Source organism: Eretmochelys imbricata, chromosome 7 (assembly GCF_965152235.1).
Source record: "Eretmochelys imbricata isolate rEreImb1 chromosome 7, rEreImb1.hap1, whole genome shotgun sequence".
Lineage (NCBI taxonomy): Eukaryota > Metazoa > Chordata > Testudines > Cheloniidae > Eretmochelys > Eretmochelys imbricata.
Window position 1 is genome coordinate 7213435 of NC_135578.1, and position 548667 is coordinate 7762101.

Sequence of the window (548667 nt, forward strand, 5' to 3'; positions counted from 1 at the left end):
GCAGTGGAATCTGCCTAGCAACAGAGAACACCTATAAGGGAGTGTCATCACTCTGTGTCTCTGGATGCTGTGACAGCAGGTCATCCCAGTGAGGTGCAGAAGCCCTCCCATAGAATGCTAGCTAGAGCCCTGAGAGATTAGGACTTGAGGTGCACCAGTAACATCTACACCAAGGTTCCCTTGACTTACCTCCACTCACTGGTTCTATCATCACATGAGCTAGCTTTCGCATTCAGCGCGCAGGACGACGAGATCAAGAATAGAAGACAGAAGACACCATTCTGAAGATCTACTTACTGTCACTGAAGTTCCTGAGGTCCGGTTTCTGTTTTGTTCTTGGCACCTGTCCCTGAGACCCTGGTTCCCACCTGTGTTCCTGTTCTCCTGTCCAGTGTCTGCAAGATATGGATAGTCCTTCTTGTTTAGTCCTCTGTACCCCATTGTATACAAGGTTTGGGGCTCTAGGGTTCACCCCCATTTACATCATTTGTGTTAACAACCGAGCTGTTATTGTGTTCTTAGTTTGCAGGGAGTCCTAGCTTGGACTTAAATATCACCAGTTTGCAACCTCAGTCTGCCTTTGTCTTAACCACACAATTACCGATGATAGATGCAGATGGGGTAGAACACTGCAGATAGACCATCTTCTGTAAAGTAAGCCTAGTTCCAACTGTCTCGGGCTAACACCATGAGCCTGAGTCAGGTGGCATGGGCCAGCCATGGGTGTCTAATTGGCGTATAGACAGATCCCTAGAGATTAGGGCAGCAAGGAACGGAGTTTAGGCCAGCCCATGTGGAGTGTGCGCACATGGGGGACAACGTAGGAGGTGTGTGTGAATGAGACAGATGCTACCACCCCTCAGTCTCCACAGTAACCATTGCACAGGTATGGCTGTGAATATTCCCATCCCACCCCGAGGCCCGCACGAGTTCTCTCATACTGCTCAAATCCACACACTCCCACATCAAAGACTCTGGTTCTTCACACACCAGTTTTCCCCGAAGCAGTGAGGCCTGTTTTAAGAGGAGCAATAAAGGGCACCAGGACTGACACCCAGGGACTCTAGCCAGGAAAGAGCCAAGTCCCCCTGGCTTTGACACCAATCAGGTTGTGAATTAGAGTGGAGCAAAGCGCACACAACCACAAGAATAAAACTGCCCTTTCCTCTCTGTATTTACTATACTAATAAAATAGCCTCATAGCAACTGGCTATAATGTAAATCCACTTTAAGGAGTAACTGCTGTGCTGGGGATCATTAAAAAAACCCAGCTCTGTCATTAAAGCTTGGGGTTGGGAGATTGCTCATATGATTATTTTTACATGAGGCCAAGCAGAGGCTTGTTCTGCAAAGCCACGCAGCTGAGGGGGTTGCATGGACAACTTCCTAAAGGAGTTTACTCGATTTCCTATGCAAAGGTATGGTGTCCCAGAAATATGAAGCCAGCCGTTTTTAGGCCAACTCACATCAAATAGCACTCCCACCAATACCAGGATTTCAATCCCTTTGCTTCAGCATTGAGTTTTATTTCTCCACCCCAAAACCGTTCCAAATAAAGCCAAGAGATGAACCAGCTCCTGTGTCCTGCAGCAACCTGTCTACTTCCTGCACATCTTACAGCCCCCATCTCCCCCAGGTACTCATTGGCCTTTTATCTGAGCGCCAAGGGGTCTGCAGGCTCTCGCCCATAGCTCTAGCAGATAAGAGCATAACACCCATGGCTAGAGGTTGAAGTTAGACAAATTCAGATTAGAAACAAGGCATACATTTTTTAACAGGGAGTGTTAATAGTCATTGAACCAATTTACAAAGAGCTGCTGGGGATGTTCTATTCCTAGAAAGGTTTAAATCAAGACTCTCTAATTCAAACAATAATTAATAGCAGGAACAAATTCACTGACCTGGGTCATAGAGGAGATAAGCACAGTGCTCCTAGCTAGTCTTTTTATTTAAGAACCTGATGCCCAGACTCAGACCTGGGAGGTAGCTAATTATACACAGGTAAGCCTGAGCCTGCCTTGCTTGGTGCACCCATCAGGATACAGGTTCCCATTGGCTGCAGCTGTGCAGAATCAGTGTTCTCTGCTACACTCATCTTTGCATTGCAGGTGCTTTGTTTTGTGAGCTTTGTGTTTTGCAGTTAGGCTGTAAACATCGGGGTTGGGGGCTCCTTTTCCTCTCCAGTTGCACAGACCCTGGGGCATGCTGTCAGTGCCTTGTACTGGAAGGGTTGTGGGTGTACCAATAAAAGAAATCAGACCCATCCTCTGGGAGTCAGCTAATTAGTCTCAGCTGGGAAGCCTAACGCCTTTAATGGAGGTAACAGACCCTCTCTCTGCTTTTGCGGCATCTGCCTTTAATTTACTCTGCATCAGGCTTTTTAAAAAGTGTCTGTCATCATAGTAGCCAGCTTCCTGGGGTACTGCATTCGGAGCTTGTTCCAGCACCTGCTGCTGCAAAGGGAAAGGCTCTTGTTGATTTGAATGGGCATTGGACCAGGCCTAGATCTTTAATGGTATTTAGGCACCTGGTTCCCATTAATTTAAGTGGGAATTAGGAACCTAAATAAATGCCTCTGAGGCACTGGCCCTCTGTTTCTAGCATCATATTACTGGAAAAGTACTGAGAAATAGAAGGGGGCTCAGAGGCTCACAATAAAAATGATGAGGGGTATTGGAGGGATGGCTGAGGAAGGGTTAAAAGTGCTAATTTGTATGTCTCACCGGAGTGACAGTTAAACCCTGGCCTGTGTGAGTTCCTAGTATATGGCCTCATTCTGATTTCATGAGCATTGGTGTAAATCAGGAGATGCACCACTGAAATCACCAGTGAGATCAGAATCAGGCCTCTAGATCTTATCTATCATAATCCTTCTTCAAAATATCAGTGAGTCTCCCCATTGTCCAGCACTGCATTATTCCTCAGTTACAGGGGGTCATGCATCTCCCTTCCTGCAAACGGTGTACATTGCACAGCATCCAGGATGAGTGATTTGCAGAAGAAAGGGGACAAAACCCTATTAAGGAGGGACTGTGGTATGTGCTTTGAAAATCCACGCCTTGGTGCAATCCAAAAGCAAAATATTTCCTTTTCTAAAGTATCTTCATGAGCCAGGGATAAGACTTCCTCCTTACAGAAATGGTTTAACCCCAAAGTGCATAATCTTTGCAGAATTGTAGGCTGTATTGGCATCTTACCAGTAGCCCAAGATTTTCACTTTATTTGCATATAAATGTGACTTGGCACCCCATATTTTCATAGAAATAGTCTTATGATATGAATATGGCATAACTAAGATTGTTTTATGCAAATGAGTCTTGAGGTATCATTGGAAAGGTTATGATCTACTGAATGTGTTTATCCAGTTTGTATGCTTGGTGCTGTTGTCATCATGAATAGGTCGGAATACGAACAAGAGGCTGCTCGGCAGCTCTCCAACACGAGTTTCTACAAGCCATTACCCTATGATCCCACTGAGAGTTTCCAAAAGCAACTACAGCATTTGCTCAAGAAACTTCCTGAAAAAGCACAAGATCAAATCCGCACAGACACACCCCTGGAACCCCGACCTGGGATATTCTATCTACTACCCAAGATCCATAAACCTGGAAATCCTGGGCGCCCCATCATTTCAGGCATTGGCACCCTGACAGCAGGATTGTCTATGTAGACTCCCTCCTCAGGCCCTACGCTACCAGCACTCCCAGCTACCTTCGAGACAACACTGACTTCCTGAGGAAACTTCAATCCATCGGTGATCTTCCTGATAACGCCATCCTGGCCACTATGGATGTAGAAGCCCTCTACACCAACATTCCACACAAAGATGGACTACAAGCCGTCAGGAACACTATCCCCGATAATGTCACGGGGAACCTGGTGGCTGAACTTTGTGACTTTGTCCTTACCCATAACTATTTCACATTTGGGGACAATGTATACCTTCAGATCAGCGGCACTGCTATGGGTACCCGCATGGCCCCACAGTATGCCAACATTTTTATGGCTGATTTAGAACAACGCTTCCTCAGCTCTCGTCCCCTAAAGCCCCTACTCTACTTGCGCTATATTGATGACATCTTCATCATCTGGACCCATGGAAAAGAAGAATTGAGGAATTCCACCATGATTTCAACAATTTCCATCCCACCACCAACCTCAGCCTGGTCCAGTCCACACAAGAGATCCACTTCCTGGACACTACAGTGCTAATAAACAATGGTCACATAAACACCACCCTATACCGGAAACCTACTGACTGCTATTCCTACCTACATGCCTCCAGCTTTCATCCAGACCACATCACACGATCCATCGTCTACAGCCAAGCTCTGCGATACAACCGCATTTGCTCCAACCCCTCAGACAGAGACAAACACCTACAAGATCTCTGTCAAGCTTTCTTACAACTACAATACCCACCTGCAGAAGTAAAGAAACAGATTGATAGAGCCAGAAGAGTTCCCAGAAGTTACCTACTACAGGACAGGCCTAACAAAGAAAATAACAGAACGCCACTAGCCGTCACCTTCAGCCCCCAACTAAAACCCCTCCAACACATTATTAAGGATCTACAACCTATCCTAAAGGATGACCCAACACTCTCACAAATCTTGGGAGACAGGCCAGTCCTTGCCTACAGACAGCCCCGCAACCTGAAGCAAATACTCACCAACAACCACATACCACACAACAGAACCACTAACCCAGGAACTTATCCTTGCAACAAAGCCCGTTGCCAATTGTGCCCACATATCTTTTCAGGGGACACCATCACAGGGCCTAATAACATCAGCCACACTATCAGAGGCTCGTTCACCTGCACATCCACCAATGTGATATATGCCATCATGTGCCAGCAATGCCCCTCTGCCATGTACATTGGTCAAACTGGACAGTCTCTACGTAAAAGAATAAATGGACACAAATCAGATGTCAAGAATTATAACATTCATAAACCAGTCGGAGAACACTTCAATCTCTCTGGTTACGCAATCACAGACATGAAGGTCGCTATCTTAAAACAAAAAACCTTCAAATCCAGACTCCAGCGAGAAACTGCTGAATTGGAATTCATTTGCAAATTGGATACTATTAATTTAGGCTTAAATAGAGACTGGGAGTGGCTAAGTCATTATGCAAGGTAGCCTATTTCCTCTTGTTTTTTCCAACCAATCCCCCCCCCCCCACAGATGTTCTGGTTTAACTTGGATTTAAACTTGGAGAGTGGTCAGTTTGGATGAGCTATTACCAGCAGGAGAGTGAGTTTGTGTGTGTATGGGGGTGGGTTTTTGGAGGGGGGTCAGGAAGTGAGAGAACCTGGATTTGTGCAGGAAATGGCCTAACTTGATTATCATGCACATTGTGTAAAGAGTTGTCACTTTGGATGGGCTGTCACCAGCAGGAGAGTGAATTTGTGTTGGGGGGGTGGAGGGTGAGAAAACCTGGATTTGTGCTGGAAATGGCCTAACCTGATGATCACTTTAGATAAGCTATTACCAGCAGGACAGTGGGGTGGGAGGAGGTATTGTTTCATATTCTCTGTGTATATATAAAGTCTGCTGTAGTTTCCACGGTATGCATCCGATGAAGTGAGCTGTAGCTCATGAAAGCTCATGCTCAAATAAATTGGTTAGTCTCTAAGATGCCACAAGTACTCCTTTTCTTTCTCCTTACAATGTGTATGATAAACACCCATTTTTTCATGGTCTGTGTGTATATAAATCTCCCCACTGTATTTTCCACTGAATGCATCCGATGAAGTGAGCTGTAGCTCACGAAAGCTTATGCTCAAATAAATGGGTTAGTCTCTAAGGTGCCACAAGTACTCCTTTTCTTTTTGCAAATACAGACTAACACGGCTGTTACTCTGAAACCTGTATCTTTTATGTATCTGACTGAGATTAGAAATATTGACAATGTAACAATTACCACTGTGTGTGTATTTGAGGGAAGGCCCATCAGCCAGTAGGCAATCAGCCTCAAAGGGCCATTAGGAAGAACAATAAGAATTGGAAGATAATAATCTCCTGCCTTCCTGAGAAGCTCCCAGGGTTGCTGCTTTGACACTACAGGGTCAGGTGATTGGGTCACTTGGTACTACACCCCCATCTTGGGCTTTCAGTGTTTTTCCATTAAGAGGAGGTGGGGGGTGGGGTCAGACTAGGAAACAAAAGATTCCCACCTTATGTAAATTCTATTTAAGGCTGGGAAGTAAGTCAATGAGGACTCTTCTCCATTGCCTTCCTATCCAAGAAGAAAGATTGCTAAAAACTCCTGAAGGGAAAGGTAGGGGCTGACTCCAGGATGAGCCAGGGGTCCAGTCTGTGAAGAGAAATAACTGAAACCCTAAGCTATGGAAATCTGAAACCTGCCTAAAACAACATTTAGGGTGAGAAATTACATTTTGCGACCTGTTTCTTGAATGTATTAAGCTTAGTTTGCGTGTTTTGTTTTATTTGCTCAGTTATCTGCGTTGTTCTGTTTGCTATCCCTTATAATCACTTAAAATTTACCTTTTGTAGTTAATAAACTTATTTCATGTTTATTTCAAAACCCAGTTTGTGCAATTCATATCGGGGAGGGCAAATCTCTTTCTCCACATTGAGGGAGCGGGTGATTTTTATTAGCTTGCGCTGTGCAGATCTTTCTATACAGTGCAAGACAATATTATTTTGGGTTTATACCCCAAAGGAGATGTGCACATGAGTGCTGGCCATTCTCCTAGCTAAGTCCTCCCACACAGCGCTGATTTCCATCTGTGTCTGCAGCTGGGTGTGGCCTTCCCTGTGTGTGTGCTGGAGAAGGCTTGAGAGCATAGAACAGCAAGAAGAGAGTGAGGAAACCCAGGCTGGTGGAAAGGGCAGAATCAGTGAGACCCCCAGCACATCAGGTGGCGCCCCAGGAAGCGGGGTCCAACCTATCACAATATATATATTTACATAGGGTTTTAATCAGGGTGAAATGCACGCAGCGATTTTATTTTTTTTTTTTATTGACAAAGCGGAGTGCGTTTGTACGCAGCACTTCACTTATATTTTCAGGACTTTAGAACAAGACTCATCAATGACACTGCTTCTCTGAAATCAACTTCCTGCTGTCTGGTTTCCCCTGTCAGATACTCGCTCCCATGATGGACTCAACACAACACCCACCAAAATCAGGGGCAAAGACTCCCATTGATTGGAATCAAACCCTGCAAGATGGTAGGTTGCGCCTTCGATGTTTGCTGCGTTTTGCTCGGATTCATTCATAACAAAGCACTCTCAGAGAGGTTGGCACAAACAGCAGTCCTCTTCTAGGACTCCAGCTCTTGCTTGGCAGGATTTTAATAAGGTTGCTTCATAAAACTTGTCCCAATCATATGTTGGATTCGGCTCCAGATGAACCTGAACACGGGGCTGCAGATTTTTCATTGTCCCTTTTGAAAGTCAACTGAACCCTTCATCAAATTAATCTTGATTTTCTCGATTCATTCAGTGTGCAGACACCTATTCACTTTGTATTTTGGGGGCACGTCAGAAAATGGCAAAGGTCACTTGGCCGAAGAAGCCTATGGAAATATTTGTGTCTCTAAGGCAATAGGCCGCCTGCTTTTTCCCTAGCCCCTGAAAGCACGTCACTGATTCCTTCTGAAGTTTCATACTTTTAAATCCCTAAAAGCTTGCTCTTAGCTACTGAGAGCTGCAAGTGGCTTCAGACTTTCAGGGAGGGACATTCTTGCTCACCCTTGCAGAGCTAGCTACAGAATGGCCCTTTCACCAGCTCTTGCAGCTGCTTGCTACTGAAATCCCCTACTCTGCTCAGTCTGTCCAGCTGGTAAATAAAGTAGTAATAAATTAATACTACTACTACTCCCTCTCTGCTCCACAGATATATTAGGACTGGGGGAAACCAACCTAATCAGTCTTTTTTCTCTCTAATGTCTCTGGGGCCCGTGCACAGGGGGGAAAAGTGCATCAGCTGGAAGGATTGGCAGTAAAGTTCACAATAAAAGTGTTTTCAGTTCAGTTACTTTCAAGTGATCGTTGTAAAAGGGTGCAGGGCAGTGTCTGATCTGTGGGGAGCAAAAGGGTTCACTCCAGCTCAGCTGCAGGGGGGATGAATAAATACCCATAGGAAGTCAGGGCTCTGCAAGCGGGCTCAAAGGACATGGCCAGCCCCTATGCTTTGTAATTCTCCCTTTAGCCTCCTTTACTTACAGTGCCGTTGACTTCTTGTAAGAAACGCTGGATTACGCCCTTCTTTGATGGCTAAGCAGGCCTTCCCCCATCCTCTTGCTCAGCCTACCTGGGCCTTGGGTCTGATGTAGAGACAAGGTTCAGAGGGGTGGGGAGTGAGCAGAGGCCTGGTTCTATATTCCCCGGCCTCCCCCCCCACACACTTACTGGCTGTGAGGGAAACGGGACCGAAGCTACACTGGACTGGAACATTGTACACCCCCTCCAAAAGGGAGCTGGGTTAAAATGGTACCTCAGACGGGTGTCTCTGCCCCCGGTGCCTCCCAGTGCTGCTCCTTAGGTGGTGCTGTCAAGGTTCCTTCCCCACTCTGAACTCTAGGGTACAGATGTGGGGACCTGCATGAAAACATCCTAAGCTTACTTTCACCAGCTTAGGTTAAAACTTCCCCAAGGTACAAACTATTTTACCTTTTGCCCTTGGACTTTCGCTGCCACCACCAAACGTCTAACTGGTATTATTATTAGGAAAGAGTCCGTTTGGAAACGTCTTTTCCCCCCGCAAAATCCTCCCAAACGTTACCCCCCCGCCCCCTTTCTGGGAAGGTTTGGTAAAAATCCTCACCAATTTGCATAGGTGACCACAGACCCAAACCCTTGGATTTTAAGAACAATGAAAAAACATTCAGTTTCTTAAAAGAAGAATTTTAATAGAAGAAAAAGTAAAAAGGATCACCTCTGTAAAATCAGGATGGTAAACACCTTACAGGGTAATTAGATTCAAAGCATAGAGAATCCCTCTAGGCAAAACCTTAAGTTACAAAAAGCAGGAATATCCATTCCATTCAGCAGAGCTTGTTTTCTCAGCCATTTAAAGGAATCAGAATCTCATGCATATCTAGCTAGATTACTTACTAAGTTCTAAGACTCCATTCCTGTTCTGTCCCTAGCAAAAGCATCACACAGACAGAGAGAGAGGCTTTGTTTTTCCCTCCCCCACAGCTTTTGAAAGTATCTTGTCTCCTCATTGGTCATTTTGGTCAGGTGCCAGCGAGATTACCCTAGCTTCTTAACCCTTTACAGGTGAAAGGGTTTTTCCTCTGGCCAGGAGGGCTTTTAAAGGTGTTTAGCCTTCCCTTTATATTTATGACAGGTGCAGCTTGGATGGTACATCTTGGATGGTGTGCCGCCCCTTGGTCAGGGCTGTGCCTATGGGCACAAGCTACCCTAAGGAAATCCCATTGCTAACTGCCATGAATTCATTCCCTCCCCTGAGTCATTACACCAGTTTACAATAACAAAAACCCTTTTGCACATGTTAGGTTGTGTGACCTGTTACCAGACTAGTTGTCAGTGTGCTTTAAAAGTGAATATGAAAAAGGACAAGACGGTTCTTCAAAATTAGCCTGAGCCTTCACACAAATTCATGATCTGCTGTGTCCATGGATATAATTCATTAAAATGAAGAAAAATTTCCCTTTGGAATGCAATAAATTCACCATGATTTATTCAGAGACAACAGCTATGTTAAACTGGAGTTAAGGATGAGAGCATATATCAGTTATTTAAGGGCAAAAACATTACAGGGATGTTGTAAGTATCCCCCAAACAAGCATTACAAACCTAGGGAATGGTCAGTATAGAAACCTAATGGAAATCCAGAACACTGTATGGTAAAAAAACTGCACGGTTAAAGCACCCAAATAGCTTTTACTCCAATTTCTAGTGCCATAGCGAGGGGAAAAAAATCTAGTATGTCTTTAAAAATCGGGCTAATCTAATCTGGGATTATAAACCCTATTATCCATTAATCATCCATGTACAGTTACTGCATGGTGTCACAGTCAGGGGCCACCATTTTTGCTGAAGTCCATGTGGCTTCATTCCCTTTAGGAACCATTGGAGGCAGCGGTCATTTTGAAAGTGGGCATCTTAATGGCAGGTGCCTGTGGCCTCAGTCTCAGTGAGAATAATAGGAGATGGCAGCCATTTTGAACTGTGGAATTTTCTAGAAGAACATTGTTTGTCAGCCACTGAGGTTGCCTTGGCTGATGAAGAAATTTTCTGTTATGAAGAAAAATGGCAACAAACAAAAAGACTCTATCCTACAAAAAATGTCTTTGAAGGTAGCTAATGAGTGAGATTTTAGTGAGTTTTTAACTACACAGGGAGTTGCATGAGTCTGCATTCTTCTCTTATTAAGATAATTTGGGACTAAAATTGGTCTGCCACAGGGTGCCAGTTTTCTTAAAGGAAGCTTTTTCAAATAACTCCTAAACTCCTTAATCCATTTACTTAAAAATGTGCAGAAAATTAGTTCAATTTCCAAGCGTAAGCGCTGTAGTGGTGAAGAGGATATGGTATGTTCTTCATATGACACCAAATAGGGGAATTCTTTCTTCAAGAGCAAAACTCAGCTGAATCTTAACTATCAAACGGTGACCAACACTTCCATTATAACGTCACCTGATAGAAAGCTCTAGCACTAATGCTAAATGCGGAGACCTGTTCAGAATATGAAATATGTCATTTTTTCTTACTTATGTTAGCTGACATTGCCCATGACATTGCCTTATGGTCAGCTAGAAATGACATTGTAATTCCCCCCTTTTATAGCATGCCAAAGTTTTCATCTTGGTCATTATAAACCACAGTGCAGCAGATGGCCAATTGAAGCCATATAATTCTATTTGATCACAGCATCCTTCTTGGTTATTTAAATGTTTTTTGGTTAACCCTATTGTATTTCACATTTAAACACCATTAGATTACATGCATCAATTTTGCCACTGGGCATATGCAGCAGCGTCCCTCAGGACATGACCTTTGAATTTGATGTTGTCCCATGGGAGCTTTGTTTTCGTAAGATATTACTGAATTTGTATGCTTGGTGAAACTCATCACATGGGTAGGCAGGCTTTTGAATGACTGGGACTACTTTCCAAACTTCACTAATTATCTTAGTTTTATAGTAATAAATGGTCACCATTGCAGAAAAGACTCATCTCCTCACCAAGCATCAGTGGAATCCTTAATCATAAAACACTGATTTTGTCATCTGTCTATTTACACGACTGTAATATAGTTTCCTATTGCATTGTATAAAACAAGCAGTGACTCAGCTAACTCCACAATGTGGGCAGAATAAATTAGGGCCCAGTTCTGCTACCTTTAGTCATATTGGGCAGGATCGTACCTACTGGGGGGGAAGTTATTTGCACATGACAGTCCCATTGGTAACAACAGGGCTACCTACTTGTGAGAGTAATTGTTAGCCACTCGGAGTTAAGGGCTCACAATTGTATCTCACTCTGCAAATAGTCCTGCAGAAATCAAGGAGACAGACTACTTATGCAATAAGATACCACTGGATGGAAAATTAGGAGAATATGGCCTTACATCCCTGATTTCAACTGAAAATGTATAAACCTGTGAATCTCACTATGGGAAGCAAGTTACAGTTCAGAACTAAACTGCAGTAGTTCACAAGAATGGATGAATTCATTGATATCCTAACAATCTTTACAGGAGACAGGTTGTTAACTAGTGGTTTCCATGGCACTATTGTAAGACGACTAATACCATTAATTGTAATTAGTTAATTTCACAGTGAAGATTTTAGTTTGTCAACCTTTCAGCTGTTTTTCATGAAAGTAAGAGGTCCTATTTATTGAGGTCCTAACTTGTGCCCCAAAATATCATGCCATGATGGAAACCTAAATGCAAACATACATTAAGAGACAGTTGCTTACATCATTAGCTATATACTGCAAACCTCAGCTTCAGTAGGAAAGCTGATCAGTGTTTGTGATGCTATAAGGTCCAGAACAATCTTATAAAAAAGAAGCTATGGGTTGATATCAATCCCCATATTTTGCAAGCCTGACAAATGCCACCAGCATAATAAAACGTACAAAAAACTAGTAAACAAGGTTTCTCTGGGGGGAGAGAGAATTTCCTTCCTCTCCCTTTCCCTCCTACCCGCTCTTCTCATGCAGGAAAATTTAGTGGGAAGCCAAGATTTACAGCTTTAATTATAAACTTTAGCACAAGCAGTCATTCTGTAAATATTCTCACTGGGGAAATGTAGATTGGAACATAAACATACATAGCAGTGCATGCAACTGTGTCTTCAGTTAATTGTATCTAGTTCTGGTCCTTCATAAAGTTGATTCCCTAAGAAGGGACTTGCTTCCTACCTACCACTGGTGACAAGCAAGCAAGCAAACAAACAAACAAAAACTTCATCTATCTTTTGCCATTTTATCTAATAGAACAGGAAAGATTAGCCTTCTTCCAGCTCACACACCTTCATTAAACACACTGAGCTCTTTCTGGTCGCAAAATCAAAATGTTTTACACTCCTAAAAAACGTTCATTTGTTTCCCTAGCCAGCCCTCTTCATTTTTACCCACAAAGCACGGCAGGAAAACTACTGACAAGATTATTTTAAATCTGTTAGTTTGCTAATAAACTAATGTTCTAGGTCAGAAATAATTCGATTGTTTCCTTTAGGGAAATACAATTCACTCATGCACTGATTTGCCCCAAAACGCTTCAGACTGCAATGACTTGCAGAGAGCCCTGAGATCCATATACATTTAAACATGACCTATACTCTGCTTAGAAACATTAATGTCAAATAAACAATGGTAATGCAGGTGTGCCCCATTGCACTGCTGTTTGCTTTTGCTTTCAGGGGGCTAGTTTAGGCCTCAAAATAAAAGGGAGGGTGTGTAATGGCATATTTGCTTGTAGTATATTGCTCAGGCACTCGATGTTGCTGTGTGCTGTTTCATACCCGGTATGATCCCTGGTTTAAAAAAAAAAAGCAAATAAACCAGGGAACAAAGCAGGAACTCGAGCTCTGTGGACGGCTGTTTGTGTCCGTTGTTGTTTTTGTTTTTAAATGCCTCAGAGGGCCTGTGATTCCACATATTACAAACAGGGAAGAGCTTTCTATGATCTACGAAATATTTCATTGGCGAGATATTTTTAGCTCCTCCACTGCAGACTCTCGGAGGGTATGTCTGCATTGCAGTGAAAAGCCTGTCTCAGAACTTGGATCAATCAGTAGGGCTTGGGCTGTGAGGCTAAAAATAGCAGTGTAGATGTTCAAGCTTGGGCTGGATCCAGGTCTCTGAGACCCACCCCCCCCTCCATGGGTTTCAGACCCCAGGCTTCAGCCTGAGCCCAAACAACTACACTGCCATTTTTAGCCTCTCTGCCCAAGTCCCGTGAACCCAAGGCAGCTGACTCACACCAGCCATGGTTGTGCCATGAGTCCTTTATTGAGGTGTAGACATACCAAGAGACACCTGGAGTGGGTAGAGAAGCCCAGGTAGGGAGGAAGAAAAGCTGCCTATAGACATGAAACTCAGCTGCAGCCCCCTACCAGCTCAGTGAGGAGTGGGAGAGAGAGACCCCCTACTGCTACTATGCTACATTGAAATTACCGCCTGCACTGAACAAGGACAACAGCTGATTAGAAGCCACAAATGGGCCAGCGACACAAAAGTGCAAAGTATTAGAATCATGAGCTATTTCTGAAACGCATCTTTCATAGTATTTATGACACATTAGATACAGTTGAAAAGGAGACTGACTGAATGCACAGTGGTTCCCTATGGAATCTAAATGGGCCGATAACATCCCAGAATATATTACGAGAATGCTGTGCCCCCCAGGGCAATGTGAAAGTGTATCTGATCCTCAGGACAGAGACAGAAAAGAGCAATTTGCCTGCATACAGAGGACAGGGAGTTTCATGATGTCACGTTTGAACTTCCCAGGTTTTCAAAGAAATTGTCCTTATCATGAGTCCTAAGAAAATATGTTACCCATTATGGTGTTTACTGATTTCTCTTCAATGACAAGTGCCAGTCTAAATGCCGCTAGCTTCATTCCTGTGTCCAGCAATCTGATTTAGAAAAGGTAGCCTTTGAGTTTCAAGGGCTCCAAAGTTTGAAGATTTTCTCCCAGAAAGACTGGATTTTAAAACTTTTAATAGAGACAATTGCAATATAACAGCTTATTTTAACTAAATTCCCTTTTTATATGAAGAAACTGGTGAATAGTGGACAAAATGTAATGCAAAATCAGCATTCTTTAAAAATGGACTGTAGAAGGCAACAAAGATGCCTTTTTCCTGCTCTATTTTGCAAAAATAAATCATCATGCCATATTATAGTACAAGTTAGAGAGGTTATCCCATGGTGTGGGGCCTTCCAGGACTTTATACTGGGACACTTGATTTGTACTTTGTTTATGATACTGCTGCTTTTACTGTAATCACTTTACCCTTCTTTATTACTGCTATGACGATACTCAGCTTTACCTTTTCATTTCTATTTCTGTACGGTAGCTAGGGCTGACATGGTGCTTGTCCCTGTCTTACCAAGTTCAGCAATGGAGGTCAAATTATTTTAACCATATATTTTAAGTGACATATCACTTCTGGGTGTTGCTTTTGACGGAGTCCCATTACTCTTGAGATGGCTGTGGATATGGTGATTAACCTTGAACCAGTTCTGTCACGGGAAGGTCACGTTATTTCTTTAACCTGCTTCTTCTCTCGCTCTCTCATAAACATTTCTTGACCAAAACCTTGGTAAGGGTGTCATCCTCCAGAAGATAAAAGACAGCAAAGAGAATATAAGCCCTATTACAAGTGGCACTGAGAGGGATTCATCTTTCGCACAAGGAGAACAGCTACTGCTTTTGAATCTGGAGGGTCCCTGATTACATGCCAGCAGAGAAAAAGCTGTCTGCAGAGACTCCCATTGTGCATATGTGTTACGCTAATAAAATAATACCAATAGGATCTTATAAGAGGGATAAGGCAAAATGCTACGTTTATTGTAAATACAACAGTTAGCATATGCTTTTCAGTCTCACACACACACATACTCCCTATGCACACAGTCCTGCAAGTTGATTTTTATAGTTGCCAGTCCAGAGTCTGGATCAATCTAGTGGCCAGCCAGATTGGTCACAGAGGGGAGCAGGGCTCTGTCGGTCGCAATCCGATGATCCTGGAGTGTGGCAAGACGAACCCAAAGTCTCATGGCCAAGCACCCTGTTCTTATAGTCTTTTTTCTCTGTTGAAGTCTATGGATTTTGCTGTGTCAGTTTCTGACCGGTTACTCCTTGATTGGTGTTAACATTCTGAAACACCTTTGAGAGGGTCATCCTGTCCTGGTTTCGATTTAATCAATTGTCCTTAATCAATTGTCTTTAGCCTTCCCCTCAGGGTTGTCAATCTGCCCTTCCTTCATTATGGATGCGCATTGATGATTTTCTGGTGTCGTTAAGTTTCTTCATTCCTTCTTCCTTGACCATCTGGCTATAACAATGGCCTTCACACCTTATCTTTTCCTGATGCATGCATTCGTCATTCACACAGTCTCCCACAGAGAAGACAGAAATTAAACTTCACTAAATCTTGTGGTCAAAAACAGCTTACATCGTGCTCAGGCCTTCAACATTCCTTTAATCTAATTAACATAGACACAATACAAAATCCTGTTTCTTATTAACTAAACTTTATAACAGGTCCTAATTGTAATGCATAGGGAAAACAGAATCTCATAGTCCCAGAGGGTCATTCCTTTCTGTTATACAAATGCGGAGGGCTAGCAGGATGAAATCAAGACATGCAGTAATTCTTATAGTACAAATATAAAATCCTGCTCCTACATATGGTGCAGTGCATATGGTGTAGTGGCAGATGGAAGTTGGATTTGACTTTGGGAAGAAGGAAAGGGTATATTTGTAGACCAGAGTAAAAAGATACAACAGATACAATAGGCACCACAGAATAGACAGCTGCCTATAATATAACAGAGGTAGAAATGGATGTAAGAAACAGATTGTCAGTTGTGGAAGCTTAGCACTCAAACATAGATGGGACAGAGTGTCGTCATGACCATGGGAGATACTTGGATCAGTGCCCCCTGAAGTGCAAGATTGCGATTGGGCTGGCATTGGTTGGAAGTGGGAAGGAGACATGTAAGCTACAGTGAATCCACTTTGGGCAGATCACCCATGGCTTTGGGAGCTTGAGAAGGGCAGGGTAAGACCCAGGGGTGGCACAAGACCCATGTTAATAAGGTTAAAAAATATGAATGGACCAGGTCAATGCAGATTTACACCAGTTGAGGATCTGACCCACGGTGTTCAGAACTTGGGCCTCAGCTCACTTTTCTGCTTGCTGGTCAAGGTTTTTGCTGCTGCAACACAGGTACGCTCCTAAGACTTTGCAGTAGGCCTAGATCCACCCCCCGACCCCCTGGCACCAGCAGTCTTCACTGGAGCTGTGCTAACTTATGTCAACAGTGAAACAGGCCCAACATTGGACCAGAAATAGCACTAATGTACTTGCTGATAGCCTAGACAGAGACTGATGGGCAAGGGCATCGAGGAAAGGGAACTGAAAGAACTGCCTAAGGAGAAAGAAGAGCTCCCAAGGCCCTCTTAATCCTTCACCTATGGAGAGTTATATTCTCCCCATTATATACATTTCTAACTTCTCAGCCCCTCAGAGCTGGCATGGAACACAGTAGAAATATTATATTTCCTTTTCCAGGAAAATTAGCTGAAAGAAATATTGTGCTTACCAGAGTTCATTAATGCACAGCCAAAACGTGTCATTAAGTGATACATCAGGCATTAAAGATAAAGTTATAGTAAAGACCAAGTTTAAAACAGATTTTGTAAAGGAAAATTTAACTTGCACTAAATTATCTATGGAAATAATTCACCTGAATACAGGATTCATTCCTTACCATCAGCACTATTATAATACATACCAAATGTGTTCATAATTACACGGCATTTATTTTGGGTTAACGACCTCTAGGAAGGTTACAAGATAGATTTAATCCTTTCACTGCTGAAAATGAAAACGCTCACTGGCCTGGATTGTAATTTCCAATCCAGCCTGAGGAGAGGACAGGGCTGTGCTGCAACAGCAATCAGCCTGTAACTCAGAGGGCACATGTCAGGACGCCACCACAGGACTATGGGCTGAGGCCGGGGCCAGGGCTGGAGGGGACTTGGTCTGAGTTCAATGGGGTCAAGGCCAGAAGCAGCCGTTCGTGCTAGTGTCACGCAATGGAATCAGGTCAAAACGAGGTTGAGGAACCACAGCGGCTCAGAGCCAGCTGTGACCGCCAAAGTAGGATTAGTGGAACAGAGGCAGTGTGAGGTGTCAGGAATGGAGCAGGGGACCAGGAACCAGAAGTGAGGCCAGGTATCGGGACCAGGAACCAGAAGTGAGGCCAGGTATCAGGACCAGGGCAGGGGCCAGAACCAGGAGCAAAGCAAGGTATCAGGTGGCACAGCAGGGTCCGTTTGTAGCAGCAAGCAGGGATCCGCCTAGCTGCGCAGACAACTTGCTGGTGTCTCCTCCAGGCTTAAGTCGTGTGACTGGACAAATCAGGGAGTGCCACATTCTGGGGTGCTGGGCGCCACAAGGCTCACAGCCTGTCAATCACTACTCTGCCAGAACTGTGGTTGTGGCCTGGATGTAGCCGTCACCTGGGGACCAGCAAACCCATGGTCTCATCCTGCAGATCCTCATCCTAGTTCTCTGCTGGAGCTCTAGAGGTGTAATTTCCAGCTTGGGTAGACAGACCCATGCTAGCTCTTATTGAGCTAGCATGCTAAAAAGAGCAGAGTAGCCATGGCAGGATGGACTGCTTCAAGTATGGACTGAGGGTCTTGGCTGGGGTTGCACTCAGGGTGGCTAATCTGTGCAGCAGTGTTTAATTTGTGCCAGGGCTGAGCCTCAGCACCTCTGGGCTTGGCAGTACAAAGCCCCGGCACCTCTGGACTTGCTGCATCAGTTATGAATGTAAAGATTTGCTTGAGTCCCGGCACCTAATTGCTTGAGCCCCTTTCATTACGAATTAAACACTGTTGTGCAGCCACGGCCACGCTGCTATTTTTAGCGCGCTGTGTCAGTCGGAGCTAGTGGGGGTATATCTACCTGAGCTGGAAATCATAACTCTAAAGCTCCAGGCATTCCTAGAGTCATAATCTGGTCCCTTCGTCACCATTGCTCCAGGGGGCCGGGAGGTGAGCAAATAACTGATTTTTTGCTTCACTGGCAATTCCCCCCAAAATTGAAGGAAGCTATTTTGGGTTGAATGAAACGTTTCATTTAGACTTCAAGGGTTTTTTCCGCTTTTTTTACTTTTTATACCATTGATGGAAATTCTGAAGCAAAGCGTCATTTCAAATAAAAAAATCAAAGCATTTTGTTTAGAAAATGTCAAAACAACATTTTGACTTTGGGGGAATTTTGTCTGTTTTTGGTCAAAACAATTCTGTGAAATTGACACAAACATTTCACAAATGTTGAATCTGAATCTTTTACCACCAAAAAAAGAAGAGAAAGAAAAAAAAAGTTTTGGCCAGAAAAGTTTGCCCAGGTCTAGTCCTGATGGTGTTGCAACTTATTTCAGCCTGCACTAGGTCAGCTGCACTGACTAGTGAATGGGGGAGGAGCAGAGACAAGACTCCACCCACTCCTCTGCTGCCCACCCACCTGCATGGGGAACATGGAGTAGAAACCTGGTGGCAGTTGCTCTCCACACCACACAGGGTTCAGTGATGAGGCTAGCCTGTATAAAGGAGTCTCTTTATGCCCCCCCCCCCCCGCTTATTCCCTGGCACAGACACTGCTGGTTTGTGATTGAGCCCATTGTGGGGGACATTGTTCCCTTAGGGTGAAACCCACTCCTGGGCACAAGATCTATGCAGCCTGTCTCTTGTAGGATTTAAATGGTGCACATGTAAAACACTGGCAAAATGTTTCACATTCTCATCTTGTGGTTGAACCACTAGAGGATAAAAACCTACTACTGCTTCTAGGTAGGACCTGATCTCTAAAGGTATTTAGTCACCTAACCCCCACTGAAATCAGTTTGTGTTAAATGCCTGGCCCTTACTCCTTTAGCGCAAGAAAAGATCTATGCTGCATCACTAACAATCCAGATTGTGAGTGGCCCCTGTAAAGCCACGCAAAGGTGGAGAGGCAGGTCCGCAGCTTCCCACCCCACTTTCTGTGCTGGGAGGGGTGTGTAAACAAAAGAAAACAAAACCTCAATTGCCAGATTTTTTTCCCCCCATGGAGAAAAAAGACAAGTGCCCTCAATCCATCCCTTTTCCTTGTGAGTTTCAGACATGACATCAGATTAGTGTGGTACTATCTACGAGGGAATCATACAGCTGTGCTGGCTACTCCAGAACCAAATGAAGCACATGCTCCCTACACAACTAGGAGCTGCTTGGCTGAGTGAAATGTACGACAAAGTTCCTCCCCCTAGAATTGATGTTAAAGCTTAATTATGAGGTGTCTTTGGCTTTGTAGTTCTCAGCACAGCAGCTGTGGGTGTCCCCGTAGGTCGAAAGCACTTTTGTCTGCGTTCCTTCACCACCCTGTCTCCTTATACCTGCTGGGATCTTAACTGAAGGACAACAACTCTCCTTTCTAGCACTCGATCCTTACCCTGACTTCTTCAGTCACTAGCTGCAATTCACGCGTGCAAATGAAGAAAGCCGTGGTCCATTCTGGAAACCTACAGCTTGGCTTTGGCTACTCATCTTTCCCGCTCAAGCTCCATTTTAAAAACAGGATTTTCATTTTTCAGATGTTTTGCTTCGTGACGAACCGCTTCACCCTGTGCCGTCGGTTGCAGGCAGCGTTCCCGGACATATTTCAGAGCACTGCGGCCTGAGGGTGATGTTGCAATGCTGAAGCAGAGCTGTTGTAGCTCGAAAGCGTGTCTCTTTCACGCACAGAAGCTGGTCCAGTAAAAGATATTACCTCGCCCACCTTGTCTCTCTAATACTAGAATACTGACAATCATGTAAGAGGAGTCAGGGCTCCATTCTAGCCTACTGCAGCATCTTGAAATCACCCACGGTGAGAGACACTTTAAACGACACTTGATTTAAAAACTTTCCCCCAGGAACGGTAATTCTGAACCTCCTGCTGGCAGCTTCCATCTTGCTGAAAAATGAATGCTGGGGACAGTGGCAGTGCGTAGCAATCCTGCTTCAACTGTCACAAAAGAGGAGTGAAATTCTGCCTCCTCTGAAATCAAAGGCAAAACTCCCATTGACTTCAGCGGCGCCAGGAGTTCACCTGAAAACTTTAAATATACAGTAGTAGCACAACTTCTAACAGAAAAGGTCTTCTTTTTTAAAAAAAGAATACAATAATTGCCACATACAGTGCTGCCCCCACAGAAGCATTCTTAAGCCCCGTTAGTATTTATAGTGGGACAGTAGCACTGGCCCTGCGGAAGTCAATGGGAGTTAACACTGAAACTAACGTACTGTTTTAGTAATAGCAACTGAAGCATAAGAGTTCGTCCTTTCCAGAATTCTTGGTTTCACTGGGGAGGCCGTTTGATCTAGTGACAAGTGCATTAGCGCAGAGATCTGTTTTTTCCCCCCAGCTCTGTAACTGGCTTATTTCACTTGCCTTGTCTGTGCCTCAACTTACCCATCTGTAAAATGGGGATAATGATACTGACCAGCCACTGACAAAAAGTGCTATATGACAGATAGGTATTATTTAACTCTTGATATTCTTGTGATCTATAGAACGGTCCATTTTTTTTCTTTTGAATCCTGATAAATTCTTGACCTCAATATCTTGTGGCAAGACACTCACAGACGAATTGTGGGTCATATGACAAAGTATTTTTCTTCACAAAGTTCTCAGCCCAGAAGCAAATCATTCTACAGGAGTTTGGTTTGGCTCTTTAGAAAATGTGACCCCAACTCTTCAGAGGTGAGGGAGCAGTGAGTTGAGTAGTCATTCCACCTAACCTGTAATCGAATGGGGTGATCCAGAAAGAATTATAGTAGCAACCTTTCATTCCAGCTTCACAATTGGAAAGTTGAAAAGGCTTGGAAGGCAGCCAATGTTAACGTTGTAGTCACTGGCAAGGTAAAAAGTGGTTTGAAAAGATATACAACTCTCCTTTCACAAAGGCGGCTGCACTGCTTTAAAGTTGAAGTGAAACATCTACAGAGCACGTATATTGGGAACATGAAATCCAGAGACTCCTGATGCAGTTCAGCTTTCAAAGTTTCTGAAGCCATTGGTCATCTACACAATGACTAACATTGCTGCAGGAAGATGTGGTGGAGAAATTGATTAGTTTTTGTGGAATAATTGCCTTCAGGACTCCAATTTACAGCAATAGGTTGTTAAATAATGGCTAATGTTCAGCTTTATTTCTTTGTGAGCAACGGGAGGCTGTAATGAAGCACGGTCTAAAGTTTAGTCAATGGTAATAAATGAAAATAATTTCCTCTTAACGAAAAATAGAAAAGGAGCTCATCATTAGGGCTCTTATTCCCACAAGTCTTATTTGTAAAAAGTTGATATCAAGGTTGCACATTTATGCACTCAGAGGTCTGGAAGTGTGAAAGTTAAGGGTGCCCTGAATGACCTTAACTCTGCCCCCTGGTGTGTATCATTACAGAAGAGTCTAATTCCAGGACTGCATATTGTGAACTCCAGGCACTCCCTCACAGGAGGCTACAGGCGAGCCAGCACTGACACTAATTAGAGAGGTATGACTGGGGAATGAAACGTGATTAGCTAATCAGGATAGCAGGCTGGGGAGCCAAAGAGCCAGTTAGCCCAAACCTGATAAGAAGGAAGTACAAGGAGGAGGAGCAGGGCTAGTTGAGTCTAGGGGCAGAGAGTGCTCTAGGAAGGGAGACCCCATCTTAGAATCATAGAATCATAGAATATCAGGGTTGGAAGGGACCTCAGGAGGTCATCTAGTCCAACCCCCTGCTCAAAGCAGGACCAATCCCCAATTAAATCATCCCAGCCAGGGCTTTGTCGAGCCTCACCTTAAAAACTTCTAAGGAAGGAGATTCCACCACCTCCCTAGGTAACGCATTCCAGTGTTTCACCACCCTCCTACTGAAAAAGTTTTTCCTAATATCCAACCTAAACCTCCCCCACTGCAACTTGAGACCATTACTCCTTGTCCTATCCTCTTCTACCACTGAGAATAGTCTAGAACCATCCTTTCTGGAACCACCTCTCAGGTAGTTGAAAGGAGCTATCAAATCCCCCCTCATTCTTCTCTTCTGCAGACTAAACAATCCCAGTTCCCTCAGCCTCTCCTCATAAGTCATGTGTTCCAGACCCCTAATCATTTTTGTTGCCCTTCGCTGGACTCTCTCCAATTTATCCACATCCTTCTTGTAGTGTGGGGCCCAAAACTGGACACAGTACTCCAGATGAGGCCTCACCAATGTCGAATAGAGGGGGACAATCACATCCCTCGATCTGCTCGCTATGCCCCTACTTATACATCCCAAAATGCCATTGGCCTTCTTGGCAACAAGGGCACACTGCTGACTCATATCCAGCTTCTCATCCACTGTCACCCCTAGGTCCTTTTCCGCAGAACTGCTGCCTAGCCATTCGGTCCCTAGTCTGTAGCTGTGCATTGGGTTCTTCCGTCCTAAGTGCAGGACCCCGCACTTATCCTTATTGAACCTCATCAGATTTCTTTTGGCCCAATCCTCCAATTTGTCTAGGTCCCTCTGTATCCTATCCCTGCCCTCCAGCGTATCTACCACTCCTCCCAGTTTAGTATCATCCGCAAATTTGCTGAGAGTGCAATCCACACCATCCTCCAGATCATTTATGAAGATATTGAACAAAACCGGCCCCAGGACCGACCCCTGGGGCACTCCACTTGACACCGGCTGCCAACTAGACATGGAGCCATTGATCACTACCCGTTGAGCCTGACAATCTAGCCAACTTTCTACCCACCTTATAGTGCATTCATCCAGCCCATACTTCTTTAACTTGCTGACAAGAATACTGTGGGAGACCGTGTCAAAAGCTTTGCTAAAGTCAAGAAACAATACATCCACTGCTTTCCCTTCATCCACAGAACCAGTAATCTCATCATAGAAGACGATTAGATTAGTCAGGCATGACCTTCCCTTGGTGAATCCATGCTGACTGTTCCTGATCACTTTCCTCTCATGTAAGTGCTTCAGGATTGATTCTTTGAGGACCTGCTCCATGATTTTTCCGGGGACTGAGGTGAGGCTGACTGGCCTGTAGTTCCCAGGATCCTCCTTCTTCCCTTTTTTAAAGTCTTCTCTCAGGCCTTGGGGAAAGGACCGAAAGCACTGAGGGAACACTGTAAATAGCATTGCTGTAAAGGTGGTGGTGGAGGGAAGAAACAAAGTGCAGGGTGTGTGTACCTCGCCAGTGGAATTGGAGTCGGTTTCTGGGGTGAAACAAGGCGGGAGCAAACTGCACCCTGCTACACCGCATTTTGTGCTGCTCCTCGGGAAGGTGGAGGCACTGTCAGGAACAGATCTGCCCTTTTGTCAGACAGGGGCTGTATGTCAGAGCCTGGGCATGTTCCCCGCTTTGTCTAGCTCTGCTCTCAGGTACCGAGTCATTTATCTGTATAGGCAGGAACAGGAATGGCTACAACCCTTAGGAGTGTCACCTAGTTTCCTGCTGGCTAAAACAACCTTGGGAAGTCACTGCACCTTTTCAAACCCCCACCCCCTGTGGGAAGGAGGGAAAAGCAAGGGTTTGGTGGCCAAAGCTTATTGGAATAATTCAAGTTGTCAGTGTTTGGTTAGGGTCCCTGCTCTGAAACTGCCCTCATTTTAAGACAACTTCTTATTTCTCTTGCACCAGTTGGGTCAGCAATTGATTTGACTTTATGAGAATGGGCTCAGCATTAGTCCCTCTTTAATAATTTCATAAGCAAGAAGTCTAGTCAGCTTTCGTTAACTCATACCATCTGGGCTCATAATAAAAGCCTACAAGGCAGGAATTCCTCTTGGGACAGCTGACAGTTCTCCTTTGGGTCAGAGGAGACCGCAAACTAGGATCCAGTCTCTGACTGTCCAGGTGAAAGTTAAAGATTCCAGACATTTGTTGGAAATAAAGCAAGGTAACGCCAATGTCCTCGCCAAAATTTCTTCTTTCATTGATGGAGGTTCTAATGATTGAGAATGCATGAGAACTATTGCTAAACACATAGTGGCTACTTGTATGGGGTCTGTTAAGAATAGACTAGAACCCTAGCTGTGTAGTTGGCATTATTTAGTTCTTTACACTAACTCAATGTTATTGTCCAACCTGTTGGTCAGATTTCTCATACATTTCCCCGCCTCAAGTAAATCCCATCAGCATTTGTAAAGAGGGCATGTACCATCCACGGACTCAGTTTTCTCTGTTCTGTGTCTTATTACAAGCAGCTCTTGGCATGTTGATAAGTTAGCTTCCAGATAAGCAGAACACGCTGTACTGTTGTCTTGACTTGTGCAATAACCACAGGCCACTGTTTCTATGGGAAACAATATAAACTGGAAAGGACAATATCTAACATGATTAAATTATTTCTTTGTGTCTATTGTTTGAGTGTCACCACAGTGCTCAATAGCATCTGCGAGAAGATTTGAAGACGATCATCTGGCAGATAGCAAGCCCTTTACTATATTCAAAACAAGTGTTGCCATTTAACACATGGGAGAGCAGATTACACTACAAAGAACTCTGAAGCAGCCAGCAAAGTTCAGGTGGCTTTACTGGGTTGAGAATCAAATCAGGTGGACCAAAGCTAACGATGACCATGCATTTGATTTTGATTGGAGGAGCTAAGGAAGAGTTGGACTGTCATGCAAATGATGCAAGACTGGAGAAGAAAAGAATGCACATAAGTCAGACAACTAGTTTCGGGAAGGCAACATGATGTTTACTCTGTGCCTGGGTTATGAAGGAGTGGGCTTTAGGGAAGACAAGGAAAATTGTACTATAAAATGCAGACCCACCCTGCATCAGGGACATAGCTTTTATCCTTGTGACACGTTGGATGTTCGGGGTCGCACTTTGCAATCCAAGCTTTGGGCCTGCCAAGCAGTGCTTTTTGTGGAATCTGGTTAAAGGCATTAAAATCCGTTTATTAACTGTTCTGGGATTCTTTTTAAATTGCAATAATTGCCCATTAAAACCTGCTTTTCTTTAAAGCAGCCTGCATTGCATGTGAAGACTTGAGTTGGGGATAACAGCTTTGGGGTACTTCAGCAGTGGTGCTGGAATGCTTTTTACAATGGGGATGCTGAAAGCCAGTGGTCCCCAAATGTTTTACCTTTCACCCCCCTAACCCCTGTCCATGCTCGCTCTCCCCAGAGCTGAGGCCAGGATGGGGGTGTGGCTCCGGGAGTCGGGGGGTGGATGCAGACAGGGATAAAGGGAGCTGAGGCTGGGACCACAGCTGTGGGGGGAAGGGTGCAGAGCCCTGGGTGAGGGGCCGGTGGCTGGGACCCTGCGCAAAATCTGGGGATGCTGCAGCACCCCTCACACCCCTAGTTCCCTTGCCTATGTACCTCAGAGAGAAATTGAAATTTGACCACATAGAAGGCAGAAGCAAGATAAGAGGCAAAGGGAGTTGCATATCCCCTCTCTGCCAGAAGGAACCTCACTAAAGCACTTTATTGGCATGGGGAGAACTGGATGACTTGTAATAATGCAACACAAGGGAAAATGTTGTATGAGAAGATCCTAAACTCTTGTTTAGTAAGGTACTGAGGGGGAGTCCAGGTGCCCCTCCTTTCCCTGGCTTGGGTAAGCAATGTTTCCCAAACCTTACCTTCTCCTTCTGTTGTTTCTATCTATTTAAACACTGGCAGGAGGGGTAGATCAGCCCCAAAAATAAAATCTGAAGAAGTGGGTATTCACCCATGAAAGCTTATGCTCCAATACGTCTGTTAGTCTATAAGGTGCCACAGGACTCTTTGCCCCTAAAATAATGGCGATCAGTTAAGGCCTAATCTTGCTTTCACTCATGTTAACTGGAGTCCCATCATTGACTTCAGTGGAAACACCCGCAAGCCCCCTCTGAAGAGAGGGCTATAAGGGTTATCATTTCCATTGTTATGAGAAAGACTCCTATTTACTTCAGTGGGAGTTGACTCGTCGCTGGAGAGTCCAAGTGATGGGTTTTGTACATAGTATTGTTGTATTGCTGTTTTGCCAAGACAATTTATAAAAAAATACCAAACCAAACTTCCCTGCCCAGTCCAAAGACATGGGCCCTCCCTAAAATGCTCTCTTCCCCATCCTCTTAAACACTTCAGTGTGGATCCATTGTATCTGTAAATTAGAAAGGTGCCCTTTATGTGGCTTTTGGTGGGAGAATGACACCAGGAACTGCAGGAATATGCTTTTTTACTGCAGAAGAGACAATGAACTGATTGTTCTGGCTCTCTAGCTCCACCAGCTGGAACATCTGATGTAAAAGAGCCTGGATTAGGCATAAACTGTTTGGAGAGAGATAATCAATTTCCCTTGGTTATTCCTTTCTGTTAATACCTGTATATTGTTTCTATAGCTAGTATTGGTTTCCTTACAATTTACAAAATAAGTAACAGGTGGTCACAGAACTAGCATGCTAAGAGACTAATTTGCAAGGATGCTAACTCTGCATATCTACAAACATCACAAAGCATGGCCCATCGACTCTTCTCTCGCCATCTTTCTCTGTTCCTCCTAGTCTGGTTCCCGGATACATAAGAGGACATAGAACAGCATCCGAGATTAGAGATGGGGTCTTCTCCCTGTGTCCTTTAATGCTCGATGGCAGTCAGCATGAGCACACATGGAGAAGGAGCGTCACTACTGGAAACACTAAAGTGAACCATTTCTGGCCCCCTGAGACCACTGCACGTTTTCAATTAGAGTCAGGAAACCAGCTTACTAAGGAGGGGGGGAAAGGCATGTCACCTAACATCTGTATTCTCCCTCACTCCTCTCTGGATGAGAATTTGGAAACAATGAAATTGGGTTTATATTTTATTCAAGTCTCCTGCCAAGGGTCAGATCTAGGGGGTGGAATGGCTGGAATCCCTAGCAAAATGATTTGCTCATCACTAATATGCAGGTAATAGCATAGCTACCAAAGTTCTCCACCTACTTTAAGGCATCTGAGCAATCAGTGTTCAGTGGTCTCTGAAGCTGATTGGAATGGTTCATCTCTTCCCTAGCAAGAGTATTTTATGTTCACCAAGGGGCGAAAAAATTGAGAGTAACTGCCTGAATTACCAGTGGAAGCAATTTCTTCCCTGACAGTCTTTCCTGTCTTCTCTACTCCTAAAGGAACAGTATATATAGATTCTAATAAGGCTTGTCTGTTCGTGTTGGGCATTTCAACCAGACCAGAGGACAGAGACTCTGCTTTCTCACATTCAGAAAAATCTCATTCTTGCACAGATTCTTCCCTGACAGTACAAATCCTTTACCCTCATAGATCAGAGGAAAAACTTGCTTCTAGGCACCATCTAGTTAGCTTAATTGTAACATCACGTTTATAGACTGCAACAGTATAGAGCTAAGCTGCCGATTTTCATAATTTAAATTCATGAGAGGATGACAATAAAAAGTTCTAGTCGCAAGTTCCTAATCCACATACTCTTCACTCATCCAGTCCTCTATAGGTATGTCTGCATTGGAGCTGGGAGATGTGATTCCCGATGGGTGTAGACATACTTACCCTAGCTCTGTTTGAGACAGTAGTGTGTCTAAGGCAGCATGGATGGTGGCTAGGGCTAGCTGCTCAAGTATGTACCGGAGGGTGGGTGGGATTGTACTCGGGGCAACTAGTACAAGCGACAACGTGTGCCACCACTGCTATTTTTAGGTCATAGTTCAAGCAGAGCTAGCGCTGGTATGTCTATGCAAGCTGAGAATCACACCTCCCAGCTCAAATGTAGACATACCCAGTGATGCCTCCTCTGTCTTTAGGTCAGTTCTTTTACATCAAACCAATCCGTTCCTGTAATGGACAGGGCCCCTTTAAATAGTGTGTGAGTCCTCCCTGTGCTCTATGTTTTTGGCAGCCCCCAGACACCAGCCAAAGCAGCAGTATCTATGGGGCTGTGGAAAGAGAAAGAGATACAGTCGCTTTCCTTATATTTTAAGCAGGAGATTAGGCACAGACTCTTTCCTGCTGTATAAAATACCCAGTAGGAATCAAGCTCATTATTTTGAGTAGCCTTGCTCCAAGTCTCTGGAAGTGGTGAGCAGAGCTACGTGAAGCTTCACCTTGAAAAACTAGCTTAGGTTCATACTCCACCCCAAACACCAGCCCGGATGCAGAGGGAAAGTGGATGTTCATGACCTTTGAGTTCTTGTCTACACACCAGGTGCAGCCAGGGCAGTTAACAGGGCCTCATTTACCCTCTCTGGGTCAGTGTGGGGAGTACACCCCCTCACAGATTTATACATTGTCTAAGTTCTGGGCCCAAGTCTGATGCATAAAGCAGCAGAACCTTCTGAAAGAAAACTCCTAAAAGGAATGGACTCCATTGCAGCCTGGTTGGGCAGTGAACCCTGCTGAGCAGTAATGCATTCAGCCCACCTGTACCACTGCGGTCAGTAGGAAGCCATTTACTACCAGACCAGTATCCGGCTCATTGTTTATTTCCCCTCTGATTCTCCCTCCTTCCTCTATTCACATTCGACTGACTTAGCTTGCCGGAAGTGAGAATGCTGGTGACCTCACTGAGACAGCTGTGATGTGAGAAGGAAGAGGAGTGGTTAGCCTATTCCACAGGAAGCGCCACCATGGGCATGGATGGGTTCTGCTCTTATCTGTTAAGTGTTTCGTTATGTTTGCAGGACAGGAGCATTGTGAAGTAGTGCATGGGACTGGGGTTCAGGACATGTCCTGCCTATTCCTGGCTCTGTCCCTGGCCTTGGGTAAAGTGGCTTAGCCATTCTGTGTCTCAACTTACCCAAATTATTTATTGGTTTCTATGGTGGCAGACAGATAAAATAGGGTGGCATTTTAATGCCCATCTCATAGGGGAACTATGAAGCAAATATTTAAGATGTGTGACATGCTTTGAGCTCCTCAGGTGAAAGGTGCAAAGTACTGATTTATTTGTTCTAAATCACTGATTTTAACCCCCAAATCAGCTCAGTCTATTTTGGTAACAGTCCTTTCAAATCTTCCCTGTTCTCTCCCACCCTGTAATATGCTGCCCCTGCATTTTAGAGCTTCCTCAGCTAACTTGCCCTGCCTCTGCTAATTCCCAGACAGTCACCTGTTAGTCCAAATGGTTCATTGTGTATTTAGATCACTTTCCTTACATCCTTTGGTAGCTACACATGCAGACTCAGATAAAGGTCAGCATCACATTTGGAAATGCAAGCTGACTCCAGGGGTCTGGAGAAGATTTTTCTCCCAGGACCGTGCAGTACTGAATGATCAGGCTGATGAATCTGGTATTGGCCACCTCCCAAAGCACAACACTAGACTTACCTGACCAGTGGTTCCCGACAGTGTACCAAATCCAGTGTTCCTCTGCTTCCTCCCATAGTAGTCACTATTTTGTCCACTTAACAGACTTCAGTTCAGTCGTTTCATAGCCCCTTTGATCTTCTTTATGTTCTGCTGGATGGAAGGATATTGACTCCTTTCTATCAGCATTTCTAAGCCACCTATTACAGTAATAGCTGCTGCTATAGACTGCAGAGGGGGAAATGCCTGTGTCTGCTCTTCTACCACAAATGGAACTCTTCCTCACTTTATACAGATCATGTGGAGGGAATATGATCGAGTGGAAAGTGAGACGGGGCCGCAGTCAGGATACCTGGGTTCCAGTCCCAACTTCTGCTACTGACTTGTGACTTCAAACAAGTCCTTTAACTTCTCTATGTCTGTTTTCCCATCAGTAATTCATTGTTCATTCGTATAAAATACACACACTGGTCTGCACTTCTGTAACGTTCCTACTAAAATTTAGGACTCTCATTTGGGAATGCTGGAGTATTCTGCTGGAGGGATACACACACTGTTAGCCTGGTTCTTAGAGCTCTTCTCTCAGTTGTGTTCCTAAGGGCCAAATTAACACTTGATGTAACTTAATCAACTTCAATAAAGTTATAGCAGGTGTCAGCAGGGAATGGTCCCGTTATTGCGGGGAATTTTCCTGGCTTCTGTACTATCCCAGTGGAATCAGGTGGCAAAAGGATCTGAGTCCCCATCCCAACTCCCTTTAGCCAGATCCTCCGTGCAGTGGAGTCCTTGTAACCCTGATAAGGCTGGGCCCAGGATCTCTGGGGAGCTTAACACCTCAGTCTTCTTGTGGGTTGCTCGGGGGTTAGGGTGTCCTCACTCTGAGGTTCTCTCTTCACACCAGCCACTTCCCTGGCCCACTGATCACTACATTGAATTTAAACCACACATCATTTATTAAAATGGGAATAAAATAAGGGAAAAACAGAAAAGGTTTAAAGGATCTGGGAGTCCCGCAGTCTGGGCACGGGGACACCATAAACAATAATCTCTGGAATGCAATAAAATTCACAGCCTATTCCTTACATGTCCCAGGCCTCTTTCCCAGGAGCAGGATGCACTGTGCTGATATCGCTGTGGTGGCTACACGCCTGCAGGTTCCAGATGGCATGACCCTTCTCCTTATCATCAGCCCTCCCATTGGGTTTGCATCTCCTGTGAGTCTAGGCTTCAAGGCCCTCTTGTCTGGCGACACCTCCCTGCACTGGGCACCTCTCTGTCCAGGTTCCCCACCTCGTTCTCCCTAGCTGCTCACCATGCTCACTCCAGTTGACTTGCACCATGGCCGGCAGTCTGCTATCCCGGTTCTGGTCCTGTTGCTCCCCACTGTAGCTTGGTCCTGGCTCACCATCATTGTGGCTGGTCTGTGCTGCTCCAGTACCCAGCTCTGGGCTGCTTCTCCGGGTCTGCTCTGGGCTGCTGCTCTCTTCCCAGCTCTCCTCTCCTCAGCCCTGGCAGCCCCAGCTCCCATGGAGGGCAGGCCCTGGATTCTCAATTTTTTTCACTGGCCTGCCCACCCTGTCAATCCACTGACTTGGAGTGCTAGCCTCTCCCCATTGGCTGTGGGGACTATCAGTCCCTGGCTCCTGGTTCCTCTTTGGCTCTTCCCCTTTCTCTGGGTGTCAAGAGAAAGTTTCCATAAGGGACCAGCAGCCCCCTTACACAGACATGAAGCTGGCCTTTGTACTTCAGCACTTTGGAACCAGGGAACAAACCGCCCTGCTGCAGGATCCCTCCTACGATAATCCTTCCGGGGCAGATGCTCAGCTGGTATAAACTGCCATATCTCCATCTGGTGTAAACTGTCACAGGTCCACTCATGGAGCTGTGACACCTGACACCAGATGACAATTGGCCCTGGAGTGTTTTGGCTCCATTTGTTACTCAGCGAGTGCTGCTTCACCAGTTCACTCCCACTGCTGTAGCTCCCCCCTCATTCCCTCCTTCACATCACACACGTTGTCATTTCCTACGTGTATTTCTCTCGGCCAGGGAAACTTTCCTAGGGAAACCATTAGATAAGTTGGCTAGGGCAGTGTGCAGACCCGGCACGAGGCATAAGCAGACTAAACAATTGCTTAGGGCCCCGAGCAGCTCAAGGGGCTCCCTATTCGATTTTTATTATAAGAACGTGCCTGTTTTAGTATTGGGCAGGGCAAAAATATCCTGGCTTAGAGCCCCCAATGGGCTTGCACCGGCTCTGGCAGTGAGGAAAGCCAGAGGGCTGCGTAGCATGGAGATAAGAATATCTAGCTTCTTTGCGTCATGATTTTTAGCCTTTCCCACTTTTCGAACCACGTTAATGGCATTGGGGTTGGTTTAGGGAACGAGGAAAAAAGACCAGCGTCTGAGTCATTGTGGATTATAAATGGTATCGCTGAGGCAGAATGGCTGAAGCGTGGCTCAGCTCTGATCTGAAAATGTAACTGCACGTTAGGCCAGTGGACAATGTTAAATCGTTTCCCTTTCCTCCTTGTGCACCACCTGCTGGCACATAATTAAATTAGCATCGTCAGCCTGATATTAAAGTGCACAGTCCATGAGAATGAGCCAGGCTTTTCCAGCTTGTTAAGCAAAGATAGAAAGGAGAGAGTGTTGTTTTTGTTTTTTTAACCACCTTGTGTACATCCTGTACTGGCTGTCAGTCACTATAAATATATCTCGTTGTACTCCCCCAGTCTTTTGGAGAGCTCTGCCAAGCGCCCTTGAGGAAGAGCGTGTTTCTCTGGGCACGGCGTGTGTCTGACTGCAGGCCAAAGGGACTAAAAGGGAACTCCAGCCCTTCAGTGTGAGTATGTGCAGGAGGCTTGACAGCCTATGGGACACATGGGGCTGCTGTGTGAAACAAATGAAATGATGCACAGAAATCATGGTGTTAGGGCCAAATCTGGACCCCTGAACAAAGCCTGTGGATAAAGGCCTTGCACAGGCATTCTCTGCCCACAGGGTGTAGGAGAGAATCCCCACCCCTTCAGGAATTACCTCAGGACACTGGCCAATCTCTGACTAATATGGATTAAGATGAAAATTTCCCTAGGGCACCTTAACTCCTACAAGGCTGCTGCATGTTCCTGGAAGCATCTGGTACTAACCCCTGTCATACACCCTATAGTAGGCTAGAAGGAGCACTGGTCTGATGCCATAGGGTGATGCCTATGTCCTGCCACCCAGGTCATGGGGCTGTAGTCAGTGCATACTCCAGGCATGCATCCAGTTTTAAACCAGCTAGTCCTCTTTTTCTGTGGTTTGTCCCCGGTCCGGTTCTGAGACAAAACCAGACATGGTTTTGCATGTGAGGTCACACCAGTGGGGGCAAGGACGGGTGGGCTGGGCCCACCCCACCCTATTCCCAGAAGTACCAGAATGTCCTTTATTCTGGGGATGTGGCAGCGGCTGCCCTCCCTGCATTCCTTCTCTGTGGGAGTTAGTAGCTGGTGGATCCATATATTCTTTATCATTCTAAGGTGTCCCTAATGCCTCATTCGTGCCCATCTGGGAGTGAACAGCCTCCTGCCCTCCATAAGTTCAGCAGTGGGGTGGATGTTTGTGTTGCGGGGTGGTAGTGGAAGTAGAATGGTAGGACTACCAGATCTACCTACTCATCCCGAATTTGGAGCGGGTTACCCAGGGCGATCACAGCGAAACCTTGGCACTGGAAGTCACTGGCCAACCCACAACTCTAGGGAGACTGCTGTAAATAGGGGATTCTTAAGACCCGTTGGAGAGAAGGGGTGGATGTGGGACAAATACTAGAAGCTGGACACCGGTTTGGGCTGTGTTTTGGCGTCACATCAAAATGGGTTTCAGGTTCTTTTGCTACTATTTCACACAGCCATGGGGCTAATCGCCCTGCTCAGAAATGTAAAGTAATTCAGGCTAAACTGACACTGCAGAGATCACATCTGCCTTCTTCCGGTAATGCTTCACCTCAGGTCCCTACTCTGCCCCAGCAGAATAACTCCTCTGCAGCCAGTGGTGGCTTTACATTGACAGGGAGCAACTGCTAGGCGCATAGGCCTGGTGAGGAGTCGAGATCAGTCCCAGCAGCAGAGTTCAGATCTGATCTAACTAGCCCCAGAACTCAGGAATACTCAGAGCTGAGGGTTCTCACGCAGCTCAGAGGTGCTTTGGTTTGTTCATACTGCTCCTTTAAATGCAGAGCAGCCCCTGCCTCCCTGCCTCAGTGGCAGATGCTTTTGTGTTGCCTTCTGCAGAGGGTGCACATGCACGCTGGGCTTTTACTCTGTCATGGAGACTTTTCTTTTGTTCTTTCTTGTTTTGCTTTTCTTCTCTGACAAGCGTTTGGTTAACTAACTCTGTGTGTGTATGGAAAATCAGAGCAGGGCCGTTATGGGCAAGTCATGCAAGTTCCAACCCCTCTATTGACAACCCCCAAAAGGTCAAAAATTATGAGACAGACCCCAAAACATGCAACAGGGGCCCCCCAGATCAGGAGCTTTTTAAATTAAGATGATCAAATGGGTTTTTTGGTCTGCTCTTTCATTTTGGAACTCCTGCTGCCTGCGACAATTACACAGTTATGCCAACTCTCTCTCTTGTACAGAGTGAGGCGGTTTTGGTCCTCCATGCAGGACCTCTGGTGGGAGGACCCAACTAAGATCAAATTACACTGGTTTGTATAAAAAGCTGCCTGGTGGTCCAAGGCTTCCACCTTCTCCCCAACCCCCAAACAGTCTAATTAATGACGCACCCCTTTCAGCCCCACCTTTGCCCATCCCAGCAATTCATTCTGTACCTCCCCAGCCCTCCCATCAGCTTCCCCCACCCCACAACCCCCACATCTGCCTTTGCACCTCTGGTTGCTCTTGCCGCTGTGGGGGGGCGCGTCACCACTCTTCCAGGATTGGGAGGTCAGTTGCAACAGGGTCCTTATTTCCCTCACATCAGCTGTGTGGGAGACGGGCAGCTCCCGGGGTTCTTCATCACCTCTCCCCCCTTCCCAGGCCTGGGTGCTGCAGGGATGGTGAGAACAGGAGGGAGCAGAGAGAGACTGACCCATTGCTCACAGGGAGAGCAGGGAGCAGAGCTGGCCTGAGATGCTCCTGCTGGGCTCTTTCCTCCCCTCTTATGAAAATGGTATGGGTGTCACCGTGCTCCCGGGGGTCACAACTGAGAATACCAAATTCAAGACAAACTGCTGAGAAATAGGGCAGACACACCCCAAAATGGGTGGTTATTCTCTCTATAAGATATACCAAGCCAGTAACAAGGGTAAACTTCTGTTTCACCACTCAGGGTAACAAGAAGTCAGAAAAGCAGTCTCCTTCGGCATTCCAGTCCTGAATTCAACACCCAGGCACTAGACTTAAAGATGAGTGGTTATTTAAAACCAATTTCATCGAACAAAAGGGTTCTTCTGATCCCAAAGGACCAGCCACATATGCAGGTCAATATAGTATTCAGATCTGACCCAATAATCATGTTGACAGGTTTCAGAGTAACAGCCATGTTAGTCTGTATTCGCAAAAAGAAAAGGAGTACTTGTGGCACCTTAGAGACTAACCAATTTATTTGAGCATAAGCTTTCATGAGCTACAGCTCAATATGCATCCGATGAAGTGAGCTGTAGCTCACGAAAGCTTATGCTCAAATAAATTGGTTAGTCTCTAAGGTGCCAGAAGTACTCCTTTTCTTTTTGCGAATAATCATGTTGTTGCCAATCCTTTAGTATCTAAAATCTAATGTTTTTTTTATAAAAGAAAGAAAGAAAGAAAGAAAGAAAGAAAGAAAGAAAGAAAGAAAGAAAGAAAGAAAGAAAGAAAGAAAGAAAGAAAGAAAAGTGAGAGTTAAAATCAGTTAAAGGAACCAAATATATATAATAATTGGAAAGTTCTTGGTTCAGGCTTGTAGCTGTGATGGAATATACTGCTGGCTTGTTAAGTCTCTAGTTGCTTCCAAATCACTGGAAGATCCTCAGTCCCTTGGTTAGAATGTTCCCATTAGTACAAATTCATAGTCCAAAGGTTTGAGCAGGAAAGAGGCAAAATGGAGATGTCTCCAGGGCCTTTTATAGCTTCTGCCAATTGAAGGGAATCCCATTGTTCTCACTGTGGAAAATTACAGGTAACAAGATGGTGTTTGGAATCACATGGGCAAGTCACATGTCCATGCATGATTTCGCTTAGTCATAGCAGAAGCCATCACAGGATAGTCCATTAAGTGCAGACAGGCATCTCCCATGGTCCATTGTGAGTTAAGTGTTCTTTGATGGGCCATTTAACTTGAATAGTTCCTTCACAATGTGCTGGCTAAACACCTTTTTGGTGTTTTCACAGGAGCAAACATTTGAAATGCAGGTATAGATCCAATACTCATAACTTCAAATACAAAAAAAAAAATACGGTCAAGAACACTATCCCCGATAATGTCACGGCTAACCTGGTGGCTGAACTTTGTGACTTTGTCCTTACCCATAACTATTTTACATTTGGGGACAATGTATACCTTCAAATCAGCGGCACTGCTATGGGTACCCGCATGGCCCCACTGTATGCCAACATTTTTGTGGCTGACTTAGAACAACGCTTCCTCAGCTCTCGTCCCCTAATGCCCCTACTCTACTTGCACTATATTGATGACATCTTCATCATCTGGACCCATGGAAAAGAAGCCCTTGAGGAATTCCACAATGATTTCAACAATTTCCATCCCACCATCAACCTCAGCCTGGTCCAGTCCACACAAGAGATCCACTTCCTGGACACTACAGTGCTAATAAACAATGGTCACATAAACACCACCCTATTCCTGAAACCTACTGACTGCTATTCCTACCTACATGCCTTCAGCTTTCACCCTGACCACACCACATGATCCATTGTCTACAGCCAAGCTCTGCGATACAACCGCATTTGCTCCAACCCCTCAGACAGAGACAAACACCTACAAGATCTCTATCAAGCATTCTTACAACTACAATACCCACCTGCAGAAGTGAAGAAACAGATTGATAGAGCCAGAAGAGTTCCCAGAAGTCACCTACTACAGGACAGGCCTAACAAAGAAAATAACAGAACGCCACTAGCCGTCACCTTCAGCCCCCAACTAAAACCCCTCCAACGCATTATCAAGGATCTACAACGTATCCTGAAGGACGACCCAACACTCTCACAGATCTTGGGGGATGGGCCAGTCCTTGCCTACAGACAGCCCCCCAACCTGAAGTGAATACTCACCAGCAACCACATACCACACAACAGAACCACTAACCCAGGAACCTAGCCTTGCAACAAAGCCCGTTGCCAACTGTGCCCACATATCTATTCAGGGGACACCATCATAGGGCCTAATCACATCAGCCACACTATCAGAGGCTCATTCACCTACACATCTATCAAGGTGATATATGCCATCATGTGCCAGCCGTGCCCCCTGCCATGTACACTGGCCAAACCGGACAGTCTCTACGCAAAAGAATAAATGGACACAAATCAGATGTCAAGAATTATAACATTCATAAACCAGTCGGAGAACACTTCAATCTCTCTGGTCACGCGATTACAGACATAAAAGTTGCGATATTACAACAGAAAAACTTCAAATCCAGACTCCAGCGAGAAACTGCTGAATTGGAATTCATTTGCAAATTGGATACAATTAACTTAGGCTTGAATAGAGACTGGGAGTGGCTAAGTCATTATGCAAGGTAACCTATTTCCCCTTGTTTTTCCTACCCCCCCCCCCCAGGCGTTCTTGTTAAACCCTGGATTTGTGCTGGAAATGGCCCACCTTGATTATCATACACATTGTAAGGAGAGTGATCACTTTACATAAGCTATTACCAGCAGGAGAGTGGGGTGGGGGGAAAGAAAACCTTTTGTAGTGATAATCACCCATTTTTTCATGGTTTGTGTGTATAAAAACGTCTTCTGTACTTTCCACAGTATGCATCCGATGAAGTGAGCTGTAGCTCACAAAAGCTTATGCTCAAATAAATGGGTTAGTCTCTAAGGTGCCACAAGTCCCCCTTTTTTTTTTGAAATACAGACTAACACGGCTGTTACTCTGAACTTTGTATAAGATTTGTTGCAGTGATATAACAGTGGTAGTAAAATGATCTACGTGGTCATATTTTAATCAGATAATGTCACAACGGGCTCCCCACTCACCCGTACCCTAAATCTCCTCTCAGAGTGAGGGGCACAGGAAAGTTCTGCGGCCTGCTTCAGTTATAACTGGCTGATCTTCCTCAGGAAGTGGGAAAACCGGGGAAGGCAGCCATCCCAGGGAGTTTCTCCTGGGCAGGGCTAAAAAAATTGCGTGGGGGGATGGAATTCGTAGCATCTTCACGAGTCTGACTCTAGCAGGGGCTACCATCTGCACAGCTGGCCACCGTGTGACCAGGATTCAAATTTCCCCCAAGTTCTGCACTGCTCAGATTTGGGCTTGACGGTTGGGCTTCACAGCTGGTTCATAACGGGCTGTTCTATTCACGCACACACATATACCCTCCTCTCCCCCGCAAAAGCCAGGGCGTGCGCGTGGAAGGCTGGGGGAAGTCAGAAGTGAAGTCCAGGGGGCTCATTGTTTGCACCTGTTCTGTACTGCACAGAAGGAAGCTCAGCAGGCAGGCAAATTAAACTACACTTGTGAGAAATTGCTCTCTGCTATAATTTTCTCTACAAATATTAAAGTTGTAGCCTCGTGGTCTTATGTGGCTCAATCTAACCGTGGGAGAGCGGTCAGGCTGCCCGAGAGGGCTGGAGATAGAACCTTAACTGTGAGGAGGAGCCAAACTCCTGGGCGCGTTCGGGGACTACCTACCTTCAGTTCTCTTATTCACAGGCTGAGTGGCACTGCATCACTTTGTTCTCAGCTGGGGCTCAGCCCCGCCGAAGGGCAAGAAGCCCATAGACTGTGTTAGGAACGGGTTTCGGCCCTTAGAGATGAAGGCCCAGATCCCGAAAACACTTAGGCACTTGAGTAACTCCACTGAGCTCAACAGGACCACTCCCATTCATCAAGTTACTCACATGGCTAAGGCTATGTCTACACTGCATACCTTACAGTGCAGGGGTGGGCAAAGTTTTTGGTCTGAGGGCCACATCGGGGTATGGGAATTGTATGGTGGGCCATGAATGCTCACAAAATTCGGGGGAAGGGTGCAGAAGGGGGTGAGGGCTCTGACTGGGGGTGCGGGCTCTGGGGTGGGGCCAGGCATGTATGGTTTGGGGCACAGGAGGGTGCTCTGGGCTGGGTGCAGGAGGGTGCTCTGGGCTGTGGTTTGGGGTGCAGGAGGGTGGGGGGGAGGCTGTGCTGCTGTAAGGTCTTCTGTGTAGCCACTCTTTGCTGGCAGGAGAGAGCTCTCCTGACAGCAAAATAAAACCACTCCCAGTGAGGGGCATGTAGCCAGACAGCCAGCGCCCCCCTCCTCAGACCAGCATTGCTGGAAACACAGGAGGAAGCCGGAACAGGGCACTTAACATATATTCCAGCACAGCCTTTGAAGCTGTGAAAAGCACAGGTGTGCTGCTACAATGTGCCTCTGGGAACAGATACAACGATTAAGCTCACAGCAGGCAGAGGCCCTGTGACAGACATGGCTCTTAGCCCCTACTAAATAGCGTGATGCACACACACCAACATCCTAGGTGGGAAAATATTTACCCTGATAAAAGAAATGTCCAGTAGTCGATACTTATTGTTTCTCTCCCTTGCAAGTGTAAACTACTCTTGCGAAAGCTGGCGTCACCCAGACAGACCAGCCTCAATTTGGCATAAGAAAGGAGAAAGAGAATAAAGGAGTACAGAGGTATAAGTAGGGGACCTACAGCACCATGATTTTTGAGTGCTTTTCACTATCTATCTGCTGGTCAGATAAGTGACAGCCTCCCAAGGCTTCTGCAGCTAAGAGGGTCCCTACGCCTTGTCCCTTATTCGTCTTTCCGCGGAATTGAGTGACCGATCCTGGCTTGGCACCGCTGGAATCGAGAGATGCAAGGAGGGTAAGAAGCACCCACACCTGATCTCCTATCTTTAGTGTACACATATTTTGAAATAGAGCTCTATACTTTGTTTTCTTTCTTTGGGATTGTGGCTTCAGTTTTGTAACTTGTTTGTGTGTGTAACATCTCTACGTTTAAATAAGTAGGCACTAGCAATTTTGTAACCACGTGATTAGAATCTAGCTTAATAAATTTTGGTAACCATTTATGCATAAGCCTGACTTGTTTTCTCTGGTTTACTGTAAAGCAGCCAACACAATGAAAGAACCTCAGCCGTTTTGGCTCTAAAGCCTGGCCATTAGGTGAGAGTACTAAGAGCCTAGCGTTGAGTTGTGCCGCCTCCACGGGGCAAACTCTTGGGGCACCTGTCAGTCAATCCTGGCTGCCCGCTGCGAAGGAGCTCTGAGCTCTAGCAGTTAAAGTCACGGGTGTGGAGAGGCTCTTAGTGCTGCCATTGGGGCACCTGTCAGTCAGTATTGACTGCCCGCTGCGAAGGGGCTCTGAGCTCTAGCAGTTAAAGTCACGGGTGGTTAGGACCTTGGGGCATCCGTCAGCCTAGCCCGGGCTGCCCGCCACAAAGGGACAGTGCGTCCTAGCGGTTAAAGTCACGGATGGTATAAACGGGCATAGCTGGCACCTCACCAAACATCCTTGGCCATCGGCTAACAGGGCAGTAGCTATGTCGGCGGAAGAGCATCTTGCACTGACACAGAGCTGTCCACGCTGGTGCTGTTTGTCGGTAAAACACACCCCTGACCGACAAAAGTTGTACCGACAAAAGTGTAGTGTAGATATAGCCTCAGTGTTTGCAGGAGTGGGGCTTGATGTGACACTCACACCAATGTCAATCTGGAATAATGCCACTGAATTTAAATTACACGGCTGTAAAATCAATGCGAGTGAATGGAGAATCAGCCCCTCAAAGCACATCTTGAAACACTGCCATCTACAGGAGCATACTGGTCAGAAGGCTGAGGAATGTATAAGTCACCTGGAACTAGGGTGACCAGATGTCCCGTTTTTAAAGGGACAGTCCTGGTTTTGGGGACTTTTTCTTGTATAGGCGCCTATTACCGCCCACCCCCGTCCCGTTTTTCACAGTTGCTATCTGGTCACCCTACCGGGAACTGACCTTTTCAACTTTGAATATCAAGTTTGTTTATTAAGACCAAAGTACTTTCAACTGGGAGTCGCCATGAATTATTCATTAGCGCATCAATACGCTGATTGAACAAAGCAATTCTTTCTCATTTCATCACGATGCTCATCTCTGTCCCCAGAGCCTTCCCAATAGAGAGAGGGAAATTACATCTAATCCTCCAAACAAATAATCTGATTTGGTTTTGGTTTGATTTACACACTGCAGGCAGTGGTGCAAGTGGAACCCATTTCTCACTGGTATGGGGGCGGAGGGCAGCAGCAGCAGCTAACGGGGGGGCACATGACCTCCTCATGCGGCCCTCTGGGTGATTTCTCCCCACCCTGCCCCCAGCCTGGGGCCCCTATGCTCTCCCCGTCCTCTCTCCATATGGTCTAGAATAATACTTAGTCCTGCCACGAGTGCAAGGCACTGGACTAGATGACCTCTCAAAGTCGCTTCCAGTTCTGTGATTCTATGATCCTCCCCCCTTACCTGGGGGGTGGGGGTGGGCTCTGTCCTCCTCCCGCTGCTCTGGAGCCTTTGGAACCGCAGCGGCGAAAGGAGCAGAATGTGGGGCCGTTGGGCGGCTCCATGCCCGCAGCTCCCCCGCTGCAGTTCTACCATCCCAGCCCTTCTACGCAGGGTCTCCTCCATCTGTACAGCTGGAGGACTGGGCTGCGGGAGGGGCTGGGGGTGGCAGAGACGAGCCGTCGGAGCTGCTGGCGTGTCTTTCCGGTCCCTGGCCTATGTTTCCTGCTCCTGAAGAAGAGGTCTGTGTACGCTTGAAAGCTTGTCTCTCTCACCAACAGAAGCTGGTCCAATAAAAGATATTAACTCACCCACCTGGTCTCTCTAATCTCCTGGGATCAACACAGCCACAACAACACTGCACACATCCATTTACTGCCATTTTACTACCAGTGCACAGAGGCAAGAGTTGACTATAGGGTGTGACTATATTCATTAAATAACGGGTCTCATCATGACAATCTTAACACTTAAAATATCACCAGTGGATCTATCAGTGGAGAAATATGGTACTCCAGAGAGAGAACTGCCAGACTAACTTGCTTCCTCCCAGACTTTAGATAAGAACCGTACTATCTAGGTTTACTTTTCCCTAGCAGAACAAAGAAAAACAATCAGTTCTTTAACAGGAGTACAGGCTTACTACTGCTATCTCAAAGCTAGCAATATTTTTCATGAAAGACATCTTTCCTGTGCTCACAATGCTTCACAAGAGTTTTTTCAAAAAGGAGCAGATGAGAATTCCAAGGCCTCTGAAAAGGAGAGCGAAAGAAAGAAACACGCTTCATTTTGGTAGAACTTGTGTCACAAATAGGCTTGGCAAAATTTGATTTTTATATTTTTTGTAATTTTGACAGATCAAATCAGTTAATTTTTAAGTATATTTTCCATTTTTAGTTTTCACAGTTACTGAAAATTACGGGGGAGTCAGACAATGGGGGGGTCAGACAATTATCATTTAATGACTGTAGACGTTGTGATTCAAAAAGTTAAAGCTTTATAAAGTATAGCTTTGTTGTCAACATCACATGGCAAAATATACATAGTAAAATCGAACTCTAATAAATTCTCAAGCAGCCACAGGCTCTGGCTTCTAATTTTCCCAGGGGGTGCTCAACCCCCGCTCAGCCCCTGTCCCCGCCCGCACTCCATCCATTCCCCCCAAGATCCCACCCCCACCCCGCCTCTTCCCACCCACTCCCTGAGCATGCAGGAGGCGCTGGGAAGAAGGGGGAGGAGTTGATCAGCGGGTACCGCCAATGGGCGGGAATGGGGAGGAGGACTTAGCTGCTGGTGGCCACTAATTTTTCTCCATGGGTGCTCCAGGGCTGGAGCACTCACGGAGTCGGTGCCTATTCAAGCAGCATTTTACTTACTTTGCCTAGCTGTAAATTTGGATTATTAGCGATGGAAATATGTTGTCAGTTTGTGTATCTGTGTGCACTGAAATTGATGTTTACTGACATTTACTGATACAAATCTAACCTTCCAAGCCTAATCACAAAGAAAATAAAAAATTCACCCTTTGAAGGTAACTTTGCAGAGATACCGTTTTCTTGAACTTTGGAAGAAGCCCAGGCTTACGGGAGTTAAAGGAGAAATGTCCCTCTTTTACCAGAACAGAAAAGCAGGAATTTACAAAGCAAATTCTCCAACCCTTATTCATGCATGTGGCTTTTCAATGGGGCTGTATGCAGAACTATGGGCCTGATCTGGAGTCCATTGAAATCAATGGAAGGATTCCCATGGACTTCAATGGACTTTGGATTCAGGCCGTGTCCGTCAACAGGGGTGTCAGGATAGAGCCTTTAATGTGCTATAGTTTGCCTGTTCCCTTCAATCAGGGGAATTTCACAGGCATGTTGGAATCCACAGTCATCTCTCTGGGTACCGAGGGGAAAGTACTCAGAATTGTTATGGAAAGGCACTTTGTAACAGCAGGTTTAAATAATTCCTTTATGAGAAAAATGTTCAAGGATGTGATAGCTTTATGGTTTCTGAGTTTACCCAGAACTCTACACTCTTTAGAGACCTGCATGCCTCCACGTTCTGCATAACCCTAACCTTTGCACTAATAACAAGAGGCCAAATCCTGCAGCCTTTATTCAGGCAATGGGAGTGTTGCTGCACTGGTGTTCTGCCAATGAAACCCGAACATGAAAAGCTGCTCAAAGGAGCAATAATAGAAATAGCGTCTAAGTAACTCAGATGGGAGATACCACCAGATTCCAAAGACTCTGGACTCCCCCCCAGCCTGTGTAGTTTCTTGGTGGGCTGCTGGAACTGATTAACAGGAACAGGTAGAAATATCAAGACAAACGACAATTAGAGCTGCCAGTTCTATACTTTCACATCACCTTGTTCACTACTTTCCTCAGCTGTGCACATATCTGGTCTAAACCTAGTTAAAGGCTTAGCAGGAGTAGAACTGTGGCCACAACAGACTGCAATGCGCTGGCGTGTATACATTTCTTCTAGCGGGTACAATTCCTTTCTCATGAGTATACCCAGCTTCGATTAACCTTAACCGTTCATGCAGGCATAAATCAAAGGGAGAAATATGCTCCTAATGAAGCATGTTGAAGATGAAGAAAAAAACCAAACCCAACCAGTTAGAAAGGTTTTAAATCTGGTTTATGAGTAGTAGCAAGTTTTCTGGGTTGGCTCAGTCCTACAGTCCTTGCAAAGGCAATTTTCAATGGGAGTTTTGCCCGAGTGAGGAGTGCAGCACTAAGCCCTAGGCCAACCTTTATGTTTTTTAAAACCAATGTAACCAAAAGCTCTTTGAAGCTGCAGGAGCCTGAGAAATTGTCTAAAAACGTCTGCTTCTATTTTTCTCCGATGTTTTACACTGCTCTGAACAAAACCAACCAAATTCTCATTAAAGAGGGGAGGAAGGATGATCTTGTGATGCAAGCACCGGACTGCCATTCAGGAGAACTGGGATGAACGCTCAGTTCTGCCATAGACTTCCCCTCACGCCTTGGGCAGGTCAGTAAAGGTCAAATTTTCAAGAGCCTCCTCTGATTTTGGGTGGTTTGCGTTTGGTCACTGACCTGCAGACGCTTGGGCAGGATTTTCAGAAGTGCTCAGCACCTATAGCTCCCTCTGACGTCAGGGTGTGGCATGGAGGGCTTGTTGCTTTTGAAAACCAAGCCCAGTGAATGCCAAGCTGGGCTCCCAGGAAACAAGTCTCCCAACTTTACTAAATACTTTGAAAAATCTTGAAATCTCTGGGTAACGATAATACTTCCCTATCTTGCAGGGGTAATTTTGCAAGGAGAAATCAATAAATAACTGAAAGGCCTTCCGCTATGGTGGTGATGGGGCCTGTATAATTACTAGACATCTGTAGCCTGATCTACGGATTATGTATTAACTATATTGATTACTTAAGAATCCCCAATTATCACTTTGAGGGTAGTCAGGTTCTTGTCCCAAGATCAGGCCCAGTATTATTCAAATTATTATGTAGTTGGGAACCCCAATGTGCACAGTTGCAACACTCACACTCCTTTGATACTTGTATAAAGATTCTAAACCCCAATGACTAGTAAATATTACCCAATGAGGATGCCCTTGGAGTGGAATGAGGGATCCTTACCCAGTTACAATTTCCGTGGAGACCTAATGGTGGGAGACGGGTAGTCACCCATGAGGCATGCCAAGTCTGATGGTCAGGACCACGAGTACTCCTGTGTGTGTGTGTGTATATGTGTGTGTGAGAGACAGAGTTTGTGTCTAAGTCTACTTATGCTGAGTTTTGGTCGACCACAACTGGGTTTGCAGAAATTTTGACTAACTTGACTTTACTCACCTTCAACTTCTACTCTGAATGAGCTTAATTAAATTCTACTAGCTAGCCTAATACCGAATTTCTAACACGATACAATTAGCACGTAACACTATACATATGTACAGGCGTCCCTCCACAAATAATTAACCCCTTAAACAGTTTCAACAATTACATAAAGAAGTCCCAAGAAAAAGCAGATGGGGGCAGGAGGGTGTGGGGGAGTCTGCTTCCTCTCTCTTCCCTCAATGGCTAATAATGGGCCTCTAGGTTCATTGCATTACTGCTGAATATAATACAAAGCAGTGAGCATAATAAAGGCAAGCTAGCCCTATGGGGTACACAAGTCATTTTAAACGTGACTGGCACTTTCCATGCTAACCCTTAGCTCTGAACACATTTCTACAGACACATGGGCCCAAGTCACACCTTTGGGATGCAGATCTGAACATCCCGCAAAGTTCAGTGTTTGAATACATGGTTTGGGTCAGATCCAATTGTAGTTTAAACTAAGGCAATATTAATGGAAAAGCTAGAATCATGAAGATAAAATGAATGGCTGTTGTGGGGAAGAAGACTGAATTATATCTGATTTCTTTATTTATAATCATACTTCACACATGATTCCTGGTGCCATTCGTAAAGAAGTGGACAGGCTGGACAGCCAAGGGTTGCCATGGTGACCAGTTTAAGTTTATGTAATTGAAAGGAGCCATAGAGAATGAGAGTGTGTGAATCTGATATTTAAAAGGCTTTTATAGGGATAAGCCCCCTTTTCAGCACAAAAGCAGAAGCTCAAAGTAATATTACAAATTGCAAGCACTACTTAATGTTTCCTTCACAGCAAGCCTGAGCAATTTTTTATCACGTACTGCACGATGAAGAGACTGTTTCAGGTTTCTTTTTTTAAAAAAAGCTAATCAAGTAGGTACCCTGTTGTTCAACCCAAGAGGTAGCTGTTTAATACGAGCATCACACTGTCGTCAAATAAAAATAAAGGAACTAAAACGGCAGGCCTAACGCTATGGGAGTTTCTCCGCAGAAATACATATAGATGCTGCCGATAATGTCTAGTGTCACATCTGTTTATATGCCTTCTGTAACCAATGATTTTAGTTAGTATTCATTTATTGTGTGATGTTATGATTAATCCATGTTATTACATATATTTGTTGTATGTTAATTAGAGTTAATTTGTAGGATTATAAAAATATAAGATTGATCAGTAGTTAGAGGAACCAAGTATTAGACATGAGTAAGACCAGCTGAAATGAAAGAACCTGTAGGTTGAGGCCTGCAAGTCTTTAGCTTAGCTATTTTAGGCCTCGGATACAAGAAATGATGACATAAGTCATCGGAAAATAACCCGATGCCCTAAGATTATGGGAAAAGAGGTACCAAGTGGTAAGACTGCGAAAATTACCCAGAAGATTAATATTAGATCATAAAAATACTGTAAAGGTGCACCTGTCTCCGACATGTGTCATAACCACAGATTAAAGGTTGTACATCAATGCTAATAAGAATAAAGGGAATTTACCCAGCCTATAGAAAAGTCGGGTCCCTTAAGTTTCCAGGGGACACAGACCAATCAGAGAGGGGTAAAAAGGCAGTGTTAGTGACCCAGAAACACTGGTGTGGAACATGGTGTGTGTCCAGGAAGGGGCAGGTTGTGACGGAGGCAAGATGGTTTCCTGGACTTTGAGCACTCGTATTTTCCCAAGATGTGCAGCTCTGCTTGGGAGCCCTCGTAAATCGGCCTGCCTTTTGCACGTGCCTGGGAAATGCTATCAACCCCCAAATGCTTCTCTCTACTGAGAGCTAACTCTGAATGACTCATGTTATTTATTCACAGCAAAAAAAACTCCAAAACATAAGGGCAGGGTTTTTTGACCAATCGTCTGCCAAAGTCCACAGCAGCTCTTGTCTAGGGAATTCTAATTGCACACTGAGGCATAGCGCTATCTTGGTACTACTTTCCCCCCATCTACCTCCAGCTGCATCCTTCAATCCATGCAACAGCAGCCTGAGTTTGAGCGCGTCTGTTTCTTCTCAGACATTAAACTAGAGGAGATACAGGACATGGCACTGTCTTTACATGTAGCAGACGTAGATTCTGCCTCTCATTCTTTCCAGAGACTTATTTTCTTGTTGCTCCTAATCCTGCTTTGTTAGACAGAATTTATCTCCTGAAAAGCACATGGGACGCTAAAATCAATGGTAGAGATCCAGAAAACCCACCGGTGCCGCTCCCTGTTGAAATCACTACGTAACAGAGGGGCCTACACTGAGATTTCCTTCCTGCACCTACGACCCCTTGAAGGCTCTATTCCCTGAACTGATGTTGTTGGACGCACTAGCCAGTATTTCCAAACAATGCAATGCACTGCAAACGGTGTTAAACCTATCTGAAAAAAACAAAATTAAGAGAAACCTCATTGCAAACGATTGCATTCAACTTGATGCTGAAAAGCGATTTGTTCCTCACCCACCTGGTTTGCTTCCTTCCAACACTTCCACCATCAGCACTGAGGAGGGTCACTGAAAATATAAAGGTTTCAGAGTAGCAGCCGTGTTAGTCTGTATCCGCAAAAAGAACAGGAGTACTTGTGGCACCTTAGAGACTAACAAATTTATTTGAGCATAAGCATGCATCTGATGAAGTGGGCTGTAGCCTATGAAAGCTTATGCTCTTAGTCTCTAAGGTGCCACAAGTCCTCCTGTTTTTTTTTTTGAGAAACTAAAAATCAGGATTGAATACATATAGAGCACTGATTTGGTATTCCAAATGGGTGCAACTTACAGAGCCTGGTGGAAATTCAGGAGAGGTGTAGTAGGCAGAAGGACAGGAGGGTATAAGATAAAGATTCTCTCATTCCTCACACGTACACCCTGGACTGGGGAATTCGTGTTATAACAGCAAACTCTAGCTGGAAGAAACAATGCATCCATCGCAGGGTCATTTAGAATGCAGCATGAGCTTCATCTAGTGGCAAAACAGAGTACTGTTTGGAGGAGTTTTCCCCTCCTAGGAGGCACTTCCACTTGTATTTTCCAGCAGCAGGAAGGCCACAGCATTTAGAGTTGATATTAGATCTCTTCCTCTTGAAGCTAGTTCTCTCACCCCAAGCTATATAACCATTCTCTCCAACCATGGAAATCACAACAGAACCATTCTGGGCCTTTCATTAATCATCATTTGGTCAACATTGTGCATCACAGAACATGTTGTTTTTACATAATACGTGGCCATGTTATTGATTGACTTTTCAGTAGCTCTGGGTCAGTGAGGATCAGAATCCCATTGTGCTTTGCAAAAGATGAGTGAGAGGCATCCTGCTATAGAGCCCTGCCCCAGAGTCAGCCCCACATGCACAGAAGCAACTCACCAGCCTGTGCACCTGTGACGGGGTGTACAATCCGCGCCCCAGGCAAGAAGGGGTGAAGGAACAACTGTGGGTGCAGGCAATCCTGCCCCATCACATCTGCATGGCATCTGCCAGGCTTGTAAGAGGAGCCTTGAAAGGGAGACGCTCCAGTTAGGGGCCCAACCCTGAGAGGTGGACAGACCTCTCCCCACGAGCTACTAGGAAGGATACACCAGTAGGAGGAGGCTGGCTTGCTGAACCGCCTGAACCTGGGGACTAATTGGGGAAAAAGGAGTCAGCTGAAGGAGCAGCAAACTGAGGCCCCACAGCTGGTCCACATTACAAGTCTAGCTGCATGGAAGGGAGCTGTGACTCTCCTGTCTTGGGGAGAAGAGATGGAGAGACTGTCTGAACCACAACCCCAGCTCCAGGAGGAGTACTGGGGGTGCCAGAAGGAGTGTTTGAAACACAGCCCAGCTACAGCTGGAGAGGCTGGGAGCAGCTTGGCAGAAGCTCCTCAGTAACCAGCTGGGAAGAAGCCACAAAGCTTTGTGGGAATATCAGCATTCACAGGCCTGGGGAAGATGCTGACAAGCAAGGAAGTGTAGGAGAAGCCCAGGGGAGTGGCAGGGAACTGAAGGAACAATCCTTAGCTGCCTAAAACTGGGTCCCTGGACTGGAACTCAGGGGAGAGGGTGGGCCTGGGTTTCCCTACTTCTTCCCGAGTCCAAAAGGAGAAGGGGCAGACTTGTTCTTGAAAGAGGTCAAGAACAACAAGCCCCAGATCCAGGCCGAGGGACTGGCATGGAGATGGCTAGACTTTGGGTTTTTCCTGGCTTTTGGACTGGACTCTGAATTACCTTGGAAGAGGAGAGACTCAAGAGTGACCTAGCCAGAGGAGGACCTAGTCACAAAGCAAAGGGGCCACTAACAGGCCTGGCAGGCCAGTCAGCAGAACTGTCATTGAGAAAAACCCGGCAACGTCACACCTAGCTGAGTCACTTTGTCACAGCCCCTTGTGGTTAGGTGCAGCATTGCTGGGCCTTCCCCTTGGTTGCTTCCCTCTGTTGGTTACCTCTGTCTTCCATGATCAAGCCCTCTGGCCAGACCACTTAAAAGTTCAGTCCCCTACTGAGATATCCTAGTCCAGCTGTAACTGGTCAGGCCCTAAGCTGGCCTCTTCAAAGTCCCTTCAGGTGGCAGCAAAGCCCTTCTAAATCACCACAGAACTTGACAAAACCTCACACTTCTTTCCAGAGTAGATGGTCCCAGGGCTTCTCCCTGGGGGCCCTCAGTAGAACTAACAACCAGAGGCTCCAATTTTCTGAGTTCTCGGGGGGCTCAACCTCTGCTCCACTCCAGCCCCGCCCCCACTCCACCCCTTCCCCCAAATCCCACCCCTGCCCTGCATCTTCCCATCCCCACTCCTCCCCTTCCCCTCTAGCATCTCCTGCATACAGCTGAACAGCTGATCACTGGCAGGCGGGAGGCGGAGGAGCTGATTGTGGGGCCCACCAGTGGGCGGGAGGTGCTGGGGGCATGCAGGAGGACCTGATCGGCAGGGCTACCAGTGGGTGCTGAAGACCCACTCTTTTTTTTCCAGCCCTGGAGCACCCACGGAGTCTGTGCCTATGCTCAGAACTACAAACGAAAGACTTGTGAAGCATCTTTCACCCCTCTTTAGGCTCATCATCCCTCTTGAGCTCCAGATTCCTTGTGGAACAACAGCCCCAGGACCGTCTCCCTGGAGCCAGGCCCCTTGTTCCAGGGGCCCCCACAGCAGTCCTGTGGCTCAGCTCTCCAGCCATAACCCAGCTCCATTGCTCTCCTCCGCAGTTGGGCTTCCTCTCTTTTTTTAACTTCTACACTCATGCAGGCATGGCAAGGCAAAGCAAATTGAACAGGGTTGGCCAGCCCCATGCTTCCTGGCCTTTAAGTGGGCAGACCGCACATCCCCTGCCCTAAAGATCTTACAATCCAAACAGAACAAGAGGCAGTGGGTGGGGAGAGAGGAAGCCAAGAATGCAGTTGCATATATTTGTTGTGTGTACACTTTGGAGGGTTTTTAATAATTAAGACATGAGATTATATGATGGGCTTGCCTGCAAGAGCAAGGGGACTGGACTTAATGTTCCAGAAGTCGTCCTTCCAGTCTTCTATCTGGTGTACCTAAGAGGTATTAATGGATCATTATCAGATCACTGGCCTAGCCGTGATCATCAGGCAGTTTATCCTGGAGGTTGCAGTAGTGGTGGAATTTAAGAAGGGACATGAAGGAGGACAGGGCAATGGCTGTGTGAACTGATCTGGGGAAAGAGGCTCCATGTACACAGGGGACAGCCTGGAAGAAGGGGCTTGTAGAAGAATCACAGCGGCAGTGGATAATGGAGGTCCTCCATGTTGGCAGAGCAAAACAGCCAGGCCCAGTGGGAGGAGAGCCTGAAGAAGTACAGAGGAGCTAAGCTGGAAAGGGTCTGAGAGGTTAGGACCAGAGTTTGTGTTGGACACAATGGAAGTGGGGGAACAAGCAAAAAGACTTGATGAGGGGGTAACAGTATCAAGCGATGAGCCAGGACGATGACTTTAGCAGCAGTGAGCTGAACAGAGGAGAGTGAGGCAAGGAAGGGCGGCATTAGGAAGGCCAGTTGTTGGGGAGGTTGCAGTGATCCACGTGCAAGATGAGGATGGCCTGCTTGAGGGGTTAATGTTCTGGACAGAAAGAAAAGTCTTGGAGAGTTTATGGTGGGAAAAGCAGCATGAAAGAGCCAATGTCATAGAATCTCTGATTCTGTGACATTGGCTCTTAAGCTTCCCTTGTCTGTCTGTCACCCCTTCATGGAAATGGGACCTTTTACAGTCCAGCTGCCTGAGGTCTCCAGGACTAGTGCTGACCCCGAACCCAGGCTCTCCAATAGCTTAAACACACCCTGTCCCAGAGCTCCTGGGTTACAGTTCGTCTCTCCAGGGGCAGGTGATTGTAGAAGCACATAACACACAGGATTTGCAAAGGTTTCTAACCTAATTACTCTTTATTTTAGCTAGCACAAGAAATACACAGATCTAGACAAAAATAAAACAGCTGTACACCATCCCTGCCCCAGTTTTCTCACCGTTCGTGGACATTCTTTGAGATTTGGTCAGAGTCCTCTTGGGAGGACAGGATCCCCTTCCTGCCATGGCTTCTCTTCCACATCATTGAATCTCCATCTCTTTCTTTCTCTCTCCTGAAGTCAGCTTCCTTCTTTCTTGACTGGTCCTGCAGTCAAACAAGGCCTGTCCCTTATGAAAGCATTCCTCTTTGTCAGCCGTTGTGGTTTTAAAGGCTAGCACTAATACCTAGTTCCTTTGTTTTCCCTTTCTGGGGAAATTCAACTGTTTCAAACCCCAGCCCTCTGCAGAGAAGTTGGAGAAAACTGATTTCACTTGGGATGGGGCCATCCCATTGTCCTAAGGTGTTCCCATTTGAATGAAAATGGTTCATGTGAATGATTCGCCATTGTCCCTGGTCTGGGAGGGATGTGACACCAGCCCTGACAGTAGATGGCTGATTCCACTGAGGCATCCAGTAGTACAGCAATTTTGTAAAATCATAGAATCATAGAATCATAGAATATCAGGATTGGAAGGGACCTCAGGAGCCAGAACTCATAAATTGTATGTAGACAGACACCCCCCTCGCCCCCCAAATCCTCACGGGAAGGAAAGCAGTGTTGTCAAAACAGGCGACAGAGGAAGAAGGAAGGGGGAGGGTAAATGAGAAGCTCATTTTTAGCCATGTTTCATTCAAGGAGTGGCAGGATGCCTAGAAGCAGATGTCAGAGCCAGGCCGAGATGTTGGATGGATGGAGGAAGGTAGGTCAGGATGGAGAGGTAGACGTGACTCATTGGCAGTAAGGTGGCCGTCAAAGCCATGCAAGCAGGTAAGATCACCTACAGATGAGGGAAGATAAGGGTGTCAGTTATGTAGCCCTGGGGGACATCCACACAACATTGACAGGGCAGACTCATGGAAGACAGAGGAGCGTTTCAATTAGGGAATGTCTGACTGTTTCAAAAGATGTCGAGAAAGAAGAGGATGAAGTAGCAACAATGACACTTGGGCAGGAGGAAGTCATTAGAGACTTTAGGGAGAGCAGTTTCATTGGAGTGGAGAGGACAGAAGCTACATTGGAATGGGTCAAGAATAGAATTGAATGAGAGGAACTCAAGGCAGCCGTTGAGGACAGCACGATCAACTAGTTTGGAGTTTCAAGGAGAGCAGTGTTACTGTATGGCACAAATTTTGCTATGGAGATTATAATAGGAGGGCATTTGAATTATAGCCCGATCCAGTTCCTAGAAAGGGCAGACTATATACAGAACCCAGCAGACTCCACACTGCTAGCACTTAAAGAAGGCTTTGCAGCCTACAACCTTGGCTTTGGATGAGGAGCACGCAGTGCATCCAGGGCTGTGGTGGGGTGGGCAAAGGTGCCTTTGAGTCATCTCCTGTGCTCCTGGGCAGGTTGTGCCCTGGGTATAAATGAGAGCAACCTGATGGAAATGGAGGCAAGAGAAGAAGAAGTGACTTGCCACACAGTGAGTCCGTGATGGAAAAGCAAATAAAATGAGGGAAAATGGGAGTTCCTCTGTGAGTTTTGCTCCTCATGGCCTTTGTGGACCTTGGACGCCCTCCTGGGGTCTTCCTGGGGACAATAGCCTTACTGTGTTTTTTAAAAAAGCCTTACTTTCACAGCATGAAACCAACTTCCTGTCCAGAGCATCTTGGCAGGTTAAGATACTTGGTGATGTTGATCCTGAAATTCATTCTGCCCCTCAAGAAAACGTTTACTGTCATGAAAGAGAAGAATGTTTTTCATCAACCACTCCACTGCTGGGCCTCCAGTAGAAGCAACGTCGGGCTCTTACCCAATGAAAAGAGAGAGCAGGCAGGGCTGTTTCCTTGTCCTTGGTATTTTGCAACTGCCTGTTCATCACTCTGCATTCTGTGCAGGGCTAAGTTATCATTGGCTGCACATTATTATGCTTCTCAGTGTTTCCCCTCTAAATCCTGACATCTGAATTCTAAAACCAAGGTGAGCCCTTGACACAGGAATTTTTCCAAAACAGGAGCACAATTCATTATTCTAGCTTCAAAATAGATGGTGTGTTGAGGATAAAACCATGCAAGTTTGATTTATACAGGCTAATAAAGGAAAAAAGCAAATAACTAGGAGGCAATGGATTATTAAATAAGGTGATAGGGGAAACAAGGTGTCAAAATACCAAACTCTGACCTTAGAATGTGGACCTGGTCTTCTAACCCAGACAAAAGTCTTTGAATAGAAAAATCCAGGGACTCATCCTGCTTCCATTGAAGTTAATGGGAGCTTTGCTATTGGCTTCAATGGGCTTGATACCTACACATTGTCGTTAACATGTCTAGGGCACGATTCTGCTCCCAGTGCAGTCATTGGGAAACTCCTGTGGAGTTCCATGGGAGCATGGCCCTTTAACCCCAGAATAACTTCTCTAAAGGCTTTCAGAAAAATGCTAAGTAACAGTAAGCTCCAAAAATCCAGCCCTTGGGGCAGCTCATACATTGCACAACTCTTAGCGAATTAACATCGACTCTGGATATGGGACCAACATGAAGGTAATGTGGGTAGAGAAGTAGCTAAAAATCCAAAATGAAGAGCTGTCCTATTAATAGAAACAAGCTGGAATCAGATCAAAATCTGAACTTCCCAGAGTTGTTGGTGTTCAGACTCAGAGTTCTGGGTTGTTCCTTTACAAAGATGAGGCATAAAGTCTGGATCTAGGTAAGAATTCAAACTTCTCCAAAGCTTGGGGATGTTTTGGATTCAAAATTCTGGATCAGCCCATTACAGATATAGATGTCTGAACCATGAACTATGGATTTGAAATTGGATCTGAATTTCTATTCTATTCTGTATAGGTTCTATATAACTTCCCCAACAGGAAGTTACAACAGTGTGTGTGTGTGTGTGTGTATGTGTGTGTTCAAATGCAATGTTCCAGTTTGGATCCATCTTTCCTTACAAGTAGGTGATGATTAAGTTGGAAACCAAAGATGCAAATGTATGTGTGACAGAGTGGTGTTAACAGCTTCAAATTAGGCTCTATGGAAGCCAGCACGATGGTCACTTAGAAAATGCAGGGCAGTGGGTGTGGTAAGGCATAAGGAAGCACTTACATCTGTTGGTAGCCTGACAAGGTAATGAGGCCATGAGCTCACCAGCTGGAGAAACCAGGAAGTGGGAAGTATAAAGGGCTAACCCACGGAGCAGAAAGGGTCTCCTCACAACTGCTGCTATACTGTTGCACTGTACCTGGAGCTTAAGGAACAAACAAACAAACAAACAAACAAACAAACAAACAAACGTGGTAAAGGTACCTTGGTGGACCAGTGCTGCTTAATTCACCAAAAGGGCTTACTAGCCAGAGGTTTTGTGTAGAGGAAGGGGAAACCCATTCGAAGTATGTGAATTACAAACAGCGCCTTTAAAATCAGGTGATTGACTATCATTAACAAAGCACAAATGAAAACAAGTCAAGAATGTTTCTTCATGTAAGACCTGGTCTGACCACAGCACTGGGAGCCGGGAGCTCTTGAGATGTCATGCCTGCTTTGACACAGATTTCTTTTCTGGTCTTAGAAAATTCCTGATAGTGAAATACTCTGCTGGTAGAGAGCAATTACAGGGTCTATGCATCACTGGGTGCAAGAAAACAATATGTGTTTTAATACAACTAAGTGTTTATACCTAGGAACAAAGAATATAGGCCATGCTTACAAGATGGGGGACTCTATCCTGGGAAGAAGTGACTCAGAAAAAGATTTGGGGGGCAGCTGAACATGGGCTCCCAGTGTGATGCTGTGGTCGAAAGGGCTAATGCGATCCTGGGATGCATAAACAGGGGAATCTCAGGTAGAAGTAGAGAGGTTATTGGCACTAATGTGACCGCTGGTGAATTGCTGTGTCCACTAATGGTGCTCACGATTCAAGAAGGATGTTGATAAATTGGAGAGGGTTCAGAAAAGGACTACGATTAGATTGAAGGATTCGAAAACCTGCCTTATAGTGATAGACTGAAAGAGCTCAATCTATTTAGCTTAATAAAGAGAAGATTAAAGAATAACTTGATTACAGTCTATAAGTATCTGCAAGGAGAACAAATATTTAAATAATGGGCTCTTCCATCTAGCAGTGAAAGGTATAACATGATCCAATGGCTGGAAGTTGAAGCTAGACAAATTCCGACTGGAAATAAAGTGTAAATTTTTAAAAGTGAGGGTCATTAACCACTGGAACAATCTACCAAGGGTTGAGATGGAATCTCCATCACTAACTATTTTAAAATCAGGATTGGATGCTTTTCAAAAAGTTCTGATCTAGGAATTATTTTGGGGACATTGTCTGGCCTGTGTTATACTAGACCTAATCCACTACCTGCTGCACTAGACTATACCACCTTGCTAGACTTAACACCTTCACACAGATGCCTTTTCTGATGAGACTGGGATTTTTTTCCCCAGAGGCCTAGGGCATTAGATGCCCATATATCAATTGAAAAAAATCCTAACTCAGTTAGGCTCCTTTGAGCATTGTATGCTGGGATTCAGTTCACTGTGACCAATCTGCTTAGTGACAGTCAGTGGGCTAACAGCTCATTCAAAAAAGCACTTGTGAGCAATAAGATCCAGGAGGATAGCACCTGCAGGGTTTAGACACTGTGACAAAGCCATGAGAGAGCCTCAGAGTGACTGAAAATGTCCCCCAGGCTGGATTCACAAAAGGACTTTGGTGCCTCAATCCCAGAATCAGGCTCCTCTGGGATTCACACAACCCCCCTTTCAGCTGCCCCTGAACCCGGTAGGTGCCTAACAAAAAAAAGCACTTGGCACCTACGTTTTTGCAGTAAAGGTTCTATAGGCACCTGTTTCTGCCTCTACACGTGCACACTGCATCTCCACGCCAGGCACCCAGATGCCTAAAGCCCAGGGCAGTGCACAAAATGGGGAAAGGTGGGTGTTCCTCGGCCTGACTCACCTGCAGGGCCCCATCGAGTCAGCATGCTCAGACTTCACCTACTGGATTGGGCCCCCATAGATAAGCTTACACAAAGCAGAGGTGGAGGAGCAGCTTCCTTGTAACTTTCAGTCCGGGGGCGAGGATGCTCACCTGGGATATGGATAGCACCCAGTTCAAGGTCTCTCTCTGCCTGAGGAGAAGGGATTTGAACGAGGATCTGCTACCTCTCATGTGCGTCACCGTGCCCTTACCGCAGGCTACAGCAGTGGCTCTCAACCTTTCCAGCCTACAGTCCCCCTTTCAGGAGTCTGATTTGTCTTGTGTACCCCCATGTTTCACCTCACTTAAAAACTACTTGTTTACAAAATCAGACATAAAAATACAAAAGTGTCACGGCCACACTATTACTGACAAATGGCTTCCTTTCTCATTTTTACCATATCATTATAAAATAAATCACTTGGAATATAAATATTGTACTTCCATTTCAGTGTATAGTATATAGAGCAGTATAATCAAGTCATTGTATGAAAAGTTAGTTTGTATTGATTTCACTAGTGCTTTTTATGTAAAAAACTCAAGACACAGGTAACAGCTCTGCGAGTGGATTGTTAGCTCTTTGGGGAAGGGACTGTCTTTTTGTTCTGTGTTTGTACATGCCCCTGTATCTCTCAGAGGTTGCAGTTTCTTGGCCATCTCCCTTGCTGAGAGTAGGGGGGGGATGCATCCAATTGCTTTCCTGGAGGTAGGGGCTTCCTTACTTGTGTTTTTGGAATCACCACATTTTTGACAGGGATGGTGGGAACGGGCAGGTGAATGTCACCTTTAGACAACATTCATTTGAATCCTTTCCTGGGTTGCAAAATGACCAGTTTTGGGGGCAGGAGAATTCAGCGTCACAATGTTTTGTAATGCAGAGGTGTAATGTAATGGTGTGGGGGAAGGTAAGCATGAGTTTTGGAAGCCAAAAGGGTACTTGTCCTCTACCCCAGGGCACTAGGGAACTGGAAAGAGCCAGGCTGTCATTAGCTGGGTCTCCCCCAGCTGCTTCATGGAGGCCATGGAGGAGATCAGAGTGAGGTAATACAGTATTATCTCCACACTGGGTTTCTGTGCAGCAATCCCTGGACTCTCCAGGGAATTGTACCATGGAGAGCGGCATCTCTGTTGACTGACACCCTCTCCTTGGCGGCATTTCATCCCAGCACCCAAGCTGAGTTTTGTGCAGGACTTCAAAGAGGCGGTGAGCAGTATCAGAAACACGGTATAGCTAAGCCCAGATCCAAACCCAAATAAAACCAGTGGGCGTCTTTCCATTGGCTTTGATGGGCTTGGAATCAGTTCTATGTTGCAGCTGATCTGAAAAGTCAGTGGTGATACACACCTGGCTTCCTGCTTCTGCTCCAGTGTCTCCATCAGAATTCTTCTCCAAGAGGGCAATTAACCTGAGTGATTGTTCTTTTAATAACTTGGAGTGGTTTTAAAACAAGAGTCTCTCCTCCAATCTGAGATCCTGTTTTCATTTGGGGCTAGCCTGCTTGGCCCAGTGCATGCCTCCCACAATGAGATGTGGGAGTAAGACCGTGGGAGTTGGGCCAGCTGAAGCAATGTGTGCGACACACCTGCTTACTCCTCTCTTCTCAAATAGCAGGCAGGGAATGGGTTATTCCTTGGCTCCACCTCCACGATGCACTGGCCAGCACCACTGATCTGGTGCATCAAGGGTAGCAATTTACTAATGGCACAGGATAGCAGTTAATTACAAGTCCCTGGGACCTACGAGGCTGCATGCAGGGCTGTCCTTATGCATACCCAGCATACGCGGCTGTGTAGGGCACCCAAAAATTTGGGGCACCCCTAGGTCTTAGCGTCCACCTTTCTTCCTCATTCTATCCCTGTTCTGACCCTTCCTGCAGGCTCCCACAGCTGGCTGCTGCAGCCTGGTGAGCCTTCCTCCGGAGGGGATCTAGTACTTAAAAGTGAAAAAGCCTCCAGCCTGCCAGACCTATTAGCGCAACGTTGAAACTGTTAAAGAGCCATTCAAGTGGTAATGAAGCCATTTAACAGGCATTTGCCAATCCCTAAGTATATACTGTCGGTTTCTGAATTTACTGACAAAAACAGTTGTGCATTACTGTAATATTTACTCAGAACATGTAAGTCTACAGGACCGTAGTTTAAAATTTGCTTTAAAAATATTTCATTAGTGTGTTGCTGAAGATTATAAAATCACACCTCTAAAAAAATCCTTGCATAGATTTTTAGATGTACAATCTGAGTATTCATCTTTAGCCTTAAATGCTTGGATCTTCAGACATATAGTTTTTTAAATAAATCCTTCAAAAGACCACCCTTATCTAAAATTCACATGTGGGCCTGGGCTGCCATCAGATATAGGGGCACCAGTTTAATAATACTGCATAGGGCCCCATAAATCCTAAAGACAGCCCTAGCTGCATGGGAATTATGGCTCCTGGTGCTGTGTGGGGGTGGTGCAGCAATGTATCACCTCTTCCTAAGGTTTCAGAGTAGCAGCCGTGTTCGTCTGTATCCGCAAAAAGAAAAGGAGTACTTGTGGCACCTTAGAGACTAACAAATTTATTTGAGCATAAGCTTTCGTGAGCTACAGCTCACTTCATCGGATGTGCATCCAATGAAGTGAGCTGTAGCTCACGAAAGCTTATGCGCAAATAAATTTGTTAGTCTCTAACATGCCACAAGTACTCCTTTTCTCTTCCTAAGGTGGTGTTCAAAGGACGCAAGCTGGCCCACAGAATGTTTTAGAAGCCACTCAAGTCTCACTCCATACAGGAATAGCTTGTGAAGCACCACGCCTTCAGAGCTTTTCAAACAGTCAGTGATGTAAAGCAGACTTAAAACAGGGCACTGTCTATTTTATTGGCTCACAGAAGATAAAGATGAAAATCAGCTGGATCACTGGCTCCATTCTCACAATAGCTATTCTTAAACTGATATGGCAGCTGCATGTCTAATATCAGAAGAGGGCTAGGAGACTTTTGTACTTGGACTACAACACAAAAGAGATGGTATTTTGTATCCTCCCTCAAGCCTGAACATATTCCACAGGTAGGCAGTCATCATGAACAATCCAGTTACAATAAATAAATTGGTTAGTCTCTAAGGTGCCACAAGTCCTCCTTTTCTTTTTGCGAATACAGACTAACACTGCTGCTGCTCTGAAACCAGTTACAATAGTAATCAAGCTACAGTGCTGGGCATTGCCCCCATCCAAAGCAGCAGTCTGTCATTAGAACACTAGATGGTAGTCTCAGTCCAGAGAAGTTTCTATGGGCTATATGACATTGCACACAGTCACAGTAAATCTATTTTTAAATGGGTTTTTCCCCCCTGTGAGCTGGCCACACCAGCTAGATTTGAGATAAGTCAGCTTTCATGTAGAAACATTATTTCAAACAAGTGAACTCTTCAGTCAGAGCAGAATCAGGCCATAAATATGACGCCCACGACAAAGCTCCAGTAGATTTCTATGAGAGCAGGATTGAGGTCTTAAGAACTGTTTATCAGGGAAGCTATTCCTGAGTTAAGCTTACAACTAGAACTGGCTGGGCAGGAAGATTTCTCAGGGCCAGGCTGGAATTTCTGCTCCAAACCAGAAAACGAGACTGTCATCCCAGAATAGCCCACAGGCTAGGGCTTTTGGGATGTGGAAACCTAAGTTCAAGTCCCTGCTCTGCATGACTCAAGGAATTGGAACCTGGGTTTCCTACAGCCCGAACTCCCAGGCTATAGAGCAGTGGTTCTCAAATTTTTGTATTGGTCACCCTTTTCAAACAGCAAGCCAATGAGTGCAAGCCCTCTTATAAATTAAAAACACATTTTTTATATTTAACACTATAAATGCTGAAAATGAAGCGGGGTTTGGGGTGGAGGCTGACAGCTTGTGACCCCCACAGGTAATAATAACCTTGTGACCCCTGGAGGGGTCACAACCCCCAGTTTGAGAGCCCTTGCTATAGAGGGTATCCTTTTCCCTCTATTGGAGTGGTTCCACTTTGTATAAATAAGTAAATATTCATCAGGCCAAGAAACAGGTTCTCTAGCCTGGGGGTTTGGATACTCACCTGGGATGGGAGTGACTCAGGTTCAGCTTCCTGGTCTGAACCCTGCCACAGCAGATATTTGAACCTGGATTTCTCACCTCCCACATAAATGTCCTAAACACTGAACTGTACTGGGCGGGGATCCTCGTGTGTATGAATTTTTTGTGAAAATTTTTGAAAGGTCCCTCACTTATTTCAATGTGGAATGAAAACAACTTTCAAAATCTTGACATTTTTCATGCAGTGGAATTCTTGTTTTCTGGGCAGCCCTACTTTTCTACCTTTGAACCATCCGTGCAGCTGGAGAGGACAACTACAGCAAATCTTTCTTCTTCTGAGACAACGGCGCTTGGTCCCAGGAGGGAAACAAAGTTAAGGGGGTCAGAATTTTTAAGCCATGAGTTACAATTATTGCTGATGGATTTAAAAAAAAATAAAAATCAGGTACACAATTAAACTTGCAGGAACAGGCAAATTTAATCGTAGTTCTGAAGCGGCAAAGAAAGTCTAATTTGACTGTATCCCCAAATGACTGACATTCATGCAATTTTGTCGGTACTGCTTCGAAAAAAGTTCCATACAGCTTCTACTGACATCAATGGAGAGACTCACATTGACTTCAGTGGGACTTGAGCAAGACTAATCACCATGTTATTGCTTCTTTTATTAATGATAAATTCTAGAACTAGACCAAAATGGAAATGTTAATGAACATGGAAGGAATGGGTTTTTTTTTCCAATTTTAAGATAACACGGGTTGACTTTAAAAAAAAATCTTATTTGCATTCTGAGAGTGACTGGGAATAACGCGAAGAGAAATCAGGAATACATTAGCACTAACTTGGCCATTTCACAGTTTCAACCAATTGCAGAATAGTATTGATTTCTATACATAAGCTGTGAAACAAAGAATTACAAAACTTTTCAGAAGACTGAAAAGCCAATATCGACTAACCTAGAATGACATTTAGGAGAGCGATACTTAGTTGATGAAAATAAATAGCAGTAAAATAGCTTCTCACTTGTAATTTTTATCTAATATTGTATCAGCTCTGTAACCCTTTGCAAGTGTCATCTAATGCATCATTGCTGACCGGAGAAACATGTGTAGAATTAATAAAGGATGGTGCCTCTGCATGGAACACCCAAGCAACTCCAGCTTTGAAGAAAGCTATCAGTTTGATGTATGATTTTATTTTGCTGAACTCTGAGGAAAGTATCAAAGGTATTAGTTGTTTCATGAAATGAGTCTTATCCTAGAGTTTCAGCAGAGTAACTCTTTTGCACTAGTCCTCCATTAGCATCTTCAAATTTGCCTTTATCCTAAAATACAGCTTCAGCCATGGAATATTTTATAGGTAAATTGAATGCAAAGTCTGAATAGAATGGAATCTAATTTTAATACACTTCCGAATTCTGCGTTAGAGTGAAGTGAAGACCTGCACAAATGTACTCTGCTATACCTCAATAACTTCATACATCGCATTGGGCAACCTATATTAAGTGAGACTGAATGAATGTGAATGCTGGCATTATCCTATCTGCCAGGCAAATAATTATTTAATAGCACGTAAAGTGTGTGCATAATCTGTCTACAAAGCACATCCCTGATGAGGATATCCATGTGATTAATTGCATTTATCATGCACATTTGACTGATTATCATTTATATTCATGTCACATCGAGGACTCCCAGTCATTGACCGGGATCCCATTGTGCTAGGTGTACAAAAACAGAATAAAAAAAGGAAGTCCCTGTCCCAGACAGCTTACAATCTAAGTATAAGAAAGAAGACAACAGGTGGATACAGACTGCTGGAATAGCACAAGGAAGCAAGGAGACAATATTGCTCGGCACGACGGGCAGTTGTCTCAATGCACCAGTAGGCATCCTGGCAAAGGAAAGTTTTAAGGAGGGTTTTGAAGATAAATGGTATGTTAGCTTTGTGGATGTTTGCAGGCAGCTCCTCCCATGGGTGTGGGGCAGCATGGCAGAAAGCACAAAGATGCTTGTTTGAAAATTTAACAAGTGGGCAACAGAGGCTGGCATCATGGGCAGATTGGAGGCAGGAGTCAACATCCCAGTTGTGGATATGAGAGGGCAGGGAGGATTGGGATAGGTCATGCAGCCCTGAAAGTGAAGACCCACAGCAACTTATGCTTGATGTGGTAGAGAAGCGGGAGCGATGGGAGGGATGCAAAGCGAGGGATGACATGGTCAGAGCAATGGGCTAGGGACAGTGTTATACTAAAGGGATATGAAAGGTTGCATTTTTCAAGGCTAGAGGGAAGGATGTTAAGGTCATTGAGATGCCTGGATGAGAGTTTTACCTGAGAGGAGGAATAGGAAAGGCCATATTTTAGAGACATTCAGTAGAAAGAAATTGGCAAGATTTAGACATAGCCTGGATGTGAGGACCCTACAGAGAGGTCCAAATCAAAAATGATGCCCAGGCGCTGGGCCTGAATGAAAAGCAAGATGGTGGTGGTCTCTGCAATTATCAAGAGACAGGTAGCCGGGTTGACTGGGGGGAAGATTAAGAGCTCTGTTTTAGCCATGTTGCTTCTGAGCTGATGGCTAGACATCGAGGAGGAGATGTCAGAGAAACAGGCTGAAATTTTAGTTTGGACAGAAGGAGACAGGTCTGGAGTATGCATAAAAGCAGAAGTGGACCTGAACCAAAGCCCTAGATCCAAGTGATTCAGAACTTCATCTGGGCTAGAAATCTGGATCCTGAGATCCAAATTTCACTGCTTTTGCCCGTCTCCAGAACAATTCATGATTTGAGAGGTGGCATGGCTCACTCTCTTTTTAAAGCCGTTCACACAGTACTGCCTTTGGCCTCACTCCTGGCATGAACTCCATGCTTGGAGACCCCGACTCCTGCGGGGAGCCCCGTTGAACTTAACAGAGCTCTGCGCAGACTCAGGGGTCTGTGCACATGGAGCTCACTGCAGGATTAGGGCCTATGAGCATACACTGAGAAAACTGGTTAATCAGGAAGTTAGTGTGTGCACTGAATATACTGATGCCTTCTCAGGCACTTCAGGTGAAGCAACTGCATCAGGAGCTTTTCAGTACAGCTGATACAATTCTTGCTCTGAGGAAGATGTATTCGGAATTAGCACAGGGAATTGAGAGAGAAGGGTTAATATACACCGCCTCCCCCCCACACAAGAAGCCTAATCTTTTATAAAAAGAAAAGGATTACTTGTGGCACCTTAGAGACTAACCAATTTATTTGAGCATAAGCTTTCGTGAGCTACAGCTCAGCTCAGCTGTAGCTCACAAAAGCTTATGCTCAAATAAATTGGTTAGTCTCTAAGGTGCCACAAGTACTCCTTTTCTTTTTGCAAATACAGACTAACACGGCTGTTACTCTGAAACTAATCTTTTATGACCAACTTAACCTTTTCTGTCTTGCTTCAGCTAGATCATAGCAGAAGTACAATTTAAACCAACTCCCATGATCAAATCTGACTGGCGTTTATTGTCAGCCGAAAGATTCACCAAACTCCTTGCAGACTTCACACTAAACCCAAGTTCATAGTTACAGTAGTATAAATTGCACATGCTGTAAACATTTCACTGACTCCGGGGCAAAAATCTACTTAGTGAAAAGTCTTTTTGGAAGAAATGAATGGTTAGAATGCAGTAACTGATGCTAGAGAGACACGGTGGGTGAGGTGATATCTTTCATTGGACCAACTTCTGTTGGTGACAGACCCAACCTTTCAAGCTTATACAGGTGACTGAAGAAGAGCTGTGTAGCTCAAGAGCTTGTCTCTTTCACCCACAGAAGTTGCTCCAGTAAAAGATGTTATCTCACCCACCTTGTCTCTCTAATATCCTGGGACCAACACAGCTCCAACAACACTGCATGCAGTGATCGATGCTGACGTTCAAATGCAGATAGAATTTTTTACTTATATAACCTCTTTTACTTTGAAAAGCTATTTACCAACTTAAGATTCTAATGAGGTTAATAAGTTAAATGTTTCTTTACTGCAAATGGTATCAGTGGAAAGGATGCAGCATCAATAGATTTCTCCAGCTCCACTCATTGGCTTTCAACGTGTCAAATTAATTTTGCAGCCTGGGTAATAAAAGCAGCATTTCTGTGTATTTTGGTAAACACTGTATGATTTAGAAAGTGTTTATGATTTCTGTCTACAATGAAACAAACTGTGCACAATTCAATATCAGCTAGTAATTTAAGAAGTGACTGAGGCATGTAATTGAGTTTGTCAGTGTAATTGTATTTTGGAACAGATAGTTCAGGGTTTTTTTTAATCGCTAGAGAGTCTCATATTTAGGGTGCTGATTAATTCTATTAGAGCAGTTAATTAGACTGAGAGAGGGGGGTGTAGATTGATACAAATCATCTTAAGCACAGAAACTCCAGTTTGATTATTATGCCCATATCGACTTCTAACTATGGTGGGTGGTTAGAACTCATTAAAATGACCCTATATCTATGTGGGGCATGGGCAAAAATTATGAGTATTAACAAAATTATAACTAATTTGAAGTGTGAACTTCAAAATTGGTTTATGACAGTACAAGACTGAGTTGGCTTTAAAATAACAACTCTTGTACTTACTCCATAACAAAAATATACTAATTACAATATCTGAATTTTTGGATTGGTCCCTTGCAAGAATAAGTCCATATAACTAAGAATTAGGCTTGCAACTTGTAAGTAGAACTAGAAGTTGTAAAATTCTCTGTTAGGGCCTGATCAAAAGCCCATTGAGATCAATGGCAGTCTTTCTGTTGACTCCAAAAGGGCTTGGAATCAGGGCTTTTGTCACTAACTCCTTCCAGGCAAGAGTGTTTGGCAAAACTCCCTTTGAGTTCAGTGCCAATGGGAGTGGGAGAAATAAAACACATCCAGCCTCACCTGAAGCTAAAGCGCCTGGAGGCAAAGACAGAGGCTAGAATTTGAAGAGGTGTCCATAATTTTAGAACCATCCATAATATTTTCAGCTAGACAAGCTGAAGACAATATTAGAAGAGTATTAAAATATGCCTTGCGGCATCGGCCGGGTTTGGCCAAAACCAGGTCACCACTTTTTTACAGACCTGCAAACCCTGGATCTTTGTGTTATTTTGCTGGGAAATGGTCTCCATCTAATGAAGGAGCAGGTTCACTCTGAGAGAGGATACCAGTTCAGATAAAGCAACAGTCTGATCCAATATGGAATACAATCCTTATTTGTCTAAATAGCCCGAGTCTTGCAAGTAATCCAGATTAAATCACTGGACTCCTTACAGGAATGAGGGCTGCATGATCAGGCCATTATATAACACTGTCAGTAAGGGTCTTTCCTAACTTGGGAGTCCTTCCATGTTAGCACCAGCTATTGATGACATGTAAGTGGTCAGCACTAGGTATGTTTTAATAAGACACAGAATAGTAATATCTGTCAACTTCACAGTCATTGTGAGGCATCTCCGTCCCACATCATCTCACAATGGACCAGGTACCCAGGGATAGATCACTTGATGATTACCTGTTCTGTTCATTCCCTCTGGGGCACCTGGCATTGGCCACTGTCGGAACACAGGATACCGGGCTAGATGGACCTTTGGCCTGACCCAGTATGGCCGTTCTTATGTTCTTATTTTCCTTAGGTAATATCTTTGTCCACATAATAACGTTTTCCCCATGGTGAGAGTATGAATTCCAAGAATGGTGAACGTAGGTCACCCTGGCATATACTGAAGAGTTAAGGAACTTTTCTCCTTGGCGTATTTCATGTGGGAAACTAAGATAATCCTCCTTGGAGAAACCCAGGGGTGTAGTTGGCTAGACGGAGGGCTCAGAATCAGGAAGTATTATTATTATTTGCATTCCAGTAGCTGGAAGTTGAAGCTAGACAAATTCAGACTGGAAATAAGGCATACAATTTTTAACAGTGAGAGTAAATAACCACTGGAACAATTTCCCAAGGGTGGTGGCGGATTCTCCATCACTGACAAGTTTTAAATCAAGGTTGGCTGTTTTCCTAAAAGCTCTGCTCTAGGAATTATTTTGAGGGCAGTTCTCTGGCCTGTGTTCTACAGGAGGCCAGACCAGATGATCACAATGGTCCCTTCTAGCCGTAGCATCTATGAAGCTATGAATGAATTACAGCAACGACATTTTGCTCTATTGTTGACGGTACAGTCATTTAAATCTAACTACAAAAAAAGCTATAGTCCACACATCAAGATCCAGCTGTTCACATAAACCCTCAGGCCCTTGTATCCAGTGGTGTCTTCCAGGAGGAGCATGGTTTCAGCTTAGGGTTGCCAACTTTCTAATCGAACAAAACTGAACACCCTAGCCCCACCCCTTCCTCAAGGCCTCACCCCCACTCATTACATTCCCCCTCCCTCTCTGGCTCGCTGTCCCCCACCCTCATTCACTTTCACTTGGCTGGGGCAGGGGGGTGGGGTGCGGGAAGAGGTGAGGGCTCTACCTGGGGGTGCGGGCTCCGAGGTGGGACCAGAAATGAGGGGTTCAGGGTATGGGAGGGTGCTTTGGGCTGGGGCAGGGAGTTGGAGTGAGGGAGGGGATGAGGGCTCAGGCTGGAGGTATGGGCTCTGGGGTGGGGCTGGGCATAGGGGGTTTGAGGTGCAAGATGGGGCTCCAGGCTGAGGGGTAGGATGGAGGGTTTCGGAGTGCAGAAGGAAGCTATGGGTTGAGGCAGGGGGTTGGGCTGTGGGAGGGGATGAGCACTCTGGGCTGGGGATATTGGCTCTGGGGTAGGGCCGGGGATAAGGGATTCAGGGTGTGGGGGGGCTCTGATCTGGGGCAGGGGGTTGGGGGGAAAGAGAGATGAGTGCTCAGACTGGGGGTGCAGGCTCTGGGGTGGGCCTGGGGATGAGGGGTTTGGGGTGGTAGAGGGGGCTCTGGGTTGGGGGGGGGCTCAGGGATGGGGCAGGAGGTTGAGGCTCAGAGTTGGGGCAGGCTTACCTTGGGTGGCTCCCAGTCAGGAGCACAGCAGGGCTAAGGCACGCTCCCTGGCACAGAAGCAGCCCACAGGTCTGGCTCCTAAGTGGGGGGGCCAGGAGGCTACACGCACTGCTGTCACCTGCAGGCACTCCCCACCTAGGATCCAGACCTGCTGGCTGCTTCCGGGGTGCAGCCCGATGCCAGGACTGGTAGGGACTAGCCTGCCTTAGCCCTACAGCACCGCTGACTGGACTTTTAACGGCCCGGTCAGCGGTGCTGACTGGAGCTGCCAGGGTCCCTTTTCAACTGGGCGTTCCAGTTAAAAACCGGACACCTGGCCATAGGCGCCAACTTCTGCTGGTGCCGGTGGGTACTTGACCCACCTTTGACCCCGGCCCTGCCCCCATTCCAACCCCTTCCCCAAATCCCCGCCCCAGCCCCGCCTCTTCCCCGCCTCCTCCCCTGAGCATGCCCCATTCCAGCTTCTCTCCTCTCCCTCCCAGAGCTTGTTACGATGCGAAACAGCTGTTTTGCGGAGGCAAACGGTGGGAGAAGCAGGGACACGGCACACTCAGGGGAGGAAGCGGAGACGGAGGGGAGGGGAAGTGAGGCAGAGCAGGGGGGGTGGGTGCAGAGCACCCACCAGTTATTCCCCGTGGGTGCTCCAGCCCTGGAGCACCCACGGAGTTGGCGCCTATGCACCTGGCAACCGTATTTTCAGCTGGAGTGGCTGCTTTCTATGTCATTGCTAGCAGTATCAGATGGTGCGTGACAGAGTCCAGGGAAGGAATTCAGCTGCTATATTACTCAGAGCTGAGCAGACAATTTGCAGTGAACTAACATTAAAAAAAATGCCCTTTCTCTGCACAGGAACAGCCACAGTTCATTTGCAGTGGGACAGCAATGGAGTTGGATCCTCCAAATCCAAAGAACCTTTGAGATCTATGCAGGACTCCGGGTCCCTCCTCGCAGAAGTCCTACAGGGACTCAGCCTGAGTGGTGGCACCGAGCTTTGACCTCTTGCTGATCCATGTGGATCCTGGGGGAATCAGCGATTTGGGCTGTGCAGACCCATTTTTAGTATCTTAGCACTTCCTACACCTTCTGTCCACCGTGGGGAGTATATTGCCCATGCACATACCTGGCAGCTTTTACCCTCGGCACACTTTACAAATGTGTGTTAATTAACTCTCCCAGCATCCTTTTGAGGAAGGCAGGTTTTTTATAGATGAAGAAACTGAGTCACACATAGAGGAATTGACTTACCAGACATGGTTCAGGAAGGCAGTGACTGAGCTATCAACCGAACCCAAGTCACCTGACTCTTAGCCACAGCTACAAAGACAGCCTTCCTGAGCAGTTTGATGATTGAAAATATTGCCCGTGCAACATTTCAGGCAGTCGTCAGCCTTCAGAATAGTTTGATCATGTCAAGAAACGCAACTGAGAGAGCAATTGGTGCCCTGATGCTGCAAACGCTTCCTCCGGTCTACTCAGTGAGTCCCATGGAAGTTACTGGGGCCACTCATAAAGTGAGTAAAGTTAAGCACATATGAATAGGTGTTTGCAGGATCGGGCTGTGACATTGCACCCCATAATGCTTTATAGAAATGTGCTTCTGAGTGTAAATATGACATAGCTGGAATATGTTTTATATGCTAGATATGCCATGTAACATATCTTTGCAAAGGTTATGTTCTACTGAACGTATTCATCTTATTCATATGCATATATCATTTTTATACATGAAGTTATGAGCGTTGGCTGTGCTTGTATTTAAAGTGTTTGCTGTAGGAAGCACATAAGGCAGATTTGGTCAACATAGTGTGAAGGGGTTATTCAAGTAATTGGGAGTACTTAGCTAACAATGGACCTTGGAAGACGCCAATCCACATCTAAGCTTTCCTGGAAACATTCAAACTAACATGTAAACAATGGTGTCGACCTGCAAAAAGCTGAATCATTCATGCACATGTGAATTGCCCAGGTGACTGCAAAACTTCATCTTGTGGAGGGGATTTTACACAGGTGGAGAGAGGGGTTTCCATCCACAAGAGAAAGACTATATAAGCCACTGGAAGCCACTCCATTTTGTCCTCAGCTGGCTCAAGAGATAGTCTCTCCATCAAAGAGATGCCTGAAAGAAATTGGAACAAAGGACAGTAACTACGGGGGTGTGAGTGATTGCTGGACCCAGACTAGCAGGAAGTCTAGTCTGTAAAAGAAGCTTATTGGAACATCTCTGAGGGTGAGATTTACCTGCATTTAATTTCCTACTGTATTAGGCTTAGACTTGTGTGTTTTATTTTATTTTGCTTGGTAACTTACTTTGTTCTGTCTGTTATTACTTAGAACCATGTTAATCCTACTTTTTATATTTAATACAATCACTTTTTATTTATTAATTAACCCAGAGCAAGTAATTAATTCCTGGGGGAGCAAACACCTGTGCATATCTCTGTGTTATAAAAGGTGAACAACTTATGAGTTTACCCTTATACACTTTATACAGAGTAAAACAGATTTATTTGGGGGTTTGTATGCCATTGGGAACTGGGTCTCTGGGTGTTGGAGACAGGAGCACTTGCTAAGCTGTTTTCAGTTAAGTCTGCAGCTTTGGGGATATGGTTCAGATCCTGGGTCTGTGTTTGTAGCAGGTTAGCGTGTCTGGCACAACCAGGCAAGGTACTGAGGTCCCAAACTGCCATGGAAAATGGGCTCAGAGGTAGTCTCAACACATCAGGTGGCAGTCCCAAGGGGGTCTCTGTGACCCAGCCCACCACACGGGCCTTGTAAGCACAAGCGTGGGTGGAAGTAAGATTTTTCTCCCCTTCTCTTGTGTGCCAAATGAAATAACAGATTCAGCCAGGAATAAAAGGTAGGGGTTTCAGGTTAATTTCTAGCCATTTCATACAGCTCCTTCACCTCTGCTTGCCTTGCTATTAGATTAGTCATTGCACTAGCCCTGCTCAATGGCTAAAAATGAGTATTTCATGTCATTCCCAACCCACTCATCTTAGGTTGTCCAGGTTGCCAATAAGGGCTGGATTCCAAAATAAATAAGGGTAATAAAAGTTGTGCAGTTCAGGTCTTTCTATAATTATGCAAAAACTACATCTTCATTAATCATTTTTTCTTAATGAATTCTGGGACAGGTGTTTCTACTGTTAAGTACTCGAAGGAGTTATTAAATCTCTGGCTGTCTGGTTTCCCCATCTGTTTCCATGATATTTACTGCAATTAGTGTTTTAGCTAAATTTCTCTAAAAATGCCAGATTTCTTTGGAATGGGGCAAGCTATTGTAAACAGCATGGGGAAGCTTATGGTCTCTGACATAACATATTCAGATTCTATACCAACCTCACCCCAGCCCTTAAAAGAAGTTAAAGGATGAAAAGTGAAGCAATTGGACTCAGCAACCTTAATTCAGTTCCCTTGTGGGTATATGTTATGATACTATCTTTAAATACACTTTTACATGCTATTTTATCTACAGGACCCCTGCCTCATTCAATGCCCCCGATGGACAGTGAATGAGGCAGGGTTGTATTGTGAATGAGGCTCTGGTCCAGAGCAACTTTGCCTAATTCTCTGTAAAAATAGCAGAACCGTCCCAACAACATGTGCAGTGAATGTGGCAGGAGCCTAGCCTCAGTACCTAGACACCTTTCCATGTGATGTATAAGGGGGAAAGCAATAGTGCTGAACCCAGTTGTCTGGAAGGAGATAGAGGTACTTCAAACCCCAGTCCCCTTCCTTACACACTTTCACAGCATATCCCACTAGCCCCTGCAAAATCCAGTTAACTCTCCTCTACACGAGAGAACAACTGTTCAGTGGAAATGAACACTCAGTTTATATCCACATACATGACCTGTTGCCACTTGAACATTGGAAGATCACTAGTTTTAACAAGGTGTGGTTCTGGAACCTTTATAACTCAGCCAAATCACACCTGAATTGGCCCCTGAAAGGCACATCTACAGCCTAGGGACTCTGGGCCAGGTTTTTAAAAGGGATTTTGGAGCCAAACTCCCAATGGGAAGTCCTTTCTTCCTAAACTGTAAGCTCTCTGGGGCACAGACTGTCTCTTACTATGTGTCTGCACAGTGCTTAACACAGTGGGGGCCAGATCTCAGTTGAGGCACAACAGTGATACTAATAACAAAAGGGTCTTTAAGTGTTTTTCAGTCACTTCAATCACATAGCCTTCAAACGGCAAACAGAATCCTAGAAATGTAGGACTGGAAGGGCAAGATTGTGAAGGGTGTGCCTCCTTCTGGCTGAATCTGGGAATTCGCTCTTGCCCCGTCTGGCACATCCTGCTGTCGGTTACTTGCGCTCTGGCTCCTCTCTCTCACTCTGTGACCTCCCTCCAGTCAGATCGCTATATAGCCCCCTTTTTGGGGTAACTAAGCCCTATTGGACAAGCTGTCCAGACGCTGCCTCAGACGGTCTTCCATTCTACGTCTCCAGGTCCGGAGCCACTTCCCCAGTGGCTGGTAGGGGAACCTACACCCTCCCTTTACACTGGGCTCCAGCCCAAGGACTCTATAATCAGCAGCCAAGGTCTGCACAGTCCTACTCCTTACAGCTATTTCCCAGGGCTTCTTCCTACCCAGCCTTTCTCAGGCCTTCCTCCCTGTAACGTCTCTGGGTTGACCTTTGTTCCAGGGCTAGGATCCCATGACTTATTCTCCCCCCTGGGTGTCCTCCTCACCACTTCTGTTCCAAAAGCATGACTGCAGACTCACTCCCTACAGCCTTCTTCTGCACTCAACTTCCTGGCTTTATACTAACTAGCCCGCTCCTGCCCAGCTGGGCTTCATGGTCAGTTAAGCTTGGCTTTCCCTCAAGGTGCAGCCAGGTACTATAATTGGCTTCTCAAGCCCACCTTAACCGCCTCAGGGCCTATGGGGACACACACACCCCATCACAGACCTCAAGAAGTCATCAAGTCCAGACCCATGTGCTGAGGCAGAACCAAGTAAACCTAGACCATCCCTGGCAGGTGTTCGTCCAACCTGTTCTTAAAAACCTCCAGTGATGGGGATTCCACAGCCTCCCTTGGAAGCCGATTCCAGAGCTTTATTACCCTTAGAGTTAGAAAGCTTTTTTCTAATATTTAACCTAAATCTCCCTTGCTGCAGTCTAAGCCCATTTAATTCTTATTCTACCTGCTGTGGACATGGAGAACAATTGATTATGTAAACAGCCCTTAACATATTTGAAGAAAGTTATCAGGCCCTGTGTCAGTCTTTTCTTGGGACTAAACATGCTTGGTTTTTTTATCCTTTCCTCATAGGTCAGGTTTTCTAAACCTTTGATCATTTTTTATTGCTCTCCTCTGGACTCTCTCCAATTTGTCCACATCTTTCCTAAAGTGTGATGCCCCAAACTGAACTCAGGACTCCAGCTGAGGCCTCACCTGTGCTGAATAGAACAGGACAATTACCTCTCATGTCTTACATACGACACTTCTGTTGATGCATCCTGGAATGTTGTTAGCCTTTTTCACAACTGCATCACATTGTTGAGTGAGATACACTACATCTTCTAGGTCCTTTTCAGCAGTACCCCCAAATAGCCACTAATTCTCCATTTTGTAGTTGTGCCTTTGATTTTTCCTTCCTAAGTAAAGGACCTTGACTTAGCCTGTGCACTTACAGAATTACAGAATATCAGGGTTGGAAGGGACCATAGGAGGTCATCTAGTCCAACCCCCTGCTCATAGCAGGACCAATCCCCAATTTTTGCCCCAAAGCAGGACCAATCCCCAATTTTTGCCCCAGATTCCTAAATGGCCCCCTCAAGGATTGAACTCACAACCCTGGGTTTAGCAGGCCAAGGCTCAAACCACTGAGCTATCCCTCCCCCTTGGCCTACACAGGGTTCTCTTTTCCTCTCAGTCCCTGAAGTGTCCATCCACTCAGCCCATTTCTCGCATCTCCTGCCTTGTTAATAACCTCCTCCTAGCCTGTCTTTCTTTCACTGTATGTGGCTGCAGGACATTAAGGACACCTTTGAAACTGGCCATTATACCCACAGAGCTGCACACAAAGGCTTTGGCAAAGCATGAAAGGCCATTAAACTCCAGCATGACACATGACATATCATATCTCCAGATGTGCTGAATGGAATATTACATGCCAGCAGCATATTGATCCTGGGCCTCTACCTTGGTAAATATAGATAGATCACATAGAATGAATAGCGCTACCGATGGACCTTGTATATCTGGGCTGTTGCAGCCCCATTACTTATTGACTGGAATGATGAATTCTTTCAGCGTGGGACAGTTTTTTTTCAAGCCTGCGGGTCTTTGCTAAAGGAAGCCTGCCACAGCAGCAAAGATATATTGATCTGGTCAGAGCATATTAAGGCTGCTGAAGAGCAGATGTTAACAACAGACTACTTGGCATATATCAGCCCCTGGCAGTATCAGCTGCACACATGTTCCAGTTTATTTATTAAAGCAATTGCTCTCCTCATTCTGTTTATTATCTCTGTCCTGGGCAATTCATGAGCACTTGAGTTAGTCCCTTCCACCACGGGTCTGAATCACCATTTAGCCTCAGTGCTGGAAACACCCTGTGACTCTCTTTTCCAGAGAAATCTAGTTCATCTGACGTTTATGGAAAACAGAAGGGTTTTTTTCCCAGCCAATTTTTTAAGTTGGAACAGCTCCAGTGTCTCAACTGGTAACAGTGCAAACTTGAAATTTGGGAAGGACATAGGAACAGATTTTTAAAAGTGTTCAGGTGCCTAATCCCCACAGGGCCAAATTTTTAAAGGGACTATAGGTGCCTAACTCCCATTGGGAGATCATTACTTTTAGCAAGGTATGGTTTGGAAACTTTGATGATTTAGCCTCTGAAAGGCACATCTTACAACCTAGGGCCTCTGGTCCAGACTTGTAAAGGCACCTAACTCCCAATGGATCCACAAGTAATTACCCAGGGTTCCAGGTAGGCTTGTACACTGGAGGACTCACTGCTGTGACTTCACTGTTCTAGGACCCAAACTAGCTAGATTAAAGCTAGCTTGGGTATGACTACTTGAACTGCAATCATACCCTGTGACTGCAGGCTACATACACCCTCAGAGCCCGTACCGAGCCTCTGCAAGGAGTGCCTGGTCTCCTGAGTAGCTGTAGTACGTGTGGGTGGGCCCTGCAGTGTCTTCCATAGAGTGGGGAACACTTGCCCCCTTCACAGAGCAAGGAGGACAAAATCATCCAGGACCGATGTTCCATTGTATTGTAAATTCTGTGGGCAGGACTGGTGGCACCTGTTTGCCACAGGTGTGAGTCTAGCAGCTTCAGCTGGTGGACAAATAAACACACTAACCTCCTTGCTGGTCGATACTAGTGACTAAGAGGGGAACAAAGTGTGCAACAGTTGTATTAACACACTAGCCTTTCGACTCTGCCCTGTTGCTTAGTTGGCTGCTGCAGCATCGACAGCATTGTCTCACAAAGGAGAAAGGACATGAGAAAACCAACCTCTTTCTTTGCTCAACTTCCTCTGTAGGCTCGGTGGGAGTTCACTGTGGGACGCATCAAGAAGATTAATGTTAGGCCCGTAGCATTAGACAGAGCTTGTTCATTTACGGCAGGACAACGGCTCAGAAGAACAAAAGGTTGTGGTCTCTCTAATAGAGTACTGCTGTTCATTTGACAGAAGGTGATAAATAAAAAGAGCCACCGTGCCACAGAGCATATTTGGAAAGCTTCACATTGAACAATGAGAAAAATGGCTGCTGAGACCCTGAAGAACCTTTACATCATGGGGCCTCAGGGGTCTAACTGGAGAATAAAGTATCCTTCTAAATGCTACCATCAGTGGATTGTGTAGGGACGACAGTAACTTTCAGAGTATGCTTCATCTGCTGCAATTGCACGGTTTTTCCTTCCAGCATCTTTTCTGGTATCTAATTGAATGACAGACAGGTACTTGGAAAGTGAGGAGCTTTGGACTGATACACTTGTTGCATTATTCACTGTAACATGAGCTGACAGTGACAGATGCTGGATCCTTTTTTATTTTCTTCTCTTGTTAAAATAGCAGGGATGTTTCTGAAAGTCGGGCACTCCGTTAGGTTTTTGGTCTCATTCTAATATCTGTCCACAGTGCAGCCTCTGCTCTATTTTACAGATGACATGTTTACTATATCTCCATAGTCTTCTAGGAATCAAAACCAAAGCTATCTTGAATGAACTCCACAAAGATTAAATCAAGTTTGGCCTGTTTGGACTGAGTGACCTTCTTGGGGATTGATGTGTAAAGGAAGCACTGGAGGAGAGAGAGATAGACAGACATAGTGTGTTGAAGAGGAGTATTACACTTTGTGTGAAAGGATAGGGTGTTTTGTGAGCCAAAATCAAGAGGTGATTCTAGTGGAATGCCATGAAATCTCATATTGTCTATCTAGGCAGGATTGCCAAATCCATGCATTTAAAAATCACAAATGAATCCCCCCCAGAATCATGAGATTGGCTTAAGAATCCTTAGATTTTAAAAAATAATAAATGCTGATTTATTTTTATTTGCCTTCTGATTTTTAAACCTTGGTTTATGTTTTTGGGGATTTTTTTCTCTGCAAATATCCATTTTTTAATGAAAGTTGAGATTCTTACAAAATCACCCATCCGTAGGAGCTGGGGCTTTACGAAAACCACCAACTATCAAGAGAGTCACAATAAAATCATGAGAGTTGGCAGCATTGCTCTTCTGTCACCCCTTATATCTTCCTTAGCTCTTCTGTCACCCCTTATATCTTCCTTAGCATATCATCCGTGGGCTACCCACATAGATGCCATCTATGGGCGTGCCAGGGTGTATTGGAACTTACACCTCTTCCACATCACTTCTCAGTTTGGCTTACTAAGTCTAATGGAACAGAACTTGCTGCACCCAACACTATAAAGGGGCCCAAAGAAGGTACAAGTTATGCCAATTTAGGTTTACTTAGGTCCTGTCTACATGAGGTCCTGCCACTGCTATGGCTGATTCAGCTCTGTCAGTGATAACAATAGACAAGAGAATCAGCATAGAGACAGTGGCAGTCAGCATTTTAAATAGAGCTGGTTGGAAAATGGCCAGGCTCCCGGCTCAGACTACATCTTCTACGACACGCCACTGTCCCCACACTTGGTGAGGGGAAGCGGTGCACCATGGCAGTCCCCTGGCTGTAGTGCATCACAGAGATGAAGTCCAGCTGGGGATCTTGGCCCCTGACGGAGAATGTGAACATGAATCACCACAATGACCTGTGTGCAAATGTGGCACCACTGCTGAATTGAAATACTTTGATTTTCAGCCAATAGTTTGGTTTTCGGCCCCAAACCAAAAATGTCTCAGGTTTTGGGCATTAGTTTTTCAACAAAGAGTGAAATTTTACATGGAAAACACTTTTCATGGAAAATGTTAAGTCAATAAACCAATTTTCAATCAAACAACAGTTTTGACAGAAGTTTGTTGACCTGCCTAATTTTAATGCACAGACCTGCTCTGTCCAGGGCTACATGACTGGAAGGAGTCCTATCTACACGAGAGCTCCCACCATTGCTAGAAATGGTGGGGGTGAATCCGGGGCACCGCTTCAACATGCCTGAGAAACCGGGGCAACAGCACTTAATCAAGTTTAGAGGCAAGATTTCATTTGTTTTCCTGTCCCCTCTCCCCTCCTGTTAGCCAAGTGTGGAGGCTGGACAACAGACATGGAGGTCTAAGGAACCTCTATCTTTAGCCAGTGGATAAGTGCACAATAACTTTAACAGCTAGCCCATTGTCCCTTGCAGCAACCATGTTTTTCATGATTTTTATTTACTGGAAAGGTTGATGAAAAGTCCCAAGTGTGAATGTGTCAGCTCTATTTACTTTTTATTTCCATGGCAATCCCTTTATCTACAACATTTATAACTGAAACAAACCCTTTCGTGATTTTATAAGTCTTTTCTCTCCCGTCAACACAAATCCACCTGTGTCTAATTTACTTTCTATTCCTTAAACAAATCTCAGCTCCAGGGAACTGTGATGCTATGTTAAATGGTTGTACAATGCAGCTGCTGCTTCTTTTCTTTCCTTTATCCCATCAGCTGGGGTTAGGTTGTTGTGGAAGCATCTGCTATTTTCATCTGTCCGAGGTGGCCATCTTCATCCGTCCACCCACTTACCATCTTCTTTGATGCAATCTATCCATCACTTCCTCGGCTTTCCTGGGGGTCTCCTTCTTACCACCCGCTCCAGCCATGTCCACTTCATTCACCAGGTCCACTTCATTCATCCCTTGCCTTTGCCCAAACCAGCGAAGTCATGCTTCCTGGATTTTGTCAGACACATCACACATTTCGCCTTTCATCCTACCACTTTCATTTTAAAATCTGTCTCTTTGTGTAACCTCTCTTATGGTGGAAAGACATCTCATCTCAAACACCCATAGGTGTCGAACCAGCTGTCTCTTTACCACCCATGCTTCTGTCCCATACAGCATTGCTGGGCACATTATTGTTCTACAGTTGGGTGCTTAGTCTCAGTGGCACATGCTTGTCATATATTCCCCCTGAGAGGTGGTACATTAATGCTTTGAACCCCTCAAATGACTTATATTTACCAGGGAATATTTTGCTATCCCTGTTAAAATAAACGGGTGATCAGGTTCCTGAAACTCAGAAGATGCAGAAAAATTGACACACTCTCCCCCACTTTTGAAAGAGGGGCTCATTCCTGAATTAGCAATAAGCTATAAGCCACTCCCGGACACTCTCCATTTCTACTTGTACATCATAAACCAAACTTAGAGGATTTAACCAAAGAACACGAAGCACAAAAAAACATTGCTGTGCTGTACGGGACTGCGAATGGGACACTTTATGTATTTTACTGCCAAATGAACCAAAGTAAACAGAGCCAACAAGATGCTGCAGAGGGTCCAATGGCCTATTGACGAATGCGATAATGATCTAGGAGGGGTGCAGATCCGTTATCCAAGACGTAAGAGGCAGCTCAGCACAGCAGTGTACTCTCCATTGCTGTCTACAGCAAGGCAGCATTAAGAACCCATCCCTTCCCGGAGCAGGAAGCTGATAAGGCCCTTTCAGTGCCCACTAGTGGTCTGCATAGAATCGGTAGCATCTTTATTTGCCTCAGCAGTGCCATGTGGTGTGGCTGGACAATTGATATCAACTATTTGTCTCAAAACTGTGGTGCCCCAGGATACCCTTCTCCCCACAAAAGGGAAGGTGTGCTCCGTTTTGTGCATATTTATGCACTACACCATGTCTCTAAATACAGGGGTGGTCTGAAGATGAGACTAGAGGCTGGGACCACTGGAGTTCTAATATTGACTCCCTTTTCGGTCTCTGGAAAGTCATTTAACCTCCCCACTTCAATTTCCCATCCGTAAAGTGGGGGTAATCCTATCTACTGATCTCCCTCGCGTGAGTGAATTGTTAACAGTTACAACCTGCTTTGGAAATTCAAGCTGCTCAATGAGTCGTAACCAAGTTTTTCAAAAGTGTCTCGTGATGTTGACCGGTGCTCCAGTTTTTAGGTGCCCAGGTTGAAGCACCATGCAGGACACTGATTTTGAGACAGTGGAGACTCGGCCCTTTCTGAAAATCAGGCCCCTTGAAGGTATCTCAAGTTGAGCACCTAGAAATGGAGCCCCCACAATCAGTTTAGTGGGTTTAGAAAACCTTGGCCTATATACATATTTTAGCTGTTACAGCAGCGTCTATGAGGCGGGTGGAGGAGGGAAAGGTTTTTCTGTCTCACATCTCCAGGCAAATGAAGTAAAATGTTTATATAGCACTCCTATATAGTAATGTTTACATAGTACTCTTTGCTGTGATTTCAAATTCCGTTGTACATTTAGGCCCCTACAGCAATTAATCAGTTAATAGCTGCAGTGCCTAGGGACAATTCTTCTCCCTTTTCCATCTGGCCAAGGGACTGTGATCACCTCTTTTGGTCACACTTCTCTTACTTCCATCACCTCACCACCGGATTACTGCAAGAGGCTTTGCATTGTGCTACCATTGACATGAACCTGGACACTGACACTGGTGCAGAATGTCGCAGCCCGCTTGCTAAGTGGCATCACATCAGGATCGTCTCCATGATCTATACTGGCTGCCAGTTGGCTTCCAAGTTTGCAGCATTGATTTGGATCTGTAAAGCCCCAAATGACCTGGGAACTGCCTCACTGAGCGATTCGACCCTCTCCCTGGACACACTGTTGCGGTTGTGGTCAGCTGAGGTGCTGGACCCCCTCAGAATAAATGAGATGGAGCTGCTGGCTCTGTGATGACCTCTCAGCTCATCTTCCTGAGTCCAAACTAGTTAAACTGTTTCCCTCAGAACATGCCTCAGACCCTATCATTTTACCCTGGGGTCATAGGTAGGTTGGCTGGTATGGGTGTGAGGGGGGTACCCATTGATGTGCTCACATCTATGGTGCTTCTCTGGTTTGGGGGAATCAGAAGCTGTTGGTTTTGTGCATTGCTTTGGGGGGCTGTATTTCTAACTCAAGGCAAAAACACCTGGAGTGTGAGATGGGCGCTTTCTCACTTTGAATATACTTTACAAATCAAAAGGAATAATAACAACATAATGCTGTTTGAGACAAACATTCCTGCTCTAACTTCACAGATCACACAAGGCAGGCTTTGTCCTATTTTTGGTATTATTTCAAATTAAACTCAAGTAGACACGAATGTAGGATTGGCTGCATCCTGGGTAGCCACAGATGATTGTTCATTGTGTTGTTCGCTCTCAGAGGCATGCCCGGGCAGTAACAGCTCCTCTTCACATCATTTCACACCAGTAAACCCTAGGTCACTTTGGTAACAGCTATATTTCCCAAGGGGTTTTCAACTGAGGCATGAAATAAGTGCTGACGATTTCTCCTTCAGAAGAAAAAGGGAAATGTAACATTTCTTCCTGACTCTGACAGGCATCAGCTTGATACATCATACTCCTGATAGGTTCAAGTTACACCCAAGGTTACACTTGAAAAACAAACACAATATTACCTCTAAAAGTCAGCCCTTAAATTGACCAGACTAACACGCGGCCCCGCTTTACAATGCTTTGGTTGAGTTTTGGCTAGAAGAGGTGCTATTTTCACATCGCCGCCGTGTGGGGCTTTGAAAGACCCGCGCAGGTGACTTGCTGATCTGCACACATAGGGATCCTTATCGATCAGCAGTGAGGTTACAATCTTGCCATTTGCTTTTACCCCTCCTGGGAGTGCCCCGGCTTTGTTTTGCCACGCAAGCCGAGCTTCTCCTCTAATAACACGGCTCTGGCCCTTCCGGGAGGCTGCGTTTTGCACCAGGCCAGTGCGAGAGTTTGGGGGAGTTGGCACCCCGTGGCCCGTTCCCCTGGCCCCGGGTCTCCCAGGCAGGGGATGGCGGGGAGCTGCCACACCGGTCTGGCCCGGCCGCACGCACTGCCTGAGCGCTGGGCACAGACAGGTGGCCTGCCCTAGGGGGACTGGGATTCGAACCGCCAGACCGAGAACGGTCCCACCCCTGCCGTTCCCAGGGCCCGGCGGCTCCCTCCGCAGCGCCCCCACGGGCGAGGACGGGCAAAGGCTTCGCTACGGCTTCCCCCCTTCCCCCTCCGCGCACGCATGCGCACGCCCTGCCCAGGCTCACGCACAGCGCTCACTGGCCCAAGCAGCCCACGTGACGGCGGGTCGGAGGGCAGCGGTATGGCTGCGCCCACGGGCGGCGAGTGCGGCCGTTTGGAGCCGTCTCCGCGCGCCGGGGAGCGCTCCGCGTGGGCGTCCGCATGGACTGGGCCGGGTTCTGGGTCTCCCTGACGGTGAGGAAGGCGGGATGGGCGCAGTCTGGGGGACAAGAAAGGGGGCGGGATGGGGGGTACAGCGGGGTCGGAGTGGGGCAGAGGAGACGTGAGTGGGATTGGGGGGAGAGGAGGGGGCTCTGTGGGGGGGTAAGAGAGGGGGTGGGATGGGGCAGAGGAGTGAGGGGTGGGATTGGGGGGTGAGGACGGGCTCAGTGGGCGGATAAGAGAGGGGGCGAGGTGGGATTGGGGTTGAGGAGGGGGCTCAGTGGGGGGATAAGAGAGGGGGCGGGATGGGATGGGGACAGAGGAGGTGGGGGATGGGATTGGGGGGAGAGGAGAGGGCTCTGTGGGGGGATAAGAGGGGGGCAGGATGGGATGGGGCAGAGGAGTGGGGGCGGGATGGGGGGTGAGGAAGGGGGCTCAGTGGGGGGATAAGAGAGGGGGCGGGATGGGGGGTGAGGAAGGGGGCTCAGTGGGGGGATAAGAGAGGGGGCGGGATGGGGTGCAGTGCAGAGGAGGTGATGAGAGGGTGGGATTGGGGGGTAAGGAGGGGGGTGGAGTGGGGCGGGATGGTTTGCAGAGGAGGTGACAGGGTGGGATTGGGGGTGAGGAAGGGGGTATGGGGGAGGTGGGTGGCTGGCTCATCTCTGGGTCTGAGAGGGGAGCAGAGTCCCCTACTGGGTGACACTGCCAGGGAGAGATTCCCAGTTGAGTTTGAAAGGAGAGGATATGTCTGTATGTTGCAGCTGTTGGAGCTGCGGAATATTATTGATGGTCCCTTAGACTCCCCCTCCACTCTCTAGACTCAGTCCCCACCCTAAGGATCAGTTGGGCAAAATTATAAGGAATTAAAGTGATCACAATACCATATTAAAACCCTGCATACACTTTTAAAATGGTATGAATTTATTTCTGATGCTCTTTGCCTTTGGGTGGGGCAACTTTCCAGAATGGGGAGGAATTGTCTTAATATCTTACCTTTTCAAATGTTTAAGAGTTCAGTTGTTCTGGAGAAGTTCTTTGGCCTGTGTTGTACAGCAGATCAGATTAGATGACCACAGTGGTCCCTTTTGGCCTTGAAGTCTATAAATTATCTCTTGAGTGCTCATAGTGTGTATAGTGCTTCATGGGCATATGGGATAAGGTCACAGCACTGCTTAGAAGTGCCATGTGATAGATGCGGTATCAGAGGGTTAATACTTTGGTATGATACAGCCATGAACAGTCTCTCATTTTAAAACATGACCCTGAATGTGTTGTGCTGTTTATAGCCATTGTAAGTTTGGTAACTTCTTTTTACCTCTGCAAATTGTGTGTGAGGGTACTGAGACTTGATTACAATGAGTTCATTAGTATTTGTGGCACCTTAGAGACTAACACATTTATTATAGCATTTTTTTTTTACAAAATAACTTCACAATAACCTGAACTACTTGTATTTTGTAATGCTTTGAGACAACGTGGCAGTTTCTATTGCACTAGGAATCGTAGGACTGAAAAAGACCTCAAGAGGTCATCTAGTGCAGTCCCCTGCACTCATGACAGGATTAAGTATTATCTAGACCATACCTGACAGGTGTTTGTCTCATCTGCTCTTAAAAATCTCCAATGATGGAGATTCTGCAACCTCCCTAGGCAATTTATTCCAGTGTTTTATTCAAAATGTCTCATGTTTGAATAAAGGGCTGACAATCTTTCTTCCATTTTCCTTGTCCATTTTAAATCTATGTTTGACTGAAAGGCTTATGCACTACTTGCCTTTTTTTTACCTAAGAATTTCTCTTGCATTTTCTTTAGCCTTTCTAGTAGCTGTAGAATTTAAGGCCAGAAAGGACCACGAGATCATCTAGTCTGACCTGTTGTGTATAAATTTACTGAGAGAGATGCCTAGATGATTCTAGCCAGTGACTGTGACCTGTGCTGCAGAGGAAGGTGAAAACCCCCCAAGGTCACTGCCAATCTGCCCTGGAGAAAAATTCTTTCCAGACCTCTCATATGGTGATCAGTTAGACCCTGAGCCTCCAAGCAAGAATCAGATAGCTAAGTGCCAGAAAGACATTTATCAGGACCACCTCAGAGCACTGGCTTACCCTGTCCAGAGTCCCATCTCCAGCTGTGGCCATTTCTGATGCCTCAGAAGAAGGAGGCAAACTCGTGCCAACATCCCCACACCCCCAATTGTGAATACACTGTGGAAGAATTCCCTTCCTGACCCCTATGGGTGACCGTATGAAGCCCTGAAGCATGCGATTTGAGGAACATAAGACATGAACCAGAAGGGACCCCCAGGGCTGCTGAGCCCAGCCCCCCACCACTGCGGGCAACGCTGTCATCTAATTCCACTCATAAATTTGTCAAGCTCTGTCTTAAAGCTAGTTAGATTGTTTGCTCTCTCAGCTCCTTTTGGGAGTCAGTTCCAGAATATCACTTCTCTTATGATTAGAAACCTTCTAATTTTTAGCCTAAATTTATTCGTGAACAGTTTATAGCCATTTATTCTTGTGCAAGCATTGTCCTTTCACTTAAATAGCCCTTCATCCTCCCTATTGTTTACCCTCCTGATGTATTTATAGAAAGCAATCCTATCCTGTCAGCCTTTTAGGCCCTCTGTTCCCCTGATCATTCTAGTAGTTCTTCTCTGCACCTGTTTCTGTCTAAATTGAACTTTCTTGAATATGGGTGACAAGGATTCCAGATGAGATCTTGTACAATGGTTTTAGTACTTTCTTGTGTCTACTGGAAATACCTCATCTGGATCCTATTTGGTTTTTGCATGGCTGCATCACATTGGTGGCTCATAATTGCCCTGTGATCGACCAACATACCCAGGTCTCTCCCCTCCTCTCTCACTTGTAACTGATGAGCCCCCAGTTAATATATAGCAGAAATTCTTGTTGTTAGTCGCTATGTGCATGACCTTGCAGTTTGCACTATTCCATTTCATCCCATTTCTGTTTCTCTCTTTTTGTACCTGGACAGTTTTCCATTTCATCCTGTCATCCTGGCTTATTTAACTGTCCAGCAAACAAACCCTATAAAACAAGCAGAATCATTTAGAGACTCAGATAATCTGTGCAAGTTTTAGTAACTGAAATAGGTATCACAAGGTTTGTAATAATCATCTTTTTAATGAGTATGTTTGTAATGAAAGACCTATTATTTATAATTTTATATTAGAAAGAGCCAGAACTCTCACTTGGTAAAGCTTTTAGAGTGGTGTCCATCTATTCTTGAAGGAGGAGGATCAGAATGATGTTGGAAATAACAATGAGTGTTGCTAGTCTGTAATGTGGTGATGGAAGGTTGACAGGTGTTTGAGAATCAGTGGAGAGAATTACTCTGAGAAGCTACTGATCCTAAATACATTTTATCTAAAAAAAAAAAAAAAAAAAAGCTATTTGATTTCACTGTGTCTATTCAATCAAAATGCATGGCAGTTTCAACCTGAAAAATATATGGGGCAGTGGGGGAAGGGAAATAAATGTTGAAGAGCAGCTAACTTGTATCTTGAGAATTTTAATAAATAGTAAAAACCATTAGAAATAGATCTTGTTAACAAGGATCTGTTACTCTATTTCTTCTTTCATGCTATGTACACAGCCTCTGTCGTTTGTGGCATAAGTTTGAACTACTCATCTAACATATCACTCAAAATGCAGGGAAGCATTTGTTAATGATGAATTTGAGCAACAGTGTTCAAACATGGCAGAGAAGGGCACTTGGCTAGCTTGTGGAGAATATGAAGAGAAAGGAATGCTTTATTTTTAAACTACCTTTTCTCTCATATTTTGAATTCCACTAGTGCAACATAACAAACTAATGTTGTTCCCAAAGCCAGAAATCCTGGAGTTATCCTTGATTCAGAGCTTGCTTTCTTCCTTTTGCCTCACTTGTTTGTAACTCTCCTCTGGAAAGTTTGGCTACCTTTGACCCGTCCCTCCTAAATTTCTTATTCTTTCTATAGTCTCTGCCTGTTTTGACTATTGTGACTTCTTAAGTTCCTTCTTGCAAAACCTTAATTGCATCTCTTTGCTTCTCGTGGGGCCAGATTTCCCAGTGTTCAACGCCCACAATTGGGGCCAGATGCTCAAAAGAGCTCAGCACACAATGTGTAGAGGTCTCTTGAAAATCTGGCCCCTTATTTTGGTGCCTAAAAGGAGGCTGAGCGCTGTTGAAAATCTCTCCAAACCTATTCACTTCACAGCCCTGAAATGTCCTTAGCTTCATCTTTGCTTTTCCATCCCCATCTCATCCTTGTGCATTCCCCTCCATTCCCACAGCTAGGGATGGCATGTTCCTGCTCTTTGTTCACAAATGTGGGGGTGCAGTGGAGCAAGGATAGTGTGGACGAATGTAAAGGTGTAGCTGAATGACCCGAAGGAGTGAAATGTTATGAAGAGGCTTGTAGGTTTCAGTGCATGAGATGAGATCTGGATATGTAACATGGCTGGTTCTGGCGGCAGAATGTAAGGAGGAAAGGCCTTTTCTTCCTGTTCCATGTTCAATGGGAAGGTGGTTTCTAACCCTCAGAGGAGTCAGGTGCTCCCAATAGCAAGAATGAAGGCAAACAACCAAACTAGCATTAAAATGGAGTTTAATAAATTTAGAAATGAGATTATATGATGGAATTGCCTGCATCAGCAAAAGCCTGGATTCAGTGATCCAGGACGTCCATGCCAGTCTCTTGCTGCTAATTCATATTGCACAACCATTTCTCCAGTGTAGCTGATGTTACATTTTTATACACTCTCTTAATGGCTTTATGGACATGGACAAAAAAAAATTCAATCACAGGTTAAGGGATATATAATTGTTGGGGCATTTGCTAACTGAATCTTCTCTCCAGCTTTTTAAAAGATTTTCTCTATTTATTTACTCCTAGAAGAATCATTTACAAGTGAACAGCTAAGAAAGTGAATGCTGCTCCTTCCACAAGTGTATAATAGATTATCACCCTGTATTTTCTCATCCATTTTCAAAAAATGTGCCTAGGGCCAGGTTTGTCCCTCCTGAATTGTGTATAGTTAAGTGGAGCTGCATGCCTGTGTGCAAGAGCAGAATTTGGCTCACACTTAAATATGCTCAGGTGACAGTTACCTATTGTATGAAATATCATGGTTCAAAACATTTTGAATTCGATCCTGGTTTTGTTTAATCATGTTGCTGGATTTACAGTGTAACAGCAACATTTTTTTTTTTTTCTCTTCAGCTGTTCAGCTGATACTGGTAGTGCTGCTGACGCGCAGTTGAGAATGGGCTGCTTAGTTGGCTTATTATCTAAAAATCGTTACTGTTTGCTGCAGATGCAGTAAGCTCCCAGGTATTCTCACCATTCTAGAGGTACTCTATTAGCTCCTTCATGAATTTAAATGACATTTAAGATACAAATCCAAAGAAGCAATTAGTAAGTTTTGATTCATGTTTTACCAGCTGGCTAGATTAAATCTGATCAATTTTATTTTGGGCAGATAAGAATTCTGATGGAAGAAGAGTTAGAAAAATCAATGCACGCAAAATAGCCAAATAGATTAAAAGAGTAATTAACTTATTGATTAAAACTTTAACGGTAGATAGCAAATGCCTCTCTGAATCCTCTGTTAGGGTGGAACAGAAAACCAGTTGAGCACAGTATAATTGTACTTGAATTATCCAAGTAAAGATTCAGTAGTGCCGTACATCCATGTTCACGTTTTCTTCTGCTTTTGTGTACAGGGTAGATATCAATATATGTGCTCCGTAGCCCAAATAACCAAAAAATGATGAAGGTGGATTCAAAGAATAAATTTAATACAGATTATTAGATATGTTAAAATGGCCAAGTTAATTTTTTTGGCGGGGTTGGCGGTAAGGGGTAGTTGTATACCCATCCCTACCTTTATTTCATCTAGCTGTTACTTAGGTTTTGCAGGGGCCTTCGTCATGGATGCCATCTTGGTTTCTCCTGTTCTCTATGTGTGCCCACAGTTTAGTTAGACCAAAATCTTTGGATTAATATAGGTGTATCTGGGTGAAAACTAATGGCCTGTGTTATACAGGAGGTCAGTAGGGTTGCCAACTTCCTAATTCCAGAAAATTGAACATCCTTGCCCCGCCCACTGTCCTGCCCCTTCCCTGAGGCACTGCCCTTGCTCACTCCATCCCCTCTCCCTCTTCTCTTGCTCTCCCCCACCCTCTCTCATATGCTCATTTTCACTGCAGGGCCCAAACAGGCATATTTATTGTTTTGACAGATGTATTCTGCTCAGTTCAGGTTTTATTTGTTACAGGATGCTAGAGCTGTCAGCAAAATAGTCAAAAAGGGTAATTTTAAAAAAAATGAAATTTCACAAAGGTTTTCATGATTCTTTTCCTCCCCTCTTAACATTTTTTGTAAACAGCTCCATGTTTTTTATTCACTGAAGTGATTGTAATTTTATGTGTGGAATTAGGACCACACATTATCAGAGCTGCAGTGAGTCCATTAAAGCCCACTCCTAAAGCCCAAATACAAAACTATAGAGCACAGCCACTAAAATGCACACCTGTCCAGATATCTATATAAATAAATCTGTAGAAACTGACTCCCACACTTACACGTGTATTCATGTGTACACATCTAGCATGCACTAACATATCTACTTCCACATTATGTAATATTAAATTGTTTAGTGCCTAGAGACCCCAACTAAGATCAGGGTTCCAGGGTGGTAGGTGCTGGACATACACATAAAAAGAGAGAGTCTGCAACAAAGAATTTATAATGTAGCTAGACAAAGGTAGGGGGATAAAGGTATGATACATCGGCTTTTCTGCAATTACTAGTCAGCAGCATTCACTTTTTAAGAAATAATATATTTTTTTTAGAGTTCCCTTCTCTTTTAAAAACTTGTTATGAAATGAATACGCACATGTTTTATGTCAAGTTTTTTGTGCCCAAGCCGGCAAAAGGAATAAAAGTCAAAGAGTTAGGTTGCAAATTTTATTCACTCAGGTATACACACTCCCCTACACAAAGACATACAGTCTCTTACATACATACAATGCATGCATGCACGCACTTGCCTACACAGAGACAGTTTTTCATACATTTTTCCAGGGGCTGCCTAAATCACCTAGCCGGGAAGGGGAGGGTGGGCTGGAGAATAAAGATGGGGGTGGAAGAGAGAGGATGGGGAGGGAAAGAGGCCAAGGACGAGAGCAGGGTGGGGGTGAGAGGGGGCAGTGAAAGAGAGAGGAGGGGGTGGGACAGATGTGGGACAAATGGGTATGCAGGGGGAAGCAGAAGGCTACAGGAGCATGAGGATGTGGGGGGGCACAGGGGTGTATAGGGACATAATGGGAGAGCAGCAGTGTGTGGAGGTGAATGGGGTGTAGGGCTGTGGGGGGTGAGGGACATGGGGATGGCGGCTCTGACAGGTGGAGAGGATGGGTGGGAGAGCACTGTAAAGGGTACAGGGATGGGATGGGGGAAGGACGCAGTGAGGGGGAAAGGGGGGTGGGACGGGGAGGGATGCAGTGATGGAGGGGGGGTTGGAATGGGGAGGGATGCAGTGAGGGGGATGGGAATGCAGCCCCATTCCTAGTACTTGGGGAACTCCTGGGTGCTGGCGATCGGATGACAGACAGACCATGATTCGCCACAGGGCATGCATTGCAGCTTGAGCCCAGTCACACGAGCAGCGTGAGAAGAGGCTGGGCAGCAGCGGGAGAGGTGCGTGCCATGCAACCCCTCAAGAACCACCTGTTGACCACTCACGAGTCGCGCTAGTTCCTCCCCTGCCCTGACCCAGCCAATGGGAACTGCGCTGGGGGGCGGGGTAGCATGTGGACCCCCCTGACCACCCCTCAGGCTAGGAGCTGGACTTGCTGGCTGCTTTCTGACCCGGAAGCTGCACAGTGCAGTGGCCTAGCGGGGAGAACTGCCAGCCCCGCTGTGTGGTGCGGCGGTGCTGCCAGCCAGTCAATGGCCGCTGACCGGAGCTGCCAGGATCCCTCTTTGATCACGTGTTCGGGTCCAAAACTGGACACCTGGTCACCCTCAAGGTCAGACTACATGGTCTGACAATCCCTTCTGGCCTTAAACTCTGTGAATTATGATTCCTCTTACAGGCCCTCTCTGTCCTATGTGAATTTTTTCCTGTTTGTATATTTATTAGAACTGGTTTAAATCTTTTAATACTTTTTTTTTAGTATAAAATGAAAGTTTTCACCATATTGCTTTGAATTAAAGTATTCAGGATTTCCTCAAACTGGTAAAACCTTAACTGGGGTACTGGGTCGAGTACTGCATCACATTTTGGGAAAGTTGTAGACAAACTGGAGAAAGTCCAGAGGAGAGCAACAAAAATGATTAAAAGTCTAGGAGAAACAACCTCTGAGGAATGATTGAAAAAAAACAAAAACAAACTAGGTTTATTTAGTCTGGAGAAGAGATGACTGAGGGGGGACGTGGTACAGTCTTCAAGTAAAAGGTTCTTCTAAAGAGGAAGGTGATAAATTATTCTCCGTAACCACTGAAGACAGGACAAGAAGCAATGGGCTTAAACTGCAGTAAGGGAGATTTAAGTTAGACATTAGGAAAAACTTCCTAATTGTCAGGATAGTTGAGCATTGGAAGAAATTAGGTAGGAAGGTTGTAGAATCTCTGTCATTGGATGTTTTTAAGGAACAGGTTAGACAAACCCCTATCAGGGATGGTCTAATACTTAGTCCTGCCGCAGTTCAGGGGACTGGACTAGATGACCTATCGCTTTCCCGTACAGTCCTATGTTTCTGTGACTCTGTGAAACTTTTGGTTTAAAATGAATTTTTTCTGTTTTTTGGCTGTCAAAACCAAGCAAAATTTAAATGAAACCCCCCACATTTTTTCCTCGGGAATAAAAATCTTTTTCTCAGTCAGTCCTAATATTTGCACAATAATTCCTGGCCCTGATGGACATACTGTGCTGTATCATTGCTAACTGGTATGTGTCACTATCTTAGGGCTTATTTGGGTGGCTCAGAGTTGTTGGAGCTGCTTTGCTTCCTTCATTCAATGCAAAACAGTGAGGCAAAATGAAAGAATGGTTAAAATGTTGCACTGTTCTTTTTGTATCCTATGCTGGTGCTGGACATCAACCTACACATGGTCACTTGTAGTTAAAAAGTAATTATTGGAGAAATCTGCCAATGAAAGACAGAGCCACTCGCTTGCTGCAAATGGATAGATTCAATAATGTCCTTTAGGCAAGTCTCAGAGCAGCATGTGTGTAGGCAAGACTTGGTCTACATTGATGTTAATTCGCTTTGCTCCTGTTTATCTTGCAGGCTGGTGGGATAGCTGGTATGTGCGTTGATTTGATATTATTCCCTCTGGATACCATAAAAACCCGACTGCAGAGCCCCCAAGGATTTAAGAAGGCTGGTGGCTTTCGCGAAATCTACGCTGGTGTTCCTTCTGTTGCTGTAGGATCCTTTCCGAATGGTAAAAACTGTGTGGATTGTGCTTGTGTTAATCCCTGGTCTTCCTCTAGGGGGACGGCATAGTCAAGTGTGTGTAAAGGGTGATCCTGTCCTTTCTCTGCCAGGCTCCCATCCTGCTAGCAGCTCCACATAGGACTCCTGTTGAAGTTGTGAGGTTTTGTGTGGGTGCAGCGTCCAGCGGGGTGTGTGCATCATTGTAATGATGACCCCTAATGTAGGCTTGCTGCACTGTACCTGGAAAAAAATCACACCATTGCATGCCCCATTTTGCACTAGTGCAGTGTGCCAATATTAATGGATTGCACCAGTGCAACTAAATCGATGTAATCACAGTGGTGCAAAGTTATCTAATGTAGGGTTCCCAAAAGATAAATCCTTCTCTCTCTCTCTGATATATCTACAAATGCTAACTACTGGTGGTGCTGCTTTGTGTTTCACAATTCAGATTCCTATGCACCATCATGGTGATGCCACCGTGTCCAGATACTCTTCTGGAAGTCTCAATGCCATTCTTTTCATCTTCTCTGCACTTAAAGATCCAATTTTTGGCTGTACACTGTGGAAGCTCTTCCTCTCCCCTTCCATCTCTCTCTGCTGACCTTCAGACAACTAGCAGGACTTTTCATTGGTGGCACTTTCTCAACAGGAGCAGGTGCTCTTCAGCATTATTCCTAACGGCAAGGAGCTCCCTCCCTAGTACTCTATCATGGCTATATTAGTTGGAGAGGAAGGATGGTCCAGTGGTTAGGGTGGGATTCTGGAGACCTGGGTTCAATTCCTTGCTCTGTGGCAGGCTTCCTTTCTGTGACCTACAGCTGGTCACTTGGTCTTCTCAGTCCCCCATCTGTAAAATCCGGATCTAGCACTGCTCTATTTCACAGGGGTACTGTGAGGATAAATCCGATAAAGGTTGCGGAGTGCTCACATACTGCAGCAGTGGGGACATGTAAATACCATAGACCAGGGGTTCTCAACCTTTTTCTTTCTGAGCCCTCCCCAACATGCTATAAAAACTCCACAGCCCACCTGTGCCACAATAGCTGGTTTTCTGCTTATAAAAGCCAGGGGCGGCGTTAGGGGGTAGCAAGCAGGGCAGCTGCCTGGGGCCCGTGCCACAGGGGCCCCCACAAAGCTATATGGCCTAAGCTTCAGCTTCAGCACCAGGTGGTGGGGCTCAGGGCCCTGGGCTTCGGCTTTCTGCCCTGTTCCCCAGTGAGTCTAACATTGGCCCTGTTTGGCAGATCCCCTGAAACCTGCTCACAGTCCCCCAGGAACCCCGAACCCCGTTGAGAACCACTGTCATAGACAGACGGACAACCCCTGTTCCTTTGTTGCATCTCCCTTTTCATGGCCACCTGTTGCCACTTCCTTTCTGTTTCCAGCAGCACCCACAATATGCTAAGCATTGTCCAAATACAAAAGATGGCACAGTCCCCATCCTGGAGACTCTTGCCTTTAAATCCTGGCCATGTCTGACTGCAGTGATCATGAATATGAACGTTCCAAGGGTGTCTTGTGCATGTGCTCCCCTCTGGTCTTTAAGAGCCAAATTCTAGCAGGGAATGTTCTCTTTTTTTTTTTTTCTGGGGGGAGAAATAAATAATTATAAGTCATTTAAGAACTGAGGGAAGCTTTGAGGAGGCCTTTTGAAATTGGCTGTGTCTTTCAGAAACAAAGCAAAATAGTTCTAGTGTCTGAAGAAAAATGTTTGCAATTCCTGAGATCTGTTTACTCTCTTCCTCTTTGCAAAATGAAGTCCAGCTAGGCTGTCACGTTTGTAAATGTTAAGTTCACAGACCAATCCACTGACACCTTCAAATGTTCCATGTCCTTCAAAAGATGATATAAAAATTTTCTGTCCTTTATCTTTTCCGCTTTCGTTATCTCCTTTTGAGGCGATAAGCATCTTTTGATTAACTGCAGAAGGCAATACACGCAGCCCCTTTGCACAATTAAATACTGTTCCCCCGTGAGAGATGTCAGCTTTTTCAGGATTTGCATCTCTAACATCTGAGCTGGGATTTATCTCTTGCTGCTGTGTAAAAGCAAAAACTTAAATTATCTTGAAGAATACGAGTAACCCTTAATGTGCTAGGAAGCAAATGCAAGACACCTGTTAGTATGGAAAAACTGTTGCCACTTCAGTGCCGGGTTTGCCCTTCTTCCCTTCTCTAATTGGTACACTTGGCTTGGCTTTCTGTGTTATGAGATTAGGTCTATTACAAAATAAAACTGTTCCTTGCCCATTGGATTACAGTGTAATGAATGTTTCAAGCTCTCAGGAGGATTTCATTTTCTTTCTCTCAAATGAATCGCTGCTGCTTCTGGAGCTAAACTGTAAAACAGGAGGCAGATTCTAGCCAGGAAGATGCCGCAATCAGATTTAAATGTTAGTAATGTTACTGAAGCAGTTGTTTCCTTAAAGGAGCTGATTTGTAATATCAATTGACCATTGTACAATAAAGTACAGCCCCACCTACAGTATTCTAGGACGAAAAAGAAAAAGTTAAGACATGATTTTCTAAAAACTTCCAATTAGTCGGAGATACTATTTAGCGTTTTTGCTTTTAAAATACTGTAATTGTAAACATGGATTGAAGCCCTCAGCCCATTGAAGTCAAAGGGAGTTTTGACCATGAGTGAAAGAGTATTGACCATGGAACTATGTTGGTAAGAAGGGTAGTACTGTTTTGGGGAATGTCTTGTCTCTGGATTAGAGCATGTGGCTATTTTCTGGATTATAACGTAAACTAGATTTGTTTGGATTATAACAGCAATCTGCTAATGCAGCTATAGAGATAGTTTGATGACTGAACTTTTTTTAAAATTTCAGCTGCTGCCTTTTTTGTCACCTATGAATTTGTGAAGTCTGTGTTGGCTACTGTCACCCCTCTGTATCTGAGTCCCGTAACACACATGGCGGCTGCCTCCTTTGGAGAAGTAGTAAGTAACAGCTCTGTTTACTGCACATTCCTAGCAAGAAGAGAAGAAAAAAAAATGGAAGTCTTATGAGAACTGAATTTTAGTGGGAACCTTTTACTTGTTGATTGTTGAGCAGCAGGTTTAACAACCCTGGTCTTTACAAAGCATTGGTTGCAAAAATAGTTTACCAACATGTTTTCTAGAAACTTCTGGGGGTTTGTTTTGTTTTAAATGAAGCGTTGACATTGAGTAACAGTCTGGAAGCATAATGTAGCAAAATCTCATTCTGTGGGCAAGTTAGTGATAGGAAGGTATGGTTGTCCTTTGATTCATGAAAAATCCACAGAATCATTATTTCAGAGGTTCACCCTCTGGGGCATGGCAGTGGGGACTTGCTGTTCTTCCCATGCACCACCAGCTCCCAGTTTCAGGTCCACCAGTTGAAGCTTTGATAATACAGTGTCATCGGAAGTGGGTTGAGTTGGGTATCCTTCAAAAGACTTTCCTATCACTTACTTACCCATGGAATGAGATTTTGCTACATTGTGCTTCCAGACTGTTACTCCCAGGAACACAGTGGTACCAAACATGACACCACTAGAACTATGTAGCTATGTAGTCGAGAAAAAGTTTAAAAATCACAGTGCAAGATCGGTCCCTTGTGCATTGCATGTCCAATACCCAAATACCACTTGCTGCAGTAGGCTAATTGTGAAATATCTGGGGGACAGTTCTGATAGATGAATGTGTTTAGGTTGGGATTTCAATGGACCCTAATAGAGCTAGGCATCTAACTCCCATTGACTTTCAATGGGGTTCGGTCTCCTAACTCCCCTCCTTTGGGCTCCTGTGAGAACCCTAGTCATAATGTCCTTACGTTATTTCAGCTCTGATTTACTCACTTCAGTGATGTTTTCTAAACTGTTCCATTTAAAAAAAAAATCTTGTGAAAATGTTCATGTCTATGGCAATAAAATTACTTATTTCAGCTGTTTTATAATGAAAGATTTTGGAATTCATTGGGTAAATGGCAAAGATTTCTGTAGGTCACTGGGGAGACATGCTTGTTCTCTAGTGTCAAGGAAAGGGCAAAACTGAATGGTCACTGAAGAATTATTCCTATCCAGAATAAATTCAAGACACACACTGAAAGCTGATTGCTCTTCTTTCCAGTTCTTTCACCCACATCCAGAGTTTTCTGTGAGGCAGTTTCACTATTAGTAATGGGTGTGTGAAAATGAGTAGATCCAAGGATTTATCAACTACATACATATCCAGTTATCCTGTCTCTCACTGGTAATGTTATGTTGTGATATGGTCTGATACCTTTCATTAGTTCACTTTTTATTTATCATAGCTCCTAGGAGCCCCAGTAATGGGTCAGTACCCCATTGTACTAGGCACTGTACATATGACATTCCCTGCCCCAAAGAGCTTCCAAAAGTATAAGGCAAAAGACAACACATGGATACACAAGCAGATGGGAGTACAGGGAAACTGAGATAGTCTTGGCCAGTATGATAGGCTGTACATGCCCTGGGGCATGTCTTATATTTTAATTGCTGTAAAGTAGAATGTTCTCTCTCAGAAATCGAGAGTTTTGCAATTCAGCCACTTGAAAAAAGGTGCCAAAGAAAAAACTAGTCTGAGATTTCAAATGCTGAGGTCACTGTGGTGTGCAAAATCTTTTTTTTAATGTGTCCAATTTTGGATGGTTGTATAAAGCTGTCCGTATTCAGTAGCTATGGTAACTTTTACCCTGGAGGCATTTTCTGGTAGATGTGTAGTTTAAGTCTGTAAATGAGACCAGAGTGGTAAAAATATATTTCTCACTATTTTTCATTATATGACATTTTTATTAGGGAAAAACAATTTAAAAATCATAAAATGGAGGGTAATGTTCTTAGTGTTGGAAAATATAAACAATCTAAACCTTGTTAGATTAGATTTCTTGCATTACAGAGTTTTCAGACCTGAATGGACTTGAAATGTCACTGTATCAGTTATATTAACTGAACTCATTCAGCTATGCTATTTGCACACACCCTCCCCTTCTCTCTGAGGGTACATCTATGCTGCACACCCCCCCCCCCAGAGCCCTAGTTCTGAAACTCAGTGAGATGGGAGGGTCTCCGAGCTTGATCCTGAAAATCTACACTGCCCTGTAGCGCAAGCCTGAGTCAGTTGACCCATTCTCTGAGACTCTCTGACGCAGGTGGTGCACATTGTGAAAACATCATCCCTACTATACGTATAAAATGATGGGGTCTAAGTTAGCTGTTATCACTCAAGAAAGAGATCTGGGAGTCATTGTGGATAGTTCTCTGAAAACATCCACTCAGTGTGCAGCAGCAGTCAAAAAAGCGAACAGAATGTTGGGAATCGTTAAGAAAGGGATAGATAAGACAGAAAATATCATATTGCCTCTCTATGAATCCATGGCACCTCCTCATCTTGAGTATTGCATGCAGATATGGTCGCCCCAACTCCAAAAAGATATATTGGGAAACGTTCAGAACAGGGCAACAAAAATGAAGAGGGGTATGGAACAGCTCCCATATGAGGAGAGATTAATAAGACTGGGACTTTTCAGCTTGGAAAAGAGACGATTAAGGGGGGATATGATGGAGGTCTATAAAATCATGACTATTGTGGAGAAAGTAAATAAGGAAGTGTTATTTACTCCTCATAACACAAGAACTAGTGGTCACCAAATGAAATTAATAGGCAGCAGGTTTAAAACAAACCAAAGGAAGTATGTCTTCACACAATGCACAGTCAACCGTGGAATTCCTTGCAAGAGGATGTTGTGAAGGCCAAGACTAACAGGATTAAAGAATGAGCTAGATAAATTCATGGAGGATAGGTCCATCAATGGCTATTAGCCAGGATGGGCAGGGATGGTGTCCCTAACCTCTGTTTGCCAGAAGCTGGGAATGGGCGACAGGGGATGGATCACTTGATGATTACGTATTCTGCTCGTTCCCTCTGGGGCACGTGGCATTGGCCACTGTTGGAAGACAGGATATTGGGTTAAATGGACCTTTGGTCTGAGCCAGTATGGCCATTCTTATGTGTTTGAATTGTTGATGTAACCTTAGAAGCAAGTGATCTCATGTGGAAGGAGGGGAAGTCTGTCCGAACTTTTGTCCACCTCAGTGTTTGTATATAAACTTTTAACTATACATTGAAGCTAACTTCAGCTCTCTTTTGCAATGAGCAGTCTCAGGCTCATCATAAGTGTGGTGGTGGCAGCAGCTTGTGTTTTTAATGCTTTCTTTTTCTACAGAACTTGCCCTGAAATATGGCACGTAATTCCTTTTTCCGAGCTCAAAAGGGACTGTCATGGTAGCAGCCAGCCAGCTATTTTAGGACTGGATCCAAAGAGATGCTGAGCAATTGCAAATATCAGGCCCTTATTTTCCAGATGGCTCATGGCTATGTGTGCTGATTGAGTACTGGGACTTAATTTGAAGCTGCAGAATGCGAGTGGCTAGGTGTATTAGATTGTGGTCTTCCTTGTCTGGGACAGGCTGTTCCAAGAAAATGGATTTAGTCCTTCTTTTTAGATCATTTGATTTCATGTCAACTGTTAAGAAGAGAAGCAGTATCCCAGCTAAAGTCCTACTGGTCTTCAGTCCCACAAGCCTACTGTGGGAGGCAGCGTGGCCTAGTGTGTAGATCACTGGAGTATTAATTCCCGAGCCACAGTTTGGCCACTCTTGCCATAGATTCATCAAGTACTGACCTTAGCTCTGGCAGTGGCCAGCTCCTGATAATTTAGAGGAGGCCAAAAACTCTTTGCAATATGCCTAAACAGCTTGTAACATGCTGTAGGTAATAGGGGTTGGAAAAGAACTGTTCTTAAAGTGGTCAGGCATTAAGCTAGTCCAATGTCTGTCTAATCTAGCCTTTGGCTTTCATGTCTGTAAATGCGGTAAGTGGCCACTCACGCCTTTCTAACATCCAGCAGGTCCACTGGTTAACCCCCTTACAAGTACATTCCACAGGCGGATTGTAGGTTGCATAAAGAATTACTTCCTTAGGTATCTCAGATTGACTGCAGCTTTAAGTAAATCTCAGGCTTAATCTGCAAACCCTTAGTGATACAGTCAGGAGAGCAAGGCTGCTTTGTGTTACCTAGACGGTCGTGTTCCCCACCTGCGCAGGGCAGGGTGCCCAGTAAGATTCCCCGACTTCTAATGTGTTTGTCCCATTCTACCAGCCCAGTGTCTCAGGCAGGGACTTTTGACTAGGTGTTCTGCTCTGGTTAACATAGAGCATTACATTACTTTCCCCATGAAGCCCTGCCTGCTTCCCACCCTTAGCTTTGGAGCAGGGCACTACAAGACGGAGCAGGGGGATACTTGTCATCTCCTGGAGCAAAGATGTTGTGTCATATTCCGCTTTCGCCCTCCCCACATCTAATCTGCCTCCCAGTGAGGCTTCTATTTGTTGAGGTCTTCCCCGTCCCCTGGTTAAACTTGATCCCTCTTTCTGTCTTCCCCCTCTCCATCGCACCTGCCTTTGTGCTTACACAGTACAGTGCTTCCTTGTCTAATTGGCCTGTCCGGTCCTAACCATGAATCAGTCCCAAACCGTTTACGGAATGACTGATCCAAGCTATTTTCACTCTGATGCTGGAAAGTGCAGTAGCTTTCTAGCAGAGGTAGTGCCAACTGACTGTTTCAGAGGAGAAAGCGCATAGCCCCGTCTGCCTCTTTGCATTTGTATTTGACCCTTGGGCTTTAATTGTTGGCACCTGGGCATTTTTGTAAACCTTAGAAACCAAACTGTTTTGACTGGATGTGATTTAGGGGGTATATGAAACTAACCTCATTGTCAGTGCCAGCATGTGTCGATGGTCTCACAGCTGCTTTGGCGTTGCAAGTGAAGGAAGAGATGGGAGGTAGCTGATTTAAGTTGTCTCCTTTACAGAGCTGCCATGTAACTTCCTCAGGCAGATTATCTTTGATCTTAATACCAGTCTCTGTGTTGTCAGCTCAGAAACTCTAAGCACAGGCATTGCTAGGAGTCGGTTTCCATAGGTATCCCACAAAACCCTTTGAGAATCCTTAAAAGGCACTCCCCCACCACTGCAATCTATAGCTCAACTACTGGTTGCCTGCTATCTAATTCATCGAACATCACACGCAAAAGAAAGAAACCTCCAAGTTTCTGAGCTATAAAACGTCCAGTTCCAGAATAAAATGAGGCAGAGTCCAACCCCAGGATGTATGATACCCATGTTAACCATGCTAACAAGAAGGAAAAGTTAGAGGAAAGCCTTACACCTTGAAAACAAAAGCACACTTAATTATCTGTGGGGATCCCATAAGAAAAACCTGACTAGAAAATTTAATCAACCGTGGTCAAAAGGAAGTCAGATGCAGGTGATACTTTGCAATTTTAGAGCCCCTTTGGTTTAAAGATCTGAATGTGCTTTGCAAGCACTAAGCATCACACCATGTGACAAGCAGGAAAATTGTCTCAATTTTCAGCTAGGTAAACTGAGACACAGTAAAGTTTAGGTAAGATGGGTGCTTGCTTCGCTCTGTAGTATGCTTGGTTCCTACTACCCTACAACAACAGAGGCATATTCACATCCAAGGCATCTTTCATACCGTGGTTTTTTTGTTTTTTAAAAAAATAACAGCTTTGTACTCAAAGCTGTTATTTTTTTAAAAACAAAAAAACCACGGTCTGAAAGACAGCTATAGTGTTGAAAGAAGCACTTCTGAGCAAATAAGCTTCTGCTTTCCCCAGGCCTTTTTCTCTTACTGTGATGGAAAAATGGAGCCGTAAAATAATTGAGGTAGGGATTAGGAGATTTGGTACAGGAGACCACCTAATAAAAATGGCACAAATTGAGCTTCTCTCACTGTTGTCTCATATCAAATTTTATTTGATTGATTTTACTGTATTCCAAATTGCCAGCATAAGGGTGAAAGTTGTAATTATAATTTTATTGATTAGTCATTAAGTTTCAATCAAGTTATAACTACAGAGAGTGGTTATTATTTTGCTAGTAGACTCTTTTTTGTCTGTCATCTTTCCTCCTCCTCCTCCTTTCCCCTTGCACACTTAAAATAATTGCTTTGATGTAACAAACTGCTTTTATAATGTGGATACTTACCTACCTAAAAGAGTGTGTTATAACAGCTGATTGGTGTTAGTAAAAGGCTTTGAGACCACTGGGTGAATGAATGTTAATATCTTATTCATATACCATGCTACTAGATGTGAAAATAAGGTGATGGGAGGGAAGGAGGAGTCAAAGGCAGAACATGTTCCCTAAAATTATGATATAAAATGTAAAAAGAATTAATGTTTGACAGCTTATTCTTGTTGGTTTTTAAAACTAAAACATTCCCCTGTAATATTTGCATCCTAAGCAAATGCAGCTGTGCAACAAACTAGACTAGAAACAGACCAGTTATACTGAGTGATGTGCAGAACCGAAAGGTAAACAGCATCCCTGAACAGTGTATTCATTTTCCTTTTTGATTCTAGGAACTGAGGGAGTTAAGCGCATCAGCGACCCCCTCCCCCCCCCCCCAAAAAAAAGTGAGATGAAAAATGCAAATAAAATCGGACACTAGACACATTTTATATCATTAAAGTATAATAAAACTTTTCCACAATTGAATCTCACTTGAGAGGGGCTTCTGAATACGAATACAGTGATACAGGGCATACCTAACATTCAAGAAATCACTTACAAATGGACAGACAAACCACAAGGGGAAAGACATATTGCACACCACAGTATCATCCCAAAGAAAGAAAGAGTTGCAGCAGTAGCATACGTAAATAGCCACAAAGCCTTCCTGCTGTCACCACTACCCGGTTCATCCAAAGAAGGGAGGTAGCAAACATTTTTATTGTACCCAGGGATCAGAATTCTTCTTCATCCTCTGCCTTAACATTGTCCCACATGTTTAGTCGTCATATGTCTTTACAAAGGGCTGCCAAAAGTGCTTGGAAAACATGAAATCATAAGTGGTGGAAAGGAAAACCAGATGTTTTAAAATTATTTCACTTTTAATCATCTAAGGTAGTGTCAGTAATGCGACCAGGGAACAGTATTTTAAAATGGACGGAGTCCATTTTAAACAGTCACACTGTGTTTATTATGAAACTTAACTTGATGGATTGATTAGCCCAGTCTTTTTGTCAGGTTTATAATGGTGACATATGCAGTAATTAGAGGAAAGTTGGGTAGAGTACAAACATCCCTCCCACCCCAAACTTGCTGCAAACTTCATTTTATGGTCTGAAAGTCAGTTTATCCCAGTTTGACTGACAATGTTTCCTTTCTAAGATCCAATGCGCCTGGATTCAACATGGTGAATTTTACACCCTGCTGACTTTTCCACAGAGGTGAGAAAAAAGTCATTTGGATCTTTTCCTGGGGAAGCTAGCTGACAAACAGTCTTTTCCATGTAATATTTAGATATCGTTATGGTTACAACCTGGGTTTTGTGGGATAGTCAGTGAAACACTCTTGTAAATTCTGGTCCTTATTGGCAAACATCAGATCTGATCTTGTCTCTTCTTCCCTTTTGCGTCTTTGTTTTAGTCTGTGGTGGCTTTGCTTCTTTCTCTTCCTGTTCCCACTTTCAGAATTTAGCCAATAACTTGCTCCCGCATTTCGCAAGAGGATTTGTGTGTTGAGAAATGACAGGGAAAGAGCTCTCCTCGCCTCTTCTGCGGTAGGATCAAGAGGCTTTTTCAGTCTTGCTGGTGCACTTTGTCTTTCAGTGCTCTGAAGCTAGATCACTGCAGAATTCACTGGGCCACACCTATCCTCATGTAGACTTCCAGTGAGCTATAAGAACGGCCATCCTGGGTCAGACTAAAGGTCCATTTAGCCCAGTATCCTGTCTTCCAACAGTGGCCAATGCTAGGTGCCCCAGAGGGAACTGGCAGAACACGTAATCATCAAGTGATCCATCCCATGTCGTCCATTCCCAGCTTCTGGCAAACAAAGGCTAGGGACACCATCTCTGCCCATCCTGGCTAATAGCCATTGATGGACCTATCCTCCAGAAACTTATTTAGTTCTTTTTTTGAAGCTTGTTATAGTCCTTGCCTTCACAGCATCCTCTGGCAAAGAGTTCCACAGGTTGACTGACTGCGTTGTGTGAAGAAATACTTCTTTTTGTTTGTTTTAAACCTGCTGCCTATTAATTTCATTTGGTGACCTCTAGTTCTTGTGTGAGGAGGAGGAGTAAATAACACTATAGGACGTCTCCTCCCCAAAGCATTTAAACATCACCAGTGGCAGGTCTGGTGACGTATCTGTGGTGCTGCTGCAGGATAGAATGGGCTGCCTGCCCTCGCTCGAAGATAGGGACTGTAAAGAAGGGAGGAGGGTGGGGGGGAACAAGACCTGTTGCTTGCCCATGAAGAACAAAGAGTGGGAGCAAGCTCTGTGGCTGCCCTCTGAAAGCTAAGACTCACACTTCCTCTAACTTGAAGGTGGAATGTGGGCTACTGAGGAAGAGGGGAAGTCAGAATTGTGTTCCCCACAAGCTCCTTTGGGGGTGAGGGTGTCAGACTGCTCCTTCTGAGGTCAGGAGTTTACATAGCGTCATTTAAAACCAACACTTTCAACAGAGCTGCACTCCGAGTTTTGGGTTCCTTCCAAATCCAGAACTAGAAGGATGTTGAACTCTTGTGGACTGAAATGCCCCCAAAAGTTTACTTTCCTTGTGGGATCAAGATGGCTAATTAACCTCTAATCTTTTCATGCCCATAAATAAAGAACAGCAACAAAGAGATTTCAGCTCCATCCTCCAGTGGCAACTACATGGTATTTGACTCCCTTCCTTTTTTGGTTAAAGTACTGTGATGATCTGACACTACTCTCCAATGATCTCTGTGCTTAGGCACAGCAGGACAGTACCATATATTAGAATTCCAGTCTCCGAAGCACTTTCTGAGTGCACCTTATTGAGCAAGGTTGAGTGGGTCATCTACATGTAAAAATATAACTCTGCAGGGATTGGGGACAAGGTGACACTCAGTTAGCACAGTGCAGACCAGATCTTTAAAGTTTTCAGGGGGGATTAGGTGAATTCAGGACCTCAGTTGGAGTGTACATAGGCCAATAATGAGTGCTTTTGAAATTTTCCACTGTAATTAAATAGGTGTGAAGGAAAGTGGCTTGTATCCCTTCATTTCTGGCCCTTATATTCCAAGTTTCGTTCTCTTTTTTTAAAACAACATGGTCTGTTATCTAAAAGTTAGCTCCAGTCCTGGGTACAAGATGGTTTTTTGCTAATCTTAAAACCAATAGAAAAGTTTGCATAACACTTTAGATTTCAGTTAAAACCATTGCTTTTAAACAAACGTTCCCCTGCAGTATCTGCCACCATGAGATTTATATAGCTCTTAAAGGTAGCACCTCACAGCCAACCAGACCAGGGCCCCACTCTGCTAGGCACTGTCTTTGCATAAAGTCAGTGACAGACCCTGGTTCCAAGAGCTTAATTTAAAATGAAAATGAAATTGATTATGGATGTATGTGAAACTAACTTCATTGTCTGTCATGAGGAATTTGAAAAGTAAACAGACAGCATTATCAAATAAGGGTCGGGATTTTTTCTATATTAATATTCTAAGGTTTTAGTAACACAGATAAAGAAATTTTTTCAGATCATTTAAAATTGACCGTGTCCCTTACTGACAATTCCCAGGGTGGTGTTGATAGTGTTAGGGCCTGATCGTGCATGCACACACACACACACATGTGCGTGTGTGTGTACACACTATGTTCAGATTGAGTATAAAATAATTTAAGCAGTTAGCAGCGGGACTTGCTGAGGCTGGCAAGACAAGCAGTGCTTGTGACTGTTGAAATGTACATTGTCTTTTGAATTAATCATGGTAGGTTTTGAAATATTCATAATTTAATCTAGGTTAGCTCTGATCTACAAGTGCTGTAGTATTTTGCCAAGCCCTCATACTGAGTGTAATTGAGCAGTGGTGTAAAGGCTGCTGAGAAGATGAAATTGCTGCCATTATGACCTAGTGGAGAAGACAGAGAAGAAGTATAGCTAGATAAGAAGGAAACTCAAATTAAAGTTGCAGCCGGAAATTGCTTGTAAATAAAGATGAATGGAGGCAGAAATCCACAGACACTGCCAACAAATTCATCATACAATTAAAGGCTGAAACAGCAAATTAGGAACTGTCAGCCACCTAACCAGCCACTCACACAGTGTCTCTTGTATGCTGCCTTATACACACACATGCCCTCTTTCTCTTCTTCAGCTACATTTTTGAGTTCCATTAGTTGGTGAATCTATTCAATGCATGCCTTTAAAATGACAAAGCTACCTTCTTGGTTTTGCAGCTTGGTACCTGCTTCATCTGAACTTGCATTCTTTCACTCATTAATATTTATTATTAATAATTATTATTTGTATTGTTTGTAGAACCTAGAAGCCTTAGTTGTGGGCCATGGGGGCAGATCTTCAACTGATGTAAGTTATCCTACCTCCATTGACTTCAGTGCAGCTAGGACAAGTTTACTCCAGCTGAGAATCTGCCCTTAATTTTTAAAGGAAAGAAGACTGTAGGAAGGAGGAGGGGATCAAAAATCCATATTAAGAGGAAATGGTTCAGCAAACTTTAACTCAGATGAAATTTCCACAGTATGGGGCCAATCCTACCCACAAGTTTCTGAGCAGATTTTAAAACGCTAACAATTTATTCAACATGAAATGAAGAAGAATTCAGAAAACAGCTTGTATTCTCATAATCTTTCACTTGACTAGAGTCTCAGTAACTTTTGTCCTCCTGTAACATCATTTTACCCCATGCTGCTGGGAGATTGTTTTATGTTGGATAGGACGTGTCGTTACTTTTGGAAGCGAGTTTTTGCTGAAAGAATATTATTTCTGGCTCATGGAGTTATTTTTAAAACTAAAAATATCAATTTAATGGACTCGCATGAAGCAAAAGCCACCAAGATAGGTTGCACCACACAGAAATTGGTTTTTAACAGTTGGACTCAGGGGCTAATTCACATTTACCCTGAGGTCCATTTACACTGTTAGTGGCGTCTGCACACAAACATAGTTAAAGCAATGAGGCAGCGGTCTAGCATAACAAGGGTGAGTGCTTGGAGTAAGTACAATACACTAAGACTGGAGTTTTCAAAGTTATTTAGCTATCTAATTTGCCATTGAAGGGTTTAATTGAACACTTTCACCTTGGCACTGAAGAAAATTTCCAAAGGTGTAGGACCTTTGGGCCATGCCTAAATGTTAGCCAGCGTAGGCATGGGCAAGAGTTAGGTGGCCAACAGTTACTTCAGACTGGATAGGGGAGCACCCCCCCAAGAATTAGGCAAGTGAAAGTTAGGCTTGGTCTGGGTGCAACCAACTTATGAGGGAGAAATGCCAGTTGGCTCAAGATCAACTTCCCATTGGAAACTGCAGCTTAGTTCCAAAAGGGATAGCAGCTGGGAGAGGAAGTCCAGTGACAAAAGCGATGCTGGATGGGTGCAGTGGGCTAGTTCAGTGGTGGGCAGCTGGGGAGACAGGTTGAAGGGGATGCTGGAGGATAGATGGGTGGGGTGCTGGTGGTGTCGGGAGACAGGAGTGTGGGATGCTTTGGCATGACAGGTTAGGGAGTAGTTGGGTCACTGCATCCTTTATTGGCAAGTCAGGCACTTGGCAAAGCCATTTTGGAAATTCCAGCCAGAGTCTCCTTAAAGATGCTAAGGAGGGAACTTGGAAGCATTGGTGCTCCCTTCCCTGAGGGGCAGCAGGCTGTTTCATTCCGCGCACGTTATTGCTCTGAACATTATAGCCCACGGAACATTCCATTTCTAAAACCCCACAGAGAGTTGAGATCCAAAGTACCTTGCTGTGTGGAATCTCTCTTCTTTCAGTGTTTAGAGGAGCTGCAGCTAATTTAATGAAGTCCCTCTTGCATCAGTATCGGAAGAAAAAGCAGGCAAGAGATCTTGGCTTTCTTATCCTCTCTGTGCTGTAAGGATTCATCCAAAGTCCATTGTGGTCAACATCAAGGCTCCTGTTGTCTGCGGGGGGCTTTGGGTCAGGCCTATAGTCTGAATGTGGCTGCACCTCGCAGCAGTGGAAGGTTGTATCTGTGGTGGGGGTAAGCTTAGTGCACTTTTCATGTTCATTATCAAAGCAAACCCTCCAGACTTTCCAAGCTGAGTTTTAAAGCAGAAACCTGTCCTGGGTGCTGCTGTCAGCTCTGGCACTGGCTCCTCATGTAACCCACTGGGGCAACTTGCTCCATCCCATCTACGCTATTAAAATGGAGATAATGATCCACACCCACACTTGTAAAGTGCTTAAGGATCTATGGATAAAAAACTGCTAGTGTGACACGCCCTAACCCCCCCCTCCCCGCCGAGTGTGTTACAGCTCCCCCTCTATGCCTGATCCACAGGGGATGTCTGTCAAAGTCCCAGCTATGGGAAGTGGCTCTTTAACTTAAGCCATAGGGACTCTCATTTTCAATCCCTGGTATCTGCCAAGACAGCGGCCGTAACACAAGTTGCGGCTTATCTGGGATTTGAACTGCTGTGGGGCTTGAATCCGCAGGATGAGCTTTCCCTGTTCAGGGGAAGCACATAACTCGCTAGCCAGTGTGTATCGCGTCTCCCCTCTGCCTGATGCACAGATGAGATGGGTGGCATTGAACTTTATTTGAATGTCTCAATAAGGCATATAAATGTCTAAGGAATCAGATGCAAATCCTGTTCTCACCTCTCCCCTTTGCTGAATTTTTTTTTTTCCTAGCCAAGTGCCATGGTTGGAGCTTATTTTAAGAAAAAGTGATGTTTTGGGAGATTATAATCTTCCTTCCATGTAATACATGAACAAACTAGCCAATTTATCTTAATAAACTGGAGGAGGAATCGGAACAAGCTCAGAAGAGCCAAATTTTTATCAGTTTCTTAGTAACACAATACTGAGAGGGCTATAGAACGGCCCATCACATACTGCAATGTTAAATTTCAGGCAGGCTCAGAGAGAAGAACCTGTCTGGAGATGGGATTTGTATATCTCAGTTCAGTTGATTTTATTTTTTCTATTCAGTGGCCAGAGGAAATCCATGAACAGATTCTTTAGGACTTAGGAAAAAAATGATGGTGTTGGTTAAAATCATAGGTAATAAATTAAATGAGAAGAAGGTTCTAGTGGTGAGGATATAATTTTAATTAGTAAACTGAAGAGATCAGGAGAGGAATTTCCAGCTAGAATGATAACATCAGTTAGCATAAGTTAATAAGATTATTGTGATTATTAATCAGCCTCACATTTGAAATTAAAAAAACACGTATTCAATCTATTAAAGGGAGCATCTTAGATCGTAACCGAGGTGCTCAGAATCTGTCATTTACCAGAAATATTAACCTGTTGTGAGAGATTGAGTTAGAAAGGTTTCAGAGTAGCAGCCGTGTTAGTCTGTATTCGCAAAAAGAAAAGGAGTACTTGTGGCACCTTAGAGACTAAAATTTATTTGAGCATAAGCTTTCATGAGCTACAGCTCAAGCTCACGAAAGCTTATGCTCAAATAAATTTGTTAGTCTCTAAGGTGCCACAAGTACTGCTTTTCTTTTTGAGTTAGAAAGAAGCTTTTGTCTGCAAAGTTGTGGGCAGATCTAATGCAAAGTGCATTAGAAAAAATCTGTTCGTTGCTTCTTTGTTTGAAAAGGGATTTGAAGTTAAACTCACTTTTGTGTTGGCTTTTCTACATTACATGTAATGGCTCCTCCTTTCCCCACTCTTTCCTGAAAGTGATTGCCAAGCTTTCTGATGGTGATTCCACATTCAGATGCAATCAGAGATGCCTTTTTTCTCCATTCAAATGAGTAAGGAGGGACTTCAGAGTCTCAGGGCTTGGCTATATTAGAAAAATTGCACTGGCATAATGAAATCTATTTGAAATCATCATAATTAAGAGTGCAAACCTCTAATGTAGAGGCACTCAAACTGGCTTAACCCTCACTTAAATTGGTTTAGCTCATGCTGGTGAAGTACTAATTTAAGTTAGGGTTGACCGATTTGAGTAGGTTTTCACAGGCTTAATTTTTAAAATCAGTTTCCTTAAACCAGTAGAGCTCTTCTACTGTAGCTCAGGTCTGAGGCTTCCTCATGTTCCTGCACTATTCAGGTCTCCTGGATCTCTTTGCCAGATACCTTGAGCAACGGAAGGAAAGCGAGGGCCATGTACTTCAGATGTAGCAAAGTGTGTGTTTTATTGGGAGGGCTGGAAATGTTTGAGAGAGACTCTGCATCACTGAGAGTATGTATAATGGCCCCCACGTATTTCATAGCAGGGCCACCATGTCTGATTCTGATTGTGTAGTGGTGTCTATCAGGAGTGACTCTGTGGAATTAGACAGGCATTAAACTAGGTAGTGAGATCAGAATTAGACCGGTTTCTTGACCTCTCTGTGCAGCACCGGGCACGGTTTTGGTCCTATATAAATAAATACTATAAAAGTAATGAGTACGCTTTGCAGTTCACTTTTAAAGAGCCAGGAAGGCGCCTGAGGGTGCCTGCGCAACCCGCATAAAAATCAGTGAGAAAATTCCCAAAGACTTCAGTGGGAGTTGGATCAGGCCTCAAGATCAAGAGGCGGTGTAAAGGCCAAGGCTAACACTTCCGTTTCAGAGACAAAAGGAAAACAATTTATCTTGCCGTGCGGAATCTTTCAGGCCTGGGATGAGAAATCAGGGATCTAGTACCAGCTCTCCTACAGCCTAAAGGTATCTCCTCTAGCATAGTTTTTGTGCTGTAGTTTTCCCCAGCTGGCTGCAAAAATTACCTTGCCTGGGTATTGTGAGATTTAATTTAATGTCTATAAAGCACTCTCTCTGCTCCTTGGATCCGAGGTGCTATAGAAGTGTAGCACATTGGATTTTCATTTGATGAAGAGTGAACTTATGCAAATGGTGTTTAAGAATGAATGTCCCCAGACTGAAAAATGCTCCCTTAGCACTAGGTTGAATCATCAATTAAATTTGCATGGTGCTCAATAATGAAGGCTTCCCAGCGCTCTCAGAACATAAACAAAAAACTCATTAAAATTAATACGTCTTTCCCAGGAACTCTAGAAAACAAAACCTTAAGCATAGGACAAAGTGTTTCATGGGCCCAGAGCAGCAAAAATAAAGAGTAAGGGTAAAATTTTCAAAAGCATCCAGGTGACATAAGTTTTTATAAGTTGCATTTGCAAAGCAGACTTAAGGCCAGATTTTTAAAGGTATTTAGGTGCCTGACTCCCATTGATTTCAATGGGAGTTGTTCAGTGCCTAAATACCTTTAAAGCCTGGCCCTTGGGAGCTTAAGTCTCATTGAAAGTTGGTGGCTCCTAAGTCACTTCTGAAAATGTTATCCCAAAGCTATTTTACTCCTCTGCAACCTTAAAACCAGCCCGTTTCCCCCATTTATTCTTACTCTAGATACGCTGCCCTTGGTCAAGCATCAGTAGCATAGTACGGGGCCCAGTGTTCTATGGAAAAGTTAAACCTTGATCCACAGGCTGACAACTAGCCAGCTCAGAGAGCCATGGGTAAGCTAGACTTCCCATCCCCTGCTCTCCTGGCTCGTGGAAACTGGGAAGTGGTGTTGCAGTAGTATAATGCAACTGTCACCCAGGTGTGCGTTAGCGTTTCCAGGTCAGAATAAGCAAGGAAAGGTCACCGTCTGAACGTAAAATCCCCTTCATCAGCTGGCTAATGGAGAGGGAGGGTGGCCTAATGGTCAGGACTCTAACCTGGGACTTGGATGATCCCAGTTCAAATCCCTGCTCCACCACAGACTTCCTGTGTGTTCTTGGGGCTAGATCTGCAGAGGAAATTTGCAGTGCCTGCCTTCCGGGGAATCCATAGCCCATGGGGTCCTAAGGGTGAGCTAGGAGAAGCGCTAGAGTTGCAGGACTTTAGTGCCTGTGTGCATGCACAGTGATAGAAAAGTAGGGGACTTTACCAGCAGAAATTAGGCACGGTGGAAATTTAGGTGCCTACAGGGTTACGTGGCAGCTGAGTAGGGGTTTTGAGGATCTAAACTTTGGATTTAGATGCCTAAACCTCAGGGTTGATTTGATTTAAATACGTCATGATTTAAATCACTAGTCAGGAAGACTCGATTTAATCACGGATTTCTACATAAAAGTGCATCCTTGCTGATTGTTATAACCTTAATACATATTCCTCACAACTCAGAGATAGATGTAGGTTTCATTTTTAGAAGGTACACACTATTCATTTTTAAAGTGATTTATTTTGAAAACTTTTCAGATTAGATTTACAGCTATATCAGAAAATGAATGATTGTTTGGTTATTTCATTTACCGAAGGTAATTGAAACAGATAGTTCACCTCCCAATGACTTCATAAATATCTCCAATTCAACAGGTTAATCATTAATATTTGGAGGATTTTCTTGCCATGCTGTATTAGGAGTAGAACATCACCAGACAGACTTTTAAATTGTTTTATTTGACTAAAACAACAATGTTACATATTCTGGATTTTTTTCTTCAATGGCAAACATATAATATATTAACAAAAGCATATGCATTTTTGAATTTAGTTAAAGATTCAAGTTTTTTAAAATCAGGTTTGTTTTTGTTAAAATTGTTTTGAACTAAAATAGTTAAATGAAATATTAAAAAAAAAAAAATAAATCAGCTATGTCAGCCTGGTCAACATGAGAAACTTAAAATATTGGCTTCTGCAGCTAACTCATTTGTCTTCACCTTCATTTTCCTGTTTGTTCATAATCTGGAAAAGAAAAACAAGTTTTCCTGCTTTTTCAGGCCCCAAATGATTTCTCAGTTTCGAATGAATTAGTCCAAAGGAAGAAAATATTCTTTCTACACTGGCAGAAGAAGCTACTGCTGTTAAAAGTGAGATTATCACTCAGGAGATTCTGATAATCATATGGAATCCAAGTACTTAAGTGACTTCCACCAGTTCTCTGGTCTGACTTTTTTTAAAACATCATCAGCAAACATATATTTCTTGAATGGTTCTTATTCCCAAATTGGGTCTCTTTTACGGCCTGCTGCCATTATAGGTTTTCCCTTCTAGTGAGAGAATGGTATGGTAGATCTCAAATCAATGAAGGCTACACTCAGGAAGACCTCAAGACTTCTGGAATATTCTGCTCAAACGGTTTCACTTTTGTTTCTACTGCCTGTCCCTCCCTTCTCACATTTATCTCCAGACTTCTTCTCCTTGTGCGGATCTATTCCGTCCCCAACAATCTTCTATTCATTGAACATTTTTAAACTTTGCACTTCTAGAGAGAGGTAAGGGATTGACTCTGTGTACACAAATTTCCAGAGGAACAGTAGGGTTGAGATCTGTTATTTCTCACCTCTATATATTATTGATTTATTTATTTAAAAACATTTTTGCTGTTAACATGCGTGTTATCTCTGGAGACACAAATCCACAGTTTGAGAACTGCAAACCTTAGCATCTCTGATGGTATCTTCCAGACTGAGCACTGAGTCCCCAGTAGGTAGATAGAAAGATTAACCTAAATAATCTATACAGAAGCCCCTGGAACCCCATAACATTGGGTCCCAAGTCCATGAACTATTGGAACTCATTTACAAAATTTTTCTTCAACATTACATGAATATATTGTCTCATACTATAGAATTAGAATTTATAATCCCTATTCCATGATGAGATATCTTTGAGCTATAATGTATCTTAATTAAAACTATCTTTAGATAAATAGTTTTTTTCCCCTCAAAAAGTATAAAAAAAAATCCAATTTAAATAAAAAAATCCGATATATTTTTAAATCATTGATTTTTATCCATTCTGCTAAAGTGTCAGGTGGGTGTCTAGATCCCTTTGTGGATCTAGCCGGGGGTGGGCAAACTTTTTGGTCTGAGGGCCAAATGGGGGTTGCGAAAGTGTATGGAGGGCCGGGTAGGGAAGGCTGTGCCTCCCCAAACAGCCTGGCCCCCGCCCCCATCTGCCCCCTTCCACTTCCTGCCCCTGACTGCCCCCCTCAGAACCCCCGACCCATTCAACCCCCCCTCCGCTCCTTGTCCCCTGACTGCCCCCTCCTGGGACTCCTCTGTCCCTAACCGCCCCCCCCGACCTCACCCCCTATCCAACACCCCCTGTTGTCTGTCTCTTGAATGCCCCCCCAACCCTATCCACACCCCCGCCCCTGAGACCACACCTCCATCCAACCCCCCCTGCTCCCTGTCCTCTGAGTGCCCTGACCCCTATCCACACCCCCGCCCCATGACAGCCCCCCTGGGACTCCCACACCTATCCAACCCCCCCTGCTCCCCGTCCCCTGACTGCCCCCAGGACTCCCTGCACCTTATCCAACCTCCCTGCTCCCCACCCCCTTACCATGCTGCTCAGAGCAGCAGGAGCTCACAACCCTGCTGGAGCCAGCCATGCCGCCCGCGCTGCCCGCTGGGAGCTCAGCGGCCAGGCAGGACAGTCCCATGGGCCGTAGTTTGCCCATCTCTGATCTAGCCCCTAGGTCTCTGGGCTTCAGCTCCTCATCTATACAATGGGGATAACGGCCCTTTCTCACAGGGGGGTTGTGAGGATAAATACGTTAAAGATGGCAAGGTGCTCAGCTACTACAGTAATGGAGGCCAGATAAACGCCTAAGATAGATCATCTAATGTGCAGGTTTCAGAGTAACAGCCGTGTTAGTCTGTATTCGCAAAAAGAAAAGGAGTACTTGTGGCACCTTAGAGACTAACCAATTTATTTTAGCATGAGCTTTCGTATCTGATGAAGTGAGCTGTAGCTCACGAAAGCTCATGCTAAAATAAATTGGTTAGTCTCTAAGGTGCCACAAGTACTCCTTTTCTTTTTTCATCTAATGTGCAAGGACCGTGGCAGGCTACAGACCAAAATGGCCCTCTGGAGCTGCTCTCCCAAGTCACAAAGCCGAGAATAGCACTGTACCACATGTGTGTTCCCATCGCTGAGGAAAACATGTCCTGCCTCAACCCAATTTAAATGTTCTGCATAAGCCTTCAATATCAACTCGTAATACCTGGTCTGTTGAGTTTCAAATGCCTCTCAACAATGCATTAGTACATGGGTCTAGTGCAGGAGCAGTAGTGTGGTTAACTACAAATAAGTCCACAATCCTGACAACCAGTTTTCTCTTTCCCAAATACTGCAAAAGAGTTCGTATGAATTGGTTAGCCTGAAATATAAAGCATTAGAACGGAGCACAAACTGGTAATCCAGGTGGGATTTGGTTGTTATATTTTGTTTAGAAAAATAATAAAATAAGGAAATAGAAGGTTTAGCTTCAGATGTGTCTAAAGACTCAGAAGAGTTTGGATTTCTTTTTGAGATCTGGATTGGCACCTTACAGTCAATTCCGAGTAAGGAGCAGAGTATATTAAAAATTGCAGTGAGGGCTGACTTTTGCCTCTGAAGAACACTCTCTTGCCAGTTTCTGGGTAATGTGGTTCTTATTCTCCAACATGCGTAGTACTTTCTACCTGCAGTGAAATCTCTCCTGGACTACTACTTAAATCTTGAATACAGTATGACGCATGAGTAATGGAGTGTCAAGCTCCACTGGGTTTCTTTTGAAATACGGGATGCAGTCCAATGAGGATGGATCGAGGTGAAGTGGTGTGGAAAATAGGCATAGATTCTCCCAGTCAAAATAAGTCAGATCCCCACAAGAAAACGGGCATTTCCCAGTTATTGGACGCAATTAAAGAAGTGGATATATTGGTCATCTCCCTAATATTTAATGTAAAGTAAGAAGCAGTTTTTCAGCCCAATCGCAAAGGGATTTCTGGTTTGTCTTGCTGATATATGTAAAAATGCAAAACTTCAAGTAAGGAGATTTTACAAGCTTTGATAATATGTTCAGTAGCGCTGAATTTAGTGATTGCATTATAACTCTTATTGGACAGTGCTATACCCTTCTGTGCCAATTCATAATGACCTTGCTTCTCAGAATGATAGAGAGAGATGTCATTTACCCCTAAGCCGACATTCTCAATCCCTTTAGGATGGGAAATGGAGGAACTGTGAATCATTACAGTGTCTTCATTCCCCTATTAGTCAATTCAGTTGAATAAGATGGCTAAAGAGTGAGTGGGAATATGAAGTAGCTGGTGGGACTGAAAGGAAGTACTGTATACCACTCAATAGTGGTGGAAATGCTTTTACCTCTCTGGATTGGTCCTTTCTTTAGCAATTATCACACTGAGCTCTGACCTTTGCTGATTTCTGTAATATCAGTGGTGATCTGCACATATCTTTAAGGTCCTCTGGATAATCTCTTCTTTGTGCTTTCACTGTTCCCTATCTACGGCATGATCACAGGTATTCCTCATGAAAAACTCATGTACAGTTATGAGAAGGCCTGTCTTCTTCATCTGTTATTAATCAGCTTGTGCTAAGCATCTTTTAGTTATTTGCCTCCTCCTAAGTGAGATAAAAGTTTTCCAAGAACTAATCTTCTCCACAAACTTTTATATGCAACATAAGGTGGAATTTTCAAAAGAGCTCAGCACTGGCCTAACTTTGTTCCTGTTGAAGTCAGTGATAATACTCCTGTCAACAGGTCAACACCGAGTGATGCTGAAAATCCCAGTGTTTACTTGCAACAAGGGCTTGCCCACATGAGGAGGTTGCAGTGGTTTAAGTGAGTGTGTTTTTTAAAGTGTGATGTAGACGCTCCTATTTCAGCTTAAACCAGACTTATTTTGACTTTGCTGCAGTTGATTAGGAACAGGGTTCAATTACATTGAAATAAGCCACATACACCAAAATTAAGTGTCTGTGCAGGAGTTTGGACTGATTTAACTAGAAAATTAGATATATATTTGGGCTTCCGGAGTTTGGACTTCAGGCCCTAGCAATAATAATTGAGCTAAAGCATATTCGAATCCAGTTCTGACCAGAAGATGGCAATCTTGATACACAGGTGAAGTCTAGTAGTTAAGACATTTTTTTTTTTTTTTTTTTTTTTTTTTTGCAGAGATGGAAAATCTGCATGTTTCCTTCTGTTAATTTGAAAAATATACCCTCTTAGCAAGATGAGGGTAAGTGCTAATGATAAAATACACACATTTTTAGTGGCAATTGCCCCCAACAAGCAAACACAACTAGAAAATTAGAAGTGCACTTAGATTTATGACTCATTACACATTTCACAAGGTTCATCTGGTAATGATTTAAGACCAAATGTTTTGAAATTCATGACTCTTTCCAGCCATAATTATAACACTAAAAGGGTAATAAGACAACAGGTACTAATAGTGTCACATTAGCCAGCCTGCTCTGTAAAATAAAGCTAGAAGCATAATGATGCCATTAAGACCAATTTTTATTATTTGAGCTTATATCTAAAGAACTTCACTCTTTGTTCAGATTTCATGATTAGCATGTATGGGCGCGCTGAGGGGGAGCCTGTAAACTTCAGACTGAAGTCCTAAGAGGTTGCACAGCACTGTATATTGCCAGAGTTCATAATGATCTTTTGGGAAATAATATATATATGGCAAAAGCCATTTTCTCTCTAAGCAATAATCAGGATCCTACACTGTCTGCTTTTTCACTGACTTCCATGGGCCAAGAGCTCCCTAACAGAAATCAGTTTTGCCCCATATACAGAGACCAGTCAGAACAATTGTGTGGTGCCTTAATGAAGGTTGAGGTTATCTGGAGCTCGTCTCTATGTATCCAGAGACGATGAAGGGATATAACCTTCTGACAGAAACAGAGGGCCAAATTCATTCCTCTTTTAGCTTCACTGCAGTCAGTGGGATTGCACCAGGGATGAACTGGATTCTAAGTTCTTGGTGTACTGAGTGCACAGCAAGTGTGTTCTGGACTGCACTGTTCTCCATGAACACACTGGACTGCACTGTTCTCCAGTGGTGTCTCTGTGCAACATTACCTTCTGTTACTGAGTTTGCAGAGTGTCTATGTGCAGAATCCAGACAGGTGCTGTGAAGCTAGCTGTTGCTGAAGACAAGCATGCATTTTTAATTTCTCTCTTTTTAACAGGTCCTGTGTCATGGCTAGTGTGCGTATAGATATGAAGTTGAGAATATAAAAGTAAACCGAGGCCAAGTGCTGCTTTGTGGGAATATGTTGTGATCAGGATAGTCAATGGGATGTCACCATGTAGGAAGCCAACATTCTGTACTTGCTTATATGCCAGAAACAATGCCAACGAATGCATGTGACTGCTCCTACTCCTGTTTTAGCAACACTGTTTCATTAACTTTCCCGAAGACCCCAATACAACAGTGAGTTCTGGGCAAATGCAGGGGATCTGTCCTTGTGGACCTCATTAGGAGATCGTGACCTAGAACTGTAGATTTAACCCTGCATAATCTGAAACTCAGGGGCATTTGTGAGGGACAGATGTACTCATGTAGCTTAAAATTTTACACTAGGCTCTTCTGAGTCAATAGTCATTTAAAGCTGAAGGCCAGTGTCTTTGGATGAAAAGCATCACTGGTACACACTGAGTAAGAAAGCAAATGATAGGACGTGTATTGATTGCATTATCTTAATTCATGCTGCGTTACCTGTAAGCCACTGAAGTGCTTTAAGTCTGAGTATGGTAAATCAATTGAAAAGTCGTGTAACTCCCCCCCCGAAGTTGAGGTTGTTACATTTTCATCCTGTGCCCCAATAGGCAGGTGTGACTTTAATTCTGCATGCTGTCCCTTTGAAGGTGAGGGCTCGGATCACATCAGAAGAATGCTTAGTTGTTGATGATAGTAAGATCCACATGCAAAAACTATAAGGTAACGAGTCGTAAGTTCAGATGTACAGTGAAAATGTCAGTGTTCTGTCTAGTTGCAACAGTCTTTGCACAAAAACTTTGTGAGCAAAGAGTGCCCTATGGAACCAGTCTGACAATAGACCCTGGGATGACATTAGCTGTTACTTTCTTTCATACCAGTACAATGCAATCACTTGTTTTTGTTCTTGTGCAGTGAAATATTCCCTTGTAGCTCAAATTCAAATCGGAAAAACATCAAAGTTAATATGAAACAAAATGGAAGGCACTGCAAATATCTGGAGAAAATAGATACATTACTTTGTAGCCACCCCTCTCATGCCAAAATTGCAACGCCACAGAAGTCAGGAAGCCACGCTGGGCTCTTTGTACCCCCTTGGATGGGTAGATTAAAAAGGCTTTCAGATGAAAAACAAAGTTTTCTTCCTGCTGCCATACTTTAAGGAATAAAAAGCTAATGTAAGGACATGGAGTGTTATGAAGCATGAAATTCTATAAATATTTATGCTGAACTACAAAAAAAAGTTGACAATTCTTATTTTCTTGACATATTGGGGTCATTTGTTGTTTTTGACCCCTGGAATTGAAGCACACGTGGAGTGGTACCTCTTTGGAATGACTCTTGACTATTGCTAGCCCATCCTGTTGTACTTGCAAGTTACAAGAGAATTTATTTCATAGCCACTTTTGAATACAGACGTTAAACTTTACACCGTGTTTAAAAAAAAAAAAGTAGTCTTACAAGCTGCCAGTTATGCTTATTCAATTTGTACACCCTGACAACAAGCTACTAAATTTAATGTTTTCATGAGGCATATTAAATGTATACAAGTTAGTTGCTTAATTTAATTTATTTGCAAACTCTGAGTCTGAGTTCATTTTTGGAGGAACAGATTTCATTCAGGTTACTTTTTTATTATGTGCACTTGCCTTTGAATGCAAAACATTTTAAAACACATTTAATTTTAACTTCATTTTGGGGCCAAATTCTCTATTGTTCCTTTCCTGTACCAGGCTAAGGTGGATCTAAGACACCTTTGTACTTTTCATATTCTAGCACCAGCCCCCAGCACAAGCTACAGTAGCCCCATGCTACTTTGTTATGTTGACTGATAAGATTTATATGCAGTGTTGTTGTAGCTGTATTGGTCCCAGGATATTGGAGAGACAAAGTGCGTGGGGTAATATCTTTTGTTGGGCCAACTTCTGTTGGAGAGAGAGACCATCTTTCGAGCTTACACAGAGCTCTTCTTCAGGTCTTGGGAGCCTCCACCTCTGCAGAGGCCTAGGACTCTACGTCTGAGCTTGAGTCTGACATATTTGCATGTAGACAGAAGAGGGGTTTGGACTCAAGCCTGAGTCTGAGCTCTGGTCTACACTACAGAATTACTTTGGTATAACTATGTCGCTCAGAGGTGTGAATAATCAACACCCCTCTGTGACATAGTTATAAGTGCTGGTGTAAACAGCGTGCTCTCAGTGAGAGAGCTTCTCCCACCGACGTAGCTACGGCCTCTCGCGGAGGTGGATTAACTAAGGCTATGTCTACACAGTGCACCTTACAATGGCATGGATGTGCCCCTGCAGCCGCGCCGTCATCAGGCATGCTGTGTGGCTGCTCTTCATCGCTGGAAGAGAGTGACAAAATCAAACCACCCCCAATGAGGGGCGGTAGCTTCGTCGATGGGAGCACGGCTCCCGCCAGTGAATCGCTGTCCACACCAGTACTTTTCGTCGCTAAAACTTCTGTCGTTGTTGGGGGGGAGGGTGGTTGTTCCACACCCCGAGTGACAAGTTTTAGCGATGAAAGCGCCAGGGCAGACGTAGCCTGAGATGACGGGGGAAGCTCTTTCCCATTGGCTTAGAGCGTCTTCATTAAAGCTCTCCAGCGGTGCAGCCGCATCAGTGCAGCGTTTTACATGTGGACCTGCCCTGAGCCTGGGTTTACATTGCAGGGTAGACGTACCCAGAGTAGGGATGTGAAAGGTTAACCGGTAAACATTAGGCTTACCCGTTAACTGACTTTAAACGTTAAGCCCAACGGCCCCGTGCCAGCCAGAGGGACCCCAGCCCAGGCTGGGCTGCACTGGCCAGCCAGCCAGAGGGACCCCATCCCAAGCTCCCGCCACGGCAGGCCATCCGGAGTGATTTCGGTTAATGGTTAACTAGTTAAATTATATAATTTTAACCGGTTAATTTTGTAAACCGATATTTACATCCCTAAGCCAGAGTGTCACAGCTAAGGTGAAACAGATTGTTGAGCATAAATAGTTAACACATTTCAAGGGACCATTCAAGGTGAAGTGGCCTCTTAACACCCCTCCAGTCATGGATAGGAGAAAGCTGGGGCTGGGGATTAGTGGGTTCTTGTTTGTTGTAATAAGCCATAAATCCAGTGTCTCTGTTCATTCCATGATTTTTAGTGTCTAGCAAAGTTATGAATTTAAGCTCCCAGGCTCATCTTTGGAAGGTGTTGTGCAGGTTTCCTTTGAGGATGAGGACTGAGAGGTCAGATATAGAGTGATTGTTTTGTGGAAAGTGTTCACCCACAGGATATGGCGGTTTTTGTCTTACTGTTTTTCTGTGTGAGTTCATTTGAGAACATAGTGATGTCTGGTTTCACCCACGAAGTTGTTATTGGGGTATTTAGTGCATTGGATGAGGTACACCACGTGTTGTGATAGGCATGTGTAAGACCCAGGGATCCTGAAAGGTGTGTTGTGCGGGTGTTGATCATTGTAGCAATGGAGATGCTGGTTTTGCATCTGGTGTTCTGGCAGGGTGTGATGCTGCTTTGAGTTGATGTGTTCTGGTCCATGGGGAGCTTGAGTCTGATGGAGAGCTTAGTTTGAAGGCCAGAAGACTTTTATAGGCCAGTACATCACACAGCCGGAGTGCAAGTACACTGTCCATGTTTCTTTCTGCTCTCTCCCTCCTCGTCTGCCAGAGTCTGGGAAGAGAACTGGCACCAAGCCATTATATCAGTTCTGCACCAGACAGTGAACCTCTCTCTGCCTGGAAGATTCTATAGGGACCGTTTCTGCCTCCTTTACACTGCCAGTGTGATGTAAAAGGGCCTCAGCATAGGGCAGAATCTAGTCTTTAATCTTTAAAAATACCCTGTTATTCTCAGGGTTTCCAGTGTTGTGGTAAGTTACTATTCTATGCACATAAACCACTGCCATTATGTTATTAAAACAGAGATTTTAACGTAGAAAAGCCAAAAGATTCAGGGATCAGGTTCTTCCACTGCACAGTATGAGGAATTCCCATTGTGACAGGGAAGCACCTGCACTGAGATGTGGAACTCTGGGCGATTTACCCACACAGCCAGATCAATTGAGTCCTGGTAGCCACAACTTAGGAGTATGTAAAAAAAAAAACAAAAAACCAACAACCTTGGAGTGTCTCAGCAAACTGACTTAAGGGGCAAGAACACAGGAGCCTTGCAAGGAGGATCCTAGCTGAATTCAGGGGGAAGCTTAGGAGCAGAGTCCTGTTTGTTTCCAAAGGAAAAAAGCAGGAAGAGAGGAGCATATGAGGATACATACGGTGCTGAGCAGGGTGGGGATTTGGTATGTTTATATGAGCTACTTGCATCCTGCCTTGGGAGAGGTGCACCTTAGGGTCATTCTTCCTGGAGCACTTTTACCTGTCCTTCTTTTTGTGTGGTCTTCCACTACAGGCAGGCCACAAATACAGAATGAAAATGCCACACACGCTTGTTAAAGTTACGTAATTTCCTATTTATGCAATCTCAAATTTAAAAAAAAATAAATAAAATCAAGGAATTTGCCACTTGAGGCAACGCTACCATTCAAACTGAGCTTATTTAACTCTTTACCGTCCTCAGAATAACATCTAAACGCCCTCACACACCTACTCCTCACCTGAACAGCCACCGACCGCCCCTTTGCTTCAGCCATACAAACTTGCCCACAGTGCCTGGGGCCCCAGGCCTCAAAAACCACACCCACATGCAACCGTAACTGACCTCAGATTATTGTGTGTCGCAATAACAGGTTACCAACTTTGTAAATAAGTCTACCATGGCAGATGGGGAGAGCCACTTATTGCAGTAAACCCTTTATGGCACCCAGCCTTGAGACTCCGCTTCTTGGATGGCAGATCTGTTGGCTGGAGAGGCCAGGAAACATTGGTGCCAGTACTGGCTTCTCCTTGCAGTGGCTGAGCTTCACCGTGCATTTGAAGGGACTCTTTACAATAAACATTTTTATTTCCATCCAGTGCTCGGTGAAGTGTTCCTCAGTCTTGGTCACTAGAGCACATAATGTGTCTGTCTTGCTTATTTGGAAAACAAGCAGGTGCAAATTGGTCTGGAGAAAAGTCTTCCCACATGTCCAATTTACAGTGCTAATATTGAGAAGGATTCTTATGACTTGGAAATAACTTCAAGCTTTCCCCTTTTCTTTAATGATCCCTTACCCCAAATCCGCTTCTGCTTTGAGAGTCACTTTCAAACTGAAACATTTGTGGAGGACATTTCCATTTTTCATTAGTGTAGCATTGTACATTCTGATTTCAGCAAGCACACGGCACTGTCTGACAGTGAGTACATGTGTGTCTCACCAAGAGTTTTGAAAGTTGACTCCGAAATATACAAACCGTTCCTCAGTTTTGCAGGTTTCACTGTGTGGAAGGAAAAGAAAACAAATTAACTTTATAAGGGAAGTGGACTCAAGTGTGTGTAGTCTAATTATAGGCTTCTTTTACAGGTTGCCTGTCTAATACGGGTTCCTTCTGAAGTTGTAAAGCAGAGGGCTCAAGTTTCTCCTTCAACCAGTACCTTTCAAGTTCTTTCCAACACCTTATATCAAGAGGTAAGGTCTGATCAAGACTTGTGAATTATAGCCGCTTCCAACTGTTCTCCAAGTCCAGTGCTGTATGTTCCTAGCAACTCTCCAAAACTATCCTTTGGCTAAGAGTTATTGGCATGTTACATTGGAATAGAATGCTAGCGAGTTATGTTGCTTCTCTTCATATTTGGGGCATCTGCACCTGGAAACATGGGTTAAAATCCTCTAGTTTCTGTAATGCCTTATGCAGTAATTCAACTCTTTCAAATCAGTCTGCTGGTTCCATGGCCTCATTAGTAGCAGAGCTGCCTGTGCTACAGCTAAGGTTAATGAATTAAAGCATTTAAAGTTCTCATGGGATTTGCAGAAAGAAAATGTCATTAGCATAATGTTTATGGTACTGCATCCTTTCTGCAATGCTGAGACACATGCCTGGGACTGTGTTGGGTCCTTTACTTTCCCTTGTGTGTGATAGGCGGAAATGACATCCCCTGGGGAGATTACTTGAGCACCCATTGTCAGGGAAAGCATTTCACATGTGTCCCTGATGTTGACTCGCTCTCCATGGCAAGTCGTCCCTTAACCTGAAAGGTTGTATCAAGCCTGAGGCCTGTCACAAGAACCGAATCCCTTCCTGCAGAGTTGATTCTCTTTGTACCTCTATTCCAGGATTGAGTGAAGCAGGTTGGTGGTTGGAGCAAAGCCCCTAAGCTCTACATCCTGCATTTCCAAATATAAACAAGTTTCCACTAACGCCCTTTAATCCCCATAAGGATGTGTCTCCAGCGTTTCCTGGATACTACCCAGGAGCACGGGCCAAGTTTCCTCTGTGTCCTTTTAAGCCAATAGGATCCAGTCATCAGAGCATTGTGCTTCAATATCTGCTACTGACCAGGTATCTGGCTAAGAAATTCTGAGCCAGCAAACTCAGTTGATAGAAGAAATATAGGGCACGTGTCTGCATAAATGCTGGGGAAGAGAGTGATTTTAAGTTTCAAAGGTAGTGTTTGAGTGGCAGCTTAGACTCCAAACTATAAAAAGCTTTCCTTGATATTTCTGGAGTCTCCTTTTCCCAGAAATCAGGGCCCTGGAGAGGCTGACCAGCCAAGGACTATATTAAAACCCTTTCTGTGAAAGGTTGCACTCATCTTCCTCACATGCTTGTCAATACTGTGATTCTGGCTCTGTTCTGCTTTGCTCCGTAAATGTAGGTCAATGCATTAGTGGGGTAATGCACTCTATGAGGGTGTGACTAACGTGTTTTGCATTAATTGGTCCACTAGACCCAGCAGGGTCTACATGGACCAACACGTTAGTGCGCTTTAGAAATTGCACCTCTGTAGTGTGCATTGCTGTGCGACGTAGTCAAGCCCTAAAGTGTTGTGTGGAGGCTCTAATCTCTCTCTTCCCCCCCCCCCCCCCCCCTTACAGGTACATGCTTTCCCTGTCGCATCTTTTTCTACCTCCCATACTATCTATCAATCTTGGATATTTATTTGGCCTCCATCACCATAGTATCTGAATGCCTCACAATCTTTAATACATTTATCCTCACAACAGTGAGTGGGGCAGTACTATTATCCCCATTTTATGGTTAGGGAAACTGAGACACAGAGGCTAAGTGACTTGCCCTAATCACACAGTCTTTAGCAGAGCAGGGACTTGAACCAGGTCTCCCAAGTCCTAGGCTAGTGCCCTAACCACAGGACCTTCCTTCCTTTCTATAGTTGAAACTGGGCTAGCAGCATTGATATGCTCAGATCCACAGTTGTTGTTAAAACTGCTTCAGACATTGTGCAGGCAGGGCAGATGGAGTCCTAAACTTTACCATCTGAGATCCAAGATGGAGGAACTATAGAGCAGCCTTGCAAAAGTCTACTTGTTAACTTTCCTCATGACGGAAAATCCATTTCCAGACCCTTCCTCTCCCTTCCACCTTAAAAAAAAAACAACAACAAACAAACGGGGGAGGGGCTGTTGAGGAAAGGCTGAGTGGATACTTCCAGGCAAAGTCCTTTTACATTAGTTTGGAATATTTAATTTGTGGAATAGGCACCCAAGGTAATTTTTTCTTTTGCATGATTGTTAAATACTTTTGACCTACATTTTGAAAAAATATTTGCCAACTTCTGGGTGCTGAACTTGAGACACCTGTAAGTGGGGGTGGGGTGGTGGGGGATGACTGATTTTCTGAGGAAGAGCTCTGTACACTTCTTAAAATCAAGCCCCTTTCAGGGGTCAGGTTAGGCACCCAAAACCAGCAGTCATTAAAAAAAAAATTAGCTCTAATTTTTTCCATCTTTGTCATCCTCCCGGTGAGCCTGGATGAGCAGATATTATAGCTGGGCTAGTACATTTTTTAGGCGGAGGTTACAAGTCTGCTGCTTTCAGACAACTCCAGTTATGGGAAAATAACATCTGCTCATCCTCCTCTCTCCTTTTTCCATCCCATCCCTGAACCACAAGATCTACTGGTCTTGGCGATACTGTCATAGAAACACTGAAAGGAGAACTGAGCCCTGATATACAAGCAGTGCATAAATTCTATCCTCTGATTACAGATACGACATTTTAAAGTCTTTCCTGACAGTGACTCTGAACCAGAGCAATTAAGAAACCAGACATATGGCCAGCTTGTCATCCTAGATGCCAATTTCATGTGGGCCATTTAACTTAAACATCCTACTACTCTGCTTACATATGCATTTGGAAGAGTGGAGGCTTCTAGCTCTGCAGCTGCGCATGGCAAATATTAGGTAGTCAGAGTATGAAATAATGTATTTCTATGCCTTCCTGCTCTTCTGATTCACCTTATAGGGTCTGTTTTCTACTTGAGGTGAATGGATGTCTGATTATTCTTAGCACTGGTTAAATATGCTTTGAAAGGAAGATAAAACCCACTGGTGTGGTAAACCTTGGAAGACAGTGTACAGTGCTATAATCAATATGATCAATTCATTAGAAGTTCAGGTCTTGCTCTCAGTAAGGGTGTAATACCTGCCATGTAATTAATCATCAGTAAATTGTAGTATCTGCTAATGTAAGTCTCTATAGCTGAAGCTTTCATTTGTTACTTTACAGGGTATTCAAGGACTTTATCGAGGTTATAAAAGCACAGTGTTAAGAGAGGTAAAAACACTTGTTTTCTGTTTTGAAATGGTTCTGTTGCACTGTGTCATATCTTGTTGGGAAAAAGAAATCGTGGTACAACTGTGTCAAACAGATGGCTCTGCAAACTTTCAATACAAATATTTCATTCTAGGTAAGTTTACTAGTTCATAGAATCATAGAATATCAGGGCTGGAAAGGACCTCAGGAGGTCATCTAGTCCAACCCCCTGCTCGAAACAGGACCAATCCCCAATTTTTGCCCCAGATCCCTAAATGGCCCCGTCAAGGATTGAACTCACAACCCTGGGTTTAGCAGGCCAATGCTCAAACCACTGAGCTATCCCTCCCCCCCATAGTTATGGGTGTGTAATGGGAGCTTAGATAAAACACGAATAAGCATCTACGATATATAGGTGGCAACTAATCTGTGCCTCAATCCTCTTAGGTTTGATGCTGCATGGATGTAATCAAATGGAAATGTATCAATTATGAAGAAGTACAAAATAAAGTATTAGTAAAATTGTGTAAGTTTTGTGACGTGCATCCAGTAAGTGTTCATACACAGGGTGGCACTATCTGGCTCTCGGTCCCTGTTGCTGTGTAAGAAATACATACAGCCTTTCACAGCGAGACGTATAAATGTAATGCAACTTTCTTTGACCCTAAATCCAAGGAACGCTGTCATAGGGAAGATAAATACTGAAAGTACACTTTAGCCAGCTAAGCTGAAATTTTTTTTTAAAGGTTAAAAATATTGGTGAATCTCAGGATTTGCACTTTCTTTAACGTGTTATTTCTGCACTTTGACAAAGAGGGAGACTTCTTTTAAAAGGAATTAAAAATTCTTCTGTTGAATTTTGTGGGCCCAGTCTGTTCCCGCTGAATTAATTGAGAACAAGATCAGAGCCATCATGCAATTTCAGTGTTGTCACTCTCTTTAGGTATTAGTTGTGGTTTTGGCCCTGATTCTGTAATTGGATTCTTTGTGAAGCCCTGCTCAAGTCAGTGGGACTCAGTATGGGAGCAGAGATCTGTCCCCGGGAATCTGATTGTATGATCGAAGCATTTATGTTGTAGTGATTTTTTTTGTCTTTGAATATGCTCTGTCTGTGACTTGCCTATAGCTCTCATTTGGAGAGTGCAAGACGAATATGGATTCCGTCTACATAGTAGTATTGGGAGCGTTCCCAACAGTTATATTGCGATTCTAATCTTAGAACTTCCTTGCACTCTAAAAACTATTGAGTAGTACCTTTAAACAAAAAACCTTTGCTTAGACTGTAACATGTGGTGATATGGGTTTAAACTTCTCGTTCAGGCTTGTCATTTGCAAAAGTAGAAATTGCATTGTGAACACTTTGGAGAAGGATACAGGACTGGTTTCCTCTGAAGATAATAGTACAAATGTTTTTCAGAATTGTGCTTCACCTACTGTGTTTAGTTAGGTGTAGCACATGTATTTTGTTCTTAAATGTCACTTAGCTAAGCAATCAGGATTGGATCTTAGCCTTTTAAAAAACTCAGAATAGATTTTTACCATTAGAAAAGGTATGTTCATTATTTATATGACCATTGATAGTAATGCTAACTAATTAGCATTTGAAAGCCTGCTTTCAGCGACATTCGTTGCTTTAAAGAACTTTCCTTCATGCCCAAAGCTGTATTCAGGGATAAAGATATATATATTCTGTAAACCTTACCACATAAAGTAAGAAAATCCCAAATGTAGCATTGCTTTAAGTAGCAACAAATGTTAATGCCAGAGTTTATTTTAGCCACTCCAAATATTTCAAAAATTAGTTATTTGTGTGAAGATGACACTTGATTTTCTGAAACATAACCCCCACCATAGCTTCATCCTGTACTTATTTTCTGGCTCACTAAACACATTATTCCCTCCGATTTCATCTGGAGGCAGGCAAAAGAGGGCAACAAGCTGTTTTGATTTCTCTGAGGGGTTCTGAATAAATGAATAAATTTAGATGCCGTAGAATACAGATTTTGCATACTAACAGATAAAACACATGGTTACAACTGGATGCAAGTCTCTTTAAAATTTGTTTTGACATATGTCAAGACGGTAATTAATTTCCAGGCCCTTCTCCTAGCCCAGCGTGTGACCCTTCCGAGATAACTTTGTTTACCCAAAATAGCAGGACTTTGTCGGAAATTTAATTGGGGTCCTTTCTACTATGTATATTCATAAATGATCCTTCAGAACTGATTTCAGTTGAAATATTGCTTTTTTGGAGTATCTGTCCAATAGAATGAGAAAAATTATTGCCAAATGAAATGTGGTTTCTTTTCAAAATGAAACAAATAATAGGTGATCTGTTTAAAAAAAAACAAAACAAAAACCCCTATCCATTTAACACAATGTTAAGACTATCACATTTTGTGACAGTAAATATCGCTCTTTGCAGTGAAGTGTCCATTTGATATGCTGCTTTTACTCAGATTATTGAACTCTTAGCAGGAAATATTGTAAAGCTGAAACTTTTTCTGGGCGTTCCCCTCCCTTCCCCCTACATACTTTTAGAATGCATTTCTTCCTTCCTTCAGCAGAAGGTCTTCTATAAAAGCCTGTGTTAATTCATTATAAACCGCCATGTGTTCCCTGTATTGTATGCACACAGTAACTTTTAATTCTAGCTGAATCTGATGTTTATGGAATCTCTTTGCACGCTTCAGACTTTGCTTGCCCAAAGCCATTTTAGTTACAGAAGAAAGGGAGTTTCAGTATGTGGGCTTCAGTGTTGGATATTTTTTTATAGGGCCAAACAAACTGATTAGCTTCAATGGAGGAGCAGAGTGGAGAACTGAGCCACTACTTAAAACTCACTCCTAACTCGGGGCAGGTGGCTAGTACATGCGTCTCTCCCTTCCCCTTTGGTTTCCACAAAGTTCTCATTCCCCTTTTAGTGTCTCTTCCCTCTCAAACCCCATTTCCTATTGGTACCTACATCTTCCTCCATTTTGCTTCTATCTGCCTTCGAGCTGACCCCAGAACCCAAAGGAGATTAGGTGCATTGCAGTTGTGGGTCTGTTCCTCCACACATGCACTAGCCATACTAACACCAGCCTGAAAGACGCTCATGCTCCCGGAAGAGAGCTGCTGGGCTAGAGCACAAGGAGGGCTGGGCTACATGATCGCTCAATGAGACTTTCCTGTCTGGATAAGTGGCAGGACGCAGAAGACTGTGAGAAGTGGAATTCTCATGATGTCATTTCCAAGTGAGAAAGACACTTTCTAGGGTGGTAGTACACCATTTTGTAGAAAGCAGACCACGCTAGTGAGAGGGGGTGTGAATTATCCACTTTCCTCAACACTGAAAAATGTGTTCACAAAAACTAGCAATCTTACAGCAAGGCAGGAGAAAATATCCATTATAAGGTCTCCAAAATTTCTTAATTTACTACTTCTGCTGAGACTCTACATAAGCAAACTGAGCCAGAGTTTTAATTCCTGCATAATTCATTTTATTAACTATGACCAAGTAGAACATCTGTTAAAATTCCATAATGTTAAGTTCATGGGAAAAAGAGAGCAAACCCTGAGTTATCCTTGGAATTTTTCCATTTACATTAATGATGCAGCCTTCTAACCGATGTCTTAAATGAACGTTGCTATCAATGAGGCTATGACACAATTGAAAATGAAGCACCTTGTCAAATCTCGCTGTTTACCATAGCTCACTGTATAATGAATGATCTCACTCTATGCATCTCTGTGCACCTATATGGTAGCTTCACACTAGCAATGCCATAGTTAAGGTTGAAATGTCACTTTTGTTGTAAATTACTGCTCGTGTTTGGAAAATGCAAAGTGCTAATTTAAAAAAGCCCAATAATTTGTCACTTCTAAACATATTACAGCTGGATTGAAATTTTTTTATGCTTGTCCCAGCCCAGGAGTGAACTGAAGAAGAAATAGAAAGGTGTTTTTCCGCTCTTGGTGGGGTTTTTTGCTTACCGATAACCTGATGGAAGCTTTGCTTTAGAAGATCAAGCCTGGCATTTGAATGGTCGTGAATAAATATGCGCTTTGTACTTAGCCTTGTCTGCGGAAACTTGGGCTCCCATCCTGCAATGGGCTCTGGCAGGTGTATGTAACCTATTGAAGTCAAAGCCATGGTGCCTGAGCAGAGCTAATTGTGGGATCAGGGCCTTCGTGTCAAAGTAAAAACACTGGGGGTTTGGATCCAGTCATGGGCTGATGAGTGGATTCAAATCTTTAGGAGGGTCTTTACCTTCAGGAAGATGGATCAGAGTGTTACCTCAGATGGTGCTTAAAGTACCCAAGTGTGCAAATGAGTAAAGGCAGTAGCCAGCTAGTTACTGGAAGGGGAGAGGACATTTCAGCTGTATCCCTTCTAAGGGAGTGAATCAGTTATGAGGAAATCTTGTTGACATCTTAGATGGGAGCCCGCCCCCCTCCAGAAACACAACTTTGCTGGAGCTGTTGGCTATCATAAATACTTTGTAGTATATGGCAATACATATACACAAGGGGGCTGTGAGAACTTGACATGTTTTGAGAGGAGAAAGCTAAGAAAAGCAACAACAAAAAGCCTGGAAATATCTTATTACCTGGCAGCAAGTGAGGTGCAACCTGCAGCAGTTAGAAGCCAAATGACTCCCTAACAGCTGCACCTGTTACTCCCTCCCAAATTTAAAGTCCCAGCTCCCAGAGCATTCTGGGAAAGGCTTGTATAAAAGGGTGAAACTCAAGGGAGGCATTTAGAAAGTGTGGGAGCTCTTAGGCAGTGGGCTAGAGTTTCTGAGGGTTAGTGGCTGTAGTTAGAAAACAGTCAGCCTTGTTTGCAAGTGAATCCTAGTGTGCTATGTGATGGGTGTAGCTGTGTGTGTGTTCCTTTTGTTATGATATCTTGATATAAATATCCTGGTCTCCTTGGCTCTGAGTTTTTTAGGTTTATTGCCACATTGCTACAAGGTAGAACAAGGTTGCTGCTGGAGTCTTCTCTGACTTGTGCAATTAAAATGTTGACCTTGGTCTTTCATCTTTGTATAGCTTTTTGTGTATTTAATACACACAGTATACACCCACCTTAGCAGAATCAGGCAAATAATCCAGTTTCTTAACACAACACTTGTTTGAAAAACCAAACATAATGTTCTCTAACAAAATGCACACAGTAGCTGTCTTCGCTTTGTTTTCTGGGAAACCACCTGTTTGTTGTTTGTTTGTTTGTTTTTCCCCTCATGAAGCTCTTAACATGCTGGATTTAAGCAGAAATTTGCCTTTTTAGGCTATAAAGAGAACTGCTCAGGATCTGTCTAGAATGGTTCACTTTGCATGATTGATGCTTTAGACTCTTGTCAGGCAACCAGAGTTTCTTAAACTGAAGACTATTTTCAACTAGCACCAAAACACTAACTGAGAGAGGATTGGGAACTGGAAGACAAGTTAAAAAGCCAGCCCAACATTTGTGGGAAATGTGCACAAGTTTTGTGGTGTGCTTAATGAAATATCCATTTGGGCTAGGTGGAAAAATAAGTCTTGTTGGAAGGTGTCTATACTGCCCCACTGTACTCCTTAATCACTTCCTCCCTTTCAGTTTAACACCATGCTATTTTGAAAAGCGCATCTTTTCAGAAGGCCGGTCTCCATAGTTCAGGGTTCAGTGGCCTTGTGCTTGAATATATTTTGGAAACTCACTTTCTAGATTGCAAGCTGGAATATTGGTAAATGGAGCTATCGATCATTTATTTTTGCATTATATACAGTGTAGTTATTACACTTTCTTTAGGCACAGTAGAATAACATTTAAAAACAAAAATAGATGTCTAAAAAGTAATTGAAATAACATCCAAAATCCACAAAATAACCCTGTTTTTTTGTAATTGATCAGTGTGAATAAACAGGCCATGTGACATGCCTGGAAGGTCCACAGACTTTGGTTTGGATGAACCAAGGCAGAAAGTGAAAATGTCCTGTATCTCACACGTACAGATACATGGCTCATCACCCTAACTGTGCCAGGTCCTCTTGCCTATCTCTTTATAGTTAGGTGCTAGACACATGTGTATAAGCATATATAACATGGTCCATTGGTAGAGCAGGAAAAATGAAGTCCTGGATTCATGATTCTGCCACCAATTTGCTGTTTAATGTTGGACATGGGGCACTTTTCTGCACTGCCTCATGTCTGTAATGTGTGACCCTGTAATATCTCTGGATGCAAGGGGCTTTGTACGTGCAAAATTATACTGTATTTAAAATCTAAAGTGTTGCATCTGGACTCTGTGGGTAGGCAAGATATGTTGAAAACTGTGTGTCATATTTAGGGCACACAAGATTTAATAATGCAAATCCTTTTCAAAAGAATGTTCATGTGGGTGGGGTCTGGCGGGAAGCCTATTTGATTTCATGCTTCAGATAGGGGGAACGGAGACTTTTAATAAGGCATTTTGCAGACAGCACTTTCTGCAGTAATCATGAACGCAGAAATGAGTTCCAGCCATGTGCTAGGATCCAGAAAAGGAGCAGGACGCACCTGCTATGCTGTGCTCTAGTTTGCTCATGCTGTGACTTCTGATAACCTAAGAGGTGTGTTCTTGGCACTGGTTGCTCTTGATCCCACAAGTTTGGCAGCCACTCAGAGAATACGCTCTCAGCCATCATAATGTCTGGTGGGGAAACTTAATGCGAGTCCCTCCCCCTCAAATAAAATTGCATGTGCCAAGGCTCACTATGTTCCAGTTAATCTCTCTTGTAGGAGAGTGTGCTAAAAAGACAAGTCCAAGACAAGGTCCTTTGCCTTAACAATCTGGGATGTTAAAACATATAACACAGAGAAGTGCAGATACAGAGAGATGGATTTCCCTTGTTTTTTTTTGGGGGGGGGAAGGGGTAGAAGCTGAAAGAGTTGTGCATAGGTAGAAAGAAGCAATCTTGAAGAATACAAGCTTCTGTATTGTGCTGCAATTTGTACTCCTGGGGAAATTCTGTGCTACTGTGTGTGTGCATATTTAATGAGCCCCGCAGAGTTTTAATTTTTCACGCAGAAAAAAGCTTCTGCCAAAATGTTGCTGCAGTTCCGCCTTTTGCCTACCAGAGGGCGCTGTGGCAATAGACCAAAGGTGCAGCTCCCTGCCAGGGAGGAAAGAGAGAGATGCCTTAGCGGCGCTTGTCAGGCCAGGTCAGCAGACATCGTCTGTGGGGTGCTGGGGGAGGACGGGGGGGTCAGACAGGGGCTTATAAGGGCTAGTGAGGGAGGACAGACTGGGGCAGGGACTGAAAGGGTGTGGAGGCACAAGGCCATGGCGGGGAGGGTGGTGTAGAGACACATGGGGACAGTGGGAGTGGGGGGCAGCTACACAGGGGCAGGGGAGTGGCTGGGTGAGGGCACAGAGACACATGGGACAGGGGCAGATGTCTCTCTGTGTGTGAGACTATATATTATTTGAAGCACATATGTACAATATCTGCGTTAACAACACATACCTTTAAAAAAAAAAAAAAAAAAAGCACTTTGAGATCCATAGGGGTGAAAAATCCTGTACAAAAGTAGGATTATTTGCTGTGGCAGGCCAATCTGGCAATAGAAACCAATGTCACTCAGACGGGAAATTCTCGCTGGAGAGGGACTGAAAATCATTCCAAAGAGGAAGTCCAACAGGCTTCATTTTGCCCTGAAATAAGCCATAATCAGCAATTATCTGATTTCAGCATCTGCCCTAGTAGTGTGAGGTTTCTGTAGTTCTGTTAAGGATCAGACATTTTTTTTTTAGGTAGTTAAAGGGAAAGGCAATAAAAAATCTGGACATTACTCTTCCTATGTAAACGATTACTGTCAGGAGTGAGAAGGGGGAGAGAAACCTTTTTTTCCTTTATTTCCTTGTTATGTTCATGTTGAATGGAGGTAGCCTTGATCACTACAGCTTTCATGCACTAGAGGGCACACAACGCCTATGATTTCTGCAATGTCAACCTACAGCAAACCTTTATTGCAGGGGATCTAATCTGTGCATCTTGAAATTGACTTGGCATTAATCATGCTCCTGAACCGAACCAAAAAAGGGAACGTAAGCAGCAAGACCCTCTTCATTTTATTTTATGCAGGAGTGTGGTCCCATTGAATTTTGTGGGGTTTACTCGCGTAAGTAAACGGAGTGGGATTCAGCTCAGGACTAATACATGGATTCATGTCTTTGAATCTCTGAGTTTTCATGCAATATGAATTGATAGAATACATTCCCCAGTTCTAGGACACTCCAAGTGTGGACTAATCAGGTGGTTCTTTACCTCTTTTATACTGTGACCACATGATATAACAGGAAGTTTCAAGACACCTCTCCACTGCATTCCGTCTAACCATAAAGAAAGGAATGGTGATGATGTGCTCATGGGCCACTAGACCAGGTCACAATCCCCAGGTTGCGAGGGACCATGGCTAAGGCATTCTAGCTAATCAAACTAACTTATTAAGAGTCTACTTTTGTTTGAATTCTGAATTTGGTGAACTCACTTAACCATTCAATTTATGGCATGTTTGCAAAGCTATCTGGGTTGATCTAGTCAATACCCGAAGTGCACCAGAATTTGGGAATCCTGTTGGAAATATAGCAGTGTTAAGATACTGAACCTGCCTGTAGGTGCATTCCCTCTCCTTATTGTATGAATGAGGGCCCAATCCTTCAGGTAAATCTGCCACTTAGTTGAATAGGAGTTAAATCCACACAAGGACTGCAGACCCATTGTCAAATATCTTTGAGTACTGGGGAACGTCTGTCAAACTCCCGCCCCCCACCCACCCACCCCACCCCACCCCACCCCCCGGTGTATGATTTTTAAATAAAAATTCTTAATGGGAAACTTATCTATATATTTAAAAAAAAAAAAAAAAAAAAAGAGAAGCCACGAGATTTGAAGAACAGTTTGATGCTAGTCTCTCCATAGTTAAAGCTGAGTTACATGAAAGCCGGAGGTCTGATGGTGGGCAATGCCTCTTGGGAGGTACAGAGCAGAGGGTGCAACTAAGGGTAGAGGAGAGAGAAGTAGCTATCTTCAAACACTTTTGGGGTGGCATGTAGGGGCTGAAGCAGGCAGTCTGTGTGTGTGTGTATATGTGGAGGAGTGGGGGACAGAAGCAGCTCCCAGATTTTGATGCCACTCCCCTATAATTTCACTAGGAAAAAAACGATGCACTATAAATATCTTGTACATGATTTTATTACAGGCTCATACAGAAACGGTAGGCCAATCAGACATGGTGTCTGAGCTGCAGACAGAATTAGTATTATTTCACTGGGGCCCTTTCTCACTAGACTTCTATTTTTCTGCTAATTTTATTGAAGCAATACAGTGAAGTCTCCTGACCTGTTTTTGCCTTTCTTTGCTGCATCTAAATTGCTTTTCTGTTTTTTGGTGTAAGGAGCTATTAGTACTGGCTAGAGCTAGATATAGTTTGCTTGAGTTCTTTGGCTTCATTTCAGATCTGTCTTGTGCTTGCTATTCCAGTCTTGGGCCTTTCCCAGTTAGACACCACCAGTGCTATAGACAGGTTTCAGAGTAGCAGCCGTGTTAGTCTGTATTCGCAAAAAGAAAAGGAGGACTTGTGGCACCTTAGAGACTAACAAATTTATTTGAGCATAAGCTTTCGTGAGCTACAGCTCACTTCATCGGATGCTATAGACAGTGTGCTGTCTTTGTAATGTGGACAGATTTCCATTAAGGATTAAGTTGGGGCCACTCAGCTCTTGTTTTTTTTGTTTTTGTTTGAAGCTTAACCTAGGATGTTAACACAGATTTGCAGAGGAGAAAGACTAGGGGACCATATTTTGCGTTGATTTAATGCGATCTCATTGGCTTCAAATACCAGGGAGAGGTCAGGAATAGCTTCACACAGCTCAAAACTGAAGTGCTCGGTCAGTAGTTCACAGGGGAGATTGCAAGGTATTTAACTGCCCCCAATCTTGCTTTAGCCAGTACTGTGATTTCCTTAAATTCAGGAACAAAAATAAAGCTTGGGGGGCTGCATTGGGTGTAAGACTTTGGGACTTTAAATTGGATCCTGTCCCCATTGACTTTAATGCACACAATGCCAGTCAAGCAGGATTTGGCCTAGTATATTTATGCCAATGGTTGTCTACCTCACACATTTCTATTTTTTTTGTCTGCTAGAGTAGTTTGTCTTTTGGCCTCTACAGCTGTACTGCTAATATATCTTCTATTTCTGGAAGTGACCCGTACGATTAGGTCAGTTTGTTTTAGCCTGGCTCCCTGTCACTGCAGTAGAACAGCATGCTTCCCCTGACTGCATGAAATCCACCGTAGACAGTCTTGATAAATATGATTAATGGCCTCCTCTGCTTTTCACTGCAGTTGAAGGCTTCATGGGAGATTGCGTCAACTGGGGGGATCAGTTTGTCCAAAACTTGCCATGACATAACGTAATTTAATCAGATGTGTATTCTTTATTAGGTATGTTTTCTTCATTGTTCCCACTCGAAGCAAATCTTGTGTCATCAGACTATGCTAATAGCCTATGTTATGGCAGTCCCACCAAGAATGCTGGTCTAAAAATAATGTAGCATGTGGAGTTTGTTGCTGTTTTTTGAATATTTGGAAATTAGTTACATTTCTTGAAGTTGACCAGACTACACACATTCCTAAAGTTAGTTACATGTGAAGCACCTTGCTGAATCAAGGCCAGAATGAGCGTATGCATGGATGCTAATCCCTTACCATGGATGAAGTTCAACAATAGTACTTTATCAAAGGAATACACACGTCAATAGGGCACCGACACTTTTGTGTTTGGTAATGTGACTTATAACACAGCATTTATATGATTTTATAAAAAGTCAAAGCAAACCATTTCATTTTGTGGTCAAGGAACATTTGACTGCATTGTGGGATAAAAGATGCCTTTGGGGCTATTGTTTTCTTGCAATACACAGAGAGAGGAAGAAAAGGGAAGTTAATAATGTCACTTTGAAAAATGCCCTGGCTGGGATGATTTAGTTGGAATGATTGGCCCTGCTTTGAGCAGGGGGTTGGACTAGATGACCTCCTGAGGTCCCTTCCAACCCTGATATTCTATGATTCAATTCCAACAGTTGCTTGACCTCTCGGCAATGAATAAGAATGAAGTATATGGAATCATAGATGCTTAAGACCAGAAGGGACAGCAAACCATCTGGTCTGACTTCCTGTATATCACAGGCCCCTAAAAAACACCCAGCCCCGTCTGCACTTCAAGTCTGACTGCCATAATTAGACTCAAGTATTACAGCCTGCAGGAGACTAAAAATATTGTGAGCCACAGGCAGAGATCAGGAGGGAATGAGGTGCCCCCAATGCCTGAGGCCTCTGCAGTGGCAGGGAATTGGTTCAGTAAGGTATGCCCAGATGATCCTAGCAAGCGACCCATGCCCTCCCTGTACTGCAGAGGAAGCTGAACCTCCTCCCTCCTCCCTCAGGGCCCTGGCAATCTGACCTGGGGAAAATTCCTTCCCAACCCTGCATATGGCAATCAGTCAGTTAGACCCTAAGCATATGAGCAAGAACCACTCACCAAACACATGAGAGAGAATTCTCAGTTTGACCTCAGAGCATCCAGCCCACCCTGTCCAATGTCCCACCTGCAGCTGTGGGCATCTCTAAGGCTTCAGAGGAAGGGTAAAAAAAAAACAGCCCCAAAACCAACAACCCCAGAATACATCTGGGGGTGGGGGAATGCCTCCTTGAAATATATAAAGAGAGCATTGATCTTGTGGGTAAAAAGATGTATTTTGATGTATTTGCATCTCGGCACATTCATCTAGTGCAGGGGTCGGCAATCTTTCAGAAGTGGTGTGCCGAGTCTTCATTTATTCACTCTAATTTAAGGTTTTGCATGCCAGTAATACATTTTAACGTTTCTAGAAGGTCTCTTTCTATAAGTCTTTAATATATAACTAAACTATTGTTGTATGTAAAGTAAATAAGGTTTTAAAAATATTTAAGACGTTTCATTTAAAATTAAATAAAAATGCAGAGCCCCCCGGACCAGTGGCCAGGACCCGGGCAGTGTGAGTGCCACTGAAAATCAGCTCGTGTGCCGCCTTTGGCACACGTGCCATAGGTTGCCTACCCCTGATCTAGTGCCTGTCTGTAGGCTGGTGAACAGCCATGTAAGCAGGAAATATTTTCATTTCTGGATTGTGTTTAAAAATCAGAAGCTTAATTTTTGCCTTTTTTGTGGAAAGAATTGAGCACAACACAGAAGGACCTCCGACTTGACTTTTCCATGTACTTCTACCATGCAATTATGCAGGCCTCCTAAAAAGAGTCTGAGAGACTAACCAATTTATTTGAGCATAAGCTTTCGTGAGCTACAGCTCGCTTCATCGGATGCATACTGTGGAAACTGCAGAAGACGTATACACAGAGACCATGAAACAATACCTCCTCCCACCCCACTCTCCTGCTGGTAATAGCTTATCTAAAGTGATCACTCTCCTTACAATGTGTATGATAATCAAGTTGGGCCACTTCCAGCACAAATCCAGGTTTTCTCACCCACCCCACCCCCATACACACACAAACTCACTCTCCTGCTGGTAACAGCCCATCCAAACTGACCACTCTCCTTACAATGTGTATGATGATCAAGGTGGGCCATTTCCAGCATAAATCCAAGTTTAACCAGAACGTCGGGGGGGGGGGGGGGAGGAAAAAATAAGGGGAAATAGGCTACCTTGCATAATGACTTAGCCACTCCCAGTCTCTATTTAAGCCTAAATTAATAGTATACAATTTGCAAATGAATTCCAATTCAGCAGTTTCTCGCTGGTCCAGACGATGAAGATGTCATCAATATAGCACAAGCAGAGTAGGGGCGTTAGGGAACGAGAGCTGAGGAAGCGTTGTTCTAAATCAGCCATAAAAATGTTGGCATACTGTGGGGCCATGCAGGTACCCATAGCAGTGCCGCTGATCTGAAGGTATACATTGTCCCCAAATGTAAAATCGTTATGGGTAAGGACAAAGTCACAAAGTTCAGCCACCAGGTTAGCCGTGACATTATCGGGGATAGTGTTCTTGACGGCTTGTAGTCCATCTTTGTGTGGAATGTTGGTGTAGAGGGCTTCTGGACCCATGGAAAAGAAGCCCTTGAGGAATTCCACCATGATTTCAACAATTTCCATCCCACCATCAACCTCAGCCTGGTCCAGTCCACACAAGAGATCCACTTCCTGGACACTACAGTGCTAATAAACAATGGTCACATAAACACCACCCTATACTGGAAACCTACTGACCACTATTCCTACCTGCATGCCTCCAGCTTTCACCCTGACCACACCACACGATCCATCGTTCTACAGCCAAGCTCTGCGATACAACCGCATTTGCTCCAACCCCTCAGACAGAGACAAACACCTACAAGATCTCTATCAAGCATTCTTACAACTACAGTACCCACCTGTGGAAGTGAAGAAACAGATTGATAGAGCCAGAAGAGTTCCCAGAAGTCACCTACTACAGGACAGGCCTAAAAAAGAAAATAACAGAACACCACTAGCCGTCACTTTCAGCCCCCCAACTAAAACCCCTCCAACGCATTATTAAGGATCTACAACCTATCCTGAAGGATGACCCAACACTCTCACAAATCTTGGGAGACAGGCCAGTCCTTGCCTACAGACAGCCCCCCAACCTGAAGCAAATACTCACCAACAACCACATACCACACAACAGAACCACTAACCCAGGAACCTATCCTTGCAACAAAGCCCGTTGCCAACTGTGCCCACATATCTATTCAGGGGACACCATCACAGGGCCTAATAACATCAGCCACACTATCAGAGGCTCGTTCAGCTGCACATCCACCAGTGTGATATGTGCCAGTAATGCCCCTCTTCCATGTACATTGGTCAAACTGGACAGTCTCTACGTAAAAGAATAAATGGACACAAATCAGATGTCAAGAATTATAACATTCATAAACCAGTCGGAGAACACTTCAATCTCTCTGGTCACGCAATTACAGACATGAAGGTCGCTATCTTACAACAAAAAAACTTCAAATCCAGACTCCAGTGAGAAACTGCTGAATTGGAATTCATTTGCAAATTGGATACTATTAATTTAGGCTTGAATAGAGACTGGGAGTGGCTAAGTCATTATGCAAGGTAGCCTATTTCCCCTTGTTCCCCCCCTCCCCAGACGTTCTGGTTAAACTTGGATTTATGCAGGAAATGGCCCACCTTGATTATCATACACATTGTAAGGAGAGTGGTCAGTTTGGATGAGCTATTACCAGCAGGAGAGTGAGTTTGTGTGTGTGTGTGGGAGGGGGGTGAGAAGACCTGGATTTGTGCTGGAAATGGCCCACCTTGATTATCGTGCACATTGTGGGGAGAGTGGTCGCTTTGGATGGGCTGTTACCAGCAGGAGAGTGAGTTTGTGTGTGTATGGGGGTGGGGGGGGGGGGGGTGAGAAAACCTTGGATTTGTGCTGGTTTTGTGCTGGAAATGGCCCACCTTGATTATCATGCACATTGTAGGGAGAGTGGTCACTTTGGATAAGCTATTACCAGCAGGAGAGTGAGTTTGTGTTTGTGTGTGTGTGTGTGTTTTGGGGGTGGGGGGGTGAGAAAACCTGGATTTATGCTGGAAATGGCCCCACCGTGATTATCATACACATTGTAAAGAGAGTGGTCACTTTGGATGGGCTTTTACCAGCAGGAGAGTGAGTTTGTGTGTGTGTGTGGGGGGGGGGGCGGGGGCGGAGGGTGAGAAAACCTGGATTTGTGCTGGAAATGGCCCAACTTGATTATCATACACATTGTAAAGAGAGTGGTCACTTTGGATGGGCTTTTACCAGCAGGAGAGTGAGTTTGTGTGTGTGTGGGGGGGGGGGGGGCGGAGGGTGAGAAAACCTGGATTTGTGCTGGAAATGGCCCAACTTGATTATCATACACATTGTAAGGAGAGTGATCACTTTAGATAAGCTATTACCAGCAGGAGAGTGGGGTGGGAGGAGGTATTGTTTCATGGTCTCTGTGTATACAATGTCTTCTGCATTTTCCACAGTATGCATCCGATGAAGCGAGCTGTAGCTCACGAAAGCTTATGCTCAAATAAATTGGTTAGTCTCTAAGGTGCCACAAGTACTCCTTTTCTTTTTGCGAATACAGACTAACACGGCTGTTACTCTAAAAAGAGTCTGTCACCATTGTGAATAATCGAATAGGAGTCTTAATAGCAGATAATCCCCTTGAAGTTGCTTTTGCGCTGCAGTCAAAGGACGGCTTTGTTAAGGCATTACCTAACAAATTAGCTGCTAAATACTGGTAATAACCTGTTTCCCATAGATTACATTTTAATTGCACCCTAAGCAATATGATGGCAGAAAGAAAAGGAGTACTTGTGGCACCTTAGAGACTAACGAAGACACTTATTGTTGGCAAACTGATGCTTGTGTACATATCCATGCATGCATCCAATGAAGTGAGCTGTAGATCACGAAAGCTTATGCTCAAATAAATTGTTTCAGAGTAACAGCCGTGTTAGTCTGTATTCGCAAAAAGAAAAGGAGTACTTGTGGCACCTTAGAGACTAACCAATTTATTTGAGCATGAGCTTTTGAGAGCTACAGCTCACTTCATCGGATGCATACCGTGGAAACTGCAGCAGACTTTATATACACACAGAGAATATGAAACAATACCTCCTCCCATGCCACTGTCCTGCTGGTAATAGCTTATCTATAGCTTATCTAAGGTGCCACAAGTACTCCTTTTCTTTTAGCTTATCTAAAGTGATCATCAAGTTGGGCCATTTCCAGCACAAATCCAGGTTTTCTCACCCTCCACCCCCCCCCACACAAATTCACTCTCCTGCTGGTGATAGCCCATCCAAAGTGACAACTCTCTGCACAATGTGCATGATAATCAAGTGGATGGGCTATCACCAGCAGGAGAGTGAATTTGTGTGGGGGGGTGGAGGGTGAGAAAACCTGGATTTGTGCTGGAAATGGCCCAACTTGATGATCACTTTAGATAAGCTATTACCAGCAGGACAGTGGCGTGGGAGGAGGTATTGTTTCATATTCTCTGTGTGTATATAAAGTCTGCTGCAGTTCCCACGGTATGCATCCGATGAAGTGAGCTGTAGCTCACGAAAGCTCATGCTCAAATAAATTGGTTAGTCTCTAAGGTGCCACAAGTCCTCCTTTTCTTTTTGCAAATACAGACTAACATGACTGTTACTCTGAAACATATCCAACCACTGTGACTAATTAGCATAAAAAGTTACTTTTAAAAGTCTTTGCAGATATCAGAGTTGTGTTAAAATGTGCACTTTTTGCTTATATTTTTTCTGTCTACCTGAGCAGTACTCTCTCTCACACTTATTTTATTTTGCTTAACGTTTTAGTTTAACTACTTGCAGGCAGCCCCCTTTGCTATGAAATTGCTATTTGATTTTAAAATATTATATACTTCTTTGGGTTCCTTGGGTCATTTTCCACATAAACAATAGGAAAAGGGGAAATTTTCCGATGGGATGAAAATCAAGTATTTTGCTGTATTTTGCATTATAGTGTGTGTGAAAGTAAGAGTTCGTTTTGTCAATCTGTGTCTGAGTAAATATTTAGAAAAATAAACAGCTTTCTTAATTCCCCTCTCCCCCCCCTCGCAGACATCATTACAGAGGGGTACGCCTTTTCCCCCCTATTTACCGTTTCCCTTCATCCCATTCTCTTCCTCTACAATAAAGGATTGTAGCCATCAAAACTGGCAAGAGTTAAGCATGATAATTAGTTCAATATACTGACCAGTTCTGCGAATTACAAGTTCAAAGCAACATGTGGACACGGATGAAATCAGATTTTGGCATTTCTTACCCTGATTGTTTCAGGATACTCCGCTGGAGCTTCTTTGATGTGTAAATAACTAATGGATTGTAATGCCTTGCTTAAAGTACATCAAACACGTACATGACTTTTGTTTTTAGATGTGGAGCTCATTTTCTAGTGATAGCTTTGAATCAGATTAATAAAATTATCCATTTTTTGTGATTTCATCGAGGATGTGATATTCCCCCCTCCCCCCCCCCCCCCCAAAAAAAAAATCTTTTCAGTCTTTATGTTGTAATAGATGCAGCAGATGTGTGCTGGAGCGTTGACCCTAGAGTATTTAAACAGACGTATTGGTGAAGTCAGAAGAAGCCACATTCACATGTTTTTCTGCAACCTGAAAGTAGCCTGTGTATCTCCTTACTTTTTCAGCACTGTCAGACCTGCTAACCAGAATAACTCCTGATTGCTTTTATTCAGCCATTCAATGGTGTATTCTTTCCCTTGCCCTCCTCCTCTGTGTAATAGGACCTCCTTTATTTTCAGTGGGGATAATTTGCACACAAAATGGCAGCCTTCCCCATTTTCTCAATGATCTATCTTAGATCCGAATTGTGTGGTGGATTTAGTTGTCCAGTAATTACTACTGAGATTACCAAACAGACTCCGTTTGTTACCTGTATGACATAGGAAAGCAGGTCTACACAGATAAGCTAGGTTTCAGCGTAGCAGCTGTGTTAGTCTGTATTCACAAAAAGAAAAGGAGTACTTGTGGCACCTTAGAGACTAACAAATTTATTTGAGCATAAGCTTTCATGAGCTATCCAATGAGCATCCGATGAAGTGAGCTGTAGCTCATGAAAGCTTATGCTCAAATAAATTTGTTAGTCTCTAAGGTGCCACAATTACTCCTTTTCTTTTTTATGAAACAATGGGTGTTCCCATACACACTGTAACAAGAGTGATCACTTAAGGTGAGCTATTACCAGCAGGAGAGCGGGGGCGAGGGGGGGTTCCCTTTTGTAATGATAATCAAGGTGGGCCATTTCCAGCAGTTGACAAGAACGTCTGAGGAACAGTGGGGGGTGACGGTGGAATAAACATGGGGAAATAGTTTTACTTTGTGTAATGACCCATCCACTCCCATTCTTTATTCAAGCCTAAGTTAATTGTATCCAGTTTGCAGATTAATTCCAATTCAGCAGTCTCTCGTTGGAGTCTGTTTTTGAAGTTTTTTTGTTGAAGAATTGCAACTTTAGGTCTCAGAGTAACAGCCGTGTTAGTCTGTATTCGCAAAAAGAAAAGGAGTACTTGTGGCACCTTAGAGACTAACCAACTTATTTGAGCATAAGCTTTCATGAGCTACAGCTCACTTCATCGGATGCATACAGTATGCATCTGATGAAGTGAGCTGTAGCTCACGAAAGCTTATGCTCAATAAACTTTAGGTCTGTGATCGAGTGACCGAAGAGATTGAAATGTTCTCTGGCTGGTTTTTGAATGTTATAATTCTTGACGTCTGATTTGTGTCCATTTATTCTTTTACATAGAGACTGTCCGGTTTGACCAATGTACATGGCAGAGGGGCATTGCTAGCACATGATGGCATATATCACATTGGTAGATGTGCAGGTGAACGAGCCTTTGATAGTGTGGCTGATGTGATTAGGCCCTATGATGGTGTCCCCTGAATAGATATGTGGACACAGATGGCAATGAGCTTTTTTGCAAGGCTAGGTTCCTGGGTTAGTGGTTCTGTTGTGTGGTGTGTGGTTGCTGGTGAGTATTTGCTTCAGGTTGGGGGGCTGTCTGTAAGCAAGGATCGGCCTGTCTCCCAAGATCTGTGAGAGTGATGGGTCGTCTTTTTCAGGATAGTTGTAGATCCTTGATGATGCGTTGGAGAGGTTTTAGTTGGGGGCTGAAGGTGATGGCTGGTGGCGTTCTGTTATTTTCTTTGTTGGGCCTGTCCTGTCGTAGGTGACTTCTGGGTATCCTTCTGGCTCTGTGAATCTGTTTCTTCACTTCAGCAGGTGGGTATTGTAGTTGTAAGAATGCTTGATAGAGATCTTGTAGGTGTTTGTCTGTGTCTGAGGGGTTGGAGCAAATGTGGTTGTATCGTAGAGCTTGGCTGTAGACAATGGATCGTGTGATGTGGTCTGGATGAAAGCTGGAGGCATGTAGGTAGGAATAGCGGTCAGTAGGTTTCCGGTATAGGGTGGTGTTTATGTGACCATTGTTTATTAGCACTGTAGTGTCCAGGAAGTGGATCTCTTGTGTGGACTGGTCCAGGCTGAGGTTGATGGTGGGATGGAAATTGTTGAAATCATGGTGGAATTCCTCAAGGGCTTTTTTTTCATGGGTCCAGATGATGAAGATGTCATCAATGTAGCGTAAGTAGGGTAGGGGCATTAGGGGACGAGAGCTGAGGAAGCGTTGTTCTAAGTCAGCCACAAAAATGTTGGCATACTGTGGGGCCATGAGGGTACCCATAGCAGTGCCGCTGATTTGAAGGTATATATTGTCCCCAAATGTGAAATAGTTATGGGTGAGGACAAAGTCTCAAAGTTCAGCCACCAGGTTTGCCATGACATTATCGGGGATACTGTTCCTGACGGCTTGTAGTCCATCTTTGTGTGGAATGTTGGTGTAGAGGGCTTCTACATCCATAGTGGCCAGGATGGTGTTTTCAGGAAGATCACCGATGGATTGTAGTTTCCTCAGGAAGTCAGTGGTGTCTCGAAGATAGCTGGGAGTGCTGGTAGCGTAGGGCCTGAGGAGGGAGTCTACATAGCCAGACAGGGTGCCAATGCCTGAGATGATGGGGCATCTAGGATTTCCAGGTTTATGGATCTTGGGTAGCAGATAGAATACCCCAGGTCGGGGTTCCAGGGGTGTGTCTGTGCGGATTTGTTCCTGTGGTTTTTCAGGGAGTTTCTTGAGCAAATGCTGTAGTTTCTTTTGGTAACCCTCAGTGGGATCAGAGGGTAATGGCTACAAAAAAACTTCAAAAACAGACTCCAAGGAGAGACTGCTGAATTGGAATTAATTTGCAAACTGGATACAATTAACTTAGACTTGAATAAAGACTGGGAGTGGATGTATCATTACACAAAGTAAAACTATTTCCCCATGTTTATTCCACCACCACCCCTCGCTGTTCCTCAGATGTTCTTGTCAACTGCTGGAAATGGCCCACCTTGATTATCACTACAAAAGGGAACCCCCCTCGCCCTCCCGCTCTCCTGCTGGTAATAGCTCACCTTAAGTGATCATACAGTGTATATGGTGACACCCATTGTTTCATGTTCTTTATGTCTATAAATCTCCCCACTGTATTTTCCACTGAATGCATCCGATGAAGTGAGCTGTAGCTCACAAAAGCTAATGCTCAAATAAATTTGTTAGTCTCTAAGGTGCCACAAGTACTCCTTTTCTTTTTAGAGATAAGCTAGTTCATTTTAAGCTACAGTTCCACTTAGCCCTCCAACATTTTGTTTTTTAACCATCTCTGGACTTTAGTTTTGACTTGGAAAGAAGAATATGGGTTTAGTGTGATTTGAAAAATATAGAATAAGGGTGAGGCTCTGACTTTTGACCATCAGCTTTCCAGCTTGGGGGTGCCTAATTCAATTTCTTTCTGTCTTAAACTGGTGGATAGTGTTGTTGTGTTAAACCCCTCCTGTTTCATCCCAAAGGTACACTTTAAGTATTTAGCAACGGGATTCAGATTGTTTTACATGGTTCGGTGACGTTTTTAGAGTGCTTTGGGATCCATGTGGATCAAACCTGCTATGTAAATACAAAGTCTTCATTATTCTCAGTAACCCAGCTGTACAGCAGTTACCCACTGTAGTTCTTGATGCCATTTACATGAAACACATGATATTTTCCTGGGGAGCCGGGGGGATCAATGCACACCACCCTGCGCATGTACACTGCTCTGCACTGCACACACAATGGAGTGTGTGTATGATTGTGCGAGAAGCTGGTTAGAAGACATAATTGGAATGGCCATAGTGGCGGAGACCCAGTGGCCATCTTGCCCAGTTTCCTGTCTCCCATAGTGACCAGCCCTACATGTTTCAGATGATGGTGTAAGAGCCCTGCAGAAGGCAAATGTGGGATAACCTGCCCCCTACAGTGGACTGAACTGTATAAAACTTCAGTGTACTAGCCCCACCACCCATCGCAACAAAGAATGACTTTTACAAATAAGTGAGAAATACAATAATCTTTGAATTTAAAAACCAAACATTTTCTATTAAGTGGCTGGGAGTTTGGAGTAACTAAAATACTGTTTTTTGGGCTACGATTGATATGAAAACAGGCTAAACAGAATTATTTTAATCCCCATGCTCCTCTTAAACAAGAAAATAATAGAAAACGTTCTACTATAGATGAAACATCAGAAAGTATATTTGCTGACTAGGTGCATATCTTAACTTCTGTGGACCGGACCATGACTCCATCGAAGTCCATGGGAGTTTTACTGTTGAGCAGTCTTGAATCCTTCATTAACAAGTCGAGGCACAATTTGAGAACACATTTCTTCTAAAATCCTGTGTGATTCCATAAATAATTATGTGGCTTTCTTTTGCTTTTGTTATATAGTCCCCTAAACGTTACTGTGCATTGTCTGAAAACTAATAACCAGAAGAACAGTGAGCAAAACTCTGCAAGCAGAGAAAGCATTTCAAAATGACGTCTTATTAGGAGAATTCATTTCAGCTTTGGAACAAATTCATCTCACACCTGCTACACTTGGCAGCAGACTTAGTTTCCATGTTGTAAAGAAAAATAGCTGAACACATTCAAAAAACCCAAACATAGACCATAGGTATATAGACATAGTATGGTATGAGGGAAAGATTTTTAACATCAAAATCCTCTTGAAGCTATCGTTAAATACAGAAGAGGGAAAGAAAAAAGCTTAAGCATAGCAACAAAAATAAAGTTAACTCAAGGTTAGAAAGGATGCTCTACATGTTCTTATATGGTGTTGATGTATTGTGCTTAACTAGACTTGGTCAGATTCAGCTCTGTGGAGGAAGAGCCCCAAACTCTTCTTTTTTTGTCCGTCTTGTGGAAGTGCTATACAGATTCTTTTATAGATATTTTAATGCCCTTGTCAGTGCTTGCTGACTGGTAGTAAGAGCTCATATTGCTCACAGAAAGCCCTATACTGGAAAGAAATGCACAGCACCTTTTATTTTCCAAAGCCAGAAATGAACGTCGACAGCTTCAGGCCTTCCAGGCTGTGTGATTGTTTGGCAGCCTCGGGCTCGATGCCAGTTGCAAAACTCAGTGTCTTTAAGGTTTAAAAATATGCAAGCCTCTTCATTAGTCATTCGGGTCCTTATTTTCTTTGCATGCAGCATTTAGGTTTCAGCTATCACCATTTCTCCCTTGTTTCTGGGAAGGGTCACTTACTTTCAAGTCTTTGATGCTTGCTGCATCAGCTTTCTTTCATGTTTACAGTATATCCATGTAGAGACTCTTTTCATCCATTCATGCTGATAATTCTTTTGAACTTCAGGATAGAATGAGGCTTCCAGAATTTAACTATTCATTTCCTAAGGGAGCTAGAATGATTTAGCAGATGAAACAACTCCCATATTGACCTTGGGTCTGTAGACCCAGCTAGAGTAGTTCACATCACCAAAGGACTCCTTTATAACTTGTTCAGATGATGCTTTAAGTTGAGACCCATGACTGAGCTAGCTTGGAGAAGGAGGACTTGCTGGTGTGAGAATGAGCACCATTGAAATGGTATGGCGAAGGTTCATTCAGTGTCTGATACTGCTGCCCTTCACCGAGATGTTAAAAGGGCACTATAGAATTGGGCTTTCACTTTTCATCTGTTGCAGATGACTGGAAGCCCTCATCTTTTCTTTATAGCCTTTAGCATTTGTTCATTTAAAATAAAGTATTTCCCCTCAAATAGTATTTTATTCAGGATTTTTAATCACATCATGACCCAAGTACATCCAGCTTTTTCAGTGAAGCACTTGTGCTATACTGTTTCATTCAGACTGTTTGATGATCTGAAACATATATTGTGTATAACACCTACATTTCCTCTTAGACAAATCTTTAGGAATTCGTTTGTATCTATGGCTCTTTACTTTTCAGTATTCTCTATAACTTCTTGTTTCAGTTGTAGGTCTTGATCCTGTTCTCCTTCCATCACAACCTCTTGTTTCATCTGGCATCCATTATTTAGTCATAATGGAGCATGTCTAACTCCAGTTTGGAATGTTTGAGATATATTTATACTTAATATCTATCGGTACTAACAGGTAAGTTACAAGAAAAGGAGTACTTGTGGCACCTTAAAGACTAACAAATGTATTTGAGCATAAGGTTTCGTGAGCTACAGCTGTAAGGTGCCACAAGTATTCCTTTTCTTTTTGCGGATACAGACTAACATGTCTGCTACTCTGAAACCTGTCATTAGGTAAGTTATAGACATCTAGTGTTGTCAAGGAATGAGCTTGGTGGCTATGAAGAGGCGAGGGCATCATAGAATATCAGGATTGGAAGGGACCTCAGGAGGTCGTATAGTCTAACCCCCTGCTCAAAGCAGGACCAATCCCCAATTTTTGCCCCAGATCCCTAAATGGCCCCCTCAAGGATTGAGCTCACAATCCTGGGTTTAGAGGCCAATGCTCAAACCACTGAGCTATCTCTCCCCCCACAAGCATCCCAGCTTTCATGTTGAGATATAACTAGTGCAATATACACATGGGCATTAATAGTGCCCCTCTAATGTGGAGTATACAGAGCAGTTCTTTGGTTGATCTTAGAACTTGTTTCCTCTTCTAACTAAGCACTCCAGCATCTTTTAGCACGGAGCAGAATGGGAAGTTGATGACTGTTCAGAAACAGACGAAGTAGTTAAATGTATGGGGGTATGCTGCAAAACATATGTCAGAGTGTGGCATGTGCTTGAAGTTCACTATTGCTCTCCAAGCAGAGGTAGCCCTTTTTGGACAGCCAAAGGACTGTAATCTTTCCAGTTGCATTTCTTAGGCCTTTCCCAAGTTGAATGATGCAGTGTGTGTATTTATGTAGTGTTTTAGTCTCAGAAGGATACAATCAATAAGACTTCAGGTTGCTGCAAGAGAGCGCTGCAGTTTTCTCTAGTTATAAGTTTTAAGAGCTTTAAAAAAAAACAAAACAAACAAACTAGAAAGGAGCCTGAATTGCAAAAATCAGAGCCAGATTTGAACACTCCCCACTTTTGGGAATATTAAAATCTTTGGATTTGGTTTGGCACATTAGAGAGAGGAGTCCCAGGTGAAATTCACAGCTAAGTCTGCTCTAGTTTCTGCAGACGTCCCCAAAATCAAGCAGTGTTGCCAACTCTCATGATTATACTGTGAGTCTCACAGTATTTGGTAGTTTGTTTTTTCCTTAAAGCCCCATATCCAGGAGTCAAGCGAATATGGGAGAATCCTGACTTTTGTTTAAGCACACCAACACATTTCTAGCCTTATGGTTGGGAAGAAAAGCTTGAAAAATATGAACTGAGTGCTATTCTTAAGGCTCAAACCCCGAAGACAAAGGGAGCTCACAAAACAGTGTGGCTGGGTAACAGAATGGCAGATGAAATTCAGCATTGATAAGTGTGACTGGGTGCCTGGATGGGTCACGCTGAGAATGCCCCGTTTTTTGGGGTCTGGCCTGAGTGAGGCAGACAATCCTCCAAACTGGTGGTTTATTGTATACTTAAATTTACCAAGCCAGTTACAGAATAGTTTCTGCAATACCACACAGGTTAATGAGAAGCCAAACAGTCCCCATTAGGCATCCCTTGGTTCCCATCTGGACAGCCAAGTCTAATATAGTGAGGGGTTACTGGAAATCTGATTCACCATATGTGAGGTTCACAATCCCAAAGGACCAGACACTTATCCCCAGGTCAGTACGAGTCTCAGATCTTATCCCATAATCACACTGATGCCAGTCCTTTAGTAACTAAAAACTAAAGGTTTAATAATAAATGGAAGAAGAAAGAAGAGAGTTGCAAATGGTTAAAAGATCAGTATACCTACAAATATGTGTAAAGTCCTTTTGTCAATTTCATATCAGAGATGGTGAAGCTGCTGATTTGTAAAAGTCTTTCTGGAATCAGTTTTTAAAGGCTTATAGTCCAATAGGCAGTCCAGGTGTAGAGTCTGTTTAAGTCCTTCCATGCATTTTCTAGGGTGTTCCAGATCTCCATCTTACCACTTTCCCTGTTCGAAGTTTAAGCAGAGTAGAGAGGAAAGAATTATGCCCGGGGCTATCCTTTATCGCTCTTCTAGCAGGCTGACAAGCCTCTTTACAGAAATTCAGGTTTCAGAGTAACAGCCGTGTTAGTCTGTATTCGCAAAAAGAAAAGGAGTACTTGTGGCACCTTAGAGTTAAATTGGTTAGTCTCTAAGGTGCCACAAGTACTCCTTTTCTTTTTACAGAAATTGTCACAGCAGGGCCTTCCCCTGAGAAAGAATAGGCATTAGGCAATGCAGATTTTTGCTTTGAAGCTAATCTTCTATTTCCTATGCATACACAGGTAAACTAGTTACGTTCATTCACATAAGGCAATTAGCCGGTACTTCTTTATAGCATAGATAGTTAAGCTGACTGCAATGTAGATAATATTATTAGTCTCCTGAAGTATTTTACATAACCTTAAAATAAGGTTAGCTGGACAGAATCGCATATGTAATTAAGGCAATTAAGACATGAAAAGGAATTAACATCTACAAGCTAATTTGGTTACATTGTTAAACTTCTAACAGGATAATGGTAAATACAGACAAAGACAACTAGCATCTATTCTTGATTTCTGTTACTACAAATAAATGGCTTAATATTTGCTGCTCTAGAACTTCTCTTTGAAATTCACATATAAGTAGATTGTCTTGATTACTTTTCAGTGCCTCTTGTTAAGTAGTTATGGGTCATACGCAAGTAGGCCAGTACAAAGTAATGTACATTGGAAAAAATAACCCCAACTACACATATATAATGGTTCCAAATTAGCTGTTACCACTCAAGAAAGAGATCTTGGAGTCGTCATGGATAGTTCTCTGAAAACTTCTACTCTATGTGCCTGTGACAGGGTTGGAACTCACCACTGCAGCACCTCCTGTTGGTACCTCCAGGAATTAGTTCAGTCCATGTGGAGCGCACCCCGCTGGTGGTGTCCCATCTGTCTCTCCCCTTGCTGACATTTGGACCCGCATTGCTCCTCGCTTGGCAGCCTCCTCTTCAGGACACTGCCCTCCGGCAGTGACCCTAGTCCACGCTTACCCCCTTCCAGAGGGGCGGGGTTTAACAGCAGTCTTTTCACTTCGCCCCAGCCTCAGCGACCAACCACATCCCCAAAGTCCAACCCTTTCTATCAGGGGTTGGGTACAGTCTGCTTTGGCCACTTCTAATGGCCAGGTGTAGTACAAGGGGGGAGGGAGGAGGGGAGGCCAGGCCTGCCCTCTACTCTGGGTCCCAGCCCAGGGACCCTCTGGTGGCAGCTTCCCTTCCCTCCTTCACTCCCCTTGTCCACCTGTCCTCCCTTGGCTGCATCCGCTTTGGCCCCCTTGCACCTTGTGGGCCCTTCTGTCAGGGCCTGCAGCCTGGCAGGTATTGGGCCGGAGCTCTCCTCAGCTCCGCCTAGCCTAGCCTAGCCTAGCCCTGCCCTGCCCTGCCCTGCCCTGCCCTGCCCTGCCATCTCCTTCGGTCAGGAGACAGACCTTCTCCCTTGCCTGGGCAGCCTTTATATAGAGCTTAGCCTGGCCCTGATTGGCTGCCTCTTTCTCAGCCCTGATTGGCTCTCTAACAGGCCCTCCCTGACTGGCTGCCGCCTTGCACAGCTGCTCTGGCCTGCTGTAGCCCAGTCTGGCATGGGAGTGGGGCAGTCGCCCCACTGCACTGCCGTAGTGGTCAAAAAGGCCAACAGAATGGTAGGAACTATTAGCAAAGGGATTGACAATAAAAAGAAAATATCATAATGCCATTATATAAATCCATGATACACCCACATCTTGAATACTGTGTCTACTTCTGGTCATCCCTTCTCAAAAAAGGTAAAGTGGAACTGGAAAAGGAGAAGGGCAACAAAGATGACCAAGGGTATGGAACAAGTTCCATAGGAGGAGAGGCTAAAAAGATGTTCAGCTTAGACAAGAGACGATGGGAGGGAGTCAGTAAAATCATGAAGGGTGTGGGAAAAGGGAGTGGATGTTTATCCTTTCGCACAGTACAAAATCCAGGGGTCACCTGATGAAGTGAATAGACAGCAGGTTTAATACAAACAGCAGGGAGTGTTTTTTTATGCAATGCACAGATGTGGGACTCATTGCCATGACGTGGTGTGAAGGCCAAAAGTATAACTGGGTTCCAAAAGGAACCAGATGAGATCCTGGAGGATGGGTCCATCATTGTCTAGCAGCCAAGGTGATCAGAGTATCAGAGGGGTAGCTGTGTTAATCTGTATCCAGAAAAACAACGAGGAGATGATCAGAGATGCATTCCCACGCTCCGGGCAACCCTAAACCTCTGACTGCCAGAAGTTCTCCAACATTTCCCTGTTCTGTACGGTCCTCCTGAAGCTCTGGTCACTGGCCACTGTCGGAGACATGATATTGGGGTAGGTGGACCAGTTTTTATATGTTTTTATGTTCTAAAAAGAATCCCAAATTTTATTTTTAATCTCAGGAATTTAAAGCCAATCTCATGATTTTTTGCGGCCTGATTCAGGATGTTTGAACACTTAGCATTGGCAGTATGGAAACTGACACAAGGATTACAGGCCTAAGGGAAGTTACTCACAGAACTGGGAGTAGGAGTGGAAGTTGGGAAGTTCATGGAATTGTAGTGGGCCGTTAGAGCCTATTGTTCTGGATGCAGCCATTTGGAAACCAATTAATCATTCGTGTAATGTTCCAAGTCCCAGGGAAGGGGAAACACGACGGAAAAACCAAGCCAAAAAGAAACAGCGTAAACAAATATTTTTAAACTAAAAAAAAAAAAAAAAAGCTTGAGGATGGACATCACGAGGGAAGAGATGTCACTGAGCTTCCAATTTACAGTCTCTTTTATTCTATTTGTACATCGCCTGCCATGATGATTTCCTGGTTCATGAATGGGGGCTCTTAGATGATATGGTAATAGAATAAATAATAAGTAGTTTTACTGTTTTAGCATTTTATAACTTGAAAGTATCTGACGACACCTATTGTATCGTTCTTGATTGATTCCTTCCCCCACCCCCACCAGTGCCAACCTGATCTTTTCCTTTAGGTCAGGGGCACCATTGGGAATGATCCAGCCAGTAACCCAAGCTCTGGCCGACCCTGGCAACGTTACAGCTTTCCAAGTGTAGTCTTTAGGCAAGGACGAACACATTCCTCAATCCATTGGGCACAAACAGGCTTTTCTTCAAAATCAGACAGGCATACTTGCTAGTTCCACTGCCTTTTTTTTTTTTTTTTTAATTCCCCTTGGATGTATTTATTGTGGCCAATGCTAGGAAAATTCTACCCTTTGTTTATGTTTTGAGTTACTCTATACATCTTTTCTAGTACAGAGACGTGTTCCAAACTCTGCCATGTTCTGTTTTGTGTTAGAATTATAAAATCATAGACTACTAGGGTTGGAAGGGACCTCAGGAGGTCATCCAGTCCAACCCCCTGCTCAAAGCAAGCGCGCTCTTTTGACTCATATCCAGTTTCTCGTCCACCGTAACCCCTATGTCCTTTTCCGCAGAACCGCTGCCTAGCCACTCGGTCCCTAGTCTGTAGTAGTGCATGGGATTCTTTCTTCCGAAGTGCAGGACTCTGCATTTGTCCTTGTTGAACCTTACCAGATTTCTTTTGACCCAATCCTCTAATTTATCTAGGTCCCTCTGTATCCTATCCCTACCCCCCAGTGTATCTACCACTCCTCCCAGTTTAGTGTCATCTGCAAACTTGCTGAGGGTGCAGTTCATGTCATCCTCCAGATCATTAATGAAGATATTGAACAAAACCTGCCCCAGAACCGACCCTTGAGGCCCTCTGCTTGATACCGGCTGCCATCTAGACATGGAGCCATTGATCACTACCCGTTGAGCCTGACAATCTAGCCAGCTTTCTATCCACCTTATAGTCCATTCATCCAGCCCATACTTCTTCAACTTGCTAGCAGGAATACTGTGGGAGACTGTATCAAAAGCTTTGCTTAAGTCAAGGAATAACACGTCCACTGCTTTCCCCTCATCCACAGAGCCACTTATCTCATCGTAGAAGGCAATTAGGTTAGTCAGGCATGACTTGCCCTTGGTGAATTCATACTTGCCCTTGGTGTTCTCTTTAAGAGACCCAAATCAGTGAGCTACATAATGCTTAATGACCCTCTGCATCAATAGTTTTAGCCTTTGGGGAGTTTGAAATTGGTTCTCATCTGAGCATGTGAACATCTATACTGTGTCTGATGCCCTCCCTGCTCCCTGTTAAATTTGTTTGTGCATTGGCACCAACAGCAGAGAATGTAAAGCCATCTCCTGACATCCCAATTGACCTCAGCAGCAAGCTGTGTCCAGAAGTTAACCAGCTCTGGCTTCAGGATTCTTGTGCATCAGTTAGGCACCTAAATAAGAGACCTGGTTTTGATTTTTCCCTCCTCCCTTCCCTCACAAATGCTGAGCACGCATATTTCCTATTGACATTAGTGGTAGATTTAGATGTTCAGCATCTTTAGGTATAATCAAGCCACATATTTAGGTATTTAAATATGGATTTTGCTGTATATATTATAGGTAAATGAGTTAACTTTTCACCTTGGTATTTAAGAGTATATATTTAATTCTATTTAAAGCTTTAAATATTTAAAGCTAATTCTCCTATAGCTGAATTTTGTTCATTTGGAATTTTATATTGTTTTTGCTTTTCTATTTTATGTTTGTTTGTTTTGTTTTGTTTTGTTTTTTAAATTCACACACACACCCCTACCCCCCCGGCCTTGCTTTAAATCTGCACTTGGGTTCATGGTTAGAATATCCTTCTTGAATTGTGGGGCACAATTATCTATTTTGGAGTTTACTGTAGCTAGATGCATACAGCCCAGCCAATGCACCTATTCTACAGGGTAAGTGTCGAATACAGGAAAAACATACAATGTCTTGAGAACATGTTTAGGACTCTTTTCCAGTTGCTTCAATAGCTTTCCCAACCATTGAACAGTCATAATGGGAAAACATTAACCTCAGGTTTCTTTTTTTAGACCGTAAATTCCAAACCTCACAGACAAGTCTTTATTAGTTGCTTTGCCAGCCGCTGAAAATTTCTAAGTATTAAACGTATATGTTTTGTATCTCTTGTGATTAAACTGATTAAATATAAACAAAGAGACTTCTTTTCCCCTTGCCTAGTGATTTTGCTTTACATGTAAAGCACCTTCAGAGAGAGGGGAAAATCATCCCAGATTCTTTCCCATATATGTGGGGGAAAAGGGAAAACGGCTGTTTCTAGCCTCAAATTTGGTGCTGAGAGTAAAGCTACGCATGTGACTAAAAGGTAGCACTGACATAGTCCCGTTTCAAACGGCGCTATGTTAACATGATTTAGGTACCATAGAGTACGCGCCAGCAATGTCTACATGGGGCAGTTAGCACGCAACATGTTGGTGTGGTCTACAGTTAACACCCCTGTAGACTGCACTGCTTCACTGTGCAGACAAGCCCCAGGCTCACCTTTGTTAAGCAATTATGTTTTCCCCTTGAGATACTGCTGGTGGTGAGTAGAGTACCTGGCGGTGCTACTGAAGAGTGTCTTCTGACATGTTCATAGGATGGAATGAGGTATAAAGTCCTGGATACTAGTGTCATGTTTGGCTGTACTACTTATCACCAAGCCAGTCTGGAACATGGAACCATATGTTTTGGTTTGTGCTGACAGTCTCTCAGCCTGCTTGTGAGATGTTAACCTGGAAGTCGGGTGGCCAACTATTGGCCTAAGCCAGATGCTTTTTTGTTTTTTTATAAGATTGGGATGGTTACATTTTTTTTGGATCACCAGCCCAGGGAAGCATTTTAACAGATAATGTACATATTTAAAGGAGATCCTTTTCTTTTCTACGGAGGACTAATGTGACCTTGATCCAAACCCTTTCTATTTTTAATCAGCTTTGAAGCCCCATGGCTTTAAGGCTCTCTGCAGCTGTTCATCGAATGGCTTGTTGCCAGTCACCCTAAGAGATTCCACTCCCATTAGTTCTGAGGGCTCCATAAGCATAGCAGAAATGCCATTCTGTGGCAAGGAAATTTTTTTAAATTTTCTCTTCTGAACCAGAAGGCTCCACAGGTGATGAACCTGCAAAATTCCCAGAGCAAGCCCCGTGGGACTGGATTTTAATAGACCCCTACATAAAGAATATAGCTGTTTAATGGACACACACTGAATGATAAACTACAGGCTCTGTATTTCTACCGCAGTCCTTTTAGTTTTACATAAATATGTTAGTCTGTGTCTAGAGTATTTGGGTATAATCTCTTAGAATGTTTCCATGTTGCATCATGGACAAATGATCTTACTGTTTTAAGCACCCTTATGAGGTTTTCACCGTTCATTTTCAAGTCTAGGCTACAGTGGCAATGTTTTTTGTTTCCTTTACTGTTTCGTTAATGCTGTGGTATTTTTGCTGCATTTGGGGTGCTAGCATGTTTCCATATGAAATTCTGAACAAGGAGTTACTTCCATACAAGCTAGCATTTCCATACATTTTCCCCTGTTCTTACATGTCATGCATTCTGCTTTTCAAGGTCAAAATGCCTCTCCTCTACTTAAAAATGCACCTCTGCAGTTCAGATATAAGATTGATAAATAACCCATTGAATCACCAGTGTTTCATTAGTTATTGCTTCTGCAGTGAAATATGTACCTTTCCTGTACTAATGAAGTGTAGCTGCATTATAAGCATAAGGTATCAATGGAAATCTTATAATGATTTAATGTTGTTTACTCAGTCAATTAAAACCTTATCTTACATAAGTGATGCAGTTGTAGCCGATGGAAGTCATTGGCCTTTGGATCAGGCTCTTGATGTGGAATTAATAGGTGGAAAAGAAACTGAGTATTTCTGAAATAATCAAATATTGTCATGAGGTTTATCTTTTCTAATGGAGACGTTAAAAATACATGGGCTGTTGTCCAAATACCTTTGGGGATTAATGAGTTTGAGGTAAAATATTGGCATTTCTACAACTTTTCAATGATTAAAAAATATTCCATTTTAAAAGTTCTTAAGCTTATCTACATGGATGTTCTTTCAATAATCATTACGGATAGATTGCTAATAACCAAATTATTTACAGTTCTAAGATAGAGCTTCCCTCTTCCCCCAAAAGGTATGAGACCAGCTCTCTAGCAGTAGATTCCATAGTTTATTATATTCAAATTCCTGAAATAGCAAGAATGAAGCTTGTAAAAGAGGATCAGGTTGCTTAAATGTAAAAGAATTTCATCTCTTTTTATGTGCAGAGGACTGTAACAGATCCATCCCATGGTGTGGCAGAACTGGTAAACCTCTGTCTCCGCAGTGAACAATGTTTTATTTTAGACTGATCACATCTGTAGAACATAATTGTTATCACAAATGCTTGAATGGGTGTGGAAACCTTTTCTTCGAATGCATCTGGTCCTTGCTTTTTTGGTCTTAAACAATGGTGGTCAGGCTCTGTGTAAATCTGTCAATATTATTTATACCATGTGTGATCTTATTTCTGACTATAAGTACTACCATTTTATTTTATCAAAGGTGTTTCTGTGATTACATTTATATTGCGGCTCAATAACAGTGCAGAGAACATAAAGCCTCCAGTGGGTTTTAGTTCTGTTTGAAAGTGGATACCAGAGCTGCACTTGGTATTGGAGACAGTAAAATTGGATAGCGTTTTCTGACCATAAAGCTTTTTGCTCAGTCATTTCCTTACTTTCCCCATGACCAAAATGGAAACTATTTTTGGACAAGCATGTTCCAAAATATTTTCTATGATTACAGAGTTAAACATAAAATAAAACACCCAAGCTCTTCCTGTACTAACAGGAGTTATTCTGCCCCCAAAACTCGTGCTGACTTTAAAGTGAACTCCTCGCATTCTCCTTGCCAGGCAACTACACTGGCTCTCATGTAAAATATCTCCAAGAAGCATATTAAATGTGCACAAGCAAGTAGCAATACCCTTTCTCCATATTTGTATTTTTCCATGATGGTATTCCATGAAATGCCAAACTTTTTTCTTAAGAGAAAACTAGGAGAGAAGGAAACATTAGAGTTGAACTTTGAGAGCAAGGAGAAACAACGGTGTTTATGAAATATTAGCATATTCTGTTAAATGACCAAAAAGGATCAGCAGCTAGGCAGTCCTGAATGTGGGTGCAGAATCCACAATTCAATTATGATGACACATTATGAATTGCAGTAATTAAATGTCCTGGATTACATGCACACAGAGACATTTAACTTTTTATAACTAATAAGAATGAGCACTTTGCACCTAAAGTTATCGATGAATGCCTGAGTGTCAGGCATCGCTGCCTGGTGAACCTGCTTTCCCAAAGAGTCATTTGAGTCATGATTTGGGATATCAAAATGTGTATTTCTCTAGGCATAACCTTTGTGCCAATAATAGCCACAGCCCTGAATCATTTCTGATGATGGGTGTCAGGAAGAACAGCTGGTGTCCTTCCTTTGGAGAACACATCCAGTATAGATTAAGACCAGCCACACACTAAGGACAGGTATGTCTGTACATTCAATTTAAGTCTTCCCTATACTTTTAAGAGGCTTATCAACATATCCGGTTTATCTTCCGCCACCTCCTCATGCTGTGGTCCTTCTGCTGTAAATAGAGTTTTGCTGGAAGGCCTGCTGAATATTTAGGTCACACTATAATTTTCTTTTCCATGTTTCTTTCTTTTCTGCTATGGGATACAGACTTTCTCTCTGCTCCAGAACAGAAACAAAGAGGAGGATGCTCTACTGTTTTGCTCTCCTGGGAATTCTGCTGGAAGACAAAGCTCTTTCACCAGCTTTTATGAAGTACTAGATGTTTCATTCCACCTCTAGTGGGTACAACTTGCCTGTGGTGCAACTGGGAATGGAAATTAGCACGTCTTTCCACAGGTTGTGCTAGGGGGCTTTTTGTGTTTCACCAATATCTAGGAAACTTGCTTAAAAAAATAGTACACTAAGAGTTTGTAGCGCACTGGAACTCTCTCTTACTCCAAAATAATGTTGTAGTATTTTACTCATTAAGGAACATGAAAAATGTTAATGAAAACAAAATAATCTTGAGTTTTTTGGTTTTGTTTTTCATACCGTCAGAAGTATCCATTGTAGAATCCTGGGAGTTTTTTTCAGGGACCAATTTAGTAGCAGCTAAAATTTCACTCACGCAGCTGTCTGAAACTACAGCTGTGCAGCTCCCCTTCCTGAAGGGTGGCGTTCATTGGCTCATTAATACCAGTTTATAGGCCTATTTTGTAGCTAATTCCTTCTGTATTATTCTGATGGCATGAGCAATGGTGAAACATTAGTGGAAGGCCAAGGGGCCAAGTTCTTGTTTCATTAGTGCTTTGAGTGTTATTACTATCATTGTAAAGCAACTGGAAACCCAGTGTTCTCGGAAAAAATGTATGTGTTACGTTTGGCAAGATGGGTTTTAGTGGGCTTTTAGATTTCCTGTTTATCTTCCCCAACAAACCTTCTCCTCCCTACTATTCTGTCTGAACTAAGTCACTCTCTTGTTCGTCTTTTTATTGAGAAGGCAATGACTTGCTTAGAATTGGGGCATCAGAAAGGAGGTGACCAAAGAGTCATCACTGAAAACTCCTTTCCTTCATCATGCAGTCTTAATTTACCTAGAGGCACTTGGGTGTTATAAGAAAAGGAGTACTTGTGGCACGTTAGAGACTCACCAATTTATTTGAGCATAAGCTTTCATGAGCTACAGCTCACTTCATCGGATGCAAGATGCTATAGAAAACCCCAAGTAGATAGAGAAAGAAGATACATATTTTGCTGTCATGAGGCACAGGAAATGCTGGATCTAAGGACATCCGGATTTGGCCCTTAATGATTTTGATAAAGAGCTAAACAGGAAACTTTGATCACATTCGTGTCACTTTAGGCTTCAATCAAAGCAAACTCAAAAGTCTGCCAACATTCCTTGAATTTCCCTTCTGCTGGTGGAGTACAAGGTACATGGCGAATGTTCTGCCATAAGTCCTTTCCCTTCTATATCGAGGGAAGTGCGGCTGGTGATCACAATTGTAGTGGTAGATCATGGAAAGGGAGGTAGGTCTCTCAGGTTGCAGGTCCCGAGGCCTGATGTACACTAGGAAATTAGCTCGGCATAACTATATCGCTCAGGGTTGTGAGCGATGTAGTTAAACCGACCTAACCCCTGGTGCAAACAGCGTTAGATCAGTGGGAGAATTCTCCTGTTAATCTAGCTACCGCCTCTCAGGGACGTGGAGTACCTATGCTGATGGGAAAATCCCTCCCGTTGGCGCATGTAGTGTCTTCACTGAAGTGCTACAGTGGCACAGCTGTGCCAGCACGACATTTTAAGAGTGTAGACTAATCCTAAGTCATTTGAGGGTGCAAACCAACACCGTTCATTCCATCCAGAAGTCAATGAGCAGTGAGTGCAGCTCAGAAAGCCACTGGCGTATGTCCTTAGGTTGTGAATAGGCCACTTAACAAGGAGGCAGCTGCCTCGGAAGAAGTGTTTTAAGCTGTTTTGTTGTCAGCGTGCATTCTAATTATTGAGTTGTTGTTCATTATTTATATTATGGTAATGCCTACAGGCCTCAGAAAAGATTAGGGCTTTACACACAATAAAAGTTGCTGTGGTGAATCTAAATAGGCATGACAAAGGGTGGGATAAGATGATACAACTTACAAGCACTTGGAAATGATGCACACAGAGGTTGAGTGGCGTGCCCGCAGAAGGCATGTGGCAGAGTTGGGAATTAAACTCTGGTCTCATGAGTCCCAATCCAGTAACTTAACCACAAGGCAGTCCTTCCTTCTGTCTCTATCTAGGAGTCTAATAATTGTACACACACTTTTTGTTTCACTTCGATGGTGTTGAGAGTGAAAACTGTCACGTTTGATAGTTTTCAAAACTAATTGTTACCACTATGTGCTTGTGCTACTTTTCCCCACCATCTTCCAGCCACAGACTAACACAGTTTTGTGGCTCAAGCTTCGTACAACATCACATCTGAGGTTGCATTGGTTCCAAGGGTCTTGCTTTTTGCAGACTCTTAAGGCTGTGTTTGTTTCCCACAATTTTCTGCGTGTTTGTCTCAAACGAACCATGAAATGATTCAGTGCCAGCATGTGGTTTTAATAACTGAACGTGGGCAAATGAAAGGATGGTGAATGTTCAGTTTGACTTTTCCAGCACACAACATGGGTTAAACTTCTAAGTGGGTTTGTCTTGCAATACATTGTCAGAGTTGGTTAATTACTCTTGGGTTATGCGATGTTGAGGATGAGCTTTCTATGTATAACTTCCAGTGACTGTTGACTGGTTGAAAGTCCCTTCCTTAATCAAAGGCAAATTTGGTGTGGCAAGCTGATACCTGAATTTCCCCGGTGAATCATCGTGTTCAGTTTTGTTTTGGTGAGAGGCAACTTGCTTTCTGATCTTGTTTAGCGGAGTGCTCCACTCAGAAATAAACAAGCAAATCCATTTAATGGAAAACCACATCAGGCATCCACGTCTCAGAAACTGCCTCCTTGATGGCAGTCTTTAGCGGAGAGGCCCAGGATATGAATGAGGAGCACATAAACGGAATGACTCTCTCATCTGCGGAGTAGGGATAATGCAGGGAAGATTTTGATGCTGACAAGCTGCTGTTCCTGTGCTATAGATAGACTGAGAACCTGTGGAACCAGTTTCTTTCAGGAAAATGTAAATAAACTGCAAAAAAAAAAAAAAAAAGATTTGTGCCTTGTACTGTTACTCGATGATCCATTCAGATGCCCTTATGAAGCTTTTCAAAAGCAGGTGGTTGTTCTGATATTTTAGAAATATTAGGCCTTGACTCCCCTCCCTTTGCTTGATCATTGGTGTTAGATGGTAACATCCCAGCAACAGGATGAACAGGATTTTTCTTGGATGTCAAACAAGGAGAGTTCCCATTAGACTGTTTTTCTGACTCCACATTCGTCCCTCGTTTCCCCCAAAGTAAGTGCTTAATTGTGGTTCAGGCTTCACATTGTTTCACTTGCAAATTCTGGTTTAAGCCTGTTTAGATGGTAAAATGCACAGTGAAGTCTGCCTTTAGCCAGTCTTTGAGAGGGGTGTGTGCAGGTGTATAAAGACTGGATGTGCTTTGGGGGCAGGTAAAGCAAGAAAAAAAATGTGGGGGGGGAGAGGAAGAGGAAGTCTGTTGAAATCAACAAGGTCTGGGATCAAATTCTAAGGCCCTAAATTAGCAAGGCATTTTAGGCTCATTCATAAGTCCTGTTGTTAGTGGGACTTAAGCACATGCCTAATGTTAAGCATGTGCTTAAATTGTTGAACAGCGATGGACTGCTGAATCGGGGCCATTGACTGAACGCAGAACAAAGGGAGGGGACAGTTGCTGTAGGTTGGGTGAGTTTAATAAGTCATAGTGTATTAGGTAATATGAGCTGTAGTATTCATAATTCTTTTATTTTTAAAGTAAAAAAAAAAGTCATTATATAAAGTGTAATTGGGAAGGCCACTGGACAGTCATAGGACAAGAATGATGGCTCCAGGATTCCCTGGCACCAGCACATGGCTTTCACTCCTCAGGAGAGGGGGAACTAATGGGAAGAGAAGGTGAGGGAGAACTGCAGTGCAGCAGGGTGTCTCTTATTATACACATCCTAAGTAGTGCTGGGTAAGTTGGTGTGTTCTGCAAAATAATGGGAAAAGAGAATACAGAAAGCAGGATGGATGAAGGCAATTTTATACAGAGGACTCTCCGAGGTCTTGATTGCCATGTTTGCTTAATTGATAGAAGAACTGCCTTGCAAGATTTCTTGGGTGTACAAATGAAACAAAATGACAGAACCAGGTTGCTCTGTTAGGCCTTGATTCAGCAAAGCACTTGCATGCCTAGACCCTGCTCCTGCTCCGATTGACTTCATGGTGTAGGAACAAGAGCTTAAGGGGGCTACTTACCTTACCTTAAAGTTAAGCATGTGCATAAGAGCTTTGCTGAATTAGGGCCTTATGTGGCTTGTCTTAAGCTGGCTGTCCAGTTTCCCAGCCTCTAATGTCACAATGGAAGAGGTAAGCAGACTGAAAACTGGAGAAGAGAAACCAGGCTGGAGAAAAGAAACCAAATGGAATTTACTATTATTAGCAGAGCAGAGGAAAGCAGCTCAGCATTTATGACCTATCGCCAATAAAGTGTGTGGTACCGAATGCTGGTCAGCAGCTACTAAACAGTTCACCGTGTGGTTCTTACCCATCCTCTTCCCCCACCACAAGTGACCCTTTTGTGGGGGTATCCTTTTTAGTGTTTTCTATAAGCCCCTGCTACCTTTGCAGTAGTCAAGTACATGTGGGCTAAAATTTCAGAAGCCCTGTCTCTGGGCCATGCCTCAGTTTCTTTGCTGGCTATAGAAATCAGTCATGAAACTTTACCTTCAGTAACCCTTTATTTGGGGGGACTCTAGACTAACATAAAAAAATAGTTCTTGGCTTCAGTTTTCTCCTTACTGGAGTCTTATTTTTTTTTCCTCATCTTCTCTCATCAGTAAATGGCTAGCAGCCCCTCTCACCTTTCCCAGTTCAGCTGCTCTGCCTCCATCTATGCTGGGATTCAGTCTTTACCTGCTCCCTCTCCTTGTCAGCACACTCTTCCCCTTCCTCCTTCCTGCCCTGGAGCCAGGCTCATACTGTGGGCTCCTCTGGTCCAAAGGCAGATACCAGGGACCCCTGGCAGTTCTCTTGGACTTTCACTGTCAGCTCTGTGCCCTCATTCAGCGCATGTCCCCACAGAGGCCTGTTCCACCTCCTCGTGTAGCTCACGAAAGCTTATGCTCAAATAAATTTGTTAATCTCTAAGGTGCCACAAGTGCTCCTTTTCTTTTTGCGAATACAGACTAACACGGCTGCTACTCTGAAACCTTTCTTAGCACTGTTCATCGAACCGGCCTTAATAGGGGGTGGGATGGAGGGATTGCTGTCATTAATTCTTTCTATACCAAAAATGGATATGAACAGTTGTATGTTCACAATGCACCTAGCCACACTGGCTCACTGCCTAGATGCATACAAGTCCTCTGACCCTCTTACTGTTCTTCCTTCCCCACACATGGACCTTGTTCCTTTATCAAAAAGAGACAGTTCAAACTGCCAGAGCATTTTCCTTTCTTTAGGCTGAAAAACACATGAATTGCTCACTCTTTAAAATACAGAACACCTGGTGAAAAAAACTGATTATTGTGCAGTTTGTATTGATATCCTAGTGAAAGTGCAGAAAAAGGACTAATTCTTTAAAAGCCATAATCACCAGACAGAACTACCAACATATTTTCAGAAAATATATAGGCATCTAAATAAGTGGGTTGATTTTCAAAATTGCTGGACACAGAACAGCTGGTAAAACTCCCTTTGATTTTTACCAGAAGCAGAATTAGGTCAACACTCTGTGTTTATAAGGCGAAAGGGAATTATACTCATGCTGAACCCACAGTCTACAGGTGCTTTGTTCCATAGTGCACATACAGTGTATATGGCACCGATCCTGAATGGGACCTTTGCTTAAGTAAAGGCTGCAGGATAAGGTTGTGTGTTTTCATATTCTGGAAGGAAACATATTGCTCTGTACTACATAATTCTCAGGATGTTGTAGATAACACCTGTATTCAGTTATTTTATCTCTGTGCTCATCGAGGTATATCTTAAAGGAGCTGTCACGACCATACTCATCTGCCTCTGAGGCGTATCCTGAAGGTAATTGATTACCTAATAAAATATGCAATGTGACAGTAGGTGGAATTTGGGAGTTCATTTGCACCCCTTAAATGAGGGCTTCTAAAACTATAATTACTCATGAAAGGAAGAAATGAGCTCTGTCAGTGGTACAAATGATTTATAGGAAGTAAACTGTCCCAGAGGTGGCACGTGCGCTTGCAGCTTCTGTACTGCCTTGGAAATGAAATTTCCCCTTTCCAGTGTGCTGTGCATTCTGGTGCAAATCCTCAAGTCTGGCCGAGCTGGGAGTGGCACAGAGGTGGCCCAAAGCAAATTACAACTGTCTGCCATCTTGGCTGTTCACTGTCTCTGTGAGGTGTGGGGCAAGGCATCAAGCCAGAGATGCTAGTGGCATCAAAATTGACAAGCAGCTGACAAGTCCAAGCAGTTCCACTGGCTGAATTTGACAGAGAGATCATCGGTTACCTTGAATAAGGGGAATACCTCCATGCGCTTAATTATAGAAGTTCAGAAGGGCCCTATGCCTGAGAAATTTTGTGTGTGTGTGTGCGTGCATGCGTTTTGAAAGTCATAGAGATTGGAAATTTCTCTGTTAACCACAACGTGGAGCATTTTAAACTCTTTTGTCTGCAAAAATTAGCAATTTTTTTCGTAAAAACGTGACCTGGAAAATGCACTTGTCCTCTGATGTGGGGTTATGCCAAGTTTGGAGGCATGAAACGGGGGAGGGGGAGGGGAAGGGCGGTCTTTAGTCCTGCAATTCCCAGTGCAGCCTTAACCATGAAATGGATACCGACAACTCCATTGTGTAGCTTAGAATATAAAATGCCACATGTGAAAAATTTACACTGCTCTGGAAGTGTGTGTAGGGGAGTAGGACATAGGGAATACGTGTAATACCTAGTCTTGTGCGACACTTTTTTTACCAGGATAGGTCTTTCTAGCACATTTTAAGTGTTACGTCATAAAATTAAAATTTTGTTACATTTTATTCCCCTGTTATTTGAAGGACTCTCATTTCTTAGAAATGCACAAGGAGTTGTCGATCCAATTCTATAATGTAAGACCTCCTCCTGGGAAATGCTGCACCCCTGCCCCGCCCCCAAATTCCCATAGACTTCAGTGTGAATTGAGGTACTCAGCACCGTTGGGCCTGATCCAGAGCCCATTGCATGCAATGCAAAGACTACACTGGCATTTAGCTCATGTCCCTTCAGAGCTACCTGTACGACAGTGAAGTAATTTACAATGATATTTTTTACGGGATTGTTTCTCAAGGTCAGATGCAGCTGATGCTGAAATGCGCTGCAACCCAAACAAAATAGATGGCCATTTGGAAGATTTCATTTGATGCTGTCAGGGTGGAAATGCCACGCTTCAGTTTATGGGAACTGACATATTGCAGACAATTTATGTGAGCAAGATATATTTATGTCTTGTACTGAGGAGGTCAGGTTTGGAGAGTGCTGTGCAAAACCCTGTCAGTATAAACTAAGGACTCTTTTCCTTCTGAAGTTCCACCACAGTATATATTTACTGGATTGCAGAAGTTTGGAAGTGCATTGGAAATATTTTTCATGAAACTGAGTGGCAAAAATTAAACACTCTGGAATGCAGCAGGGGGAGGGGAGGGAGGCAGTCCAACTACCTAAGCATGTTTCAATTTGCTTGAAATATGGTTGCCCTTTGCAGGCACTCATTTCATCTCCAGGCCAATTTTAACAGTGCACAGTGCAGAAATGACTAACTGTTATGACATGCCCTGAAACAACTCCGGTTCAGCTTGTGTAAATTCTACATGTGGGGTGCTTTTGGAGCTGACAGGTGGAATTTTATTGTGATTTTATTGAACTATTCTGACACAGTAAAGGCTTTTGTCATTTATCTTATTACGTTACTGTGTTGCAAGGCTGGTTTTTGTTGTTGTTGTTTAAATCATCATAGACTTTTAACGATGCAGGGACTGTACGATAAGACTTCAAAAGCTCTTGCTCAGTGTCTGGAAAAATAAAAAGAATATTCTCAACAGTTGACTGCTTCCAAAAGAAGAAAGGTACTTCATAACTTAACTAGTCTGCGGGGCACAGACATGTTATAGCTGTCATACTCTGGCAGGGGATATACTATAACTGTGATAGAAATGACTCACTCTTGTGGTTGTTTGTTGTTTTATTTGTATTAGCATAATGCTTATGGGCCCCTGTCATGGACCAATAGGATTGCCGAGTTTCGCCAGGATTCTCTCGGGATCAGGCTTTAATCTCCCTGAGGCTACTGAAGCCACACTGGGAGATTTTAGCCACTAAAAGTCCAGCAGCGCAGTGGGGCTAAGGCAGGCTTCCTGCCTGCCCTGGCTCTGCCCCGCTCCCGGAAGCAGCCAGCTCGTCTCTGCGACCCCTGGGTGGGGGGTAGGGAGCTCTCTGTGCGCTGCCTGAGCTCCGACTCCGCAGCTCCCATTGGCCGGGAACTGCAGCTAATGGGAGCTGTGGGGCTGGTGCCTGTGGGCAGGGGTAGCGCGCGAAGACCCTCTGGTCCCCCACGTAGGAGCCGCTACCAGATGATGTGCCAGCCACTTTCGGGAGCTGCCCAGGGTAAGCGCTGCCCATCCGGAGCCCGGACCCCTCTCCCCCTCCCCCACACCAACCCTCTGCCTCAGCCCAGAGCCCCCTCCCGGAGCCAGCACCCCAAACCCCCTCGCACACCCCAACCTCCTGCCCCAGTCCTGAGCCCCCTTCTGCACCCAAACTCCCTCCCAGAGCCCGCACTCCCTCCCGCACCCCAACCCCCTGCCCCAGCCTGGTGGAAGTGAGCGAGGGGGAGAGTGAGCGATGGAGGGAGGGGGGATGGAGTGAGCGGGGTGCCTCGGAGAAGGGGCGGGGCAGGGCGAGGGCGTTTGGGTTTGTGTGATTAGACAGTTGGAAACCCTATGGACCAGGGACCCAATTGTGTTAGGTGCGGTACAAATACAGAACGAAGATGGTTTAAGTCTAATGTATATTGGATAAAACTGAACTAATCCTATAGAACACTGAACTGTTACTAGAGTATAATACATGGATAACAGTTTTAGAAACGTGAAGCAAGACTTCCAAACAAAATCAGGTAATTTACCAGCTTCGATGCCCTCAGCCTCTCTCAGTTCATATGAGCGATGTCACACCCGGGTATAATCATGCCAAAGCACTCTTTGAGCTTTCCCCATGGCCACAAGGACCAAACCAGCTCTTGCAGTATCATTTGATGAGGGGCATTCCAACGCTGTAGCCTTTGTTCAAATGTCTAAGTTGTTTCCTGCTTCTGTGTCACTTAGCCAGATGTCAGTTTCCTTACCTACGGGTTGGCCAGTAGTAATCATCCCCATCATAAGGATCTATAAACCCATTCCGTATATCAAAAATAAAAACAAAATGCACGTGGCGTAATTTAGACATTTTGAGCAAGATCAATTAGCATGATATAAATGCAGCGAGACTGAGACACTTTGGAAAATGTAACTAGCAAGGTGCAAACTTCATTAGAAATAATTTTGGTTAAGTTTCCTGAAGACTCTGCATATTATACCCTCCTTCTCAGCCCAACAAACTGCCAGTATCATTCTGAAAGGAGTATATGTTCTTTGTTCTGCTTCTGTTTGTGTTAAACTCCATAATTCCGCCTCCCCTTCTTTTTTAGTCCTATTTGAGCTCAGATGTTCAGGCTTCATTAGCATGCTGTATATCACCTCATTCTTGAGTCCAGAGATCAGGACACAATTCAATTGTATTTTGAGGATACGCTATATCTGATCAGGTTCAGTGTTACTTATCTCCAGATAGAACTCATCACCAGACATCAGCAATACCAGGAGGGATGAGCTGGAGTGCTGAAGAGAAGCGCAGTCAGGAAAGTAACTGAAATGCTTCCCTGATGGATTGTATTTTATAAATGGACAACCTACCGAATTCTCAATTACTGAGGGACAATCTCCACTCATTGATATATTTTGCTTTCTACAACCAAATCTCTGTACAACTTTTCATGAGTGATGTACCCGAGTATTTGGATTCTAGTATCCAAATTGTATTGTTAAATCTATGCACCAAAATTTGAGTTATTGCTGATTATGTACTCTATGTATCATATGACTTTTACAAACAAACTTTTTGTATTTGTGGATAATCTAAGCATTATACCCAGATGTATAGACACTCTTTTCTCAACCTGTGTATTCTATAACTTTTTTAACATTAGCTTTAATAAAATGTTTAAATCTGACATGGTGTTAGACAGCTGTCAGCGTGGGGGGAACACCCCATTTGGAACAGAGCAACCTTCACAGCTGCAGAGAGGTCTGCAGAACTTCCAAGAGCTTTGTTTATTTACCTATGGAATCTGCAGAATTGGTTAAATTCTTAAAAAATAAATAAAAAGTAAAAACAGCCTTTGCATGTATGTACCTGATTTGTGTTTGCATTGTCTAGCTGTTCATTTGGGGCCTGATCCAATGCCCATTTAAATCACTTGGGGGTGGTTTTCCATTCAGGTTAATAAGTTTCAGATTCTCCCTTTTTGTAATGTCGGAGCAGATTCAGCAAAGTCCAGCCCTGACTCAGCAAAGTGCATTCTTAACTTTATAAATTAATAGATTTTTAAGGCTAGAGAGACAATGATAATCTTTAGGACTGCCTTTATGTATAACATAGGCCAACAGTTTCACCCAGTAATTCCTGCAAGGCCACATCCTGTGGGTTAGCTAGAACATATATTTTATTTAGAGAGTCATCCAGTCTTAACTTGCAGCACATGGGGGATCCCACCTACGTCAACAGTGCTTAAGTGCTTGGCTAAGCATGGATGGGATTAGTCACGTGCTTAAATGCTTGGCTGAATTAGGCCCTATTGAATTAGCATAAAATACTAAAGTGAAATATTTAAAGGGCTTCTGAAGCTCATTTTAAATAAGATAATGTCACCATCAAGATGTCTACTTTGACTAGTCATCCGGACCTGTGCATAACTAACCGTTCACAATAGCTCTGTTTGCCAGAAGCTGGTAATAGGCGACAGGGAATGGATCACTTGATGATTACCTGTTCTGTTCATTCCCTCTGGGGCACCTGCCATTGGCCACTGTTAGAAGACAGGATACTGGGCTAGATGGACCTTTGGTCTGACCCAGTATGGCTGTTCTTCTGTAAGTGTCCCTCATCATGTTTCCCCTTTACCCTCCTTCTTTGCAAAACTTGTTGGAATACCATTCCCAGAGAGTAATTATCAGTGGTTCACAGTCATGCTGGAAGGACATAATGAGTGGGTTCCTGCAGGGATCAGTTCTGGGTCTGGTTCTGTTCAATATCTTCATCAATGATTTAGATAATGGCATAGAGAGTACACTTATAAAGTTTGCGGAGGATACCAAGCTGGGAGGGGTTGCATGTGCTTTGGAGGATAGGATTAAAATTAAAATGATCTGGACAAACTGGAGAAATGGTCTGAAGTAAATGGGATGAAATTCAATAAAGACAAATGTGAAGTACTCCGTTTAGGAAGGAACAATCAGTTGCACACGTACAAAATGGGAAATGACTGTCCAGGAACGAGTACTGCGGAAAGGGATCTGGGGGTCACAGTGGGACGACAAGCTAAATCTGAGTCAACAGTGTAATGCTGTTATCCTTCTGGGATGTATTAGCAGGAGTGTTGTAAGCAAGACACGAGAAGTAATTCTTCCACTGTACTCCGCGCTGATTAGGCCTCAACTGGAGTGTTGCGTCCAGTTCTGGGCGCCACATTTCAGGAAGGATTTGGACGAATTGGAGAGAGTCCAAAGAAGAGCGACAAAAATGATTAAAGGTCTAGAAAACGTGACCTATGAGCGAAGATTGAAAAAATTGGGTTTGCTTAGTCTGGAAACGAGAAGTCTGAGGGGGGAACATAACATTTTTCAAGTACGTAAAAGGTTGTTACAAGGAGGAGGGGAAAATTTTTTTTTCTTAACCTCTGAGGCTAGTACGAGAAGCAGTGGGCTTAAACTGCAGCAAGGGAGGTTTTGGTTGGACATGAGGAAAATCTTCCTAACTGTCAAGGTGGTTAAGCCCTGGAATAAATTGCCTAGGGAGGTTGTGGAATCTCCATCATTGGAGATTTTTAAGAGCAGGTTAGACAAACACCTGTCAGGGATGGTTTAGATAATACTTAGTCCTGCCATGAGGCAGGGGACTGGACTAGATGACCTCTCAAGGTCCCTTCCAGTCCTATGATTCTTTATTTCATTGCCTTGAGTTGTTGCACTGCATCTCTAGTGAGACTGTAAGCTCTTTGGGGCAGGGACTGTCTCTTCCTTTATCTGTAGTGTGCCATGCAGTTATAATCATCCTCATCCTGGCAAATCCCAAAAGGACAATGCCTCTTTGCAGATCGAGTGCCACTCAAATCAGTCTCTGGCTAGATCCTTAAGGTGGTTTGGCTGAATGTTCATTTTCTGTCCATCACTGGCAATCTTAGCATTCTACTGAAGCTTCTGGTGCCCATGTGGTTGCTGGCTGTGTAGCAGATTCCTTGGTACACATGCTTTGAAGTTCGTTGGTCCTCCATTCTAATAATAATATATCCGTAGCGAGAAAGCTGCCAAAACAGAACCTGTGCCAATGGTGGCGGTTGCGGGTTTTGGCTTCGAATATCCTCATTGTGATTTTGTTTCGCCACTTAATGTGGAGCAGCTGTTGAAGACAATGAGGCTAAACAATGTCAAGCTGGTGTTTTTCAACCTTCCTCAGTGCCCATGTTTCGCTGCTGTACAACAGAGTGGGTATAACCGTGGTTCTACAGAGCTGTAGCTCAGAGATGTCTTGACATCCTCACAGAGGCCACTGAAAGGCCTGAAATTTGGCTGCAGCAGCTGCTATGAGTGTCCACATCTTTTGAGCATCCTCTGGCACTTGTCTGTGATGTTGCCCAAGTATTTGGTGGTTCCTACCTGCTCAATGCAATGTCTGAACAGATTCATACTGAGCTGGTTATGAGCTGGAGGCTGCTAGATGGTAATGGCCAAGGATTTACTTTTATCTAGATTAACTACCAGACCAATGCATACTGCTGCTTGCCCAACGAGATCAGCCATGGAGTAATGGCACTAGGTAAATATTTAATATCGGTAGCCACAGGGAGACATCAGCTGTTCCTTTTTTCATACGCTGGGCAAAAAATCTCGTACACGTTTCAAAAATGAAATAACATAGCAGAGTTTGGCATTTCTAAAGCTTGATATAAATCTGCGATTTTCCCCTCTGCCACATGATGGAGATAATGGTGTAAGATATATTAAGCACAGCTGTCTATGGGCTCAAATACTTTGAAGAAGATAATTCCAGCTGGATTCTAGTTGCTGATGTTGTTCCGTGCTATTGTTAAATTGTAGTGACTATTCTTGCAGCTATTCTTATGCAGTGGCTATTATACAGTGCTGTTTTCACCTCCGATATGATGGAATAAATTATACCCTTGACAGCTATGTATTCTTTAACAGCTGGTTAAATTGATTTTTTTTTTTTTCAGAAGGGAGATGCACACAATAAAAGCCTTGGCTATCGCAAGGCCCCCAACTCAGCAAAGCAGTTCAGTTCATACCTATTCAGGAAAGCATTTAAAAACCTGCATAAGTCCCGTTAACTTCAGTGGAACTTAAGAATGTGCTTAAGCGCTTTTTGGAATTGAGGGTCAAATGGAGGTAGAAACAGAGCTGTAGAGGCTGGGTTGTGAGGCGTCCTGCCAGTGCAGTAAACCTAAAGCAACTTGCTCCACAGCCCTATTTACTGAAGGTCAAAAAAAGTGCCTGTTTCCACCACCTGCGCGTACCGTGAAGCTGGCTACCCAGGCTTCCTTGGAACCATGCAATCAGAGCAGAATTATTAACGCGGCCCTTGTGTAGGACACTAGAATCCTTGCGTTCTCTCTACCCACTACCTCCACCTTGTCACACCTGGAGCCTGATTCAAAGCCCATCAAAGTCATGTGGAAAGACTCCCAATGACGCCAGTGAACTTTGGATCCAGCCCATGGGCAAAAGGGGGAAGTGAGTTTTCCTGTAGAATATTTTAAATGAGATTCTGAAATCTCCTAGATAGAAGGAGACAACTGTGTAATTTACGTGGATAAGAGCTGCATGAAATAATTCTCTTGTGTCCTGTTTGTGAGCATTATGTAGAAGTGTAACAAGAAAACTATTATAGACGGACACACTTGGAAAGGGGAGAACATACGTTCTTTTCCATTCTGTTAAGTAATGTCGCTGTTACTCTGAGGGCAGGTATTTTCCCAGAAATATTCCCATGCTGATGTCAGTGCAGTTTCGATGCACTGATATCTGGTTTTATTTGACTGAATATTTACTTCATGAAGCAACACTCACCCCCACCATACATTCCATAGACCCACCTCCCCTCTGGCAAGAAACTGTATACTGTTTGTTTTAACTAATTTCCTTTTATTAATGCTCTGTGGTGTCCAGTCCTACATGCATTACTCAAAGTTCCCATGGCCTTCAGTGGCAATTTTTCCTGCGTAAGGAGCGCAGGACTGGGCTCTGAAGAATCTTTCAGGTGCATTGTAATTGAAGATATAGCACTATTCCAGTATGGATGCCTGCCTTTCAGGCATTTTTCTGTAAATTAATTATCTTGGGTCTCATTTTGTGTATCTCTGGAGGGTCCGAGGTAACAGCTGCTTGTATGACAGGTTTCTATGTCTGTACTTTAAACAAACAAAACCACAGAGAAAGTACCTAAAATATCTTTAATGTTACGGATTCAAATAGAACTGCTCCCTTGAACCCATAGTGCATAACCAAGTATATTTAAAGCAATTAGCTTCTTCAAATGTCAGGCTTTTTTTGTTTGTTTTTTCCTTTCTATGTGTGCTTCAGAAGACTTTTCCAGAAATGTTGAGTTCCATGGTTAAGGGTTCTACTGTTATGTTTTTTTCATGTGAACAAAGATTAGTCCTTCATGGTCCTAAACTCAATGCATGTGCATGACTTACAGGCATTACCTACCAATAAATAGGAGATTAGCTGCGGCTTGTATATTTCCTGATCAGTTCACATTTTTTCAGACGGCTCATTGTTATCCTGTTTCCTTTAACGATGGGACATTCTAATGAGTTTGCCATCTGACATACATCTGCTTCCTGTTAAACAATACCTTCATTCTTTTAGAGCTGCTAAACTCATCTGTTATCCTGAAAGATTTTTATCTGTGCCTTAAAAACAGCATGTACAAGTTGATGTTGGAATATTCATTTTCATTGTGCATTTTTTGGGTATGCTGCTTTTCAAGAACGAATAACAAAACAGACTTTTATTTTGACAATGGACTCTGTGGGGCTATTGGGGACAGGGAGGAGAGAATCTGCTAGAGTATTTGCATATTTGGGGTGCAATCAATTCTCCTCCTATTGAAGTCAGATTGGGAGCAGGATCAAGTCTTGGGTTTGTGCAGATTAACGTCCTATGCAGGTTATCTATGTAACCTCAGTCAATTTCTGTAAAACTGCTTTGCCCTCCCATCAAAATATAAGGGTGGAGTGAGAGAGTGGGAATTTTAAGGCTGTTCATCCCATCTCTATGATGAAAGTGCCTTGAATAAAAAAATGATCCCTAACACTGTCAGTGAAAGGTTAAAGCATTCTGCACTCTTTACAAGGATCTCTGTTAGCTCAAACAACAAGGAGTCCTTGTGGCACCTCCTTGTTTTTGCTGATACAGACTAACACGGCTACCCCTCTGAAATCTGTTAGCTCAGTCTCTCTTGTATTTAAGTTTTATATCTGCCTCAGTGCTTCTCTTCTCCCCACATGTTGGGGGCAGGCATATATCTGTGCTGGAGCTCTCACATATTTCCCCTTCACTTTTCAACACTGGCCTCCATAAAGAGACTGTATGTTTATTAACCATCCTTCTACCAGAAGAGGACTGGACGAGGATATCCCTTTGTAACTTAGCAGCAGTGGTTTTTAAAAGAAAACCACACCCATTTTATGCAGTTTTGCACATGAGCTTAAAAGATAAGGGTGTAATAGAGGCTCTCAACCAAATTAAACCACACTTTGCCACATAGAGTGTTTAATTTGTCAAAAGACTTTACAGATGCCAGCTAATGAATATTCAAAACACCCATGTAGGACGGATGGTGAGTAATATTAATGTGACGATAGAGCAATTGAGGCAGAGAGATGCAGTGTTTTACCTGTGGTTGTAGAGGAAGTCTGTCAGAGGCAGGAATATAATTTAGGAGTTCTTGTGTCCCTGTCCTGTGCATAGAACACAAGATTGCACCCCTTTTCCTAGCTTAAACAGTTACAAAGGTTAACATTAATGGTTCAAAAGACAGAGTTACAAATTACCTTTGGTAGGTTTCTTGTGTAAGCATCAACTGGAGTCTGGCTTGTAGTATTAATCATCTGTAAAAGTTAATGTTGGCAATATTTATACTGGTGTTTTTACCACCGGGTCATCTCGAGTTGCCCACCAGCACCCGTATTAGGGATAGTGCCATTGTGCTACACCAGTGGTGGAAGAATTTCCAAAGATCATTAGCGTACATGCCTCCTTGGTGTGTTACGCATGCCGGACCATGGCTACCAATTAGTGTTCTAACTCTGCACACTCTTGCCTATGCTGGCTGGCCAAGTTGTGTTGGAAATCACTGCAGTGGGACCTGTGTTTAAACATGTTCTTTAGAAGAACAGGGGCAGAGGGAGTTCTCAATCTCTGGCCATTGTTGCCACTTGCTTTATTGTCTTTGTTGGAAACCTTTGTTTCTAAGCGCATCAATATTTATTAACTGAGACTTCACTCATTTATTTACCAGTGTTCTCTCACTATGCTAAATCCTTTCATCTCTAAAAACTGCAGTAAAGACATCTACAGTTTGACAGCCTTTCGGTCATGCTTAAAATTACAAATTATCTTTGTTAGGTTTCTTGTGGAGTCTGCAGTGCATCAACTGGAGCCTGGCAAGCAGTATTAATTGAATGTAAAAATGAATGTAGACAATAACAGGTTTAAGGACGGTATGTTGAGTGGCTGTGCATTGCCGCTATGCACCATCACCTTCAATCAGGATGCTGTATACCACGCTATATATAATCACATCTATTGCTGTGACCTGTGACATGGCCAAGTGAAAGGCTTACGTCATTTCATACTATCTTTTCAAATCCTATTATGGAGAAAGTATATTTATAGGTGGAATGTCAGTTGATCATAATCTAGATAGATTGTATAAGTGCGTGAAGAATTTTAAGAGGAGAAGACACTGAAACAGATTTACTATGATTATTAATTGAAATGTTTTGGTGTTAACTTCAGCCGAGAAACAGGGTTGTTTATATGACTGCAACTTGAACCTATCGTAAAAGAAGAACCATCTCGTATAAAGGAGGCATTTTTCTTTTAAATACAGTTATAAACAAACAAAAAACGGTTGTTTATTCAAGATGGAAGTATACAGTTGTAATCTAGATACGTTTATGGAATATTTTCTATCTTCTTTTTCAAACTCTGAACTACAGTGTGTCCTTACACTGTTCAGATGTGGTTACAGTGGAGAAATAGGAAGCTAAGACCGGTTTGACAACTGCTGCCCAGATACCACGGTGAGGGGCACCCTTTGCAAACATATGCTTTAGTACTACAGTGATGAGTGGAAATGCCATGTGTACAAATGCCTTTAAGTGAGACTGTTGGTGATACTTTCTAAAAGTGTTGGCTTAACTCTGCTCCTATTGAAGCCAGTGGGAGTTCTTACCATTGGCTTCAGTGGCAATAGAGTTATGAAAATATCCTATTCCTAATAAATACATGATAAACGTGCCATAAAGGTATCCGTGAGAGCCGTTTATGTGACTGGGTCTTACTGCCCTTTTTTTTGCAGAATGTAACTCACTGGCGTGTGGGTTATGTGTCACCCCTTGTGCCAGACTCAGAAAGGATTTGAGTCTGTTATAGCCCCCTGCTACGCAACCTGGCTCTTTAGCTTGAGCTATAGAGACTCACGTTTTCAGCTCTGGACATCCCTAGTACAATCCCCAATGTTGGCCAAGATGGTGGCTGTCACGGACGTGGAGAGTCATCCTGGATTTGAACTATTGTGGGCCTCAGATGCTCGGGATGAGCTACCTCTGTCCAAGGGAAGTATTTAACCCACCGCTGAGATTGTGTTCTGCTCTGTGCCTTGTTCACTGAGACTGTGAATCTGTTGATGCTCTCAGGATGAAAACCTGGCGCTCAAGCTGTTGAGACTCATGCATTCAGCTCTGGAGGTCCTTGGTTCAGTCTCTGGGTTACACAGAATCTAGGATCTTCAAGTCTGGGTGGGGACAAGGAAGAAACCAGGCCTCGCAGCAGCAGTAGGCCTGCTCTGTAGCCATCAATACAGCCCCATGGAACCAGTAGCTATGTTGCTTCTGCACACTCACTTCCCAAGGATCAAAGACCCCCCTTGCTCCCTAAACTGTTGAATTCTGTGCAGCCATTCAGGTGCTTCACGTTAACCACACGGCTCTGCTGAATGGGGGCCCAAAAGAGTGAAAGAGACCCGTGCAAGAGAAGAAAGCCCTTATCTCCTCCTTTAGGTGATTTTATTGTCTCCGCTGGCTGTTTTCTTAGTATTTGCTCTTGCGTTTGTAAAAACAGATCATTCGGAGAGCAAAGCCCAGCTGAATTAGACACACAGAGAACCTGAATAAACAAACATGCACTGCAGATTAGTAAGAACATCTGTAGTTTTTATATTGGTTTGAGAAAACATACCACATGATTTTTCATTTCTTATGCTTTTTAGGTTTTTAATATATTGCTAATAAAAGTTGGGAAAGGAAGGCACAGCTGGAATAGATATGCCAGGCCACCATTTAATTTCTGACTCAGAGGACGAGCCGAAGAGTGGTTTTATTGTATCCTAGTAGAGAATAAAGCCACATGCAAATTCCAGCCACGAACATCTGTTTTCTCTTTATGTAGAAGAATTCTTGCATTTTGAAGGGGATTCCAGTTTTGAAGGGCCTGGCTTTGTTTGTTTGTTTGTTTATTTATTCTTTGTAGCTCCTTCAACATGCTACCTCTGCTGTCTGGCTGCTGAGTTTCCCTCTGGGTGCTGTCAGCTTGTGATTTAACATCACAGATTTATCAGCATCGAATGGGCACATTTTGTAACTGTAGCCTGATAAATTTTAAATTGCTTCAATCAAAACGCTATTTTATTGCTTTGAAGGGTATAAGTACTACCTCAATTTTCAATATTGATGCATCCGTCTGGCAGTGTTTTTAACTTCCTCCTTAAATTCGTCTCACTTGCTGAAAGCTTCTCAACTCTTAGGTGAAACACACTTGCAGTTTGATTGTAAAAGCGAGAGTTTGTTTTTCTATTGCTGTTACTCTGGGGTGCAGCTGTTTTCAGTGTTCGTTTTTTAAAATCACTGTCTTTAAAAATATAAAATCCCCTTTTTTTAAAAAAAAAAGAAAAAAAGAAAAGGAGTACTTGTGGCACCTTAGAGACTAACCAGTTTATTTGAGCCTGAGCTTTCGTGAGCTACAGCTCATGCTCAAATAAATTGGTTAGTCTCTAAGGTGCCACAAGTACTCCTTTTCTTTTTGCGAATACAGACTAACACGGCTGTTACTCTGAAACCTTTTTTTTTTAAATCCACCTAGTTCAGGAGAATTAAGCAGATCTTTGAAAACAATAAAAATCTGCAGTAAATTGGATTTGAACATTAAAAAATACAGGCCCCGAGTAACTGGCTATAGTGTCCATCTATTAAACATTAGAATAATAATTTTACAGATGTATGGGAGCTGCTTTTTTTTTTTTTTTTTGGTGTAGGGTTTAACTCTATTGAATAAACAGTACAGTTATAGAACATCAAGCCAGACATGAGAACGGATACTGTCTGTCTATTTTATGTGAACATCAAATGAGAGATTTGGTGGAGCTCGCCAGAGTTTCATATTTGCTGGCAGAAAATTCTCTACATGTGTGAACCACATTTTTCTTGTTGTTTTAGGTTATTTCAGGCACAAATATCATTGCTTGGCTGGGTGTGATTCTGTTGTGCATCTGAAGGTTTTTGTAAGGAAAATAACAAACGCAATCAAATCACAGTTCTTCAAGGGAAGAAGTGTCTTCAAAGTGAGGGGGTTTCTCGCTTCAATTCACTGTAAAAAGCTTGTGACAAGTGTAATAAATTTATCACTATATGAATTACATGGTTAAAGAAAGTTCTCTTTTTATATGTTAATCTACTCTGGTGCGCTCACTGTGTTTTTAAAGGGATGTTGCCCAGTAGATTGGGCCAGAATGTAGGTTTTGTTTTGAAAAGTTTCAGAACATGTAATGTTAGTGTATCTCTGGGGAAGTTTAAAATTCGATTAAAACAGGATTTGTGAGGGCTGGGTGAGGATTTAGGCCCCAGTCAGCAAGCTCCTTCTCACGGATGGATCTGTAAGCCTGTGCAAACCCCGTTGACTTTGAACCATTTAGAATCTGAGCCCTAAACCACCCCCTGACATTTTGGAAATCAAATAGAAATTTTAAACTTTTTTCCATTTGCTTGAAATGCATCTAATTAGTAATAGAGATAAAACAAACCTTGTTTTGAGAGCATCCCTTGTCTTCATGTTAACAGATTTTTTTTTTAGTACTCAAAGTGCAATAGGAAGAAATTTGAGATTGTGTATGTGTTAGGAGGCCTGTTTTGTTTGGTATAAACTGAACTTAGTGCATTTCCTTTTTTTTTTTTTTTTTTTTTTTTAACAAATTGGAGCAAATATGATGGCTATTATCTCTCTTTTCTGGTGTAGATGATAGAAGGTTATGTCACTTTTAATTCTGCAGTGCAAGGAAATGGTGCAGTTAACTCCCATTTGACAACGATGCAACAGCATGTGGCTCTATATCTTCTCATAAATATATTACGAGGCGTTTCTGTCAAATAACTGGACTTTGTCACCCAAAATCGAAAAAGAAATTTAAGTGCTATGCTAGAGTTTCAAGGCCCTGATAAATAAGAGCCAGGTTTGACCTTTCTTTTGGGCCTTTGAGATGCCACAAGGGATAGTCCTCTTTGTTCAAGATGACAAACTTCCTCTGAGATTTCAGTGTGTCAGCTCAGTGTACAGCATCAGCATTGATTTCATCTCACTGCCATTTCCTGCCTGAATAGATAACAAATTTTCTGTGGCAGGTGTCTGTCAAGCTAAGTTTTGCCTGGAAGATTAACGGAATAGACTCATTTATTAATCATTAGTTGCAACACAATAAAACAAACTCTAACTCTTCTGATGTTGGATAAATGTAATGTTTAGGGACCATTTCAAACTTCCATGTAATTTAGATTTAATAAGATTTACGTACATCCACAATGAATGTTTCTAATAATCTACAGTTACTTAAATTATACTGCATCTTACTATATCACTCCATAGATTTAACAAGACAGCTATTGTCTATATTAAATACTGGAAGCTTTTACAAGCTGAGGCTTGGCATTTTATCAGAAGTGGTGGTAATTATGTTGTTTCTTTGTACTCCTCTCTGTCTGCCTCCAGCTGTTGTCTCTTGTTTTATACATAGAATGAAAACTCTTTAGGGTAAAGACCGTCCTGTTGTTCTGTGTTGGAGTCCTGTGCCTACCACAGTTGGGTTATGATCTGTGACTTGGGCTCCTAGATGCTACCAAAATACAAATATATAAATATAATAATATGAAGTGTTGTTGTAGCCGTGTCAGTCCCAGGATATTGGAGTGACAGGGTGGGTGAGGTAATATCTTTTATTGGCCCAACTTCTGTTGGTGAGAGAGACACGCTTTCGTGCTTACACAGCGCTGAAGAAGAACTCTGCCTAGCTTGAAAGCTTGTCTCTCTCACCAACAGATGTTGGCCCAATAAAAGATATTACTTCAGCCACCTTGTCTCTCTCATAATGATAATAATTAATTATCCATTTCGGACAACAGAGACGATAAACTTGCAACCTCATTATGCCATTTTTAACGTCCCTTTAAGACACTAAGCGTCCCTCCACTTTTAGATAATTGTGTGTGACAGTGCATGTTATCCGACAGTTCCTCATCAAGCTGTGTTTGTGGCCTGAGTGGTGTGGTGCTTGAACCATCTTTATGGCTTCTTTGGCTAAAAGTCAAACTGAGAAATTCCCGGCACTAGATCATATTAGTTATTGCTCTTACAGGCCACCCTGGTAAAAATACATTAACCTCTCAGCAGGGAACGTGATAAACAAAGTAAAAACTGCTTTAGTGAAACCAGTCCTCTAACAGCAGTGTACATAAAGTAATCCTTACAGATTTATAAATGTAATAAGCTACAGTTCGCTGAGTGAACAATAACTGTTCCTAATTTAGCCAGCCAAGGAACATGCCAAACTAATTTGCTTTTGTGACTTTTTTTTCTTTACCCCCTCCAGATTCCTTTCTCTCTGGTGCAGTTTCCCGTTTGGGAGGCCTTAAAGGTAAGACCCATTAGTGTGTCAAGGATGTGACATTAGAAATGTGTACATTTTAGAAGCTTGTATGGTAGCTTACCTATATGCTAGCTTACCTAACAGATATGGACACTTCAGAGAATGCACGTACAAAGCTAGTTTTGCGTATGATAATTGTTTGGTTGGATGTCTAAAAAATGGCAGCAATCTAAGCTTTAATATATGCCGTGCAAACAAATCCCAGTGCTCTGAACTGACGATAAATACCCCAGAAGTTTTGTTTGCTGTCCTACCTAATTGTATCGATTTAAAATTGTCTGGGAGCCATCAGTGTTGTCTGAATTTGCAACATCTCACTCCTGAAGGCAAAGAGGAAATTTTGAGTTGTGCAGAGGAGACTGAAAAAATAAAATTGCTGCCAAGAGCCACCCACAATATGTCATTGGTGTTCTGATTGGCTTTGTACCAATTATTTGAAAGGCTGTTTAAAGAATCTGTAAATCAGAAGATACTTTAATAGAGCAATCTTCTAGAATGATGCAACTTTATTTGAATGTTATCCCTCCAGTTGGTTGCATTCTTTATATAAGGTGAAATTGCTGTCCAACAGAAGGACTCATGGTCTAGTGCTTAAAGCACAGAACTGGAGTTCATGAGATCAGAGCTCTGTTCCTACCTGTGTACTTACCATTGGCAAGTCATGTAATTTCTGTGTGCCCCAGTTTTCTCATCAAATGGTTAAGCTGTTAGTTTTGCACCTCCAAGGTAGATTGGGAGGCTAACACTTGTAAAGTGCTTTGATGTCCTTGCACAGAAGGCAGAATAGAAGTGCAAAGTGTTGTTGCAGATCATTGCAAATGTTGTGGTAGGATTTTATATTTATATGATGGAGGGGGGTGGAGGGATTTTTTATTAATATTATTATTATTAAGTGAGTTGGACTCCTGGAAATTGTTGGATGACAGCACTGTAAAGTGAAGTCCCCTCTTCTTACAAAACAGACGCACAATAAGCGGTAGGAGTGCTAGCTTCCCCTACACTGCAGCATCAGTGTGCATGGACCTTGTTCCAAAGGAAGCAGTTCTAGGACTGATGAATAGTCCAGATTCAAAAATGACTGAAACACTTCATTCTTCCTTGAGAGACAATTATATTAATTGTACCAATGGTTCCGAAGACATAGGCATTTACCCACTTGGAACTTGGTTGAGACCACAAAATAATTTCAAATACCCACCAAACAGCTGGCAGATGCTAGTAATTTTCATTCATGAGCAGCCAGAGCTCAGTTCAAACCAGTGACCTAGGAAAAAGAAGATACATTATCAGTTATTTGAGCTATCCTGTCCTTACAGGACTGAAGGATTGGTTCTGTGAAACCCTCTGAAAGCTGGGTTGGAAAACAGAATTTCCATCTGTGGGAAATTCTGATTGTTACAACCCTGGATGCTCACCAGGCTGCTGCATTAGACCCAAACCTTGACTTCCATATGCTTTTAGGCTCGCTGAGTCTGGACAGAAGCCAGTAACTGCTCAAGCTCTGGGCTTCTAGGCATGCTCTTGCAGTGAAGATCCTCTAACTCCCACTCCTGAGATATAGACATCTCCTGGGCATTTAAGCTCAAGATGGGACTCAGCAGTGCCAAAAGTAAAAGCACATATAATGGATTGTAATCAAAATGGCATTCAGATAACAGAATGGAGTTAGCAGGTTAATGTAGACCTGTACAGACACATATCAGTCCAACACACTCATGTTTCAACATCTGGTTTTTCTATGAAATGGAACAAAATGTCAAAACACTGAAAAATTTTGCAGTATGAAAAGATCTGAAAAACTTTGATCCAGAAATGATTAAATGTATAATTCTGAGATTTCCAGTGGAAATAAAACATTTTGTGTAAAATTTTCCCATAGAAGAACAAGAAAATATTGTCAATATTGTCGTTATTTTTCCACAACAAAAAAATTGATGTTCTTGTTTCCCTGTATTTCATTGAGGAAATGTTTCTGGCAAAAAATTTCGACCAACTTTAACTTCCATGTACCTGGTCAGATACTTCCCCTCACCCCAATAGAAGCAGGAGTTGCAATGTACACCATTACTGTACCTGCAACGTACACCATTACTGTACCTGCAGGCTGCAAGTGAGTCCGAACTGGGGTAAGGATGATGCGCTTAGGGGGCAGTGGCAGTCCTCTCCTTACTCCCACCACAGCTGTTCTGCTTGGGACTTGCTCTCTGGCTCCTCACAGTCACAGGTTTCCCAGGAGAGGCATTTAAATAGCACATCCCCAGACCAGCCTGGCTCTGACTCTTTCTGGACTAACTTCTGGTGCTGGATGGAACGTGGTACTGGCGATTGTACTTTTTCATGGGTTGTGCCACGGCACCCTTGTTCAGTGCAGGTGTTGTGCTGGTGAAATGAGATGTCTGTGCTTTTCACACCAATCCCTATTATCTGTTGTACTGTGGTAATGCCTAGAGGCCTCAGTCAAGGCCCCATCAGGAGCCGCCCATATACAAAGAAAAGATGGTCCCTACCCCAAAGAGCTTACCACCAAACGATAAGACAAGAGCCAAAAGGTGAGGGTGGGGGAGCATGAGGTAACAATGAGAGACTGAGGATTGGTGTAATAAGCAGCACACCAGCTGCCTAGCCGTTGAGTGTTTTGTAGGAATCCCAGCACAATGTGCTCATCGTGATGTTATCTGAGTGTGGTATCTGGGAATTGTCCTGTTGCACAGGGTAACTTCAGCTACCTTATTAGGAATCTGTTTTTATGCCAAAGTACAGGAGCAGCTTTCAGTGAACTCGTATACCATAGAGCTGACGTCGTGACATCGTAATTGCTGGTGCCGTAGCATTGTTCTGGAAACTAGACATGGCAGTATGAAAAAAGGGCACTGTGCTCTCCAAAACCACATAAAGCAGGAACATGATGTAGCTCTTCACAGAATGTAAAGCTGTTTTAAAAAACGTTCACGTAGTTGTGGTGATAAAATGTATTGTTTAAAACCTAGGCCGTAAAGGAGACAGTTTGAATTTAGCTGGCTAAATAAACAAGCCTTTTAGGATTAGACATCATAGGTAATCTAAACAGGTTGGTGGATATTTCCAGCAACACTTAGACTGGATAGCTCGTACCATAGCCCAGTTTCAGTATATTGGTCTACAAATAACAACCTGTTACTGAGCGTAGGGATCTTAAAATTCTTTGCACGTGCTTCAGTCATTTCCTTTTCAGCATCTTGATAAAGAGCTGGAGGTTTGTCACATCAAAATCACAGCAGTGAAAGCAGGAGCTCTGGCTGTAGAAGTAACTGATTGCAGAAGATTGAATTAAACTATTGAAACCCCCCCCCCCCCCCAGCACACACAAATACTAAAGCAATAGTCACCTGTGAGCACCTGAGGAGTAGCAGCTATAGGATTCAGCGGCAGCTCTTCTCACAAATTCTTTCGGGGGGGGGGGGGGAACAGTAAATAGCAGGTAGGAATGCAAAGAGCAGGAGAGGCAGTACAAAGCACTGACACAGAGACCTTAACTCAAATTATTGAGTCACCTTTGTCCGGCTTGTCCTCGTCCGTCCCTCTGCAAACCCAAGTCACCGCCACACCATTCCGTTGTCGCGAGCACGTTCTTTCCATTTCTGGCCAAAGAGTTTTGTCATGGGATCAGCCCAGCGCGTTTTCGGGCTCCCCAGCTGTCGCTTGTGGTCTCTGGGGATCCAGTCACTGATGCGGGTTGTCCACCTATTGTCTAAGGGGCTATGCTGGGCTGTATTAAAAGGGTTGGTTGTGAAGGGAGGTGAAACACTCTAAGTAATGATAAGTGTACGAGGCGTATAGGGTCAGTTCATTGCTGTGGCTGAGGGAATCAGATATTGTGGCTGGATGATTTTATGACCATTAATAAAATCTGTAGTTGTATAAACGGAGTCATTGGTGACTCAGTCTCATGCGTCTGTGCACCAGCAAATTACTGCAGGGATCAAGGAAAACATCTCACCTCCCTGGAGAGCACAATTAGCTAGATGCCTGGAAGGGAAGCAGGGATTTCCTTCCAATGAGATATCAGGTGTTGGCCAAGGCCAGAGACAGGGTACTAGACTTGAAGAAGCAGTCGTCTGATCCCATATGGTAAATCATATGTATCTATATCCCGTTCTGTGTCTTTGCTTTGCCCCAAGCAGCCATGCACTAAGCCTCTACTTAATATTTGTTCTTTTGGCAGGTCTTTAGCCATATTATAAGCACAGCACTATCATAATTGTAAATACTGACAGGTTGTACTACATGAAATGTAGAGTATTGCATATCATGGCACTATAATATGTATAGACAATTAGAGAGAGAGGATACCACACAGATAAGGTTATTCATAAAATGGGCATTAGCAAAGAGCATATTGAAATGATTGGCAAGATATGAATTTATTGATGAAAATGTGAAATATGGAGGCTTGACTTCCAATTATGTGGGTATCTGGCATGAGTACACAGGTTGGAATTAGCTGATGAGTGTACCCTTCTCTTAAATCCTGATATCTCTGAAAGGTTGAAAAAAAAAGTAAAGAAACCACTGTCACTTTTTTTTCATACATCTAATGTTTTTATTGGGAGACAAATATTGCTTGGTTTTCTTACAAGTAAAGCAAGTCCAATGCTATTGCCTACATTTAAAACCCTCCCGCTGTGTACAGAGGTATAATATTATGGTGTTTTTTACTTCCATTTAAAAAAAAGATCCTTCTAATATATATAAGAAACTAGAAAGGTGGAAACTCTACAATGCTCATTGAAATTTTAACAGCAAGCACAACAAACATTAGGATAAATATTAAAATTCCATACAACAAAAATTTTGGGGTACTCTAAGGTAAGCACTTCTGCTGAATGCCACTATGGTGTCTTGGCTCTAGGAGAGTGGCAGGCACTTAAATAGGCCAGTTCCATTTCATCTAGAACTGCTAGGTCAAAGCCAACACCTTAAAATTTATCTGGAAGCCAACTGGCAACCAGTGCAGATAGCAGAGCATACGTGCTCTCTGAAAGGCACCCCATTTACCAAGTGTGCTGCCTTTTCCATCAGTTTTGGCTTTGGGGTAATGTAAGATGCAGTCCCATGTACAGAGCATTGGCATTTCCAGTATGGGTATGTAACTTGCTCAGAAATACCACGTGTCTCATTCCATACAGGAATTTCAGATTGCAGGGACACATCTTTGGAGTGAAAGCTCGTGCTGAGTCACAGTAGTTGCAGTAGCTATTTCTCTGCTTACAATGACAGATATTTTCCTCTGAGCTGGGAACTCCACTAGTTGGTTTTGCCTGCTTCATAATATCTTATCCGACATATTTTTATATTTTTAGAAAGCCTTCTTGGAAGAAATTTTAGCTTCCTCAATTATTTAATTGGTGATGTAGAAATATAGGACATCAGTTCGAGGACAGATATTTAGGACTCGAATGTCAGAATTGAGGAGTCCTGGCTTTGAGCACAGCAATACCTATTCATCAGAAATGACTGCTTCCTAGGGAAGCCATGGCAAGAAGAAAACTAACAGCTCCATGGCTGGCTACCCCTGAGCCCACCAGGATCTGTGTCTTGAGCCCTTCTGTCGTGGGAAACACACCTCAATCCTCTTGATTTTCATCCCCGCACATGCTGGCTGCACTCCGGGCCCAGCAAGAGTTACTCTAGCATGGCTGTGAATGGAGAAGGCTGTCTGTGTAGGCCCGCCGTGGTGCTGTAAGTCTGAGAAATTCCCCTGATGTTTTGTGAGACGGAAGCGGAGCAGGTGGGAGCAGAGGAGGGAAGACCATGTGAATGGCTTTTTAAAAAAATAACTTTATTTTTCAAAGCAAAAACAAAACAAAACATTCCAGGACTCTGTGTGTCCTGTATCTGACAGTCTGATTCTGAGGTGGACCAGGCATTTCATAGATGTTTAAGTCCAGAGTGGACTGTTGTGATCATCTTGCCTGACATCCTGAATAGCACAGGCCGAAGGTCCTCACCCATTTACATTTACCCCTCACCCCTATATGAAGGCTGCCATGGACTATACTGCTTGGATGATCCTGGGATATAACCTCAAACCCTTTAAAATCCTGAACTGATTGCTACCCGCGGTCAAATCCTAGCGCTATTGAAAACAGTAGGCCTTTTGCCATTGACATCATTGGGGCCAGGATTTCACTCCCAGTCCCTGTGTTAGGCAAGAAATAAATATGGGGTTGAATAGAGACAGTGGCATGGCTGGCTTAGGGCAAGATTCCCACCTCTAGCCTCTCTCAGATTTACTGTGGAAAGGTCATTTACTGGGGTTTGCACTGAAGGAGAGGAAGCTCTAATCCTTGTTCGAGCAAGTTGAAAATACCTCTGATTGTAATTTTAAGAAGAGTTAAGATATATGAAATGCTCCCACCATTAAAGCAAAAGACCAAAACTACTTTTCTAAAACTGAAAACCAACCCTCGGTTGTTTTAACAAGAGTGGGAAGTATAAGCATCTTGCCAAACTGAGCCTAAACATAGTTTTCCTGGGCTGTGGCTAGGTGCCCACCTTACTTTTTAGTTTGAGAACTCGCCTAGCATTTCTTTTCTACTGTACTCAGTTACATGTAAGTCAATAATAAATAAAACCTAGTCCTAGCTTTAAAGCGTTTCCTTTCAGATTATAAGTGTTCTCCCATACCTCTCTCCCTCTTTGAGTAATGATCAGGCTGATTTGGGGATTAAGACTAATCATGAAATAGCATTAATATGTCTGCCATTTGCTTAGGTGCTGCATCACGAAAAGCAATTTGCAGTGCACTGTTCCAAGGCATGATGTAACCTTCAGCCAATCAGGAACCTGCATTCCATTAGCATAACGGCTACATTTTTCTCACAAAAGAACAATGAAGCCAACAGCTGTTCTGCAAACAAAACTTACATTATTAGTGTCATAATCGCAGTCATTCACATGGCCTTTAAACACTGTCAGAGGCATTCCAGCACACCATCTGCACTGAAGGGAGAGAAACACATGCAATCATTCCTTGTAGAGTTGGACACATTTTGAAAAAAGCTGGATGGCCCTGGAATGTCAATGCGTTATTTGAAAAGGGAGACATAAAACAGACCCTCACAGTTTAACAGACAAAAGGCCAGATTGTGCTACACTTACTCGTCTGTCTTTGACCATGAGTAGTCCCACTGAAGTCAATGAACTGCTATTGAAATCAGTGGGACCACTGGTGGAGGAAGGTACCACTCAGGGTAAGGGTATCAGAGCCTGGCCCGAAGTGCTGTACACTGGATTTCTAGGTATTAGCTTGTACCAGATGAGCCTAAAGAACTATGTAGCTATTTGAAATGGCTTATTCGCTCAGGCATGGATGGAGCAGGTATTTATATAAACAGGTAGCAGTGGTGCAGCTGCCCTAGTTTGAAGTAAAGTTGTTTTAACTTTTAAGCCACTTTTCTGAGCCACTCCCCACTTACCCAAGTACTTATATGGCCATCCTCTCCATAGTATCTGAGCGTCACTGGTACATTATACACTGCTATGGACCCATTGTTTGGGAGATGTTTTCCTTAACCAGGTTTTTGTGTATCCATTTTAGTTTGCATCAAGCTGGCGCGCAGATGGGAAAAAGGCATGAAACACTTAACATGGGAAATGTGCTGTGGCAAGTAGGCCAACTTTTTGTTCTTTGTCTCTCAGTGTATCTGGGATTTGTGTGGGTTTAAGATATAGGGCCAAGTTCACTGCTGGCATGAGCAAGTGCAAAATGCTTATCCCAATAGAGAACTTAGCCCATGGTGTTTGTCCCATGCTTGGGTCAGTATGTTTTCCGCAAGACAAATACACATGTACTGTACGTGTGCACATAAAACGTCATTGAAGAGAATATTTTAAATATGTCTTTGGCCCTTTGCTTTTCCACTATACATGTAAAACTTGCAAATCTGCCTATAGGTTATTTATATTTTTTTAATTAGGATTTCCCTCCCCTACCTGACTTCTGCCCTTATGAAAAGAACTATAGTTTTCTATAATAATGACCCAAAGCTCTATTTAAAGCTGTAGTGTTTGGGGCACTTGCTGTAGTATATTTTCATAAAGCAACTGTGCGTGAACCCGACCAAAGGCCATGGAGAATGTAAATCACAAATGGAAAATGCAAAGTAAAGTTGTCCCTTTCTGACTCTGCCAGCCTTTCTAAAGGCCCACAAAATAAAAAATAAATAAATACTAAAAGTTTTTATGTCTCTTATCTCAGTAGAATAAGACCAGTGTCAACTTTGCAACCGGAAAAGGTCTTGCAGATGTTATTGATGCAGATGTGGCCCCTGCGAGTATTTTACACTCACTAATGGAAACTGGTGAAATAAGTAAATTTATTCTGTGTGCTGAAGTGAAGGTTTTGGACTATCATGGAAAGTGAGCAAAGAAGATTTTGCTAGTACAATATGGTTTTAAAGCAGAGTTTAGTAGAAGCTGTGGCAAGATCCATGCCATAGATCCATGCCATTGTAGAATTTTCAGGCAGAATGCTGACTCGAGATTTCTAAGAGGTAGCATTGGTAAATTGATAATCCAACACTGTCAATGGCCAGGCTGTATACCCACATAGCCTTGGCAGTTCAGCATATGAGTTTCCCTGGGAATGCATTGGTGTATCAAGCCCAATAGACATGCTGACCAAGGACCTCTCATTAGGATGACATTTTATGGAAATACTTAGCCCAACAGAATGTTGCTGATACTTACCATTTTGGTATAAGAAAGAGAGGCTCAGAAAATAATTTTAAAAAACAAACCTGTTACATGAGACTGGATGACTCAAGAAGATGCTAATGGGATGAAGACATTTTCATCTGTATGCCACTGATTCAGCTCTGCTCCAAGATGTCATTATCGAGTCAATCTCGTTACCAAAAGCCATTGCTTTTTGATGGATGCTCAGTGGCCTACGTAAGATGAGTTGGTGTTCTCATTTTAGTTCTTAATGGTCAAATGCTGAGCTACAAAAATAATCCCTGCTAATTGGATTCCTCGTTGGTAGACCCACTAGAGAAATCAAGGAATGAATGAGCATGGAGATTGAACTCTTGTCTCACCCTTAGAGTTGGCTCCTCCCAAGTAACATGTTGATATGAGCAGTATGGGAATGTTATAAGGCCACTTCCCATGCAGCTTGACTGTGCTATACATATTGAGAGCGCTTAGTTCTCCAGTCTCCAGCCTTTCAGGAGAACTGAATTAACTAACACCATGTCTATGCGAAAGCAGCCGGGCTACCGTGCTGCAGCTGTTTTACTGTAGTGCCGTAGTGTAGATGCTTCCTACATAAGTAGAAGGGTTTTTTAATGGACGTAGTTAATCCACCTCTCTAACAGGCAGTACAGTAGCTAACTTGACAGAAGAATTACTCATTGACTTAGCCGTGCCTACACTGGTGAACCTAACGGTGGTGCTCAGGGCATGAAATTTTTCACTGCCCTGAGCAATGTAGCTGGGTTGATCCAATGTTTACATATAGATCAGGCCTACGTGACTGAAATGCTGAAGACATAAATAGAAGTTTTTGTCCTCAGTCTTAAGTTATTCTACAGTCAAGTCTTAACCCTTTCTGTGGGTCCAGCATACCTCTATGATGCACAGGCAAAAAAGTTGATTCTTGTAGCATGGAGAGAGAGTGTATGTGCAAATGGAATGTAGACAGCTTATTTCTGTGTGTGTGGGACATCAAAGGTTAATCCTCCTTCGAGTCAACATTGAGCAGGTACTAAAGATTATTAAAACTAAATAAGCTAAAATGACAGTAGAAACAAATTATTTTGGCCCATTGTGCTGTTGGCCCTCATGCCTTCTCTCTGTCTGTCTCTCCATTCTATTTCTCCATTCTCTTCACCTCTCTCCCTACCTTCCTGCTGGAGCCAAAAGAATCAATGAAGGTTTAGTTAAAGGATGGATTAATAAATATCTGCACCGTGTTTAACAGCTGAAAAGTGCTAAGCAGTCTTATTATTAAATGCAAAAGGGCAGTGTGCTGGGAGGGTTCCCTATGGTGAGCACTGCTTTCACTGGCCTGTACGTTCTTTGCCCTAGGACTTCGCTATATTGACCGAGTTTGAAAATGAGTTTTATTTGGAGTGCACATTGCATTGCAGTTTGCGTAAATTAATCACATCCTTGTTAAGATCAAACAGATCCTAACAACATTTATAATGCAGGTCCTTCAGGTCAAGGGCTCTGTCCTCTTGCTTGTCTGAACAGAGCTTCATGGAGTGACGAGTGCAATATAAATAGTGATAACAGATCAGTGCTGCAAAGTAACACTGCACACGTACACTTTTAGTCACAACAGTGAAAAATGCCCCTGTGTGGAGGCCAGTACTAACCCTTAAACAGGGCTTATGCGGTGACTGGGACTCATGCTGGCCCTTTGAACTGGGGTGAATGTCACCCAAAGAACAGAATACCTGTGTGATTAGTTTCTTGATGTGTTTCTAAGCTGTAGCCATTTTCTGCCTCTCCTATAGCAAATGTTCTGCACATCTGTTGGGAGCAGCCATCAGCAGTGTTGTCAATAAAGCACCAAGTTGTAAAGATGAACCAAGAAGAACAGTTTGTTTTCTTCATCCTACAGAACAAAAACTGAAACAAATCAATGTGGTTGATTCGGACAGTATTTCTATCTGCTTTCTTGGGCGTCTCAAATTCCATGTTGCTAATCATACTGGGAGGTCAACAAATCAATGGGTCCAGTCGCCTGTTGACAGCATTCATTGTGTTAATCAAATAACCCATTACAGGAGCATCATATGAAGGTTGTTGTCTTGCCTCCTTGTTGCTTTGCCCTCAAGCCACTTCTAAAGTCACACACAAGCTTGCTAATCTGGACTTGCTTATTTGAACATTGCTGATCACCTCTCTTGCCATCTGAAAGAAGACCACCTTGAACAAAGGGGGACACCGAAGCAAATTAACCCACCATGCTAATGTTTATAATTGGAATCAACAGGAACATTGAAAACGAAGTTGGCTCAGTTGCAGATCTCAGGCTGAGAAGACACCTTGAGCCTTGCTTGCCTCTTTAAAGCTAAAAATATAACGAGGCATCTACGTTTGACTCAGCTCCCTCATGACCACTAAATATGGGGATGCTGTTCCTGCTTTTTTATGTTAAGAAAAACACAGTGTGTTCATCAGGTTCTGTGCGAAAGGCCTGGGAGGGATTTTCATGAGTCATGCCTTCTTTCTTGTGAATAAATCTCCTAGTCTAAAGTATCTCATCACACACATTTAAAAAGAGCAATGTTGCAGTGTGACGGGAGGCATAACCGTACACCCGACTGGAAGGGGTTAAAGCGTACAGCGCTAGGTTTTAGGCCTGGAGGTGGACTTAAAAGGAAAGAAGCCCAGCAAGTGGGGTCTGATGGGAAAGAGAGCACCACTCCCGTAGGGGACGTGCAGGGGCAGCACCTCTGTCACACACTGATTTAAAGGATGAAACAATACTCAGGACCTGTTGATACTTATTAAAAGCCAAACAGTTTGGTAGGCACCAGAAAAACTAATTTCCTACAAACAAAAATGATTGTGATGCACAGTGGATACCCATATCTTAAACTGGTTGAAATGAGCAAACTGCACGATGTAAAGTAAATGTGATTCGGAATATGAACAAGCTTCTTCTTGGCGAAGAAATGGGACTTGGGAGGTTTCGTGGTTGCTGCAAAGAATGTTGCATGGGAATTCAGCAGTGGCGTGGTTGTGATCAGACGGTGAAACAGTGGTTAGACGTTACCTGAAGGTGGGTTACAGCATAATCACTGCCCAGGAAGGTTCAAGAACATCCAGCAAGGTCCGGATTTCCTGCTGCTCTCTGCAGACAACAGCGTCACCAGCTTGGTATACTGGACTGCTGGAGATCCCCCAAGGATGTCCTGTCAGAGAGCCTTCACAGGGTGGGTGGACAGAAAGTAGTGCTTTCTCCATCTTGAGATGGGTTCTCCTCCCTGCAGTGATTGGGGGAGAGCCCAGAACAGCTCTGTTGAAGGCTGTGGCATAGCTTCGCAATCCCAGAAATCCAGGCAAATTTTCTTTCTCTTTGCACCAGCAGGCATCAAACTATATCTCACGATCGCTGATCCTTAGACAACAGCTTTATTATTTTTCTTCCTTTCAGTCTGGCTAGTTTGGATTAATTTCTTCCAATTCAGCTGGATTGGCTCTTTCCCCTGGCCTTAAATATTGACTCTTGGGAGCAATTTTCCCCCTTCCCCCACCCCAGGGGCATTTCAGCAGCCTCTGTGCTGCAGGCATCTCTCAGGATGGTGGAGAAGCTCCTCGCATTCCAGCAAGGCAGAGTTTGCTGCCACCTCTCTGCCATAGAATGACTCCTCCTAACAAACCCCAACCCAAAGGTCCACCAGGGCTGGCTAGGTCTCTTGGTGGAGTCAGATACCAGTGCACTTGTCTGTGCCGAGCCTGTGTAGCAATGAAACAGCAGCAGCAGGGATTCTTAAATCCTGCTATGTGGCTGCTTCTGTGGCTGACTCACCCCCAGCTAAAGCCAGGATGCAAGAGATGGCTCAGTTGACTTCATAGGACCGCTGGTTACTCAGTGGTGAGTCTCACTTGTAGCACTGAAGCGGCACCCATTTAAAAACCCAGATTGCAAGGAATATGCTGGGAGGAGTCCAAATGGCAGAAGGGCATGAAGTGCTGGTGAGCAAGCATGACCTTAGTGGCCATTAGGCAGAGAGGTTAGGGGTAGGTGGAGGCTGCAGAGGACAGGGAGCTGAAATCTATCCATGCTGAAGTCCTTGCCAGTGAAGGAAGCGATATAGAAGCAGCAAGAAATGAGTCCCATTCGCACTTGAGTGTCCAAGCAGAGACCATCTTGGCGTGTCATTCTCTCAGTGCAGCCTCCTGTTTAACCACTTTGGACCAAAATGGGGAGAAACCTCCAGCTATTGCTGTGGAAGGATGGGCTTTACCTGTCATCTCTCAAACAATATCAAAAGATCGCCTCCCACCTCCGATCAGCCCAGCATATCAGCCTCCGTCACCCACTTGCTTGCTTGAAAATGTAACTCCTTTGTGCTTTTTCCCATGCTGCTCCTGGGAGAAGTTCCCCAGAAACATCCACAAAACTAACTAATTCAAAACTCTCCTTTGCCGTGAGATCTACAAAAACCTTCACCAAGCTACGCTAGGCTGCTGGTGTGCTGAGACCACTGCTGATCGTAAGAACTATATTGTCTCATTGTTTCCTTGCACTCCTGTTGGTTTCTCTGTAGCCATCTGCTGCCCCTTGTCTTATAGTTAAATTGCAAGCTTTTTTGGGCTAGGACTGTCTTTGTTCAGTGTGTACAGCACCTAGCACAATGGGGTCCTGGTCTGAGACTGGGGCTCCTAGGTGCTACAACCATACAAATAATAATAATGAATAAAGCACTAGACTGGGACACAGCAGATATAGATTCAGTTTCCAGCTCTGCTACACTCTCCTTGGTCAAATCACTTAATCTCTCTCTCTGCTTCTGTCCCCCATCTGTGAAATGTGATGATAATCCTACTTTTCTGTCTTACCTATTTAACCTGGAAGTTGCCGGAGCAAGAACTGTCTCTTATGTGTGTGTCTGTCTGTTGCCCAGCAAAATGGGGTCCTGATCTCAGTTGTGTCTTCTAAGCGCTACTGTAATGCTAAGACCACTTCAGCTAAATAATAGTTCTGAATATTGATTTGTATTGATGGGCTTTCTGGAGTGTCTTGGCCAATCGGTACGAGCTGTTCAGTCTAAGGCGGGATTGGTGGGGAGAATAAGAAACATGGGGTTATCCAGATATAAAGTAAGATCTATCTCTGTAAAGTTATGTGTCACTGTGGAAGGATAGAAAGCCGTATTATGACTTTCCACTAGGGCTGTCAAATGATTAAAAAAAATTAATCTTTATTAATCGCAGTTTTAATCACACCTTAAACAATAATAGAATACCATTTATTTAAATATTTTTGGATGTTTCTACATTTTCAAAGATATTGATTGCAATTACAACACAGAAGACAAAGTGTACAGTGTTCACTACATGATTATTTTTTATTACAAATACTTGCACGGTAAAAAAGGTAAAAGAAATAGAATTTTTCAGTTCACCTCATGTATGAGGTGAATTGAAATTTTGTTCATCTTTTTACTGTGCAAATAATTGTAATAAAAAAATCATATAAAGTGAGCACTGCGCGCTTTGTGTTCTGTGTTGTAATTGAAATCAGTATATTTGAAAATGTAGAAAAACAGTCAAAAATATTTATAAAAAATTTAAAATGGTGTTTTATTATTGTTTAACAGTGCGATTAAACCTGCAATAAATCACCATTAATGTTTTAAATTGAGTTAATTTGTTTTGAGTTAATGACTTGAGTTCACTGCAATTAATTGACAGCCCTACTTTCCACTGTATTGGTTGTCTTGTGTACACATCCATTGTATTGTTTTCTGCAGTGCGGAGAAGTACACTTAGTTCTATGTACATATCACATCAAAGTGTTTACAAATAGTTAGCATGTGATGGAGCTGGGAAGCCAAACAGCACCCAGATTGCATGAGATTCCACTTCAGCCAGAAGATTTATTTCCAATTTGTTGTTCATAAGGGAAGAGTGGGAGATTGGGAAAAGGGTCCTTTGAAGTGAAAACAAAGTCTTCTGTTCAGCCTGCAGTTTAACAGAATACACACAATACTGGCTTGGCATGGTGGCCTCTTTGCTTTCCAACACTGGTAAAAACCCCTCATTATTTTGTGCTTTTTCTAATATGACAAGCCCTGACCAATCAGACAGGAATGATTTGGGGAAACAAGATGACCAAATTGTTGTGTGTAGTTATATTGCTGATAATTCAGTGTATTTATAGTATGTTAAATGAACAAATGTTTTTAAAAGCAATGTGATTATTTCACTTACTAAGGCCTTGGTCTTGCTAACACTTATGCATGTGTTTAATTTGGCCTAGTGGCTCTAGAACTGGGAATCAGGAGACTCGAGTTCTAATCCTGGTTCTGTCACTAATCTGTTGTGGGAGTTCGGGCAGTTGTTTCACCTTTTTTGTGCCTCTGTTTTCCCTCCCATATGTATCTGTGTCTATTTAGATTGGAAGTTTTTTGGGGACAGGGACTGTCTATTATGTGTCTACACAGTGTCTAGCAAAACGGAGCTGTGATCTGGATTGGGACCACTAAGCACTACATTGATACTACTGCTAACAGTAGCGAGCGGTGCTGCTTAATTCAGTGTTTAAGGCTGAAGATCATAGAATATCAAGGTTGGAAGGGACCTCAGGAGGTCATCTAGTCCAACCCCCTGCTCAAAGCAGGACCAGTCCCCAATTTTTGTCCCAGATCCCTAAATGGCCCCCTCAAGGATTGAACTCACAACCCTGGGTTTAGCAGGCTAATGCTCAAACCACTGAGCTATCCCTCCCCCCCCACAAAGATATATGTGTTTGCAGGAATAGGGCCATAGTTTTTACATCAAGGCATTTGTTACCCTTTTCCATGAGAGTCTGTTGATTTCTGTGCTTAATTCTGCTTCAGTGATATCAAAACCACAGGGGTTGATTAGGTTCAGTCCAGAGAAATAGGAAGTCTCCTTCGGCCTTACAAGCCCATCTGACTGCAAAACCCTGTCAATTAGCTGAGCCTAGAGCTAAAGGAGTAAACGTGGGACCTTCAAAATGTAAGCTTGGTCTGAAAAATAAATTTAATTAGAACAAACACAGAGATGGTCACTTGCCTGGTTGGCCCAGGATGCTTGCCCATTTTGGTCTCCCCACCCTTTGAATTGATGTGTTTATTCCCCATCTCTCTCTGTTTTGCGTGTGTGTGGGTTTGGAACTCCGTGTGAATCACAGAAATCAGAGATGGAAGGAAATTCATTAGATCATCTTGGCTGGTCCCTGCCAATTTAGGATTATTCCCTATAGTAGGATCTTGAGTGCCTTCTCCAGTCTATTTTTAAATGACTCAGATGAGAGGGCTTTCCTCAATTTCCTGGGGAGACTGTTCCACAGTTTAATAGACCTCGCTGTTAGGGAATTTTCTTCCTGTTATCCAGCCTCCATTCTGCTTTTGCCTAATTTCACTGAACTGTTCCTAGCTATGCCCCACTAAACAGTTTTCCACCCTGTTTGGTTCTTTGCAAATACCAGTTGTCAATTATAACCATAGTCTGTGGGAATTAATCACCATTTGCCTTGCTTGGCTGAGTCTTTGTTTTTACATAACTCCACTGCAGAGCCAGATGGGTTCTTTTCAGCACAGCTTTTCATCCAGAATAGCTTTTCTGAGAGAAACGCAGCATGTCAGCATGTGGGGGAACCTCTGGATTAATTCATAATTTAACATTTATATAAACACACACAGCACCCTCCTTTAGACTGCATAAAGGAACTGAATAAGACCTTACAGAAACAGCATAAGTAACCTAGACTCTCTCTAGCTGCGCATAAAAGCTCAGGACACGGGCTTATGGCAGAACCCTAGCAAGTCTGCCCTGCGTTTCCCTGCTCATTCTGCAGTCGATCATCCTGGTGTCTGCTGTGTTTTGAATAACAAACATGAACTTTTCAGGATACCAAGTTTTAGCATATGAAGTTATAAAGATATGGAGGGAAAATGGCAAAAGTCCAAATGTGACTTAGACTCCTGTATCCCATTTTCAAAAGTAACTTTGTCCCTTAGGAGCCTGCATCACTATTGAAAATGTGATTTAAGCTCCTAAGTCCCTTTTGAAGATTCCACCTTTCATCTTAGATATGCTCTCTAGGAGGGACGAATTGCACGAAAAACTGCATGTGTCCAAATTGTGTGCATTAATCATGATGAGCATCCTAAGATTTTGGAGCATTATGAGTCCACTGTTTTGAAGAAGGAAAACTGGCCGTCTGCTGTGGATGTTATCAGTTTAGAAACCCATACTGGAAAGCACCCTCCAAATCAGTAGGAAAAAGAATGGCTAGTATGAGAGATGTATCCTTAGTTGTTTAATAAAGCAGAGACAAAACTGTTTAGCTATGACAAACATCAATCAACATCATTATTTGTTGTTTGATTTTGCCACATACAAATAGAACATAAGCATCAATCACACAGAACAACCAAGTTACCAAGGAGAATCTATAGATAGCATTATATAGAGAGTCACCCACTGACAGAAGAATGACCAGGGCCATACTGGGATGTTCTCATACAACCAATCAGGAGCCCCGCACTGGTATCACTGGGATTGGGCTAGTGCGGTTATCTGGTTATTTACAAGAGAATCTTGGCTTTGCGGCATAAAGGTAGCAAGGTTTTAAAGAACATCCATAACTGTATTCTTGTATAAAAGAGGAATAATGCTACAAATGTAAAGTGATGTTATTGATTTCTATGATGGCAGCAGCTAGAAGAGTTTAAGATCAGGCCCCCATCCTGCTAGACACCGTACTTGAACCTAATAAAAGTATAGTCCCTGCCCCAAACAAGTTGTAATGGAAACCGAAAAGATGGAGATAAACTGGGAGGTTGAAGATGAGAGGGCAAGGGACCAGTGAAATGATCCTATTTGGTATAATAAGCAGCCAGCCTGACATCCCCACAGTCTGTTCATTGCACCATCTTGCTTGCTAATAGCAATTTCACTGATCATATTGTATGTTTGATTTGATTCTTAACGCCCGTTGCATGGAAAACACCATGTATGTCAGTGATCTCGTGTGTGTGTATAAATGATGATCTAAAATAAATGGATTGGCGCATGATATGTGCGGAAGAGAACAACACATGGTCCCTAATCACATTGGGTAAAAAATCAGGGACCCACCTGCATTGAAATATATTAAACCAGGAGTGATTTTTAAAGAAACGCCCTGGAGTGGCTTGAGGCAATAGTTAATATTTTATTAAGCTAAGGACTCCTCCCCCACACCCCCCGCCCAAACAGGGATGTTAGGCACATATGGGATGGAAAGGCAGAACTGATTATCAGTTTTTGTATGGGTTTTTTTTAGTGTTCTGCTTTGCATTGTTTTATTTGCCAAAAAGAAAATAAATTCATTAAATATTTGCAAATCTGCATTGCTGCAGACTTAAATACATACTTAGCGAATCCCTGTAAGTGATTTACTTCAAACCCTCTTCAGTTCTTTCTCACTCCATCTGCTTGTTCGAGTACAAAAGTTCCTTGGGAAAAATCACTTATTACATCACTGAAAAATGCTGCAAAAATAGCTTTTCACTTGAGTTCCCATCTTTGGATTTAACTCACAGGGGATCGGATAGATTCAAATGTTTAATAACTTCTTATTTTCCTTTCTCTTTAAACACAGGATCTCTGGTCGTGGAAGCAGGGTCACGTGGTTGATTCTTGGCAGTCGGCAACCTGTGGAGCTTTTGCAGGTGCAAAGGATTATATGTTATACTGGGAAATGCTCAAGAAGAAAGGGAAAAATGTGCAAATCTATTAAGTATAGCAGAACAACATTCCTTTGTAATTCTAGTTTGTTTAGAGGAAAATGGATCCAGTTGTTATTTGGAAGAAGGAAAGTCCTTTACCGGGCGTGGGGAAAGAACACTGAAAAGGGTGTCTGCTTGAAAGACAACCAATTTGTTTTTGACAAATTTCTGTTATTTGAAAACCAGGGGCCTGTCAGTCAGGCTTCCAGATTATCTTGTTGTTGATTTGTAAAATCCTCCACGAGGAGAGGCTTTGCTTGGGTGCGGGTCTGTGCAGCTGTCTGCCCCAAGCTGTTCTCCAGGGGTTTAAGTGATTGCAGGGAGAAGCCATGATTCACCATTCATGTGACAGCTTTGACAGCAGCGCAGATTAAGGAGAGTCAGGAGAGCAGAGGATAGCACTGCAACAGCCTGGAGGCAGGACAAAACATCTGGGCAATCTCCAGACGCTAGCACAGGGAAAACGAATGGCAGAATACAATATCGCACTATTTATTACCAAACAAGCCAAAAGTTAATTGAATTCTTCAGTAGGCCTCTTGGCCTCGTTCAGCCTACTGTAGATGTTTAAAATAACTTTTAAAATGTCAATTAATTAATGACTCATCAATATATATGACAAGTTACAGAGAAGAAAAACAACAAACTGTCTTAATAGAAAAACCAGATTAGTCGTTAAGAGATGAACGGCCAGAGCATTTCCCAAAGGAAGTAAAATACAGTTTAAGATTCCAAATTGGTAACAGAATATATGGAAGGAATAAATCCTGTTTAAAAGCAATAATAGGGTTTCTGAAGCTGGAGATGAATAACAAATAAGTTTTGGCTTTGGTAATCTGCTGATTTACCAGAAAAGGGCCTTTTGATTGTCTTTAAATAATTAAAAAATAGGGATCTAAATATCTCTTATGTACCTAATTGGATATGAAGTTTCTGACCTCCAAGTATTATTATTGGTAATATTGCAATAGAGATCAAGTCACCAATCAAGCCTTCTGTTTGGTATTAGGCACTGTACATATACATAGTAAGAGACAGTCCCTTCTCTGAATAGCTTACAGCTGAAATAGACCAGACAAAGACTGATTATCCCCATTTTACAGGTTGGGATCTGAGAACTGGTCCACTCTCAGATTTTACACTGATTTAGCTAAATCAGTGCAAACCCTTGCGTGGATGCAGTTATATTGACATAAAAGTGTTTATGTCCAAAACCAACTGTACTCGTATGAAAACTTTAAAATAAATCAATATAACTCAGGCCTGAAAATTTAGATCGACCCAGCTACATCGCTCAGGGGTGCGAAAAATTCACCACTCTCAGCACCATACTTAAGCTGACCTAACCTCTAATGTAGATGTAGCTAGGTTGATGGAAGAATTCTTGGCCTTGATCAGTGCTAGGGGTTGTGTTGATTTAATGAGATCTGTTTCTAAACTGCTATTGTTAAATCAGTGCAAAAACTGCATGTAGACAAACCCTGAGACACAGAGGAATCATGTGATTTGTCCAGGGACTTCTCCCAGGAAGTCTCTGGGAAAGCTAGGAATTGAACTCAGGTCTCCTCTGAGTCCCAGTCCAGTGCCTTAATCACAAAATCACCCTTCCTTGCCTTGTCCATTTGATTCTGCTCAGGGTGGTTGTGACTAGAATTGTTACCACCTACTGGCTTTTAGGTGACCTATGCTCACCCCCTAGTGAACACATGTGAAAGAAAAAAACGTCCAAGGACCTGGTCCTGTGAAGTGTGCCCAGTTTCCCCTGGGACTCATTGACAAAGCCATAAATGTGAGTCCAGGACATTCAGCATTGCAGTGGTCAATCAGGACCTCACAGGTTTGCGTCTGACCGTCTGGACTGGCTCTGCAGAGGCACCCTGTTTTGGACTAACTTTTCATTTCCATCGAGTCCCGTCAGCGTTCCGCATGGGGGTTTCAGTGCCATTGACCGCAGTGGAGCTATGCACAGTGCATAAAGTTAAGCACGTGCATTATTCTTTGCTGGGCTGGGGTCTAAAGTTTGTTGGATATGTTGTAGCAGATGGCAAACGTTCCTTCTTTTACACTCTGCCATTCCCTCTTTCCTCCTTCCTATTTTTTCCTCCCTTTTCTCCTTTTTCCTTCCCACCAACAATATTCACACATCCCCTTGTTTTAAGACCAGCTCCAAAACTCATTGAGATTAAGAGGAGTCTTTCCACTGACTTCACTAGCTTTTGGATTAGGCCCTTACTCTTTTACCTCCTCTCCCCATGACATGTAATAGGAGGGCATCATATGTTGATCTAATCAGACATTGCCTCCAATGTCCGCTCCTTTGCTACAACGAGTAGTTCCCTGTTTCTGAATCTGTAAATGTTTCTGCAGCTAAAACATATCAGAATAAACTGCCTGCTTAAATTTGTAAACTTAATCTATTTTATGAAGAGGTCAGGGGGGAGAAAACCCAAATCTAGCCACAGATGCAAACCCTCCATAAATAGAACTATGTGCATATATTGCACTAGAGTGATTGTAATTCACCACATTATAACCTCTGGAAAGGCAGAAAAAGGCTTTTATGCAAGTAACAACTAAGCTGTAATCATTGTGATGTTACCAATACCACAATGATAGTGTTGAGACACAGAGAACATGTTGGACTCATACTTCCCTTGTGTTCTTTGCTCCACCACAAAATTTGACCAAACATTTTAGAGGTCGGGAGAACAGGCGTGATGATAAAGCAAACAAGCTGAATACACAGTCCTTTTTTGGCTTCTAGTTCTAGACAAATTGTTGGCTGTTTTCTAGCTTGATCATAATTTACTGTTTGGTGGAGAGAAAACAGACAGCATCAGTATATTGAATTCCATCCAAAACACCTGTTCCATTAACGCCTGTGAAATTGCAGCGACTAAAGTCAAAGATCTGTGAGAGACCTGACTGTCTGTCTTATTGTTTCTGCACATTTTTACACATATGCAATCAATGCACTTATATATATAAACACAGTAACCATGAGCATAAATGTAAATGAGACATGGAGTTCTTTCTCTGCCAGCTGTTAATAATCTAATCCATAGGTGCCATGTCTTGATTTATGTAATTTCTTCTTCCTCTCTGGTCCCTTGGCCAGAGATGATGGTTAGAGCAGCCTGGGGGCTGCTCTAATTTGTGCCATCTGGCAAGGATCCCAACAGACCTTCTGTCAGGTGAAGAAAGCCAGAGTGCAACCTACTCAGGTCAAACCTCAAACTCCCCCCACCCCCAACACATATTCTATAATAAGAACGGCAGGGAATGTGGTGTAAGAGCCATCATAGGTGTCTATGCCTTCTAGAAACTAGCACATGCCAGGGAAGTCGCTGTTTGAATAGCACAGAGGGAGCAGAGTGGGATTCAGAGTCTGCCCCAGAATGTCAGGATGCAAAATCAACAGGATGGAAAATACTACTATAAGCTATTGTCATGGCACCTGGGCTACTGTTTCATTCTGGTGAGCTTGTCTTGCTGAATATATAGCAGAAACAGAAGGGGAGGGGATGTAGAGATGGGTGATGGAAAATTATTAGAATTATAGGCTTCCATCTGAGAGAACCCGAAAATACAGAGATTCTTTTGTTTGGAGAGGAAATGAATGAGGGGGACATGATAGAGCGATATAAAATAATGAACAGTGCAGAGAGGGAGGATAGAGTACTAATGGTTAGACCTCAGTGCCCTAGGCCTGCCCGTCCAGTGTCCCATCTCTAGCTATGGCCATCTCTGATACTTCTGAGGAAGGAGACGGACCAACCTCCCCCCCACCCCACCCCGACTACATTGGGGGCTCCTTCCTGGCCCCTGCAGGTGGCCAACTGAAACCCTGAACCATGAGCTTGTAGGAACATTAGATGTAAATTGGGAGTGAGCCCTGCCTGCTACCATCACAAGCATAGAACTGCAGTCATAAATTTGTCCAGCTCTCTCTTAAAATTAATTAAGTTGTTTGCCCTGCACCTCCTATGAGGACGCTGTTCCAGAACCTCAGCCCTCTGATGGTTAGAAACCCTTTTTCTGATTTCCAGCCTGAATGTGTTCATGGCCAGTTTATATCCACTTGTTCTTCTGCCTCTGAAGGTCTGAGCCTTAGATACTATGTTAATGGGGCTCTAGAAGTACCTTAATAAAATAAATAAATCAGGGTTCCTATTTACCCTTTCCCATATCACAAGAACAAGAGAACGCTCAGTTAAATGGACGACCAACCAGTCTAAAACTGATCAAAAGAAATACCACAGAATTTAACCTGTGGCGCTCACTGCTGCAAGAGGCCAAGAGCTTGGTAGGACCGAAAAATTTGGACAATTAGGCTGTGTCGACGCTAGAAAGCTTAGTGTACCAATGCAGCTGCGCCTCTGTAAGATCTCTCGTGTAGCCGCTGTATGCCGACGGGAGAGAGCTCTCCCATCGACATAATTAAACCACCCCCAACGAGCAGCGGGAGAACTCTTCTGCTGACAAGCACTGTGCACACTAGTGCTTATGCTGGCATAATTTATGTCGCTCAGGGAGGTGCAAGATTCACACCCTTGAGCGACACGTTTTGCCACCGTAAGTGGTAGCATAGACGTAGCCTGGTATAGATAATGAGAATGTGCATAGTTACAATAGAGAAGGTAAAATTTTTCAAAATATAAACTACAAACTCTAAACCTCCTGTTCTAGGGCAGGTCTGATGGGGGTTAGGACGAAGATTCTCCTATGGGCAGATTATTCTATCGTAGTCCAGTAGCAGGTTTCTTGCAACCTGGGACCTATGTCCAAACGTTGTAACTGGTGGTATCTGGTAGTGACCACTGTCAGAGGGTGGGTGCTGGGCTAGCTGGGTCACTGACCTAATCCAATATGGCAGTTCCTGTCTGCAAAAGAGCCGGAATGTCACTTCAATGCAGCGGAAGAATTCTCTGATTAAATATGCCCTCTTTCTCCAGGCCATAAAAAAATATGTGGGGCTGCACATGAATGATTGATACAGTGTAGTGACACAGCCACCGACAGAGTGGAGGAGCGAGTCTTGTGAATCATGAAGCACTGACAAGGTCTTTTTACGTGTTAAGTGGAAGGTCGCTGTCCTCTCCTTTTTGATCTAATTAACTCTGACAAGATTACACGCTGGGTCTGAGAGCCTCCTTAACCAGAAAAGGCAGTGAGGAAATCTGATTTCAAGACCTTCCTTTTGCAGGTACTCAGATCTCCAAATCTAAACGGATTAAATCATTACAGATCAGACAGATTGTCCCTAGGTTCCTGTATTCTGTCCTGGTTTTATTCTCCCTTTAATAGGCCATATGGCTCTGCTCACCAGTACATGAGAGTCACCAGTCTGCAAAGAACTCTGGTAGCACTATACGGTGTCAATAAGGCATGCACTGAGTAGATTAAGAACTGGTTGACAGCTCTCAAAAAGTAGTTGTCAATGGGGAATTATCATTGAATGTGGATGTGTCCAGTGGGGTTCTGCACAGATAGGTGCTAGGCCCGATGCTATTCAGCATTTTCATCAATGATGTGGAAGTTGATATAAAACCACTGCTGCTCAAAAGCAGGTGACACAAAGATTGGCAGAGTTGTAAGTGAATCGGACAGGGCAGTCATGCAGAGTGATCTGGATCACTTGGCAAGCTGGGTCTGTTAAGCCAAAATGCATTTAAAACAGCCAAATGCAAAGCTATCCATCCAGGAGCAAGGAATGCAGGCCACGCGTACAGAAGGGAGTCTGTCCTGCAAAGAGGTGACTGTAAAAAGGATTTAGGAGCCATAGTGAATAAACAACTGAGCATGAGCTCCCTGTCAGATGCTGCAGTAAAAGGGGCTCATGCGACTTGTGGGTGTATAGACAGGGGATGAGTGAGTTGGAGCAGGGAGGTGATTTTTACCTTTATACATGGCATTAGTGAGAACAGTCCTAAACAGCGTGTACAGTTCTGGTGTTCACATTTGAGAAAGGGGGTTGAAAAATCAGAGAGGGGGCCAAATAGAGCCACCAAAGATGATTTAAGGGCTGGAGAAAATGCTGTACAGCAAGAGACTTCTCTTTGTGTTCAGTGTCGGTGTACATTCTCTGTAGGTGAATCTAGATGCTAATGAGCTAAGCAAAGACTCCAGCCCCTGTCTACACCGCAACTATAAATGAGTCAGTGGACCCAGTAACAGCATGGTTGTGCCTGATATGGTTACAAAGTGTTTAAAGGTGATGGTGCAGCCAGGATCTTACTGCAACCCAGGAGCTTTGGACAGTCCAGTTTCAATTGCACTTCTTTGAAATGGTCAGGTCCTGTCTACACTACAACTTCCTTCCATTTATAAACCAGGTTAGGGGACAACCAGGTAGGAACCAAGTCCCCTGACACAGTTATAGTTGTAATGCAAATGGGACCATTACCTTATTAGCTGTAGCCTGTCAATGAAACTGTTCTTGGAAAGTAATAAACCTTATGAGCTTACTCTAACAATTATCTTTGGCATTTTGGAATAAAGGTGGGGCAAATTGATTTTGTCACACCCATTGCCTTATATAAAACATGGCTCCCATCACGGCCAGCTATAAATTTTAGTTCTAGTCAAGCATATGCAAACTTGCATTTAATTTAGCTGTTCCGTTTCTGCATGTCGTGTTCACGAAGCACATTATTATTGGTGCTGTCATCATTCTAAATCAATTCTTAGATCTGTAAGAAATACTTCCTGGTGAGGGAAAAGGAAGAAATTGACATGCTAATGGCAAAAAAGCTGAAAAGATCCAAACAGACATTTGGGAAAATGGAGAACTACTCAGCCTAGATTAAACCACTGGATAAGAACGTTTGGAGACATTGTATCCGAGAGTAAATTGTATGCAAGCCAGGCGCTGTAGCAGCCTAGATTTATACCACTGCCAATGAGAAACTGTTAGGACTAAGAATGCTTTAAGAAACTGCCAGGCTCAGTTGAGAAAAATAATTTAACATTATGGAGACGTTGGTAATGACTCCATAGTCTGTCCTGAGATTTGCGCTTCAAGCAGGACTAAAATCCCTGTGTTTCACAGTTTTACACTAATCCTGTTCTGTGGGTAAAGGAAAGACTTCAGTTTCCAGCCTTGTTAATTTGGAAGTGTTTATGAGTATTATTTTAGCTACTTTAAAAGGACAGCATTGACATCAACACGAAAGGTTCTAACCAAATTGTTCTCTCAAGGCCAGTTAGTCATTTAGTCCAGAACTGGCTTAGAATGGAAAAGAAGTCTGACCTTAAGTTAATATGGAGCAAGAATGGGCTGGCACATAAGTCTAATTTGCTTAAGGTCTTCATATTGGATTCCTGAATGTAATCCCTTTTTCTGCTACTTACAGGGGCATAGCCCCCTCCAAAGCAAAACTGATCAACCAACCTACTGCGAGGAGAAGCTGATCACCTTGATCCACTTATTGCTTGAAGTTCCCTGATCAGTTTGAGAACCATGGGCTTGCCCGTACACATACCAGACAACAAATACCTAATATTCACTGAATGTTGCTTTATGAGCCATATGAAGTTTCTCCCATGCAATTGATATAGAAAGCTACTCAAAGAGCCAGTTGGCCTTCTTTTTACATGAAGAATGATGTTGATATTGGAAAACTCAGAAGAAGAGAGAAAGAGAGAGCAGAGTTAAAACACCAGCCAGAGGATAAATTTGCAATAGCTTACAGATGTAAAGAGGTCCTGTTCCACGGTGCCTGCCCCCCCACCCCCCCGAGAAATAAGATCAATAAGGTACCACAAGGACTCCTCATTGTTTTTGCTGATACAGACTAACATGGCTACCCCTCTGAGATCAGTTTCTCTCTATTCCATGCACTGGGTTTATACAAACCCCAGAGAATAAGATTGTTCTTTTCTTTTCCGTCCTTAATGGCTGGCTGTATTTCAAGGAATCCCTGTTGAGGTTACAGGGACAAACCATCCCGATGAGTCGAAAGAATAGTAAATATGGCAGGCGACCAGCTTGGCTTAACGGTGAAATCCTAGCGGATCTTAAACATAAAAAAGAAGCTTACAAGAAGTGGAAGGTTGGACATATGACCAGGGAAGAGTATAAAAATATAGCTCGGGCATGTAGGAATGAAATCAGGAGGGCCAAATCGCACCTGGAGCTGCAGCTAGCGAGAGATGTCAAGAGTAACAAGAAGGGTTTTTTCAGGTATGTTGGCAACAAGAAGAAAGCCAAGGAAAGTGTGGGCCCCTTACTGAATGAGGAAGGCAACCTAGTGACAGAGGATGTGGAAAAAGCTAATGTACTCAATGCTTTTTTTGCCTCTGTTTTCACTAACAAGGTCAGCTCCCAGACTGCTGTGCTGGGCATCACAAAATGGGGAAGAGATGGCCAGCCCTCTGTGGAGATAGAGGTGGTTAGGGACTATTTAGAAAAGCTGGACGTGCACAAGTCCATGGGGCCGGACGAGTTGCATCCGAGAGTACTGAAGGAATTGGCGGCTGTGATTGCAGAGCCATTGGCCATTATCTTTGAAAACTCGTGGCGAACCGGGGAAGTCCCGGATGACTGGAAAAAGGCTAATGTAGTGCCAATCTTTAAAAAAGGGAAGAAGGAGGATCCTGGGAACTACAGGCCAGTCAGCCTCACCTCAGTCCCTGGAAAAATCATGGAGCAGGTCCTCAAAGAATCAATCCTGAAGTACTTGCATGAGAGGAAAGTGATCAGGAACAGTCAGCATGGATTCACCAAGGGAAGGTCATGCCTGACTAATCTAATCGCCTTTTATCATGAGATTACTGGTTCTGTGGATGAAGGGAAAGCAGTGGATGTATTGTTTCTTGACTTTAGCAAAGCTTTTGACATGGTCTCCCACAGTATTCTTGTCAGCAAGTTAAGGAAGTATGGGCTGGATGAATGCACTATAAGGTGGGTAGAAAGCTGGCCAGATTGTCGGGCTCAACGGGTAGTGATCAATGGCTCCATGTCTAGTTGGCAGCCGGTGTCAAGTGGAGTGCCCCAGGGGTCGGTCCTGGGGCCGGTTTTGTTCAATATCTTCATAAATGATCTGGAGGATGGTGTGGATTGCACTCTCAGCAAATTTGCGGACGATACTAAACTGGGAGGTGTGGTAGATACGCTGGAGGGGAGGGATAGGATACAGAAGGACCTAGACAAATTGGAGGATTGGGCCAAAAGAAATCTGATGAGGTTCAATAAGGATAAGTGCAGGGTCCTGCACTTAGGACGGAAGAATCCAATGCACCGCTACAGACTAGGGACCGAATGGCTAGGCAGCAGTTCTGCGGAAAAGGACCTAGGGGTGACAGTGGACGAGAAGCTGGATATGAGTCAGCAGTGTGCCCTTGTTGCCAAGAAGGCCAATGGCATTTTGGGATGTATAAGTAGGGGCATAGCGAGCAGATCGAGGGACGTGATCGTCCCCCTCTATTCGACATTGGTGAGGCCTCATCTGGAGTACTGTGTCCAGTTTTGGGCCCCACACTACAAGAAGGATGTGGATAAATTGGAGAGAGTCCAGCGAAGGGCAACAAAAATGATTAGGGGTCTAGAACACATGACTTATGAGGAGAGGCTGAGGGAGCTGGGATTGTTTAGCCTGCAGAAGAGAAGAATGAGGGGGGATTTGATAGCTGCTTTCAACTACCTGAAAGGGGGTTCCAAAGAGGATGGCTCTAGACTGTTCTCAATGGTAGCAGATGACAGAACGAGGAGTAATGGTCTCAAGTTGCAGTGGGGGAGGTTTAGATTGGATATTAGGAAAAACTTTTTCATAGAATCATAGAATATCAGGGTTGGAAGGGACCCCTGAAGGTCATCTAGTCCAACCCCCTGCTCGAAGCAGGACCAATTCCCAGTTAAATCATCCCAGCCAGGGCTTTGTCAAGCCTGATCTTAAAAACTTCCAAGGAAGGAGATTCCACCACCTCCCTAGGCAACGCATTCCAGTGTTTCACCACCCTCTTAGTGAAAAAGTTTTTCCTAATATCCAATCTAAACCTCCCCCACTGCAACTTGAGGCCATTACTCCTCGTTCTGTCATCTGCTACCATTGAGAACAGTCTAGAGCCATCCTCTTTGGAACCCCCTTTCAGGTAGTTGAAAGCAGCTATCAAATCCCCCCTCATTCTTCTCTTCTGCAGGCTAAACAATCCCAGCTCCCTCAGCCTCTCCTCATAAGTCATGTGTTCTAGACCCCTAATCATTTTTGTTGCCCTTCGCTGGACTCTCTCCGATTTATCCACATCCTTCTTGTAGTGTGGGGCCCAAAACTGGACACAGTACTCCAGATGAGGCCTCACCAATGTCGAATAGAGGGGAACGATCACGTCCCTCGATCTGCTCGCTATGCCCCTACTTATACATCCCAAAATGCCATTGGCCTTCTTGGCAACAAGGGCACACTGCTGACTCATACCCAGCTTCTCGTCCACTGTCACCCCTAGGTCCTTTTCCGCAGAATTGCTGCCTAGCCATTCGGTCCCTAGTCTGTAGCGGTGCATTGGATTCTTCCGTCCTAAGTGCAGGACCCTGCACTTATCCTTATTGAACCTCATCAGATTTCTTTTGGCCCAATCCTCCAATTTGTCTAGGTCCTTCTGTATCCTATTTATCTAGGTCCTTCTGTATCCTATCCCTCCCCTCCAGCGTATCTACCACTCCTCCCAGTTTAGTATCGTCCGCAAATTTGCTGAGAGTGCAATCCACACCATCCTCCAGATCATTTATGAAGATATTGAACAAAACCGGCCCCAGGACAGACCCCTGGGGCACTCCACTTGACACCGGCTGCCAACTAGACATGGAGCTATTGATCACTACCCGTTGAGCCTGACAATCTAGCCAGCTTTCTACCCACCCTATAGTGCATTCATCCAGCCCATACTTCCTTAACTTGCTGACAAGAATACTGTGGGAGACCATGTCAAAAGCTTTGCTAAAGTCAAGAAACAATACATCCACTGCTTTCCCTTCATCCACAGAACCAGTAATCTCATGATAAAAGGCGATTAGATTAGTCAGGCATGACCTTCCCTTGGTGAATCCATGCTGGCTGTTCCTGATCACTTTCCTCTCATGCAAGTACTTCACGATTGATTCTTTGAGGACCTGCTCCATGATTTTTCCAGGGACTGAGGTGAGGCGACTGGCCTGTAGTTCCCAGGATCCTCCTTCTTCCCTTTTTTAAAGATTGGCACTACATTAGCCTTTTTCCAGTCATCCGGGACTTCCCCGGTTCGCCACGAGTTTTCAAAGATAATGGCCAATGGCTCTGCAATCACAGCCGCCAATTCCTTCAGCACTCTCGGATGCAACTCGTCCGGCCCCATGGACTTGTGCACGTCCAGCTTTTCTAAATAGTCCCTAACCACCTCTATCTCCACAGAGGGCTGGCCATCTCTTCCCCATTTTGTGATGCCCAGCATAGCAGTCTGGGAGCTGACCTTGTTAGTGAAAACAGAGGCAAAAAAAGCATTGAGTACATTAGCTTTTTCCACATCCTCTGTCACTAGGTTGCCTCCCTCATTCAGTAAGGGGCCCACACTTTCCTTGGCTTTCTTCTTGTTGCCAACATACCTGAAGAAACCCTTCTTGTTACTCTTAACATCTCTCGCTAGCTGCAGCTCCAGGTGCGATTTGGCCCTCCTGATTTCATTCCTACATGCCCGAGCAATATTTTTATACTTTTCCCTGGTCATATGTCCAACCTTCCACTTCTTGTAAGCTTCTTTTTTATGTTTAAGATCCGCTAGGATTTCACTAAGAGGGTGGTGAAACACTGGAATGCGTTGCCTAGGGAGGTGGTGGAATCTCCTTCCTTGGAAGTTTTTAAGGTCAGGCTTGACAAAGTCCTGGCTGGGATGATTTAACTGGGAATTGGTCCTGCTTCAAGCAGGGGGTTGGACTAGATGACCTTCAGGGGTCTCTTCCAACCCTGATATTCTATGATTCTATGATTCTAATGTTGCACTGTTAACGAAAAGTAAATATTTATTTTGATGCATCTCTAGCTTTGAGCTCCTCCTTTTGAGTTCAAATATTGTGGCTGGGGAGAAAGAGTGAGAGATCAGAGTTAAATTTAGAGTGGGGCAATAAAGAGAATGGTTGGAGGGGTTGCTTAGCGGGATTGGAAGAGGCTCATACGCGAATGAGGGTAGTATAAGAACCTATAGAGAACAAAATAGAATAGACCCGGGATAGTGAAAGACGCAGAGGCTGTACTCTCTGAATTAAAATTGGGTGTGTGTGTGTGAGAGAGAGAGAGAGAGAGAGAGAAGGGGTGGGGGAGGGCTGATAGGCCCTGTCTGTTCTTTAGGATCCAATTCTACAATTGCGTAGCTTTAGCATGATGTCGCTCCCTTGACTTCAGTGGAATTACTGCTGATTTACACCAGTGTAAGCGAGATCAGAACTGGGATCTTAGTTTGCTAGAGGCTGGTTGTCTCTTTGGAGGGCAGAGCAAACCGGTTGCATTGTCCCTGCACAACCCTTGATGACTGATTATTACCAAAAAGAAAAGGAGTACTTGTGGCACCTTAGAGACTGACTAATTTATTTGAGCATAAGCTTTCGTGAGCTACAGCTCACTTCATCGGATGCATTTTTATCAAGGAAATCACAGCTGGGCCAGCCCTTCTGAGTGAAAGTAACGTGCTCTGAGAGTGGCGAGGACAGGGAAGAGGGAAAATGCATTGAAAGAAGAGGGTGCTTGTCACGATGGTGCTGGAGGGGAGAGGCAGGGGAGCCAGAAGAAGAAAACGCTCTGTAGTGGAAAAATATTTAACCTGGAAGGGAGGGGAGTTGGGAGAGCTTGGATGATGGATCACTTTGCAGAATCCCCCTAGCAACAAACAGATTGGGCTGTCAGATGTTGGGATACTCCATTTTGTTTCTTTCTGAAGTAGCATTTGCCTGTACTGTAAGAGAGCTTACAGGGGAACCTCAGAGTCATGAACGCATGGGGAATGAGGGTTGTTTGTGCCTCTGAAATGTTCATAACTCTGAACCAGACGTTCTGGTTGTTCTTTCGAAAGGTTACAGCTGAACACTGACTTAATAGAGCTTTGAAACTTCACTACGCAGAATAAAAATGCTGCTCTTCCTTTATTTTTTTAGTAGTTTACATTTAACACTGTACTGTCCTGTATTTGCTTTTTATTTTAATATTTTGGTCTCCGCTGCTGCCTGGTTGTGTACTTCTGGTTCCAAATGAGGCGTGCGGTTGACTGATAGGTTCGTAACTCTGGTGTTCGTAACTCTGAGGTTCTACTGTATTATCAGTAGGGCTCATCCAACCACTGCAAGACACCTGCTTCCTTTAACAGCGTAACCATAATTCCAGATCCAATCTCCCCGAATATGGAGATTCAGATTGAGTGTCTTGTGGACATCATTAATGACCATATTTGCCTATTTATGGGGCGTAGCACCTTTTCATCCATGCTACTTTACCTAAGTCTGCGCAGCACCCAGCACAATTAAGTCCTTACCCATGGCTGGGGCTCTTAGGTGCCACTGTAAGACAAATCAATAATAATAATATATCTGCCTATCTAGTATAGTTTCTCTGTCTGGTCAGAATTTCACTCTCAAAAGACAGGGAAAAATATGCTGTGCTTATTTCCTTTCTGTGTGCACGAGTGAGCAATTTAATTTGCTTTACAATATGTAGGTGTTTAAAATGGAAACTGGTTTCTTATCTTATCAGCTCTTTGGGTCAGGGACTGGCGCTGTACATATATATAGTAAGAGACTTGCACAAGGGGACCCAAGTGTCAGTTAGGGTTCCTGGGTGCTAGCATAATAGAGTAAAAATAACAATAATAATAAAAATAATACTGAATAATGATTTTTCTGTAGATGCAAAATAATAAACTCTATCTACAGACACTGCAAGCATACCCAGATTTTGAACCGAGGACCATGCTGTAAGCATTAATAATTAAATGGTTTTGGCCCAGACTGTGGGAATTGTCGATGGGGTGGCATACGTGTTCAGCAAACAATGTCTCACTTGTGTTTGGTATTTTAATATGCAGGTGGATTTGCAGCTGTAATCACCACACCTCTAGATGTAGCAAAGACAAGAATTATGCTGGCAAAGGTAAGAAACGGAAGAACGCTGAGCAAATGGACAGGTGCATGGGCTGCAGTGCCAAAACTTTGGCATGGTAGCAACAAAATGAAATGTAGCACTGCACCTATCACTAATGACTTCTGCTCTTGTACTTTAAGCCAGGAATTGATGTGAATGTGCGTTAGATGGATGGATAAAAACAGTGTTGCTTTACTTTGTCCTGTAATTACTGTTCTTGTTCTTTCACCTCCCTCCTCATGTCTCCCAAAGGAACCGTCTAAGACGTCACTGTGCTTTGTGCTGGGTTGTCCTGGGGATACGCTGAAATCTAGACTGCCAGTGGTTAATGCAGAAGTCTTAATGACAAATTCTTTATAGGGTCAAACTCCCTAAATGAAAAATCCAGGCAGGAACTAATTCCTCTGTGAGGTTTTTAAAACAACAGGGGATTGTTTGCATTGTTCTCCATAGGCAGGCTTGACACCAGACTTTCTGTCCTAGAATTTCAAACCATTGCTGCAACTCTGCCAGTGATGGCAAAAGCAGGAGTGCTAATATCGGTGTGCCTCTGTCGTTTTAATGAGCGTGTCATCTCGCCTAGCCCCGAGCAGGTCTAGATTGTGGGACGGTTAAAATGCCAGCAGCTGGTACACACTGTTGGGATATATTGTTATCCTTTAAGGAGCTGCACTGATGGAGTCAGAGTTATCCCATATGGGTCAGTTCTCTCCACCAGCCAAGTCCCTGAGTAGATTAATCAGCTATTTCTCACTGGCCATTTGCATCTCATCTGATGACTGGTGCTGCGTTATAGACACACACCACATTATGTAAAGAGTGTGCTCCGCATCTTTGTGTGCATGTGTGTTCGTACATAGTACAGCCTCATTCAGCAGATGTATCACAGGGAGGGCGCATGGCCTGTTGGTTAGAGCATGTGACAAAGTCATAAGAGCTGGGTTTTGTTCAGAACTCTGCCCCTACGTTTGCGTTTCCCCCTCTGTAAAGGAATGGCGGGACTCACTCGCCTCTTAGAGGTAAGTTGAGGTTCTCTGATGAAAGGTGCCAAACTGTGTCATTTTGTATTAAGCATTTTACGTTGGCTGAGCCATAGGTGTCATTTAATGACCTGTAACCGTACTGTTTGCCCTGCAGTGCCTTTCTCAGGTTTTCTGAATGATTGTCTCTAGTATATTTTATTAAACTAAACTCCCAGGCAAGCGTCTTAAGAGCTTTGAAATGATGACGTGGCAGCCATGCAAGTTAGCCAAAGTATTTGTGTTAAAGTCTGATTCATGTATTAGGTGCAGGAGAGGCAGTGGAGTCTACTCAATTGGGATTCCAGACACCTGGGTTCTATTCCCAGCCCTGCCACTGACATGCTATGTGGCCTTGGGACAGTTGTCTCACCTCTGTGCCTCAGTTTCTCCTTTGTCTGTGCTGTCTGTTTAGATTGTCTTTGGGGCAGGGATTCTCTCTCAGTATGTGTCCGTACAGTGCCGAGCACAGTGGGGCCATGATCTTGATGAGGGCCACCAGACAATACCATTGCTCTGTTTCGCAGTGTACATGGATAGGTAGCTTGATAAATAACTGAATCCAACTGGTGATGGATTGAATTACGGTCTCTCTGTTCTTGTGATACAGGCTGGTTCCAGCAATGCCAGTGGGAACGTATTCTCTGCCCTGCACAGTGTCTGGAGGTCACAAGGGCTACCTGGGTAAGGACTCTCTTGTGAGAGACATCTATGAGATAGATAAGTGTGTGTGGGTGTGCGCTTAATGCGCTGTAAAAAAAATATGAATTGGCTTGCCGTTCACAAGGCCAAGTAGCAGTCATTCAGGTACATGTGTGCACAGCAGCTAACACAACGGAGCCTCTAGGAGCTACTGCATTACAAATATTAACCAATAATAATCGTTACCCCTTCCTGAGAGCCAGGCCAGCCTGGTGCAGGCACCTCCCTACAGCGCCAGCCAATCCTCCTTCTCCAGCTTTCCACAGTTACCCAGGAACTTTCCCTGTGTGTCACCTCTGCCCCTTTTTGCCCTCTTTCCCCAGCAGGAAGCATAGTGGGAGGAGGGGACACCAACACCATCCGTCCCTAGAGGTCAGACAAGAAAGTAGAGGAAGCTAAAAGCAAAGAAACTGAAGCAGGGATTTGCAGGTGTTTCCCTTCCTCTCCGTGGGGTGCTGCAATTCTGCATTTCAGTCACCGTGTGGCGCTGTGTAAGGCTGTAAATCAGCAACTCCCAGTCCATCCACACAGCATCACCCAGCAGGAAACAGGCTCAGAGCCCCAGATAAATGCTTAAATGTGCTGAAATACAGAGGGCAGGAAAACTGAGGGAAGCGGTTTTGAAATGTGTACCCTACAGCTTGTTCTTCCTTTCTCCTGCCTCGCTCAGGTTTCATAGAATGAGGACATCCCTGGTGGGCTAACCCTTCAGTCCTCTCTTGCCTCTCTCGGTGAATCGCTCAGGCGTCCCATCCATGAATAGGTTAAGCCTCACAGGACCCTGTCACTTAGGCAAATAGTATCAATGGGGAAATAGGTTATCAGAGAGAGGATGTGGGACTTGCCTGAGGTGACATAGGACATCCATGGCAGAGCATTTTCATTGGATAACATTAATTACATATGTAATGTGTGTGTAATTATGTGTATGGTAGCAGCATTTCCTGACTCTAACATGCATGATTAAATGTTATGCATCGAAGAATAACAAAACATGCACTTGGATTTCCCGAGTAAAAATCCATATTTTTTTTTTAAAAAATCTGAATAGCAACAGAGCTCAAAGCATCAGTTTGATCAGCTCAGGAGCGTGCAGCCTTCTGCACAACTCTGTCTCCCAAAATAATTAGCCACCAAATAGGCAAGAATACCAGTTGCAACAATGTGGCAGCAGGACATGTTTAGCTCATAAGAACGCATCATGGTTTAGTATATAAGGCCCAAGGCAGAAGGCCTTGGGTTTCCACTCAGCTTTGGAAGGCACGTGTGTGATGCTGGGTGAGTCACCTAGCCTCCTTGGGCCTCACTTTACCCATCTGTAAGAATGGGAACAATGCTTCCTGGCCGTATGGTGGAGTTGTGAGGATGCATTCGTTAGTGTTTGTAAAGCGTTTTGAAATCCTTGGTCAAAAGATGCCACAGGCTCGTAAATTAGTATTGATTTGCATGGATACCTGGTCAGTTCCTATTGGGCTGTGCTCTTTGTGTGGGAGAATCAGTGAGTCGTTCGGTAGTGGCTAGCTGTAGCCTACACAGAATACAAGTCCTAAAATAATTATAGCTAATGTAGTCCATGTGCGAGAGGCCTGTGGTTTTGGAACCATAAATCCTAGATTCTGCCTGCACCCACTGGGTGTATGCGGTTCAGCTGGTAGTTGTGTTATTGTGACTCTGGGATTGTTGTCATACATATAGGCTATGAGCTAATTAAGTCTGTAGTTACTGGAGTGACATGCGCAAAATCCACATGGAGCATTAACTAGACATTGGGGACAAATGCAGGTCCGGTTGGTGCAGTAGGTGTTGCTGTTTTTTCCCCTTCCACAGTAAGACTCATTATGCAAATCTCTAGCTTCATTTCTCAGGCCTTTCTAAATCAGCCTGTATGCCAGTGCTAGTCTTCGCTGCTTTAGAGTTTAGAAATCAACTCGATAGCCAGTGCTGTGTGCGCGCAACCCTGGATGTGTACTCTCCAGTCTAGTTACAGATAATTTTCCTTAACACCTGATCTCTGGTCACACAACAAGTAAAAGTTCAATATTCTTTTGACACATTTGGAAAATAATTCAAAACAAATTTCAGGAAGTTCCTGGACACTTATTCCAGGCAGCATTCCAGCCATTATGCCCACACCAGACTATTGGGTTTGTATTGTCTCAGAATGCATTGAGCTAGCACTTCAAGGTCCCCTGTCTGTGGGCTGGTTTCATGCACTGTGTATGCTTAGAGGACCATGGGATCTATTTTCAAAGGGACAAATAGCAGTTAAGCACCCAACTCCTATTCGATGTCTAAATCTCCCCCCCCCCTTTTCTGTTGCACATAATTTGTGTTCTTTCAAGCCTGTTTCACAAGTGCCCATTTAAACATCCAGAAACCAAACTCTGTCTTCAGATTGTGCCACTGATGCAACAGAACCAAAGGGTAATCCAACCCTCCTGAACGCTCGCTGCCCACCCAATAGAAATCAAAATAATAAGCAATGCTGAGAACAGAAAAATGCAAAAGTGGCTAAACTGTGTCAGCTGTGAGGAGAAGGAAGAAAGCCTTGGGAAAAATAAATGCAGAGACTGCTGTGCCTGCTGCCAGTTATAAATGTATTAATCAAAACCAATAAAAGCGTCGAACTTTTTGGCTGGCAGCAATGTGAAATAATATATGGCTTCTCTACTAAATCTCAGATTTGAAGAGAAGGAATTCTGGGGCAGAGAGATGCATTGCCTCTTGCCACATTATTAAAACCAGAGTGCAGGGCTTACTTCCTGTTTGCACCTAGTAAATCCATGTGCTTCATGCCAACAAATTCACATCCTTTTCTGTCCAAAAGAGAGAGACAGAAAGAGAGAGGCCTGCATTAATGGATATTTCTCAACGGCTAGAATAAGGGTGAGATTAAAGGAACAATGTGCACGTATCCACAGTTATTTGCACTTGCAAATGGGAGTTTAGGTGACCAATTTCTGAGCTGCACACACTAGGGCAGACTTTTGTACATACGCCTTTCACTTTTCCGCCACCTTTTCTCCAAGGAGCTTGTCGCACTTTACAGCCATTGATGATGCCTTACAACCCAGCTAGGAGATTAGCAAGTGTTGTTTTCCCCATAGGAAGAGTGAAGTGGAAGAAGTCACCTGAGCTTGCATTCCTAGATGGTCGCACAGTAGGGGCCACAAGCCAGGGGTCATAGCTCCCTATTTTGACTGCCAAGTGAAGTTTCCCAATAGGTGCACGTGCACACACGCTATTGCACCCGTTGCAGTCTCCTTCCAGCGTTGGGCCCTAACCGCACTACTCTTCAATACTGGGATCCCAAATGTTTTAATAGAGAATAGACATCAGCCTTTAAGGATTCTCTGCTTTCAGAAATGCTAAAAGATCTAACCTGTAGTGCTGAGTAAAGGGACTTGTCCAGTGGGTTACTTTAAGCAGCGGCCTCTGGTATTTTCTATTGAAATGGGGATTTGTTTCATATTGCAAGAAGGATCCCTGTCCAAAATAGTGCCTCAAGGTTCTGCCGGACTTTAGGAGCCAAGCCTTTGGGAATAAATATGCCAGGGCTTGGAAAAACACTGGGGAAGAGTTGCATTCAAAATGGAAAATATGAGAATAATTGGAATTTGAACAATAGAAGCATTAGGCACTGTAAGTTGGGGGTGGCAGGCTGCATGGGATCAGAGAACACACCCAGAGCATATAGGCGTAAAGTACAGGTGGTGATGATTCGCTTTGGAAATCAGACAGGGTACTCCCGGTGATCCTAGGGACGCAGATTGTATTTGGCTAAGAGGGAGTTTGGATAGTTGAGAGGGAAGGAGTGGCAGGGCAGGGTGCCCTCTGCAACTCCTGTGTCACGGCTCGGCTCGGCTCCACTCCCTCGCTCCTTTGCCCCTGTCCTGGTTATTGTAGGTGCAAGGTGCAGGTGGGCGGCTGTGGTCCTGGTACAGCAGAGAGAGAGACACACAGACCCCTGTCTAGGACTCTGCTCTGCCGTGACTGCAGCCTTCCCTGCACCTTATGCCTGCAGGAGTTGGGTGTGTCTCTCGCTGCCCCCAGTCTCTGCCCCACTATCCAAACCTCTGCATAACCCAGACCCTCTCTTGTCTTCAAGGCTGGGGACTCGGCTAATGCAGAGGTTTGGATAATGGGGTTTTGGAAAATCATGAGCATCCCGAATCTGATTTCTGCTTTTGTGTTTTCTCCTAACCAGTTCAACACGCAGATGGGGAAAGTGCATCCGAACCAATTGCACCTGGATATCTTTGTAGTTAAAATGCTCAGCTTTGATCTAGACCCACTAATCTAGGCCCAATCTTTTGTTGTCATTGTGTTACAATAGTGACTAGAGATGCCAACCAAGATCAGGGCCCTGCTGTACAAACCCGTAGTGAGAGACAGTCCCTGCCCGGAAGAGTTAGCAGTCTAAATAGACAAAGCATGAAAGAAAGTGAGCGTGATTTTCCCATTTGCAGAAGGGGAAGTGGGGCAGACAGGTTAGCTGAGTAACTGATGGGCCAGTCTGGGACAGGGCTGGGAAGAGAACCCAGATCTCCAGAGTCAGTGCGGTGCCGTAGCCAGATGACCAGCTGGTCTTCCTCCATGCAACAAAGGAAAAGCTGGTAGCTTGGTAAGCCAGGCCTGGGACTGCCACATGGTTAACGGCGGACACGTGAGAGCAGAAGGAGATCAGTAGGATGCTGAGGCCAGCATCATTGGTGGAACTGAGGGGGATGCAATAAGAGGAGGCCAGAGATGCAGCTTCCAGCCTTGCTTATTTAAGAGCTGTGGCTGTGATGGACTGTAATGTAAACGAATGTCTGTAGTGCTTCAGTCATAGGCTGGTGTAATTCCACAGGAGAAGGATGGTGTGTAGCTGGAGAACAATGCTGTACCACAGGATTTACCCTTTGAGTGCTCTGTCAGTATATGCCTCGTACAAATTACTCTGTTTCAAAGCTATAATTATGGTAATAGCCCCAATGGCTGTCTAGTGCAGCCATAAAATGTTTCCATCTGCCTGTATGCTCCAGGCCCCAGAGCACAGATCATTATCACAAAAACCAAAGCAAGTGCAGTTGGAGGCTTACCAAGCACACTGTCTGACTAGCAGTGAGGCTTAAGAGAGAACGGGTCCCTGAATTGCTCTGGGAATATGCACTGCTTTCAGATGATCTCACATGCCCCAGGACTAACACAGTATTACACTGGTGTAAAAGCTACATAGTTGAAACTCTGACTCCGTTAGAGTAACGTTACTGGGCAGGCCAGGCCACAGAAGCCAGGGACAGCAGAATCTCTGTCTTTAATCCACCTCTGTGCACTTTTACATCATGCACTGTGAGATGGGCAAGATCACCCATTCTTTGTCCTTAAATGCTGAAGAGTGGGTTAAAGGTACATAGGCCTTAAACTGCCCAACATTTAAAATCTTACATACAGTGCAGCAGGGCCCATGGCCCATGTGTACAGCGGTCAGTCCCGAGGTTCATAAACCCAATAATGGATGAAGTCCTTGATAATGAACTCCTATGACAGGTTTCAGAGTAACAGCCATGTTAGTCTGTATTCGCAAAAAGAAAAGGAGTACTTGTGGCACCTTAGAGACTAACCAATTTATTTGAGCATGAGCTTTCATGAGCTACAGCTCACTTCATCGGATGCATACCGTGGAAACTGCAGAAGACATTATATACACAGAGACCATGAAACAATACCTCCTCCCACCCCGCTGTCCTGCTGGTAATAGCTTATCTAAAGTGATCATCAGGTTGGGCCATTTCCAGCACAAATCCAGGTTTTCTCACCCTCCACCCCCCCACACACAAATTCACTCTCCTGCTGGTGATAGCCCATCCAAAGTGACAACTCTTTACACAATGTGCATGATGATCAAGTTGGGCCATTTCCTGCACAAATCCAGGTTCTCTCACCCCCTCACCCCCCTCCCAAAAACCACACACACAAACTCACTATCCTGCTGGTAATAGCTCATCCAAAGTGACCATTCTCCCTACAATGTGCATGATAATCAAGGTGGGCCATTTCCAGCACAAATCCAGGTTTTCTCACATCCCCCCCACCCCCATACACACACAAACTCACTCTCCTGCTGGTAATAGCTCATCCAAACTGACCACTCTCCAAGTTTAAATCCAAGTTAAACCAGAACATCGGGGGGGGGGGGGGGGCGGGGTAGGAAAAAACAAGAGGAAATAGGCTACCTTGCATAATGACTTAGCCACTCCCAGTCTCTATTTAAGCCTAAATTAATAGTATCCAATTTGCAAATGAATTCCAATTCAGCAGTTTCTCGCTGGAGTCTGGATTTGAAGTTTTTTTGTTTTAAGATAGCGACCTTCATGTCTGTGATTGCGTGACCAGAGAGATTGAAGTGTTCTCCGAAACACTGTAGCTCACGAAAGCTCATGCTCAAATAAATTGGTTAGTCTCTAAGGTGCCACATGAACTCCTATGAACTTCCAAGGGCTGCTCCCGTTACCGACGGGCTGTAGGAGCCGGCAGAACTACTTCGGCCATGTTGAACGTTACCGGGTCGTGTTCTGATTGGGCTTCCTGCTGCTGCTCTGCCTTGGTACAGTTTTTGAAATCAAATGCTGAAGGAGTGACACTGCTCAGTGTGTAGCAAAGTGATTTGCTAGCTGTGGTCAAGGCACCCCCTTCCCACCTAGAGTTTACTGTGCTTTGGCTCTGCTGCTCCTAATAGACAGAGTGGGTACTTTTGAACCATTCATGGTTTTGTTACTTTGCAGTGACTGTCGCTAGTTTATTGCTAGTTCTCCCAATCATTGTCTATGCCAGCCCACTGCTAGTTCTGCTGTTGGCTTCATTTCTGCTTTCACTGAGAGCAGCACAGATACTGTTGACAAGCCTGGATCTGGCATTTGATTGTTCTCGCCTTTTTATAAAACACTGAATTACAGGGTGGAAACTGCCTGAAATCTGATTATTTGTGTGGTTGAAGGAAGCAGAGAGAGAGGATGGTCCAGTGGTCAGGGTGCTAGCCTGGAAATCAGGTGACCTGGGTGCAATTGCCTGCCCTGTGTGAACTTCGGCAAGTCTTTTAGGCCCAGATTCTCAGTGGAAGTTAAGCACCTAAATATGTTTGAGGGTCTAGATCCTAGGCTGTGGGTGCCGCAGTGCAGACTATGGGGATGTGAACTGTGGAGCACGAAGGGTTGTGCTGTGACTGCCCCCTGTGGCTGGCATGAACTAAAAGGTACCTAGTTCACATTAACTCGTCCTCTTTGTCGAACAGGACCGTGTTAACGTGAATGACGTACCTTGAAGCTTGTGCCAGCACTGTCCACGCGGGGCATTCTGCATTTTCCAAACCCTTCCACTGCATTTTAGCACAGTGTAGACGAGCCTCTAGTCTCACTTGGTCGGTTTCTCCGTTTGCAAAATGGGGATCCTATCTCACAGGGTTGTTGATGACTGTATTAAAGACTGTGAGGTGCTCAGATAAACAGTAATAGAGGCTATATAAGTACCTTAGATAGGAGGTAATTCTGCATGAAGGCACTCAATAATCAGCAAGATAAAGTTTGGGTATGTAGCCCTACTAAAAGGTTGTCTGTGGAGTGACTAAAAATGTAACATCTGCTCATTGCTAGTCCATGACAACATAGGAAGCAGTTTTTCCTCTTCTCTTTCAGATTGTTTGCAGGTGTTGTCCCTCGAATGACAGCGATCAGTCTGGGAGGATTCATCTTTCTTGGGACATATGACAAAACTCGCAGCTTGCTGCTCTGACTTGGAATGGAGGTTCCTGTGAATCACAGCAAAGAGCCAAAGCTCTGCTGTTCTCCAGAAAGAATATACTCATAAAAGTACGAATGCTTGTTCTCAGGCTTCTTCATATGGCTGAGGAGCTGGTCAACAGCCTAAACTCGTATTTTCACAATAAAAAAAGGTCCTTAAATAATCCAATTTCCCTACCTTAAAATTTCCCAACATGGAAAGCAGTGAAGTCATAGAGAGACTTGTGCCAAAAAAGTAACGTGTGGGGGTAAACAGCTAATTACAGCAGCTGCAAACAGCATTATCAGAACTCATGCAAGGAAAATGTTTTATAAACCAAAAGAACATGGTTTGAGCAGCAAAAATGGAATAAAATGAATTTTCACTATTTAGAGACACCTGATCCTCAGCATCGGGGCTGTTTTTAGTTCAGTGGAAGGGTTTACATAGCTGCAATCAGCAGGCGTCTAAAGACTGCAGAAAGTATTTTTAGTTGGGAGGCTTCTGGGAAAAAATAATGCCCATTTGTTTCCGATTTGAGCCATATTTTGAAAGTTTATCCCACCGTTTATACCTGCAAGTGCATAGCAAGCACTGTTACTTGGTAACCAGTTTGGGTTTTGTTTTTTTTTTTAATTAGATTCAGATTTCTCCAGTAAAAGTACAATGCTGTATTATTTTACAGGTAGCCAGTCCAACAATGTTGCCTATGAAAAGAAATGCAGCTCTTGCTTTTTTTTTTTCTTTCTTTGCCTCTCAAAAGCTGAGGTAGATCTGGATTTGTAGTAGTGAAGCACAGAACAGGAGAGGTCTGGCTGCAGAATGCAAGTGACAAATAGAAACAAACAGGTTCTTCTCCTTGATGAAATGGCAGATTGAGCATATAGTTCTGATGGGTGATGGTAGCATGTTCTCAGACTCTACTTAAATTCTTCCTTTAGCATAAAGATGCTTTAGTTAAAATCAGTTAGTGGAATATATGCAGGGCCAAAAAGGAAATATTAACTGCTTGGCAAAAAGCCACTATTTCTGTTGATAATTATAATTGAGCTGAAAGTCCAAGATTTTGAAAATTTAAATAAAAACCAAACAAAAAACCCTGCCAAATTTATAGCAGCCTCTTGGCTTAATATAGCTCTTTAGAGGTGTAACTAGGAACCTGAAACTACCGTTCAGTTGAATGAAGGCACTTCTACAATAAGGTTTTGTAGAAGCACTGAGCAGTGAGGCCTGGCATCCTAATAAAATATATGCAAATTTAATTAATTAAGCTATGCAGTAACACCAGCAGCTTGGTCTGTATCATAGAATATCAGGGTTGGAAGGGACCTCAGGAGGTCATCTAGTCCAACCCCCTGCACAAAGCAGGACCAATCCCCAACTAAATGATCCCAGCCAGGGCTTTATCAAGCCTGACTTTAAAAACTTCTAAGGAAGGAGATTCCACCACCTCCCTAGGTAATAATGCATTGCACTGTTTCACCACCCTCCTAGTGAAAAAGCTTTTCCTAATATCCAACCTAAACCTCCCCCACTGCAACTTGAGACCATTACTCCTTGTTCTGTCACCTGCTACCACTGAGAACAGTCTATATCCATCCTCTTTGGAACCCCCTTTCAGGTGGTTGAAAGCAGCTATCAAATCCCTCCTCATTCTTCTCATCTGCAGACTAAACAATCCCAGTTCCCTCAGCCTCTCCTCATAACTCATGTGTTCCAGCCCCCTAATCATTTGTTGCCCTCCGCTGGATGTTTTCCCATTTTTTCACATCCTTCTTGTAGTGTAGGGCCCAAAACTGGACACAGTACTCCACATGAGGCCTCACCAATGTCGAATAGAGGGGAATGATCACATCCCTCGATCTGCTGGCAATGCCCCTACTTATACAGCCCAAAATGCCATTGGCCTTCTTGGTAACAAGGGCACACTGTTGACTCATATCCAGCTTCTTGTCCACTGTAACCCCTAGGTCCTTTTCTGCAGAACTGCTGCTGAGCCATTCAGTTCCTAGTCTGTAGCAGTGCATGGGATTCTTCCGTTCTAAGTGCAGGACACTGCACTTGTCCTTGTTGAACCTCCTCAGCTTTCTTGCAGAGAAATCTCCCAAACCAGGGAGTCTGATTTTTATTTTTTGCTGCACTGATAACAGCAAAGACAAGTGGAAAAATTAAGGCAGGGTGTGAGGGTTTGATGTGGAGGATTTTGGTGTGTCCAACAGTTACACCTACACGAGCAAGAATGGTGGGAGTCTAGCACAAATCCTCCAGTCTTGCTGTATAATGTACACTTGTGTCTAATGCAACCAGCTCTGGGGAGGTAAGGCCACAGCTGTGAAACTGCACAGCAACATTATATAAAGGTTTTAGACCAGGAAGAGAATACAGTGTCTGATTGAAACAAGAGGACATTTTGGTAAGAAGAAGAAAACTGCCAATATTCCAGAGCTAACACTACTTCTGTAGAATCTCATTTAATTTTGTGTTAATTTTCAGGTTCTTCCTCCTGGAACCAATCCCTAGTCTCTTTTCCAGGGCACGTATTACAGAATAGTGTGTTTTCCCCCGAAGAAAACCCTGTCACTGTTAAGCAAATACATGGTGCTGGATCTTTAGTGACTGCTAGTTAACTGTGCGGGTTCAGAGAAACTGGCTGCCTTTATGCAGGATACTGAAATTTAGCACTTGCTCAGAGAACAGTAGGAAAACTTGCAGAGCAAAAGGGACGAATTCTTAAAAACTGGAATTTCTGCCCATGCTCATCCCTAGGGAGATCTTAGTCCCAAATTGGCTGGCTGATTGCACTAGCTGCCATGATGCTGTAACAATACTCTAAGCCTCTTGTAGCCCAACCTGTGAGTGCAATCTAGTTAATGACATTACACAATGTACTTTTCTGCATTGTACTGTTGATCCCTTTTTTTTGGATGGGGGGGAGGATTTAGAATTCATTCGGAAAAGCTAGCTACCATCTCAAAGCTCTTTATGGGCCTGTGTTTTGTTTGCTTTTCAACAAGTAGGCGGATATTGGAGGAGTTATTATCAGAACAGGACTCAAATTTCTCTTGGGTCTGTGTTTTGCGCTTTTGAAACATCAGTTCTGGAATCAGCTTTTTCTTACGCATATTTTACTGCAAACAAAATGAAGAATGGAAGTCTAGACTTCTGTAATGACAGTGGTCACACGTGCCTCTTTCATACGCCCAGCCCAAGACGATGTTAAAATATACAGAGTGAGTATAACAGTAATTTAGAGTGAAATACATGACAAGGCTGTGGTGCCTATCCCAAAACCAAGCACTCAAAACCCAGGCAATTCCGAGTTAAGATTAACTATACAAGATATCTGAACAGGTTAAGGTCTGGCTACACAAAGATGCTTAACGCTGCTCTGTAGTGATGCCCTGTACTAACCGTAGTTACAATCCATGCACGAAGGAGTTCGAAAGTCTTTAAAAATCTGGACCACAATTTCTTCATATATTGTCCCTCCTGCTGCGTGCCTGTCTCTCGCACTGGATCCAATGGAAACTTGAAAGTGCTTTCACAATGGAGGAACCTCTCCACTGGCCGGCCGGTCTCTCTTCCTTCTCCCCACGGTTCTTGCTGTGGACCACAGTCTACGATGAAGGCCCATGAAAATCCATTGGTGCTGCTGCGTGCACCGAGACAGGTCCAGCTCTTTCCCCTGACATACCAGTGATCATGCTGCTGCGGCCCCTGGTTTCTGAGGGTCGATCTCAGGGTTTCTGATGCGACCCTGCGCTGAGTGGAAGAATTGAGCGGGGCTGATATAGGGGCTACTTACTCTGCAGGTAAGCCGCAACGAAAGGTGGAGCATGCGGTATACGCTGTTTACCACGCAACAGACTTTCTAGGACAGCATCCCACCTCATGGCCCAACGCTTCTTTCAGTGACTGGCTGGCTCTGTACAGTGAGCCACCGGAATCAAAGTCAGTCCCCAAGGTACCAAACGGAGGCCATCTGTGGCTTGGGTACAGTTGGATATGGCAGCTATGAGGGAGGAGAGAGAAGGCCTTGGTAGAATTCTCTCTAGTAGAATACTATTCATCACACCCTGCCGAAGGAGAAACTTTCAGTGATGAATAACGGGGAAAGAGACCATTCAGCCTTAAAAGACAAAAAAGGTCTTCAGTGACAGCCTGTGCACAAGATATAATTGCGATTTAACTGTATGTAAAGTTTGAAAAGTTCGTATCATTCAATAATTGAGGGCCAAAAAAAAGTTGTCTGACACTAGACACTAAATTCCTTAAAGATAACATTTTTATTTTATATTTTCAGAGAACACTCTCGTTTCAAAGAGCTGTATTTTTGGAGAGGCTACACTTAAAAAAACCAAATCCAAATCACACACACCAAAGATTGAATACTTGCTTGAAATGGAAAATTAAGCTCATCCTTAACTCTGAAACTGAAGCCTCCATAATAGGTAGTGATGGTGTTACGAGTGGAACTAAGGAAGGTTGAAGGTGTTCAAAAATGTAGTCCATCTGGCTTTGGCTCCAATGGAGACGTGTAGGCAACTGATATTTTTTATATTGGAAATTTACTTCATATGAATTCTTCACTGTGTATCTCAGCTACAGTTCCCAACTTTACCATGCTAGGGTCATATTTCCAGTACCCAATGTTGGTTTACCCTACAGAATTCTCTGTCTGTTGAATGCAATTTGACGAATGGGTGTTTTGAAATGGTTACGTCCCGATATTAACACATTTTCATTAGAAACAGAGACGCATGTAAGCAACTGCTTGGGTTTTATTTTTTTCAGCTGAAACTGAAAAGCTCACTCCCACCAAAAAAGCTGTAATATTATAAATGAACCTTTATTAAAGACACTTCAATGCCATTTGTTAGACACTTCAATATTTAACGGTTTTTTCAACATACAATATTGTACCAAATTTTCTAATAAATAACTTTGTACACAAAAGTAATACTTCCTCTTTCACATTGCCTCTCAGAAGCAGCAGATTCACATATTTAGTGGAAGTAACATGAAACAGTTAACGTTATTAAAAATACATTATTTTCAAATGTTAATGTGGCAAATGTGCTTAATATTTGCAACGGTGATGACATTTCTGCCAGCAAAATTGGTCAATTAAGTCATTCGCATCTTCCTTGTGTATGTCCCACTCATATCCCACTGTTGTTTTCACTTTCAGAGTTAGTTCTAAAGCATATTTTTCTCAGTTCATGGGACAAATACATGTTGGTTTATTTATTTACTATCGTCCATCTCTTTCACTTTTGATTTGCTGAAGAGTTAAAAGTTGGCACTCAACATAATTAGTCACCTGCCACAAAGTGCAAATGTGTCTACAGTTAGAAACTGGTCTAGAAAGGTAGCTGGCTAAATTATGCCTTGCTTCATAAAAGCCAGGGTCAGTGATAATTTACAGTGAAATGTGTTTTAGGCTACCACTCAAAGGACTGAGAAATCAGATTATTAAGGGTGGCAGTCTTTTAATGAAAGTGGAGCTTGGGATAATATGGGTGGGTCTCTTGGGCCCTCATTTAGAAAAGTAATAGGTCTTTAGTATTGTTCGGAACACAGCTGCTTTTCTGAATCAAGGCCTTGATAAGGTCTCACTGCCCTGACTTCTGACACCTGCTGTGAGCTACCGTAGTGATGTGAGCAGGATTTCCACCAGACCCTGCTCTGATGAAACTGGCCTTTAGTTGCTTCTAAGAAAAAGAAAAAAACAAACAGAAAAGAACCAACCTTTCCCCAGAGTAGTCATCACCAAAGTCTAGTAAACTTGTATTAGCAGAACTGAAAACAAACCAACCCATCCATCCACAGATACCAACAGAAGCAGCTGTTCTAAAAATAAAAAGCTTCAGACTGAAGTTATAAATGACAGAGCCATTTGACCAGTTTGTTTGTTTTTTTTAAATTCATGGATGAACTTAAAGACCCTGCACTAACGTGGCACCCGTCCCTTTAAACCAGGAAGGCCACCTACCAACATATACTCTTGCTTCTAAATCCGTATATTTCCAACTAGCTCGGAACTGCGGCACGAAGGGGGTAATTGTGGTCCTGAGGTCAACGTTCACAGACAAGGCGATAGCCATTACTGTCTGTGCGTGCACACCGACATGGCGTGCTGCAGCTCAGGGGATCTATGTGCGGCAAAGAGACGATTTAATACAGTGCCATAGGGAAAATGGGTCATGTGTCTCAGGCGTAGTCTGCACACAGCCTGTATAATGGTAATTTAGGGGTGTGATTTTTATTACTGGGACAATAATACAGCTATAAGCCCACTATGGATGCAGTTATACTTCTATAAAGTTGTCTGATACTCGTGTGACTTACTTCCCTTTCCATACAGGAATAAGCTGTGTTCACATAATTACCTTTAGAGCAGGATGACGGCATTCACACTGGGAAGGGTAGAACCGCTTTAACTATACTGCTATAGTTACAATGGTACGAGGCCATTAAGTTTGTGACAGGTGCAAAAAGAAAAAACAAACCCACCCCCTACTGCATGTATTTTTGTTGTTAGCAATGATTTTAGCTTTCCTTTTTGCAAGTGTGCACAGTAGTTGAATTAAACTTTATGCCTCTGTGCTGCTCTGCTGAATTGACAGACGGACTATCCCAGCTAATATTTAACCTTAGCTCTTCAGGGCAATTCTGAAGGGGAATGAATTTAAGTTCTTCCATAAAGAAAAAAAAAGGTTGCTATGTATTACTTTTTCTTTTGTGGTAATTGCTTGGCTCTCCCTCTACGCTCCATTTAGCGTTTCTTGGAAATAATTTAAGATCTCAGTTTAAACCTGCTAAGTGCAATCAATTTCCAGGGGGAGGGGATTTGTGCTAAATAACCCAACCAATGCTTGATCTAAAGGAATTTCCATAGCAAAGCTTGACAATTCCTTTGAAACAGCCTGGGTTTTTAAAGGTCTGCTTATGCATTAAGGCACCAGAATTCTCTCTCTTGAAAAATTTAACAGCAACCTGATACTGAAAACAATATTGCCAAAAGTTTGTAAAGTTTCACTCAGTTTTCCATGCACTAAAGATTAAAATAGCCTCTGTAAAAGATATATATATATATATATATATATATTTATATATAATATGAAAACTCTTATGTACAACTGTATCAAATACTTTTCTTTTCTCTACACAACTGTCCCTTGCATTTATGTGCTTCATATGCAAGTTAACTTTTGAACTAGTAATACTTCTCATTGAAGTTTTAAACTATGTACAGACCGGTGACGCTCGAGTAGGAATTTGTTCCCCACACAAGCTTGTTTCTCATACCTCATTTGTTTTCCTTTTCCTTGGAGAGGCTGTCAGTTCAAGAGTTGAGGTAGAAGTAAGTAGCCTAAGTATTCTGTGCAAAAAATTAAGGTCAATAGTAGGTTTGTTCATTTGCACACGGCAGTTTTTCCCCTCTCAGTCCATTGATCTTATGGGTGGCTTAAACTCATGAGTGGAGTTCTGTAATTTGGGTAGGTATCCATTGGAAAGAAGAGTTTGTTTAGCTTCAGCCTCACCCTGTATATCCAGTGATGTTGGTGAAATTTCAGGAGTCCCTTTTAGCTGCTTCACGGAGTCTTCTGAAGGTGAAGCTTTTAAGTTAAGCTTGCTGTGCTCTGAAGCATTTGCCAAAGGTTGTGAAGAGCCTGTTAGAAAGTAAGGATAGTACAATGCTCAGAATGCCACCATTACCGCAATGCGTATAATAAATAATAATAATTCAAACCCAACCACTAAATAGGAGACGTTTAATACTAAAGATTACTAAAGCTTTATAAAAGCAAGGCATGGCAATGAGAGGAAACAGGACATTAATCTGAACGGTGTAGGGAAAGAGACCCAAGCAAAACGTGTACCTTGTCTGTCCACGTGCAGTGGTTGATTCGTGCAGGACGACGGTGGCATTCTGTCATGGTTGCTGGGATACAGAGTACTAGCGGTGTCCATTCTCTGACTGTTGGCAATCCCAGTGCACTGTGGAGGGTGAAGAGGGTTGCTGCCTCTGCTCTTGCTCCTACTTGGTTCTTTTCTGCTGAATGCATTTTGAGGTGCGTTATCCATAGTCTTAGCTGGCTGAGAATAGTATTCAGGATCCTTGGGGTAAATGTTGACATTCATGCTATCTGTACTTCCGCTACAGTCAGTGCACACAACTGGCAGGCTGTACCCTTTGTGGAGGGCGAGAAAAGGCAATAACTGAAGTTAAATACAGCCAGTTTGAAGCCGTCATCACAGCATCATGCAAGTTGGAGATGGACAAGACGTCTCAGGCCACCCCTCTGCCACATAGGAGTCACCTGAACAATATATTCTTCTTTGGTATTCTACAAATCTAGTTAACGCCTGCCTTTTGCAGAACGTTAGATTTCCCAGTATCCCTAACGGTTGTTGAAACGACTGGGTCTGCCTCCTTTATCCCACTCCACACATTTATTTCTATTGCAAGTAGAAAGACACCTTACAGGTGTTACGTATTTATCCTCCACCACCATTTCCTGCTTTGTGGCTGACCACACAGGGCAGAAAAAGAAGGTGGGGAATTCTGCAGTAGCTGTTGCTGAAAAAGAGTATGTTGCCTTTTGAGTGTCATCGTTTTCAAAGGGACATTGTCAATTTAAATCACATTTCTATCTGAAAATATTTTGCTTAGAGGAGGAAGTCTGTTTTTCCCACCAGTTTATTTTATCTGCACTCGGTCAGTTAGCTGGGTTTCACCATTTCCCCCTAGAGAATCAGTCAGTTTCCCAGGCGGTCTGAGGGGCTCTTATATACAGCACGATGAGAGAGCAAATCTTTTTTAAAAAAACAGGAAACTGTGATTGGAAAACCACACACGCTGGCAAAGAGACCAAGGAGCAGGTGTAGTGCCCAAAACTACTTTTAACTTGATTTTTGAACTTCTGATTATTTTCAAGTGGACAGTCCCTTTATGATGCCTCTGATGAAAATGTCTAACCCCTTCAGTTTAAAACAGCTCTTAAATATTAGGAATGGCTTAAAAACAACCATTCAAGCTGCAGTGATGCTGATCAGAGTCAAAAGTTTTCCCTTTTCTGGCTGTGCTTTAAGCTCAAACTACTGTGATGAAGAAATAAGCAAGAGAAAAATGAACTTGCCGTATCCGCATCTGAGAATCACTCTTGGCATTTTTTTAGGTAACATTTCTTCTCAGTCTTAACAACACACTGACTCTCAAATGATTTCTGATCTGTACTAACATGAAATGTCTTTGCAGATTAATGTGTTTTGTACCTGTCTTATCTGGAACAAGCATTCCATCGGCTGCGTCTTCGGTTTTCCAAGTGTCTTTATTATATCCTACACATAGCTTTGGCTGTCTACAAGCTACAGTGGGAGCTTCAACATCTGGACTTCTTCCAGCATCAGTATGACACATACCTATAACAAAAGAACCAGCTGGCTAAAGATTACAACCATCTGCTCTTTCAGTCGAAACATTCAGTCATTTATCGTACTGTAAAAACAGAATTATACACTGTTTCCATTGTAATCCCTTATGCTGAGTCAATTTTTCAAGGAACTAATGCTTTATAGACTAATGATCATCTTAATCCAGAAATTTAACCTTTCTGCCCTAACATGTTGTCTTTTAAAATATTGTATGATGTTGGCATTTAATTTGTAAGCCTGAAGGCGGGGTTTTGCCATGCCAGTGGATTTTGTATTAGAATTTAGTTGTCAGTAATTCCAGAGCCATAGAACTAGACCAATATTGGCAAAAACCCATTCTTCCAGGCCTGATGAATTAGTAGTCACTAAAGGAATCTGTTTTGATGAGTGATATTACTGGGAAAGGTGTTTCTTCTATGTCCGCAAAGTGAGAGGCATGTGGAATCTCCTTCCTTAGAAGTTTTTTAAGGTCAGGCTTGACAAAGCCCTGGCTGGGCTGATTTAGTTGGGGATCGGTCCTGCTTTGAGCAGGGGGTTGGACTAGCTGACCTCCTGAGGTCCCTTCCAACCCTGATATTCTATGATTCCCTGCCTGTGTCCCCAATACAGTGTAGTAGCTAGGTGTATGGATCTTGCAAACAGCTCACAATAAGAGCAGAAGACACTAATTTTTTTTGGTTAGTCCTCGTCACGCCAAGAGTGGCTACAGGTTTTTAAATGTTAGAATCCAATTCCTACCATTGTTCTCTATGTGCCCGTTAGGCTGTTGGCTGTTCTCAACTCTGATGACCACTTCCTGTCTGTCAGAAAGAGTCCCCTGGGAAGACAGGTAGCTTGGCACATCAGGTGGTACAATGGTCTCGTCTGCAACAAGAGGTAAAGACAAATGTGAACCTCCCGTACTTCTACACAAGGAGTTACGCTGTCAAAAGTGACTTAGGAGCAGAAGTGCCACTGACTTTCATGGAGATTCGGGCCACCTTTTCAGACGTGACCAGTGACTTTGGACGTCTACGTTGTTGGGTGACATCTTAAAGCAGCCTGGTCCTTCAAAACACACTGAGCAGCCGCCCCCTCAGGGCCCCCTTTAAGGTGGCACTAGTTGAGTGCCTCAAAATTTAGGCATCGCCAATCCCTAGGGCCTTGTGAAAATCTTGGTCTTCTGATAATAGAAGGTGGATTCCTAAGTTATTTAGGAGACTGATCCAACCGCTTTCATAACCGTGTGAATAGAGAAGACTGTGGCCTGCATGCTTTCTATGGTCAAACTGAGCAAGCAGTTACAGCCTCCGTGTCTGCCAGGATTCCTCCGGTCAGTCGGAGGGGAATGTGCAGAATAATAAATGTTGCTTTCTGAATTTTTAGTAAGGGTTGTCTGTGGCTCGGTAGCAACAAACTCCCTTTGTACCAGGCCCCACCTCATGAAAACACCAGGCCGAAAGTAAACTTCAAAACTGGAAAAGAATGATAACGACTGGCCAGGGGGCTGCTGCTTGGGGAGTCAGCTTCAGCCTGATTTTACTTCAGCCAATCTGATAAATATGCAATTGCCTTCACATTATGCTGGCTCATCACCCCAGCACAAAGCAAATGTTTGGGGGGGCGGGAAGACTGCTACTTTCTCTCCATTGCAAGTGTCCTATTAAAATTACTGCTACCTGAACTTAAGAGGAGTATCTCCATGTTTTAAGATATTTACTATTTACCACAGCAACTGGTCTTGTTTTTTGAACAGCCTTCACCCAGACAGCAGCCCCAGGGCTAGATCCTGGGTCACTGGGCAAGGTTCAGCTCTTAGACTTCTATCCCTAGCCAGTCCCGTCACCCTCCCCCACCACAAGCTATGCCAAATGTAAACTCAATTCTATGGGGCCCGGAGCCCCTCCTTTTCCAGAACTGACCCTGTAACGAACTGATCAGACACCATTCACAAAGGGGAAGAGAGAAGCGCTGCAATGTCTCGAGATTAAAAAAAAAAAAATTCAGTGTCAGAGGGTCCTGCAGAAAAGACTGCATTTAGAGCATGCAAATTACATTCCATCCAAACCTTCCCTTCCGCCATGGCTTTGAAAGCCCCATACGTACTGCACCTGTTTCCTGAGAAGATTAAAGGGATATAGTGGAGGGCATCAAATCCCAGGAAGGAATCAGACTGAGCCAGTGCTGCTGAGCACCCCAGAGTCCAGGAAGCTGGTCCAACAGGCCAAACGGGTGCTTACACTGACTATTCCTCCTGACCTCAGTACAGCCCATCCTCAAGCGATCAACCCAATGCCATGAGTTTGGCACCAAAGTGGCATTTTTAGAAGGCTGCTAGGCACCAGAAAACTTCCTCTAGAAGACATTGCACTTTACTGCTGGAGGTATCTCACTGCAAGAGTTCTATGTGGGCGGGTGGAGGGGTCAGTACCCAGGGTGGAAAAAGGGTTTCCCGTATCACAAATGAGGCCTGGTTAACCCAGACTGCAACACTGCTTCCGACAGTGGCCAGAGAAAACCTGTCAGGCTCTGAATCAGGAGAGGCTGTCTGCGCCTGGATGGGAGAGAACTTGATGAGCCAGGCAAGCCATAAATCAAAGCACTGAACATTCTGCAACAGCAAGTGACAGCCAGTGCAGCTGGGTGCAGCTTCCTGAACAGAGGCAGATGATACGGGGAATCAAATCACTGAGATAAGCCTTTTAAGTAGGAGTTATGGCTGGCTGGTTCAGCTGTTCAGCCGCAGCAGAATGTTCTGGCACGCAAAGGTTTCCGCTGGCCCAAGAGCCCTTAGCCAGGGTTGGAGCCTACCTGTGTTGGTGACGCTGTATTCTTCACTCTTCTTTCTGGTCTGGTAGATGATGCACACCCAGACCAAAGACGTCAGCACAATGCTGCACACCACTGCAATGGTGATTATCCCCACTGTCATCCTGTCCTTCCTGCAGCCAAGGGATTGCAAGATGCTTACGTGGCTGTGCGCACGCTCCGTTCCGAGGGTATTGGACATTTCACAGGTGTATTTCCCAGCATCCTCCAGCACAACATTCCGAACGATCAGCAGCTGGTTGCCAGGGGTGAAATGATGCCTGTCAGTCACTATCAGGGGCTGGTCGTCTTTCAGCCAGGTGATGCGTGGAGGTGGGCTTCCCGTTGCTTTGCACTGAAGGGCCACTGTTTCACCTACAGACACTACATGGTCTTCCAGTGGATGGATCAAGGACGGCGTCTCTACAGGGGTTTAAGTACAGACATTAAGTTTCTAGGGGGGTTGAGATGACTCAGATCATCTAGAGTTAGCAAACCAACAGACGTTTCTGAAAACACAATTAGCAAAGTTCTAGAAATTGGCTAAACAATACAGGATCTTGTATGCCAGCTTCCCCAGGGACACCCCACTGCAAACCAATGTCTAACTGGCATAATCTGGGCCTTTACTATCAGTTCTGCTTTAGTTTTCTTCCCATATCCTACACAAGAAACCCATGCCCCAGGCTAATCATCTCCCACTTTGGAGGAGGAATAACAGCTGTCACATACCAATAACTTGTAGGGCAAGGAGGCAGAGTTTAGTTTCCTCCTGCATATTTCTCCTTGGCAGGGGAGGCAAATAGCATGGCCTAACGGGTTTCTCCTATAGAAGAAGGGTGACTTCCAACAGAAACTGGACTCATTTTCTCAGGTATCTGGGTCCTTTCGTAGTTCCCATAAGTTACTGGCGTCGCTCCAACCCCATTGTCCCATGAGTAGGTCTATGGCTTCTGACAACTCAAGCATTCCCTTCTAAAACCCATTTTGGAAACTCAAAATGGTTCCTTTGCCTGCACTGCCCGGATCCCCAAGGAAGCAAAGCTTCTTACCTAGTACCGTCAGGGTGGCGTTGGCCAGCACGGAGCCCGCGGAGTTCTGCGCCGTGCAGCTATAAACACCCATGTCCTCTATCTTCACATCCATGATGAAGAAGACGTCATCGTCTGGCATGACGTGCATGCGTCGCTCTCGGGCTGCTGGGAAGTCAGTGCCTCCGTCCTTCTGCCAAGCAATTTGTGGGATGGGGAAGCCATTGGCCGCACATTCCAGCCGTGCTGTCGTCCCTGTCCGGCTGGTGATGTCATGGGGGGTTTTGATAAATGAAGGCAACACTGTGAAGGGAAAAGGGGGGGGGGTAGAGTGACAAAGCCTTAGGGAAACTAAACCAGCCTTCCTGATGCCTGAGAACCCCCCCGTTAAACTAATTTCAAATGCTTCTGGGATCAGTCTTCAGGGTATGAAACAAATAAAAACCATCCTCCCTCTAAAGGGAAATGTTATTCGATATGTTCCCTCTTTCTAGCCCTTTCAGACTTTCATTCCTGCTGGCAGAGACCCTGCTGGAACGGCTGAAACCAATGGGATGACGCCTGTGTTTAGCGATGACTCACATGCTTGGAGTTAGGCATGTGCGTGGCCAGAACGGGGTCAGCATAGCCAGAGAGGTGTGTGCCTGTAATACGGGGCCTCCCAACACACCGTGGGATACGTATGGCTGGATGACCTTTTTACCGACAAGAAAAGAATTTGAACCCAGTCTGGCGCTCACCGTTAACAGTGAGCCGGGCCTTGTTTGAGTAGGTGGAGCCAAAGTGGTTGGTGATGATGCACTGGTAGCGCCCCTCGTGGGCGAAGGTGACGTGCCGCAGGTGCAGGATGGTGGTGTACTCCATCACCTCGCCGTTCTTGGCCCGCGCATGGGCAAAGTTCTCGATCTCGGCATTGTGCAGGATCTCGTTGTCCTTCTTCCAGGCAAATGTCATAGGGGAGCTGCTGCTGCTTGCGGCCGAGCAGGTGAAGCGGATATCCTTGCCGAGAACTGCCATGGTCGTCTCCGGCTGAATAATAATCTGGGGTTTGGGGAAATCGTCTGAAAAACAATGACAGCGGTTCAGCCCTGAACTCGGACGCTATAACCACTGTTCCCGGTCACAATTCTTGCCGTTTTCACCTACAAAATTATTTTAGCAGCTGATGCAGAGCGAGTCTAAATTTAATTAACAATGAGTATATTTAGCTTGAGGAACTGACATTTTTGCACATCTGCCTTTATGTACCCTTAATGGGAAGATACTATACGCAACAGAGTTTGTAGGGGCAGGCCCCATGTTTTCAGAGTGTATGCATGCAGTGCCTAGCGCAATGAGGCGCTGGTCCACTGACTGGGGCCCAGGTGCTACCAGAATACTTACACCACTCATGTACAAAGCATCACTTCAAACAATAAGAGCAAATCTGAAGTTCAACTTCAAGAGTAAGTTGCAGCCCCTAAATTTCTCCTCTAAACCACCCCTCCCTCAAACTCTTGCGTTAACCTGAAGCGGAGGGTGAAAAGGATTAAAGTCACTGTTACAATTGACAAGCACTCACTAGCAGCAGCATGATGGTACAAGATGTCTATGAACAGCAGCTGTATTTGCCTGTCACCCTTCTAAAGCGGAGGCCTGCATGTGCACCCCTCTGCTCAGGGCAACTGTTGCTTTTAGCAGAGTTCCAAGCAGTTTCGTTTATTAGATTTTGACAAACAGCGTAACTGAATATTGGAGTAATGTTTAATTAAACAGCGATGCCTCTGGAACTGGGAAAGACCGGTGGTTGATGGCTTGGCAGCCATCGGAGATGCAAAGCTGTCCTTACGTTAGAAAGGTTGATTTTGCAACTTTGTGATGACTTGCCGTGGGGACAGAGCATTTGAAAACGTGTCTCCTTTTCTTTAGGACTGAAATAACAACCCCAACAAGCCCATTTGGAGGCAGGCCATCTCAGCTCTGATGCCCTGTACGTTAACCATGTGTGTGTATATTTGTGCTCATTTTAGGTGTGGCTGGAACGTGGGGTGAACTTTCATCAGTGAGACATACAAGTTATGCTTTCAACTGAGGAAAGGGAACTTTCAAAAGCTACTCTGCTCTTCATAAATTATCACTGTAAAAAAGTAAGACTAAAATCCACACGGTTAACAGGACAAACCGCACAGAGAGGTTCCAAAACCTAGGCCCCATTTAGTTTCAAAGGAGGAAAGCATAAGCAATCGTGACTTTGGCCCAGTCTCCTACCACAGGTTTCGGTTGATCACTTTTAATTGTTCCCGATTAAAAGCTAGGTTGTGTGTGTGTGTTCAGCTGTTCTGCATTTGCCAGGCTGGTTTTCAGCCATACTTGGCCATAACAGCAGCGAGCAGTTGGATGAAAGGAAAGCAGTAGTTCTGATCCAAGCAAATAAAAATTAATCACAAACACACAAATGCAAATTTTAGCAATTGGCTGTTTCAGATTTAATGGATAAAACAGCCATAAAAAGAGCTTATATTTAAAGACCCCCCGCCCCTCCACAATTTTTTTAAAACCTTTTGTTCTTACGATTGAGGGGGTGGCAATGGGGGGGAGCGGGGAAATCCCAAACCCAACAACTGAAGCTCACAGTGCTATCACTCTGAGTGCAAATTCACAGCTGAAATCCTGCCCATATTAGCTCTCTAGGACCGGAGCTGTCTTCCTATAACAGAGCAGCTGGATTTATAACTGAACCAACTGTTAGTCCCCTTTGATTTAATACTCAGAGTGCCTTGTAAAGGGATACACTAGATGCAACCAATGTGATGTGTGGTTTTGGTGGGAAATAAATTGTAGCCAGTGACTAATTTTTAAAATGTAGGCTTGGGTTGGCTTTGACGACACAAAACTCCCACCAACCCTGGCATAATCACAGTCTAGCAGTAAAAGGAAATTTTGGCCAAAACAAGACCTGCTGTTCACACAGCCTCACACCCAGACCCCACTTACCACACACAAAACTTTCTGTGGGCACGGCAAAAATGCTCTTGCTCTTGAGCGACTCGGGATGGGCGCAGGTGGCTACCACAAAGGGCTGCTGCTCCTTCTCGGCTAACCAGTGCGGCAACCATTTCAGCTGGCAATCGCACAGGAAGCTGTCGCTGTTTATGTGGCTGGAGGGAAACAGAAACGAAAGCGCCCGCTTGTGACCCTTGCGAGAGAAACACTGCAAAGCTCAGAGCCCTTTAAAATCACTCGGCAGGCCTCCCTTTCCCTCAGCACGAGCAAAAAGGGAGAGGATGGCTGTTGTGCTAAATACATCACACTTGTATAGCACCTTTCCTCTCCCTCCCGCCCCCAAAAAATCTCCTAACACTTTATGAACATTAATTAACCCTTGCAACAACCCTGAGAGGCTGGCAAGTGGTGATTTACATTTAGGTAAACCGAGGCAGAGAGATCTCAATGGAAGCGAGGAGCCAAAATACTCTTGAGGATCTGGACCTGAGTAATCTACCAAGGAGGCATGTATCAGGGGCAGAGTCAGGCACGGAACCCAGGAATCCTGAACTCCTCTTGTATAATTACTACACATGCGCCTTCTCTGCCCACCATTGTCTCGAAAGTCTTTATCGGGATTGTCTGCAAGGTTCAATCGCTGAATGTCGAAAGCGTTCTGTGAAGCTCTCTACTTACAGCGGTTAATAACCTACTTAGCCAATGCTAATCTTTAGTGCATTTCCGATGCAGCCCAAGCCAACAGGTCTCTCTTCCTCCTTCTGTTTGTGCACTTATTTGTTTGTGCACCAGGGGGTCAGAAGGCATGCGCTCAGCTCAGTGAATTCTGTTTGTTGGTTAACTACTGATACACAGGGGGAGGGGAGGGCAAACAAATCACTGGTTTTGTATACGGCCAACAAAAACAGTGAGTAATTCAAATAACAAAAAATTCTCAGCATCCTACTGGGAACTTAGTGGCTGCTGTTAAGAAGAAATCTTAGAATTCAGAAGATACTTCACCTGTGTAACTAGTGGATGGCCATCAAAGATGGGGCATAAGCTCACAAGACACAATAACTTCAAATGCTGCACAACTCCTTTAGTAATGCCAGGCCTGGGTTTTACATGCTGTAAGGTGTGAGATGTTCTCTACATAATTTTTAAAACACTCCAGGCCAAATTCTCTGCTGGTTTAACTTATCACAGCCCTAAGGCTAATGGTGCTCTCAAAATGTACATCGGCAGAGAATTTGGCCTTTGTGTTGGTTTAGGAACCTCTTACAAAGCACCACGTAGACAAGTGACCGTTAAAGTTCCATCTCTACAGCATATCGTAAAACAGCGATTTTTAGGCCAAGGCATCTCTGTGAAACTTCACTATCAGCAAAGAAGCGATACAGGTTTGACTGTAAGGAGTAGCACCAAAGGTCAAGCAGAGGTTGTGAACCACACATTAACTATACAGCGACGGGGGGGCAGGATCTGAGATCATCGAATATTACAGCTTAACCTTTAGAACGCTGTGAGATGACGATATGCATCTGTGTGTATGTGTATATAACAAGAGAGAGCCCTGGCACTGAGAAAAACTAGCAGTTCTGATAACACAGCCACATTTTTACAGCTGACACTAGATGATGTACATCTCAAATCCACTGAAATGTCAGCACTGTGTGCAGACCCTAAACATAGGTATACCGGAAATTACATTCCTGGCCACCAGGAATTAAATAGCTCACAGAGCACTGTGTAAGAACAAGAGATTTGCTTAACAGAACTGGATTTTCTGAGCGGAGATGGATAATTGCACACATGCTACCCACGGTTACTCTGATCTAATTTCACTCTCTACTAAGTGTGAGATGTGTCTGGACATCTGCTCAAGTGTAAAAATAACCTGTAGGGAAGGTTGAGAGAGAAGGGGGAATTGTTTCCAATGGCATGTTATACATGTGACCAGTATGGTACTACTCACAAACAGGAGGAGAAAGATCAGTGCAGACTTAATGGTATGTACGGTCCAAATACTTACATCTGCTTCAGGTTCTTCATCTTCGCAAAAGCCTCTGGTTGGACAGACCTGATTGCATTGTCCCTGAGGTTCCTGCAGAACAAAATCAGAGGCACTTTTGAAAAAAATTAATGCTCCAGTAACATCAAGAGACCAACATCTTTTCTCCAAGCTAAGTAAGTAATGGAACACACCTTTTATGGTATGCAAGCTCCATATTCAGGCAGTGCACAATGGTTTGTATTTGTATTATTGTGGATCTACGCTAGATAAAACACTTGTTAACTCTGAGCTAAGGCTGCTAGACTGCACAGTTCGCCAATGCAAGCCATAAGAAGCAAAGAAACAAGCAACTCATTCAACGCCTCATCTCCACTTTATCATCTCAGCCTAGACTACCTCCACCAGTCACTGCTCACACATCTCCACCCTCTTCTTGAGCACCCAGCAGGCAGCCTTGACTTCCAAGCAGGTTTATTGCTCATGGACCAAATCCTCAGCAGGTAGAAATCTGTTACTCCATAGCCTTGAAAACAGTTCTCCTGAATAAGAGGACTACATCTGTCTATGTGTTTAATTATAAATGTTCCAAAGGGACGTATATCTGAGAAGATATTAGAACACGTGTTTGGGGGGAACGTGGTTGTTTAGGTTTTCTAAAGCTAGTTTGAGCAAAAGGGGGTAAAAATTTCCAAAAAGGAGTAATTTTAAATGCTTCCCTCTGCAGAAGTTCATCAGTACTTTACTAAAAAAAACACTTGTCCTTTGAAGGAGGATTATGCCAAAATTTGGACTCTAAACTCAGTCACTAAAGTGTGAAACAATGGGAGTTTAGTGCTGCTTTAAAGTGCAAATCTCAGTACAACTGCAACCAGACAGTCATTACTGACCCCTCCGAAACACACTTGCACCTCACCGTTTGTTTTGGTGCCAGGGGCCTAAGAGTCAACGTGATCAACATCCAATAAATCACAAAGAGCAACAAAATATTTAAACCTGGCTAAATTCGTAAGCGGAAACTAAGGATGAATCACTGCTAGAGGCATCGGCCCTGGGAGGAGACGAGAAGAACTGCTTAGCTATAGCCAAACTGTTTTCCTGCAAACAGCTTGAAAAGTGGTTACACTGAATGAGAGGTTTTGTTTCTGTATCAGAAGCTCGTCATTTTCAACATGTCTCGTCACGGACTTTGGAGGAATGCTGAGCGGGGGAGCGATGGCCAGGTCTGAAACATGGCTTCGCTGCAAACAGCCTGCAGGGTAACCGTGTTATGAGTCAAGGAGATATTTATCCCAATACAAATCAAAAAATTAAGGGCATGCAAATTTGCCATATGTTCTGTAACTTTGTTCCTGGCACAAAGAAAGGCCAAAGTTGAAGCTGACTTATAATGAGAAGGAAGCAGCTGGCCCCCACAAATGGACTGGCTTCTCAGTTTACAAAGACGCTATTAAATTGCTAGCAGACCTCCTCAGCCATTTTTGGCAGGCCTCGTTCCAAACGGCAAAGGATGGTGGGTTACTCACAGGTGCTCCAGGGCCTCCAGGCCTGAGAACGCTTTCTTGGCCACTGACTTGATCTTGTTTCCAAACAGAGTTCTGCAGTTTCCAAACATCCAGTGCCAGATAAACAGAAAGAAAAGGCAAAAGAAAAAACACAATTAGCGTGACTGTATCTGATAAAGTGTCCAGTATAAGGCAGTGGAAATCTGAACTGCACAGAGATTAAGGGGCTGAAGTGTGCACTTCTTCCCCTCCTGAAATTAAATACTTTTATCTGTATTACAATTTAATAGTGATGACAGTATGAAACGGAATGCGCCCTATCACATCAAGAGGCAGGTCTGCGATGGTACTTGGAAATTGGCTTGTTGAGTAACAGAAGGTCCCTTGTATTCTGCGATGGGCTGGTTGTGGACAGAATTAAGTGCAATGCCAGATTAACAAGGTACTGGACTATTGCTGCAACACCTTCCACTTCTGACCTTTAGTAGAAGAGAAATAATTTATTCACTGCTGTTTGTCCTATAGGACAAGCTGAACTTCAGCACACATACAGGAACTGCAAGATCTTTAAAGGGGTCAGGTCTCTTTATGCATGTTTGTAAAGTGCCTCACACAACAGGGTCCTGAACAGAACATCACTTGGTGAGCCCTGCCCAAAGGGACAATGAGTATGTTTTCAAACTTCCAGGGACTATCAGCCTTCCTGTAGATCAACATTCGGTGCTGATAAGCAGGACAGGATTTGTGTTCTTTGCAGAACACTGCCAATTATGATGCTCACAGCACAATCTGATATTTACAAAGTACCAATTTTCTATAAATATTCACAATTGGCAATTATCAGTAGGATATCAACAATTTCCACCCCACCATCAACCTCAGCCTGGACCAGTCCACACAAGAGATCCGCCTCCTGGACACTACAGTGCAAATAAGCAATGGTCACATAAACACCACCCTATACCGGAAACCTACTGACCGCTATACTTTCCTACATGCCTCCAGCTTTCATCCAGACCACATCACACGATCCATTGTCTACAGCCAAGCTCTGCGATACAACCGCATTTGCTCCAATCCGTCAGACAGAGACAAACACCTACAGGATCTCTATCAAGCATTCTTACAACTACAATACCCACCTGCGGAAGTGAGGAAACAGACTGACAGAGCCAGACGGGTATCCAGAAATCACCTACTACAGGACAGGCCCCACAAGGAAAATAACAGAACACCACTGGCCATCATGTACTGCCCCCAGCTAAAACCTCTCAAGCACATCATCAACGATCTACAACCTATCCTGGAAAACGATCCCTCACTCTCATAGACCTTGGGAGACAGGCCAGTCCTCGCTTACAGACAGCCCCCCAACCTGAAGCAAATACTCACCAACAACTACACACAACACAACAAAAACACTAACCCAGGAACCAATCCCTGCAACAAACCCTGTTGCTAACTCTGTCCACATATCTATTCAAGGGACACCATCATAGGACCTAACCACATCAGTCATACCAGATGAGAGCTGATGGGAGATATGATTGCTCTCTATACTTCAGAGCGATAAATACCAGGGAGGGAGAGGAGTTATTTAAGTTAAGGGCCAACTTTGGCACAAGAACAAATGGGTATCAACTGTCTATCAACTAGTTTGAGCTTGAAATCAGATGAAATTTCTAACCATCAGAGGAATGAAGTTCTGGAACAGCCTTCCAAGGCACAAAAAATCTAACTGGTTTCAAAACTGAGTTTGAGAAGTTTATGGAGGGGATGGTATGATAAGATTGCCTTCAATGGCATGTAGCCAATATGACTGCTATCTTCAATGACCAGTGATGGGACACTCGACGGGGAGGGCTCTGAGTTACTACAGTGAATTCTTTCCCTGGTGTCCGGCTACTGGGTCTTGCCAACATGCTCAGGGTCTAACTGATAAGCATATTTGGGGTCAGGAAGGAATTTCTCCCTGGATCAGACTGGCAGAGACCCTGGAGGGGGGGAGGGAGGGGTTGCTTTTTTCTGCGGCATGGGTCACGGATTACTTGCTGGTTTGAACTAGAGTAATCTGGTGGAGTATCTTTGTAACGTGAAGTCTTTAAATCATGATTTGAAGCCTTCAGTAGCTCAGCCAGAGGCTAGGGGTCTATCACAGGAGTGGGTGGGTGAGGTTCTGTGGTCTGCGATATGCAGGAGGTCAGACTGGATGATCACAATAGTTCTTTCAGGCCTTAAAGTCTGTGAATATCATCCTTACAGAGCAAATGCAGCTAATTATAGTTTACAACGATTAAAAAAGGGAAAACTACACACAACTAGCCAAAACTATGTTACCCTCCAAACCACGCACCTCCTCAGTTCACTAGCTCAAGCCATCCCCCTTCCAGGGCCCCAACAATGAGTAATCTTGTCTCCTCCTGCGTGAGATATCCCATAATTCTTTTCCACTACAGGCACGCCAGCAAGAGTTGGCTACTGTCATCCAGTTTTCATGGTAAATTTCTGTGTCACATGTTTAATGGGAAACCAATTACAGTTCTTAGTCTTTCTCTGTACAACACGTACAACTACAAAGCAGAACCAAAACTTAGGTTTCTGGCAAAGTTAATTCCCATCTTCCACAAGGAAACACACAAACACATACTCACCCTTTATGGTCAAAATTAGTTTACCATAAAACCATAGTTGCATCTTCAGAGAGTTTGAGGCCATTCCCTAGATTGTCTTTTTTTTAATTTTTATTAGAAGAATAAAGACAGCTGCCATAGGCTGTCCCTAGTGGCTGATAAAAGGCACACTCATTTGCAAGCCACTTTTCAGATGTTCCTATTTGGTGAAAATATTTTGTAATCTTTACTGAGCTCCTTGGATTAGGAACAGTCCATCAGTATTTAGACGTTAGTGTTCAGAATGAGGTTTACCCCTTAGGTCAATCCTGCTCACCATTTATAGTGAATCTTGATCCTCAAAAATCTCAGCTGGAGATTTTTACCCACCTTTACATATATAGTGTATATGTGCGCGTGCTGTTTATATGCAACTATTGCATACATGTGTATACCCAGTTAGATGCGCATACAACTATTCTGTATAGCCACGTACATGAGAAATACATAGAAAAGTTGTAATAAGAAGCTGGTGTACACTCCTGCCAACTCTCATTTAAATACATATTCCTATTTCCTCACAGACCCTAGATAACCATTTTTCTGATTATGAAATGATTATAAAACCAGCGACCATCTTCAAAGGGATCTGGTATTTTGGAATGGAAGCACTGTGGCATGCAAATCAGCCAGCTTGCTGCAAGTGAAGAAATGCTCTCCCACTGTCAAGCGAGTTGGCAACAGTACCTCCACACTGCAATTAAAGTAGTATAACGACACTGTGCACAAGCAGTTCATTAGAAAGTAGCATTTTCCCCCTTTGCCAGCTTTGCACCTGCACGAAGGTCTTTAAGTGAGTGAGCCATCAAAAACGGTTAAATCTAGCAGCTTGAATAATTAGGGAACTGGTGGCTCCCCAGTGACTCCACTGATGCTTTCTATGCTTCAGTGGTTCTCAGCTCCCTTTTCTGAGGCAATGTTTTAATTTAGGCCTGCCTTCTCCATTCTGGAGAGCTTCATCTATAATTCAGGAAAGGCTACAATGACTGGCCTCCCCCACTCCCAGTTTAACACCTTCATTATGCTGAACAACACTCATGGCTAAATCCTTTCAGAGACTAATCCATGCCAGATCAAAGGGGAGCAGCTTTTAAGGCAATCTCCACAGAGCTGTGATTATTAATTCATTGGAAGGTTTCCTCTGAAGTGCCATTTATTTTTTTGTATGCTAATGACGGTTAAAACACGGGGGCCCTATACCAGACAGTTCAACACTTAGCACACAGGCTGGTATTTAAAAAAAAAAAAAAAGTTTGGAAGTAGCAATGGCACTTAATTGAAGCCCCGAGACAAAATTCAAACTCTTGGCTTGAGTGATGATGAACGAAATTAGGCCCTTTTGAGTTGAAAGGCCCCGAATGTGACCAAAATGCCTCAAGAAAGGCAGCTAGATTATTTGAACATTACGAGCGTGTTTCCAACCTTACATTTTAAGGCAAAATGGATAATCCAAGCAGAGACCCAATAATCTGTCCAACCCTTCACCCATATGTAACCCCCAGTCCAGCAACATTCACATGACTTCTTTGCCATAGCCCCTCGGCTGTGACTCCCTCCACTCCCCTCCCTTCTTCCGCTCTGACTCCTTTGGCCCCTTTTCAGGCCTTAGCCTTTCTTATCCCCTAACCCCTGACACCCGCATCCCCAGCAGCTGCTGCTTTACCCCAGCTCCTGTGCCGGTGCCTCTGAAGGAAGCCCACCGACCATGAAGACTTCCTCCACTACAGGGCTATTCTCTGTTCCTACCATTCTACCATCTTCCCTGCCAAGCGTGCAGCCTTCCCACTCTCATCTACTCCCTTGTCCACAATCCCATCTGCTAAAATCTACCCTTTGACTCCCTCCTTGAACTTTCTCACTGTCCCCACGTGCTTCCTACCACACATAGGACCTCACCAGCTTCTTCAGATAAAAGGAAACTATCAACAAGACCAGCCAAGAAGTTCCCGCACCCACCAGTGGCACCTCCTCCGTGCTTTCTCCAGTGACTGAATTTTCTGTCTGCCCTTCTCCATCTCTAACCAATATTCCCCGCCTCCTAATCTCCCTCACTCCTGTTCTCCACCCCGCCCTCACCATCTGGTTCATTCTACACTCTGGTCTTTCCCCATCCTCCCCCACCTGCATCTCCAACTACCCCGCCTCCCCTTCTCCTTTAAATTGATCTATGTCCTTCTATACCCAGGATGGCAAGTCCCTCTTCTCCAACCCCATCTTAGGTCCCGACCACTTCACTGAAGCCACTCTCCCAAATAGCTCTAATGACAGAGTGACAATGCACCACCTGCTGAGATTCATACCAGCCACCTGCCATCATACCGTGCACCCCTGGCATATCAGCATCAGAGACAGTGATGAAGGAGGTGAAAACTCAAACAGAGGCAAGAAATAATAATTAAAAGAGACTCCCAATTAGTCAGAATTGGTCAGAAACTTGCCCGACAGGATCGATTATAGATAGCGGATTTCAAATATCCTTCTCCATGCAATCCCTCCAAAAGGGAAAACGAACAATTTAACAAGCAGCTCGGACACTTAGCAATTCAGAAATCAACAGTGGGCTGAATATCTGCAAAGCTGAAGCCATCTACAAATATCTGCAATATATATTTTCTTGCACATTCCTCTCAAACAGAATCAGTTTTCTTTTTATCCCTTTGACAGTTCTGGCCCAATACAGATGCGCATCAGTACCACTCATATGAGCTCTAAAAAGTAATCATAAAATCACAAGATCATAAAACTGCACAAAGACTGCATCACTAATGAAACTGGTGGGTCATATCCTGAAGAAAAAAAAAAAAACCCTTAAGAGACAGATGTTTGTCCAATTCACTTGAACTGTGAAGTGTAAGATATATTAAGCATAACCCTGAGATTGTCTCTGGTTTATTATCGCGTTTTCATTAGAGGTTGAGCATCACTCAGTGATTTTGTGAAAGGAAGCTTTTTCCCTTGAGTTCTGTGGACGAAGTGCAACTGAAGTGTGCGAAATCTGACCGAGAACAAATCCACAAGCTAGTTTCTACCACCATTGAGTGAGTGAATATTCAACTGCTCTAACGGCATGGGGCTCTATGAAACGAAAGCATGTGCTCCTAGGAATGGCGTTTACTACCATTTAGTGAGTCTGGGGGCTGTCATGTCTCACACTTTCTTCAGCTTTTCCCGTTCCCAAAGTCCACATAAGAAACTCTCCCCACTCACCCATACCCCCTTCATGTAAGGAGCTCAACAAAACTTCTAAAGCTTGGCTACTCACAGCTTGCTTAGGTTTTCAAGGCCTGTAAAAGCCCCATTGGTATCTTCTATTGTGCCTGAAATCTCGTTATGGTCCAGGTCCCTGGGGAGAAGACAAAAGAAAACTCACAATCAATTTCTCAGTCCTGGGCTCGCCATTAAAGAACTAAAGGAAAAAGTTTGGGAACAGCTTACCAAGAGCTTCCCATTTTGTCCTTGCCATACATCACTGTTATCAGTAAGCCTAGCACTGCAGCTGAGCAGACTTTGTTTGAGCAGAGCCAACTACTTTTGCATGACTTTTCTTGCACTAAGGAAAGTAACTGATGCTTTCCAATCTGATCCCGTTTGCCACTTTAAAGGTGACCTGCAGTGGATTTTTAAAATCTAGGTTTATGCCCTTTTCTAATTCTTTATGCTGTATGAAGAAGTCCTGGAGGGGGAAAGTTCCCCTCAAACAAAGAGAAGCTTGTTCTGCCTTTCAAAACAAGAATTGTCATAAGAATTGTCAGATCAAGGTCCATTTAGTTGAGTATTATTTTAAACAGTGGCTAGCACCAAATGCCTTGGAGGAAGGTGTAAGAATCGCACAGTACACAGATGTGGGATAATCTGTGCTCCATATTAGGTCTCATCTCATCCTGATGTCTAATAGTCAGATATACTGGCTTAAGTCCTTCCAGAATTTATATTATCCCTTAATATCCCTTCCAGAATTATAATTAATGTGGTAACGCCGGATATTCTTGTCATCCACGTAAATGTTCAGTCCCTTTTTGAATCTTGTTAAATTTTTGGCCTCAACGACTTCCTGTGGCAATGAGTTGCACAGTCTAAGGTCTTGTCTATAAAGAGAAATTTAGCAGCATAATTATACTGGCATAATTATACTGTTGTAACTCCCCATACAGTCATTCTTATTCCTGAATAAAGAGGGCCTTTTTCCAGTTTAATTTTCAAAATGCTCATTAGTTACTGGAGTTACATGGATCTTAGTGACAACAAGCAAACCGAAAACCATCAAAGATTTTTAAAGAGTCTAACTAAAATTCCTTTCCCCTCTCTCCCTTGATTCTCCAGGTAGGAGAGTGCCTTTCAGCAGACAGAACTTTAGAATTTCTAATGTTCTTTTTAAAAATAAAATAAAATAAAAATAAAAATACTTTTAGGCCTTTTAACATCACAGGAAAAGCAAAAAAAGAAAAACAGAAAACAACCCCCGTCCCCCACAAATTCATTATTTTCTTTGAACCTTAAAAGACTATTAGAACAGCAAGAGTTTCAATGTTTTTTTTGTTTTTGTGTTTTGTTTTTTTTTGGTGTGTTACACATTAACACATGATATGAGAACAGAAGAATCCCATGAAGTGCACATAGCTCGGTACCAAGACTTCCTCAGCCAGGCCAGGACTGATTTTTTGCCACAGGTACCCAAATTAACAGCAGTCTCTGTTGCTAGCAATGATTTCTTGGGCTTTTCAACATGAACTGAAGTTGTGAAAAGAAATGGCCCATGGACACAATGCCCATTTCTCAGCTGACGCCATTATCAGACACGTGTCCCATATCTCAGTGCGACACCGACCCAGGCAGCGTCATGGTGGCTGTCAGCAAGATCTGTGGCTAGAACCATGCCAAGTGGATGGCAGAATAACAGTGCAGTAGGGTGTGGGCACAAACAATGCTGCGGTGGCAGTCGGGGAGAGACAAGTGAGAAGAGAGGCAGGGTCTGGAAGACTTGCCATGATGCATTGCAGGATGTTGGGAGGACAGTGTTCCATAAATTGGATTATAAACGTTTCACGTCTTAGGGGCCACATGTTTTAATTCCTGCCAGTTTCACAATGTACATCAACTAACCCGCCTGCTTGCAACTTAGGTTCTCTTTTCTGGGACACATGAATAAACCTTCTATTCCTGGAGATTTGTCCTGAGGCCAATTCCACCCCATCCAACCCTGCCACTGTACTTGGGACCACTAGCCTTCTGGCCTCTTCACAGTATGAGAGGAGACAGGAGGGGAGGTGTTGAGAATGTTTGAGATCCCTGGCACATACTTTTATTGAGTGAGTGTCACCGGGTGTTTTCTTAAAAAGCGAAAAGAAAATAGCTTGGCTTGTCACTGGGCTTGTTCTCCTAAAGGAAGCTGAAAGGCTTAGTGTTAAGGGGGGTGGGGGGTGAATGTGGTGTTTTTTTTCAAATGGACAGAAAAATAGAGAGCAGGGTATTCTGGCCTAGCTCTCTTTGTATTCAAACTCCTCTTCTCTCCCAGCCCCTGTTGCCAATTTCCTATTGTTTCTGGCTGGCTGAGCCTGAATGCTTGCTGCCTTGTTAATCATTATGCTGTGAGGTCCCCAGGCCTGACCTCTGTTTGAATAGCTCCACATTTCAGCAGTTTCACACCCACCAAAGGCTCGTCAACAATAGGCCATAATTAAAGCATGCTCGGGTCTTTTTCACCAGGTGCAGGACCCAACAGCCTTCCTCTTTATTCAATTAGAGCTCACTCTCTCCCCCCTTGCACTGGACACAAAAGAGGCTCTGCATTTGCTGCAAAGGGCACAGATCTACCCATTCCCGCTCCCCTGCTTTTTCTTTGGAAGCCTTTAGTCCCTGCACTGACAGCTGCCTGGGAGAAGGCCCTCTCTGAATGCAGTGGTTGAAAGGCTTAGGCTTAAAAAAGAAAAAGAATAAAAAAGAATCACTTTTCAGTCACTTCCGCCCATGTGAAACTCAATGAAGGAATAAATAAGATGTGTCCAGTACAGTAAGCAGGGAAGGGAAAGCTTCTCTGTTCTGATGTCCTTTTCATTAATCGAAGCACAATGGGGCTCAGTGAAGGGGAATAAAAAAGTACCACGCTGTATTTCTTTTTCAGAACCAGAATAAAAATCCAGTGAGCACAACTGGCCTTGAAGGCTGAGCTGTTAAACTTGTCTGAGGGATTTCATCGCAGCTCAGATGAAAGAACCGTGTGGGCCAGATCCTCGGCCGGTGCAAACGGAAGGAGCTGCCCTGAGGACGCTGGAACAAGCTGTCCAGGGACGTGGTGGGTTCTTCCTCTCAAGACTAGCTGCCTTTCTGGTAGATACGCTTTAGTCCGACAAGTTACTGGACAGCGGTGACATTCTATGGCTCTTATCATGCGGGAGGTCAGACTAAAAGAAAAGGAGTACTTGTGGCACCTTAGAGACTAACCAATTTATTTGAGCATGAGCTTTCGTGAGCTACAGCTCACTTCATCGGATGCATACCGTGGAAACTGCAGAAGACATTATATACACACAGAGACCGTGAAACAATACCTCCTCCCACCCCACTGTCCTGCTGGTAATAGCTTATCTAAAGTGATCATCAAGTTGGACCATTTCCAGCACAAACCCAAGTTTTCTCACCCTCCGCCCCCCCACACACAAACTCACTCTCCTGCTGGTCAGACTAGAGGATCTAATGGTCCTGACTGGCCTTAAAATCCAGGAAACTAGGATGTTGAATCCATTTACACCAGCCTGAGGATCAGGGCCAGACTGCTCTTTTCCAATGCCACATTGTTCTTCCCTTGTCTGGTCAACTTGCAGGAATACTCCCTGAAACATATGTCATCAGCTAAACAGGACAGAACAATGACTGGAAGGATCATTTCCCATGGTCTGCCAGGGCACTTTGAAGCTCTCTCTTTATAACATGGCAGTTGATTTTTTTTTTTTCCGCTTGCGTTACAGATAGGGAGTCAAATCGACCCAAAGTTTCATAACCAAAAAGGGGCCCCCTTGTCCCCACAACACCGGGCCCAAGTCTGCTCCCACGGAAGTCACAGGGAAGATTCCCAGTGACTTTAATGGGATTGGGACTCATAAGAAATGCAGGCTGCCATCCTCAAATTCTTCTCCATCTCATGCAGACTAGTAAGCATGTCACTTGCAGTATCCATTGTCCTGTCAGTCTTATTGTCTGGGCCCAAGGCTCAGTGCAGCTTTGTGTACGGTTCTTCTCCATGTCAGCAAGCCGTCATCTCTCTAGCCCAGACTGAACCTCATTGGCTTTGCCAGTCAGTCAGGCTTTCAGTGTTATTTTAGGATAGATTTTATATTACATGTATTGGTTAATAAAAGGGGGAAAGGAAAGCATGTAAAAATGCTTGGGCGATGGAAAGATTCTTCTTCACGTGTAATTGGATTTACAGTGGAACCTAAACTGGTGTCTTAAGATTCAGTCCTTTTATGAGGTGCTTCAACTAATGCTGAACCAGATGCACAGCCCCATCGAACTCAAAAAGACAGTATGGAAAATGCTGCCGTTAGAGCTGAAGAAGGGTTCAGAGATCAGGGCTTTCAACAATGCGTTTAGCTCAGCACATTCTGCTCTGCCAGGCCTAAATCTGAAAGGGGAACCACAAAAACAATGAATCTAAAATAGCCCACTCGTGAAAAATTTTGCCCCCCTGACCAGCAAAGAAATTCATCTTATCCCAGTGCAGAGCTGTCAACTAATTCTGAATACTAATAATTTTACTCTGCACTTTTAAAGCTCCTTTCAGGCTAGGATCTGACACAACATTCACTAGTCCAGGCACTAACGATAAAGGGATCCCTTCCCTCCTCAACGTTGAAATACGGCCACTTCTGGGGTGAAACACAACAGCTGCTTAACAGCGCACAGGAACACTTAGGAGAACGTACAACTGTAAAGCAAGGAAGAATGCTATATAAAAATCCACACAAGAGTGCAGAGGGAGATTTGGTTTACAGAAAAAATTATTTCCTGCGTTAGTCAGGGGAGCAGGGTTGGCAGTTCGGGCACACGTGCATGCGCGTGTGTGTGTGTGTGTGTGCCAGGTAACTTACAGAACACGCAGGTTTTTGAGTCCTTTGAAAGCTCCCTCTGCGATATGGTTGATGGAATTGTGGCTGAGTCGCAGCAGATGCAGCCCTCCCAAGTCTGCCAAGCTCCCCTCATCCAGTCTGGTTAGGTTGTTATAGGACAATATTCTAAAGAGAAAACCAAACAGAAATCCAATCACTCTGGCTGGCATTGCCTGAGCCACTCCGCAATATCCCTGTTGTCTCCAAGCACATCTATGCCTCCCCTGCAGCTCCTATAAAACAGTTACCGTAGGGAGGCAGAACAGGTTAGTTAGGAGAAAACCAGGCGAGCAGTTTGCAAATATCACCAAGGGGAGAGGGGATGATCTCCCGGAGCATAACAGTAAGGGGCAGATCAGGTGGCACTAAGTGTATAAGTCAATCTCTGGTTATGATTCTATGACACACAGCCATCAGCATCAACCCCGGTTGGGCCCAATCTCGCCTCGCAGCTAGACTCAAAGGGATAAGAGTGGAGACAATCACCCTTCCCTCCTCACTTTGAGGCTGCAAGATGCTGGCACCTTCAGAAAGGAGGATTCTGAAATAGATGCAGATTCTTTGCCTGGCCCTGGCTGTTGCATATTCACGCACTTCTGCAAGGGGAGCCCCAGACAGCTAGGTGTGGGTGTCTCAACGCCAGTCGAAAGTGCAGGCCAAAGCAACTGCACGATGTAGCAATGCACATTTTCATATTCCCCCTTTGTGCAAAGTAAAGGTCACCAGCCCTCCTCCAGTCCCTCTGCCCTTTTATCTCAGAGTGCAAAGCATACTGGAGATGACTAACCACAGTGACTAACACTGGAGGGCTTTCATCCATCCTTTTCCCATTGCATGTGCTCTGTCTGGCTTTTTTATAATACTGCTCCCGTGCCACTTTGTAGCTGGTACTAAGAAAAGCTAACACGCAGGCAGTGCAAGAGAGACGAGGAGGCTCCTTGGACCAGCCAACCCGAGGAAAAGTAGGGAATGCTGCTAACAATCACCAACTCCTCAGGCAATGAATAGCCCTACCCTTATAGGGGAATGCTACAGCATTGCCCCCAGGACCACAGCACTGCTACTGCAAAGGGGCTGTGACAACGGGCCAATCAAGGACTGTCCTGGTGAGGGGAATACCCTGGTATAGCACAGGCAAAGCCATCACTTACTAACTAGCCCAGGGAGCAGAGTGCATGGCTGGTTGTAGTCAGATTTCCCCTGGGCTCGGGTTACTCTCAGTTGCTGGAGTGGCCCTTTGGGACTGCTGGCAGTTGGGTACACATCAGAGTAGCCTCTGGGCTGCTCTAAGTTGCTCTGGTGACTAAATAAGGCCCAGCATTGAGGTTGGGGTGCACAAGTAGTGTACATTTCCTCCCCCTAAAGGTTTGGCACCGACCCAAGCTGAGAAGGAAAGTTGCCCCACAGGGTGGGTGACTCAGGAGTTCAAGACTCCATGGAAGTCACTGGAACTTGTGATCCTAAGTCACTTAGGCACCTTTGAAAATCTCACCCATTTTGCTCTGGCCAAATACTGAAGCCCTTTGTAATATAGGTGATGAAAACAATCTCTCAACTCTCTTCAAACCTCCAGATTCCTCGTTTAGCCCTGCCTCTAACCAGCCCACTTAAAAATGTGTCTAGGACACACATGAGAGTCACTGCACAAGCCAAAACCTAAGTCAAAACAGACATATATTCTTAAGCACCGCAAGTGTCATTTACTTGGCAAATGAGCAGTCTGCCTTTTGAATGTGTGAGCAGAAAGGCGTTGGAAGAAATTCAGCAGAGATTAATGAATTTCAAAAAGGCATAGGACAACATACTTTAGTTTCTAAAGAAGCTGTAGTGTTAGTTATGAAGAACTGGCAACTGATCAAAATTATGTCCTCACCTGTGATTAAAGAATTTGGCTTAACCCTCCCCTTGACACACACACAAAAACCCACTGCTAGAAAGTAATCTAAACCTGGCTAGGGAAAGAAACAGTTCCCTTGGATATTACCCAGAAGGGTTTCTGCTACGACCAGTAAAGGTATGTTCCCTTCAATTTTTCCTGACGTCACTTGAAGATGGACAGCAGCAAGCTTTAGAATATCTGTGGGTATGGTGCAATCAGCTGGAGAGTTTCAGATGCTCGGCACCTGGTCTTCAGCATGCTCATACCTCAGCCTCCCACTCAAAGAAAAGGCTGATTTACAAAACGGCCCATTTCTTCCTCAGTACTTTACATTAACCAGGTTTGGAGAGAAGTAGGCAGGTCTGCACTGCTTGCCCTACATTTCCATCACTCTCCCAGTGAGAAACTGCTAGCATTCTGCTTCTGCAGCATGGTATTTTGGAACAGCCTAGCTAAAGAGCTCTTCTTGGCTGGTGGCAAGCTGGGCGTGTGGAGCAGAGAGAGAGATGATAATAAGGAAACCAAAAGGAGTACATGGTACCCTGTTAGACAGCCAGAAGTTTTATCTCTGATCTACATCTGAGTGAGTTACATTTTCCATGACGTTTCATTCCCATGAAATCAAACAGTGGATAATGGGCTTCGTTTTTTTTTTTTTTAAAAAAGGTCCAGTCTAGCTCCCCATTTTTATTTGGTGTATTTATACCAGCATATTATGCCTGAAATTGGGGGTGTATTCCACTATATAGAGGTCCATGTACCTGATTTGCAGGCACAATCAAGCATTTAAGACACCTCCATGGTGGCATAAGTTTTCCTTTCTTTGACATCTTCTAAACCAGTCCAAATGCTTGGGCTATATTTCCTATATTTCCTCCCAACCAGAAGATGGAGACAAACACACACAACCTTTTATTGGCATCATACTCCCCTTCACTCCCATAAAAGCTCATGGTTTCGGGTGAGTCTACAAAAATGTAGACAGAAAACGTTCTCTGATACCTGAAAATCAAAAGCTTTAACAATAACAAACAAAATCTGAATGGGACTCTTCCAGTAAGGCCTGAAGCTATGTCTGCAAAACCCTGTAATATATTGCAAAGGTGTGTGCCAAAATCCAAGTGGCCACCTTACAAAACTAAACCAAATATGGTTCCCCCCACTTTCAGAACCAATCCCATTCAGACCGAGCATGTCTTAATGGCCTGGCACCTTTTCCTCAAGAACAATGTAGGCCACTGATCATTTTCTTAATCTCTTTCCAGATCTATGACTTGGCTGACAATAGTGTTCTCCTTAGTGCAGGATCAATACCCTCTGTGACTCCAAATTTGGCCATTCTGCCCAGTTAGAGCTACCCTTCCATAGAAATGTCCTGAGAATGAAGACTTTCTTCCCTTTGATTCTTTAGGTTTGAGCAGGACGTGGGTGAGGCAATGTGCTGACTCACCGAGAAGGCCACTGAGCCTCATCACTGAAGTGTGGGAAAGTTCTTAGCGCCATCCTGAGCTAGTGAAATATCAAACATAGCTCTTTATGGCAGCTAGCCTGCAGTTATCAGGCTACATGCTGAGTGTATCGCTGCAGGAGGAAGTACCTTTCAGAGCAGCCAGTCTCAGACACGTCTGATAAATTAGATGAATTGTTCATGAACATTTTCTCCAGACAATATTTCTTCTCTCATCATCAAAACATTTCTGAATTTGAGATCTAGTATCTTTCTCAATGGAAGGGGGAACTCCTAAAAATGTTTAGCTTGAGAAGATCTGCTCTAGGAATTATTCTGGGGGCAGTTCTCTGGCCTGTGTTATACAGGAGGTCAGGCTAGATGATCACAATGGTCCCTTCTGGCCTTGGAATCTACGAATCTCCAAGCAGGATGAATCTGAAAGCAGGAGCTACATTTCCATAATAAAACTGAACTTGTCACGTTTTTCTTTTAAAAACAAATCTATATTGTGTTTTCTAACCAGACAGCTAAGCATGTTTAGGGGGTGACTGCTAGTCCTGTCAATATTGCAAGCATCCTAAATGTTTCTCCTTCATCTGAACATTAGCAGTGACAGAGATGCCGACATCTCTCCCCTGAGGCCGCATACATTTTTATTTATCGAAGAGATCGTAAATGAAATGTTCACAGCTGGGAATCTCAGGAGAATGAGGCCAACGTGTTTACCTTCCAACAGATGAGCCCTATAGTAAGAGTCATGTACAAACAGAAGGGACAAGAGTAAAACACTTCACTCATTGCTTTTGAGGTAACCAGATATTAGGTGGTTTAAATGTGATTATTTATTATGTCAACTGTAAAATACAGACTAATCACGCAAAGTTTCCTCTGAGCTGTACAGTTTATTCAGTGCAAGAGAACACAAGTCTTGCAAATAGATAACCTAAAAGGAGCCACAAACTATGACCTCAATCTGCCTTTTACTCCCTGTAAACAAACGTATTTTTTTTTTAGCAGGATCTATTCCTTATGCCCAGCACAAACACCTTTCGAGCAGGTATCATAATAACTAACAAGGTCATTATGACTATCAGGAAGCAACTTACAGCTCATGCAGCTTCTGACAGAACTTCCAGCTCTCGGGGTTGATGTAGGATATCAAGTTGTTACTGAGGTGAAGTTGGTGGAGAGATGAGAGGCCGTAGAGGGAGCCGCTGTTCACTTGTGTCAGGCTGTTATACTCCAGGTGCCTATGAAGACAAGCAGGATAAATGACAGACTATCCATGAGGCAGCACCAGTCTCATTTTGATGAAGTTGAGGACTTCCAAAAAGAGCGGGGAAACTTTCTATAAAATCTTCACTTTTCTTTTAAATCCAGTTCTGTACCTCTCAACACACACCCACACATGCACGCATCTGTGCACGGCCGCATGCCGAGTATGCAAATACAAGGACACGCAGGAGAAAAAAAATATGGAGCTATTTAATCATCCTTTGTTCAGATGTGAAAACTGCCTCCCATGCATACTCCACGCCTTCTCCCAATGCCAAACCAGGAGTTAGTTCCCAGAGCTCTGTTGCAACAAAGGCTAAATGGTATTGCCCAAACTCTTTTATATTCCCCTAAAGAATTGGACAAAGCTAATCACTGTGTATCAACAAGCTTTAAGAAGTCTCTGGCATTGCTGTTTATCTATTTTAGGGTTTTATACTGCTGCTCACCATCACAGCATTTGAGTGCCTTCCATGTAAAACCAACAGCAAAGTTTACTGGATCTCATGGAGTTTCTGGCACATCTCCCTTTTGGGGATCAACACTATGTTGGGTTAGGATTTGGGTTTGGGGTGGGGGGGGAGGGGTCGGGGAATTGAAAAGGGTTTGGGAATAAAAGGGTATTTGAACTGTGAATGTCACTTATGCTGGAAAGGCCTTGCAATGTTTCCTAAAGATTTCTAAAGAATACAGACATATTTCAAGAGGATTCTACCTTGTACATAAGACATAGATGGTCGATTTGAAATCTTACTAGAAGAGCTCTAGTTGACCATGCTGTGGAAGTGGAGACTGTTGTTAAATCCTTCTGTCCAGCTTCCACTCCAAGTCAATTCCATGGATGGTTGCCTAATCACAGTGGTAATGCAAGGAGATCCTACAATGTGAAGCACATGGGTGTGTCCCCATGCAGAGCCCCTTTGAAGTCAATGGGGTCCCGAGAGGCACACTGCAGGATCAGGGCTTTAGTCTGCACACAAATATATATGATGTCTCTGAAATAATCCCTTCCCGAGGATGTGTACTGAACGTCTGGCTGGCAGCATTCAGAAGCCAGGGATCTCTGGGACCATATTCTAAGCAGTGTAGGATATATTGGTGTCATATCTCCGCATAGCAGGTGGTGTTTCTCAGGACACTAAATGAGGGCAGCATCCAAGAGACGAGAGCAATGGAAATTTACCTGGAAACAGTAATCCTTTCAACTAGTGTAATCTGGTCAGAACCACCAGTCAAGCATAGGCAGCCAAACTCAATACACTGACACAGGGGAACAGGTTGCTGGAGAAAGGGGAAGAAGGATTACATATGGCAGCAATCCAGTGCATGCATGGCACAGAGAGAGGCACCAGGAAAGGCATTACACCTTTACACCTTCCCTTCCTTTTACTATCGCCTCAAGTAAAGCAGTGTGGAGGTGACAAAGCAGAGCAGAGACTGGGTATCTAGTGGATGAGAGGCCGAACCGAAGATCTCAGAGCACAGAAATCCTCCACCGGCTGTTGTGTGACGGCAGGTCATATGTCAAGAGTGCCCACCAGTCCCTGGAAGAACTGTGGGGGAAAGGAGGAGGTCACGGGAGAAGTAGAAAATAAATCTTTCCCCCAACTTACAGAACTTGCATCTTGGCCAGACCCCAGAAGGCCCCATCGGTCAGTTTGCTTATGTCATTGCGCTGCAGCTTCAGAACATCTAAGCTGTCCAACCCATGGAACGTCAGGCCTTCAATCAGGCGGATGCGATTCCGGTTTAACTCCCTGAAATCATCAACACCGTGGAAATGTATTAAGTCCCAGTCCTTTGTCATGCAATCATCTGCGTGACACACCATGGGGCGGAGGAATGCCGACAACTTCTCCATGAACTGTTCCCATGAGAGAGCAGAAGAGTATCGGAAACGGGCCAGGAAAATCAGCGGGGCCCATTCTCTCTTAAACAAACTCTTTCTTGAGCAAACTCAGAGCTTAAATTCTCAGAGTGTTTCCCGGACCCCCCAACCATTGGGGGCTTGAGGCTTCAGTTCTGCTCCAGCTGAATTTAAGCCCGGAGTAGGGTGACCAGATAGCAACGGTGAAAAAACGGGATGGGGGTGGAGGGGTAATAGGCACCTATATAAGAAAAAGACCAAAAACCAGACTGTCTCTTTAAAAACGGGACGTCTGGTCACCCTAGCCCTGAGGAAACTCCAATATAGGGCAATAAGTAAAATGGATGTAGATTAGTAATCCCCTCCCCCATATAGTTTTCGGATAAGCCATTTATACTTTTTATCAATTGAGTTCAATCTTCACAATTCATCTGTTCCAATGCAGAAGCACCATTCAAACCCATACAGTTAGGGATCAGCATTACATCCTTACAAACCTCTGTTTATAAAGGCTTGTGGCTTGTAACGGGCCAGTAAAAATTTACTCTGACAAACATATGTCAAGTGTGACCCCAGATGTAAATTTTATTATTAGTTTGGAAGGATAACCCCTTCAGTTTCCTTGACAAATTTAGCCTTTTTTCCCTATATTAAGAAAGTAATCAATAAAGAAACAAGAGGTGTCTGATGAGACCTCCAAAATGTTTGCTTTATTAAGCATTTTTTTTAAACTAAGGAAAGTTTAAATAAAACTTAGGAAAGCCAGTTATTTCTGTGCACTATACTCACCAATAATACGTGAATATACTGGATGACTTGACTTAACCTATACCAAGGGCATTAGAACAGGTAGTTACAAATCATGCCATGAGTTATATCTAGGCACCAGGGTGAAATGCCAGCCCCACTAAAGTCAGTGGCAAAACTCCCATTGACTTCAATAGGGGCAGGATTTCATCCAGCATGGTGTATAGATTTAAACAGGAAGGTCAAACTTTCATAGTATACTCAAGCCTACCTGCAAAAATGCCTATGCAATGCCTACATTGTGTGTGTACAGCAGTTACCTGGACACCAGCTTGCTGGGGTGCAAAACCAACCCGATGGAGGTGCCTTCTCCACTTCCCAGTGGGACCCAAGGTAGCAGCATGGGCAATACACAGGGGGGGGGGGGGGGGTGTTTGGCAGGGGAGGAGCAGCAGAAGCAGCTGCTTTCCGATTTGGGGGGATTAAAACTCAGTTTTAATGCTATTCTCACACCCTTTCTGAGCACGACTATTTCAAGCTTGCCACTTCCTGCTCTGCAGCATTGCTAGCGATCCTACTCAGCCATACTTGACCTGAAAAGTTAAACAGGATTAATTCTAAAACTCTGGCCGCCCCATCAATACCCCTTTGCATGCAGTTCTACATGGGTAGATGTTCACTCCTATATCCATACGAGGGAAAATTAGACTCATCTGAAAACCTTCCTCCTAAGGGGCTTAGGAGCTCAAATACCACTGACTCTCCATGAAACTTGCTCCTAAATAGCTTCTTCAAAACCTCCTGGTAGATGTTCAATGCTGAAGGAAACGTGAATCCTGTATGCATCCAATGGAAAATTTACACCCATGGATGTACGCAGTCAAGCATCTCATAAGCAAGCTTCCCAAGGGACAAGCAGAATGTGGCTGGGTCGTAGGAGTAGTTTTTAACTGAAGCCCGGGCGGTGGCAGAACCCCCACTTCAGGGAGGCTAGTCCCCCAGCTACCCCCCCTCCCCCCCTGCTGGAGTTCTAAGCCCCTCCACCCCATGGCTAGAGCTCTGGCTGGCCTGCCCCAGCTGCCCCAAGATGCCTGACCCCCTGGCCAGCCCGAGTTGCCCCAGCCTCTCCGGCCGACCCCACCCCCGGGCCAGTCCAAGTCGCCCCAGGCTGCCCCTAGCCTGAGCCCCGAGCTCCAGACCACCGGCCAGCTTCAGGTGACAGGGGGAGTAAGAGCAGGGCCTCAGGGCAGAGCATGGGCAAGGCCATGGCCTGGGTATGGGGAAGCTTACCCTCCCCTGACCTTCGATATCCACTGACCATGACTAAAGCTTGAACAAAACTGTTCTGGGCGCTTTGGGTTTACTTAATGGGGTGGCGATGGTTTGCCATTTAGAGGTACTGGTTTCAATCTTCTCTATGGTCTTTTGTGCAAACAGAGCTTGATCCTAAGCCCACCAAACTCAGTGAAAAGACTGCAGCGGGCTTTAGATAGAGTCATAGACTTTAAGGTCAGAAGGGACCATTATGATCTTCTAGTCTGACCTCCTGCATAATGCAGGCCACAGAATCTAACCCACCCACTCCTGAAACAAACCCCTGACCTATGTCTGAGCTACTGAAGTCCTCAAACCATGGTTTAAAGACTTCAAGGTGAACAGAATCCTCCAGCAAGTGACCCATGCCCCATGCTGCAGAGGAAGGCGAAAAATCCCCAGGGCCTCTGCCAATCTGCCCCAAGGAAAATCCTTCCCGACCCCAAATATGGCGATCAGCTGAAACCCTGAGCACGTGGGCAAGATTCACCAGCCAGACACCCAGGAAAGAATTCTCTGTAGTAACTCAGATCCCACCCCATTTAATATCCCATCACAGGCCACTGGGCAGAATTACCACTAATAGACAAAGATCAATTAATTGCCAAAATTAGGCTATCCCATCATACCATCTGATCCGGCCTGTAAAGGGGAAAAGCTGAACTCTTAGACTGACTATTTACATATAAGGCACACTTATAGATGCACATGTAGATCTCTGCCTACATAGCTCACGCTGTACTGCAGCCAAAACAATAGCAACGTGTGTGTTAGCTCATCAAAAGTACTCTTTTGTCTGCTCAAATATCACTGCACAGTTTAACGACCTTCCTTCGTTGCATTTTTATTGCCGCATAAAGATACCTGTGTGGTCTCGAAAACATAACGCTGTCATTCAGCTCTTTCTGCCCACTTGCAAAACACATTTTTTCCCCAACCAAAAAAATTTTTTTATCAGCTGCTGTAAGGGAAACAGATCTATTTGATACTGTAAATAGCTGAGAAGCTCATCAGTTACATTTTTTTCATCTAAAAAGAGTGACCTAAATAAGTAATAGGTACAAGACGGACAAACACACACAAAACACCCCACCCCTGCACTCTCCTAATTTGTTTTATTAGGTGTCGCCATAGGACTATTAAATATAGCTTATTCCAAGTTTTATAGATGTAGGGTGAGGAAGGGTTGCATTTGGTGTGTATGTCCTCAGGGAAATTTTGTCTCCATAAAGTTTGGTTAACCTTAATTAAGGTGCACATTTCTACTCACAGTTGTGTTAGCCTGGGTAACTTGAATGCCTTAACAGGAAGCAGGGTGATCCTGTTTTTACTCAGTCGAAGTGTTAGCAGGGACCGTGACAGACTATCAAAAGCACCAGGCTCCAGGGTGCTGATTCTGTTGCTCCCCAGGTTGCTGTAATAAATCAGCACAGAAAATGTAACGGTTGTGTCAGAGGACTTCGTTGTTAGTTATCAGCCTTTGCTTGGTCTTCAAACGGGCTGGTGAAATTAGACACATTACATTGGAACCGAGCAGGTTTGGGGACAAATAAAAACAAACACGCTTTCCCAGAACACATTGCCAGCACCTAGCAATGGAAGGTGCTGAGTGCCCCTTCAGAGATGCTTGGCACCAGCTACTCCAATGAAGGAGACAGTCGGGGGGCTCATTGTCAGACCCACGGCATACAGGGGCCATTGCTGTCACCTCATTCTGATGGTTCCAAAAATTGATGGCCTCCAGACAGAGGAGTGAGACCAAACCCACAGCATACACACTCCTTATGCACAAGCCTGGCTTATGAGCAGAACCTGTGGTTATTCTGCGCCTTCTAGAAAACACATAACATATATCACTGACCCCATACACGTTAGGATTATGTTGTATTTTTCCTGCATGGCTCAAGGGGAGCTCGTTTGGCTCCCACTGACCGCTGGTATGTATGGCTTTAAAAACAAGGGTTACCCAACGTCCATTTTAACGTGAATATGTGATCACAAGGAAAACAGCCACTTTTCCCCAGCTGCACGTGTCTGATTTCAGAAGCAAGGCACAGACCTCAAGGTACACAAACCCCTGTCTGGGATGGTCTAGGCTAGGTATGCTTAATCCTGCCTCAGCCTAGGGGCGGACTAGACACCCTCTCTTCCAGCCTCATGTTTCTAGGGTTCCCATTATGGAAGAGCTGTCCCTGCTCTGGATAGTTGTTTTGGCTTCAGGTTTCCGTAGCAATGCAGGATGCCCGTACCTGAAGGGCACACGTGCCTTTCTCTGTCACCGTACACCGCTCCCAGTGCAACTGGCAAAATGATGTCCCTGCATTATTCACAGATACATCCGATAACAAAAAGACAAGGCTGGTGGGGGTGGGAGGCAAGGGGACAGACAGAACTGGCTGAGTTTTAATTCACTGTTGCATTTAGAACCCACAGTTATAATGCTCTATTTGAAATGTTTGTTAGCAACCCTTTTTTAAAGGCAATTTTAAAGGCCTCCTTTTTTCTGCGGTAACTCGACTAATGCTGTTCTGAACAAGAAGAACTTACAGCTCCTTTATGGGAAGTCCCTGTGGAAAGCAGCCGCTTCGTATTTCCGTGATGTCATTGGAACTCAGGTCCAATGTTTCCAGGGCAACGTAAGGCTTCAGTTGACTTGCTTCAATGCTGCGGATCCTGTTGTGATGCCTGAAACAGACAGGATGAGAATTGGAGAGAATCAAGTTTCCTTAAAGAAAAAAAAATATAACCAGAGAGAGCAATTGATTCCATCAGTCGCCAGTTGGCTTTCCACACTGGTATTTAATGTATTTCTGAAACAACGGTCCAATCAGAAACCAGTGTCAGAGATACATACACTGGCTCCCTGCTGTTTCTCTGGCTAGTCAGATTGTAATAAATCACAAACATTTGGAGTTTTTTCTATTTTGGTACAAGACTTTCTTCGATAACTACCGAGTCCACTGATGCATTCGCCTTCCAGAGATTTGGGCCCAATTCTGGATCCCTTCCATCCCCTTAACTCCCAAGAGAAATGCATTACTAAGAGAGACTACAGGATTGGGATTGTCACAGGAATTCTCCCAGTGTCGACTGATGATTTAGCAAATTGCCAAAATTCCAACATAACACACAGGCTGGGATTTTTCAAAGGGAGATAAAGAGACACCCAAATCCCAGTGAAAGCCTCTGGGGGTTGTTTGCCTAGGTGCTAGGCCCTTTTGAAAAGTCCCAGCTCTAAAACTATATTACAATGGTTTCTAACACATAGAAACAGTATCCAGGGGCTTGATTCTGCAATCATTTCCTAGCATATTGTTTACTACCCTAGACCAAACTGTGTGCTTAGAATAACTCTCGGCACTAAGCATCGCACTCAGCAGCGTTTGTCGGATCTGGCCCCAAAGTAATGATTCAAGCCAGCTGCATTTTCATCAATAGTCTGGAGATTTAACATTGGAATTGTTTTGCTCACAGAAAGCATTACAAATCACTCACTGGATTTCCACAGCTGTCAAACAACTGAAGAGCTCCAAATCTGTTTGCACCTGGAGAGTTTAGTTTTAAAATAAAAGCCCTCTCTTTTCTTTCTAACTCCTTTTTGGCCTGACTCAGAAGGAAGAACAGTAACCAGACTTTAAAATCTCTCTCTATATATTGGGCATTAGACACAAGTAGTAAAGCAGATGACTGACATGAATTTAGACCAGCATGAACAGTCACTGCTATTACCAGCAAGGCTGAAACAGACAGCTCTAAATAGAGACATTCACAGACACTTGAGAACCTGTTGAATAATAAGAGATAGTAAAGTGATTTCAGACAAAGACTACAGCTTAATCACGCCAGCTACCCTCCAAGTAAATGGAGAGGGGTGGGGAGCCAGCAGCCAGGCAAAGCATTCTTGAATGCAAAATGGGAACACCAGGCTCTCCAGATCCAAAGGAATCTCTTTTAAACAAACACTTGGGATCCAGTACTCACATGCAGGCATTTATCTTTGAACATGTCCTTGCCATCTCCCTCTCTCGGTTTCCAGACCCTCCCCGGCCTTTATAAGTCCAGACAAAGCCCTTTAACAGAAGCCCAGCTGAGTGAATTGAAAATGTTTTTAACGAACGGTGAGAAAAGATCTCTCTCCACAGCACAATGTCCTCTTTCCCTCTCGTTAATACAAACTGATGGTTTCTCCACAGACTAAGCTGGTGGTTTAAAAAGACACTGTGTCAAATTTAATGACAGGTTTCAGAGTAACAGCCGTGTTAGTCTGTATTCGCAAAAAGAAAAGGAGTACTTGTGGCACCTTAGAGACTAACCAATTTATTTGAGCATGAGCTTTCGTGAGCTACAGCTCACTTCATATGTTGCCAAGTGGCATAAACAGGCCTTAGAATAAATGAGAGTCAAGCCCTGCATCCTGAAATTTAAAAAAAAAAAAAAAATCCTTAAAAACATTTGAAATAACTTATTTTTGCTCCCCTTATTGATATATGTAAAGGTCTTTTTAGCAAGGAAGAAACAAACTTTGGCCCTCTCATTCCTGCAATGAATTCTACATGAGAGGGATCCCTGAGCCCGGACAGAGCCCCAGAGGGTATGTCTACATGGCAATAGAAGCCCTGCAACTGGAGCTTGAGTGTCTACACACCAATTTTTAACCCCGAGCCTGAGCCTCAATCAGCAGACCTGAATCAGCCATGGGTTTTTTAATCCCCATGTAGACATACCCCGATACTGTATATTATAACTGTATATTCTGACTGTATGCCTAAGGGAAAACAGTGAAATGGACTATCCAAAAGGGGCTGTCACATCCATAAATTAAACTCCTGGAGAAAAGAATTTCTCTTACACCCATTGCCCTGTGTTAATAATCTGAATTTGTCACTTCAGCAGGTTCCTATTCAGACAGAAATATGATTTTTCAAGCTGACAGGATCCCTCTAAAATGAGTGCAATAATAGGTAATGCCAAAACAAACCGTGGCTAAGAGCCCAAATCAGGAAAGCACCTAAGAACATACTTAACTTTAAGCAACACACTTAAAATCCATTTCTGTTCCGCAAAGCATGTACTTAAAAGATAAAAAGAAAAGGAGTACTTGTGGCACCTTAGAGACTAACCAATTTATTTGAGCATAAGCTTTCGTGAGCTACAGCTCACTTCATCGGACAAACACATTCTTAAGTGCTTTGCTAAATAGGAATAAACTTAAGCGTGCGTTTCAAAGCTGTGCTGAATCAGGAACTATGCATTCAACTCTGGTCTCAGACCTACTGTTGTAACCGCAATCAGAATCTAGCTGTAAATTACCAGGAATTGTAGCTTCATAAAAAAGAACGTCAAGAATCTCTAAATTACCTGGTGATTACTAAACACAAAAAGCAGTAACTCTGTAAGGGATTGAAAGCATGAAATGGCTTCAGTCATGCAGAGCAGTTCAGAAGTAGAAACAGACGGTCGTTTTTTGGAATATTAATATTACTGTATGTATACCATGCATCAAAAGCACAATGTCCCAGAGTTTACCATAGGGCCCAGTTTAAGAAGGAAAGGAAAAGGTGGGTGAAGTGGAAGATACTATTTTGGTCTGAGCCATGTTCAAGCAGTTTCCAGGTGACTTCCGTCCATTCAGCTGTTGCTTTTTCTTGTGCTGCAGCTAATAGATTAAGGAGGGGGTGGGGGGAGTGCATTATTTCACATAGGAAAGCCAGGCTTCTCTCTCTCTCTCTCTCTCTCTCTTTCCCTCTCAAAGATGGGCCAACTCCAGCGGTAAGTAATGACTCCCAGCACCACCTCCAGCCAGTTCCAGCTGGGGAACATCAGATAGTTTGCTGCGAGCACTGTGCCATCTCGGAACATCGCACTTCAAACAAAACCAGCCCCGATGACTTTTCCTATACACAGCGTGTGATATAAATACAACTTATTCCAAACCTTCACCAGCTTGATTACATTTTCTTTTTTGTGCTTTCAGTAGACACCGAAACACAGTTTAACCCTTCCTGTTATGGCTTGGGACTTTTTCACTCAGTTTCCTTCCTTACCAGTCCCAAGGCAATTTGAAAGCAGAGTAAATTGTGAGGACGTTATGCCCTGATCTCTCCTCCCCCTTCAAAATGGCTGGGAAAGAGGGGGATTTTACTGTGTACTCCTTATCTTAACTTACTAAACTGCACAGGTTACAGAAGAAATTTCAACGAAAATACCTGATCAGCCTTGAAACACAAATACATGGTGCTCCCCCCCACGCTTCCCCATGTAGCACAACCCATGGGAACAATTTTACTGTCTCATTTCAGCCATTGTGACCGCAAGAGTACAAGATGACTATGCTTAATATGAGATCCAGTCATTAGAGCCAGGACTGGCAGCCAAGTCTCTGACCATCTAGCTTCCAGCTCTGGTACTGACTCATGCCTGGGGCATGTCACTTGACTCTTCTGTACCTTCAGTTTCCTCATCTGTCTTGACCAGGATGCTATGAGGCTAAACTCATTCAGGTCTGTAACGACTGTAAAAGGTGCTAAATGAGCAAAATATTCTAAGCGCAAAGTAAATCCTACATACTCCGCTATGTTAGCTTTCCTCATCTTTGTACAGCTGTGGAACATGCCCACTGGTATTCCAAACTATTCAGATGAACCTCCCAAACCATCCACTCCCCAACCCAGCCAGAAGCTGAGAGCCGGTTTCCAATAAGTAGTGAATACTTCCTTGGCACTCTTCGGCACTGCTCAATGGCTTAAAATTTAAAAAGCAAATGGAATGTTCAAAGGAAACAAAGAGAAGGGCTGGGGGGGGGGGGGGGGGGGGAGAGAAGACAGATGGCACAAGTTCAAAAGATCACAGCATTTCCAGGAATCCAGGCCTGTATTTTAGAGGTAAAGTTACACCTTAATCCCCGGTGATATCCCTAGTGCTAAATGTTTTAATGAATATTTATTGATGAACAGGCTGGTGAGACATTTTTCACTGGTACTAATTGAAAGAGAATTCACCTTTCACTGCTACAAAGGGCTTTTTTATACAATAAAGGTGCACTGGCCAATTCAACATAGGGTGTAGTTAAACCTGTTCAGAAAGCTGTGTGGACTCCCTTATTTAGGTTTCAATCAGGCTTATTTCACTTTAGATTCACCCTATTAAGAATCAGTTTAAATTAAGCAAAAGAAAGCCACTCTTCAATGGAAAATAAGAAGGTTTGCACCAGTTTAAATCAGTTTAAATGGATTTAAATTAGATCAGTGCAAATTTCTCAAAGAGACAAGACCTGAGTCGATGCTGTCTGAGCTGTAGTAGTGTGCACTGCAAATGTTTAATGTGAGAGAAGAATGGAGGTGGGGAGAAATCACGTTTAGCCTTCATCTAGTGTCAATTTACAGTGCTGGCTGGGCTCTGGGGAGAAAAAACCGAATACAGCAAACCTATTAAACCAACACCTGTTATAAGCATCAAAAATAAAACCAAGCTTCAAAAGAGAGACAGACTTGAGCGAATATGTATTTCAGCTACAGTCCTATTAACATTCAAACACATTCTCAGAATGAGCAGAAAGGGGGAGTTTGGAAACAAATAGAGGGCAGAGAAATTGAGGGATAAAAAGTCAATTTTTACTCTTGGGTAATATTTTCAAAATGGTCAAGTAGCGAAGGAGCCAGACCTCTTGGCCATGGAGAATTACAGGCGTTTGCTACTGAAGGAAACCAAGGGCTGATGTCAGGGAAAGGCCAGGCAAAGAGGGCACAGTCAAGCATTAGATCAAACACAGTGTTACATGAGATGGATCAAATATACCATGACTAACTGGTGCCTGGAATTACACGCCATCATTCTGCTCTCTCTCTGGCAGCGATCCCCACCCCAATTCCCAGGGAGGTTAGAAGAAGCTGATAGCATTAAGACCTGCTTCCCTTAGAAACACGGGAGAAGATTCATGGCACAGGTCCCCACTGCTCTCACCCCAGACACAAGTGCCATATGGCTAAGGTACATTGCATGGGACTGCACATAGTTCAGCCCACATTTTCCCTACCTGTCCTCTAAGCAGAGCATAAAAGCCACACTTTCTCACTAGCCTCTGCTAGATGGGCAGCTTTCGTCACATGTATGAAGGGGGCTTAAACAACCCATATCTGTAGATTTATGCTTTAATTTAAAACAAAAAATGACATTGCTAATAGACATGGTCATGAAGAAAAGTTTCCACAGGTGAGCTGAATGCAAACCAAATCTCCCATTGCCTTCCTGAGTCTGTAGTCAGGCATCTCCGGTGCCTGAGCTGCTGCTCTTAGCTTTGCCAAATAATAACAGACTGAAACTGAAACTCAGGTTAGTCTCACTGTGCTATTCAGCACCCTGACGGCTGCAGAGCATAATGATCAAGAATAATGCCGGTTTCACATTGCTGCCTCTTGGCATAGCTGTGAGCATCAGTAGAGGCAGAAGCTATAGCTAATCACAGGGGAGGAGGTTTCAGAGCAGTAGCCGTGTTAGTCTGTATCAGCAAAAACAACGAGGAGCTTTTATGGGCTAAAAACTGTATCTGATGAAGTGGGTTTTAGCCCATGAAAGCTTATGCCCAAATAAATTTGTTAGTCTCTGAAGTGCCACAAGGACACCTCGTTGTTTTTTCACAGGGGAAGGGTATCCAAAAAACCATGAGGTCGGGTAGAGTAACAGAGACCTTTCATTTCTCCCCTTCCCGCAGCAGCCATGATGCTGAAGGAAGTGGGGGTGGGGGGGAAGGGAGCGACAGACACACACACCTTCCCCAAGGCTTCCTCTTGCAAACAGACAGGAGATGGGAGAGTGGAGGCCGCAGAGTTTCAGATTCATCAGGTAACTTAATCAGAGGCCGGTATGAAAACAATGGAGCCCTCAAGTAGGGGGAAGTGACTGCAGCACATTGGTAGAAATCCCAGATTCCTCCTTCTGCACATGAGCTTTGGGTAGCTGGCAGGGCTTTCACTAAGGCACTATCTCTGGACCTTGATGGTACCTCCACCCTGCCCTGCATCTGCCTCTCACTACTATGTGTGCAAGAAGTTTTTCAAGCCCTTACCCCTAGATGGAGTAGAATTAGATACAATGTATTTTCAGTTTGGTTGGACTGCACCCAACTGCTGCAAAACGAGGAACATGAAAAGCATCTGCTTTCCCCTCCACCACATCTTTAAACCTAATTTAACCTGAATTGTGGGGTTACATTTTCCATCCTCAAAACCTTACGGGGCAGAGTCCCAGCTGGAACACATGGCTATAGCTCCACTGAAGTCAGCTGAAGACCTGCCCCATTGACAATTATTTTTGGTGTATGTCTATATCTCTTTAAAGGAAAGAAAAAAGCCCTGAGAAAACTATAAATCAATTCAATGCCAATGAGGGACAGAGGGAGAATGTGTTTGTAAGTCAGTTCATATGTTTTGAACTATGCAATAAACCAAGAGGATAAAGCTTCTCATGTGATCCTAAAAATATTACTATTCAAAGCTTTGTTCTTTAAAAGTATTTTATTCCAGCAGAACTCCACCGCTTTATTGGAGGCAAACTATTACCCCTGGAATGAAATCAGGTTAGTTATATGAAGGGAAGCACACGAGAGATTAACTGACTTGCCGAAGGACATGCAGAAAGTCTGTTGCAGGACTGGGCAGAGAGCCCCGCACTTTAGATTCCTAATCCTGTGCTTTAGCCACGAGATCAACCTTCTCCCCGCAAACTTAAATGGCTAAGTATTTATGAATAATAAATACCATTGGTCATGCTATACAAATGGTCCTTTGCAGACCCCAATTTTGCCGGCAGGTGCATCTAACTTGCATGCACTACATCAGTGTTTCTCAACAGCCAGTCTGTGGACTGGTGCCAGTCTCTGAGATTTCCCTGGCACCATTTAGGAAGGCAGCAAGCTGGTCTCTGGTATCAAAACGGTTGAGAAATACTGCACTACATCATGTCACTGTGCACATCATCACCTATAAGGTTTAGGCTTTTTACCATCAGAACAAATTGTACATGTTTGTCAGTAGTCCAACCTCCCCAAAAGGAACACATGCTGTATTTATTTAAGGGAACAGGGCCACTGTCATTTCAGAGCAAAATTGCATGGGTTATTCTCTGGGCAGGAAGCGAGGATCCATGTAAGCAGCCCCCACTTTTCTTAGATGCTCTGAATCATAAGTTCCCTGCGGAATTTTGGCAGATTCTCATGCTGCGGCAGATATAGCCTCAGCTCTGTTTGTTCAGGTGGAGATCGCACGCACAACAAGAGTAGACCAGTTGCAAAACAAGCAGCCGTTGCACTCTAGGGTCCTGCACAAGTTGTGCCAACCAGCTTCCTAACTAGATAATGCTCTCCAATACTCACACAGTCTGTAATCCCCAGAAGTCAAACTGCCTTTCACCCCAGCGGTATTCCACGGCCTCCTCTCTCCCGAGGGCCCCTTCCTGCTTGGACTTTATAATGTGCATAATACAAAAATTCTCCCCATTTTCTGTTGGGTTCTTACAGCCATCATGTAATAAGCACAAAGCAAGGAACACAAGCGGTAGATCCACTCAAGCGAAATCCAACTTACTACACGTAACCATGGCAGAAAGTCTATTCTATGCGCTATACATCCTCTCCACTGACAATGATACGTTGTAGTGATCCCTGAGCAACTGCGCTCACTAGCTTTTGGGTTTTCCTTCGTAGGCTACATTCGGCCACCAGCAGTTGAGGATGGACATGCATTAAGTAAACTCTTCACAGCTATAAGCAGGCGGCAGCGGGAGGGTGTGAGGAAAGTCACAAAGGACACTGCCAGTTTGGTATTAAAGTCAGAACACAGCTCACAAAACTCTGGTGAGCTTGTTGCATCCTCGGACGAATAATCCAAGGGGTTTTGTGCAAGAAGAGGGTGGCTGAATTCCCCCCAGAAGTCTCAGACATATCTTACAGCAGTTCTGTGGGGGAAATGGACACAAGCTAATTCAGCTGCCCCAGAGTAGCCTTGAGGGTTGGAGAATTCCTTCTCCAGCCCTCCCCCACCGCCTCAGCTCCAGAGGACACAGGCTATCTACATGCTGGGGCCAGGTTTAGGCCTGAGGCAGACACAGCTCTGTAATTGAATGCTCTCCATGTGCCAAAACAGGAAAACTACACTGCTTCGCTGTCCCATCAGGAATGTTGCTTTTGCAACAATAAGGGTGAGAGATTTACTCACATCAGCCCACACCCCAATGGTACATCAAATATCACAGCCCCTCATAAGTCGGACCCCTAGCATCGTCATCTTACATTTCACTGGTAAGTGGCATTTTGTACCCCTGTCTTACTGCACTCTGGTAATTCCCCGTGCATTTCCTAGAGTGGCGTGGACACCAAGGGTCTGGCTGCTGCTAACTGATGTAAAGAGCAAGTAAAAAATAAATGCCAACCAACCCAAAAATACCCAGGAGGAAGAGCAGGAGACAGGTTCCTTTCTGGGCTGCCGTCCACGGGAGATTTGGGCACCCAGCACTTCAGAAAATTAGACTGGGGACATTTAGCACCAGGAAGCAGCTGGGGAGATGGGATTTTCCTGGTTGTCCCCTTGCACATAGCCGGGCAGCTGCCTTCAAGTAGACAGCACGTTAGCTATTTCGGCAAGACAGCGAAGGGCCAGGGTATGAGCCCCCACCACACTGGAAGGAAGTTACTCACACAAACTGTTCCAGGGGAGTCAATGGCTCTACTTGTGTGAGACCAGTGTGACTAAAGGGTTCCTCATCCGGCCCCGCGTGACTTGAAAAGAAAGATTTTGATGGGCTGGGGTTTGTTGAGCTAAAGATGGAAAACTCCCCCAGGTTGAAAAGGTTTTGCTCCCTAATGCTATTTCCCACAACAGCGAGCCTCTTCGCATTACAGGGACCAGAGAAACAGAACTCGCTACCAAACCACCACATCTGTAGGATATCCCTTTCCAGCTCATTTCCACAGGCACAGACAGGTTCTTGTCTAAATCCCCACCTCCAACAGCTAACTAGCTCTGGCTCAGCAGCCCCATGTATGTACGCGCACACATTCGCTTAGAGATTACTTCATTTAAGAGCTGCATTACCTCAGCTTCTGCCTTGAGCCAAACCGTTTCACAGGGAGCCTCCAATGTCCAACTGATGATGGGGGCCCCACGTGTATTCCCACAGTCAACAGGGCAAACTACCACAGCGGACTGCACATTTATTCAACTCACAGCCCTACCGGGTTGCCAACATCTCAACACGTGGAGCTTCCCACCAACTTGAAAAGCATGCCTGGTTCTAAGAGGTGCTCAGAGAACGAACACAGTTGCCCGGCTGCAGCTCTGCACTACTAGCTTTAAATCATTTTAACATCGGGCTACAGGAACTGTACACAACTGCCAGGGCTTAAGACACTGATTGATTAAATACCTCAGTGAAGGTGGCCGGTCATTATTCTAACACTGCCTTTGTAATGTTCACAATGCTCGACTTTCAAACTAATGAGCAGGAAATAAAGTTAAAATGGCAGACCCACTGGAAGGCCACACTTGGTAATAACAGAACAAATACCCTTGCGGGAAAAGAGAGTATAGAATTCAATAGACAATAGCCCTTTGATGGAAAACATTGCCCTACAGAATTACCAGGCCTCTACAGTATTCCACAGATTGGGTTAAAAATTCAGCAGAAAAAGCACCATTCTCTACCGACTCCTACAGAACGCAGAGAAATCCTCCTGGTGTCATCTCTAATAAATCTGATAACTTTTCCCATCAGGGCACAGTAACAGCCCCAACCAGACTCCACCCAAATACTCCACATCTTTTTGTTGACCTTCAGCAAACACCTTAGGCTTGGTCTACACTACATACTTACTTCAGTATAACAACGTTGCTCCAGGTGTGAAAAATCCGCCCCACACCCCACCCCGAGCGACATAGTTATACTGACCTTAATCCCCACATGTAGACAGCACTATGTCAGTGGGAGAGCGGAGGTGGAGTTAATAAGCCGACAGGAGAGCTCTCTGCCGTCGATTTAGAGCATCCTCACCAGCCGCGCTACAGCTGTGCTGATGCCAATCTGCAGTGTAGACCTGCCCTTCATGTTTTATATGTATCTGTCTTTTTCAGTCTCCCGGGCTCTGCCTCCACCTCATTGCATAGGATTCCTCTAGCTCTTCAGTGAACTCACACCTCATTTGATATCATTTAATCCTCACACTCAGATACGGGCATTCTGAAGTACCCCACAACAACCCCTTGGACATAACCCCAACACACTGTATGTGTATGCTGTTGCCTGATCCTTTAAGGGGTAATAATAATTGTATTGATTGCTAATCAATGCTAATTAATGAGCTAAGGGTAACAGGGTTCTTGTCCCAGAATCAGAGCTAAAACCGACAAGTTCAATATCTTGAAGGAACCTCGGGTTGCATGGCAAGGACACACACTGAGGACAAAGCAAAAGGCTTTGCGATTTTTATTAAAACTATTTATTAGTAAAGACAGAAAAGCTCCAAACCATCTAACCAGATAGGAAGAAATACAGTATTGGGGATATCTGTAGTATCATTCCTTGCATATGCTCATACTTATGCTTTTTCTTGAGGGCCCGGTGGTGAGAGACAAAGGACCAGCCCTGTCTCTGGCATGCTGAATAAGTCCAATGGTCCAGATTCCCCAAAGCCCAAAGATTGGTGGTAGATAACAATAAAGAGCTGAAGGGTCAATTATGGGAAACTAACTTATGGTGGTTTGCACTATTACTAGGTGTGAACACTATCATGAATATTCATTCTGATGCCCAGGCTTCCATGTCCAAATCCAACTTTCTCACCCTCATGGTATTGGGGTGCTCTTATCCTGTAGGTTAACATATTAATGCCATTTAACTCATTATCATATATGTCACTTATTGCTCAAGCAAGTTCATGGTTAGACATCTGCCCACAATTCTGTCCTAAAACATCCAAGCCCAGTATCAGTTCAGCGTTCTTTCTGTTGCCTGGCACCATTAGATACCAACTCCGTCTATTGAGCAAGCTATTCCAAGTTCCTCAAAATCTAGGGTAACTGTCGGGCCATTTTATCTGTGCTAAGGGACACAGGCCTACTATACTTATGCTAACCTGCTTAAGCCAATGTTTTACAGGATACAGGCCAGTAGATTCTGTGTGTTAAGAAAAAAGCTAAGTTAGCTTGATGAAAACTTAGAAGACAAAATCTTTCACAAGTAAATGAGAAGAACTCAGAGTCTTACTCCCTGGATCCTTTGCGTTTTCAGCACTCATTTAAGGTTTTTTGGAACTTGGACACGTCAGAGCACAAGGTCTTTTCCTGAGCACATTGATACAACTGATGTAGTTTAAAAAAAATGCCCTCCTGGTTTTGATCTGCATTTATTCACAGCAGACTTTTGATCTAGCCATCATGTGATTTTTGATATCTTTTACAACACACTATTTCCTATGCCTTCGGCATTTGATCCTACTGCTCCCATTGAGAGAGTAAAACATGTGGGATAGGCAGAATTAGGGTATTAGTCTCTCAGCACAGAGACTGTCTTATCTGCCTAGCAGATTACAAAACCAGTTATGACATCAAAGCAAATTAAGATGTCTCGAGACAAGGCAGCCTGTGTCACACATGCAACTGTCCCACTAGTTACAGAGCTGTTCCACAAGCACCAGACACTTGTTGCTGACTTTCAGATACCTTATATATTGTGATTTCAGTACTCTGGTTTCTTTTAAAGTGACACGTTCACAAAGGGTATAGATCTAGTATAGAGGCCATGTAAAATGCCCTTCGTCCTTGGTGAAGGTCACATCTCCACAAACTGCGTAAGTCCAACCCCTGGGCACCAACCTATCTGTGGCTTCCAGGTGCAGTTCAAAAGGTTTTCAAAATGATCTACAAAGCTGTGAGACGTCTCCCTGTGACCCTTTTAAGAGGGGCCGGCTGCTTCTCCTGCTGGTTCCCAGGACAGGTGGTGGGACATCTTGGCCAGAGGCTACTCATCTGTGGAACTTCCTTGGTTTGTCACAGTTTGGCCAGCTTCAGGGCATAGCTTGAGGTGAAGCAGGCAGGTCGATATAGCCGCTGGGCTAAACCAACTGTATGTCTTTGATACAGATGATGCTGTTTATAGTTGAAGAGAGTCACCTATGTGCTATGTTGTTGAGGGGCCACATAGGGGTCTCCCGGTCTCACTTTGGGGCGTGATATGGAATTCCCAAGTTCCTCAAGGCTCCTCCTTCAGCAGCTGAGGGTTCAGGGAGTAAGTTAAGGGCTTCCTGGCCCAATTCCTGTCTCTCTTCATGACCCAGAGGGTCTTGCTGTGGCACTAGATCCAATAGTCTCCCCTCTTCCATATGGAGAACAGCAGCCTGGAGGAGCCTTCACAGCTTCTTGACAGTGTCATTCACTCAAGACAGAGGACTGGACTTCACATTTCTTTCCCCCCGCCCTCCTCCCTTTACTGGCTGTATTGTCATTAGTGGTTGTTCCCCCATCATCCTGCCACTTCCCTTCCCATTGCAATCCCTCAACTGCCCACCCCCATCCTCCCTGCCCATTGCCCTTCTAGCTTTTCTCTTTCCCTTTTCTTTTCTCTTTTCTCTCTTCCTGCCCCAATATATTCACCTTTTACTTCAACAATCCCTTCTCCTCCCACAATTCAAACCTGAGTGCCCCGTCCCCTGAAAACTCCCATAAAATGAAGACTTTGTGATATAAATGAAAAATATAAACACATACATGCAAATAGCCTGGACTGCCCTGATTTGTTTGCTCCTACATTGAATACCTGTCTCTACCTGTTGCCTTTACAGACAGTAAGCTCTTGGGGGCAGGGACTGTCTCCTTCAATGTGTTTGCCCAGTGCCTAGCAAGAAAGGGGCCCTGATCAGCCCTGGGGCCTTTGGGCACCCACTGTGATGCCAAAAACAATCATCATCGTTGATCTCCTCAAAGACAAAGTGGATTTGTGAAAAGGAGCAGAGCAGGTTGAGAGTTGATAAGAACTAGTCCGAGTGAAAAGACAAATCTAATCATCCCTAGTGATGTTCTGAGCAAAAAGAAGCCACCACATCCCACTCTCAAAGCTGGAAAGCCTGCATCATCCTCTCGATCCTCTCATAGGTCACATAGGGTAAAGTTTTCAATTGAAAGTCATTGGGTTGTAGGCGCTTTTGAAAACAGTACCCCTAAATCATGACACTATTTTCAGCTTTACTTTACATACCAAAGCAATGAGCAATGTCGAGAAGTTAAGGCCCCCTGCGATTTATTGTCAGAATAGTCAGTGTGCGTGTTTGGGGGCTTGCATTGTTTTGCTTTTGCTCTTCCTCCTCTGCAGGGTTGGGGAGGGGAAAATCAAGGGCAGAGGAGTAACTTTTAAGCACAAACCAAATTGCACAGCTCTGCTGTAGACTCTGGGACATTCATCCAAATGCTAATTACAAGCAGATTGCTTGAAATCGCACACCGTGTCTGCCTGCAAGCTACAGTTTGACTCACTGGCCTAGCACATTTACTAACATCTTTGATTGGATTACAATAAAAACACATGGATTTAATGAGGATTCTGTCACCCCAGCTCAGGAACCAGTTGAGACAGCAATGACACGCTGGTACCACAACATTTTGTCTAGTCTCGTAGGGACTGATGCAGCTCCTGCTGACTCCAGTCAGCCATGGATCTTACCCTTGAAGATGTGAAAAGAGTTATTGACAAACATCCCTAAATCAAGGCTCCTGTTAACACTTTAGAAACCCAGAAGATAGGATGCCGGCTGGCTAGTCTGTCTTGACATAACACACACTCATGCTCTGCTGAAAGGGCTTATCTGTGTTGTCAGCAATGCTGTGAGGCAGGCGGATAGCCTCTGGGCAGACCTCCCTGGTGGGCTTTCTACAGCCCAGCTGAGACCGTTCAGCCTTCAAGAGGAAAAGCTCCTGCGTCAAAGAGCAATGTTCACATTTGTTTTCTTGGCTAATGAAATCGCCCCAAACTGACAAATCCATGCATCCTGCCTTCTAACAACACACTGAAACGGGAAAGGTAAGGGCAAGGATTCTGCAAAAAAGTGGGTCCAAAAGGTTCAGTGAATTCAAAACTAGAGATCTGAAGCAAAATCGGTATTGTACTAACCCAGGCTTATAACAGAGATATGCCTCCATCCACTTCCTAGACACACCACCGGGGAGCGTGGAAGTCACCGGTGCACACTTAACTAGCAACTAATCCAATACAATTCTTCACCTTCTTTAAAAGAAATATTTACTTCTTCGGTTCCTCTTATTTTGAAAAGAAAGTAGGTTAATTGTTTCAAGATTATGGCTTGGAGAAATCCCTAAGTTCAACATGGCCAACGAGTGTTTCTAGCTAGTGGTACCCTACCGATTTCAGGGAGAAAGACCTTTTGCTTCCCCTGACGTTAACAGTCATTCCATTCAGCAACCTCATCAGTGCAATCTATGGACTACAATAAACGGGATAGTGGAGACAAGTTATCCTTTTAAGCCTGAGCAGCATCACTCCTACATACATTTTCTGTTTTGTCTGCTGTCCCTCAAATATACATACATACATACATACACACACACCATATATATTCGTTCATAAGACGAATTTTTTTGGTAAAAAAGTGAAGCATTAAAGAGCGGGGGTCGGCTTATCAACGGGTCTACACCAGAATGTGATGATTTTAAGCTCTATTGAATTATTGAACTGAACATCTAATACATTGTCCTTTTGTTTACCTGAAGCGCTTGCAGGCACAGCTCCCACTGGCCACGGTTTTCCGTTCCCAGCCATTGGGAGCTGCAGGAAGCGGCACGGGCTGAGGGACATGCTGGCTGCCACTTCCCGCAGCTCTCATTGGCTGTGAACGGCATACCGCAGCCACTGAGAGCTGAGAGGCTCCGCGCTTGCAAGCGCTCCAGGTAAACAAAACATCCTGGCCTGTTAGCGGCTTACCCCAACGGGCTGGGAGCCAAAGTTTGCCAACCCCCGAAAAATACGGTCGGCTTATAAAAGGGTCGTAGAGTTTTTGCCATTTTTACCTATCCATTTTGGGGGGTCGGCTTATAAACCAATTGGCTAATGAACAAGTATAGATGGTGTATATTTCAGATTTACTCCTAAATGCTCACTTCTTTCACAGTTAAGCACAACAGATTTCTTTTCACACACATGCCTATTTACTTGCTGGATTTTCTGACTGTGTTCATTACCTTCCCCAATACGCAACTGAACATTAACAGGCAGACCGTGTATTCTACTAACCTCTTTCTCCCAATCAATACTTGTTCTGTAACTCCCGCTAACAGTGAGAGTTATGTACAGTCTTGGATGGGAGAATGGTCTCTTAAACGATCATTTCATCTGTACTCACGAAGGATCATTTTGTCCTTAATAATCAGCACTCAGATCCCCCCCCCCCGAGGATTATTTTTACAATGGCAAGATCATAACATTTAATACGATCATCTCTTGTTTATCTCTGCAATTATTTGGGGAATTTAACACAGGTAAAAGGTGCCAGTCTACTTAGTATGGAGCATCAATTCCTGTTTAGCTACAAAACAGAATCCACTAGCTTTCCCAGACTGCCTTGCTAAATAGCACAACCATATGGGGCTGTGTCTACACTTCCTTCCCAGTTTTCCCACCATGGCTAATGCTGCCAGTGGTAAGAATGGTACAAACACTCATGTAAACAAAGTTAAATATCAGGGGGTACCTTCCAACCTTTGGGTCCTTAAAGGATGAGAGCAGGACTTCTGAAATGGTTTCATCCCTGTTGTAAACACAGACCCTCAAGCATATTGCCTATTGGTTGAGTTCTTGAGCCTTTCGCAATACTTCCAGGCAGCCAAAAGCGTGGTGTTTTCAAAATGTTGACAATCAAGATGCCAGGAGTGCTAGTAAAGGCATCAGGGTGTTACTGTGTTCTACAAATAATGGTGATCTTCCAGCTCTTGCTTTAACCTCTCTGGTCCCTGCCTGAATATAGGCTACATAAATACTATACGTTTCGTTAGTCTGTCTCTCTTTCCCCCAAAACTAGTTTTGTTACAACAAAAAAAAATAAAATAAAAAGTGAGTGAATATTATCTAGCACTTGAAGGCTGAAAATTAGAACCATCTGGAAAAAAATGTTGACTAGCTCTCTTGAAAATACTCACATCCTGCAATCCTAAAGTAGACTGCTAGAAATATATACACCAATAGAAGTTAAAGATCTTTTGTAAAAGGCAGGAACCACACACAAAGTATGTATCTAGACAGCATTTAACCTGCTTTCATTGCTCTCACTCCCCCTCGAGCAAACTAGTTTGGAGTTACCTCAGTCCAAACTGGCAATTTGAATGTGCTGAAAGACAACAAAAAAGCAGCTTTTGGTTTAACTCAACAACTATTTATGGTTTAAATCTGTCCAACCGCTGAGCAACTAACACAACAATTCTCTTTGTAGTGATGTGTTTTACTTGATATTTGCCATTATATTAGACAGACAACGTACTAGCAGATATTAATTGTAGTAAGTTTTGGCTATCCCAAGATCCAAGTATGAGGTTATTTTTACCAGAAGACCATGACTACAAACTACTCCTACGATTAATCTATGTCCGATTTGCAAGGGAAAGAATCTGGAAGACATCCCGTGCAATGTCATCGTGGACAAATAACTTGCACTTCTGCAGAGCACCTACCTTTTGAGCATCTGGAAATGCTTAATGAATTAATTCTACCCTGAAATAGAGGTAGATACTATCCTCACTTCACAGACTGGGGACACTGAGGCTCAGTTAAGTGGCCTGGTCCTAGATCACAGTGAGTACGTATTGTAGGAAGGAAAACAACTCCAGTGTCCTGACTCCTAATCTTATGCTTTGCCCCACAACACCATCATCCCTCCATCCAAAACAAGAAGGAAGCTAACCTGGCCTGCATTGTAAGGCATGGCACTGAGATCAGACCTAGTCCAACATAAACCAAATAGCCTACTCAAAATGGCTTTCCATGTGCAGAAAACGAAGTTCCCATTGTTCTATACGATGGTGATCCCCCCTTAGAAGAGGAGCATTCACCATAAAAATCTACTCGAGCAACATTAAGAGTTAAACAGAAATCCAGGAAACACCCCCATCTCTGTCCTCCTCCTTCTAGCCTGCACATCACTTTAAGTTTGTCCAGATTTCTTTCTGCTGCTCTGTTTGCCATGGCCTGAGGAAGATCTGTTTCACTGCTGTTGCTTTTCTAAAAAGGAAGGATTACTCATTTCCCTGGAATAGACTCAGCTCCTTTGCCGTTTCCATGTGTCCGCATTATATTTGCGATCTTGAAGAGGACATGCAAATGATCAGAACGGTTCCAACAACCAAACAGAAAAGTCAAAACAGCGTCTCTTCTCGTGGTGTCTGGGAGAACATGATTAATGACAACTTCCTTTACTGGGCAAGGCTCTTGCAAACGTTGGCCTGAACAACCAGCAGACTTTACAAACCAGATTCCTAGTATGAACTCCGAATAAAACAAACAGAAGAGGTGGGTTTAAGAATACATTATGTTACTCCTGTAAGAAGTGTGCATAATAAATAGCCTGATTTTCCTACATTCATTTTTATTAGTCTTTAAATATTGATGAAGCAAAAATAAGTGGAGTGAGACAGACTATATGGAGATGATCAAACTCGGCAGTCCATACAGAAGCACCTCTCCCCCGGCCAATGAGATGGGGGAGGGGGCCGGAACCATCTGAATAAAGACTGCAGAATTGGCCCTCAGTCGCTTTGAGCCAAGTTTGGAACTGGTGCAACTGGGTGTAAATCCAGTCATTTCAATGGAACCTCATGCACTTACCCAAGGCAAATTATTATGCAACATGGTCCCCAGTATTGCATTCTGAGATGCAGGGGCAGAGTCCTGCATGTATGTTGAGTCTTGTGACTTCAACTGGACTCTGGGTGCATGCCAGGGCCCACCCGCATGAATAAGATCAGGGCCCAAAGAAGTTGCCCCTTAACAAGGATAATATTTCTCCCAGCTGTTTTTGGGGGGAGAGCACTAGAAGGCCAGTGCAACCAGGGATTCAGAAGCAATGTGTCTAAAAGTTCATAGGTAAACTGAAATCATGAATGTTTAGCAGAGAAACAGAGAAAGAAATGGAACTTTTAGTGTGACACTAGTACAGGAACTGTCTCAGCAACAATACAGTCACAGGGAGAAGCAGCGGGTTTTAGGATAGTGGAATGCGTCGCTGTCCTGTGCGCATGTGGCCTTCTCATCACTCAGACAGCAGATGTACAGACTTAAATCTACCCCCCAATGCAAGAGCTATTTGTGTGTGTAACTCGGAGTTTGGCTGGGAAGCAACAAGGCCACTTCTGTTCCTATATCAGTGCAATCCCTTTGCATTTCAAAAGCAGGGGGAGGTTCCCTTCAGCTGCTCTTTATTAAACTGGAAGACATCAAACTGTTCCTCCTGTGAATAGATTTCTCCTTCAGAGCTATCCTCAAAAGGAAGTCAAAATCTCTGGCCCGCAGAAGGATCACAATGAAGGTATACAGATACTCTTTGCCAACACATGCAAATCATGGGTCTGATCCAACGCCCATTGAACACAATGGAAACAGTCCCCCAACCCAGACTTCAATGGGCTTTGAATCAAGCCATATTAGAGAATAGTAAATTCTCTAAGGATTTCGTTTATCTGTTGTAGTGTTACTTTTAAGCAGTGCCAGAAACAAAATCTTCAACTCCTCTTCACTGTTCTTGACACAACATTTGGTCCTTTTGAGCCAGAGCCTAGAAGTCATGGCCTCAAACTTCACATCTGAAGAAGTCACGGGATCTTGTGACTACCACTTCATGCAGGCAGAATCTCTAAAAGTTCCTGCACTAATGGGTCCCTTTTCTTGTTACATTGGTATGGCGTGTCATGTTTAAGGCTGCCATCCAGGGTTAAATTTGAGAAGATAAAGGCCAGAGTGTCAGGAATACTTTTATCAGTCCTGGTTTTGATTTTTGGCATCTAGGATCTCAGATTAACCCTGGACTCTGGCATAGTCAAATCAGCTCCTCCACTCGCCGAAAATGTCCAGTACTGCGTGCCATCATCATCACTGGGCAAGCATATCCTGTGGGAAAAGACATTTTCCTCTGTAGAATGAGGGAATTATTCTGATTACATCATTTAAAAAATGGATGAAAAATTCAATTCTGATTTTACAATCTCTAATGAACTAGATGGGGATGGAAGGCGAAGTGCAAAAAGACCTAGCTTTTTACAAAAGCAGGATCAAATGGTTTAAAATGATTTTCCAGTACTCTCATTTGAGAAAATGTAATTCATTGTAAAACAGAAATTGCTAAGGAGCAAGTCTCGTGTGGTCAATCTTTGAGTCTAAGGTTTAAAAGAGAGGATAGAGGGTAGAGACGTAGCCTCTACTTAACCTGCTCTGTTGGGAAGAATTTTGTACTTCAATCTGATCTGCCTTTAATTGGTTAGGAGGCATTTTGTCACCCCAGAGCTTTAAAGTTTTAGTTAAGGCTATAATGGAGAATGCAGGCAAATACTCTGTTGTACACTTAATAGTTTTTCATTTTGAATATAATTTAATCAGCTACCTAAGAAATATATTCTTTCATGGTAAAAGTATCTTAATGTTGCAAAGCAAATGCAAATTCGGGGATTTAAACTGTTGAGAGATGATTCTATACAAGCAAGTGCTGATGTCGGGGCGGGGGAGGGGGGCAGGATTCTGAGAAAATGACAAGTAATAGTAAGTTGAAAGCAGTAGTTATTTTTCTGGCTTTTGACAGATACAAAGAACTTTGTCATCTAAATTATCTTTATTTCTTAATTATGAGTACAAAGTTGCAGGCAGTGTGAAGACTGAGCTGACAGAGATTTTCCCCACATTCTGGCTTTCTAATTATTTGGTCATTCTTTTTTACGCATGGAAAGATGACTTGCAGATTGCAAACTCTTCAAAACAGCTTCCTAATGAGTCATGATTTGACTAACTTTAGACTGTATGCTCTCTGGGGCAAAGTCTGTGTCATCTGTTATGCTTGAACTCCCGTGTATCTGTCTGTACCCACCTGCTGCCTCTTGTTTTACACTTAGATTGGAAGCTCTTTGAGGCAGGGAACGTCTTTTTGTTCTGTGTTCGTACAGCACCTAGCACAATGGGATCCTGGTCCACGGTAAGGTTCTAGGATCTACGATGATAGAAACAACTCAAAAAGAGCAAAAAAATTGGGCTTGTGTGCTGGATTCTTTCCTTCTTTTTGATGTATAAAGACAAAGGGGTTTTCTTTTTAAGCATTTTTTCCTGCTTCGTTTTTGCCATAAGAAACGTGCGTGTTATGTGCACTGGAGGATGGCGTCCTCACAAGAGTCAAGAGAAAGTTGAACAATGGAGCGGGGAAGGAGGTTTAATCACACTGTTAAAAAGTCTGTATGTTAACTCAGTAGCTAATTAACAACTGGAATAATAAATGTTTGCTAAAGATTCACCACCCTCCCCCTTCAGTTAAGGTTAGAGATCACAATATACAACTCCTGAGACCTCTAACAGTATGTCTACACTGCACACTAAGCATGGGCGCTGACTCAGCCCAACCCCCAATTCCATCCACACACAAATCAGTCTTGACTCGGGTCAGCAAGCACTCAGGACCCAGGTCCTAGGAACCTGCTAGGGGGAGGGGTCAGAGCCCGAGTTCCGCTGATACTTGGGTCCAAGACCTGTCATTTTGCAGTGTAGACACAGGTCAAGCCACAGATCTAAGTCAAAAGGTCTGTGCAGTGTAGTATTGATGTGATAACACAGCTGCGAGTCCAGAGTCCAGCAACTGTAAACCTAGGTTTACAATGCAGTGTGGATTTGTGAACACTGAGTCCACAAGCCCGGGTCCCACCAACCCAAGTTTACAATGCAGTGTGGACACACTAAGTGGTATCTAGTGAAAACAGGAAGACCAGTCTTCCATTTATCTAGGTACTGTGACAGGGTCAGGCCAGATGGCTACAGAAGAGTGACAGAAGGCAGATCTATTAGTCCCAAATTAAGTAGATCCCTTTCCCCTGGGTAAGGTGACAGGGGCAGCTCCAGAACAAGCAGGAACTTGGTGGAACCAGTTAAGGCAGGCAGGCTAATTACGATACCTGGAGCCAATTAAGAAGATACTAGAATCAATTAGGACAGGCTGGCTAATCAGGGCACCTGGGTTTAAAAAGGACCTCACTTCAGTTAGGGAGAGGTGCGTTATCAGACACCAGATAGCTGTCGCACAGCCGTTCCAGGAGGCACGCTAGACAGCTGCATTCCGCAGGGCCCTGGGCTGGAACCCGGAGTAGAGGGCGGGCCTGGGTTCCCCCCAAACCTCCCAACTCCTGCTCAGACACAGGAGGAGTTGACCTGGACTGTGGGTTCCACCAGAGAGGAGGTCTCTGAGCTGTTCCCCAACCTACATGGTGGATCAGGAGAGACTGTGGGGGGTTGTTCTTCTCTTTTTCCCCATGCTGGCCAGTGATGAGGTTATCTGAGTGAACGGCAGATTTGAGCCACAAAAGTAGCCAAACTGAGGGCTGCCGTAAACCTCTGAGGCAAGCAAATCCACCAATAAGTGCAGGACCCACCAAGGTAGAGGAGGAACTTTGTCACAGTACTTACATAGCTCCATCACAATAGTATCTACGCATCTCGCAAACATTAATTCATTTATCTTCACAGAGCCCCGTAAAGTAGGGAAATGGTGTTATCCCTGTCCACAGATGAGGGAAACTGAGGCACGGAGATTAAATGACTTGCCTACAGTCACCACTGGGAGTCTGTGACACAGCCAGGAATTAGACCACAAGGCCATCTTTCCTTGCCTTACCTAGCAAAGCTAAGTAGTGTCAGAATCATTTGCCTCAATTATTATTAAGTACTTGTATTAGCATAGCCTAGTCATAGACCTCGTTGTGCTAGGCACTCAGTGACATCAAGTACTCGGAACAGCTGAATAAAATGAAAGAATTTTGGAAATGTTTTATTAAGTGATTAGGTTTGGTTCCAGCAAACAGGATAGTACAGTGCTTGCTTGCACCACTTCTGTTAAAGCAGCAGTGCATATTCACCCCCTATGGATGAAGGCCAACTAAACTTTAGGTGACATTAGAAACAAGTATTTGATTTTACAAATTGTATGACAAGACAGCAGAGCAGCAGGCAGTAAAAATGGTGTTACTATAACCTTTGCCACTTTCTTAAGTATTCAGCTGAGACAGACAGAGAACAGGAGCTGGGGGGGGGAAGATATACTTCAATATCCTTCCAATTAATCCATGATGGAGATTTCTGATAGTAAAAGGTTCTTTAATCCAGCAGAGAGAGGCATAACAAATTCCAAAGGCTGGAAGCTGAAGCCAGACAAATTCAGACTGGAAATAAAGACACCAATTTTTAGCAGTAAGGGTAATTAACCATTTAAACAGCTTATCGAGGGACATGGTAGATTCTCCGTCCCTCTGAGACTTTAAATCAAAACTGGACGTCTTTCTAAAAGATATGCTCTAGCTCAAACAGAAGTTATGGGCTTAATGCAGAAATTACTGGGTGAGATTCTCTAGCCTGTGTTATGCAGGAGGTCAGACCAAACTGTCATAACGGTCCCCTCTGGCCTTACAAATCTATGAATCTTTTCACAATGAACCTTAGTGACTGTCTTGGTGCTCAGAGACACTCTTGAACAAGCAGGGCATTTCATAGGTCTAGTTTGTCCCCCACCAATCCTAATTGCCAATTATTTGCCCTCCTTTATTCGGGGCTTTATTTTACGAGATATATCTTGCCCATGGTACAGAAGATAGTTTACCCTCCTCTATTAGGCCTCTCTGTTTAATTACAATTTAAGATGAATTGATCTTTCCATTAATAAGCCTGTAAAGCAATTTGATTTTTCAAGAGTTTTATGCTCAGTTTGGCAGCAGAGAAATCCGAGTGATGTTCCTTCACTCGTCAATACAGTGTAGAGCACTGCTGTGTCCTTTATGAACCAGCTAATCCTGTTTTCCACTCTTTCGCTCCAAAAAAAAATCCTTGCTCTGGTTTCCTCGTCCTCCGTGCTTACTTTGAGCAAAGTCGAGGGGCCAGATTAGCTCAAACAGCTTTATTTTTGTCAACAGACAGCTGAATGGTCCAGGTCATGGCCCACTTCTGTTTCGAGACATTTAGGGTTTTAGATGAGTTACAATGGAAAAAATGAAAGTTATTTTAATGTATTTAATCTGTGAGCCTCCTTGATTCTTAGCCAACAGAGGATGACTACAACCACCATAGGCAGTACCACAGTAGTACACTACATTTACCGCACTTGTGTAAGCCCTTATTTTCAGGCTATCCATGTGTACTCATATGGCCCCCCCATAACTATTACCTGAACACCTCACAACACCCCTGTGAGGTAGGCACATACTATTACTCCCACTGTACAGATGGGGGAACTAAGTGACTTGCCCAGGTCACACAAGACTTAGTCTGTGGCAGAGGAGGGAACTGATCTTGGGGGCTCCCTCAGCCCAGATTAGCACTATAATCATGAGACCACTCTTCCTCTCAGCCAATCCGAACTTTCCAGAAAAATCATCCTCTGTGCTAATAAGCATGAGATATTTCAGCCTTGGCAATGAGTGGGCTTCTATTTGCTAAGGTCATTCTGTTAGGCTGTTTTGAGTTTCTGAGGGAAAATTTTGCCTATTCTTTCTTTGCACTACAGTACTGCAAAAATGGTTTTGTTCTTGACCATCGGTCTCAACATCCAGTGTATCTAGTCCACAGGGAGTTCTGTGTTCTCTATCATTTGCCCTGGCCCCGTGACTTCATCAAAAGGACTCACCCCAATGCTAAAACCTAGCTCTGTCACACAGCCATGCACCCATCATCTCACACAGAGAAACATCAGGTAGAAGCCTAAGGCAAAAGGTCTTACACAGGGACCAGAGAGTTAACATACTTGGTTACAGCAGAACGTTGGCCAGGGCATTCCACAGCTAAGAGCACACTGATGAGCGCATCCTGCCATCACCTCCCAAACGTTCAAATCTAGGAACTGTGGTGGGAATTACGGGACAGATTCTGCACTCAGTGACTCCAATGTCATTTCAGAATTAGTTCAGACGTACATCAGACTCTGGCCCTAAAAGCTGACTTTTCTGGCTCTGGAGTTATAATGTAACAGATGTTTGCACTTAATGTCTGGTGCTGTCTTTATTTGGTAACTCATACACAGACATTCCCCTCCCCCCCACCCTATTCTATTAAAAGCTTTACCAAGGCCCTTATGTCTGCTGTTGTGGGAGATGAACTGCTTTGGCGACATTTTCAAAGTGCAAGGCAAATGAATTGGCTGTTCTATGAATAATTAAACCATATTACAATTTATCTTCACCACCACAATTATGGGCATCACTGATTTGTTGCATGTGATTTATTTGTATCACTGCTACCAGCCTGCAACACCTGAAGGTTTGCAGCATGGTTTCAGAATCATCCTGCCAATAAAAGCTTTTCATGTAATACCACAGGTCACATGGGGACGAGGTAACATGAACACCACAGGTCCTTAGGGGTGGTTTTCAGTGAACTACAGCCCTCTCCACAGGTTGGTGAAGTTCAGGTTTGTCACAAAAGAGAGATATGCTATGATTAAACTTAGGGTTGTAAAGCCAAAAGTTAGGCAATGCCAGTATTAAGGCTACCCTAAGACTAATTAACTACACATTTAATTAATGATATAGAAGTCCTGTGGGGAAAAAAGCTATGTGATTGAATAATGTTTCATAGTGCACACACACACACAAGGGACAATCTTAATTCAGGCATTTGCTAACTTTCCAGTGCTTGACTCTGCCAGACAAACAGAAGGCTCAAGGTCCCGGCAGACAGCGGGTGGGCTGCCGCATAGTGGGCTCTGGGTCCTGGCTGTGCCCCGGCCCCGCACTGTGGGGTCCGGGGTCGGGGTCTCTGCCCCACGCCTGACTCTCCACTCCTGGCCCCACTCTGTGAAGGGGTCTCTGGGTGGAGGGCGCTGAGCATAGGGATTGGTGGAGAGGATTAGGTGGGGAGGCACTGTGGTTCTCAACCTGTGGACCAGGTAACACTCTGTGGGCCGCATATGCAGCCAACAATGATAAACAGGTTGAGAACCACTGTGCTAGGGTAATAAAAGGGGTTCCGTCCTTCTATCCTGTCCCACCTAATCCTGTTTTCACCCACGCTCACATTTCTAAAAGATGCTAAGTACCAGCCTAGATAAACCTTCCTGAGGCAGAAGACTAACAGGTCCAGCAGAAACAGTCCACATCAGAAGAAAACAGAAAGAAAAAGCTGTTCTTGGTGTCCATCCTGTATCAAGTGAGAAACTAACCAGATATACTTAACAAGCCTGTGTAAACTATAAAAGATTTGGGATGAGGTCCTTCGAGAAAACATACTGATGGGACAGACACATACAAAGTTCATTCTAATGATTTCAAGTTCTGCCACAAAGTACATAGGCCAAGACTGTCAGAGGTGACAAGTGATTCCAGGTGCTCAACCCGAGACACGTGAGAAATGTGATTTTCAGAAAGTGCTGAACCCGCCCTCTGGAAATCAGGCCCCTTTAAAAGTATCTCGGGTTGGGCACCAAAATCTGGGAGACACCCAAAATCATTAGTCACTTTTATAAATTCTTGGCCATGGGCAGTTTTACCCACTGCTTTAGTTCTGAGTTTCTTAGCAATGTTGCAGTGTTAAGGGTAGTTATATTCTCCTGTCCCCGCCCCTCCTCCCTCCCCCCCAATTCAGGCAGGGAGAGAGGCACAGATTAGCTGCTTGATCCATTCAAAAGGGTTGTTAGAATGACAGTATTGCTCTTATATTACATTCATGTGCTTCCGGAAAATACTTAGACTGATGCAATGCACAATCTACTTGAGAGGTTTCTGAGGTAAACACACTTCAAACATTTGTAAACATTTAAAAAAACAGGAATATATTTATTTTTCTTTAAAAGAAGGAATATGCTGCTGTGCAACACACTGAGGCGTAATGCAGTTTCTCTCTTACAGGACAAAATGACCACCTTAATTCTCAAAAAGAAAAGGAGTACTTGTGGCACCTTAGAGACTAACCAATTTATTTGAGCATGAGCTTTCGTGAGCTACAGCTCACTTCATCGGATGCATACCGTGGAAACTGCAGCAGACTTTATATACACACAGAGATCATAAAACAATACCTCCTCCCACCCCACTGTCCTGCTGGTAATAGCTTATCTAAAGTGATCATCAAGTTGGGCCATTCCCAGCACAAATCCAGGTTTGTGCTGGACATGGCCCACCTTGATTACCATGCACATTGTAGGGAGAGTGGTCACTTTGGATGAGCTATTACCAGCAGAAGAGTGAGTTTGTGTGTGTGTTTTTTGGAGGGGGCTGAGGGGGTGAGAGAACCTGGATTTGTGCAGGAAATGGCCCACCTTGATCATCATGCACATTGTGTAGAGAGTTGTCACTTTGGATGGGCTATTACCAGCAGGAGAGTGAGTTTGTGTGTGGGGGGGGGTGGAGGGTGAGAAAACCTGGATTTGTGCTGGAAATGGCCCAACTTGATGATCACTTTAGATAAGCTATTACCAGCAGGACAGTGGGGTGGGAGGAGGTATTGTTTTATGATCTCTGTGTGTATATAAAGTCTGCTGCAGTTTCCACGGTATGCATCCGATGAAGTGAGCTGTAGCTCACGAAAGCTCATGCTCAAATAAATTGGTTAGTCTCTAAGGTGCCACAAGTACTCCTTTTCTTTTTGCGAATACAGACTAACACGGCTGTTACTCTGAAACCTGTCACCTTAATTCTGAATTTTCACTCTGGGTTTGACCTGTGCAACATTCCCAGTTATAGATTTACAATTTTAAGGCTAGAAGAGACCACTACGATCATCTAGTCTGACTTCCTACAGAACACCAGCCAGTAACCCAGTAATTCCTCCATGAAGTCCAATAACTTGTGGTTGAACTTCAGCATATCTTTCATTTAAAGATTCCAAGTGATGGAGAATGTCTCTCTTCCCTTGGTAATCTATTCTAATGGTTAATCAATCGGTTAGTAATGTCAACCAACACAGGTCATTTTAAACATAGTTTTAGATCATTTATTGCCTGTGATAAAAACTTAAAATGAAATGTAATTGCCTGCAGGATTCTCCTAAGCGGACTAAACAATAAGATCCTTATTGCAGAGAGGCAGCGTAACTCCAACTATTGGGAGTAATTTATGTTTGGCAGCTGAGGAAAGCTGGCAATTTATATGCAAAACTTTCAACCCACAACTGCTGAGGTATAAGCCAGCATCCTTCTCGTTTTTCCAGTAACCAGAAGTGATTGCTGACCCATTTTGCTGAAGGTCTCTCTATAGATCCAGGACTGGTGGTAACAGAAGAGTGCTTTGCCCCTACCTAGGATGTGCAAAAGTGCACTAAACCCAAATACTAGATCTTAGTATCCACATTTCAAAGGAACCATATCTCAAATAAAAACTAAACTCACCTCATGCCAAAAGAGAGAGATGTGGCTGCCAATTTCAAGCTAAGTTACTCAAACTGAATTGAGACTGGGAGGAAGTTCTTCTGCTTTACATATTTTTACACAGCCTAATGGAAGAGCAGGAACAGAGCCAACTTGTTTCACTTTATTCTGCACTTGCTTTAAGTAATATAAATGTAATTTTTGTCAGCAGAGCAAGGTTGCTTCAAAGCATTCACAGTTGCTTAGGCCCTGGAGGGAAAATCACCTAGTGGTACCGACACTAGTGGAAAAGGCAGAACAGCAGCTAATGTGAAGGGGAAGAGACGCACATCAGTGTTTACAAATGCAAGGTCATGCACAACGAAAGCTACTGCTCATGCTCATTGCTGGGTTCTACATTAACTGTAAGAGTCAAGGTGGGCAACTCGGTGAAAATATCTGTTACATATACAGCACAGGCAAAAAGAAGCCCAAATCTTACGGCGTTTACAGAACTCACAGAATCACAGATTCATAGATTCCAAGGCCAGAAAGAACCACTGTGATCACTTAGACTGACCTCCTGTATTACGCAGGCCACAGAACTTCCCCAAAGTAATTCCTAGAGCAGATATTTTAGACAGGATAGGAAATAACATTGATAACTTGTTATAATGGCATTATAATGTTATCTCCCATCCCCACCTGAAACCCTCTGTTCAGTTCTGGTCCAATAAACAGAAGAGATCCGCAGATGACCAATATAAAGAATTAGAGGCCTAGAAAGAATTTCATGAGAACAGAGATTAAAATATAAAGAGTCCCACTCTCCACCTTTTTTTAAAAAAAAAAAAAGTGAACATGATACAGGAATAGAACATAATGAATTGTACAGAGAAGATAAAATCTGGTGCTTGTATTTACACTCTCCTAATACAACAGCAAAGAACAGTCAATGAAACTGATTGAAAGGCAACTGATGGGAAGAAATTATTTTTATGCAACACAGAATTAACCTGTGGAATTTATGGCCACAAGATATCAATGAGGCCAAAAACTTTCAAAGATTAAAGCATTAGCTATCTATATGGATAATGAGAACATCCACGTTAAAAAAAAAAAACAAAAAAAACAAAGGGAGGGTGAGGATAAACCTTCATGTCTATGGGCATACACCAATCCCCCAACGGACAGGGTTAGGAATAAACTTCTGCTATCGGTATTCCATAATTGTCCTGCCATGAGTGCAGGGGACTGGACTAGATGACCTCTCGAGGCCCCTTGATCTAGTCCTATGATTAGAGGGATTACCGGATCTTTTAATGAAGCATGAAGGCAGAGGCGACGCATGGGCGGGGGGAATGCGGGGTCATGTGCCCCCCCAGATTTGTTGCTTGGCTTGTACTGAAGCATACTCACACAGACTGAGCATGCTCAGTATCACTGCTGAAGCCAGCTGCCCTCACTCCGCCCTCCCTCCTCCCTGCCCCAATCAGCAGACAGGGGTGATCTCTTATCAGGGTTTGTCTACACTCCAATTAAACACTCAGGGCTGGCCTGTGTCAGCTGACTTAGGTGCTCAGGCTAAGCCACGATTTAATTGCCATGTAGAAGTTCAGGCTATCGCTCATGGGGTCCCAGAGCCCGGGCTCCAGCATGAGCCCAACATTTACATTGCAATTAAACAGCACCTTAGCCTGGGTCAGCTGACACAGGCCAGCCATGTGTTTTTAATTGCAGTGTAGACAGACCCTCAGAGACAGAATGGCTCACTACTCTAAGACGGTTCCAGTCTAGCAATTCCTCTGTAGGTGTCAGGATGGAGGAAGGGAAACATTCTGAAATAGCAACCAAAGCTCAGAGTCTCAGTGTCAAATTCTGCTCAGTCACAGCCACTGAAATCCAGAGCAGCTCCACTTCACATGAAATGTATTAGTCTAGATTTACACTGGTGCTGCTGAGCAGAACTGGGCCATCAAGCCCTCTGGTAAATTGGAGGCATCTCCATAGGCTCTGTTGAGATGATAAAGGGCAGCTGCCTATTTTGGATGACTCCATAAAATAATATTTCTGAGAACTAATTCACCCTAGCGTTCGAGATTTTCATTTGGCCTTTGAATGTTACACCAATGCTAACCCAAGCTACCCCATGCTTCATTTACACAAAGTAGGGGTGTGTTAGAGCTACACAATCCTTCTAAAATACCATCTCTCTAGTCCGTGCTCAGCTAAGCGTCACAGCTCCTTCTTGACCTTGGAAAGAGTTAACTTAAAAAGAGAGACGGGGCAGTCAGCAGGCGTGCTTTGCCTTCAGAACACAGGGCTCACTGCCAGCACACAACTCAGAGCTACGGACTCAAGCAGCAATATGATTAACAGCATTTTTAAGCCAAGTCCCCTCCGTGCTGCCTGCTGATTGTTTCGTTTTTTAAAACGAAACACAGGTGAGGCAAACACAAGGTTAAAGCCTAAGACACAAAGGTGTTCCTACTGGCCAGCCACAATGCACTGATAAAGGATGCTGCTGGTTCATTGCTGATTTAGCTGGTTGGATCGCTCCCTGGGCAAATTTTAGAGTTGACTCAGAATGCAGGAAGCAGGTTTTGAGCAGTGGGCTAAGTTTCCCTTTATACAGCCTTTAAGATGTGTAATCCCAGCCATCACTAGAGGGAGAGAGAAATACCTCCATGCCTGAGAAGTTACATTTCAGACTTTCATACCAATGTTTGCTAACTGAAGATGAGAGTCCAGTTTAGTTACATAATGCTCATTAAAAGGCAGCTGCTCTGAATGCTCCTACTCATCACTCTTCTCTCTCCAGCGACTCAGGGGCTGAAAGCTCCACCTTATTTGAAAATCGGTCTCACTACCGACTGTGACTATCCTGCATGATGTTTACCACTCCTGAAATGCTTCCCTGCCTCTGAATTGGAAGTTCTCTGCACAGCCCTCTGACTTGCAGTATTACCGCTATCCCCATGGTCAAAAGTCAGGCCTCCCAAAATCATGAGTGGCTTAAACACTTGACATTTCTTTAATTCATTAATTAATTAATTTTAGTTTCTTTTTATTTGCCTTCCGGATTTTAGCCTTTAGGGTGCACTCAGGTCACATCTTCCAGCATTTCTCTGCGATCACTCAGGCTAGAGATTTGCTTTAATAAGAGCTGAGGTTCTCCTGACTCCAGGAGTTTGGGCTTTAGTAAAACCACCACGTATCAGGAGGCTCACATAAAAGCCCAAAAGCTGGCGGCACCGGAACTTGTGTTCCGTCAGTGACACTTTATGCCACCCTGTAAATGACAACCGACTGTTGAAAGCAAAAAGATCAGGCATGCTGGAGCAATGACTTACAGATAGAGGGAGACGATGTGGGAAGAAGGAGATCTCAGGGACGGAATTGCTGTCAGCTCATTGTTATTCAGTCGTCTGGAACAAACAGAAATTAAATTGTTTAAACAAGCAGCTCAGGATGAAGTATGTACTAGCTTGATCTGGCTTGAGTTAGGTGTTTTGTATGAACGCCCAGCTAATTACCTGTCATCAAGAGCGTAACTCGCCTACAAGTCTGATCATTTGGCAAATGTTTCCACATTCAGGTGTTTGCTGAATCTGCCGTTCCTATCTCAAAGTCACTACGAAAAGCATGTCCGGTTAAACCCCCCGTTACACACAAGAGCTGCCGCCACACTGAAAAGCATTCGTGGAACACCATACCAACCTGTTGACACTTAATGGCACGGCCCCCACTCGAGCTCAGCTTCCACGGAAGCTAGTGGGAGCTAAGCTTGAGGGAGGATAATTATATGCACACCTATCGCATCTTTCATGAGAGGCGGAGCACAAGCAAGCCACAGGTGAAATTAAACCTCGTGACACCAAGGGTGCAGGTACAGTGAGCCGCATTTTCTGATGGGAAACCAGAGGCACGGAGAGATGGAGTCTGTGGCACAGCTGGGAACGGAACCTCAGGACCATCAGCAGCATTTATTCGTCTGGCACAAGCACCCATAGGCCTCAGCTGTGATCCGTGCCCCACTGTGCTAGCCATGCTACACACGCATAGTAGGAGAAGCCCCTGCCCCAAAGAGCTCGTCTACACACAATTTTTATACCATTTTAACTATACTGGTTCAAAACTAGTCTACATATAGCTCTCTAGTTTGGGTGCAGTTATATTGGTGATTATACTGGTGATTATACTGGTATAACTCATTCCGGTACATTTAGGGAATAAACTATAATATAAGGCACTTTTCTGCCAGCAGGACTGTGACCACAGCAGCGGCTGTACAACTTTAACAAAAAAAATTAGTTTGGTTAAATTCATAAAAACTGTGTGTGGACCAGGTGTAAGCACCAGAGCCGCCTCAAGGATAAATGGGAGAAGCTCCATCCAAGAGGAGGAACAGACAGACAGACAGGCCAAAGTCCTACAAGCTGTCCTAGCAGTGAGTAGTAATGTGTTCATGGTCACATCGGTAGTCCATGGGAGAGCCAGGAATTAATCCTAGATCTCCTGGCTCCCAGGCCAGCTCTCCTACCACACCTGTAGGCTTCATCTCTGCTACGAACATTGAGTTCCGACATGTCACCTTGATTCTTACTCTCAGGCAGGAAGCAAGATACTGGCTGCTTGGCTCAACTGTTTTAGAAACTGAAGAGCACAATTAACTCTTATCTAGCATTTTTCATCCATAGATCTCACAACACTTTCCAAAGGCGGTCAGTATCATTATCCTAATTTCACAGATGGGGTCTTGAAGGTGCAGGAAGGGGGAAGTGACATGCCTAAGGTCTCCCAGAAAGTCAGTACCAGAGCTGGGAATAGAAGTCAGGTCACCTGAAACCTAGGTCAGTGCTCTGTCCACAAGGCCACTCTGCAGAGACACACCTAGAAAAAGCCATGATGGTATGTTAAAAGTGTCATGCAAGTAGTTCAAAAAAGGCCCACAAGCCACCATTTTGTTGCCGTAATCCCATCAGTTAAAAAAAAAAGTTAAATACAATAACTTTAAATAATTCAAAATGGGTCACTAACTCTATTTACGCATCTGTCACACGTCTAGCGAACATTTGCTCTGATCGGGGTACCTGCAATCTTTCTGAAGAACATTACTCATCAGCTACTGTTCTGCAGAGCCAACAACAATTGAGGAGGAGGTTTGGCTACTACTGCACTACTGAGCAATCGGATACAGAAATGTCTCTTCCACAGCCTAATATTTGAAGCATTTCTCCGAGTGAAAGCAGATCTGTGTCATGTGACCAGCTCTTCCTCAGTTTAAAGAGCCCTTGTTTGTACAGTGAATTAGTCAATTAATTACTATAACAGCCGCTTGTCTGGCTGCTTGAAAATTACCTAATTTCTTGGCCATCTTGTTTGCTTCCCCCTGACCATGCTGAAGCAATTACAGCCTTGCCACTGCCAAGACAGAGCAAGGGGCAGCACTCATTGCAAGACTAACACCCCCTGGGGTCCTGGAGCCCCCTCCATGATGCAGAATTTCACAGGGTCTCTCGTTACCATCTTTCTAGACTCCTGTTTATACAATCCCACCCTGCCCCTCATAAAACTATTCCTCTGGATAGACTGAAGGACTCTGCTATAATGTGAATTTAAGAGGTCAATGCACGGCTGCACTTAGCAAAAAATCCTTTCTGATTCGAAAGCCCGCAGAGAGGTCCTTACGATGCCTGCTGAAAATTAATAATAATGCAACACAAATACCTGACTCCCCCCCACACACTACTAGGCCAAAGGTAGATCCCCCTCCAAAGGAATGAAGGGAGAAATCTTTCTTGCAGCTGCTTCAAAACTACGCATGACCTGGACTCAAATATAAGAAGCCAGCCACAAGGAGCAAAGCAACTTGTAATGAGCAGAAGGTGTAGAAGAGAAGTGGACCAGTGCCATCCTTTGTGCAAGACGGGAGGACGAAAGAGATAAGGGCAATTTAAATTAATCCTGGTTTTGTACATTGTGTGTGTGTGTGGGCGGGGAATTCCACAGTGAATCTACCACAGAACTTTCTTTTGGCTTCTCATATACTATGCAAGTATTTGATTTCACATGGGCTTCCAGCTAATGCCAATAGCATATTAATATGAGAAGGAGGAGGAGGAAAGATTATTATCCCCATTTTACAGGTGGAGAACTGAGGCACAGAGCAAGAACTCACACAGAGTCACATAGGAAGTCTGTGGCATAACCAAACCAATGCATAGTGAAGTCATTGCCTATAAACATTCCCCCCGCCCCCGCCCCCAATGGAGGTTACCTGTTTCAAAATGCACTGTAAGCGGGGTCCACCTTGTTTGACCATTAAACAAAACAGATGTTAACATTCTCCTAAAATCTTCAAAAGTACCAGGGGGTGGGAAGGCAATACAGTCGTCACCATGCCACTATAAAAATCACACTGGTGAGTTCGGTTTGGTGTGTTTGTGTGTATTGTAAAGGACAAACCCAACTAGAAATCTGGTCACTTAAAAAGAGTTACAGGAAGCTTTCCTCATCTATTATTGGGAGTGGACTACATCCACACTGATTGAATTGGCCCTGTCAACACTGGTTCTCCACTTGTGAGGTAATTCCCTTCTCTTCATGTGTCATTATATAATGCCTGCATCTGTAATTTTCACTCCATGCATCTGAAGAAGTGGTTTTTACACCCACGAAAGCTTATGCCCAAATAAATCTGTTAGTCTTTAAGGTGCCACCGGACTCCTTGTTGTTTTTGAGGACGTTTTCAGGTACTTCACCTGCCTCCTGAGTTCCCCCTTTCAAACTGTGTGGTTTTACAATAAGTTTTTCTCTATCTTAAAAAAAAAAAAAAAGTCTCTCTCCCCTGTGGCGGTGAGCAAAGCTGGCAAAACACAAAACGGGAAAAGTAACTGACCAATTCTACAGTGACTAGCTGCAAAGTGCAGTCAAATACACAAAATAAACTGGAAATAAAATTTACATTGTGTGTGCACAGGCGCACACATGAACATACTTTACATAATTTGGGCTTAATTCCCATTTACATCCATTGTAGGATCCCTTTAAATTGCCACAGGGGTGTAAAGGAGCTTTAATGTAATTGAGACTCTAGCCCATTTTCCTCCAATGTGTTTCAATTGTCGCCCTCCTGTTGTAGCACTGACTGGCTTGTAACAACAATATGTAACAACAGTTCTCTCACTTCAGTGTGATTTTTAATTTGGCAACACCCCTTTATGTCTATCCCAGTAAAGTGGCTCAATCAGAGGTAATGCTCCCAGATCTCAATTCTCGTCTTGATTCACTGAGAGACCAGTTATTGATGGGCTGAGGCTTGAGAAGGGTCTTCCTTTACTTTGCTTGTGCGCTGTATCCCTTTCCCCCTTCTGGGTGGTAAACTCTTCAGGGCAGAGAATCTCTTAGGGCTTGTCTACACTACCGCGCGGGGTCAATCTAAGATATGCAACTTCAGCTACGTGAATAGCGTAGCTGAAGTTGACGTACTTAGATCTACTTACCATGGTGTCTTCACTGCGGTAAGTTGACAGCTGATGCTCTCCCATGGACTCCGCTTATGCTTTTCGTTCTGGTGGAGTACCGGAATCAATGGGAGAGAGCTCAGCAGTCGATTTATCGCATCTATACCTGCCGGATTGGGTAGTGTAGACAAGCCCTTACTCTGTATTGGTACAACGCCTAGTGCAATGGAGCCCCATCCTCACTGGGTACAATATAGGCAATAAGAATTGAGGTACCAAGCTTCCAATCTTCACACGCCCAGCTAGCCCCTGAGGTCATAGGCCTTCAGGTACTTTCACGTATAAAACCACCACCAAGCCACTGTCGTGTTAGGGTAACATTCAGTGACACAAGACTAGTGGGACTGGCTCTGTGGTTCTATTCTCTACACCCTGAGCAATTTAAGGCTTTCCGGAGTTTAATGAACTTGGAAGATACATTATACAGAAACCATTTCTGCTGGTCTATATCTCTCCCTTTAACTCATTGTTGCTCTTATAAATAATCATGCTTGTCTCAGAGCACTCCAGCTCCTCTTGCTGCATCTAAGATCATGAACCTGTTACTTAATAACCAACTGACTGCTCTGTAATCAGGAGGGCCACAGAAGATTAGGCAGGAGGAGAAGTAGCAGGTTCATCTGTAGGGTCCAATCCTGCAGGCATCAGTCAGACAAGACTCCAGATGATGTAAATTGTTTTGCCCACCTGAGGAAGTCAGGATTGGGCACAAGAGCCAATGCTTAATGAAAAGGGATGAAGGACAAGAAGAAACACACAATACCTACAGTGGCATTTCTAAAAGGAAATGTTTCCTCAGCTTCCCAGGGGGCATCAGAAGCTTTTCCAACAGAAACCAAACCTCAAGCATGCCAGTAATTTAACATTCTAATGAAAGACCATTACCTCAACCCACCACTGAAGACACTGAGTCACTTTCATTTTTCACTACCTCAAGTCAGGGCTCATGGAAGTACTATTAACATCCGACAATCAGAGCAGCAGCGTGGGCATTAACCAGTGAATGTTTACAGAGATCAGAGTTATGAGAGCCTTGCAAGTCCAGGGTTGAAATTCCTTCTAATAATATCATCTGTGATGAGGGGATCTCTTTTACTAGTACTCTGTCCTTCTCCAGCCCCCCCAAAAAACATGAAACAAAACCCATCGTTTAGGTTCTCAAAGCAGACTGCAAACAAAATTTGTACTGGTTCCAAAAGCAATACAAACTCCAGTGGCAGGAAGAGACAGAGTTAAGTGCTTTCTTGTCCATTACACTACACCTTTGTTTCCTGGGAGATTTGGGTTAGGCTGGCATCAGATGTCACAGCTCAGTCTGTTCTGCCTTGCTGCAGGGATAGTCTTTCAGCAAAGAGTCGTGTGTGCGCTCAGGTGCGTTAACTGAGCTACTCCCACAGAGCCATGCATGAAGCAGACAGTGAGGCAAACACCAATGATTTCCAATAGCTGCATGCCAGTTTAATTGAGATGTTGTGTTCTACTAATTGACTGATTTACAAAAAAAGGTAGCACACAGGTACAGTATGAAAAATACACCATGTCCGATCTGCTGATCCAAGTCAACTAAGGGGTGTCTTGGGAAACCTCCGTGAGCCATCCTGGCAAAAATGCAATTAAAAGCCTTGGGAAAAATACTTACACTTCCCGTAGGTTCGGCAGCTCGGCAAAGGCAGAAGGATCGATCTCCGTCAACTTGTTGTAGCTCAGGTTTCTATTAAAATAAGAGACAGTGGGATCAGCAAACTACAGTCACTGTGCTCAGCAAAACCGGGTCATCTTAATTATTCCAGATTGCATTGTGAGATGATCTGCTATTTTACAAGAGCACTTAAGAAATCGGGTGAAGGGGGAAGAGAAACTTTCTGCTGAGTAAACAAGCCGAATACTTTGTTTCTCCTAGCAGAACATATACAGGTATTCCCTAGGTTTTCCCCCATTCATATTAATATATGCAGTTAATTTGTCTTAACAGGATACATTTAAGTTTACTGTTTTCTTTCTGGTTATTCATAACCAAGCTACTGATCACAGATAAACAGGTTATTTCCCTGTGAATTATATCAGCGAATCTCCTTCTCAGTACGTACTCTACATTTTCTAACAAGGTTACATCCATCAATACGTCTGAATGGGTTCCTTTTTACCACAGACTTTGGCCTGGAACTCACTATATGGTGTTGCATGTATTTCATCCACAATTGTGCCAAATTATTGGGACTGTGGTTGCGCAAACACTCACCGCCACTGCAGTGAATAACCCTTGGGCAGACTAGGATAATTAATGAACAACATTGTGTGAGAAAACAAATACACAGCACCAGTTCTAAAGAACTAAGCTTTGCGAAACCCTCAACTCCCCAAGTTCCATTCAGATTTTTCATCCCACATCTGCATGATCAGCAAACCCCACATTACAGGTAAAACCTGCCTGAATTCAGGTAAGGAGGAGTTACTGATAGAGTAAATGCTGATTAAAACCCAATCAACTAGCAATGTGTGAGACTCAAATGGGGGCTCATTAATGGGATGCAGGTGGTGTTGGTAAAAACATACAAAAGGAAGAGGCAGATAGCTGGGGTTATAGCGGGGAAAAAAGCAAGTGTACGCAGATGTAAGATAAATATGAAGTGGCCTGCTTTAGTTTTACATCATTTTGACAGCCTGCTTTAGGCTATTATTCCTGCTACAACCCAGGCCTTTTGCCTCCTCTGCACGGAGGTCACATCCTCTCACTGATCTGGAGTTTGTACTGTCTATATGCCATCTCTGAATCTGACCCAAAAGGTTGATGGCTTAGGTTTAGATAAACCCCCCAAAATTCAGCTGCTCAGAATGCTCAATTGCTCACTGGAAACGGTGTAATTTTTCCCTCACACGTGGAAAAGTTGCACTACTTCGAAAGTCTTCTTTGGCTAGCATGAAACATGCAATCTTCTGCAAATACCTGCTGTGAAAGAGGACAATGCCTATTGACAGCACAGTGTAGATCCTTAATAGCTACACTAGAATCTAGGTCTGAAATATCATATAAGCATCTATTTTAACAAAATATGCTGTCCTTTACGCGCCTACTGTCTTTTAAAACACTCAGGAGACCTTTAAATCAATACTAGCCTAGCGCAGATATCCATTTCACAATGAACTCAATGACGTTTATCTAAATAAAAGTCAAACTACAGTTTAAACCAAGAGTAACATTTGAAAGCCAAGTCCATATTCATAGCACAACTACAATTAAAGTGCAATTTGTCCAGAGATTATATTACAACTTTTTTTTTTTTTTTTTTTTAAAAACCACAAGGCAAAATCAGGTTTGAGCTTGTCTGCGCCCTGAGTACAAACCAAAAAGGAGTGTACAACAGAGAACATCCTACAGGCCTGGAACAGAAAAAGAAAGCTGTCTGAGGCATGTTCTACACTAGGGAATTTTGGGGAAACATTCCTATTGGTGCTACCACTGGGTTAGCAGAAACATAGTCGAAGCGAAAACCTTCTTGGGGTGGATTTCAATGTACACTAAGGACCTCTTTACCCTGTCCTGACAGAATAAAGGGCTTGGTATAAATGAAAATATATCTTTCTACCTTAGATATTTATATGGCCCCCATTACTGTATTATCGGAGCACTTCACAATCCAATATATTATCCTTACAACCCCCTTGGAGGTAGGGACATGCCATTAGCCCCAATGTACAGATGGAGAACTGTGGCACAGAGAGGCTAAGTGATATGCCCACAGTCACACAGGAAGTCTGTGGCAGAGCAAGGAATTAAACCCAGGTTGGCCATGGGCTAGTGCCCTAACTACTGAACCATACTTCCTCTGTGGCCAGCATCAGGACCTTGTGCAGATGAAGATCTGACATTGCAGAGCTAGAGACTGATACAGATAAAAAAGGTCTATGGAGCTTTATCATCAATTCTTCAGAATCCAAGGGTTGAAACAGACTCGTGGTAAAGCATTTGTTTCTAAGGGTGTGTCTTCACTGCAGAGATAGCCTGCATAATCAGCATCAAGGTCTGCGTGCCCGGCTTAGCCTAGACCAGGGGTCAGCATCCACCCTGCCAAGCCACAGTCGAATTACCATGTCTTCACTGGCGGTGCTAGGGCTTCTGGGGACATACTGCATGGTTCTTTGCTTTGCAGTAAGCTGAGCTGCTCTATGATTCCTTCCCAGTGAGTTGCGAGAGAACGTGTCTGGCCTTTGGGGCATACGGAAGGAGGAGCAGGGGACGGGTGGGAAGGCACTGGAAGATTATCAGCACTGGCGTTATTTAGCCTGCATCCTCATTCCAATAGGTGAGTCACCAGCCCATCTGAAAGTAGAACTCTGAGTCATACCCCTGTGGGCCAGATAGCCCAGACTGAAAGCACCACTAAGCTCAGGTGGGAGGGCTGTGTGTGGATGGGTGGGCTAGGGGCAACACCTGGGTAACAGGCTGGGCTAATTTTGCAGTCAACACATGCACTAAGGCTCAATCCTGAAAGCTGCTCCATGCGAGCAGACCCCTGCGCCCCTACCCAAGCAGCATACAGAATCAGGGACAAAGCCTGCAATCCTCCTAATTCTGATCAACTTGTTTTTGCAGCTAAGCAGCTTCTAAATTCATGAATGCAGCCAGCTAGCATAGTTTCATGCTATAACCATTATGCTGGTGTGGTGTGCTGTGTATTACAAAAAATCACATTCCGCAAAGAAACCAAATCATAAAAATTAATGTTATAATACTTTCCATTTATAATGTACCTTCTATGCCAGGATTTCAAAGCTCTCTGCAAACATCAAACCACCCCTCTGACACAAGAAAGTATCGTCTCCATGTTACAGGTAAGGAAAGCAGCAGAAAACATTACAGAGGAATATCACATGGGAAAGGCGGGGGCTTTCTTGTTTAGCTGAAACATCATCTTCACTATGTGACACACTTTGTTTTCCGAACAATGGTTGAAGGATAATTCTGAACTATGTGATCACAACATTTTAGTCTTTAGTCGTGAATGCAAAATATCTCCCCCCTGTGGGTATACTGGCCTTTAAAAACTCAGATACGCTGCACACCTGGGAAGGGAAGGAGCTTCTGCTGTCTCGATCAGTGCTTCAAACACTTAAGCATGATGACATGAAAGCAAAGATCTCAGCAGGTTAAAGCTTCTCTTGCTCACAGGTTACGGTGACTAAAGGTAATTTTTTATATTGTTGATATGGTTCCAGAGATCTGAAGACTCTCAGAGCCATCACACAAGTATCTGGCTCTTCGTGTGTCATGATAGTATTTTGCCTATTCCAACCAGACCCATGGAATTTACCGACTCCACCCCTCGCTCCAGAATTTGGCACCAATATCTAAATTTGTTGGGGAGGGGGGAGGGAGTTGTTTGTTTGGTTTTCACGGGGTATGAAATACAATCTGAAAAACAGGAACCAAGTGTAAATCAATGCAGTGCTATCTTCTTGAGTCTCCAGACATCCTGAAACAATACATGTGAACCATCCCTGTTCATTACTTTAGGCTGCCAAATTTTGAAATCTACAGGACAATTTATATGTCAACTTCGTTAACTATTTCACTGCTGGACAGTGGCAGAAACATTCAGTTAATCATAATGTCCGATTATCCCACCTTTGCATGCCTGCCTAGGTGCTTAAGTCTCAACTCACCCTACCGCACCTACCCAAACCTCACGCTTTCTGCTGACCCCATCTATTCGGTGCAGACCTGCATTATCAATACAGAAATCTGCAGCCCATCAAACATTGAAAATATGGGGTCAGCGTAAAATAAATGGAATATATCAAACCAAATAGCACAGGAGCTCCTGTTCCAATTGTACTAGTCGTTTTCATAAGCTGTATTTCAGCAAGATCATCACTGTTTTAATTTACGTTAAGATGCCAGAGACTTTCTAGTCTGCAGCTCCAATAGCCCAAGGGGGGTTTATTCCAGAATTCAGCTCCTTGATACAGAGTCTATGGCACTTCGGTCAGAACATGCAAATGCTAAAGAAACATAGTATGATTCAGTAGATAGGGGTACTACATTAGGAGTCAGGACACCTGGGTTCTGTTCTTGGCTCTGTCCTGCTGTGTAACCAAGCCGTTTCTCCTCCCTGCTTCTGTTCCCTCTGCCACCCTTTGCTTGTCTTGTAAATAAAATTGAGGTAGGGACTGTCTCATTTCGTACAGTGCCTAGCGCAATGAGGCTCCAATCTTGGTAGGAAGCTTCTAGGTGCTACTGGAATGCAAATAAACGACAAGGAAGAGAATGTTCTGTGCAGTCTAAAGACTAGTTTAAATGCAAAAAAAAAAAAATACAAAAAGCCATGGCTACTGTTTGTTAATTCACCATTGGCTTTGATCCTCTCCAAATCAACTTCACACAGAGCAGCAGGAGAAGATGAGTGGCATAGGGGTGCCAGGATCAGAAACACTGGAAAGACGTACCAGAGAAACGGTTCTCCAATTAGTATAAATGATCAAGTTTCTAATATACCACAGCTGAGAGCGAGCAAGCCGTTTGTTTGTTTTTCATGAGGAATTCCTTTGTCTAATGCCGTGCCTGAACCATGCAATAACTAAATGGCTCTTGGGTTGGGCAAATACTTCTGCCATATGTTTTAAAATTTCTTATTACAAAAAAATCTGCACCCAGCATGCCCCTAAAGTACTAGCCAAGTTACCTGTGAGCTCTGAAGCTGCAACAAAGTAGCCTTATGTGAATATCATCTTCAGTTACATCATTTCATGTATCCCCAAGAAGCCAGAACCCGGTGACCACAAACTCCAGAATATTGTCTGGAGAATGAGTTCAGCCAGTGTGATTAGCCAGTGGGTTGCTACTACAATTCAGCTTGTGGATGACAGTCTCCTGTTGGAATCGAAAGAGGATTCTTATCAACCTGAGTTTTTTGTTTTTTTTTGTTTTTTTTTTTAAAGCTAGTTTGGCTTTATACGTTGTGCAGTACTCTGCAACCATGTTATGCTTTAGATTTAACTATTACAAATTCTTCATTTCTTCCTTTGATCGGCTAATCCAGCGATGTGCTGGTATGTAAACTTTGTCCATACCTGTCACTAAAGTAGGCATGATCAAGAATTGAGACTATGTTCAATTGATGCAGGAGGGGCCCTTCTATGTGTATTTGTCCATTGTCGTCTTTGAACCATCCAGTAGTGTTTGCCTTCATATGGGACTGTAAAATGGCACTGCGGGCCACTGAACTTTGTAAACATGATTAAGAAGATGGCAGTGTATATTTGAGTTGGGGCAAGGAATCCTGGCTAAATAATCAGGTGCACATCCTGATTCTCAACCTCCCCCCATGCTCTTTAGGTGCCATAATGCTGCACATCCAAAGTCAGTTTTACCAATGAACGCCTCCTTTAAAGGGAGACCAAATGCCAAGGAGCTGCATGACTTTTCTCAGCCGGAGAATGCTATATAAAATTCTCTTTCCACACATCCCAAGGGGCAATCAAGGAGCTAATGCAGCCGCATTCATAGTGTGCTTTGTTCACGCTGCTTACTGGTACAAACCAAAACAAAAGCAAAAAGCAAAAAACAACCCTTCCTTTCAAAACAAAAATTATTGGATTGTTTGCCAGACAAATGAATAAACACACAAATGATTTCCAGCCTGTGCAATCCACAGCGGCAGCAGAATTTTGCTCAGTGCGGTGAGTTTCAGATCCGTAAGTCAAAGCCATTTATCTGTCAGTGAAGAACACTGTGTCCAAACTATATCTGCACCTTGCAGTGACAGGCAGGAGAGGAAGGGAGAATGTCTGGGAACTCTTGTTACTGCCAGCTGCGGCTTTCATTAAACATTTTGTCAACCGTTGTCATAACACAACTTTTCACTGTTCACGCACAAAAGGAGCGGAGAGCCTTGAACAATTGAGCCCTGCAATAGAAATTCCTCTTGCTAATCTGTTGAAAGATAGCTGCCTAGTCCACAGTATATTGAACAGACACCCGCCCATTCCCAAATGTTTGCAGATGCTTTACCGCACAGCACACACTTGGTTGGAAAAGAAGCAGATTTACTTGGGGGAGGGATATGGGGGGGGGGGAGGGGAAACATGTTCCTGTTTCTGAAGACAAGCAACTGTAGAACAGAGCCTGCTTGAATTTAAACCAGTTCACAAATTCCAGAAAAGGCTGTGGAATCCCCTTCACTGGAGAAATTCAAAGTTCAACTTACTACCCATCTAGCAGGGATAATGAGAGGTAACAATACTTTTTCCAGCCCCCAAAAAATGTCAACAGCTGATATGGCCTAAGAATATCTTGGAGGTGTACTGCGGGGTGGAGGGTTTTTCAAATTTAGCTTTAGACCACTTTTGTGCCCCCCCAACCCAGGCAAGCCAAGCACCCAGTTTGCTCCCCTGCCATAAATTAGAGCAGCCTAGAGGCTGTTGTAACTCATTCAGATCCTGACAGCAGCACTTCATGGGACGATTTGCAACTGAACCAGATTTACCAATCTGTGTCTAGAGATAGTGGTAACTCAGGGGAGCCACACAAGCCATCCTCCACAAAATGAGGGTTAGGAAGAACTTTTTCCCACTGGGCAGGTTATTCCTTAACTGCTTTCTGCAGCAGAGATTACGTGTCTTGTACTGTCAGAACAAGGATATTGGAACATATGGACCACTGGTCCAATCCATTCTGGAAATTCCTATCTTCTAAACTTTTAAAATAATCATTACATTACAACCTTATGCATCTCATTTCCAGGGATAAAATAAGTCAAGCTCCTTCAAAAGTTGTAATTTCCACAGTCATGTGTGTATATATAGCAGTTTTTCTTTATCGACTTTTCAATGGTAACTAAGTTTTTCAATCTTCCAAATGGCCTCTGTCAAGTCAAGTCCCAGACCCATGCATTAAAATAAAATACACTGTGTAGATGAATTGTATCACTTCCAAGGGTCTATATTCTCCTGTGTTCATATAAATAAGCATTACTATACAAAGCATGTCATCTTGATATATTTTGATCCACATCTAAGCATTTTGTAAGCCAGGTCAGCTCTGAAAAGTCACTGTTCTAAAAATCAGGCTTGTTACATAATAGTCTTTAAACTCTATTCAGGAAGGAAAAATACTAAGGGTTTATCTATGCAGCAGAGTTAACTGGTCTGCACTCAAGTTATTTCCTTCATGTTAGCCTTCCTCGAGTAAGAACAGTCACCATGCAAAACAGCACTCGAGCTGCCATCCTTCCTCTGGTTCTTAGCACTGCAGTAAATTGAGCCACTCCATGAATTATTTTGCAGTGTATTATGAGGGAATTATTAATTACTGTATGAAGGTAGAGCCTAGGAGCCCTGGTCATACATCAAGACCCCACTGTGATGGGCACTGTAGAAACACAGAAAAAGATAGTCCCTGCCCCAAAGAGTTTCCAGTCAAAGTTTGCCTGCCCTTTCTGGGTACGTGGCTGGAAGTGGGGTTAGCCTGGCAACACTCCATTCAAATTGGTCTGTGCCAAACGCTGACATTAGCACAATCCATGTGACCCTCATTTCGGAAAAAAAAAAGAGGCTGATACAGAGCAGGTGAAGCGGGGACAAGTAGGTCAGCAGTAGTTTGTTGCCATGACAAGCACAATATGCTTTGCTAAGAGCACGCCAGCTGTACCTAGAGATGGAGGAGTGGCAACAGCTGGGGAATTGTGGGAAGACATTGGAAGTCCAGCAGCATCTGAGTGGCATTAACCTGCATCCACAACTCAGAGCATTCAATATAGCAGCTGACAAGTTGTGTTACTTGAGCGTTAGCCTATACCTCCCCTCATGCCGGCCAACTCGACTTAACAGCAGCTTAAATGCACCAACTAGACTTAAATGCACCACACCTGAATGAAGGTTTTTGTGAGTCAACTTAAGGGCAATGCTTGAGTTATAATCATGAGTTAACCTTTCAGTGAAGACAAACCATAAGAAGCCATCCAGCTACCAAACAAGTGCACTGTGAATCTTTCTAAGCAATGACTAACAATAATACTGATTAACGGAAATTAATGTAGAATGATTACCAAAGAAGCAATACCTGTTGCAGTTATATTCCGTTATTAATAAAAATCTTCAAATTCTAATTAAAAAAACACAGCTGGAATCCAATGTACTGTACTACAATATAACTCAACACACAGTTGATATTCACAATTTAAGAAATTATGAAATATCTTCAGCTTATTTAAGCAACTTTAGGTGACAAGTCTTGGGCTGAGTTTTTCCCCTGCCACTTTGCGTGTGCAACTGTTTTCACCCACAAGAGAAGGACAGCACATATTTGGCATGCAAAGACATTGGTGCATGCAAATCCAGTAAGCAATCACCAGAACTGTGTGATCAACTTGCACAATGCTTGAGGCAGGCTGGAAATTTTAAAGAATCTAAAAGCTATCAATTCTCCCAGAGAGAAGGGGAAAATAAAATGTTCAGTGACTTACAAAGACAAAAAACCCTTTTGCTAAATAATATCAAACTACAGTTGGTGCTTCTAAACCTAAGAAAACCAAGTTCTTAGATGTCACTTTGTTTCTTTAAAAGGACAGCATCCGGTTATTTTAGGCCCTGTAAAAACACATTTGTATATAACCCAAGATCTCGAAATTCCTTCAGTTTCAACAGTCTTAAGCAAACTAGTATGGATTGTTTTCACGGATATTATTTTTAGAAGTGTCCCATTAAATTGATTCCCCATTAAATTGATTCCCCAAGCATTTTAAGGAAATTTCTTTTTAAAAGAATTAGCATTAACATAAAAATAAGTTTCAATCTATGTGCAAAGTTTCTGAGGATCTCCGAGGTTTACGAACATCTACACTACAGAATTAGGTTGGCTTAATTAACATTGCTCAGGGCCGTGAAAAAATTCACATCCTATGTGATATAATTAAGCTGACCTAAGCCCCAGCATAACCCTGCTAGGTGGGCAGAAGAATTCTTCCACTGACCTAACTACTGCCTCTCAGAGAGATGGATTTGCTACAGCAACAGGAAAACTTTTTCCATCACGGTAGTAAGTGTCTCTGCTACAGCTGCAGTGAGTGTAGACATACCCTGAATCTCAACTTTCCAATGAGAGAGATGAATATATTCTTATTTCACAAAGGCTCGATCTTATTCCATTGACAGCAATGGGAGTTGTGTCATTCATTTCGAATGGGAGTAGAATCAAGCTCCAAATGAGAAAACTGAGGCCTGGTCTACATTAAAAGGTTAGGTCAACTCAGCTACATCACTTAGGAGTGTGAAAAACCCACCCCCGAGTGGTGCAGTTAAACTAACCTAACCCCCAGGGTAGACAGCACTGAATTCTTCCACTGACCTGGCGACCACCACTTGGAGAGGTGGCATACCTACACTAACGGGGGGAACAGGCAGCGTCCACACTACAGTGCTACAGCAGAGTCGCTGTAGTGTTTCAAGTATAGACAAACCCTGAGGTATAGAGACGTTAAGCGATTTGACAAGCAGGTCAGTGGCAGAGCCAGGAACAGAAGTCTGGCCACCTGGTTCCCCCTCTATAACCATTAGATTACAGTGCTCTGCTGAAACTTAGGAAATTTACCTTCTGGTGATATGAGTGGCCTTTCCCTGTATTTTAGTCCAGCAGGGATCTGGGCCTATAGCACAAGTGAAGAGAAACACTGCAGAGAGCGAAGGAGGCGTGACAATGTATTCAGCAAAGCTTTCTCCACTTCTAACAAAATAACAGCAGCCTCTGCAGTTACTGCAGCTATAAGACATCCTATTAGGAATGCACGCTCCATTCCACAAATGACAGTGTAGTCCAAGACAGCTTTGAACAGCACGGGGGAAATATTACCCTGGTGACACCAGACAATTGCTTACTTGTAGCAAATAAAGTGAAAAATTGCTGGTTCTCTTAATCTGCACTGCGTAAAGGAAATAGAGAGTCTATCGCTCTCTAAGAATACACTGAACCACCACTGGCAAGAACTGCACCCAGAGCAAAACTAATTTAAGAAGGGGAGAACACTTAAATAAAATCATTTATATTTAGCTGTACCCTTAGAGGCTGCTGGTTTTGCCATGCATGACTAGCTGGGAGATGGGAAACGAAAATGGGAGGAGGAGCATTTTTTTAATCCACAAATGAAGTTGAAACCATCTTTTATCTACCCTCTGTGCCTATATGGAATGCTCTGTATTTGTTGTTTTGTGACACTAAGTGGCATTTTAATTACCAAAACAAGGCATGTCCTAAAACCAAAACTTGCTTGCCATATATACACAAACTTGTCATGGTGATCAGACAAGAGATTTTTTTTTCCTCCCCAGAGAGATTTCTGTAAGAATATTCTACCTCTTGAAGGCAAAATGTGCAGTTTGGTGTCTTGGGTTTTTTTAATTATATTACATAAATTAGTCCTAGTTCCACTGGCATGCTTCTTACATGGATCAAGGTGAAGGAAGACTTTTCTAGCAACATTTTCAGTTAAGGATCCCCACTGTGTATTTAACATACTAACTCAATTTATTGAGGATTAAGAACAATGTAATATACTGTACTTGTCTGTCTTTTAGCATAATTGCTAAACCTCCATTAACCAATATTTAATACAGAAGCGGCACTGATAAATCAACATTAAATATGATTTACTGAACTACAAGTTAAAACTCTGCACTCCAGCAAAGCAAATATTTTCATCTGTAAAATTGTGCAACTCCATGGCTGCTCATTGATAAACGATCTTAAACCTTCTGGTTTTTTGGATGTGCAGGGGGTTGGAGGAATCAATAATGATAAGTTCAGTTGCAGAGAACCCAAAGCTTGTATCACAACCTTTCCAAAATCCAGCTGCAGGATTATTGGTCGAGTGCAGATGGGGAGAGTTCAGAACTCCCTGTTCACTGTTCTATGGTTTCAGATAACATCTCAGGTCTGCAGCCCTTCACTAACATCCAACAGCCATATTTTAAAATAAGCCTACTGCTAGAAAATGATGTGTCCTGCACTTCCCAGGGATTCAAATGCTTTCATAATGTCAATAAAGCCCAAGCATTTCTGGTAGCTTCAGAATGTTTAACTAAAGTTTTCCCCGCATTCCACACCTCCGTTTATTTGTCAGAAACATGCATCTAATAAATGGGTCACGGGGTCCAACTTCCAGGGTGTAGTTAACAAGTGCCACCGCTGGAGCATCTACAGTCTCCCAGCACGTAGGAAGCTGTGGAAAGGGTTTATAACATTCACGGCCCATTCCAGGTGCTTTTAAGTTGGCCAAAAACAAAAAAACTAAGAGCAAGTTTGCAACATTAAACCAATCAAGTAAATGACAAATTCTCCATCTGCTTTTCTGATCCCACCTTCAATAAAGACGGGGGGAAGTTGGTCATAATAAGCACCGTTTTACGTCTCATGGGCTCCTTTGGAAGGAGACTACACCAACCTGAGATGTGAGGTATTCTTTATTTATCAACAGGAGCTGCGAAAATATGCCCCTTTCACTTTGGGAGGGCTGTCCTACAAGCAGTATCTAGACTGCAAACTAATACCATGGGGCATGAATAGTCACTGATTAAATTCAAGTGAGGACAAGGCATTCAACACCTAGTTTAAAGACACTGTTCTCCATTCTAAACTGGACCTCTCACCCCAAGAGCCATTAACATTGTAACTAAATCTACAATCTACTAGAGCATCGATTACTCCTGAGCAATATTACTCTTGTACTCACTTCTGCCAAGCAGAGCTGAGGTTACTACTCAGTGAGCGCCTGTGGGACATGACTGTGCGTTAGCCAATCCCTTTTCCAGTCACCAAGTCTGAAAGGCTCTGCCCGGTTCTGTGAAAGCCAGTCCAATCAATCATTAATTCTTTGCAGAGGGCAGAGAACTCGTTAAGAAGGTGTTTACTCATCTTTTCATTCTCTCTCTGTTCCTATTAATAGTTAATCTGCCCCCAAAAAACACATGTGACTTGGAAAGAGCACAAAGGGATATTTATGCGCTGGTTAAAACTAGTCAGGCAAAAAACAATCTTATAAAAACAGTGGGCATTATTTCTACTGCAGCTTCAGAATACAAGTGCAGCTAGTTTGCTGTGCCTCTCCGGCGCTTGCCACTTGCTTTCTTAACATAGCAGACTAGTTTTACATCGCTTCCTATCCTCCTAAAACTGACGGGAATAAAACATAATGGGTCACCATGTCCCAGAGCCAGCCATTGTTCGCTTTCAGCGCCAACCAAGACCGGGCATGCCAACTGATTCAGCAAATTGATGCTTTCTCTCATGCACACTTCCAACACACAGCTAAGACTGTCAGACACCCATCTCAATGTGAATTAGTTTTAATTTTAGTTGCACCACCATCTCATTGGCTCCACTACAGCGTCTGGTTGTAAGAGATTAGACAAAACAGCTATCTTTGCAAACATCTCCTGACGTAGAAATTTGCTTGATCAGACCCTCAAGCTCATCCTGGTGTTCCTGAAAAAGGTGCCCGGAGCGGGGAAATAATACAGGTCTCAAAAAGTGCCTGGCTCATTGTACAACTCTCTCGGTGGAGGACAAATCCATTCTTGACTCCAGGAAGGATCGGCTTATACCCAGCAACATACGTTTTAGTTACCCCTCAACATTAGCACGCATCTTAAGACTATCCGTCTTAAAATCAAGCTAGACAGCTGGACTTTCCGCTCCACTGCACAGCCTGTCAGAAAGATTTTCGACGAATCTGAAGATCTTGCTGGCTGACTTGAGAAAGATTGTATCTATATTATTACGCAATGAGGGTGAAGGACTAATATGCATAGCATAAATCACAAGTCAAGAGCATTGCAGGGCACAAAGTCTGGATCTAACCCTCTAGATCAGAGGTCCCCAAACAGTGGCACATGGAGGAACATCCGGGTCCCAGTCCCCTGCTCTGCTCCAGTCCCGCCCCCAGCTATATCCCTGGCTCCCAGCCCCAGCCTTGGCGCATCACTGCTCCTGGCCCCACCCCCAGCCTTGGCCCCTGGCCGCAGTCCCACTATCAGCCCTCTTACCCCGTCCGCATTCCCCCCTCCCCCGGAGCCACAGCCCTACTCCTGATCCCAGGGGAGGGGGAGGCGCATGATCCTCAAAAGTTTGGGAACCGCTGCCCTAGATGTATGAAATCTACAGCAGACAGCTCTCCATGTTTGGTTTTAAAATAGTACTTTTTTAACATTTTTCAATAACAAACAGTATTTTACGGGCGAAACATGCACATTTTGTGCTAAAAAAATTGTAAGCTGGCAACCTTCAGTAAAGGTATGTGATTTATGTAGGCACACCCCCTCTCTTCTTTTGAGTAATCAATGTCCGATGGTAATGCACTTTCATTCCAAGCAGTTTTATACCACCAATAAAGCACCAGGCAACTTAATGGATTTCTAACCCCAAATTGGTAGCTGTCATGCGTCCAACTGATTCAATCTGTTCATTTTTAGAGGAAGCTCGGGAACAAAATGCTAGAAATAAAACCAACAACATTACAGAAATAGATAGAGAGAATCAAATGCTCTGCCCCTTTACTTAAAGCTGACCTTCGATGGGTTTTAATTGACCTTCACTGTGGAGCAGTTGCTTTATAAAGAAAATGCTTCCATACAGATCACGAGAGAGAAAAATAAAAGCCAGATATGTTAGTTTATCTTCTAGCACAAGCAAAACAAACCTATCATGAAGTTATCTTTAGCAAGACCTGGAAAAAGCAGCCTTTTAGAGTCAACTGAAATTTAAACTAAACTATATTATACTTTAGGTTCCAAGTAGAACTTTCCTGCTAGATAGAAGTATTTTCCTTGCAAGTAAGTGAGCCAATAGAATAGTTTCAACTTCTCCCACATTTTCCAACATCATAAACTATAATGCCAGCCTATAGTACCTGGTAAGAAGAAGATTATAATACACTTCAGGCAATCAAGAGACAGTGGCTCACACCACATAAACTCAAGGATGCACTGCAGAAGTTTCCAAAGGGTGGTCCACAGAGCACTTGCTGATGGCCACACAGGCCTGGCTGGTCATATACTGCTTAACACATATTAAAATACTTCCCTTACATTTCTTTTCATGTAAACAATTGCTCTAGTTACCATGGTTGTGATGTGGAACTGCAAATGGAGAGGACATTCATCCATCAGACAATTTCTGTACCAAAATGTGCCCCTCACTCTCTGCGCCAGCTGGCGTACTTGACACTTTGAGTGAAGTCTGCAGTAAGACTGCCAAAACACTGGAAAATTATATCACCTATTATCCAAAAAAGTGAACCTCGTGAATGCTAGCAACAGGGCAAGCACGGATATCAATAGGGCTCCGCTGTCTTCTGCAGCTTGGCAGAGCAGACATGAGTGAACTTTCGGAACCTCTTTTGCACTCATAGTACCAAAACACCTGCACCGCTGCTGGGAGACAGGTACAAAGATTTCTAATCCAGAGGCAGCCAGAGTCCAAGCATGTGACACACAAAAGCCACAGAAGCTTTAAATCTATTGCTGATTTCCAGTTCTCCTACCACTGCCAGAAACTGGGACTGAACGACTGGGGATGGATCACTTGACAAATTGCCCTGTTCTGTCCTTTCCTTCTGAAGCATCTGACACCAGCCACAGTCAGGATACAGGATACTAAGCTAGATGGACACTGGATCTGACACAGTTTGGCTGTTCTTACACTGTTGCTCTCATTTAACTTACACACGTGTGTGTGTGTGTATTATATATCCAAGGTGAATAAAGAAGCATAGATATAATTGGATATATATAAAAAAACCACAAGTACACCCACAATGAGATGGTAGAAAGGTTTTATCACATGAGTTTGGAACACCTGTATTGCTCATGATCGGGTTATGTAGCTCATCCCAGAAGAGTGTCAATAAAAACCTTTATAACACATTATACCATCTTATAATGCCACATACTTTACAGAAGAACTATTTTAGAAATGTTTGAGAGTTTTAAAGTTTTTACTGGTACTATTTTTAACTCCTTCCTCTTATAAAGCCAGGCTCCTTTAGTAGCATGAGTCAAACTGTAAAGGACTCAAAGAGACAAAAAAAATATAGCTAATAAAATTTTAGAAAGTTCTTAGAATGAGCTTTTCTACTTCTACTAAGGTCTGTTATCTCAGGGGCTCCCAGGACTAGAAGCAAGAGCTGTATGCATCTGTTTCCAATGGTATAAAGCTGCAACTTCCAGTTCTCATGCGTCACAATCTCCAACCCTGAAGCACTGCAGAGGTTTGGATTGTTAGGAGGAGGTGGACATGAATTAGTGGGGCAGGATGAAGTTAGAATCATAGCGTTTAAGGCCAGAAGGGACCACCAGATCAGAGTCTAACCTCCTGTACATCACAGGCCACCATCACCCACACACTAAACCCAACAACCAAAATGAGACCAAAGTATTACAGCCCACAGGAGATTGAACTATTGTGTGCCCTGGGCAAAGAACAGGAGGAACCAAGGTGCACCAGTGCCCGAGAAATGATTCGTCAGATAACGATGGGAAGTGACCACACCCACACTCTGAGGAGGAAGGCAAAAAAAGCCCCAAGTTCACTGCTTGACCAGGGAAGAATCCCTTCCCGACCCCACATAGGACGATTAGTTAGACACTATGCGAGCAAGAACCAGCCAGCCAAGCACCTGAGAAGCTGAAGTGGTCAAAGGTTCATGATGGATGCACTTTATATCACAAGGTTATCCTCACAACGGGTATTTACACTCTAGATCTCCCCATCCTGCAGAGCACTTAAGCATGTCCTTAACTGTAAACAGCAGGATGAATATCATGGCAGAATCTAAGGCACTCTAGGGGAAGGGGGGAGGGTAATAAGAGATGAGAGGTATGTGGAGCAACATTATGGAGAGACTTGACATGGATGAGGAATATGAAAGGAAGCCGAGGAAAACAGGAATTGGAGCCCATGGCCACAGTCCTATGAATAGTCAGACATCCAGGAGGAAGGGAAGGGAAAATTTCTAGTGCTTCTATTCAGAGCTCTTCCATGGACCCCTTTCTGTGTGACCTCAAGCAAGTCATTTAAACCAGAACTGGTCCCTAATTTTAGACACCCTGGTCCTGATTTTCACAGGTGCTGAGCACCTACAGCTCTCACTACTTTCAGCCAAGGCCATGAGCGCTCAGCACTTCTGGAATAAAATAGTCCCAAAGTGTCTAAATGAGAACATTCAAAAATTGAGGAGACCAAAATTAAGAGGCCACTTTTGAAAACATAAAGCTTTAACCTTTATATATTTAAATTTTCACATCTGTCAAATGGAGAGGATCCTTCTCAGAGGCATCATGAGACTCAAGTCATTAATATTTGTGAAGTACCTTGATTGGCTGCAGTACAGAAGCGTAAAGAAAAAAAGAACCACCTATGGAACCCATTGCCACATGATATCATTGAGAGCACAAACTTAAGAGGACTTAAAAGCAAAGATCAGACATTTTTATAGAAAAGAAAAAAAGAAAAAAGACACCCACATACTTTAGGGCATAACCAACCAATAACCTCCTGGGGTAAAAACAAAACGTTGCCTTTGGGTGAGTTATTACACAGTCATCCACTATAAGGTTTTCTTTGATCTTCCTCTGAAGCTTTTGATACCAACCACTGTTAGAAACAGGGTACTGGGCTAGATGGCCACTGGCTCAGCTGAATATGGCAATCTGTATGTTCAACTGTATTTTACATCTAATTTCCAAGCCTGTTTCATAGTGCAGCAATGTCTGATTAAAAACATTTTTTCAATCGGTCACTGTGAGTGGCATATCAAGTGAAAAGTTTCGAGGATACTCTGAATAGATGGACTTTCACTACAAAGCTTTTTGTGACCCACTGTGTGAAAGAAGCTGTGTAAAAACAAACTGCATTGCAGGGGGGAGGAGAACAGACTGCAACAGGGACCATATAATACAACATTTCTCTAACAAAACCTACAACAAATATCTCTGTAAAAGTTAACTAAGTGACACTGAACCTTCTCCAGAATATTGTATAGGAAACAATACTGCAGAAAAGACTGCTTGATTTAACCTTTTGTCCACACTATAGTAAGAAACAATACGACAGAAGTATTCGGCTGATGTTAACAATTCTCCAGTGTATTCTGCAATAGAACTGAAGGAGAGAGATCAGCTAATGTAAAGGTTCTCCCAAGTGCTTTTGGAGAAATAGTTGCCACAGTGGCAAACCTAACTAATGTAAGTAGTCTCTGTAAGATAATAATACTTTACAATAGCTTGTCTCTCTGTTCCCAGACATATAGCAAGTTAAAAGGCCACATCTCAGCAGTTTGTCAGATTGGTACCAGCCTATGTACTATGCTATAATGATGATTTCTTTTACTAATAGGACAGTATCACTGAAGGGAAGAAAAATATCCAGGCTCTACACTAGAAAGTGCTGTGTCATACAAGGCTGACTGTGAAACTGCCCTGTATTGTTTCAAGCATCACATTCAAAACACCATTAACAGGTTAGTTGTATTTTAACAGTGTTGCTGTGTGCACCACCTGTACTAACTTATTAGGGGGGCTGCATAAAAGCAGTGTGCGCCAATGAAAAGATCTTTTATTCCCAGGGGCAATTTACAAATGGAAAACCTGCCAAGATCTCTAGTGTCAATATTTGTCTGGGGCTGTGCAATCATGATTGCATAAACTGAGGCAGGTTTCTCCTCACCCCCCCCCTCCCCATCCCTTTCTCCTGTTTGGGTAACTTGTCATTGCAAAGCCCTGAAACAGATTTATTTGCAGCTTGAATGTCTTTCGTTCTGTTATATCCAGAGGGAGCGGTCTACTATTATCATCTGCATACTTTGGCATCAGGAAACCCAATATCTCAATCTTAATAGGGCTCAATGCATTTCACTCTATGCTATGTCAAACAGGTAAAGATAGGAAATGAAAGTTCCTTAATCCTCCGTTTCCCCTTAAAGCTAAACTCTAAGTAAATAACCTAAAACTTAGAATCATTCACAAGCATTATCAAACATCCCTTATGTGTGATCTGATTAACCCAGGCTCATGAATCTCGACAGGGAGAGGGGTAGAAATCTGTTGTATATCTGGCACATCCACATTAGGTTTTTAATGAAAAAACAAAGACAAGCCTCAAAAATCATCTGTCCCAGAGCAACAAATCCACTGCTTATATAAACCGGAGGCCAAAATAAAATATAACTACTCTTCAGATGACCCCAAAATATTTGGATTTAAATATACTGAACAGGAGCCTGAAATGCATCATCAACACATGTAACACTATCACAATCAACCTTGTTAATCCGAACAGGTATTTTGCCATTTCCTCATTTAACGCAGATCATGCTAACATAGTTCAATGAACTGCAGCTTTCCCGCAAATAACCAAACCCTGATAAAGGTTTCTATTTTACTATAAACAGACAGCGTACTGTGCATGTTTATGGGTTTTAATTGCTATGAGAACACATAAAAGTGTCCAAACAGGGCAGCCTATTTATATGGTTACACATTAACTATCATACACTCTAAGAATGGTGCTATCTACACACTTGGGTTCAAAGCAACCCTTATAATCAACCTTATAAAGCTGTTGCTTAAAAATGCACCATTCCCAATTAACAATTATTGTATGCAATACATTACAAAGCCCTATGTTTACAAAGGTTTTCTACGTGGTTCCTGTAGAAAAGAGTAAGCTGCTTTTTGGCATGTACTCTTTACATTTTCAGATCTTTATTTTCTCTCTCCCCCTTGTTAATAATTGGACACCTGCCCATATGGTAGTGCGGTGCAATGCCATACTGGAGAAGACAGATACACACTTTTCCTTAGCCAGTGAGAGAGACAGACAGACAGACAGACAGACAGACAGACAGAGGTGTAAGTAAATGCTGCTAGGAAGTTTTGGTGAATCAGTCTTTATAGAGACGGCTGGGAGGAAATGTTAGCAAGGTTCACAGGGAATTATGTGTGCACAAAACCCTTAACAACAGGATTTCCATGTACGATTCTCGGTGTATTCCCACCGGGAAGCCACTCCTCTGATATTCACCAGAAATAGAGCCCTTCTCACATCACAAGGCACTTTTATTACCTCTCAGATACAAAACAGGAGGAAAAAGTAGGCTTGCTTGACATGAACATGAGATATTGGTACTGGACCAGTACTCAGAAGACTGGCCTGCTACAAGCCTGTGGGCAATCCCTTTCATCTCTCTGCCCCTGAGTTTCCCCATCTGCAAAATGGGGCTTAGTGATACTGACCTACCTTTGTAAAGTGCTTTGAGACCTGATGAAAGAGGGATAAAAGAGGAACAAAAATTATATTACTACTACTCTTAAAAACAAGCTGGACTTGTCTGTAAATTGCACTTGAAAATAATAACTAGGCCAGCTCACTATGTAGAACATTAGATATTCCACACATCATGGGGGGGAGGACAATCTACTATCCGGTACTCAAAGGTAACTGACATAGCATGACTGTTTTATTGACATTTCTGTAATGCACTAAAGTGACTGCTAAGTTTTTTTCTCAACTACTTCTAGATGCTCATTTTTTTCTAGCTGTTGATTGTGTATTGGTTCATAAAATAGCAGTACATGGATGGAGAGGAAAGAAAGATGTACAAATAGAAGTGTTGTCCAGCATGGGGTGGGGAGATGTGGGGGGAGAAGTTAAACTGAGGGCCAAAGAGTCTGAGAACAGTTAGAAGTTGATCAAATGCAACTATTTCATAAAGTTTCTGGTACGTTAAATGAGCTTAGACAGTCTCTGTTCTTTGCTCTGAAATCCCTACATTCATGGTAAAGTTACAAATTAAAAACAAAACTAACAAAAAAAACCCACCACTGAAATTCTCTGAAAGAGGCATCAGGATTTCAGCCATCAAATGGGGAAGCTCTGATTTTTTTTTTCCCCGTGCGTGCACTATAGCAGATGCACAAATATATGTTCAGAAGTGTGCAAATGTAAGGCCCGATGCTGCAACTGTGGCTCACCCTACTAGTACCTTCACAAAGAGTCTCAAGCACTAAGTAAGTGCTAGACCAGGGGTAGGCAACCTATGGCAGACATGCCAAAGGCGGCACGCGAGCTGATTTTCAGTGGCACTCCCGCTGCCCGGGTCCTGGCCACTGGTCCGGGGGGCTTTGCTGCTAGCCTGGGGTACCATCCGCCGGCCCCGCTCAGCCCGCTGCCGGTCCCGGGTCCTGGCCACCGGTCCCAGGGCTCCGCTGCCAGCCTGGGGTACCGACTACGGGCCCCCTGCCCACCGGGGTTCTGTCCACCAGCCCCGCTCAGCCCACTGCTGGCCCTGGGTCCCAGCCACTGGTCCCAGGGGCTCCACTGCTGGCCTGGGGTACCAGCCGCTGGCCCACTGCCAGCCGGGGTTCCGTCCGCCAGCCCCCTCAGCCCGCTGCCAGGCCCAGGCCCTGGCCACTGGTCCAGGGGGGGCTTTGCTGCTGGCCTGGGGTTCCATCCACCGGCCCCACTCAACCGCCTGCCAGCCCTGGGTCCCGGGCAACAGTCCAGGGGTCTCTGCTGCCAACCTGGGGTCTCAGCCACTGGCCCGGGGCTCTGCAGCTGGCCCCAGCCTGGGGCAGTAAGGGCTGCCAACACGGCCAAGAGGGGGCGCAGCTCAGCATGGATCACGTGGATTATTATTACTGGCATGTGAAACCTTAAATTCGAGTGAATAAATGAAGACTCGGCACACCACTTCTGAAAGGCTGCCGACCCCTGTGCTAGACAGTGTCAGTGAGGGCTGCAGAATCAGACCCCTCGTGACTTTTGTCCTCCTGGAGACAGATAATACCATCGCCTTGTGCTCTGCCATAAAGTCTCCCTCGAAAGAGATTTTCCACACTCACTCCTAAACCACGTTTCCCCACAGCATGGACCAGTTTCAAAACAGGCTTGAAAATCCATTCACAGAGCTTTTGACCCACAACCTCGGCTTCCCTTGTCATTATGTCACACAGGAACAAACAGCTTTCAATTAGTTACCTCAGACCATCTCGCACCCCCCCGCCCCACGCCTGCCCATGTTTAACAACCCTTTCCCCTGCCCCCTACCCATCCCCCACCTCCTTTTCCTGCCTCCACACAGTTCAGACAGACAGCAGGCCCTTCACACCTCCCTACTGTAAACCTGTCCAGAGCAATTACCCGGTCTCAGTTTAGATAGGCCTGAGAACACATTTCTGCCTAATTTATAGCTGCACAGCCATAACAGCAACAGCAGGCTGGCCTTGGGGCTGGGAGGGGGAAAAGCTGCTGATATAGTGGAACAACATAGGAAGCACAAGACACACATGTACAGCTACTTACTGGGCTGAAGGGCCAGAGCCAAAATTCCCTCCACAGACATTAAATACATAGCTGAAAAAAAACGTTGTAAAAGGCTGGTCACAGCAAATACCACGAGTCAACTTAACGAGAAGGGCTGAGGGGACTATTTCCTTAGAAATCTATAAATCGGGAATTGCTTTACTGCTTTGAGGGAGAGAGATTATAAAGGCCATTTAAAAAACAACAACATTCCCTTCTTCAATCACCTCAGCCAAACTCCCCTGCACGCTCTGTTGTGTTTATTTTATCCGTACCCCATACGCAAAACAATTCTGCGCTCTGCACTGTTTCCCAATCTCCTCACTTTGACCCTTACCCCAAGTGAGGAATTAGAAATCATTGCCTTTTTTTTTCTTTTTTAAAGCTAGATTTCAAAGTTCAAATCTTTGCTTGGCCTGGGAGGAACCAGGTGCATCTCACTGAGCAGTGAGTGTTGTGTGTCCCCCCTGACCCCTATGCAATCTTGATGTGAGCGTTACAACTCCTAGCTTGAAAGCCTGCCTCTTGATATTAGCTCTGGAGCTCCACGGTGGCATACCCGACGGCAGCCATGGTACAGGCTGCTAAAACTTATTGCTGAGACATAGAACTGTCTGTCTTTATCCAGTGTAACTGGAGGATCAACAGAAACTCCTCAGAGGCAGGAGGAATTGGGGGGTGAAAAGGGGTAATAAGTATTTCATCTTGATGAATCCCAAGGCATTTCCGTCACTGGGACATTCTCCAACTCAGGATAGGGAAAAGAAAATGCCATTAGAATAAAATACATTCATCTCTAACCTAAATCTGCACCTATCACAATTATTTCACTTATAAGTGGGGAAATTGGGGGGGAGGGGCTTTGTTTTTGGGGGCTTTTTATAATGTAAGAAGGAAGCGTGAAAACATTTGGCCTAAAGCCTTCAAAATAAACCAAAACAAAACAAATCAACCTTCCAGCTCTCTATCTTCTTAAAAAAACAAAAACAAAAAAACACTGAAACACTTTCGCATTACAAATTCAGGTCTTGTTGGCTGTGAAAGACACTGCAATGACTGCAGTAGTAGCTTATATCATGCTATCATTCCACTAAGAAAGTGAAAGCTGAACACCTGAGAGAGACTTTTAGTCAGATACACTTTTTCCCCCCCTTCTTTTTTGGTTATGCCTATTTTACTGCTATGACTAGTTAACACTGTGGATAACTGAAGCTTTTGTTAAACTGCACACCTTTAGTGCAGGTTTGAGACACATAAAAACACATCTTGAGTTCCCCAAGAGATTCTTCAGCAAAGGCCCAGACTTTACATTCCTGACATTTTTAAAGTGGGGGGGCACACTTTTCAAAGCACTGGATACTTAATAAAGAAGCAAAAGCCCAGTTTTTGAAAATTATTTTCAGGTCATCTGTAACAGCTCTTCCAGCTGAAGAATCCATTGCTGCAGACCCGATACAGACCCCCAGGCCAGATCATGCACATTTCAGGAAGGAGCTCCAAAGCAAAAAGACCGAATTGAATCGTTCGTGGGCCACAGCAGTGACCTCTTAGGCGCTTCTGAAAGTGCCCCCATTTCAAATTATGGCCACGTCATGCCAGTTCAGGGTGCCGGGCACTATGTTGCCACCCAAAATTCGAGTGAGTCCATCCTTCACGCGAGGAGTGTTAGAAAATAAAACACAGTCTATTCACACGCTGACAATTTCAGACTCTGAAATGAGACCACTGTGGGAAGTTAACAGGAACCAGCCCTAACCCACTCCAAGCGGACATGAATCTTTTTAAAATCACTGTGCTTTAGGTGCTTAATAAGGCCCGTATATAAACCACACTAACAAATAGCCAAGAGCTGAGAAACTGAAGTGCAGTCGTAGATTAGGAAAAGGGTACCATTCTGGGTAGCAGACCATGCTGTTACATGAATTAATGGCTCTACACTAAACCATTTTGTAGATTTTCCAGGCTGATTTTGGTCTATGTGATATATCTGGACAGGCCTCTAAAGGCAAAAAGGGTCCTCACAGAAAATTACAGCTCTGTAATAAAATTTGCTTAAGGTGGTCCAAACCAGATGTTGAAGGTAAGTACATATACTCTAAAAGTGGTTTTGTATGTTAGTCATTGCACTGAGAGTAGATGTGTTCATGTGCTCAGAGAGCACCAGGAATAGAGAAGACATCAGGATGTAATCCAGTCAGCACAGAATTGGTTAACTGGAAAGCCCTATGTTCTACTGGCAGATTATTCTTTGGTTTGGTTTACGGGGGAAGAAATTCAGGCATCAAAGAGAGCCGCGGTGTTCCTCTTGTGCAATAAACTCCTTTCACCGACATCACTTCACACTTTCCAGAGTGCAAAGTTCACACTGATATTGTTGGCTTTCTCACTTGCTGCTTTTTGACAATGGCCCTCCTGCTTGGCTGTTTATTAATATTCAATCAGTACATTAAAGGCTTTGTTCCACCTTTCTAGCCAGGTTACAGGCAGTCTATCCAGCTAGTGTGGTTCTTCTGGGTGAGAGAGCAGAATACTCAAAAAAAGCTCTTAGTACAGAAGGGACTGAGGGGTTAAGAAATGAACAGCAACCTATGTTGGCATTACAGGTGCCCTTGAACTTTGAAGGAAGTTCTTATCTGAGTTCAGGCCCATCTCTGCATTAAACACAACACAGCCCAGGAAAATTTTTACATCCATGTTTCTCACGGAAGCTCTGTTCTGTCCTCAGCACGCGAGGCTTTTCCATCTCGTCCTCAGCAGTGAGATTACATTACATCAGCCAAACATGAACACACGCTGGAAGATAGAGAGAGTGGGGAACAAACACCACTTGAAAACCCAAGAATTTTACATTTATAAACAGCTCACATTTTGGGCTCCAGCGTGGACAACACACTCAATCTGTGCCGAAACCAAAGAAACAACATGTGTGAGTACTAACCACAGTGTAACAGAAATAACAAACAACAGACAGTGAGCCATATGCTAAGGGGTTTGGTAGGGGAGGCAAACGAAAAAAGAAAACAAAACTGATTGCTATGATGAGTTTATTCAGCTACCATCATCCATCCAGTTGGACCAGATGGACCAGTAGGATTTTAGGAGCCCCATCCTGCAAACACTGATGCTCATGGGTAACTTTATACAGGAGAGCTGTCATATTGAACTGAACTGCTTACAAGACTCTGTCTATTTGAGGCACTCACATGGGCCCACCCCTGTAGTACCTGAGCACCTCAGTCTTTAATGCATTGATCCTTACCATGTCCCTGTGAGGGACTGCAGTGCAATTATTCCCACTGCACAAACAGAGAGCTTAGGCACAGGAAAGTTAAGTGATTTGCCCAAGGTCACATAGAAAGCCTATGGCAGAACAGGGAATTCAGCCTGGCTCCCTGAGTCCTTAGCTAGCACCCTAATCACCAGACCATCCTTCCTACTCCTACTTACTTACCCACCAGGGCCTACATTCTTAACAATGCTTTACAGGTGCATATCCTTCTTCTTCCTTGTTAATGAAGGGGTCTATCCACCACTGCTCATACTTGAGGCTAGCTGCTGAAGTTTATTCAAGTTGGCCCTAAAATCCAGTAGGAGACTAGAGTTCTGATCCCCTAAGTTACGTCTCCATTGCAAACAAAAAGTGTGTTCGAGTTAGCTAACTCGAGCTAAAACAATAAGACATGGCAACTCTGCTTTTAACTCAGTTTAGCCGCTCAAGTTCAACACAGGCTATCCTGTGGGCTTTAGCTTGAGCCTCTAATGCTCATTAAAAACTGACTTGCCATGTCTTCATGGTTATTTTAATGAGTTAACTTGAGTTATATAAAAAGAACAGGAGTACTTGTAGCACCTTAGAGACTAACAAATTTATCAGAGCATAAGCTTTCGCAGGCTACAGCCCACTTCATCGGATGCATAGAATGGAACATATAGTAAGAAGATATATATACAGAGAAGTTGGAAGTTGCAATACAAACTGTGAGAGGCTAATTAGTTAAGATGAGCTAATTTCAGCGGGAGGAAAAAAACTTTTGTAGTGATAATCAAGATGGCCCATTTAGACAGTTGACAAGTTAGCTAAGAATATACCATATACCTTTTTTAGCATTGTAGACATACCCTTAGTGACAGAACTGAAATCTTCTAATTTATGCATGGGAAATAGCTGTTAGAAGTGCTTAGTTAGGGTCTACAGGATCTCAAAGCACTTTATATTTTAGTGTCACGTCACACACCCTTACCCTATTTCACTTGCCCCAGGAGGTAGGTTCGTAGTATCAACTGCACAAAAGGGGAAATGGAGGCACAAAGAGACAAAGCAATGTAAGTGAGGTAAACCTCTTTGAAAAGTCAGTGACTTGCCCAATGAACAGCCAAGAACATAACAAAATAAGTCTGTCGACCTACCCTCCAAAACTTTTTATAACACACATCAAAACAAAGGCTAAAATGAATGCTGACATCAAATCATACTTGATTTTACTTATGTTTTAGACATTATGATATTATGTCAAACAATATCCAATGTCAAAGGGAAAAGAAAAATCTTAAAAGAAAAACAAGTAGGATCACCCAGAGTTTGCCAAATAAAGAAACTCTGACTTTAGGGATCTGAGCATCTCTACTCAAATTATTCTGCCAGCTTCAATTTGATCTGTTTTATTACTGCAAATAATTCTGAAAATATGCTTATAACTTTAAGCCTTATTGTACAGGGGAAGGAGGGAGTCTTTAAAACTTTTAATATATGCAATTTCTAGATTTACAAACAGTTACCAGATGTAAAAGAATTCACAGATGATTCCTCTGCCAGGACAAGTGTACAGACATTGAATCTGGAGGAAAACGATCTGAGAAATCATCTTTCTCTTGAGGAAAAGCTTAGCCAGATATGCTCTGTTGAACAAAGGTTTGTTTTCAATTATATTTCAGCTTCTTCTAACAATAACTGTGTGGCGTCTGGCACCAACACATCTGAGCCTTTGAAGTGGTTCTAAACTTAAGGGGGGGGGGGAACAATCAGCAATTTTAGTTTAAGTCAGACTATCTCTCTGCAAAGAAAACAGCACTGCATTTCTGATTTTCCATCTTCTTTTTTTTTAAATTTTAGGTATAAAAATTAACTTTTTGAAGTTCTGTCCAGACTGCAGCTGGGCCCATGATGCAAAGTTCTGTCATATTGGGTTCTGCCCATTGCAGAGATAGGGACTGGCTGAAAAGTTAATATCCAATTTCCCAGGTTATTCAGATTCAGAACTGCACTGGGTTTAGGTTGATTTTTTTAAAAAATATATTTGATTGAAATTAATTGTTATAAAACAAATGGACTGACAGTCTTGGACACCACAACCTATCTCCTGAACACCCACAGCATGCACAGCAGCACTGCAGGTAGTCCCACAATACCACCACAACGCAATTCAACTGTGATTTCCCAAGATCACCCCTCAGTACAAGACAATACTTCATTTTCCAGTCTCACTCATTCTTGGGTCTCCTTGCCTGTGATTATTAAATACATGTCTAACAACACCCAATCCCCTTGCAATTAACACACAAACCACAGGTACAAACAGGCCTAAGTAGACACAGCAGATAAGCAGTAGGTAGAGCAGGTCACAAATTTTTAAGATGAAGTGTGTGTGTGTACTTGCTTGCTCTTTTGTCAAAATGGAAATTTCCACAGGAAACATGTAAATTTGATTAAATTTTTGAGGTTTCATGGAAAAGACCAAAAAAATGTGAATTTTGAGCCTAAACAGCAAAAACTTCTAAAGAAACATCTGTATGAAAACAAAGCCTTTGTCACTAAATGTTTTCACAGGAACAGTACCTATTTCCCAACCAGCAACCGGGTTGTAAAGCTTTATGTCCCATTCATCATTATGGTGTCAGAATATCTGCATAGAGATTTGAGAGTACGCTATCTATGGGACAGTCAATACGGGTATTATCTGCAGATGTTCTCTTTATTTTAAACTGCATGGCAAGCCTTTTGATTGTGAGAAGTTCAGCTGACTCTTGCACTTGGTAAAAACCACCTCCATTTTTGCAGTCAGCGTTGTTGTAGCCATGTCTCTCACCAAGAGAAGTTGTTCCAATAAAAGACATTACCTCAGTCATCTTGTCTCGCTGACTTCCACTTGTGGCAAGTTCTCAATCAGTGTGAAAATTCAAGTTTACCTGTGCAATTCACACCTGAAAAGGTTCCCACAGTATTTCTCAGCAGATGAAGTTAGTACGTGACAAACATTTCAGTTAGGCTACCACAGTCCTTTTGCTTGTTTTCTTTTTCCATACAGACATGTTTGTTATCATTTTTACAGCATTTATGTACTTGGATCTCCCAAAGCATTAAGGGTGATCTTACTTTTTAAAATAAAGATTTCCACCTAAGTGGTTGACTCCCCCCCCCCGGCCAGTTTAGCTGTAACCCGCATTCTCTCTTAGGTACTTACATGGCCCTAATTACTACAGTATCTGGGCACCTAACAGTATGTAATATAGTTATCCTCACAACACCCCCTGGACATAGGGAAGGAATATTATTTCCATTTTGCAAATGGGAAACTGAGGCACGGAACGACTAAGTGACTTGTCCAAGGTCATACAGGAAGTCAGGAGCAGAGGAGGAAATTGAATCTGGGTCTTCCAAGCCCCGGCTAGCACCCTAACTACTGGGTCATCCTTCCTCTCCTCTTCCTTTGTCTAGTATCTAATTTGTTTGCATCAACACATTTGTGCCTTACCAGTAATAGTATATCAGGACACAACTGCTCCCAGGATCAAGTGAATAAGACAGGGTTTTAATTCAGACTCCTCTCCCCCTTTTTGCAAAGGTTCTGGCTGTTCTGTTTATAATGGAGTTGGCACATAAGTCCAAGATATAGCTATTTCAAATCTGTAAGATGCATATTAAAATAAAGGTCTTCTTGCGCTATGGACAAGTTGTACCAACAACTTCTGTTGTGTCGGGCAGTTTCTGGAAGCAACTCATGGCTAGAGACATTCACAGAATTTCAAGAATTTGCTTGACATTTCTAGTCTCGCTCTCTTTTATTAAGGAATGTCCAGAATGTGGGCAAAAGAAAACCAAACATTTTCCTTGAACACTGCAGAAAACTTGACTATTTTCATCTGGACAGGTTTTAAAGACATGATGTGAAAGAAGTTAGACTTTTCTGTTTAGTAAGATGGCTTCACAAGTACCTAGGACCTCAAACATCACCCAAAACATACTTTTCCAGATGAGGTTTGATTATAGTTTTTTTTGGGTTTTTTTTGTTTTTGGGCCAGACCAGAAAAGTCTGTGTTCCTATCAAGGCTGGTGGGCTTCGATGTTCCCTTCAGGGAAGAGCTAGAAATAAACGAATAAAATATATTTGCAGCTCCAATTTTCTTGGCCTTTAAGACGGATGTCAACGGTGCTGTTAAAGTGCTTACTCAACAAATCTTTAAGAAGAGTCTCTCACTTTGGGTACATCTCCCTCTCAGTGCCCAAAACTCCTCTTTAAGCTCTCTGGAGTAGGGTCTGTCTTTGTACAGCACCTAATACAATGGATCCTGGTTCAGGCCTGGGACTCCTAGGTTCTACTGCAAAGCAAATAATACACAGGTCTTTGAGTGGTGCATGCGTGTTCCCCACACCGTTCAAACCCTTCACAAGCGCCAGCTGGCTTGCATGACTAACTTTTTAAGCTACTTAAACTTTTGACGAATGGATAAAAAAGAAGGAAATTTCACTTTACTTTTTGTAAGTTTTTCAGTTATACTCATATTCAACACTTACCTACTGCTTTTCTATAGTGGTTGAGCATTGGCCTGTTAAACCCAGGGTTGTGAGTTCAATCCTTGAGGGGGCCATTTAGGGATCGGTCCTGCTTTGAGCATGGAGTTGGACTAGATGACCTCCTGAGGTCCCTTCCAACCCCGATATTCTATGATTCTGTGATGGGGATTATTATCCCCGCTTTACAGGTGGGGAAACTGAGAAAGGGAAAGGTTAACCTCTGTGTCTACTTGGCTTCTGTGCTTCTGTTTCTGGGTGCCCACCTTGAGGTATCCAGGATCTTATCTTCAAAAGCTGCTTAGCATCCTCAATTCCAGTTAAAATGAATGGGAGCCACCAGCACTCAGTACTTCTGAAAAGTCAGATTTTGTGTCGGTGTTTCAAGTTGGCCCAAAATCGGTAGATTTTTTTTTTTTAAAGTGTAGGCTTAAGTGACTTGCACCTAACAGGCAGGCAGTGGCAGGGCCAAGAACAGAAGAATCTAGGCCTGACTCCCAGTCTTCTGCCAGATGCAACTAGTAGCCCTAGGTGTCAGGTTATTTTCTTATTTATTACAAGCACTCTTCAGTGAATCACAGGTGGATTCTACATGAACAACACACGAGAGAAACTGTTTCCTTCCTGTTCTCCTGGACTCTGAGAACATACATCTCAAAAAACTGGGCTAAATAAGGGTATTGGATGGAAACCAATAGATTCTGTAGTTAAAAAACATGGCTGAAGTATTCAGGTATTGGACAAAAAAGTCTGTCTCTCTGCACGTTTCTTCCCTTCCACACAAAAAGTTGACATGGTTCACTCACCTTGAATTACAAGTCCTAAATTCAGCCTGCAGCTCAGATCAGGAACAGGAAGTGCAAAGAATTATGGAATGTGAATTACAAAAAGGGGACAGAGAATTAAATGGTAGAGCAATTTAGGGCAGTGCCCCCACCAATATGGCGTGCTTATTCCTTTCCTGTTCTTACTCTTTGTTCTCAACGGACCAAGACCTAACAAGGAATCTTTTATATCACACTTCCAAAACAAATGAATTGCATGTGAAGTAATTACTTTCCTCCTCTACATTGGAGGAAATAAGTGGAAGCAAAAGAATCCTGCATTAGAAAACCACCTCCCCTCCCTCCCCTCCAAAAAAGTTAGGAAGAATTTCGGATGCCGCTGACAACAACATGGCTGTTACTCTGAAACATTTACAAAACATTTCAGAGCACATTTTCCAATTAAAAAAACAATCCAACAAGCACTGCTGTTTTTTCTGTCTATGATACCAATTTCCTGGAGAGGACAATCGTTTTTTGCTGTTTACAAATGTTGCAATTAGGCTTTGGAAGAGGAGGCCTGATCTGAGAGGGACAAATAGCCCATATTCAGGGAAGGATGGGAATATTTTGGGATGGGGGGTGGGGAAGAGGAAAAAATCTGACGGGGACTGTGTTTGTTCTTATGCTATAAAGGAGACAGTTTTATAACCCTTGGCCGGAATTATTCAGGAAACCCATAGAGGAAGTAATTGGAAATTGTTGGACAGGGAAACTTCCACATTGTGTTTCCAAACGTCCAGGATTGCAGTCTGCGCTGAATTCCTCTTTTTATTTTAACTGTGTGTCTCACTCAGAAACCAATAGACTTGTGGTTTAATTAACATGCAGCCTTGAAAAGTTCAACTGCTGTCGGATTTTTTTTTTTTTTTTTTTTTGACATTTACGACAAGTCTAAATGGCTTAATCAAGCACAGTCTGTTCCCCGGTAAGCCTTGGTCCGGGTGTTAGCAGATATGCACACAGGGTGCCTTCCAGCAGGCTCAAGTATTCACAGCTGGAGGGTGAACCAAACAAAGTAAACAATGGTAACCAGTCTGGGAGCCTGCTACAAACCAGGGGCTAATTATCAGCCCAATGACTGTGTTAGGGGAAAAAATACCTCAGGAGAAAGAGAGGTGAGCTGGGGTGTGCTTATGGGGTCGGGTTTTCGGGGGGGGGGGGTCGTTTTCATACTTGGGGGGGATTTAAAATAACCCAAATACCTTAAAATATTAATGCTGCAATAGGAAGAGTAAATCTGTTATTTAGCATCTGCCTATAGTGACACTGCCCCTGAAAAGAGACGTGGACCCGCCCCAACAGCTTCTAAATTAAGGCCCTACCCAGCAAATGACTAGAGCAGATCCCTGCGTCTGCAGGGAACTCCATTAAAGTGGGTCTGCCCACATCTCTTGCGGGAGGAAGCCACTATGAAACAGGGCGACAGCCACATAAATCCACAGAGGGTTGTGGGGTTGACTGAAGGCATGCACTGGGACAGCAGGAAATCCCTTATCTGCCTATACAGATAAAGTTTAAGGGCGTGATGTCCCTGCTCTCCTCACGGTGACAAATCCTTACTCCTCAAGCTCCGTGTTGAGAAAGGAGCGCCTCGACATGGGGATGGAAGCCCTAACCAGCCTTAGATATTTAATAATGGGAGGGGAGGGGGAGAAATTACCCACAGGTCCACATGCAACAGGTCCCTTATGTACATGGATCTCCCTGTCTCACACCTAGGATTTGGATGCGATGGGGTAGTGAAGCCTCTCCACAACATCGTCCTCTCTGGATTGGCCCCAGGTTCCACTCACATCCAGAAGTGCAGTCAGCGGAGCACAGTTTCTGGGGGACATGCATCATTCCCCACTCCTTACCCCACATGGAAACAAAAGCTTGGACAAAAAGTGCAACAGCCCCCAGCTGAATTATTGCAGAACCCTCTTCTCCTTCCCAGGATTTCCAGGGCATTTGCCTGTCTGGGATTCCCTGGCACAGTGGCATTCATGGCATTACACTACCAGGGAACTGGAGGAGAGAGAACACAACAAACAGAATAGAACTTGACCTGGTGCCCACCATGTAGACCACCTTCTGTCTGCAGCAGATCACCCAAGATCCACAGGACTTTGGAGTATGATCCACTGTTTCTTCCAGGCCCCCCTCCTAGATGGGAAAAAGCTGGAGGAATCCTTGTGAGGTCCCCCAGAACCACTCCCATGGGTGAATATGAGCTAAGATAATCATAATAGTAAGCACTTATTTTACAACCAAGTGCTACACAAACTAACCATCTGAAAAAGAAAAGGAGGACTTGTGGCACCTTAGAGACTAACAAATTTATTTGAGCATGCTCCTACAAGATAAGCAGCATCCTTAGCCCTGTTTTACAGAAGAAGCAATGGAAGCAGATAGAACCCATCTTGGGTCCCAGGAGTCAGTATCTGGGATGCAGATGCCTCGCCCCATAATCTAAAGGGCTCCAAAAACTTGCAGCCCCTTCCATGTAAATGCTGACAGTGCAACAACATGTCATGACACTGACAACACATGAAGCACTGAAGCCCATTCTGCCGTTACTAGTATTACTGGTATCGAAGTAGCACCAAAGGGCCCAATTCTATACTGCTAGTCACTGTACACGCAGAACAAAAAGACAGTCCCTGTCCTAAAGTCCTTAGCATACCAATAGGTACCATTACAAGCCCTATGAGAAAAACAATTACTTTGATCTGTTTAAAGTCTGTTATCTAAACGGACTCTAACAAATCCATATAATGTTTTGTCCCAGGCAGGTAAATCACAAACTAGTACAAAATATGGTTTGTAACCAATCAGGCAAGAATGATATCAGATCTACTTGAATGGGGCCTGATCCAATTCCCAGTGAAACCAATGGAACGGCTCCCAGTGATTTCACTGGGATCCAATCTTGACTCTCAGAGATAAACATTAACCAATTTATTTGAGCATAAGCTTTCGTGAGCTGCAGCTCACGAAAGCTTATGCTCAAATAAATTGGTTAGTCTCTAAGTCTCCTTTTCTCTTTGCGAATACGGACTAACACGGCTGTTACTCTGAAACCAGAGATAAACATATGAAATCTGCAAAACACCAGGAGCTAAGATTGGTCCAGTACAGGTCTCTGCTGGCTGAAAAGACAAGCTTGTCAGTTTCTTGTTAAGTAAGACACAAAGTGCTAACACTTGAGATAGAAGCGCTGGGAAACTAGGAGTGATGATTCTCGGGGTTAGAGCAGCTTTGCAGCCCACCTCCCAAATCAGAAAAGGTTTTTCCCTCTCCGCATTCGCACACAGGCGTTGAAGTTCGCCTGGGTTCGGCTTTATCAGCCTAATGTAATACTTCTAACCTAGCAGAGCAAAGAGAAAACAACAGGCATTCATTCCCCACTGGAACGCAGGGTCTGCTCCAAAGCCCACTGAACTCAATGAAGGGTCTTTAAATGGGCTTTCGATTGCACTGAGTAAAAGATGAGATGCTCTTTTTCTGGGGTTGTGCTTTTCTACAGCTTGCAGGGTAGCATGAAACAAACCAAATGTCTTGAGACAAACTGCTGGAAAGGGGGGAGGTTGGATTAAAAAGAGAGGCTTTACATCACTGTAAAATTTAAAAAACCATGCAACTCCTGGTACATAATATTCCCAAACCATGGGGTGTCCGACCAATTTATTTTTCTTCTTTATTGTTTAGTTCGTGTGTTCGCTCCTTGCAATAGATATGACCCAAAGGATCATAAAAACCAACTGCATTTTACAGAAAGATTTAAACCAACTCATTTAGTTAATATCGGCCTGTGTTGAGAGAGTGAACATCCAAGCATTGTTTACAGATTATACAGATAGGAACAGCACCAAAATATGCTTAGCACAAAAAAATATGGCACATATTTCAAAGTGAAATATGTGGTTTGTTTAAATCCTCTGAAATGGGCCAAAGCTTCCCGTTTTGCCAAAACAAACGAAACACAAGGCTGATCTGAAACTGCATCCCGGTTCATAAGGAGAGAAAGGTTTATTGTGACTTACATGCATAAACATAGCATTCTGGATGATGTACAAGCCTCACTAGTTATGCCAGACAATAAGTAATAGACAAGCACAATCCAACTCGTCCACATACACAGAGGTCAAAATTCATGCTCTGGACCATGCCCATGAAACTATCCCCCCCAAACAGGTGCAGGAATGATCAAGTGCTTGTGGGAGGAAAGGAAGAAAAGGAGGACAATGAGAATTTTTCAGGACACATAGCGCTGCTCTGTTCCTCTTCTAGTGACATCCTTCCCTTTGCAAACAACAAGTCACATGTTCAAGCCAGCTTTTGCAGCATCCACTCAGGACCTTACTGTGTAGCAAGCTGATGCACTGCAGATTCACCCCCTGGCTTGTGGGTGCAGTAACTCAACGAGAGGACAAGTGCATTTGATCCCCTAACTTCAAAACATGTTACTTCTCTAGGCTGATGAACCTAAAGGAGCTAGGCACCCAGGAGCCATTGAAAAAGTCTGCAGTTAGACACCCAGCTGCCTTGGGCTCTTTGACTCTGCAGCCAATGCAGCCTTTAAGTAAGCATCCTGAGGCTTGGGAGTATCACACTCTGGCATCAGCCTGTTACCTAATAACTATGCCACGGGAAAGATTTACCTGTGTTCTTTCACAGTTCCCAAAGTCTGAACAGACTGCAGCCCGGCTAAGGCAGTTTAAATTAAATCAAGGAAAATACAGCAACCCACAGGTCCATGGCTTCTCTGCTATCAAGGGGCTGGGAACTAACTTCTACTTAAACCAGTTTTCTCCTGTATCTCCTACTAACCAAACTAGCTCCATGCACACACAGAAAAGAAGAAAGAGTCGGCAGTGTTTGGACAACTGGAATAGATTTAAGGGACCATTTTTCACAGGCCTTCCAGCCAGGCAGTTTCCTATGCTTTCCATTTTATTACCCATGATAGAATTCACAGACCAGCAGTCCTCTAATCCATTACCTCTTCTGAGGAGATGGTACGTGAGCACAGGAGCAAAACCTTCAGTCAGTACTGTCACCCCTGTCTCCCTCCTCCACCTACCCCCACCAACTCTTAAACGTCACACAAGCAGAGAAAAATAATTCATCACAAGCAGGCAGAAACGGTTAGCATGTTTCAGACATGACCCAGTAACACAACCTTCCTGCTCCGTGGCCAGACACAACCTGAATAACTTTTACTAACTTCTGGTCAAGTGCAATTTATCACAACAGTTCTCAACCTCTCTGCCGTTCCTGCTCTCGGAGGAAGTATACAGTTTCACTTTAGATATCTGTCTGCGCTACAGATGTAATTGCATTAGCTGAACTGGTTTTATATATTGTATAAATACAGTCTAATTGGCCAGGCATAAAACTTTTTAGATCTATTTGCCAGATGACAGATAACACAGCAAACCCCTGTTTATATTGGCCAAAGACAACCTAAAACATGGTATTTTAACTGTCTTTATTAAAACAGCCTAATCTCCATTGGCTGAGCAAAATATGTTCATAATTTTCAGGAGCAGCATTTCAAAACAGATTCATGAAGAGTTTTATTTCTAGTGTTGATGGTAAACTCTTGAAGGCAGACGTGTACACACAGTGTCGAACACAATGGGCTCCTATCTCATTTGGCACCTATAAAACAAATACAAACATATGGGGGACCCAAATTATTTGCCTAGTACTTGATTTGGGCCCAACTAGAACACTGGATCTAAATCCCTTTAGATCCAGGGGGGGGGGGGGGGGAGCGCAGATCTGGATTACATGTTTTAAGCTTCTCTCTGGTTTGCACTCCCTTTTCCGACCCACCTGGAAGACCTTTGGCAATCTTCTCTGAACAAAACTGCAAGGATGGAGTGGGGTCTCAGAGGTGGTGTGGTGTTTGGTTTAACATTTGAAACACCATTTCCACCTGAACTCAAAACATGGGATATGCTCTAAAATTTAGACAAGATTTATGTTGTCTAATCTGAAATAATTAATCTAAAAATATATTATTTCATTTAAAGTGAAGCCTTTACTACAAACTGATTATATTTAACAAAAAATTGTTTATACCAGCTGGTCTGCGGCCTTCCAAATTTAGTTTTATTACATCAATGAAGCACAAAATACTTTTGATTTGTAGATTAAACAAATCATAATCTCTTTACAAATAGCAACAGTAAACTAACCACCCAAAACCGGAGATACAAAGAATCTAACTGCTAAAATGCTGGCTCAGATTTTTAGCCAACTACTGCAAGGAGCACAGCATTTTATAAATGCCATCAATGCATGACATTAAAAGGTGCTTTATGAAACCTGTAACGGTGTACAAGCTGTTCAGTGCATAAAGAATCTCTCTGAAACTTTTCTATAGAAATTTTCACTAAACCGGCTCAGCTAACCACCAACATATACAAAGTGAAAAGCAAACTGAGAATACAACCATACACATGCAATCGGAATACCTGGATTAGATAGGATACATTCACCAGAACACAAGAGAGGGACCATAAAAATATTAAAGAACACTCATAGACTTCTCAAAAATTACAGACTGATGGGCTGACGATATACTGAAGATATTAAAAAAAAACAAAAAAGAGAGAGAGAGTGCACGTGACACTGTGCCCCATATTCTTCAGTGATATTATTATAGGATTGATATAATTACAATATTTGATGCAAGATAAGTCATGTGAGGTGTCATTGAAAGGTTATGAATGGCTGAATAGGATTATCCTATTTGTATGCATGTATCATTGTTGTATCTGAAGTTATGAATATTGACTATGTATTTCAAATGTAGTTATGTCTGGGTAACACCCACTAGACAAGATGCTTTCATTCTAGATCAGTGGTTCTCAACCTGTGGGTCGGGACCCCATTTTAACGGGGTAGCCAAAGTTGGCTAAGACTTGTTGGGGCTTAGGGCCGAAGTCCAAGCCCGAGGGCTTCAGCCGGGGGTGGCAGGACTCAGGTCACAGCTCCCCTGCATGGGTCTGAAGCCCTTGGGCTTCAGCTTCGGCCCCCCCGGCCCAGAGCAGTGGGGCTCGGACTTTGCCCACCCCTCCACCCCACCCGAGGGCAGAGGGCATCCCAGTTCAGATTTGGGCAGGTTCAGGTTTCTGTCCCCCTTCTGGGGTCGCGTAGTGATTTTTTTGTCAGAAAGGGGTCACAGTGCAATGAAGTTTGAGACATCCTGATCTAGATAGTGGGTGGGGAAGGGCCTATTCAAGGAAATGTGCCATTAGGAAAAAACAATAGGCCTTAGCAGAAACTTATCTCCCAGCTGGGGAGCCTTCCTGAGAAGGCTACAGACAGCCTCTGAGTAACAGCTGCTATGACTCTACAAGGACATGTGATGAGACCATGAGTCTCTAGACTCCATCTTGGGATGTCAGTATTTTTCCACAGACAGGTCTGGGAACCAAGTTTTGGGACCAAAGGGTTCCCGCCCTATGCAAAAGCTATATAAGGGAGGGAGTGGCATCATCTGGTGTTCTGCACTCCCCACACAAGAAGACTCCTGTAAACACCTGAGGAACAAAGACTGAATTTAGGGAAGCATTGGACCCAGGCTAAAGGGATTTTTAGCCTGTGAATGAAACACCTGGGGATTCCAAGCTGTAAAACAAGTGTAGCTTGTCCTTTAAGAATATACAGCCTGCTTGCATTATGCCTTAGGGTGAGAATCTGTTATTCATATCCAATCTATTTAGCATATTAAGCTTAGTTTGTATTTTTTATTTGCTAGGTAATCTGCCTTTATCTGTTTGCTATCTCTTAAAATCTCTCTTTTGTAGTTAATAAACTTGTTTTTGCTTTATCTAAATCAGTGGGTTGGAATGAAGTGTGTGGGAATCATAACTCAGGGGCAGAAGGCTGTTGCATATTCCTCTCCACACTGATGGAGGGGGCGAATTTTATAAGCTTACACTGTACAGTTCCCTATGCAGCGCAAGACTGTATAATTTTGGGTTTATACTCCAGAGGGAGTGTGTGCCTGAAGTCCTGGGAGTAGCCTTCTCATGCAGGAGCTGTTCAGAGAGCCTGCTTGTAATTGCAGCTGGGTGTGTCCCTACCCGTATGTGTGCTGGTGAAAGTGCAAGCTGGAGGGCTTTGCAGCTTGTCACAGCAGTACAGTGTGAGAGGGAGCCCAGGCTGGTGGGTCAGGGGGCTCAGTGGTACCCTAGTTCCAGGCAGCACCGCAGGGGGAACCCATCACACATGACACATCACATACAGCTCCAAAGCTGGAAGATTCTTGGGCGAAGGACTTGATATGCTCAAACTGCAATGCAGACTTCAGTTAACCCTCAACAGGATGAATTAATAATGGGAACTACTAAGAGAGGAGTCATGACAAAGGAAGACGTATGACATTGTTTGCTTGGTCACTTGCCAACCTGTAAAATTCAGTAATTTCAGAATGGATCTGCCAGTCAGGAATGTGAATTCAAAAGCTTCTACTGTATATAAATTTGCTTCTAGTGAAAATACTTATTGCTCGATCTTACATTCCTTTTACACCCAAAACTCCCACTGACCTCAGGAGGGGATCGGGATGCACAAAGAATGCACAATTCAGGCTACAGAGCTGCATTCAGGAGCAAATTCTGCCCTTTCACCCACAGCTGGACTGTGCAGTATTACTGGTCAAGGAGAGAGGGCAAGGCAGCATATGAAGGGGGAGTGCAACCCCAGCTGTGCATGTACAGGGGATCCCTGTGCAAATGTACACTCCAGATTAGGGAAGGAGAAGCCACCATTACAGGAGTCTGGGGACGCAGCAAGGCTGCCCAGTCCTTAGGCTGAAGTAACAGCTACACAGCAGCTCCATGTTTAAATGCAGGGAGAAATCTTGCCCCTTTCCAAAGCATATTTCTCAAGCCCCCAGTTACCTGAAACACTTTGGCACAATAGAAGCAGTTTGGCCCAGGCTACATGCCTCCGGAATGGCCTCGGTGCATTTCATTGGTCTGGATAGATTTCCAAGATCTGAATCTTTCACAAAATGTTTCCTCCTTGTTTTATATGTAATCGCAAGCTGCACACTAACTATTTTATTTCCCCACTTCCCCCCCCTGCCCCTCAACTGATTTGGAGAAGAGCCTTTCATGCAGACACATCTTGTGTTACAGCTGGATTTTAAGGAGTGTACGTGCAGGCATAGGAGAAGGAAAATGATGTCATCACTGAGGCCACAGCGTATCCCAGATGCTGTATCCAGTTTATGGTATGAAACCAAAATCCATGAAAACTGAGTAGCATTCGGTGTATTTACAGTTCAGTCACACTTTAAAAGTGACACTAAGGGTATGTCTACACTGGCAGAGTTAGAGTGCTGCTTGGAGAGCACTGAATGGAAACCGCTGTTGTGTGTTCACAATCAGCTGCCTGCACAAGAGTGTGTTCACACTTGCGGCATTTGCAGCGGTATTCGGAGCGATGCACTCTGGGCAGCTATCCCACAGAGTTTCAGAATAGCAGCCGTGTTAGTCTGTATTCGCAAAAAGAAAAGGAGTACTTGTGGCACTTAGAGACTAACCAATTTATTTGAGCATAAGCTTTTGTGAGCTACAGCTCACTTCATCGGATCCCACAGAGCATCCCTTCCTCTTCTGCTGCTAAGAGTTGTGGGATGGCGGAGGGGGTCGCAGGGCATCCTGGATCCTGTCCCACTGCCCTGCGATGCATTGCTTCGCATCTCAGCAATCCATGTGCGTCCGTCTGCATTTGGCCTCATCTTTCAACAGTTTGTGTACTGCGCGCTCTGCTTCTTTGGTCTGCAGGAATGGATCCTGCACTGTTGACCAACATGCTGCTCGCTCTAACACGTCACGAGTGGCAGTGGAGTTATTCCTTAAACTCCAAAGGCAAGAGGAGTGCGACATTGATCTCGCCACACCTAGTAGCTACAACTCAAGATTGCTTGTGGCATTCACAGAGGTGCTGACCACAGTGGAACGCCACTTTTGGACTCGGGAAACAAGAACTGAGTGGTGTGATCACATCGTCATGCACGTCTGGAAGCAGTGGCTGCAAGAGGACACAAGAATGAGAGCTGCCCTGCCCCGCCCCGCCCCTGGAGAAGCACGTAGCAATTGCACTGTGGAAGCTGGCTACTCCAGACTGCTACCGATCGGTCGCTAACCAGTTCGGAGTGAGAAAGTCGACTGTTGAACTCATGTTGATGGAAGGGTGCAGGGCCATTAATCACATCCTGCTCCAAAAGACCGTGACTCTGGGCAACGTGCATGACATTGTGGATGGCTCTGCACAAATGGGCTTCCCTAATTGCAGAGGGGCAATATATGGCACGCATATTCCAATTCTGGCACCAGACCACCTGGCTACCAAGTGCATTAATCGCCAGGGGTATTTCTCAATGGTTCTCCAGGTGCTTGTGGATCACTGTGGGCGTTTCACAGACATTAATGCAGGCTGGTCCAGAAAGGTGCATGACGTACACATCTTTCGGAACGCTGACTTGTTCAGGAAGCTGCAAGCATTGACTTTCTTCCTGGACCAGAAGATCACCTTCGGGGATGTTGAAATGCCCATTGTGATCCTGGGAGACTTTACCTACCCCTTAATGCCATGGCTTATGAAGCCATACATGGGGCACCTTGACCACAGCAAGGAGAGGTTCAACAATAGGCTGAGCAAGTGCAGAATGATTGTTGAGTGTGCTTTTGGCCGTTTAAAGGCCCACTGGTGCAGCCTATATGGGAGGCAAGACCTGGCCGATGACAATATTCCTATGCTTATAGCCATGTGCTGTATACTCCATAACATTTGTGAAGGGAAGAGCGAAAGCTTCACTCAGGCCCGGACCGCTGAGGCTAAGCGCCTGGAGGCTGAATTTGAACAGCCAGAGACCAGGGCTATAAGGATCAGGGATGCCTTGAGGCAGCAACTTGAAGCTGAAAGCCACTAATTGTTGTTATGCTCAGGAGTGCAGTGCTTGTAACACTAGGAGGTGATTTTGATTGGTGCAGACGATGCACTATGAAGGTTTAAGAAAACTGCCTGTTGCTTTGAAGGGCTGTTTGTTGGTTTGTCTGTCTCTCTCCTCCAGTTGTTGTTTTTTAATAAGAGAATTGTGTTGGTTTGAAAGCAATCTTTATTCTATTAACTGAAAAACACACACATCAGCACTGAGGGGAATGGGGCAAGAGAGGGTCCCAGGAGGAGGTGGGGTCCCGGGACAGTTAAAGATTTGTGTATGTCCAGGTATCATATCCAACCTTCTCCTTTGGAGTACAGTGCAGCAGGTACTGTACTTCAGCAGGACGGGTGTTGAGTGTAGGGGGAGTCTGCAGGGCTGGACTGTGACGGGGGAGGACTGGAATGCAGTGGATGCACACTGGAGCCAGGAGGTTGATAAGAGTGTGTTGTTGGTGGTGTCTGGGGGGCACATGGGAAAGAGTTTTGCAACAGAGGCTGCAGGGGAGGGTGGTCCCGGAGCTGCTTGGTTTGCAGTGCTAGTATCACCTGGAGCATGTCCACTTGGAGCTCCATAACATTTAAGAGCCGCTCCGGGGCTTCGTTTTGGCGTGCCACGTTCTCCTTTTGGTCCCTCTTCTCACTGTCCCACCACTCCTTCCATTCTTGTTTTTCGGCCACGGAGTGCATCACGACCTCACGCAGAAAGTCCTCTTTAGTTCTTCATGGACACTTTCTAAATTCTGCGCAGCCATTCAGCCGGCAATAACAAAGAGGGAGGCTGGGTTCCCAAGGTCACCTCTGTGAAGCCAAAATGCAAAATTTTACACAAGCACTATTGTATGTAACACACAGACCACTGATTCAGTGATTTAAAACAGAGCCACTATTCACATACCTGTCACTAACTGGCTGACCCCAGGCAAGCACACGAGCCACAAAACCCCCAAAATGGTGAGTAACCGCAGGGGCAGGGGAAAATCAGTGTTCCAGGACCGTACTGTACACTGGGTACATGGCTCTTGGGCAGAGCCAGCCACTGTAAGGGGAGGGGGGGGGGGAGCTTATAATCATTCCTGTCCCCACATTTTCCAGAAGCTGTGTCTTCTGCAAGACTGAGGCTTCTGCCCTGGCCCTTATGTAACTCTCTTGTGTGTCGCAATGGTTCCTCCCCCACCCCCCGTGACAGTAGAGTAGCGTGGGAAAATTACCCTTAATGTGGCAAGAAACAAAGCAGTTCTGCCAAAGAACCTGCGGCAGCGGATTCCCCAATATCTCCATGAGAGTTCAGCGGAGATCTCTCAGGCCTGTTCCCACGAAGTGAGGGAGTCAGTCAACACTGCGTTCCGCCACTCAGACAAGCCATGTGGGGGTACGCACATCACACAAACAACTCACATCAGAGATTCCCAAAATCAAAGCCACTTACCATGGGCCTCCTCTCCTTTTTGCGCTTTGCCAAGATCTGACTGCTGTGATTGGCTAGCCCCCTCTGGGGTAGAGAAGAGCTCCTGACAGCATGCATCTCTTGACCTCCAAGTTGTCCTCCCCTCTGGGTCCCCCTCCCTCTCCATATCCTCGTCCAAGATTTCCTCCTCCTGGCTCGGTCCGCTCTCAACTGGCATACAAGCCACCGAAGCATCCACAGTAGCCTTCAGAGAGGAGGTGGGATCACCACCAAGTATCGCATCCAGCTCTTCGTAGAACCAGCTGCTTGTGGGCACAGCACCAGAATGGTGGTTTCCCTCCCACACCTTGTGGTGGGCGTTCCACAGCTCCTTCATTTTGACCCTGCACTGCAGTGTGTCCCAGTCATGGCCCATGAATCTGTCCATAGTTATCATAATTCCTATGGCTGGAGCGCAGCTGGGACTGCACAGCCTCCTCTCCCCAAACGCTGAGGAGGTCCAGCTGCTCGGCATTGCTCCAAGCAGGGGATTGCCTAGTGCAAGGAGCAGGCGTGGTTACCTGGAAAGATGTGAGGGTGGCCATGCTGTGAAACAGCACTGCGTTAGCAGCTGACCAGTTGTGCTAGCTCACACTGTTGTTTATATCCCCCGATAGGTCACCTAATTCACGTTAAAAGCACCAGCGCGCTGGAGTTAAGAGGTGGTGGTGAACCTGACCCAAGTTTCAGGAACCACTCAAGTTATATCTCAAGTCAACTCTGCAGTGAAGACAAGCCCTTAGTCCTCTTCACTGCTATCTAGGAAATGAACCAGCACTGAACTGAGACTTCAATAAAGATTATCTAACCCACCTGGAGTACAAAGCATCTGGAAACCAAATTAATCTGCTACCGGGGACCGTGGCATATTGGGGGGCGGGAGGGGAAGGCATGGTCCAGGGAAAAGGGCATAGCTGCACTCAGAAATCCACAGCTGCCATAAATGCCTCTTATGGGATTTAAGCACATGCTTAAATGCCTTCCGGAATAGGTATGGGATTTTACTCACTTCCTTACAGTTAAACATGTGCTGAAGTGCTTTGCTGAATTGGTGCCCAAGATGCCAAATCGATACAATCCACTGGGGCATATGTTTTTCCCCTCTTGTTTCCACGAGACTAAGAGAGACAGCAACATACCTCCCGATTTGCTCCCTGTTCAGTCATTCTAGTAATAACTCATCTGAGATTAAGCAGCGGTTATCCAGATGCTTAACCTCAGAACAGTTTGCACAAGCTAAGAAAATGACATATTCTTTCTGCGAACGGTGGATTCACTTCGCCAATGCCCACTGGGATGCTTGTTTCCCTGCTCTGGAAATTTTTCCTTTGTCTCTCTTCCTCTCATCTCCCAAACCATTCATTCTCCCCCTTTCAAACTGCACCCATTGTAAATGGCACTGAACATTAACACAGACCATTGAGCTCTGGCTCCCTTTGTATGGGACTCTTGCCTTTTGAATTGCAGTGGCTGTGGAGAGGAAAAGCCCAGAGTGATTAAAGCCCATGAAGTTTCTCAGAAAGAGGGAGGAGTACTCTGGGTATTTCTCACAGGGTCCTAAAGTCCTTTGACTTGTAATAGATTTAAAAGAGCATTTGCAGGAGACAGCTGGGATTAGAATTGCCCTTCAATAGCAGTGTTCCAGTCATTAGGCTTCGTTCCTAGTCTGATCTATAAAATATTACATCCCTCCCCACGCACATCCAATCCTAGTATTACTGAGTTTAAACGGCTTTGTATCCACTTAATGGTGAGGGGTAAGCATTAAGACCTTGGGGAAAGCTCCACAGGGCCAGTGGCAGGCTCACGCTAAGCATGGTCTCTCAGCAATAGCAAAATCTGTCCAGAGCACGCTGAGTGCGGCCAATGAATCCAAAAGACGACACACACATTCAAATGAACCCCGAGACTGGTCATTAAAACAAAAATGATTACAGAGCATTCTAATCACACTAGTCTCAATACAGTTAAGCTCATGAAAGGGTCTCCCCTGCAAACCCCAACTTTCGGGGGGGGGGGGGGGGAGAGGGATCTATAACCTGGTTTTAAAAGTGCGTTTCCTTGTTGTGGATCAGAAGTATCCACCTACCAGGCGGGAAAGGAAGAATTGTTTTGAAGACCTGGTTAAGATAGTCATTCCATTATTCTAGTGGGCCTGTAACTCCGAAGCAGCAGTGACATCTGTAAAACAAAGTCTGTAGGACACTGATCGACAGAATAGATTAGGCTAGCGGCATTCCACAACACAGGGACTGTCATGAAAATTGCAAACACGCAGATCTCAGCTGCAATAGTCTTAACATCCCACACACAGAATGGCTAGTCGGTGGAGAACACCGTCTTTTAGAGTTTAAATTTCTGAGTAAACTATTTCAGGGGAACTAGATGCTTTATTCAAATCAGAGTATGCACAGTCTTACTACATTCCTTTCATCAACTGGAGTTTGTACTTGTGTCAACAAAAGTCGATCGAGATTTTCTGGTAAGATCTATTCATTACAAACCCATGCTGTATATTGATTACAGTTCCTTCGTTCCTTTGAAAGGTTAGGACCATAACTGTGGAATTTAGCCACCGACCTGCACTGGGGTCAGTGAACACTGCCCAGGGTGGAGCATTCTGCCTCAGGCAATTTGTTAAGGGATGCAGCACATTCCCCACTGGCTTATACTATAGGTCCCCCTACTCCACATCCCTCTGCTGCTCCCAGGAGATTGTTATTCCCACACACCCCAAAGCTGCAATTCTGGATGATTTACACAAGACTTACACAAAGGGGGAGGGGGGAAGGAGGAAACAGTTCCTTACTGCTTACCCTGACCCCATACAGTTGCATAAGGGCTGGGTACAAATGAGCTCAGATTTTCTAGATCTTTGCTCCATTACTTCAGCAAGGATTAGACATAGGAGGCAAGAACTGCCAGGACCTCTCTCTTCTCCCTTGGTCAAATCAGCAGCATAAACTCTTCCCCTCACCCCTACCTCCCCTCACATTTCCAAAGGAGACAGAATTTTAGTTGAGAGCAACCGAGATCCAAAAAGCAAGTACCACACAGGCAGTGGCAGAGCAGGTTTTCCACACCCAGCACCAATCTCCTTCAAGGACAAGCCAGCACTTCAAAAAGGTTTCAGAGTAGCAGCCCGGTTAGTCAGTTAGTCTTCAAAAAGGTAGCTGAGGATCCATGCATATCAAGGCCCAATTCAACAAGGACTACATGTGCTTAAGTGCCTATTGACTTGAGCAGGATTACTCCATGCTGTAAGATATGCAAATGCTTGAGCACATTTGATTTCAGGCAGCCAGGCATTTCTGAAAATCCCACTAAAACTTATCTGCATCTTTAGGAACCTAATACCTCTAAAACTCTGGCCCTAAGCGACCCAGCCATTTAGGCACCTAAGTCCCATTTATTTTCAATGAGATTTAGGCTCCTAATCACACATTACTTTCGTCCTTGGCTATACTATGTAAATAGCAATGAGATAAAAGGCTCCAAAATGAGCCACACAGTTGCTTTGAAATCTAGACACATAATTACATGGCTGATCAAAATATGGTTACCTCAGTTGAGCTGGTCAAAATCTGAACATTTTAAAAACCTGTGAAAATTCGGACCTGAATAAAATTATGCAGTTATGTCATCTGGGTTTTTAAACTCCTGAAATTCTCGGGGGCTGGAGATCTTCTACTAGTGTAAACTGTCACAGCTCCACAGATGTCAATAGAACTGACACCCCCTAGTGCTCCGCTCCTTGCTATCCATGTGCATGAATGTTACACCTGGATACTCAGGCATAAGAGCACCATTGTAAAGTTGAATTTCATTCTTACCTTCGCACCACAACCATAATGTTACACTGACGCACTGAAGACAGAAAAGATAAAAAGGTGGGTTGTTGTTTTTTTTAAAACACTCAAGAAATTGCATGAGACTGTGTACTAGATAACGTACATATTGATACAGTTGTAACGGCTCACTAACTACAAAGTCTGCTGGGCTATTATGTTGTGTCCTATAAACTACCCTTGGGGGAATTCAGCGCCACTGCGCATGTGCAGAATTCACGTCCCCTGAAGTTCCCCCCCCCACCGCAAAAAATACATTCTGCCGGAGAGGCACTGCCCACTAGGGGCTGATGGGTAAGGTGAGCTGGCGCCAGAACAGCTGGCTCACCTTAGCAGTGAGCAGCTGTTAACAAGAGAGCAGAGGCTGCTTTTCTCACAGCAACATGCCTGCAGGACAGATATGGGGGGATGGGACGGGGGGGAGGTCACACAGATTGGGACAGGCGTGGAATGAGGTGCAGGAACACCAAGGGAGTGCAGGACGACATGGGGACGGGTGGGTGGGGTTGGCTGAGTGAGGGTGAAGAGACATGTGGGACAGGGGCAGATGTGTCTGGGAGAATGGGAGAGGCTTGGGGTCAGCCAGGGTCTGCAAGGGGGAGGCTCCCCAACTCCTTAACAATCCCTTCCCCCCCATACTTCTCCCACCCCCACCCAACAACCCTCCAGGTTCACTTCCAGGTCCTTCCCAGCAATTACTTCCCTCTCCTTCAGCTCCTCTTTTACCCTCACTCCCCCAAAGCCCTTGCACTGCTTCTGAGGTGTGCGGGAAATATGGTTCTGTATTGTAGTTTAAATGACTTATTACTCAGAGTTCTGTATTAATATGCCAAATATGGAATCTAGTTGCCAAAAACATTTCCTGAATCTTTTTTTTAGTGTCCGTCTGTATTGTTACAGACACACTGGCTGACAGTTATTTTGAAATAAATTACCAAAATAATAGAAACTGGAATGATTATATTGTTATTTTGACAAATAAAATATGCAGAATTTTAAAATATTGTGCACAGAATGTTCAATATTTTGGTGAAGAATTCACCCAGGAGTAATAAACCGAAGGAGCAAATTCTGCTTCCATGTAACCCAGTGTAAATATGGAGTAAATGCACTGGAATTATTGGAGTTACTACATATTCAACTGGGGAAAGAATTGTGAGTGTCTCTGAGCAGCAGGCAAAGTTACTTTTAGGGCAATAACTAACAATACAGGGAGTTAAGAAAACAAAGTTGTTAAAAGTAGTTTCCTTTCCTGGCTTCTTATGGCTATCATCATTGATGTTTGTCATAAATGTGCCAATATTTCAACTTAAATAGACAGATTTGCATTTACACTCAGGACTCCTTTAAACCAATCTGGCAGCAAATTACACACACACATACACTAACAAAAAGGCACCTTTACATTCTCTGAGCCTTACTGTAAATAAGAACCAGGACCAAAATATCACCCCACAATAGGAAAAAAAGTATCTTTTACTCGTCTATGGAAAAAAAAATTAATAGACTTCTTTACCATTCTTTAAAATAAGAAAAAGGGAGAACACTTTGTTTTAATGGCCATAATGCTCTGCTTGATCTCCGAAGTCATTCTGATGTTCTCAGAGCTCTGCACCTGGCATTTCTGAGCACGAAGCATTTTGTTCCTAAGTTTGGCACTGAAGTTTGTGCCACATATAATATGCTCATGTAAATCAGACTTCAGATTTATTTCGGGTCTTTTGATGTCTAACCAGCTCGAGAGGCTCCAAAGCGAGACACTGGTAAGCAGAGATACCAATCGATTACTCAGTGGATTTAGATTTTTTTCAGCTCCTTCCAGAGATACTGAACTTTTCAGAGCTGCAACTGGTTAACTGCAAGGTTTGCATGGTGGCTCACTGGTGTGGTTTATTCAACAGACTGCATAGGTTATGCTGAACTGTTTCAACTTACTCTTGGGCTCAATTGCTGTTCCCAGTTAGAAGCTCAAAACACAAACTGTGGTGAGAAAGAACATGGTCTTTTCACATGTACTACTGTACCAAATGTCACTGTCCATTTTTTAAACACTTATCTGTACCATATTACATTAACTGTAAGTGGCCACAGTTTATTACTCTTCTTCAAATGAGTTATTGCTTTTGAACAGAAACTCTTAGTAGCTAAAGGCAACAAAAACAACAATAGCACCTTCAAATGATGCCAATGCATTTTTCCAATACCGACAGTCTTGCTGAGCAAATATACAACTTAATAATTAAAGTTGGTTTCAAAACTATCACAAGCCGACCCTGACAGGTTATTTGTTTAAACGGTTATAAATCTACCTGTAATGCAGTGGAAATGAACTCCAAGGATTGTTTAGCCACAAGGGGACTAATTAAAGAGTAAGCTTTTAGAAGGATATCTCCAGAGGTACCTACATGGATTTAAGAGCCCAAGCCCCACTGAAAGTCCATAGGATTTGTGCTCCTAAATCTCTTAGATGCTTTTTAAAAATCTTCCCCCCCTTAATGTTTTTTTTAAGAGAAGTGTTAAAATGAAATGAGGTATTACATTTGTACATGATACAATTACTGTTTCCAACATTCAATGCTATTTTAAAGAAGAAATCAAATATAGATTAAACACCAGTTGATAATTAACTAGTTCTTTAGGACCGAGCTTTCATTATTGTTTATTTGTATTATGGCAGTAGCACCTATCATAGAAATCATAAAAGAAAAGAAATAGGTGGCTTGGTTTTGTTAATAATTTAGATAAGTAAATATATGTAATTTTTAGTTAGACACCACATAACTTTTAGAGCAAAACGTTTTCTGTATCTAAGTTTCTCAGCTTCTTTGGCTGCTTTTTCATATTTTACAGGGACAACAAGAAAAATGATGTATTATTAAATACAAAAATCATTGCTAAACTCCACTTTATAAATTCTAAATTAACCAAAGAATTAGCTGAACTGACAAATCAGATTTTGCGTAAATGGTTAAAAGATCAACAACCCACAGATCTGTAGCAGTAGATTTATGTGTGTGATTACTTCACCAATAAAATTTAAACTGAACTCAAAACACACAAAAATCTGTTTCATATGAATGACACTCCTGGGCATTAGCATGTCTGTAAAAACAGACAAGTAAATTCAATTAAACTGAGTTATTAATACAATTTTTATGTGGACAAGTCACTGTCTTGTTTAAAAAGAAACACGGGGATTCTGAAATTATGCTCAGGAGATTAGAAACCATCGTAATCACATTCAGCTGAATTCAGAACTCTTCACAATACAACTGCACACCGACGAACAGGTGTCCACGAGGAGTTATTTTGCTTTTGAAAATAAAGGGCCAAATTCTGCACTCAGTAAGACCAGGGTAATTCAGAATAACTCATATAAAACAGGTAGTTTGACTATAGCCAAAAGTGCATAATGATAACAAACCTAAAACAAAATAATTCGACTTCAGAACAAATTGAATGGTCTCCCCAAAAAAGTCAACGACCATTTTCTTTCCGGGTAGATATACAGTATATCTACATAACCAGAAGTATTATATATTCAACAATGTATACATCTGTTCAGATACCTAAATGCCCTAATGACAGAAGCATCAAGGTTCTCTTTCTCCCCCTCCTCCCTAGTCTTCATTTCAGAAAGGTAAGGTAACAGTTAAGGATATTTATTTATGTAAGTACACACACGCTTTAGGTTCTTCTGCATTCTGATAGCCAAATGAAATTAATAAATTGCCAAGGATGACCCCAATTTTCCCCCTAGTTTTCCTGTACTTTTAATCATTTCAGATTTAAGATAGTTACAAAATAAGCTGCAAAGAAATTATTGGAATTTGAAAAATCATTTTTTTATTTTTACTTTTAAGTACTATTTCAGTAAAAACTCAGACACATTATCTGTCACCTATTCTCTCTTCCACTGTAAATTTAGTTGATATGCCAATAATACATCTTCTGGATTGATTTGAGAGAGAGTAGTAGAATTCAGATTTCAAGTTAACACGACCTAACTTTCAAGTTGTACTTGACATCAACATATAAGACAGCTACTCTAGAACTCTAGTAAAGCAATGTATCCACCCCCCACCAATACACAAAAGCGATGTTTATATCCTGAAACTTTGTTTCCAATTAAAAACATCTAGTGGTTGAGCGTTACACTTTAACAGCTTCAGCCAAAATTTCCTAATCTAAATACTTAAACTCTGGCACGTAGATCCATGTATGCACACACCAGTAAGTGGACTGATTTTCAGAAATGGTGAGGTGAGCTGTAAGCGTTCAGCATTTTTGAAAATCAGGCCATTCGTTAAGGTGCCCAAATAGGGATTCAGGGTCCTAAGTTTAGCACCCAAGTTAGAAAAGTTGGTCTTCATCTGCACCAGGTCATAGTCTTTTAAAAAAATCCCTCTTGCCTCCTTTTTCTATCCAGTATTAAAACTATAGCTACAAAAACATGAAGGGGGAGCAGTTCAGATTAAGAAGAATTTTACTTCTTATCCAAGCACACTGTAAAACAGAGAACTAACTACACAGCAACTTTTCCTTTGTCTCCATCCCTCTCTTCAATTTTCAATCTGAATTAGGGAGAAACATGAGATCCGTATAGTAACTTCACACTGCAGCGAAAAAGCACAAGAGACCATTTTAAAAGTGTATGGTAGGAAGAGGCCTGTGTCATTAAACTGGAAGAAAAAGGGGTTTTTGTTGTTTGTTTTTTTAAAAAAATCCAGCATACCAAACTAACAGTTAAAAAAAAAATTAAATGAGTTCAAGACCATATGGCCTAGTCAGATTATTGCTATACCTTCCATATAGTGCAAAGTCTTTAATAACTCAACTATCCTGTGCAAACCGTATTCTACTCTGCCTTGATAGTGCTGTGTCATTTTTACAATAATCACTCTTATCTTCAACACCTTCACACTCCTATGTATAGGAAATACCAGCGGACCAGCTCTTGAACACTCTTTGTAGGAACTCAGAAGAGTTTTTAAATCAGCACAAAGGGAGCACAGCGTCTGTCTTTTTCACAAGTCGCTCTGGTAACAATGCAGTAAGAAAAAGTAATAAGCACATCAACTAAAAGGAATATTGTTAAATAAGGGCTTTTTCCAGGCCTTAAGCGACTGAACGATCAGCAGCTGCAATGTTGCAGATTCCCAAAGTAAAATACCCACCAACTATAATTGATTGGACCAACTTCTGTGTGTGAGAGACACAAGCTTTTGAACCACACAGAGCTCTGTCTCTATCACCCACAGAAGTTGGTCCAATAAAAGATATTACCTCACACACCTTGTCTCTGTAAATCCTGGGACCGACAGCCTTGCTACAACGACTAGATTGGAAAAAGTGGCCCCAGTCAATGGCTGACCGCAAACTCTAAGATAATTATTATTCATCACTGGCACAAAACAGCACAGAGCAGGAAACTAAGACACTGATCCTGCCCTGAGGCATGCGCTTAACCTCAAGCCTGGACCTCACTGGACTCACAACAAATAAAGCACCTGCACAACCGTGTACAGGCTGAGAGCCTAAAAAGGCTGGGGGGTGGTTGGGAACGAACTGGGACACTTGAAGGGCTCGATCCTGCGATTGGCTGAGGACCTACTGCCAGGCCCCCACACCCTCCACTCCTACTGGGCTCTCCAGAGGGGCTCCGCATTTTTGCGCAATCGGTCCCGACCCTGCTCCCGCTGAAGTCCATGGCAAGCCTCCCACGGGCTACGATTTTGCAAGACCGTACCCTGATACGAAAAGCGCACAGGCAAATCCGTCACAGGCAAAGGAGCAGGGAGAAGGGAACCTTAGGCACCGCAGAGAGAGAGAGAGAGAGAGAGGGAAAAAAAAACAAGCAGGATTTGACCCTCCTTCCCTCTCCCCCCAAAACAATAAAGGAACCAGGAAAGCTTGAGAGGCGAGGCCAGCCCCCACCCCCCGACCCCCCACCCCCGGGGAGATCCATGGACTTACACATAGACGGGCCAGGTAGGGAGGTCCCTGGGGAGCTCAGTCAGCCCCCGGTGGCTGCAGTCCAGCAGCTCCCCGCTGCAGGCGCAGCTGGAGGCGCAGCGCGGCTCGGACCCGGATCCGGACCCGGGGCCGGGGCCCACCAGGGCCATCAGGAGGAAAGTCAGACAAGGAGCGGACCGCAGCAGCGGGGCCCCCGCGCCCGGCCGCGCCATTTTGTTACCCGGCCCCCGGGGTCCGAAGCGGAGAGAGCGGCACGAAGCCAGGCGGCGGCGGCGGCCAGTCCCAGGCAGCGCTCAGCGGAGCGTGTCCAGCGACCGGTCCGGGACCGGCGGCGGCGGCGGCGGGCCCCTGCGCTAGGCTGCCCGCGCCACCAGTTGCACCATGGCAGACTCGCTTCTCCACGTCCTGCCCGCGGGGGTCGCCGGGGCCGGGGGGCAGCTCGGCGGGGCTCGCTGCTACGGCTGCGTCGGAAGGGAGGCGGCTGGGCACGGGTGCATCTCCTCCCCCTCCCCCCCTCGCAGCCCCCAGCGTGGGGTCCCGGCAACACACCGGGCGCCCCCGGGACGGCTCCTGTCAGCGCCCGACTGCCTCCCGGGGCGTTTGCATGGCAGAGTCCGGGTCCGCTCCGGAGGCCCGGGCGGGGAAATCAAGGCACCGACGCTCTCCCGGCTAAAGAGCCGCCGGCCACAGAACCGGCGCCCCCGGGTCCGCCAAAGCCCAGCTCAGCCCCCGCGGCCGAGCCACGTCCCGCTCCTCAGTCCCGCAGCCGCTCCGCCGCCGAGGGCTGCATCGCCGCCTGCCCTGCCCGCGTGGGCCGATGCCGCGCTCTCCTCCGCCGCCCGGGCAGCGCCGCCTCCTCCGCCGCGGCGGCGGCAGCTTCCCCTGCTCGCGGCCCCGGGCCCCCTTCCTGCCGGCCCCGGGCTGGGGAACGAGCCCCGCCACCCACCGCGGGCGCCGCCAGCCGCCCGGATCCCCGCGGGCCGCTGCCGCCCGAGCCCCCCGCAGCCGCGAGCGCTTCCCCGGCCCCCGAGCGCCGCTCTCGTCTCAAACCCACGTTGGGGCCATCGCCACATTCCCCCGCCGCCGCCACCTCCCCCGCTGTCGCTCCGCTCCCATTGGCCGCCCGGCGTTCTAGAACGTGCCCGCGCGCCGCCGGATTGGACAGCCGGCCCTTGGTTTGGACACACAACGTTCCATTGATGTTGGCAGCCCGTCAATCAGAGGCGAGAGGTCCCGCCTCCCTTTCCCACCCAAGGTGTGAAAGCTGGACGGGAGACTCCCTCCGCTAGCCCCGCTTCTTAAAGGGGAAGCTGAGAGAAGGGGTGAGCCGGATTCTTTCTTTCTTTCTTTCTTTCAGGGCACCTTTCTCACTAACTCAATACTTTAGTATTATAAAGTGAAATAGAGCCAGGCCCCCAACCAACTATGGTTTTGCAAAGCCCAAACTCAACCAATTAGGTTTGTCAAAAACCAACATAGGGAATCCTGAGTTCATCTCCCATATAATATAATATAATCAATATAAATAATTATAATTAATTATACTCTATATTTTGCACATATATAGCACTTTTTTAGCATAGGTATCAAAAGTGCCTTAGTAAGTATTATAATCCTGATTCTACACAGAAGAGCAGAGGAAAGAATTATCTTCTTTCTAAACCAAAGCTGAACTTTAAAGGCAATAACTGGAGGAGGGCAGCTTTAACATTTTTATTTTTATTTCTTTGCTACGATATGCATGCCTACGATGTGCATGTGGGTAATAATACTAATTACTAACAAGAAGTGCTTGGTAGCCCTAGTCACATACTAGAACCCCATTGCACAAGGGGCTATAAAAACATAGACTAAGAAACATAGTCCCTGCCCTAAGAGTTTACAATCTGGGTATAATACAAGAGACAACAGATGGATACAGACAAATAGGGGAGTCCATGCCTAATGGATGATATGGTCCAAAGAGCCTGCATTCCAAAATTAGTCAAATCATGACCCATTAGATATTTTTTACAAAAATGTTGCAAAAAACTTGATAAAAGCAGCAATGCACTTCCACACATGCATTTAGGGCCTGACCAAAGCTCATTGAAGTCAACAGAAACACTCCAATTGACTTTAATTGGCTTTGGATCAGGCCCATACACTGTTTAGTTGGAAGGCAGTACTCGGCCTTCTCAACACACCAGGCTATGAGGGTACACTGTATAACCACTCACATGGGCCCTGGTCCTGCAGCTAGATCTGTGTGAAGGGATGGATTTATCTTTAGGGAGAGGAGCAACTAGTACGGGCCTGATCCTGCTTCCACTGACTCCAACAAAATTTCCATGGCCCAGTCCTGCAGTCAACTCTGCATGGGCAACCCCTTGAACTTGTGCTGAGTCAGTTGCAGCATTGCAGGAACAGAGCCCTGTTGACTTAAGGGGATTGGGCACTATACCTACATAAAGTTTAAATGTTCTGTTTATCTTCTAAGAGACATCTGCTATTTTTTTTTTTTGACATAAAATAGTGGCACAATTCTTGAGTCAGATTTGTTCATAAAGCTTGCTATGGACACATAAAAATGCTGCCACGTGAAATATTGCTGTTCTAGCTTCATCTTATTTGGAGGAAACAGCAGGTCTGCGGAAAAAGAACTTGTGTGTGATGGCAAATCTGCTAACAGCCTTATTCAACAAAATATCAGAACTCTGTGGCTTCGGCCACAAAGTCACCACAGGCTTCTGTGGTTTGCTTGCCATGAAGTGCAAAGCCTATGAGTCAAGATCTGAAAATCTCTCTTCACTGTGTCAGTAGAAAGGGGATTCAGTGTTTTGGCAATGCCCCCAGTCTAGTAAGGAGCATGAAGTCATGTCTACTCTCCATACCCATTTATGGAAGTTTGCCCAAACTGACAACATCTTGCTGATTGGTCTGAGTGTACTTGGAGAGAACAGTGATGTCGACACTCAGGGGAGGATTATGTGAGGCTAAATGACAACATGCTAACAGCTGATAGACTCTAAAGGAAAACATACACTTTTCTCACTTAGACATGTCTGTGCTTTGCTAACAGAGGCTTGGATGGCTTATAGGTGCAATGTCAAGCAATTCCATTCTATGTCAAGACATTGGCTACTAATCAAGCAATCTCTTTTTGGTACTAAAAAAGAAAAGGAGTATTTGTGGCACCTTAGAGACTAACCAGTTTGGTACTGTTATTTTACCTGTGGCCCACACACAGTCCCAGATGCTTCCTGGCCAAAACTAACAGCAAATTCTCTGGTTTTGCCCTTGTGAAAAGGCACCACACTGTATTCCTGCCCTGTGAGAATTAGGAACCTTCGGCTGCTAACCATAGGGGATTCTTTTGTTTGTGGCTATGGCTCCATCACCTTTGTCTGCCCTAGTTTTGCAGCCTACACAGACAGTTTCTCCAAGTGTCCCATGGAACTGAAATAATGAGGCAGTGCAGTTGTCACATTTCTGCTCAATAGGTTAGAAGATCCAGGTAGAGAGCTTTAAACCATCACCCCCTAGGAATGGTTAGCTATCGTGGGCTTTCTTTGCCTTTTTACTTGTAGTCAAGTCTACACAGAAATTCACTTTTTTTGCAGACTTGTTCATTTGTTAGTCTAGTTGCTGCATGTTCAGACATGAAGGGTCTGATTTTCACAAGTGCTCAGCAACTGCAACTCTCCCTGGCTCTAGCTGCAGCTCTGAGTACTCAGCACTTCTGAAAATCAGGCCCTCAGAAAACGTTCACACTGATTTGAGTGGGAGCAAGAAGAAGGACTTTGCATAATAATAATAAAAATAAAATGGTGGTTATTTTTCTTAATTTTCAAAATAAATTTTCCATTTTTCATGTTTACTCTTCAGACATTAGAGGGGGAAACATGAGCACGCCCTTCCATTAACACTGGTGTTCACATGTCATCGTGAAAATGGACCTAATATTACCTGCAAAGTTTAGACCCTGTGACAGCTGATATAGATCTTAGGGACTCTCAGTTTTCTTGGCATCTTATGCTGCACCATTAAAGTCAACAAACACTTTGTCATTGACTTCAGTGGGTGCAGGATCATTCTTCTTGTTTATGCACATTCATCTACATGGAAGAGGGACACTTGGACCCAAAGGAATCTTTTCAGAGCTCAAAGGAAGAGGTCAGGGCATCTGTAGCCAGTTTGCTGCAGTACATATAAGGGGCAGTGGTGGTTAATGAGATTGGTGCTGCTGTGTGGAGGAAAACTTGTTCTCTGCTCCTTGAAGGGGCGCTGCTAACTGTATGTAGTTTGGCTGGGTCATTTAACATTTTATGTTATGCTGCAGAAGCAGCCTTAGGAGCAGAGTACTTTAAGGAAGTTTTTGCACTGACTTTTAAAATAAAATACCAAGCATTTAGCCCAAAAGAGGTTTTATTTTCCCTTTCAGGTACCAAGCAAGTGTCTCTTGCCCTTTGTGAAAAGAACTGAGGGGCTGGGATCTGGCCCAGGTCCACTTACCTGGTCAAGTAGGTCTAGAAATTATCACAGGTAGTCTTCTGCTGTAATTTTTCTATTGTGTATTTGAGAAATGCCATGGTCCCTGCTATCGGACATAACAGAGTTTGCCACTTGTATTAGAAATATAAATTAATGACAAACTTAAATCTTTTTTTATTGTATTCTAGCAATATGGAATATGCTGTTTTAAAAAGGGGTGGGTATCACCTATTTGGCTTTATGGTGAAAATAGCTACAGCAGGATGGAATTAGTGACACTAATAGTGTCAATTTTTATTTGTATCACAGTAGCCCCAAGACCTTTCCAGTGAGATCAGAGCCCTGTTATGCTTGGATACAGACATATAGTAAAAGATGGTCCCTCCCTCAAATTTCTTAGAGACAAAGGGTGGGGGAAAGGAAGCATTATAATCTATATTTCTCAGGAGAACAACTGAGGTACTGACATTAAAGGCTAGTTGTCTTTTTTTTTTTTTTTCCCTCAGAGATTCTGAGCACTGCAATTTCCATTAACTCTTGAACACAAGGCCTCAAGATACTTCCCTAGGGCCCTACAGATCTTGGGAACTGAACACAGATCTCCTGAGTCCCAACCCAATGCCTTCGCCATTAGACCACTCTTCTTCTCCATCATGGGACTATAGTGATGCTAGTCAATGCTATACATTGCTGGCATGTGGGAAAGTATTTGAGGGTGTTCTCTAGTATTTGGAACATGAGGCCAGCCAGTAAGTCATTCTTCTTCTTCTCCTGCATTTTTGTTTCCCCTGATTTCTTTCAAATTTCTCCTTAAGGTAGCCTAATTCCACCTCCTGCATTTCTCCACTTGTACAGGTGCATTTTATTTGATGACATGCACTGGGCCACAGAGAGAAATGGACAGAAATCTGTATTTCAGATAGCTTTCTCTTCTGGGAGTGATGCCTATTATTCTACCATACCACTGTTACACCACTAAAAAACCATCCCCTCTGTTGTTGGTATGTATCAAATCTACACCAGTGACCTTAGTTCTTGGAGTGGCTCCCCAAACAAAGGTCTGAATACACTTCAAAAGTATTACAATGGTCTAAGCTTGTGACTGACAGCAGCTTCTTCTTCTCCTCCAAACTCCAGTTCACTGCAACAATAAGCTGTCTGCCCAGTCCATTTCTTGGCAGGGGGGGCACATGCACAAAAATGTACAATTAATGGCCCTAAATCCCAATCCAGAATGCTCTATGGAAGAGCTTCTCTTCAGATTCTGGTGGGGCGGTAGACTACAGGTGGAAATTCTTTCCCTCCTGCTGGCTGTATGCAGTAACCACATTTGTGTCCAGTATTCTGTAATCCTATGATCTTTCTGATTGCCCCTTTGGAGTCTATGCAGTTTCAAAGACTTAAATTTATGTACACCTGAAAACAGAAAGATACAGACCCTGATCTCATCTGAGAGAAACCTGCATGTATTTTAACGTGAAAGTATCAGGATTAGATAAATAGACTGTTCAGATTCTTATACCAGACTCGTTGCTATTGTACGCGAGCATGCTCTTACAGTGCAATAGAACACATTTGGATGATGGTCTTGTTTTTGTTTTGTTTTTTATTTTTTTACAAAAACTGAAGACTCTGTAGAGCATTCAAGAATACCAGCTGACCCTTCTTGACATGTTTCACTTGTGATACAGTGAAATGCACTGCTTCCTTGCCATTAAAACTGAGTAATAAATACCTGTGGGCACTAATGTTAGTGTTACACACAGCTAACACAGCACCTTCCACAAACAGTTGGTGATCTTGTGCTGCAGTATCCTCCAGGGCAACGAGGATGTAGAGCGCCCCTCCCCCAAAGCCCAACCCTATTTCAACTATCATGTTTGTAGGGGATTGGAACTGGAAAAGAAGGGGTTAAGTGCCTGGGGTCAGCTGCACCTGGGATACCTTAATCGACCAGCTTGGTACTGCTGGAAAAGGAGTAGACAGTTTATAGAAAGGTTGGACTTATCTCAGGAAGAGTCTTTGGGCCCAAGCAAGGCAGCAGTGGGAGGGGCAGTCTTATTAAGTGACCTTTAAGGAGAAACCAAGCCTCTTGTTTTCTGATTTGGATGAAGGTCATTTGCCCCCTGGAGAGTGAAGAGCCCATCCACAGACTCTGCTGAAGTAGGTAACATGATATCTTTATTGGGCCAATATATCATTGACAGTAAACAAGTGTTGGGGCTGGAAAGGACTGGTGTCACATATCCCTTGTCTACTTTGTTCTCCGAGATCAATGGGGGACTGAATGTCGACCTGCCAAAGGGACATCCAGAGACAGAGGCGCAAAAGGGAACAGGGTCCAGAAAATCTGAAGAGGAGAGCCCTGATTTCTTAAGCTGTCAAATGCGGCATTAGACAAACTATAGCACCGTGGAGATTGTTGATGTCCCAGCAAAGGAAGAGCTCGTCCCTGCCTCTGAGTCAATATCAGAGTAGCTATAGTACAGGGATGTACTAGTTGGTGATTCATTGGGAGCCTCTAGTTTAAAATTCTAACACCAGACTGAAGGGAAGTGTGTTGTCCATGATTCAGGTGGAGTTCCCCTTTCTCTAGACTCTTCTTCCATCCCTGTCAGAGAGGAAATACCATTGCATCGAAAAGCTTCTGAAGAGCAAACCTTTGGATGGACCCTGCTTCACCGAACCACATTGATTTTTCAAAATAGATTCTACTGGGGAGATACCCCTAAATCCCTCCAGGCTTTTGTCCCCACTTCTGAGTATATAAATGCTAGGTTCTGAGTCCCAGAGTTTTCAGGTGCTCAGTGTCCCCCCACTGGAGCAGTCTTTTCAAAAGAGATGAGGGTGCAGGGCCCTGAGCCCTCTTGAACCCTGTCCCTGGCCACTTATTCGGCACCTACATAGGAGCTGGGCTCTTTGGACAAACTGGCCCCAGCAGTGGGGGCTCAGGACTTTACAATTCTGGCCATTGCGTGTGTGTGCGTGTGTGTGTGTGTGTGTGTGTTTGTGTGTGTGTGTGTGCTCAGAATGAACTATAAGTATTTCCAGCCCTGTGCAGCTTAATGTGGCTCCTGTTCTGCAGCCAGATCATTGCAGCCAGATGCCTGTGGGGCTCTGTGTGGGATCTGCCTTTGTGGACTGACTGCAGGATGAGATGGGCTGCATTTGCCAACTGAGGGGCTGCCCCTCTCCTGGGTTAAGGGAGTGAGAACACTTTAACTGGGAGAACTCATGGCTAGATTTCTTTGGTTCCCCTCCCTTCCTCCTTGGCGGGCACTTCCAGCTAGGATGTGGGAGGTGGGATTGGTCCCTTAATTAAAATAATGGCAGTGCACCTGTTTGTTCGTGTATCGCACTTAGCTTCATTCTAAAAGCTATCCAAGGAGAGCAGGAAAGGGGCTGTAGGTGGGATCCAAAGGGTAGCTTTTCCTCCCTCCCTTTGAAGAAAACAATGGTGTTGAGATGAAAAGGGCATGAATACTGACAATCCCCTGCACACCAGGTTGCCCACTGGGAGGGGGAAGATGGTCCCCAAGTCCCAGGCACTCGGCTATTTTTTTGTAGCCTGTGCTGCTGGGCCACAAGCAAATCCTGCCCAGTAAGCAGGACCATAATCTGCAGTAACTCTTGCCATAACCCAGGTGGGGTGGGTAGGATGGGTGACCCTGAGAATGGGGCTACTAGGATGCTGGAGTAAGGAGGAGTTATTTCCTCCTTCTCATAACACAAGAACTAGGGGTCACCAAATGAAATCAATAGGCAGCAGGTTTAAAACGAACAATAGGAAGTATTTCGTCTCACAACGCCCAGTCAACCTGTGGAACTCTTTGCCGGAGGAGGTTGTGAAGGCCAAGACTGTAACAGGGTTCAAAAAAGAACTAGATAAATTAATGGAGGATAGGTCCGTTAATGGCTGTTAGTCAGCGTGGGCAGGGATGGTGCCAGAAGCTGGGAATGGGCGACAGGGGATGGATCATTTGATGATTACTTGTTCTGTTCATTCCCTCTGAAGCACCTGGCATTGGCCACTGTCAGAAGACAGGATACTGGGCTAGATGGACCTTTGGTATGGCTGTTCTTGTGTAGGGTGCTCATTGGTACACTAATTGCACAAGGCTTTGACAGCGAACATCCTTACAACCTGCTTACGTGGAGGTTTGATCCCTGTTTTAGAGATGGGGAAACCGAGTCACAGAGCAGTGAAGTGACTTGCCCTATGTCACACAGGGGAAGACCTCAAGAGTTTTTGGCTTCTAACCTTGTTTTTTTGGACCAAGTTTCCTCTTGTCCTCCCATAAGGCAGCTTCACACACAACTCACTGCTGCAGAGTGAGGGCTTTTTGTTTTCGGGCTTTGATGCCAAGCTGACCTTTCATTGCAGACACTGCATATATTGTGTGGACTAGACCCTAAATCTCTCTGGGAGGAATCAATAGGCATTATTTCTAGACAGGGCCTTTTGTTTAGATAAAACCTTGTTGGCTAGGCTTTTGTTATGCAAACCAAAGCAGGGACGGGTCTGGTTTCATGCAAAACTTGAGTGCTGGAGAAAAGGTGGGGGTGCGAAGAGAGAAAGTGGGGTTTTAGTCCTCTCTAATCATTTGCAGGTACTTTGAGTTAAAAGCAAGCAGTGCATTTCACACAGATCCTGCCAGAGAATCTAGAAAAGGGAGAGTACAGTAGATTCATTACAATGAACACTGAGAATTTTAAAATCTTGCATGTATTTTTGCACAAACTGGAGCTTAAAGTTAGGCTTCTAGGCCTGCATTTTGAAGTGACTTGTGGGTTTTTGTTACCGAAGGTGAGACTCCTTTTAACGAAGGATAATGTTCAGAGGGTGGTTGCTCAGGACTTTTTAAAATCAGGCTGTTTTAACATGCTGGGCACCCAAAATAACTCATTGCTTTTGAAAATCCTGGTTTTAAAGTCTGATTTAGGGTACCTAAGTAAGGACTTGTCTAGAGGGTTCAGTTCAGATTATGGGGGTTTACTGCCTCATGCACAAGCATGCTGTGCTGTAACTCTCCCACGTGAATGCTGTAGGTGTAAACTAAAAGGTACCAAATTCGCGTTAACTAAGCCCTGGTCTACGCTACAGAGTTAGGCTGACATAAGGCATCTTACACTGACCTAACTCTGTAAGTGTCTACACTAAAATGCAGCTCTCACAGATGTAACTCGCCCACTACCCCGACTAAATAACTCCACCCCCGTGAGAGGCATAAGGCTTAAACTGATGTAGTTAGGTCGATGCAGTGTCAGTGTAGACACTGAGTTGCTTACATTGGCTGTTGCTGCCTTTCAGAAGCTGTCCCACAATGCCCCACCCTGACAGTTAAATAGGGGCAAGCGCTCCGGGTGAGAATGTACACTGCCAACACAAGGAATGTAGTGCAGATATGCAAAGCAATTTAATTACTGCGGTAGCTGTACATCAATGTAACTTAAGTCAACTTAATTTTGTAGTGTAGACTTGCCCTTTGTCCTTTAGAAAGAGGATGACGTTAACGTGAACTAGGTACTTCCATGTGTCCACAGCATCCACATGGAGGAGTTACAGCACCATGGGTGGCGGGTGAACATACTGTTGAGGGAGGCTAGCCCTTGCCCCTCCCGCTCTGCCTGAGGCCCTGCCCCTCCCCTTCTGTCCCCCCACCGGAGCCTGGAGCACCCCCGGGGCCGCCGGCCCCCCTGCGCACCCCAGACCACAGCGTGCCCGGCAGGCAGCATAGCCGGAGAGCCCCCAGCACCGGCCCTGGGTGGGCGGTGCAGCCAGAGCACACCCAGACCCAGAGCGCCCCCAGTGGGCCAGGCGGGCTGCGTGGCCAGAGTGCCCCCAACCGGGTGGGCAGTGCGACCAGGGCACTGCGTGGGCGGCATGGCCAGAGCGCCCCCAGCCCTGGAGCGCTGGGCTGGTGGCGCGGTCCCAGCACTGAGTGAACAGCTCACCTCCAATAGACCAAGGTCATGTGAGCTTTTTCTCTTCCAGGGCAAGGAGCTTGCTAATGAGTGTATCAAATACAAAGGGTGTTTCTTCCTAAAACCTCGTTAAACTTAATTACATCTTTGATCTTATAAAGTATTTGTTTAGAAAAAGCTTTAAAATGACCGACCATGCCAATGAGGAAGATATTGCTTATTATATCAGTGTCTTTTTATGGATCTGGACTCCGTTCAGAAAATGCGTGCTTGAAAGATAATTGCTGACAGCATGCAGAATCCATCCAACTATAATTAGCACATGACAATTATTCTAATTGCCTCACTCGGGCATCTGTGTTTTCAATTGTAGAACAATTTGCCAATAGAAAATTTAATTGTAATACATATTTTATATCTTTTGGGACAAAGCGTCATTATTTCCACTTCACTCATGGTGCCTCTATCTTTAAAAGTTTTCTGATCCTTTCCTGGGTTGTTGTGCCCTACTGAGGAATTTAATTGCAACTCCTTGTATATTCCAGCTTTATTGATTTCACAATACTGCTTAGGGGGCCTAATTTAGATCATGACCCCATTATGCTAGGCACTGTACAAACATGTAGGAAGAGGAGTACTTGTGGCACCTTAGAGACTAACCAATTTATTTGAGCATGAGCTTTCGTGAGCTCACGAAAGCTCATGCTCAAATAAATTGGTTAGTCTCTAAGGTGCCACAAGTCCTCCTTTTCTTTTTGCGAATACAGACTAACACGGCTGTTACTCTGAAACATGTAGGAAGAGGTGAGCCCTGACTAGCTTAAAATCTAAACAGACAAGACAAAGTGAGTTTGCAGTGTTGTAGCCGTGTTGATCCCAGGATGTTAGTGAGACCAGCTGGGTGAGGTGATATATTTTATTGGACCAACTTCTGTTGGTGAAAGACAGAAGCTTTCAACCTACATAGGGCTGCTCTTCAGTTCAAGACAAAGTAAGGAGAGATTTGAGAATGGAAGTTTATCCCCCCATCTACAGATGGTGACCTGAGTCACAGAAATGAATGGCTCACACGGAATTGAACCAGGTCCCAGTCCCATGCCATAACCACAATATCATTTTAGAAAATAATCCATCTTTCTCCCACCTGCTGCAGGCTCTGAAAATATGTACTAATATTATATGTATAATAATTTCTCGGCTAACAATTGCAATCGCGTTTAAATTGTTCAACGCATTTATAAAGGCAGCTATCTCTATTAGGAAGCACATGTACAATGGGAAAGCAGTTGTATTGATTTACCTGGCAAGGACCATAACTGGGCAATTATCATCAAGGAGGCCATTTGCCTTATTCCATCATTCATATGGGCGAGATCATTTACCCTAAGAGTTGCCAGGATGAGTAATAAGGGATGCAGTGCTTTCAGGACAAAGTACCCAAGTGGCAGCCGCATTGCCTTGAAGTGTTTATGAACTATCCTAGACAAATGTGATACCTGATGCAACTCTTCAGGCACAGGAGGGTGTGGAGTTGCTGCCTGTTTAACACCTACACTTAGGTTGACCTAGTCAGGTTGCTCAGGTAGGTGAAAAATTCGGCGGCATTCAGCTCCTGCTGTGGTGCTTGTTGGGTGGGTGTACCAGTAGCTGGTGAAATCAGTAGAGTAAGGCTTCATGATGAAGTGCCTCTCAAGGGGGGAGAGAGAGAACTGCCTCTACATGATGGGGGAGTGTATTTCAATCATGGGTAGTGACATGCAGTGGTGGATTAGGCATTGGGCCAACAGGGCCCTTGCCCAGGGCACCTGGCCAACTGTGGGTCCTGGAAAAACGGGCACCCCGTCCCTGCTCCGCCCGCCCGGAGCTGCTGCTGGGGAGAGGGGGGAAGCCCTCACCCCCCGACCCTGCTCTCTGGCAGGAGTGCTTGAGGGGGGCGACTGCAGGTGGAAGGGATGGGGAGGGGCCCCCCACTTGCTCTGGCCCAGGGTCCCATAAATCTGTAATCCACAGTATCCACCTCTAGTGGCATGGCTGCAGACATCAAGCTGAGGGCATTAGAAAGGGCTAAAGGCGGTGCCATTCCCCTGCCAGGTAAGAGTCAGAGTAAAGAAATGCAGGGTCCAATCCTGCAAATCTTAACTCATGCTAATAATTCTTATTCATCTGAGGAGCTCTGTTGACTTCAGTGGGACTGCTCACAAGTAAGGCTGGCAGAATCAGGTTAAATCATTTACCCCATCAACACTGCAGTTTATCCACCTTTTAAAAACGGGTCTAATGGCTTTCTAGCTCACGCAGATGAGGTTGGGGCTCAATATTTGCGAAGTGCTTTGTGATTCTTCGGTGAAAGGGGCTATGTAAGTACAAGATATGTTCGCTATAGCTATCCTAGTGTGCCCATCAGATTATGGTGAGGAGTGCTCTAATAATGCCTACAACAGGTAGTTCACACTGTATTTGTCTCTAGAAATGTCCATTGTGAATCAGTGGGTGTTCATCATATATGGTCTTCTGTTGGGTTGATGAAAACAAAAGGGTTATGAGTGAAAGGAAACAATGACCAAATTATATGGCAGGTACACAATACCTTAACTGACGAAGAACTGGTCTACACTGGGAACTTACATCATAGAATCATAGAATCATAGAATATCAGGGTTGGAAGGGACCCCTGAAGGTCATCTAGTCCAACCCCCTGCTCGAAGCAGGACCAATTCCCAGTTAAATCATCCCAGCCAGGGCTTTGTCAAGCCTGACCTTAAAAACTTCCAAGGAAGGAGATTCCACCACCTCCCTAGGCAACGCATTCCAGTGTTTCACCACCCTCTTAGTGAAAAAGTTTTTCCTAATATCCAATCTAAACCTCCCCCACTGCAACTTGAGACCATTACTCCTCGTTCTGTCATCTGCTACCATTGAGAACAGTCTAGAGCCATCCTCTTTGGAACCCCCTTTCAGGTAGTTGAAAGCAGCTATCAAATCCCCCCTCATTCTTCTCTTCTGCAGGCTAAACAATCCCAGCTCCCTCAGCCTCTCCTCATAAGTCATGTGTTCTAGACCCCTAATCATTTTTGTTGCCCTTCGCTGGACTCTCTCCAATTTATCCACATCCTTCTTGTAGTGTGGGGCCCAAAACTGGACACAGTACTCCAGATGAGGCCTCACCAATGTCGAATAGAGGGGGACGATCACGTCCCTCGATCTGCTCGCTATGCCCCTACTTATACATCCCAAAATGCCATTGGCCTTCTTGGCAACAAGGGCACACTGCTGACTCATATCCAGCTTCTCGTCCACTGTCACCCCTAGGTCCTTTTCCGCAGAACTGCTGCCTAGCCATTCGGTCCCTAGTCTGTAGCGGTGCATTGGATTCTTCCGTCCTAAGTGCAGGACCCTGCACTTATCCTTATTGAACCTCATCAGATTTCTTTTGGCCTAATCCTCCAATTTGTCTAGGTCCTTCTGTATCCTATCCCTCCCCTCCAGCGTATCTACCACTCCTCCCAGTTCAGTATCGTCCGCAAATTTGCTGAGAGTGCAATCCACGCCATCCTCCAGATCATTTATGAAGATATTGAACAAAACCAGTCCCAGGACCGACCCCTGGGGCACTCCACTTGACACCGGCTGCCAACTAGACATGGAGCCATTGATCACTACCCGTTGAGCCCGACAATCTAGCCAGCTTTCTACCCACCTTATAGTGCATTCATCCAGCCCATACTTCCTTAACTTGCTGACAAGAATACTGTGGGAGACCGTGTCAAAAGCTTTGCTAAAGTCAAGAAACAATACATCCACTGCTTTCCCTTCATCCACAGAACCAGTAATCTCATCATAAAAGGCGATTAGATTAGTCAGGCATGACCTTCCCTTGGTGAATCCATGCTGGCTGTTCCTGATCACTTTCCTCTCATGCAAGTACTTCAGGATTGATTCTTTGAGGACCTGCTCCATGATTTTTCCAGGGACTGAGGTGAGGCTGACTGGCCTGTAGTTCCCAGGATCCTCCTTCTTCCCTTTTTTAAAGATTGGCACTACATTAGCCTTTTTCCAGTCATCCGGGACTTCCCCGGTTCGCCATGAGTTTTCAAAGATAATGGCCAATGGCTCTGCAATCACAGCCGCCAATTCCTTCAGCACTCTCGGATGCAACTCGTCCGGCCCCATGGACTTGTGCACGTCCAGCTTTTCTAAATAGTCCCTAACCACCTCTATCTCCACAGAGGGCTGGCCATCTCTTCCCCATTTTGTGATGCCCAGCGCAGCAGTCTGGGAGCTTGTTAGTGAAAACAGAGGCAAAAAAAGCATTGAGTACATTAGCTTTTTCCACATCCTCTGTCACTAGGTTGCCTCCCTCATTCAGTAAGGGGCCCACACTCTCCTTGGCTTTCTTCTTGTTGCCAACATACCTGAAGAAACCCTTCTTGTTACTCTTGACATCTCTCGCTAGCTGCAGCTCCAGGTGCGATTTGGCCCTCCTGATTTCATTCCTACATGCCCGAGCTATATTTTTATACTCTTCCCTGGTCATATGTCCAACCTTCCACTTCTTGTAAGCTTCTTTTTTATGTTTAAGATCCGCTAGGATTTCACCGTTAAGCCAAGCTGGTCGCCTGCCATATTTACTATTCTTTCGACTCATCGGGATGGTTTGTCCCTGTAACCTCAACAGGGATTCCTTGAAATACAGCCAGCTCTCCTGGACTCCTTTCCCCTTCAAGTTAGTCCCCCAGGGGATCCTGGCCATCCGTTCCCTGAGGGAGTCGAAGTCTGCTTTCCTGAAGTCCAGGGTCCGTATCCTGCTGCTTACCTTTCTTCCCTGCGTCAGGATCCTGAACTCAACCAACTCATGGTCACTGCCTCCCAGGTTCCCATCCACTTTTGCTTCCCCCACTAATTCTACCCGGTTTGTGAGCAGCAGGTCAAGAAAAGCGCCCCCCCTAGTTGGCTCCTCTAGCACTTGCGCCAGGAAATTGTCCCCTACGCTTTCCAAAAACTTCCTGGATTGTCTATGCACCGCAGTATTGCTCTCCCAGCAGATACCAGGAAAATTAAAGTCACCCATGAGAATCAGGGCATGCGATCTAGTAGCTTCCGTGAGCTGCCGGAAGAAAGCCTCATCTACCTCATCCCCCTGGTCCGGTGGTCTATAGCAGACTCCCACCACTACATCACTCTTGTTGCACACACTTCTAAACTTAATCCAGAGACACTCAGGTTTTTCTACAGTTTCATACCGGAGCTCTGAGCAGTCATACTGCTCCCTTACATACAGTGCTACTCCCCCACCTTTTCTGCCCTGCCTGTCCTTCCTGAACAGTTTATAACCATCCATGACAGTACTCCAGTCATGTGAGTTATCCCACCAAGTCTCTGTGATTCCAATCACATCATAGTTCCTTGACATCACCAGGACCTCCAGTTCTCCCTGCTTGTTTCCAAGGCTTTGTGCATTCGTATATAAGCACTTGAGATAACCTGTTGATCGCCCCTCATTCCCAGTATGAGGCAGGAGCCCTCCCCTCACAGACATTTCTGCCTGTGCTTCCTCCCGGTATCCCGCTTTCCCACTTACCTCAGGGCTTTGGTCTCCTTCCCCCGGTGAACCTAGTTTAAAGCTCTCCTCACTAGGTTAGCCAGCCTGCTGGCAAAGATGCTCTTCCCTCTCTTCGTAAGATGGAGCCCGTCTCTGCCCAGCACTCCTCCTTCATGGAACACCATCCCATGGTCAAAGAATCCAAAGCCTTCTCTCCGATACCACCTGCGTAGCTACGTCTCTCAGTTTGAGAGAAATCCACACCCCAGAGACGTAGCTATGCTGACCTAACCTCTGGTGTAGAAAGTATTAAGTAGATAGAAGGATTCTTCTGTCAACCTGGTGATAGAATGTTCACTCCACACAGGATTAGAAGGGGTTAAAGTGGCCAGGCAGGCTAATTAACTGCCCAGGTGCACCTGGAGGAGTAGCCAGGGAGCTGATTAAAAGAGGCTCCGCTGGGCAGGAAGAGGTGGTCTATAAAGCCCAGGAGCTGAGAACAGACCAGACTGCTGGGAAAGGCTGCAGGGAGGCAGGCAGCAGTCACTCCCTGGGAAGAGGGAGTTGGTTTGGAGCTGGGACACCAGAGAAGGGGGGTGGGGGACCAGGAAGAGTAGGAAGCAGTCCAGGGAAGGCGTGCTGAGAGGGTAAAGCCCAGAACTGCTGAGCTAAGGGTGCCTGGACTGGAACCCAGAGTAGAGGGCAGGCCCAGGTTCCCCTACTGTCTGCTGGGGAAGCGGCACCATCAGGACAGCACAGGAGAAGATTGCCTGGGAATGTTTCCATAGAAGGATTTTGGGGAACCCCAGAAGGGGGAAATATGGCTGGTGACCCAACCGGAGGGCCGCGTCACAAAGAGGTTGTGGCGAGTCCGCAGGGTAAGAGGATGACAGTAGAGGCACAACCTGAAGAGGGTGAACCAACTGGCAGAGAGAATCCCCAGGGTGGCTAGCAGGACCCCATCGCAAACCTACCTACCGCCCCTCTGGGAGGTGGATTACCTACGCCAATGGGAGAAACCCTCCATCGGTGTAGGTCTTGCCTACACTGAAGTGCTACACCAGCCCAGCTGAGCCACTGAAGCATTTTTAGGTGTAGACATCCCCTGTCTCCAACAACAGAAATGAATCCAGCAGAGCTGAGCGGCAACTCCTAGATATCCATTTATTTCTCAAATGGCATGAGCCAAACCTGTAGATCCAGACTCAAGGGTTCAAAATCTGAATCAGACTTGGCCCTTCCCAAGGTTTCCAGTCGTATAGAATAGGTGTTAAAATCAGGCCTGTCACAGAAAGCTGAAAGTATAAGCTGCTTGCTTGCTCAGATCTGAGCTTTCCAATCAGTCCCATGTCAAGATTCTGACTACAAAAGCAAAACTATAGCCAGGGGTCTTACTGACAGATGCGCCCCATTAACATCAGTTCCTAGGTATTATATTATGAAGACATCGATTTCACAGTATAATAACTATAATTATATTGTGTAACTTTAATTGCTTTCACCTCTGGGCTGAGATGGAAGCATGGAACTCTTTACCCAAAAGGAATATGCTAGGAAAAACCATGAAGGGTGCGCAGAGAAGCTGGAATTCAGCCATAGCTAAAGTATGAACTGCCTGCCCCCACTGTAGAAATGCAATAAAAAGTTACAGTGGACATAAAAGCCAATCTTCTCAGAGGTTTCTGTCTTGACTTCTGAATAGAGATGGTTCCAAACAAGAATATTTCTTGGTTCCAGAGAGCTCTTTTTAGGATAGGTGACATACATAGTTTTAAATGCAATATATTTTCCGTTTGCGGGAAATCCACAAAACGGATTTATTTCGCTACAAACTTCATGTTTGTTTTTGTTTTTTAAACTGAGCAGGGAAATGATTCTTATTGTCAAAGTCACCTTTATTGATGACTAACAAAATGAACCAGACCTGACGACCCCATTTTAAAATCTTTAAACACAAGCCCTTGTGGCAGGGCAATGCTGTTTCTAGTTAGTTCAGCAGGGAGTATGAAATCCTGCTCAACTGAGAGAGGCCTGGCAGCCTAATCGTGGACGGAGGGCCCAATCCTGCAAAGCGCTGAGCATGCTCCGCTCCCATTCACTTCAGCAGGCGCTGAGGGCATGCTGTACCGTGCAGGTGGTGTCCAGCACCTCTCAGGATCAGGCCCTATTGGTATTGAATAAGTAAAAGGCTAAATGAAACTATAACAAGGAATGTGATCAATAGACTGTCTAAACCCACAAAACCAGTGTCTGTATTTAACACTGTAGTGACATGGCTTCATGCCTAAGAGCTGTATCCGTCGTAGTTAATTATTAGGCGCCTTTCTGTATTTTTCAAGGCAATTCCATTTTTATTTAGATCCACAACTCAGGAACATCTTGCATGCTTTCAGAGAGATCAGATCACATGGAGCAGTCGATGGGAAGGACACTTTTGCAGTGATTAGAAAGTCCAGACTTTGGGAAGATCTGGTGGGCAAGTTTTCTCATACAGCTCAAAGCTTACATGCAATTTGTTGCCCACCAGCTGTGCTTGGTCTTCATCTGTACTTGAGTCTTGCTACATACCTTTGTGGCAGCATTTACTGGTGCTTCTCAGCAATTCCTGCCTCCCTGATTAGCATAGCCTACTCTTATCAAAATGACTCTTTGCACACTTCTTATTGCCTTTCCTAGCAGTAAGAGAACATTTCTTCACTTCTTTCTCATTTTGGCTACCTCTGCAGAGGGAAGGAATAGACCTTTTTATGCCGTGCTTCATTCAACTTGTGTCTTTTCATCTATAAAGGAAGCAACAGCCTTGTAAAAAATTCTTCCTGTGTTTCACTGCTCCTGGGAAGCCCCATTCAGGCCCAAAAAGTGAATGGGGCTGACAGCTTGTGTTTGAATCTGTTATATTCCAAATATATGACCTGTTGGTACCAACCAGAGGTGCGCTGCAATAAACTAAGTGACTTATTGCTGAAAGGACTCAGGTACCAAGCATAGTTTTAGCATATTCCACAGGCCAAAGCCAGAGTGTAACTGTATAGTCAACAGGTTTCAGAGTAGCAGCCGTGTTAGTCTGTATTCGCAAAAAGAAAAGGAGGACTTGTGGCACCTTAAAGACTAACCAATTTATTTGAGCATAAGCTTTCTTGAGCTACAGCTCACTTCATCGGATGCATTTGATGAAGTGAGCTGTAGTTCACGAAAGCTTATGCTCAAATAAATTGGTTAGTCTCTAAAGGTGTATAGTCAACACACATTCCTGAATTTCTAGCCACTATACAGTAAACCTTCCCTGTAATGTCCATTCATTTCCTTGTAGCTACATGCATCCGATGAAGTGAGCTGTAGCTCACGAAAGCTTATGCTCAAATAAATTTGTTAGTTTCTAAGGTGCCACAAGTCCTCCTTTTCTTTTTATGTGTATTTTCAATGACTTTTCCATTGATAGATTTCTCTGGGTCCCATCTTTCCAAGAGGCCTGCATTGTGTGATGTTTCTGACATGTAGCACAACATCCTGATTGAACTACCTTGCAATACAAATGGTGCAATATCATCATAACACCATGATGCAAACAAAAAAATGTATTTGGGCTCTATTGTGGCTTAACCCTTCTCAGGCAAGTCTCTAGAGACCGGTAAAGAACCACGATGCCCCATGTAAAACTCTGAATCATTCTATTAAAAGTTCTTCTGCCTTTACACCAGATTTCCTTCCTTTCTGCTTAGCTTCTTCCCCTTCTCCCCTCTGCTCATCTCTGAATTTATTTATTACTACTTATTTTATTACACAAAACCAGCATTGTTTTCTTTCAGAGTTGATCTGTTCTGTTTATTCTCCACCTGAGGTCATACTCCCCTGTTTGGGACATCCTAAATCAGTTCCATAGCACACAGTTGAGACGACACAAAGGATTATAACTTTGCATGGGAATAAGCAGGAGCAGATTTAATAGACACAGATCCTGCTTGTGTGCCAACGTCATTAGTAATTAGAAACAGGGGTGAATAAATGCAGAAGAAGAACTCTCAGAATGATAGTATTTCAGAGTTTGCCATGCAGCATCAATGACTCTAGCACTGTCATACCATAGTCACAATAGTTACACAAACACATCTTTAAATGGCCTTTCAAAGCATTACGTATATGCCCATGGCACTTTGCTTTCCCTGTGAATCCTTTGCATGTACATTCTGGGAAACAACCAGCCAAAGCGACGAGTTCTCTCTTGGGCTATAGGTCTCTGCAAACAGTAAATGATAGTCCTCATGTCTCTTGGCTGAGAGTGTCAGTGGCTGTCAATATAGCCTGCCATGACACGGCAACACATGGAAATACGGAAATGTGTTTATAAGTTGCCATCTCTCTGCTCTGTTGCATGAAAGCAGCATATGGCATCTTAGCCAAGTGCAGTGTCTCTGTGGTGAAAATTGCTTGTTGGATTAAGGGATGCTGCACTGAGCCTTTAGCCTTGTTTCTGTGTAAGGGGTGGCATGTAGCCGTGCGGCTCCAGGAGAGAATTGTTACTCAGTCCCCTTTCCTCCTCTTGCTTTGTGCCACGCTTGCTTGGAGAGAGGGGTAAATGACTTCCTCCCCTAGTCTGCACCTGGTCAGCCCTGCTTTCTGGCCTGTGGTGGGTGGGATGGCATAGAGCCAGGTGCCACCTCCTCTTTCCCCACTTGCTTGCTATGTGGAGTATCAGGAACCCACCCCCTGCTCTCTTGTCTACACCCAGAGCAGCTCTGATGAAGAAATGAGGTGGTGACCATCCATCCTTCCTTGCACCGCTGGACAGGGCTAGGGACAATCTAGCCCACAGTTAGGGTCTGGGTCTATTCAAGGGCTTTGGAATTGGCAGGGTCACATAGTATTCTGCTTCCAGGGCATTGGGATGGGGTAGCTAGTCATCCATTCTCTATAGCTCTCTCAGTTGCCCTGGAGTCCAAGAATGAGAGTAAAAATCTTGTATTCTGCCTATGAGGGAGAACTGAGGCTAGGCCAAATCCTGCTCATCATTCTCCCTTGAAATCAGACAGGGTGCTTACATCTGCAATGAAAACTGGAGTAGGCCTGCCACGGTTCAGTGGATAGCCAGGCCTTATGTGCATACATTCAGTGTCTGCTAAATGTGGAACAAAAGCCTGCTCCCTACATAACTGGTGTAACTTGAGGGGATATTACCTGCCATGGCTTCCTGCTAGACACCTACAGACAGGCATTTCAGCCCAATCCTGCACCACGGATATCCACGACACATCTCACGGTGACTCTGATTTGGATCAGGCTCCACATTAATTGTTCCAAACTCACATCACTTTCTGAAGTGAAAACCCTGGCCTGTATGTGAGAAGCTGAAGTGGCTTATGTTGGAAATTAGTTCATGCAGTCAATACACCAACCACTCTAGCAGTAGTACTGTAAAGTGGGGTTGTCAGAACCCCTAACGGGCAACTTAATTATTTCACTCCAGGTGGTGTAAGGAATAAATCAACAGGAACTCAGCAATTCTGTCTGATCCAGAAGTACATGCCAGTCAGCATGCTTTTGTTTACAGGCGCCAACTTTCCAAAGTGCCAGGGGTTGCTCAATCCCTGGCTCTGCCCCGGGCCTCACCCTGCCTCTTCCTGCCCCGTTTCGCTCCTTCCCCCAAGTGCACCACCTCCTCACTCCTTCCCCAGCCTCCCGCATGCTGCAAAACTGCTGATTGTGCCTGGTGGGAGGCGTGGGCAGCGAGGGGGGAGGCGCTGATCCATGGGGCCTGCTGGTGAGTGGGAGGAGCTTGGGGGAAGGATGGGCTTAGCACCCACCATTTTTCTCCCGTGGGTGCTCCAGGCCCGGAGTTGGCACCCATGCTTTTGTTTAATACTGCAGTTTATTAGATGTAAGCACACACAAACATAAGCAATAGGTTTAGAACATCCCAGATACTAATCTATATTCTGAGTAATCAACAACAGGTCAGCTCTGGCCAAATGCCTCCCTGCCAGGGAGTAAAGATGTCAGGAAAACGTTTCTCTCAGGATAGCTTCCGAAGACTGCTCCTAAATACACTCTATTTCAACTTTTATAACTAACTTCTACAAAACACATAGGTCATAATGACCCCCTACTAAATCATCACTTTTCCGAACTTTCAATAACTTTTACTATCAGAGGCGTCTAGACTCAAGGCTGTCCATCAACGTATTTTTTTTTTAATTCTCAGTTATTTACTTTTTCCTCCCCTCCTCCCATACTGATTAGTAAAACTGCCAGTAGTTATGACCTTGCTTCTGAAAGCCTGTCTTCAAATTAACCCTTAACTATGTGGTGGTCTATTTTATTAATTTATAGTGGCAGAGGGCACATAATATGGTTGCAATTAGCTTGATCACATTCTGGGGTATATACACCCCTCAAATCCAGGGCAACAGTCCAGGGAGCACGCTTAAACTTTATTCTGCTTTCCGAGGTTCATGGTTCTAGCACTCTTCTCCCCCGCCATTTAAATAGAGGGAGATTCTCTGAAGGCTTTACTATTGCTGAAACCAAATGGAACACTTCAACCATGCCCACTGTACTGGAAATCTGTGCTTCACAAGACAGCAACTATTGTAAGCTTTTTGGGCCAGAGGCTGTCTATATTTTTTCCATGGTTTTATAGCACCATGGGGTCCATCATGACTGGGCTTCTAGGTTCTACCGCAGTATAGATAGTAGGAATGATCAGTCTAGAAGGGGCAGTTTTACATGAGCTCTTTAATGACAAGTTATCAGGTATTTTTTCATTTAGCCCCTATCCTATGCCACCACCCCCAACTTTTTGTTCTGGGTTAACAAAGATGTATTATATAGTTTGGGCTCCGTTCTCAATTCTGTTCCTTTTGATCAAGAGTTCATTACTTAAATTCTATTTGCCCATAAACAACACCTTTCCAAACCTACCCTAATCAGTTGTGACTACTAACTGCTGAGCGATTATACAGTTTGAGCTAACAGCTGGCTGTGTTTGCTGGGTATTTCCTTTGGGCTTCAAAGCCTTTCCTCTGCTGAAGCATATAACCCAGTATCGGAGAAACACTGGCAGGAGATGTTACCTGTTTAACGCCAATTTCACCTTTAGAAGTTTCAGACAAATAACCGGTTCTACCTCGAGTCTAGGCTGTTTGACTGTGGTCTTGAAGTGTGAAGAACTATTACTCCAGATGCCTTCCTCTGGCAGTTTCTCAGCAAAATCCTATGGTGGGATTGTGCCCCGATTGTTAAAACAAATACACTGACTGTACTGGTAAATAGCAGGGGAACTGAGATGAATGTCCAACAGTCTTTTGGTTCAGGCACTGGAGTAGAATCTAGGAAACCTTGTCCTAGCCCTGCCACAGACTTCTGGCTCACCTGCGGTCACACAGGAAGGGTATGTCTATCAGACAAAGTGAGCTGTAGCTCATGAAAGCTTATTCTCAAATAAATTGGTTAGTCTCTAAGGTGCCACAAGTACTCCTTTTCTTTTTGCAAATACAGACTAACACGGCTGTTACTCTGAAATCTATCAGAGGTGTGACTACAGCACGAGTATCATAGAATCATAGAATATCAGGGTTGGAAGGGACCTCAGGAGGTCATCTAGTCCAACCCCCTGCTCAAAGCAGGACTGATCCCCAATTAAATCATCCCAGCCAGGGCTTTGTCAAGTAGCCATACCCGAGCTAGCTTTGAGCTACCTAGCTTGGCTAACACCAGTCGTGAAGCTGCTAATTTTGTATGTATTGTACCCCAAGCTCATCGCTGCTATCTGAGAGCCTAACAAACTTACATAGGCTGAGACAGCTGCTTTAAAGATTTGGGTTGAGGTGACCAACAGCCTTCAAATGATAGCCCAATGTGATAACGGAAGGTAATGTGGTGGAAAAATCCATTAATCACAGTGAGTTTTGATGGCTGCTGAATCTGCACCTGTGTGCCTGGAGCCTTGGGAAATCGCGTTTTGAGCCATCTGAATGGCTTTGACAGAATGCCTAGAACTTTTTCCTATTACATCATTGCAGGACCCTAGAAAAAGGCTGCCTGTGCTATTCAAGGAAGTATATTTTAGGAAACAATCCCACTTTGATGAATGATCCAGGCGGTTAGGTAGGCAAAGCAGAAGCAGTTGGATTGAATCCTTTGATCTGCACTGTTAATACAGCTCTGTGCATGCTTTTTAAAATACTTGTTGTTGCTGTTTGTCTAAGTTCTCAGGGTTGTTTTTCAAAACAAGTGCTTACTTCCTGTTCCCAGCATCGCCTGGTGGTCATGCTGTAGCTAGTGTCCCAATGTTTGTGATCCTCTCCGTATTCCAAAGGGATAAAGAATTGCTCCAAAACCTGGCAGAAAAAATGTTTCCCCGGTATAATTGTTAAGAGTTTGTCTTTTAGCAATTTTAAACAATTAAAATATATAGAGAGTATAAGAAGCTCTTATGATGCATACTAAATAAATATAATTTTGAGTGGAAAAACTAACATTGGCATGCCATTGATTTGTCATATGAAAGCAAATCTTTGTGTAAGGAAACTGTCAGTTTTATCCTGCAGTCCTTTGGCACACACAGTTTTCACTGGCTTTGCATGGGAATCCATTTCCTGAATGGCCCAGTTACTGAAATTCAAAATGTGTTTTCTTTAAAGTCTCTTATTCTTAAATGTTATTTTGCAGTGTTTGTAGCTGTGCTGGTCACAGGATATTAGAGAGACAAGATGGGTGAGGTGATAACTTTTATTGGGCCAACTTCTGTTGGTCAGAGAGTCATGCTTTCAAGCATAAGCGCGACTTCTGCTCCCGCTGGTGGGTGCTCCACCGCCCTCGGCCCCTCCCCGACTCCGCCCCCTCCCTGCCCCTATTCCGACTCCTTCCCCAAATCCCCGCCCTGGCCCTGCCTCTTCCCTGCCTTCTCCCCTGAGCGCATCATGTTCCCGCTTGGCTTGGCTGCTGGTGGGTGCAGTGCACCCACTAATTTTTCCCCATGGGTGCTCCAGCACCCCTGGAGTCAGCACCTATGCTTTCAAGCTTACATGGAGCTCTTCTTCAAGTCTGGGAAAGGTACTCAGAGTGCCACCACTAAATACAAGGTGGATTGCTTAACAATGTGTCCCATCTTGTGTTAGCTGTGACACTGAATATCTTTCCCAGATCTGAAGAAGAGCTCTGTGTAATCTTGAAAATTTGTCTCTTTCACCAACAGAAATTGGTCCAATAAAAGATGTTGAACAATTAAATGCATGACACTTTGGGTGAAATCCTATCCCCGTTGAAGTCAACGGGAGTTTTGCTATTGACTTTGAAGCCAGATTTTCACTCTTGGTATACTTGATTATCTCAATGCTCATCAAATAAAGAGGCCACAAAAAATTAAAAAGAATTAATAGCTCAATCAACAACATGTGTCAAAGCATGTGGAAAAGGTTGATCCAGTTGATCTAGTGTACTTGGACTTTCAGACAGCCTTTGTCAAGGTCCCAGACCAAAGGCTTGTAAGCAAAGTAAGCTGTCTTGGGATAAGAGGGAAGGCCCTTTCATGGATCAGCAACTGGTTAAAAGATAGGATGCAAAGAGTAGGAATAAATGGTCAGCTTTCATAATGAAAAGAGGTAAATAGCGGGATTCCCCAAAGATCTGTACTGGAACCAGTGCTGTTCAACATATTCATAAATGATCTGGAAAAAGGGGTAAACAGTGAGGTGGCAAAGTTTGAAGATGATACTAAAGTTACTCAAGATAGCCCAAGACGGACTGCAAAGAGTTACAAAATGATCTCACAAAACTGGGTGACTGGGCAACAAAATGGCAGACGAAATTCAGTGGTAAGTGAGGAAGTAATGCACGTTGAGAAAAAAATAATTCCTACTATACATATGAAATGATGGGTTTTAAATTAGCTGTGATCTGTCAAGAAAGATCTTGGATAGTTCTCTGACGACATCTGCACCATGCGTAACAGCAGTCAAAAAAAGTTAACAGAATGTTAAGAACCATTAAGATAAGACAGCAAATATAATGCCACTATATAAATCTATGATATGCCCACTCCTCGACTGCTATATGCAGGTCTGATCATCCTAACTCAAAAAAGATATATTCAAATTGGAAAAGGTACTGAGAAGGGCAATAGAAATGATTAGGGATATGGAACAGCTTCCATACAAAGAGAGATTAAAAACATCGGGACTGGCTGTCTTAGAAAAGAGACGACTAAGCAGGGATATGATCGAGGAGTATAAAATCATGACTGGTGTGGAGAAAGTGAATAGGGAAGTGTTATTTACCTCTTCACATAACACAAGAACCAGGGGTCACCCAATGAATTTAACAGGCATCAGGTTAAAACATAATAAAGTACTTCTCACACAACACAGTCTGTTGAACTCCTTGCCAAGGTGTCTTGTGAAGGCCAAAAGTATAACTGGGCTGAAAAAAGAATTAGATAAGTTCATGGAGGTTAGGTCCATCGGTGGCTATTAGCCAAGACAGTCAGGGACCTAACCTTGTGTGTTCCTAAGCCTGTGACTGCCAGAAGCTGGGACTGGATGACAGGAAATGGATTACTTGATACTTGCCCTGTTCTGTTCATTCCCTCTGAAGCATCTGACACTGGCCACTGTTGGACGACTGGGCTAGATGGACCATTGGGTCTGACCCGGTATGGCCTTTCTTATTCCCTTAAAAGGGGAATGATAGCATGTCAGCTAATGGAGATAAAAGAACATCATATTAGATTTGCTATACCATCTTGAGCTGCCTGGAGAATGTTCACCTTATTTTCTGAATCACTTTCTGGGGTAATTTTGGTATGATCTTGTGGTTAAGGTACTGGACTGGAACTCTGGAAACCTGGGGTTGCATTCCTGGCTAACACAACTTCCTGTGTGACCCTGCACATGGTAATTAATGTTTTCTATGCCTCAGTTGCCCATCTGCAAAATGGGGGATAATAGCACTTCCCTACCTAACAGGGATGTTGTGAAAATTCACTAAAGGTGAGGTGCTCAGATGCTCTGGTGTGTGTGATAGACATATAAAAGGACAGCGTTAACGTGGAAAGGCCATTGATAGCTACATGGTGGCTTGAATGTGGAATTTTGTTTTTTGTGTGTGTTGTAGCCATTTTCCAAGAACCAGACTCAGGAGTATCTGCAATAGAATTGAGTGCTCAGCATTCTGTGGCAAATAGTTGTCTGTATGTATTTCCCAGTGCACCACCACAGAGGCACAGCGTTTAGTCCAGAAGGGACCACCAGATCATCTGGTCTGATGTGCCCATTACAGCAAAACATTTTTCTCATGAAGTAGAGGCCACTCTAACTGCAGCAACAGGCTCCAAATGTGGCATTTTTACTTGTATGCTTGCAGTGATTCTAAATAACATGATGTCATTCAACATGCCCAGTCTGCAAAATCATCCTGTAACTTTAAGTGAGACCTTACTCAGAACCAATCTTGTCTTGGATTTTATCTCATACCCCCAAACAGACTGGGAGAGGATTGAACAGTCTCACTCCATGCATCTGAAGAAGTGGGGTTTTTACCCACAAAAGCTTATGCTCAAATAAATCTGTTAGTCTTTAAGGTGGCACCAGATTCCTTGTCGTTTTTGTGGCTACAGACTAACATGGCTACCCCCTGATACTTGTCACCATGCAAGGCACTAAATTTAGCCGTATGGAGTGGAAATCCATCTACCTCAACAAAAAACTCACACAGATACAGACAGACATCATCTTCTTCTCCAAGTGCAAACAGATGGACATCATACCAAATGGACTGAAGATAAAAAATCCACTGCAATCCATACTGCACTGACTATGGTGAGAGACTGTGCCACACACACTCAAAGAAACTGAGGAACCACCTGATCAGCATCCTGTATAGCAGACAGGAGAAGATCAAGAATGAGCTCTCAAAACTGGAGACTCTCATACAATACCAACCTTCCACACAAACTTCCATGTGGCTGGACTTTACAAAAACAAGCCAAGCCATTTACAATGCACACTTCACTTCTCTACAGAGGAAAAAGGACAGTAAACTATCTAAACTCCTATATGCTACAGGGGGCTACAACAGTGGTACCCTCAACTCACCTAACAATATTGTTAATCTATCCAACAACACACTTAGCTCAATCCAGGTAATTTTCACTCCATGCATCTGAAGAAGTGGAGTTTTTACCCATGAAAGCTTATGCTCAAATAAATCTGTTAGTCTTTAAGGTGCCACCGGACTCCTTTTTGTTTTTGTGGATACAGACTAACACGGCTACCCCCTGATACTTAGATTCATAGATAATAAGGTCAGAAGGGACCATTATGATCATCTAGTCTGACCTCCTGCACAAAACAGGCCACAGAATCTCACCCACCCACTCCTGCGATAAACCTCTCACCTATTGTCTGAGCTATTGAAGTCCTCAAACCATGGTTTAAAGACTTCAAGGTTCAGAGAATCCCCCAGCAAGTGACCTATGCCCCATGCTACAGAGGAAGGCGAAAAACCTCCAGGGCCTCTTCCAATCTGCCCTGCAGGAAAATTCCTTCCCAACCCCAAATATGGCAATCAGCTGAACCCTGAGCATATGGGCAAGATTCACCAGCCAGATACCCAGGAAAGAATTCACTGTAGTAACTCAGATCCCACCCCATCTAACATTCCATCACAGGCCTTTGGGCCTATTTACCATGAATAGTTAAAGATCAATTAATTGCCAAAATCATGTTATCCCATCATACCATCTCTTCCATAAACTTATCGAGTTTAATCTTGAAGCCAGATAGGTCTTTTGCTCCCACTGCTTCCCTTGGAAGGCTATTCCAAAACTTCACTCCTCTGATGGAGGAGTCCACGTTCTAGAATGTTTCTCTGTGGTAAGGGAAGCCACTGTTAACTTGGACCCGTATTTGCAGATCAAGATTGAGACTGAGAGGCCAATCATAATGAGAGGAAACTCTGTCACACTGGCTATTAGGGAAAAACACTGGAGACAGTAAATTTCTTCTGCTTGGTTACTTTTTAAATGACTTAGCAAAACAAAGTTGTAAATACTTCTGGTGTGACTAAGCACTAAAGTGGGAGGGAGAACTCTGTAAATTCACAGGTGTATTCTCTCCTCAGAATAGGGTTGCCAACTTTCTAATTGCACAAAACTGAACACCCTTGTCCCTTCTTCGAGGCCCCGCCCCGCACTCACTCCATTCCTCCTCCCTCCGTCACTCACTTTCACCAGGCTGGGGCAGGGGGTTAGGGTACGGGAGAGGGTGAGGGCTCCAGCTAGGGATGCAGGCTCCAGCTAGGGGACATAAATGAGAGGTTCAGCGTGTGGGAGGAGGCTCTGGGCTAGGGTAGGGGGTTGGGATGTGGGAGGAGGTGAGGGGTCTGGCTGGGGGTGTGGGCTTTGGCGTGGGGCTGGGGATGAGGCTTTTGCGGAGCAGGACAGGGCTCCAGGCTTGGGCTGAGGGGTTCAGAATGTGGGAGGAGGCTCAGGGCTGGGGCAGGAGATTGGGGTGCAGACTCTGGGAGGGAGTTAGGGTGCAGGAAGGGGTTCCAACCTGGGGCAGGGTGTTGGGGTGCAAGAAGGGATTCGGAGTGAGGGTTCTGGACAGGTGGCGCTTACCTCAGGCAGCTACTGGAAGTGGCTAGCATGTCCGGTTCCTAGGCGCAGGGGCAGCCAGGTGGCTCCACGTGCTGCCCCTGCCTGCAGGTGCCACCCCTACCGCTCCCATTGGCTGTGGTTCGCAGCCAATGGGAGCTTTGACACTGGTGCTCAGGGTGGGGACAGTGCGTGCAGGGACATCCTGGCAGCTTCCAGGAGCTGCGCGAAGCCAGAGCAGCCGATCAGACTTTTAGCAGCCCGGTCAGCGATGCTGACCAGCGCTGCCAGGGTCCTTTTTCAAATGGAAGTTCCAGTCGAAAACCAGATGCCTAGCAGATGATTTGGCATGCGGGGTTGGGGGGTCAGCTCAATTCTTCCTCTTTCTGGGGTAGATAAAATGGACAACACACATGGGACCTGTGTGTGGTGGGTCTTTCAGATGATGTTTCCAAAAACCAAGGGCCAAATCCTCAGCTGATCTAAAATAACATCTCTCCAGTGAAGTCAACAAATAGATTTTTACACTCCTTACAACTGACCTCTCTCTTAATGTCGCTGTATTTGCTGATTACAATCAGGAGACCTTTTATAAGTGAAGTCAAAACCTATGTAGATGAAGCCAATGGTGCTGGGGACTTAATACAGCTGAGAATTTGACCCAGAGGCAATGTCTTTTCTGCAAGGACATCAAAGATTCCATGGCACTCTTCCTGAGATTAGTGGCTTGCCCTGAAGTCCTTGACTAACATTTCATCTTCTCCATCAACTGTATTAAGCAGCGTGCTGTGTAGCAGTTGTCTGCCAGGCTGTCCCTTCCCTAGCAAAGGTCAGTTCATCATTGCTCTTTTCTAGTCCCCCGGATTCATTTTCTAGGAACATCAAAGGGTTCAGCTATTTTGGTAGGTGGTTTGTATTTCTTGAAGCATACAACCAAAAAAGTAGCTTTCCGTAATTAGTGGGAGAAAATGAGAGAACTGGTTGTGTGTGTGAACGAGAGAGCCACATCCCTGCGGCTATTGATTCGTTCTTTGCAGGCAGGTGAGTACAAGCAGCTGGGAATGTGACAACAGCGTTTGGCCAGCGTCCCCCCCTTTTTTTTTTCCATTTTCTTAAACTTCAGTTGTTGTCTTCCAGGTGTTAAATGCATTTGTGCAGTTGGAACACTTGCCAGTTCCAATCAAGCTTGTGGTTTGCAGACAAGTTTGGGAGCCAGCGGGAAGGGAAGCTGGAGAAAGAACAGTTTTGTACATGTAGCTGGATGCTCCATTGGCTCACAAACCAGTAATGTTCGCTCATGCCTTGTGGAGGGGTTTTTCTGCCAGTGGGGAGATTATTTCCTTATTTTTAAAAGGAGTTGTCTTCTAGATACATGAAGGAACAAATTGAAGGCAGTATTCTTTGATCAAACATTCCATGATAAGTTCGTTTCACCTCACCTAGCTCCTCTCTCTGTTTATTTTTCTTTCCTTCTCCTCGCTTCTAGGGTTATCACTGTGGAGCTTCCAGTTCAAAAATTTATGCTAACTTTTATATAAACAAAGCCTGGGGATGTTCTATTCTGCCACGGGACACAGTTCCTCATTCTTTTCTTTTTTTAGAGTAGCAGCCATGTTAGTCTATCTGCAGTGTGTATGGTAACACCCATTGTTTCATGTTCTCTGTGTATATAAATCTCCCCACTGTATTTTCCACTGAATGCATCTGATGAAGTGAGCTGTAGCTCACAAAAGCTTATGCTCAAATAAATTTGTTAGTCTCTAAGGTGCCACAAGTCTTCCTGTTCTTTTTTCTTTTCTTGTTCTCGATCTTAACTGCTTCCCTCTGTCCCCAAGTCTAACTTCCAAGTGCCCTTATTTTTTCTCCCCTTTTGTACTGTCTTTGCTACCTTGCATCTTGAGGTCAATCAGGATTGTGGTTGGACATCCATAGCTCCTTGCAGATGCTGGGCACTTTGGGAAGCTCATCCCTTCATAGAAGAGGTTTTTCTAAGATGAAAATAGACAATTCAATGCCATTCTTAAACTATTTTTAGAGGTGGATGGGAAACTGTTTTCTCATCCCGGGGAAAATTTTCAAGATTTCGAAAAATATTTCTCCTCCTGAATTATGCCAAAAAGGCAAAATCTCAGATGTTGTGAACCTTAAATAATAAAAAAGCTCTAGGTCCACAGAAGCATTTTGTTTTCATAATTTTGAAATGGATAATTTTGATTTTGACCATTTTGTATTCTAAATTAGTTTTAATATAATTTAATCTTGTTTTGAAACAAAATGTTGCTTTCTTTAAATTCTAAACAACTTTTTCCTCCAAAAAGGACAATGGGACATTACCACAATTTAAAAACTTTTTGCATAATTTTTTCTTTAAACAGATTTGTCAAAACCCGGCCCTTTCCTTTCTAAAAGTTTGGGTTTCAGAAAATCAGTATTTTTTGCCAAAAAAACCTCCCAAACGCTTAGTTGAAAAATTTCTGACCAGCTCTAATATTTATGCTATAGAATGGGATTCTCAATCCTTCAAAGACAGCGTGGCTTTTTTTACATTCACTCAACTGCAGCAAATAGAATCCCAGATCAGGAGGCATGAAAACAGACACACAAATGAAGAGATGCATTTTTACCTCTAGACTCAAATCTCCTGTTTTAGCAGTCTAAAAACATGTCCATCTGCATGGCAGATCTGCCCCCAGGCAATATACTGCTGGTATTGCAATCTTCTATAGCATTGCAATACCTTATTTATATTTACACAGCATCAGTCAGCTTCACGGTTCGATTCATAGTAGTGTTTTCTTTTCAGTGGTCTTTGCCATTGTTTTTCGTAAGCCAGGAAGTAAATAACCCTAATCTTGGATTTCTAAGGGTCTCTATCTAGTGACAATGGTTAATCAGCAAGATTGGAGGAACAAGAAGATATTCCTATGGAAAGTTCTTACTAGGGCTATGACTGTAAGTCTGTCTAATATAAAATCAATTTTATAGTTACATAGGACTGGAAGGAATCTCCTTGGGTCACCAAGTCCAGTCCCCTGCTATCAAATTATCCTTGACTGGTAGAATTCGGTCATTGCTCAGCTCTTCTCTTGATTAACCCTCAAGGCTATTGTAAGGCTTATCTTTCTTGGGCAGTTAGAAGGGGAGTGAGTTGAAGGATACAGGCTGGCTGGAGGTGGAAATGATATGGGTAGTATTGTGGCATGGTGTGAGAAATTCATTTATGCCGTCCATGGGTTTTATTTTTGATATTCGCAAAAAGAAAAGGAGTACTTGTGGCACCTTAGAGACTAACAAATTTATTTGAGCATAAGCTTTCGTGAGCTACAGCTCACTTCATCGGATATTGTTACCTCTAATCTCTTTGGGCCAGATTCTGATAACCCTTACTCACACTGAATAGACCATTATTCCACAATATCCCCGTTCACTGCAATGGGAATACCTGTAGGGTAAAAATATCGAAATCTAGCCCTGAAATAGCACCTGGACCATTGTACATCCACTTGAAAGAAATCTCAGTTAAAAATAAGGTGGTAGCAGGAGGAAGTAGATGGCACATGTGTAAAAGCAATAGATTCCTGTTGTGTCTCTAAAATTAGAGATGACCTGTATCTGTGTGTGGGATAGTGAAAAATGCTTGGATCTCATGGTTTTATTTTTGTTCTATGAAGTTGCAACAAAATATTTTGCAGTTGGAAGATTTCTCATCCAAGGATGTCCATGTATTTAAATATATTCTTCAAAACATCCCTGTGATGTAGGCACCAGATAAGTGATGTAGGCACCATCTTAGAGATGGGTAAATTGAAGTGCACAGGCTCACATGACCATCCAAGGTTGCTCAGTGATCAGTGGTATTTGGCGCTCCTGGTTTCCTGTTCTAATCACCAGTGAAATATTCTCTCACGGAATAACCAGTGGCCCCATAACTGATTGGTTAGCCAACATGTGACACATTGATATAGAGAAAAAGCTTCCTGGAGAACATCTAAGTTTCTTAAAACTGCCACTTCATTTGAGTTACCTCCCAACTCAGAGTCCTTTTGAGACTGTTGGTGTCAGTCTCTTTCCTCCTTCCCCTGGAAGAGCCATCTCTGAGTTGTTTGGCCATTCACGTGGCACCATGCAAGGTATTGGTTGCCTTTGAGTAACTGTTTTTACCTGCTGTAAGCAGATTTCTCTTCTTGAAGTCTTCTTCCTGACTACATTTCTGCTTATCCTCTTGACTGTTTCCCCCCCATCTGTTTTTTTTCTGGCTTAAGCAGATGTTTTTCCACTTCTTAAATGTCCTGTGCATTCACCTCTCAAATGTCTAACAATGCTTGTTCGTTCTTTTTCTCCAGGTGTAAAACTTGAAAAGGTGGGGGGGGGGAGTAAAGAGCTTTTATTCATCAGACCTATTTCTTCAGCCCGAGCTTATGTCTATTGCTCTGTGTGCATTAGAATTCTGTAGAGCGGTCTGAGAAACATCTATAGTTGTTCACTGTGCAGCCTAGAACCCCATCAGTTCTTCTATTACATTTACAGTTTCCAGTATATACAAAGAATGGTAGCTGTGATTTATATTAGGGCAGTGTATATGGTATTGTCACTTTTATATTATAAATGTTTACCAAATCCATAAGGTACCATAAGAACTCAGGTCAGTGACGGTAAAGGGGGGCTCAAGAGTAAATGTTTTGGACTTGGTTTGACAGCAAGTATATACAGTGTGTTGCCGTCCCCCCTGCACACCCCAGAATGACACTATGCTATTTCTGTGTTTTCCCCAAAACACAACGTTTTTTGTTTGGTGGTTCAGTCAAGCAGTATCCGACTGGCAGGGGGCTATGGACAGATTCATTCCCATATTAAGTAATGTTTATGAGGAGCACCCTGCACACGGAATATGTTAGGTGGAGCGCATAAAGCTCTGTTGGCATGTTAGCACAACTTGGCAAGGTATGTATTGTGTGGCTATTAAAGCCTTAAGGAGCAGGATTGACAATTACTTCCACCGTTCCATGGGGACATGGTTTCCACTTCTCAGGATCTTCTCCCTACATGGTTACGTCCTTTTCCCCCGCTAGGGAATGTTGCTCTCAGAATTTAACAGGGTGTTTCCATGCCGAAGGTTTTGACCCTGCAGGCTGCGGAGCCCTGCTGGCGAGTGCAGGAAACCAAAGCACGATTGTTTGGCATGGTACAAGAAGGTTTCCGGAGCAAGGCTGGTGCTTCAGGACAACCCGGCATATGCTGCATCTAAAGGCATCAGTGCTGGGTGGGGGGGATTTAACTCCTTCTGGACACACTCCAATAGCCGCTCTCCCTACAGGAGCCCAGCTGGCAGGTCCCACCTCCGTCCTGGGAAACGTCACCCCATTTTGAATCACTGCCTGCTACTCTCAGGCCCTAGAGTGGAAGGGGAGTTGGTGGCTTGTATTGCTGCCCTCTCTGATGGCAGACTCGTTACCACAGAAGGCTGCAGTCTGCGTTCCACTGGTTGGAAGGCAGCGGTGTGGATAGGGGGCATCTTTAGGATTTTCAGTTAATTCTCCTGCCAGCCAGGAGCAGTGTGGTGGAGAGCAGCACTGCTAGGAACAAAAGGTGGAGCAATGAGGGCTGGGTGTTGATAGAGGGCTGGTGGGGGTCCTAATGCTGGGGTAGCTGCTCAGCTGGTATTAACTCTCAAAGTTCCACTGAAGGGTTGGCCCCACCATCCCTGATGGCCCCCTGTACAATAGCTCTTGCAATATGCTTTGTGCCTTATTTTTACCATCCCTTAGGTCTGCAGCACCCTCATCTTGATGGACTGCAAGAAAGCAGCAAGTCCTGCCAGGGGCTCAGCACTGCTCTTCCACGCCTAATCCACACCTGTGAATGTTACAGCCTCCGTTCTGAACCTTGACTGCTCAGGAGCCCCCGTCGGTTCAGGTGGAAGTGATTACTTTTCTGCTGCATGCTGGGGGCCTGGTCCAAAAGCACTGCAGACAAGAAGAGCTTTTCCAGTGACTTCAATGGGCTTTGGATCAGGACTCCGAGACGGAGCCCCGTTCAGACACGTGTGACTAGGGGTTGGGAATGCGACTGATTTTTAAACAAAAAGAATTTTTTTCTGAAAATCCCTATTTTTATGGGTCATGAAAGGCAACCGATGAAAACAAACTTCCAAATCACTTTATCTCTGCCTGGCAGCCAGGTTTTTAAATAACATTTAAAAAAAAAAAATAGCAGATAAAAACCAGAATAACACAGGAAGCACATTCATGGACCCAGCTCCTCCTCTTTGGTGTCTGCCTACCTTTCTCATACTGAATAGTACCTTACCCTGTGTGGTGCCCCATTGAAATGGATGGGATTACTCCTAGAGTAAAGTAGTACCTGCCATGTTTAAGGGTGGCAGAATTGGCCCGCCTGCTTCAGTGGGACTCTGGGTTTGCTCCTAAATTCAGAAGGGAGCCCTTGCAGCATTGATGTATTTTGGAAATTGTCCTTCTTAGGGACTGTATAATATGAGAGCGCTGGTATTTTCCAGTCTGCCTGCCAAAAGGGAATGTACGGTGTATAATATAGTCCTTCTGGGTGTTCACACCAGGCTTCCGCTATGGAGCTTCTGGCACAGCTGTTCTTTCTTGTGGAACTTGGCATTAATTACGTACCTTACTCTTGTGTCCAGGATCACAGACTGCCCATGTTAACACTTTCTGATGAACCTATCCATACCGCGAAAGGCTCTTTATTCTTCGGTTAGCTGCCATGGGAGAAGTACCCTTTGTGTGTCTGGCAATGCTAAATGCCTAATGATTGGGGGAGAATTACTTTTAAGTAAAATTGCTATATCATTAATTTCTCAGAGAAACTGACTACATACATTTATCATTTTAAATGCAGTTAAATAGGCACAATTTCAAGGCACCCAAACAGCCTTGACTCTGTCCTGTAGCTATACCACGAGCGGGAGAAAATACCCGAATGCATCTTTAAAAATCAGCGTCGTTTAATGTAGAACTACAGCCACTATTATAAACTACTATAATTGCATGCTTATTGCATGATGTAACCCCAGGTGCCTTAGCTGTGCAATTCCTGACCTTGTGTGGATTTCTTTTTAAGTGCAATGAACTCTGAAATTTCTAGGCTTGTTTGGGGGATAATTGCAATATTCCTGTAAACATTTTACTCTTAAATTACTGATATGTACTCTCAATCTGATCTCAAATATAGCAGAGTAAATGTTCGTAGAATAAAAACTAAGTATAATTATATACCTGGGCTTCACCTGAAAGTTTTGTTAGCATAGTTATGTCAGTTAGAGGTGTGAAAATTATACTCCTGCCTGACATCACTATTCTGAGAAAAGTCTTACGGTAGATGCAGTTATACCAGCAAAAAAAGCCTTTTGTCGGTATAGTTCATTTCATCTGGGGAACTTGTATGAGGTGTACTGTCCAAATAATTCTTTTGCTGATATAGACTGAGTCTCTACTAGTATAGACGAGGCCTAATTCTCTCTGTGAATTTCAATGAGACTTGGTTGTCTAAGTCCCTTAGCTTAAGAGGGCAGCCTTGATTGAAAATGCTGAATGCAATGGCAGAAGGGAAGTAATTTAAATACATTATTTCTTCAATATATTTTGACCCTGAAATTTTCAGCTGGAGGTTGGTATTTCATATTCTTAATCAGCATGAAGGATGAAACTAGAAACCGAGCTGAGAGTTGAGATGAATGCAGTGTGCATGTTACTAATGAGATGTGGAAGTGCCATATGGCTCTGAAAAATCATTGTCAACAAGACAACTTTGAGCAGTTCCCCCTCTCAGAGAGGGGAGAGGCAATTAATCATCTTCACCTCCTAATATGTATGTGAATTCTCTTACCGATGAGAACTCTTATTTGAGGCTGCAGTGGAATGCAAACAAAACTTCAAAGGCCCTTCTGCCCTGTAACCTAACAGATGCACGGGTCTTTTTTGAAGAGAGACGGTATCCCCTGCTGTGATACAGTATGTGCATCTGAAAGCACAGAGGACTCATGACAAACTTATAAGGGGTGTCTGCAACTGTTTCCTTGGGAATGGGATATTGTGTGTTACTTTAGGCTGTCTGTGATCTCAGTGGTATTGTACCCTGGGCACTCATAACAAAGAAGAACTAGCCCAGATCATCATATTTACATAATTCAGCCCCATTCAGACTAGTTGAACTACACTAGTCATAAGAATAAGGCAACCATACTAGGTCAAATCTCGCTCTCCTTACACACTCGAGTAGCCCTATTGGGGCTGCAACCCCACAGGAATACTCACATCAATAAAGTGCCTGATCCAATTCCCAGGTGAAGTCAACGGAAAACTTTCCACAGGTCCAAAATTAGCAAGATTTGCCCCCTTCTAAACTCTCTCTGGGTGGGTGGAGAAGAGAAGGAAGAACAAATAGTTGGGTAGCAAACTTTCCTTCTGTTATGCAATCTTCTTGATGGGTCACTTGCGATCTTTCTGTCCCAAACTCCTTCATTTCAAAGCAAAATCTGCAATACTGTCTTCCACACAGGGGCTGACTGCAAGTAGATCCTTCAAAATATTTTGAAGGTAAAAAATTCTGAGAAATACTAGACCACTGCCTTGGATAAAGTGTTTATTTCAGCTTTTCCATAGTGGCAATGTCCATTGTATAAAATACAGTTTTAAAAAGCGTAACTATGTGTGAGATGTGAATGATTCTGGATTTTTTCCTGTTCAGTAACTTATTGTGAGCTGCAGGGAGAGTGAGGGACTGCACCTGAACGTTCTTGAATACTTGTTGCTGCCCATTATCATTCCTCTCTAGAAAAGCATAGCAAATACACTGTTAATGCTGGGGAAGATTTCTCAAGGCACAAAGGGGAGTGAGGTGCTCAGATATTCACACTTCTAATTTGAGAAGCAGTGGGAGGAAGTAGATCTCTCAAGTAGGCATGACCTAAGCCATAGACTAAGATTTTTTTTCAAAGGAGTTTAAGGGAGTTTGGTGCCCAAATCCCATTAACTTTTAACAGGTATTTGGATGCCTAACTTCTCTTAGACCACTTTGAAAGCCCATTAGGGCTTTATAGATCAGAACAAACACCTTAAACGTCACCCAGAAACCAATAGGCAACCAGTGAAGAGTAGGGTGGCCACTCACCCATCACCAGACTACCAGGACTTCTGGGACCAGCATGGACCTGCTCCTGCCTGCATGACCCACCCCCGCTGATGTGAACTCACGTGCAAGTTGTACATGGGGGATGCCATTCAGCAGAATGCACCATCCCGCCCCTGGTGGCGAGACCTTGCATACACCAAAACCATGTCTGCTTTTGTCTTGGTACTGGACGTACCTTAGAAAAGCAGGACTGTCCAGCTTAAAACCAGATGAATGAGTTGTCTAGTGCAGGTTCCAGAGCCACTGGTGTCGTGCATTTGTGCAAGATGCACTGCTGAATAAGTGAGCCGCTGCATTCTGTACAAGCTGAATTAATCTTGCCCATATGCTCGGGGTTTAGCTGATCGCCATATTTGGGGTCAGGAAGGAATTTTCCTCCAGGGCAGATTGGAAGAGGCCCTGGAGGTTTTCCACCTTCCTCTGTAGCATGGGGCATAGGTCACTTGCTGGGGGATTCTCTGCTCCTTGAAGTCTTTAAACTACGATTTGAGGACTTCAATAGCACAGATATAGGTGTGAGGTTTTTTGCAGGAGTGGTGGGTGAAATTCTGTGGCCTGCGTTCTGCAGGAGGTCAGACTAGATGATCATAATGGTCCCTTCTGACCTAAATATCTATGAATCTATTAATCTAAGCTATGGATTGCAAACGGTTTTGAGGTGGGGTCCCATAAAGAGTGCACTTCATGGGCTTGACTGAGCCTTTCTCTGCTTCTGAATCAGCTGGGTGTCTGAGAGGCAGGATGATCCAGGAGACGGAGACTCAGCAACATCCACTGCCCTGAGACTCCAGATACTTCTGAGAGGTCAGTGGAATGGTGGTAAGTCTCCTCTCTGTGTCTGTCTTTTCTGTTCCACCCCTTGTCTATGTGGATTGTAGTTCCTTGGGGCAGGGCTTGTGTCTCTAATGATGGGTTTGTGCAGCACCTAGCACGATGGGGCTGGGATTTCTGTGGCCTCTAGGTGTCCTCGTAGTATTGACATTCTGTGCAGAGTACCCCTAGCCAATTGCTCATTCAAACCCTAGATTAAAATCACATAAGCCAAAGACATTCTAGTCAAAGTGGCTGAGTATCTTCGGGTAACATGGAGATAGCAAGCTGTCAGAGATGCTTCGTTAGCAGAACAAGGCTAAATGTGAATCATGTGTAATCCTGTGAACTAACTGAGCTCTACCACAAAGCATAAATAGGACCTGATCCTGCTCACAGACACACACAACTTTACCTTTTGTGGATCCCCTGGAGAATCTCTGCTGGGTAGTTATGTGCATAAGGATTTTCCAAACAGGAGTGTGTGTGTGTCTTGGGAATGTACGTAACAGTTTACATAGTTTCTTGCAAAACACACTTGCTTCGGTTCTATTCCCTTCTATGTCAGTTTTTATCCTGTGCTCATCTCTGCAGCATAGGAATGCCACTCACTTTCAGGAACAATTTTTCTTTGGATGTAAGTTTTCTACTATCCTTTAGCCTTCCAATGAGAACAGTTCCACCTCCCAGCAATGAAAAAGAGAGATGAATAGCTGGTAAGGAAAGAATGAAGACTAATTAGGATAAGGAAAGAATGGATATCTGAGTTCTTTTCCTTTTGCAGATAGAGGGCCCCAACAATTCTACTGTGTGTATTAAGCACAGTGTGTTTCAGATGAGATTGATTAGAGCAGGATTCAAATCTGGTAATATTTGGAAATTCAAATTAGTTAAACAACATTTAGAATAATAAGCTATTAAAAATAGCTCTTAACTGGCATCACGTGTAGTGAGCAGACAGAACCAGCTGTGTTTTGCTAGTTCATTATATTGAAGTTTTAAACTCTGTTGCTCAGTTTGCCAACTGTTGTTCTTTCTGATGCTGCCCAGTTGTTTTGCATGGCCTTGAAGTGGTTTTCCAGCTATTTGAACTCCCCAATTGACAATGCTTCATTATTGTCTGACTGAGAAAGTGGAACCCTCTGTTTATATGTAAAGATTCCCATTCTCCCCCCTCCCCATCCAACATATACAAAGCCACTGCAGAAACTGGAACCAGATAAAAAGAAGAAAACAGGCTTTTAAAAGCCAGTTCTGAAGTGCAAAGATGTGAGGGCCATTTAGAAATCATTGCCTTGTGCACTCTCCCGCATTGTGATTCATTTGCTCCAATCCATCATTGATTCATTATGTTCATCTGCCAGAGCCTTCAAAGACAACTGCAAGTCTGCTTTAGCCATTCATCAATGAGGAATAGAAGGGGGCAAAGTAAGGACCATGTATCTCCAGACTCCAATTCCCTTCAGTGCTGCTTAATGGATGTGGGGGGAAAAAAGTACCATTGAAAAGTTGAGTTAATCACATCCAGGGCTTCTTAAGAGGTGCCTCCTGGACAGGGTAAGGTAATGTCCATATTTTAAGCCCAGCTAATTAAACCTGACCTTGCAATGCAGTCTTCAAACCTGAGCAGATGACACTAAACAGTGTAGAGGAAAGATAAAAATATGTATTCCAGGAGTGTTCTCTCCTGAAATCCAGCGCCTCTGAGCAGAGGAGTCCCACAAGGATCCAGGCTGTACTCTTGTCCCCTTAATATCCACGAGATCCTTTGCCAGGAGAGAGCCTCCAGGGGCATAGCTGCCAATCATATGTGATGTGCTCTCCATGGACGCAATCACTACCATGACGTGGGGGCTGCTAGGGGGTATTTTACGTGAAAAGTGCCCACATGCTACAGTGATGGCCTGTACTTTGTTTTCTTTTCTGCACCATGTAAAGATCCATCTCTTCCTTGTTGTCCAGTCAGCTAAAATCCTATCCAGGCATTGCTTATCTCACACCTTGATTTAAAGCAACCTCCTCTGTTGCTTAGCAGTTGCTCCCTTCTGATCCATCCAGACCGTAGCTGCCAGCATCCTTCTCTTCTCCATCTGCTTAGCATTCCCTTTTTTGAACATCTCCATTGGCTCGCCCTGGGCTAACGACTCAAGTTTAAGATTCTTGTCTTTGCCTTCCAGGCTCGGTGCAACTCTACTTGCCAACATCTCTGCCCTTGTTCCTTATTGTATTTCTGTGGCCCCATTTATCTTGTCTAATGATGGCAGCCATTTCTCCTTACTCTGCCTCATCTTCATGCTCATTCTATCCTGGATGCCCCTTTGTCCTCTTTGTCCCACTGTACTAGGCTTCTCCTACTTCTCTTAACCCCCTGCTGGTTACCTTTCCTATTGCAACCTCCCCCCACATGCTAACTCAGTTTGGTATTTTCCCCATCCCCACTTCCACCTTGCTAAAGGCTCTGCTTCTCTTAGGCCAGATTCTGTCCATTTTGCCACGTGTCATTTTTGGCTCCCCTTTCCTTCTGGCTGCACCTTCTCAGAGGCTCAGCCCAGGATCAGGCTCCTGAGCAATTGGGGATATCCTCTAAAGCTTGCAAGGTACCCAGAGAATCGAGTGTATTGGTAATCGGGTGCCCAGGGAATCGGGCTTACTGGTAATCGGCTAGTGTGGAAACTGCCTCGTATGGAGGCAGGAGCCTTTCCTTTAATCACTGTGCAGCTCATCTATAGAGCGAAACAGGTTAAGAAATGGAGAGTGGTTTTGTGCTTAAACTTGAATGAAAATCTTTTTTTCTTTAAAGAAAAGGAGGACTTGTGGCACCTTAGAGACTAACCAATTTATTTGAGCATAAGCTTTCGTGAGCTACAGCTCACTTCATCGGATGCATAAACTTAGTGAAATGAAACCTCTTGTTTCTTTTGGGCTTTCAGAACTGAAGTTTGGTTTTTGTCATATTAATTTCTCCTCTTTCCCCCCTTGCCCCCTTCTCTTTTTCATTCTCGTCACTAGCCTCTTCCCAGGGTGGGCATGGAAGGGCTAGGAGACAAACCCTGCACTGGATTCTTTTTCAGAAACAAGATGACAATTTCAGTTGGGTTGAAAACCTGGAAAATGTTGAAGGAGAACATTTCTTCAACGATACTCGTTTCCTTCGAAACCCCATTACACTGAGACGTGTACAAGGCAAACCAGCTCTACTGTAAAGGAGCTGGCTACAGTCCAACGGGCAGATAACCAGTCCATGGTGCTACAGCACCGACACTGGGTAGCTAATCGATGCCTTTGAGTTTCTACTCAAGTGTTTCCATTCCCTTTTACTGGATAAAGTGATGGAATTTTTCCTTTAGATTTCCCTGTCATTGCAAGTCGAGCTTGTAAGATCTATTCTCCTAGGCACTTAGAGGATCGCGCCTCAATAGTACAATGTCTGTGCATTGCATGAAGCTCTGGAGGGGAAGAAAGACTCAGATCTAGACATTTCCCGTGTTGTAACCAGAGTTTTACAGCTAGAATGTACAGTTGAAGGGAGTTCTCTGCCTACAGTAAACATTTTCTGAGGTGTCAGATCCAGCTTTCAACAAGATCCATAGGAGTATTGCCATTCTCTTCAGTAAAACCAGGCTCAGACCCTAATCGCTCATATAATTTGTGACCTGACCCCCTCCAGTTTAGGATTCTTCCAAACGAAAATATTGAATTGTGTGACCATTATTGCCGGACACGTTAATGATAAATCATTCCCATATTAGACGAGCATGTGACAAGCAGCAGTAAAATGGGTCTCCAACACTTGTCATGAAGTATCAGAAATACTAGGCGCTCCAATCCACCCTGCTGCTCAGTTACGCATTCCTGAGTGTCTGGATGACTTTGCTCTGCCCTCCTCTCACCAAGCTTGAGTAGTGCCCTGACAGTTGCTAAGAGCTGTACTGGAGAAGTGGAAGACTCCGAGCTCTTGTGTGCTCAATGGCTGGCAGAGAGGACCAATATGCTCTAATGGAAATAAGTGGAAAGCATATACGCCACTTGCGTGGATCTGAACTGGCTAGGCTCTGCCCTATTTTTCATCAGACAGTACTTCCTGCTGGTTATTGCAGGGCTAGAAGACACGTTAACTCTCGGTTCTGGTAGAAACACCAAATCTTCATCTATTCTTCTGTCTCCATACTCATGAGCATCCTTTCTTTTTCCATTTTGGTTTTCTGTATTTATATTACACAGCCTAATAGTAATCTACTTCTAACAGGGCTTTATGCCTTATCTAATCTTGTTGTGCAGGAGGAAAGCCTGTAACATACTGTATATTGCAATGTAGCTTAGTTGGATTAAGCATACCTTGCTGCTACTTCCCAGCCTTATTATTCCTCCTCAGCTTTCTCCTTTTGTGATCTTTATGGTAACGATGACCATCTGCATCAATACTTCCAGATTTATAATAATTTTGTATCTAAATAATTTTCGAACAGATCAACATGTATGTAAACTGTCATAAGATTAGAGAGAGAAGCTTGTCCCTTTCACCAACAGAAGTTGGTCCAATAGAAGCTATTACCCACCTTGTCTAATATCCTGGGAGCAACATGACTATGATTACACCGCATACATATGTTTATGTGCAGTATATCATTCAGCCACTACATGGCTCTGCGTGTTGTATAGAGTTTCACCCGGTGAGGGCCCTGGCACACAAGGGAGACAAGGCTGGAACTCAAGCTGAGTCACTACAGTTTATTAAACTCCTCTTTGACTGTTTCCATAAATTATGACTTAAAAGTAAATAAATATCTCCTCTGAAGGAGGTGTAGCCACAGAGTCTGAGCTAATGGTTTTTCAGTGTTAATGTAGGCAATGAAATCTAAGCAGATATGTGCACCAGTTCTGGTGAGGAGAACCCCTCTCCTATCCCACGTAGCCCAACGGCTTTAGTGCAGAGGGGCTCTGTGAAGTTGGGAGAATCCAGCTAGCATGTTCCCAGCTTCTGTTCCCATGGCAGGCATACTTGCATCCCTTCTGCTTGTTGAAGTGGAGTGGATGAACTGGCTCAATGAGAAATGAGGAAGTGAAAGATGGACATGTTCCTATACATGGGCAGTAGCGCACGCACGTGTGTGTGTGTGTGTGTGTGTGTGTAAAGTGCTGCTCCTTTTTTTTTATAGGAAGTGTAGGAATATATAAACACCCTTTAGACTCAGGCCAACACCCTTATGTAAACTTCCTGCGTTCTCTGTGCTTCCATCAACGCAGACCCCTCGGACACCCCCACAGCTGGAGCTTTTGCTTTTCTTCCAGTATACATCAGGGGACACTTCCTGTGCACACAAACATTATTGTTTCTGAGTGTCCTTGTGGTGAGACTCAGCCCTGTTCAATGAGCCAGCACAAAGTCCATGATTTGCTATTGAAGTCCCATTTGTGCCTTACTTTGAGGAGATAAGCAGGGCCTTGGAGGTGTCTAGCTCTGTGCGCAGCTGTGAGTTTATCCCTTAGTGCAGATACAAATTAGCTATTGACAGACACTGAGCCGTGTGTGATCTCCGCTCGAGAGGGGAGGCTACATTGTAATGGAAAGGGAGGCTCCGAGTGAGAATGCACGGGCACCATACGAGCACTCCAGCTTGGGTGACCAGAGGGCAAGTGTGAAAAATCGGGACAGGGGATTGGGGGAGGTAATAGGTGCCTATAGAACAAAAAGCCCCCCAGATCTGGACTGTCCCTATAAAATTGGGACATCTGGTCACCCTAACTCCAACGTGCCTTCCTTGCTGAGAGCTCCCTGCCTAAAAGGCAATAATTTGTTTGCCAAGCTATTATTAGTAACCAAAGATACTATTTTTTCCCCCTTCCTCATCTTAGTAGAGAATGACTGGTATGACTCAGACTAGAAAAAGGAGGGTGTCCTTTATACCACTGTAACCCAGACACCTCCTGGGTGTGGTGTTCTGTCCCACCTAGTGGCACTGAGACCACTTAGAGAGAAATTAATGAGTCTGCTGTACAGCATTAACTAACAGCCAGCTGGCTTTTAGCTCATGCAGTAGAGGTTCATGCATTTAGCTCCAGAGATCCCATGTTCAATCTTGCCCACCAACAATTGGGGTCTGTCGGCATTACACCACCACAAGGAAAACACTCAGGGTAATGTGGTGTTGACTGGTATCTGGTATCAAATGACAAAACATGCCTTGCATTTAATTATCTTGCTCATCTTTAGAGGGACGTGGCATCGTCTTTCCCTGTTCCTGTGTGATGTTGTTTATTCTCAATGTGTGTCATCTTTTCAATCAAAGCATTGATTAGCCAGAAACAGCTCCTAGAAGATTGGTTTCCAAGTGTTTCCAAAGTGCTCTTAGAACCATCAAGCTCACAGTTGGTGAATGCTTTGAAGTACATGTGCTGGCTAACTTTCTACCCTTCCCTTGGTGCGTGTGTGCGAGCTTGTGGGTGTGATGGTCTTTATTTGGACATACACACCTCTGTCCACACCTATACCTGAGCTGAATACAATTCAGATTGGTTCAGAGAATATCCATCCTTCCACTCCCTGATTCCCAACGGACGTCCCTGACTTCCTCTTCGCTGTGTGAGCGCCATCCTAAATTCTTTCATTGTTAGAATTACACAACATAATTAAATAATCTGAGCTGCTGAGCATACGTAACCCACTGGTTGGTGCCTGTTGGGAGAAAGGATGGCCTCAGCAGTTAGGTTGCTATCTTGGGCCTTGGTGCGGGGGGACTCATTTCAGATCCCTTTCTTGCCACAGGCTTCCTGTGTGACCCAGTGCCCCATCTGTAAATAGGGATAATAGAACTCCCCTGACCCCCAGTGGGGTTGTGAGGACAAACACATTAAAGATTGTGAGGTGTTCTGATATAGTAATAGAGGCCACATGAGTACTCTAAACCAGGGGTTCTCAAACTTCATTGCACTGCAACACCCTTCTGATAACCAAAATTACTACATGACCCCGGAACAGGGGATCAAAGCCCCAGGCGCGCCCCGCCTTTGATTTAGAGCCTGATTACACCACATACATATGTATCAGCCTCACCACCCTGGGAGGTGCCAAAGCTTGAAGGCTTTGGCTCTGGGCAGTGGGGCACAGACTTTGCCTTCAGCCCCGAACCCCAGCGAGTCTAACGGCAGCCCTGGCAACCCCAAAATGGGGTTGCAACCCACTTTGGGGTCCCAACCCAAAGTTTGAGAACTGCTGCTCTAAACGATACAGATACATGGTACCCCTGCTGTGGGTGAGCTCCAGAGAATGAGTCTGTTACATCCCCAGCTGCAGAGCTTGGTGCTTCAGCTCATACTGTAGAGATTCAAGTTTTTAGTTCTGGTTCAGTCCCCACTAAAGGCTAAGATGGCAGCTATCACGCTTGCTTTTTCTGGATTTCTTCCGCCTTCAGGTTCAGCTGATGAAATCCTTGCTTTAAAAAGGTGGGAAGCCAGGAACAAAAACAAGTTAGTCTCCATTGACTTAAACCAAGTTCTAAAGCTTTAACGAGATGGTGAGCCGATTGACAAGGAGGGTAGTCTCATGTGCCTCTAGCTTGAGCCAAGATACACATACTCCTCCCGCACTGGAAGACCAGTGTTGCTTTGGTTGACTACGGAACTATATACAGTTATTGTTTGGATTGAATTCAGACTTGGTTAATGCTTAGCATTCCACCTTCTTACACTAGGTCTGACTTTACTTCTTAAGGTGAAGAATTGCTGCTAACTGGTGCGTTGTTTTACTTATCACCTTTATTTGGAATTAGGACAACAGAGCACATAACTGTAGACTGGGTGTTAAGATTATGAACAAACATTGGTGTGAGATAAAGAGTTATAGTATTAATGCACTGGCATGGAAACTTTAGTAGTAGGGCTGTTGTTTGACCTTACATTTAGAAAAAACTAGACTATCCAAATCCTTATATAAGGCTAATGGGGAATGCTAAAATAGTTACAGACAATCGGCAATATGTTTAAATTGTCTAGTTGTGGAGGAAGTCCTCTGGTAAAACACAGGTTGGAGTTGGCACTTGCAATATACTTCCTGGGTTAAAAACAAATGTAAGAATTGTCCGAATATAGCTGTTGACATGTAGCGGATTCTGTAGAGATCAAGAACTCCTGAGATGTTCAAGCATTCAGTCTCTTCTTTGTAGCTTCTCCCAAGCTGCCTCTTGTGCATGGAGATGGAATAGTCTCCCACTCTTGTGCATCTGACCACTATCTTCTCTTGTTTCTGACCTTACCTTGAAACACACCTCTCCCATGAGACCTTGCAACAGTGATAACTCTGTTTTTTGCATCCCATCAAAGTTAGTTGCTTATATGCCGAAGGCTTGGTCTACACTTAGATCAACCTAGCTATGTCCCTTGGAGCATACCATTTTTCACAGCCCCAAGTGCCATAGTTAGGGTGACCTAACCCCCAGTGAAGCCAAAGCTAGGTTGATGGAAGAATTCTTCTGCCAGCCTGGCTACCACCTCCTCGAGGGGTGGATTAACTACAAGAACGATAGGCACTGACTCCGTGGTGCTCCAGGGCTGGAGCACCCATGGAAAAAAATTAGTGGGTGATTAGCACCCACCGGGCAGCCAAATCCCCCTCCCCTGCAGTGCCTTCTGCCCGCCAGCGGCCCTGCCAATCAACTCCTTCCCTTCCCTCCTAGTGCCTCCTGCAGGTCACAGAACAGCTGTTCAGTGGCCTGCAGGAGGCTCTGGGAGGGAGAGGAGCACGCTCGGGGGTGGGAAGAGACAGGGTGGGGGTGAAGCAGGGGCGAGAAGAGGCAGGGCAGGGTGGGGCCTTGGGGGAAGGGGTGGAGCAGGGGTGGGAGGAGGCAGAGCATGGGTAGGGGAAGGGACAGAGTTGGGGCGGGCCTGAGGCAGATGCGGGTGGGGAGTAGAGAACCCCCTGGACAGAGAGAAAGTCGGCACCTATGACAAGGACAGAAACCCCCCTTCCGTCAACAAGGGAAGCATCTACGCTACGTCAGCACAATTGCATGCTGGCACGTCGTGGCCGCAGTGTAGACATGACACTCTACCTCTCGGCAGGATTGGAACCCGTCAGCCTTTGATTTAGAGCCTGATTCTGCCAGGCTTACACTGTGGGGGAGTGCTCAGCACCTGGCAGAATCAGCCAGATCGTTTTGAAATCCCCAGGAAGAGTGAGGATGTTTGTGCAGCTCTAGCTATGTTCTTGGCACTAGAGACACAGTAAATAATAATGGTATAAAAGTTGTTTGTATTAAATGTTTTCTAGGCTCCAGCAGCTACCAGATGCTTTTACGGTCTGTGTGTTTGTGTGCTAATAGAAAGCCACCGTCCACCTGCTGTAGTCGCAAAAGTCATTTAATAGGCTGCTGCAGAGCTGCTTGTGCAAGTAGAATTTGCTGGCACTCTTGATTTAGAAGATATTACAGTATACGCCCAATGATCTGAATGGCCCGGGGGGACACCCCGAACTGTATCCAAAAGGGAAGTGCTATTCTGAGCTGAGCTCTAGCTGAGGGCTGGGGGGCAGTGAAGGTCTGGATACAGCGGGGAGTCCCTCCCCTGCACATCCTGTCTGCCCTGTGATTGTCCTGGTTCCCAGGCTGCTTCTCTGGCCTGCAGCTGGACGTGGCCCCTCAGTGATGATCACGGTGTCGGCGATCTCCCTGCCCCACTGGTCTCTGGAAGGGGTGGTGTCCTGGCTTCAGGGCTCCCTGATGGGAGAGGATGCCGCTGTGGGTACAAGTTAGTTACATGAACTGCACTTTGCGCTGGACCCAACATTCCAGCCCTGTAAGTGAATACAGTGTGGCACTGGTATAGTGTGAATTTGGACACATTGCTGTCCTAGTTATCCAAATCCACAATGTTTGCAGATAGGGTAACCCTATTTCCCAAAGGGAAAACAGAACATGCCCAGCTGCTTGCCTGAACCGCCCCCTCTGCCCCCCCTTCCCCCCCCGACGAGGCTGTTGCCAGCCACTGGAACCCTGCTGGTCCCCTCATGCCAGAATGCCGCCCCCCCACGCGGGGCTGGCATCTCCGCTCACCTCCCCGCCCCGCCCCGCACGTTCCTCCTCACTGCACCCCACTTTTTTGACAAAAGTGGGCATTTGTCCCATTTGCTCTGCCAACTGATCAAGTCGGGATGGCTGGGACAGGGCTTGAAAAAGTGACTGTCCCAGCCAAAACGGGACGTATGGTCACCCTAGCAGAAGAGGAACACACGGAGGATCCTGATAACTAGGATTTTCCCATAAAAGGAATTTGGGTCAGTGGAAGGGTACTGTGTTTGTGGCTAAGACTGACGGATGAAAAACATCCTTTCCTGCACTAGATGGGACAATTATATGCCAATTAGAATCCTTTCTTTCTTTCTTTCTTTCTTTCTTTCTTTCTTTCTTTCTTTCTTTCTTTCTTTCTTAAACAACCAGCCTTTACAAGAAAAATAGGGGCTCAGTGCTGGTGTTACACTTTAGGGATTGTCTGCCAGGGAAATTAGTGCAGAATAAGCGAAGGTGTGAATTTAAAGCGCAAGACCTATTCTGGAATAACTCCCCTTGTGGACACTCATATTCTACATGCCGAGTGAGTCTGTGCAGTGTAGCTAAGTCCACCCATTGAGACAGATCCGCAGCTGTTGGAAATCATTGTAGCTCTGTTGACCCCAGCGAAAGGTGCTGTGAATGGCCAGCACTTTTGAAAATCAGGCCGTTTAGTGATGTGCCTAAGTTCAGACGTAGGATCCTAAGGTAAGGCACCTGCATTTGAAAAATCTGGCCCAATAACATCTGGAAAAAGAGGCAGAAAAGCTGTCTAGGCAATTGAGTAGCTCCCAGGATTGCAGCAAAAGAGTCACTCCAGAAGGTTAAAATTATGAACCAAGCCAAGAGCAAAAGAAGAAAGGCTAATCAGGTACTGATCAGATAAATGCCTGACTTCTTGCCCTCTAGCTCTGCAGGCTCAGCCTCTGACAGACTGGCAATGGAGGGAGGATACTTCAACTTAGAAAATCCTGCCACTAATTTATGGAGAGCTCAAAGTGTGGACTCAGGCATAGAGCTTACTGTAGCCGAGCACTCCCATTGGGGTGAGTGGGCACTAATCATGGCAGTATCACCAGCCTAAATGTAAGCATTTGCAGGTCTCTGAAAGCAACAGCTTCTCAGGGGTGTGCTGTAGGGTGAGAAGCTGCTTCTCACATAAGTGGGCATTGGGCTATTCAAGGCTTACAGATAATTGCCAACACCTTGGATTGCACATACTGGAAGCTACATACTGTAGGCAGTTCTTTTGTCAGTTTCGGCTTTGATCCTACCATCTGTCTTCTAGCCCTGTGCCTGTGTGAAGCCCATGTCCTACCAACTTTGTAGTCATGAGCTCGATATGGATGCAGGAGTCCGTGCTAGCAGATCTGATTGCAAGACTGAGTTTGTAAATAAGCAGCTAGCTGCTATAGTGATGCTTATTTAATCTGAAGAGTAACTATTTATTTCTGCAGCTGTCCCTAGGATTCCTGCTAGTTTATGTTGAACTCTAATCCCCATCCTTGACTGCTCACAGCTGTGGAAATATAGCAGCGAAACACAGAACGGAAGACAGATTCTGCTGCGTTGTATGGATCAGCCACAGGGGTCTCTCGCCCAATGTGTGCCTTGTAGGGATTACTGGGAAATGGAAATTATTTTGCATGGCTGATAGGACTCGGCCTGTGTGGCAAGGAAGCTGGGATCCAGTTGCTGGGTTTAGTTTAGTTCTCACACATTTTAATGGTTACTTGCCCAGGTGGAGAGAGTTTTTATTTCCCCTCTTTTACACCAAGTCTAATGAGTCCTTCGCTGAGGTGAACTGTCCTTCTAGCTAAGGAGTGAAAAATAATCAGTTGGACTATGCTGTAACTGGTGTCGTCATCCCAATCTATTGTGTGGGAAGCTAGGGCTAAATCCCCCTCTGCTTCTTGCCAAGCCTTGAGCGGCTGGGTTTAGTGCAAGGAGCTCACAGAGGCAGGGGCGGCAGGAATTGGTCCCCTCGGGCCACAGAACGGCAGGGGAGTAGGGGACCCACTTCTCAGCTGCTGTTTCAGAGGTGATGCTCCAAACCCATTGCTGGAAATGTGGGATCTAGCCAATGGATCTGTAGAGGGAACAATGCACCGGGTATCCCCTGATTCTCCTCTGCCTGACTCCTGTCCCCCAGCTTTGTTGGAGGGTGCAGGGAACTCCTGGAGGGGATGCAGACTTTCTGCAAAGGGTCCCCCAAATGTGCCCCCCCTTCTGTGCAGCAGAATCCTGCTAGTCCTGTGTCTGATGCCCATCGTGGCTGTGTGTGTCTTTCCCCATCCCCTCCATGGAGTGTAAAGCATCGAGTGCCAGAGGCCTCCCAAGCTCACTGTCCTGCTTTAGCACGTGGGCCCAGAATGCTTGCCCAATAATAAGCACCCTTCCTTTCTTTCAGTATGTTACTACAACTCACATCTGTTGCGCATCAGAGGTGTGCTAGAGGGCTACAACGTTGCAGTATGGGGGTCTGAGGATGACGCCGCTGTGGGTATGCAGGTTAATGATATTAATTGCACAGCAGATGAAGATAAACTGGGATCACAGAGGGTGAACAGGGAGCTTGCTTATGTTAATGGAGGGGAGCAAATAAAGCTCTGGTCTGTATTTTTGCTGCTTTCTCCCCGTAGCGGATTAATTTAAATTCCAGTCACCCTTGGAGAGGCCTTGTCCTTGCTGATTCCCATGGGCCTTCCTTGACTCATCATTATGACATCATTTAGCACCATCTTTTGAGCCTAAAAAGGCCCTTTCCTCCAGGTCTTGGTGTGGCCTCTTACGATTCCCCCATAGTTGGCTTTTTCCAGGACTATCCTGGTCCAGACAAAGGAGCCTTTCCTCAGTAGGAGTCAGACCAGCTCCTAAATGACCTGTCATTTCCTCTGCCCCCGCCCCGGAATCTGAACATTTCTCCTCTGAATGGCACAGGAGTTCCCTAAGGCCTAGCAAGGGTGCTCTGTGGAAGGGAACTGTTGGTAATGAATTCCATTGTTTGTACAGTCCTTGCTCATTTCCTTCTGAGAGCAGCAGAATTTGGAAAGCTACTCTGTCCTTCGAAGCAGCCTGAGGATTTCTGTCTGGATTCTGAGGCCCAGGGGGTGGTTCAGTTGTATCCAGAACCTTGGATGGATTGATAGAGGCCAGCCATATGATTCAGATCTAGAAACTCTGCTTCCTGCAGAACTGCAGCTGGTGTTTAGGGGGTGACTGGATTCAGAGCTTTGATTTGAGGCCATCCTTAGTCGCCTATACTAAGGAATAGCTTAATTAGCTACCGTCAGGCTTAAAAATGTGCTAATATTTTTTCCCTTCTGTTAGAACATGCCATGGATGCTTCAGACTTTATCTAGAGGGCTTGGTGGGTAGCCCTGAATTCAGCAAGGCTTTCATCTCTCAGTATTTTTGACTCTGCAAAGCCTGGACGCTAAATTGGAGCTTAGCTCTGATGGTAGCCTTCACACCCTATTCTGCAATCTGTTTATATCTTGGAATTGTCTTGGGACTTTTAAACACTGAAATTTTGAATAAACCAAGCATGCATAATACAGTCTTTGTTTTAAATTTTGTTGTAAGCAGAAGGCAAGCTCAAAATTGAATAACCAAAGTGGCTATTATGACAGTTTTACCTTTTCCAAGTATTTATGTAAGCACAAATATTTTGTTTAAGGTTTGAAACATACCGTTAACATAAAACAGCCCCACTTCTTTAAATATAGCAAGGTTTTCACTTCGGGAGATATTGTTTAATGACAAGGTTAATTGTGTTTTACAAGGCCGTATTGCTAAAGTGGAAAAATAAAACCTGCCTGCTCATTTTTGTTTTGGTATGAGATGAGGCACAGTGCTGAAATCCCCATGCCAGATCCTCTCTTGTATGGAGACAGTTACGAGCAATTTTGCCTTCTTTCAGGGGTACATTTTAAAATTAAAAAGAAAAGTACAAACGTTAAGCCTACTAGGGCTAGGTAATTCTTTCCTCTAGTACTCAGTATGAATAACTTCTTCAAATTAAGTTATTTTTATACAAAATGTATCTGCATCCTAAAGATGTGTGTTTTGGGGGGAATAGAATATGCACCAGACGCATATGGCATGTGACTCGTTCCATCAGACTTTGCTGAAATGAAATGTTACGTGCAACAGTAGCCGGGTTTTGATGGTCAGTTAATAGTTTCAGAAAAAAACATTTTAGGACATATGACTTAATTGTAAATGAGAAGCAGGGAGAGGAAACTTAATATCAAAACGCCAGCAGATTCCTCTTTCACAAATATAAGGACAGTGCACAATTTCCTGTCAGTCTCATTAGCTGGCTGGAGCTTTTGGATCAAATGGGTTTTGTGGTTCAGGAATGATGCAGTTTTTATACCTATGGTGTCACTTTTCAAACACAACTATTTAGAATACCATAAAGTTGCTCTTTTTATAATCATTGGTTTAGGTATCCATTTGACTTAAGTAGTGCATAGGTCTTTATGATGGCCTCTGGCCCAGTGGTGCATTTCACCCTTAAGCAATGCTGTTCAGAAAATATTTTAAATGCAGGGTTGTTACTGGTGGATTTTTTTTGCAAATTTCTTGGCCCTATCCCCTATTTTGAACCAACTCTGCTTATAAGCAATGCCATGCTTTAGCTGCTCATCTGACAGGCTTCGCCATTGCTGCCCAATGTTGTTTAGTCAATTGCTTATTCTGTATTTTTTAGAATAACAATTGTTTATTGTCTCAAAAGGGACCCCCAGATTTTGTTATCCCAGCATCAGACTGCTGAGCCCTCCTAAACCCATGTCCGGGTTTCTCAAACCCATCTCCTGTTGCGGAGCTTTCGCTCGAGGTGGCATCTGTTCAATCTTTGAATGGGAGGGTCTTCTGCCTTTTTAAAATCTTGCTGGGAATGCTCATCCTCTGGGCATATTCGGGTTTCTGTGACCCTGTAGGAACAACACACTAGATCAGTCAATACACAGTGCTTTCTATTTAATTCAGCTGCTGATTAATGTCGTTCTCCAATTAATTTGATCAGAACCTCCAGAAATCAAATCAACTATATTCAAACCATATCCACTCTTTATTTTGATCAATTTTAAATGGCTTTGGTATGATTGGATAATTTAATCGCTAGCAAAGGCAAGTTGCCTTTTTAATGAAGAAGGAAAGGGCCAGCATTCTGAACAGAAGAAAAGACAACCCCATGTGATGATAAAAGCTGACAGTTAGAAGCTGGCTTATTCAGAAATTGTAATTGACATGATAAGCACTCCTATGTGCTATGCAAACTGTGGTATCTTCCTGGCTGGTGTTAAGGATAACATGGTTGACTGTTTAAATCAGGCAAAGTGATCAGAAAGGACTGGATCAAAACAAGAGGAAGACATTGCAACAGCACAGAAAGCAAAAGAAGCTGGAGTTTTGCATCTGCATATCAAACATGCATACTTTTTCCTAAACAGAGCAGGTTCCTGTGGCCGAAAAGCTTAGAGCTTCTGCATGAGTGTTTGGGAAAAGAGAGCCTGAATGCTGGCCATTCAATTGGGATGAAAGAGCAGTGGTGTGGAAGGGGTATTCTCCATGAATGAAATTCAAAAATGATAGATGGTGGGAAACTGGAAGAGGGCGGGGGAGTGAGAAAGATTTTCTTTCGCATTCCTCAGCGCCATGTAGCACTCTTCTCTCTCCTCCCTTCACACAGTGAATGACCCTTACCAGGCTCTTGTCTTGCTCAAAGAATAGAGCTCTTGTCACAGTTACCATTGGGTTATTCTTTGAGTTTCATTCTTTTCATCTGGACAAACTAAAGAGTAGAAAACATCGGTGCAAAACATTTGGGGCTTGATCCAACTCTCACGGAAGTCAATAGGAATCTTTCCATTGACTACAATTGGAACCAGATTGTGCCTTTACTAACTCGCAGGAGGAAGGCAGCATTTTGTGTGTTCGTGTTACCAAATAGTGGATTTTATAAAATATCTCAGATAGAAATCTGTACCCTGGAAAAACTGTTTTGCATCAAAATGGTGTTAAATACTTTTAATTTCAATGTAACTTATTCTTGTTTCAATAAAGTGGAAGACGTCAGCAGTCTTAAAACAGACCACACCTGAGTATTTGAAACCGTTTTACAGCCTCTGCAATTGTATAATTGCCAAAGGCTTAGAACTGAATTTAATTAAGGTCAGGTCACCTATTTGAACTGATTAAGGTTAGGAGGTGTTTCTCTCTTTTGAAAGATGAAAATAATAGCTAATATTACCAATAACTGCAAGGTGTTTTCATTTAGCAGAGTAATACAAGGGCTCAAAGAAGTGTAGAGACATATGCAACAATAAGTGGTAGAACATATCTTGGTTTTGAAGTCTGAGGAAACCTTGCTAGCTTTACTGAAACCATGTTAACTACGCTTCTAAATTCACTTTGCATTTTTCACCTAAGAAGTTGGAGCATATACAAGCTACAGCAAATAGTTAAAGTTGAGTGATGCCATCTCCACTGACTTCATGACAAACATATCAAAGGGCTGAAGGAAGTTGTCTGACTGCGTCAGTAGGATTCCAATGAAGTCATGTAGAAATAGGTCCATCACGGTTAGTCTCTGTCAGAGTTGGATGAGCCAATGTGGTTGAATTCCATAACCAATGTCTGAAAGAGGCTGTGGAATGGATGAGGGTAAATGGGCTAAAACTCAATCCAGGCAAGACTGAGGTGAGGGTGGGTTAGGGAAAGCAACCAGAGATGGTGGCAGAGATAGCCGCTCCTCTGAGGGTGTTTGTGCTCCATTTGGTTACTTAGATTCTCAGTTTAGGGGTGGCATTGAGTCCCCAGGAGCTTTTGGACATCTGTGCTACAGCAGTGACCAGAATGGCCTGGTCATGAGGTTGTGGCCTATTGGATGTGCGTCTTGATGCTGTTATCTTTTGCCTTTGTGACCTTTAGAACAGAGGCAATCCCTAGATCTGGCTGCCCCTTAAATCCAGTCGCAAGCTGAAGCTAGCGCAGGATGTGGTAGTTATAATGCTTTTTAAAGGAGACCATATAAAAGCTAGGCATTTATTTATTATTAATTATTATTATTGAATGAGCGTGGGACACCAGTGCTCTGTAATCTGCTCTGGCCACCTGTTAGATCCAGGTGGAATTTAAGGTGTTTGGCTTTGACCTATAAAGATTTAAATGGAGTGGGTGCCTGCTACTTTGTCTGTCTGTCTCTGTCATATTGTGGTCAGCAGAGGTGTTCAAAATGGAGCCTCTCAGTATAAAAAAAGGCAGGGTGTCTTCTCTGAGACACCCTTGACTCTTAAACTTGCTCTTTGTCCTGGTATATCCTAAATATGCGGAGTGTTATCACATGCTACAAAGACCACCTATTTGCAGTGGCTTTTGGGGATGGCTGAGGGTTTAGATGGGCTGGATTTCAGGTAGGGTGGTATATTTCTTGGCCAGAAATCCGATGAAGTGAGCTGTAGCCCACGAAAGCTTATGCTCAGATAAATTTGTTAGTTTCTAAGGTGCCACAAGTACTTCTGTTCTTTTTGCTGATACAGACTAACACGGCTGCTACTCTGAAACATTTCAGTTTTGGGTGACTATCCTTTGCACAAACTGTAATTAATGTAAAAAATTGGTAGGGTTTCTGAGATGGGGCTCATCCTCTGAAGAATGTAATTTCAAGAGTTCTACAAGCTGGAACCTCTACTTCAAACTAACGACTGGCAAGTTGTCACTTTTCTTTCCCGTGGCCGGGTCAGGAATATTTTGGCTTCCACGGTCAGCAAAGTATCTATAGGTGTGTGGAGGTTTTTTTTTGTTTTTTTTGTTTTAAATGTGCCACTCCTAACAGATAACCTGGTTATCAAACAGGAAGTCTTGTCATTTAAGGCCAAGTTAAAGCAAGGTTAAAACAATGGTAGGTGTACCCAGCCACAGCTGTTACATACTGTTTTGGCACCATTGTTTGATAAATCCTGATCTAAAAGAAGAGCCTTGATCTTGAGCCAGACTCCAAATGGATGCTGCAACTTGTAGTGTGGCATTTCAATAAACCTTTCCACGTACAATACTGTTTCTCATTTACTCCTCTGATTCACCTCCTTTCCCAAGGTGACAAGCCCATTAATTTCAGTCACTTTATATCAGAGTTTTGCCCCTAATTAATGTAATCATCCTTCTCTGAACTGCCACTAACTCTGCAATATTCTTTATGGGATGGGGCGATCAGTCCGGCACACAGTGTTAAATGAAAATCGTTGGTTAACTTACTATAATTTCATGTCCTTCTCCATCCCAATCCTTATACATCCTAACTTCTTACTTGGCCGTTTGACCAGTCTCACATTGAGCAGAGCTTTCCATGGAGCTGTCCACAGTAAATTGATACCTGAATTGATACAGTAAATGTTGATCCTTGGGCTGGATTTGAGTAGTTTTAATTACTCCCTCCAATGTGGGTTATTTTGCATTTATTGACACTGATCTTCATCTGCCACCATTTCATTTGTGTAGGACGGTATCCCTGGGCTTGACAGTTTGCTGAATAGGGCTCTAAAGCAGCAGCTTTTGCTTGCTGCCTCAGTTTAATTCTTTCCCCCGTCAAACCATCACCACTGGTGCTTTTGAATGATAAAACCTGACTCCAGAAGAGGAAAAGGCCAGAAGGGGCCAGCGAGTCGTCTAGTCTGACTGCCTGTGTATCACTGGCCACCAACACCACCCACACTCTGGTCTGATTTTGGTTGTTGGGATTTAAAGTATGACAGCCCACAGGAGACTAACTATTGTGTGACACAGGCAGAGAATGAAGTGCACCAGTGCTTGAGGGCCCTGCAATGCCAGGGAAATGGTTTCCTGCGTTTATTAGGATAAAATAACAGCTTAACTCAAAGCCAGAATTTTTCAGTCTCCTGCTCTGATCTCAGTAGTCCTCACCAAAGCTTACCCATCCTTACAGTCCTCCACAACAATTCTCTCCCTGTTGTCAGGGTCTCATCCTTCCAGGGCTTCCCAGGCCTTTTTAAGAGTACTTCCAGCTGAGGTTCCTTCCCGTGGGTCCCTGCCAGTGTCTCAGATGAGGCTTCCAGAACAGGCTTCTGCAGATTTCTTTCCCTAGGTCTGTGCCTGGGAACTATGGAGAACTCTCCCCTCCCTGATCTCCTTGAAGAGTCTGCTGAACTGAGCCACTGGCTTCTCCTTGTACTTTTACAGTCCTGTCACATGACCCCCCTGGGCTCTCATTCCCATCACCTGCAAAACAGCTTCCTCAAAGTGTCAGTCTTCGACTAGATGCCCTGGGACCCGCATGCATCTCATGAAGTGCCCTGGCATAGGGTCTAAATAGCTAGTGATCAGTTATGAAGAAACCAAACCTCAAATGTTCCTGCCAGTGGATTATTTCAGATCTTGCGGCCTTTCCTTTGTGGACAGGTGTAGCACCTTTGTGTGATAACAATCTCAATAAAAACAGTGAAGTAACTTTCCACCACAGTCTAATGTGGTAGCAGTTTAGCAGCACAAATAGCAACCAGATTCGTGTGGCTAAGCATTTCCAGATGCTCTAGCAGGTAATGGCTTTGAAATTCATTTTAAATGAATGCAGAGTTGTGACCCTCAGGATAAATGCTGACTGGTGTGACATAAATAATACCAAGCCTGAAAATTAGCCTAAATTATCCCAGCCGCTGTGGTGGAGGTAGCAGCTCAGGGACAGCAGCCTTAATTATGGAGTTTCCTGGCTAGATATTGTAGACCACAGCCATTACTGTCAGTGACTTACATCTTGAATAAGTATATTTACTACGCCCTAAGTCCAATCTTGAGTAGAAACCTTTGTCTTAAAATTATTACCCATGCCAGAAAAAGTGCATGGGAAATGCCTGAGTGTCCTGCATCCACGCATGTTCTTTGTCCTAAATATCAAATAACTGATCCTTGCATGCTTTGCATGATCCTTGCACTTTTGCAAGTCTAGGAGTTTTGCAGTGAACATGAATGGGTGTAGGCCTGACCCCTTTGATTTTTATGGAAGCTAAGATCTATTTGAAGATGATGATGGTTGCTCTTCGCTCAAGCAGAGAAACCATTAGAAGAAGGCACAAAACTCAGAATAAGGCCTTCGTTGTTGCTGTTCTGATTATCCGATGCAACAAGTAGATGCTAAATAAGATTTAATTACATGCCCATGAGAAACCCAAAATAGTGGTAATTTTGTTTTTGTAGAGCCTAGAAGCCTGTGTCAGGATTGGGGCCCCATCATGCCAGGTGCAGCACAAACACGTTAGAAGACTGTTCCTGTTATAATTTAATGGCTAGCCACAAATTGGAAGCCTGCAGGGCAGGGTGAAAGCAAATACCAGGAGATACACTGGTTTCTTCTTTCCCTTGGGGAAGACAATTCTCTGGAATTGATTGAAAAGCACGTGCGTCAATATTACCTTTAAATTGGAGAATAGCCCAAGCCTGGACTCTGGATCTAAACATCCTCAAAACTTTGTAAGAGTTTGGATCTGGATTCAAACTGCTTGATTATCTTGTCTCCACAATAGGCTGAGACAAAAGCTTGAATCTCAATTCCCCTTTTTTAGAGAACTCTGTGGCTCATTTCTATCTTTACTGTCTTCGGTACCATTTGAAGGAGAGCGTGTACCAAACTCCATCTCCACAGAGACATCTCTAGAGATTTGCATTACCCACAAGCCCTGTACCACAAGTTCCTTTGAATAGTGAGAGTTCTTTCAATTCTAAAAATTGGTGGGATGGTGGCAGCATCGGGCACCTCTCTTCAGCTCTTGTTGAAGAGACAGTAATGGCCAAATCTGAGGTCTCTGTGCAAAAGCTGATGAGCATAATTGCATACCTAAATTTGCACATGCAATTGCATGAGCAAGTCATGCTTCCAGTTTAGACCTCTATTATGGAAGTGTGATATTTAGGTGCACACACGTAAGCCGTCTGCTTCAGAAAAATGTCTTATACGCTCAGGTAAAGCTTTCATTGAAATCAAAGGGCAGTCTTGTCTGTGTGAGACGTATAAAACTGGACTTTTTTTTATAGTCTGTAGTATGACTGGACTTCTTTCATGGGAGAGAAAAGTTCCCTGTGCCAACTGTTACAGCACTTCTATCACTTTTACATAATTTTTGGTGCCCTAGCTATAAAATATTTTATTTTTTTAATACTAAAATAAAACTATTGGATTAATTTTCTTTAAAAAGGGAAAACTTTCCTTTCCTTTCTATCTGACTCCACTTTCTCTTCAAACTGCAGTTGGAGACTTCCTTAATCTTTCCAATTAGTAAGGTATTTCCTGCAGAACTTACTTAGAAAGTGGTAGAGATGGCGCAAAGCGAAGAAAGACATCTGCCAGCTATTGGAAACACTTTCCATGCTAGAAAGATGAATGTAGCTCACACTGAAGCCAGATGATCTGAGTAGAAGAATAATCACAGTGCTTGCTTGGATAGAAAGTGGATGAGTTGTTAAAGCTATTTTTCGTGGTAGGGACCTACACTTCTTCCGATAAAAACAATACCAGGATGATATTCTAAACACAAGATGTCAAATCCTGCTCCCCGTATCCCAACTCTTATCAGGAGTGCTGTGTGGCTAAACCAGGCTGGATTTAGCCCAACAGTTAATCGTTTGAGGAGGATGTGAATTACAATTGGTAAATCTTCTTTTCACTTCTAAGTGTCCCAGAGATTAACACAAAAATGGCTATACTGCATCAGACCAATGGTCCATTTAGCCCAGTATCTTGTCTTCTGATAGTGGCCAGTGCCTGACACGTCAGAGAAAATGAACAGAAAAGCAAATTAGCGAGTGATCCATCTCCTGTCATCCAGTCCCAGTTTCTGTCTGTCAGGGGTTTAGGGACACCAGAGCATGGGGTGCACCCCGACCAGCTTGGCTAATCACCATTAATGGACTTATCCTCCATGAGCTTATCTAATTCCCTTTTGAACCCATTATACTTTTGGCTTTCACATCATCCACTGGCAATGAGTTCCAATGGTTGACTATTGAGCAAAGAAATGGTTCCTTTTATTTGTTTTAAACCTGCTGCCTATTAATGTCATTCGGTGACCCGCTGGTTCTTGTGCTATGTGAAGGGGTAAAAACACTTCCCTGTTCACTTTCTCCACCCCATTCATGATTTTATAGATCTGTCATATCCCTGCTTAATTGTCTCTTTTCTAAATTGAACAGTCCCAGTCTTTTTAATCTCTCCTTCTGTAGAAGCTGTTCCATCCCCCTAATCATGTTTGTTGCCCTTCTCTGTACTTTTTCCAATTCTAATATATCTCTTTTTTTAGATGGACTGACCAGAACTGCACGCAGTATTCAAGGTGTGGGCGTACCATGGATTTATATAGTGCATTGTGATATTTTCTGTCTTCTTATCTATCCCTTTCCTAATGGTTCCTAACAGTGTTAGCTTTTTTTTGACTGCCACTGCACTTTGAGCAGATGTTTTCAGAGAACTTTCCATGATGATTCCAAAATCTTTTTCTTGAGCGCTAACAGTGAATTTCCGCCCCATCATTTTGTATGTATAGTTGGGTTTATTTTCCCCAATGTGCATTACTTTGCATTTATCAACATTGAATTTCATCTGCCATTTTGTTGCTCAATCATCCAGTTTACTGAGATCCCTTTGTAACTTTTTGCAGTCAGCTTTGGACTTAACTATCTTGAGCAATTTAGAATAATCTGCAAATGTTGCCACCCTGCCCTCGCTGTTTACCTTCTTTTCCAAATTTATTCCTACCTTTTTGTTTCTTATCTTTTAACCAGTTGCTGATCCATGAGAGGACCTTCCCTTTTATTCCACGACTAGTTACTTTGTTTCAAAAGCCTTTGGTGTGGGACTTTGTCAAAGGCTTTCTGAAAGTCCATGTACACTATATCGACTGGATCCCCCTTGTCCAGGTCCTTCCTGACAACCTTAAAGAATTCTAATAGATTGGTGAGGCCTGATTTTTCCTTTAGTAAAGCAGTGTTGACTCTTCCCCAACATATCATGTTCATCTCTCTGTCTGATAATTTGGATCTTTACTATAATTTCAACCAATTTGCCTGGTACTGAATTGAGGCTTACAGACCTGTAATTGTCAGGATCACCTCTGGAGCCATTTTTAAAAACGGACATCACATTAGCTGTCCTCCAGTCATCTGGTACAGAGTCTGGTTTAAGCGATGGGTTACATAGCACAGTGAGTACTTCAAGCCTTCCCCCAACCCATTAGATTCTAGGAATGTTTCAAAATTAGAGTTGTGCAAAATATTTATAGCAAATGAATTGTGTGTATATGTGTGAAGAAATTGCCTGTTTTTCAGGTTCATTTTGTGAAGTAAACTTTTGACTTGAACTTTTTTCTACAAAGTGGAAATGTGAAAAATTTTCAAATTGTATTTGTCAACTATGAGTTTGGTTGTAGAGATGGTGGGGGGAGATTTTTTTTTCTTGTAAATGTTTTAAAATTCAATATTGGGAATGGAGGAGGGGAACTGGGGAGGCGGGGAACATGCTAGAAAAATAGGAATATATTTAATAGCCATTTCATTCAAATGTTTCCATTTTTAAAAAAAATTCCCAATTGGAAAATGATAATTTTGAAATTAAAGACCTTTGTCTGGTTTTTGAATGATCACATGGGGTTGAGTCTGGCCCCCTGATTGGCTGAGGTTAGTCCATGTAGTAAGGAGGGTTTACAGAAGCCTTTATGTATCATTTTCTTAGAGACAGTGCGTGTGGCTTTTCCTCTCTCTGAGCCAGTCAGCAGCAGCCTTTGAGGCATGGATCTTTGATGCTCCCTGCTGCAGGAAGGACTGTTTAATGTCCCCTCTCCTCACCATCCAGGGTGGAGAATGATGGTCCACCAATGAAGCAAATGGTTCATTCACCACAGATACTGAATGAGCTGGTGGGCCAGCAGTCTTATCCTGTAAGTAGATAGTAACATGGAAGTGATAGGAGCTGGTGGGAAAAAGAGCAGAATCTGGGCCCTTGGACTTTTCCAGGCTGCAGGTTGGTTTGAAATATGATGGAAATACATTTTAGTCTTTTCCCTACTGTAAGACCAAACCGTGATTAACTGTAGTAGCTTAAATATTTCCATCCAGCTATTCTTCTTGCCTTTTCCCAAGCCTGACTCCAAATATTAGTTCTCCATAGAGATGGAAGAACCAGCCCCCTTTCTCTGGAAAGAACCAAACCGGATTTGGCTAAGGACTTCCTGTAGCATGAGGACATAAGCACAAAGTACCATGCTTTAAGCAGCAGCTGGAGAACTCCCTGACCAGGAAGTTCCCCTGCTTATTAAGAACCCTGCTGCAACACATCCTGGTCCTGTCTGGTAACTGTGGAGGATGAGGATCTGTATAACTGCCCCACATCTCCCTTTCTTAATAACAAAAGCTTAAAACTTAAATGATCAACCAATGTGAATACACACACAGCAATTCAAAATAAAATAAAAATTCCTTAAAACTATTTACACTACTAAGTCCCCTTATTAATTGCATTTAAATAGTCTGGAGAGGTATTCTAAATATTGTCCTTGAGTAGGGGGAGTCTGATCAATCTTCCAGACCATGTTCTCATGTCTGTTGAGTTTCCATGTGGAGTTCCCAGTGGAAGGAACTCACGTCCTGTCACAGTACCTGCCAGTCCCAGATCCTCTCTCTGTTATGTTGGGAAATATTGAAGATAAACCTGATTCTTCTGGTGATGTCCTTTTGGAGTCCCTGCTAGGTAGGATCTGGGTGCTTCTGCCAAGTTCCAAACAGTTCAGAAAGTTGGGGAGCTTTTGATCCACACTTATTTCCTGGGTCTCAGTTCAGATAGTGCTTTTGTTCTGTGCCAAACATGGAAGTTTAGTTGCTGCCAAATTTTTATTTCAGCATCCCGTTTTAGAAGAAGTCCTGAGTCATCTTCTCATCAGATGTTCTGCTGGAAATAGTCCAGGCGTAAGTGGTGTTGACCAATTTGCCAGGAGCTCTTTATGTGGGTCCACAGATTTTTGTAGAAGTCTAAAAAATCTGCCTTGCCTCCCCGTTAATTTGGAGGTAATGTGGACTCTGTTTAAAATCAAAATTCCATACAAGTGTTAGGAATGTTTCAGAAGTAAGTTAAGCCCATTATCAGATATGAGGACTTCAGGAACTCCATGTATTGCAAATATTGACTTTGGTTCCTGGATGACCTGTGCTGATGAAGTCTGCGTAAATATAGCCAAGTCAATACACCTGGAGAAGTAATTGATTACAATATCATGTGTGACCTTTTCAGAAAAATAAACCTGCTGCTATCTGCTGTCCAGGTCTTTCAGGTAACTTTGTAGACAGCAATGGTCCTGGAGATTTTTTTTCTTTCCCTTGTTGCATACCTAGCAGCCCTCTACTAAGGTCTGAAGTTGTCTATTCAGCCCAGGCCACCACCTGGATTGTTTTGCTTGTGCCCTACACTTTTTTTATACTTGCCCCTTATGGATTTTGGAGAGCATCTAATTCTGAACGTGCAGTCGTTTTAGAAGCAGGCCACCAGCCACGTGACTGTCATTTTGGTCCTGCTAATATAGTATTAGGTCTGTTGGAAGCTGATTCCTTTGACCCCCCACCCACTCTGGCATAACTGAGTACATTTCAGGTAAGCCTCATCCTTTAGCTGTTCATCTTTAATTTCCTGAAGATGACTGGCAGATAGTGAAATTGCTCCCAGAACAAGGTCAATGTAGGCTGACATCTTTTCAAAATCTTTTCTTCTGTTTAATTGGGGCTCTAGATAGAAGGAGCATTTGCCAGAAGTCTGCTTTAGCATCTAACTTTGAGAAGATTTTGGCCTCTGATAGTTTACTTAATGTCTGGTCAGCTGGGGGAACCACGTCTTTTTCTCTGCACATGCTTTTATTAAGTTGTGTAGGGTCCACACATGTCCAGATTTTGCCATTGGGTTTCTGTAGTACAGACACCCATTCACACCAGTCAGTGGGTTCTTCTATCTGGGAAATACCCCCCATATCTTCCATTCCCTAGAAGCGTGGACTTGTCATCTGTCAACCTCTTGGATGGTTTCCTCTACTGTTGGTGACCTGTATACTATTGCAAAATGTCCCATTTTTTTGGCATGCCCTACATTCTGCCTCTCTTGCTGGACTGTCTTGTCTACATCTTCCACAACTTTTCCAAGTTTCCCTTCTCTTAAGATGCTTTGGTCTTCCGCTCTCTAGTTGTGCACTGTTCTTCTTTTGTAAATTTGGTCTTACTGTTTGTTTCTTTCACATTTGTGTCTTTCCCCTTTACTGTGTCAAAATTGCCTGATGCAGTTTCTTACACTACTAACATATAAGTCACATTGCTGTTTCTTTATGATTTCTTGCATACTCACTTTTGCTATAACTTTTCTTAGTGTGAGATCTGGGTCTAACTGAAGCTGTGCTGATAACTTGGTGTTCTTGTGTCAACAACTATCCTGTCTCTTATTAGTTCTTTTAATGTTTCATATTTGCAAAGTTCAGCAGGAGTATGAATTGCAGCAGTAAAAGTCTCAACTGTTTTCCCTTGCTCCTGACACCTCCTATTAAATTTGTCCATTTCACATAGAATATTCTGTCTGTCTATGAAATGGGCATCAAAAGCCTCTTTCACTGGTGGTGTAACTTTTCTTTTCCTCATCAGTAGGACAAACAGGATGTCATCAGCAGCATCACCCAGGGCAAATATTAAAGCACTTACCTATATTATTCTGCTTTCCCTGTGTAAGCAGTGTCAGGATGAGCTCCACCCTGACATCTGGTGGTGAGGTGTGGCAAGTTGTGGAAAAGAACTTCAGGGGCTGATATCATTTGCATAGGCACACCCACCCCGCCTAGAATGAGGCCATAGCTTCCCAAATGGTCACTTTGGCTGCTGTGGGATCCCCAGTGTCTCTGTTATTGGGGCAGGAAGAATAAATTGTTATTACCCTGATTATGGGAACTGTGCTTGGAACTGTACTTGGCCTTTTGTTATGAGGGAGGGACTCACCATCAACTAAGTAGCACTTGCTAGGCAAGGGTCATGGGTTTTAAAACTCTGTGAATGGAGAGAGAGGCTGGGGACAAGTATTAATACTTGGTGGCATGGGCCCCTTGGTGAAGGCCTTACATGCTAATTGCACCTTCTCCTCTCTCCACTGTGGAATATCAGAGCTAATTTTGATTCCATTAGGAGTCTAGTTACAGGCTGCGGAGCTCACTTTGGGCTAATGGTGCCCCAGCACTGAGGCTCCCCTACTACAAGCTGAATTTGCCAAAGAGCTGAAATCACTGAGCGTTGTGTTAAGTAGTGGGGGAGCCTGAAGATATATTGTGGAGCAGTTTGCGGGACGGCTGGAGTGCCTTGTGGACAGGCTGGTGGAGCAGTTCGTAGGACGGCGGGAGCTGCTGGTGGGACGCGGAGCAGTTTGTGGACCGGCTGGTGGAGCAGTTCGTGGGACGGTGGGAGCTGTTTGTGGGCCGCGGACCGGAGCTGAGCGAAGGAGTTTGTGGGGCAGGCTGGCGGAGCTGAGCAAAGCGAAGGCCTATGGAGCTGTGGGGCAGTCAGCTTCAGATCATGTAAGGTGCCTCTTACCCCCGTCCCATTTCTACCCAGGTTGGGAGGTAAAGCTCCGCAGATAAACTTTTGAATTCTGGGGCTGCCCTGACCAGGGACAGAGACTTTTGGGTCATTGGACTTTTGGGACTTTGGGTGATTTGGGGTTGCTGGACTCAAGAACCAAAGGGAAAGGGGCATGCCCCAATTTGCTTGGGGTGGGTTTTTTTGCTCATGGATTGTGTTATGAATCCTGTTGGTGGTGTTTCCCCAACATAATGCCACATTGTTTCTCTCTGTTATTAAAAGGCTTTTTGCCACACTCAGACTCTGTGCTTGCGAGAGGGGAAGTATTGCCTCTTGGAGGCGCCCAGCGGGGGTGGTATATATTTGTCCCAGGTCACTGGGTGGGGGCTCGAGCCGGTTTGCATTGTGTTATTGGAATGGATCCCCTAGATACTGAACCCGGCCCTTGTTGCTGCCAACTCTGACGGGCAGAAGGGTTACACCTGTTAAACCAGAAGCCATCCACAATCACCCAAATCTCCATACCCAGCTGCCTTAGTTAATCATATCAAACTTCTCTAACAGAGGTTTTTGCACTGCTGCACCGAGATAGGGCTCTGCCTCCTTCCAGCTGCAGCTTTCACAGGCCTCTTCCCTGATTTTTTCCCCACTTTCCCCACACACCCACCACTCTGGCATCCTGCTGGGGGGGGGGGGGGGGGGCGTCTCTTGTCTTTCCTTCACTCCTTCAGAGAGAGGGCTTCACTTCACTTTGACACCTGGTGGTGTGAGGACAGACACACAGAACCAAGATTTAAGCAGCAGCTAGAGAACCCATTGTCCAGGAAGTTCTTATGTTTATTAAGCTCCCATTCTGACTACAAAAAGAAAAGGAGTACTTGTGGCACCTTAGAGACTAACCAATTTATTTGAGCATGAGCTTTCGTGAGCTACAGCTCACTTCATCGGATGCATACTGTGGAAACTGCAGCAGACTTTATATACACACAGAGAATATGAAACAATACCTCCTCCCATGCCACTGTCCTGCTGGTAATAATACTATGGATGTAGAAGCCCTCTACACCAACATTCCACACAAAGATGGACTACAAGCCGTCAGGAACACTATCCCCGATAATGTCACGGCTAACCTGGTGGCTGAACTTTGTGACTTTGTCCTTACCCATAACTATTTCACATTTGGGGACAATGTGTACCTTCAGATCAGCGGCACTGCTATGGGTACCCGCATGGCCCCACAGTATGCCAACGTTGTTCTAAATCAGCCATAAAAATGCTTCCTCAGCTCTCGTCCCCTAAAGCCCCTACTCTACTTGCGCTACATTGATGACATCTTCATCATCTGGACCCATGGAAAAGAAGCCCTTGAGGAATTCCACCATGATTTCAACAATTTCCATCCCACCACCAACCTCAGCCTGGTCCAGTCCACACAAGAGATCCACTTCCTGGACACTACAGTGCTAATAAACAATGGTCACATAAACACCACCCTATACCGGAAACCTACTGACCGCTATTCCTACCTGCATGCCTCCAGCTTTCACCCTGACCACACCACACGATCCATCGTCTACAGCCAAGCTCTGTGATACAACCGCATTTGCTCCAACCCCTCAGACAGAGACAAACACCTACAAGATCTCTGTCAAGCTTTCTTACAACTACAATACCCACCTGCGGAAGTAAAGAAACAGATTGATAGAGCCAGAAGAGTTCCCAGAAGTTACCTACTACAGGACAGGCCTAACAAAGAAAATAACAGAACGCCACTAGCCGTCACCTTCAGCCCCCAACTAAAACCCCTCCAACGCATTATTAAGGATCTACAACCTATCCTAAAGGATGACCCAACACTCTCACAAATCTTGGGAGACAGGCCAGTCCTTGCCTACAGACAGCCCCGCAACCTGAAGCAAATACTCACCAACAACCACATACCACACAACAGAACCACTAACCCAGGAACTTATCCTTGCAACAAAGCCCGTTGCCAATTGTGCCCACATATCTATTCAGGGGACACCATCACAGGGCCTAATAACATCAGCCACACTATCAGAGGCTCGTCCACCAATGTGATATATGCCATCATGTGCTAGCAATGCCCCTCTGCCATGTACATTGGTCAAACTGGACAGTCTCTACGTAAAAGAATAAATGGACACAAATCAGATGTCAAGAATTATAACATTCATAAACCAGTCGGAGAACACTTCAATCTCTCTGGTCACGCAATCACAGACATGAAGGTCGCTATCTTAAAACAAAAAACCTTCAAATCCAGACTCCAGCGAGAAACTGCTGAATTGGAATTCATTTGCAAATTGGATACTATTAATTTAGGCTTAAATAGAGACTGGGAGTGGCTAAGTCATTATGCAAGGTAGCCTATTTCCTCTTGTTTTTTCCTACCCCCCCCCCCCAGATGTTCTGGTTTAACTTGGATTTAAACTTGGAGAGTGGTCAGTTTGGATGAGCTATTACCAGCAGGAGAGTGAGTCTGTGTGTGTATGGGGGTGGGTTTTTGGAGGGGGGTGAGGGAGTGAGAGAACCTGGATTTGTGCAGGAAATGGCCTAACTTCATTATCATGCACATTGTGTAAAGAGTTGTCACTTTGGATGGGCTATCACCAGCAGGAGAGTGAATTTGTGTGGGTGGGTGGAGGGTGAGAAAACCTGGATTTGTGCTGGAAATGGCCTAACCTGATGATTACTTTAGATAAGCTATTACCAGCAGGACAGTGGGGTGGGAGGAGGTATTGTTTCATATTCTCTGTGTATATATAAAGTCTGCTGCAGTTTCCACGGTATGCATCTGATGAAGTGAGCTGTAGCTCACGAAAGCTCATGCTCAAATAAATTGGTTAGTCTCTAAGGTGCCACAAGTACTCCTTTTCTTTTTGCGAATACAGACTAACACGGCTGTTACTCTGAAACCTGTCATTCTGACTACACATATTCTGAGGAACAGGAGCTCAATAACTCCTCTACACTTCGCTTCTCCTTCTTCCCCCCCCCCCCATGTGTCCCTGTTTTCCTCTCCCGTCAGATTTACTTCCTAGCTCATCAAAGGCTGGCTTGTCTACAGTCTCTTAAAACCCCCATCCACCAACACATGGATTGGTCCAATTGCTTTTTGATTTTGTCTGGCTTCAGCTTCCAGCCATTGGTTCTTGTTATGCCTTTCTCCTCTAGAGTTAAAATAGATGCAAGACTAACTTTGAATTCAGGAGTGTGTCGGTATCTAGTATTTTTAATATTTATATGAGCTATTTAAGCAGCAAGTATATAAACAGCTTGACAAACCTTCTTTTAAAGGGTAGGATCTCTCACATTCATTGTCTGCAGGTAAGAAAAGTGAACAGCTGCAAGCGAGTACACTGAAGTGTAGAGGATTCTGTATGAGGTCCTATGGCATTACGCTGTGGATTATCTTAAATGGTTCCGAACACTTTTTGAGCCCCCAGCTCTGCAATCCTGGCCTGAAAGCACCATTAAGCTGTTGAAGGTTTAGATTCCTCCCTCCCTGCTCCATCTACTGGGTCCACTCCTATGACACATGTGCTGTTCGTAGAAAATGTTTGTCCAGACCAGGTGGTTGAGAGTAAAAATGCCAACATCTCTGCCTTTTGTAACTGTGCGAGCAGCTTGTTAAAATTAGTCACGCTGAGCTGCAATACATCTGTGTTGTCAGCTTTCCAAAGCACTATCGATGCTGCACATGAAAGTAAACCTCCATAGTACATTTTCCAGATGGGGACTTGTTCTGCTAGAGCTAATCTTTGGTTCTGCGTTACACAGATTAGTCATTTCTATTTTTCTTTTCACTTCCCAGCCCAAGGTCCAAATTTAGCCTTAAATCTCACTCGAAGTGTACACATGTTTTTGTGAACTACATTTTAGATATCCAGAAACTGAGGGTTCTGGATCAAAAGTGTAAATCTTAACATGGGAGTTAAGCTCAATAAAGTCCACTCTGAGAGTTAGTTGTTTGCAACATAAAGTTCATGTCTGGTTTTAACCCGCTTAAGGAAATTAAATGCCCATCTCCCATTGCAAGCTGATTAAAATTTGGTACCTAACTCCCTTAGGCCCCTTGGAAAATCATGAGGGCCCCAAAACTGCAACTCCCACGGGGATCCACAGTGGCTCATGGTGCAGAGATTAATGTTGATCCAAAGTGAATGATTTGTTTCTGTTTTTCCAGATGGAAAATTCCACTGCAATTGATCCTTTCCTGCAGAAAAGTTCGATTCTTGACAAAACCCTCCTTTCCACCAGGGAAAACGTTTCATCTGAAAATTTTCAAACAGCCCTAGTTTCAGCTTCCGGACTAGGCACAGATGTGGGGAGGAACGCATCCTGGTCACTGCTTTTAATAGGGCCATGGAAAATCAACTGGTATGCTAACAATGACTGCAAAACTCTGACAGATGTTGCTCTGTGGGGCAGAGGGTCTGTCTTTATTATGTTTGTGCAATGCCTAGCACAACGGTGTCCTGGTCTCTGACTGAGGGTCCTAGGTGCTACAAAAATACAAATAAATGAAAATAACAATGCCAGACATACCCTCAATCTAAGGGTCTGCTATTACTTTGGCTTTCACCTCTGGTGCCTTTCTCCAACCAGCTATAACCCCTCTCTGCATTCATCTTTCTCTAGGAGTCAAGTATTGCGTGCTTGTAAAAGCTGCTACGATTGGGGTTAACTGCCATTTGTACTGGTGCTGTATAACAGGCCAACTGCATAGACAATAGGAATGGCAGAATTCTCATGCGCGTAGTCAAGTTTACCAAAGCAATGGATGAAAATTACATGGCTAATAGTCTATGCTCTTACTAGTCTGCACAAAATGTCACTGCCCACTTCAGATCACTCTCAGCATTGCCTTACAGGCATTTTGCACGTAATTCCTCTGATTGTGCAAAATATCTGACATTCTGAAGGACAAGAGAATGCGAACACAGAACCTTTGTGCTCAGGGATATTTCTCTTGCCACATGCATATGCTCTCTGCTCACACAGGCAGTTAGTCAGGGCCTTGTAGTGAAGTCTCTTGCATACCACACTTTCTTCAGGAATTTGAATTCAAATGTGAAAATTCTCTACCACACAATAAAAATGGCATGTCTCTGCCCTTAAGCAGATCAGTCTTTCCTTGTGAATAGAGCCCTGAGTTGTTTGGCTCTTGCCATATGGAACAATTGATCTCTTCAGTTAACTTGCCAGCAGCAATCAGTTACTACTTCGAGCCATAAATTTTAACCATTCTTTTTTTGGGAAGAAAATAAAGCAGTGGGAGACAGCCGTAAAGTATGCAGCTGTCAGCTTTTAGTTAGGTCTCACATGGGGAAAGGAACGGAGCAAATTTCAGAGTCACTTTCACCTGTTGCCTTACACTGAAGCTTAGCTGTTAGGAATGGCTTTTTTTCAAGCAATTCTTCTCCAGTATCAACCGTTTGATAGTGTTTAGTTCTATCACCTTTAGAGTGGTAAGCTAACCAAGTGAAAGACTCCCATTGGCTTTAATGAGCATTGGATCAGGCCCTGTATTGCCAACCATTCTTTGCTTTTTGAATCAGCTGAGTATTTGAGAGGCAGTGTGGTCTAATGGATAGAGTATTAGACTGGGACTTGGGAGACTTGGTAGCTCTGCTGCTAACCTGTTGTGTGATCTCTGACAAGCCAATTCTCCACTCTGAGACTCATTTTCCCCGTTCTTCCCTTTGTCTTGTCTATTTAGATTGCATGGTCTTCGAGTCAGGGACTTCCCCTTGTGATGTGGTTGTACAGCGGCTTGCACAATGGAGTTCTGTTCTTAGCTGGGGGGCCTCTAGGGGCTAATCTGATCCAAATAATATTTATTTTGCCTTGATATAAGTTGGAGGTGCTTTCCCCACCTATGCCACTTGCGCATGGCATGTCCTTCCTGCAAGTGTTTGTAATTTTCAATCAGTATCCATTGAAAAGTAGGGTTACAATGCTGTTTGCTGTACCTAACTGCAGTCTGTATAGTTCATATCATACAGCATTCCAAGACACTCTGACAAAACAAGAAGCGTTGCAAATTCAGTTTTGTTGTAGGTCTTTTTTCCCCAGTGTATTCCTCCTGCTAAGCTAGGTGTACATTTTGTTTGACTTCACTTCTGAAGTTGAGGGCAAAAGGTTTTGAAAAGACAAAAGCAAAACAGATTTCCCAAGTCCCAAGGGCATCATCTTCATAAAAGGAAAGCTTCAGCACTTTCCAGTTCTGCAGGGCTGTACTGTGGAGTTTTGTACATGCAGTCCAATGCTGTTTACAATGCGAGCTATTTTCTTAGCATAAACAGCTGCATCACAACACATGCACACAGACTATGCATTCTGCAACCTTCTCAAACAGGTGCAAAGTAACCTATGGGTGGTACTTGAATTTTAAAACTTCCAGCAATTCTTTGTTTTTTCAGTAATAGTCTCACTACTGTAAAAATCTCTTCGTGTTCCCCTTCTGATGTGATTTGTAGTAGATAGAGTAGCTAGTTATTTTGGGGGAAATGACTTTGACAGGAAATGGTTTGATTAAAATTGTTTAACTCTACAGATGCATTTTATCTTGTTTTATTTCCTCCCTCCTCCCTCCCCCACAACCACCACTCCCAATGCTTCTGGCATCTGACAAGGAGGGTGGATGCCTTCAGCAGGAGAGACTTATCAAAGGAAACAAAGCTGATTCAGAGCCTGGTCCAAAAGCTTGTTCAAGCACAATGGAAAGGCTCCTATTGACTTCAGTGGGCTTTGAATCAGGCCCTTTATGAACTGCCTTGGGTTTTTTCTTTTTGTAAACCCCATTTCACTTATTCAGGACCTACTTGTGCCTGATGGGTACCTGAGATTGGACACCACTGGTTCAGATGGGATAACATGATTTTGGCAATTAATTGATCTTTAACTATTTATGGTAAATAGCCCAAAGGCCTGTGTGGGATGTTAGTTTGGGGTGGGATCTGAGTTACTACAGAGAATTCTTTCCTGGGTATCTGACTGGTGAATCTTGCCCACATGCTCAGGGTTTCAGCTGATCACTGTATTTGGGGTCTGGAAGGAATTTTCCTCCAGGGCAGATTGGAAGAGGCCCTGGGGGTTTTTCACCTTCCTCTGTAGCATGGGGCATGGGTCACTTGCTGGAGGATTCTCTGCACCTTGAAGTCTTTAAACCATGATTTGAGGTTTATCTCCTAGGGGCCAGGCTGTCAGAAGTGTACAGTGCCCCCATAGCTCCCTCTGTCGTCAACACTTCCAGAGTTCTGGATTGCAGGCACAGAAAAAGCCGGTCACTTTGTGTCTAAATGGGAGGAGATCTGTTTAGGAAAACCTGATCCTAAAGACACAGCTGGGATGTTTGAGTCATCTAAGGGCTTGTCTACATACAGTTTTTGTTACTGCTTGTGCTGTATTGGTTTGAAACCAGTATACTTAAAGGAGTACAACCTTCTAGCGTGGATGCAGTTATACTGGTATAAAGGTGTCTGACACCGGTGTGGCTAAGAGCTTGTCTACTCACACAAGGTGTACTGCTTTAACTGTACCGGCATAGCTAAATCGGTGCAACCCCCCTAATGTGGATACAGTTGTATCAATAAAAAGTACTTGTACTGGTATAATTTGTACTGGTATAATTATTCCTTTATGGTAAGGGGAATACGCTTCATCTGTATAAGGGCTTGTTTTACATACCAAGTTACTGCACAGCAAGCTAGAGTGTGAATCTACAGCACACCAGCTTGCTGCGCAGTAGTGGCCGGTGTGGACATTGCTATCAAGCAGTGAAGTCTAGGGTGCGGCTGGAAATGCAGTATGTCAGGCTGCACTCCCGGACTTTTGCTGTGCTACCGTTGTGTCCACGCGGGATGTTACCACATGGCAAGATGGTGCATTGGAGCTTCATATCTTGGTTTGCCACGTAGTAACTCACTGGGTCGATATGGCCGAAGGCACCCCTTATATCAGTGTAACTGCATCCTTAATAGGGGTTGTACCACTTCATTGTTTCAGGAGAGAAACACATCCCGATCCAAATTAGCTAGCTGGGTACAAAAACCTGAGTAGACCTGGCCAAAGTGGCTTAGAAGCATAAATCCCATTGACTTGGATGAATCACTTGTGCTCTTAAATCACTGAGGGGCTTTTTGAAGAGCTCCAGCCTTCATAGTCCCTCTCCAACCATGAACTGCCTTGGGTTTTTGCTTTTTGTAAGCCTCACTTCACTTATTCAGGACCTACTTGTGCCAGTCAGTTACTCCTGGGTGAATGAATTAGATAGTGTTTTCCAAGCTCTGGGAAGGTTTACTATGGTTTCCCTTTCTGCAACTTGTGTACAGAATTGTCAGATTTGAGGATAAAATAAAATAGGGGGAAATAAACGTGACTGGCTCTTTAACTCATTTGTCAGCCAAGAAAAGGCAGGCAAATGTTTTTAGGAGAAATAACATTCGTCAGTCTTTAAAATCAGGCTATTCCAGGTGCTTTAGTGTTTGCAGAGCAAGGTTCCAGTATCATGTGATGGTACAGATGGTACTTTCACTGTTACAGTAGTTTTATATGTTGGATTATAAATTGTTTTGGTCTCCCATCACCATTAGTAAGAGGTGGAAGACTAGTAATCAAGCCCTTTAAAAGGTGTGGATTGGGTTGCATTTTGCACTTTAATAGTACAGTGGTGTGTGGAGATGAGAGAGAGAGAGAATCAGTTATACCCCCAACACAGGTCCCCTTGCCTTTGACTAAAATTTGATTCCAGCATTCACCAAACCCAATTTTATAAACATTAAATGTAGACTGTTTTTGTATTGTCAAATAATTGCATAAAAATGCCAAAACAAAGCTATAGAGATGCAAAAAAGGGGATCACTAACACATACTTACTAAGAGCTGTAAGAGGGGGAAACTTTTTAACACTTTGTGGAAAAAATATAATTTGGTTTCCAGTTCTAGGCATAGCCTTGCTATGTATGTTTATACCATTTCAACAAAATGATCACTTTCATACCGAAACCATGCAAAACTAAGAATGGTGACAGGTTTCGGAGTAGCAGCTGTGTTAGTCTGTATTCGCAAAAAGAAAAGGAGGACTTGTGGCACCTTAGAGACTAACCAATTTATTTGAGCATAAGCTTTCATGAGCATCCGATGAAGTGAGCTGTAGCTCACGAAAGCTTATGCTCAAATAAATTGGTTAGTCTCTAAGGTGCCACAAGTACTCCTTTTTTTTTAAAGAATGTTGAGTGTTTTCAAAGGGAAATTTATTTTTGTCCTTAATAAATATCTGTCTTGTCGATAAGACTGTGAGGTTGTCAGGGGCTGTCTCTTGCTACGAGTTTGTATGTCACCTAGCAGAAAAGGGGCTCCACTTCAGATGGGGCTTTATACACAGCTAAAATATAGATAAGAATAATAAACTAAAGGGAAGGCCAGAATGAAGGTGATATGTTGCCTATCCTCACGTTCTTGTTGTGATCAGAAAAAACCCACAAGTAACTGTCACTCTGCTACAATTAAATATGGTTTTATTATATGGTTCACTTATAATTTATTTGTTAATGTATAATATAATACTTATACCTTATGTAGCTAATAGTTGCTCTTTCAGTAAAAGCAGAAATGCTTACACATTCCAGTAGTTAAACGATGCAATGTCCAGGTGGATATTTAATGGACCATGACAAATCTGGAATGATATTGCAGACATCATAAATATCTTCACTTGAACAGATAGAACAGAACCTTTGTATGAAAAACTTTTACCAACTTTCTTCATGTGGTGACCATATTTTTATATAGGTTTCAGGTTTTTTAGGATTTTCCCACACATATTTACTTGTTTTATAATAATACAAAACCGGAATCCGTCACACCTCAAACAATGGAAGTTTTATAAAGAACACACTTATTTTCCTCTCTTTAAGGCTCTGATTGAGCAAAATACAGTATTTAAAACTTTAAATGTGTCAGTAATCCCAGTTTGTTCAGTGGAACCCCGGTGCTGAAAATCACACATGTGCCAAAGCGCTTTGCTGGATCAAAATCCAAGTCAGTAAAATCAATCTGAAATATTTGACTTTCACACCTTTTCCCATTTGGCACTTCTCATCAAGGTTACATGTTAATTACTTTCCAAACCACTGAATAGCTTGCTGTATGGTTCATCTGCTTGTTATGCAGGGAAAGAGACATGGGGCATGGCTGTAACTTAGTTTTACTTCTTGAATAACATTCTTGTCAACCGCTGGAAATGGCCCACCTTGATCATCACTACAAAAGGTTTTTTTCCCCCCGCTCTCCTGCTGGTAATAGCTCACCTTACCTGATCACTCTCGTTACAGTGTGTATGGTAACACTCATTGTTTCATGTACTCTGTGTATATAAATCTTCCCACTGTATTTTCCACTGAATGCGTCTGATGAAGTGAGCTGTAGCTCACGAAAGCTTATGCTCAAATAAATTGGTTAGTCTCTAAGGTGCCACAAGTCCTCCTTTTTGTGGATACAGACTAACACAGCTGCTACTCTGAAACTTGTATCTATAGACACTATGAGGTCTGATACTGGCTGGCTAACAATATTTTGCATAGCAAATAAATGTATTCAGAATTATTCACTCTACGCTTTCTGCATGCAAACAGATATCTGCTGTAGTAATGAAATCCCCTGGTTGGGTCATTAGCAGTGGGGATCAAACCCAGGAATTCTTGGTCTCAGAGCATGAGCATCTATTGCCTGAATGGAAAGACCCAAGTCTGTCAGATCAAAGGCAGTAACAGAGACACAAACCTTTGTATGGCTTGGCCACCAGAGGGAGACAGAGCTGCGCTGTGATTTGAGCGTTCGCCTACCACATGCATGACCCACTGTCACCCGTTTTTCCTCTCAGCGTGAAAACAACAGTAACAAAATATGTGCCCGTTCCAGTAAGGGGGCTCCAAGGTCTCGATTCAGAGAAGCGCCTAAACATATGCTTCAGGCCCATTAAAGTCAATGAGGATTTATGCATGTGCTTAAATTTAGGCCTGTGCTTTGTTGAACAGGGGTAGTTTGCTGAACTGGAGCTTGTAGGAGTAGCAGGACTTCACTGACCAGCCTGTCAGTCACACAACACCACTGTGAGTACTTTCTTCAGTAACGCGAACAAAATCACACAGAGCAAAGATAAATTACAGTGGCACACAGAACAGCTCTGCAAAAAGAAAAGGAGGACTTGTGGCACCTTAGAAATTACAATGGCCTGAATGCCAACTGCGTAAAGCCCTTGGCTTGGTATCCAGTGCTTTAGGAGGTGGCATGTTCGAAAGCACGTGGCGTTGGTCTGATTTCTGCTACATTGATGTCAATGACTGTGGGCTCGGCCAGAGCTGAGCATATTTGGAAATCCCAAGCTTAAACAGCACAGTCCATTATAGCAGAGTTAGCATGTGACAGAAGGTGGTGGGAGGCATAAAGGTCTGGCCAAGTCTCACTCACCAGAGTTACCCACATGGTCCCATTGTGGTCAGTGGGATTACCTGGGACAGTGAAAGGAGCATTGTAGGACCCTGGTGTGGTGAATGACGGTTTTCCCACTGCTTTCAATGGGAGCATGATTTGATTGATTAGGTATAAGGCAAACAAAGCACAAGAAGTCACTTCCAAAATGGCTATTCAAAAGCAATGCTTTAATTCCTCTCTCTCTCTCTCTCTCTCTCTTTCTGTATGAGTATTTATGGGCCATTTTTATATAATGGTGCATTCATTTTGAAACGTTGAAATCAGTAGGATATTAACATTATTTTATTATTGATACATGTATACTATAAAACACAGCTATTGAGCATGTGTAGTGTAAATGCCATAATCTCTTAGTCAGCTCTATTATACAATATCTTATTTTATAATTTTAGCTAAGTTTATTGTACTATTTTACTATACATTTGAAACTCCTTTTTCAAGGTGCAATAGTCTAAAACTTGACACAAATTTCATGGACTGCAGTTGGTGGATACCCCTTCCTCTATATGCTCTTCAGTCTTTGTATAAAGCAAGAATGTATTTAAAATTGTAGAGATTATAAACTTCTACTGGTTTTCTATACTTGTCTGCAAGGGCAGTCAAAAAAGCTAACACAATGTTAGGATCCATTAGGAACAGGATAGATAACAAGACAGTAAATAGCATAGTGCCTCTATATAAATCCATGGTGTGCTCACACCTTGAATACTGTGTGCAGTTCTGATATCCTCATCTCAAAAAGGATATATTAGAACTTGGAAAAGATGCAGAAAAGGGCAACAAAAATGATTGGGGTAGAGAATAGCTTTCATATGAGGAGAGATTAAAAAGACTGACAGCTCATCTTAAAAAAAGAGATGACTGAGCCGGGATATGATCAAGGTCCATAAAATCATGACTGGTGTGGAGAAAGTGAATTGGGGAGTGTTATTTGCTCCTTCACATAACACAAGAACCAGGGGTCACCCAATGAAATTAATAGGCAGAAGGTTTAAAATGAACGTAAGGACGAACTTCTTCACACAATGCCCAGTCAACCTATGGAACTCGTTGCAAGGGGAAGTTATGAATGCTAAAAATGTAACTGGGATCAAAAAATAAATAGATAAGTTCATGGAGGATACATCCCTCAATGGCTATTAACCAAGATGGTCAGGGACAAAACCCCATGCTCTCGTTGTCCCTAAACCTCCATGCCAGAAGCTGAGACTAGACAACAAGGGATGGATCACTTGATAATTGCCCTGTACGTTCATTCCCACGGAAACATCAGGCACTGGCCACTGTCGAAAGACAGGATACAGGGTTAGATGGACCATTGGTCTGACACAATATGGCTGTTCTTACGTTGTTATGTTCTTATTTTTTTCTGTTAAATCCTTAATGTGGGTTAATATAATAGTTTGGCTTTCAGCTATTCTTAACTGCTTTTCCCCCTTTGGTGTTTTGTGATCATTTACTTATACTTGTGTGTTTATTTCTGTATAGTGTCTGATGTCAAAGCACCAGAAAACTCTCTTGGCTTTATTTGATTTATTGGATACTTTTCTTTACCACAAATGAATGATGTCATCACAGCTGCATTGTTGAGCTATCCTGACTAGAAAATAACTGCTACAGCATTCACAGATCTCCTACATTTGTATTTTGTCTTCAGAAAGAGACTATACTTAGCTGAAACATCAACAAATACATGAACCCTTGTGTAATATGTATATTTATGACATCCTAAACACTACATTTAAAGAACACTTGAGTTGCAAATTCAAACACTCAAAAGTTAGGATATGCCAAAATCACTGCGCAACCTTAATTTGGCCCCCCTGTGTGTATGCATTAGAATAAACTCTTTAATTACATGATTACATACTACTTTTCCATGGACACCTACCTTCTTGAGTGAATTAGTTATTCATTATTTACTTTTCTCCTCATTCCGTGCACGGGCCTAGGCCTTATGTAGCGCACACTATTCAAACTCTGCACTAAATACAAAATTGCTAATTTTGTATTCCGTGGCATTTATCCCTATGGCATCAGTGCTTCAGAAACATTAATGAATTTATCTTCTCAATACCCCTGTGAGAATAGGTTGTCTATCTCTATTTACAATGCAGAACTGAAGCATGGAGAAATTAAGTCCAAAACTGTCCCCTAATTTTAGGTGCACAGTTTGAGACACCGAGGGGCTGATTTTTCAGAGTGCTTAGTATTTTTATAGCACTTAATACGTTCAAGCAAATAGCTCCATTCAACTTCAGTTGTAACTACAACTGTTCTGCACCTCTGCCAATCAGATCCCAGGTGTGTCCTGTTGGTCACCCAGAAAAGGAAGAACACACATTTCGTGATGAGCTGTGAAAAGGCTGGTTTAAGTCACTTGCCCAGAATCACATAAGAACTCTGGGGCAGATACAGGGATAGAATCCAGTTCTCCATGGCAGCATTCGACTGATTTAGCCATGACTACCGTCCTTTCCTTTTCCTGCAGTCCCCCTGCCTTGTTCACCACACACCTTCCAACTTCTGCAACAAATGAGGTTGGGGTCCTACTGACAACAGCCTCCTTCAGCACGCAACATTGATTCAAATCCCGATCAGGTGCATCGTGTGCTCTGAATGAAGCAGGCCACCCCCATGGTTCCTCGTCCCTTTGCATTCGAGCCAGAAATGCCGCCTCCCACTCTTTACAGCTTGGGCGCCAGCAGGGGAGCATGACAGTACTGGTGAACCACCTCCTTGCTCTTGGTTCCTGTTCCTGGTGCCACAGTGGCCCCTGGCTGACGGAAGGTGCTGTCAATGGGAAAGTCCTGCTTAGTTCCTGCAGTTGTGGAAAGTGCTCCGTTGCTCTGCAGGGATAGTGCATGCACATTCTGGTTGGTACGTAGGAGCTGTGAGGAGATGAAGTATGCTCAGTGCAGATGGACTCTTTGGAGAATTTAGCTGCCAAACAAGCCTCTACTGAGCAAGTGAGAAACAGGATTTTTTTTGAGGCCTATAGTTGGCCATATTAGGGTTGTTTTTTTTTTCCCACAGGAATGGCAAAAAGCACGTCCTTTTCCCCACCTTCCCTGCCAAACTCCAAGTCTCTTCTCCAAAGCGTGGAAATGCTAAAGATCAGTAAAATGGCGGTGAGATTATTTTTTTAAACCTGGACAAAATAATTTATCTTCCCCTAATGTTATACTAGGAAACAATTCAAACTTTCTCAGAAATTTCAGCCTGAGACAGTCCAAATGGTTAAAGTTTGGCAAACTTTGAAGCAACTGAAAGCAGGATCTTATAATGGGAAGTGTCGGGCAACATTAAGTAATAGACCGCACTGTGATATAATAAATGTCAGCTTGGTTTAACTTGGACAATATTAACTTTTCCTGCTTTTTCAGGAGGTTATCTTTTTTCCATTTGGATTGTGGAATTGCTTTCTTCTTTTATACTGACAGGTTTCAGAGTAGCAGCCGTGTTAGTCTGTATTCGCAAAAAGAAAAGGAGTACTTGTGGCACATCCGATGAAGTGAGCTGTAGCTCACGAAAGCTTATGCTCAAATAAATTGGTTAGTCTAAGGTGCCACAAGTACTCCTTTTTTTTTTCTTTTATACTCTCACCACTATGGTTGAAATTGTTGTGTAAACACCGTTCAAATTACGTTGCCTAGCACAGGTAGGTAAGAATGTGTGGTGGGCTCACGTAAAAAGATTCTGCTGGTTCTAGTTGTCCATTACAGGCTTGGTCCAGTGTCTGCTGAAGACAATGGAAAAACTCCTGTTGATTAAGGGCATTGGAAACAATACAACCTATTCGGGGAGTTGCAACCCAATCAAATATTTCAGAACACTAGGATTTTTCTAAGCAGGCCCTCAATATGAGAAACTCCAAATCTACCTATCTATTGGGTTTTGCACCAGTCCAAGGTTCAATGTCAGCTGGAGTATGGCCAATGTCTTAAAGGATTTTGCTGTTTCATGACTTCTCTGTAGATGGCTTCCTTTGGTTGTCTCGCAATTTGCCTCCTCTTTTTCTGGTAGTAGCAGTCTGGCCCCTTTCTGTGGGATGTCTGCTGAACAGAGAAGATTTGTATCACCATTACTCAGGTCTCATATACAACTTTCTCATTGTCTTCCTGAAGTGTTCAATTGCATTTATTAAATGGGGTGCTATGGTGAAAAGACATTTTTGTTTGTAACCAGTTCCCCCTCACAGGGCAGCTCTCTGTTCTAATTGTTTATTTAATTTCGATCAGTTGGGACAATGAAGCGACTCACTTAATTTATTTTTTTCAGTTGGCTACTGAGGGTCCCATTTTTATTCTGCTTTTCTCCTGTCCAGTGTCCATGTGCTTTCTCACCACTCACCATCAGAATTTCTTTGACTAAGTTTCTAGTTTAGGAATTCATTTGTTAAATGATCACTTGGGCCTCCTCCTCCATCCACCAGCAACATTCCCATTGAACTCAGTGCGGTGCTTGGAAGCCATCTGCAAAATGGGGCTTTGTGTATGGTAGGGATTTAGGTAGATGTGTAATGTTTCTTTATGCAGTAGCTTAAACATTTTTAAATAAATGACTTTTTGATCAAAGTGAGCATTTGGCAAAATATTTCTGTTTTGATCATTTTTTGGAAAAAAAAATTGAAACCACTCTTCATCTGATTTTTTGCATACTTTTCATTTAGGTACTTTTTATTCCCTTTCTCGTTTCTCCTCCCTTTTTGCCTGGGTGGAGGGACAGGGACATGGTGAGAGAGGGAAGTGGAAGGAACCCAAAATGATTTTCTCCCTCCCCACTATAAAAGGAAAACTTTCATTTTAAATATTTTCAGCCAACAAATATTCATGGAATGTTTTGAACAAAACAATTTTGTTTTTCTAAATGTTTTTGCAAAAAAGGAATTCTAATTTCTGACTTCCCCTGATGGTGGGGAGGGATATGGGATTGATGTTATAGAGATGAGGTAATCAATAGGACTACTGATATAATTAAATTGACAACGTTCAGCTTGCTCAATGCCCCTTAACAAAATTTGGAAGCTGAATTATGGGTGACTTTCCCCGATGCTGACAATTCTTAAAATTTATAGTGAATCTCATGATATTTGGTTTCAGAGTAACAGCCGTGTTAGTCTGTATTAGCAAAAAGAAAAGGAGTACTTGTGGCAGCTTAGAGACTAACCAATTTATTTGAGCATGAGCTTTCGTGAGCTACAGCTCACTTCATCGGATGCATACCGTGGAAACTGCAGCAGATATTATATACACACAGAGATCATGAAACAATACCTCCTCCTACCCCACTGTCCTGCTGGTAATTACGGTATGCATCCGATGAAGTGAGCTGTAGCTCACGAAAGCTCATGCTCAAATAAATTGGTTAGTCTCTAAGGTGCCACAAGTACTCCTTTTCTTTTTATGATATTTGGTGTGTTTCTTAAGGCTTCAGCTCCTGGAAGCATGTGAATATTTGAGGATTTCAGGTCTTTTTTAAAGTGAATTTCTAGCCCCCATGGTTAGAGAAAAACATGAAAACATAGTCCCTAAAGACTCAGACACCAGAAGCCAAATGAACCCTCAAATAATTACTTTCAATTTTGTAATGATTTTTAATCCAATCTCATGGGGGCTATCTCATGATGTGTCAATAGTTGGGGCTGGCAATACAAGTTTCCCTATGTGTAATGATTCTCCTGTGAAGTCGCATGTCCCAAAGTGCATGCTCTTTTTGAGGTGACAGCGGACGCGGGTGTGCAAAACCTCACCCTATTGCTATAACAACATTTCACCGTAGCCTGGGTGTGTTGAGAAAATAGTGACTTTCCCATAGCCGCCTTTGTGCCCTCTCACTGTACTTAATGAGCACCTCAAAATATTAACAGATTAATCTTCCACACCCCTGTGAGGTTGGGCAGTATTATCCTCGTTTTACAGGTGGGAATCCAAGGCTCAGAGAGAGTGAGTGAGTTGCCTAAAGTCACACAGATAGCGTGATGCAGAACTGGGAGCTCATCTCAAGTATCCTGAAGCACGGTTTAGTGCCTTAACTTCAGGACCCATCCCTCTGAGGCCTCAAGTCTACAGCTACGTATGCCCCCATTTAACTGTGTGCAAGTGATTAATCCTATTGAAGTCAATGGGACTACTTATGTATAAAGTTAAGCTTATGTATGTTTGCTAGATCAGGACCTATGTAGGCTGCCTGCTCTTGATCAAGATTGTCATGCTCATGCTACGTGATACAAGTAGAGTGCTTAAACAGAGAAAATAAGTCCCATTTCAGAGAGATTTCTTTACACATTTGTAACTACTTTACACTTTCTTCTCTAAAAATTAACTGACCAGTCTGGCAGTGAGACCACGTGAAGGGAATACAAGTTAGTGGGACAAAGACCTATAGTCCCAGTTTCTCAAGTACGCAGTTTCAAACAGCGAATAGAGGTTGTCGGCTATGCAATCATGCTTCTGATGACATTTACTCCAGAGCATTTGAGACGTGAATTGCAGCTTTGTGCCTCATGCTTTGCAGGTGTGCGGCAATCACTGCTCCCGCACTTTCCATTGTGTGATATCTTCAGGCTTAAACAAGAGGGCGGCTCTTGCATTTCTTGCTGCCATGGTTCCCTTTGTGTATTCAGAACGCTGCCATCACAGAACTGCAAACCCATTTTCTAAGAAGAGTCCTAAGACAAAATATCCACTCCCTAGTGGCCCGGTTTTGGAATCCCTTTCTCTCCCACCCACACTGGCTTACTGGGGTGAGGAGAAAAGAGGATTAAATAGTAAAAAGAATGAAAAATCCACTTTTCAGTTTTGTCCTTTATTTCACTGGTACCATGAACCCGCTATGTCTGGCCTGTTTGTTCTTATCATGTTATCGATCAGGGACCCATTGTGCTAGATGCACAGTTAAAAGACCATCCCTGCCCCAAAGAACTCCCAGTCTGGGTAAAGGCAGGATGCAATAGATGGATGAGACAAACAAATAGGGAAGAAGTTAATGGTGAAGTCAGCAAGTTTATCTGGCAATAATCGAACTGCCATAACATGACCGGAAGGATGGTTCAGTTGCTGGGGTGCTAACCTAGGTTTTGGGTTCAAATCTCTACTCTGCCACAGACTTCCCGTATGACCTGGGGCATGTCACTTATTTGTTCTGTCTTCGTTGCCCAGCTGTAAAATGGGGGTAATACTCTTTGTTGTGAGGCTAAATACATTTAAAAAAACTGAGAAGCCCAGCTATTGAGGGGCAAATAAGTACCCCAGATAGCCATCCACGTCAAAATTCCTGCTGTAGCATTAGGTTCTCTCACTTTCTTTGTTTGTCTTTCCTCAGGGCTATTTACTGCACATACCTTCATCTATGCATAAGAACTCCCGTTGATGCTAATGGGAATTTTGTACACAAGTCGAGGACAAAATACAATTTATAGTCTCCAGCCACTTTCTTCCTGTTAACTCTGGCAACCTTTAGATGCATAGATAGATATCAGGGTATGGTAACTTTGCAGATCCTGTTTTTCACAAAGCACAGCAAGAAAATGAAAGCCCTGGATTTTGTCTTTCTGGGCTGCATTCTTTCCATAATGTTGTGAGAATATTTCCCTGAAAGTAACTTGAATAATTCCCTTTGTGATTGGAAGGGGGAACATACAAATGTACTCAGCCCTGGCCTAACTGCTCCCATTGAGACAAAAGGAGTTTCATCATTGACTTTAATAGGAGCAGAGTTAGGCCAATGCTCGACTAGACCAGGGGTTCACAACCTTTTTCCTTCTGAGGCCCCCCACAACATGCTATTAAAAACTCCATGTCCCACCAGTGCCCCCAAAACTCTTTTTCTGCATATAAAAGCCAGGGCCGGCATTGGAGAATAGAAAGCAGGGCTATTGCCTGGGGCCCCATGTCACAGGGAGCCCCGCAAAGCTACATTGCTCAGGCTTCAGCTTCAGCTCCAGGTGGTAGGGTTCAGGAACCCAGGCTTCAGCCCTGCACAGTGGCGCTTCTGCTTTCTGCCCTGGGCCCCAGCGACTCTAACGCTGGTCCTGCTTGGCGGAGCCCCTGAAACTTGCTCACAGCCCCCCAGGGGGCCCCAGATCCCCAGCTGAGAACCGCTGGACTAGACTGTAGCCTCAGCTATTAGACTGAATGCTTCTGAAAAGAGGGCAGAACAGAGTAAACTCTCTGCTTTACAGATGGGGAACGGAGACATGGATAAACGTGATTGGCAGAACCGGGAATCTCTTGAGTCCTCTGCAGTCTAGGAGCAAGCACCCTCAGCTTCTCCAGGCAACTTGAATGGGAGCTGAGGCTGTTCAGAAGTTCTCTGAGGCACGTCCACAGTTGGGAACTTGACGTTCTTCAAAGGGTTAGCTTTCTGAAGGGTTTGATGGAACGTGAAGCAGTAAAAACTCCATTCCAAGCATTTTGGCAGTAGCCTGATTTAAAAACTTCTTGGGTGCTTTGGCAGCATCGATTGTTTCCCAAGCCAAAGGGAGCCATCAGGACAGCAGATGATGTTTACTTCTGGTGACATAATATTCAAGTCAAATAATATTTAATTGCGCTTTCTTTCATCTCCTGACAATTTGAAAGTGCCGTTGTATGATAAAAAGCTGTTGGACAACGTTTTGTGACTTTGTCTTGCTTTGTGTGTGGTGAACATTTGTCTTGTCTTTGGCCAAGGCAGACCTCCCCGCAAAAGGGCTTCGTCAGGTCAGACTAGAAGTCATTTCTTACCAGCGGAAATAGATTGTGTCTCAAATTGAGGCTTAAAAATAAAACTTTGTTTGCTTTGGTGTGAGTTTAGGGCTTGACTGGGCATCACTGGGTGTGAATTTGTTGTTAACCTGAAGACTTCAGTCTGGCATCTTTATTATCAAAAGAAAGGTACAGCATGGTAAGCTTCTCCACCATTGTCCTGGTGGTGTGCTTCATCTCTGGCCCCGTGGGACCACCTTTGAGGAGAGAGGTCGATTTATTCCCTATGCCCATTCAATCCATGTGTAGTAACAGAGATGATGAAGAATCTTGTGTTTTCGAGGGATACAATCATGTTACGCCCTGAAGAGCTTACAGTACAGAGAAATGGTTTGTCCCAGGTCACAGAGCTGGGGATAGAACAGGGTCCACACAGGTACAGAGCAACACTTTAGTGCACGCTGCGACTCACACCCTAGTCGTCCGCACTGTAGGGCCTTCTGCTAACACTGTCAACATGGATACAAGTTACTGAAATGGTGGATTTTGACATCTGAACATGGATCCCCTGGACTGTTGACTGAGATCATTGTCCTGACTTCTCTAAACCAATTAACAGCTGTCCACGCCCAGTTTTATTCACTACTACCCTGAGAGAGATTTGGGGCAGTGAATTAACTCTCTGTATGCTGTGAACTTTAATGTTATGGACTAACAATGCGGCTGCCTAGTTTTTCAATAACATTTAAATTGAATTTGTGTTTAAGTCCTGAGAATGTTTCTACTCCTATTAAGTGTTTTTGGTTAAAAAGAATCAAACCCCTAATTTTGGGCCTACTTACAGTTTTAGCAGTGTCCCGTTTAAGTGTTAACAGGGAGAGAGGAACATACCATTAAGTGAGCAGTCTTATGTACCTTTACGATCTTTCCTATGGTGATTACTGCTGCCCTATAAAATATTACCTCCCACTAACACAGATGTGGGGTTGTGCTAGTGACTAGGATTCTTTTGGTTCATTGTTTTTCCGCACAAGCATAGCCGTTATTTATAATGTGTGTGACAGTAGCTCCAACTGAGATTGGGGGTCCCCATTGTGCGAGGTGTTGTAACACACACAGGGCTTGCCTACACGGACCCGCAGTGCGGACTGCTAGGGAGTGAGTTGCCGTGTGCACTGAAATGTTGCCCTGTAGCTGCCCTGTGTGGACCCTGCTCGCGTAACATGATTGTGTCCCTTTAAAATACAAGATTCTTTATCATCTCAGTCAGTACGCACACACAGCACTGCAGGGGTCTGGGCAAAAACAGAGCTCCAAACAAAACGTGCACCCCTGCCAGCAATTACCACCTCTGTGGAACATGGTGGGGGGTGGTCCAAAAATTTCAACCACTGTGCCCTCCCTTTTGTATATGTCTTACACTAGCACCCATTAAAAGGGGCTGAGTTTGCATTAACAGAGTCTCCAACAGGACTATGTTAATGCAACCGAGGTACGTTCTAGGTAGCACTAGGAGGATCTGCATGGGGCAATTACAATGCCACACTCTCGTGTGCATTGCAATTCAGACCCTGTAGTCCCCACTGGGGGCTGTGAAGACAAGACCAAAGTAAGAGACAGTCAATGCCCTGAAGAGCTTACAGCACAGAGAAATGGTTTGTCCCAGGTCACAGAGCTGGAGATAGACCAGAACCCACGTTTCCTGACCCTCAATATATTGCTTTATCCATTAGTCCACACTACCTTTCTTAAAAATCATGTGTACTATGACTAGTCCCTCCTGTAGCTATTTATGGGCCTGATCCAAAACCCATTAAAAGGAGTCCCATCAACTTCAGTGGGCTTTGGTTTAGGGCCCAGAGGGGTGGCCACAAACCTTGTGAATTGATGTGGCTTGAAGAGGATGCTCGTAAACTCAGACTATGTTGCAAACACCTGTTTATGTTTTTTGCAAACACTGTGTGGCTGGTTTGATTTACCCTGTAGTCTGGAGACAGACAGCACAGTTTAATCTGGGAAAGACGGAGACAGAGCTCTTTTAAAAAAGGACTGTTTATAAAAACCGTTCTTGAAATACCACTCTTGGAAGGCGTGTGTGTTTCTGGAGATGATCTAACATGTTTCATTGCTCATTCCCTACAGGCATGGCTTTGGTAGCAGCACCTCTGGAAAGGATAACAAAAAAGTACAAAATATCTGACCTATGATACACGTGTTCAGTGGGGCTCTTATTTAGCTGAACCAGCCTGACTTCTCTCGAGCGTGAAACATGGCATTCATTGAGGGGCTAGTGAGGTCTAGTGCGTTAGTCTCCTTCTGTCTGCTCCTCTGTACTGAGGTAGCATTTCTCTGTCACTTTGGATGGGAGAAGAGCATTGTCTGAACATGCAGGAAGTGTTTGTCAGCAGCAAGTATCCTCAGTTGTTTCCCCAGTGGTTGGCTGTTTGTTTGTTTCCTCAGGAGCCTAGTGCTAGCAGATTGTTGAGTCTCCCATGGCAGTGCAGCTGTTGCAAACAGATCATCACCTTTCAGCCCCTTGGTAGACTGAGAGAGAGAGCAGATGTAACTTTTAGCGCAGTCGTTCCCAAACTTGTTCCGCCGCTTGTGCAGGGAAAGCCCCTGGCGGGCTGGGCCGGTTTGTTTACCTGCTGCTTCCACAGGTTCGACTGGTCGCCACGCCTAGTGGCCGCGATTCGCTGCTCCAGGCCGATGGGAGCTGCTGGAAGCGGCACGGGCCGAGGGACGTACTGGCCACCGCTTCCCGCAGTGCCCATTGGTCTGGAGCCGCGATCGGCCGAACCTGCGGACGCGGCAGGTAAACAAATGGGCCTGGCGCGCCAGCGCTTTCCCTGAACAAGCGACGGAAGAAGTTTGGGAACCACTGTTTTAGCGGAATCTCCATGGGTGCATTTGTGGCACGGTTACTGGTATAGGTGTAAATCCTATACGTGTGTTGGCCCCGACAGCACCATCCCTCCAGTTACTTGAGTTGCCACCAACAGTGTGGAGTGTGGCATGCCAGCTGACAGAGATGCCAGCATAGGAAAGATTGAATCAGTTGGATGAAACTCGCTGGCTGTGGGTGAGCTTAAATCATTATCTCCCCTGGAAAAGTTTGGTTCTAGTTTAGGAACCAAATCTATCCTTTGAAAGAATTGATGTGAGAATTATTACCAAGAAAAAACCCAACAACATACAATTCGTAATGTTAAGTACATCCCTTAGAATCCTAGAACTGGAAGGGACCTCAAGAGGTCATCTAGTCCAGTCCTCTGCACTCATGGCAGGACTAATTATCTAAACCATTCCTGACAGGTGTTTGTCTAACCTGCTCTTAAAAATCTCCAATGATGGAGATTCCACAACCTCCCTAGGCAATTTATTCCACTGCTTAACTACCATGACAGTTAGGAAGTTTTTCCTCTTGTCCAACCTAAACCTCCCTTACTGCAATTTAAGCCCATTGCTTCTTGTCTTGTCCTTAGAGGTTAAGAAAAACAATTTTTCTTCCTCCTCCTTGTAACAACCTTTTACATACTTGAAAACTGTGATCATGTCTCCTCTCACTCTTCTCTTTTCCAGACTAAACAAACCATTTTTTTTCCCAATCTTCCCTCAAAAGTCATGTTTTCTACACCTTTCATCATTTTTGTTGCCCTTCTCTGGACTCTCTCCAATTTGTCCACATCCTTCCTGAAATGTGGCACCCAGAACTGGACACAATACTCCAGTTGAGGCCTAATCACCGTGTAGTAGAGCGGAAGAATTACTTCTCATGTCTTGCTTACAACACTCCTGCTAATACATTCCAGAATGATGTTTGCTTTTTTTTTGCAACAGCGTTACACCGTTGACTCATATATAGCTTGTGGTCCACTATGACCCCCAGATCCCTTTACACAGTACTCCTTCCTAGGCAGTCATTTCCCATTTTGTATGGTTGTTCCTTCCTAAATGGAGTACTTTGCATCTGTCGTTATTGAATTTCATCCTATTTGCTTCAGACCATTTCTCCAGTTTGTCCAGATCATTTTGGATGTTAATCCTATCCTCCAAAGCACTTACAGCTTGGTATCATCTGCAGACTTTATAAGTGTACTCTTCGCCATTATCTAAATCATTGATGAAGATATTGAACAGAACCAGATCCAGAACTGATCCCCGCAGGACCCCACTCATTATGTCTTTCCAGCATGATTGTGAACCACTGATAACTGCTCTCTGGGAACAGTTTTCCAACCAGTTTTACACCCACCTTACAGTAGCTCCATCTCGGTTGCATTTCCCTAGTTTGTTTATGAAAAGGTCATGCAAGACCGTATCAAAAGCTTTACTAAAGTCAAGATATAGCACATCTACCACTTCTCCCCATCACTAAGGCTTGTTACCCTGTTGAAGAAAGCTATCACATTGGTCTGACATGATTTATTTTTGACAAATCCATGCTGACTGTTACTTATCACCTTATTATCTTCTAGATGTTTGCAAATTGCTTAATTATTTGCTCCATTATCTTTCTGGGTACAGAAGTTAAGCTGACTGGTCTGTAATTCCCTGGGTTGTCCTTATTTAGCTCTTTTCCAGTCTTCTGGAATCTCTCCCATATTCCATGATTTCTCAAAGATAATCGCTAATGGCTCAGATGTCTCCTCAGTCAGCTCCTTGAGTATTCTAGGATGTATTACATCAGGCCCTGGTGACCTGAAGACATCTAATTTGTCCAAGTACTGTAGTTTTTAAGTTGTTTTTTCCCTACTTTAGCCTCCTCTGATTCTACCCCATTTTCACTGGCATTCACTACATTAGATGTCCAATCACCACCAACCTTCTTGGTGAAAACTGAAACAAAGAAGTCATTAAGCACCTCTGCCATTTCCACATTTTCTGTTATTCCCCCACCCCACATTGAGTAACGGGCCTACCTTGTCCTTGGTCTTCCTCTTGCTTCTAATGTATTTGTAGAATGTTTTCTTGTTACCCTCTATGTGTCTAGCTAGTTTGATCTCGTTCTGTGCGTTGGCCTTTCTAATTTTGTCCCTACATACTTTTGTTATTTGTTTATATTCATCCTTTGTAATTTGACGTAGTTTCCACTTTTTGTAGGACTCTTTTTTGATTTTTAGATCATTGAAAATCTCCTGGTTAAGCCAGGGTGGTCTCTTGCCATACTTCCATCTTTCCTACGCAGTGGGATAGTTTGCTGTTGAGCCCTGAATAATGTATGTTTGAAGAACTGCCAACTGTTTTCAGTTGTTTTCCCCCTTAGACTTGCTTCCAATGGGATCTTACCTACCAACTTCCTGAGTTTGCTAAAGTCTGCCTTCTTGAAATCCATTGTCTTTATTTTGCTGTTCTCCCTCCTACCATTCCTTAGAATCACAAACTCTCTCATTCCATGATCACTTTCACCCAAGCTGCTTCCACTTTCAAATTCTCAATCAGCTCCTCCCTATTTGTCAAAATCAAATCTAGAACAGCCTCTCCCCTGGTAGCTGTCTCCACCTTCTGAAATAAAAAATTATTTCCAATCCATTCCAAGAACTTACTGGATAATCTGTGCCCTGCTGTGTTTTCCCACCAGATGTCTGTTGAAGGCCCCCATTACCACCAAGTCCCGTGCTTTGGATGATTTGGTAGCTCGTTTAAAAAAAGCCTCATCCACCTCTTCTTCCTGCTTAGGTGGTCTGTAGTAGACCCATAGCATGACATCACCCTTGTTTTTTACCCCTTTTATCCTTACCCGGAGACTTTCAATAAGTCTGTCTCCTATTTCCGTCTCAACCTCAGTCCAAGTTTATACATTTTTAATATACAAGGCAACACCTTCTCCCTTTTTTCCTTGCTGGTCCTTCCTGAGCAAGCTGTACCCTTCTACACCAATATTTCAGTCATGTGTATTATCCCACCAGGCCTTTATGATGCCAACTATATCATAGTGGTGTTTGTTTACTAGTATTGCGAGTTCTTCCTGCTTCTTGCATTAGTATACAGACATCTAAGATACTGATTTGGTTCTCCCCTCCCCTCCAGTTCTGTCTTGTCTCTCTTTTATCCCTGCTATAACAGCCCATGCTCCCCCCAAATTCCAAAGCTTCTCCCAGGTCTCCATGTTCTTGACTTACCTGTGGACTTTGGTCACCTGCCCCCTTCGAACCTAGTTTAAAGCCCTCCTCACTAGGTTAACCAGTCTGTATCCAAATATTGTGACAAAGTTCCTCCTCTGCCTTGGTGGGTCCTGCGCTTATTGGTGGATTTTCTCGCCTCAGAGGTTCACAGCATCCCTCAGTTTGGCCACTTCCGTGGCTCAGATCTGCCGTTCACTCAGTTAGCCTCATCACTGGCCAGCATGGGAAAAAGGAAGAAGAACAATCCCCGCAGTCTCTGCTGATCCACCTAGTGGATCAGGGAACAGGCCAGAGACCTTCCCATCTGGTAGAACCCACAGTCCAGGTCAACTCCTCCGGTATCAAGTAGGGAGTTGGGGGATGGAGGGATGGGGGTAACCTGGGCCCGCCCTCTACTCTGGGCTCCAGCCCAGGGCCCTGTGGATTGCAGCTGTCTAGAGTGGCTTCTGTAACAGCTGTGCGACAGCTACAACTCCCTGGGCTACTTCCCCATGGCCTCCTCCCAACACCTTCTTTATTCTCACCACAGGACCTCCCTCCTGATGTCTGGTAATGCTTGTACTTAGTCTTCCAGTAGTACGCCTTCTCACTCTCAGCTTCTTGCACCTCTTGCTCCCTGCACCTTGCATGCACACCACAAACTGAATTGAGCTCCTTTTTTAAAACCCAGGTGCCCTGATTAGCCTTGATTCTAGAAGCTTCTTGATTGGCTGCAGGCGTTCTAATCAGCCTGTCTGCCTTAATTGTTTCCAGAAAGTTCCTGATTGTTCTGGAACCTTCCCTGTTACCTTACCTAGGGAAAAGGGACCTACTTAACCTGGGGCTAATATATCTGCCTTCTATCACTCTCCTGTAGTCATCTGGCCCGACCCTGTCACAATATGCTCTTCCCCTTCTTTGATAGGTGGACCCCATCTCTGCTTAGCAGTCCTCCTTCCTGGAACTGCATCCCATGCTCAAGGGGATCTGTGGATTGTCACCATTCATCTATGGATATTATATATTTAATGCTGTGACCCAGGAGCCTCTTAATGCCAACTGGCAAGAGGGTGCAGAGGGATTACAGGGATCTCTTAGGCCTGGCTCATACACTCTTGTCCCCATGAATGTCTAGTGAGGTCTCAAATAAAAGGCAGTGTCACATTGGTTATCGATATCATTATGAAACACGTGTATGGATGTTGGGTAAGGAATTATGTATGGACATTGAAAATTGCATTCTTAAAGGCTGCATCTAGGGCCTGATCACCAACAAAGGTGAAAAACACATTTTCTTTCAGACAAGACATAGCTGTTCACATGTAAATTAAGTCTGGGGTCTGGTGCACAATGCGTCTCCTTGCACTGTTCTGAACTGAATGCCACTGAAGGAGTGTGAAAAACTGCAGAGAGAGAAAAGTACTGGGAAGACATTAACAGCAGGGGGCGGTATGAGGGAAGAGAACCCTCTCTTGAGGTGCACATCAATGATTTGTTCTGCTATATCAAGAGGACAAAGAAGACACCCTATCTTCCCTCACCTAGGAAGTAAATGGACAGCAAATTTGCTTCATGCAAATGGGGTCTCAACCAGGCTTTGTTGAAAACACTAAAGAGAACTTTTTGGGCGAGAGAAACTTATTTAGACAAGAGGATAGCTTGTTAGGCCTGGGCTACATTGGGGGGGGAGTGTTCGAACTAAGATACACAACTTCAGCTTCGCTATTCGTCCTCACGGCGGCTAGTCTACCGTGGCGGTTCCCCCGTCGACTCTGCTTAGTCCTCCTGCCAAGGTGGAGTACAGGTGTCGACTCGGGGATCGATTTATCATGTCTAGACAAGACATGATAAATGGATCCCCGATAGATCGATCACTACCCGCCGATCTGGTGAGTAGTGAAGACGTACCCTTAGTTAAGTTTGAAAGTTAGTTAGTTAAGTCTTGAAAGTGTGTTATGATTTTGTTTTATATGTAACAATTTGTTTCTAATATTCTTACTCACTGTCACTGGAAACTCTGTTCTTTGATCATACACTTTTTATTGTTTTCACTCTAAATATATCTAAGCAAGGTGGTGTTCAGCATAGTGGTGAGTCTGAGCTCAATCTTAAAAGCTGGTGTGTACTTGTCCTTTGGGAACTGCTAGCCTGATAATCCTGAGAGTGTTCAGTGGATGAGGGGCTGGACACTGCAGGGAACATGCCGAGCACTGGTGTGTGCTTATCACTGCCTGTATAGAGAGAGTGAGGCCTGGAAGGCAGTGCTTGCATTGCCCGAGACTGGTGGTTTTGGGGCGCTGATCCATAGCGGGCTCCAACAAGGGCAAGTAGTGATGACTCCTAGGTACTCCTGTGGATTGTGTCAAATGCACCTAACCAAACTTGTCTCTGCATGCCTTTATTTTTAACAGGCAGGGGTGTCTAATGTTTTAAAGAAAAGAGTTTTTGTTGACCTTGACGCTAGTGGAATTGGCTAGTTCAAGTAAAGGGTCTCAACCGTCACCAGGAGAAAATGAGAAATCCACAGATGGGATCAGTCTACTATAGACTTGGTATTCCTGCCTTTTTCTAGATTTTCCAGGAGACATTTACATTCACTCAAATCAAAGTTGTCAAGTACCATTGTTAGGGTAGAGCCTCAGGCCTGGTTTATACTATACGGTTAGGTCGACAGAAGCTGCCTTGCGTCGACCTAGTTGTGCAAGCGTCTTCCCTTAAATTTGACTCCCGCTGATGTAAGGGCCTCCCGATGCCAATTTAGCAACACCATTCCCCAGGCAGCATAGAGTCACAGTCAATGTAATTAGGTCAACACATTGTCAGTGCAGATACTGCGTTGCTTACATCGACAGCTATCGGCTTTCAGGAGCTGTCCCTTAATGCCCCATGCTGACAATACAATCGGTACAAGTGCTCCTGGTGAGGACGTGCACCCCAACCCAAGGAGCAAAGTGTGCACAGATACAAATGATTTAATAACTGCAGTGACTGTAGGCTGACATGAGTTAGGTTGACGTAATTTTGTAGCATAGACATGGTCTCGGTATGCATAAATTGTCACTAAGCGTGATCACAATCTGACCATTTACACCAGCTGCAGATCTGCCCCTTGTTTAACTAGAAGGCATGTTACGGTTTCAACATTTACATTTTTTTTACCACTACTCTGCAGTTGTTCCTATAATCTCTGCATTAAAACTACCAGATTTCATATTTGGCTTTTAAATTGGCATCTCGGGCCTGGAACCAACTGACTGCCACTACACATTTCAAATGGATGTTTTGGAACCATCTTAGAAAATCAAGAGGCGGCTGGCCATCAGGAGTCCCCAAGAAATGGGAGGGTTTTATAGCAAGGGCAAAATTTTCAGAAGTGTCTGAGTGACTTAGGTTCCTAAGTCCCATTTTCAGTAGTGAGAAGCCTAAATCTCATGGAAAATCAACTGGACTTAAACTCCTAATTCCTTAAATCACAAAGAAAATGGGGTTTAAGCTCCTAAATCACCTGTGGTAACATTTTTAAAGTACCTAAGTGTTCTGAGAAACTATCCAAGAACCTTTCTGACTCCTTGATACATTAAAAATATGTTCTAATTCAGCCACAGCTACTGGACTTGACAAGTGAATTAATTCAGGGATGTCCAATTCCCCTGTCTTATGCAGGGAGTCAGACTAGACAATCTCAGAAATCCCTTCTGGCCTTAAACTCCATGAATCAATAACTAGAAACTCTAAAGGAATCTGGCCAGGCACACCTCTTACTAGTGTGTTTCCACACACACATGCAGCCAATTCTGTGATGCCAATTCTGGTATGAAATCTGGCAGTTTTGCTAGAAAGAATGCAGGGCCACCTGCAAAGCTGTTGACCACAAACCTTTAAAAAACTCAACAACTTCCCGTTAACTGGACATGATGCTTTGCATATTTAAGATGAGCTTAGCATAGCTCAGCTCTTTGGTTTAGCCAAAAGTTGCTTTCCTTTTGGTTTTTACCTGCCAGAACTTGATGGCATATGTACCACAAGGATCTCTGTTCAAGTCTCAGCAGGAGACCTACACATAGTTCCTGGAGAGGAACACTGCTAATTGGCTGAGTCTACTCATGTCTGACCACCGATTGGCAAGCTTAAGAGCTGTCAGTGAGGCCAAGATTGGCTCCCACATGCATTTCCCAAAAGGGGAAGAAAATATAGCAACTATAAAGAGCAACTTTCAGCTTAGCCCAGTTCCTAGTGGCTTGGTCAGCTCCATTTTGACCAACCACCTAGAGCTGTTTCCTGTGCACCACATGGGTCCTGGTTCAAATATCAGCAGCTGTGGAGAACAGGACCACACAGAAAGTCCAACCATGAGATGAGAGACCCAGCTAATTGCCTATGTCTGCTCTGGTGTCTGGCTACCACTTGGCAGATCCAACAGTTACAAATCCAGCCATGCATTCATGAAAGCAGGAATTTAAAAACACAATCCAATCATTTGCGAATAACTGCAGAGGACAAATGGGTTGTTTTGCTGTGCATCATGTTTTAAATTGTTCTATAAATATCTAAGTAATTACCTTTCTATTTCTTTTCAGAAAGATGCATGTGACTAAACATAGAACAGCAGCAAGGGGCTGATTTGTTTGTTGATACAAACTGTCTCTATGCAGTAAGCAGACTTTGCAAGGTTGGAAATCCAGTCAATATTTTGGTACACCTAGTTACGAGGCTACTGTCAAACTTCACTGCAGAAAGTGAACAATGATTTTCCTTAGACGACCAAACTTGCATGTCTGTTCTATTTCTGCCCGTTTTTATCTTTTATGAAGATGCCTGAGGGAATAGTACTGCTATTTAACTCAGAGATGGTTCACTAAGGGAAATCAAAATGCTGTTTCATTTCCTCTTGGAGAAACTTTCCAGAAGAATATCTTTTAAGCCACATACAATAAAGGAAAGTATATCGAGGATGACAGCCAGGTGGAGTTTGCTATTGTTCCCTCTTCGTTCAGTAAATCAGATATGTTGATGGGCCAAATCTCACTCACCTTGGGAAAAACTCACCACTGAGTAGAAAGGCCAGTTCAAGGTTTAAATCCCACTAAAGACCTAATTTGAGAGTTTAAGTGGGATTGAAGTGGCCAGCACAAGTTCTATGCATCCCCTACAAAGGAGCAAATTTCATGCCTTATAGAAATCATACCAATCAAATCAAAGTTCTTATTTTATAGTGCTTCATACTAGCCTGTTTTTACCTCATTTACACAAACTTTTCTAGACATGCTCGGGTAAGAACCACTGAATTTGTCCCAGTGTTCACATATGGAAGGCAAGCCGGATTTGGTTTATGACTGCTTTGTGTTTGCCCTTTGCCTGGTGTTTTGACTTTCGGTCTTGGCAATATATGTTAAAATGCCTTGGGTTAGAAAAGTATGAAAATGTATTTGTTTCAAATACTTGGCTGGACTTTTTTAGGCAGGATTCCCAGTGCAGGTGTGAATTTTTTTTTTTTTGGTTGTTTATAGTCCAAACACGGCTAAGAAAGCATTCCCCATATTCGATGCATATTTCATAATGTTCTGAATATTTTCTCTGGGTGCCCTTGGCTACTTTGTTTAACTCCTTATTTATTTATTTTCTTAAACACATCTGACTGGAAAAGGCCTCACTAGACAAATGTTGGTGCTTAAAGTGGTGATGGAGTGAGAGATGGCTAACGTTAAGCACGATGCAGATTCCTGACATTCTGTCAACTCTTTGTTGCTGTCAAATGTGATGTACACAGTTCACCTGTCAACTTCTGATGGAAAAACAAATCTGTCACAGTCTTTCTGGTTACACCAATGACCTTTTGCCCTTTTCATCACCCCTTGAGTTTTCCGTTCAGGATTGCAAGCCTTTGAAATATGTTCAGTTAAAGTCCCCCAAGACCTATTTGCAGTTCAGCATTTTAACACCTGTGCTAGATGGGGGGGGCGGGGGGGTGTAAGAAATTACCCTGCCCCCAAAGCATTAATTCTGGATTCTTGTGTCTTGTCTTTCTGTAAGAGCTTTTTCCAGTATGCGATAAGAGCTACTTGATCTCAACTTGAGTCAGGGGTTTTTTTCCCAGGAGACTTTACTCAGCCCCAGCGTGAAAGAGCACAGTTCTACTTAAGTCAGTGTGATGGGCCCACTTATCCCCGGGCTGGATTTGGCCCAGACAAAACAGTGTCTATATCCTGGCATCTGCTGACCTTAGTGACATTCCAATGAAAATGCAAGCTGTAACCAGGCTCTAATAGAGCAACAAGCTTCTAACATTCTCCTTCCTTTCAATTCAAGACAGGAGCTTATGGAAAAATTAAATAAAGGTGTAATTTACGTACTAGCTAAAGGAATAGATACATTTTATCCCCATGCATAAATGCTGGAATGTTGGAGAGACTGGCTCTTTCATCTTGTATTCCTTTTCCTTCACTCTGGTTGAATCTTTCCTTTTTTAGATACTGGGTCATTTCCCTCCCCTCTCCATTAGGGACATATCCAATGTATATTCAATTCAATGGACAGATTCCCATTGATTTCAGCGGGTACTTGATCAGAACAGAGCCCTTACACTTGTAGAGTGACTTCAACTGAGTAATAATAGGGGTATACCTAAGAGGAGCATTTGGTTCCACTCCTATAACTACAGCATAATCAAAACTAATATGCATTTACCTCATAAGAACATAAGAACGACCATACTAGATAAGACCAATAGTCCATCCAGCCCAGTATCCTGTCTTCCGACAGTGGCCAATGCCAGGTGCTTCAGAGGGAAGGAACAGAACAAGTAATCATCAAGTGATTCATCGCTTGTCATCCATTCCCAGCTTCTGGCAAACAGAGGCTAGGGACACTTCAATTATTCTCCCACCACTGACCCGAAAGAGAAATTTTCACTGTTGTATAAAGTATTACTAAAGAAAATAGTAATCTTTGTCTTCCCAGCAACACACTTGATACATTTTTATGATCAGATCATAATTACATTAATTCTGCAAATATTTTCTAATACTACCTCTGGAAATCAAGATGCTGCAGTGTTTAGAACATGTGCAATCTCCTGCCTATTGTGATACTAAAATGTGTTGTGTACTCTGCTTGCACACCAAGTACAACACATCAAATTCTCATTTTAGCAGTGAGAATGACTGTGAGAAATGACTTTTTTAAAGTTATTTGTTAACAGAAATATATATTTTTTTAAAACCAGCTTTTAGGTCCAAATTTAAACATTCCCCTGAACAGCTTGCGCCCCAGATATTGCAACCTGGTTCTAGTGCATGATAACCAGAAAGTGAAACTGACTAAGAACAAAATTGAAACTGAGCATATTACCCAAACTGAATGAGATATAAAAAGTAAACAAACAGTATATATGGTGAAAATAAATCAGATTATGAAAATTCTTCTAGTTGTAACAATTTAAGGTGTTACTAATAACATAGAATCAGATTCTGAAACCCTAACTCATGCTAAATAGTTATAATAAATAACTAAATATTTTATGCCTATGAATAGCCTTACTGTAGTCAGTAGGATGACAGCATGGATTTAGATATTATTATGCTGGAGGATGTCTTTGATCTGTGGGCAGTCACAAACCTCACATGTGCAACAGTGTCTTTACAATGTTATCCGAGCTTTTGGCCCTCTCACCAGGGCCTGAGATGAACAGAGAGAGGTCTCCTGACTCTGAGCCTCTGTGTGGCTAGGCTCAGCTAATCTTGTTCCTGCCTCTCCCCACTTGCACTTCCTTCCTGTGCCACTTCTTATCAGCCCTGGGATGATGGCGTAATTGGCTCCGCCAGCCAGTCTGATTGGCTAGTTACCCGTGTCAGCTTCCTCAAGGGGAACGAACTAATATCTGAGTGATCAGAGTGCGGGCTCAACTGTTTGCACCCTGCACTCTGTCACAGTTTGATAATTCTGTTGTTTACTATTGTTTCAACCAATTTGCCTACTACTGAAGTTAGTCTCACTGGCCTGTAATTGCCAGGATCACCTGTGGAGCCTTTTAAAAAAAATCGGTGTCACATTACCCTCCAGTCATCTGATACAGAGGCTGATTTAAGTGATAGGTTACATACCACAGTTAGTAGTTCTGCAATTTCATATTTGAGTTCCTTCAGAACTCTTCGGTGAATATCATCTGGTCTTGGTGACTTACTACTATTTAATTTATTAATTTGGTCCAAAACCTCCTTTATGGACATGTTAATCTGGAACAGTTCCTCAGGTTTGTCACCTAAAAAGAATGAATCCGGTGTGGAAATCTCTCTTACATCCTCTGCAGTGAAGACTGATGCAAAGAATTCATTTAGCTTCTCTGCAATGGCCTTCTCTTCCTTTTTGAGAGCTCCTTTAGTACCTTGATTGTCCAGTGGCCCCACTGATTGTTTGGCAGGCTTTCTGCTTCTGATGTACTTAAAAAAAAATAAAAAAATTTTATGCTGATTTTTGACTCTCTTGCTAGTTGCTCTTCAAATTCTTTTCTGGCCTGCCTAATTGCACTTTTACACTTGACTTGCCAGAGTTTATGCTGCTTTCTAATTTCCTCAGTAGGATTTGAATTCCAATTTTTAAAGGATACCTCTTTGCCTCTCACAGCTTCTTTTACTTTGTTGTTTAACCAGGGTGGCAACTTTTTGGTTCTCTCACTTTTTTTTTTTTTTTTAAATTTGGAGTATACATTTATTTTGAGCCTCTATTACAGTATTATTAAACAGTTTCCATGTAGCTTGCAGGCATTTCATTCTTGTGACTGTTCCTTTTAATTTCTGTTCAGCTAGCTTCCTCATTTTTGGGTCATTCCTGTTTCTGAAGTTAAATGCTACTGTGGTAGGCTTCTTTGGTATCTCTCCCCCCGCCACAAGGATGTTGCATTTAATCATATTATGGCCGCTAATACTGAGCAGTTCAGCTATCTTCACCTCTTGGATCAGATCCTGTGTTCCACTTAGGATGAAATCAAGAATTGTCTTTTCCTTTCTGGGTTCCAGGACTAGTTGCTCCAAGAAGCAGTCATTAATGGTGTCAAGAAACTTTATCTCAGATTTCTATATATTTTGTACCCTGGTATTACCATGTTCCATTGGCTATTATCATGCCATCAAGTTTCTGTTGTAATATATTATATTAATATCCTTATTTAATACTAGGCACACAAGTTCATCCATCTTAGTGTTTAGACTTCTGGCATTTGTATACAAGCACTTATAAAATTTGTCACTTTTTAGCTGTCTGCCTTTTTATGATGTCATTGAATAGGATTCTTATTTTGTTTGACTGTTTGTTTCTTTTTAGTTCCTACCTATGCTTTATCAACTTCTATCCTTTCCTCTTTACTAGGATATAGAGAATCTCTATTAATAGATCCTCTCCTAAGGGATGGACCATGTGAACCATGTGGACATCTGAACCATGTACTCCTCTGCATCTGTCAGCTTTCCCCCAGGCTTTAGTTTAATAACTCCTCTGTGGCCTTTTTAATTTTACATGAAAACAATGTGCTACCATTCTGCTTTAGGTGGAGCCCGTCCTTCCTGTCAAAGCTCCTCCTTTCCCTAAAGGTTCCCCAGTTCCTAATAAACCTTAGCCCTCCTCCCTACATTATCGCCTCATTCACACTTTAAGACCCTGCAGCTCTGCCTGTCTAACTGGCCTGCAGATGGAACTGGAAGAATGCTACCTTGAAGATCCTGGGCTTTAACTTTTACCTAGCAACCTAAATTTGGACTCGGGACCTCTCCTATCTTTCTCTGTCATTGGTATTTACATATACCACTGCCACTGGCTCCTCCCCAGCACTGTGGATAAGTCTGTCTAGATATCTTGAGAGATGAGCAACCTTCACACCCAGCAGGCAATTCACCCTGCAGTTCTCCCAGCCATCACAGGCCCAGCTATTGATATTTCTAATAATTGAATCCCCCATGACTATTACCAGTCTCTTCCTAATAACTGGGATTCCCTCCCCTGGTGAGGTATCCTCAGTGCAAGAGGATACCATGACATCATCTGGAAGGAGAAGTCTACAGATAGTATATTTCTGCTTTATTTGTGAATTCCCTTGTTTTTGCAGGTTTGTGTCATGACTTTAGGTTTAACTGTTTTCACCATGAGCCTGATGCTGAAAACCCTCTATGGGTATGCCTAAACAGCAACTAGACACCCGCTGCTGGCCCTTGCTAGCCAACTCAGGCTTGCAGGTCTCAGGCTGTGGGGCTGTTGCATTGCTGTGCAGATTTTCAGGCTTGGGCTGGAGCCCAGGCTTTAGGACCCTGCGAGGCGGGAGGGTCCCAGAGCTCAAGCTTCTGCCCTAGCAAGGAAGTCTACACAGCAATGCCAGAGCCCCACAAGCCTGAGTCAGTTGGCATGGGCCAACTGCGGGTTTTTCTTGGCTGTGTAGAATATCTTATGTGCATAACTCCCATTGTGCTGGATAAAATGGGAGTGTCTAAGTTTGGGCCCCTAAATTCTGTAAGTAGTTTTTATAATATATATATTTTTTGGATACTTCCATCCCAGTCCAGCATTCTTTGCACACCCAGAACTACTGCAGTGGAATTCAGTGGGCTACTCACAGGCTCCGCACTGTGTTGCAAATGGGGTGTAACACCGTTTCTTTAAAATGAGGAATTGAACAAAGCATATAATGGAGATGTCAAAAAGAGAGTGGAATTAATATGCGAGGGGGAGGGGCGTTGTGGGGAAGGGTGTTCAGAGATCTGGTGGATCTAAGAAAATGAAGATTTCCTGGAAAATCTGTCATGTGATTTTTGGCAGACTGAAACATAATATAAATAAAATACAGTGTGCTGGTTCTGAGGGCAAACCCCAACCCAGCAACAGAATAATTGGGGGGGAAATATATGCTGTTTTCCTTCCACCTACATCCATCCAAGGGGTTTTCCTGCAGGAGGATACAACTTGGCCCATTCAGGTTACAAGTATCCTACATAGCTCTTGTAGAATGTGGAATGCTCGATAATGATGACAACAGCTGTCATATTCTGCATTTATGGAGAGCCTTCCATCTGACCATCTCAAATTTGTGTGATGAAAACCTGCTTAAAATTGTGAACTATCACTTTAAATTTCCAGGGTCCTACTTTAGGGCCAAGGGGCTCTGTTGGGAAGTGTGCAGTCGGGATTAGCAGCAATCGGTCTGCAAAGAGCCAGCTTACAGAAAGGGAGGGCTGAGCTGTATCTCTGTTTTAGGGAGGAGCTTGTTGAGCTTCTCTGTTTTGGGATTCTTGTGGGTTAGTATTCTAAATTCGATGAAATAAAGTAGTGATATGTTGCAACCTTTCAACAGGAGTATTTTATGTTTTTATCTAACTTCTCTGTGTGTACGCCATGAACCTAACAAAAGTGCTTTCCAGATATTAAAGAATCCCAAGAATTCTCCCAAACACCTCTAGGAATGGGTTAGGGCTACTCACCCCATTTTATAGATGGGGGAAATTCAGGCAGAGAGAGTTTAAGTTACTTGCCAAGGGCTAAATGACTATTCTGTGGCACACACAGAATTGTGCTCTTGCACCTTTGTGGCCTGTGCTTAATCATGTGGCCATGCACAGAAGTAGTTTCCTGACGTTCTTTTATGACACAAGTTTGATTTCTCCCCTCTCCAAAATTTGTAAGTTCTAATCAAAGGATCTTTTGAAAAACAACCAAATGTAGCTTTTGGCTTTTCATTGCAAAACCTCACCTAAAATTTGTAAGTACAGTATGCATTCACATTTGGTATCTGCACTTAACTTCAACTTTAATAATAATTTCTGGTTCTAATTTGATGTTGATTGATCATGAAACTACATATAAGCCAGATGGCACCATGTTTACAGTTTTACACCAGTCTCATTTTCCAGCAGTCATTTCAAACTAGTTGTGTAATTCCAGACATGCTTATGGGACAGCCAAAGAGAGGCATTCATTTTGATTATCTCATTAATGCTTTATTCAATCAAGATAAAGCACAGTGAATACGTAACAGACCTAATGAGTGCAAACAATCCTACACAAGCTAAACTTGGGTCCGGCATATGGAATTGAGGTGTCGTTTACTCTGCTACACCACTACAATTGCTATTATACGCAATATTCACCCGGTAACTTTATATGCCTGCATAAAAAACAAAGGTTATCTTAAAGTCATTTAGGGCCTGATCCAACTCCCAGCGAAGACAAAGGGCTGACTTTGGGTTTGATCCTGCCTCACTGGTGTCTGTGGGAGCAGGATCAGACATTTACAAGAGTTCGTCATCAGCTTTGTTACAGGGCTTGATGGTGTGAGGTGCCAAGCACCCTCAACCCCCTGTTCAAGTCAATGAAAGTTGAGGGCCCTTGGCAGCTGGCAGGATCAGCCCTATAATTTGTAGTGCAGATCAAGCTGCAATTACTGTTAAATGCACAACATATGGGAAACATTACTGCCTGTTGCCCATTTCTTGTGTTTTTAATAGCGATACATGGTTTTGCAAAACTTTATCCAAACCAGGCTGTAACCCTAAGACTGGCAGGAGGCATTTCAGCCCTTTATGTATGAGTTCAAAATAAAGGACTCAAAGTCTTTTCAAATTATAATAATGTGGAGACCAATTTCCCACTAAGCAGATAAGAGAGTGAAAAATGACTCTTCTGGTAGCTGCATTCCTTGTGTAGTTTTTAACATAGGACTTGCTTTTATTCCCATTGATGTGTGTGTATATTATTAACAGATGTACAGTATGCAGGGCCTTTATGAGTCTTGCTGTTTTTAAAATTATTTGTAAAGAGAGAGGCAGATAATGATAAATACCAATCTTCACTGTAATCTCATTCTTGGCAGAGTCTGGAGCCTTTTATGATAGCAGACATCTGAGAAGCCCGATTAATATTTACAAGATTGATTACTTAAAGGTAAACTGCAAAGTTAAAATGAAAACTGAATTAAGGACAGAAATATGTGCTGGATGCCCCACTGAGCCAGCATGATCTACTAAACACAGGACTATGTTTTTAGGCTGAGGTTTTCAAAGATGCTTGAAGGGATTTAGATATCAATTCCCATTTATTTTGAAGGCAACTGAGTGTCCATATCCTTTATTTGGCATCTCCTTCATGGGAAGATCTTGCTCTGTGTGTGTATGTGTTCTAATTTTGGATGTTAACTTCATTTCCATTGATCCATTTAGAGATTAAAAATCAGGGGGAAATATTTCATTATTGTAAACTGGTTTTTTAAAATTATTTACTTCCCTTCTGTTTAGTAATAGCTTATGTGATTTTTATCTTTGAAGTCTTTAAAAGTGTGTACCACATTTCACTAAATTCAGCCATGAAGCAGTAAATGTTATGTATGGTACAAAAGGGTTATAATAGTCAGTAAAAATATGAGTAAAACTAAACTACAAAAGGAATAAGAAGGAAAATCTCCATGTTACTTTCTCTTTCCCTCCTCCAAAATCTGCTTTGCTAAAGACATTCCAGAATGCATAATTTTGTGACCTCCACTGCTTAAGGAATTTGATGCTTTCTGGGTGAAAATAATTACAGGAAAAAATAAAATTGCGGTAACATAATACAAATGATGGTTAACAATGGTATGTGTCATATGGGGAAGTAAAAACTGGCCATCAGTTTATTATAATGCATTATTTCCCCGTGTCTTAATTTCTAAATGGAGCAATGGAAATGAAATTAAGACACCAAAATTAAAAATATGTCATTGCACTGCTGACTTCTAAAACTGCTCAGTAAAAAAAAGATCAGTTGAAAGCACGACAATATCTGCTGTTTTAAATGCCTTTGACTCCAGACTAACGTCATTTGTCTACCAGTTAGAAAGCCATGGAAAGAGCCGCGTCTTTTAGCGATACCACATGTTACAGAGCCATTCTAGAAGGGCTTTTAAGGCAAAGCGCAATGCTGGCAATGACAGGGCCTGTTTAGATGAGTGATCTTGACTATTTACCCCACGTGGTGCAGAGATAGCAAAAGTCTGCAGGTAGGGTATCAGGTACAAGTTGAGGGTTACTCCGACTTAGGCTGGATTGTTGATCTGCAAAAGCAGTATGGCTCAGCGTTAAATATGTGCCTACGCTTTTTATTGATGGTCTGTTCTCCTGCCTTGTTAGCTCTAACGGTGATCGGTTACAGGTTACCTCAAAGGTAAAATCTCTTCTCACAGCAGCCCACAGCTACTCTCCTTTCTGTGGAGGGGCTAGAGACAGTGGTTCCTGTCTTAAATAACAGGAAGGATAGACAACCTATCCCTTTCCCGCCCCCCATCCTCCAAAACAAGACCAAAACCCAAGGAGGGAATTCAGAGACTGTTTTCTATTCAAAGTAAAGAAATCCCAGGGGCTTCTTTTAAAACGCCCCCAAGTACTGATTGTGCGGCAAGCAGCAAAGTGCAGCATTTAGCACCAGCACGGTCTTGCCGCTAGAAAATATGCCATAACTTATCCCAGCAGCAGCTGCGACGCAGATGGAAATTGGTGTGGCTAAATCATTCTGCAACTCGTCTTGGACAAAATCAGTTCTAAAACGAAGAGCGAGTTTTGTTTTTAATGACTGATTTTTTTTTTTTTGAACGTATGAGTTTTGCATCTGCATGTCTTGTTCTCCTAGAGATGTCATTGCCCTCCCGGCTGAGGGGGGAAAAGCCTACAACGAAAAGGCTTCGGACAGTTGTGTTTGCACATGCTATAAAGGTCCTGTCAAAGCAGTTCTGGCCAATTTCTGATGCATCTTGCCTAAACACAGGCCTTCCATAGATCTGCAGGAGGACATGATGGCAGCAAATGTAGCCTTCGGAAAGTTAACAGGATGTTGAGAGCCAGCTAGGTGGGCATTGCTTGCTCATCTGTTTTATTGACTATGTAAAAATGTGCATGCAATTTGTTGTGAAATCAACTGAATCAGCAGGCTGTGCCATATAAACTGTCTGGGTGATCTTCTGAAGTTCCTATTTAGGCAAAACTCCCATTGAACTTAGGGGGAGTTTGTCTCAATAAGACCTATTGGACAAGGTTTATAGGCACTGCTGGAAGAGAGAAGAATATCTTGACCACACAGTGTGGTGCATGGAAAGGTGACTATGTATATTGTAACATCTTGGCAGCAAGGTAGAGCTTCACAGTTGTCATTGTGCAATGCTCGATGGCCAACTGGAGCTTCATGATCCCAACTGGAACTTCATGAGGGACTAGAACTCCAAGCAAAAAAGCCAGGCCTCTCCAAGTTGAGGTAAAGGAGAATTCCTGTCGACTATGCAGGGCCTGACACATGACTGAGCAGTTTTGATTCCATCCAGTAGAGGGCAGAGGTGCAAATACACTCACTGTCCAGACCACAGCAATACGGAATCGATTTAAAGGTAGTGAATATTATTCCTAGATTTCTTCAGTCCTGATTCTAGTCTTAATTACTGGAAGGAAAATAAAATAAAAAGGAGGGAGAAAATGCTGAAAAGGACTAAGATTTCAGATATTGACAACAAAAATGAAACTTAGTTTTTGCTAGAGACATGTTCTGGGCTCTTGATACAACTTGACCTCAACACAATGCATTGAGCTTTGGATTTGACCCTTTTACCACCTGTACCAGTCACTGCATGCAGGTACGGAGCACTTACTGGCACGTGACCTCACTTTGACAGAATTATCTCAGTTCTTTCAAGGTCTGACTACAACCATTTTCGTTTTTACCTTGGCTATGCCAAATCTTGCTTGCCATATTCACAAGCTTCTGCCCGCTTTTAAGTCAATGGAACTATTTACATAAATCTATCAGGAATTGGCCTGGTGCCTTCTGATTTACGGTACTTGTGGATTTTATTTTGTAATTTGTGGTGTGTTTTGTTACATTGTAAAGCTCCGTGACACTTGCAAAAATAAATCTATAAACTGAATATCGCTATTAATGGCATTGTTTAAAGAGGAATCTAACACTATCTTTGGGAAGGATGAACTAACTTGAGTGCAGCACAAAGATGGCTAGTTAACAGAGGATAGTGGTTGCTTCATAACTTTCAAGTTTGTCTCTATCTTGTTGTATGGAAAATCAGTTTCCAGTGGTAAGAAATCATTCCAGAACAAAATCCATTACTGATGCTCTAGAATTAGCCAAATTTTGTGTATCTCACTTGAAGTCCACATACACAAGGGCCAAAATATGATCTCATTTGCTCCATGTAAATGTGGAGTAACTTCATTGACATAATCCAGGTTTATATCTGTGTGAGTCACAGCAGAATTTGTCCTTCAAGATCTTCTGTTTTTGCCACAGTTGAAATGGGAAAAATGGGGGGAGGAGTTAACAGATGAACATGGTTTTGTAAATTTTAAGGAAAATAGGGTTGAATACTTCATAAACATGTGGATGAATAGAATTATGACATTTTTTTCCACTAGGGAAAACAAAGGTTCTATTAAGGTCTGTTACCTGAGCTTCAAAAAAGGCCTAAAGTTGGATGATCAAAGATTTGTTTTCAATTATTCATTTGTTTTCAATTTCTGAAGGTCAAAAGACAGACTGGCCTGGGGAGGAATGTGGCTATCATTAAAAATTTAGTTACTTTTTGTAGTCCAATTAAACTCCTAGATAATAGCAGATAAAAACAACTGCAATTGCTTTTCTGACAGAGCACTGATTTATTGATACTGAGCCTTGGCTTCTATGGAGCTACACCCAGGATGAATTTGCCTGTCAAGGTTCTCTTCTTTTTTGGGGAGAATTTGACCGCTGGTGGGAAAGTGAGGGGAGGGGAAGGGGGAAGAAAAAAAAACCCCCACCAAGATGTGATAATGCCCTTAGAGGTGGATTTTCTTCAGTGACATAATACACAGACCCTGAGGATCTAGGCATTCTAGTAGATCAAAAATCGAATAGAGGTCAATTTGCAGTTGTGAAAAACACTAGTAGTCTGAGGTGTATTAATAGGAGTGTCATATATAAGACAAGGGAGGTAATTGTTCCGCTCTACTCAGCATTGGTGAGGTCTCAGTTGGAGCACACTGTCCAAATCTGGGCACCACGCTCTAGCAAAGATGTGGACAAATTGGAGAGTCCAAAGGAGAGCAACAAAAATGATAAAAGGTTTAGAAAACCTAATCTGTAAGGAAATGTTTAAGAAAAACTGGGCATATTAGTCTTAGGAAGAGAAGACTGAGGTGGGGGACCTGATAGGCCTTCAAATATGGTAAGGGCTGTTTATAAAGAGGAATGTGATCAAGGTACTTAAGGACAAGAAGTAATGGGCTTAACCTAAAGACATATGAAGCAGTTATGTTGAAATAACGTTCATCTTATGGCACAAATTGACCAAAGCCATGAAATTCCAACTTGAAGGCTTAAAAGGCTTTGCAAACGATAGCTTTGATGGTTTTGTGTGACAAAAGGCACAACGGCATGAACCTGTTTTTAGAGGCACAGTGTTGGCCTTAATTCTGCATTTCCCAGCCTCTGGGGGTCCAGAACCTCAGCTGGAGAAATCAGCCTAGCTCTGTGAACTTTCGTAGACTTATAGCTTGGGTTTTCAAAAGCACTAAGTAATGGCCTATTAAATTCTCACTGGCTTCAGTGGGAGCAGAGTTAGGCTAATGTTGAAAGCTTTTGAAATCCAGCCCTCTAGCTTATGGCTTTTACATAATTATTTCTGTACAATAAAATGAGGTTAAAGATCAGGGGTTGGCTGCAGTGAATCAATATGCCCTATGCAAGGAAGCCCATCTGTGACATTGATTTATGGGTTGATGGCACCCAGAACAATTGCAAAAGTACTGTTGTTGGAACATGGAGTAACAATGCAGACCACCACTAAATTAAATGTTAAATAAATAAATCCAATATAACAGGTGGCCTTGTGCTGAGACAGCCCTTTTGTTGGCATCCTTTTGTCTGTGAGACATGGTGGGAATTGCAGCCTATGATGTAGATGGCTTGCAACGTCTCATGTGACTAAATAGTCCAATCCGAGATTTGCATGATCTTTGTCATTTGGTTGGGAGATGCTTGCTTCCTATGGATGCTTTTCTCTTCAAGCTGCAGGAGCCAGCTCTTGTCATGGGCTTTGATGCCCTGATGGAGACGGTGGTGCCACTTGTTACGATCACTTGCCAAGATTTCTCATCGGTAAGGATCAGTTCCAAATTCCTTCATATCTTGCTTGCATGTGTCCTTATAGCAAAGCTTGGGACATCCCATTGTTTCCTCTGATAGCACCCTGTATAGCATGTCCTTGGGTATGTGTCCATCTTCTAACCTACTCAGATGGGCCAGTCAGCGCAGTTGTCTTTGCTTGAGCAGGGCTGTCATACTTAGTAAATTTGCCCTTTGAAGAACCTCTGTGTTGGTGACTTTATTTTGCCATTTGGTGTTGAGTATGTGATGTAAATAGCGTAGGTGGAAACTTGTGTAACCTTTTCTCCTGATGAGCATACGTTGTCCATATTTCCCCACCAGACTGCTCAGGATGCAAGCTTGATACACTAGCATTTTGATCTTGATGGTAAATTGAGTTCCATGCTCCTTTAGTTAGTCTGCTAAAGGTGGTGGCAGCCTTTCCAATGCGAACATTTAGTTCTTCATCCAGTGAGAGGTTGGTGGTCACTGTAGAACCTAAGTAGCTGAACTTTTGGACTACTTCTAGCTGGTTTGCATTTAAGGTGATTGAAGGATCTTCTGGAATCCCCTGTCCTAATACAACTGTTTTCTTGATGCTGATGGTGCGAGCAAATGCCTGACAAGCTCTTGAAAGGCGGTCCATGAGTTCTTGTAGTAGATCTTCATCGTGGGCTATGAGGGCAGCATCCTCAGTGAAGAGAAGTTCCTGATTAGCACCTTTTTGACTTTAGTCTTTGACTTAAGCTGTGACAGAGTTATGTTAAAATGCACTTACTCAAATGGAGCCATCAGAGCTGTTTTGGGATGTCCCACTGTTTTAAAAAAGACAATTGGGTATCTATACCAGATCAAATTGGCCACATTACTGACTCATGCAATATCCATTAACTCTGAATTGTACCTATTACATGTGAACAAGGCCGTGGGAGGATTATCTAACAAGTGTCTAATATGGTTAAGTACAAGTATTATTTTAAGTGCTGGAAATTGGACTTGAAGGCTTTCATGAAAGAAATGTTTGTTAACATGAACATTTTTGTTAAGCATGATTGTTAACTGAACAGGTCCATATGAGAAGTAGTGTATATATTGCAAACTACTGTGGACTAATTAGTTTTTATATTTCTAAAATTATGCTGTTAAATAAAGGCCTTGATTCCAATTCCATTGAAATCAAATGCTCTCAGTGACTTCAATGATAGCAGGATCAAACCAAATATATTTTCACATCCACTCTTCTCTTTTTTGCCTGCTCCTCCATATTTTGTTCTGTTCCTCCTTATCTTTTCCTTTCTGTTCATTGTGTAGTTTACTTTTACTCTTTACATATTTTCATTGAACATTATAGCCCTTTTGTGCCAGACATACCTTTTACTACTCCATGACTGTATTTACTGAAATTTGAGGTAGATATTCATATTTTTAAGAAGGCTTCAAAGATAATTGTATACACATAAAGAAAAACACACCTTCCGTGATGCGTCAGTGAAGAAAGAGCAAGAAAAGTTATTTGAACCGTGTTAAAGAAAATGATGCAGATTTCCTTTAACTGATTCCTTTCAATATGGATATTTCCAGTTACACACTTGATTCAGAAGCTAAATTGAAGGCCTGCTTTTCTGCTACAGTTGCCTTAGGTCCTCCCATCTGATAATAGGCAAACTTCATTCAAGAACGTATAAGTGGCTTTATATAATCTGCAACTAGTATGGGTACAAAAAGCAGTGCATTCCATGCTATCCTATGGAGATTGTCAGGGTCAAATTTGTAGCGCTCATGTAGTCGCCATTGTGTGTTGTTGAAGACTGACTTGCACTCTAATTACAATTGCAGCTAGAATGATCAATAAGGCTGTAGGTACATCCTGGACACTGGACCAAGGAACTAATTTTGTTATGGAGCTTTTTGTTCTTGAATCTAGTGTCCCCCGTGGTAGTGCATTTCACAACTATCTCCTTGCTTTAGAGTGGACACGTCGTTTGTTTATATGTAAAACGTGCATAAATACTGGGTGATATTTTGGAGAGAGATTTGTTACAAACAGGGTTTTCTCCTTTCATTTTGGACAAGGGAACACACCCAGAGCTGCTAGTGAGGTGTACAATATTCTTGCACATTAATAATCTCATTTTTTATGGGTCTGATCTTATGATACATGCAAATCTGGCTCTGAAGGCAGTAACAGTTGAAGACTTTGTACAATGCAATACCCTAGCATACTCAGAGCCCACGGCTGCATTCCTTGCACTCCCCATACTCCCATTGACTTCACTGGGCACACAGTGGGAGCAGGTGAAGGGGGGTAAACATCGGTATTCTTTATTATTGTTGTTGTTTGTACTATCGTGGAACCTAGGAGTCCCAGTAGTAGACCAGGACCCCATTTTTCTAGGTGCTGTACAAACATGGAATAAAAAGACGGTCTCTTCGCCAAAGAGCTTGCAATCCAAGTATAGACAAGAGACAACAGATGAAAACAATGAGACAATTTTGGTCAGCATGACAGGATGTTATGTATTGGTATATTCAACAGGAATTTACCTGCCACTCTACACATAAAATATCTCAATTAATATTTTAAATAGGGGGTCTCTGATAGATAGACCTTCTGCAGATAATGACCATGCTCACTGTCCCCGTCCCCCCTGCCCCCACCCTTGTTTAGCAGGTTGGATGATTCATGTCATCTTTTTTGCATGAAAGTTTCATCGCCTTTTTTATACTTCTCAAATTTTCTTTTTTACAGCCTTTGCACTTCATGAAATGGCAGAGAAATGATCTGCACGGTGCATTTTGAAAGATCAGTAGCACACAGGTTTGTTGTAATTGGATGTCATGTTGTCCAAAGAGGGGGAGTTCCAATAAATTGAGACCTCATGTTTGATGAGGGAAAGGCTCAGATATAAGCTACCTAAGATAAACAACTCCGATAAAGTGGTCAAATGATACAGATGGATAACGAAGGCTTAAACTTTGGGCTATGCTCATGCTTTAAACTTGCATAAGTGAAAATTGCTGTGCATCATCTGAGAACACAAGACCTACCATAGCATGAGTTGTGAAAATATCTGTAACACAGGGCCAGCCTTAAATCTTATGGGAATCTATATGTGGTAACCTTTTGAAGGTCCCGTCCTGCTCTTTATCCTCTGTGTCCAGTTGCCCACACCTCTAGGTACCCAGGACACTGCTATCTTTGCAACATCTCTACCTTCATCTGCTTGTGAAGCCTTATGCCCTCTGGTGATCAGCTTGCATGGAACAAGAAGCCAAAGCATAGCATACCAGCTAAGAGCAGGTGTGAAGTTAGAACATCCACACTTCACCATAATCCACTGCCGCTAGAACTGGCTCAGATGTCAAACGGGGAAGCATATTTAAAACAATATTGAGTCATTCAAAGAGAGTTCAAATTAGGTATAGTTCCAAACTGGGCCATCAGAGGGAGCTGTTCATTTTCCCTCCCCGCTCAAGTCAGCGGGCATTGGATCAAACCCCCAAAGGACAACTCCCACTGTTGTGTTGAAGGGTGTATTTGTCTCTTGATACCCTCACCACACCTCATTCCCTTTGGTCTTCTTCCGAGGTCAGTTTTTCTCACCTGCGTGCGCTCATTCTTCCCAGGATGATGTCATTTGTCTCCAATAGGCTGTTGGATGGGGTCAATAGTGGGTAAACTGTCGGGCATTTTGAGAAGCCCAATCCAAATGCTGGTCTCAGTGCAAACAATGTTTTGGGAGAGTCATATACAGAGAGGAGAGCCCAGCCAAGGGAGGTAAGGAGCCACCAGGAGAAGATGATGTGATGGTTTTTGCCTCATTGCAGTGGAAATTTTGTTCAGTTTCCACATGAGTATTTCTGTGCCTGTCCACTCCAAGGACTTAAGTGACCGTTGGGCCTTGTGTGGGCTTTTTACACTAGAGTGCATTTCTCCCTGGCGAAATAGAACGGTCACTGCTGGTAGTGAAATAGCAGATGTATTCAAATGAAACAGTTCACCTGTGGAAGACTGGAGTAAATTTAAACTGCCTAACTCAAAATAATTAGGTCGTAAAATTTTCAGAAGGGCCTAAGTGACTTGCAAGTGCAAGTCCCATTTTCAAAACTGATGCAGGCAATTGCAGCCTAGATCCTCAAAGGTATGCATAACGCATCAATGGGAGTTAGGGGCTTGAATACCTTTGAGGATCTGGAAACTATTCTCATTGATAGTCAGTGGGACTGAGGGCTTGTCCATATGGCTCCACAGTTCGGACTATGGGGGTGTGAACTGCAGCGTGCATCAGAGTGCAGCATTGCAATTCTTGTATGGACTCTGCAGGCATGAACTAAAAGGTACCTAGTTTGTATTAACGTAGTCCTGCTTGAAGAGACGATGTTAATGAGAACTTAATTACCTTTTAATTCATGCCCACACATTCCACATGGGGGAGTTAAGTGCAGCACCTGGGTGGGCACTGCAATTCGTATCCTCATAATCCAAACTGTGGTGCAGTGTAGACATAACCTCAGTCTCCTATGTGCCAAAGTCATTTTTGAAAATGAACTTAGTGATTTAGGGGCCTTAGGCGTTTTTGAAATTTTTGCCCCAGATTTTTTTTTCCTTTCCAAAGGAGGAGCTACCATCTTTCAGTGGGGTTTCAGGAAACCTATTTTCCTGATACAGCAATGGGTGGACCCACACTTAGGTGCTGGAAATGTTTTGACAACCTCTCTCTCCTTGAAAGGGGGGAAGGGGCCTCTTTTTTCTTGTAGAAGCAAAAATCAGTCATAGAATGTGGTGAGCTTTTTTGATATCTGCTGCTAAATATTGTAACACAGTGAATATTTTGTTCTACATGCCTCAATTTAATACCTTTGCTTACATTATAACTTGGATGTAAATGTCACATGCTTTTTCGTAGTAGCTGGACAGTCTGAGATCCAGAAGTTAAAAAACAATCTAGAAAGAAGAGTTTTCTTGTTTCTCCATAAAGTCATAGAGAAGTATAATGGAGGGAAAAGAAAAACAAAAAAAAAACCCACCCTAATGAAATGTGTAATATTTAAGGTAGGGCAATTTGGAAGTATGAACTTCAGAACTGAGTTGAATGAATGCATACATACAGTGGTTTACATCTACAAAAAAAAGCCTTTATCTTATTGCAATATTGACATTCATGCAATATCTTCCTCTTCCTAGAGGGCAACATCACAGTGAGCTGATACCAATGCGATAAGATGAATGCTACCTTTACATGTTAGCCGCCTTTGTATGTGTTTTTAATGGGAGGGAAATTCAGATTAAAAAGGAAGTTTGTTTTATTTTTTAGTTATTTCAAAGGGAAAAAAACATGCTCTAGAGATGAAAGGAAAAATTGGAATTTGTGAGAGCAAATAGGTTTAAATGGAGGTTTCTCTTTCCAATAGCAAAAATGGAAAAATATTACTGTTGGAAAAGGTCTCCGACACACATCTTGGTTTCAGTTAGTCAACTGTAAATACCTAGAATTCCTGTGTTGGTATCACATTTAATTAATTTTTCCCCCAATTGTGCAAACATTTAAGCATCTGCATGGCTTTACTCACATGAGTTGTCTCATTGCATTCATAAGTGAAACTGGATAAGGAGCAGAAGATCTTGTGTAAAAAGGGGAGCTGTTCTCTGTGACGTTTGCCTAATTTCCAGTGAAAAGCATGAACTGAATTTGAAGCAATCAAGTCACAAACACTTGTATGGCCACAGTCATGCATGTAAAATAGTACCAGAAAATGACTGCCATGAACAAAAATCCTTTTCTCGCAAATGAAGAATAACTCCATTTTATAGTGCAGGAAAACAGCATCCTGGGAAACAGACCTTTTAACTTTGATATCTGTGTTCTGCTTTTGTGATTTGTCTAGCTTCTGCTTCAACAGGAAGGCATTTAATCAATCCAAGGTAAAAAAAACAAAAACAAATCAGCAACTTCCAGAAAAAGAAAATGCAAGGACTGATTAGAATGTTTCTTTTTCAAGACAGACAAAAATGCCTAATGTGTGCTTCCTCTCTCAAATTCATCTGTGTAGGTCTTACGCATATCTTCTTTGTGAACGGCATGTTCACTGGTACATAGTATCACTATTTTACCAGTCTAACATTGATAAGAAATATCAAGCTCAGTGGAGCTCTGCTTTTTTTTGTAAATTGCCTTGATACTCCTGGAGCGCATGTTAAGAAAATCTCAATCAGTTTTCAGGGAATGGAGAAATAAGAAACTGAATTAGAAAAAACTTGTTTAGAATTTTTGAACATGCGAATCTCTAACTGCATATTTACCATTTTATTGTTTCGTCAGAAGAAGGCATCAGAATGAAGCTATTTCCCTTTAGGTTTTGATCAGGACAAATGAAATAGTTGCTCTTCAAGTGGATTCAATGTCTTTTATATGGTCAAGGTTATTGACACTGGCAGGTGGGATGGTTTTTGAAGTACAGCGTCCATGCAGCTTCACATACTGCTTTATGTATGAACTGTAGTAGATACTCTCAGATATTTCATATGTTCAGTCATGTGTGCCAAGATGTTCAAAGGTGACTAGTAATTTGAGGTGTCTTAGTTTTGGGTGTTGAGTATTCAGCTGCTGAAAACTGGGTTCCTTTAAAGTGTTTCCCAGCCAGTGGCTAGCCTCTGGAGAGGTCGTCTTCAGTTACTGAAGTCCTTACATCTGATGGTTGGACTTGCAGGTGCATTGTGCATATTGTAGCAGCAGACCCCAAAGCTCTACCAGGTGATGCAAAAGGAACAGTCTCAGTTAGATTTTATGATAATGGGTCCCTGTCTGCGGGCTGCGGCTGCCCTGTAGCGCCTCCTGCTGGCTTCCCAGTAGAGCTCCTGTGCTGCGGGAACTCCCTGCTTCAGTTCTCCTCACCCAGGTTTTCTCTCTCCCAGAGAGCCCGATAGCTGAGCCCTCCAGCTGCATCTCTCTGAGTTCAATCCCTTTTTGGAATAACAAATCCACCCAAAAGTTCCAAAGAAACAAACCATATTTTCTCCACAGTTGGGTTTCTCTTCAGCCTGCCTCAGGCTTAGTTCCCAGTCCCTTCTGGGTTACCTTTCAGTCTTTGGCTCCGGGATAGAGCCCTGACTCCCAGGCTCCTTCCCTACAGTCCACTCTCAATCTCCTGCAGACCCTTGCTCAGGGCCTTCCATGGAAACCTGCCTGCTCTCTGTGGTTTCAGCTCCAGACCAATCCCTTTCAGCCCTTTTTATAAGGCCCAGGTGACCATCAAAGCATCAGCTAACTCCCTTAGTCATCCTCCCCCCTCCCCCCCGGAAGCAGCTAAGGGCACTGTGACAATGCCCTTTAAATACCTAGATAGGCAGATGATGGAATCGTGGAAGCTAGCAATGGAAAAGACCTATCAGATGATCCAATTCCTCTCCCTGCCAAAGCCAGGTAGCTTGTGTCAACTAGAAATCTCAATTTGCTGCGTCTGGCTGGAAAACCGTAACAAAAAAAGACATTTCTGTGGAAAACCCAACAAAATTATGTGGAAACGTTTGCAATTTTTTTTTTTTTTTTTTTTGGTCCCCACTTTCTGACCAGCTCTGCTCCTTGGGTGTCTTGCACAAACTACTATGCTCTGCAATTTCTCTCCGATGCTCCCCGGTCCTCTTCACCATACCACCACTCTCCTCTCTGATCTTTTCCTTCATCACACCTCAGTCACTTTGCAGTGAAGATGTTCCAAAGGCACTTCAGACCAATACCCATCATGTTCTGCTTCAGCACACAGGCAAATGTTTTGAAGACAGCTCATTGAAATTTACTCTTTCTTTTTCTTCTAATTTCAGAATTTGAAATTTCACCGACATTCAACCATTTTCATTCTATAGCTGGTCAAAAATGGTGCAGGGGCAAAATTAGTAAAGTTTTGGCTACATTTTTCCCATTCTTTTTTCAAATGTTATCAACTTTCCAACCAGTTCTAGTTTTGAGTTTTTGATTAACTGAGTTCTCTTTTCTCTACTTTCTAGACACTTTTAAAAGTATTTTAGGTCCTAAAGCTGGTTGTAAAGCCTCAAAGATAAGTTTTATGGGCCAAAGAAAATATTTTGTTTTCTTTTGAAGTTCCTCTAGACAGGTCTTCTCCTTTGGGCTTGAGATAACTTCTGCTGATGACTGGGATTTCTTGTTGTTTTTTGTCCAGGGTGGTGATTTTTGTTTAGCTGAAATAATGTTTCTCATGAATTCACTCCAAAATTTGTTTTCTACCCACCTGTGATATCAGTTTTGGTGCCTCTGGCCTTACTCAGTAGCCTGTGGCTTAGACATGGTGTTTGTCTTCCTGGATACTGGTTGAGCCGCTGATGATGCATACCATGCATTGGTTTACTCATAAGAATATAAGAACGGCCATATTGGGTCAGATCAAAGGTCCATTTAGCCCAGTAGCCTGTCTTCCGACAGTTGCCAATGCCAGGTGCCCCAGAGGGAATGAGCAGAACAGGTAATCATCAAGTGATCCATCCCCTATCGCCCATTCCCAACTTCTGGCAAACAGAGGCTAGGGCAGGGGTGGCAAACTTTTTGGCCCAAGGGCCACATCGCGGTTGCGAAAGTGTATGGAGGGCCGGGTAGGGAAGGCTGTGCCTCCCCAAACAGCCTGGACCCCCACCCCCTATCCGCCCACTTCCCGCCCCCGACTTTCCCCCTCACTCCTTGTCCCCTGACCGCCCCCTCCCGAGACCCTTGCCCCTAACCACCCGCCCGGGACCCCACCCCCTATCCAACCCCCCCGCTCCCTGTCCCCTGACTGCCTCGACCCCTATCCACACCACTGCCCCCAGACAGGCTCCCCAGGACTCCCATGCCTATCCAACCCTCCCTGTTTCCCATCCCCTGGACCCTCCCCCCCGAACCTCTGCCCCATCCAACCTCTCCCTGTCCCCTGACTGCCCCGACCCCTATCCACACCTTTGCCCCTAACCGCCCCCCGGAACCCCACCCCCTATCCAACCCCCCCTGCTCCCTGTCCCCTGACTGCCCCAACCCCTATCCGCATCACCCCCCCTTACAGGCCCCTGGGACTCCCACACTTATCCAACCCCACCTGCTCCCTGTCCCCTGACGGGCCCCCTCCGAACCTCTGCCCCATCCAACCACCCCCTGCTCCCTATCTCCTGACTGCCCCCCAGGACCCTCTGCCCCTTATCCAACCCCCCCCCACCCCACCTCCTTACCATGCTGCTTAGAGAAGCAGGAGCTCGCAGCCCTGCCGCCCGGCCAGAGTCAGCCACGCCGCCGCCCTGCCCGGCAGGAGCGGCGGGTCAGAGCGCCGGCAGCACGGCGAGCTGAGGCTGCGGGGAAAGGGAGACAGCAGGAGAGGGGCCGGGGGCTAGATTCCCCGGCCAGGAGCTCAAGGGCCGGGCAGGACTGTCCCGCAGGCCAGATGTGGCCCATGGGCCGTAGTTTGCCCACCGCTGGGCCAGGGACACCATCCCTCACAGAACATTAACAACATGTCAGTGTCATAATTTCCACAATGCATTTTGTAAATAAAAATAGGCTCCATCTACTTGATATTCAATATTTTTCACAGTATTTCTTGCCTGATTATGTGTGTGTAACAGGAAAATTTACAGAAGAAAAAGTTGGTTTCCAGAAAAACAAGTCGCTGTGATTGTTTAAGACCAAAGGTGATTCTTTGGTCAATGGCAGATACCTCTGCAGCACAGTGAGAGTCATTAGTGGGGGATGGGTGGGACTTGTCCTTTATGCCAGTGAGGATCACCACACCCCTAAAGGTAATAGTAACTGGGGCTTCTCAAAGGACCATAGGGAACACAACTGGAATAAGCCAGACTGGGATGACTGGACTGGGCTTTCTGAATGCTTTGGCCCACTGGGCTGCTGAACATATCTATTATTTTCCTACTTCGCAGACGTGAGCCTGTTTTATTAATGTTTGTGTAGCACTTTCAGATCTCTAGATAGAAGGTGCTAGGAAGAGTGCAAAGTATTCATTATAGTCATCTACTGATATTGCAGACATAACAACACCACAGTCCTGGTAGTGCAATATCAATGTGCCGCATCACAACTGCTTTACACCTCTGCTTTGCCACCATTGGTGACAGAGTGGGTCATTGGCTACTGACAGTCTTCGGTATCCTGATTTAGAATTAGGAATGGCAATGTCTGACTCCATGAAGTTAACGTTGCTCCAGAACTCTCTAGTAGAATCACATAACACAAAAGACGACCGTTTTTAGTTGAAATGATAATCGGCCAGGTCTTCTTTCTACAGACTTGCATTTGGGTGTTACGAGCAAGGGGCAGATTTTCATTTGGGTTACAATTTCATGTTACTGAACATTTTTCTTATCTGAATTTCATCTGCCTGAATTGTGGAAATATCCAAATTTCATTACATCCAAGCTTTGAATGGACACCTCAGTATGAGTTGTACAGCCAGAGGGGTGACGTTTGTTGTTGGCTTAATGCTTATTCAAATTCAAAATTGCCAAATTTTGTTCAAGTGCAAATTTGTGCCCTGAAATTCATCTTGCCTCTTGTTTTTAGTGAACATACCCCAACCACACTGCTTTCGAACTTCCTATCTGCCAGGAAGGCTGTACAGGATTTCTTAGAATTTGCCACAGCATTCACCCTATCTTGGCAACCATATTTGTCTGCTACTGTGATAACCTAGAAAATGCAATATTCTATGGAGATATTTTCGGATGCGATGACATCTAGGAAGGTACTGTTATCCAGCAAGGAGAGAGCCCTCAAAAGTAACATTTAATGTATGTACAAGATCCCAATCATCCTCATGCTTAGTGGTGGTTGAAGTTCACTGGATCTATTGTATTCCATACAGGTTCTTATACTGAGCTCATCACCCTAGTATCGGAGTCCCTTCCAGTAGTACTGGATTAACCACTTTTTAGGTGAGCTGACCACTGTAAGGCCAATATATTCGAGGAATAAACAACATACGAAACTTGTACCAAGTTGTCAAGGTGCACCGTTGTATAACAATAGCTGAGTAAACAGAACACAAATTTTACTAGCTGTTCACAGACTGTCTATTCATATACCCAGTGACCTCTCCAATGAGGGAACCCAGCCAAAGTATAACGAAGGAAAATAATGTGATAAACCAGACACACATTTTATAGTGGAAGAGATGGATATAAATTACTTCCTGGATGTTGCAATGCTGTCTTACTAGTACCTCCATTACACGTGAGGGTTTATATTGCTCTCCCTTTATAAATCTCAAACTGAGAAGAAGTAAATACATCAAGGTAAATCCCAATTTTCATAGTGCTTTCCAAAAATTCTTGGGAATCTTCCATGCTATTAAATATATATACACATGTATTATAATGTATACTTCTTAGGATGTTTATATCTGGATTTTGGCAGGTTAAAAAAGAAAATCCATCATACCTCTGGCCTGGAATAAATCACTTTTTGTATATATGTAAAAAAAAAGGCTAAATTCTTTCTCCTCTTCTTAGACACTTTTGCACAATAAACTTGGAATATGTAAACATTGTAGCCATCATAAAAACAGATTTTTAGATTGGGTAGGTGTTAACTCAACTGTACTTTGTGTCCCTGAAGTGCTAGTGAGCAGGCTTGATCATTCCAAGAGTGCTTTAAAGTTGCCGATCTGTTAATCTGACCAATTTTTAATGTGAGAGGTCAAAGAAGTTGCTAGTTCAAAGAAGTACTTTCTGTTTTCCTTAAGGAAGCTATGCTACACTCACCTTTAACACATTCATGTAAGCTAATGGTCATGTGGTGTCCTCCTTGCTCTCCTGCTTTCAAAGTTTCCATCTACACCCTTCTCTTTACCCATGAAAGTTAGTACCGCTTGTTACTTCCCAGATTTTGCAAACTGTTGGTAGTGAGTGGTCCTCTGAGCATTTGATATCTGGAATCAAATCCATGTGATTAGTTTTCCCCTTGATGAAGCTGAAGGGCATCTCCTTCCCAAAGCTGTTTAGTAAGTGACGGAGGTGGAAGAGTGAGCAATTTGACACAGAAGTAGGGAGTGTATAGTGGGCAGGCCTGAAGTCACAGCAGTAAAACAGAAGTGTTTCCATGTGCACTGGCAATCACTGTAACTCCTCACCCCTTCCCTTTGGGCTAACTTACCCTCTTGGATATTCGCTGAAGTCAACAGGGTCTATGCTCAAGTATCTGCCAGCAGAATTTGGCCCACAATGGAGAAATACTTGACTAGATAAGTTCTAGTCCGTGAGTGTCAATCTCACTAGACAGTATGCGTGCTTCCTTTTGCAATGCTTGGAATCCCTCACTGTTCGTACACACATTCATTTCACACACGTACTGCAAGGAGGACAATTTCAAGATGGAGGTGAGCCAACAAGACCAACCTTCAGTCTTTATAGGCCCCTTTATTCATCTCTGGAAAAAGAATGTCTACAGCTGTGTTTCTGTGATTGCTGGTAGTCAGTTAGATCCATTCTGCATTGAATATTCTCCTGGACATTGCTAGAAACATAGTGTATCCAAAACCTAGCTTTGAACCTCAAAGATGAACAAAAAATCAATTGGGTAATGACTACCCAGGTCCTGTTGCTTTGCAGTATCCTAACCACTAACCAGCAAGAAAATGATGGATTGCTGAATTTCTTGCCCATTTTGGTTGGCTTATCCCCATCTTTGACAAAAAGTGGAGCTACTCCAAATTTGGTCCCAGGCATGTGGTGCTCAGATAGTGGAGGAAAGTGGGCTGTATAAAAATCTGGCTAGCTGGATCTAGATTCTCAGAGATGGAGGTGGAAGGGGGCCAAGCTTTCAACCTTTGATATAAAAGATTTGCAGGTTCAGGGAAGATTCCTACTGCTTCTTCTACCAAAGACTGTCAATGGCCTGATCTTGCCAGGTGTGTTGAAACTTCCTGAGGGTGCTGAGCACCTGGCAGGATTGAGCCCTAAGAGGGAACAACACTAACTCTCCAGCAGGATCATCCTCATCCATGTTCTTGCTAGTCCATAGAACTATGCAAAAGCATTTTGCTTTGAGCGTTCATATTCCTAAAAATGATGCTCCATGCATTTTCATGAAGAAGTTTTGAAAATTTGTCCAGAGGTCAAACTTCCCCTTTGCATCAACAAATAGCTGTGATAGGAAAAAATGACTATTTCTTGGATAAATTGGTCAGAATTTGCAAGAAAGCAAAATGTTGTCATTTTCATAGTGAAATAATGACATTTTGCCGGCTACATCACTTGGATTGAAAATGATTTATGATCTAAACCTCACAAGTCCTGCAAACTTGGACCCAAGACAATATGTATAAAATCACTAATATGGTGCCGAGATAGTGGTGAAACAGCAGCTGTCATTCTGGCTGGTGATTTGCTTAGAATAAAACTGTACTACAAAAGGCTTTCAGAGATCACTTCAGCCTTCATAACCCATGATTCATTTGACCTGAAACTAGCTGCATATACACAGGAGAGATAAGTTAATTATGAACAATTTAGTCAATTGTTGTAGCCTTTTTCTCCTCTTTGCAGAGAATTTATGAAGCAGTCACAATATTTACTAACTTATTTGGAATTCAAATGGTTCCAATAGTTTCTACAAATATGTTTGAGCCTGTGGGCTGTCCACAAACCATTCATAGTGAGAGTTTTTAGTGCATGATTCATCTTCAAATTTTTCTAGAAGTTTTGTGACTGGTCTCTTAAGTCACATGGTGGTATTTCTGTACCCTGATTGGATGATTTAGCCTTTATAACGTTGCATTTCAAGTGGAAGCTGAACTATTTATTTTCTTGGTGAAATGCTGGATCTTGCACATCTTCACTTTTAGCCAGTGCCCCTTGGGGTCCCTGAGAGACAATAGGAAGGAGCAGCCGGCATTCACAGAGAGATTTTTAGATGGCTCTTTGCCTCAACCTTCATTAAAAAGCTTGCGCCACGTTACAAATATTGAATCTGTTTTATCTTCAGAGATAGGAAAAATCTATCCAAGCTCCCCATTACTATGGTATCTGAACACCTCACAATCTTGGATACATGCATCCACAGAATAGGCCTGTGAGGTGAGGAACTGAGGCAGGAGGTAACTTGCGCTAGGTCACACAGGAGGTTTGTAATGGGGTACGGTACTGAACCTGTGTCTCTTAGGTCCCAGGTTAGCATGCTAACATTGGCCCATGCTTCCTCCCTGTAATACTGTAATTAACTGACTAGTGTATATGTGTAATAGTGCCACTTTGGAACGAGCAGGCGAGCACAGAAGACGAGCAGCGATCAGAGATGCTCCTTTAGATCAAAGAGCAAGTTCCCACTCTTTTGTGGCAGGAGTGTAACAGTTTTGCCCCTGCCCTGGTGTCACGGAAGGTCTACGTATCATAGAATCATAGAATATCAGGGTCGGGAGGGACCTTAGGAGGTCATCTAATCCAACCCCCTGCTCAAAGCAGGACCAATCCCCAACTAAATCATCCCAGCCAGGGCTTTGTCAAGCCTGACCTTAAAAACTTCTAAGGAAGGAGATTCCACCACCTCCCTGTGTAACACATTCCAGTGCTTCACCACGCTCCTAGTGAAAAGGTTTTTCCTAATATCCAACTTCAATCTCCCCCACTGCAACTTGAGACCATTACTCCTCATTCTGTCATCTGCTACCACTGAGAACAGTCTAGATCCATCCTCTTTGGAACCCCCCAGAGGTGATGGACATCATTGTGGCAGCCAGGAAGTTCCTAGATGGTGGTGAGTTCATTACAATACAATATCCAACCCCTGAGATGTGTTTTGAAATACAGTGAATGTTCAAGTACCAAATGGATTGTGAAGGGCAACAGTGGCGGGGAAGGCTATGGACAGTAGGGATTAAATTTTAAAAGAGTTGGTAATGGATCAGGCCCTATATGCTGCTGGATGGCGCGTGAGTGACCTGACATAGGAAAGGGACATCATCAAGATAGTAATTCTCAGTTCTCCGGGGCTTACTTTCTCCCATTAGTCTTAGTTGTACCCTCCTGGGCCACATGTAAGAGTACTCTTCCTCTGGTTTCTGCATGCTTCAGAGACTTTCAAACCATTCTCGATTTCCCCCTTAGACCTCATTTAGCCAGCTTATACATACTTATTCCTTCTAGTCTTTCTTCCTCAGTCAATCTCTATAGACCAAGAGTGCCCAACCTACGGTCTAGTCCATGGCCCAACAGAGCATTTCATCAGGCCCGTGACCTGCTTCAACACAAAATACTAATGGCTAATTCATTAGCATTTTGTTATGTTTACATCATTTTAGTTTACACAAGTGTATAAATAGACAATAATATACATACAAACAACCTATCTAAATACATACCAAACAAGTTGAACTTAAAACAGAAATCAGTAGAGGTAATTTTAAATCATATTAAAATATGTAGCATCTGTTTGGCCCACCCAGGGTTGTGCTTAGGTTTATGTGGCCCTCCTGTGTAATAAAGTTGGGCACCACTGCAGACCCTTAACCACTTTTGTTGCTTTTATCTGAATTTCTTTCAATTTGCTGACATCCCTCTAGTAGTAAGTATTGGCATTCAGTGCCTTATCCTAGGTGCATCTCCCGGTGCCATGTATGTATCATAGTCTATTATAGTCTTTTATAATTGTATAGTTTTTTGAAGGTATAGCTACATAGCTGCTAATCTCATCTTCTCACCTGTCTTGAGGGTAAGCCATTTGATCTGTGAAATTTGGACCTTTGGACCCTGCGGATCCAAAACATCCGCTAATCTGTCTATAAAGTTTTGCTAGAGAATCAGATGTGCTTCCAAATGACCCTTTCCAGAGTGTGTGTGTGGTTTTTTTTAAAGCTGTGATGTTTCTGTTGTCTTAGCAGAAACCAAACATAACTCACAAACAGACAAGAAAAGTAGAGCAAGATCACTGCCAAAAAATTAGAGGGGCCTTTTTGTAGGGAGGATGCAGGGAAGACAGCACCTGTGATTTCCATTCAAGCTCCCCTGACACCTTCATTCCATCCATTCTGCTCCAGTAGAAAGCTTATTTGCTCTATCTTTGACCCCGGGGCAAAGTCTAAATGTGAAGAGGTTCCCTCCTCGGACGTTCCTCTGTGCGCTAGACCAATTAATTTAAATTAGTTGGGGATTGGTCCTGCTTTGAGCAGGGGGTTGGACTAGATGACCTCCTGAGGTCCCTTCCAACCCTGATATTCTATGAACCAACAACTGATGAGCACAGAATGTGCACTGCCAGCGGTCGTCGTGCAGTTGCTATGGTTGTCCTAAAGCTTTTTGTAGATGTTAGTCTGATCTGTAAGGTTTTAATTTTTCTTAATGGCTGTTATACCACGGGTGCTAAAAACCTTGCATGTAATAACAAAGTTGTTTCTGGGTGGTCTTTGTATTATGGTCCAGAGGCCCCAACCAAGCTTGGGGTGTTCAGGTGGCCTGCCTAGCTCTCAGTGTGGTTTAGAGCAGTCTCAGCGGCGTTGGGAGGACAACCGTAGTGAAGTATATTCTGGCCAGGTCCCAATTCACCCGTTGCATCAGGGTGTGGGAGTAGGGCTTATGCAGCGTCCTTAGCAAAGCTCTGTGCCAGTTGGGAGGCCCTCAGTGCAGATGAGATTCTCAGAGGCTGAGTCAACCCATTTTAAAACCACCCTTCATGCTATCAGAGGCACCTAAAATGTTCTTTGGCATAATTTTCAAAAGCATCTAAGTCTTACGTGACTTCAGAGTCTAAGTCCCGTTGTCTTTCAACTGGACATAGGCTCCTAAGTGATGTAGATGCTTTTGAAAATTTTACCCATTAGCAGGACTGTGAATCAGCCCCCTGTGCACAGATCTCAAGGCATTTCTGCAATATGTAGTCCTCAATCCATAGCCACGGCTGAACACGCCCGACACAGAGCCGTGATCCACGTCTTACCATGCCGCGGAACTTTCAACCTGAGTATTAAAATGAAGTCAAAACATTTGTCTAAGTCATTTTATGGCTTTGTCAGACTTGGTGTTTATGGGAGGAGGGGAAAGAGAGATAAATGAGGAAACCGATAAGTGTGAATGGTGTTCAGCAGAACAGCCAGGCATATTAAATGGATCCCTAAAGATTTGCTCCACTTTGAAATTACGACAGTGCTTAAAAAAAAAATAAACATTAACAAAGACAGAAAAAATGCGCTTGCAGGTGTGCATCTTGCAGTGCTGCTCAAAATGGGCCCAATCTGAAGCTCACCTGGAGTTTTCCCATTGACTTCACTGGGCTCTGGATCAGGCCCTGTGGTTGTGTGTGTGGTAGGGAAGCAACAACCCACCCCTGGAATTAGTATTTCTTACTACAGTTCATGGTGTCCAGACTCACTGACAACACTGTGGAAAGGTAAAGCAGAATGAAAAGTAGTAAAATCACCTGTTTGAAAACCAACCTCCCCGCATTTGTTTTATGGCCTGAAGCGTCACTGTGCAGTAAGTGTCTTTAAACACCTTGTGCAATGCCAGCTCGGCTAAAGGCAGTTGTGAAATACACACATTTTTCAAAAGGAAAAAAAAAATCGATATGAGGAAAAATGAGGCCGACTTAGAGCTAGTAGGAAATAGTCCAGCTAGAAGCATCATAGCAGTTCTGCAATCCACAAGCACAGAAACATAAGGAGCCTTATTCAATAATATAGATAGATAATGCATCAGTGACCCAGGGTCTTATACGTGTTTTACTTGTAATAGGGTGGGAATAGGGGTGGAGGGCCTGAGCTAAGCTTTATAGGTTCCTCTTTACAACAAGCTCTTTCTTTCGCATTGCATGGTTTGCACTCCGTGGTGCACTGTTAGAATTGCGCTACAATAAGAGGACAGAATAGGCAGTAAATAAGGCTTTCCCTCAAGAAGAAGGAAAGATGTTAACCCTTCCCCAGGTGCTCACTGGACTTTTACATGGAAGTTGATCCTGGATAGAGCTGCTTGAAATTTTTCACAATAAATATATTTTAATTGGGAAAGTGGCCTTTCTTTGAAAACAAAACTCAGTGGAAAAACTGTCAGCTTCATTGAAAATGTCCAGTTATGGTGACACGCACAGAAATGGCACTCTGTGGGTGTGGCTAGAATGGAAGCTGTATCTGTGTTCCAGTTGTTGGTGATGTTGAACCTCCGGATCCTACTGGATCAACCGCTGCTCATTGGATCTTGTGTTGCAGCAGTAGCATGCAATCCCTTTTTCTGCCATTGAGCAGAGATGTTATTTCTATCAGATGTTCCCTTAGCCATGAGGATCCATGTGCTGGCCACCCTTCGACTAAACTATTTCCATTTACTGTCCCTGGGTCTTATCCTGGAGAACCCTGTACTTTTTCTATGCTTTGCCTTCTCTGCCTACATAGTTCCTACGTCTCTTCTAAGTTTTACTCAGTTATGCTGTGTAGGGTAGGACCTGGCCACGTCTGAGAGGTGTCCTCAGATCTCTTTAGTTAAAGTGTCATTGCATTCCTGCACACATAGGCAAGAGGCATGATCTTAGAAGACACTTTCTGACTTAGGAAAATAGAGTAGTCCTGGATGCTTTTAAATTTTTCAAAATCCAACCACCTATGAGCAGGGTAAAAATGACCATCATGGACAAAACAAGAAACAGCTAAAAACAGCACCCAAAAAGATACTCCTCTGGTATTCCAGGAGTCTAGTCCTATAAATGTAAGAACTAGTAGGAGAGATCAGTGTAATAGTTAGATGACTTTCTTTGCTGGCTTTTAAAGGTCATAACTTAAGCTGGGGCACTGAGATAGGGCATCTAGAGCTCACAGGGAGATCATGGATAGTTCAGAACTCCCTCGAGTGTACTCAGTGCTAAAGCTAACGTTACAGCAAACTAGTAATTTTGATTTGTTCTCCATCTGAGAAGATCTCTGTCCAAATGTGGATAAAGGGTCCCTTTCTTCCTAGTAACATCTGAAATCACAGTCTGGCCTTCTGTAACAGGATACTAGTAGCTTCAGTTCCTCCGATAAGAGGGGAATGCTTCTCTTTTTTTGTTGTTGCTAATCCTTGAGTGCCGATCGGTTGCAGTGCAGGTGTCTGATTTTCATTAAAATTGCAAATTGGACTGGATGCTTGATCAGATAACAAAGACATCATTGAAACCACGTGTCTTCCTTCAGCGGCAGAGCAGGGGACAAGACAAAGAATTTCCTGGTGTGTGTGTCCATTTGTGCATATTTACTGCAGAGAGAGCTTCTTTAATACTTTGGTCATGGGTGAATAAATAGCTTCTAAGAAACGCCAACCCCATCAAACTTGCAGCAGCTTCAGAACAGCTCTTGAGATGAATAAGAGAGCTACAGTAGCAGCCTTTTGGGGGGAAATGCAGGCTGTTCTTAAAGGACTCAATTAACTGTGTCATCACATAGGTCCCAATTCACATCATCCCTTTCCATGAAAGCACTTACGCATGTGCTTAAAGTTAGGAAAATGCATCAGTGCCTTGAGGAATAGGGATGGATTTAAGCACATGCTGAAGGCCTCTGCTGAATCTTGTCTTGTGCTTTATAATATAGAAAAGAACAAGATTGTACTAAAAGGCCCAAACAATGCTGCTGCTCTGAACCTACCCGCAAACGTATCCCGTGAAATATAAAGGGATGGGTGCTCATTACTTATGCCCAATACACTGAGGAAAAAATTCATCATTCCAGGATGCCTTTTACAACGTTCATTCTGCTGTAATGGGAATGGAAACCTCTCTGATAAGGTCAGGATTCTAAATGCTCCCACAGGGAAGCCAGTAGCACCACCTATTCCAACCCAAAAAGGCAGGTGGTTTTCAAGGATAGCCGTGATTCCTAAAAAAAAAAAATAACTCAGCTTTGAAAAGCACCTACTAGCATTGTAGCATTCAACAGTGCAGGGAAAACACAGCTTCAAGCTGGGGTGTGTTGCATAAGTCCTAGGATGAGAACTCCCATTGAATTCACCGGGGCCAGGATTTCACCATAACCTTTCACTGTAGGCCAAGATGCATATGTGATACAGGAGCTCCCATTCTAACTCCACTGTAGATTTCCAGCTGTTTCACTGAAGAGGAGCTTGGTTTGCACACAACTAGCTAAACCCTGTAGCCCTTACCCATTGACTTGTTGCCAAAATAAGGAATGAGAAAGGACTGCAAGATCAGGAATGGTTGTATAGTGTACCAGCATGTGAATGACACTCATGTTGCAACTATATGCTATTAAAGGTGCTGGTATATAAATAGGTTTCAGAGTAGCAGCCGTGTTAGTCTGTATCTCCACCGCTTCCCCCCCCGCCCCCGCTCTCCTGCTGGTATTAGCTCATTTTAAGTGATCGCTCTCCTTACAGTGTATGGTAACACCCATTGTTTCATGTTCTCTGTGTATATAAATCTCCCCACTGTATTTTCCACTGAATGCATCCGATGAAATGAGCTGTGGCTCACGAAAGCTTATGCTCAAATAAATTGGTTAGTCTCTAAGGTGCCACAAGTCCTCCTTTTCTTTTTGGTATATAAATAAGTGTACTGTCATGTCCGGCAATTGGTTCATTTGTAAATCTTGTTGGCCCCTGGGGACTAAAAATGCGACAATTGTCCAGGAGTGATTCAGACAGAGAACTTCTAATCAACAAAAAATGGCGTAGGTGAAAAGATGATATCATTCGGCAGGAAGTGGCCTCAAATTACTAGCAATATCAACAATGACTGCCGAAGACTCTTGGCCAAAACTGTCTAAGAAAGGGAAACAGCCAACAGACCGACATCAATGATTGGGAAACTGGGTTTGTTTTTATCATAATGAATAATTTTATCTGGCAACTTTGTTCTAAACAAAACGGAGGATTTAATGGCTGTCCCTGACTGATGTCAGTACTACAGTGGCAAACCATGTTTCAAATGGCTGGTAATATGAAACAGATGTTTAAGATTTTTGCATCAAGAATCAATAGAGCCAAATACTGTAAGCATGAAGAAAAGACATGATAAGATAGGTCTCCTTTAATTATAAAAGGGCATCTTCCTTATGGAACAATGGGACTGGAAATAGGTAGGCCAGCTTTTCTTTTCTTTTGTACCCAGCTGCCTTCATAGCCATAAAGACACTGTCGTCCTATGAATACCTCTGAACCAGAAACATAGTTTGTATTTATTCAACACAGGGACACACTGTTGCTCAAGGAACATTGCCAGGAAATGGTTATTCTGCCACAATGAGAATACTAGAAAATCTGTTCATATGCTATCGTTTGCCCATTACAATAAATCAACCTCAGCTGGGCTGTAAAGATGTTGTTGTTTGTCCCTTAGACATGAAGAGTTTGTTCCATTGTGTAAGAGTTGTAGGAGTTTCATCTTTCTCTCTTCTCACTGGAGGAATTGAATGTGAAATCTGCAATGTTGAGCTTACTAAACTCTGTCTATGGAATGCAAAGAAATGTGTGGCACTGAGTTACTACAGAGAATTCTTTCCTGAGTATCTGGCTAGTGAATCTTGCCCATATGCTCAGGGTTCAGCTGATCGCCATATTTGGAGTCGGGAAGGAATTTTCCTCCAGGGCAGATTAGAAGAGGCCCTGGGGGTTTTTCGCCTTCCTCTGTAGCATGGGGCACGGGTCACTTGCTGGAGGATTCTCTGCACCTTGAAGTCTTTAAACCATGATATGAGGACTTCAGTAGCTCAGACATAGGTGAGAGGTTTATCGCAGGAGCGAGTGGGTGAGATTCTGTGGCCTGCATTGTGCAGGAGGTCAGACTAGATGATCATGATGGTCCCTCCTGACCTTGATATCTATGAACCTACATAAATGATTGGGGTTACTCATTTCTGACATTGTGAAGAATGGCATTTTGGTTCCCCACCCCCAGCATTTTCCCTGGCTATTCTTGGATGAGGAATAGACAGGCTACGGGTGAATGTTGCATTGGAATCCCTTGTTTTTAAATGAAATTTTGTATCTGACTGGCAAAAATGGTGTTTCTGGAGGATGACATTAAGGACCAGTTTTCAAAAGTGTTCAGCATCCAACAGGTCCTATTGTTCCCAGTGGGAGCTGCTGTGGGAGGGGGAGAAGCACTTTTGAAAATGGCTGCTTTATTTAGGTACCTCAATGGGAGGTAAGCTCTTCTGAAAATGTGATCCTAAAGCGAATATGAAAGATGTCAGAGAGTCACATCATGACCATAGAGGGTTGGAAGTTCAAGTTAGCAGCTCAGCTAGGCGGAAGGCTCTTGTTTAGGTTCAATGGAATCAAACTCTTGTGATCTGTTCTCTAGGCATTTTAACCCCAAATGGTAGAAAATGGTGGGAGTACAGCTGCTCTTGTGACATTTTTCTCGAAGCGGGGCTGTATCCATATGATCTGGAATAAGGTCACTTTCCAATTCCGGAACGGATCGAGAGCTAAGACCTTGGTTATGGGTTCAGATCTGGGGATTCATCTCTGAGCATATGCAGAATTCAGGATGGGTTTGGATCTGAGACCCCAGCCCAGGCCTGTCTCTAAGTAACTTACAGAAATACTGCAACAGCATCACAAGCCCAGGCCTCAAATGTGGATCTCTAAGTCAGGGAGCTCAGGTCAGAAGCCAAGATGAAATCCCAGTTTCCCAGGCACAGTACAAGGGAATTGGGCAAAGCCTGGCACAAGGATTGGGTAGGGTGGTGGATTCCTTCCTCTGCACCGTTCTCCTGATATAACTATGGGGCTTGTACCACTTGAACTAAACCAGTGTACAACTTTCTAGCGTAGGCAAGGCCTTATTCATGTTCGACTTCAGCTCTCACCCAACAGTCTCTCCCTAATCAAGACCAGTGATTTGAAATGAATTGCACTTCCTGTATTTTTTCTTTTTCAGTTTGACACAGCTCTGTAGCATAAAGTTGCAAACCCTCTTCCTTTCCAACCTGTGTCTAAAAGTAAACACAGAAAGAACTGAATGCTAGAACTGCAGTCAGCAATTGTCAGACCCTGGTAACATTTCACACAATTTCTCTGTGAAACTGACACCAGATAAACAGGATTTGTTTAAGAATTTAAACATAACACTAGTTATAGTATTTGGGAGCAGGACAGTTGCATAACACTGTGAAAAACAGCACAGCTGTTCACTTTTATAGCATGCCACTAGCCTTCTCCCCCTACAAGAGGTGTATATATAGTATAGATTAACGTTCCTTTTCCCCAAACCCCAACAGGGACAACTATATTGTCTTCCTGTCCTGGAATTTCGGTCGAAGTCACTAGTCCCTGCTTGTCTAGTCTCAGCACTTATCTACAAATCAACACTTAAAATCTTCACATTAATAGCCTTTGATTTATGACCAGTGTTTGTTCAATGTAATTGAAAGGGCCAGGATCATTTGCTCTGGCCTGCACTTGCCTTCTTACCCACTGCCTGTGATAACCGCGCACAGCATGAAAATCCGATTCAGTGTGAGATTAGGACAGCATAATCTCATTAACAACGACAACTGCTAGTGGTGCTTTCTCCCGCTCCATAAACATGACCATCAGTCCTTTGGAAGCAGAGAAAGCCGAGGCTTTGTTTCACAGCCAGTCACAATGATGGTAATCTACCAAGTGATGATGGCACTCCACATGGACACTGAACAGATCCTCAGCTGGTATAAAACAATACAACTCCATCGGGGTCAATGGACTCATGAGACCATGTTACACAGGTAAGCTTTTTGGGGGGAAACTATGTCTTCAGACGTGTGGATACAGTCCGTAGTATATTCTGGGCACTACTCTAATATCAGTCTTTATACCAGCATCAAAGTGAGCCCAAATCTAGGCTTTGACATAAGTGAGTCTGATTCTCCACCACAAAGGCTTAATAGATTAGAGCCAAATCCTGTTTGCTGTTCTCACATGAGTAAGTCCCTTTGAATCCAACAGTATGAGTGAGCAGGGGGAACTTCATTACTGACGGTTGCCTATTCTCCTACCCATGTCTGTCTGAAGCATGGAAAATACTGGGTCTCTGCAAGCCCTTGATACGGCCGCAGAGTGCAGTACGGTAAGCAGTCGTATTGACTATGTCCAGTAGGCAGTATTCGTAGGACAAGGTCCAAGGAAAATAGAGCTAGCTAAGAGTTGTGGCTGTTCCCCTGATGTTTTATTTGTCGCTTGCTGTCTCTAATAGGGAACAATACCGCATGCTCACAAACCTTTCCAAAGTAGTATGTGGACATTTGGCTGTAAAATTACCACTGTTGGTCTGAGCTGTGCATGATGGTATTATCTGAATTATTCCTTCATGGGGTAGTATGGAAAGGAGGCGTTTCCTCATGTCCAAGTGCTAGAATGCACATAGGTTTGGTTCAGTGCACATTAATGTCAATGGGAATCTGTCCATTTACACTAGTGGCTGTCACAGCGTACCCCTTGTAACCATGACGTTTTCAGAAGCAACCTATAAATTGTACTCGCAATTCTACATGTGCAGGTATAAAAATCTGGCATGCTAATAGTATATCAATCAGGCAACTAAATATCTATAAATCATATATGCAAATGGGGGGTTACGCATGCAAACAATCATGGTAGCTGAAAGTTGCAGGCATCCATTTTTAAGAGCCTTTTTGAAATGTTCCTTATAGAAGTTGTAGCATCCAGCATGTGGAACAGGTAGGTGGATCAAAATTTAGGAGCCTAGATGAGCAAATAAGTTAAATGTTTGGGGGTTTTATAGTCGGAATACAAGATAAATCCTATGCCCACATCCCATCCTCAGGCAAGCATTGGAAGTCTTTATGAATTAAAAACCACATCTCAAACTATCAAAGTGGGGAATGGACACATTTTGTGCCGCAGGATGTTTGGCTATTGTTTATATTGACATTCATGGGTCAGTTACCAAATGTATGTAAACACTGTGGTGCCACCTATTGGTTATAAGACCTCTTTTTCCATATGAACAAGATTATCTATTTTAGCTAAACTGAGCCGAAATATGGAATGAATATATGATGAGTCTGGTGAATAACTGTTGATGGTTGCAGCAGTAAAAATCTATGTATTTCAGATTAAGAAATTGTCAAATTTGCTTTTAAATCCTCCATTTGTGTGCTTGCTTTATAAAGCTGTGTCCTTCTGACAAGCACTTAAGACAAGTATTGGATGTGAACTGAACACAGAAGACTGCATGATTGTTTGAAAGTTAGACCTGAAGTCAATGGGAGCTTGGAGCCTGTGAGAGTCAAGCCGTTTTTTAACAGATGCCCAAATATGGATTTACATGCCTACCTTTGGGCATCCGAGTTAGAAAGTTTGGGCCCGATATAAAATGAATAAGCCTAGTCGTCATATTTTTGAGCAATCATAGCAGTGGAACATTTGCTGCCATTTCAGAGTTCTAACCGATCCAAAATATTTAGCTGACTAGAACAAGAGGGAAAAGCAAAGTTTAAAAATAGATTTTTTTTTGCCAATAGATGTGATAATTATATAAAGCATCCCTAGAAAAATGTTAGCTGCTCAGATTTTCACATTTCAAAACACAGTTGAGGCTAATTTGGCTCTACTGGTCCGGTAGATAGGGCATTGGACTCTATGGCAGAATACTGGGGTGCTATTTCCAGAGCGTCCACAGGCCTGCTGGGTGACCTTGGGCAAGTTAATTCACCTCTGTACCTCAGTTTCCTTTCCTATCCTTTGGTTGTCTTGTCTATTTTGACAGTATGCTTTTTGTATCTTACTATATACAAGCCACGAAGTGGCTTAAATACTTTCCTTAAATGTAGAATATTTCTGGGAGCTAAAGATAGTTACAGGCTGAAAAGGCAGAGATCTTAGTAACCCTGAGCAAATAAATAAGTTATGAAGAATTTTTAGTGAAAATAAACCCCTGGAGGAATGGAACTCATTACTGTGAAGACAGAAGAGAGACATTATTTCCTGTGGGCTACAGTACCATCCACAGAAATACAGAGGCATTATTTAGGCCAATGGATAGCAACCATATTTTTCTACTAATGCTACAGAAATATATTGCGGATGATTGAAATAATAAGGCTCAGTGATCCTTCCTCGTGTTTCGAACTAATTCACTCTGTGAACAGACCCGGTGATCTCGGTGGGACGAGTTGTGTGGTGAAAGGGTCTACTTATCGTGACTAAGGGTGGCAGAATCTGTCCCATAATCAGTTGTGCTAAAGGACAATGTTGGCATAAGAAGAAATGGATATAAACTGGCCATGGACAAATTCAGGCTGGACATTAGACGGTTTCTAACCACCAGAGGGTGAGGTTCTGGAACAGTCTCCCAGTAGGAGTGGTGGGGACAAACAACTTACTTTGTTTTAAGAGAGAGATGGATGAAATCATGAGTGTGATTGTATGGCTGGGTTGCTTGTGATGGTGGGGGCCGGGGCTCACTTCTAATTTATGTCTTGTATTCCTAAAAGCTCATGCTTCAGGATTTCAGCCTGCCATCTAGAGAGGTCAGGAAGGGATTTCCCCCTCACCCATTGTATTCTGGGTTTTTATGGTTTGTTTTTTGCTTTTTTTCTCCTTTCTCTGAAGCATCAGGGTTGGTCATAGCTGGAGATGGGACCTTGAATGGGGAAGGCCAAAGCTCTGAGTTGGCACCAGATCTCACGGCTTGGCTGGCTACTTCTTGCTCACATGCTCAGGGTCTAAGTGATCGCCATATGTCGGGCCAGTATGGAATTTACCCCCAGCTCAGATTGGCAGTGTCCTTGTGTTCCTCTGCCTATTGGTGCGGGCTATTTGCCAGTATTATCTGGATATATATCTCTCTTAATCATTTCCCTGCTATTGCAGGGGCATTGGGCACTGGTGTATCTTGGTCCCTCCTATTCTCTGCCTGTGGTACATAGTGGGCTGTAATACTTGGGGTTAACTTTGCTTGTTGGATTTAGTGTGTGGGTGGTGGTGGGGGCCTGTGGTATACAGGATGATCTGGTAGTCTCGTCTGGTTCAAACTCTATGATTCTATGAATATGACTCAGACCAAAATAGTCCCTGGCCCTATGCAGGGCATTTAGGAGGCACGAGGCATCCTCTTGTGCAGATTATGTGGTCCCAGTAGAAGACAGCAGAGCAGCCTCCATGGGGCTGCTCCACCTTCTAGTCAGGTGGGGCAGGGGAGTGGGTGGGTTATCTTCCCCCTGGTACTTGTGCCTCAGAATAGCGTCTGAGGGTCTGGCTTCACTGCAGCGTTCACTCAAGTCAGCCTGGCTCAAGTGAGAGCAGCCACATTGTGAAATAAAACTCGGGTTGCTCTGTCCACATTGGCGCTGCACTCGTTCACATGTGGCTCCAGGACTTCTGGGGCACGACCCAGTGTTGTTCTTAGCACTGCAGGAAGTTGAGCTGCTCTATAAATCCTTTCCCAGTGATTCGTAGGAGAACTTGTCTGTCCTTTCTGGGCGCAGAGAGGGAATTATGGGAAGACGCTGGTGGTCGAGTGGCGCTAGCTGTAGGTTCGCGCTGTAGACCGGTTATGTTAGTAGCTGACGAGTTGGGCTAACTTGAGTCGCTAGCTGTTGGGCCAGCCAACTTGAGTTAAAAGCACCACTGCGCTCAAGTTAAAGGGTTTTGTGCATGGAGAGGACTCAGATTAGGGGCGATTCCTCTGCTTTGGAATGCACAGAATCTCCACCCCTGACCATTTTAAAATCAAGCAGGTTTGTTTTTCTAAAAGATCTGCTCTAGGGATTATTTTGAGGAAGTTCTATGACCTGTGTAATACAAGAGGTCAGACTAGATGGTCCCTTCTGGCCTTGTAATCTATGAATCCATGATTTGTTTTTCTGTTGTACTCCTTATCTGTTTACGATGAGGAATGCACTGGATTTCTTTTCTTTTCTTTTTTTTGCAGTTTATCAATGAATTTAGCACATTGGTGCTAAACTGAATTTATTCTTAGAAATATTTGTATTGGGCTTTGCATGTGTAGATTAGCAAGGACAATTATCCATTAAATACAGCAATAAATCTGGATTTTAAAGAGCTACAGAGTAAAGATTTGAGTGAGTAAATATCTCTCGAAGTCCTCCTCAGTCAGCAATCACCAGAGAAGTGTCAAGTGATGATATTTGAAGGATCAGCTGCTCATTTTTTTAGTTCTGGCTTCTCAGATCCAGGAGCTTTGTCTTTTTTTATTATTATTATTATGGAAACCAATTAGTGTATCTGGAGAATAACTATACCGTATTCACTATTAGCCATTTGATAAAGTTGGAAAAGCACGGAAGAACTTGGTACTTTGACAAGGGAGTACTGAGCTTAACAAACATAGCATTGTTGTTTGATTTTAACGGGGGGGCCCCATAGTCTGGTTCAACTTGACTTAAGATAACATTTGTGTAAAATCTTTCATTCGCATTTACAGTATGAGAGAGATTCTAGAATGTTGAATCCAGTCAGTACAACTTAATCCACAGCAGAAGATGATCCAAGGACCAAATTTGGATCCCAGTGAAGCCAATGAGTGTACTCAGTGCAGTGAGACCAGGGTCAGCCCCAAAACTTTTCGAAACCCACGCTAGCCTATCATCTGATTGGTGATTGAATCGAAATCCACATATTTACGTTTTGAAAAACGTGCAGATTGGCATGACACCCCAAACTATTAGAGTGAAGAAGAAATGCCGTTAAAACTGAGAATAACCAGAACCGGCTATGGATGGTGCTCAACTTCTTAATTTTGAAAGTGGATTTTAGGAGAGCTAGGTGTTTTACTTCCTGAGGAGTAGGAGTTAAGAGGGAGAGGCTAGTGGCTGTGGGCAAATCCTAACTGGATATTTGTTCACATTGCTATTCATCATAACTGGCTCCTGAGAGTGCCAGGCCTAAATAACCAGTTGAAAAAAAAAATACAAAATGCATGCAGTGTCTGCAGTGAAGCTGCTCTAGGGATGAATTTGGCCAGTAGATCTTAGGAACTCTTTATGTATAAGGTTAGTTCTGCCCTCCTTTATGGCAGGGTAAATAAGTAGCAACTCTATTGAAGCCAATGGAATTACACCAGTGTAACAACAGTCCGACAGCGGAATAAGGCCTTCCTGTATGTGCCTGGACTACATGAATTAACATTGATGAGAGGAGGATTAAAGCCATGGAAACTTGGGTTCTATCCCCAGGTCTGCCACATACTTCCTCTGTGACCTCAGCTAGTGTAAACTGACATAGCCCTATTGACATTCGTGGAGCGACGTTAGCTTGCATCACTTGAGAGCCTGGACCTTAGTCTGATTTTGCCTCAGTTCCCCATCTGTAAAATGGAGACAGTAATAATACTTCCCTTATTCTCATGAAGCCCATGGGAAAATATCCACGAACATGTATGAGGGGCTCCCAGACCCAAGGTGATGCATGGCATTGAAAAAAATTATAAAACCAGCCAGTACTGGAAAAAAATGGTGGGAAAATGAGTATCCATGTGGCAGGCCCAACATGTGTAGATAGAATGGTTACTAAATAGAAAGAAGCGTGTTTCTGCACATTTCTATCTTCATTCAGCAGAGAACTCCACAGCTGGAAGTACTCTGGGCTGAAATGACAATGAAATCCTGGCGGTTGCTATAGGAATACTGTGGCCTCCAGAAAGATGACCGTTTTAAACAATTTGTCCCTAATTGAAAAAGGTCAGATGAGGCGGACTTTACAAAGTTTACATAACAAAGAGTAATTCTGTTAAATAAAATGATTAATTTCTGTCATTACACATCAAACAAAGTAGTTACAAACCATGATTGTCCGTGTTCACATGGCACAGAGAGACTTTTTTCACTTCTTGCATTTCCAGTAACTAAGTCTTTTGACAAAGACTTAACTCTTTGGCATTATTTAGCTGAGGAATTGTGAATGGGAACTGAGTAGGCTGCCATATAAGTGTGAGATATGTTGCACTAGTGTTGTGGTAGATAAAAGACAACAGCTCTTTAGAATGGAGTGAGCCTTTCCAAGGATCACTGTGTGAAGAAAAATGCGTAGGCAGTACAATGGGACAATTGTTCTTTTTTCCAGCTACAAGGAGGCATCACGGGGAAGGGGTCACAACATAAAAATGATAGATTGTTCCTTTACAATTGTTTTTGTCTGTTTCCCTGTTTGATTGCGTACACACATCAAGAAGAACATGGAAAATCTTTGATCTCTTCGGTGCTTGCTATGTTAGGGTAGACGTTGGATATATTAATATCCACAGCACCACTAGCTTAAAAAGCATGTCCCTTTAAGGGACTGAAGAGACTTTAGTTTCACTTGTTTTACTTGTCAGAGCCCCAGTATCTGTGGATTTGGCGGTAATTCGCCTTTATTAGGATTATGGAAGTTTCTAGAAACCACAGCTGAAAGCAGGGCTCTGTGAGGCTTTGTGGGACTTGAAACCAGCTCTGCAGGGCCCCAGGCAAGTGGTGCTTCCATGCCACCTGTGTGGAGGTATGGTCAATGCACCACACTGCCTGGGAGACCAGGCACGGCGGGAAGTGCCCACCCATGATAGAGTGACTGGCAGCTTCTCCTGTGACCTGTGATTGCCCCAGCCCTACTGATCCCTGACCTGTTGCTGAGACAGACCCTGCCTTGTTCCTGGTCGCTGCTCCTCATCCTGTACTCTGGTTCCTAGCTATTGACCCCAGCTTGACCCTTGGATCCAGTTCCTGGCTATTGACCCTCACTTACCCCTCAACTACAGTTCCTAGCTGTTGACCTTGGTGTGACCTTTGGCTCCAGACCCCAACTACCCACTCTGGCTTGGCCCTTGAAGCCTGACTCCCTACAGCTCCAACCACTGGACCTGAGTGCCCAGGCCCCAGAGTGCTAGGGGATGTCCTGACAAATAAGACACAATCAATTCCTCCCAAAGTGCACAGTCTAAACAGACGAGGCAGACAAAGGGGAGGAGATGAATTATTTCCCCCATTTTATTGTTGGGTAACTAAGCCACTGAGAGACTTGCCCAGGGTCTCACCAGAAGCCTGTGGAAGTTCTGAACTTGAATTCACAGCTCATGAGTCTGTCCAGTACCTTCCTTTTAAAGCATTGCCTTAAGATCTGTGGGGAGTCCACTTGTTGTCCAGGTATTCTGGATGTGTAAATGTCCAAATTCTCCTTTGCCCAATCCCAGGAGACAGTTCACCCACCTGTTGGATTTTCTCACTCTCACTCACCCTCTGATATTTGAACTAGAGTATTTATGAGCTTCCTTTTTTACTTCCTGGTAGTAAAGTCCTTTTCCTTTCCTCAACCTCCTCTTTTGTTCTCCTCTCCTTCCTGCCTGTAAGTACAATTTCCGTGCTCTTCCTGGGAATGAGTCATTGAGTCCTGTCAGCTCTTCACCATGGATGGCAAAAGAAAAGAAAAAGTGAAAATAAGGAACAGAGACAGAAATTGCTTAAACGCAAGCCAAACACTTCACAGAAAAGCCAATGTTATGGCATCTGAAATAAAATCACACGCACAAACGCTGCCAAATGAGTGTCTCTTGAAATGCTGGAAATCTGGAAGTGTTCAGTGTGTTTAAACATCTAGCCTAAACATCAGTGAAGGATTTGGGGTTTGACATTTGGCTGTCGGGTAGAGGGTTCGCTCATCTCCACTCCAGGAAATGTTATATTCCCTCGCTGGGGCTTTACGAGGTGCATCTTTTCACTACTTGGAGAGGGCATCTCATGGTGATTCGCTCTGTGGTCAGGAGATGGGATGACTTGTGCCCCAGAACTTGTGACACAGCTGCCGTGCCATATAATGGTACCTGTTTTACAAGGGGATAAATGGAGGCCTGGGTCGATTGAGTGATATGCACAGTAAAGCTGAAGCAGAGCCTGAAATGTAACCCATAAATTCTGACTGCCAGTCCCTCGCTTTGACCACTGTGCCCACTAGGGCAGGGGTCTCAAACACGCAGAATCTGGCCCGTGGAGTTATTTGCTGTGGCCTGCCAAGCTCCTCCTGCCCCCCCCCCAAATTATTTCACGCAGCTGCTAAGCTCCCCTTACCTGCTGCCTCCCCCCTTCCCAGCACACCGCGTCCCCACTCCTCTGCCTACCTCCAGGTGCTTACGCTTTCCAGGAGGGAGGGGGGAGGAGTGGGCAGCCATGTGCTCAGGGAGGAAGCAGAGAAGAGACGGGTCAGGGGCGGGGATTTAGGGAAGGGGTTGGAATAGGGGCAGGGAGGGGACAGAGTTGGGGTGGGGACTTTGGGGAAGGGGTTGGAATGGTGGTGGGGAAGGGGTGGTAAGAGGCGGCGTGGGGCGGGGCCTCTGGAAGGGGTGGGGCGGGGGCGGGGCCGGGGCCGGGGGCAGGAGGGGCGGCGTCAGTGATGCAGCCCTCGGGCCAATGTGCTAGTCCTCATGTGGCGCTCATGGTCATTTGAGTTTGAGATCCCTGCACTAGGGCCTTGATCTGCTACGTTTTGGTGAAGTGCTATGTGGCTGTGCTCCAACACACACATTAGCAGGGCCTGTGTTTCGGTATGAGAGAAGGTAAGTACCGGAAGCTGGACAGTGTTGAGTGTCCCCCCTGAGGAGCAAGATTTTGTGCCTTTTAACTCTTTCTTGCAATAGTTTTGAATACTTGAGACTGTGGGCCAGCTGTTTTTCCAGTACACAACGACAACAAAAATGACAGACTGTTTCCAAGGAACTGTTAATAGGGTTTGTAATAGTCCCAGAACCTTGGTCAAAGGACGGCAAAGTTTGTAAGCTTGCAAAGTGTGGGTGAAATTAAAGTCACCGCTGAATTTTGCTTTTTCCACGAAATAGTCACACCATCAAATACCAAGCATTTCCTACACCTCGTGCTATAAATCTCAGATGTTTTAATTGTATTTATTTTTGTGTCACAAGCTAATCTGTTTAGTTAGGCAACCAGATTTCTTATCATCTGCAATTTCAGAAGCATTTTTTCCCATCTGTTTTATGTGCTGAATCGCAAGATCTGTAATGTTGCAATCCATTTTTCTTCATGAAAGCATTTAACAATCAGTTAGATTGGCTGCTCTGGCAGATTAGATAGGTTTTTAGTCTTGGCCTTTGATGAAATACAAGGGAGAGTGCGAGACAAGGAGTGTTTAAAAAAAAAAAAATCCGCATACTGAAAGGTTTGACTTCTTATCTTCAGAGATTAGCACCCTGCCTTTGCAAACAGCTACCAGAAACTTTAATGAGCCTCGTGGGGACTGGCCATTATCAAAAATAGTTGCTCTTCAGGGATTTGAAGGGCGAAGAGCAGCCACTTTGTTTTAATGAGTAAAAATACGTGGTGCTGCCCATTTCAGCTGCCCAGGGCAGTTTAGCAAAGGAGACCGGGGTTTTCTTATCAGTGCACATCTGGTCTCCTATATGTTTTATTTTAAACATTTTGCAAAATGCAAATAGAATCATTGGACTTGTGACAGCATTAAATCTGACAGTTTAACTACTTGTTTTGTCTGCCTCCCAGTCTAGCCAGCTGGGAAAGGGAGAACAGCAAACAGCCTTCAGATCTTGGCACGGAACATAAAAGGGCAAACTAACATTATTCCAATTTAACAAAAGCATTTCTGATATTCCTGAGGTGGTCTGTCCATCCTGACTCCCTCCCATGCTGTGTCTTTGTGATGGTGCACAGGAACGAGGAGTCCTCTATATCTATCTGTCCACCCATCCATTGTATTAATGCTTAAATAGTCCAGCGGGCATGGCAGGATTTTTCAAGCATGGGAACAGAAAAGTGAAATTGACCATGGTTTTGTTGAAGTGTAGCTGGCTCTTGAGCATATGCTCATGGTGACATGGGCACCTCACAAGTGATCGTGCACAAGATGTGCACGGGGTGGGGAGGGTGCATACAAACCTGCATGCATATGAAGGCTGAGTTAAGGGCAAGACGAAAACCAAATCCTATTGTTCTTTGTCTGTTGTGAATTACAATGTCTAGCTTTGATCTGGAGAGTATGAAATGGGGACTAAGAACTGATCAATTTGAGCTGGTTTCCAATTTTTTAGGAGCTATAATGAAAATGTGATTTAAAAAAAAAAAAAAACTCTGATGTGAACTAGTCAGAGAAGCTGGTACAGTGTCAGATTGGTTGGGAGGTTAAAGATATTGTAGAGGTCCTGATGGGTGAAGGGGAAAAAGTTCTGCGCCACCTTTCTGCTCCCCTCAGGAATGGGTGGAGGATTGGTTCAGTTCCTGGTGTAACTTAGAGCACCCTAAAGGCTGCTTTAAATTAGGTCAGCCAGAACAGGGCACTTAAGAGCCCCGCTACTGGTTGCTGGAGCACATGACATTATCCCTGCTGACACACCTAGGGTGGTGGTGGCCAGGAGGGATTGGCATAAAGCCAGATCTGCTGCCTTTACACCACCTGTCAATTCCTCTGATATCAGGGGAATATGCAGCTGCTGTGTCATGGCAGCCAGCAATGCCAAGCAGCTAACACTGGTGCTGAGGATCTGGCTCTGTGTTTGAAAGCATAGGGCTGTAATTGTGCACGTGTTTTTACATGCAGAACTCTTGTGGCCAAGATTTTAAAAATAAAGGCCAATGTATTGTCCAAAGTGGACTAGCCTAGCACCCCATGGAGCTGCCATCATGTTTATGTTCTCGCATTCAAAGACATCTGTTCAGTAGGCTTTTGACGAAGGCAGAGGATAGGCTTCCTCCCTATAACAATGAAGAAGTGGAAAGGAATTTCTGTAAGTGAATGGCTGGCTGAGCTCCTGTTGAAAGGATTAGTTTAATGCTACAGGGATTGTATTGCAAATGATGTCTTAGGGCACCTAGGGCCTTGGGTGCCGTTTTTTTCACTCTAACTACATTTTAAATTTAAATAAATAGATTGTGTGTGCTAGGCACCTTACTAATAGGAACCCTGTTAAAAGCAGTCCTCACCCTACTCTCAGCAAAACATTTCTGAGAAGATGAAACACCAAAATGGTCTCAAAGCTAGGATAGATTCATTCAATTTTGTTTAGCTTTTTATTAGAGGTGGCTGAAAACTAGGAAAATGGGGTGATGAAAAAATTTGAAATTTCCAAGCTGTTTCCATTTCATAAGATTCAAAATTTGTCAGGCTTTTGGGGGGAAAAGGAGGGGGTTGCTAAAATTTCCATGATATTTCTAATGGAATTTTTTTTACCAAAACTGTTTTTGTAATTTCTGACTTAACAGTTTTCAGTCAGAAAAGGCAGGTTTTGGTAAATAAAAAAACAAAAACAAAAAAAAAAAACTGAGAAAAAAAAACAGTTAAAAATAGTGTGGAGAGCTTCACAAAAACCAGAAAATGCTGATCCTTTCACAGGAAGTTTCATTATGGAAAGAAAGGGCATTTTATTGGAAAAGAAAATATTCCATTGCTATTGAATTGCGATGGAAAAGCAGTTTGCTCCCATGCATGTCAAAGGTTTGACCAGCTCTCCTTTTAATATTACTTTCCTTTTGGTTACGTTAGCAGGTGCACCCTTACAGGAGCACACTGTACCGACACGGCCGTATTGCTGTAAGAGTGCTCGTGTACCTGCATTACGCTGACAGGAGAGAGCTCTTCCATCAACATCCTAAAACCAGCCCAACGAGTGGCAGCATCTATGTCAACAGGAGACCATCTCCCCCCGACACAGCATTGTGCGCACACGCACTTGTGCCGGCAAAACTTATGTCGCTCGGGGTGTGGTTTTTCTGAGCAACAAAAGTTTTGCTGAGATTCGTGCTGGTGCAGAGAAGGCCTCAGTGTAGACGCGACATACGCCAGCAGGAGGGGTTCGCCCATCAGCGTAGTTAATCCACCTGCCTGAGAGGCTGTAGCTAGGTCAACGGGAGAATTCTTCTGTCAACCTAGCGCCGTCTACGCGGGGACTTAAGTCGGCTTAACAATGCCGCTCAGGGGCACAGGCGCTGACTTTCCATTGTGCCGGGGTGTGCTCGAGCCCCAGCTCTGCCCCAGGCCCCACCCCCACTCTACCCCTTCCCTCAAGGCCACACCTCTGTCCCGCCTCGTCCCGCAACGTTCCAGCCCCTCCCCTGAGCACGCCACGTCTTCATTCCTCACCTCCAGCCTCCTGCATTCCACTAAACAGTTGATTGTGGCAGGCGGGAGGTGCGGGAAGGGAGGGAGAGGTGCTGATAGCGGGGCTGCTGGTGGGTGCTCCAGCCCTGGACACCCAGGGAGATGGTGCCTATGCTCAGGGGTGTGAAATTTTTACAGTCCTGACCCACATAGTTAAACTGATCTAATTTTCCAGTGTAGACCAGGCCCAAATTTCACCCTTTGCTATAATCACGTGTGCCTCTGAGCTGGACATAAATGATTATGACAGGAAAGGAGATAAATTAGGCTTGCACCGTTTAAATTCAGAGCAGGCCGTATCCCCTGACACTGAAGACAACGTCAGTTTTCTCATTGGCTTCAGTGGGCACAGGATCAGGCCTTACAGTGTTATATTGAAAACATGCTAAAGGACAGAGGTTTTCTTCAGTAACTTTAACCCTCTGCGGGGACAGCAGCTCAGTGCCTGAATCTGAATGCCTTTGAAATCGATGGAAATACTCCCAATGACTTAAATGGACTTTAGTGAGCCGAGCCTTTATATCTGCATGGCCAGACGCACCTACCTAATTGGGGCCCAACAAATCCAGCCCAACCTCACAGCAGTAGACAATGATCTGCTGCTTTGTCTCATCAATTAATCTGAGAGTCAGACCAAAGAAGACCTTAATTCTAATACGTGACTATTCCCCTGGTATTCCTGGTGCCTCTGAATATTACTGTTGTTCATTTTCTTCTCTTAGGATTGTCAACAGCCTCTTCAGCAGTGGATACCTTTAGAAACAGCCCACAATATAGCAACTTGTGCCCCACCATCAACCCACTATGTTATCGCTGCCAAAAGGTGTGTAGAAGCTAGAACTAGCTGGGATTTTTCTGCCAGCATGATTTTCCAATGGAAAAGGCAGTTTCTGCAAAACTGAAATTTTCCAGAGGAAAATTTTGATGTTGCAGATGTTTTTCAATTTTCCATCATTTTTCAAAATGAAATATTTACTTTCAGGTTGATTTGATCTGAATTTTAATATTTCAGTTTTTGAGCTGACCTGAAACAGTTTGTTTTGAATCAGTTCAGAAAAAAACATTGTTGCATTTCCCTATGGTGCATTGTCTTGTCGGAATTGTAGTTCTACACCCCATTCTCTCCTATGGATTGTGCTCCCCGGAGGACTACATCACCCATAAAACAATGTGCTGATTTCCATCTGACTGACCTGCAGCTAGGTCAACAGAAGAATTCTTCTGTCAACCTAGCGCTGTCTACACAGGGACTTAAGTCAGCTTAACAATGCTGCTCAGGGGCACAGGCCCCAACTTTCCATTGTGCCGGCGTGTGTTCATCGCCCATAAGGCAATGTGCTGATTTCCATCTGACGGAGCTGCAGGTTGCATTATGGGAGTCACATGATTCTGGGTGAATTATGGGACACGTTGTCCCTCCAGGGAGCCTGACCCGTTGGAGAGAATGTGAGCAGGAGCTACTCCTCTGGTAAGACAATATGCCAGAGGCCAGTGTGGTTTAATATTGAAGTGACTAAGAAAGACGCATGTCAGGTCACTTCAACAATCTGAAATGTTGGAATGTTAAAACGTTTCATTTTGATTTGAAAATGTCAAAATGAAACAGTTCAAAATTTCCAAATCCAAAAGTTGCGGAATTTCCATTTCACAGAAAACTTCAAAATTTCAACTTTCTATTCCATTTCAGGACAAAAGCAAAGGTTGAAATGTCCAAATGTCCCATAGGATAGAAATTCCATATTTTGCTCATCTCTAGTGGAATTTAGAATCCAGTGGAACTGCTGCATGCATACAAACCTATTTCATTTTTTCTTCCAAGTGTCTTAATAAAAGAAGGACATCTCTTTTAGAGGGTGTCACTATGCTATGTTCTGTGGTCACACCAAATTTCAGGGTGTCAGCAGGGCTTGAACCTATATTCTCTTGCTATAAAAGCTAAGAGCCCTATCTCTTGAGCTATGGGAAAATCTCATTTAGCAATGGGTCTGGGACTGCTATTCCAATAGCATCCAGTAGAGAGCAGCAGTACGTGGACTGGAAGTCCATTTCAGTACAGTACCTTCCTAATAATGATGCTAATTTATCATAGGAGAGTGAAATGACAAAATGGGTCTATTATCAGGTTTGTGAAAAAGTAGTTCAATACCATACCAAGTCATCTTAACTTGAAATGAATTAACATACATTAACATAGACAACAACGTTAACATAGAACAAACAATTATAACAGGCTCTCCCTCATGTCCTGTCAACACCACCAGTGTGTGGAAATACTTTAAGAATATGAGATATGAGGAGAGATTTGTCTTTTCCCCCTGTTCCCAGATTAAATACAAAAGTTTCATATTTTCCAAATTTAGTAATTTTACTGAAATTTTTCAAATAAGCAATTTATTTTAGAAATAACTCCTTAGCCTCAGGGACCAGTTATCTAGGGAACTATTTTTATTAACCGTTGAACAGAAATCCTAGGGGATGTAAACAACAGCTTTCAAAAGATTATGATACAGTACTAATGATTTTTTGTTTTTGTTTTTACAAATGACATGAAAACTGTAGGGAATCTGAAGGATTATTTTAATCTCCATGCGTTACTCTGGGCATTGTTCATATTCTGAGGAAATCAATTTAAGATTTCAGTCTGTCTTGCTGTCTTTTCATGCAAAGAATATATTATTAATGTGCATTTCCTCTGGCACTGGTTCTACATGTGTTTTGAGGCAGGAAGGTATTTTTTTATCTTGGTCACATTTGAAAGGTAGAAAAGCTGTTTTGCTAGTAAGGCAGATTATCCGTGGAAGTACTTTAGGCCAAAAGAAATCATTTGCTGGAATGTCGAGTCAGCATGCAAGAGCTATGGGAAGCTTGACTGAATCTGGACTTCATCTTAAATGGTAGCAGGTTGAATTCTAATGATTTTACTTGGTACTGAAGGAGTTGTCAGTGAATCTCCTAGATGATTTCTAAAGTATCTGGAGCGAAAGGGTGTTCGGAGTGAAATGATTTGGTGCTGAAAAAGTGAGAATGGAAAACAAACTATTCAAAAGAATTAGCTAAATCCAAATGTAAAATCTGATTCCACAGTCAATACAAAGGTTAGAACTTCTACTAAATTCTATGGAAGTTTTACCCATGTAAGGATGAAAGCAGCATTTCCTAGACTTTTGAAAGCTGAGCCCTACCACACCTTTTCAGGAAAATGAAACCAATCATACCCTTCTTCAGTCCTGTCGTGTGGTGTCAAAGGCCTGGCCATCAGCATTAATAGAGACTGCATGCTCCAGCTTTCGTGTTGAACCTTCCTCTTTGGTCCTACCTGCTCTGATGTGCAGTTAGCAAAGTTGACACTTAAACTATCATCGTTGTCATCTGAGTTAGCATTCATTGAAATGAATGGGGCAGGTCACACCTGAGAACTATTGTTTCAGTCTCTGTGCAAATTCAGGCAGACATTGCTGCATTAGCTACACTTGGGTCTTGTTCTAGTTTCCTTGCAACCATGAGAACTGGAGACTAACATTAAAACAAAAATGAAAACAGGCTCTGGAGAACAATTGTGAGGTCTGTCTGCAACCCCTCACCCCAATTAGACCTTCCCTCCCATGGGGCGTTCTCCACTCTTTGGGAAACACTAGATTAAAGGATTGGACCAATGTTCGCTAAAATCTGTTAACCTTGTGTCCTGGATGATACGTGTAGCTTATCACCAAACTCGGTGTGTATTAGTTTATGAGAAAATGATTTACCAGTAAAATCCCCCTCAAGGGATGATGATAGGCGCAGGAGAACTAGTTTCAATAGAACAACTGATAAAAATTTAGCTCCGGTTTCAATAGTTTGGCTCTCTGTCCCCCTCTAGTGGCTGGATCACATGTAGGTTCATGAGTCTATAGCCTCTGAGCTAACAGAACTGGGTCTTTTCATGTAGACAGTAAAGGCTCATGCTTTTTAGATCCTAAAGGCCCAAGGTTCAACTGGCATAGGAATTACTGATACATTAATACAAGAATTACTGGGAGAGCGTCTATGGCCTGTGTGATACGGGAGGTCAGACTAAATGATCATCAATTTTTAGGCAGAAGGATCATTATGAAGTTGTTCTTAAATGTTGCTCTGTGATTGGATGAAATGTGACTGGCAATGCCGAAATAATGGTTTTCTTTTTTCTTAAGTTGTACGTAGGAAACAGTTGGCTAAGTCTCTGGCACCTCCTGACTGTGGATCACAAAGAACCTTAAAAACACTGTCCTCTCCCTCACAGGGCAGGCCATGGCAACATAGTCCCCATTCGCCAAGTCCCGGTCGCAGGCTCTGGAGGAGCTCTGAGGAACGTCCAAGGGGGCAGGGGGGAGCGCCACCCAGTCCTGCTCTGCTCCCAGCTCCACTTGGGCTCCATCCCCAGCTGAGGCTCCAGCTCCAGCTCCTGGCTGCAGCCTAAGCCGCCGGCCCCACTCCTGGCGGGGGCACGGACAGATTATATTACAGGTAAGGGGTGGAGGTGGGGTGATATAAAAAGCATGAGGACCACTGCTCTAGCTGGCCTGATCCAGTCCTCCCTACCTCTGTGGCTATGCTGACCTGTTTCAGACCCTCCAACTCCAAGCTGACTCCTCACTACTGGGAGCCCCCACAGCTAAGGTGACCAGATGTCCCGATTTTATAGGGACAGTCCCAATATTCAAGGCTTTGTCTTATATAGGCGCCTATCACCCCCACCCCCGTCCCGATTTTTCACACTTGCTATCTGGTTACCTCACCCACAGCCCCGACTCCAGATGAAAGTGGCTCCTAGTCTGTTCCCTGCCCACCTCCCCTTTCCCTCCATCCCCTGGGTGTTTTGTTCTGGCAGCGGCAGACGACAGCGCCACCTTCAGGTGCAGAAGTATTCCACAGCTTTATGCAGCTGCAGGGGGATCTGAAGCGTGGTTGGAGGATTCGAGGCTGGTCCCCTAAGCAAAATGCTTCTGCAGCTGAGCCCGGTCAGCCAACACCAGTCGTCTCAGTTGGTAAATCTACCAGCAGGTGGCGAATTACTGAAGGACTGTGAGGAGAAGTTGCTTATGCATGGTGGGAGGCTGGGAGTTATTATTTATATGACTGTTACTATGAACAGTATATTGCGCGTCCCAATAGCAGATGCATGGACAAAGGCACATCTTCCGTGCATAAATGCCTGTGGGGAAACCCTGCACGGTTGCCAGAGAAGTGGGGGGCTGCCCCCGGGCAGGCGGATTACTACAGTAATGGCTCAGTGAGGCTCCCTTGTGTGTGGGGGGCTGCCCTAGGGATGGAGAGGTGGACGTAGGTGCCACTCCAGGGGCTGGTCACTGAGGTGAGGGGAGAACAGAGGAGAAAGAAAAGCAAGGAAGGGCCCGGCTGCATGGCCTCTAAGCACCATCTCTGAGCAGGACTGCACTGGGACGCTGGGTGAGTATCTGCGGCCCTTTGTGGGCTGGTCTGTGAGACTCAGGATGGGTGTCTGTAGCCTGCCGCAGGCTGTTCCATGAGACTGGATGGACACTCAGTTCCTCGATCTCTCTGAGGGGCTGGGCTGAGTGGAGAGGGTCTCACATTTTGTGGCTTGGGGAGTTTAGTGTTGACATTGTAGCAACGTGAAACGTTTGATAATAATGGGTTTATACATGGACTGTTGGTGTATCTGGAGTCGAATTCATTCTCGGAGCACCAGCCATCTTATGAGGTCCCTGTCCTGCAAATCCTATCTAATCCCTGGCTCCTGCCTCCTTGCTCCTATTCAACCCCTGCTCCCAGGCCACTGTACTCTACCCCTTCTGCTCTTCTGTAGCTCTCTCCTGTCCCCCCCGCTCCACCTCTGCTCCTATCTCCTCCACCCCGGCTCCTGTCCCCATCCCTTGTGCTTCTAACCACCAACTCTAGCTCCTCCCTAACCTTCTGCTCCTATCCACCCCAACCCAGCACCTGCCCCTCCCATGCTGTTCCTATCCAACCCCTCCGTCTCTGCTCCTCCCAACCCTGACACCTGCCCTCTTCCTCTTTGCTCTCCTCACCCCTTGGCTTCTGCAATTCCTTTTCCTGTTCCATCCTTTTCCTCTTTGCGGCCTGGTCCTAGGACCAGGAGCACTGACAGCACAAGGAGAGACAGTCCTGACGCCTGCTACCACAGCAGCCTGTGGCAGGTATATGTGTGCGGAGGAATTGCAGGCAAAGTCCTGCTCAGCCCCCGCACCCCTGGGCTCTCTCTGACAGGCTCAGTTGCTCCATGGGCATTGGTGCATGTACCGTCTGGTTAACACGCAGGAGCTGTGAGGGGATGGAGCATGCTCAGTGCGAATGGACTCTTTGGAGAATTTATTTGCCCAACGCTAATGAGCATGTGAGTTTTTCCGAGGATTGTAATTTGGCCAGATTTAGCTGGATTTTCACAGGCATGGCAGAAGGCACATCTTTGCCACAAAGGCCACCACTCTGCCAAATTTCAGATTCCTAAGTTTTTTCCCCCCTAAGGTGGGCAAACAATGTATTCTTACGCAATGTCATTCTTAGACGTGAATGACCTATTTTAGCTGAAAGGTTCGAGACAAATTCAGCCTGAAGCAGACACCTGGCTTGGAAGATTGCAGACCAAACAGATAAAGATTGGCCAAGTTATAAAAGTGACGGAAAACAGGGCGTAATGGGAAGTGTTGAGCAACCAGTTCTGCCGATTGTGCTGGTCAAACTAATTCAGTTCTTTCAACAAAAAGATATCCCTGGCCTGAAAGCCCATAAACGTGCATTGCATAATGGAAACGAATTTAAACAGCACAAACAGGAGCAGTTCTGTATTAAAGCAGCTTGCGCCAAAATTGTTTACATCCTCTCCATGACAGCAGTGATAGAGACTGTCATGTTAACCCCTTTCCTTTCAGAATGTGCCGACACTGCCCTCTTGTGCTTTCTTTGTTTGAATGTCATTTGAGCTAGCAGGTGAAAAGCTAGTAACTATGACTTCAGAAGGGCAAGGTGCTGGCTGAGCTGAATTCAGTTGGATCCTGGAATTGTCACCAGTTTAACTCTGTGGAACAGAAACTGAGGGTTCTGATTTTGGAAATTGTAAGTGAGTGGGAGACATCACTGATTTGGTTGACTTAATATACCCTTTCTACACGCACACACATCACGCATCATTTGAAAGCTTATTATATCTGCTTTAAAGTGACGTGGAGGTGTCCAATGGTGACATTACCATAGAAACGAGGCTAAACAATGACTCATCAGCACATTAAAATGACCACTTGGAAATATTTGCATTTGTTTCTGTAAGTTTTAATGACTCTGTGAATTATTTCAAGACATAAAATTGGATTTCTTTGTGACCTCAGATGATCGCACAACAATCTAAAGGGTAACACAAAATAAATAAATTATAAAGTAATAAATTAGTACAGCTGTAATTGACATGTAAAAGCACTGGTAACATTTCTAGTCAACATCATTATCATCATCTTGTTCATCGTTATGATCTCTGTCGAAAGTGCATGGGTTACCCCAGTCTTCATTGCCTTGGCATATACACAGTTCTGTGTAAGGAAGATTGTTCTGACTACAGACAGTTGATTTTCTCTAGTTCTTTTTCATGGTGAGTTGGTTCTGGGTGTGTGCTTGGTTTTTCAAATACTGCATGCTCCATAATGGAGTCTGATTGCCTGGGGAGAGTAAGTGACTTCTCTTGCCCATGCTTCAATGATATTTATTCTGATTCTGGACTATCTGCAGACTGTTCTTGAAATACCACTCTACCAATTGAATTGAAAGTATACTTTCCATCAGTGGTCTCTACTCTGATGTCTCCATTACAGGGCTGAGCAAACTTTTTGGCCTGAGGGCACATCTGGGAATAGAAATTGTATGGCGGGCCATGAATGCTCACAAAATTGGGGTTGGAGTGCAGGAAGGGGTGAGGAGGGCTCTGGTTGGGGGTGCGGCCTCCGGGCTGGGGCCAGAAATGAGAAGTTCAGGGTGTGGGAGGGGGCTCCGGGCTGGGGTGGGGTAGTGGGGCATGGGGGCGGGGTTGAGGGCTCCAGCTGGAGGTGTGAGCTCTGGAGTGGGGCTGGGGATGAGGAGTTTGGGGTGTAGGAGGGTGCAACCAGGCTAGGACTGAGGGGTTCAGAGGGCAGGAGGGGATCAGGGCTGGGGTAGGGGGTTGGGGCATGGGGGGATGTGAGGGCTCTGGCTAGGGGTGCAGGCTCTGGGGTGGAGCTGGGAATGCGGGGTTTGGGGTGCAGGAGGGTTCTCCAGGCTGGGATTGAGGGGTTTGGAGGATGGGAGGGGAATCAGGGCTGGGGAAGCGGGTTGGGGCACAGGAGGGGCTCAGGGGTGCAGGCTCCAGGTTGTGCTTACCTCAGGCAGCTCCTGGAGGCAGTGGTACGTCCCTTCTCTGGCTTCTCTTGGAGGCACGGCCAGGCAGCTCTGCATGCTGCCCCATCCGCAGGCACCACCCCTGCAGCTCCCATTGGCTACGGTTCCCAGCCAACGGGAGCTGTGGGGGCAGCGCTTGGGGCAGGGGCAGCATGTAGAGCGGAGCCCCCTGGTTTCCTCTATGTGTAGGAGCTGGAGGGAGGCCATGCCGCTGCTTCTGGGAGCCGTGTGGAGTGGCCCCTGACCCTGCTGCCCAGCTGCAAGGCAAGCCCCAGACCCCACTCCACAGAGAAATCACTTGGGTCCTTCTATATAGGAAGGGTGAATTCTTGTAGCTTACTGGGGAGCCTGTGTTCCAGGCCAGGACAGAGAAGAAGTAGGAAGCCTGTAGTGAGCTACTTTGCCATTGCAAGGTGGGGAGGGTGAGCTGAGGGAGGAAACAATCGGAGACCCAACACATGTTCTATCTTTTCTGGATTATTGGGACTATTTTCTGAGTAAAGGCAGCAGAACCGGGTCCTTAACGGGTACACCCTCTTCCCAGCATGGAAAACGGTTCATGGTCACTCTGCTGTGACGCTTTCTCCCACGCTGCTTGGAGACACTAATATTTATCTGCTCAAATGCCCTGTTCCTTATAGATAGTGGCTCATTCATTATCCTTCCACCCTATTTATTTTCTCCATGAGATGTAGATAAATTTCAGTTGGGAAGCTATAATAGACTCCTGTAGGCTTTACAGCTCCTTTAAAATGGATCCCTTTCAACCAAAAGGTGATGCCATAAATATACATTTTTGCCCCCGATGAAGTAAATGCCATTAGCATAAATAAGATGAAAGGTTCAAGCCATTTTAAATCAGGTGGAAGTGCATATTAATTAATACAGAGAGAGGATGTCTTTTTTTGTTTCAGACTATTTTGCTTCCCAAAGTGATTTTATAGCCTTGCAAGCTCTAAAATTTTACTAGAATTTTTTTTTCTGATTGCTTTTGCTTTGCCAGTGATCCACTCTGTTCTAACCCGCTCTGCTTTCCATAAGAGAAAAGTGCTTTTATGTGGATGCATGTCTGGGTAACCAAAAAAAAATCCGACTTCTGTTTTGAAGATTTTCTTTTGTACCCTTGCGACTAGGTGAAAAACTTTTCTATTAAAACACAATGAGAGAGGAGATTTGATCTATAACATTCTCCACATAGTCCCATCCTCATCATTTCTGGCAGTATCCTCCTAGAATGGCATTTATCTTATCATCTTGGCTGACACTAGATACAATGCATGTTAAACTCTCAAGACATATTTGAGCACAATTTCACTGCAGAAAAATATCTCTGTATTTTAGCAAGAAAGATGTCATTTAGTATTTTTATTCCGGTGGCCTTTGGTACTGATCAAAGAGCAGACCCCATTAAACACAGAGTTAAAAGAAAAAGTGGGGTTTAATCCAAAAAATAGAAGGATAATTCTTCCCCCTTTCTGTTCTGTGTTTGTACAGTGCCTAGCACAATGGGATCCTGATCCATGACTGGGACTTCTAGGCTCTACAGTGATACAAATAATAAACAACAATAATACCCAACCCGTTAGGGTACAGATGAAAGCAGGATCTGAGCTCAGAGAGAGACTCTTGTTTCACCTGCAGATTGCTACAAATTAGAGATGAGCCCAAGCTTGAAAGCGAATTTCCTCCAATGTTTGAACCATGTTGTGGTTGAGGTGTTGGCTTAGTTCAACCTCCAGTGCCAATATGACAGACAAGGAGTATCCTGTGCACTGAGAAGCATTTACTGTTACTGTCTCAGACTGGATGAACCATGGGGCTAAGGCTTCCTTGGAGAGAGAGTTGCCTATCAGTGTCTTGCCTGCACTGATACACATGGACCAAGCGAGGGTTGAAACGGGGAAGAGGAAAGGGCCAGTTCCCACTCTTCTCCCTGACAAAAGCAACACCCACTAACAGGTTGGCCGGTGTGGCGAGAGCACCCCATTCTCTTTCAATCTATTCAAATTTGGGTGAGTGTGGTGAGACACCAGGTAAACTCCTGATTGCAGGGGTGGTGCCCGGATGGAGAGGTGCTGGATGTGCTTGTATATTGCCCTGGGCTGAGAATAATCCCGATTTCTGCTGATGAAAGCAAATGAGGCCATTGGAGTCAGAAGAGTTTGCTATGCTTGTGAAGTGCACCAGGAATATAGGCATGCTTTCACTACTTGGCCGCAACGTTTCTTAGGATGTGTAACAGAGACTGACCCCTGTCAGTAATCTTTTATAACCCTGATCCACGGCAGGTTCTCCTAGCAATATGTTTGTGACACTTTGGAGTTCATCCCAGACCAGTAAGAGGTTGGTCACCATTTGCCCTGCAACAATTGGTGCCTTCCATGCTATGCTGGTGTGACTCACAGCCCTGACACCAACAACCAGCAGATGAGCATGCAGGTCCTACCCTGGCTTCCACCTGAATTTCCCCCAAACAATCTCCCTGCAGTGTTCAGCCCTATCAGGGAACACTTGCAGAAGTTATGAAGTTCCTTGCTCCTTCAAAGAGACAATACACTGCAGCTCATTAATTCAACGGGGGTTTGACAAACTCAGTTCAGTCACAGGACTGTGCTAATTTAAATTAAAAGGAAAACAAGCTTATTAAACAAAAGTCACAGGTTTAAGTGATACCAAGTGTAAGGAATAAAGACAGAAAGGGTTACAAGCAAAGAAAAGTAAAAAGATGCTTCTAAGATTAAACATTCACTTCAGCAAATTAGTCTTTGCCTAAACAGGTTTCTCACGAAAGCTCATGCTCAAATAAATTGGTTAGTCTCTAAGGTGCCACAAGTACTCCTTTTCTTTTCACCTATAGTCGGTTCCCAAAGACTTCAGTCCCCTTCGGTGAAGGATCTGATGTTCTCTGATTTCAAGAGCTCTGGGCCCTTGAATCCCTCAAGTGGTGGATACCAAAATTGCTTTCGGTTTCTCCTTACATTTCCCAAAGTTCATTGCCCTGGTTACAAGAAGCAGGAAGGCTTCCTGCTGTTCACCCCTTCCCTTGGGCTTCCCATCCCCCTACTGATTTGTGTGTAAATGGGGCTTCCATTGTTTTGATTCCATGATGCTTAATTTACATTGGAGGCTGGTAGATAGCTGTGTTCCCTCCTGTCTGGGAGAAAACCTGTTTCTCCCTGGGTTTGGCCACAGACGTTAAAGCAGAATATCAGTGAGTCCCTGTAATTTCTCATAAATGTTAATACATTTCACAAAGTATTAATCACCAGTGTGTCACAAGCTTTCATAATAGACCAAATTGATACTTTTATAATACAATAATATTGTATACATCCTGCTGATTCAATTGCTTATCATTTGAGGTTCAAACCCTCTGTCTTTATAGCCCAGTAACCCACTGAAGTGTATTCTCAGATAAAGTTTTTTCTCCTGCTGGGAAGAGACATCAGGCAGTCTGATGAAAACTTCATGCTGGTTCCAACCCCCCTGGTGAAGTTGAGTTGTTACCTCTTCCCCTTGTTAGTTTGATGGCTTTGTTTACCTTTTATGTAAACACATTTCCAATGTCTCATGATTTGCTGAGAGACACATTCAAGCAGGAGGAACCATATTCCTTTGTTTAGGGTGGGATACCTTATGTACCTTATTTCTAGCACATAGTTATAACTCTTTGTACACATCTTGGATGTACACCGGGCAATGGTTTTCTGGGACCAGCATGTTTCCAATTTGTATATGACACCTTACATGACATTTTTTAGATACAGATTATGACGACAGTGTGTGAGGTGTAGTGAGTATGTCAGGCTGCTCAGACAATGGTGAATCATTAATGAGTCGTCGTGGTGCACTGTTATTACACAGTACCAGAAGAAAACAGAATCTTCAGTAAAGATGTAGCAGATTCATCCCTCCATCTGGAAAGGAGCCTGGAAAGTTATTGCTCCAAAAAGCGGAGATCAATTGACTAGTATCTTATTTAGTTGCCTTATTAGGCTCTGCTGTTTTGAACACCCGGGACCAGACTTTGCAACCGCTATTATTCCAACATCTGGACGCTTAATCTGTACTGCACTTTAGATTCCAAAGGGCTCAGTCCAAATTGGCCCCAGTATGTTTTGTGCCTTTCAATTGGCATTGTTCAGGTTAGTATCTGTGGCTGACATAAAATGGAATCAAATATTTGCTGCAGCTAATCTGCCTCGATTTAGATGTAGGATGCAGTAGAGAAGAGAAGTGTGCCTGGAGTAATAAGATACTGAGGCAGACTAACAAATCCGCTTTAGACAGAGCTTAGCCATTCTGCAAAATATATGCTCCAAAGCGTCACCATTTCCCCTTGTTTAATGAGAGCATTTTGCTCTTCTGGTTCACCTGATAGGACGTGTAGAGTGGGGCATAACTGGCCTATGATCCAAATCTGCATCCTGGAAAGATGTGGATTACAAAAGTGATAATAGTTACCTTGCTCTTATATAGCACTTTTCATCAGTAGATCTGAGTTTTACAAAATGGGGAAACTGAGGCAAGAGAAGTGCCAGTGGCATAGTGGGGAATAAAACTCTGGTCTCCTGAATCCAGTGCTCTATCCTCTAGGTCACACTGCCCCCCCTAGGGAGGAAGTTATGTACAGTAGTTAAAGAAGGCAAGTTTGGGAATCAAATCAGACAATTTTCATTTCCATATCATTCAGAACACATGCTTAAACCCCATTGAAGTCGATGAAATTTAAGCACATACTTAAAGTTAGGCATGTGCTTTGAAAGATACAGGTCTCTAATAGCTAACCAAAGCATGCATCTTGTAAACGTGTACTTCAGCCATGTTCTTGAGCAAGGGTGTTCGCTCAAGGGACATGGGGAATGGAATGGAGCTAATGAAAGTCTGGTATTAGAGGAAATTGGAGCTGGAATTTCTTTCCTAATAAAATGTCATACATTTTAAGAAGAAAAGGAGTACTAGTGGCACCTTAGAGACTAACCAATTTATTTGAGCATAAGCTTGCGTGAGCTACAGCTCAATATGCATCCGATGAAGTGAGCTGTAGCTCACAAAAGCTCATGCTCAAATGAATTGGTTCGTCTCTAAGGTGCCACTAGTACTCCTGTTCTTTTTGCGAATAAAGACTAACACGGCTGCTACTCTGAAACCATACATTTTAAGAAAATTCCTATTTCTCCAGTTTTGCCTTGTAACTGAATACCTTCAGCCTAAGCTGTCTTCGAACGCCTCCCATAGCCAAAAGAGCATCTTTGAAACCATGAGGGCTCTTGTGCTGGAGTGTACAGATCCTGGCCCATGGGTGGCAAGGAAAGGGTTAAAACTCTGTCCCTGAAGAAAATATCTTCTTCAGCTGCCTGCCCTGAGCACTGGGCCCAGGCATTGGGGATAGGAAATGTGGTTGGGATCAGCTGGAGCGGACTACTTCATGAGAAAGGAATTGCAAACAAGAACTTAGATTGTGCTGGAGTCCACCAGAGTGATGAGAGGAGATGTTGGCTATGAGATGATACTTATACTGCTCAATTGATGGGTTGGATCCTACATCTGAATTCTGGCTTTTCGGAGGTGTTGTAAGTGGTCCTTCTCTTCATCCATGTGCAGTGACTTCCATTCACATGCAAACCCTGGACCCCATAATTAAAACAAACGTTTAGAGGTGTGTGATATTTTAGTGTGCTATCATGATGGAAATCTAGGACAAACAGGATTTGATCTTGTTATTTTGTTGCTCATGCTGCAGTTTATATTCGACCTATTTGTTCTCCAGCTTACACTGTTTCTGATCACTGAGCCAGTTTTAAGAGAGTTGCATCGCATGCTTCATTTTGGCATGTGCCGGCTAAGCTCAGAAAGTCATCGCCTATCTTTTTAGGCAGCTGAGGTTCTTAGCGGAGACTCATTTCTCTCTAAATGATATTTCACTGTTATAGTAAATGATCAATTTCTGCTCCATGTAGCCAAGGTCAGGTGTGAGAGAATAACAGTCTCCTACCTTAGCCTTGCTACTGGCGCTATGTTGAAGTGATTTATAGCAATTCAAAAGTGGATGCTTGACATTTTGAAAATGTAATGTAGTGCAACAGTAATTAAGCAAAAAGTAGACCGTTGAACAATTGATTACCGCTGTCAGTAAAGCCGGATTAATTTAGATGCTTGAAGAATTGAGTCTGCCGTCTATGAATTAAAGGTTAGTAATTAAATTTGTGAGCCATGGCCACTGTCTCCGATTGGTACTTCACTCATAAGGGTCCCACCATAGGTTAATCAGGTGGAAAACAAATATAGGTTGTTACTTTGCTCAAAGACTTTCTGGTGAGAGCTGGAGTGAAGAATTACCAAGCTGCAGGCTTGCATGCCAGCTGTGAATATCCACCAGTCTATGATCAGTGCAGTCCAGTTGTGTTCACAATGGTCATATGCTCCGATATGTGCTCCAAGGAGTGGCAAAAGTGAGGCAACATTCAAACGGGGACTGAGGGTGCATTTTTAACAGGGAGCATAAATAACCACTGGACGAGCCCATCACTTGGAGTCTTGAAATTGAGACTGGCTGCATAGGTGCAGACTCCGTGGGTGCTCCAGGGCTGGGAAAAAATGGTGGGTGCTGACACCCACCGGCAGCTCCGCTAGCAGCTCCCCCACATCCCAAGTGCCTCCCACCCACCGATGGGCCCCGCAGATCAGCGCCTCTCCCTCCCTCCCCACGCCTCCCACCGACCGCTGTTTCATGGCGTGCAGGAGGCTCTGGGGGGAAGGGGAGGAGTGAAGACAGAGCGCGCTCAGGGGAGGGGGAGAATGGGGTGGGAAGAGGCAGGGTGGGGTCTTGGGGGAAGGGGTGGAGCAGAGCCAGGGATAGACCACTCCTCCCTCGTCCCCTGGCACATTGGAAAGTCGGCACCTGTGATGGCTGCCTTTCTTAAAGACGTGTTTCAGTTCCTCCAGAAGTTCCTGGGCTTGAGGCAGGAATGGCTGAGTCAAGGTCTACAACCTGTGTTATGCAGGAGGCCAGACTCGATGATCATGACAGTCCCTTTTAGCCTTGGAATCTGTGAATCTGTAATATGAACTGGTTATAATCAAGGCTAGTAATGGACAGTTTATTTCTGGGACCACCTGGCCTCTGTGCAAAACAGATGCAGCTGCCGTGAAAAATGGTTGGACTGCAATGAAGGCCACCTCAGTATGATTCCAGTCCCCCCCAAGCTCCCGTTCATCTCTCATACAAAATGAGCAACAGAACATTTTGACAGGATTTTTCTGTCCTATTAAAATTAAAATGTGGGTTATGTTTTCAGGCATGCCTGTTTCATTGCTGGACTGTCCCACCTGGGATTCCTAGGCCCAAAAGTGGATAAAAAGCAGTATTTGAACCAAGCAGCTGGATTTTACCTTTATGTGACAAACATCGAAATGGGTCTTCAGGGGTCAGTGCAGCTTTAATTTTTGTATTAGATCATTAAAGTAGTTAATTAATCATTCAGATTTATGGCGTGCCTTTTGAGGTTAACCTTATGGTGCCCTGTGGCTATATAACACATGTAAAGCATAATAGTATGTTGCCTAGGCCAGGGCCCTAATCACTGAACCATCATTCCTCTCACCTCCCTTGGTCCAAAACAGGCCTGCAGCAAAAGCTATTTAATTAAGAGGCTTTTCTGGAGAAGGCTGAGGATATATTCCTGGTGGGGGAGCTAAGGGAGTTGTTTTGCTCTTTTGAATTACTGGCTGGCTAAGTTTTGAGCAATATTTATATATTATATTTGCTGCTGGGTGGTCATCACTGATGAACAGTGGTATAATTTAATGGTTAGGTGCCGAGAAGGTTTTTTTTGGGTGTGTGTCTTTTATTGTAATTTATACCTAACGATATAAATTATACCGTTTAATAAAATCTGACATCCTGTTGGGCCAAACTCTGCTTTCTTCTCTTGAATAATTAACTAAATAACAACAAAGAAGTCATTACTTCTGGGAAGGTCTGACTGACCTAACAGTGGGCTGAAACTTCCGGGGACACTTTCCCTATCAACCTCCACGCCACCCTTGGCAGACAAAATTTATATCCCAGGACCTTGTTGATTTTAGAGGACTCCTATTTCCGCAGACGGAAGGAGCACGGTGTGACCTAACGCCTATTGCGATTTCTCTGTTCTTTCCCCTGAGAGCTAGCCTATGCTGTGCAAATTCTGCTGATACAGCTACAGATATGTGTGTAGATTCAGCATATGCCGACAGAAGGAGCATTTCGGTGGGAATAATAAAAGACCAACATGAGCTATTCGGCGTAGCATCATCATGGCCTTAGTCACATGCTAAACTCTTCCATGGGTCTGAACAGAGCCTGCTTCAACACCTGTGTTTGCACTGGTTCATTGGTGTGAGTGTGTTGTATTGAACTGTGTGTGTCAGCGTTGCTCTGGTCTTTCTCACTCATTGTCTCTCTATTTCCAATGTTGTTTCTCCGCTCAGTTGACAGCGGCTGAGGCATGAGGCCATTGTGCCCTTCTCAGCAGTTGTCACATCTGTGTGGCAACCCTAGCAGCAAGCATTTGTAAAGGTGTTAAACAATTTGCACGTGAATAGGTGTTTTTATATCAGCACTGGACTGCTTGAACCAGACTGAAAATTAGAGAACGGCCCAAACGGGGACCTCTGATTTGAATCCTTCTCTGAATTTCAATGAAGAGTCATAGATTTCAAGTTCAGAAGGGACCACTGTGATCATCTAGTCTGCCTCCTGCATAACACAGGCCAGAGAACTCCTCCAAAACAATGCTCAGAGCAGCTCAAACAGCCCAGTAAAGATTGTCAGTGATGCAGAATCCATCACAACCCTTGGTAAGTTGCTCCAAGAAAGGGCTGCCTGCCACTATGGTTTTGAGTCTAAACAGGATCCAAAACTGCTTTACAGGACCAGATCAGACCCATTGTAATCAAAATATAGCAGGGATTTCATGATAGCACTTGATCGCATGAGATCTCCACCATTTGGGACTGAACTCCCATGAGGACAGTTCACAAGACTCTGGCCCCATCAGAATCCAGACCCTAACCTTGGGTCAGTCCCAGACTTACGTCCTGAATCCTAAGTTAAACCTGAATTTGATATGGATCTGAACAGTGCATGCTTGACATTTTGCTGTGGAAAATATCCTGGTTAACTAAGGTGATCAGATGACTTGACACCATTAAGAACAGACTGTTAACATTTGGAGTTACTTGTTCCTGTTTAAGGGTGTGTCACCAATAATTTCAAACATGAGTCAGATCCTAGGGAGGTGTAATGTGTTAATAATTCAGAAACAGCACACAGTAAATCTAATATTTGGCACTTCTCAATGGCACACCTTAAAGCACTTTTCCCAGGTGGGTAATATCCCCATTTTATAGCTGAAGAAACTGAGGCAGTAAAAAGCAAAAGGACTTGTTCTACATCATACAGTGAGTCAATTGCAGAGCGAAGCATGTCTTCCGATTCCCACAGCAGTTCCATGCACCAAAACATGCTGCCTTTCTCACCGCTGGACCGCGCCTCCTCCTGTTGGTTCTGGGGATTAGCTCTGGGAGGCCAATGCCCCTTCCTGCAGTTACACATCATCTCTCTGTCTGTCTGTCTCTCTCTCTCTCAGTCCACAACCCCTCTCTCACTCCAGCAGCTCCTGCTTCCTCTTCACAACTCAGCCCTCTGGCCAGGTCAGCATGGCATAGAGCTGGCTATGCTGGTTTTGTATTACCTGGGGAGTTCCAGGCTCACCTACAGATAACCAGTTAGAGAAGGAGGCTAAGTCAAGAAAGAGAAAGAAAGAGTTTCACCCATCTATATAAAGACCAATACACACGGAGGCTGGCAATCATGTGTTTTGAGTCCTGTCAGTCATGCACAGAAACTCTCCATAGAAACACTGGGATTAGAGGTGATCACAGAATTATTTTTTTCCCCCCTAAGATTTTTTTTATTCAGTTCTGGGGCTTTGGGTCAAATGAAAACGTTTAGATTAAAACAACAATATTTTGGTTTTGGGTTTGTTTTTTTGGACAAAACCCCAACTGTTTGGTTTTGGTTTTTACAACAGATTTTTTGTGTGTGTGAAAAGCCATTTTGCATTTAAAAAACAAAACAAAAAACCCAGCAAACATTTTGATGGAAAATTTTTGACCAGCTCTACCTGAGATGCCTTTATACTCAAGGAGACAGGCAATCAGAAAAACACCGTCATTTCCTCTGGGATCGTGTTGTGGAATGGTGTACATTTCTGTAAGCCATTATGAACAATGCAGCGAAGAACCAGAATGGAGGACAAGCTTGGTTGTGTACTGTGGAATGACAGAACAACAACATACTAATAAAGTTGCTTAGATGAGCAGTCGTACAGCAATATATTCTACTTGCCGGGCAATGCAGTGAAACAGCAGATGCAGTCATGTATTACCTGTCCTGCTAAAAGTAATTGCTAGCTCTACTTGTTACCAGATCATTTCACAGACTGAGATGGGGTATAAGAGACATCAGTCAGCGAGGTCTATCTAGATCTAGATGTCTCATGTGTTTTTTTCAGGCAATGATGAATCACACAGTCTCTCACATTCACTTTCCCATGACTTCTGAAGAACGGCAGAAAGTAGGAGAATAACTCTGGGTGTTGCATTTCCTTAACAAACCTCTGTATGCCCAGCTGCATGTAGAATGTCTACACGGGTGTACAGAGCCAAATCCATCCCTGGTGTACCTTCCTCCCCGGGGTCAACGGAGGTACACCAGGGATGAAAATGACCCCTTATATGCAGATACAATAGTCATCAAAGCCATTGTAACCACCTGTGTTTCTCAACCCAAGGTGTGTATATACAGTGACCTTACAGTGGGCATATGGAGGCCTACATACTCCAGCCACGCCAATTAGTTTCCATAGTAACTACCATATTTCACAAGGGAGAAAAAGCAGAGGAAGCTTTTATAAAGGGCCAGAAAAACCCGTGGCAAGTAAGCACCATGAGCTAAACAGTGGGACAAATACTGGTTCTGCAGGTAAAGCCTGAATGATAGGTCTTTGTCCATGAGAAAGTCCCCTCTGTGTATGGGGGAAGGATTATTCCCCCTCCCACAAACTACAAATAGGTCCTGGTATGCTGGCATGGCCAAGTCATGGTACCACTCCTGGGTCTTGAGTGGTAAATACAGACTGTTGCTTTCACCTGCACATGGTCTGAAGATGACCTCTGAACAGGCCCATTAGCCATTCCTACATTCACTTTCTGCCAACAGCCTCCTCTGGTGAGTGTCCCGGGCACAGAGCCCCCTGTGTGGATGCCCTGGGGCCACATCCCTCCTGGCACTTGGAACTAGAGGTGGTCGAAAAGTGTGTGTCTGGGTGTGGCGGGGGGGGCGGCGGGGGGGGAGTATGAAAATTCAACTGAAACATTGTTTTGTTGCTTCAAAATTTCAGCAATTTTTCATTGGAAAAAATAAATCAAACTTGGGGACATTTCAAGTAGCTGTAGTTGAAATTGGGCATAGCTGTCGCATTTTGGATACCAAGATAGGCGGCAACCGGGATCTGTTCCTTATGGGCAGATCCCACTGATTTGTACGGCTCATCTCGAAACTCCAGAGATAAGTGGTTCATGTACTGCCTATAAATAAAGTTTCATTTATTTGGGAAAACCTGAACAACATCTTCATGGCTCTGCCAGTGGTAGAATGTTTTCTTTCATTTTTAAAAACTACATTAAATATTTTCACTGAGAAATCTGACATTTTTTCCATCAGCTCTAGCCTATGTGGATACTTTAATGTCTTCCTCCTGGCCATAAGTTACGGCTAAACTGTTCCCAAAATGTAGACTCAACATGTATGTATATAGACAGATACACATTGCGTAGATTAAATATGTAACAATCCATATTTTCATGTGTTGGTATATAAACACTCAACACGTGTGCACACATTCATGGGAGAAAGGAAAGCTATTTAAGATATATCAAAGTCAAAATGCAGGGTAATTGCTGTTCAAGTGGAATCAAAGTTTGACATTATGACTAAATAGCATTGCTGTCTTTTAGGAGAAATCTAGTTATAGACAAACAACACCGAGGTCATCAACAAAATAGAATTTAATCCTTAGCTATGAATTAATGAATGTGTTTTAGATTAATTTAAATCCACAAAGAGACTTTGTGTTGCAGGAATATTCATCATAAAATTTACTAGCTTAGTGCTCTGGCAGGGATTCAGTTTTTGCAGTCCTCAAGGTAACAAGCATCTTATAAAACAAACAAACCCCCCCCATTCATTTACTTTTTAAAATGTTTTGGTTTTTTTCAGAAATTTCCCCCCTTTTAATTGTATTCCTTTGAACTCGTGTATCTGCTCAAACCAAAAGTTTTAGGAATGCCACCAGCTCTTTTTGCCTCTTCTCAGATTAACTCCTCTTGAAGCTTAAGTTACAGCTTCTCGCTGCCCCATGGTTAGTTCACCCTGCTCCGAGCAGGGAGTTTGAGCCATATGGCAGAGGATAAGAAACTGAGAATTCTGGTTTAATATTAATTTGAACTTGAGATAATAGAAACACAGTGAGGGGAAAAACAGGTGGATTTCTTCCAATCATCGCTTACAAACCAGCTAAAATAATTTCAGAGGTCCTGACTCAAGAAAGCACTTAAGCATGAGCGGGAGTCCATCTTTATTCAGGACAACATTGACTTCAATGGGATTTAAGCACATCCTTAAGTACTTTCCTGAATAGGGATGCTGTCCTGAATCAGGGCCTCAGTGTGTGTGATCCATATGCAGCATTTAGGAGTGTAAATAAGATAAGAAACAGCTGGGAAGATATATAGTTCTTTGGGGTGGTGGGAGGGCTCTGTGTGCATAAAGACCTGTCAGTGTGGGGTGGAGGGTTCTGCTGAATGATCCAGAATCCATCCAGAGATTGGGTGTGGCAGGCATGCCCGTTAGCTGTCTGGTGCTAATTGGGTGATTTCCATTGTGGGCAGGACACACCCAGAGTCACTCTCTGAGAGTGGAACCAATGGAACTCAAGGGGAGAGGGATGGGTTTATAAATAAGAGGAGTGACTGACAGACTGAAGAATTCAGCAGCGAAGCAGCACGTGGACCAGAAGGGTCTGCTGCGAGGACTGTATTCCAAGGATTTTGCCTATTTGTTTGATTAGAAGGCAGGCTCTCTCCCCTGCTGGAGAAGACAATGACTAGAATTTGCTGCAGTGGGAGGCGGGGTTGAAGGAGATTGAGGGACTATCACTTGTCTCCAAGATGTTAAGGAGCTGGTGTACCGTACAGAGGGCTTGGACACCATTACGCACAGCCTGGGAAGGGCAAATCCCCCACAGAGCAGAGCCCTAGGGCACTGTAAATATGTATGTGCATAAACATAACAGTATTTTGCACTGAACCTGTGGTAGCAGCAAACACTAAAGCTGGGAGAAACCGCCCTGAAAGTGTTGTCTTTTAAAGAGTTGTTTTTGACAATAGCTCAATTGTTTCATGGATTATAAATAAACTGTTATGCTAGTGAGAGAGAGAGAATGTAAATGATTTGTTGTGTAGAGCAGCTAATGCAGCCCCGCCACTCCTTTCAGTGTCTCCCTGTTTGCTATCCAGCAGCCACTCCCACAGCTTCCTACCTGTAGAGTTTCCTTCTCTCTCCCTTTGATTCTCCACAGGCTTCTGCTTTATCTACACCCCAGCAAAGTTGATTTAGCCACATGACCTCCCTGTCATGTGACATTGTTCATTTTGTCCACCCGGGGAAGTAAGCTAAGTGGCTCACAGGTGTGGCTGGACCAGTTGCCTCTTAAAGGTCCAGTCACCCTGTGATGTGATGAAGTCGGAGCAAGGAAATAATACCATATGTTCTAGATCGGGCCACTTTTCTCCTTGTTGCAGAGCAACAGCCAGAGTTGAATAGTGCAACAGCATTAGTACGATCCATACATGAGAAGTGTACATTTACTCTCTCCCAGGAATTTGTCACGAGCCATTTGGCAGTAGACATCAGATGTGCTTGCTGTTGACATGCTTCATTCTTTTTATCAAAGCAATCATTCTTTGTTTGGAGAGCATGACTCCACAATGCCAGGTGTTGGGACCATAGCACCAAACAGCAGCGCTGGCAGCTGTTGCAGCAGATTTCAATTTTTCACCCCAGCTGGCTGTGGGATAGGATGCCAGATGAAATTAAGGAGCTTCATATAATCAGAATTTGCATCCCCATAATAATGTATCATTTGTAATGACCATTCTCTGCAAAAAAAATCATTCCAGATGCTGTGTTTGAGGCATGGAGTAATCACTTCAACGAATGACCCTACCCACCTATTGACTAGGGAAGACTATTAGGAAAGGTTAGTGAAATTGGTGGGCAGGATACGTCATAGCCAAGAGCAATGAAAAATGTTTGCGTAGTTTATCCCGGCAAACTTTAATAGAGAGGGTGGGTTCATGTCCAAAGGAACTCCATTCTTTCCTTTCTTGAGCCGGACAGTCGATTTCTGACCATTTTAAAAACTGGTGAAATAATTTAGTTTATCTCTGTTCAGGTTTCATTACGGAGAAATGAGGAAAAGATCTTGAATGGTGTCAAATCATTTTTACTTCCCCCACTTTGCAGTACCGTTTCACACTGTCTGTTTAGATGCCAGCCCAGGCTCTGAAAGGGATTAAAACTCCCACTTGTCCTGGAACTTGCGTGGAAGCTCTAAGGAACAACTATATTAGCTGAGTTATGCCAGCCTGCTTCACAGCCTGTGATTTAGCATGTCGCTAAAAAATAAAATTGCAATTTGAATATGATTGAAACCCAAGTTTGACTGAATTAAGTCCTTCCACTGAAGACGTACAAGGAAAAGGGGTGGGGTGGAACAGTAGAGGCTGCTCTGTGTTTGTTAAGCTGAAGAAATGCTCCTTGCACTTTGAGCGGAAGGTGGTGAGGTTTGCAATGGTCCTTAAAAAGAAAAGGAGTACTTGTGGCACCTTAGAGACTAACCAATTTATTTGAGCATAAGCTTTCGTGAGCTACAGCTCACTTCATCGGATGCATACTGTGGAAAGTACAGAAGATCTTTTTATACACACAAACCATGAAAAAATGGGTGTTTACCACTACAAAAGGTTTTCCCCCACCCCACTCTCCTGCAAATGGCCCAACTTGATCATCATATACATTGTAAGGAGAGTGATCACTTTACATAAGCTATTACCAGCAGGAGAGTGGGGTGGAGGGAGAGAAAACCTTTTGTAGTGGTAAACACCCATTTTTTCATGGTTTGTGTGTATAAAAAGATCTTCTGTACTTTCCACAGTATGCATCCGATGAAGTGAGCTGTAGCTCATGAAAGCTCATGCTCAAATAAATTGGTTAGTCTCTAAGGTGCCACAAGTACTCCTTTTCTTTTTGCAAATACAGACTAACACGGCTGTTACTCTGAAACCTGTCAATGGTCCTTAGTTTTTGTAGGAGCTTGTTCCATAGTCTCAGACTGGCCCTCTGTCTCCTGCATTGATGGACTCGCTCATTTTAACTCATGTAGGGTGGTAGAACTCTGTTGTTTACCCAACATGTACTGGAACCCTGCAGGGAGACACTGATTAGTTCCCACTAGCTCATTGAATCCCAGTGTAGCATGATAAATCCCCCCTGGATGCAAGGGAGGTAGGAGTAGCTCTCTCAGGGAGCAGGAACTATGATAGATGTGAGAATGCAATAATTCCTGAGCTACAAAACCTTCAACAGCTAAGCGGAGGCAGGAGTGTGGATAGAGGCTTCTGTTGTGTTATTGCTTTTGAATTACAGCTAAGGCCAGAGCCCAGGAAGCAGTCAGTGAGTGTGGACATCTAGCTAGCTTGGGCACTGAAGCAGCACCGACTTCAGCATGGACTAGCCCTGCAACCCCGGGTCCTGGCAGGTTTGTACAGTGTGCCCTGCTGCAGTGGCTTCATTGCTCCAATCCCTGAGCTGGTTAGGTTAAAGCTAGTCCGGGTATGTCTACATGAGCTGCGATCACCCACGGTGATTGCAGTGTGAACATGCTCTTTGATTCAAGCTCTGGTGGGGGTGGGTTTGAATTCAGCCTGTTGACCTCTCAGCTCTAAAGGTTCCTTCCTCGTCCGTTTTCACATCCACTCTCGGAGTGAATACTGATCTAAATTTAATCTAAAATCCATTGCTCCCTTCTCAGGCAGCAGGTAAATGATGCAACTTCAGTGTCCTCCTGCTCCCGGGAATAGATCAGGTTTTATAAGAGACTTTTTTTTTTTAATTATGAAGAAATCGCTTTCCTCCCCTCTGTCTCATTCTGGGACATATGTACAAGCATTGTTCTTTACTTCTCCATCAGCTCCTTCCATCATATTTGGAGTGACAAAGGCCATTCTTCCAGTGCTGTAATCTAAAGTTTGATCGAGTCGACTTAGCTTTTTAACTTCAGTGTATTGTCTGAGCAATTTGCGTTAGGATTTTAAATCAACTGCTCTTGACACATGGTTTGCTCCTACTGTACCACACTCTGTTTAAAATATTGGTGTCTTAAACTACCCTGTATGCAGAATTATGTGGACACCTGGATTTTAGGATATTGGCATTCTGCTCTCTAATTATCAGCAATATAACATATTCTGTGCAGGAACCTTGGTAAAGTTTAACTGCTGGCCATGAGAGTCACCATCCCCTAATGCTTATGACGTTACTCATTGCAGATGGTGTCCTAAAGCACACCAGGTAAAACCTACCTACTAAATTCCGTTTATCTAATAAGATGAAGCACTTGTTACATTGCTTCTTTACTGCTTAATGCTTTGTTGTTTTTTAATTATTTTTTAAAGTAGAGCAATTTTGCTACTTCCCATGGGTGTAGTTATTGTTCCTTTCAGAAACCTAGCATAAGCATGTGTCACTTTACTCTGTCCAGCCTTCTGCTCCAGATGGTTTTGTCTTTCTGCAACTGGCTGAAATCTTTGGTCATAGTGGCTGGCGAGCTATGAGTTACATTTGGCTGCTCTTGGAGAGGAGAAACATTGATTAAGGGTGAGACTGAGCCTTTAGACAGTCTTGTACATCTCAAAGGCCGTGCATTCCCAACCCGGTGCCTGGCCAGCATGTAGAAGTGAGGAGTCTGATAGCCAGATTCTGAGCTGGCATAAATGGGTATTGTTCAAAGGAAGTCAATGGAGTGATGTTGATTTACACCTGTTGAGAATCTGGCCCCAAGACTTTAACAGTTCAAATTATGTTCTGTCTCCTTTGAAATTAACACTTTTCTTAACAGTGAAATTCTGTAAGAAGCTTCTCAAGTTGTTACCTGTTCAGTCACCCCAGATTTGTCACATTTGCGATGAAAATTCAGGATAACGTCCTTTCTAGTTATTTTTTCATTACTTTCCTCCCCCACCTTTACACCTTCCTACATTAAGAACCTTCAGTGCTAGTAAGAATAACTCAATTTCATTCATTTCTGCTTTACCTTCTGGTTCAATAGATTGTCTCTCCATTCAAGATGTTGGCTTCACAGTAGAGACATACCCTTCATGACTTTTTAAGAGACTTAGTGATTTTTGCTATTACATGTTCTAGGACAGGTAACAATAACATCTTCCAATGGTTTAGCAATTTCAGAGAGCTGGTAAATCATCACAGGTTGGTTTGAGTGCATGGTTTATGGAAGTCTAATAGTTTGTTATGCATAATTATGGTTGTTTGTTATCATTATACTTTGAAAGGAGATTGTGGTTAGTACCACACTGGAATCAGTAGCGTTTACAAAGAGAATATTAAAGTTAGATCTTCAAAAGATGATCAGTCTCCTAATCTAATAAAAGCTAGAATTGCTTGTTAGGGCTCAGGATGGGTTGTTTTGTTTTTTTAAAACAACCTTATATTGTGCAGAACTGCCAGGACTGCACCACACAAGGTTAGCAACTTTAGAACCAATTTCTTTTTCTGAGTCCTCCTGTTCCTATACAGAGCTAGATATCCTCAAGTTAGCTAATTTTGTGCCTTTCCTGAGGTGGCTGAGTTTATTTGAACTTCCTGCTGTTAATACAACTCTGTCAGTGGTGTCTTGGGGTGTGAGTGAGGAATGGGGGACTGGAGCTTACCTGTCTACTGTTGAATAGATTCTGCAAGATGGCCAGCCCAGCTTCTGGGAGTGAGAGAAAACAAAGTTACGCTGTTTGCACTCACACGTCAATTTAAATTCTCTGGCATGATGATTTTAAAACTATTGCCTCTGAAAGATTATTCACACAGGCCGTGATAGAAAGCTCTTTGAAGTCAATGGGAAATCAGTAGGCTTTGGAGAAAAATAATTATAATTATTTATTATTTCCATTATTGTAGCACGTAGGAGCCCTGGCCATAGACCTGGATCCCATTTTGTTAGGCAAACACAAACAAAAATGTCTCTCACAACTGGGAATGGAAAATGACTGCCTCTGCTTGAAATGTTCTGCTTGGAAATTTCAAGAAATAAATTCCAAGAAGTAAAAGCCCATCGTGGTAATCATTGGAAGCCATTCTTTTGACCATTGTCGTTAAAGAGGGAGAGGAGAGAGAGAAATATTTACTCTGTTTTCTTCAGTTTTCTGGAGGCCCAGCCAAGAAACTGTTCCACTGTGAAATAATACAACTGATATCAAAAGCACCTCTCTACTGTGTGCTGTAAATTGTTCCCTTGTATGATCTTTTTGGAAAGATTTTTCTTGTCTGATTGCAGTTCGGTTATAACAGTTTGCATTATACACCTGTCCCCAGCATAATGATTAACGATTTGGAGGATTGCACTCTCAGCAAGTTTGCAGATGACACTAAACTGGGAGGAGAGGTAGATACGCTGGAAGATAGGGATAGGATACAGAGGGACCTAGACAAATTAGAGGATTGGGCCAAAAGAAGTCTGATGAGGTTCAACAAGGACAAGTGCAGAGTCCTGCACTTAGGACGGAAAAATCCCATGTACTGCTACAGACTAGGGACTGAATGGCTAGGCAGCAGTTCTGCAGAAAAGGACCTAGGGGTGACAGTGGACGAGAAGCTGGATATGAGTCAACAGTGTGCCCTTGTTGCCAAGAAGGCCAATGGCATTTTGGGCTGTATATGTAGGGGCATTGCCAGCAGATCGAGGGACGTGATCGTTCCCCTCTATTCGACATTGGTGAGGCCTCATCTGGAGTACTGTGTCCAGTTTTGGGCCCCACACTACAAGAAGGATGTGGAAAAATTGGAAAGCGTCCAGCGGAGGGCAACAAAAATGATTAGGGGACTGAAACACATGATTTATGAGGAGAGGCTGAGGGAACTGGGATTGTTTAGTCTGCGGAAGAGAAGAATGAGGGGGGATTTGGTAGCTGCTTTCAACTACCTGAAAGGGGGTTCCAAAGAGGATGGATCTAGACTGTTCTCAGTGATAGCAGATGATAGAACGAGGAGTAATGGTCTCAAATTGCAGTGGGGGAGGTTTAGGTTGGATATTAGGAAAAACTTTTTCACTAGTTGGGTGGTGAAGCACTGGAACGGGTTACCTAGGGCGGTGGTGGAACCTCCTTCCTTTGAGGTTTTTAAGATCAGGCTTGACAAGGCCCTGGCTGGGATGATTTAGTTGGGGATTAGTCCTGCTTTGAGCAGAGGGTTGGACTAGATGACCTCCTGAGGTCCCTTCCAACCCTGATATTCTGTGATTCTATGATAAGAGTTTTCAAGCAAGCATTTTATAGTCCAGCTTTTATAAAAGTCCAGCAGCATTTTAGTCCAGCCTGTACAAAAACTAAATGTACATGTCTTCCAGTTATCAGCAGATAGCTAGAGTTTATCCATTTTTCCAAATATTTTGTAGAGGTCAGGCTGATATTTATGACCCTGGACTGCAAAGGGGCAGAGGCAGGAAAAAGGAGCAACGTATTGGTAATTTTGCTCTTATTAACTGTCATTGCACTAAACAATATAATGCCTGATTGTACTCCATTGAAGCCGGTGGAAAGACTCTGACTCCCACTTATTTCAGGAGGCTTTAGATCAGGTCCGTACTGACCCATAGAAAAAAATCCATTTCCACAGCTTAAAAAAATCTTAAGATGAATTAACAATACAGTAGGTGGCTGAAATAAGCAGAAAACTGGGTAATAGATTCAGGAAACTCAAATTTCATAAAAATGGGATGAACTAGATTACCACAGACACCTCCAAGGAGCAGAGGAAACAAGACAATCTTGGCCATTTTGCCTTTCTGTAAAATTCCAGACAACTTTTTCCACTGCCATGTAAATTCACCCCTAGAACTGGGCAGATTTCTTGATGGTTTATTGCCCAGTTCATGGTTGTGATGTAGACTTAGCCCTGTGTCAAGCATGAGGTCTCCTGTGAGTCAGAATTATCCACTAGGCAGAGGTAGAAGATGAAAGAATGCACGGTGAAAAATTCAAGTTTTATCAGTTTGAAACTTTTCAGGTCGAGCCAAAGCATTTTCAAGTTCATGTAGGGCTTTTCTCTTTGGGTCGCAGACAGCTAGAGAGTTCGCCCTCCTAGCTCAATGATCACTGGTGGCAGCACTCGCAATAGATGTGAGCTGAACGTTTGTGTAGTCCCAACACCGTCTTGGCTATGGGTTGGTACTCCAAGACATCTTCCTTGATTATGGGTTACCGTGAAAATTGGAACACTCCTCTAAATGAGTACTTGCAAGAATGAATGTTGTTGTCTATTCAGTGTTCCATGCTGTTGGGATATAATTCTTCAATGTAACTTTCTCAAGGCTTATATTTCAAGAATGCAAAGGCTGCCAATTCGGAGACTCAAAAGGCTGAACACTTAAAATATTGACAAAATTGCATGCCTCCACATATACAGGAGTTAAGAGTATATGTGTATGCACACTGACCTCTACTGGATAGACTCAGAACTGCTCAGCCATGTTTCATAGGACATAGTTAAAGCTTGCCAGAAAACTGGGATTTTCCCCATGAAAAGTTTCATGGGGAAAATCCTTTTAAAAAAAGTATATTTTCCCATTGGGATTTTCCAATTTTCCTGTAAGAAATTTAAAAAATATGGTTTTGAAACACTTTCTTACTGTTGCCCAACTTTTTCCAAGTTGGCACACGGTATTAAGTGTTGAAAGTGTTCGAGAGAGAGAGAGAGAGAAGGTAGGAGACTACAGGACATAGTGGCAACACTTTTTGGAAAACATAAAAGCTATTCACTGGTATTATCATTTAATTAACAAACTAAATCATAGCTGCTCACAATTACAGCTAGGTTTGTGGATAGAACCCAGCACGTTATATAATGGAGGAGAAGAGTCATTTGCAACAATAAGCCACAGTGGGGTGACTGATGAAAGAAGAGAGGTGGCAGAATTGGAACATTGGTCCTGATCCTGCAGTCCTTACTCAGAGAAATGGAGGGCTGTGTGTACTTCATAGTCAGAGCCATAAAGAGGTGAGAAATCTGGAACCACAGAGGTACGAAAGAGGGCGAGTAAAGAGAAGATCTAAAAGAATTGAGGGACACGTTCACCTCATAAATCAGGTGAGTCTCGTAGCCACGAAATCTGGGATCATCTGCAAAATCTTGCACCAGCAATATCATTATATTCAGCCTGCAACTGGAGGAAAACTGTGTGTTACAGATAAGGGGGCAGGGGGAAATCTCCTTGCTCTTATAGAATTGTGTGATTTCATAACAGAATATCTGCTTGTATATCCAGATGTTAATATAATCATTTGCATATACCTTAATCAACTGATTTTGAACACTAACAGCTGTCTCCTGAACAGAAGAACACATTAAAGCACTGGCATTAGAAAATATGTCATTTAGGTCCCAATCTGATAAACTTTGACACCTGCTTTAACTTTAGGCACAAGTGTAGTCGCACTAAGTTTGCAGAATTGGGACAAGGCCGTAGTCATAGGACTGCAGATATAGAGCCGGACAGTCAGCTGGTGATTTACACCAGCTGACAATCTGGCCCTTTGTTCTTAGCATAATTTGTCTATCCTGGAGAACAGTTCAGATCACTAAAAATATAGTGTTTGAACAATGTGTTTTGTTGTTGTTGTTTGTTATTTTAAGTATGGTGTTGTCATCACCCTAAAAGCTCTATTCCATGAAAAAATGATTTGCTTGGTGTTGGATTTGAAAGCAAACTTCCCAAGCCATGAATAACACTGCTTTGAAAACGTGCACCACAAAAACCTTTGCTCTGTGCTAAGGAGTCTAAATTGCTTGAAAACATCATTGCAAAGAGAATACAGCTTTCATCTGACAGACTGTGTAAGATGGTTTGACCTCTCGCTTCCTTTACATGCTTTGACTTAACTTTTCATGTAAGTGTCCAGCATAAATTCTTTTAATGCAAATTTCCATGTCAAAACTACAAACAGATATTTGATCAAAGGTCATCTCTCCTTTGTGTTTCTATTTGATATAGAAATTTCTATTTCATCTCTGCTTGTCATGGTCAGCTAAGGAAACTGCAACCTGATGGGAAATTACTCATGCATTTCGTGTCCTCTCTTGGAAGTTTTTTTTTCCCCTCCCTCTTCATATCTTATGGGTGTTTTAATTTGAATATATTTTCATTTTTAATGGAGTCGTTAAATTAGCTTTCAAAGTGCAGCAGTGTGATACTGAACATTGTCTGCTTATTAACTGAAGCTCAGTTTACTAGTAGTAGATGATACTCTGGGAGCTGATAAAATAATTATCATTCTTTTAGTGGTGGCTTTACTTCATGTTTAACTCATGCAGCTTGTTTTATGTGGCAGTGTCTAAAGCATGGAAATGGCAGTAAATAAATTCCTTTTGGGTGGCTTATTTATTTTTAAGCACAGCTTGACTAGTGATACACAAGAACAGATTCTAAGGGAAATTCTTACATCAGACCTGCTCCTGCATTCATGTACTAAAGAGTGTAGTAAGTACTAATAGCCCACTCCTTCATCAGTGACTGCTGGATCAGACCCTAAGTTCAGTAGTGAAGCCCTGATCCCACAAAGACTTCTATATATCTCTCTTTCCACTTATAGGTCCCCATTACCATAGTATCTGCACCCCTTTAATGTATTTGGCCTCACAACATCCCTGTGAAGAGCTATTGTCACCATGTTATAAATGGGGGGAATCGAAGCACGGAGAGATCCCATGACTTGCCCATGGTAACACGGGAGGCCTGTAGCAAAGCAGGGAGTTGATCTCAGATTTTCCAAGTTGGAGGCTAGCACCCAAACCACTAGGCCAGCCTTCCTTCCTCTTCTCTGTTCTAGAACTACTCACAGCACATAACGTTAAGCATAGGCTTAAGTCTTTGCAGGATTAAGCCCTTAGAGAGACTGTGTGTGTGTGTTTGTGTGTCTGTTTATATATCTAAGCAGAACATTGAAATACTATTTTGAATCTAGTTGAAATCTTGGGTTTGGTGACTTGTGTCTGTTTATAACCTCTTGTTTCTGTTTCACTGTTAAAATATAGAACATTAGTAAGACAATAAAATATAGAATGCCTAAGTCAAAATATGACTCCTATATTTTGCCAGTTCACTACCATTGTCCATTATGGCCTCAGTTCAGAAAAACGCTTAAGTACCTGCTTAATTACATTTAAGTCTCATGAGATTTAAACATGTGCTTAAAATCAAGCATCTACTTTAATGAACTGAGGCCTAAATAAACATATGGCCAAAGCTTGGGAGCACTCAGAAGTGAGCTAGTTCAGTAGTTTCAAAGAAGTGAATTGAATACATCCATCTGTATCATAGAATCATAGAATATCAGGGTTGGAAGGGACCTCAGGAGGTCATCTAGTCCAACCCCCTGCTCAAAGCAGGACCAATCCCCAACTAAATCATCCCAGCCAGGGCTTTGTCAAGCCTGACCTTAAAAATATCTAAGGAAGGAGATTCCACCACCTCCCTAGGTAACGCATTCCAGTGTTTCACCACCCTCCTAGTGAAAAAGTTTTTCCTAATATCCAAGCTAAACCTCCCCCACTGCAACTTGAGACCATTACTCCTTGTTCTGTCAGCAGCTACCACTGAGAACAATCTAGATCCATCCTCTTTGGAACCCCCTTTCAGGTAGTGTAGGGTTAGGTAAAGGTTGTAAAAAAATGTTTGCAAATATGTTTGAAAACTCATGCTGAGATTTGCAGCTCTGAGCAGGTCTAGGTGACACGATGATAAATATATTGAGTGGGGACAACTCTATCTGTATTTCCCCCACTATGGTCCACCATGGGCACACGCTCTTAGGCTCCTGGCACCCCAGCTGTCGCCTCTCTTGGGTGGAGACACGCATCTCTTTCTCTCTCCTGCCCAAGGTATTTCCAGGTTGCACAGCTCCCTGCCCACACTGGGAATTCCCCAGCAAGTCAGACTGCCTAAGCAGGCCTGATTTGCCTTCTCCTCAGAGGCTATAAACAGCACGGCTTCCCACAGTTAAGTTACCCCACAGGTCTTTCTAAACAAGCACACTTATTCTTAAGGTAAAAGCATTAAAGGGAAAACATACTGACAACAATACAATAAAGGCACCTGCACACATCTAATAAGCTTACGAGATCACCTCCCCTCACCTCAATCTCCACAAGGGCTCTACTCGGCGTCCATCTTTCCAACCCTTTCCTAAGGTTTGGTCCCCCCCTTGAACAGAATGTCCTGTCCCGGGGTGACGGAGGGGGATCCAGGCTGGGGGATGGAGCCAAGGGGTTCAGAGTATAGGAGGGGACTCTGGGCTGAGGCAGGGGCTTGCGGTGTGGGAGGGGTTATGGGCTCTGGACTGAGAGTGCAGGTTCTGGGGTGGGGCCAGAAATGAGGGGTTCAGAGTATGGGAGGGGGCTCCGGGCAGGGGGTTGGCATGCAGGGGGCTGTGAGGGCTCTGGCTGGGGGTGCAGACTCTGGGTGGGGCTGGGGATGCAGGGTTTGGGGTATAGGAGGGTGCCCTGGGCTGGGATCCAGGGGTTCGGAGGATGGGAGGAGGATCAGGGCTAGGGTAGGGTGTTGGGGCACAGGGGGAGGGGTGCAGGCTCTGGGCGGTGTTTACCTCGCAGCTCCCAGAAGAAGTCCCCCACTCTGGCTTCTATGCAGAGGCATGGCCAGGCGGCTCTGTGCGCTGCCCTGTCTGCAGGTGCCACTCCTGCAGCTCCCATTGGCCATGGTTCCCAGCCAGTGGGAGTTGCGGAGACAGCGCTTGGGGTGGGGGCAGTGTGCGGAGCCCCCTGGCTGCCCCTACATGTTGGAGCTGGAAGAGGGACATGCCACTGCTTCCAGGAGCCACGCGGAGCCATGGCAGGCAGGGGGCCTGCCTTAGCCCTGCTGTGCTGCCGACCGAACTTCTAACAGCCCGGTCAACAGTGCTGAACGGAGCCGCCAGGGTCCTTTTCTACTGGGCTTTGCGGATGAAAATCGGACACCTGGCAACCCTAGTAGAAACAAATCCTGCATTTGTCAATTAAGAAAATAACCTCCCTGTCAAAGCATTAAGCAGGTGTCCGGTCCTTCACGGCTGTTCTTCCTCTCATTGAAGTCAGTGACACGACTTCCACTGATGTTAATTTTGCAGGCCTCTGTCATGAATTGCTCTAGAAATCAATGCTTTGCACATTGCCTATTTAACATTTAAAACCTGTATTCAAGATATGTCTCACTTTGGGTGACTGAAACATCAATTCCTTGATCAGAAGCAGGAATGCAGTATTGAGATGACAAAGACCCACCCAGTGGCAAATGTTGTCATGCTGGCAAGCTAAATCATACCTGTTATGAATAGACTCGCATACAGTGCCAGGCATGCCAATGACACAGAGGAGGTAAGACATTGTAACAATAAGCCACAGCGGGGTGGTGCATTACTTGACTACGAGGGCTTGCCTGAGGTGCTCTGTGAGATATGTGGTTGAAGACCAAAAGGCAGATTCTGAGCTTGGTCACCATACCCCCTATCTAAATCTGGAGCCATGCCACATTTACCTGGGTTTAACTGAGATCAGTGGTTGGTCCGATCTAGGAAGCAGGCCAGTAGCTTTCCTAATGCACGCCGTGGTATGGCTTATTGCTTCCAAAGCATGTCTAAAAAGTAATACAAAGACACTGGGGAACCTGTACAATGTATTACTTTGAGTAACCCAGAGTCTTTCTGTATCACTACACCAGAATAAAACGTTTTTAGACAAATGGTTCTGACCTGTAAAGCCCTAAAAAGCCTGGTGCCGGCTTACCTGAGGGCCCAATTCTCTCCCCAGGCCATACTGCCACAGCTGTGGTCAACAGGGCTGCCCAAGCTGGATCCCCCCTTGTACTCCTGGCAGGATTTTTGGAGAGGGCCTAGGGCATGCTACCTAGATTAGGAAGGGACAGAAAGGAGTTTCTGTAGGTGGCTGGCTGACTGAGTTTCTGTTTGAAATGATTGCTGGGAATTTTTAGTGTGTTAGCAGTGAAGTCAGGGTGCCAAAGGCGTTGGAAAGGCATCTGTTTAACATTTTACATCCAAATAAATAAATAAGCAAATGAAAAAAGGTTGACATGAAATATGACGAAGCAAAGGCCGAATCCATATTCATGACACCATGCTGGCAGCATTCCTGATGCTCTCACCAGAGATTGTCGGGAGTGTGCATAACCCAGACATCGCTGTCATTCACTCAGTGAATGTCACTCAGGGACTTCTTGGAAGCAGTATAAAAGGTCAGGGACAGCGACAAGTGTTGGAAACGAGGGGTGGTGATGCCTGATAACAGGAAGATAAAATCGCTTCACAATGGCTAGGCAATGAGTTTGCTGTGCCTGTGGCTTCCTATGCCAATCAGGTCCATCTCGTTGTTTCCTTGTGCTCCCTCGGACTGTTTGTATCCCACCCGTTTCTCATTTATACTTAGATTATAAACTCTTTGGAGACGGAAATGAGTTTTTGTTCTGTGTGTACAACGCCTAGCATGATGGGGCACCAAGCTCTGATTAGGCCCCCAGTGTGCTACCACAATACAAATAAATGCCAGTAATAATTAAAGAGAAATAGAAGTGAGAACCAAGGATGGTGGTCTTTTTTCCAGACATTTTTCTTCTCAATGTTTCCCTAAACAAAACCCAGAACTATTCAGGCAACAAAATGAATCTAATCAAGTTTTCATTTATTTCTGAGTAATATTCGTCACACGTGCGTATGTTTTGTGTGGGAAAGTAACCATATGCTTTTAAACTATTTCCCTAACATTTATACAGAAATTAATCTTAAGCAAATATTGACTCTTTCAGAAGGCAGGCCTTGAAACACCTGTATAGGTGAAAAGATATGCCATATATATAATTGCTGGTTAACTGATGACTTAGACTATTTTTATTGCTATGTAGTGAAGTGAGACTTCTTGCCTGTGTTTGAACTTATAAATAGCAAAAGACACCACAGTGTATAAGCCTTTTAATCAATATTGTTTTAAAAACTATAGCTGAGGTTTTTCATTTTCTATACGGTATCAGGTGTAATTTGCTACTCACAGACAAAATAGTCGGCCCCAAGCAAGGATCAAACATACTGTCTCTGTATGTAAAACAGGTTTTCCAAGCTCTAGTTCCAGAGCTATACTTAATCAGCATCCCACACCAGCAGAGCACCCTTGCAGGGGTATATGTGCTGTAAACCAAGCCCTGGTGCAGACATGATGCATGTCTGTCTCCATCCTCCCTTCTATACTCTGTGAGCTGCTTGCTATACTGGTATATGTGTTAGCTTGGAATTGGCATTCCAGTGACTTTTTAGAATAAGTTACTCCTTGTTCATTATTTGTTCCACGCCAGTTTCTATTTGTGTTGGATATAACTCTGAATAGTATGAGCCGTGATCAACCAATCAGCCAGATGGGATCAGGCTACAATTTGTAATGTAGAACCCAACTGAGTTGTAATAACTGGGCATTGAACACATCCTGAGCCTTTCCCAAGGACTTGGGCACTGGACTTAAAGGGGGTTTATTCCAGTCTCTTGCCTTATTAGAATAGGTTCAAGTGCACGTGGTCAGTGGTTTGATCCCTGCTCTCACACCCAGTGAAGACAACGGGACTGATCACATGAGGAAAGGTGGGAGGACCGGGCCTGTTGAATGTAAAGGAATCTGATCCCAGCACACTAACTGTCTCACCTTATTTTGTTTTAGTGGTGTTAAGTTAATGAAAATATGTGCCGTGATGCATCACAGTCATGAGAAATTGTAGGATACATCTGGAGATGGTCCCCTAGTTAATGCCACTAATGTCCCCTGGCAGCCACTGAAATGATCTAGTGCTGCACACAATGCAGCGATTACTTTGTTTTTTAACGGACTGGAGCAGCAGGACTGCACCTGGTGTTACTTCCCAGCTCCCCAGTTATTAGGTCTGAGATGACCCAGTACCCTGAAGGCACTGAATAATACACTGTTCCTCCGAAAGCCCCAAAACACTGCAGCTAACCTGGGTTTCAATAGACCTGCACAATGAAGGTGCCTCTGACAACCTAGAACGGTACAGTCTGTCTGTGGCTGCACTGATTTGCTCTCCCTCTAATGGGAGGTCAACACGCTGTGCTGGTTGGGACTTACATAATCTTTGGGTGTGAGCTGGTAGGTCTGTGGGGGCTTGCTGAATGGCCATGGAAGTCAGTAGGAGATTGATCTCAATCTGCTCTCTGCAGGATTGGGCGCTCCATTAATGCTTCATCTTCCTGTCAGATCCTCAGCTGGTGCAAATCCGCATAGATCTCTTAAAGCCAATGGAGCCAACCACTGCTTACACCCGCTGAGGATGTGTCCTCCTGTGTGTGCCTGAGTAATGCCATCTCTAGAATCCCCTTAGTGTCATTACCACAATCTGTGACATTTACAGTGGAAAAGTTGTTGTTTTTTTGGTTTTTTGTTTTTTTTTTAAAAAGGGGGGAGGGGGACAATTTGTGTTTGAAACCCCCAACTATCCGTGAAATAGCCAGAGGCCACTGAATTCTGAGCTCTTTAGTCAATGGGTATTTCACCGTCAATACCAACAGGGGCAGAACTGTTACTCTATTTGTTTTATAAAAGCATGAAAACCACTGGTGTCCAAATTACCTGCGGAGCCACATTTGCATCAGGTGGATGCATTCTATTATTGAAGGAAAAGCAACATGTCCCAGAGCCAATGTATGCACCGTTCCCCTGGCTTGCCTTGATAAGAGGTCTTATGTGATAACCAAGTGAATCAGTAAAATCATGTCTAGAACATGGTAAGAATGAAGATCAAAGCTGCTGAAGAGCTATCTGACCTGTCATATCTCCCTTCTTATCTGGAAGTCAGTGCAACTACAGTGTGTTTCCTTTGAACTGGGGCCATTCTGCTCAATATTGAGGAAGACTTGCTTACACCACTTTGTCCTTTCACTTTCCAGGGACAAGTCTCCTCTCATTTGTTTAGGCTGATCAAACAGCCTTAGCTGCTTCTCTCTCCCAGGTTACTGTGCACTTTTTTCCTCCCTGAGCAAGCTTCAAGGACAGCAGATGGCAGCAGAGCACTGTCAATTAAAACAGCTGTTACAGCCACATTGACATAGAAAAGTAAGAGGTGGAGCAAAGTTTCCTTTTCATGCCCTCGATATTTTTCGGGGCAGTATCCATCCCTCCTTTCATTTTTGGAACACACCTTAGTCTGATGTTCACATGGCTGGTTCTAAACATAATTGCACTAAATATTTGCCTAAAAATGTCAGAAACGACACACACAATCGAACTTGCAGAGACAAGAGCCAGAGAATTCATAGTTCTGGCTGTGCTTAATTCATTTTTGTGTTGCTCCTGCTGCTGTTAGTAGTAGACTTTGGTATGAAGTGCCACAGGTGCTGTACCTACAGGTTAAAGCCAAAGGTCAAGTCTTCCAAAGAGACTAGTGATTTTGGGGGCCCCACTTTGAGACACCTTAAAGGGACCTGATTTCATAAAGTGCTGGGCACCCTCTGAACATCAGGCCCTGTAAGGTGTCTCAAGTTGGGACCCCAAATCCCTAGTCATTTGGGGAAATCTCCGCTGTTATCCTTGCCCTGAGAAGCTGATTGCACTACAGATCGAGCCCAATAATTTCCCTAATATTAGCCAGGCAGAGGGAACCTTCCTCATGACTCTTCCCAGCCCTATGCTGGTGGGGGTGGAGGAGTGAGTTAGCCGCCACCACCAGGGCACTGTCCCATCTACACTGGACTTCATGGGAAGCCCTTCTTGAGGGTAAGGTTCCAAAGCTTGGAAGGTGCAGAAGGAACAAGTGCTGGGCCAGGGAGGCCAGAGGCTGTGTTAATTATTCTGCCCACCCTTCTGTCCTGGGAAAACCTTCTTGGAGGATGGGGGGCCTTAGGGCTTGGAGGAAAATCACTGTTCAGAGCCAGTGCAGAAGTACAGGCACCTACACAGATGGCCATGGTCTTCAGCAGCTCTCCCAAAGGAATGTGTTTTCCCCTTTCTGCAGGCTTTCCCACGGCAGGAGCTGATCTGGCCCCTGATATTTAAAATTTTCCCCTGCTCTGACACCTTTACAATATCAGCATGGAATAAGGTGACTTAAAGAAAGAAATTCTGCACTGACATTCCCCGCAATCCCATCAACTTCAGTGGGATTCACCCTTCACCGCTTTCCTCGGTTAAATGTGGATGTTGCTGCCTGCATCTGATTTACAGCCTTTAATGGCAGCATGAGCAAAGAAAGGCTCCCTCTCACAAACAGCAGAGATGGCAAACAGAGGGTTGGATGTCCATTCCCAGCTTGAGACCCAATCTTCCATTTGCTTGGCCGTAAGGAGGGGTCACCGTGATGTTTTCCTACTCTGTTCCACTGTGTCTGGTTAACGGAGCTTTGGCCTTTCATTCTGAATTTCTGTGCTCTTAAATTACTATCCCATTGCTGTACGTAGGTGTGTATCCTAACCACCGTATTCTAACTATGTATCATCATGCTTTCCAGATGCTACCACATCTAGAGTGTACTACCATGTGTAATCCCATTAGAGCCAATGATACCACTCATGGCAGCAAGCATTACGTCTGGTAGTAAGTGTCTGCAGGACTGGACCTTGTAAAACAAATTCTAGCCACACAGTGGCAGCTATAATAGTGTAGCAGTGCACGGACCCTAAGCAGGCCTTTCTGACACAGTGGGGAAATGCAAACATCCATCCTGATATAGGAGCAGAGTGTCATGAACCAAGACATGGGCAGTCAGGTCTAGTGGTCGAAGCAGATGTCAGGAGCCAGAGGTCAGAGTCAGGAAGCCACTAATCAGAGATAAAGGTTCGGAGCCAGAGGCAGGAACCGAAATCAGGGCTCAGGAAGCCAGTAGGGAAGCGGGGCTGGAGTAGGCTGGGGTAGGGTTGGAGCAGGTCTGGAGCGAAGCTGGGGATAAGGCAGGCCCAGGAGCAATCGTAGCTGCAGACATAGGTGTTGAGCAGTCAGATACCAATTTTGCTGGAGTTATCTCTGTGTCTGGAAAGTGGGTGGGTGTAAAATGTTACCGAATGAGAACATTAGTATGTCACACCCATTTTACATGGATATAAATGACACAGGTGGGTGACAGGAGAGAAATGCACAGTAAAATTGGCTGGGAAATGATTCTCCCATTAAAACTGTCAAGGAAAGCAACATTATTTTTGGTTTTCTTCTACTTTTTTGAATTTTTGTCAAAAAGCCAAATAGTATTTGGCTCACCGGTTTGGGGGTTTTCAATGAAAACCTAAACACTTTGGATGAAAATTGAAGGTTTTCTGGAAAAATTTCCTCTTTGTGAAAAAGCCTGTTTCTGTCAAAAATAAATCTCTATAGTTTGGAAAATCTTTTGACCAGGCCTGATGGGAGGAGAGGAAGGATGAGTCAGTGCCTAAGGCAGCCTGGGATATGGGAGAGCTGGGCTGAAGTTCCTGATCTCAGGAGTTGGCAGGATTAATACATGAAAGATTCCGAGGTGCTCAGATACTATGGTAATGGACCATGCAATTACCTAAGATAAATGGATAAGATCATACTCCCATCCAGATCTGCTATCTTCTATTGTTTAACTTTTGATAATTCGAGATGATTTTAATATCTGTGGTTTATGCTGGGTATCAGAAATATTATTTTGTCATAGGAAACAGAATATAAATCCCAACTCTTTTTAGAAACAGTGTAATTGCAAAACTCCTCACATTTGTGTCAGTCCTTTTCTTTTCTTTTCTTTTTAAGAAATGGCTCTGGACAATGGATCTGTAAAATAGAAATCCCTTACTGAAACCAAAACAGTGTTACATACGAAAGTTTTATAACTTAGAATAAAAGAAAGTACAGGGCTTTGGACCATTACTATGGAGCAACAGCCTTTGTCTCCGATCCTGAAATCAGATCCATGCAAGTGTGGACCCATGTGGGGTGAGTGTGATATCTGCATGGCTCTGATTGCAGGGGCATATGTTGCATATATAGAGAGAGAATATGAATGTGTCAAAGACTTTGCTTGATGAAGCTTCCAATGCAGTTATTTCAGGAAATTTACCCATAGCTGCTCCTGGCTGGATTCTCCCCCCGGCTTGACCTCCATGCAGATGCAGTGGAGAGAAGGAGGCAGTGTTGCCTGGCCCTGTAATCTCTAATTTACATCTCTGGTGTAAGGTTCCTCAGTGACTATAAGCATGTGGAGAACTGGGTGTAACTCTGCTCTGCCCGGCTCCATCTCTCTCTGCTGCCAAGGTAGGAGGGCAACTGATACAGAAATTCCCTTCACCACTTCCACCAGCAGAGAGTTTCCCTGAACAGGGGAGATTCTCCACTGGCCAGTTTAAGTCCACTGTGAAGCAGGTGAAGAGTCTGGCCCCATGTGTGTTAGCTACAGAAGATCACTGGCTCGGCCTAAAGAAAGGAAGTTAATGAAAAATCCTGAGAGTTCACAAAAAATGGTTTAATTTGGCTGTCTGTGTTTCAAAAGAACTTCAGGGCAGTTTATGAACCATACCAACGTGCATCGGGGTGAAATATTGCATGATCAGTTTCCATTCAAAATAAATGAACTGAAGTAAGTTCTATGAACTCTCTGGTCAGCAGTTTATTCTGTTATTTCAAATTGCCATGTTGGTAGTGTTTTAATCTCATGAATAAGTTTTGTTTATGATGATGTCTAAGTATTTATGAGTTTCATATTGATTTTGGGGCCATCAATTTACCTGTTAGGCATGGGGTCACTTCAAAAATTATTAGCACGGTAGCTGTGAACAAAAAGCAATAAAAACTCTAATGATTGATTGGTTTGCATGTTTGTCCAATGTGCTCCTGCAAAGAAAACAGACCAAAATCTAAATCCCTTTATAGTTGTATATTGAAAAAAGGAGGAATGAAAGTGATTGTTGCAATATATTCTACAGTATAAATAAATGTAGTGTTGGGTAAACCTTTTCATTGTTGTTTATTTCAGTTTCACAAGTGCTCAGTTAAACTGGCACTAAGTAATTTTTTTAAGTAAGCACGTTAAGCAGCTTCTTTTACTTTTATTGTTGGCAAAGAAGGTATTTCTGTTCCGTTAAGTGTGTGTGTGTGTTTGGGGGGGAGGATCTAATGAAACAGAATAGGATTCCTACTAATGTATTTTACATCTTTATTCTAATTATCTTTCTGCTAATATAGTTTCAATTGTTTGCAAATAGAAATTGAAAAATGCAAGATTAAATATGTGCAGTGTTGTAGAGGAAGACTGGTTTTGTTGGCAAGGCTTTGGCCAGGTTATCTGGGTTTGGTTCCTCGCTCTGCCACAGAGTGACCATGGGCAAGTCACTGAAGGCCTGATCCAAAGTCCACTGAAGTCAGTACAATGACTCCTGTTGACTTCAGTGGGTTTGGATCAGACTCCTATCTTCCTGGGTTCAGCTACTTATGTGCAAAACAGAGCTTCTGTCATCCCCCTCCTTGGTTTGTCTTGGCTATTAGGTTTTAAATTTTCAGAGCGGTGTCTTTCTCTCACACTATATTTTGCACAATGCCTCCAAAATCAGTTGGGCCCTGATGTAGGTGGTGCAACTGTAAATAGTAATCTAATGTGTACTTTGACATGGCCCACGAAGTGAACACCTCTGGCCTGCTGTCCCCCTGGGCTGTCAAGTTCAGAGTGAAGAAAATGAGAGTAAAAATGAGAGGGGAGTGGCCCGAGAAATTGCAGGGCAAGGAAATGGTGCCAAGCCCAAGCATGCGAAGTCGGAGTCTGGAGCCATTTGGGGTCAGAGCAGCTGATATATATGGCAGGCTGTATCCCTTCAATCACTGGCAGGTTTCCTCCATTGATGCTCCTTGTAGTGCTAACTTCAATTACATGCATGCACCCTCCCTGGAGAAGGTCTAGGATGGAGGTGCTGGCAGAGGAACTCCAAAGGGAAATGAGCAGCCAGGGAGTGGCAGCCAGGCTGGGACGCATTGTGGAATGGCCAATAGAACATGTGCAGCTCCCAAGTCCTCCTGGGATCCAGCTTTGGGACCTGTATTTTCTGCAATTCAGCGGCTATTGAAGTTGGCTTAATTTTTTTTAAAATTCCATTCTTTATTCTGTTGCTCAGAGTCTAGAGCTTTGCATCATTAAGGAACACCAGTACAAGCTCAGGGGAAGTAATTCTGTCACTCCCTGTCTGATGGGATTAGACAGTCCCATTTGGACTACATTATGCCGATGTGGGCTGGCATTTATTTATTTTTGGGATGCCTGCCTTATTCATGGCTTTGCCACTTGTGTGAGTAATGTAGATCAACCCAAACTCATGCCAGTAAAACCTTTATGCTGTGCCCCTTGTGACCCATGAGAAGTATGACCGCTAATGTGCATGACTTAATCTTTCACTGTTACTACTTTGTCCTTCATCCTCCTTTATTTATACAAATCTCCAGACCACACCCACCTTGTCTGTTTGTTCACCTGTTGCCTATTGTCTAAGGGTTAAATTTTCAAAAGTGTCTATATTCCCTTTTCAAAAGAAACTTGGGAGCCTAAATCTGATTGACAGTCAGTTCAGACACACACACAAAAAGTGCATTTTTCTGGGCACCAACCTATTCATAAATTTGAGTCACATTTGGAGAATAGTTTTGGCCAGAAAGAAGAAAAAAAAGTGGGAAAAAAATTCTGAAATGTCAAAACTTTGTTTTGACACTTTCAGAATGAAACAGTTCAACATTTTGTTTTGAATAAACATTTTTGAAATCAAATGTGAATTCAAAATGACTTTTTTTTTTTTTAAAACAAAATTCTGGTCACTACCCCAAGCTACTAGTCCTGAAGCTTGTCAGGTTAACCTCCAAACCACTGAACTGCGTGAAAACAAAATATGAAACTTGGGAATTTAAAATTAACCTCCCAATAGCCCTGGCATGCAGGATGTTACCTGTAACTCAGGATGGTCAGAGGAAGGTATTGCATATTGCCTTATAGTATCATGAAGCAAGATTTCAGTGGAAAGTCTGCAAACCAGATGAGATTGATTAAACAATTTTGATCCAACTGGGTTGCACATAAAAATTTTATTAAAACCTCAAGTGCTACATTTATTTCCTTGGTTTCTTTTTCCTTTTTTTTTATTTGGTAGTGATAATTACTACATTAGAAATTAAATGAACCTCATAAACTACATCTTTCAGACCTCCTAGGAGAGTTGTGAAAGTGATTTAGGGAAGTGACTTTGCTATTGTGCCTAATCGAGTTACAGTAATTGTCACCTATAATTTTAACTTGACTGCTATGTGTTGAATCAGAAGCTTTACCATGGGATTTGTTGTCACTGAGCTTCTCTCTCTCTTGCTTTTTTTTTTGTGCAAAACACATCAGCTGAAAACAAATCAACAAACACAGATGTGCAGTTAACAACATTATTGCTTGGTACCCCATCGGCTTCTTTACCAGCCTGATGTGCTGTAGTACGAGATGACTTTCAACACCACTGCATCAGCAAATGCACTGCTATATTGCAGAAGACTAGATCTTCAGCTGATGCAAATCCCCACAGCTCCATTAACTTTAATGCCAGTTTACACTAGATGAGGATCTGGGGCCAGATTTACAATGGTATTTAACACCTAAAGATGCAGATAGGTACCTGACTCTCAGAAACTTTCAATGAGAGTTAGGCGCCTACCCTGCCCAGCCACTTTTGTAAACCCCACTAAGCGATCATCTGTATCTTTAGGCACCTAAATACCTTGGTAAATCTGGCCCCTGGTCCTTATTTCCAAAATATATTTGAGGAAGGTGGTGCTTCTGGACATGTCCTCAATACTGTGAACTAGGGGCACCCAATTAAATTATAGGCTGCAGGTTTAAAACAAACATAAGGAAGTATTTCTTCACAAAACACACAGTCAGCTTGTGCAACTCCTTGCCAGGGGATGTTTAAGCTTCCCAAGTAGCTTAAAAGTGAGGTTGAGCAGAGAAATTGGGTGATAGTTCTTTGGGACATCTGCCTTCCCTCCAGGGCTTGAGAAGTGCCACAACGTGTGACCTTCAGCAGACTTTGGAACCGTACAGTATTCCAGACAAGTATTGTAGAGTCTTAGCAGGAAAGTCGTAAAAGGATGATGCCATGTGATGCAGGAACCCCCTGTGGATTTTGTCCAGCCCAGGAGCTTTGCAAAATTTTTAGGAAAGAAATTGCTGATTCCAATTTCTCCCTAGTGAATAGCTGTGATAAGCTGGAGTCAGCTGAGGGGGTTGACCAAATCTTCCTGAGAGCAGACAATTCCTTCCATTCATGATCTCAGTTTGGGTTTACTGGTCAGTTGTTGGCCTAAGGTGGGCTGCCACAGCATTTGCTGACACATGTGCAGGGTCTTAGGGGTCTCCTATGCACCAGCATCAGAACTGGGGTGAGGGGAGGTAAGGGTCCAGGCCACCTCACTTTTAACAAAAAACAAAAACATGTTCTGTGGGAAAAACACGATTGTACTGCTAAAGGCCAAAATGCACTATGAGCTCGGATCAGATGCACCCCTAGATATCCACTGCAATCCTAGATACTCGCATGATCAAAATTGCATTATGTTTAAAACATTTTCTTAATCGTTGTCATATTGCTTCTGTCTGCTACAGCTGTTGAGTGTGTGTGTTAGGTTTTCTAAAAATATATAAATGTATTTTTGATTTTATTTTATTTTTTATAAAACATTAGAAAAAAAATCATTTTATATGGGAGCTCTGGTATGGGGACACGTTTGCCTCCCTTCAAAGTTATTTAGGCTTTCAATTGTTTATATATAATGCATATTTTAACAAGGATGATTTGATTGTAATGTTACAAAACTGCAAGTTACAGGTCAGTAATAATAGTGCAATATTAACAGTGGCGTATACACAGTAAAATGATAAATGTTAGTGAAGTACAATACATGAAGTGCAAAAATAAAATGCAGTCCCAATGCTCACAACTAAATTTGTCATCTTATTTTGTGTTTGTACTATAATTATACCTTAAATATTATAAACTGGCTACATTTTGTATTCTGGTTATTTGTTACAGCTGTACTCTGTGGGATATTTAAGTAGTATTATAATTCCCCCGCCGCTTTGTCCTTGGGCCCCCCTACTTCTGCATAGGTTCTGGTGCCCTTGCTTCTATTCCTGAAGGTGACAAAGAAGGCCCTGACCGTAAAGCTTGAGTGCGTGGAGTCCAGACTTTCAACACATTCATGTCACCTTTCCTGTCTCTTAACACTAAGAAGTTCCATTAACATACTGGTGGCTTGTTTTTTCCCCTCAGGCGAAGCAGATTCTTTCTCTTTTTGGTGGAGATTGTCACAGAGATGGTCCTGTCAGGGGATATATATCCTATGAAAACTACAGGGAATTGACTTTCTAGCCATACTTAACCAGGTATCAGAAAAGACCTTGTAAGCCAAGTTCACATCATCAGCCACATGCCGTGACTCCCTGACTATGAGGAATCTGTTTCTTCTCTGAAGCAGTCCCAACTGGCATGCAGAAAACTTCATCACTTCCACGTACTTACTGCAGCCACTGCGATCTCTAGTCCTGCCATCATGTCCACATCGTATGAATAATGGACTTCTCCATGAATCTGTACTCTGGTGCTCTTGAATATATATATATACAACTCACCTGCCACCCACCTCAGCAATTAAGTTTATGGATGCTGATGACAACTGCTGGCAACAGCCAGAAGGAGCTTTGAGAAGCTGGAGTCCCCCTCTCATCTGACCTTGACACCTTAGCCAAGTATTTTTCATAGTGACAGCTTAAACTATATGCACTAAAGATGGTGTCATCTTGTTTCCCTCTTGCCCACTGGTTAGCTCATCGACAGCTGCAGGTCTTTTGGAACAATCAGCCGATCTTTTATTTTTTTTTAACTGTACCCTCCTTATTTGGGGATAGAGCTTGATCACTCTCTGTCCTTTCAACAACACATAGAGAAGATCACTAAAAATCAAGTTGAGAGTTGCACTTCGCCACAGACTTGGTGGCAACTCATGGGGCAATAGCCTTGAAACCTTATGGATATCTCTCAGTGGCCTAATCATTACACTTGGCAAATACTCTGAGGCAGCATGGGGCTCAGTGGCAAGTTGGACTTCACGATCAACTCCGCCCTTCATATCATCAGTGGACAACTCCAGTCTCCAACCATCCAGTCCTGGCTGGCATATCTCCACCAGCTGTTTGGCACAAAGGTGGGGCCCTGGACGCATTACTGCATGCAGCCAACTATCAGGACGGCTTACTTCACAATGTTATCTTAAAGCCACATAAAAAATGCTAGTTAAAGCCAAGATGCCCCTTTTCT

The 548667-nt window shown here is 43.8% G+C and overlaps 2 protein-coding genes across 4 annotated transcripts; one reads left to right on the plus strand and one right to left on the minus strand.

Annotated features, from left to right (window-relative positions):
* The first annotated feature begins 81125 nt into the window (after positions 1-81125).
* Positions 81126-227600, plus strand: SLC25A26 (solute carrier family 25 member 26). Of its 3 annotated transcripts, XM_077821286.1 has the most exons (10): positions 81126-81252; positions 90520-90676; positions 93509-93618; positions 121128-121232; positions 124290-124337; positions 180549-180593; positions 198946-199015; positions 213110-213174; positions 214795-214868; positions 222560-227600. In XM_077821286.1, the coding sequence occupies exons 1-10, from the start codon at positions 81220-81222 to the stop codon at positions 222654-222656; spliced, it is 804 nt and encodes a 267-aa protein (XP_077677412.1). In that variant the 5' UTR covers positions 81126-81219; the 3' UTR covers positions 222657-227600. The 3 variants fall into 3 exon arrangements, with proteins under 3 accessions (XP_077677412.1, XP_077677414.1, XP_077677413.1); XM_077821288.1 differs by lacking the exon at positions 214795-214868; XM_077821287.1 differs by lacking the exon at positions 124290-124337.
* Positions 227601-228255: 655 nt separating this feature from the next.
* Positions 228256-354143, minus strand: LRIG1 (leucine rich repeats and immunoglobulin like domains 1). The gene is made up of 20 exons (XM_077821285.1): positions 353932-354143; positions 301393-301464; positions 295581-295655; positions 264234-264371; positions 262957-263100; positions 259372-259515; positions 257590-257733; positions 253137-253280; positions 248315-248395; positions 242405-242476; positions 240900-240971; positions 238877-239040; positions 236644-236964; positions 235925-236206; positions 234876-235295; positions 232824-232949; positions 231927-232073; positions 230531-230842; positions 229956-230320; positions 228256-228358 (listed from the first exon to the last, which is right to left on the minus strand). The coding sequence occupies exons 1-19, from the start codon at positions 354141-354143 to the stop codon at positions 230091-230093; spliced, it is 3300 nt and encodes a 1099-aa protein (XP_077677411.1). The 3' UTR covers positions 228256-228358; positions 229956-230090.
* Positions 354144-548667: the final 194524 nt, after the last annotated feature.

Bases quoted from the DNA above. Each gene is read 5' to 3' on its own strand.
- SLC25A26 (XM_077821286.1), top strand. From the start codon at position 81,220: ATGGACTGGGCCGGGTTCTGGGTCTCCCTGACG. The intron at 81,253-90,519 runs GTGAGGAAGGCG...TTTATCTTGCAG, and splicing joins GGTTCTGGGTCTCCCTGACG to GCTGGTGGGATAGCTGGTAT. The intron at 121,233-124,289 runs GTAAGGTCTGAT...GTTACTTTACAG, and splicing joins CCAACACCTTATATCAAGAG to GGTATTCAAGGACTTTATCG.
- LRIG1 (XM_077821285.1), bottom strand. From the start codon at position 354,143: ATGGCGCGGCCGGGCGCGGGGGCCCCGCTGCTGCGGTCCGCTCCTTGT. The intron at 253,281-257,589 runs GTAAGTTGCTTC...TTTTCTCTTTAG, and splicing joins TGTCAGAAGCTGCATGAGCT to AATATTGTCCTATAACAACC. The intron at 240,972-242,404 runs GTGAGTAACCCA...TTTGTTCTGCAG, and splicing joins CTGGAGGCCCTGGAGCACCT to GAACCTCAGGGACAATGCAA.